General features: G+C 37.5%; 1 protein-coding gene across 6 annotated transcripts; it reads right to left on the reverse strand.

Moving 5' to 3' along the window:
* Positions 1–12,665: 12,665 nt before the first annotated feature.
* diaph2 (diaphanous-related formin 2) lies at positions 12,666–477,579 on the reverse strand. 6 transcript variants are annotated; one of them, XM_028459306.1, is made up of 30 exons: positions 477,539–477,579; positions 476,502–476,918; positions 457,909–457,941; positions 456,325–456,501; positions 443,557–443,661; positions 435,090–435,110; positions 360,364–360,503; positions 341,131–341,205; positions 340,965–341,034; positions 333,799–333,935; positions 328,280–328,388; positions 325,138–325,248; positions 322,031–322,143; positions 318,153–318,269; positions 310,881–310,999; positions 307,360–307,424; positions 305,870–305,974; positions 294,332–294,676; positions 289,850–289,964; positions 218,126–218,227; positions 215,514–215,608; positions 193,421–193,522; positions 188,274–188,513; positions 181,950–182,079; positions 152,892–153,016; positions 103,993–104,157; positions 93,983–94,118; positions 67,353–67,445; positions 66,103–66,168; positions 12,666–16,248 (listed from the first exon to the last, which is right to left on the reverse strand). In XM_028459306.1, the coding sequence occupies exons 2-30, from the start codon at positions 476,583–476,585 to the stop codon at positions 16,184–16,186; spliced, it is 3,360 nt and encodes a 1,119-aa protein (XP_028315107.1). In that variant the 5' UTR covers positions 476,586–476,918; positions 477,539–477,579; the 3' UTR covers positions 12,666–16,183. The 6 variants fall into 6 exon arrangements, with proteins under 6 accessions (XP_028315107.1, XP_028315108.1, XP_028315106.1 ...); XM_028459307.1 differs by lacking the exon at positions 477,539–477,579 and adding an exon at positions 477,387–477,524 and having other exon boundaries at positions 66,118–66,168; XM_028459305.1 differs by lacking the exon at positions 477,539–477,579 and adding an exon at positions 477,387–477,524.
* Positions 477,580–576,716: the final 99,137 nt, after the last annotated feature.

A 576,716-nucleotide genomic window follows, 5' to 3' on the forward strand; every position in this document is an offset into this window, starting at 1 on the left:
ACAGTATCAGCACTTACCTTGAACTGGTGAGGGTTTGGTCAGAGTAACTTTTTTATTTAGATTGATGAAAACTTCTTGGGAACTTTTTACTCTCTCATACATAACATTCATTATCTTTTTTCTTCATACAAAGAAATATGGGCACAAGTGGTAGTTCAGGGTAAAGAAAATTGTTTTTTTGTCAAGATCCCTGTTTGTGAAGGAATCAAGTAAAGTAATATCCTTTCGAGGCCACCTCTCTAAGCTTGTTTTCTTGCTCAGCTCTGACATTGCACCCTTGTGTTTGACATCCTGTTGATAGTTTATCTCCTGGGTAGAACCACTCCTCTTCATCTTCTCCAACCTCATCCTCCTCAACAGCCAAGCGACAAAACTCTCTCCCGAGTGAAGCTTTGCGTTTCCGTCTTGTTTTCAACCTGTGATAGCCTTTCCTCTTGCTTGCACGTCATTATTTGGCTGAGATTGAATTCCTTCTTTACATCTTGGATGGCAAACTTTGAGCCTTTGAGCCTTTCAGTTTAAAATGAGCTGTTGTTTCTAAACATGAGCATTGTCAAAAATGACAGGTTAAGATTAAGAGTGGGGTAAACCAGGAGAAAACAAGTTCTGCTTGCATTGAATTTTTTATTAGCGTGTGTGTGTGTGTGTGTGTGTCTGCAGATGTGCGTGCGTGCATGTGTGTGTGTGTTGGGTCAAACCTTTCATCCTCTCTTTCAGTATGGAGTGCGTGAGTGTTTGTGTGTTTCCGCGTGCTCCGCAGGGACTACTCCAGTTGAGGGCAAAGAACAGAGAGAAACTTTGAAAGAGCTTTTATGCACATTTTTTGTGAAATGATACAAAGAAAGGCTCTTTTAAAAAAAAAAAAAAAAACCTCTTTATTCAGGCTTCCACATCCAGAAGGGCACTTACTCAATTACTAAGCTCCTTCCCTTCCCTTTTTACATCCATCAGTCCCAACCGCTATTCTTAGGCCTGTTTGTGTGTTGAGGCACTGCCGTGGGCAAAGAGCATGAGCTTAGTAGTATAAGCAATGTAGGGCATGTCACTGAGTGAGCAGTGAGTCAGTCATCTAACCACTTTTTGGCCATATTCAAACCATCAAGAAGCCATACAGAAATAAAAAAAAACCCTCACATGATGAGGAATCTTACTCACGTTGACTGTTTTGTTTGTTTGTTTGCTTTGAACATCTCATATGGCAGACATGGGCAAACGGCGGTCCATGGTCTCATAATGTGTGGCCTCCAAAATGAAAACACAAATAATTGCTCCAATAGCACACAATTTTACACACAAAATGACGACAAAAACACCAGAAAAATATACAAAAGGACAACGAAAATATGACTCATAACTCAACACGACAGAGTCGGTGCCAGGCAGTATTAAATGGGGGGGCATTAAGAAAACTTGGTGCGCACCAACATTTAAATTCGATAAGTAAAACACCATTCAACATTTAAACATGATCCTACTACACCAAACAGAATATAGTATGAAGGCATTTCACTTTTTTATGAGCAGGTGGGTCCACAACCTCCTCAGCAGTAACGGCTATTATGTAAACAAACTTGCTAAACATCTTAATAGCAAATGAGCATTAAACAGCAACCTAATGCTATATAAACACAGCCACAAAAGCAAAGTTAGCTCGACGCGGTGCAGCAACGTGAGTGACATCACGTGAATCAACAGAGCAGGCCATCGACATACAGTGTTGGTGTCATGGGCGGGCATTCGCGGGCAGTGCCCCCCCACACACACACACACACACACACTCTTCCCAGCTACTACAAAAGAGATTTTATAGAGTACCGAAGATTGTTGTTCACAAGGGTGAGAAATGTAAAAAGCTCACAGAACAACGCCGTAAAAAGTGGATTTTAAACAGTGACGTGCCATCAGAGTAGGCAAGGTAGGCAGTGCCTACCCAAGGGTGAATGATATTTTGATTATTTGTTTTAATTATAATATAATCATAAATTATTTATTTTTCCATTTCCAATAGCCTACAGTACCTATAAGTTTGAAAGTGTCCGCATTTTGTGCGTTTCATTGCCCAAATTACTAAACAGCGCTATTTCCTGGAACAGCTGCACAGTCTTTTTTTGTTTTTTCACTCCGCTGTAAGGCAGAGGGAGGCCACGCCCCCTCCCAAAGGCACGTTGCTCTTCTGCCTCCGTTCCCATTGCGTGTGTTTACGTGTTTGTTCATGCGCAGTTAGGTCCCCAAGACGACAACCATTTACGTGGAAAGGCAGCGTAGAGAGCTGCCTTTGCATGTAACCGCGCTATGCTAAATGCTATACCTAAGTTCACAGTACATTAGTGAACAGATGCCACATGACCTCTGCTGCTATGTTCTCTAGCGAGAGGGCGGGATAACGGCGCCAGAGATGATAGAGAAACTTTTTTTTGAGGAAAAACAACAGCTTTTAAAAGATGAGAGACCAACACCTGAGTTACCAGAGCTTCAGCTAAGGTAAGGTCAGAACATTGTTGGTACTTTCTACAGTGAATGGAAGGAAAGGAAGGATTGACTTTGTGGATGCGCCTCACTGAAGCTGTTCTGAGTTGTTTTTGTCATTTTCTTTGTTTCCAACACAAACAAGGGATGTGCTGTCGTGTCATGAGATGTATCTTGTTGGGAGAGTATGGAGGCTATATTAAATAATTGCTTATGTTCTTTAATGGTGTTTATGATGTTGATTTTGTTAGATGGCTAAATGCTTGTTCATGTGGATCTTGTTGGGTTTTTTCTTTCTTATTTTGAATTTTATATTTTGATAAGCGCATTGAGATGACTTTGTTGGAAATTGCTTTATACAAATAAAATTGGTTTGAATTGAATTAACACTTGCCAGCAGAAATATATGAAATTGTCATTGGTGGTCTCGATTTGCAACGTGCCTACCCAACCCTAGCGGTCACGGCACATCACTGGTCTGGGGGGCTGCTCAGCCGTGGGGGGGATCCCTGGCCCCCACTCTTTCTGCTGGCCTGGCTGCAGGCCAGTTCCTGGGTTTGCGGTAGCGGTTTTTGCACATATACTGGTCTACGATGCACTGGCACGCCTTGGGATGTGGGATAAAACTCACACCCACACACACACCCACCCCCACCCCCTCTCTACCGAGGTGTAACACTGCTCTCCCTTTTTATATCCTCCCTATAATAAAATATTTCTTACCCTTCCTTAGGGAGGGCTGGTGATGGTCACAATTAAGCAATAATTATTGCAATAACAAAACATGCATTGCTGTCTCATAGTGATTGCACTTCTTGAAGTGTTGACTTTTGACAGCATGTACAGACAAGGAAAAAAAAATATCACACAAACAGAACCAGATTTAATTTTAAAACAGAAAAACACTGCTTGTTTGGTTTTTCAACCAAAAAACCAACTCGTTATTTAAATTTTCCGGGGGGAAGGGGGGGTTAGATGATACTCGGAATGTAGTGTTTTTGTGCCCCCTGCAGTTTTCTTTATGCCCCCCCAGTTAATGCTGCCTGGCTCCGACTCTGTCAACATGTACACATTCTATTGGCTGCTCCTAACAACAGCTCTAGGGTACGTTCAATAGCACAAATGTAAAACAATTACACCACAGTATATCATATCTATGGAGCAGACTCCCGTCTGCTGTCAGTGGACACAGTCAGTTGCGATAGCCAATCAGATATCTTTGATTAATAAAAAGCTCCCTCTGTAGTGGGAAGAGTGTGTGTGTGGGTGGGGGTGGGGGGGGGGGCACTGCCTGCGAATGCCCCCCCCATGACTCCAAAAATACACAAACACAGCAACAAAAACACAGAGAACATTCACAAAAATATGCAAAAACTCCAAAAACACACAAAATGACAAAACAAATTAACCACTCGAAAACACTCAAAACTGCACTTTAAAGCTGATATCTGGAATTTCTGAGAAATCTATGTTTATGTATGATTCTTTTAAAATGCAAAAAAAAACCCCTAAATAGTCTTTTACTATGGTCCACTGCCTGTGGTCATTCATATACGTCAATGTATATAAGTCCCGCCTTCGTCCTATAGATCCCTATACAAATGGAAACGAGCGCTGTGATTGCCCATCCAATAAGCTTCAACTTCCTGTATTTCAGGCTGTCAATCAAAGTGAATGTGAACTGTGCACAGAAACAAGGCCTCGCGTCACAACAGCAAACAGATAAATATAACTTTGGTTCTTACCTGACCCATAGACCTATATCAATGCAACCTGATGCGACCTTGTTATGCGCATGCAGAAAAGTAGAGGCAGTGGGAGGAAGTGGAGCTGTTTAGGGCAGGACATCGAGACGTTTCTCAGAAACTCTAAATATCAGCTTTAACTAAAGTAAGAGAGCAATTTCAATACTTTTACTTTTACGGGAGTCATTGTGTATTTAAGTATCTATAATTTTACCTGAGTACTGAAGATGAGTATATTTGCCACCTCTGATTTTAAGTACATAACTAAGTAGTGGCCCCGTAATGATATACAGTGAGTTCCTAAGCAGGCCAAATTATGGGGAGGACAGATAAGATTGACACTGTATGACAATCTAACTGAATAAGAGATAAACTCAATGTGGCTCCCTGCTGCTTTCGCTCTGTCTTGTCAGTCACTAGCCTGAAAATCAGGAGCTTCCCCAGGTTTGAAAGATAACAGCTCCCTCACTAAATCACTGTTTGACATTTTACCTCCCCTAAAAAATCACAAAAACAGCCTTTCTTCTATGTATTCCTCCCTCGCTCCAGCCAATAAACAAGCATACACTTATACATAGTCTGTATCCTGTAGATAGGAGTTTTCTGTTAAAATGAACCGTCAGAAGGAACAGAGGCTAACTCAGTGATCTGAATCAAAAGGCAGGAGGAGGAGGAGAATAGGAGTGATGGGTGCCATGGAGGGAGCACGCAGGGATGTGGAAGATAGAGGGGTCGAATGGTGGGGGGGATGCACCAGGGGCTGGATTTGAATTTTCCCTGACAGGTTGAAGTCTCCTTTGCACTGACCCGCTCCCCACTGGAAAACACTGGGTGCAGTGAGGAGGGGTGGAGGAGACAGAGGTGTGGAATCAAAAAAGGAAAAATGAACAGTGATCTGAGAAATGCCACAAGCAGAAGCAGCAGCAGCAGTCATCATCATCATCATCACGTGCTGCGTTTCTTAAAAAAACGCCACAAAAGCCCAGTCTCTGCGTGGATGAAGTGTCACAGGTTTGTTCGATATCGCCATCGCTCAGCGTCACCATGTGTCGCTAGACTCCATGTTTCTGTTTAGCAGTTGAAGCCGCAGCGACTCAGAAGATACATTTGCTGTCTGGGTCATTTTAACATTTCATGTACTAAGAAAACAGGTATTGATTTGTAAGTAGTAACACTTCAGCAGGGCAGACTGAACAAACACTGTGATAAGTGATTTCCACTGACTCCAGGGTGGAAGATAAAGCAGGCGGGACATTGGTCTGAATATATGGAGCAACAGCGTGAACTACACAGCCCACAAGTTAAGAAAGAGTGCACGGAGCAAACATCAGTGAAAAGAAAGACAATGACTTGAACCTAATCTTGTGCAAAAATCAATGTCTCTTTTATTAGTTTATTCATTATTACCCTTATTGATCCTGCTTGAGTGGGAGATTTTTAAAGGCAGCCACGATAGAGGCACGAGTGTTCATGTTGTCCAATACAATTGGAGAAATCAGCGAAACGAAAGCTGGGAAAAATGAAAGCTCAATTCGTTAAGAGGCAGAAGCATTTAAAGGAGCATAGGGCAGGATCAAGAAATAAGACTATAGTGAAACAACGGATGTTAGGATAGCACGTGTGAACTCTTCATCCCAGAGCAGCTGAAACGGTTATTCATTTACTCGCCGTTCATGTGACTTTTTACTGCAAGTAGAGGATGAATACCCAACCAAAGCCAGACGGGACCCGATGGGTCGGATTTGGACAGATATTTAGAACCGTTGGACGGGTTCGATTACTTGCGCGTAGCGTTCTTTCCATTCCAGCAGTAGCAGTGCAGCGCTTCATCAGCCATTAGCATTAAAATACTTCAAATGAATGTGGTTTTTTTTTAAAGACAGTGTAAGATTTTGTGATTATGTAATATAAAGATTTTATTTTTATTTGTTTAATGAAAGATTGTAGTGTGTTAAAAATCATGACCAAAAAAATCATTAAAAACTATCATTTAAAACGTTGTTAAATGAAAATCCCTTTTTGGAGAAATGTTGATCAAATAATGCATAGGGTAATACACCGTAAATATACATCATATAATGTATATTTTACACAAAATATTGAGGGACAGGACTTGAAAATGTAAATAGTCCCCACACCCTCCATTGTCCTACCCTGACTCCCTCTTCCCTGTTCCCTTCCCCCTCACCAAGGTGTAACACTGCCCTCTCTTTTTGTTTTCTACCTTTAATAAAGTTTTTCTTACCCTTCCTTATGGAGGGCAGTTGATGGTTCCAATTATGCAATAAAATAAATGTATTTATTGAATTATAATAATAAAACATGCATTGCTGTCGGGAAGAGATTGCACTATAGTGTTGGCCTTCGACAGCATGTGCAGACAAGGAAGAAATAAAAAAAATTTAATTGGTCGAAGTTTTTACAGGTTTACAGCTGCTAAAGATGACGGATTTCCTTTGTTCCTTTTTCAGAGCACATAAGATCTTAATTTCTGTCAGGACATAAAGACAATTTCAACCAAAAACTTAAAAAGTGTATCTGGAGGAAATTACCTACCCTACCTTTAAATATGTGACTTCTAACAGGAATTTTGTACTGAGCCAGTATCTGAGTTAGCGTAGGGTAACGGCTAAAGCTCCGAAAAAACAAAACAAACTAACATCAATCAGTGGCATTAAAAAACCATGGAAAAAATAAGAAGACATTAAACACGCCTTCTTAAGTGTAACTTATACCAAACAGAAATGAATGAAGCCCCTCCTGTTGGTTGTGACACGTTGAAATTGAGATGACACTGAGCGGCTTTGACATTTGACACTGTAGATCATACAATTTTGTTGCACAGATTGCAAACATGGGTTGGACTAAATGGAAAAGTAATGCAATGGTTTAAGTCCTACTTGGAGGAGCGAAGCTATTTTGTAAGCATTGGAAACTTTGAATCTGACAGATTACCAATGTCCTGTGGGGTTCCTCAGGGCTCTGTTCTTGGACCTCTTCTGTTTAGCCTTTATATGCTTCCTTTAGGACAAATTTTACAGAACTGTAAGATTGATTATCAGAGCTACGCAGATGACACACAACTATATCTATCATTGAACCCAGATGACCATGGTCCCATTGAGGTGTTGTGTGACTGCTTAGAAAAAGTAAACTGCTGGATGAGTGAAAACTTCCTTCAACTAAACCATGACAAGATGGATGTGATTGTCTTTGGTAACAAGGAAAAGAGGACTGCTGTCAGCAATTATCTTGAGTCTCGATCTTTAAAAGCTAAAGACCAAGTCAAAAACCTTGGTGTTCTGATTGACTCAGATCTTACATTCAGCAGTCAGATCAAATCTATCACAAAAACAGCTTCTACCACCTAAAGAACATCTCCAGAGTGAAAGCTTTAATGGCTCAGAAAGATCAGGAGAAACTGGTCCATGCTTTTATCTCCAGCAGACTGGACTATTGTAATGGTCTTCTGACAGGAATCCCCCCAAAAGAGCATCAAACAGCTACAGCTGGTTCAGAACGCTGCAGCTCGGGTCTTAACCAGAACAAAGAGGTCAGAACACATTACTCCAGTTTTAAAGTCTTTACACTGGCTCCCAGTCAGCCTCAGAATAGACTTTAAAGTTCTGCTGCTGGTGTATAAATCTGTGAATGGGTTTGGTCCAGAATACATCAGTGAGATGTTAGTCAGGTATGAACCCAGCAGGTCTCTCAGATCTATGGACACAGGTCAGATAGTGGAGCCCAGAGCTCACAGTAAACATGGTGATGCTGCTTTTAGTTGTTATGCTGCAAAGAAGTGGAACAAACTGCCAGCAGAGCTGAAGTCAGCATCCAATGTGAACATTTTTAAATCAAAGTTAAAGGCACTTTTTTTCTCTACTGCGTATGATTGAGAGAGAGATTTTTTGTCATGTTGTTGATGTCATGATGATTTTACTGATGATTTTAATTGATTTTACTGATGATTTTAATTGATTTTACTGATGATTTTAATTGATTTTACTGATGATTTTAAATGTTCTTATTGATTTTAAAACAATTGAATGTTTTATCATGTAAAGCACATTGAGTTGCCTTGAGTATGAAATGCGCTATACAAATAAATTTGCCTTGCCTTGCCTTTGGTAACCACACCTCAAAAAAAAAGAAGGAAAAAAACAGTCGACTCAAGCCGGCGAGCAGCAAACGTTTTGAGGTGTTTTTACGCACCTGCTGAACATGAGACAAGTCTGTCAGAGACATTTATCAAGACACACCTTCACCCCAAACACACACACACACGCAGACTTATCAAAGCCTTAGGTTTAAGAGCAAAGTGCTGCAGAGAAACAGAATTAGCTCCAGTGAGGACGAATCGTTATTGCCTGCTTTGTCTCATCTCCATAATATTTGCCTCTTCCATTACGTGGAAAAGCAAAATGAAGCATAATCATGTTGTTCTCCTGCTGACAACAGATCTGTCACCCGGTGTAATAAAAACGTGAAGGTGTGCGCCGTGAAGAAAAAGGGGAGGAGAGGGAAGTCGGTGTAGGGCCTAAGTCATCTCTCAGCGTTTGACAAGGCTTGAAAAATAAACAGAAAAATAATATATAAATAATACTTGCCACGCACACACAACCCAAGCCCTAAGCTCATTAGACAAACACCTCTGGTGTCTCATTTCTAGTTACACCATTCCAGCCGAGACAGATCTCTCACCCTGCATCCAAGCACAATTACACCGTGGTAGACAAATATAGAGAGGGGATGTAATCTTTCTGAATCACCTGGAAAGTCAGGAAGATTAAAAAACAAAAAAAGCCATGCAGCCTTCTTTCTGCATGCTGTCCCTGTACATTGCAATAAACCACCAACAACTTCTTCTTTTTCTTTCAGCATGTTTGGCTGCAGCCAAGTACAAATTAACCTCCTAAGATCAACAAGAAGCATAATTGGATTTGTGTGGTGAGGCACACATCTTTAAACACAGATCAGAGCTTGTTGAGGGATGAATCTCCATCTGTCTGACTACTCAGTGAGCGATGAGAAAGATCAGGGACCAGGGTGTGTGTGTGTGTGTGTGTGTGTGTGTGTGTGTGTGCGCGTGTGTGTGTGTGTAAGGGAGCAGTGCAGGCCTTTGTGGCCACAGGGAATGTTTCTGTGTCAACCTCTGTTTTATGATGTCATGTTGCAGCAGGGAAGCAGGAAGTGAAACATGCAAAAAGAACACGCGACTGGGTTTGAGCATTGAGCTGCCTTCCTTTGGTGGTCATGAGAGGAGGAGGAGGATGAGATGAAGAAGGGGGTGTAACATTAAGGGGCTTCGACAGGAGCAGCATAGCTTTGCAATATGACTCTAAGTGCTGGGACTGAGAGAAACGCATGCATCTAAAAAAGCAGAACAAACACAAACACAACTACACCCACAATTTTTTTATGTTAACAAATAAATCCAAAATCATTAGCTTGAAAAAGACAATGTTCAAGGTTGAAATAGTTGCTTCATCTCCATCTTAAACGCTGTTTGACATTTTTGGGCATTGCATTGTGGTATGTGGAAGGGACGGGTGTATAGAAGTGTTTTTTTTTCATTCTGATATCACGGGGAACACCGGGAACAAACTAGAATAAACATAGTTTCAAGTAAATCCCTGTCCTCTTTTTCTGAAGAAACAGCAAGAACGAAGTAAAAACACTTGCATGCATCCGTCTCGGCGACTTCCACATCCCACAATGCAATGCGTGAAAAAGTCAACAAACTGGGGCTGTGTTGGAAATGGCATACTCCGTACTATGCACTACACACTCAATGAGTATTTACTGTGATACAATACAATATACAATATTGTATTGTATTGGTTTATTTGAAAGGGGACAGTGCAATTTCATATAACCTATGAACAAACATGGTTAAAAAAAAGCCAGAATTAGCCAGGAGGCTATTTTTCATCTGTAGTCCCCTAGCCAAGATGTAAAAAGGCAATAAAATACAAGCATGACAATACATGTACAAGTCAATAACAACGACAGTACCAGTTACAATATTAAAACACACAAAAATATACCATAACTAAGATTAGGATGATTAGGATGGTGACCGTTCCCACTGAAATACACTTCCAAGTTTCCCAAGATGCATTTGGAACCTACGACAAAAACCTGATTCACACAGACTAAATATCTCTGTTGATTTGCCACCTTTGAAAGTATTGTAAAAATGTTAAGTGAGAAAGTGACCAAGAAGAGATGCTTTTATTTTGAAAAGGGGATGTTTGATTTTAAACTTGAAGCCAGTCCCAGGATGATTTTACGTTCCCCTCGCAATGCATCATGGGGCGGTTGAGTCTGACTCGTGTGCCCAATGTGCATACTTCAAAAGTTTCTTGATACAGTATACATCTGGGTATTTCTCATGTACTCAATCTTTCCATACTATCTAATGTGAACACACTACATACCAATTTTAACTTAGTATGAGTAGTACGGTAGTATGCAATTTCAAACAGCCTAAAAGTTTACTGTGAAAATTAAAGCATTTTACATTTAAAGCCCTTTTCCATATATTTTTTCAGAGAAATGTTCTCAAGATTTATAAATCACTATGAATTTATCTGATAAAAAATAATGTGTGCAACAGCTTTAAATTAAACATAATCTCATTTTGGTGAAAATGTCTAACTAGATTTGCAAATTGAGTTAATTTCTCACTTCCTGCAAAGAAATAATCCTCAGAAAAGTGCCTATGTTGTTCAGTATTGCTTAACATTCATTGCAAAACCACCAGGGACAGTTTAGGGTCTGAAAATGATTAAAAAGCCCCTTTTCTTGAATATCTATTTTCTGACTGGTAATTTCCCAAAGCTGCTTCTGGACATGACAGTGTTATCACTTTGCCTTTGACACCATACAAGATAAAGCTGCGGGGACACAGAGGTCCAAATGTATTGCCTTTATAGGTAGGAGCCATCCCATTTATCATACGCTAACACCTCCAGCTCTCAGTAATCCCTGTCCATAAGTTAACATCAGGCAGGTATCTCCTGCTCTGCTCCATACTAAAGTGAAAGTGTCATCATCAGACACCAGTCCTTTGTTTTTAAAATGGAAGAGAACAAATCAAAGAACACAAAATCTCTTTCAGAAATCCGTTTATATCACAAAGTGGTTACTTATAGTATGATATCCCATTATATATTTAAATGGAAGGACACTGTGCATAACCAGCTTGTTTTTTGTTTTTTTTTAATGTTTCTAAGGATACAAATAAACATAAAATGATACAAATATAAATGTTTTTTAAGACAGTAAAACATAGTCAATGACAACAAGGAAGGTAGGCAGGGATATGGCAGCTTGCACGTGGTGATCGGACAGCGTTTGTCAACAGTCGCACGATCATCGTTTGTTGGTTCAGCCGCAATCGGTCGAGCCCAAAACCAATTGTCAGCGCTGAGGAAGTAGGAAGGAAGTAGATATGTGGCAGCTGGGAAGTATTTATCGAGGAACATACTTTGCAAATAGTTCACTCTGTTAGTGGCTATGTTGTATTTACGAAGCTTAAACCTCTCTCCGCCTGAGGAGGACGTGTCTGCGAGGTAAAGTGCACAGTGTGAGGAACATCGCCAACTTTGTGTCGCCATCAAAAGGGTTTCTGGACAAGTTTCTCAGACAGACTTTCATAGCCCTGCCTCCTCGTTCTTACAATCACAATGTGCATGAGTAAAAATGTCCGTTTGTTAGTTACAAGCGACAAGACAATGACATGATTGGCTTTTAAGCACGCTAACACCACAGAGCAGTTAAGTCTACTAAACTTAAGTCTTTATTTTCCCTATAAAAAAACACTTAATTCTGGTCATACTAGTAGATTGCAATGGGAGAAATATGACAATCACGTAAAAGTAAAACAAGGAATGTCATCATGGTTTAAGTTTAGGTCAAAACTTATGTTTTGAAAATTGTTTTTCTATTTCTATTTTTGGTAACACTTTACTTGAAGTTTCAGACATAAAGGCTGACGTTAAGCTGTCATTATTATGACATGAGACCCGTCATTAGCATGAATAAGGTGTCATGAAGGCTGTCATTAGGTGTTGTTCGTTACCCAAACCCTTTCGTTACCCTAACCCCCTTTTATTTCTTTTAAATTTTAATACTTTAAAGTTGTCATTTAGTTTTAAAATGAAAATGTGTATACACACATGCTAAGAGACATTTTTAAACAAAGTACAAGGTTTTTTGACAGTAAAGACGTCCTGTTGCCCATGCCTTACCTATAGTCCCCTATCCCACCTAACAACTAACCCCTACCCTTAACCCTAACCACTAACCTTTACCCTAACCCCAAACCCTAAACATTAACACTACTAGATCCCTCCACCTAACCAAAAAATGCCAACATAACTCCAAAGGTGTCATAATTTAGCAAACAACACTTAATGATAGCCTTTATGACACCTCATTCATGCTAATGACATATGACAATGTAAAGTCAGCCTTATGTATAAAACTTCAAGTGAAGTGTTACCCTATTTTATTTGATTTTTTTTTTTACATTGTGTAAAAGATGCTGCAAACGCTAACAATGGCTAATGAGATTTTCCACACTCCAAATTTTAATCACCCTACATGAGATGGATAAACACCACAACTATGAGGAGCATGTCAACCCTCCTACTGACAAAAGTCTATAGTAGATCCATCAATGTCTGTACATCCTTTCTTATAGCTTAAACACTTTTGAGAACATAAAAAATGGCACACATTAGCTTAGATGTTTAAATATGAAGAACAAAACAAACTGATGTAACTGAATATTAAAATTGTTTTTCTTTCTTTCTTTTTTTGTGCGTGAAATATTTCAATTTGGGATTTTGGCAAACATTACTGCAGCAGGAGAAAGAAATACTTCAATAACTCCAGCAGATGAAGGTGCCATGGAAGAACTAAGTTATACCACCCCTTGCACTACACTGCATGTAGAAAGAGGACATGTGTGTGTGTTGGCTGTGTAAAACACACCCTTTAAACTCCCATCAATGCAAAGTCACTTATGCACCAAACTCATCCCCATGTGTGACAGCTCCCGCCTACTCCGTGGAGTGTTTTTTGTCTCCATGAATATGCAGACTTCTCACAATATTATGGGTGCACCTTAAACCCAGATGATGTGTAAAATTGCATTTCTAAAAGCATGCAGGGCTGGGAGGAGAGGCATCATAAAAGATATACATCTAACGCCACCAGTGGCAGATTGTTTAAATGGAAATCTCCATCTATTCAGCAGAGGAATCAAGCACACTGAATCCTATTTCGTCCCGCTTCCTCTTACGATTGCAGAGCACATGGAGTGAGCTTGTTTATATGGTAACAGACAAAGAGACAAAGTCCAAAGTTGACTTATTGTTGTTTAAATAACGTAGGTAGCAATAAAAGGGTCACTTATGTGATTAGCGCAGGAAGTTAAAAGGCAATTAGAGACGGTCATGCTAGGACAAGTATATGTTCTTGTCTGTTGACCCAAGTGGAACTTATAAGTCTGAGTTTGTGTGGATTCAGCGGGTTGTTGCGTACAGCTTTAGTGAAAAGTAATGTTTAACGGGAATATAAATAAATACTTTGAATGAATCTGCAGCAACAGAGAAGCTCAAAAAGGAAAAACAAAGCTTAAAGACAACATAAGGCAATTTTTTTTTCACATAAAGATGAACAAAAATTTGGCAGATCTCGTCAAAAACTTTTAGTATATTCCCTCGGGAGATTTTAAATGTTTTTTTGTTTTTTTCACTTTCCCTAAATTTAAAAAAAGGCGTTTCGTTGTTTCAATATTTAGTAATAAAAAAAACAAAAAACAAACAGTATAATAATTCAAGAGAATTTGAAAAATATGGCGACAAATCCCTTTTACTCAGTTGTTGCTCCTCACAAAGCCAATTTCATTAAGAGCTTGAAAACTCAACAGAGGAAAAAAGGGAATTGAAAATCAACAAAGGGAATTGCAGCTCCTCACCACCGGTCTGCAGGCGGAAAAATAATTGCTGGATTTATTCAGTCTTTATATTAAAAAAATAAAATAAAAATGAAAACAGATATTGAAAAAGATTAATAATAAAAGTGGTATAATATTCTATATCAAGCAGAGCCCATTAAAAACCATTTGCCTTATTCCTCATATAGGGGAAGACTTTTTTTTAAATATCAGTCACCAGGAGGGAGATCACCTCTCATACAACTAGAAATAAAATGCATCCAAACAGGGATTGGGAGTTTGAAGATGCATGAGTCACATACTCTGACATATTGGAGTGGACAGGGGCCAGCTCTGGTGGCTTTGTGGGGAAAGCAATGACATGATTCATGAGGATGTCTTTTTAGATTTTCTCACAAAAAATGTTCTCGCTATCAAGACAAATTTCAACGTCTGAGAAGAAAGCAACTGCCTCTACTTTTACAAAGAGTTTGTCGTCGAGTCCCCGCCTTATTAATGAGTTTTGAAGACCTGTCCATGTCTGAGGGACAGCTCTGACTTTAAACAGTGAGCGTTTCAGTTACAGCTGTGGTTTAAAACGATTGAATCAAATGGGTATTTTTCACAAGATGATTGTACTTAAAGGGTACCTGTAGTGAAAATGTATATAACAAAACATGTGTTTAATGTATTACCAATAAACAAAATATGTGCACCTTTAAAAAAAATAAATAAATAAAAATAAATGCATTGAAAGCACTTTTTAGAACAATTTTATACCTTCGGGCAATAAACTATGGAGAGCCGCCATTTTGGACAGGATATGACACACTTTCATTGACCAGCATGGTGCATTGTGGGACTCTGTTTACATTGTGGGAAGTGTAGTTTTTCTGCAGCATCTAGGTTAAATATCGGCTTGAAGTGGTCCTGGCATATCACCAAACAGAAACGTTTTAAGTGTGTATCCTGTTCCAATATTATGGAGCCAACTTCTGGATAACACTGACTTAGTGTTGTTATATGGCTTAGAGACGCAAAAGAAAAGTTTCTGCTGGGTTTTTCTCTCGTTGTTATACCAACATTTAGCTTTACACTTCAACATTGTTCAGAAACTAGAACAAAGGAACACTAGCTAGGTTTCTATTACCTTTGGAAAAGCGCTAAATCTAGAAAGCGCAATAAAAACTGGTAATGGAAAAACCTGAATTTCAAAAGAACACTCAAATATCGCTAAACAGTTTTTACGCTTTCATGAGGAGGAATTTCAGATGTTTCAATATTGAATTGTGTAGCAAAAGCGCAATGGAAACACTTTTTCCACAAATACGTGTCACAGAACAATACCTGGTCACACGACTTCAGAAGATTAGACCGGGACATTTCTGAGCATTTTACATTTAAATGATTAGTGCCACATTAGCCGTGAAACAACAAAGGAATACAAAGGAGGTTTGGAGCGTCCATCTTCCTACAGCAAAATCTCACGGGATGAAATTTCCCAGGAGTTACGAGGCTCCTGTCCAAAACAGCCTTCAATGGAAACACGTTCAAAGCACAATTATACTTTGTCGACATTTAGAAATATCGCTTTTATTTTGCGAAAATCTGCAATGGAAACCCAGCTACTCTTTCTAGCAACAGCTAACAGGAATCAACCAACGTGGGTCATATCCTGCCCAAAATGGTAATATTTTGTTTGTGAGTAACACATTAAACATGTTTTTTGTTATATACGTTTTCACTACAGGTACCCTTTAAAATAAGGAAGACAGAAGTACTTCTAAATGGAAAATATATTTTGAAACTAAAAGGACTGTAGGAATCAGTTTTTATCCTCGGTGTAGCTCTTATGCAGTGTTTTCTCGCCCGTGGAGTTGCGTTCATGTACAAGTCTTGGCTGTGAGACAGTTTGCCACAGTGACAAGTGGTCTGTCCCTTCTTCAGAAATCTCCTTGGTCTCCTTCCCCTCGTTGCAAGCCTCTTTGGCACTTGTCCCGTGTCTTGTGGTAGGCGCGGCTGATCATCGAAATTGGTGATTTGGATTGTGGCGGGATCGAGACCTTTCCAGGACCGTGCGTCTGTTGTCTGCAACACAGTTAAAGAAAAATAATCAACAACCAGTTAGAGATGCAGCCTGAGAAAGACATGTGGCAGTTGGTTTTGCATCGATCCCAATGGCCAAGGCGTAACTAAATAAAGCGCCTAGGAAAACACAAGACGATGCTGCAAGAAGGTTATAAGCAGGAACAACATAAAGCCAATCTAGGTTAATTGAAAACAAAGCAGCAGGGGAGGATGGAGAAGGAGAGGAAGCTGCTGAAGCAGACATGCTTGTCTAGAGTCATACTAACTCTATTAAGCTTGTATTCTTGGTTCTCACTAAAGAACCAACTCTGAAAAGTCCCACTTCAAATACAGTGGACAGAACAAGAACCATAATGTACACACATGTATTTTGTATTTTCTCCTCAAAAATACTATGCAAAGAAGAAAGGGAGATAAAGAGTTTCCACATTACTGCTGAAAAGCATGGATTAGCTTATCTGAGTTGTACGCTGGCTGAATAATTTGCATCACTGGAGGTCAGGGACAAATCCTTTAGAAAAGTCTGGCACTGATTCATTCATTCATTCATTTTCAGACCCACTTATTCCTAGTCTGGCACTGATATTTTCCATAATTTCCTGTATTTCATGTGATTGATACTAAAATGGTTTTTCAGCATATTATAGAGATGAGCTAGGACCGAATTACAGTGTTTTTGTTTTTAAGGACTACAGAGTAGACGTGTGAATGTAGAGGCTGGGGTGTTATAGAAGCTGATAGAACCATTATGTTAGGAGTGTTGAATCATCGGTCAGTTACAGTATAGGCTGCACCGTTCCGTTTACAGAGGAAAAACAAGAGCAGTCAAAGAGCGTAAACCTCCGCCACGCACCAAATATACTTCTTGCCAGATATTGGCAGTTATCTGAATCAATGATCCTGATCACGGTACCATGATCATTCACAATTTAAGGGCTTGAAATAAATGTCTAGTACATGGCCATACTGTTGTATGCTCAAAAACAACAAGTGAAAGGAACTTTTCACTAGAGCATGTAATGCACAAAGTCAGCATTGTATAAATCAGCTCAAACAGCCGAACAGTTTATCAATGTTTGAAATTGATCCAGAATCAATATATTTATCCTGATCATCCTCAAAATGTAATCACTTGGATATATCTTGAAAATGTCATCAAAATGTGTTCATTAGATTTGAGTTGGACTGTTCATAGACAAACAAACAAATAAATGAATACAATAACGCAGGCCTTTATGGGGGCAATAAAAGCCCATCATTCACATTTATGAGTTCAAGCAAGATTACTTCTAAAATTATCTCAACAGGTGGATTTTTTGTTGTTAAGTGACAATTTAAAAAATATATATCATGCAAACAATCTTATCCATTGCCTCTGCACACTGATTGGTTACATACTGCTGCATGTTAAGGAAGAAAACCTAAATGCTCGCTTTCTGATAAAGCAGCCGAACACTTCATTGTCAGGATATTACAGTAAAAAAGATGTGATTAAAAATGGACTTAGGCAAAGTACTAGTTGTTCTTAAAGATAAGTGAGTCCAATTAGGAACAGCGGCACAGCTGGCTCTGACTTTCAATTTTTACTTTTAAAACTGTCAGTTACTTCATCATTGTACATTTGGTTTATGTAGGAAATAGCAGTATGGCATAAAATACACAACACAAGAACAATATCATTAAAATACATGATGTTAGTCACTCCCTTTGTTCCTTAGATATTCTTTTAAAAAGCACTTAAAAACATACTTTTTTAATAAAGGGTTCTAGCCTTACGGACTCAGTCAGAGCTGCCGATATTGTTTGTATTTTTGTATTTGAATGTATCTTTTATCTTTGTGAAGCACGTAGTGACTGTATGTCTGTAAAAAGCGCTTTACTGTATAAATAAAATCTACTTACTAATCAATGCAATTCAACGTTTCAATTCAACTTTATTCATATAACGCAAATTACAACAATAGTCATCTCGAAGCGCTATCAAAATATAAAATTCCTAAGAAAAAGCCCAACATGAACAAGCATCAGGGGAGAAAAAAGTCTCGTAATCAGTTGTCCAACTGGCCAATGTGTGTATGTTATACATCAGAAATATGAAGCCCTTGATTTTTGGATGAAGTGAAAAAGGTTAGGGATTGAATGGGGAATAGAAGCACTTCTAGCTCCAAAAACAACATTGGTCACTCCTTCAGCTTTCTCTTATGGCAGTCAGAGAAACCTGGACTTTCTTTCATCAGAAATGTCCGTGGCATTGGTTGGGCAGCCAGGTGGCAGGTGGGACTAGATGTAACCAGGAAGCATAGCCATGGAGATGAGTGCCCGCACACCCACACAGGACTCCCTGGTATTTCCAAGCAATCCCTTTGCCAATGTGCTCATTACTCAGAGCCAGCTGTAAGGGGGCCGGTGTTTGGGCTGGGCCTTGTTTAATGGCTCTCGCTCCATCTATCGTGTCAGGTAATGAGCTGAGAGTGACAGCAAAAGCTGGAAACACATACACAAACATGTGCACACACAAGAAAGTCATAGATTCCCACACTGACAGTTGAAAGCCCTCCTTCAGATTGGATACAAAGCACCATGCAGATGGTGCACAGAAGGAGAGAGGGGATGGGTAGGGAGGGGAAGAACAGAAGGACCGAAAGGAAGACAGATCGAGATGTTTAGGAGGAATCGATAATGGTTCCATATCCTCCACTTCTTTCAATTTAACAGATGGTTCCATACAGTAGGCTAGCCATAGAGCTACTACAGTTAGAGCACTGTATCCAAACACATCAGGACTGCTTATCTATGCACTCATTTTTATGTTTCCACTTGACTTTATAAATACAGTCCGCTTTTTCCACACAAATGAAAAAGAAAAACAAAAAAAACAGGGCAAGTATGAAAGGACATAACAACAGTAGATCACCCACATCAGTCTCTTACAATCTTTTACAAAATCCATTGCTGCAACCTCATTATTGTGAAAGCAGTGACCTTTCACCTAAAGTTCAGGAAGGAGACAGGGAGGAAACCTCTGCATACGATGGATGAACATCTTGAGAGACGTCTACTATCGTAACAAGGACAGGAAAATAATGATGGCTTTGCCTTTGTCGTCTAGTCCTGTTTGTAAGCCTTCATTTGATTCTGCGCACAAACATTCAACAAATGGGACTTTAGGGAACCACAGCAAGAACATTTAGCGAACAATATCCACATTAATGTTGTCATTTTAAATGAACCAAACACCCTCTGAACTATGGACCCTGACTGCTGACAGGATTTGAGCCATCTTACTATAAACCACAGAATCGATTTACAGCACACTTATACTATATGTGCACTTAACAACACAAGACTGGATGGCTTTGTGTTTTGAAATGAAAACCATTTTGTATTCTGTGTAAAATGAAAACAATGGAGACCATTAGTGCAACCACTTGTTGGAACCTATAAGAATGCTGCCATATACTGTAGCAGCCGCCTTTTGTAAAAAAACAAATAAAATGTAGCCAGTTGAGAGTATTTGTGTCTTGCCGTACTGCCTGCATATATTGGAAAGCTTTTGCTGAAGTCTTCACAAAGAGGCAAAACTACTTCCAGCACATATTTTTCCCCCCAATATATTCCATCAGAGAATCCAACAATGGAGAGTTATGGGCTTTTCATAAAGACGTTTCTTAAAGGAAACATACAAAGGATATATTTCTATCTATGTCTTCAGGTGCGTAACACCCACCACATGTCAAACTACCACAGCAATTATACAAATAGCCACTTTTTTTAATGGAAAGTGAACACTACTACTAACATCTACTGAACGAAAAGCTACTCGTACATACAAGCATAGGAAGACACGAAGTGTCACTGAGGTAGAAGGAGTGAAGCACACAAAAGGAAAACTGAATGACTTTTTTAGGGAGAGCACTGATTATTCTACAAGCATTGGATTGGATGACTTCTTTACCTGTTTTTTCCAGAGATGACATCTTTCCAAGTGATAGTAAAAGCAACACAGAAGAATAGAAAGTCAACAGAAAGCATTGACACAAGAACAATAACTCTGTGTGACTACACAAAGATGTTGGTCCATCAGAACTTAATAAAAAAAAAGCTGAATTAAGAAAGCAAAGGATTTTGGCAAGAGGGGCAACACATATAAACAATATCTCACACAATCAGAAATACATTCTTTCATGAGTTTTGTTGCTTCTTGAGTAGTAAAACTGATAATGTAGATGTAATTTGTATTAAGATTAGATAAGATAAGATAAGATATCCTTTATTAATCTCACAATGGAGAAATTCACTTGTTACATTTGGCAAGCTCACTCAGGGTGTGCAGAATAGACCAGAAAAGTGCAGACAGTTAAATAGTAAAAAGAGGCATCTTATGTACAATGAGTAAAAGCAAACATATGGAGTTATAACAATTTGGAAATAAAAATAAATACAAATAGAATAATAAAGTGGCGCTGATAGAGATTATTGCACGTAGTTTTGTTTTTAGGTTGTCATGTCATCAATTCTGCTAAAATGACAAAGCTGTAGATCAGAGATTGGCAACTTTTATCACAGCAGGGGCCACAAAAAGGTGATTGTCTGATCTGAGGGCCACATTATCAACATTAATGTCAGAATAATGACAAAACTGAGCATTAATACAAAAAGAACAAGAGGGTTTTGTGGATATTTAGAGTCATTTGGTTAGTTTGTGTTGTCATTTTGTGTATTTTATTGTCATTTTGTGTATTTTTGTTTCATTTTGTTGTTGACTTTTGTCATTTCGCATTTTTAGAGACATATTTGTGTCTTTCTGTTGTGATTTTGTGCATTTCTGTTGTTATCCTGTATATTTTAGTGTCATTTTTGTTGCTTTGTATATTTTTATCTCTATTTTGTATGTTTTTGTTATCATTTTGTGTTTTTGAAGGCATGTTTGTGTAATTTTGTTGTCATTTTTAGCATTTTACTGTCATTTTTGGGTTTTTTTTTTGGTCATTTTGTATATTTTTGTCTCTGTTTTGTATGTTTTTGTAGTCATTTTGTGAATTTCTCTTGTCCTTTTGTTTGTTTTTCTGCCATTTTGTTTGGGTTTTCTGTCAATTTGTGCATTTCCTTTGGGGGTGACACAAAATTAGACAGATGTGGCCCCCGAGTTGGTCACGGTGATAGGAGGAGGAGGAAATGCCCAAAAAAAAAGTCAAGTGAGCAGCTCAGGCAACTTTGCTCTTCTCCCAAGGCCCGGGGGCCACCAGTAAGATGTCATTTCTCATTCTAAAAGGTGCTCTGAGATTCCTCACAATACATTGAATGTCATAATGACTTTTGTCAGTGTCATTCTTTCCTAATTGCATGAAATTACATCATGATAGGCTTCTGTGATCAGCAAATTAAAGAGAACCTGACAGTGATCGATCAAACGCTTTCACCATGAGGAACTTTGAGGAATCACCTCTCAGTGCCTGGTATGAACAGGAAAGCTTTCAGAGATGTTGTGCTAGTGTTAGCCTGGGGAGCGTTAGACTTAGGAAAAACCTTGAAACAAGAAGCACACTCTCAGCAAGGTCACGAAAAAGGTCAAGTTAATGCAATCATGGTTCCAACACGTAAATAGCTTGAAGGGACAAAGAGGATTCATTGCAGACCATCCTGTTTGTTCAGGTCTTTGTCATTGAGTTAAGAAATACTGAAGGCAATTAAATTGCAGCTCATTACAAATTAACATGTTGTATTCTCTCTACCAGGTTTAAAGAACACAGTGTAGTGGGGAAATGAGGAAAATTGTGTACTGAGGGATAAAAAAAAAAAAGATGGAGGTGGTGGGTCAAAGAAACAAAGTGTCAGCGTGTTGATTTTATTGATTTACAACAAACTGCTGAGACATAAGCAAACTACAGCATGGTGGATGAGTAAGGTTTTAAAACTGGCATCTTCTCTGTTCGCCACTACTCCAGATTTGTTGGAATCAGGTTTTTTTTTTTTTTTGTAAAAGCTGACTAATGTCAATATATTTTTGTTCACTTTTGTTTTTACTGCAGTTAAAATTGGTAAACAAATGTGATCGCACATCTGTTAAAAACGCTGACAAATGCTGTTTAACCCTGTGATATTGAGTAGCTGTAGGCGTATGTAAGTCAGCTGTAAGTGACAAAAAAAAAAAAAACTGCTATTATGATTAAAAATAATCTTTTTCATTTCACTTCACTTTCTCTTCAACAATTTCAAGTACGTTTGTTGAATACAATTTTATATAGGTTTGCTTTTAAAATCCAAATTCTCAGCACTGAAAAAAAAAAAAAACATCAAAATGCTGACATTTTTTTATATTCAAAGTTCGATGTAAATTACCTCTAAAAGCCCCAAAGCTGTATTTCCTTAAAAACGTGAACATCACCTAAATGGGCGTGAAGGAGCTGTACAAATGTCAGGAGAGGGTTGCAATCCTGTGCTCAGTGTGTTTTGGTCTATTCTAGTACAGAATTCCAGGGAGAGGCAATCACGACAGCATGACAGAGGGAACAGCCTCAGACGGGACTGGATAAACACACTGAGGCAAGATACCGAAATTCACCCACTTTCCGTTCCTTTCCCCATCATACACTCTACATTTCTCCCTGTGGCCTTTCTTTTTTAAATTCCTCCTCTGCTTTTATCTTTGTAATCCCTTTTATTACTAAATTTGCCTCCAATGTTTACCAGAAACCTCAGCCACTTGTGATTTCCAAACACCCAGGAAGCACGAGAAACTACCCACTGATGCCCAATCTTAACTATAAGTAGAAACTAAATCCTGTTGCCTTCAGTTTCAGCCTACATGTATACAGGATCAAACTCTTGCTTGACAGTTTGTGTACAGAGTTTGGAGGTGAAATAAGTTTAACTGACAGCCTGTCGAGATTAGCAGCAATGAGAAGAGGTTTGCAGAAACACCTGCAATTGTTTTTGACAGTGCAGGGATGTGGTTAATGTTTCCATACCGCTATCACCACTCTATCTCTACGGGCACGATTATGGTGTATGCTACAAGTACAGGTAGTGCTTACTGACCCAGATACAGACGAGAGCCATTCTTTTGCCATTAAGGCCTCACTCAGAAAACTTTACCGAGCTTCGCCTCAGGAAATGCAGACTGAGCAACCCTACCCCCTTAAAAAGGAAGGAAAATAATAAAATGTCAAATATATATCTCTGTATGTTGAGTGTATATCAGGGGTCACCAACAAGTGGCCCGCAAGCACTAGGTAGCCCGAATGGACCATGAGCGGTGCCCTCAGGAGCTCTAGTCACCAATGAGCTCCATTTAAAATTTGATTTACTTTCCAGGATTCAAACTGACAAAGATAAATACATGTGAGAAATGTAATTAGTAGAGTTAAATAATGCTGCACGTGATAACGTTTTAGTAGTAAATTACCACCTTTTTCCGAGGAGACTCAAAGTGCGTACAGAAACCATTACCGTAATTTCCGGGCTATAAAGCGCACTGTTTTATTGGCTACATTACAATAATTTAGCAATTTTTTAAGAAAAATCCACACAAATGCTGCAGCCTAATAGGGCGGCACTAAATAAATAAAAATAAATAAGGTGCCCGTCAGACAACAGCCAATCAGAATGGGCAGGTAGGCTGTACTCTTGTTAGGCTGCAGGGAAATGTCCGTGTTTCAACTGATAAGTTTCCTTTACTACATGAAGTCTCCTTCTCACTGCCCCACGTCTACATATCAGTCTATTTACAGTTTTTTATGGTCACTTTTTACTGGAACCAGACTGATACACCGCTTCGTCCACTCTTCTAACCGTGAACCACCGCAGAGCGATCACAGCGAGTCGGACTCTGAATCAGAATACGGAGTCAATCGTTTCTGAACAAATCCAACGTGGTGATTGGGCACCTTCATGCTGTTATGCTACTATTACAAACTGGCTGACTTTTACTGTAGATGGAGCGGAGATCAGAACAGCCTGTATACAGGCTGTATCCAGGCTGTTCTGATCTCTGCTCCGTCTGTCCGTCCTCCTTACGGAAGCGTCTCCATCAGCCTCAGATTCCAGAGCATCGATCAATCCTGAAAAAACCTAACGCTGTGATTTAACAACTTTATGCTGTTTATCATTCTATAACAAACTGTCTGACTTTTACCTCATCCATGCTGCTGCAGCGGGCGCTCTCTCTCTCTCCGACAACATTTCTCTGCGTCGTTGCTATGATGAGGCAGTGTGCATCATGACAAAATGAGTGATCAGAATGATTCAGTGCCAGCAAGAACGATTTAATGTTAACAATTTCATTGTTCCACCTGGTCTAATGTGACGGAGCTCAATATTGTGGCGACATGAAGCTTTTAAAGGTGGCAAAAATCCACAATTTAGCCGCGTTATTGTTTAAGCCTCAGGGTTCAAAGCGTGAGAAAAAAGTAGCGGCTTATGGTCCAGGAATCACGGTATTCATTCACAACCGTCACTCACATCAGTCATACAGAAGGTGGTAAGCTACAATGTAGCCACAGCTGGCTGGGGCAGACTGACAGAAGCTATTTTGCACCTACACAGCCCATGCACAATTCATACAGGCAATGTGGGTAAAGTGCCTTGCCCAAGAACACAATGACAATGACTCAGATTGAGCGAGATTTTAACCCCCAATCCTTCAAATACTGGACGACCCACTCTACCATTTGGTGTATGGGTTGTGGTATGATATAATAAAATGTGACATAATTGTTAGACGATTAGTTACAAGTTGTTTGCTAGTAGTTATTAAAATAGGGAGATTATAATTTTCTATGAAATGTAATAAAAATGAACCAAATTAGGAGAAATAAAGTGTTGCATGTTGAAACTTAAACATTTCCTACTTTTTAAGTTACTGCTAGCCTTCCCTATTATCTAACCCTCTGATTAAAGTGAAACTGTGAACATTTAGTATTTTTAAAATAAAACTCACAGTTTTAGTAAGGTTGGTGACCCCTGCTGTATATAATTTAAAACACGTGATGTGTATATCATTTAATGATGTGAAAAAGTAATGAAATAAAACATGTACAGTAGTTGACGATGTGCACCAATTAAAATTGGTTGCAACACGTCAATAACCAAGAAAGAAAGAATTGTAAAATACAAAAAAAACATCAAAAGGTGAAAATTGCCACTTGAAAGTTTGTTTTTTGGAGTAAATAATTTCGATTAATTGATCTATGAGACATAAACTATGATTTTATCTAATAAAAATATAATTGTGAGTAGCAGCTTTAAATAAATATTTGAACTAAAAAAAATCAAGACTCCATTACTTTTATAATATATTGTTATTACACATTTAAGTGTTAACATATCTCTAAACCCTGTCCCAGGTGATTAAGGACAATAAGACATAATAAGACATAAAGACTGTTAATTAAGAAAAGCTTCTAAAATGTTTTTTGTTGCTGTTAAACAATGAATATGATCTATTACTTATTACTTATTTCATCACTAAGCTATAGAAGTAAGACTTCATATATATTAATTATCTGCATGTAGTTTTGTACACAATGGAAGAAAACACTATTTAGTTATTGTCTTTGTGGTACATATTTTGTACCAACACCTCAGCAGTAAAACCATTCTAGTAAAATCACTGCACCTACTTGCGCTTCAGAGCAAAGAGACACTTTTTTCACCTGGTAGAAAAGTTTTTGACTATTCCATTCGAGAAGGAAAACAACAAGAGAGAAGAAAACAGGTTTTGTGTCTTTTGGTCACAATAAACCAGTTTGCACTCCACGGAGTCTTGCCCCGCGTGTCCCAAAATGTGTGGTAATCTAAAAGAATCCATCATTTTTCTTGATGCTGAGCTGACATTTGTTTGAGTTCTGATTGAAAACAACATGCCTGACAGGCATTTAGTGGAGCAGAGTCCTTATAGAGCTCCTCAGGTTCAAAAAACTCTCGAAGACATCGCGGCTGGACTTGATCCCTCAGTCACGAAAACAAAGCTTTTTTGGCTTTCAGGCATGCTGCAGAGGCACATTGCCTGAACAAAAAGTTCCATGAAAACAGCTATGTGATCAATCTGCACCTGAGGCTAACTCACTTTCATGATTGTCACCTCAGCAGTCAATATTCAGGAGGCAGGCTTCCCCGCAGAACACAAGCATGTAAGAAAATACATTTTCTGGAGAGTAAAAGTCTGACTACTAAATTGCACAACTGAATGACAATTTAAAAATGCAAAGCTCATAGGACCTGTGTCACATTTCAGCTGTGCATAGAAAAGTGTAAAATAACTATAGTATTGATCAATCTGGGTATATATGGAACAGGTTTCCTTCAATAAAAAAATGTGAAATGATGATATTAAGGGTCAGGGCAAAATTACTTAAAGTAAATAAACCCTGAGATTTTTGCTGACGTGTGTTTTTGGCTGGGAAAAAAAAATCTTTGATTAGAGGTGGGGCTTCTGGATCAGGTAAGACACGCCCAGTCTGGACTATAAAATCTCCAAAGAACAATCCATGCTATGCTAGCTACTTACTCAATACACACTATTTACAATTCTCCCAATCCAAACTACTCACCACAGATTGCAGAGTCCACAGGTGCTAGTTTTTATTAGGCCGGGCTACCGGACTCCAAACACCACTCACTTTGTTCTTGTTGTGTACACTAGGTAAAATCGCTACTCCTCTGTTATTCGTGAACGGATTGGGCTGGAATTTGGTAGGTATAATCTATGGATGTGTACGCATCAACGCCCGGAGCCTGATTTTTATTTTGGGGCCCAGGGGAGCCCCAAGGGGCTCCAAAAAATAAAAAAACTAAAGTCGATTTCTCATTTATTTGCGAGTGAAATATTACAGCGATTGGTGGTACCGAATCATTGACACGTACCAATATATTAATGGAGCCCATTACACCATATGTGCCACGGGGGCACCAGGGGGCCCCATTTTTTTACTCGGTGGAACGAGTCATTTGACTGAATTCTCAAGAACGTGATAGGACCAAAATGTCACACACCACCACTGTCAGCCACTAGCAAAATTTGATTTTTTTGACCCATAGAGGGCAGTCACTCTTACATTTTTACAACAAAATACACCAAATTGAAATACTTTAACATGTCATGGGTTGGACAATAATAATTTAACAACACTACCACTACGTTCACATTGCAGGTCTTAATGCACAATTCAGATTTTTTTTGTGTGATCATTTATATTACAAATTTGTCTTCAATCAGTTTGGAGTATGAGCGGAATGCGACCCTGAAGTGAAGCGCATGTGCAGAAGAGGTCCTAAGGTGACACACGACCACAATGTGTGTCGTGCTGAGAAATGTTCTTTCCAACAGAAGTCAGCACTTTATAACTTTAAGACTGAAACTTTGAGACCGAAAAAGATCTTTACAACAGACTGGATCGAAAACGCCTCAGCCTTCCAGACTGCAGTTGCATTGCAAAAAAATTACATTCAGAACCATATTTGAAAGTGACCTGGGTCAGATTTGAAAAAATCGGAAATGTGACGGTCTTCAACAGATCGGATACAGGTTGCATTTCGCGAAAAGATCGGATTCGGGCCACATTTGCCTGTAGTGTGAACGTAACCTACTTCATGCCAAATACATTTGTTTTCAGCAGAGAAAAGTGGTTTAGGGCTTTAGTCACTTTAATTTAAAAAAAGATCAACTTAGGTAAATTACTGGAAACCTAAAAATATGCTAACAAAGAACAGTAGTAAACCCGTCTAATTAATCTCTGATCTTGTTCTAGCCCATCATATGTCAGGCTATGCACTGAACACTGAAGCGTCTGGATCACTAGCAGCCAGAGATTATGGCCACAAGGCATGCAAGAGCCATGGAGAGCACAGATGGGGCCTGCTGCCGAGGCCCTCGTTTCACAGGCCGGAGCCAACAGGAAGAGTAATCCATCAGGCCGAGTCAGCAATGTGCCCAGGGGACACCGGGAGTGAACCTATAAGACTGATTGAGCCTCTGTAGGAGGCCAGACTCCATGACTACATAGACATCAGTGCCTGGCTTGCTCCACTGAGGTCTGATCTGACCTGAAACAAGCTAAGCAGTGGCCAGCTTGCCTTTTGATTCAATGTCGGCAGAAATGTAGATCAGAGATTACCTGAGTTAGAGTCTGTTGAGTATGGCATGTGCACCACATGAAAAGAAACTCTCAACTTTACTTTCAGAGAGAGAAAAAAATTCCAAACACCTCATTAATTAAAACTTTACCACCACTACAAACTCATCTACTGTTTGTATGTTTAGACTATTAGAACAGACCCAGCCTTGTTACTATAATTACGCAGTACTATTTATTACAGTGTCAAACTTTTGATGAAGTGATACGAATTTAATTACTTCATTCGTCGGCCTCGTGAGCAGACTAGGTCGAACGCTGCCTTAGTCAGACAAACAGCTGGAATCTTCAGCAGCCAAGGCAAGCTCCATGATTGACAGGTGAATGAGGAGACGGAGAGATAGTTAGACAAATGGAAGTTAAGATACATTTTGACAGACAGATGGGAGCGTAAATGGATGGTTTGGCAGCATGATAAGGTAAATAGGCTGATGGATCACAAAACAAATCTGGGAGGAGGAAGGAAGAAAATAAAAAGAGAAGAAAAGAGTGTCTGCCTGCAGACAACAAAAGATAGGAAGCCAGATAGGCCGATAAACACAGATGGATTGTGTTGATACATGAGAAGGTGGGGCAAGATCGATAGATTGTTTTATTCTATTTGTTTGGCAAACTGGAGATTTGATGTGGCTGCTATCGACGAGATCTGTTTCTGATGACACAAGGCAGAACTATTACAGATGGTGAGATAGTGACACATCTCAATCTTTGGCTAGACCGTAGCTGTGTTGGGAATGCATCCTCCAGGAGCTGTACTCTTACCTAATGAAAACTCAGCCCTGAATTTTATATCCTGTCCTATTTATAACTATAATGTCAGAGCATCATTGAAGAAAGAGGACTCAGAGCTATAAAAAAATCTGTATACCGTTCATTCTTTGGTTATTCGGTTTTAAAACCAAATCAAAATAGCATATAAATGGTGTGGTTATTTTTTTTTTTTTTATTGACTTGAAACCAAAACATAAATACAGAAAAATCAAAAACCAGGCAAGCAGCGTTTTTCTGTTTCAAGATTAAATCTTCTTGGATATTTACGGGAAAACTATGGACGAGAGCTTCAAGTTCAGTTTTAAGCTCACCACACAGAGGGGACCCACAGGGGGGCAGACTTTTTCTCTGCTGCATTTGAAGAAAATGATATTGTAGCATGTTGTCCACCTCACACCGATGGCAGAGGCATAATTTCTGTGTCAATGAGGTTTCATTAAAGAGTTATTGATACTGGAAAACTGAATCTGTGAATATCTGCCAACTTTATCCAACGCCGTTACTGTCCAAATAGTATCCAGATAAACTGGTGACTGACTATCGAATGTGAGGCTGGAATGTGAGGCAGGAATAGATGTTAGAAGTTGTACTTTTGCAAAAACAATTACAGCCTTTTTGAGGGCAGTAAAAATATTTTAGTTTTAATACGTCAACACACACGGAAGTTGATCACAAGAAACAAGGAGCATCAGTAGATTCATTACACCACCTCTGGTTCATTTAATCACATATCATGTGTATGCTTTTCATAACATCCATTTTTTTAAAAATTTATTTCAGTATTAATAATGTTTCAATTCATCAGTTCATCAGTTGTGTGACTTAAGCGTTGCTCCTTTTTTGTCCAGGAGTAAAAGTCCGCCCCTGTCTGGGGTCCCCTCTGTGTGTTGAGGTTAAAATATAAAGCTCTAGTCCTAGTTTTCCTGTAAATATCCAAATATCACACAAACAGAACAATATTTAATTTTAAAACACAAAAAACGCTGCTTGTCTGGTTTTTGATTTTTCATTTCTGTTTTGGTTTTAAGTCAGTAAAACTAAATAACTGCACTGTTTATTTGTTATTTTGATTTGGTTTTAAAGCGGAGTAACCAAAGAATGAAGGGTACACAAATTTAAAAACTACATATACACTGTTTATACATATACATAACAAAGGTAAATACCTGCTTCTCTTTAGAAGTGGAGTAGAGCTGAAGTTCTTTGCCCGAACCGGTTTAGTCACAATTTGAATATTTCACACGAAATCGGGTCGGGCTCTAGCGCAGCGCGGTAAATGAGCAGTAAGGTGATGTGTTTCTATTAGCAAGAGGTAGATTCACAAATGGATGCTGAGGAGGTGAATTGAAGGCTTGTTTCTGGCACATGAATAAATAATGTTAAAAAATGTTCATTCAGGTTTGGGCCGTATTCTGTGGCACTCGGGCCGTGTGGGGTCTGATTTTTAAGGCTCAATTACAGCTCAAGTTCCATTTGAGTGAATGTTTCACATTGAAAATAAAAATATGTCAAAGTCACCAAAGGGATAATAATTTCTGACTGCATGAACCCTAAAAAATCTGACGATTCAGTTCAGAACTGAAGAAGTCTCTTAGAAGGGAGAGAAAAATATATTTCTGAAGAGATACACTTATCATTTACTATTACCTAGATGATTCAGAGAGATTAATGACATATCAAAAAATAAGATTAGAGTACTTGAGAAGGAATCACAAATGTGAGAGGGTCTACAAGCAAAGTATATAAAATAAAGCTTTAAATTTGAGTTGTAAAATGGAGAATAAAAGAAGAATTCCTTACCTCTTCTCAGGTTGGAGCAAAACAAAATGGATGCCCTGCCAACCCAGTGCCTCATTAGTGCTACTTTCTTTTATTATGTCAAAAATAAAGACAAGGGTATGCAAAGTTTAGAGGAAAGGGCTCTTCTAGTTAGAAAGGTGGCTTTGCTTCCTAGGTGCTTGAGGGACATGGGGGTGCAGTGCAACAGCGTTGATGAGTGTCACAGGGCTTATAATAGACAGGAAAGGCCCAGAAAGCATGGCCTTTCGAGGTGCAGCATCTCTCAGCGTCTGACAGCTTACAGGGTTTAAGCTTCACAGTGACACCTACACAGTGCACTCCAGATGACACACAAACACATGCTTGCAGATGAATAATTCTCACACAAAATCTCAAAAAACACAAATAAGCCTGTCCCTACAAGCACTGCATAGCACTCAAACTAACATCATAAACATAAACACAGAGGCATCTATTTGAGATTTTGAGATAATACCTGACAAGTGGAAATTTAGCATCTTGCTGGCAGTTTTAACACTTATATACAAAGCCAACTACTGTATATAAAAAAAGGCCTGCATTCACTATAACATAATATGACGCGATACAACAGAGTCCACCTTCTGAAATGGAAATATCTATATGACATGGGCTAAACCTTTACTGACAGATTTTGCCACAATTTCACGCATTCAGGAGAATTTTTTTTTTTTTACCAGAAAATGGGTGGTTTAATGTTTAGCAACTTTAGCAAATGGACAGATGTCAAATCTTGCACATAATTTTGCAGGATTTCAGCACATGAATTTGGCACACTTCTACAGTGGAGAAAAAAATCTTACAGACAATAGCTCTATCAGTTAACCATATAAAGCATGCTTGGCATGACAATGAGAAGTTGAAAAGCTAGTAATTGTATCTGATTAGTGAAAGCTAATGAAACAGAAACAAAACAGAAAAAGGTAAACTGACGTTGAAAGGATGCGGAAATGGGGGAATTTGTTTGTCCATTTTTAATCTTGTTTTTTTGTCATACAATTAGTCTAAAAAGGTCAAAAATGATAGCAAGCTTGTTGGCTAAAAATGTATTTCTGATGTTATAAACCTAAAGAATGCTGCTGAATAGAGCTCAGAGATAAACTGCTGCTGCTACTGGGTCACAGTAAATGTTGTCTGGGCAAAAACTAAAACCATTGGAGAGTGGATACCTTTGTATGTTTCACATTTTGTTCAATAGCATCCATCAAGTGTAACCACAGATTTTCCTTTAAAGAAAAAAATTATGACAAAATTAAAAAAAAAAAAAAAAAAATTACAATAATATATTAGTGCACTGATACTGAAATATAATGTCACAAATGTAGAACTATGGTTTCTTCCTTTCAATAAATAAAAGAAGAAAAAAACGTCAGACTGCGGTTACAATACTTTACAAAAATCCAAACCGCATTGCAATCTCAGGATTCCTCAAGACTCCTTTGCACTCACGCCTTAACCAAGTTAATAAAACATGATGTTGCATGTTATTTATTTATTATTCTACCCGTTTGAAGTGTCCCAGTGTACTGTGAGAGCAGTGCAAGAGATCACAGAAGGGCTCTGACAGTGAGCGCCACTGCTCTCTCCTCCATGCAATCACCATCACACCCATGTGATGATGCTCCTGTAACTTTGCTGGGGGAGTGTGTGTGTGTGTGTGTGTGTGTGTGTGTAAGGGGGGGGGGGGGGGGGGGGGATTTGTCGGATTGGTATGCTTCCAGAAAGTCTTTCCACCATCTCTTAATATAAATCTTTCATAAAGAGAGATGCACCGTCTTGTACACAAAACACCATACCCATTCCTGAGATGGGATACACTTTGCTACCTTCATGTTTTTGCTTGTGCAGTGCCTGTGTCACTGTCAATGTGAGTTGTGGGCTACAAAACCTAAAATAGAAACGATAAACACATCAAAAATGCTCATAGAGTTTAACAATGCAACAGTGGTTTGGCTGTATTGAGGTTTAAAGTTAGATACTGGCTTTTGTAAAGAAATATGTCAGTGCTGCCTCCTCGGCTCCCAGTACTTCTCCACTCTTTTCAGCCTCTCCCCAACTGCTAATTAGTTGTCGACTCAGTATAATAATCCTTGCAGATAAACTATTTTTTGCCAAATTGTGATTGCAACTAGCCTGACTCTCCAGGCCTTTCTCATGGTTGGGTTGCCTGGGTCTATCTTCCTACCCTTACCTCATCTCCTTACACATTTCTATACTTTGCATTATGTTAATTAAAAAGTGTGCAAAGCCCTTAACAAATCCGGTAAATGTGAATGAATGTGTGTCGTACATGTCTATACTATTACAACAACAAATTAAGTCAGGTAAAATCAACTTGTCTTGAGACAAGCTGGAGCTTGTTTGTGTGGGCTAGCATCAAAGGTTGCCTACACATACCCACAGACCAGACATCTCTAGAGACAATGGATTCTGTGTGGATAAAAAATTCATCCGTCCCCTTCACTTATTCATCAAGGAGGAAAATTTTTCTGCAGGGATGCCCTCCAGAGATGTGGCGCTCACATGCCAGGCGGCCTGCCGCCACTTTACCCACAAGGTTTTCAATAAAACAAGCAAACAACACAATTCCAACAGCTATAAATAAGTGATCGTTCCTGAATAAAGTGCTGTACAAGGACCCCCTCACTAAGGCCACTCATCATACTTTAATGGTGCCCAGTACAGGCCAAAGTTATTTCTCACAGTCTTATTTGTCCTGTCTTTCACAATCTTTGAAAGAACAAATTAATTGGAGATAGCGAAAGAAGCTGAAGCAAAGAAACATTCAGATCATTATGCTATCACCATTACCTGGCTGAGGACTGATTAAGATACAACCCTATCTCCTTTATGATTTATGAGACTATCAGTATGCAGTATCCACCCACCAATTGTCCTTTCTCCCTTGTCCCTCATATATACCGACTTTCATGCAAAACTCACAAGTATGCCCTAAGTCTTCGAGTTACTATCTAACTTATCTCGCCCTTACTGCACAATAGTTATTTGCAGCAGTTTTTACATTCAGAGCGATGGCTTACCAGATGCTTGGGCGTCTGTCAACGTGGCACCATTGTTAGCTAGTTTTTGATGAGGTTTACATGGCAGAAAAGCTATCAAATAAATGGACTACTGAGAGTATGAGAATGGATCACACCTAATCCGCACACCTGTGTCTTGGCAGTGCCAAGTCCCTTTTCTATCTAGACCAACACACACAAATACACACACACACAAGCAACTGCCTACCCAAACACTAACAATAAGCATTGAGCTGAGAACTAACACTGCAGCTTGAGTTTGTGTACCTTTGAAGGAAGACCAAAGTCTGAATCAATTATCATAACTTAAAAGCCAAATGCAGGTATATGATAGCAATCGTGTTCTTGGGTAACCACTGATCTTATGGCTTTGCTCAAACCTTATATAGACTGCAAAAAAACAAACAGTGAGGCATATATGACTTTTGGGTGAAATTCATGAAAGTGAATTGTGAGGCTGATTGAAGAGAAATATTGAATCATAAAGTACGGCTTGTAGGACAAGTATTGAGTCGCCCACTAAAATGTGATGTTACTCAAGAACTATATTGTTAGTATGGTAATAAGAGTACTTTTAATCACTTTTGAATAATATTTCCCTGAGGCCTTTCACTCCTCAGGACATTTTGGCTGAAAAGGTTTATTACAATTTTTTCTTGCTCTGACTGATGTGCACACACGCACACACAGACACACAAACTGTCACTTTTATTCCTGGACTGATTTAAAAAAAAAGTATCTGGGTCACTGGAGTTTAGGCTTGTGGCACTTTGTACTCTGGCCCTATCAGCCCTTTGGTTACCCAGAATTTGTTGGCATCCATTCCACAGCCAGAGCCTGCGGCAACACACCTGATTCCACACATCTACTCTGGGATCAATTAGCATTAAAGTTTCAAGGCTACTCTCCTGCAGTGTGGACACAGTGTACACTTGAGGGCTAAAGCCAAAGAAAAGCCACAGAAAGACACTGTCAGAGACCAGATGAGGGGAAACACAGTTGTGAAGACACACTGCAGCATATAAATTGACAGACATGTCCACACGTGAAATAGTTCCTGTTCTCTAAACCCCATGGAGAGCCCAGTCTCACCAAGTTCGTGACAATGACACAAATTGGACTTCAATCTTTTTGCTTGCCTAGCAACAAAATTACCACATATTTCAAGTGCTGTGCAGCATGTAACTGGTGCTTTGTGACACGAGTTTAGTTTGTGATGTCTTTCACATAATGTTGTGGAGCTTCCTGACAGTGACTGCAAAAACCATTCATTTGTGAGTTATCACCTCATCCAGAACCCGGAATTAAGTGTTGTCATAAGATGCAATCACAGTAAATAATTTCCAATCAAAATGCATTGAGTTTGAAAATTGTGCCCACAGCACAAAAATAATGCAGAAGTTGTGGTGGTTTGCACAAAAAAATCCAATAATTAAACTATTATTATTGTGACAGGGCCACTTTCCCCACAAGACCATGTTTCTATGGAACCTACATTTTTGAATCCAGGTCATAATCTTTGTAATATCAGAGAAAACTAATGCATCAAAATGTCAATTGTAGATTTATTGTTCATCATTACAAACAGAAGCTAGAAGAATTCAAACAATCCAAACAAGAAGCAGTTACAGATATGTTATCCACTCTTATAACATATATCAGAGGGTATACCTGTAGAACAGTGGACAACTTCGTGAAATTAACCCACAGAAATGCTAGTTTAGGATTAAGTACTGTAGAAACAAAGCTTTTGTACTGCTACTTTGTATACAGTTTACATTTCTTTATGAGTCTGAACTTCTCAAGGATCATTGGGCAGAAGTACTGTAGTTCACCACCTCCAGCAGATAATAGCATAACCAAAGGCTACATAGTTCCTTAGAAAAATCACTTCCCCAGCAAGACTGGGACTAGATATTCCCTGAAGAGACAAATTACAAATTGTGTAGCATTGTAACTGTATAACAATGTTGCCACAGTATTCTGGCATTTGAACATTCAGGTTTGTTTGGAACTTATCCATACCTTATGCTTCTGAAGTCTATTAATTGGCAATACATATTTATTTTTAGTCAGATACTTGTTTGAGCAGAAAATGGTCTAGCTCCTGTCATCCTGTCACAGCTACTCACAAGCAACCAGAGGAGTCAACAAGTAGGTGTTTTTTCCTCTGTTTTGAAGAGATTGTGCAATCACAGGGCTTTCACCCACGGGGGGCTTTCCCACCACTGCATGTCACCGCACAGGAAGTCGAGATGTTCGAGTGTCCCACTTCTGAGGTTGTGTGCGTGCGTGCGTGTGTGTGTGTGCCACAGGAAAAAGAGCACCGAGGGCAGCTATACCTGCCCAGCCTTGTGGTTGTCTCTTGACAGTGCCCTTCACATCACAACATGGGCCTGAACATTGAATCTGACAGAAGTGACCTCCATGCCACATCACCCTCCCAAGGCACACAAATAGATCTGTGCTGAACACAGACACAACGACATACACCTACGCAAAGCAGGTAACTCACTGGCAGATTGGAAGATTTAGATCATGCGTGATGTCTGGCTTTATATCAGACAGAGCACATAGAGCATTAAAAAAAACAAAAAAAAATGTAATTCTAACACATCTAAATGAATATGAAACCACACTACCTCCTCTAGGCTGCTCATCAACCAATCTCCCCATCAGACAGCTATTAAGAGAGTTTCCTGCAGAGCGACTGCTAGACAGCATCAGTAAACATAGGAAAAATGGGTAAAAAAGAGCTAATATCAAAGACATGATGCTGGACAGTTTTTTTCTTTAAGAAGTGTCTAGTTTGAAGTAAAGTCTACATACAGTAATTGTGCTGATGAGTAGGTGGTAGACTTGTATATATAAAGTGTGTTTTTTTTAAAAAGCAGCCATTTTTGTGTGTTGTTTTTTATTTATATGAATTCTTATGTGTGGAAAAAGGATTAAATTCAAAGTGAATCTTTGTATTAAATGAGTTTCCCATTGCATGAACTAAACAACATATAGTATGACTGTGAGTGTTTAGTAGATCATTATTTTTTAGCGTGTCTTTTTTTAAATCAATACGTTAGACTAGTGACATATACACCTGGCTGCCACAGGGTCTAATTGAAATTAAGCAAGGTGACCTTTGGGGTTCCTACATGCCCCCACCCCCACCCCACCTCCCCCAATAATTTATTTGCCAGAACCTCATAAATCAGCCTGTTGAACTGGGCTGAGATGATGGTGTCGACCTTTCCCATGACATTTCAAAATGGCCACATCCTCCACCTAGGATCATGGTACCATGAAAACCAACCAACCATGGTAGATGATGATGAGAACAAGTCCACCTGGCCAAATGCAGGACCACCAACATGAGCAAACACTTCTGATTTCCAAGTGTAAATAGCTAACTTACAAAATGGAATGATGTTTTACATCATGTCAGCGGATAAAGATTGTTACAGATGTTAAGGGGAGTGACCCTGAAGTATATGCAGCCAAAGAAATAATACACACCTGAGTGTTGTCAACAAAAAGATTTCAAGATGAATATCTTCTTATACCAAAAAAAGTATTATTAGGATTTCTTTAAATGTCTTTTTTCTAATACTTAAGTATATATAATACAAAAGAAAATGTGTATTGCATATTTTACTTTATTCTAGAATATGCGCATGCAGCGGAAATACTCTTGTGTATTTGTCTGAAAATATGTGTGGTGCAGGGAGAGAACTAAGGGTCCACTTGTGACAAATCTTGTGGGAATTGGAACATCTGGTGGACCGGCTGCTCCTCTGGTTTACATGCTTCTCCTAGGTGGCCCCGGTCAACACAAACCTAGGTACTACAGGCACGCGCACACAACACACACGCACCCAATACATTCCAATGCACACACATCAACAAATAATGTACTTTGACGAGTGATGATGTATCATTTTTGTGCATCTAAAACTACATTTTAATTAACAAAGATAAATATTATTCCTGCTGTAACTCATCATTTTTAATCACATTTGAAAATGGTCAAACTAGCTGAGCTTTAATTAATGCAAAGATCCTAAAGAGCAACCATGCCCAATTTGCACCAGATGCTGTTCAGATTCTTATTCAAATTTATCTGGCATAATTGGTGGTGGAAAATGTCACATCGTTGGCAAGATGAGCTGTCTTCACTCACCCCGGATACTTGATGTCACTCTGCATCCATTTTTCTCTGACTCTCTTCAGCATCCACCTTGACATTGGCTAAATACAAAGTAACCGAGCATACGTACACTTTTTAAGACTTGCTCTTTCTGCCACATGTGCTTAATTCTAAAGACATCACTCATGATGGCCCAGTGTGAGATGAAATTACATTTGTGCCACACTAGATAAAGATCAGCATCAATTAACAGCTTCCTAGGTTTGACTAACAAAGTCATTGTAAAGGCAGGGGGGGGGGGAGGGTTCTCCTGAGCAGCAGCAGTGGTACTCCAACGGCTGCACTGGCCTGAGGGCTGGCATTTGTTGCCCTGTACACGCTTTGGCACTAATAACTTCGACCACTCTCACTTGTTTCTTTTTTCAATCTCCACATTTCAGACCAGCATGAAAGTAAAACCTCTATATGCTTATCAAACAAAAAAAATAATGAAGAACAAAACTAATAACATTAAATAATTTTCAAAAAACAACAAATTTGAAGTAATGACTTTCAATTTCAGGATTCTGTGTATAACACATAATGTGTCTATTGTGTAACTTATACAACAATGTCCAAATTAAGCTGCAGGACATGCATAAACATGTAGAGGGGCAGCCGCTGACTCAAAAAATGGCAAAATTTAACAATGAAATAATCAGTACAAGTACGGTATTTACCTCCCCAAGGAGGTTATGTTTTTCCTCAAATTATTGTTGTCTGTCAACAGTCCAACTCAAAAACAAATGAATGCATTTTGTTTACATTCTCAGGAAATATCCGAAATGGGATAAGAACAAGTCAATCTAATTTGGGGATGATTAAGATCAATATGTCAAATCTGGATCAGTTTAAAATAAAGGATTAATCCCTATGTTCGTCTCTTTGTGATTGTTACACAACACCTCCTTCTGGTGAATTTGCACATGCAAATCTTACAAAGACGATATCTGGCGCTTGGCTGAGGTTTTCACTCTTGTTTTAATATCATTTTGGACGGAATCATTCTTAAAACAGAAACACCAATTCACAGGTATGAAATATTTTTGTTGGTTGGATTTATGTTGGATGTCTAAATATACATTGCAACCATTTCCCTTCATAAACATTTATCATTTTACTGATTGAAATTATCTTCTATTAAGTATTGGTCATACAAAATAAATTAACATAATTTCATTAAGTTTATAATAAAATCTGAAACATCATTTAGTTGTTGAAAACAAAGCCTCCTTAGAATTTATTTTAAAGTCAGAGACTTTAAAATCTGACAACAATTACAAAGTTATTTATCTGATGCAATGTGGAAAATTGGCCCAGGGTGGATTGGTGGTGTGTGTGTGAATCAAACTTGGGCAACACTCAGCTGGCCTTCTGCTGGGGCTGCTGCATCCATGCATCACCATCCTTTGTAATGGTTGAGTCAATGGTGGTAAAGCTGCCAGCCCCATCATTAGGACTGTGCCAGCTTTATGAGGAGTGCAGTGCGATGACGTGTTTACGATATCACCTTGTTTTGAAAAAAAAAAAAACGTTTAACAATGCACATGTGCACACAGTTCTTTTTTCTGTATCGATGGGGAAAAATGTTGGAACAGAAAAAAAAGTAAGAAAAAATGTTGAAGATTGATAGCAAATGTTTACTTTCTCAGGTGTTTCTTGTGGCTGAGAAAGTGGGTGTATTGATTTTCTTTTTCATAAAAATAATACAGAAGAATAGAACATAAATAAAGTCAAGAAAAACTGAAAATGTTATGGAGAGCAAGTGGATGGGTTCTGGGAATTTTTTTCTTTTTGATAAACACTCGTAAACACTGGTCTGTACTCTTGAGGCAAACAATGCTTTTATATTCAGCTCTAAGATACTTGCACTAAAAAGCGTTTTCATGAAAGAACTAGATAGATAGATAGATAGATAGATAGATAGATAGATAGATAGATAGATAGATAGATAGATAGATAGATAGATAGATAGATAGATAGATAGATAGATAGATACATACATTTCATTTCATTCACATAATATATTAATAAACTCATAAGGACACATGAAAGCCATCAGAAAATGCTTTGATGCTGTCCTTACAAGATAACTTGTGGGGATACATCAGGGCATGTCACCTCTGAGGAAGACTGGCAGTTGACAGTTGAAATATGTCAGGAGATAAAATGTCCTATAAAATCTTGCCTGGAAAAAAAAAAAAAAAAACTTAACTAATCGTTTAGCTTCATGATACAATTGCATAGAAATAACTTTAATGTAAAAGGAGTCTCATCAACCACAAGCTGATTGAAACAGATTGAAAATAGAAGCAGGTCTGGTTTAGTGTGCAACTCTTACACTGAGGGTTAAACCAAAGTTGTCCAAGTCCCTGCAACCTTATGTGATGTGGATCCATTTTGACAGAAAATCAACTTTTAATAAGGAGACGCGTGGTGGGAGAAATTAGCCATTACCCCACAGAGCTGGCATAAAATGTTTATAAATGACAATGATGTTGGCACAGAATGTGAAAGAAGTGCAGAGCTTGGGGAACATTCTGATACTTAGATTGTCAGGAAAAAGGGAACAGACAATAACTCATCTAGGGAGGTGGAGAGAGGAAAAGGGATTGGAGGGAGAAAGTGTATTTGAGGGACGAACAAAGTAGAAGCGGTGGAGGGAGAGGGCTGCGGTAGAGACTGCAGATATGATGTGTGTGAGAGAAGGTGACAGTGAAAGGCATGGTGTGTGTTGGCTCGCTGGCAGGTTGGACAGAGGAAGTGAAGCTAAGTTTGCGACAGCAGAGCGTGGTAAGTGCGGTAGAACAAACCGGTGGTGACTCATGGGCTCAATTCACCACTGTGATCAGATCCTACAGGACAGCCCACCATATGGGATGGCACAACTTATTCATCCAATAACTTGGGCTGCATACGGTGCCAGAGGAGAAAAGAGGACAGTGTATGTCTGCTGAGTGAGTGTCGTAGAGAAGGTGCCTGAAGGGTTCTTGATTATGACAGTAAAACAAAATAAATAAATAAGAATTGAGGAGGAAATGACTATAACATGCCAAAGCTATTTTTTTCTACAATGAATGTAATGAAATTCTAGAATAATTTTTTTTTGCCAATATAACGTCAGTAAAGGGTGGCAAACTTTTTCACTATTTGCAATGCTCAATCGAAGAATGCACAACTTTCACAGATATCAGAAACTTCAATAATATAAAGGTAAGTATGGTCATTCATAGTTTCTCCCTGTGTTTATACTAAAAAGAACATTAGAACAGTTCAAATAAATTTCCTGAAAACAGAAAAAAAGTCAACATTGTGAAAAAGTATGTCACCCCTAAATGTGCAGTAATTGACCATTTTTGGTACAGATGCTTACATCAATTGGAAAAACAAGAAAAGCAATCTGTCAAAAAGATGGGTGAAAATAATTTTGTTAACCACCCTAATGTGTAAGCTTTCTTCATTGACTACAAAGCAATTGTTTTTCTACTATTCTTCAATAGGCCAAAAAATTATGTTTGCAATTCTATGACGTACTCTGTTACTAAAATTAACCATCATCTGCGCACATTTACTCATCCTTTGGGGGAAAAGATGTCAACCTTTGAATCAGCCATTCAGACAATCTAGACACAACATTGAAAGACTTCACAATCAATGAATTGTTTGGAGTAACCACTATCATGATACTACCCTGAGTCCTCTGCAAAATGGAAATGTAGGAAAAGCTCTGTAAGGAAATGGGCCTTGCAAATTGAGCCCCAACACACCAAGCGCAGAGATAGAAACATAATCTAAGCAAAGCCAGATATTCTTTTTGCCTGCTTGCCAAGAGGCATCATAAAGACTTTTACAAGGTACCTCAAGTACGCAGTGTTTCTGAGAGAGCAGAACCAATTTGCTTAACTTAGAACATGCAAGTCTAGCAATAAACGTGTTCTCTGCCCAGACGAGAAAAGATATTGTTATATACTTCATTCTTATGCCATCTTGCCAGCATTTGCAACACAGAATTGAAAGGTAATTTGGGGATTAGACATGAGTTGTATTGTACTTTCATGCTTTTGTGGCAGCAAAGCAGTCATTTGGCATTCGGGATAGGAAGGCTGTCTAAGGTATACCCTTTGTGTCCAATCCAGAAGCATAGCTCATAAAAAATCTAAGGCCACCGCACAGCCAAGGATTACAGCTCTTCAGAATAGCAGCATGCATGCGGTCTGTATTTGTCATCCAAACAAAACAATTGTCAACAACTAAACATGCAAGACTGGGTGTATTTTCAAACCAACTTTGAAACAGAAAAGGAATTTAGGGAGAAATACGAAACATTTAAAATAACTTATTTACCTTTTAGTGCTCTGTTTTGGATTTCACAAGCATGACTGAGAAGAGGATAGAAACTTTATTGAAGCCATTGGTTCTTTCAAGTTCATTAACACAATGTTGATAAATTGTGCATCCATCCCTATGTTCAAAAATATTTAAGATACTTCAATACATTCCAATTATTTCAGCAAAGGGTAGTTTCAAATCAAACAGATACTACATGTCAAAGTCACAGAAACTGCAGAATAAATACATGAATGCATCAATATAACAGATTATGATCTATCCAAGAATAAATTAAAACATTTCAAAAGGCTGGAATTTGAAAAGACCGTCATGAGGGCAGAGCTCCATCTCAAGGCGAAAAGGACGCAAACGCTTCCTATATTTGACCACTGCCTTAAGGCTTGCAATCTTCGCATTTTTCCTGTTTGTGTTTCCCGATGTGGAGCAGCTATAGTTGATGTGAGCTGACAATAGTAAAATACTGTCTGGATCAAAAACGATCACATTCTGACTCTCGATAATAGATGTTGCCGTTCTAATAGTGTCTATAATGAAATCAGTGAAGCAGAAATGGGCACTCTTCATTTCCTTATGCCCTGCTGTGTGGTTGGTACTTCCCATTCTTTATTAGGCCCTGGCTGCTGATAACTGGCTCATTTGCATCTGAATCAAGAATGCCTTATAACCCCCAAATACTACCATTATATAAATGAAATGACCTAAAATGAGTAGGTACTGTATTCAGTTGAGCGAACATTTTTTTGATTCACTTAGGTCATGTTGATGATGTATTGGTGACAGTATAAGCATTCTGTCATGTTTTTAACTACTAGAATCTAGATGTAGTTTAAGAACATCAAGTGACAGTACTTCAGATTTTCAACTGCAACTAGCAGGTTTATTTATGGCACATTTCCATTGTACTATCTTGTGATGCCCATTTTCTGCTGACCTGCCCTCCTACTGCGAACAAAGGACATGTAACGTGGAACGGCATGTGCCATCTTGACCCAGCTTTTCAGAGAATGCTTGACTCACTCCAGCACACTTTACACTATAATGGAAGATAGATACAAGATACAAGATGCCCTTGCTTAAAACCTCTGCTGCAAGGCTGGAGTATACCATGTCATATTTGTGATCAATCATAACTGCTAAATGTCGCCCTGGTGTAAATTATGAAAACAGATGCTATCCATAAAGTGGCTTTCTCTTGAGGGATTAACTCCTCACGGGCAAAGTCTAGCACTACCAGCTTGTTCAGAGGCCCACAAGATGGAGAGATTAATAAACAGTCCTCAAATGTGCATTCAGTGTTTTAAAGGATGCCTATAAAACTAATAAGGATCTGACCTGGCAACAATTCAATATATTTATGCAGGTCGTTAAGGTTAAGATGACCTGCTGAACTTTGAACAAGATGGGGGCGGGTGGGAGTGTGGATGTGGATGTGGGGGAGGGTGACTTAATAAAATTCACTGATAACGATTTTCATCATCTTGTTGAATGTTAACCTCAAAGACACGGCAGATTTGTGGTATACCTCAGTCCTTGTTTAGTGCACTAATTAAAGTGGCTAGGGAGTATAAAGAAACAGGAAAACAGGAAATAAGGAACAGTGTCCTTCACACATTTATCTAACTAAAAACAGTTCCACATGTAAAGAAAACCCCAAACCATTCATCCAACTGCTGCAGCACAAACAAATTTAAAAACAAATGGTGTGAGGGTCTTTTGTCCTCTCAGAGTTTAGGTCTTGGTCATTAAATAAGCTGGACTGCAGAGGTGAGCTGTATTGACAATGATGTATGGGACAAAAAACAAAGCATTTTCTGTTATGAATTGGTCGCCTCAGGTGTGAACAATGAAACGCTCACAGTTGCACACAAACATTTATTAGCAAGTGGACAGACAACCAGGCAGACACACTCAAGTAGCAGTGGAAGAGCCAAAAGTATCTTTTTTTTCTTCCAGACAAATTCAATTTTCATCGAGGACATATGTAAGGTGATTAAAACAGCCAACAATGACGGGAGAAATATGTCACATCCTTCAAAACTGGGCACAATATTGAGTGCTGTTTTGGCAATTTCATGCCTAGTTCTTCTTCATCCAAGACACGGCTTTTCTCCTCCGCGACCTTTCTTAAACTGATGAATTTCAACATTATTTTAGCTTTTTCGTATCTACTACCCCCTTTACTTTATCAAGCTACTTTTTTTCATCTGTTATTGACAATGCTCTTTTGGAATTGTTCCATGTGCGCAGACAATTGTGCTATGCTAATGTTAACCCCCTTTTCACCCTTTTTTCCATACATAAATGATGACTCAACCAGTGAGGAAACACTCTTAAAGGTACACTGTGGACTTTTTGACATACAGAGCTGACCCATTTGAGTTCTTTTGAATAATTCCTCAGGCCAATATACAGCAATTGACAGTATCAATGCTCCGAGCGGCGCTTCCCTCTTGAAATACTGAGTTTGTAAGTTTGGAGGAGACAGACTGTCTTTCACCAGGTCATGTGACCTGGAGAATGCCTGGAGAACGTTTCGAGTTTAGCCTCTGTTTACAGCCAAAAGAGCACAATATGGTAGTTTCGTGTTGAGTTAATGGTGCACTAATCGCTATGATAGTTCAATTAAACATGGGTTCTTTGGTAAAGGAAGTTGGCAAGTCAGATACGTAACTTTGGGATAAGGATTGGCTCTCAGGGCTGGGCTCGGGCCACGGCTACAGTCTATGGGCTGGAGGAGCAGCCGCCACCCCCGCACTTTTCTTCCTGCTGCCAGAGACCCGGTGCTCGGGCCCCGTCGGTTGTGCTTCCCCCCTACTCCCTGGCCTTGCCGCCGTTGTCAGCGCCCTTCGCCAGGGGTCTGAGGGGACGGGCGACCCGGCGTGCGCGGGCTCGCCCGTCTGCCCTGACCCCAGCCGCCGACCCGACCCTCAGCAAAGGGGGCCGACGACTGCAGCGATGCCAGGGTGTAGGGGAGGAGCACCACTGATGCGGCAAGGATGGTCAAGCGCCAGGACTCCAGGAGAGGAGGGCGGTGGTGGCGGCTGCTGCTCCAAACCATAGACTGTAGCTGTGGCGCAAGCCCAGCCCTTAGAGCTAATCCTTATCCCGAAGTTACAAGTCAACTACTGTCTGCATACACAATAAAAAGACAAAGGGAGGCTGACTGCTGATATTTGCGACAGTGCTGCAGCACTTGTGGCAAACTAGGGGCGCTTGCGTGAAAGTTACCTGTCTAGCACCCCTAGTGGCCAAAAGTTACACAGTTTGCCTTTAAATAAGTTACCACACAGTAATGTTAAAATGATTGAGGTGAACCATTGTTAAAAATTTTCTCTACCTTCCATCCTGTAAAGGTTAAAGAAAAGAAACACACAATTACAGCAAATTCACATTTATGCATAAAGATCTTTTAAAAAACGTAATTTAGTTTAATTAACATGAAATTAAACTGTCGGAAGAAACCAAAGTACTTTTTCAAAATAGTCCAACTTTAAAAGTCAAAGAGAAAAGTGAGAGCACTTTTACTTGCCACTTTGCACTACTAGCTGGGGTTAAGCCTGCTAGAAAAAAAAGTATGTCATGGTTACAGAATTCTTTGGTGTTATGCATGCGCTGGGGGCAGCACAATGTCTGTTAAGCCACCGCAATAATGTCGTATCAATGGAAGATGTGTGAAGAACACATCTGAATTATGAATCAGGGATGTTAATTATGAATGAAGGAAAGGCAGAGGTAGGACAGTAGACATTTCCCCGAAACACATGGTTGGTTACACGACTCTGGACTCACTGAAGACTTGGAGAGAATTGTTAATTAGTTAAATGTTTTTGATGATCCTTGGTTGTTGTTGTTGTATGTGAATGTATTTACCCTAATTCTTGTTAAAGGTGTTGCTTAAAATGAGCACCGGAAGTAAATGTCTTGAATCTAAGTAGACAATGATAAATAGTTGTTTTTTCAAAAGTAATGGAAAATAAATATAACATACAATGATACAATATAACTATAATTATAAAGTAATGGAATACAAGTACTTACATTATTGTAATTAAGTTGCTTTTACTTTTTTGAATATATTTCTAAATCAATAATTTTACTTGTACTTATTTGCATTTTTAAAAAGTAATGTCATTTGTTACATTTCTTCACCCAACCCTGAGTAAATTCTTATTTTTTGTTTTAAAATGATCATCAGACATTGTGAAACTACAAAAAATTAAATGACCATACCACAATCAAATGCATCACATCTTGCCGACCAATCAGACAAAACACATCGTGCCCAAACAGCATTGAATGCTTGTTATTTTACATATAAAATAATTGTACATTTTATTTTAAGCCATTGTGCAAGATTTTGTGTTTTCGTTTTTAAGTTTATACATGAGATGTTTACTGTATCAACTAGTCTGGAGCACTCGGAGGGACTGATCAGTGTTTCTCGGCTCAACTAGTCTGGGCCACTTGGATGGACTATCCTTCTATCCTATACTGTTTTTCTTCCCACTGTCGCTAAATGCTTGTTCATGTGGATCTTGTTGGATTCTTTCTTCTTTTTTTACTGTGGACTTTATATTTTGTTCAGCGCTTTGAGATGACTTCGTTGTATTTTGCGCTATATAAATAAAGTTGAATTGAATTGTATGCAAGGGAACCGTGGCAAGATTTATTATCCAAAAATAAACATAAAGGGTGAAAGTAACTAGTAACTTTTACTTTGAGTACTATTTAAGCTACTTTTTACTTGTACTTTTATGTATGACTTACTTGCACTTGTACTTGAGTACAATTTCAATCAAGTAACAGTACTTCTACTTGAGTAGGATATATCAGTACTCTTTACACCTCTGTATATATCTTTCTCTCAGAAATATATACCGTACATACTTTTTAAGATATCTTTGACTGTCAATCAACCTGCATGGTTAATATATATATATATAAATATATATATATATATATATATATATATATATATATATATATATATATATATAAATATAAACAATTTTTCCTCTATTTTTGTAGACTGACGACTCTTTTGTAAAACACTGCACCTGCAGCACTGAAAGATTGTTATAGGTTGTCAAGCACAAACAAAAGCAGCTCTGAGCCTAAAAGGGGGGAATCATTTGGTTTGATTGCATGAAACGGGGGGATGTAGAATTGGTTAGTGTTGTAACTAAACAGATGAGGGTGGAACTAACAAGGGGCGTGCCGTTGCCTGCATGTGAAATAGGAAAGGCCATTGGGGAAGAATGATGGCCGTAACACCCATGGAGGCTGATTCTAGAGGTTGTAACCCCCAAAGGTTTTGTTGGGTTGTAGAAGGATTAGTCAAACGGTCTCATTGCTTTTGTGACCAAGTTCTGACCCCCTCATCCTTCACATCATGCAGTCACAATTGCATTTCTCTTGAAAACTGCAGATTCCCTCAGTCATCCACAAAATATCAGCCCTGAATCTTCTTCAGAACAGGGTAATGGAAATGACTACAATCTCTGTATATCAGTTAGTCACAAGAGTCTAAAATTGCACATCTACCATTTCTGTTTGGAAGCAAAATGAAATAATGACATAGCTTTTTGCAACACGAACAGTAATTTTAGAGTAAGCCCACACAGTATCAGTCTTTTCATCAGCATGCAGCTCTTCTAGCAAAAATTTCTGAATGCTAGCAATGTATGAATAATCCCAATAGTCCAGGTAACAAATATGTGTTCAAGGTACAATGAATTAAAGTAAAAGATGAAAAAAAACTAGTGGTGACACCATCATAGGGTTCAGAAAAGGCTGGGTCACGACCAGTCCCAGTATGATGTCATTGCAGTGCTTGCAAACAGGGCCTCAGGACGTCCACATGCCCCTTTCACTCAGCTCCACTGAAACATTCAAAGCTTCACTTCCAAAGGGACAAACTTTTGTTCACTCACAAAGGGTCTGGGCAGGGGTTGTCCCGTAGATGGAAGCCCCGTTAAAAATCTGATTATTTCCAGTGAAATCCTCCTTTCTTCACCTGCCAGTTAACTATGTCACCGCCATTGTATGTTTCTTGATAAAGCACTCTCGTTTGCCGGAATGGAGGCTCAGTGTGTATTATTGCTTTTACTGCCATTTATTCTATAAAAATAAAAAATAAAAAAATCACCACCAACCCCCCGCCCCCCCCCACACTTCTCACACTCCTTCACTTATATGTTTTTTCTTTGAAGAGAAATCTGGGCCACATGCCCCAGAGGAACACAAAGTGCTTTAATTCATTCGCACCTTTTCTTTCTGGCTGCCATCTCTAAGGCCTCTCTTTATGCCCAGAAGTGATTTGTTCAGGATGGACCATCAAAGCAATTACTGTAGCGTCCTGCTTCCCTATTATGAAGACACATGACTGACAACAGAGAGATGGTGCGTGGGTCGAGGGCAATTGGCTTCAATTTGTTTGATCTGAAAACACTTTTTCTTTGACTATATGAAAAAAAAAAAGACAAACAGACTTGCACAGTTATCTCTGTGAATTTTCTTCGAAAATCATCTTTCTAATTTAACATTTATACGTTTCCCATTCTCGGCCAACTGTACAGTAGGCAATGTGGAACAGACAATGCCAGCAATGTAACAAAATACTAAGAACACGGCATGCAGAGATCTGTAGCAATTAATGTAATGGACATGAGTGAGCATAATCTTTGGACTAATGAGAATGTCTTATATTACATTGCAAATGCACTTGGTCGCCAAGCCTCCTACCATTACTAGGCTATAGGAAGATGGCTCACCACAAAAGGGGATACTCCATAAATGGATAATGTGGGTTGAGAGTGTGGCGCCACTGAGACGATGTTCAGTCCAAGTGCAATAATTCTGCTCTGAGTGGCACAGGTTCATCAAGATGGATAGAGAGAGGTTGTGAAGAAAACTGAAGCATCGATAGAAAAAAAACAAAAAAAAGGATAATAAAGAAAAAATAGCAATACTGTGTGGGGGATGAAAGGAGGAAACGAAATAAGCAAAGTGTGTAAGAGTCGAGAGAATGCCAAAGTAAAAGGATGGGAAAATGAGAGCAGTGAGCACAGCAATGAAGCAATATGTCATATTGGCTAATCGGTTTGCTGCCATTCTCTTTCACAAGCTGCAATTTTAGCCACCGAGACTTCATGCATTTCTCTCATCTTCTCTCACTGATCGATTACCCTGTTCAATTATTCAGGGTTTATAAGCAAGAACCATCTATTCATATAGTATCAGGATACCGGCAAGAAAAAGCTTGCTTCTTCCGACACATTAACAATAACAACATTATGCAATATGAAAAAAAAAGAGAAGAAATAAATAAATTGTTAGAGCCCTATAAACCAGTGATTCTCAAACTTTTTTGGCTCAAGTACCCACTTTCTCTTATTCCTGAATCTAAGAACTCACTTGGTGCGACTACATTTTACTCAGAATGCTGTGGAAAAACAACTATAGAGCATAATGATGAAATGAATGAGTGATAATACACAATTTAAAAATCAAATTTTGTAAATAAGTGAAGGAAACAGTATTTAGTGCCTCCTAAATAGAATTATTCTCACAATGTTCTTAATTTCCAGTCCCTTTTTGGTTGACCCCTTTTATTTTCAGTTCATGTTCTAATCAAGATAATTTCCTTTATCATTATTATGATTATCATTTGAACTAAAAATAAACAACATAAAATTCTATATATTTATTGCTTTTATTTGTTGATTTTCAACTCTCTCTCTCAAGTACCCCCTGTAGTGCCATTGCGTACCCCTAGGGGTACACGAACCCCCATTTGAGAAACATTGCTATCAACATTAGAACAATATCTGTAAGATCTCAGTAAGTCTGGAAAGAGCCTTGCGTAAAAGAGAATAATGCACACCATAAAGGATTTACATGCTTTCCAACTAATTAAAATGTATGTTAGTTGAATATTAACCATGACAGAATGCTATATTTATCCAAAGCAGAATAATGATAACATTAATATGTACAGTAATGTGTGTGAGTGTGTAAGCATATAAACCAATGCTACAGATTGGTTGATGAAGTGTGAAAATTAGCCGACACGTGGTAGGGGGTTTTATTATTTCATGCTGATCTTGGGTTTCCTTGAAAAATACACAAAAATTGGGTCAACCAAAGGGCTGGCAAAAAAAAATGCTAAGCTTCAGTATTCATTCCTCGACACACACTTACACACACACACACCAAATACAGTATACTGTCACACGCGCATCTCGCATGTCAGAAATATTAAAGGGCATCAACACTTCCAATCTGCCTTGTGGCAAAACTGACCTGAACCACATGAAAAACACTTATCTACAGTAGGAAGGACAGAGTTTTCAGTGCAAAGCTTCATTTCATACAACGTTGGCTATGCCTTCAGGGTAAAGATGCTACCAAGTCAGCAACCTTCACAGGCTTTTCAACTAATGCACAACCTCTGTGCTATTCAGCTGATAGTTCTGAGGATATTATCCTACACTCAGGACGACGTCAGGGTTGGGCTCAATTATCACTGTAATTGCGTATTTAATTACAACTATGGCCCAATTATAATTGTAATTTAAAAAATCTTTTGCTGTCATAATCGGAATGAAATTGTAATTGAGTTTAGATAATTGCCATGAAAATTCTATAAAAAATGTCAATTACAAAACTGGGGAACCATGTTACATGGTGGTAGAGGGGTCGTCTTCCGATTGAGAGGTTGGGGGTTCGATCCCAGTCTATACCAGTCTTTGTGTCGAAGTGTCCTTGGGCAAGACACTGAAACCTAAGTTGCTCCAAGTGGTCGACTAGCGCCTTGCAAGGCAGCTGTGTCCCATTGGTGTGTGAATGTGAGCGTGAATAAGCTGATATTGTAAAGCACTTCTCTGTCTGTGAAAGGTGCTATATAAATAAATATTACTTGTATACTTTCCCACATTTCACAATTAAAAACAAATAATTAACCTATATTTTTTATTGATTAGGAAGCTTAACAAGGTAACCAATAGATAGGAATGAAATTAGATGATCGATATTTATTTTTAGTGTATTTTACAGCTGATTTCGGACCCGTTATCCAAAGAGAAGCTAACAGAAAGCTAACACGAGTGGAAGGTTACATTTTAATAGGTTATTTATTTCAGGCTCAGTAATTGTGATTAATTGTAATTAAACTTTGAACATGACTAATTGAAGACGTAATTGTAACTGAAAAATGTAATTGACCCTAGCCCTGGATGACGTTACATGTAACTTCTGACACGACATTAATATATATACACAAATTGCTTTCACATTAACACCAATACACACATACACAAACCAAATTGCTACCTTCTACAATATATCCACTTAATCCTCTTACACTGGAGAGAATGGGTCTGTACTGTGGCAAACTGTCTATTTTTAACCTTGACATATTAGTCATCTCTTAGGGGAGTAACTATGTAATTTATGGAATTCATGAATATCAAGCTGCTCTGTTCTTCTCTTCTTTATTCCCCCTTCCTTCAAAGCAGCACTGATGGCATAGGTAAATGTTGAATTACATCACAGATTGCAGGTGGCTTGGATTTCTGTCCTTACAACAGCAAAGATGACAAACAGCTCCAGTTGTAGAGAAAGCGTATTAGCTTCTTTTAAAAGGTGATGAAAGCTTAACAGAAACAAACTGACAGATGGATTAAAGAAGGATTCATTTGGCATATTTTGTTGATGATCAGTGTGTATGTATAATCAATGTGATCTATCACAAACGTAAGTCACCACACAAAAAAATATTTTATTTATTTAACTACACACAAAATTAACAAGAAGGGAACAGTGCTAAAATGAGTTGACTTGTTTAATTAGCAAATAAATTGCAAATATGTGTTTTCATAATTAATTATTTATTTAAAACTGTACACTTGCAAGTAATTAATCTTCATCAGTCCCAGTCTACAGCAGACATTGGAAGATTTACCAACAGCTATTTCATTGCGCAAAATAAATGTTTTTTTTTGATAAAAAGCTTTCCCCAAAAAGATGAAAATAAAACACTCAGACAGCGCAAATCTATCGTCTTAGCCAGGTATTAGATATTGGATCAGTGATCCTGATTATGGTACCGTGAACATTCACACGTTAAAAGCTTGGAAGAAAGTTATATCCCCATTAATAACCATACAGTAGTACAAAAGTATGTGCACCCACATATTTTTTTTTTGAAAAGTCACTCTGGAATACGCAATAAAGATGTACTAACTGAGCAACATTTGATGAAGATTGGTTAATATACATTTTTGAGATTTTGCCAGAAATAAAAAGAGATAGTGATCTGTCTGACACATCCAGAATCACTATATTTATCTGTATCTCCTCCGAAAATTTAATGGAATCTTGGCGTAAGGTCTAACTTTGGTTAAAATCTTGTAAAACATTGATGTAATCCTGATAGAGCACAAACAAAATAATAAACGCGGGTGAAAATATCACTTTGCTGGTGGTGCAAAATACTCAAATATACAAGGTGTTTTGGATGAAGGTTGAGTGCATTTTAAATTCTCATGGGCAGTCAGTGGTTTACAACAACAGAAACTTGCTGCATGTAATTAATATGGCCGATGTGCTGTCACAGGTTGGAAAAACTTGCTCGAGCAAAGAAGTAATTCGACCCGGTTTAAATGCTTCCATCAGACACGAACCAAATAGAAGTCAAAAGAACAAATGATACAGGGAAAGAAAATACAGTGAAGCAGCTAAACCACAGGGATTAGTTCTAAGTAACTAAATGGCCCATATCACTTTTCCATTACCAGAGGAATAGCCATTTCTACTGCTGGAATCTAAATAAAAAGGTGAACTCTGTCCTTCTCTCGTCTTCTGTTCATTCATGCGTAAAACATTTTTGCCTTAGGTTTTCTACCTTGCCCATACGTAAAAATAGAAATTTGCCATCATATCTTTGAGGCACATCAATAAATAAAGTTGACACAAATAAACAGATAAATAAATAAATGTGAAGAGCCAAGCAAATGGGCATCAGTCAGCATTAGTGATGGAACAATGTCAAGTGCAATCATGCTTGACTGGAGGGGGAGTGCCTAAGCGGAGGGCACATTCCTGCTGATTGCACACTAACTGGATTTGAGTGTGTGTGAGTATTTTTGTCTGTGTAGGTATTTATGAGAGTTCTGAGACATCGCCGTAGTTTCAACTATGTGTGCATGTCTGACCCTCTCAGTTGTGATGGATCTCGCTCAATTTAACATTCCAAATCAAGCATGTCTTAATATTGTAACAGAAAACAACTTACTGCAACCACTCTGTTAATAATTTTCCAATAGTTGCTTACAAAATATGAAGTGGCAGGCTGCATTTATCTGAGAATCTTGGTAGAAGCTCAAAAGATCAATAGAAATTGGAGATTTTCAGAGATTGCACCAACAGAATTCAACTAGGTCTATTACCTTTGCTCTTTTGTCACTGTCTAATAAAAATAGTTGGGGTTTTTTCCCTCAGGCAAGTGGCTGTTTTAAGAGTAACAAAGCACTTGGTTGATGTTGGTAAACTTGTTTCTCTTTGTTATGGATTACTTTTTTTTACCTTAAAGCTGATATCTGGAGTTTCTGAGAAATCTATGTTTATGTATGATTCTTTCGAAATGTGAAAAAATACCTAACTAGTCCTTTATTATGGTCTACTGCCGGCGGTCACTCATATACATTAATGTATATAAGTCCCGCCTTCTTCCTATAGACCCCTATACAAAAGGAAACAATCGCTGAGTGCGCCCAGCCAATAGGCTTCAAGTTCCTGTATTTGAGACTGTCAATCAAATCTTTAGATGAGAGATTAGCCACTGATGCTACCCAGCAAAGCAGGAAGAAGCAGGAACGGGGGAGATTATGGCGCTACAGATTGATATTGTGACGTATCCAGCAACTCACAGCACCACATACTAACACAGAATATGTGTGGACCTGAGTGGATTATTGATAATGTTGTGATGGTGAGATAAAACCATCAACTAACCGGGCTAAACGGGTCATCACTGCGTGTCGGGAGGAAGGGGGGTTGGGGGTGGGGAGTATAAAATACCCCGAGCCTGTGAGCCAGATAGCAAAATAATAGGTGACATGTAGGAGGTAGCAGCACACCTTTGGATGAGATATCATCCATCCTCAGCAGAGCTCAGAGGAAGAGGAGGAAAATGAGACAGAAAATGGCGCTACGTACGAATACATGGTGTTAAAAAATGTATAAATGACTATTTCTTGAGAAAAGACAAATAGCTGTGTGTGTGTGTGTGTGTGTGTGTGTGTGTACCAAATTCTGTCGGGCTATGTCGGGTACAGCTTTAAAGGCCTGATTACAGCTCTAATGTGAAATACTGGCAACAGGATGTTTTAGCAAATATTGAGCGTTAAAAGGCTGTCAGTAACTAACACTCATATACGGATTACTCAAATACAGTATGTCAGTGGGTAGCAGTAGACAGCTGAGTCAAACTGCTCGGCTGTGTAAAATGTTTCATGGTAGGGAACTGGAAGTTCTTTGTAAAGCATAGGGTTACACGACTCAGAACAGCTTTCAAAACACTTCACTTAACAGTTTAAAGCTATTAAAACTCTTGTTCTACAGTGAGTAATTGCAATTCACACCAAACAAAGGAGTTGATAGTTTACACACAGTTACACACAGCTGGGACTTGTACACAGGTGCAAGGCAAAAACAGCAAATTGTAAAAAAAAAAACCTGACGCATATCCAATCAAAATAGAAATATGTAAAAACATAGGAACATATGTAGGATGGAGGATTAGTGCATTTTTGTGGCATTTTCAGAAAATAAAAATAAATAAATAAAGATGTGTGCGACCTAGTGGCAGATCTGGCTCCTAAAAGGTTTGTGGATACAATTATCATATTTCAGTTTATTTGTATGTTTCTGTCTAACAAAAAACATATTCAAACATAAATCACAATTTTAAAATATATAACAAGACTGAAACGGGCAGTAGCAAAAATGCTTATATGCCCAACATAAATCATAACAATAAAGTCACCTTTCTTAATATTACACACAAAAGAAATGTGATCATTCAACTTTACTGGCTCACACATTTTTTTGAATTCACATTTGTATACCATTAATCTACAATTTCTAGTTTGGTTGAGGTAAATCATTCAAAATGTATTTGATTTACTTTTTATTATGGTCTATTGTAATAAAAACTGTCAGATTCATGTGCAGTCAAAAACTAAGAATTAATGCAGTTTTGTAAGTTTAGGGTTTGCAGTCCTAAAGCTACTGCCAAATGAGTTTTCGAACCATGGTATGAATAATGTAAAACTTTGGCTGGGCTAGAGATAAGATTTAAACCCGCATATTTAAAAAGCTCTAATAACAGGACATCAACTGTCTTGCGCTCCAGAAAGTGGAGGTGTGACTTGATTAACCTCACAGACAAACTTGTGATGTTTTCGTTTTTCAACACCACTTAATGTGACAAAATGCTGAAAAAGTAATAGAACAAATGTTGGACTCCTTTAAGCTGCAACCATCACATGCACAATAACTTGGCTTTGAACTATCTGTTCTCAACTCCTTCTTTCTTGATAAATCTTATCAAAGGAGAAACACTGGCATTATTATTTTGGTATTTATAAGAAATGCTAATATCCATCACAGGCTCTTTTGTGGTTTTTCAATAACTATTGTATCAACCTCATTCTACGTGATAGATTCAAGATTTTGGCTGACATCTCAAATGCAAACGTCAGCCCTACGTTAAATAATTGCCACATCAAAATAAAAGTGATAAAGGATGAAGAATCATTTGATCATTGCGTCTTATTGTTTTGGGAACACATAACCATACAGAATGGCTTTCCATTTCACCACAAATTATCCTCCAGCTGATCATCAGCTTTGCCCTGCTGTATGCCTAATAAGTGATAAATAAGATTTAATTCAACCGACCCAAGTAGTCCATCCTTCAACACTAAGCATGAGGGCTTGGACAAAATTCCATTGGATTTATATGAGGGTGATTTTTCACAAAGTGGGAAGGTCTGATTGACTCAATCTATTTGGCTTTCACTGGCATTCCTTTGGCTTTAAGCTTAGCAACTTTATAGGTCTATTAGGAGCACATCAAACAATGAACACCATCAATGCTATTGTGTGAATGTGCCTTGGGTAGAAATAAGATAAAAAGTTCTATTAGGGGGCCTCCCAAGCACATTTGCTCTCCAAAATTGATCCACTATTGACAATTTACACTTAGTGTGACCTTTCATAACCGCCCACGTACTTGAAAGCCAATGTTGTTTGGAGAGTGAGGATAAAACCACACACACATTCAACTGCCATTGCTCTGTTATGTTATTGAATATGAAGAATTACAACACATTTTGGTCCACTCGGTGGGAGGGCGGAACATCTTTCAAATCAATGAGGCTCCGCAATAATACAGTAAGACGATACTAACAATAAACTGAGAAGGGAAGGCTCCAACTCCATCAAAGCACAGGGTCATTGACTTCAGTAGCTTTTTTTAAAAAGATGAATGAAGCTGGAAGATTATCCTAAAGGGCAAAAGACAAAATTACTTTTGGTAAATCCTCACAGACAGAGTTTTAAATTAGTCAAATATGATCACAAAGACAATTATGGCTATGCTAGTATTCAGCTGCTCAGTGTTAGCATTTAAGTAGGACTTGAAGCTGAGGCGGAGGCCAGAGGCCACCCATGATGACACTTTATTAGAAGTTGATTTATCTTCTCAAAATAGCTTCATGTCACTCTTAGAATAGAATAGAATAGAATAGAATAGAATAGAATAGAATAGAACAAAACAGAATGGACTAATACGGATTGAAAGAGGAGAAGAGAAGAGAAGAGAATCCTTTTATTGCCATTGCAATAAGTACACTTCAAGTCTGTCAGAACAAAAAGTTCATCAGTATAAAAGCTAATCCTGATGAAAGTGCATGGGTATGAAAAAGTTCATCAGTATAAAAGTGACTTTACTTGACAAAACACAGAAGAGTGAAGAGCTGCTGCACTAGCATACTACAGCTACAGCTAAACATGTGTTCTTTACTGACCCTACATCCTCTCTTGGAATCAAGCAACAGACCAGTTATGAGCAAATACCTTCAATCTTAATGTGGATTTCAGTTAGGATTTTTCTGTTATGATTTGACAAAATATTATGCCCCAAAAACTGCTCACAATCGTCAATCGTAGGGACAACAGCTTTGTCAGTGCCTTAAAAATATCAAGTCTTCAATGGATTGCTATCCACGAGTTAATTCCTTTCCATCTCCTTTCCCCTTTGGCTGTTGATACATATCCTTATCTTTAAGAACCAGGTGATAGATTTCAAGTGACAATTCTCTAAAGACCTCTTCTCTCACATCTACAAAGCCATCCATGCAGTAGCATGAGGTAACGGCACACTACGGGTATCTTTGCCCCAAATCATGTTAGTTTGACTTCCTGTAGGATCGCCTCTAGGGCCGCCCAGATGAATAACATCTATCAACAGCATAAAGCGGAGGCCAAGAGCTCATACAGGAATAAAGCTTTTTGCCTCAACTCAGAGGCTCCCATAAGCAAAGCCCTCAATCTGATATGTGACACAACCCTGTATGTGTGTGTGTGGGGGGGGGGGCAGTAAATGAAAAGGTAAGAATGAGAAAAAACAGAGCCGATGAAAATTAAGTTATAATTCATATCATTACCTGTCGTAAAAAATAGGAAACTAATGGTGGACTTTTCCTAAAGTCTGTCGGTGTGAAAGTGTGAACAAGCTAAAAAATAAATAAATACGTAAATAAAAAATAATAAAAACCTATAGTAATTTTCGAAGGCAGGAGTGTCAAACTCATTTTAATCGGTCGCCAAATACGGAGCAATTTGAACCCAGGTGGGCCACAGTTTTTATGTGGGAAAACAATTAATTTTTAACACTCTCGTGCACTAGTTTACATTTCTACGTATACATAAAATACAAAATCTGTAAGAAACCGACCATATCTAACAAATTTGTGACAAATATCAGTCCCAACAGGATCTTTTGAATTTCCGAGATTTTGTGACCAACTGAGTTTGACACAGGTGTTCTAAGGCCTCTGAACAAAGTAAATTAGATCACCAAGAAGCAATAGGATTATGAAATAAAGAAATATTTTAACACAAATAAGATTGTATTAGATATGTAAACACAGGCGTATTATTTATTCAAATTGGAACATCCTTGACAACATGTCTTTTTCTCCTTTTACTTGGTTTGATGCTGCATTTTAATATGTAAACAGTCTATTTGTAAAAATGTGTTGTTTTTTGTTTTAATTAATTTGCTTGGGTGTATTTAAATATATGAACAGTTTATGAGTAAAAAAAAAAAAGGTTTAATCATCTTAAGACATATAGAACAAGTAGAAATCAAACAAAACATCTCAAACTCTAAAATATCTTCAAGCATGTATATTACATGCCAGTAGTTGAATGGATATGCATATTGTGATATGATCCTAACAGTAAAATAAAACTTTTTCCATACAAAGGAGATGGGGACATTTGATGGACTGACCTGTAAAGGTGACTTAAGAGACTGAGGCGGACAATGGAAGAGAGAAAACCTGGTTTGGGATCGTAATGACATTGAAAAGGCAGTACATAAATAAGATTGTCTGGGTTTTGTCTGATTGATGTGTCTTTTGGGATGCCCCCTAGCCTGAAAGACTTTCTAAGTCCGTGGCTTTCATCACTGACCGGAAATCAATGAGCCACGATGTATGAGAGGCTCCTGTTCTCTACCCAACAATATCCAGCCAGATTCCCAGGTAAATGTCTCACAATAAAGGAGACAGCAAAATGAAAAAATGGGGCAACTTAGGCATTTTCTTCAAGATGATGTTCATTACCTCATACAGCGACCTTGTCCTATATTTAACTTCATGAAAAGTCCTCTGAAGAGAAGAACAATGGATTGATTTGCCAATTCAACCAATTACATTTAACATTTTCACATTGTAGGGTGATTATTGTACGAAAAACAGAGCAAACATGCATGTAGACTGTCAAAATGTACAATTTTAGACCAATTCCAAGCTCCTGATTAAACATAATGTAGTTTCTTGATTATTATAACATACCAAATCAGAATGTCAACTTAAATTTCATCAGAAAAAAGACAGATTTTGACAACAAATGATGATTGCAAAGATTTTTTTTTTCAATGTGTGTAAATTATTTTGTGACTAAGACTATAGAGGATTTAGTCATGTACAATATAAAGCACAAGAACATGTACAGTATATTAACTTTGGATATCAGACACAAAATTCTGAAAGTAATGAAATAAAACATCATGATGATGTGCACCTATTCAAGTTGGTTGTAACGCGCCAATGACAAAGAAAGAAGAAGAAGAGTGTACATCCTTTCATGGAATGGACATTGAGTGTAGAATGGGAAAGTAATGAAATAAAACATTTACAATAGCTGCCGATATGTACCTATTCAAGCTGGTTGTAACACGCAATAATAAAGAAAAAGAAGAAGAACAAGAGTGGAAATCCTTTCATGGAATGGACATTGAGTGTAGAATGGGAAAGTAATTAAATAAAACCTGTACAGTAGCTGGCGATATGCACATATTCAAGTTGGTTGCAACACACCAATAACCAAGAAAGAAGAAGAATATTTTATTACTTGCTAAAATAATACTATTATTGTGTGATTTTACAACATAACATTTAATACATGTTACTTCTATTGAAAAATGTGTTTGTTAATGTGCTGGTTTCCATGTCCTTGCTTGTGTCTTGCCTCTTGCTTGTCTCCGCCTTACTGACTTTGACACCTTGTTATGTCCAATCTCTAAATCCATTTTTCCAAAAGGACTGTGGCACTACTGTTTAGCTCATAACCAGACCTTTCACACTAATTATGTTTTGTTGCAACAGTAATCCTTTAAAAAAAACTGTAGTAAAAAATCAACACTAACACTATTTGAATGTAATACTATTAGGATAATTGTGTTGCGATTGAAACCACTTTGTTATGTGCATTGAGTTTCCAACATGCTCGAGGGTGTAACTATATTCGACAACAGGAAATTCCTGAAAATGATCAAAAATGTAATGTATCCATCTTTGAAAACAGACTGAACCATGACAAAAATCACAACTACTCTGGTTTCTATCAATCCATCCAGTTTCTGTGGTAAATTACAAATGGCTAGTGTAATTGCATAACATATGAGCATGGTCTCAAGAGTCAGGTTTTCCATCTCCCACAAAGTGGAGACAGGCAAATGGGAAATGCTTCACGAATTGGTTGTAATTGTGACTGGCAGGGCTGAGAATTGTGCTGGACCTGACACTTGGGGAAGTCTACTGATGTACAGTCCTACCACCACGACGTACACGAGGAACATGTTGGGTTTAAATTAACTGTTTTGGACGGAAGTAAAGAGTCTTATGTGACTTCTTGAAACTCTCTGCGTACTCAATTAAGATGTAGAAGTAACTAAAGTATCATTTAAATACTGACAGAACATACACAAGGGTAAAAACGTCAGGCTTTCTTTAGCAGACAGCATAGCCATTTGTCAATAAACTGCCCATCACAGTATTCATTGCTTCTTTTTACACTCAATAACATACTCGACAATCATTTTTTGTCATTAAAATCAATAACTATTAAATACTAATCTAAATAATAATAATAATCAAAATAATCTGTTTCAAAATTTACTATTTTTAAATCTACATTGTATCAAGTATTAATTAATTAGAGGGTTTAGTTGTATACTTAACCTCAAAGGGTAACTATTTATAATAACTATCTGTTATAGTAGTTAATAGATCAGAGTTATACATTGCTTGTGGAATATTTGCCAACAGTTTGTTAAGGATTTATAACTGTGCCTTATAGATAGTGAATAGATAACGTACAAGCTGTAAGTTAACATTATATGAATTACATGTTAACTGTATGGTAATGATGTATAACTATACCTTATGAATTAGTAATAGATCATCAATAAGCTATTAGTAAACTACATACTAATTACTTGTTAGGTATCAGATAAAACACCATATATACGTGATTGGGATGTTATTCTAAAGTTGAAACTATTCATAATTTACTGGTGACATGTAGGTGGCAGCAGTGCACCTTTGGATTAGAGATCACCCGTGATGGGCAGAGCTCAGAGGGAGAGGAAAGGTGTTTACGAGACAGAAAATGGCGCTACAAGAGTTGATGCTGAAGTTTCCAGCAGCTTACAGCAGCACACACTTGACCAGAGCATGTGTGGAACTAAGTGGACTATTGAGAGTGTGGCGACAATGAGAGAAAACAATCAAAAAATGGAGCAAGCGGTGACACTCGGCATGTCCGGGATGAGGAGGAAGTTGCGTGTCTGGAGAATGACGGGGAAGAGACTTTGAGGACGGACAAAATACAGTAAGAAATCCATTCAACTCTGACCAAGATAACAAAATTATAATGTTGCCATCAAAAGCCCGGTCTCAGTGTTGTTTCTGCAGTTTTATAGAAGAAAACCAATGTTGAGGTGTCACTAAAGCAAAAAAAAAAAAAAAAAAGTTTATTATGTGGGTCTTTAAAAATTAGTCATAATGCTCTAAAACGGCTGGCACTGAGTGGGTAGAAATTTTGAAAAAGGCTGGCCCTGAATGAGTTAATAAATGAGGAATAGTTGCAACTTTAAAATAAAGTCCAAATAACATTTATAAGCTAATAACTATTAATTATATGAGTTAATATAGCAATTTATAACTCATTAATTAACAGTTTATTAATGATCTATTAACTTATAATGGATGGTTATAAATTGTTAGCCATCAGAGTGCTACAGTAATAAATGATAAAAATGCAAAAAGACTGCATTCATATGGATGTGCAGGTTGTTAGTGTGAAATTAAATATTTAGATCACAGGTGTCAAACTCCGGTCCTCGAGGGCCGGATTCCTGAGACTTTTCGATGTGTCCCTACTCAAACACTCCTGATGGAGACCAATGTTTCGTCATCAAGCTCTGCAGAAGCATGATGACGAGCCTTTCATTTGATTCAGGTGTGTTGGAGCAGGGACACATCTAAAAGTCTGAGGAATCTGGCCCTCGAGGACTGGAGTTCAACGCCCCTGATTTAGATGATCATTCTACACACTCTGCTCTGGAACTTTGCTTTGTTTTCTGTTACTCATTTCCCTCACCTTCATCGTGTAGCCTGAATACTGTAACTCACGATTGTCAGCCACTAAAATCATTAGGAGATGGACGTTCCAACATTTGAGCTGTGAGCTTTTGGTATTTTGGTCACACATGCGCACCTGCACACACTTACTGTATGTGCACGTATGGCTTTATCTAAGCATAAGAACAAGGACAGTACGAAGCATTAAGAGATGTTTTTGTATTACCATTTGGTAAACAATATTGTCTTGAATGATTCAATGACAAATCCTTAGTCAAAAGCTATGTCTTACTGATACACAAAATAGGACCTTCAGATTTTTTTTATTTGTTTTAGGGACAAAAGCCTACATCAGTTACTAAACCATTACTGCAGCTACAAAACTCTTTGGATGAAACCCAATTACAGCCGTCTCTAAGTAACCAAAACTGTTCTATTAATCTCATTATTTTTTTCTTACAGAAGTAAAAAAAAAAAAACAGACATTGTCTATTTGGTATTCTGGACCCAGATTGGCTACAAAACAGCTACACTTTAATATCATTCTCTCCCTCGGATATTCAACCCAAGCAGACCTTTTCCACATCCAAAATACTTTACTTGTCACCTAAAAGAATTACCTGAGTGGACAACATGCAGGCAAAGACAATACCAAATCTTTAAAAACATTTTTGTGCAGCTTTGGTTTGAAACAAAGAGCATCTTTGAGCAAATTAAAGCCAAAAGAAAGAACAAGCAGCCTGAGTTGAGCACAATAATAGAACAGTTCACAATAAGTCATTCCACATCCTAACAAGTCTAGGGACAGGTGTGTAGGAATTAAGCAAAAGGTGAAAAAAAGAAAAACATTTAAGCCAGACATTCGGTCCGTAACCTACAAAGCCAAAGAATCCTTTAGAAACAACATACATGTGCTTCTCGTGCATATCACGGTGACACATACAAAACATACACGGCGACAGAAAGATAACAGAAAACCACTGAGGATGAAATTACAAGGACACAAATACGTACATCTCCAGCAGAAACCTTTAAATATAAAACATGGGAAATGATGCCATGCTGATCTATTAAACAGAATCTGTGCTGAGTAAAATTTCATCCGATAGTTTATTACTACCAATAGTGAATTTAGGAGCACATATATTTTCTAAATTGAGTAAGACTGGAATTAAGTTTCATTATTAACCCTCTAAACAATGAGTTTCTGAGCACGATACTGTACTTTTGGAAAAAGTATACAAATAATTTAAAAATGAAATCCATAAGGTTCTTTTAACTAAAACATTAACTTCGTTTTAAGGAAGGGCCAACATTTAGTTTAATTAAACAGGGGACCTTTCTAAAATGATTAGAATTGCAGCATTAGAACAAAACTTTTGATGCCAACTGTAATCTGTAGTCGACATGCACTGGAGATTAACAAACATAGCATAGCTTTTAGCATAGCCTTGTGTTAATCTGTGTGTTTCTATGGAAACTACAGCAATGCAATCCTGTGTTTCACCTATAGCTAAACTGTGTTTCACCTATAGCTAAACTGTGACCTATATTAGCTTTTTTAAAAAAATAAAAAAAAACCTTTGGAGGATTTAAAAAAATATTTTACTTTGCAAAAATTCAGCCTAATTAAAGATTAATACATTTTAATAAACACATACATTTTAAAGAGGCTTTTTGTGTCCCCCGGGGAGAGGGCACTGCTGTTTATGAGCAATAAGTTCAAAGTTATTTGCTCTCATTAGTTTTAGTTAGTGTAACAACCTTTGGTTTGTAGCCTTAAAATGAACTTTTGGGGTTTTAACTAAATGAGGTTTCTTTGTGGAATATTTGCTTTTATGAAGCTTCAGTTAGTGTTCTCTGTCTGTGGATGTACATGTTAATATTTGAGCATTTAGATCGTCATATTCTGTCAACTGGTGTTAAGTACATTTCCTTTATCTGGAGTGGCTATTCTATGTATGCTCATTGATCTGTCTATATAGCTCCTGCCTCAATATGTCTACATAATTAATGAGAACAGAGACTCTTGTTCTGTTTTTTTAAGGTGAAAAAAAAAAACACTAGTACACATGCTTTTTCGTCCTGAGATGACACTCACAATGACTCAGGTGCACAACCAGGGCCGGCCTTGCCGCTAGGCAACCCTGGCAGCCACCTAGGGTGCCATCTATTGGAGGGGTGCCAAATTGCACCCCCCCTGAAAAATAAATAATTATAATAATTTAAAATGATATGTAACACATTTGAAACACACATTTTACAATCACTGTACATGTTTTCTCTTAATAAGATATGAATATTAACAATCTGTAAATACCTGTTGATCTTCTGCCCATATTTATGCTATTTTATTGAATTTTCTTTAAAAAGATTTTTACCTCCCTCATTATATTGTTTTTTTTTTTTGCATATGTCTAATTCTTGTTCTATTCTATATAGTTCTATTGTGTTTTTTGCACATTGTGTTATCTGATTTTAAGTTTTGTGTTACTGACTAGTAAAACCAAACAGTAAAGTAGGAAATTTCCTGCACTGAAACTTTTATATTTTATTTTTGCACTGTTTTGCATTGCTTTTGGATTTTGCACCATTGTTCCCTCAGGACGTTTGCACTATACCTGTAGTGTAGGTGTTATATTGTATTATTGTAATATTTGCGTATTGACATTTTAATTCTAATTTTTTTTTCAATTACTTACTTATTTGGGGGTGGGGGAAAAGTCCACTGACCTAAAGCCTGTGCACAACACCTTATATCCAGTGACACAAACAAAAAGCCCACCACCTAAACTTTGAGGGGAAGATGGAAGAAACAACAGGGAATCGTTTTAGTTGAAGGAAAACAAGCAATTGAGGATGACTATTAATCGTCCCTGGCTGCGATCACACGGAAGGGAAAAACAATTATATACAGAGAAAGGCTTTATTGCTGTCACTAGCTGCGTTTCACACTTTTGTTTTCCAGCGTGAGTCTAAGTTTTCGAGTAAGTGTCTTCAGCTAGCTTTTGTCTGCATTTAGAGTTTGTCTTTTGTAATTAATAAACCACCACAGACTTCTCAATGTCTTAGTCTGTGAGTGCAATGCATAATTTACCATACACAAAATGAATCATTAACAGAAAAGTATCAAGGTTTGTTTCTACTTTCAGATATAACTTGTAGTAGGCACAGAAGCACAGAGCATTTTATTAATTTAGAGAGAAACACTCAGCACAGAACTGTGGGCTGCAGATTAACAACGCTGAGTTACGTATCTGAAAATGAGAGCATGTGCGGTATGCAAGACAAAGCAAGGTGGAGCTAGGTTAGGGTTAAAAAGTATAGGTAAATACACACACCTAGTGTTCTGTTACCATAGTTAGCACCCGGCCACCGAGAGGCTGGACTGGTAGGACTTTGATCACCTGTAACAGTGTTGTTGATAAAAGAAAGAGGGAAACAATAGAGAAGAAAGAGGGAAAGAGAAAAATGTGTAAAAGGTGAGGCATGTTGAACATCAGCAGAACCACTCCCAGTGTGAAGACAAAATCCTTTGGTTTACCAACCTTAGAATGCACACAGGAACACAGTAAACACAAACCAAGAAGAATGAAATGAAAGCAGTGCATGTAAAGAATGGATATGGTTGTATTTGTTGATGAGCAGCATTAGTTGTTAGATAATAATAAAAATGCATCCCAGTAAAAAATGACAAAGTTAAAATGTAAAAATAAATAAATAAATAAATAATAATAATAATAATAATAATAATAATAATAATAATAACAATAACAATAATAATAATAATAATAATAATAATAATAATAACAATTTAATGAATTTAACATGTAATATCTCAGGACTGTTTGAGAATAACACAAATTTAACATAATAAAAATCTGTAAACATATGCACAACATATTTAATTAAGTATACTAACAGAGAGTGTTAGTGGTGTCTACACCTCCTTCTACAAACAAATACTTCAACAAAACCTAAAAAATGATGGTGTTTTCATGTGTCTCTTTAATTGTTTATCTGCAAAAGGAGATTCCAATACACAATATTTGAGAGCCACTGACAAGTAATATTATTACACTTGTGTTGATTGAGGCAGAGGCAGTGTTTGAGCCTGGCGGTAAAATCCCAGGCCTTGAGCAAGGCAGTGATCTACAGTATATGTTGCTCCTGATGCAGCAGAACTGTCTCATTATTGTGAGTGTGAATGGGTGAAAGCCATTTGAGATTATTCATGTGGTTAAAAAAAAAAAAAACGTCATTTAATGTGTGAAATTATGAAAAGTGACTGAAAAAGTGCAACTTGGACACAAAATGAGGAAAGTTTGGTTCAAGCATAAAAATTGAACCAAACTTACACAGTTAACCTCTATTATGGGAGATTACAATGTGTCAAACATTTTGACTAAATCAACTTCAGGTATATGGTAGGTGTATGGTACGTACTTAACAGGTAAAAAAAAATAAAAAAATAATGTTTAAAACATTTTTTTTTAAATAAATAGATGGTTAATATTGATGTCATGTATTATTCATGTATGTAAATGTATGTTTGTACAGATGTATCTGTTACAATTGAAATGAGAATTACCATTGCGTGGTGTTCGTTTTCTCCGATCGCGGAAGGCTGCTCCGGACTGCAGAGCTTCCATTAGGCTGTCCATCACACCAGTTTCATCTCCCTCTGCAAGTGAAAAGAAAGCAAAAATGTTTACAAAAGCCATATACATCAAAAATAACTGCATTTTTCTAGGACTCTTTCAAAAAAGTCAAAACTTTCCTTTTTAAAAAAATGACATTGTGAAGTAAAAACTAAGTTCAAGAATCAAGAGTCAGGATCAGTTTAGTTTCCAACGAACAACAGGTGGAATAAAGATAGCTTGAATTTCCAAACTTAAAGGCTTTCTCTCTTTTTTTTCTTAGAAGACGAAAATACACTTGAGAGTTTATTGTAGAGTTTAGTGGAGCCTCAGGATGAAGACCTCCAGAGATGGCCATTGACAGACGTTCTTTCTGTGGCTAACGCAAAGGAGCTAAATGCGCTTTACAAAGATTTAGTGTGGAGTCGCTCAATACCATGGCGGTCTGTTATTGTTCAGTCAATGACGACAAAACTGGCATTCGGAAAACATTCTCCTTGCCCACAATTCCAGCTGTCACATGGATATATGAAAATGGAGAAGTGGAGGCGGTGAGCAAAGTGTAAGACAGGTGCAGGATGCTGAAAGTGCTTTAAGGCCAACAGCATTTGCTAGTTTTTGTCACACTTTGCTCAGGCAGCATGTAATTTATTGGTAACAGGGTTTAAAATCCATATCTGGGTCATCTATCTTTACACTAAAGCTAATAAGTCAGGGAGGCACCACCTTGGATCATTCTGATCCAGAACCAACATTACTTTTAAAAAAAGGGTCATAAGGGCGACTTATTGTGAAGTTGGAGACATGGCCATCTATTACTTTGTGTATGTGATTGAACTTGCTCTTTTTCCAGTATTTACCATCAACTCATCTTGTTTCTGCACTGTGCTTACACTCAGAAACATTTAAAAACATCCAGAGATAACTGCTACTTTCAGCAGTTTCCAAAGCATAGCAGTGATCAATCTTTTGTTACTTGTTTGCCCTCCAAGAGACACAATGGTTAGGAAAATTCAATCTAAGAACAAAAGGTGTTGACACAGACTGGCATCAGATTAATTTAAAGAAAGGACATGTTGGTATTTTAACAAAGAAAGTCAGGTCTGCATATGTGTTTTTACTCAACCTGCAATCATTCACACATGTAAAAGAAGACAGCAAATCCAAGAATAGAAACATGTCTTATGCAAATTTTAAAAAGCAACCCTTCAATCGTACTCACTAATTTCACTCTTTATCTAATTTCTTCGCTTTCTTCCTCAAGTCCCTCCCAAGAGCTACTTTGAAATCAAAGTATCTGTTCCAGCAGTGTGCTGTGCTTAAAAGCAAACCCGATTAAATCAACCTTAATTAGACCAGCTTTATCAGGACAAAACCAAAAGCCAAGCCAAGTAGTGCTTATCTGAAATTGCAGCACTACACCTTTGATAGCGCGCTCACAAGGTTTAAACGCAGGAGCATGGGTTTCATCTCCTTCGGACCAGGGAAACAACATGGTGAACAACTTACATCTTGCAAATACACCAACTCCCATGATCTTTAGATACTTTACCTTATGTACAGTAGGTATAAGCAAGGCTGCGTTTAGAGTCTGACAGGCAATGGAACGTGTTGGCTAACATGTCAACATTTATCTATAACCGCTGTGGGTACAAGAAACTTTTGGACAGCTCCTTCTTTACTGCTGTCTTCTTGGAGACCAGAACATCACAAGGGGCACCTGACACTTTGATCAATTTGTCCTACTTCTCGCTGAACGCTAGTACAATTTATCATTTGTAATGGCCAGCACTTGGGATCCCTAGTAGACTGAAGTTCAGGGGGAGGACTGCATACACAAAGAACCAAAAGGGCTGAAAGAGAACGCACGCTCCCCAGGCGCTTTGCAGTGCTCAATTACTCGACCATGTGTTACCGCTGAAAGTCAAACAGGCCTTTGTCTAGCCCAAAGATTTGCAAACATAGTATTCAGAAAGTAAAACACTCAAAAGGATGTTTACATATGTGTACATTTTTACCAAAAACAAGGTAGGAAGTTAGTCAGACACTCTGAGTTATTCTAAAATTTAATTCTTAATATTTGTTGAGTATTTTTGCCTTATTGAGGAAGTTTGTTCATCTTTCTCTGAGTTGTGAAACCCCAGGCATAAATTATCCTGCTTCTCATTATCAGCAGTGGGGCATTGCTTAGTGGAGAATTACAGAACAGCTCACCTTTTATGCCAAAAGATCTTTCTCAAGAGAAAAGATCCTCTCTGCACTCAGGAAATTGCTTTTGAAATAGGTTAAGAAGAGCTAAGACCCGAGACATTGACAAACTCTTCTAGTGATGAAACACCTTGGTGGGCACCTCAACAGACAGCCCCGGGGTCCTTTAATGAGCTTATTAAAACTAGTGGAGGTGCAAATCCTTATTTTGTTCTTGCACTTTTAGGGTTTTTTTTCTTAAATAGTAAAGAGTAGATAAAAAGAATTTTGTCAAAATCTTCATCCCTCTGAGAAATGCCTATTGCATATTTTAACTATGATCCCCGTCTACCTTTAAATCCCACGTCCTCAGATCATTTACTTGGGATATTTGGTGGTATTTTCACCCAGAAGTTGTGTTAAATATCACTGTAAGCCCTGGGGATTGGGTCAGTCTGCCATATATTTAGAGGAAGTGCTATCACATTTTGTAATTAGAGGGGATAACAAGAGCGATGGGCTCTCTCTGGAAATGGTGGAAAAACTTTCCATAACAGAATAGTTTTTACTTTTTAAAAACACTTCAAAAAGAGTTTCTCTGTCTGGAAACTGATCATTTAGTAAAAAATAATTGGGTGAAAAAATAAAATGTTAGCATGTTATTAGAACAAGGATACAAATAACAACTATTCACAACCTGAGCCATGTGACACTCAATTATTTCCTAAACACATACACTACAGTATCTGAGCAGGCGCTCGCACCCTTAACTACACATTTAGAATGATACAAATCTGTGTTTTGTATTTGCTTCTACAAGAGTAATGGTGCCAATCGACTGATCGAGATGTTTAGTGTGGGTTTCTGTGCTCGTAAATTAAGTACACTTTTAACAAACAAGGGTCCCAAGACAAATGGACTGTGTAAACAAGAAAATGAAGATAGATTGAATCCCAACTCATGTCAGCCAGGTGACCTTTTATGTTCATGACAACATCAGCTTACACACAACCCAAGCCTGGGTCTTTCAAAAAGCCAAAGCATCGTCGAAGAATGTGATATTTCTAAATTATACGTCAAAGGCCGTTTAGAAATTCCTGCTTTGAAATGTATTCTATTTTTTAATTGCTAAATATATTGAAAAAAGAAAGAAAGAAAATTATCAAAAAAGTCTTACCAAAAAGAATGGGCTATACAAAATGTAATAATAACAGATTCAGATTCAGACCAATCACAATTTTAAAAAGCACAAAGTACAAACAACAACGAAAAGCATGTCTATGGAACAGTTTGGAGATTGAGTAAGTAGAAACATAAACATGTTGAAAAAGAAGTACAAAAACATATACAGGTACGTTAAAGAGGAAATGTCATAACTGATAGTGTGAGGAGGGACAGAGATCAAATAATTCAAAAATGTTACCTTATAGTTGCGTTTGATAATTACAGTATATGATCATTTTCCTGGATGCTTGTGTATATGTAATATTAGCAAGCATATAAAATAAGGTAAACTGAAGAGTTAAAAAAAAGGGTAAGGATAAAAAAGTGTATACTACACTCAACTCCTTTTTTGAACTTGTGTATAATTTGTTTTAATTTCCTTTTCTTTTTTAATATTTCTATACATTTGAGAATAAAGTTCAATCATGGATTCATAAAAAAGTAATAAGTAAAGTGTTATTTTAATGCAAAATAACCTTTGAAATAACGCTATAATGATGTAAATGATTACATAAATACATACATATACAGTATTATAGAGTTTCTAATCTGATGCAGCAGACAAGACCCAGCGTGTTGGAGATAGATATTACATCCTGCACTTCAGCTGAGTAAAAAAGAAATGCCGCTGTTATGGCTGGCTTCCTAAAAGTAAGGTAAGGTGTGAACATGTACACAATCAATTGTACTAATTACCTAATTTTTAGTGCTGTTTTTCACCTATTATTAAAAGTATGGAGGATATTTTCCCAAAGTTTAGAAAAAAAACGCGCTCTGCTCTTTTTAAAAAAATGCACATGCGCAACACTCTACCTGCTCCCAAGAAGGAACGCCTGTTAAACGTGTGCGAGAGAGCATGCACGAGTCTGTTTACAAGTTGGTGTCAGCATCGCTCATACAAGCTTACTTTCTAAAAGAAGATTTGCACTACCCCGGTGAGAACGGTGAGCTTTAATGAATGGCTGAAACCGTAGCTCACGAGAAATAAACACTTGAAAGTGCACATGCGCAGCAAGCGATAACTAGCTAAGGACGAGCACGTACGACGGCCTTACGCAAACATATCACCAGAATGATTGACAATTAGGAGGACCAATAGTCTTGATGATCCAACCGGAATTTGAAGCCCAAATAACATCCTCCACAATACCTTTAACCTTTAAGAGAAGCTGCACTGTGTTGCTTGTAATGGGTTTTAGTTTAAACACAGATAAAAGTGGACGCTAAATATTTTGGATTCTTTTTAGTGTAATACTGTGATGTGTTTCCACTATAAAAGCAACAGAATAGATTTGTGCATATGTGGGTGGTGTACAAAAAAATAAAATAAAAGGAAGTTGTGATTTGGCACACTTCTAGTTTGACACAGCACAAAAATGTGCTTGCACCATAGATCTACCAAGTTGTGTTCTAAGTGAAAACTGCAAGATGCTACACTATTTTAGGACAACCTCTAGTCACCTTTCATGACTGCCTGTTGAGCGAGAAAAGAGAGAATAAGAAGAAGAATGATAATATTTTTTTGGTTATAGATAAACTTATGTGAGCCCATTTATTTCCCCACAGAAACTGAATGTGAATCCTTTGCCGTATAGAACATAGCAAGAGGAGGTGTGCCACTGCTTTTCTACCTCATCCTTTCATCCTTTTCCTCTCTTATTCTCACTATAACCCTGTCTTGGATGGACTCAACTTAGCCACAAAGACAGACACTACCACCTAGTACAATTCTTACTGGTCCACTAACTCTACCAGTCTTGTAGATGGCTACTACCTCTGAGTTGAGTTCTGTTCTGTTGAAGGTTTCTTCCTTTTAGAAGTCAGTTTTTTCTCCTCTACATCATCCCTAATGCTTGCTCATGTGGATGTGGTGGGTTATTTCCTTAAATCATACCTCTATATTTGCTGATGAAGTACCGTGAGATTAACCTTGTCTGCAAGATGGATTCTCCTGGTGTTCACAAACACCAGAATCCATCTTGTACTGTTCCCGCCTTTGTCTATCGAAACCTAACCGAACCGATTCGGACCAATCATGAGGCAGTGTTTTGGTTTAGGGCGGGATATTCGGGTGTGACAAAGGCAGAAGTGCCAAAGCAAAACTGGCGCATGCGCAGGTGCGTGGAGAGGAACGAGCTTGGCTTGTTGATGTAGCAGCGTCTCTGCGGCACATGCCGATAATGACATCATCTTTTTTTACCGTGTGATTGGCTAAAACAAATCATGATGGACACGCGCTTCACCCAATCAGATTCAAGCATTCTGATCATGTCCATCCCTGGTTCCGAAAGGGTTCGCCAGACACAGACCCAGATTGATGTGGAGAACTCGAGTTAGAGGGAGGGGCTACACATCAATCTGGCTCTTGCCAGGTTACCATGCAATGACTTGTTGTATATAATACAAATAAAGTTGGAATGAACTGAGTTAATTCCTCCCCCTCAAAGCACATTTTACGTTATTTTTAGATAATTCAGTGACACCAACTGCATGCAACAACAATGCATTCAAATCATTAAAATATTTACAACGCTTTATACAAAAGTCAAAATATATGAGTTAAACCATGAAGGCCCCAATATCCCTACGATAATTTAAGGTTCAAAATCCCCCCAAAAGATCTATTTGTATTAATTGACTCCTCATCATGAATGGTCAAAGGTAGATTATAATATCAATCACAACTTTAGCAGAGGACTAATTTACAATTAAATTCAATTCAACTTTATTTATATAGTGCAAATTACAACAATAGTCATCTCAAAGCGCAATCAAAATACAAAAAAAAAAACAAATCCACATGAACATGCATCAGCTACAGTGGGAAAAATGGCTAACTATAAACTTCTTCCTCCTAAGATCTTTGTCTCTACTCACTTCCACCATCCTATCGCTGTCTAACCTAGGGAAAAAGGCTCCTTCATGATAACCTCATAAAGCTTGAGGAAAAGCTGCACTGTGTACTTTTGGTTAATGTCCACTGGAGTTCAAAAATAGAGCATGGAAAGGTAATGTGGCTAATAAAAAAGACAAATGTGACAGCTGATTAATTTGGATTGTTTTACTGTAATAGTTTGACGAGCAAACCCACTCACGTCTTCCACTAACTCTATTAGGGAGGTTCCCACAACACTCCACTCCGGCAGGAAATGCAGTGGACCTACTTAAGTCTTGCTGTCAGAGCCTGAGTGGCGCCAGGGTCAGTCATAGTAAGTAAGGGAAAGTTATACGGAGAAAGGGGGCTTTGTGTTGAAGATGGAAAAGGTTGGTTCAGATTAAAGATGTCTTTTGTTTGACGTCCATGAATTAGCAATGACTTTTAAAGAGAAGCCCGTGTAGGTAATGTTGACCCGATCCTCTGCACCCAAAGAACTGGATTGTCGTGAATGTAAGGGACTGCAGGAAACATGATAAAAAAGTTGGTTGTCAGCAAGGGAGAGATGAAAGTGAATTAGCTGCTGTGGCGATTTGCATTCTGTGGTGGAACGAAAGCCCCAGTGATGCCCTGAATAGCTGGATGCATGAATAAGTAAACAAACAAAAACAAAAATAAACCCTCCATCTGGATGGATGCTGCCAGGCCCCAGATGAAAAACAGTAGGGAGGAGAGGCAGTGAGAAGGGAGGAGAGGGGAAAAAAGAGACATGTAACTTTACCGTTACTGGATTGGCTTTACTCTACTATCATTTATTCTTACCGCCTGTGAAACCCCAGCCCCACCCCCTCCTTTGCTTTACCATCCCTGCATCGCTCTTAGCTTGTTTGCCCAATACCACCACAGACACACAAGAGAATGCTCCAACCCTGCACAAACAGATGTTGACTTAACACCCTTAGCCACATGGGGGAGTCAAGTCAGGGTGCCAGCAGCGCTGTGGATGCCTATCACTGCTGTGCTTTAACTCATAACTCTCCCTTTTTACCCATAACATAGCAACAGTTATATCTAACCACAACACACTTATAACCATGGGAAACATGACACTGTCACCAAAATAAGTTTCACTTTTCACTTTGACCACTGCATTAATGTCGTGCAGTGCGGCACAACTTTTCAACTTACAATGACGTATTAGGGTCACATTAAAATAAAAAGACATCTGAGCACTACAAGATAAAAGTAGTCATATTTTGAGAATAAAGGTGTAATTTTATTGGATAAAATTTTCTTAAATTAAAATCGTAATATTTCAAGATTAAAGTCATACTATTTTGAGAAAAGAGACTTGTAATGGTACAGCGCTCAGAATTCCCTGTTGAATGAATGCAACTAACACCTCCAAAAAAGAGGCTATTTGCTCCAAGTCAGTCTAGTTCTTTAGTCGGAACAAACACAAACGTCTGTCTGCAGAGTGACTTAAAGAGACGGATAATCTCACTAAATGCTGCACATTCTCCACCTGACGCTTGAGTTACCGACAAGATCCTGTTTGTATTTCCATTTTATTCTTTTTGATGTGGCCATAATACGCCGTCATGCAAACTCAATGTGTTTTGATTGGAAGTCATTTTGTGCGATTGTGACTTATTACAACACTTCATTCAGGGTTTGGGTTAAGGTATGTTTAGGGTGTTAACTCCAATTAAAATGCATGACCTGAAAATCCCCATTAGCCAGCACCATATTACTTTGTGAAGTCCAGCACATACAGAAAAAGGTGTCATGGCACAAATAAATATTGTGGCCCGCAGCACATAACATAGGAGGAAATCGTATTGCCACGCATGAAAAATTCAATCAAAGTCAATTTCATGTCACTGTCACGAACTTCATGAGACTGGGCTGCAGTATGCTAGGATGGAGGAAAGACGATCATTTTAGAGAAATCTGAGTGTTAATGTGTTAACATGTAGTTAAAACTACTGTAAATTATGTTAAACCTGACTTTATAAATGCGTTTATGTTGAACAAATGAAAAATATTGTACAACTAAAATTTCAATTGATGTTCTTCATACTTAAAGTCATCCTCGAGGGGTCAAATGTCTTTAAATCTTTCAGTTACCGATTTTATATACAGTACTATGAATTATTGCTTTTTGCTACTTCAGACTGAAATCCTATTACATGACATATACTTAATGGCATAAGCAACAAGAGAGCTGGCATCACTGAACATCAAAGAACTTCTTGGAGCGTTAGAAAGTGAGTTACAGGGTGAAGTGAGGTAGCTGCCAATAGTTAGGTGACCCTTTTTCTCATGCTGTAGTTTGTTGAAAAGCACTAGGATTAAAACTACATATTGTCTGTGATTTTAACAACACTTTTTTTTTGGTGTAATCATGCTAACGTGTTACAATATATCAGTGGGTTTTTGAATGAGAGGTAAAAGTACCTGACCACGCCTTTTCTACGTTTATGTATACATAAATATTTAATGTCCATAATATTCAAACATTCAGGTGATCAAGTAATTTCATAATATGGAGAGGAATCATGCGTGCTCTGGCCTTCATTCATCCTACTAACAGCAGCTCTTTTATTCTAAACCAACTGCACATTAAGACAGAACGTACAGGGTTTAGGAATCCACAAGATAACATCTCAGAAACCCCATGTGGGCTGTTTGTATCAGTGTACGGAGATGCTGTCAAGGGATGCTCAATGGGTTTGACAATAGGAATTTGATGGTCTTTGTAGTGAACGTAATTAGGTTTGATTGACTGTAAAGTGACTAGTGAAGACCAGAAGTGGGAGGGGAAATGATCAGACTCTTGAAGCACCCACAAATTAATGAGATCCAACTGTGCCTGAATTGATGTCGCAAAAGAAAAAAAGAACAATTACCAAAGCAGTGTGGGGCTGAAAAGTAGAGGAGAAATAGGTAAATTGGAAAGAAAGAGATATACACATAGATAACACAGATTACAATAAAATATGATAAACCAGAGATGCATAGAGTGGCAGTCTATTGATACGTTTAACGTATCCATAGCCATGGCCTAGAATAATTACCAATCGGAGCCTTAACACAGGGAGAAAAAGGGTTTTGTCTCTTTTGGTTGTTTGTCATTATGTGTGTGTTTTTGTTGTTGTTTTATGTATTTTGCTGTCGTTTTGTGTATTTTTGTTAATTGCTTGTGTGTCTTTGGAGCTATCCTGTAATTTGTTGATGTTTTTGTAGTCGTTTTGTTGGTTTAGGTGGTTGCTGTGTCTTTGTTGCCATTTTCTGTTTGATGAGTCATTTTGTGCGTTTTTGTGTACTTTGTGCATTTTGCTGTCAATTTGTGTGTTTTGGGAGTTATTGTGTGTTTTATGTTGGACTTTAAAACTTCGTGAATTACAATTTTTATGTATATGCTTTAGGGGACCGCAAAAAATTTAGACTGAGGGCCATATGTGGCCCCCGGACTGCCAGTTGTCTGTGATAGTGGAATTATTAGTAGCATGTTTAATTTCTTTGACATTTAAAAGCTATGACAGAAAATAAATACCTATTGGCCATTGTGTGTAATCTTTAAAGACTTCTATTTTTCAAACTTTAATCAAATTTTGCTGAAACAAAACAAAAATTTGCTGATGAGATTTGTTTTCATTAACAATTTTATTTCAAAAGACAATTCTTACATCAGATTACTTTTATTATACCACTTAGTTATTTATTGCCTGCAAAACCCCACTTTCTATCCCGTGTGCATCATTTGTTTATGACGATGTTTCATCCTCTTTGTTTTTGTCGTTCTGCTTGATCTAATAGTCCTGGGCTGACATGCAGCTATCTAGAATCTTTCCGTCGTCGTCGCCTCGAGGCAGATTGTGATTCTGACAGAAGATACAGCAAAATATAATATGCTGTTAGTTATTAGAATAGGTGTATGACAGCAGATAATCCTTGTGCCCTTGTTCCTGTCGTTCAAGGTAATGATGGAACTCACTGGGAATTTCAGAGCTTGCCTTGTACTCTGTGTGCCTTCAATGGAGATGACTCAAATGTGAAAGAAGGAAAAGGTCCAAAGGGCTCTGCTGGGATTTTTGTCTGCAGACGTTGAATATTCTTATTCCATTTATTCTTAATCTTTAAATCAAAAGTCCAAAAATACAACCAGATGTAAAGGGCTTTTGACGTTGTTTTGTTGGAAACACAAAGCAAAAGCAGAGGCTTGGTACCATACGTCATTGTTACATTGTGGAAAAGGTCTGTCGTACCCTACTGTAGCCTACTGTAGCCTTATCCCTCATCCTTTATATTTATCATTATTATTATTATTATTGTTGCTGGGTTGTTCTTTGTTGTGTTGTTTTTATTTCTTTTGTTTCTTTTTGTTGCTTGTTTTGTGCACCAACCACCAAGTCAAATTCCTTGTACTGTCCTCAAAACTGTACATGGCAAATAAAACATTTCTGATTCTGATTCTGATCTAGAAAATAAAAAATCCTGAATGTTCCATTTTTATGCCTTACTATAAGCTTATCTAGAACAGAAAAATCCAGAATGTTCCATTTTTATACCTTACTATGGCCTTATCGACAAAATAAAAATCCAGAATGTTCCATTTTATGCCTTTCTATGGCCTTATCTACAAAAGAAAATCCATAATGTTCCATTTTATGCTTTACTAAAAGTCATATCTAGAAATAAAATCAGAATGTTCCTTTTTATGCCTCACTATAGCCTTATCCAGAAAATAAAAATCCAGAATGTTCCATGTTATGACTTGGTATAGGCTTATCCAGAATCAATTTATTCCAAAAATACAACCAGATGTGCACGGCTTTCGATGTCATTTTGTTAAAAACACAAAACAAAGGCAGAGGCATCGTACCATATGTCATGGTTACATTGTGGAAAAGGTCTGTCTTTCATTCGTTACCAAACATGAAGGTCAGCGCTGGCTCTCTAATTTCGGCTTCACCCTCTCGCTAAGCTGCAGAAGAGTGAGAATTTCTCCCTGAAATGTTTCTTTCATCTACTCCCGTTTCTGACCTTCACGTCTCTACAAGCTATATCTCCCCTGGTAATATTGTTTGCCATGTCGGCTGTGGAGACACTATGCAAACTGTGAGCGCTAACCTGTCCACCCCACCACCACCGCGTGTCAGCGCTCGTCTGCGTTGGCACGGTTGGTATTGCTGCTTCGGTGCAGGTACACATCAGCCTACCAGCAGCTGTCAGTGTAGCACAAAGCCATCAATCCACATTCCTGACGGAGCTCAAGCTGCCACATTCAGTCCGTCAGCAGCATCGAAATATGTCAATTTAGTTGAGCGTGCCACACTAATAGACACTTGATACAAAAAGTGCTTTGGAAAACAATGCATGGAAATGGAAAACAAGTTGCTGAGACGACTTGTTGTAACATCAGCAATAAATTGAATTTGAAATCTATGTAGATGTGGATGATGTTTATTGTGTAATAGTTGTAAAATATGCTATAAACATTTCATATTTGAATTCATACTGAAACAAGGAATTTTGACTAGTTAACAAATGATATTCAATTGAAGTCAGAGCCTTCCCTAGAAAACCTCACCAACTCATTCACTTCACATTGTGTGAATGTGGTGAATGTGAAGCTGTTCCGAAGCTCACTCTAATTTACGTAAATATATAGCATTTCATTCTCGGTGTGAAAGGTTGACAAAGAGAGATACATAAATAGAAGCTGCAGGCCCATCATTGTCAACATGCCAACTGCTCTATGCAGAGAATCACAGAGACACGCGGACCTCATGGAGGTGGGTCTGCCGAGCACAAAAAGTGCCTGAGCACTAGCTATCATTTACTGAAGAACAGGCTTTGTGAGGCAACCAAAGCTTCTGAAATTTAGACAAAGACTTCAATATATACTCATATGAAAATACCTCACGTATTAGAATTACGAGTCCCAAAATGCATTTGTGTTTTATCGTAAATGTGGGACAATGTTTAAAACTGACACAAGCATGGAAACTAGTTTTACTTTAATTTCCACCAAGTGTAAAGACAATTACATATACCGTACGCATTTCTTTACCTAATATTCTGAGCGTTTTTCATTCTGTTTCAAGATGAGGGTAATACTGTAACACTTATCACCATTTTTACCAATTCACTTCACATTTGATTTTTCTATCTTTTCTAAGTTGTACATATAGATTTTTTTATTACTTTTTAAATTATTATGATAATTGTTATTATACTTTTCCTTTCTTTGTTTTGTTTTGTTCTTTGTTTCAAATGTGTTTGTTTTTCTTTGAGGCATCCAGCGTGGACAGCAAAGTAAGAATTTCATTGTACAAGGAAACATGTTTCCTTACTGTGTACATGATAATAAACACTTTGAATCTTTTGATTTTTTTTCAACATCAAACTCATTTTAGTTCGAGGGCCAAATTCGGAGCAGTTTGACCATAAGGGGGCTGCATATTTTAGGTGGGAAAATTAATAATTTCAACATGAACGTTCTCTTGTTTGCACTGTCATGTATAAATAATATAGAAAGTGTGTAACGCACCGACATTAGCCAAGCAATAAATATCAGAAATCAGTCGCTGTAGCATTTTTACTTTAAATTTCTTTGATTTTTTTTTTTTTTTTGATGAATCTTGGATACATTTTGTGGAATAATTTGAGGAAATCTGTAGAATTTTCAAAAAAATAGAGACTCCCTTTAACAATTTGAGATTAAAATATTGTGGAGTCTCACTGAATTTGTGTATTTTGAGGTGATGAGATAAGTACAACACATTGATTCATGTTTACTCTGTCATTTTCACTTTATTCTGAGGCCCAAATTGGATGCTCTAAACCACACGTGTCAAACTCAAGGCCCGGGGGCCAAATCTGGCCCTTTAGAGCATCCAAGTTGGCCCACAGCAGAAATAAAAAAGTCAGAAAAACCATGAATCATTGTGTAAATTATTATCAGTAATTCAGTTGTAGATGTTACATGTATAGATATACTAATATCACATGATGGAAGTCATTTTAAATCTGAAATTGTTAAAAGAAGTCTTTTTTTTCTCCAAAATCCTGCAACTTTATTCAAATTATTTAACAGAATTTCCCCCAAATTACCTAAAAATTGGCCACAAAATCAAAAAAAATTGAAAGTGAACATCCTGCAGGAACTAATATCTGTCCATTATTGATTTAATATTATCAGTGCCATACATATTTGATCATTTATTTATACGTGGAAGTGCAAACTCGAGCACAATAATGATTCAATTACAAATTTTCCCACCTAAAATCTGCGGCCCACTTAAGATGAACTGTTCCGTATTCGGCCCCTGAACTAAAATGAGTTTGACACCCTTGCTCTAAACAGTAGGATTTGGCCCCTGGGCCTTGAGTTTGACACAAGTGGGCTACACAGCATGTGCTGTATGGATGTGTTCTTATAAATGATTTGAGGTGTCGATAGTTTGTAATCACTGTGTTTCCGTGTGTTTTAAAGAAATCCAACTGACCAGCTTTTTTCTCCCACAATCAATTTAGTCATTTTTTCTATGGTTTTAAAGGAGTTACAAGGTTCCCTAAAATACAACTGCAAAGAAAATCCTTGAACTGAGTATCTTTACTTTGGAATTTAAAGAATTTTAAACCACGTGTTCTGTTGAATACTGAGTTATGCACTAGGTTCTTTTGTACTTATGAGGAAGGGAAATGCATTTTAAAAAGTTTAAAAAGAGTACAATTTCATAGTTACCCTTTTCACCTTTCTGCATTTTATTTTAAATTGGAAATTTTAGTCCTTACCTTTAGTCCTTGGGTGGTGTGAATTCATATTTGGTTACACTAGGACTTGAGCATAAAGAGACCATTAAGATTTCCGTATTTCTGTGTGTTCTGGTCAGCTTAACACAGAATTTGTGCCATTTTTATAACTCAGTTCACCCCTTACACCACCGACATTGTAGAGGTGCACCCACACGCTAGTGATCGAAGACAAATACTGTTGGTACTTCCACAAAGACATGTAGTTATACAGGTGACAGACGATTCAGGGCAGTAGCTGCCGAACTAAATTACCTAAATCTAAACTAAATTTCAATAAATTACCTTGTTTTCATTTAATACATACATTGTTTACCTTTAACTTTCAAATCAGTTATCAAAACTCACCTTTTTAAACTAGCTTTTAACTTATGATTGTCATGTATTTTCTGGATTTATAATTTTTTGTTGTTAGTTTCTTTTTTGACTTGTGTGTAATTGTTTTAAAGGTCCAATATGTGAGATTTGCAAACAATTTTTGCCACCACCAGAGTAAAACCGACACTTCCACTATATCCGGTTCTGACCACTAAAAATACAGGTGACTCAATTCTCTGCTACACCCCGCATGTGGGCCGATGTATTTCGTCAGCTTTAGATGTGTGATACGTTGATGTGTGAAGATGATGAAGCAGTTGTTTGTTAGTTGTAAACCTCACGGGTAGTGCACCGTTTATCTGTTTGATGGATGTTTGTTACCAGAGATGGCCTCTTTCAGGGACTGCTCTGCTGTAAATAGGCTTAAATAGATACTATAGATTGGCCGGGCCGGCAATATTTATCAATGTATAAAAAAACTACTGTATGTAGTCTCAAACGAAATCACATATGGCATGACAGCTAAGGCAATGTTTCTTAACACTCAAGTTTTTTTTATTTTAGGTATTAAAGACATTTTTAAAAATTGAAAATTCTACATACTGCACCTTTAACTGTAAAGTCTTTTTATTTTTTTGTGTTTTTTTTTACTTTGGCAGGCGTTTAGCTCAGTATATTTTTCACTACTTATTCCTTTGAATTGGAATATATGTCCTTTCTTGATTTACTACAAAGAGCTTTATGATTCCCATCAGTGAAAGGTGCTCGATAAATACCATGTATTATGCTGACTTACTTACATAATAACTAAATAACTGGTTTATTTTTACTTTATTACCAGTAATAATTACTTTGCCTGTCACTGCTTTGGGAAGCCAACATATGCGTATAGAGGACAGACCTGCAACAATGTGTAAAAATAACAATACTGTTAAATCACAATTACTTTTCTATAATACCACGTACTGTATATCAGGTACCACCAGACTCATGAACAGTTTCTTCCCAAAAGCCATCCACTCTCTAAACAATAAACACACACCATAGATGCCAGCATCACTACTAATATAATGGAAAATGAAATAGTGTCTCTTTTTAATTTGTCTCTTGTCTAATATTTTATACCATGCATTTATATACGAATGAACTTTTATGCAGATTAACTTTTCATTCTGACAGACTTTTATGTTGTTTTTTTATGATAACTGTCTGTTTGGCTTGAATCTTTAAAGTGTACTTGAGTGTTGTTGGGAGACGCAAGTGCAATTTCATTGTATTTAGTGCAGTGATAACAAAAGGATTCTATTCTATTATATTATGATATGAGGAAATTAAATACTTTTTTGCTTCTTCTTCTTCTACTTTCTTTTTTTTTTTTTTAACTCAAATCAGCCCAAAATGTACTAATTAATTTCTCTCCTTTTATGCCTTTTATGGTTTAATCAATCATATAAATCTTGGATTCTTAATAGCTTTAGCACCAAGGAATTCCTTGAAAGAGGCAGGATTAGCAAAGAGCCAGTACTTTAGGTTTGTTTTTATTCAAGTTGGTAATTTCACTCTTTTTTGTTTGAGGTTCATTTGACAAAAACTAGTTGTGACAAAAATCTTTTTTGAAATCTACTTTAAAGAAATGCCTGAAATAAACAACACCTAAGCTAAGAAACTATTTTTCCTGCTTGTTTTTTGAATTGTATTGTGCCTCATGCCAAGCACAGTTACGCTCAAAGCAGCTCGCACGTTGAAAGTTTAGTAAATTTAACTGGGGTATTCAGATTACATGCAGGTTCAGACACTTGGCTCAAACGGGGGGCACTGACCCCATGATAACCATTGAGCAGGAGACCAGTGCTGCTTGCTGCTTCTTACAAATGCATTAGAACAAGAGAAGAAGAGATCAGACACTCCTGCTGTTAATACACTCACTATGTTGTCCAAGACAGGTTATCATATGTTGCAAATAAACAAAACATCCCCCTGTGTTACACCACTTTTTTGGACTGAGTTATTAGTTTATTCAACACTGTTCAAAAATAATTTCCAATGAAGGGAAGTTAATTAGTACATTTTGAACAACTGGTCAGTCAAGGAGAATATGAAAATCCAATTAGTGCAAATTAAAACAAATGGAGTGACTGGGTAATAATTTTTTAAGCAGTTTCTTGCCCAAACATTTATTTTTCCTTTCTTTTTTTTCTAAATAACGTGTTTTGTGTGTCACTGATCTAATGTGATAATAAAGCTCATTTATAAAGTGTTTCAGTCACTGAACATGGAGGTTGGGGGGTTGGGGGCGGTGGCGGAGTGCGCCGGCTCCTCGGCTTCTAGGTGCTTTCTCGGGTGTGTATGTGGGGGGCGGTGGCTGCCTCTCGGCTTGGTGTCTTGGGGCGTCTGGGGGGCTGCTCGGCCGGGTGGGGGTTGCCTGGGCTCCCCGGCCCCCGCTCTTTCTGCTATTCTGGCTGCGTCCTCGAGTCCGGGGCAGCGCCTGGGTTTACAGTGGCAGTATCTTGCACATACATCGTCTACGATGCACTAGCATGCCTTGGAGTGTGGGATAAAACTTGTACTGGGCTTAACTTTAGACACATTGATCCCAAAAACCTGTTTCAGGTATTACCACTCACTCCTTCCCTCTGCCCACAGCCACCACCATTATAGTTAAACCTCACATCTCACTTTACAGTAATCAACCACTCCCCACCCTTCCATTTCTCTTCCTTGAATCGCTCCTCCCTGCTCTCTTCCCCCTCCACCTCCCCCCACCCCCTCACCTAGGTGTAACACTGCCCTCTCTTTTTATATTCTCCCTTTAATAAAGTGTTTCTTACCCTTCCTTAGGGAGGGCTGGTGATGCTCACAATTATGCAATAAAATAATGCAAGTTATTTAATTGCAATAACAAAAAAAAAAAAAAAATTCATTGCTGTCTAAAAAAGATTGCACTTCTTGTAGTGTTGACCTCTGACAGCATGTGCAGACAAAAAAAGGAAGAAAAAAAAAAAGAAGATGAAAAATAATAATTTAAAAAAAAAGTTGTGGTTTAAAAAAAAAAATTATCATTTGTCGGTTTCTCCACCACCATACTGATGCCACTTTGGAAAGAGCTAAACTCTCATTAAATATGCTTTTCATTGTTAATCATTTGCAAGCAAAGAGGATTGGGCTAGCAATTTGTGAAATGAATAAAAATCATAGGAAAAAAAAATGCCTGCTAGAAATTTCACAAACACAATAGAATAATCTGTCCAACTGCGTTTTAAGCAACAGCTTTAAAACCTCAGTAAAGCCTGTAGAACAGATAAGACCATGGCCTGTAAATTATTCCTTTATTACAAAGGCCATATGTTTACTCATGTTAATGACATTTAAAGTCTAGAATGTCATGGGCAACTAGTGGCCCGGGGGTGGGTCTAATTTTGTGCAACCCCCAAAACAAATCCCAACAACAACAAGACAGTCATCAACATCTCCCGCCAGATTGCCTGTCATTATAACTCACAACCTTTTCCTATGTGTCTTAAATCTAAGAATTTGGATGTATACATAAGAAAATATGATAACGTCTTAAACGGCTTCTAAGAAAAGCTGTCCTCTTTGAAGATACCTTGAACAGAGTAAAAGAAATGGCACAAGGGCAATAACTCTTGAAAAAAATATTTGCGCACTTCTCATTTTCGAACTCCATCAAGGTATTGATACCCTGAAGCCACACAATAAAATTTGGTTATCCTATCTTAAACAGTTTCTAAGAAAAAGCTGTCCCCTTTGAAGAGAACTCAAAAAGAGTCCAAAAAACGGAACAAGGACAATAATTCCAGAAAAAATAATTGCACACTTCCCATTTTTGAACTCCATCAAGGTATTGATACCCTGAAGCCACACACCAAATTTGGTTATCCTATCTTAAATAGTTTCTGAGAAAAGCTGTCCCTTTTAACTCGGACGGACAGACGGATGCACGGAGCTCAAACCTATATCCCCCTTCCACACTTTGTGGCGGGGGATAAAAATACAGAAAGTGACACCAAAAATGCACAAATCGACAATAAAAAATGTAGAACATACAGAAAAATCCAACAAGAACACAACAAAAAACAAAAAAACACAAAATGACTAAAGAATGACAAAACAACAAAACCACAGACAAATTAAAAAAAAAAAAAAAAAGATTAATGCTTAGATGGTCGTAGATTGGTCATTATTCTAAATGGCCCTTGAAACAGATACAATCACAATTTCTGGCCCTCGCCAGCAAGAGTTGCTCCTCGCTGATCTATACTGTATTTAGCTGTGGGTGAGTCCATCCATCCATCCATCCATCCATCCACACTTCTATCCACAACATCCAACCCATTAGGTCAAGAACAGATTTTAATAATCGTTTGCAGTGCTTCAATTTGCATTTTAACCTGTGAAATAAATACTTGATGAAGAAAATGTTTGGACATAATTGATTAATGGAAAGCGGAGCAAACATGTCTCTCTACATTTTTTCCCCTAACATTCACAGAAAACCCTAGTGATGCTCAGCATGAAACATTAATGTGGGAAGTCTCCATTTAAGTAGGTAATTCTGTGAATGTGAAGCATATGAAGAATTTCAAAGCAACATGGATAGGAGGAGCACATGTAGCCAAAGCTGTTAACTAGTGGGATAGGTTCAGTGAGAAAAAAAAAATAAATCAAAAGATAAAAACCATATCCTGCTGTTTGATTCTTTGACAACAAACTGAGAGAGAATACAGTATAAAACAAATGCCACTACCACAGACTGATGAAACCTCCAACCTACCGCTAGAATGTGTTTATATTTTCAATCACAAAATAAATTACAGTGATTTCTACAATTTATTGACCAAACTGTGATCAAGATGAACTCGGAAAACAAGGTTTTGGCAAAAATGGTCCATCAATGGTGGTAGGCAGAGGTAAAAGTACTCATATTACTGTAATAGAGTTGTTTTTATGGGTACACACTGTTACTGAGTAAATTTTTTTTTTTTTTGTTTTAAAATGATCAACGGACATTGTGAAACTACAAACAATGAAATGATCAGACAACAATCAAATGTATCACATCAAAGCCGACCGATCAGATTAAACGTATAATTCAAAACAGCATTGAATGCCGGTTATTTTCTCAGTTTTAAAGTTTATAAATGTAGCTATACTTAGAGTCTGATATTTTTTATTATTATTTTGAATCAAATTAATTGGTGTTATTGTATTTAAAAAATAATTGTACATTTTGTTAAAAATTGTGCAGTATTTGGTCTAATTGTGCAGTATTTGGTCTAATACATAAGATGTTTACTGTATGCAAGAAAACCATGGCAAGATTTATATAATATACTATATATAGGTAACTACTACTATCTTTTACTTTGAGTACTATTTAATTGAGCTACTTTTTACTTGTATTTGAGTATTTTACTGTATGTATAACTTACATGTACTTGTACTTGAGTAAAATTTAAATCAAGTAACAATACTTCTAATCAAGTCAGATATATCAGTACTCTTTACACTTCTGCTGGAAGGAACCTTTCCTGACCGAAAAAAATAAAGAAAGAAAGAAATTAAATAATATATAAAAATAACAGCCTGGGCAAAGCATTTCTTGAATTTCAAAGCGTTTTATCCAAGGTCATTGTCATTGCGACAAACTGACGAGCTTGGTGTTGGTGCGGGTGGACAATCCCACTATCTTGAAGCCTGCAGGCAGCAGTGCCCATGTCATCCTCATGTTTTATTCATCCAAGTCATATTATGAAACTTTGAGACAGAGATCAGAATCTAGTCTGGCAGACATACACAGTATAATATCACATGTACTTCTCTATTTTTCTCTGGTTAGCCAAAAATGAGAGTGGAATATAGACTATACCTGTGACGCCACTCTCAGTTTTTTCCACTAGGTAGTCGTCTTTTGCTTGGCCATGCTGGATCATTATAAGCTTAGTTTTACAGAGGTCACTGTTTAAAGTGGGGAAAAAAGAAAGTAGCGTGCATCAATTATCTCACAGAGCCTATCGCAGGCTGAAGACATCCTGTCTCATTTCCCAATGTACCAGAGCTTCAGACAGATCCTTCACTGCTGCTGACATTTAGAAACTGGCAAATTGTGAAATTCCAAGTCTGTTTGTCAAAAAGTGGACAAAAGACCCACAACGACCCTTCTCCCTTAAGTACCTGCACCTTCTTTGCCCAGACTTGAAATACTTCCTCATTGTCATTGGCCATGGTTACATGATGCTTTTTTTTTTTAATTTAGAATTAATTATTCAGAATTACAGTAAGTAATTGGGAATTAAAGTATTCTGCTTCGTGTTTACTACTACTACCACTACTACTAATGGCTTGGAGTTAGATAGTCACTCACATCAGTCGTACCGGTGGTGGTAAGCTACAATGTAGCCATAGTTGCCCTGGGGCATACTGACAGAAGCGTGGCAGCCATTTCATGCCCACAACCCCTCCGACCATCACCAACATTCATACACACTTCATATGAGGCAATGTGGGTAAAGTGCCTTGCTCAAGGACACAACGACAATGACTTGAAAGCAGAATTCGAACCCCCAACCCTTTAGTTGTTGGACGACCCACTCTACCACTGAACCACGGTCAGCAATGTTGGATTATGCATGGAAATAGTAATTCCAAATTGAGGTTTACATGAAAACAGGGTTAATCCGCCTTTATTCAATTCCACTTTAGGTCTTGGGGTTGGGAAGGGCTCTGATTGGACAGGGGGGTCAACGTGAAATACTCACGTCTACCAGAAAAAAAACCCACAAAACAAACCTTTTCTTTTTGGCTACAACATAGAAGACCACAGAACAATTATTTTTTACTTGTATTTTGATTGTAGTTTTGAAGCAGCAGCTCGACAATAACACACTGTTTCGATCGCGGTACAATATACGGTGCAAAATGGCAGAGCTTGTAGAATGTGATGTGAACTTGTGTATAAAAAATCCACACACGTAAAATGAATTTCACGTCACAAAAGATAGGAAAAAATGTGTATCCGTAGAGTTAAAATTTAAACCCAAAGAAAATATTCACACATGCAGGATCTGAATGTGAAGTCACAAAAAAAATATTGACAAATGTGTAGACTGATATTTACACAAATAAAATGACAGCTGAGAACTTGTAATCCAACATTTACTTGCATGTTTTTTTTAATTACTTGTACCAATTATCGCTTACAACCACAATTTCTTGAATCTGCCGTTACAGATGGAAAAACTGCTTTTCTTGCGTGAATCTGTGCTGCTTGACCTTTGCAACACATTTGTCAACATTGCGACAAGACGAGCATGCGCAGAACGACCGGAATTAATTTAAAGCGCAATGAATGTTTACAAGATTGAGGAATTATTAATTTCGGAATTAAAATCAAAACAAACCAGCCACTTAATTCAGATTTAGGTTTCATTCGGAATGGCCATTTTCATTTGGAATTAGGTGTTTACAAGGTGATTTACAATCTTTTTAAAGATGATTTACTATTATTTTATTCTGATTTATTGAGGGGTTTTCAAGCTTTCATGTAAACATAGCCATTGTCACTGGTATAACAAGACACAGGCCTCCAGCTTTCATACCAGGAGACAAGAACCCAGCTCTGACACAACTAGTCATACGTGCACAACTGATGATCAATACGTGGCTGACTGCGGTGCTGAGGAAGGACAAAATAAGGAGTTCTGGTGATTTACAACAACAAATATAATACGGTGCCTGAAAACTATCATAGACAGGGGAGCCATTTTTGCTGTTACCTTTCACATGTCAATCTCACATGGCCAGTAAAAAATGTAATAACACTATGATCATACTTGAAATATCACAAGATCTATCTTCAACTGTCTTTGTGTAACAAAGGGTGCCTCTGAGGGTCCATGTTTGTCTCTGATGTTAGAGTTTTACTTTTAGAGCTATTTTTATACTCCTGCTATACTTGGTATCTGCAAACCAGAGTCTATCATTTCCTTTACAAAACATGTAAGTACAGAAGAATGCACCATTTGAAGATCAAAAGCATTTACTATTGTAAGAGCAAATACACCTTCAACATTACTCCATTTGCTTGATAAAAAAAAAAACTAATGTATTGTTTTTGTGATATTTCACGTAATGCTACTTAGTGTTGGTAAACACTTCACAGTCGTCTGCAGAAGCCGCAAAAGAAAAAAAAATAATAATCAAAAATTGATTTGGCTCAACATGTATCTGAAACAATGGGCTTCATGCAGCAATATTGTCTTAAATTTCTCCCATTTTTTGTTTAGGGAAAATAAAAGCTGTTTTTGATCAAACACTGAAAAAATGTAATAGTTCAGATTTCAAAACAGCGCATTGGAATAACATGTGACGCTGTGAACGCAGATATATAATAGTATATAATAACAAGAAGAAATAGACAAAAAAGCGACTTGCTTAAACCAAGCACAGACCAAGGGATTCAGGAAATATTTGGAGCGGTGACACTGGTGGGAGTATTTTTTATTTGATTATTTCTTAAATAAAAAGAATTAATAATTTTGGGCAAATCAAGACAAAATATCAAGATTAAAGTCTAAAAGTCTGTCTCTGCAAATGGATCTCTACTGCACTATTTTCCTTTTATTATTATTATATTTTATTATTATCTTTCTTTTCTATTATCTTTTTTCGTTCTTTTTTATCTTATTTTTTTTTAACTTTTATTTTGTATTTGTTTATTTTTTTTATACTATTATTATTATTATTATTATTATTATTATTATTATTATTATTATTATTATTATCATCTTGTTATTTGCACATTCTAGTCTAACTACTGTTTATATTTATACTTATGTTTATACTTATTATCATCTCTTCTAGTTGATTGTTTATTATTGAATGTTTCACTATTGGAGAGAGCACAGTTGACCGAGTCAAATTCCTCGTGTGTACAACATACACTTGGCCAATAAAGATGATTCTGATTCTGATTCTGATTCTGATTCTGATCTGTGTGATATCTTCACATGCGCTTTTCTTCTTAAAGCCTGGTTTGTCAATACATCTAAAAGCAGCAGTAAACCATTGTTTAGATGCTAAAATAATCCCAGTGCTTTTACAGTCTTGACTTGGTTCAGGTGACAATAGGCTGTAATGTTTTCTCTTATCTTGGTACGAGTGCACTCAACCACGCGAAGACTTTTCTCTTACCTCAGAGAATTTGTAAGATAAGAAAACATTGGTGAATCCCCAAAAATCAATGGGTACTAACAAGTACAGATAAGAATGATTTTTTTTTTGCTTATTTTTGTTGTTGTATGGCTTCTTGCATGAGGCCCACTGGTTTGATCCTGCCTTATGTTTGTAGCTTACACGCTCCTACAAGGAGGTCAGAGCAGACTGATGATCTGACCATTTCCTCCAGTAACTAATTGATTCACCATCGAACAACAACATGTTTGAGAAAACAATGTTCTAATTTAAGATAATTCACTTTTTTTTAATTCAAGAGTCGGATACATAATAAAGATAAAACCAAACAGAACAGATAGTCCTTATCAGGTAGTCACGTACAGCACAACAAATGAGTTCCCAACAATTCTTTAAACTATTTTGACAATGCATTCATAAATAATTCCACCTCATTGATTAGATCTATTCCCTCCTCTGTAGAGGACCAACTTAAATGGTTTCTGTTTCAAAGAAAGTTGAGTATCATTGACGAATAGAGGCCTTAGGGCAGGGGTGTCAAAATCATTTTAGTTCAGGGGCCAAGTACGAAGAAGTTAATCTTAAAGGTATAGAGGAGGATTTTCCCAACGTTGAGAAAAGAAACGCCGTCTCCACTTTTTGAAAAAATGTGCAACCTGCCCCCAAGAGGGAACGCCTAATAAACGTACGAGAGACAGCGTGCACAAGCTCAGTTTTCCTCATGCACAGCTCTGTTTACAAGTTGGTGCCGGCATCGCTCATACAAGTTCACTTTCCAAAATAAGATTTGCACTTTTCCCACTATGTCAGACTCGTCACCGATAAGTGAAAAGTGTGCACGCGCAGCAAGCAAAAACTAGCCAGGGACGAGCACGTACGGCGGCCTTACCTGAACATATCACCAGAATGATTGACAATTAGGAGGACCAATAGTCTTGATGATCCACCAGGAATTTGAAGCCAAAACAACATCCTCCACAATACCTTTAAAGCTGTTAGACGGAGTTTCTAAGAAATCTGTTATGTATGATTCTTTTGAAATTATCTAACTAGTCTTTTACTATGGTCTACTGTCGGTGGTCATTAACGTATATAAGTCCCACCTTCGTCCTAAAGACCCCTATACAAATGCAAGAAAGCGCCGACTTCGCCCAGCCAATTGGCTTGGACTTCCTAGAGCGGATCACTGTCAATCAAAGTGATTGCGCGTGCACCTTCACAACAGCAAACAGGTATCACTGAGGAGCAGAATGTCACGGAGGAGCTCTCCAAAACTCTAGTTATCCATTCCACGATTGCCAACAAAAAAAAAGAAAAGTCCGGGTACAAAGTTTGTGGATAAACGTCTTTATCTTGGAGCTGCTTTTAAAAGGTTGAGGGACCTTCTGCTTTTCAAAGGACTCTGAACGGACCAGGATTTGGCGACATTTCTCATGGACAGCTAATAAACATGTGTTAATCAAAAGTTATGGGACTCTAACAATAAATATGTAGTTTTTGTAGTTATGCAACTTTGTTATGTTTTGCAATGCGCGTGCACAAACGTCGAGGTGGAGCTTCTGGTAGATTGGCAGAGGCAGGGGAGGAAGTAGAGCTGTTGAGGGCGGGACAACGAGACGTTCTCTCAGAAACTCCGGATAGCAGCTTTAAGTGGGCCGCAGATTTTATGCAGGAAAATTAGTAATTTAATTATTATCGTGCTCTTGTTTGCACTTCCACCTATAAATAAATTGTAAAATATGTACGGCATTGATTATATCGAAGCAATAAGTGACAGACATCAGTCCCTGCAGGATCTTCACTTTCAATTTATTTGATTTTGTGGCCAATTTTTATGTAATTTGGGGAAATTTTGTGAAATAATTTGAAGAAAATTGGTTGGTAATTTATACAATGATTCATGGTTTCTATGACTTTTCTGTTTTCTCTGAAATATTGTTGATAAAAATATTACAGCCTTGACTGTGTCAATTGATAGCAGAATTAATTTTCATGCATTAGTATTTTTGGCAAAAGGACAGTTTTAAAGAAAAAAATTACACTTGCACAACTTGTATATTTTGCAAGATAAGAAATCCAGGCCTTCACTGAAATTTCCCTAAAACTTTATGCAATGGTCTCCGGTTGGTAGGGGGCCATTACACCTAATAGGTGATCTAATAGGTGTTTACTGAAAAAGTATTATGATATGTCATGATTACAGTACAGTATATGAAAAATATGTGCTTACGATGGGAGTCAATGGGGAAAATTTGGTCAGTATGACGCATATCTCCTTTTCTATGCAATTCCAATACGCATGACTTTGGAATGAAGCAAATAAAAATGAAAAAAAAAAAAAACAATAGTGGCAAAATTTCATACAACTAGCCTTAAAAATGACCGGAAGCAAAAAGGCAAACAATGCAAAAAGCAAAAAATGTTATTTTTGGTCATAAAGATGCTCCGAGGGTTAAGATCAAACTGGTCTGTATTTGACCCCTAAACTAAAATGAGTTTGACACCCCTGCTCTAAAGGGCTGGATTTGGCCCCTGGGCCTGGAGTTTAGAGCCTGAAGTATCTCAGTGGTCTTTAGTGTGCTTTGAATATGCTTGAAGTTTTTGGACATGTGTGTATTCTTAATCTATGATGATTGAATTTTCTATGATAATATATAGCTCATATAACGTATGTGCTTGTGTGAGGGACAAGCAAACATCTAGTAGCCTTCTCTGGTTTGGAAGCCTTGTGGCAGTTATAGCAGTAAATATAGAATTCCTATACAACTAGAAAGGAAGACCTCCCCCCACTCCTTCTTATTATCTCCTCGGCTCAGAGTTCATGTCTGTGTGAAGAAATGTATTCAATGAAGCCGGCTTTCAGTCAACCCGCTCTTGTCCTCCCAACTCTCCAGCTGCCTGCCCGTCTCTGCCTGTGAAGGCGCATTGTGGAAAGTGGCATACCTTTGTTCATGTCAATCAGCTGTTTCTTCTTCTGCTGGCGTTCGTGCTTCTCGCGCTCAGCCTTCTCCTTTGCCAGCTTGGCTCTCTTGATCTTTTCTTCCATCTCCCTCTTCTTATGGTTTTCCTTCACCGCTTCCTGAAACGGCACACACACACACGAATGTATATATATATAAACAAAAATCAGGCTTTGACTCCTGCAACCACTTCTCTCAGCTAAAGACCTTTATATTTCAGATCGAATAAATAAAATATCAGCCTTGTTGATGCGCCGCTAAAGCATAAATCTACTTTTCTGTCTCAATTGCTTTCACACCGAGGGATGATTGGCTATTGATATTCCATCAAGGTGGTAAATAGAGTTTTTCAACATATTCAGAATAATAGGTGATGGTTGTCTCAGTTTGAGTATTCTTTTTTTTCTCCCGCACAATGAAGGAACTGTTCGATGAGAAAGAAAAAATTAGCAGCTGTGTGCTCGTCTCTAAGGAGCGAGAAAAAGATAGCGTCTTCTTCCGCCTTGTCTTCATACTCCTCCATGGCCAGCTGAAATGTCAGAAAGGAGTCGGAGAAGGAGAGATAATCAGCAGTGTGTATTCAGCCTTTACAAATGTGTCAGTTCACTCCTGTGCCAACACACAATTTGATACAACCGAGTGACCTTTATAGACAATACAGTGTGTACACACCAATCACATGCATGTGGTGCTGGATCCAACCTATTCATATATACAGCATGAGCGAGGTCACAGCGTATGTACATGTACAAACATGTATATACGAGTGTGTATTCAAGCTGGAGGCCATGGGTATCTCAGCGCCTCTGTACATCCGCACCATTCCCACTTTTATGTGTGTGTGTGTGTGTGTGTGTGTGTGTGTGTGTGCCAGTAAGTGAAGGCACGGCCCCGCCTGTGCACTGATATAATAAGTGGCGACAGTGGACCCCCATCCAAAACCCCTGTGGTCCTGATGTGTGTGCCGTGTTGGCAGCTAAGACAGGGGGATTATGGGGATTGTGTGGAAGGAACGAGGAAAGAGCAGCTCATCATTCCAGTCAATAGCAGAGCTTTTCTCCATGTCCAAGGACACGGGCCCTCATTGTCACTGTCTCCTTGTTTGATGACAAGGGCAATGTGAGACAGGACGAGAGAGAGAGAGAGAGAGAGAGAGAGAGAGAGAGAGAGAGAGAGAGAGAGAGAGAGAGCGAGCGGAGCAATAATATTGGCGAAATGACTAATAAATTCAGTAAGCATTTTTTTTAACTGGATGTTATATAAAAAAAGATAACAAGTAATGTTCAGTGTCTGTTGGTAGTAACACAATAAGTGTGTGTAAGTGGGCACACTTAACAGATTTTTGATTGGTCGGCTGCTCCATGGAATGACATGAGATGAGAACTGACACATTCATTCAGTACTTTAACTTTTTGTTAAAGGGATTGATGGCATGATGACTCAGAACAACTGCTAACAGGTTGCATAATATAGAGGAAATCATAGCTTCATAAACATAAAATGGAAGGTCATTTACACAGTTTACATATAAAATCCTGTTGTGATGCAAAATAATAATTATACCAAACCACCACCATGCTGAGTCCCATGACACCAAAGGGGTCTTTCCTGTTCTTTAGCATTTAACATTTGCAACATTTTTGCTTGTTTTTAGCCCTTTTTTGCAACTTGCAAAATATTGCCATATTTTAACCTATTTTCATAACTTTTTCTTGCCATATTTTTGCTCCTTTAAATGCATTTTTGCTACATTACTCCCATTTCTGCCACTTCTCCATCAAATTTCAATGCCTTTTCTGCATATTTTTTTTCCACTTTCAAGACATTTTCGGAACTTATAAACCCTTTCCACCACTTTTCTACCTAATGTTGCATATGTTTGACATCTTTTCACCATATGTCATGCTTATTTTTGCCACTTTAACCACATTCATGATTTGTCGTGCCCATTACATGCCTGTTTAAACTCATTTTTCCAACAACCGGTATTTGTAAAAGAAATGTACCACTTTTTCTCTGTGTTTTTGGCTAATCTAATTTGCAACTTTTAACCAATTTCTGTGTTTTTTAAAATCCCATTTTATTTTTGGTCACTTTTAACCCATTTTATTTATGGTTAAAAAAAGGATTTACCTCTTCAGGATGACTATATACTATGGCACAAATAATAATAATAATAAACTTCCTAGATAACAGTGGATATTATTCAGATAAATAAATAAATGTGGTTAACACAGATTCATAGAAGCATGGACCATTTTGCTGACTTTATGGATGGGCCCCATAAAGCTCTCCCCTTTATTCTCCCTTATAGATGACCCTGTCTCTACATGACTGTTCTTCAATGTTCATGTTTGTGTTCAACCACCTTCAAGTACAATGGGGGTCCCTGGTCTCTGGCACCTTTATTTTGGGGGTCATAGGCTGAAAAATTTGAGAACCCCTGGTGTAGTAATAATAACATACACCATTCAAGCATTCAAGAGCTGCTGATTTTCAATGTGCTGTATTTCCAACTGTACTGTTTAAAAACGAAAACAGCCCAGAGTTTATCACTCGCTTCCCGTCAGTGAGTCACAGACCTTAAAGTTGTGTTGTTACAGTTTTATATCTCTGTGTGACTCCGCTCTTCTAAAAGCACCGCCTGCCCCTGTTCATCTTTTTCCAAATGTATTAGTGTTTTGTTTACTTGCATCATGCTGGAGCTGAGCTGAGCTGTCTGTTATCTTTTTGTCTCTCTACATACTTTAGTCTGATTCTTTCATCTGTTCCACAGTGAGGATGTGTGTTCATACCAGGCCAAATGAAGCCGACCTTTAAGGAATGTATTACATTTAATCACTGTAATACAGTGGCAAAAGCGATCAATTATTCATTTAAAATGAAAAAAGCATAAATTCTTAGGTGGGGTGACCCAAAACGATATTGATATTGGAAATCCGATATCAGCAAAAAAAATCTGATCCAATGACATCGGATACAAGAAGTCCATTCCAGACTCTGCTCCAGCACTTCTATCCAGCAACTGACAGTAATAAAAAAAATGAAGTGAACATAAATAGTTATTTTGCACTTCAAAAGTATAATTTGTTTCTATTGTTTTTTATTGGTTTTGAGGAAATTTTTTTGGGTCTTCTAATTATTTTGTATTTATATATTGTATTAAATTGAAACTGTTCTGATGTTTAAGTTAAACCAGTAGTTATTTTGCACTATTTATCTAAAAATATTACATTTTTATTTAATTTATCAATGTTATTTTACAGGGTTTTCTCATTTATTTTATTTAATTGTAGAATATTATTACTGTATATTCAACATTAAAATATATTGTTAGCCATTGGTTAATAATAAATGGGTAAGTTTCTCACATACTAATATCAGTTGATCAAGCATTTTCTAACATTCTACAAGTAATAAAAGTATGTATGATTCCTGTTGATATTGTATCAACCGATATTCAAGGCTGCAATATTGGTATTATATCAGAAGTGAAAAAGTTTGATCTGGAAACCTCTAATCTTAAAAAAACCATGTGAATATTTTTTTTAGGTTTTTGACATCTCAATGCATGACAACACTGCATATGATAAGAGATGAAATAAAGGTGTATATTGTAAATTTACCACATATGAGACAGTATTATTTATGGATCAAATCCTTGCACATAAAACCACAACAAGTCCAGTAATCTCATAACTATGTGAACTTTTAGTTTTAAAATACTGGGAAAGTTAATACTGGTAATATTCATCAGTAGTGACACGACTAAAAACATCGGCTTTACATCAAGGACTATACTGGACTTGTTTGGTATTACAGCGTGTTATAGCAAGCTGGGTTGTCAACAGAGCAACCGTAAAAGAACACGTAAGCATTCAATGTTTACTGTCAATAGAATAAATGGTTGAATGTCTGCCTCCTGGCCTTTGGTCAGTCTAAGATAGAGATTATAACTCATTATACAGTTTATATCTATAGTGGGGTAAAAGACTAAATGCTGTTTCATATATGAGAGTCTTGTCCAGGCCTGTTCCATCAATCATTCATGAAACATGGATGCTCGTTTTTCTTGACCTTGCGCAGCACAATACATCTCACACAGCACGCCGTCTCTCCCATGCATACAAGTGAGCTGGTCCAATAAGGGGGCATTAAGTAATTCTAACAGCTTGGTTGGGACTCTGCAATACCTCGTTTAAATTTTACAAACACGACAATGCCTGGGTTTTAAGCAGTAAATGTGTTTATTAGCCATCTGTTACAAATTGCCAGGCTGGGGGGGAGAAAAAAAAGACTTTGAAAAGTTATAGGTATATGATATTTTATTCTTACTTTATGTATACCTTAGGTATTCTAAAGTTGACCTCTAAAATCTTTCATAACTAAGTGAATAAAGTGTATGTTGTAAATCAGTGGTTCCCAAGCTTTTCACAGTAGCGTACCCCGTCAGACATTTAACCTGAAGCCATGTACCCTAGGGTAGTTCACAAACCAGACCGCTTTTTGCCTTATTCCAATTGACATAATGTAAGCATATGTTACCAAACATGGAGTCAAAAGCTGCACATTTAGAGGTGGCACACTATTTCACAATGTTGAAATTAGATCTATTTTAAGGAATAGTGTTTGAACTGTTCTAATGTTCTTTTTAATTTGGTATAAATACAGGGAGAAACTATTAATGACCATAGTTACCTTTATATCATTTAAGTTTCTGATATCTGTGAGAGTTACGCATTCTTTGGTTGAGCAATACAGATAGTGAAAAAGTGTGCCACCCTGTACGGACGTTATATTGGCCCAATTTTTGGTAAAAATGTTCAAAATATCAATAAGACAAAATGCGATCTGGCAAAATTTGAAAAACTTTTTTTTTATACTATTATATTGTGAACCACTCTAATGTACCCCCCACTTAAAAAACATAATAATGTAATGGCATATACGATGTAGCCCTAAAGTAAATCGTGTTCCTGAATTTTACGTATCCTGTTTCAAAATATATCATAAAAAATCTAATAATAATCAGTAATTAATAAAACATCTTATTCAGAATTATCACTTGATTTATTTTATTAATTAGGCTACTGGCATTTTCATTGAGAAACAATCTTTTTGATAAACGAATTCTACCACACATTTGTTGATTGAACATATACCAGTAATACATGAGTCGCACAGTGTGAGCTGGAGCTGAGTACACCAATTTAAAACAAATTGCACAGTGTATCCCAGCTTTTATTCATGCTAATGACAGGTGTCATGTCATAATAATGACAGAAAAATGTCAGCCTTATGTATAAAACTTCAAGTGAAGTGTTACTGGATATTCTTTAAAAAAATAATGTATTATACAAATGCAAAAAAAAAAGTCTTAGGAAAGAGGGCTTAGTTTTCTTCAACATCACTTTTATTAGGATTGTTTTACATATTGTTAAACATGTAAAGTGAAAAGCATTGAATAATTGTGTGCCAACACACAGACATTCTAATCATTGCTCTAATGTTGACTCGACCTGGGTGTTTTTGGTCTTAATAGAAAAGTCACCCCAGCCCATCTGCCATACAGTACTTTGATTACGCATTATGAATCGTCATCCCAATGCTCCTGGTAAGAGTTAACGTACACGGACCACGCGATTGCATTTCTCTCATGCTTTACTTCAGAATACGGCAACCCCTATTAAATTAAGAAAAAAATGTGATTCATCGAAGACTGTACATGTACTGAAATTAAATATTTCTTTGGCAGAGAAAAAAAAAGGGAGAAACAGGCAAGTGTGGGGGAGAGACAAAATGAAACACAGGGAAAGTAGAGTTAATGGATTCTCTTATCAGTTACATTCGGTTCTGTGAGAACTGCCTGTCGCGCGTTTACTCAATATCTTATGTCGGTGGGGTGCATTAAGCTCTAGCTTTTTAGGAAAAGCAATTTAGGGTGTCTGTATTGCAACAAAATCCCTCATATTGCAGAATCTTTGTGCCGCGAATGCATTACACAAGACGACAAAGATGGAAGTTGTTGTAGATATTTGTGTCAGAGGCAAACTATTTAGCACACCAGCCAACCACACATATCACAAGGTAAAATATTAACAACCAGGAAGAGAGCAATCACTTGATTTGCTGTTCGGATCAAAAACTTTTGTTTCTAAGTGATGTTTTTTTTTACTTACAGAGATAAACTGACGGGTATAACAAAGCTAACGAACAGGTGGAGGAGCCAGCACCCCTTTTTTTCATTTTTTTTTCACAGAGGAAGAAAATAAAAACAACATTCAAGAAACAACCATTGATTCCATGTGCTCTGCAAACAGATGGGATTAGCCTCTCTGTCAACAAAGCTCTAGAGCCAAAAAAACTACATATATTTGAATAATGTGGTGATTAAAGGATTGTTTTATGTGAATATATTAACTTGTAACCAGAGAACCTTCTCCCCCTCACCCCCTATATCCCACTCACTACCCTCTCTGACACCAGAGAAGGCAAGTTTATAATGGAAATGAAATATTCATATGCATCTATTTGCTCAAGGAATGATCTGTTTTCATGTCAAGAAGCCTTTTTCCAAAGATATACAGCTCTGGAAACTCTTTAGAGGGCAGTGTGCTGCGATGCAAGCTCGTGCAATTCAACGTGAGTGACATAATGCGTGTTTTTACCTGGCGAACAGAAAATAGACGAGAAGGATCGAGACGGTAGAATCTTGCCATTCATTGTAATTGTTTTTGAACACTCTGAGTGCACTATCTGGACACCGTGATATTATCCTGACACTGGGAGCTTTTGGGGACAGAGCCAGCAGGGATCGAGGTGACAGTATTTAAATAAATGATAAAAAAGTAACAAGAAGGCGGTGTGTGCATCTTTCTTTTTATGTTATTTCTTTCCACATTGTCAATTGAAAAATGTCATAGAAAAATCATATATCCTTTTATCTTAACAATGTTTCTATGATTTAAAAAAAAAAAAAACAAAAAAAACAATTATAACAAGCATGATGTTAGCAATGGCTACTTAAATGTAATGAAAACTGGGTTCAATTGTGTATATATATATATATATATACTTTGAGAATACAGTATATCTAAGAACATATGTGAAACTCAATAAAAAATACTTTGAAAGATACATGTTTTTTTATATAGTGTTTCTTTTCTAGTTGTTTTTGATACAAATATTATTATCTAATATTAGAATACATGCTGACTAACCAAATCATTGATCCCTTGTCATAGAGGTGACGGAGCAGTATTGACCTGCCTTTCATCCAGTGTTGGCCCAGATTGGCTCCAGTTCCCATTAAATTACACCACTATACCAAATTTAGCAAAATCATACATGTTTGAAGCAAACCTTTTTTTACTGGCCTCACAGAAGCCATTAAAAAAGCTCTCTGGTGTAAAGCAAACTGCAATTTCATCAACTTAGGGCCTTAGATAATCTTAGCCAAAGTATTCCCGAGATTCATTAACCTGAATAAAATTCAGCACCATCTAATGTGCCCTGCAGTGACGGCATCTGCGTACACACAAGCAGCTTTAAGCTAATGAAACTAGTGTTCAACAGGTTAAGAGCCCTTGCCTAGGCTTTTATCTGCAGTACTTCTACACTGTTCACGCCTTAGTATTCCTGTTCTCAAAGAAAACTGTCTGATTTGCTTTTTTTGACAATCCTTCTCTTTTTTCATCACTAAATTCACTGCTTTCTGTTGGCATTAGTTTTAGCCCATTTAGTTAGCAAAAGGCGCATTAAAAAATGTATTCCGTGACATTTTTGTCTGTCTCTTACTGCCAGAACAACACCCGGTGTTTGCTCCGGGACCTGATGATTTACAAATTAAGCACTGGTGCTAACTATGTAGCTGCTAGCACGGACAGCGGTCCTTCGGACGGTACACTAGACCAAGCAGACAGAGTGGCCCGTACAATCCACAATGGATAAGATAACAGGGTTCAGAGCCAAAATGAATAAGTTCATGAGTGACAAATTAACAAAGTCAGTTGATAAATGATTGATTATTTGTAGATTGACTAAAGTACACATCAATATTTCCCCCTGGTGGTCAAAACTAAAGGTATCAGCAGTGGAATGTAAATGGTTCAAGTCTGTTAAAAACAAACAATAATTTACTTTGTAAAGCCACTTTGTTATACACAAATGTTTCGATCTGCCACAATAATGTAATTTAAATGAAAACACCTCAAGTTGAGGGTGTTTCTCAGCAATTTTTAGGGTGAGATTAAAAAAGCGATTAATTAGATTAATTAATCAGAGCATAATTAATTAATCACACAATATTTTTAATCTATTGACAGCACTATATATATATATATATATATATATATATATATATATATATATATATATATATATATTTAATATATATTTCCAATTATTTCAAAGAAATAGCATTTCCATCCACATTTTATCCTTTAAATGAGACGGGGAAGGGGAATATAAATGGAGAGGAATATCAAGGCAGATAAGCTCAGTTATTTCTTCTAGTGAGCAACACACGCTGGTGTCAGCCACGGACAAGAAAAATAACAGCAGAAAAATGCTGAGAATGTGATGCAATCTCCCCCGCTTTTCAAAGCTTTTCTTATTTTTTCACAAGAATGCGTATGCACTGGAGTAAACTGATTAAATGAAAAGCAAAAAGTACATTTTGAAGTGACTCAGAATCTGTTGCTGTACTTGACATTTGATAAATATGGACAAAGCTAACACATTTAGAACCTGCATGTTTCACAACACAGAGATGGGGAACAATCAAAAGACATTTCTGTTGGTTGTAATACAGCAGTTATTGATGTTAGAATTCTTTACTATCAATGGATCAAAAGTTGATGTTGCTTTGGTGTAAACACACAAAAAAATGCAACCAACATTCATATATTTTTGAAGATATTTGCATCTCATGTTTTAATATTCTTAATGTAACATTTTCAAACAACATTTATCTGACTTATCTCCTAGTCCAAATATGTCAAACTCAAGGCCCGGGGGCCAAATCTTTGGAGCATCCGCAGGAGAAATTAAAAATGACTCACTGTATAAATGAAACTCAACAATATTTGCAGGTGCTCACAGTTTTTCCGGTACTTATATCGCATGATTGCTATCATTTTTAATGTTAAACAGTTGAAAAAACTGAACATTCTTACAAAATCATTTCATTTTCCTGAAATTACGACATAGTATTTCCCTTATCTAAATCACAAAGTCTAGGAATTTTAAAGAGAAGATCGTTTTGGGACTGATATTTGTCACTTATTGCTTGGATATATTGGTTTCTTACATATTTTGTATGTATATGTAGAAGTGGAAACTATGGCACAATAATGTGGAAATTTGTGGCCCACTTAAGATCAAATTGCTCCATATTTGGCCCCCGAACTAAAGTGAGTTTGACACCCCTGTCCTATTGTTTAAGATGGTAGCAGTGTTGCATAAAATACTAACTACATAAAAAATAATATTAATAATACTCTTCTGTGCTTTTCAATTTCAGAATGATCTATCAGTTGTGTTAAACTGGATGCTGGTGTTAAAACTGTAAAATAAATAAAGACTTGAGGGGTTAAGCTTAGGTGTGCAATGAAAAACATGAAAGACCAACAAGGTAAAAAAATAAAGAGCTAAGCTGCTACTCAGTGATACAGTTTTATACCCTTTTAACATCTTGGCTTCATTTTACAATTCAGCTTCAGTCCGTCTTAAGAAAACCCTAACCTAGATGTCAAAATACTCTTTAAAACTCAAGTTTCTTCTAAGAAAGTGTAACACTGTGATTCCCCCACCATCTGTCTGGACTTGTTAAAAGTTGGAAATAAAATGTGTGCACACTCACTCGTTCCTTCGACGCCCAATGTGTGCAAGCAAGTGTGCTGAAAAGCATGTGCATGAGTGGGTGGTGGCACCTCTTAGTCACCGATTGTGTGCGTCTGCGAGAGGAAAACGTACTCGAGTCTTTCTACTCACCATGAAGAGGATGCGGAAGTTGGCTAGCTCTCCGAAGAAATCTTCAACGCTAACCGAGTGGGGGTCAAAGGCGTAGTAGCTTCCTATGCTCTCGTAGAGTTTCTGCATGTTCTTGTGCATGGTGGAGAGTTTCTCGTACTGTTCTCTAGCATGCTTGCAGAAACCGTGAGAGGGGCAAAGTCAAGGAAAAAAGGAGACAAACTTTTCAAAAGCAAAACTGTAACAATTTCAAAAGAATCACTGTATTCATCAATGTAACCGTACAAACATATCAAATGAATCACTGTGAGAAATGGGCGCTTGTACTGGATTCATGGAAGATAAAACATCTACTTCTACCAAGGTCAGCAAAACAAAGCACAGATGAAGAAGGGTCAAAGGCAATCTAATGAGCCATTACGATAACCTCTCAATCTCACTGTGGCATGGCGAGCTAATAGCTGCAGCACTCCCGTAATGGAAAGGTGTTTTTAGTCAACAGCGTGACACAGATGGTTGCAGGGAAAGCTGATTGCAGTCATTGTTCTATTGTTTCTCACAACAACAGTGGGGTCAGGTTGTTGTGAACCTCACGGTACACGTTGCACTGTGTAATTTACTGAACAGGTGGAGCACTTTTCTCCTGGTGAATGGCTATTGACAGCAGACATCAGTTAGGCATTATCACAGCAGCCATTGACCTCATAGAGACTGCACTTGAACACTCCAAGACTCACGCACCCTGGGTGGAATATGTACAGCACAACACACACACACACACGCACACACACACACAAACGTGTTCACACACACACTGAAGCAGTCGCTGCAGCACAGGAAGCCAAGCACCGATACATGTCAAGTACTAGTTTTTTGACATGGATACTACTGCTGTGGAATTAGATTTTAGATCTTTTTTGTAAAGACCCTTTAATCATCATCATTAGCAACATATCTGCAACACTCCAAATAAGTAACTAAAGCAGGGTACACACGGCGCGGTGTGTAGCTCAGTGGGTTGAGCGCCCGCCCCATGAACAGAGGCCATAGTTCCTCACCTGCAGCGGGTCCAGGTTCGATTCCCGGCCTGGGACCCTTTCCTGCGTGTCATTCCCTGCTCTCTCTAACCCCCTTCCTGTCAAGCAACTGTCATATAAAGGCCACTAGAGCCCAAAAAATCCTTTAAAAAAAAAAAAAAAAAAAAAAAAAAGCAGGGTACACACATAAAAACAATCAGGCTATTTTCTTCCTGACCAAGAACATAAGATTATCCATTAAGACTTTACTTTAAGTTTTATACATAAGGCTGACATTACCCTGTCATTAGCATGAATAAGGTATCATTTGCTAAATTATGACACCTTTGGAGCTATGTTGGCATTTTTTTGGGTTAGGTAGAGGGATCTATTGGGGTTAAGTAGGGTTAGGGTTAAGGTTAAAGTTAAAGTAACAAATTACACTTAATGACAGCCTTCATGACAACTTATTCATGCTGATGACAGGTATCATGTTATAATAATGACAGCGTAATGTCATCCTTTATGTATAAAAGTAAAGTGTTACCGATTATACTATAAGATAATCCTGGTGGTCTGAGTTGTGTCAAAACTATATTTATTTTTCCCAATAATCAGCTCTATGAAAGTCCTTGTGTGTGTGTTTGGGGTGATTTGTGACATGAAACGGAATGTAGCCAATCAAGAAGATGCAACTCGGCATTTCCAAATGAAAAATTCTGATCTCCAAATTCAACCGAGTTCAACGGCAGAATGTTCAAATTTCTCAAACATGGCTGACTGCTATGGTAAATAAACTTGATTTATATAGCTCTTTATAACCACCGAGGTCATCCCAAAGCCCTTCCCAATGTCAGCTCATTCACCCATTCACACACCATTGAGGAAAGGAGCAACTTATGGATCTGAGTCTTGCACAAGGACACTTCAGTACATAAACCGGTATAGCACTGGGATCAAACTTTCAACCGCTTGATCAAAAGACAACCCCTCCACCACCTGACGGTCGCCCACAGACGCTATAACATTAGATTTTTTTAACTTTAGTGTAGGAGCTCCAACTTCAGCTGGTGTTCTAAGTCACATTTTCAAATAGGAGGTTGGAAAATCCCAAGTTGCTTTGAAAGCAGGATTAGATCACGTTATTGGCTTGGGGGGAAGATTGATGGCTGGACAGAGTCGTTACGTGTGTGTGTTGTGCTGTGTTGAGATTATCGGAGGACACACACATTACGATCAAAACTGTTCTATGACTGATTATCATGTGTGCATTCTGTAACAGATCACGCTGATTTATCACACTTTAGATGTAACAAAAATATCTTCAGAATGGAATCTTCTGCAGTGACTGTGCAGATGCTGCTGGGGAAGCAGGCGTTTAAAAAGTAGCAAATGGGACAGTGGTGTATTCAGTTAGTTGTCATGTTTTTACGTTAATTGTTCAAATTTAATCATATTGTGTTTCAACTTAAATAAGCAGGTTTAAGGCTTGTAGGAGGTGTAATTGTTTACCACTTGTTCCATACAAGTCACACACCTATTAACCAAAAATGAACGTCTCAGAAAACTGTCACTTGCTTGTGCCTCGGATATTTTTCTCCAACCATTTCCACCTCACTGAGTAAATGATCAAAAGGCAGATATCTAAGTCAAACAAGTAATGGTTGGATTTTTTATACAACAAGATAATAATATACACTTTATACACTAAAACATGTCCTTTAAGAGCTGCACAACTTCAAAGAAAGTCTCAATGTTCTGGGCAAACAAACATATTCAGTACCTGTGCTGGGTGATTATAAAGAATAGAAAAAACATTTCAAAGAAAATACTGCAAAGGGAATATTTTATTTTGTGTAGAAAAACCTGTACCTATGATTGCTACAACTGTTTTAACCAGTAGTTACATTGGAGTCTGAAGCAATGTAGTTAACAGTGTTTGCCCTAAAGCAAGAAAAAACATGTAATATTGCTGAAATTGGTGTAAGAACATTTCCATTATGTAAATACAGAGCATCAAATATAAATGCCTTTGACAACTCTTCTTCATGTAAAAACTTAAAAGGGATTCAACATTTATGAGTATAAATGTATAATTTCCTCTAAGCGTCAATTTACTCCTCACCGGTTAACATATTTATTGATATTTAATGGTGCAATAAGAGATGATGCAGCTACTGCATGTGTGTCCTTAAACGTTTGATGAAAAGGAAGAAGAACTAATGTCCCCCGAAGCACTTCAGTGATTATTGTGAGGCTATAGAATCACTTTTAGATTTGCTTTTTTTTATAAATAAATTGACTTGACTATTTCCTATCACTGTAAAGAGCATGTCTGTATATAAACATTTAGAAAAAATGCATTTATTTTATATGACTATACACTGAATTCTATATTTCTAAATATATATAGATATATCTAAAAGTGAATTACTCAGATTATAATAAAACAAATAAACAGCTAAATTTATCATTCATCAAACATTTATTATGTGTTGGATGTAAGGCATCAGCAGCAGCAGTTTTATTTTTTCATTACCTGCACAGCAACAGGCAATTAGTTCTCTTATATAGAATCCCCTTGGCAACAAACATGCTGGTGATGCAGCATTTGACCTGTCACACTCCCGCAGCTTTAACAGTTATCAATATAAAACTCTGTGAAATATATGCCGGTGCCATGTGGAAGCTTCTGTTCTTATACTATAAAACTTCTTTCTTTGATTTACATCTTGGAACATGTCCATATCCAGGCAATTAAAGATCGCTGTGTGTCCCTATGCAAGTTATTATCTCACAAATGTTTTGTTTTTTCTTCTTTTCTTATTATTTCATGTTAACAATAGAAATGTAAAAAAAAAACACTTGGCATTTGCAGTATGGTCAGTTGTGCCAGTGCATTGACAGGGTAAGCCAGTTGGCTTAGCACCACGCCAATTAGTGTTAACCACAGCAGTGATTTTGAAGTCCAGGTCAGCCAACAGCCAAAAATAGCCAACAAAAAACACAGATATTCTTTATGGCTATGACTGATTTATTTCTCCTAAACATGCTGGTGTCAGACTGTTGTTCAGTCCTCTGATGTACAGCTCCCACACACTTTTGACTTCAGCATACAAAACAAGCTACCAATATACAAAACCAAACTGGTAAATAAATGTGTAAACTATTGAACAGTCATTCTCCTGATACTGTATATCTGACATGTGTGTTGTTTGTGCCATTCAGTGGAAAGATGCAGACATGTATTATTATCTATATTATCTTAGAGGATGGGTCAAACTCAAGGCCCGGGGGCTTAATCCGGCCCTTTAGAGCAACCAATTCGGCCCACAGGAAAAAGTAAAAATTACAGACAAAACATGAACCATTGCGTAAATTACCAAATATTTCAGTTGGGGATATATCAGCCCCCCACCAATGAAAACACAAATGTGCATGGGTCACAGTTTTACAATGCTTATTTTACATGATAGCAATAATTGGTAAATGCAAATTCATGAAAGAACTCTCAATGTTTCCGAAAACCTGCAATTTTCCTCCAAATATTCCACAAAATTTTTCAAAATTACAAAGTGGTCATAAACGCTTAACGCTTGGATATTGTTGGTACCTCAATACTTTACATGTGATTGATACCTGAAAATGCAAACCAGGGAACATTAGTGTTAAAATTACTAGATTTTTTCACCTATAGGTTCAATTTGCCACTTTAGATCAAACTGCGCCGTATTTGGCCCCTGAACTAAAATGAGTTTGACACCCCTTTCTTAGAATGACTTGACCCAATTAGCATATTAATCACTGCTGTGCAGTTCCAAAGCCCATACAGTATCAGCAACATTCCCCCTTTAAAGAAAAGGGCCGCACTCTTGGATCAGTAGCAATGTTGGAACCTATACAATACTACTAAATGTCCTTTTCAAGGACAAACTCTTGGAATCAATCTGCCAACCACTTCCCACGAATACAAACTCTCCACCGCCTGATCCAAGATCGCCCTTAAAGCCCCTCACCCTTTGTAGTCAAGGGCAATAATTACTCTTCTGTCAGTAGGTGGCAGAAGTTAGCACACAACAAAACTGTACTTTTTTGTAAATTGCTAGATAACACGCTGCTGCTTTGTGTGACTCACAAACCATTAAAAAACATGTCTGAAAGCCATTCCTAATTTAATATTATACTAAATAGACTGTGCAGGAATACATGGTCCATTATTATTGATTACTATTCAGTGAAGCCAATTGTAACAATTTAGCACAAAAGAACATTATAATCGAATTCAATACGAGCAATGTTTTATCACGGTGTTGGTGAGATGTGCAGGTCACACTGATACCTTTCATGCTGACTGACAGATGAGGCAGAGCTTTGCTTTTTGGCTTGTGGCTCTCTGTATTTCTTCTTCTCTACGTGACTCTCCTGCCTTTCACTCCCCCCCACTCAACTCAAACACACACGTATGCACATGCACTGTGGCGCTCGGGTCCCACTGGGGACTGGACTGAGGCGAGCTGAGCATTTGGTCCTTGTATTTTCACATCAAAGCCATGTCATATTGATGGATCCTGATGCACAGTATCCTGCAGCTACACGACCAGTAAGGTAAGGCTTCTATCCAGCATATATACAAAGTAAACGTGCAAACACGTATGAGTCATAAGCATACACTGCAACACACCGATGTTTTTGTAGGTTTGACTGTCAGAATATCTCTTCTGTACCTTCTTCTCATTAAAGGCTTGCTCATTTCATCTCATTATCATCTGCTGTCTCAAACAAACACATTTCATTTGTGTTTAACTGTAAGCATTCCACCTGTTTCATATCAATTCAAACATCTTCAGAGAAAAAAATGTGTCAATTCTCTGATGTGCGGCAGAGCTGAGGGTCTATATTTAAAGTGTGATGTGCCGTGTGGTCCCCCCAATCTGATTCGTCAAGTTTTTGTTCCTTTCTTTTTTTCATGCTGTCGTCAGATGACAATTACTGCTCTGACAAGTGGTTTTAAACTATTGTGACATGCTGCCTTTTAATTATTGGCCAATATTAGTCCCTTAAAGACTTCCACCTTTTTCTCAATTGTTGTCAAAAAAAAGTCAATACAAACGTCCTCCTATCAATAGGGGGCATATGTTTCACAATAAAGTTAGCATATGTTTAACGTTGTAGCACTTTTTTAGGAAATCTGAAAAGAAATAAATTGACAAAACAAAAGCAAGAGAAACAGCAAAACATAATAACCTACTGTATATCAGGGTTGGGATCATTTACATATTTCAGTTACATTTATTCTTTCAATTACGCATGTTCAAATACAATTCAATAATGATTACAGCGACCAGCAACTTTTTCGATAACAATTCAATTACAATAATTTTTTTTATCCTCAGAAACTCAATTACATTCTCAATTACAACTAATCACAATTACTGAACCTTTAATAATTAACCAAATAAAAGTCAACCTTCCTCTTGCGTTAGCTTTCTGTTAGCATCTCCTATGATAATGGGTCCTAAATCAGCTGTAAAATACACTAAAAACAAATATTTATCATCTAATTTCTTTCCTATAAATTATTTACCTTGTTAGACTTCCTATTCAATGAAAATATAGGTTTTAAAGCAGAACTAAGTAACTTGCGCTTAGTGCTCCCCCTAAAGGTCCCTTTTGCTTATGTCACTGTCGTAAAAACTCTGCACCCCCGCCACCTGCCCCACCCCACAGCTACATGCGCACCTTTGCCACTAAGGATGCTTTCACACATATAGTCCCATGTGACCATGTGAACAGTATGAGGAAGAGAAACAAGTAACATAAATGAATGATCTGGGAGTAATACGGAAGGGAGTGTGGAAATGTGTATGATGTGTTTGTAGGTGTGCTGACAAAGCAGCTCTGAAAATGGATGGATGGATATTTGTGTGTGCGCTGCCTGATGGAGCGCTAAGTTGTGAGTGTGTGTGCGTGCCGCGACGACAGTGTGTGATTGCTGTGTGTTGCTGCTGAGCTGTCACTGCATGGAGTTGCTCTGTTCCTCGCTGGCTCCGCCATGATGTAAGTTTAAGGAAAGTGAATTTGTAGACAACCGTGTGCAGCCACGGGGCTGGTCATAATCTAGCATTAGTTTGTAGGGGGCTGCCATAAAGTAGTACGTCTTACCACTGGGTCGGAGGCAGGAAAGTTGCAAGTGCGGATTTCTGGCCAGAAACAACAGGGAGACCCCCCAATCACCCCATTAACACTTTTATTAAGAAGGATTTATTAAGGTGAAAAAGTTACTTAGTTCTGCTTAAATACTTATGGTATGGGCATCTGAGCCTTTGTTTTAGCTTGATATGAAACATATTAAAGAACTGTACATATAACTGTAATATGGTTCCCCAGTTTTGCGTAAAATTATTATGATTATTATAATTATTATTGACAATTTTTATAGAATTTTCATGGCAATAACAATTACAACGTCAATTATCTAAACTCAATCACAATTAAATCATGATTATGACAGCAACAGATTTTTTAAATTACAATTACAATTATGACATAAATGTAAATAACTATCTATTGCAATTATAATTGACCCCAACCTTGGCCTATATACATTTTTGATACAATCATTATACTGTGGTTTTGGTCTTGTACGAGCCTAAAAAAGCAGCACGTTGGCACACACAGAGCAGCGGTGTGTGTGACAGTGCTGTACTGATGATGCTGATTTAAACAATATAAGACATTACACATGAGTCAATGCTGTGCTTTTTAAAATCATTACTACACATTTCCAGTTGTGTCCCAAGCACACCATGTCCTTGTAAAAATGCTGATTTCCTTTTATTTTCCCTCTTTCTCCAGCCCCAGCACCCTTATTACTGTGTTTAATCAGTCACATTTCATCAATGTGCTGACATGCCAAGGAGGGCATCTAACATTAGTAAGCTGCGATTTGGGACGCACATTTTTAACACCACAAAATGACATCCAATCATCCTATCCAAGTCGGAATTATTCAAGATTTTTTTTCCCCTTTCTAAAAAAAAAAAAAGACATTTACGTTCAAGCCTGTAGTCAATGTCATCATTAAACTCAAAAAAGGAGAAACATTAATTAATGAACAAAAAAAAAAAAAAAAAATGCCACCTATTCAGATGGCAATAAATTACCAGGTTTGTTTACCGGTGTGCATGAGAGAGTTATTAAAGTGCTGCATAAAATCCAATGACGGAGGCCCAAAAAGCCTGCTTAATAAATCTCCTGTAACCCAGTTCCATTAATGTTTATTTAATGCTTTTCCTATGTGCTCGCTGGCCTCTCTATCCAGGGCCCCACACTAAGCTTTCCTTTCTCCAAAACCCCTCCATCCAAGCTTTATCCCCACATCTACTGCCAACTGACCCCGTGGGCCAAATCACACCAAAGCTCCCTGCTGAGTGGACATTGGACATTATTAAACATTTTATTTTAGGAAGAGTAGTGGGCGGGGAGAACAAGACATGAATGGTGTGATAATTTTACAGATAAAAGGAATCAGTGAATAAAATGAACCAGTAATTCAAACATGGAATATTACTGAAAGAGTAAGTTGGCTGGTGGATTTTAAAAATCCAATACGCACTGAACACAAACATAAACACACATGTACGCACATGATATCCTGCTTGACAGTTGAGTATAGAGTCACTCTGTTTTCTGTTTATACAAGCTGAAAGAGAACCACAGCCCAGGGATGTGGTTGACAATGTCCTGAGTTGGACTGGGACATTAACTCTAGTTCTGTCACACAAAATTAGCAAAACCAGGAAATCTGTGACCCCAGTGCAGGGTCGGAGGGAAATATGAGGGGAGAAGAGGATAGGATGTTTTATTTAAACAGAAGCCAAGAGGAGGCAGATATACAACATGAAAATCTATAATATTAATGGTCTAAGTGTTATTCTGTCAAATGAAATCGCATTATTAAGCAACTGACTAAGATTTTATTTTATTATTATTTTTGTTTAACAAAGTTTGTTTTCAATTTATGAATATACCATATACTCCCCCAGCCCGCCTTACCCCTATGGGTTGTTGTTGTTATTGTTATTATTATTATTATTATTATTATTATTATTATTATTAATAATTTTCTAACATAATTTGTTATTAAAGTATCATTATTAAAACAATTAAATTGTAACACAAAATACCTCACAAAATGCATAATACACCAATTTTCTGATAAAGTGAAATCCTTGTTTAAATGAGAGTCATAATTGAATCATATCTAAGTCAGTGGAGCTGACTGTTTTTTTGAGTAAAAAAAAAAAAAATTGATTAATTGACTTTAAATATCTTAAAATAGTGTTTTCAAATTAATAAAACATTTTGACTAAACAGTAACATTTCTAAAACTTCTCAAAAATTCAAAAAGAGAACCTATATGCAACTTTTTTTTTAGTTAAACAAAAATCCCCAATGTTTCAATAAAAATAGTTATTTTTTCATTTGTTTGATGATAATATGATTTAAGCAGCTTAAATACAAAGTAAATGTCAACAATGACATATAAGACATTGGTAAAGCATTGAAGTCACTGTATATTGTGAGTAAGAAAACAGTAGAAGGCATGAGTTAAAATATATAATGAAGCATTTTATGAATAAAACATCACATTCTATTTGAAACTGGATGAGTGTATAGGTGCTCTTTACAGCAGTAGTAATTACAGTAGGTCTGATGTGTCTCGTAACAAGCCAATCATGGTGCATTTTAGTAATGAGAAGACACTTACACAGAAACACTTACTGGGAGCCTAAATATAGAAATACCACGATCAAATGTTTGTTATGTGCTTTATGTCTCTTCATATACCATAAGTTTGAGATGTGCTCCTGATTATTGTCCATTAGAAAGCAAGAATTACAGCCCGGGCTCATTTTTACATTGTGTGAATAATTTAATCTGGACCGATAGCCAGAAATGCTGGGACTTGGTCCAAAGTAATCAGAACAACACCTTGAATGTAAATCAACAGAGTGGCGCAGAAAAATGCTCTGTTGTTGATGCATCTCTGTCACTGCGCACTCTGGAGTGCCGTTTTTCAACTCGCGCTGTCTCCCGTACATGTTAGAAGGTGGCAACAAGGTGATGACTTGATTTGATGCAATCAATGTAAGATTCATTTCACATCAGTGCTGAGCAAACCTGTCAAGGTTTTGAGTAATCCAAACAGCACAAAATATATCATCGAACGCAGGTACATACCGTGTTTATCCTGCGGGCATAACATCTGGAGGTTTAAGGTGTTGCTAGAGAACATACATTGGTGGTAATGGATTACAAGTACTCACGTTACTGTAAATTGTGGTCCATTTAATGCTGGTGTATAAATTATTAAATAATTTGGCTTGATCTGTATCGACAGATTTCACAAAGTGCTTACTCTATTCTAATTTTATTGTGTTGTAAATTAATTTGCAAATTAATATTGGTTAGCAAGCACAAAGTTGTCAAACTCATTTTAGTTCAGGGGACAAATACAGATCAGTTTGAGCTTAAAGGCAGGGTAGGTGATTTTCAAAAGCTTACATTGATTTTGAATGTCACTTCCCCAACGGCTCCGCCTTTACCTTCCTCACCCCTCCCCTCTGTACTCCGTCTCATTCACATGCACAATTGCCAGTTCTCCAGAAATGGACCTCAGCTCTTCGCTTGTATTGTGTAGAAACTTTATTGTCTCATGTCTCATTTAGCGGTAAGTAAACACTAAACTTCATCGTTATATATGTTAAAAAAACATCTTTTTTTAGTTATTACAGGTTTATAGCTATATATACAGATGACAGATTTTCTTCGTTCCTTTTCCAAAACACATAAGATCTTAATTTCTGTCAGGACAAAAAGACAATTTCAACCAAAAACTTAAAAAGTGTATCTAGAGAAAATGACCTACCCTACCTTTAGGTGGGCCAAAGATTTTAGGTGGGAAAAACAGGAAATTCAACATTAATGTACCCTGGTTTGCACTTCCACATATAAATGATAAAGTATGTAAGTATATCAGTCCCTGCAGGATCTTCACTTAAATTTCCAGATTTTGGAATTTTTTTTTTTTTTTTTTATAATTTCAGAATAAAAATGACAGCCATCTTGTGATGTGAGAACTGGAAAACTAAGCTCTGCAGATATTGTGGATTTAAATTGATGTTTTGTATTTGAAAGGGCTGATATATCTACAACTGAATTAGTTGATTACTTACAAAATGTTTCGTGTTTTTTCCTTCAGTTTTACTTTCTTGAACGGGTTGAATTTAATGCTCGAAAGGGCCAGATTTAGCCCCCAGCCCTTAAGTTTGACCTATGTGGATTACCATATACAAGTGAATAATGTGGTCATATGAAATACTGCTGTAAGTTTTTGGCAGATATGAACAAAATAAAAAAGTCCTGTGGTAAATACTGATGTAACCTGTTCAAAAATAATTTTTTTCTAGTTCGACATAGCCTTTGTTTACGATGTTTGCTTTGAAAAGCTCCAACAACAAATCATCTTTTAGTCTGTTACCAAGAGTCAAGTTGTAGTTTAGAGGGTGGCAATGTTTAATATACATGTCTTTGGCCTGTGGTATGAATGCAGAACCCCTTAGAGAAAATCAAAGTAGATAAAAGAAAACAAAAGTAAACACTAGAAAAACACAGGAAACCTTCGGCAAGAACACATCACTGACCTCAGAGTGCAATGACACAATAAACTGAATAATTTTCAGTAAAAAACGGGAAAAAGTGTGGCGTTCTAAAACTTTTGACCGGTAGTGTATATCCTTTGTATTTTTTTAAAAATGTATTTGGGTATGGAGTAGTGTGTTAACTGATTGTATTCCAACTTTTGCACAATTGTTTTGTAATTTGGGGAAGTTTTGTGGAATAAATGGTAGAAAATTTCAACGTTTGGAAAGAGCTCTTTTAACAATTTGAGTTTAAAAATGACTGCCATTATGTGATATACAGTAAGCATAGGGGAAAATGTGAACCTTGCTAATATTGTAGAGTTTTATTGAATTTGTGTGTTATTTTGGCGTAATTTACAAAAGGATTCCTGGTTTCTGGGACTTTTTCACTTTCTCGTGCAGGCTAAATTGGATGCTCCAATGAGCCACATTTGGCTCCTTGAGCCTCAAATTTGACAAATGTGGTATAGACTTAAATGCTCAATAAGCCCCGCCCATAATCAAGGCATTATTTGAATTAGCCAAAACCCGGGGTTTAGTTACTCTTTAAACATGTGCACAGTGATTGGTATGATGATTTAATAATTTGTGAGCTACATATTATTTCACATCTCAGAAAGTTAGAGAATCACATCTTTGGAGGTCACAAACTTTACTCAGTCTATAATCTTCTCCATTATCTCACCTGCAGCTCCTACATCCTCTATCTGTGGAAATTAAAAGCTCGATTTAATGTCAATTTTACTGTCAATTTATTCTGCCCGTCTGTTCCTGAAATATTTATACATGTAGAGAGGAGCTTTGCTTTTGCTTAAGCATTCAACACTCTTCACTACAGCACCCAGCTGGTGTTATAACAACTCAATGACGGGGGGACTGGTGTGTGTAATGACTACATCTGATAAAGGAAAGGAGACTATATGAATTAGAAATGAGGGGGATTAGGTCCATGGGAATGACCTGCTGAATCATGGATAGGCTATTAAAAAAGCCATCAGAAAGCAGGAAAAAGAATGAGAAAAATAATTCCGTGTCTACTTAAATAACGTGCCAGAGTCTGTGTGAGCACAATTCAGTCAGGCACAAATTCAGGTGGCATTTTATTTTTTGATAACCATCAACAGCTGTTGTCGTCCTTTCATCCTCTTCCAAAGCAATCTCGAGGCCACATCGATGCCCAGAGCCGGTGTTGTTCTGAGTAATTTTCAGAGAGTGGAAACATGACAATTCAAATCCACTGTGTTTACAACGCTCATACTTGTGGAACTGTAAAAGGTCAAGTCTCTTGCCTTCTCTCATCTAATCGGTAAACATCAATCCCAACATGAGATTACAATGACTCTTGAGATGGCCCTTGAAGAGAAAAGCATATTCCAGAATAGAAGAATGAAACGTGTCATTTACCAAACATATGTACGCTTGTATTCCTCAATTCAAAAGCAATAAACAATTAAGCTAGACTGTGTTTTCAAGCTGCACATACAGTATCTACTGGGTGAATGGATGTGTTTTACACTTAGCTTTAAAATCTTTATAATCTTTCTGCCCGGCCTGCTCTGTATGATGTGTTACCTTTTTTTCTCATCATTAGAAATAGGGCTGGGCATACGGACCAAAACTCATATCTCGATATTTTTTCTCAAAAAGGCGATGTACAGTCAAATATTAATACCAGAAAGACAATTCTGGGTTAAATGTGTTGATGAAAAATGCCACACAGGCACATTTATTAACAAACAGCTGCACAATATGTTCCACTTTTGTCTTTTTCTTCTATAAGGGACAGCACGTGTGAGTGAGTTCTGTAGAATGGCTTGTTTAGATGAAGGTCGGGGTTAGGACGCACTAACAAACTCCTGACTCCTAAAATGAGTATTTTAATACAAAATAAGCAAAATAAAAATATATCTCAGAAATATGGAAACATTGTAAAGGACAACACTGTTTGACTATATGCTATGAATAATATGAAATACTTGTATGATGCTATTTCTACTGTGATTGTATAAATACAAAAAAGTTTTAAAAAATAGATATTTCTCAATGTCGGCGATATTGTCATTTTCTATATCGCTGAAATAGAAAACTCGATATGGACTTGATTCATACAGCACTTTTATGCCTACATTGAAGAAGTCCCAAAGCACTTTACAATATCAACTCATTCACACACCAAGGCACTGGTCAACCACTGGTGTGGTGCTTAGGGCTCAGGGTCTTGCCCAAGGACACTTCGACACATTGACTGGGATTGAACCCCCAACCTCTGGATAAGAAGACAACCCCTCTACCACCTGAGCCACGGTCCCTATCATGAATCATGATACAGTTCAAGGGCAGTTCTACTTCATGAAGATTAAATGCTATAAAGGAAACAATCATTCCAGTATTTCTGGCATTGTGTCTTATTCTTGTTCAACTTCCTGATGTAACATTAGTGACTCCTAGACAGAATGGAATAACACAAGCAACATGTACTTCTATACCTCTATCAGGGAGGAAAGCAAACTTCTTTCTTTCAGTGTTTAAAGGAATATCCTGGCTTTGTTACAAAGAAAGTGCACAGAAATGTCTTTGAGCAGGACACACTGTATTGAGTTATTTTCCTTGTATATGCCACGTCCGTGTACTTCTATGCAACAATGACAGTGATGAATCACAATTGTTGGTCTGCACTTTATGTTTACGGCGCTGTCTTTCTGCTTTGTTGTTCCGACTGCCTTTATCTCTCGCTAACAAGCCCTCTGCAAAATCATTCTCAAACAACCGTGCACGTCTATTGACCAGCTTGTTTTTTACCAGATCAGAAGTACTGAAGGTTTTTCAGAGTCATTCCACTTTTTGCTGTAAAATCAGCTAAACAACTTGGAAAAAAACCACAACAATAAATATATAACTTCCCACGCAAGGTTTTAGATCGAGCAATAACAATGCCTCAGCAGTTACTCTGCAAAAAAAACATTACAGATCAATCAGCGAAATGACAGCAATGAGTCAAACTGTTTGTGGCTGTTACATTTACGTGACATTTGCATTGCCCACGTTTATATCAGGAACAATTTACTTGGTTTAACACTTAACCGGGTGTAACTTCAAATCCTGATGAGGAGAGAAAATCGATATTACATTGATCAGTCTGGACACAAAGCTATTTCCAATAAACAATGATTAAAATGTGTATTCTATGAACACTTTATTGAGTAGTTGGAAGAAATGTGTCTTTCTGCATTGCTGCAGCACATATTAAAGACAGTACTCTGCTTAACACATTATCATTATGTCTGTGGGCCATTAGCACAGCGACTAAGTAAAAACATTAATACAGAAACTTAATTATATGCTGACCATGCAAAAATCAATAGTTACATATCAAATATGCACACTTACATTAAATCACTGCACCTATTAGATGAATATAGGTAACCATTTGAGGTTCAAAATGGCATAGCGAATAAGCTATTTTACCACACCTCAGTGCAGCTGCATGCAGTAATAATCTTATTTAACTACTCACCTTTATTACTTTAGTGAATGTACACATACTCCTTGTCAAAAGCTACTCCAATACCAGTAAAGGTAGTGCAGTCAAAATATTACTTGATAGAAAGTACTTAAAGCAGAACTAAGTAACTTTTTCATCTTAATAAATCCTTCTGGTACTCCCTGTGAGGATAATACAAGTGTTTATGGGGTGATTGGGGGGTCTTTCATCTCTCCCTGTTGTCTCTGGCCAGAAATCCGCACTTGCAACTTTCCTGCCTCCGACCCAGTGGTAAGACGTACTGCTTTACGGCAGCCCAATACAAACTAATGCTAGATTATGACCAGCCCCGTGGCTGCACACGGTTGTCTTACAAACTAACTTGCAGAGCCAGCAAAAAAAGGCAGAAGACCTTTGTCCGAGGAACGGAGCAACTCCATGCAGTGACAGCTACGCAGCAGCAGACAGTGAGTGGGATTGCGCAACAGGCACGCGCACACACTTGCAACCCAGCGCTCCATCAGGCAGCACACATATCCATCCATCCATCTATCCATTTTCAGAGCCACTTTGTCAGCACACAAACAAACATCACACAAATGTCCACACTCCCTTCCGTATTACTCCCACATCATTCATTTATTTTACTTGTCTCTCTTCCTCATACTGTTCACATGGTCACATGGAACTATATGTGTGACAGCACCCTTAGTGTCACTGTTGTATTAGGATTTTTCAGTGATCATTTGCTACCGTCTTGGGAGAGCAAAGGTGCCCATGTAACTGTGGGGTGGGGCAGGCGGCAGGGGGTGCAGAGTTTTTACCACAGTGACATAACCAAAAGGGATCTTTGGGGGGGCTCTAAGCGCAAGTTACTTAGTTCTGCTTGAAGTATTTGCATTAAAAAAAAAACAAAGGTATTGAAAGTAATTTTTTTATACTTTTTTTTTCTAATTCTATATAAATGGAAGCGTGATATGTTATGTAGTTACATTTTTCACTGTATATTTTATTGTGTTTCCTGTAATTTCTATTCTTTTAGGGTGACATTTGAAGATCCTGTCCAGGGACTACAGATGAAAAATAGCCTTCTGGCTAAATCTGGTAGATTTTCTGTATGGATATTAATGTACACTGTCCCACGGGACAAAATGTGTATATTTAATTATATTTTACCCGTGTCATTCACTCCTCTTTCAGGAAGGAGGTGAGAGCAGCGTCGCGGTGCGGTTTAGCTGTCCCGAATGTGCTCGGCTGCTGCTGCTCGTAACAATGAAACTGACAGAAGTCAGACTAATGTCTAACTATTTAAACACTGTATATAACGTAAAGCCACAGTTTGACCACACTACAAGAGTAAATAACAAGTGATTTTAATAAAATCCGGCTTTCCATACAAAAAAACATTAATATAACGTTTAAAATGAGGGGAAAAAGAGAAATATTAAATGTAGCTCAGACGGAAACATTTGTCCCATCCTCACACTGCAGTAATCCGATCAAATCGACCTGTTACATTGTTTATCAACGAAGGCTTTCAAATTAAAAGTGCGCTTTATCAATTTCACAGATTCAATGACATTTACAAGCATTAGGAAAACTCCATGTTCTGTTATTTCTAGACAGCCCAAAAATAATGACATCGTGGCCCAGTCCACCTCCTTTTCTTCAGATCGCCTTCAATGACAGACAACGAGCTTTTGGTCGGTTTACGCGTGGTGGGCGTGTCAGGAACCCGGACTGGAAAATACGTGCAGGAGAGAAGCGTGTAACTGCAGGCGCTTAAAAAAGCGCTTAAGTCCAGATGAGAGAATAGATGCATAAATGCATGCCCTTTGAACACAATAGTCCTCAAAGTTTGTCAGGTTTATAAAAACAACATTGTATCGGAGAACTTTTGATAAAACTGTGAATGTAGCGAAATGTTCTGAATATCACTGGAATCGGCTGCCTTTATGCTGGACTATTTTATCTCTTCATGCAGCAAAGACTTTAGGGTTATAAATACTATGTAATTACTTTGATACAATAGACTGGAAATTACACAACAATCAAGCTGAGCAATTTTCTGATTTAATATTTGAAAACGATAAAGTGTCAGCTTCTGGAAATGAAATTAATTTTCTTTTCTGTCCAAAAACAATGGGAAATTGTGTCAAATCTACTCAATAGATTAGGGAAAAAGTCCAACCTCTCAACTTGCGGATATTACATTACTCAGTAATAGAAAAAAAATAATCTCTATTCTCATTTACATAAAGGAATGTGGAAAAAGCTACAGTACTCACATTTTTATAGATTTAAAACAATTATATCCTCTCACCTAAAGCTTTTTAATATGTCAAATACTGTTCAACCAATTAAAAAGAGTAAATGTTTTAGTAAAAAGCCTGCCATTAGGGAATCTAATGCTTGGAAGTCCCCGACGATAGCCCAAACTGTATCCCAGCGAGCAGCTAATTACCAACTCACAAAGTGTTCAAATGTTTGCAGTTAAAAAGTACCAAGAGACAGATAAAAAAGTGGAGAGAGGAGGACTATTTATTGATCAGATACCTTCAGTTGACCACTGGCCCAGCAGCTGTAATGCCAGAGTACAGCTCCATTCAATAGCCTTATCATTACCGCAGCACAAACCCATTCAGCAGGTCAACCCATCTGGCCTTTGGTTAGGTCTCTGAGAGTGTGTGCGTGTTTACACTCTACAACAGGTACGAAAGATTTCTTTCTCCAACAAAGCCCATTATAGAAGAACTTCAAGAAAATGTCTTTGTTCAGAATACTAATGCACTAATCAAGTAAAGCAATGGTAAAAAGGAGATAAACGGAACAAGTACAAGTAGGTTGTTGCTCTGATGAAACAAAAATATTTTTAAATTCAATTCTGAGATAATACTATAAGTTGGAATACATGCATCAGGATGCCACATTGGTTCATTCATAATGTCTCAAACAATAGCACCAATGGAATTTTTTTTTTTGGTTTGGTTTTCCTTTCTTGAACCAGGACAGTCCCATTGAGATTAAGACCTTGTCCACATGTAGCTGGGTATCAGCTAAAACAAATATATTTTTGTACGGTTTTGGCTGTCAGCCACACAAAAACGATAGATACTGTTGCTAAATGCTTGTTCATGTGGATCTTCTTGGGTTCTTTCTTTCTTTCTATGGACCATATTTTGTTAAGTGCTTTGAAATGACTTTGTTGTAATTTGCACTCCATAAATAAAGTTGAGTTTAATTTAATTTAACTGATGTTTGTGCATAATCTTTTTTTAAATGAAGAGGGGTGGATATTTGTTTATAAAAAAAGAGATATGTGTGCACAATACCTAAGGATCTTATTTCCAAGATAGTTCTGGAAGCAGTTACGTTTAAGGAACATATTCAAGATCCCACAGTGGATTCGAACCGGCGGCCATTCTGTTACAAGCCCACTAAATATTTGTGGAAAAACTGATACGATACAGTATGGATCAATTTTACATTTTATGTCCAATATCGGCAAATAATTGCAATATCTATAGAAAAACTGCTGCTGTAATTTTGCTAGAGCTCACTTTTGCTAGTTTAGGAGAAGACCAGAAAATGATAAGGTTAAATAATGTCAATGAATAACATTCACTCAATAATGCAACATTCCAACCCATGTACCATAAAGTTCCTGTCAAGAAGTGCAATCTGGGATCCAGAGGTTTACCAAGTTTACCATAAGTACTCTTTATAATGGACCGTGGCTTTACCCGCACTAGATATATATTTGTTTGGTTCTAATTAGTGACTGTTCAAACAGAACAATGGAATTTCTTAATTATATCTCAAAATACAAACAATGGGATGTTTAGTTGCTGGTGATGCTCTAAAATTGTGTTTCATTAAGTGCAGAGGGAAAACTTTGTTCTTCATTCAATTACAGTGAGTCTTGTTGGAAGTAGCTGTCAAAGATGTAAATCTGGCAAAATGATGATGTAGGGTGGGGAGGAATAAATAATGAAGCAGTTTCTATTGGAAACACTGAGGCACAGAAACTATTTTTAGCAAATTAATTTAAGGCTCTAAATAATTAACTGATAATTATCTGGCAATCAAGGGTAAGATAAAATGATCTCCCCAAGAGTTTTTCAGTCATGTGGCACAGCGGGCGGATGAAAGAATTTTGTATGACATGCCTGTCAAAAAAAAAACTGCTGGGTGTCACAATGCAAAGAAATGAGAGGGGGGGAGTAAAATAATTGACAGGGAGAATACTGTAAGATGTGCTCCCTACAAGGCAAGTGGGTTTGACAATGATTAATGCCTAATGAGTGACAGGAATCTGGCACTTACAAAGCATTTTTAGGGTGAACACCTGATGCTTGCAGCAGATGTCTGCCACAAAATTTGATACGTGTTTACCAATGTAATCACAGGCACATGTATAAATATAAACCACCAAACACACACAATGAAGAATGTCTTTCCTTAAATTTCAGAATAAAATAACAAGTTTGATCGCTCTGACAGTGTTGCCGTGCAAAAATAGGAATCCCAGTAGTTCATACTGGTGTGTGGAGGGTAGGATGAGATACTTTGTGTCTAAGCTAGGTTATCTCCATCACTGACCTTGACAAGTTTTCCTATGAAGAGAGAAGGAAAGAGCCTTGACAAGCAGTTGATGAACTGCCTCTAGCACAATGAATGTCTCAAAAAGTAAAAATACACTCATTTTCAGTTCATTTCCCACCAACCAAGTCTCCCATTCTGCCTTCATTGTCTATATCACTTGGAACCTCTCATATTTCAACTCTGAGCTCCTTGCTATTAAATGATTTTGTCTTGCAACAAACTAAAGACTAAAGAAATGGCTGTCATGGCAGCATACTGTGACACAGTCTTTTCTTTGCTGTTGCATTGATTCCTAACTTCTACTTTTATGATGTGTATATCTTGTCAAGCACAGTTTAATGATGGAGAAAACAAAGAAAACATATTGTGAAGGCAAATTATAAGATCGCAAGCAAGAAAGCAATGCTTAACCTTGATTTGAACTCATTAGAATACTTGAATAACTCACATCAACAAGTTCAGGGATACTTCAAAACTGATACACTTGTGTACAGCTAGAAAGAAGACCAACCAGGTGTTGCTATAAAACTGATACCTTAACAACTAGCGGGTCGGTCTAGCCTTTATTTGCTGATGTATCATTTAGCCATTCATGCACACACTCAGTCACACAGCAATAAAATTGCAATACAAAATGCTGACCCCTGATTGAACTGGCTAAATGCTAAGATAATGCAAACTCGCTCGCATTCTTAATCAATCTGCACCTTATGTACACACTAAGACATTTAGTATGTGTAATGTCTGTTGCACATTATTGAAAAGTTAATTCTTCTTTATTGTTACAGTTTCATTGTAAACATAATCATAGACTCCTTATCTGGACGACTATACTGAGGCTGACAGATATTGTTTCAGACAACATTATTAAAAACCAATAGAGTACTTTCACCATTACTATAGTTAAATAAGTAAATAATAACATTTTGTTGTAGAATAATCCAGTGGGGCATCGCATCAAAATTAGGCTTAACATGTTATTTCCACGAGACATTAATAATGTCACCTAAAATTAGGTTGGGGAAAGGTGGTTTGTGTATATATCAGACCCGGTATCGGTTAATATTGGAAATAGGAAATTTAGGGGTGGACAATATCGACAAATTGGATATCTGCAAAAGCTAATATCAAAAATCTATGATTGAAGGGTACAGGAATGGTCAAATTAGTTTTGGTGAGGTGCTTTGGTAAAAGGTGTGGTTGACAGGCCTCCCCCTGAGCAACCTTTTATAAAATCAATGCCACCACTAAACACTGCTCTCCCCTGAGGAGCCAGGCCTTGTTACAGCCTCCTTTTCTAGTGTGGGAAAAAAAAAACACAGACAAACAAATAAATTAGTCTGCCCAGCTGCCCCATTTTTATCCTCCTACCTGTTTGCTATTGTGAAGTTACAAAAATATTGTCAGTAGTCTTGGTGTTTTTCTTCAAACAAAGCCCTGCATTTAAACCTGTTTGTAAAAACAATTGTGTCTCTATGGAAACAGAGTGCTACCACTGCATCATTGAACTGGCCTTGATTGGTTGTCAATTAATGAAAAAGCAAAAAATTGTTTGCAGACATTGCACAGAATGTATCTTAAACGCAAGGGGATATTCGGGGGAGCATTGCCCCCACCCCAGTGATCCAAAGTTTTCATTTCAGTTTTCCCAAATTCATTTGAAAAAATGAATTTGAATTTGAATTAATTAATTCCAATGTTCTTTTAAAAAATAATATTTAGAGTTATTTTTGGCACTCGAGTCATGTGTCTGGATTGTTCTTCAGTTGCGCAATTCTTCTTCACAATGTAAATAGTGAAGCGACACTGCACCCAGCAGTTTATGTATGGTACTGCAGCAAAAATTAAGCAAAAAGTGGCCACTGGCCAGATTTTCTCATGAATTTACAACATTAATACTAAAAATTACAATTTTTAATGACACGGTCAGTCTCACAGAGATAAAAGAAAATCAGAATGAATCAGGGCGGAGCTGCTATTTTCTTGTAGATAGGATTTTACATTTAAGTATATGCTGGGATTCATTGGGTTTTTGAATGTCTTAGAAATATTTTGAGACCACTTTTGATGGAATATATGGATTCAGTTATACATGGCATCACTTTAAAAGTGAGGAGTGCTGGTTTGTTTATGTCGCCATTTTGTTTCCAATTTTGACAAACTAACTGACTGTGTTTTCTGTAATGGTTGTGTTTTAGAATGGTTTATATGGTGAAAAACAAAAGATTCTAAGCTTTCAAACGGTATATGATACTTGTGATATGCTCTTGTATGTGAGAAGCATCGAATCCCTTAAAAGCATGAATGAGTGAACATGCATTTTGACTCGTGGACGTCACAACGCGTCCACAGAAATGTTTGTAGTCAACATTATCAATTATGTTACTAATCATTTTTGCATTATTGTATATGTTACACACATTGTGGTTGGTGTGATTCTCAAGACAGTCTATATATATAATTCTATCTTATCTTTTGTCCCCCCTGGCCAGAAACTCAAACCCCACCTATGCATAAACGACTTAAAATGTTCAAAAAAAAACATTGCAATTCATCAAGTAATCTTTTAGATATTCTTTTTCCAGCACAGCTTCAGAGGGGTCTGTGGGTACTTTTACCAGTTGCCAGTGTCCAAAATTGGGTTACACATCTGTATAAGATTCCAGGAAATCAGAGTAGCCAAATAAAACCCACGCATATACAATAAGAACAGGCAAACCGACCCTGTTCCGCAAATTGACAATAATCCACTTACACTGGATCAAATTAATTTGAGTTGTTTTGCTGCAATTAGCTAAAAAGAAAAAAGAGAAGATCTCGAAACCTTGGATAGGTTTGACACTATTAGTGACAAACTGACGCATCTATGTAAAACCCAACATGTATTCATAGCTGTAAAAAGGAACGCTTTCTTAACACAAAGAAAAATGTGCTAATTGTCTAACTCTCTGGTCCTTTCAATATTTAAGTAGTTATTCAACACCAAAACTGTAGCAGTGCAGATTGTATTACCTGCTACAGTGAAATCATACTGTAGCACCTTTACTGCAGTCATTTGGCAGCTTGATGCTCTAATTTGCATCAAATTACATTTCCAGTGAGGACAGTTCTCCCTAATGGGTTGCATCGTCCTCTGCAGGTGGCCAAGAAGAAACTGTGAGTTGAGGACAAAAATTAATCTGCTCACTCTGAGGACATGGAATGTTACCTTAAACTTTGCTAAAAGTATCACAAATCAAAGTAAACCAGTGCGTTACTCATTCAGTGCACAGCCATTCTCAAAATTTCTACCCCCTCAATGCCAGCCATTTTAGAGCATTTTTACTGATCTTTAAATACCCACAGAGTATTTTGTCCTATGACCAAATTCTAAAAGATTAGACTCTACTTTCATCAGAAAAAAAATATTTTCTAGCTTGTTTCATTCTTCTGTAATCCGCAGTTGAATAGAGGCAAGTTTCACACAAATCGCCAGTTTGTGACAAAAAGTTGAGAAAAACGCCTTTTTCTGAAAAAATCTATTAGTGACTTTGAGGCAATTTTTTTTTTTTGCTTTAGTGACACCTCAACATTGGTTTCCTTCTATAAAACTACAAAAACAACTCTGAGATCGGGCTTTTGATGGCAAAATTTCTCCTTCCTCCAAGTCTCTCCCCCATCAGTCTGCACACACGCAACTTTATCCTCATCCCGGACATGCCGAGTGTCACCACTTGCCCCGTTTTTTGATCTTTTTCTCTCACCATCGTGACACTTTCAATAGTCCACTTAGTTCCACACATGCTCTGGTCGAGTGTGAGGTGCTGTGAGCTGCTGGGAACTTCAGCATCAACTCTCGTAGCACCATTGTCTGTCTCAAAAACTCCTTTCCTCTCCCTCTGAGCTCTGCCCATCACGGGTGATCTCTCATCCAAAGGTGCACTGCTGCTACCTACATGTCACCAGTTGGTAACTACATCATGGTACAAGATAGATATTCACCGGAGAGCTTCATCACACCGTCTCCTAGCAACCCCACCCGAAAAACACAATTCACGTTTATAGACGTGAATGGCACTCAATGAGTTAAATATCTCACACACACTGTATTTACTTTTTAAATACTGTTACAGTAATACGTGTGTGCTTGTATGTGTTTGTGCTACAATATAGGGGGTTTACACTACGTAAATGAGAAGAAACCCACATTTTAACAGCGTGGGCAAGGCTGGCTGTTGGGCGGTATTGAGCAGGAGAACAATCTATATCAGTCATTAAAATGCAAATGTGTTTACCAAGCCTAGCTTTGATGCTGCACTAATAACAACCAGTGTGGAACAATCATGAATCAAACTTGTGTAGCGACCTATTGAACGCTTGCCAACGCTCTGTAATGAAACAAGAGCTGGAATAAGAGCAGTTTCGACAGTCGATACAAAATCTTGTCATTACCAGAAAAAGACGAGAAAAACAAAACAAAGCTGGTGCAACACCAAGGCTACAGAAAAAAAACCAAAAACAGAACAAAAATTTAAGCATAATGCATGTGAGAGAGAAGGAATGTGCTTGTGTACTTTGCAAAAAAAAACACCCAGGTGGAGCCACAACACCTGTTTATGCATTGTAATCCAGTGTAGCTCCAAGTTCACAACGGATTACAATACAAGAAGAGTTTGAACCCATATCATTAAAAATGCACATAAGATTACGCTGCAGCTTTACCATGAAAAAAAAAACAAAACAATCCTAAATAAAATAAAAGCACTCAGAGGGCATCAAATATAATTTTTTGCCAGATATTGGCAGTTATCTGGATCAGTGATCCTTGCGCGTAGACTACGTCACTTCCTTAACTCGCAATCTTTACGACAGAGCGGTGATATTTGAATGTAAACCGACCATACAACATTTGTTAAATATTTTAATAGTACAAAAGTAAATATGACTGTTTTGTGGTTTGTTTATTTGTTAATTAAAAAGGAGAAACCACCACAAGACAATATATACAAAAACAGTTCAAAACACAATACACAACAATGACAATCAAAAACCAAACAGAAAAAAAAAGAAAAAGAAAAATCATTCAAAACATACATTTCTAATTATTTTTAAATAGCAGGGTTTCAAACTTTTAAATAGTACACAGACTGCTGTAAAATAGGCCGACCAGATGTAGACACGCATGCGTTGAAAGGACCCGAAAGGATCAGGCCAGCAAAAGGATTAGGCACGGACAATGCTGATCATGGTACCATTTCTGCAGGAATTTATGAGTACAGCATGTAATGCTCAAAGTCACCAACAGGAGGTGTTGTAGAACCGGCTCAAAAAGCTGAATGATGGGATTTAGCCAGAAATCAGGATTTTAATCTGGATCACCCTAAATATCTAATCACTTGTGCCTTATCCCATCTTAGATATGTTCTGAAAATTTCAGGAAAATCCATCCATTAATTTTGAGTTAGACCACACATGTCAAACTCATGGCTCGGGGGCCAAATCCAGCCCTTTGGAGCATCCAATTCGGCTCGCAGGAAAAAGTAAAAATGACAAAGAAAACATGAATAATTGTGTAAATGAAACTCAACAATATTTGCAGGGACTCACAGTTTTCCCTGTGCTTTTATCGCATCATTGCAGTCATTTTTAATGTTAAAATGTTGAAAAAACTCAAAACTCTGACAAAATCTTTAAATTTCATTATAAATAGAAATGGGTCAGAAAACATAGGACATTTAAAGTGAACACTGTGTTGGGACTGATATCTATCACTTATTGCTTGGATATTGTCGGTTTCATACATATTTAGAATTTTTGTTGTTTTCCCGCGAAAACATAACCTCCTTGACTGAGGTAAAAAAAAAAACACATTAAACTATGCTACAGCATTTCCATGCAACAATCAAAGAATGATTGCCTTTGTATTTTTTATTTGTATTAATTGCTAGTAATGAATTGATAGTAGTGTAATACCTTTCAATGGAGGCACACTGTAGCTTACCCTCTATGGCTAGCAATGATCAGCAAAATGCTAATTTGTTTTTATTTACAGTCAATTATAAGATACTGCAAAGTAACTACAACACACATAGAAGTAAACTTAATGGAACAAATTGGTCTGCAATTACTTTTTGTTCTTCCTAGGAAGTCAAATTGCAGGCAGACAAAAGTACTTCCCTCCATGGAGAACAAACAGACTACCTTTTTTTCATCTAGAAGACAAAAAAAAAAAAAAACTTTCAAAAAAAATCTAGAATATGCCCTAGGAGCCTCTGTAACCACAAAACCCACGTGGGGATCTTCTCAATCACATTAATGCTCGAAATTCTAAAAACTATTCACAACACTCTTTGGAGTTTAGTCAATCTGAAAGGATGGGATAGAGAGAAGAAAGGGAAAAGGTAACATGAAGGAGCAAGCACAAGAAAGCAGTAAATGGGCGAAAGAAATGGAGAAGCAGAGGGATGGGCTCATCTTTTGCAAATCATATCATCTCTTTGAAAGTATACCGAGATAGAGATGAGCATTACTACTAATCTCCAATCCACACCTTGAAAAGAAATCTGACTTTCATTTGCCACTAACAACCTCCTTCTTGTGATCTCAATGGAGGACAAAAGCACTCAGTGAGCAGATTACACAGTGTATTTACCACCCCTACATTATGCAGAAAATCTTCAATCCAAAAGCTACTTCCAGATTGTACTGAAATCCATCGGAGTTCCACAACCATTGTTTTAATATGCCACATCCCTTGAAGGGAACATACATTATTGCATGTAAAAGCATGGCAACCATCGGACTGTGAAGTTGAAACTAATCTCTGAGAGGATTAATTTATTATCTCTGATCACTGTTCTGTTTCAGATCAGATCTAATAAGCTTAAAGGTAAGTGTTAGGCTTAGTATTAATTTGTGGGTTGAAAAGCACATTCAGTACATAGTTCACTTGTAAAATGATGAGTAGATATTGTTAGGGGATTAGGTTATCCCTCAAGAGATTGACTATATTACAGAATAAGTTCTGCTGTCAATTTAATTATTACCCTTCCACAGTGGTTCTCAACCTTTTCAGCCCGTGATTCCCAACATAAAGGTACCAGAGATCGGGGACCCCCACTGTACCTGAACATTGAAGAACAGTCATGTGGAGACAGGGCCATCTATAATGGGGAATAAAGGGTACAGCTTATTGGGACCTATCTATAAAGTCAGCAAAATGATGGTCCATTGTTCTATGAATCTGTAATAACCACATTTATTTATTTATCTGAATAATATCCACAGTTATCCAGGAAGTTTATTATTATTGCTCCATAGTATATAGTCATCTTAAAGATGTACATCCTTGTTTTAATCAGAAATATTATAGGTTAAAAGAGACAAAAAAATGGTGAAAAAGGTGGTGGAATGGGGTTTTAAAAACCACAGAAATTGGTTTAAAATGGCAAATTATAGTGGCCAAAAATGGACAGGAAAAGTGTTAGAAAGGGTTCAAAGAGTCAATATTGGCTTAAAAGTGGCAGAAATGGGAGGATTGGGGTAATTGTAATGTAAAGCAGTCACAATTAGTTTGAACTGGCAAATAATGGGCATAGCAAATCGTGAATGTGGTCAAATTGGCAAAAATAAGAATTAAATATGGTGGGAAAAGGTTAAAAAAAAAGTGCAACATAAGGGTAAAAAAGTTGTTTCTGAAATGGTTTCCAAGTGTTGAAAATGTGGAAGAAATGTGCAGAAAAGGCATTGAAATGTGATGGAGAAGTGGCAGAAATGGGAGTAATATAGCAAAAATACATTAAAAGGAGCAAAAATATAACACAATAGGTTAAAATATGGCAAGTTTGGTGTAGTTGCAGAACAAAATGGGCTTAAATTGTTCAAAGAACATTCCTAGTTTCTTTCAATTCAATTCAATTCATGTTTCTTTATATAGCACAGAACACAACAGAGTCATCTTAAAGCGCTTAACAATATAAAATTGATAGTAAGAAAAAAAAAAACCCAACAAGATCCACATGAATAAGCATTTAACGACAATGGGAAGAAAAAACTTCCTATTTTGTTTTTATGACAGGAAGAAATTTCTCCTTGGCTAATAAGGTGGATGCTCTCACCACCGAGTTTTCTCAGATCAAGGCCATCTTGCTTAACCTACAGACAGAGCCCGGTGTGCCAGCCTTCGCGGCTAACCCTGTTGCAGGTCCATCCGACCTTCAGGAGGAGGATGCGCTGTCCACGGCAGCATCATGTACCCTGTTTGGTGACGCTGACGGGGATGGGCATGGGGAGCTTGCCTCACAGGCTTCTCATGCATTTTCAGAGGGTTCTAGTAGGACCTCTTCTCTAGGTTCAGTGTCCAGCCGTGGCACTGTGCAGCCGGCAATGCGCACGGCCTTGGCACGCCTTGGGTTGGATGAAGCCCCGGTCCCTACCCGAATGGCAAATGCTTTTTTCAGGCAGGCCCCCAACACCTCAGCCTTTGTGGTGCCTCCCTCTGACCCGTGCATGGCGGAGCTCCACAGATGCTGGCCTGACTCGAGGGTTCTCTCCCATCATTCAAGCGATGGCAGGGCTCTGGCAGCCATGCATGACGCTGGCAGCTATGGCTTGGAACAGCTAGCTCCAGTAGAGCTTGCCATTGCAGCCCTGATAGTTTCCCCAGATGAGGCTGTGAGACCGGATGCACGCTGCCCCCGGCCTCAGTGCAGGTTGACTAACGATCTTCTGACTCGCAGTTATAACATTGCTGCCCGAATGGGACGGTTAGGTAATTCTCTGTCGCATCTGGTACTGGCTTTGTCGAGTACCTTGCAGGATTCCGGGGGGGAGCCTGCAGCTCAGTCCCTCAGCAATGCCTCATTGCAGACATTCGCGTTTATGACCAGGGAGCTAGGCAGGCTAATGTCGATGATAACGCTGGCTCGTCGCCAGGTCTGGCTCGCACAGTTCCCTCTATCCGAGCCATGTCGCAGAACATTGCGTTCTCTTCCGGTTGTGCCGGGCCGGACCTTTGGCCCAGCGGCATTGCAGGCCTTGGAGTGTAGCGTGCAGGTTGGCCAAGCAAGGCAGCAGTTTGCCAGTTTGCGCCAGGCTCCCCCTGCCCCTCCTAGGCAGGGACATTTGGCAGGTATGGGTGCAGATCGCCCATACCTCCGGCCCACTGCTCGTCCGTCTGGGCAGCCCAGGGGCCTGCACGTCACAGTGCCAGGAAATTGGCAACGCCGTGCAGCCACACGTCCATCTGCTCAGGGGCCAAGGGGTTCTGCACCAAGTCGCCGCCCCCCCCAGATCCCCAACGGGCAAGGGGGGCGGAACCTGAACCTCAGGGGCCGGTCGTCGAACTCTTTTCCCAAGAGCAGCTCCTCTGCTGGGAAGAGCAGACCACAGACCCTTGGGAGGTGTCCACGCTTCTGGGGAAGGGTGCCATCGTGCTAGTGGAACCGGAGGCTTGCCTCAGCGGGTTTTACTCCACTTATTTTCTTGTGCCCAAAAAAGAGGGCGGATTTCGCTCGATCCTGGAGTTGAGGGGGTTGAACCGGTTTCTCAAAGTTCTCCCCTTCCATATGCTGCGTGTAGCAGGTGTCCTTCGGACTGTCTCAGCAGGAGACTGGCTGGTGACGGTGGATCTGAAAGACGCTTATTTTCATGTTCCCATTGCCCCTCATCACAGACCGTTCCTTCGTTTCATGTTCATGGACAAGGTTTATCAGTTCAGGGTTCTGCCGTTTGGGCAATCCCTGGCCCCTCGAATATGTACCTGGTATGTGGCAGCTGCTCTGTCACCGTTACAGGCCAGCGGAGTTTCAATACTCCCCTATCTGGACGACTGGCTCGTCATTTCCCCGACTTGGGAGCAGGTGTTGAGGGACACTGCTGCTCTTTTCAGTCACATTGGCAATCTAGGCCTCAAGGTGAATTATGCCAAGAGCAACCTCGTACCCAGCCAGGTGGTGAGGTACTTGGGGCTTGTGCTGGATTCATCAGTAATGCGGGCCTCCCTCTCTCCAGAGCGAGTCTCCGCCATCCGAGGCCTTCTACGGCGTTTCCAGCATGGCGCCCTCCTGCAGTATGGCCTGGTCCTGCGACTCATGGGGATGCTGGCCTCGGCATCCATGGTCGTACCATTGGGACTTCTAACACTGCGCCCATTTCAGGTTTGGATGAACAGCCTGCATTTAGACCCCAGCCACCACCGACACAAGGTGGTGAGGGTGTCTGCCCATCGTCTCCTCACCCTCCGACCCTGGAGGAGGGATTACTTAGTGTCGGGTGTACCCATGGGGAGGGTAGCCTCCCGCCGGGAGGTTGTCGAGACGGACGCCTCTCTTATGGGTTAGGGTGCTGCGTGGCAGTCAAGGACTGTCAGGGGCCTGTGGAGTACCCAGCAGAAGCGGCAGCACATAAATGTGTTGGAACTTCAGGCTGTATTCCTGGCACTCAGGCACTTTCTCCCTGTTCTGAAAGATCGGCATGTTCTCGACCGGTCAGACAATACCTCAGCTGTGTACCACATCAACCACCAGGGCGGCACCAGATCTCTGACGTGTCTGCGGGTGGCACACCGGCTTCTCATGTGGGCTTACCCCAACTTTCTGAGCCTCCGGGCAATGCATGTTCTTGGTCTCGGGAACACTGCCGCGGATCTCCTCTCCCGTCAGAAGCCTCCATCCGGGGAGTAAAGACTTCACCCAGAGGTGGTGGCTGTGATATGGGCCACGTTTGGCAGAGCTGCAGTGGACCTCTTTGCCGCAGAGGCGATGACTCACTGCCCTCTCTGGTTCTCTCTGAGAGAAGAGACCAGCCCCCTCGGGCGGGATGCCCTGGCGCATACCTGGCCAGACAGCCTACTTTATGCATTTCCTCCACTCCCCCTCATACCAGCAACGCTTCACAGGGCCCAGCACGGTGGTCTCCGCCTGCTTCTGGTTGCCCCATGCTGGCCAGGAAGACCATGGTTCCCGCTGTTGCTCAAACTCCTGCGGGGGACACCGTGGCGTCTTCCGGAGAGGAAAGACCTCCTGTCTCAGGTTAACGGCCGCATATGGCACCCGAGTCCGGGTCGTCTGAGGCTGTTTTTGTGGCCCCTATAGTCGTGGACCCACTTTTGGCATCCTGCGATAGGGCGGTTGCCCACACAATTTTGAACTGTCGAGCACCATCCACCAGGGCACTTTACGCTAACAGGTGGAGGCTATTTGTGGAGTGGTGTCACACTCACAACAAGGTGCCGGGAACATGTTCAGTGGTGGCAATTTCAGAATGTTGTTTGGATGGGAGGCTGGGATAACGGGGGCGTAAACAAGGAAAAGAGTGAACAATTCTGTTCCCACGATAGTGTGAGTGTATGACGGTGTAAGATGGTTCTTTGTGTGTTTGTTTGTTTATTTTTGGCGTGCTAATACCACCTCCATTAAAGCCTGTAAAACTGTGATAATGGCTCAAGTCACGTCATTACAATACCTTTTGGGCTGCGCTGAGTGTGTGCGCACCCCCCTTCTCTCCCCCTCGCTACGCGAGGCACCTCGCTATTAATGTGGCAGCAATACGTTCATTAAAATAATAATTTACGTCGGGTTTGCTTCGGGCCAGGGGCTACAATACAGTTAAGGGGTCGAGCTCGGGTTGGGCTTTATGACCGCGGGCCCGGTTGGGTTCGGGCTGAATTTTTTTGGGCCTGATCTAACCTCTACTACACAGCAGGGCAGAGTCAATGTGGAATGATAACCAGGATGGCCAGGAAAAGACTCTGTACTAGATAAATATTCAGCAATGATGGCTAAAGTGACAACATATACACAAGTGCTAATCAGTTTTGGAATACAGATCAGTCAGGCTGACCAGCTCTAGTGGAATTAGTGCAATAACCAAAATAGAAGAGCTGTTTAGAAGGAGAACCAATTGGTAGTGACACAATGAAATGCCACTTTAAATGCACTTGAGCAAAAATACATCATTACTAACTTCACCCCATTGCCACTAGCTTCAAAAGAAACAACAGGCTTGAACAGTGTTTCTGCACAGTGTAAGATGGGTAAGATGGGTAAAATTCAATCCATTCCCCCCCCCTCCACCTGTTACAAATCTATTAGAAGCCAATACGAATGGCGAGGGAAGAGGGTTTGAGATATTACAGGTCAGACTTAAAGGTTAATTGTTGAGTCGTCTGTCCGGTCAGTGAGGGGATCACAATGTGAAACCAATCCTGAAGGCAAGGGATGAACGCTGTGTGGATGGCATTCAGGAGATTAGACGGGCTGATGGGAGAAGTAGAAGTAGAGGTAAGAAGAGTCAAAAAGAGAAAAGGATGAGGGGGAAACACAAAGCGAAAGACGCAAAACCGACACCTTAGTTTAGACAAATTTGAGAATAGCCTGAGTTTAGATATTGTCAGGATAGTTTGGATCATTCTATGTAGAGCTCGCTATTTAAACTATAAAGATGATGTTGTTCAGGTTGTTTTGGTAATTAATTCCATTCATGCAGAGCTCTGTATGTTACTGAGCGCTGCACTAAGAAAGTTCTTACTTTGGGTAAAATAACAACCTCTAACTGCATGCCCAGTTGAGTAATGATGTGTTTGTGTACTGAAGGAAAGCTTTTGATACAAATAAAATTTGTTTTAGTTGTTATAAGATTCCATAATAAGACAATCAATTATATTAAATAATCTGTTTTAACTTCAAACCATATGAAACTTTGATGCATTTAACAACATTTGTCCAGTGCCCACATGACAGAGCCACTCATCAAGCTTTGTTCTGGACCAGCTGCAACTTTTTAATGTTGCTAATAGGGATGTAACGATTCACTCAACTCCGGATACAATTTGATTCACGATACTGGGTTCACGATACGATTCTCTCACAATTTATTTTACAAAATGTGACTGTAGACAAATGATGACTGAACAATATTCCTTCATTTTTTTTGGGAAAATACTGTACTATTTTCCTTGTATTTTTCATTGTCAAAAGAATCCCTTGATAAACTATTCAAAACAATGCAATTTAACTAAAATAAATCTTGAATGAAATAAATAACGAAATAATACAAATGAAGAAGAAGCCTATTAATTTAAATTCTGGTTCTATAGTAAACAATGCAAAACTGCATAATAGTTCCTTTTCTTTTTAAAAGTGTAACTAAAATATATATTTTGTGCCTTAACAATTGGACTTTTAAAAAAAAAAACAGTCATTGCACTGTGTTTATGTCAGATATTTGTTTGGACCAGCAGAGGGTGCTGGTAACCCAGTGGTCGGTTGGCATGCAGAAATTCTTGCAGTGAAGAAGAGATGCTATGCGCTAGCAGACAGAGCTAATAGAAAAACGTGACTTTTACAGATATTCACGTAATATTACAGATATTCGGTGCTAAAGGGGTAAGGAATCATTTATGAATATGTTTAAGAGTAGAAGGCGGCCAGAAAGAATGTAGTAGTAGATTCCGCCCGCCGCCAACACTTCCGAGAGAAGTGCTGTTTAAAAAAAGTACTGCAATTCAATTTTCACAGTATCGATGTGAACCATGATACCTATGAATCGATTTTTAACTGCCTTACGATTAATCGTTACATCCCTAGTTGCTAATGTTCATGCTGGACCAGATTAGTGTGACTAGTAGTGAGGATGAATGAAGGAGTGATTAAACCTTTCAATCCAGAGAGAATATAGACAAAAAAACACTATTATTACCTGTTCAAGCTACTGAGCTATTTTATACAGACACACATTTGTGCACAAACACCCCCACTGGAGTACTTGCACCACTGACCCTTTTCACTCACAAGGTAATTAAACCGAATCTGTTGAACAAAGGACACAAACTGAATAAAGTCCAGTTTAATCACATTCATGGAATCCTCAAGGAAGTTCTATTCAGCCCTCATCCTCCGCTACCGTAAACAGTGAAAAAGAAACAACAAGTAAAGCAGCCTCAGAGGATGGCAATGAGGAATTGTTTACGTTGCACTGATGAAGGTCAAATTACAATGTAGAATATGGTTGTGGTGATGATAAATATGTGGCTGTCTGTTCAGATATGGAGTGAAAAGACACATCTCTCCTGTGGGCACCGCTCCACAGGCCGCCGCCATGCCAGCCAGATTTCACAACTTGTGCTACATCGGTGACACACAAGCACAGCCACTCGCTCACAGACGCACACCAACATATCGAGGCACTTTCTCTCTGACGTTCACATATAATGGAGTGTCCCTCATCACCTTGCTCAAAGATGAAAGTTTTGCTACTGTCCTCAATCATTTTAATCACTTCAATGTAAAATGGCCTTTTCACACTGCTATCAGTCTGTACTGCCTTGTAGCAATTTTCTGTGGACTTTTCCATAAATTACCCTTAAACATCCACTCATGCATACATATACACAGAAAGCTACAGTGATACTGAGTAGGTAACCACTTTTGTTGTTGGCATCTGTCAGAAACAATGGGATGTCCGGTGTGAGGGAACGGACCCTAAATCCAAAGGTATTGTTTTGAAAGGGCAACAAGAAATACATGCAAACTTAATTTTACTTGAAATAGCTAACTACACAACATAGATAACTGTACATACAACATGATTGGTTTTTCAAATCTGTTTTAAATGATAAAGCAATTTCAATGAAATTACTACTGAAACACAACTACTATGACACTCAGACAGAACTGTAACAGTTTAATACCAAATGTATAGTCCAATACCAAAGTCGAAGATAAAATGAAAAAACTCTCTAATCTAAAAATGCCTTTATTTTCATTATACAATTGTACAATGAAATTTATATGCATCACCTTAAAGTGCACACAGCTAAAAAGAAAAACAACACAAGAAGAATATAAATATTAACTGTAAGGTATAATGGGCCAAGTATGATAGGAGTTATTTACAGGTAGCGGCGTAGTAGATTATGAATTGATATTGCAGAAGATAAAAATAAATATTTGCACAGTATGTAATATAAAGTGTTGAAATATATGTAATGAAAAAAACTATTGCAGGAATATGAAATATATTTATTGCACAGTATGAAGTAAAATTATGGCAGAATTATAAATATTGCACAGTATGAAATGTTAAGCTTTTGCAGGAATGTGAAATATAAATATTGTACAGTATGAAAAGTAAGCTATTGAAGAAATGAAGAAAGGAAATGATTCAATGGTATTAAATGCACAGAGTTAATGTCAGAATCATTGCTCAATCTACCTAACTGCACTGAAGTCGCACTTAAACATGAGTTTCCACTGGATACGTCTCCGCTGCGCCACGGAACCAATCCGGTTTTGCTCCGATGTCCGCTAATCCACACTGGTTGCTTTTTGAGTGCGCAACGGTACACTCCGGTTGGACGACTGTGACGTCACGAGACAGAGCACTTCTCACGATGTTTATATAACTGCGCGAGAACGCAGTTAATGGTGTGAGTTCTAAACGCAACAATAAACAGATAAACAGGCCAGTGTTCCTAACGAAGGAGTACAAGAAGGTTGGACTCTGGATTTGTCAAAGCCACATTTTTTAACAACAGCCAACAGAGAAAAGATAAAATTGCACCAGTAAAACATGAACTAAATCAATGTTGCTGCAGTTTACAGTGCAGTTACAGTGTTAGAGGAAACAATATCGTGAATGTGATTTTGTTTTTACACATTATGATGTTTTGGTGATGTATTTACTTGAAATATAATCTGAAGTGTTTTATTTTGAAAAGTAACCAGCTATTTTATTGCGGAGTACATGCTTAACTTCCTGTTTAGCTTCATTTGCTCTGTGCTGATTGATGCGTCATGCTCCGGTGTCTGCCAGAAATAGAAGTCCTGCGTATATCTGGCGGAGGGCACCGGACTGTCGGAGCTGGGAAGGAGCAGACACGCACCGCAGAGAACACGGTGGAAATTAACGCATAGACTACAGTGGAAACCTATCAGCTCTGGTGGCGCGGCGGAGACATAACGCAGCGGAGCCGCATCTAGTGGAAATTAGGGGTAAGGCACTGTATTACAATGCAGCGTTTTTTAACCTTTTTTGAGCCAAGGTACATCTTTTCATTGAAAAACATTCCAAAGCCCACCACCAACCAAAAATGTAAAAAAAAAAAATGAAACTTTTTATCCAATATTAACAATATACAGACATTCTTATTAAAGTATGATGAATAGGAATCAAATTAAAAAATAAATTGTTAAATAATGTTTTTTGTTTAATCAAATCATTACAAAGGATCCTTGATAACAATTTATAGAAAGTACTGAATACATAAAATGAACATGTCACAATCGCAATGCTAAAATCTTTTGCAGTAGGCACAGTATTTACATACACATTGACAAATGGATGTGTAACTGTTATTTACATAGAAAACAAAGAACATGAACTTGGATATTTATGAGCCTGAAAAGACTTGATGGGTTCATGCAAATTGTTAGAGTAGGTGTTGAAGTGCATGCAAATAGAATTAGACTAAAGATGAAGCATCATGACCTTGCTCGCTGAGGTTGTAGAATATGACCAAAAGCACGAAACAAGCCTGAGGCCTTCTAACCTCTGCTATACGATCCATCAGAAATGTGCCTCAAGAGTGCACTCAGCCCACAGAACGCATGGAGAGCGCACTCACTCATTCAAATGGCTCCAACAGTTATTTATTTAGAAAAACTGTTTCACCCTGCCTCCAGAAACAATATAGAAGTTTTTAATTACAATTACAGATGCAATCGTCTAGTTTACTCTGGTAGGGGTATTGTTGGACTCCGTTTTTTTTTTTTAAATAAACAAAAATATGCACATCACCTACAGGTTTGCATTCTGATAAAGTGCAACGGTGAACCTAACTTTGTTTCATCACCGTCCAGCTTATTCTAGCTTCTAACCTCTGGATGTGTTTTCATGACTACATTATGACTGTGAGCCCAACGGTGTCTAAATAAACAGTAGGTATATTAGCTATTCATGCTAAAGTTCAAGTGTATTCTTCAGATCTCACTCCTGGTTTATGAAAAAAAGTATGTTTTTATCCAAAAGTTTTATCACAGTACTAAATGTGGAACGTGTGTATGTGTGTGCGAACTTAATGCTGTGTGTTGAATAAGTATCCTTAAAAGCAGGGTTGGGCTCAATTCTAATTGTAATCATGTAATTGATCATTAATTACCATTATGACAACTATAAATGTAACTGGAAAAAACTGTTGCTGTTGTAATCGTAATTGAATGGAAATTGAATTCAGATAAATTACTTTATAATTGTAATTGACATGGAAATCCTATAAAAAGTTACATTTACAATTTAATTGAATGCAAAACTGGAGGAATATGTTACAGTTATATTGCTTACACATATATAATTAATAATTATTAAAATGTGTTTAATATCAAGTTTACCTGTCAGTTATCTTTACAAAAAGTTAAAGTGAGCAGTATACTGGCAGAAAAAAGGATCAGACGCCGACACCAAAAACATTAAAGCCAATATTTTCATGGATAATGAAGCCTAACAATGCAACCATGAAATGAAAAACAAATTGAATGATAGATAATATTCTTTGTGTATTTTACAGCTGATGTATTTTACATGTGTCAAAACCGACCATTATCATAAGAGATGCTAACAGAAAGCTAACACAAGAGGAAGATTAGGTTTCATGAGATTATTTAATAAAGACTGTAGTAATTGAGAATATAATTGTAATTCACTTTTAGGGGGGAAAGTAATAATTGTTATTTTAATTGTAATTAAAAAAAAAATGTTGGTTAACATAATCATTATTGCGTTGTAATTGAGCATGAATCATTTAAGATGTAATTATAATTTACAAATGTATATGACCCCAACCATGGTTAAAAGTGATGAAACGGGGCAACAGAAAAAGAGTGTGATATACATCCATCTTTTTTTAGTTTCTACTTATGTTCCTGAGTTTGTGGGGAAAGCTGCAAAGCATGAAGGAATCAAAGCAAAAAGCCCAGGAATCAAACACAAGTCTTCATAGCAGAAAGTCAATTCAAGGTCAGCTACTGGTTCAGGTAGCAGATGTGCCTCTCGCTTCCCTGTTGCTGTTAAATGACAAGAATGAGAGCCAACAGCAGAATACACCATGTGACTGGTAATACAAAAAAAAAAAAAATACCATAATTTCTGAACCATAAGCCGCTACTTTTCTCTCGTGCTTCGAACCCTGCGGCTTAAATGATGACGCGGCTAAATTGTGTTTTTCTTGGTTTTATAAGTGTCATGCCGCCACAAAATTGAGCTCCGTCACATTAGACCAGGTGGAACAATGAAACTGTTAACATTAAATTGTTCTTGTTGGCACTTAATCATTCTGATCACTCATTTTGTCATGATGCACACTGCCTCATGTTGAAATGAGAGAGATAGAGCGTGAATGCAAAAGTAAAAGTCAGCTTGTAATAAAAGGATGAACAGCATAAAGTTGTTAAATCACAGCATTAGGTTTGTTCAGGGTTGATCGATGCTCTGGAATCTGAGGCTGATGGAGACGCTTCCGTAAGGAGGATGGACAGACGGAGCAGAGATCAGAACAGCCTGGATACAGGCTGTATACAGGCTGTTCTGATCTCCGCTCCATCTACGGTAAAAGTCAGCCAGTTTGTAATAGTAGCATAACAGCATGAAGTTGCCCAATCACCACGTTGGATTTGTTCAGAAACGATTGACTCCGTATTCTGATTCAGAGTCCGATTCGCTGTGATCGCTCTGCGGTGGTTCACGGTTAGAAGAGTGGACGAAGCGGTGTATCAGTCTGGTTCCAGTAAAAAGTGACCATAAAACGCTGTAAATGGACTGATATGTAGACGTGGGGCAGTGAGAAGGAGACTTCATGTAGTAAAGGAAACTTATCAGTTGAAACGCGGACATTTCCACGAAACCTAACTTGAGTACAGCATCCCGCCTACCTGCCCGTTCTGATTGGCTGAGTTGTCTGAAGGGCACCCTCATCAGCCAATAGAGTGCCGCCATGTTAGGCTGCAGCATTTGTGTGGATTTTTCTTAGAAAATTGCTAAATTACTGTAATGCGGCCAATAAAACAGTGCGCTTTATAGCCCAGAAATGTCGGTAAGTAGAAAGGGGTGGACATCATTCACTTTATATCAGTTTTGTTGCAGTTAACATCAATGTGTTAAACTCCACTCCATTACCTGATCTGTCAGTGCTCATCTCAGATAATCATGTTTAAAGAAAAGGTATCGTCAACACAAGTAGCACCTCCGAAGGTCAGCCCAACCATTCACGCTGCTAATTGGGCATTAATTGCTAATAAAATCCCACATGATTTTTGATTTGACGTATCAACTCTGTGAGGTAAACCTTGTTTGTGAATACTCGATTTCCCCCGACATGCCTGACATATTAACGATTTGATGTGTTGGAACAAGTTAATGAGGTTATCAACATAGAATAGCTATCAGGTAATATCACAGCCTCCGTCACGACGAGTCAGTTATGGCATGTCTACAAATTCAGGTACAGTACCTCACGTAGAAAAAGTTGATGTAGTGATGAAATGGAGAATGTGCAATCATTGTTTTGAGACTTGCTTTATGCCTGACTGCCCTGAACCCTGCAAGTGACATAAAGACTTGGGGCAGCATATTGATTGGGTCAATTGATGAAACAGTCAATCATTGCCAGGAAGTATTTTTTTGCCCTGTAGGCAGAGGCAGGATGTTATGTTCACTGACATGTATTTCACTGCAAAGTATAACTCAAAAATAACGAGGACATTATCAAACATACAAAGTCTTACTAACTTAAAATTACTCCAATGCCAAGTGGAAAAAGATGTTTCATAAAATGTGTGTGTTCCTTCTATTATGCACCAAGCCAGTGTTAAAACGTAATGTTTTCATCTTACTTAATGATGAAGGTCGCTTGTCATGAAAATCAAGATTGCCAGTCTTTTTTAACAAGAGCTTGGAATGTGAAGAAATAGTGTGTATATGTACAAGCCTCTCAGCACATGTCATCAGCAAAGAACACCCTCGAAAAGCTGGGATTCAACAATGTGTTTTGACAATTCTGTCTCAGCCTTGACTGGCACATAATGGCAGCCAATCCCCAGTTGAAATGCGACAAGCAAAAACAAAGCCTGTCAGAATGAGTTCGAGAGATGCCGACTGCGAGCCACATGTGGAGAGAGAAGGAGAGAGGGAAAGTTAAGTGTCGGGTGTCTTCCTCTCTACGTGACTGTCCCAGAGATGCACATCACGCTGCTCCCCCCACAGTGGGTGACACTGACAGGATACTGTCTGTGCAGCAACACCCCCCTGTGTGATTGATGAGCCTCATTTTGCCAATTAATGAAGAATCCCCTGTTGACTACCATCAGATTGTCGTTTGTAACTGTTAGTGTTTCTGACTGTCACTGATTCATTTTAATTAGCAATCTCTTTCTCCTCCGACTTTTCTATTGTGTCTCAAATTTGCTAAACTGGGTGATCAGTGTCGTGTTGGGGAATCGGCCCACCCTGTTATTTGCTGTAAATAATTGATTCAATAAGTGCACAGGTTTAACGGTAACCTTTTCTGTAATAGTCAACCCCTAATGTCAACCATATAATATATCTTACAATCAATTAGCAATTGTAAGGCAATTAGGAGACTTTATTTGCATAATGAAGCCTGTAATTACTCCATAGCAAGCATACCCAGTCAATAAGTTCGGCAAATCGTTTTTAGCGCCGTCTATATGAGCGTAGTGCTGGAGGCGAGAGCCTGCAGTCATGAAGACACCCTGACGGTATAAAAAAAAAAAAAAGCCACAATGGAGAAAAGTTAGAAAAGAACAATGAATTCCCTTGATGGCATCAGCAAGAAAGAAATAACATTAGTGTGGGCGAGAGAAAGTGTTTGGTCATTAGTTGGATTTACATTTTTAAATTGCTTCTAACAGGCAGACACAGCAACTTCAGCTAATTTATCAAATAACTTTAACAGCCTTTTGTGCACCACTCTGTAGCAGTCGTTGGCAATAAGGCAACATTAAATAATGAGTTCAGGTAAAAGCAACATCTGCATATGAATGGCTTGCTTTAATTCTTAAAAAATAAAAATCTTAATAATCTCCTCTTATCCTGTAAAAAGACAAAAAGGTTTTCAGCAGCCTTCCCAAGACTAGGACACAACATCAGTCTGTCACAGGGAATTGGTAAATGGTAATGGTCTTGATTTATAAAGCGCTTTATCCCCACACTGAAGTAGTCTCAGGGTGTACTCATACTGCCAGCCCGGGTCATTCCAAGCTCACAGCAGGAATCCCCCCCTCCCTGTCCCTCCTTTGGAAAGGATGCAATCACCAGCTCCACTTTGGTCCCGCTGACAAACATGTCATCACTTTCATTTACGCCATACGTATTGCATTACGTCACCATCAAGCTACTCTGGGTTTGTTGTTGACAGTACATGTTGATTTCATATCTTCTGTTGCGTAGGGTAATCAGGGCGGATAGGATTTATGGGCGATCGTGGCTCAGGTGGTAGAGGGTCGTCTTCTGATCGAGACGTTGGGGGTTCGATCCCACTACCTGACTATGTGTCGAAGTGTCCTTGGGAAAGACACTGAACCCTAAGTTGCTCCCAGTGGTCGACTAGCGCCTTGCATGGCAGTCCTGTCCCATTGGTGCGTGAATAAGCTGATATGTGAAGCGCTTTGGGACTGCTTCAGTGTGGGAATAAAGCACTATATAAATCAAGTCCATTTACCATTTACCATTTTCCAGTCGCTGGGGGGGCGCCAGCATGCAGCCTCTCTACAATACCTACCCTGTAGCTCGGAGGGGAGGGGGGCTGAGGGCCGATGGATGCGTAGACAAAGTAAACCCTTAGCTTTCCCTCTGATACAGTCAGATGATGTTTGGTAGATCTGGTTCAGAAGACAAATATCCAGCTGGCAATGGGGGGAGATGGAGGGGGACGGAACGTCAAATTTGCACACATTCCTGGTGAAGTAGAAGACACAGCTTTGAGCTGGCGTGTAATGGAGGCCAATGATGATAAACGATTTGTTTTCGATATCAGGCTAGCACAGTTTCGGTAACCAAGTCTTTGGTCTCCAGCAGTGAATCCAATAATGTGGCATCAAACTGTAAACCTAAAACTCAGCCAAGTTCGTTTCAAATGCATAATAAAGGTGATTGACTTAATTCATGACTAAATTCAGATTGTATAAAGAGACTCCAACAAGACAACAATGATGTGCAGGGCTGCACTAATGTTGTCTCGATACAACAACCACTGCATATTTACAGAATAAAATAACAAAACAGGCATCCAGCAACCCATCCCACCCCAACCACTCCCCCATACATTCATGCCACTTAGACCTAAATCAGGGGTGCCAAAACTTTTTTGGTTCTAGAGCTACTTCAACCATTGACAGCTCTTCATGATCTACTGTGTTGGGGTGTTATACTTGTACATCAGTACATTTTATTGTTTACACTATTACAATTACTAAAAAAATTCTTAAATATTTGGATAATATCAAAATGCTAACTGAGTTAGATCTAAATATATTTTAAAAAATGTAAATACAATCTAAACTGTTTGTAAAATATAGAGTAAAAATGTAGCCTCTCCATTTCATCGGAGCAGAACCAAAACTGTGTTAAAGTGTGATGGTCAGCAGTTTCAGTTTGTTTACAGCAGCAGCTAAGATCATCTTACAGTCTAAATCCACAGAAGCTCCAAACACAGCTGCTCACTTCATCAAAGACCCAGGTTAAAGAGTCAAATCTTTGCACCAAATCAGAACAGACAAAAGCCTTGTCGGCATTAACACAAATCTTCTCTGAGAGGCTGCTGTTCATACAGCAGAGAAGTAAAGTCAGGAAAACTCACCAAATACCAAATTAAATAAAGGAAACCTAAGAATCAAATGATCCAGTAAAGACGAAACGGAAGAAATGACAGACCCACAATGGTGGCGGACAACTATGGCTTATTACGGCGTTATAGAGCAGGCGAGTGAGTGTGTGTGTGTGTGTGGGGGGGTGGGGTGGGCAGGGTGCTGTGACCAGAATTGAGCTGGAAGAGGGTCTTCTTCTACTTATTAATAGAAGTTGTAAATGAACAGATTAGTGTGCTAGCGCCTCTTCAAATTGAGATCAGAAGCTGAATTGTTAGGTTGCATTTCTGATATACGTGACTGTGCCATTCTCATTCATTTATTAAGTATTGCGCTCCACGAGCTCGATCGAATCTGCTATCGATGCATTGACCCAAAAAGTTAAACCTAATGTATTGTTTCTGTCGGCCAAAAGTTATTATTTCCTAAAGTGTTGGATTAGTTTATGAAAAAGAAAAGACAGAGAACAATCATGAATACAAGTTCTGATTCCTTGAGTTTTTCCTTTCGATACCCCATGGCATATACCGTAGTTCCAGTGGTCGACGATCGTATTCAAGTAAAGTTTGGCTTCATCTCAAGCTCAGAAGATTTATTTGCAAACTGCATGTCTGTCTTTTACCTAAGTCACAGGGATTTCATTAACATTAAATGAAGGTGAAATCATGAGCCATGATGACAGAGAAGAGAGAGACGGCTCAGCAGAGAAGCATAGCTGGTGTCTACTGTGGGATTAGAGCCCGGCAACAAGTGCTCAAGGGGACCTTTGCATCAAACCCAGAAGCCCATGACAAATGAGGGCGACCGGGCCTCTGTCTATTACCCTGCACTAAGCCTGAGCCTTTTGGGGAAGTAATGAGGTGCAGATTGGAGCCTATGCCACTGGGTCTTTAGGCTGACTTTCAGTGGAGCAGAAATAATCACAAAGGAGCTCTGTCCACGGCGGAAAAAGGAATATAGCAGCCGAGCAAGACAGAAACACAAAAGTTACACGTGGTAACTAAATAAAAGAACCCTCAGGACTTTTTCTTTTACAACATGATCCACCCTGCTATGTATTAATGTCAATGAAGAAGCCAAACCAAATTCTAATAGAAGTTGAAGATGAGAGTATTTTAGATTACAGAGGAACAGCCCTTAACAGAAATCAGGGGATCCCAAAGGCTCCCACACAGAGAGCAACAGGGCAGTGGAATATGACACACACTCACTGAGGGGGAAAAAGGGGAACATCAACAGTATATGATGACTCTTCCTCATGCACTCTGGAGGCTACTGTGTAGGCAGTTGGTCAGTAGGATTACTCAGCTGCTTAATGTAGCTGCAACATCAGGCCAAGTGTCACAGCCTAACAAGACACTGATAAGCCATCTCGTAGGAAGTTCTTCTGGACGAAGCAGAAAGATAGTCTGACTGGGGAGCGATTACAGGGATCAAATGATGGAAGTAATAGACATTGAAATCTTTGCTAAAACGCGTGCTGTGCTATGTTGGACAAAAGAACGTGGACATTGATTAGCCTGTTGTTGGACATAATCTGAAATCTATAGTGAATATTCATGAGTTACACTTAGTATTTGCAATTCTGAAATCATACAGTACATTGGGAATATTAGATATTCCTCTGTTACAAAAACAAGTAAAAAGTTGTGATATAGATTGTTGTTGTTGCACTGAGAAAAAGGGTGTGAGCCAGAGAGGGATCAGTGTCTGATGAAGTATTTTTCTTTAAAGGTAAAGCTTTCCACGGTGCTTCCTGTACCTTTAACTAGAGCTGGGCAATACATCAAGATTTAATATAAAAACATACAGTATCACTTCTAACAATATATTTTTATTTTATAACTTATTTTGCATGAAAATACTTGTTTTAGAAGTCGCTGATTTTGCTTCTTCTCAGAACAGCATGAAAAGCACAGTTAGATGGATTACTGAGTGCGTCCTAACCCAGACCTTCCCCTAAACAAGCCACACTACAGAACTCACTCACACGTGCTGTCCCTTAGAGGAGAAAAAGCCAAGAGTGGCACACATTTTGCAGCTGTTTGTTAATAAATGTGCCTGACATTTTTCATCAGCAAATCTAACTCAAAATTGTGTTTTTGGTAAGAAAAATTGAGATTAATATTGTATATCACCATTTTGAGAAAAAATATTGAGATATGAGTCTTGGACCATATCGCCCAGCCCTACCTTTAACCCATTTGTTTTTTATTTATTTATGTAGACCAAAAATTAAAGAAAAAAACAAAAAAAAAAAACCCCAAAATAAAACAAAGAAGCACATTTCTCTAAATAATCTGACTTTAAGATGTTGATGACCGCAGTGATTAAAGCAACATAGTGCCTCTTATCCAACAAGACAATTGACCAACTTAGGACAATATATTTACTCTAAGTGCCTGCAACCAATATAAGAGATCATTGTTAACTGTACACTAATAAGCCTGAAACCACGAGGGTCTTCAATGGTCACCAATCAACAAGAGTCATCTACTCACTGCCTTGGAACACTGGTGTTTGACCTGGGAGGTATTTGTCCTGGTACATGAATTGGGGCCTTTGTCAGTTCTCTTGCTTCAAATGTTTAGGAACAGAGTGGAAACCTGGGCTAAACTAGAGGGTGATGATGGAAGATGAAAAGTCTGATATTAATTACGCGGCTTCCACAGCACTGGTATGTGATTGTTTGCATGTGAGGACGTGTGAACGTGTGAGGAAGACTGATTGTGTAGAAAAGTTTAGATACATCAGTGAAGATGTTACATTTTGACACAAAAACAAGCAACACTAAACAGAATAAGCATACGTTGCCAATGGCATTACATCATCCAAGCATAAAAGTACAGGAAGCAAATGCAATATCAAATTGACGGTAAGAAATGTATAATACACTATTTATTATAATTTTCAGCATCTGAGCAGATTTAATAGATTTTACATCACTAAGCTCTCAAATAACTAATTATCTATGCCATAAGTATGCCAGGCACTCTAAATGTGAGAACAAGTACATTACACATTATTCATAAGGTCCTGCAGTGACCTTCTGAGTCTCAAAAGGATAAGTTTTATTACAAATTATGCTCTGACATTTCGCACTTAAAATAAATAAATAAATAGTAATAATTCTTCAATTGGTGATTGACCAAATGTGAACTGTTAGGCACAATTTAAACCTTAATAACTCTTAAAGCTGGTCACTACTTAAAGCTGTTACCACGATCATTTTCTTATTAAATGGAAAAAAAAAAAAAAAACAGTTTATGCCTCAGAGATCAATTAATTAAACATTATATAATCCAGAAATAAAGGAAAAAAGCTTGTAATTGCTGCTTGAAAGTTTGTATTTTTGTCCATCCTAAACATTTTTGTGACAGGTGCACAGAAGTGTCATTCCTTCTTTCTTACTGTGATTTATTTTTGCTTCTTTTTCTCTTGACAAGTAAAAAACTCTGTGCACCTGTCTCTGCGATGCCATTCCACAATGCAATGCACAGTAATGTAAACAAACGGGCTGTTGATGGTGGCAATAACAACTTTTTCTTTTATTTTTGGAGTAAATTATGTTCGATTCATTGATCTATGAGGCGTACGCTGCATATGATTTTAAAGGATATATTTATATGAGAAAAGATATTGGTGGAAGCAGCTTTAAGTACTTAGTCTACTGAGTTAAGAAGAACATACCTTGCTCGATTTTGCTTTCAGGATTTACTTTGAAAACAAAATCGACTGTTTTAAGACAAAAACTTGCTTCCCAGAAAGTGAAAATGAAGGTAAATGTCATGGTTTGACAATCCAGGCTATAAAAGGCAGGGCGATATTACATTAGCGAGGGTCAAGTCACTGTGTAGTGCAGAGGGAAATATTTTGGGCATGTATGTGGGCATTTATCAATGCTCAGGCTGGTTGTGCATCGTTCCCATCAATCCACCTCACAACATCAATATTCTGGTATGCCGACTCCCCACATTACACCATCCTGTCATATCCAACAGCAGGAGCGTGTGTGTGTGTGTGTGTGTGTGTGTGTGTGTGTGTGTGTGTGTGTGTGTGTGTGTGTGTGTGTGTGTGTGTGAGAGAGAGAGAGAGAGTGTGTGTCCGTGAATGTAGGCAATAGCAGTACTTACTCTGCTGAAAAATGACTCTCTGGGGGCTTGTGGCTCAACTCTACAGCCTTTGTGAGCCCCCATTACTTCTGACAGATAGAGATCACTAAACTGCTGAACAAACACCCCATTCAGTCATTTACATACATTACTGTAATGGGAAGAGTAACATTTTCGTCTCCCCTTTAGTTTCTTTCTTTCTTTCTTGAAATCTAAATTTAAACCACGCACAGTGAGAGAGGAACACACAACACATCTAAATTTACTGTTGAATATTGTGTTGAAACTGTACAGTGCTGGGGTGAATAATATATTTTAAACACCTTGCTGTGACTAAGATCTGCACAAATTAATCTCAGGAAGTAGTGACAAGTCACACTAAAACAGAGCCAAACACACGCATTCACTGTAAATTACTCCTCCACACACACACAGACACACACACACACACACACACACACACACACACACACACACACACACACACACCAGCTCATTCATCACAGTCATGTCAAGTCAACATCAAGACAACAGAGCTTCACTTGGATTTTTCAGAGCTGCTCAAGCATTGAATGCATGACTTTTAGCTGATGTTGTTATTCCATCTGTCACGCTTCAAGAAACCTACATTGCCTTCTTTTAAATCCCAAGTATAAAGTTTAAAAAAGGTATGTTTGCCTTCACTCTGCTATCTTTTGCACAGCCAACAAAATGTCATCCCCAAAATATACAGCGCTGTATTTCATACGCTGTCATTGTTCCTGCACTTAGCTGTGCGACACAGATTAGAGTGCTCCCTGAGCTTATTGCAAATAGTGCTACTAAAAACTTCAGCAAATCAAACATTCTCCACATTCTCCTAATCTCCCTGTTTGCTCTGAGTGTATCTGGTTTCGTTCCACTGCCATGCTTGCTTGCACAAAAAAGCAGGACTACATTCGATATGGGTTTAAAGCAGTGGAAAAATAAAAGTCTTGAATGATAATCTTTAGAAAAGAGGGCCGGCTAAAGCCACAGAAATGCTCTTCGGCTCCACTGCTTCCTAAATGTAATATCCTCAAGGACATATCTACATACATAGAGTGCACTTATTCTATTTAATTTGTAGTAAGGAAAAAAATAAATAAAAATATATATATATATTTTTTACACTAATTATGTTGCACCACAAGGTTGTAGAAATGATTAGAACTATTCTTTAAAACGCATTAAAAATAACATAAAATGAGCACTCGTATATTTCAGAACAGTAAAATCACAAATTATTATTATTATTATTATTATTATTAAATTATTATTATTATTATAAAATATGTGATTGCATATTTTGATAGTTTTATGGGTTTTGAAGACGAGTCATAATTGTTTCGCTTTTTCAATAAAGGTTACAATTTTTACACATTTTGTGGAAATTCTTTCAAAAAGTTTCCAATAAAAATTAAAATTTTTACATAGTTTGCTGGAATTTTGTTGCGATGAGCGGGGGCTGCAAATTGTACAAATGGGGCGCAACACAAACAGTTTGGGAATGGCTGTATTGAAGTATTACTTTATCAATACTTTCACTATAGACTTGTTTTTCAACAATATTAAAAAAACAAATATAATAAAAAAAATTATATTTCAATGATAGTCCAAAAATTGCAGACTGATCTAATTCAATTGAGAAGTAGAATCATGAATTGTTAATGAAACTAGAGAGGTGTCATGAGGAAAAATGATGCTTTACTAGTTGTTTGGAGAGGCTTATGGCCAGAATAGGTGATACGTTGGTGTATGGGACTCTGGGGCCACCATTAGAGTCCCCAAGAGGACAAGCAGCACTAGCAGAGTGCAGTAAAAATAGCCATGGGCATGATTTCACTCCAGGGACCCATGGAGGAGTGAAGAGGGAGATCTGATCAACGTCTCACAGCGAGGCAGCCAGATCCATTTCCCATGATCCCCAGGGTACCACCTCTCACACCAAGTGACTTAAACTGCTTCCTACTGCTAGGCAGAGAACAAGCCACGCATACCTTTTTTTTTTTTTTTTTTACTGCCGAGGGCACGAAAAGACAAAGAATGACCAAGCATGGTCTGATGCGTAAATATGACACATACCTGTCGATGACAGTGGAAGTAATGACAATTTAAAAAAAGGATATGGACATCTTTTCCACAAACTTGTCTTGCTGGTCATCGGTTTTGGGAAAGTTTTCAATGTCATTCTCAAGTCGTTGAATGTGACGCTCCATGGTGGTCAGGCTGCTCTTCAAGATCTCAGCAGACACTGTAGAAAAACGAAAGAATAAAAAATTAAGAATGGATTCATAAACAGGTAATTAGACACTGCAATATTAACAAAATTCACCAGTTATTTCTGCAAAATGACAACATTGGCATTCCCTAGAAAGTAACCGTGTGTGTGTGCATGTGTGTGCATCTGTGTGTGTGTGTGTGTGTGTGTGTGTGTGTGTGTGTTCATTAATCAATGTTTCACTGTTCACATGTGTCAAACTCAAGGCCCGGGGGCTAAATCCGGCCTTTTCGAGCATCCAATTTGGCCCGCAGAATCAAATATAAATGACATAGAAAACAAGAATCATTGTGTAAATGAAACTCAACAATATTTGCAGGTGCTCACAGTTTTCTTGGTGCTTATATTGCACATATTGCAGTCATTTTTAAAGTTAAATAGTTGAAAAAAACTAAAAATTCCAAAGAAAATCCTTCAATTTTCCTCAAATGATGACACAATATTTCCCTTAATTTAATAGATATTGGTCACAAAATCCAGGAAATTGAAATTGAATATTCTGTTGGGGCTGATATCTATCCTGGATATTGGCGTTTTCTTACATATTTTGTATTTTATGTTTACGTAGAAGAGCAATAATGTTAAAATTACTTATTTTCTCGCATAAAATCTGTGGCCCACTTCAGATCAAACTGCTCCGTATTTGGCCCCTGAACTAAAATAATTTAGGAGGAGCCTTCCTAGTAAAGACAAATTAGGATCTTCGTAAAGATTTTGCTGTACTTTATAACATGTAGACTGATTTGTTGTTTCTTAAATTCTACTTCTAACTTGTTCTGATGTCCCAATCGATTGGAAGCCCTTAAAGTTGGACTCCAATAAAAATAAAATAAATTAATGACGTGCTTGATTGATGCCAGTAGATTGACTCCAAAACACAAAGTAAATACAAATCAACTTCTAAAACACTTGTAAGACACAACGGGAGGTAGTTGTGTCATCACAGTTAACTTAACAGGTGGTTTGAAGTCAAAGGATTAAGAATTAATAACGTTTCCACAGTTAAAACACATTAAAATGTTAACCCCAGTCCCAAAATTTGATGAGGATCTTTAAAACTGTAAAAATATCCAGTAGGGTCTTTTCCATGTATCCATTTTGAGCTTGTAGTAAAAGTTAAGTGGATCATTAAATGAAAAAAAAAAAAAAAACCTTGACTTTTAATCTGTCAGTAAAATACTCTCTTATTAGCTGCTATTGTGATTTCACACATAACAGAAGGCTGTCCTCAACAGATTATATCATCAACCTGTCACTACATAGTAATCTACAAGGTTAGGTCCACATAAAATAAAATAAGATGCAATGGGAAGTGAAAAGAAAGGTAATAGATGAGTTGTCAACAGTCGTGGCCTTGGTGACATGAGGGTCAACCTTGTCTTTTGTTACATCAGTTCCAGAGTGTGGCTCCGCCCTTTGATAATCCGACTGCGACGAAGGTTAGTGATGTCTGCCGTTGTGAAAAAACTTCAAATTTCCAAAAATGGACTACTATATGCTCATTTATAACAACGTCCCCTGTGTCTCTAACCACTGATATACTCTCAAATATCACAAGGTTTGAATGTAAATCAAAGGAACAGAGGCTACCATGCAATGAAGAACAAACGTGAAACTAAAAGAGCATCACATTGAGAATGGTTGCTCACACCTCATCTTCCACTGAGAAATCAACATGAATCCAAAACAAATATGATTCAATGAAATTGTTACATTTATGCAAGATATAGGCCTACATAACATTGTAGTCATACAAATGTACAACCGCACAAAGCATTCCAAGGTGAATGAAATATGTCGAATAAAACATAATGGATCAGATTCACTAAGCACTGACAAAAAAGATATTAAACCAGAAGCGTCCCTAAATCCTTTGTTAGCGCTGTTTCCTCACCTGCTGTGGGGGAGTCACTAACATTGAGGTGTAAATTGGTGTGCGTGGAGTTGTGGAAATCTGCCTACATTACATATTCATCAGGGGGAAACGCGCTAAATGGATTGTGGGCGCATTGTGACGCACAGAAGACACAATCACAATTCCCTGGGGTTTATTAGCACGTGAAGTGACATTTGCACACTATTTAATACCCCTAAACCTTTAGTGAATCTGCCCAAATGTGTCTAAAAGTGTCTCTGATCCCTTTTTCTTGAACGACAGAGTGCTCTGTTTTATGTCTCGTAAGTACACCAGAAACCAATGTTTTTCTGCTGAATATACTGTTTGTGTATTTGGTATTAAGTAGTGCTGTTGATTGATCCTAGTCCCACTATTCACATTTTAGTAATAGTATTAGTATTTAGCTGTAAAATGTCCGGTATACTGGCCACTAAGGATAGAATACCGGCTATTACAACTGAATTTTGCTATTGGTTGAACGGTAAGCTCTTGAAACCCCTGTGTCATCATTTTAACTGTTGGCCCCGCCTCTCGTATAAAACCTGACATCGCCTGCTTGTAAATTGTAGGTTAGATTGGATACTAGTAACTGTTTTTGTTAGCATCACTTTAATTATATAGGTGAGCTAATGCTACATTGTTCTTTATGCACATTTCTTTTTTCAGAGTGTGGTGTTACCAGAGCCACCTCCCTGCAGCAGACGTTCTCTCTAGGAGAGAGATTGGCGCAGTGACCACAAGAGCACCTGTTACAAATATGAATGTCATTTAGGTGGTGTGGAATTAAATTCAACATGATAAAGTCCCAAAACAGGGTTATTTTATTAACCACAATAATAAAATATTACTGTTGGGGGCATTATCTACCGCTCAAAAACGTCACCCACCGGCTCCTGTCTGCGCTAAAAGCTCAAACATGTATAGCTCTGGACTGTTGGGAGGAGACTCTGAAGGCAAAAAGTCCTCCACCTCAAATGACCTCTCTGTGGAAAATGTGTTCTCACTGTCGGACTCGGTCATGTTTAGCTTGTTAGCTAGCAGTTGTGATGGGTTTTGATTCTGTGTGTGCGGGGAAGGACGGGAGGGGGCGGTTACTGAAAGTAACTGGGCGTGTCTTACTGCTCCAACAGAAACGCCCATAATCAAGGCTTTTTTTAAATTTCCCTCCTAGTGACAGCTCAGCAGAAGGCAGGGGTTTACTTACCCTTTAATAAGTTTCCATGAACACTCAGATGAGTGGGTCCCTTTAACTGTTGTCAACGCAAGGAATTGCGGGGCAACATTATCTCGTCTCCTTTGGCAAAGGAAGCATCAGTGCTTCCTAGGCTAAAGGAGGTTATAAAGGAAGCATTGAGCCCCCTTTCCTGAGTTTTCAGAGAAATTGAACGTTCATCATCATGGCCACCACCTAAACACTTCCGGGGATTAAGGAAAAGTGGATGGGAAAGGAGATAGGAAGGAATATTCAGACGCACCCTAGCAATACAGCAAGAGTGAGGAATGAGGTCACTCTCATTTATACACTTGTCGTCCAGCTCGCTTTGTAGACATACCAGAGGATCCACCAACCATCCACCTCAGTCACACAAAAACAGCCTCCTGAGAGAAAGCCACACTATCACACAGCCCGTTTCTCAACCGATGAGACTTCCAGGGTTCCCTAGGCTCCTTTCACGGTGATCTCAGCCCCACTAATGGAGAAGAAGCAAAGTGAACAGTGAGGGAAGTAAATAAATGGTGCATGTGCAAAAAGAATTACATCCCCATTGTGCCCTGAGATGTGGTCTCCGTCGTGTTGTGGGTTATAATAGCTACTTGACGGCCTGAGTGATGGCATTGATAAAGAATGGCTAAAACAATGATTGTGTAAACAACAGCAGCCAAGAAAGCATTGCTTAAGCATTGACTGGTGATGTTCCAGGGGAGCTATTTACAGGATCACAGTGAAGCCATGGGAGCCGAGCACAGACCACACCGACACACCATTTTATCATCTGAAGACAATATAGTATTCCAGTCATTGCAAATAATCAATGCAGAATATTTTAAACAATTATTTACCAAATACATATGTATACAGCGTCTACAGAAGGGAACATTTATTCTTCTGGGAAATCATTAGTCCTACAAAAATAACACGGCTATTTCCTTAGGAGAAAAACATGGCATCGCTATCATCTCTTGAATATGCAATTCAAAGTAAACCATAGAAGAAGAAAAAAGAATATCTTGTGTTTTTCTGTTTTTAAAATAAAAGAGTTTTGGTCTTATTGATAATTAAAAAAAAAACTTTCAAAGTAATATGAACCATGAAAGCGCTGTGACCTGAAAGAGACAATAAAAACAAAAGGATGGACTAAATCCACATTAATGAAATGTGTGGTCAACATCATTCATTGTTGGGATAAGCTTTGGAAATACACACAGTTGACAGTTTCATCATACTTTAAAACAAAAGAGAGAAAACCCATAATTCATTTGGCTTTGCCCTGTTTCTTTTTACTAAACTGCCAGAGGAAAAATAATGTGTGGCTCACAATACCAAATCAACCGCTTTAATGTGAAGATGTCAACTTCCTATTCAGTCATTTGTAGAAGGGGACCAATTTTCATTTTGATTTATAGACAAATAATACCAATCTTTCATCCAGTGCTCTTGCAACTCTGCCAAAGGTTACAAAAGAAAATGGAGATTTATTTTTATCGGTGCTGCCATTGTCGCATAAAAGATCAAGTTTTAAATAATCTGCGCACTTGGGAAAACAAAGACAAACGCAACATAAAACAAAAGGAGAAGGTCGCTCTGACATGCATTTATTAGGGCAAGCAAGTGACTTTCTGTGTTTGGCAGGGGACACTGGGAGGAAAGATGAAAACGATAGAAACAAACAAACATTGGATTGACTGAAATGAAGCTGACATTTTGAAGATGTAAACGTGATGATGATGTTTGTGGAGTGACAACATCATCGAAGCTGCACAGTGGTGCAGTTTATACTGAAGTCAAAATCTGCCCTGATCTGAGTTTGATTCAATTCGATTCAGGGGCCATCGATCGATTTGAGACAACGTTATATGTTCACATTACATTTCACCTAAAGCTGGAATAATTCAGAATAATTTATATGGACTGAATTGGTCTAAAATTAAGTTGTAATAAAATAAATGAATAAAACATTAAGTCATTTTGATGTTTTAACAATTTAATTACTGAAATAGTTCAGACATTTAAACTTAAAAAAAAATTAAGAAAAGAAAAGAAAAGAAAAAAAAAAAAAACCTGTGCTGCATTGCATTGACAATGTTTGATTGATGCTTTGAGTTTCCATCAATTTGATTGGATCGTTGATTAACCAATACATATATCGATCCAGATTGATGGATCGTTACACCCCTAGTAACAAAGCAGTCACATTTTTTATTCTGATCACCTTCGATCATGTGATCACCAAAAAGTAGGCAAAACAAAATATAAATTTATAAATATATATATAAAAAAATTGGGTACAGTAAAACCCATCTAAAGTTTATTTCTGAATTTTATAATCAATTCTTCAATGTTTTTTTTGTTATCTTGCAGTTTGCTTAAACATTGTCTTTACTCTAAAACTGGGGTTTGACGAGCCATAGCTTGGAGTTTGTGAAATAATCATTTAAAAAAACATAACATTTATGTATAGTAACAAAAGTATATACTGTAACTACATATTGGGACAGAAAAACAAACTGTCCACATACAGTATGTGGATACTGCACATGCTGCACTGCTGTATCACTGTGAAGTATTATGGCTGTCTCCAAGAATGAATAAAAACATTAAAAATATTAGTACCATGAACACATGTTATGAACAAAACAAGCACTCCAGATACTGTTTAGGTTCATTTATGCTGCAAAGATCTTAAATATTGAAGTAGAATTGTTCAAATAATAAATCATTCCTATGGCATTTAGGGAGCCAAATGTTATAAATACAAATGAGTGTGTAGCTATAGTTGAAATTCATTAAACAGCAGTTACCATACTGCACATCTTGTACATTTAAAATGCAACTCTTTTTCTGTATATCACATTAATTAATACATTTAATGCACACTGCCGTCATCTAATTATATAGTACGGTAGTTAAATCCCTTCTATATACACTTCTAATGTTTTAGCCTTAGCTTAACTTTACAGGCTGTGAATAAATACCTCATATAACTGAGATAATTAAATATATTCTACAATTATTTAGGCAAGGCAAGACATGTATTTGTATAGCACATTTCATACACAAGGCAACTCAATGTGCTTTACAGAAAACAATTAACAGCTTAAAAATCAATAAGAACATCAAAATCAGCAACAAAACCATTTAAAATCTACGTTAAAACCATTTAAAGTCAGCAACAAACACATTACATCAACAACAACGTGACCAAAAACCTCCCTCTCAGTCATACGCAGTAGAGAAATTTTTTTTTTAAAATGTTCACATTAGACAATAAAACAAAGACAAAACCATCAGGGAGTGGTTAAGCATCGACCCATCTGGGTAAGAATGAAATAAAGAAATAAAAGAGTGTTCAAAAACAAGATTAGTCATTTTAGTGGATTTAGTGTAACATGTAAAACTGGTGAAAATAAACCTGGTTTGTGTGTAATAAGTACCGGGAACAGAGGATTTCTGCCAAATTGTGCAGCCTTTGTATTAAAAAGCTCCTTCAAATCACCTTCAGGCGCCTGTAAGGAGCACAGTAAAGCTGGGACATAGCGTTAACTGATGGATGTTGGGCCAAAAGCACATTTTTCATCCGTAAGGTGGGGAGTGGCTCCCAAAAGCTTTGGAAACAACTTAAATCAGTGAGGAACTGGAGGAATGTTGTCAAACACTAAAGCTGCTGCAGCGCTCACTGCCACAAATACAATATATATATATATATATATATATATATATATATATATAAAATGGTCTGTTATTAATGTACACCTCTAACATGTAGTAATATAACAAAAGAAAATACCATATTGTCAAACTAGAAACGCAATTAAATGAATAAAATAAAAAAATCTAGAGATATGGGACACTCTGGGGGAAAAGCCCCTTTTACAATGGGGTTCATGTCCTGGAGACTTTATGAGTTTTGTCAGCCATCACAGTTCCAACCCTGTGGTGAATCTCTGGAGGATTTACAAATGTAGTCAATTACAATATATTTTGATGCGTGGCAAACTTTAGACATTGACCTGGGGTGATGTCAATTCCCTGGGAAGTGCTGGGAAAAGCATTGAGGATAATGCTCCACTGCTCTATAGGAGTTTCTGCTTTGTGTGACACAATGAGAAAAACTCACAGAGACACATTGCTTTACCTCCTGTTCATTGTCAACTAACCACCCAGTGCTTGTCATGAAGTTACAAAAAAAATTGGTCATTACTCATGGCATCAGGATTCAGTATTTTTTTGTAATAATGTTCTGAAATGTTTTCTTGCTGCCTTTCCAGGAAGTACTTTAACTTTCACTCAATATCAGGAATTATTTTCTGGATAGGAGGTAAAAAAAAAAGGTTGGATGAACGGAGGAATGTTTTTTTTTTTTTGTGTGTGTGTGTGTTGAGCACAAAGACAATTGATGGTGCAATGTTTGCCAACTAAGTTAGCTCAAAAGATACAATCAGGGAATGAGTGAATTAGGACTTTCTTTTCTAAAATGCATGACTGGGATACATTCCTCATTAGGTGGATATTCCACTCTTTAATGTATTGTGTGTTACAGCCATGAAGCAGGACATGGTGGCAAAGACATGGAAACAACTACATCTCACCCAAAATAAATGATTGCGAACAGTAGAACTAAGTTTAGATGCTGACAAAAAACATTGAAAATTAGAGATAATAACAAAATGTTGCTATTTTTAATATTTATTCTTTTGGTATGTACATTGTTCTATGTCACACTATGTTAGTAATGTAAACTGGTTTCTCATACCAATGAAGCTGTTTGGAATTGAATTAAATTGAAATGATAACTTGCACAAAATAAAAAAAAAAATTAAATATACTGTACTCTGAAAATAGACTAAATAAACTACACAATTATATAACTGCATTAAAAGATGTGTGACAAAAAGGCATTTACCCTCTTTATCAATCCCCCATTAACTATTATGCATTTATTTTAAACTTGTTTATTTCTCTATTGTATGCAGGTGGTGTGTGTTGTTTGGTTCCTCTTTGTTTAGGTGTGTGTGTGTGTGTGTGTTAAACATAATAATTAGTGTACTCTCAATGACAGTTGTCTGTTACAATGCATTTTTTTTATTTATTGCAATAAAGTATTACAAATATGCATAACTGACTATAAGAAAGATGTACGCTTTAAATGATAACTTGTTCTTTTTCCTGGTAATAATATTTGTGTATATGTGTATATATCTGTATTATATTTGTACATTTCTATATTTGTATTATTATTTATCTTATTTTTCTACTGTTATGTGTACACTTGTATTTAATCCTTTTTGAAATTAACAGTCTTCTTTAGTGTTTATTATTTTTTATTTGTTTCTTTTTTGAGTGTCTGTAATGCAAGTCATTTCCCCTTTGATGAATAAAGTGTTTCTGATTTCACAGATATTTTGTGATAGCCACTGGTGCTGCCTTTAGCTTCAGCCTCAGTTCATCATTAGGTTAAATGTTTGCAATATTCCATGTCACATTAAACAGAATTTAACCTGCAGCTCTTAAGGTGAAAGTGAATTACTGGGAGGAGACATTGAGGGACAGAAAGCAAAACAATCTGCTGTCGTTGCCATAACATGGTAAACCACAGCGCTCAGGAGTGTCTCTCAGTGGCCTCTCTGACCTCTCATCATACACTTTTCTGTTTGGAAAACCATGTCACACTTAATCCATCATAGCTGGTGTAAAGTTGAACAACGCGACAGTGTTTATATTCCAACCAGTAACGTAGGTATAGATAATTTAGGGAAACTTTAGCTGTAGGACATGGAGTGAATATACTTACATAATAAATCGAGAATGTTGCTAAAAGCATGCTAAGAAATGGTGCACTAAGAGGCCTGAGGAGGGGTAGGATGGTGGGGAGAGGTGAAGAAGAGGTCACGTGTCTAACGTAGAAATACAGAAACTCTATGGAGGTGAACGACTTGAACAGCATCTCTTCAGGCAGGCGTTACAGTGGTTTAGGGTCATGTTGGGCTCTAGTTGTTAGATCCAGCTCCAGTACAGTCAGAGCCCACAGAAGAAGACCTACTGCAGGAGAAACTGGAAACAGTTTCCAACAACCGTTGGAAGAATAAATGGCTCTTTGCCAACGAATAATACACATTACTTCAAATGTTTGGAGATCCACAGGCAGGCTTGGTTTTAGTTAGTTTTACTTCCATTTTTGAATGGCAGCTCTCTGGGTCTAATTTCTGACATGTTTTATAAACAATAATGAAACCAGAGGAGACCTACGTTATGTGGGAATTCAGTTGATCATTGGATTGTTAAAAATAATACCTCATTTTATATGCTATATAGTATTATATGCCAAAGATGGGCAACTTTGATCACAGCGAGGGCCACAAAAAAAATAAAAATAAAATGAGACAAGGGCTACATTTCGAACATTCACATTCATTTACACACACACAAAAAAAGGGGTTTGTGTATTTGCTGTATTTTGTTTTGTGAGTTTTTAGTCATTTCACGTATCTCTCTATCATTTGAGTAATTTTTTGTTGTCAATTTGTGTATATTTCGAGTCATGTGCGTTTTTGTTATTTTGTGCTTTCTTGTCATTTTCAGAATTTTTCTGTCTCAATATTTGTTGCCAATTTGTGTTTTTTTTTTTTTTTAAGTCATCCTCTGTATTTCTTATTGTTGAGTATATTTTTCTGTCGTTCAGTGTAATTTTGTTGGTATTTTTATTTTATTACGTGTTGTTTTGTATGAGTTTTCAACCTTTTTTGTGTTTAAGTGGTTGTTTTGTGTCTTTATTAACATTTTGTATGTTTTATGAATCATTTTTGTATTCTTGAAATGTCCGTGCACTTGAATTTTGCACTTTTGTTGACATATTGTGCAATTTATGTCATTACGTGTGTTTTTTGAGTTAAGATGTATTTTCGGGGGGCCACACAAAAGAAGACAGAGGCTGCCAGTGGCCTATAGTATGTCTGCTTTACACTAAAAGTATGCAATATGAAAAGTTGATTATTCGATATCAAAAAAAGTAAAGGGACAATTATTATGCAACACCTGCCTACTTGCTCACAATCTCAGGCAGTGAGATACACACACAGACAGACACACAAAGCTTTCGGGCAATCACAATTTAAACACTGACATTAAACTAGCAATGCTGCAAAAAAATCAAACCTGAACTCACCCCATTTTAAGGTCACTGCCCATAGGGAAACTGGCCAGGTTTGCTTGCTTGACAATATGTGTGTAACAGCATTAAAGTCTGTCATAACAAAATGCACCGGTGATAAATAAACTGCTTTCTTTTGGGCCTGCTTCCCTTGAACCTTCCACCTTCAATATCGATTTATCGTCAGCATTAAAAACTCAAATTTCAGAAAGAAAAGGCAGGATACATCCTGAAGAAGGGTTTGGAGGTGACGAGTCAGTCATTTTAGCTTCTATCTTAAACACTTAGGATTATTTGACGAGTAGGTTCTTTAATTAAAAACAATACATGCAGTGTGGTAAATACTGTATTACTCTAAATCCTAGGTTCCCAAAGTAGGCGTACGCAAATTGTCATAGGAGGTACGTGACAAAATTGGAAACTAGAATATAAATCGACCAGCAGTCAGGAGCCTCCGTGCATTACCAAAAAAGAAAGTGTTTTGTTTCTCACTGTAAATGCCAGTTAGCAGTAGGCTGTTTTCGTCTTTTTAACATCACATATTATTCCTTAAAATGATAGGTAAAATTCGGAAACAAATTTCATTGTATGGCTACATGGTATATGAAACTACACAGTGACGTGCCGTGAGCACTAGGGTTGGGTAGGCACGTTGCAAATCGAGACCACCAATGTCGACACCAATGACAATTTCATATGTTTCTGCTGGCAAGTGTTAATCTAACAAAATTAACATCGTAAAACACCATTAAAGAAACATAAACAATTATTCAATATAGCCTCCATACTCTCCCAACAAGATATATCTCATGACACGGCAGCGCATCCGTTGTTTGTGTTGGAATCAGAAATACGGAGAAAATGACAACAACAACAACAACAACTCAGAACAGCCTCAGTGAGGCGCATCCACAAAGCCAATCCTTCCTTTTGTACCATTCACTGTAGAAAGTACGAAACATGTTCTTTCCTTTGCTGAAGGTCTGGTAGCTCAGGTGTTGGTCTCCCATCTTTTAAAAGCTGTCGTTTTTCCTTAAAAGAAAGTTTGTCTATCGTCTCTAGCGCTGTCATCCTGACTGTAGTGTTTTCCCGACCACTTGCTAGAGAACGTAGCAGCAGCACTCTGAACTTACTTATAGCATTTAGCATAGCACGGTTAAGTCCAAAGACAGCGTAGAGAGCTGCCTTTTTACGTAAATGGTTTTCATCTTGGGGAACTGACTGTGTATGCGCAAACACATAAAAACACGCTATGGGAACAGAGGCAGAACAGCAATGTGCCTTTGGGAGGTGGTGTGGCCTCCTCCTGCCTTACAGCGGAGTGAGACTGTGCAGCATCTTTGCCGTACCACGAAATAGCACTAATCACTTTCAAACATATAAGTTCTGTAGGCTATCGGAAATTGAAAAATAAATAATTTATAATTATATTAAAATGAAAACAAATAATAAAATATCAATTCACCCTTGGGTAGGCACTGCCTACCTTGCCTACCCTGACTGCACGTCACTGAAACTACATTATGTTTTTTGTGTGTGCAGGAGTAGGGGGTACATGGCTTCAGGTTAAAAGTCTGAATGTATGGAAGTGTGAAAAGTTTGGGAACCACTGCTTTAATTGATCGTAGTTTATTCAAATATCTTAAATATAATGTGCAGTTACTTGATTTTGGATTAACAAAAATAGAGGTCATTTTCAGATTTTTTTAATCATTACAAATCACATTTGATTTGTGTTTACAGTTCATATATGCATCCAGTTTGCTTGTCATAATGAGTCACAATAGTAACACCAGGGAAGATGTCCTGCTGAACACACACCTGTTCACTGCTAAGCTGTATGAATGGTGTCATATTGTGGTTTTCAGACATAATGGTACAACCCTGTCCCTCAGTCTAAGTGAGCAACATTGTTCACTCAAAATTACACCAATAATCACTGCATAGCTGTTGTTCAGTAGATGAAAGCAACCACATGACCAGCGCTCCTTTGGAGAGCTTTTGTGAAAGAAAACTGCATATTGTGAATTACTTCAGTGGAACCCAGACGACAGGTTTCCAATACGTGTATCAAGGTCACTCGTCAAAGAACAAGCGAAATACAATGTGTTCCTAATTGTCTTGAAATGTATTTTTAATGGGTATTACTGTGTCACACACTCACTTTAAAACTATTCTGTTGAGTATTTCTTGTCCACACCACCCGCTGGATCATAGTCGCTCTCAGCTGTGCTCTCTCTCTGTCCATTTTTCCTGCTGCCTTTCGGCTTTAGCTCATTTTCTCATTTGTAGTGCAAGAGCTCCCTCTGTGAGGGATAATATAATGCCAGTCAAAGAAGTCTATTCAAAGGCAAAGTCCCCACACAAATATCACACGAGGCATAGATATATATAAAAAAAATTACTATTATTTACAAGATGAAGGAGATTATAATGTCTAAAGTCTTGAGGTAGCATTGTGAAAAAAATAAATCTTTGATCGAAGGAATGCATGTTTTAGTAATAGGAAGCAGCAGTAATGTGGAGAAATGTGCACAGTGAAATTCAATCAAATGACTGATGTTTCCAAGCATATAAGTCAAAGAAAGGAAAAATTTAATTTGAGAGGAAATCTACCAAAGCGTCAGGGCTAAATGTCAGATATCTGCACCTCAAACATATTTCTACATTCATTTGTTTCTAGTTCATATGTGTCAGTCTAGATTATAACTCCAAAATTGAGCATATTTCAAAAAATTTGAAATTCTAATGCTTAAAACCATCTAAACATGTGATTGGGGCATGACTCACATAGAGATTGTGAGGGTGGATGATGACTCAAACTGTTTATTTTCTTTTAATTCATTAAAGAATCAAAATAGAACAATTTGATCCATATGAATTATGTTCCACTGTCAATACCTGGGATTTATAAATAGTAAACCACAATTCTCAGCAGACCTGTGGTTCAACACTGAGGCATGTTGCTTCCTATTTACATTGTGTTTGAATTACACCATCCATCCATCCATGAAGACAGCAATCCTACACAATCTCCAAGTATTGCTCTATAAACTCTTGTAATTGCAGCATTTGCTGTTCTAACATCCCTGATTATTGATGCAATTAAAGGGAAATTATGTATTCAGTGGAGTAGAGAAGACAGGCAGACTCTTGATTGGCCCTTAAGAGGCATCTGTCAGATGGTAGGTCGCACCCCCTTGGCATAGTGTTTTATCTTGCAATGCAGACAACCGGGCATAGTGGCTCGCTTATGGCAAAATTAAAGCAGGCGGTAGCAAGGTAACTAAAGGCATAAATAGGAAAACAAAATAAAAGATGAGTGACTGGGAAGAGGGAGCGGATGGAATATATTTGAATTATTTAGTGAAACATAACAGTCACTAGCATACATGTACCATTTATTGTGTGTCTGTGTAAAGAAAATTTTATTTGCCTTTAATGCTCAGATGTTGCAATATGGACAAAGGCTGTGTTCAAAATGTCATACTAACGTACTATGCATACTCGGTCTGACGTTCAAATAAGTATGTAGTGCATTCACATTAGATAGTATAGAAAGATTGAGTATGCGAGACACACCCGGCTGTTTACTATATTAGGACATTTTATGCTCATTCTCAACCGCCCCATGATTTAATGCCGAATGTAAAATTGTCCTGCGACCAACTTCAAGCTAAAAGTCAAACTTCCCTTTATCAAAACTAAAGCATCCGTTGTCTTCTATTAGTTTTTAACACTTGTAAATAGGGCTCTTGTTTTGAAGTTAACAGGAGGTTTAGTCAGTAGCACAATGGCGAGACTCCAAAAATCTCCGCGAGTTTTATGGATCAAATGACCACATGCAGATATTCTACTTGGTCACTTTTTTACTGTTTTCAGAACTTTCAAAGGTGGCAAATCATCAGAGATATTTTGCCTCAGTGTGTTTCAGATTTCAGTCATTGTAGGTTCAAAGCATCTTGGGAAACTTCAACGTATATTTCAGTTGGAATGCTCATCATCCTAATCCTCCTAACCATACTTGAAGAGAAATGAACTGCTATCTTATCAGTGTTAATTCACAAAGTTTAAATATATATATACATAATTTACAACTGTTGAGTAGGGAAAGGCTAAATCACTCCCACGTGTCTGCTGCAGGGTGTGTACCTTCCCTTGATTGCTGATTTTAATCAGGTGCTCATCTGAGCGAGAGCAGAGGAAGGCCAGGCTGAGAGGAGGAGAAGGCACCGGCCGTAACAATAACTTTATAGTAACATACACGGCAACCATGAAGGCTACCTTACAACCTGCATGCTCTACTTCAGCTTGCCGTTGTTCTCTGACCCACATTCACCAGCATGGATTATAGGAGTTTCCATGTCCTTCTATCTCACCAATAAAGAAGGCGCAGAGAGATTCATATCACTTAGATGGAGATATCGTCAGATCGATTCCAACACCAACCACATCTGTCTTCATTTACCAGCAGCTACAAAGAGAGGGCATTACATCTCCTTTAAGAAGTACAGAGTTAAACAATTACACAATCATGAAGCACTAAAGTGTTCATGATTTGTTTGCTTGGTGTGTAGACAGTATTTGTTTCCTAACCACTGGAGACGAAACTTGGTATGCGTGATTGGCGAACCATAAACACAACTCATTTTACACCTTAGGCAACTCGTCACCACTGTAATGAGACGTTGGAACAAAGATCTGAAATAAAGAGCTGATGTTCTTTTATGTACAGTATCACTCTTATATAAAAAAGCTGAATAATCCATCAGGCTGAGACACGTGCCATGACCGTCATACCCACACAGTGACACAGCAAAATAAAAATAAATAAAACTTGAAAAAAAAATGAGGTTTGGCCTTTGTTGAAGCAGTATGAGGTGATCCAGTTCAAGCGTTAATCAATGTGTGAAATAATAGAGAGGCACAGTGTGTACTAAGGTACATACACACTCACCAATATGAATGAAACCATGGGAAAGGATTCAATATCTCAACTCAGTGTGAGTAGAGTTATTACTGGTATTCCTTTTAGACTGGTTATGAAATTCAGAAACGGCAGTGCTGTATGTAAGCTATTGGTACTACATGAACTTTGTCTATAAATCTCTGCAGAGCGGTGTGGGCACATTGTGCATTTAACTCCTATGGAAACACCATTCTGAGGACAGACAGTAGAGCCTAATTCTGATGAGCTGAGCAGAGATGTGCGTAGCTAATTGTTAATTCTGTCTCGAGGCTAGAAACCCTGCTTTAGACACGCCTTAGGAGGTAATCGAAAACTGACTACATAGTGAACAAAGACATTTAAGTAGTCTTTAAGAAACTTCTTCGAAAGATTTGCGCTAGGTGCCAAACGAGTATCAAAATACGAATGTCCTAAAACTGCAGAAGACGTGTAGCATGCAGGTGTTTGTGCTGTTGTCATCTAGCCCAAGGTGGTTTCATTGTGCACTCCCATTTACTCATTACTTAGGGGGGTTTGCAGCTTGCAGCCAGTGAAACGATTATAATAACCAACAGCTTTAGGCTTTGCTGAAAGCTGTTATTGTTCCCAATGTAAAGTGCTATTCAACGAATATAGGCCAGCGGGGAAAAAATAGAGAGGAAGAAGGAAAAGAAATAACAGAGTGTCGAGAATATGTCAGTGGAGCTTGTCCTCAGGAAATTATTGTTGGAATAACTGGTGTTCTAACTAAAATGTTTGCACTGAAGACTACATATAGGTATGGCTATGCTTGTCAAAACTGAGCAAAACTCTATCTAAATATCTTTTACTAAAGCTGTGCCAAATAAAAATTGTTAATATAAAAAGTTAATTATCCATCTTTTTCTCAATTTATTAGGGCTTTAAATTTGCACTTCATAGAGAAAGCTACTGAGAAAACTTTTAGCATAGAAAAACATATTCAAGGATAAATGATCTTAGAAAATTACAAATAAAGAAAAAACTAGAGCAAGTAACACTACCTTTATAAAAGGAGAGTTAGAGTAGTTGGCAACATACTCGTGCAGACATTGTAAGCAGCGAATCACTCAAAACCAATCAAGGCTGTTGCCATGGCAGTTATGCAGTTTACACTTGGTCTAAGGAAGCCCAACACATTTGATACATACTGCGCAGTACAGATTAACTGCTGATGCAGAATATCACTGTAAAAAAAAATGTCTTCCATAGAGAAAATCGATTAATATTAGAAACTATTTAATTGTGATAACTCAAGTCATTATATGAGCATTTAAAATGAAGAGAATAACATTGAATCAAAATTTGCTTGGACCAGAGAATAGCCAGCACTAAATGCCATTCTGCAGATGTATGCGCTATGCTTGGAAGGTCCTGCTAAGATTTGTTTCTGCACTTGATTAAGTCAAGTTAGAAACTAGAGCCCGAGGGAAGAGAAAGAAGATTACCATTGCCTACATCCAAAAAGAAAAGGAACGCTTAGAAGGTACCAATAAAATGACAAGTCATTTTATGGTAATGGTCTACCTGATTGGGTTCAAGGCTATTGCTCTCGTTTCTTAAAAAAAAAAAAAAAAGAAAAAAAAAGGGTATTCAGTTTACTCTTGCATCCCACATAACATCCTGTTTGTTTGCATAATTTGCAGAGTCTCAAAACATTAGGTCTTTTTAGGTACTCGCAAGAAGGAACGTTATCCTCACCGATAGATGCAGGCCTAGTTGAAGACTGAGGAGCCATAAAAAAAGATTAATAATCAAATAATAAATAAACAAATGAAAAACGTCTTGCTGAGTCTTCTTCTTTTTTGGATGACTAAAGCCCACCTACTGTATCTGATTTGATTGTTGTATCCATGGCAGTCAAAAACCCACTGTGAAAAAGTCTTTCTATTAAAAAAGAAACCTGGTAAAAGGAAACACTGACACCTTCTACCTTTTTCTGCACTCAAAATAGCACGCTTCAAGGTCTAAAAGACAACACTCCCGACAAACTGGTCACCATAATGACAGAAAGCTTTCTAACGTTAAGTGGCATGTCTTTTTTTTAATGTAGACCAATCAAAGGCCTTTACTTTGAAAACATTGTATCTTTATTGTGAAAATAAAAGGACAAAAAAGCATACTGAAGCCTTACTCTGTTAAAAAAGAGAGAAAGTACAGAAGAAGCTAGAAACAAAAATGGGCTGACATGAAACATAATCCTGTCTGTGTACAATTTTATTGGCAGGCTCGCCAAAGAATGGTGGCTCCCCTATTATGACTTAACACATCAAAATAGCAGCATAGCACACACAGAAAAGGCCACCTGATGATAAACACAGCAGACAGCATCAGAAGCTTTATCTTGTGCCTGCCTGCAGCTCGACACAGGTTCAATTTGGCCTGCAACAATCGATTCTGTCCCTCCTTACCTCTGCTTCAGTTCGTGGAATAAAAACAGACCTTTCGGTAAAGAGCAGGTCTCAGCTGGTATGCCATGTCAAGGCTAAGGGGAGGAAAATTTGTGTGGACAAGACTCCCAGATTTCCATTTGATTATCAAATTGAAGGGAAAGGCTAAAATGTAGATGGTGGAAGTGACAACAACCTAAATAACAGAATTAATAGAAAACTGCTTTGACTTTTTCCAGCCACTATTAATACTATACACAAGCATACAAATACCTTTACACACATTCAGACAATAATTCACCAGACACCATCTTTTGTTAGACTTGCATGATAATACATAAAAATGCATGTTTTCTAATTAAGTGATGCTTTTTGAAGTTGTGACCGTGGCAATTGAATCTGATCTTATTAGCAGTGAGAAATAATTTTCCACTGTAATGAAACAAATTCAACGCATACATGAGTTAGTATGTTACAATAGTTTTAATATATACTATTGCAAGAAATGCTTTCTTTGGATTATACAGTGTAGTTTGTAGACAGCTGATTTTACTTGTATTATGTATATTTATATTGTATTTGCATGCAAATTTGCACTTGAATTTAATTCTGATCATTTGAATTTAATCCTTATTCTTCTGTTAATATAATCATTGTCTTTGTCGTTCACTTTTTACTTTTGCTTTAATCATGTATCTTTTGTTTTAAGCGTTTATTTTCACCTTGTTATAATTTCTGGTTGGAGCCACTGAAATAAAAGTAATTTCCCCCGGGATCATTAAAGTATATCTGGTTCTGAAATGTTTAAATAATTATGACTCATTAGCCCAATAACATTAGGGGGTAAAAAAAAAAAAGTGTGTGTTATTCCATTAAATTCAGAACAGTAATTGCTGAGATACAGTACATCCTACCTATTATTCCAAAGGTAAAAAAAGAAAAAAGTTCATTCAGGAAGGGCATCTTGTTTATCCTAAATTCTTTGTGCAGAATGACAATGACTAAAAGATCCATGCCACAGTCACAGAGCACTAGCTACAGCGCCGAGAACAACAAGAAGTCAAGCAACAGATGGTGCTGTCCCAAAGGAGTCGCGATCTGAGTGTCAAAAAGCCACTCCACACAAAAAAAGAGAATAACTGTGACTGAGTAAATTCACAATTAAAAAAAATTTAGAAGCTTGTCAAGCGTTTTTCTAATATTCACCGTTGAATCTTAACGGTCATGCTGTGCCAGTAACAAATCTTGTGCAAAGGTTTGTAGAAAATCCTAAGGCACTAAGTATTTCTCTCATATTCAGTCTTTGTGAATTCACAACACAAGAGAAACCTGCCTCTACCAATATGTATTTTATATATTCATACAAATCCCTTTAGATGTTTTTTTTTTTTTTTAAAGTGAGAACACATCAATCCGTGGAAAATGTCCTTCCAAAAGTCACTATGGGATTGGGAGATCCTTTTTGAAGACAATAAAATCAGTCCCTGTATTGAAAGCAGAGAGCTTTACAAATCAAATCTTGTTCATTATATAGGAGGAATACACAATAGTGCTGCACAATATAAACCACCTCTTCATTACAATTATTAATATCCTCTTCAATTTTTTTTTTTTTCAATTACTAACCTCCTTTCAATGAAGGCTCTGCCTAGGATCAGTATGTAGGTGACCTGGCTCCAAATCCTCAATTTTAGATGCAAATAATTTAAATAACATTTGAATATGGATCACACAGTGTGACTTCATATCACAGACATTAAAAAAAAAAAAAAACGATGGAAAAAAAAATGCAAATGATCTGCATGTAAGAGAAAGGTCAGAGTCAGGACCTGTTAGATTTATTTCGGAGAAGGAAAACAAAAAGGCTCGCTGCTAAATTAAACCCAGTCCATAAAGCCTGAGGACAAAATTAGATGAGACGAGATCAGGGTTATTTACATCATAAAGGCAAGCAAACACATTAAAGCTTGTAGTGCACAAAAGATGTATTTTCAAATGTTAAAATGGCTTCATCCAGTGTGCGCTAACTGTGTTCCATCCAACAATTTAAACTGTGCCAGAGTAAAACAGGTGAACACAATTTTATGTCACTTGTCTCACAAAAAAAAAGCTCTTTGATATCATGAGATGTGATAAAATTACAGGTAAAATGATGAATACAAAACAACAGGTGAACTAAAATGTGTAATAAAGAGAAGCCCTGACAAACCCAACAAAAATGGATAAATTCCAGCAAGTTATTTTTGAACAATATGTTAATGTTTCATTTATTCAGAAAACAGCTTTTCAGGAAATCTACTTTGATCTCCTGACATGTTTCGACTGTCAACTGCCAGTCTTCTTCAGAGGCGTCCTCTCAGGAGGATAAATCACAAGTGATAGAGAAATCTTTGCACGTAGTAGCATGCATTAGGTGGGGGAAACCTGTTCCCCTGGGCCTAGTAAAACTCCAACTAACAGTGGTGCCATGCTCGCTTCAGGCCACCTTTGAAATTACATATCGATGACAAAGTATGATAAAAATTACCCAATTTAGCAGCCAAAATCAATTCATACCCCTAACGACATGCAGAGGTCATGGAAAGCTGCCTAGATCCTCACAAACGCATTTTATCTGCAAAACCTTTCGTAAACAGTGGTCAATAGAAGCACAGAAAGGGTGAAACAATAAAGCATAGACCACTACTGCTAAACATGACCCAAACACACAGACATGGTTAGAGAAGAAGGGGGGATGTTTGCCCTCTCTATTATCTATCACATCTAAACAGAAAACTGGAGGAAAGTATAACCCCAAAGACATTTTCTCATTTCTTTAAAGCTGGAACAAACAACTGATTTTGTTGTTCCCACCTGGGTGTGCAGGTCTCGGTTCATTGAATGAGAGTAACGCCCTGTTAAACAGCAACACCAATGGATGCCCTGAGGGCTTGTTTCTGCCCCTAATATTTGGAAAAAGCCAATTTAGGCCAGTCGTACAAAGGAAATGAAATTTAAAAAAAAAGGAAACAATAACACAAATGTAGAAAGAAGAAGTGACATATCTGGATATTTCTACACATTGGGCAATTTGACCCCAGCATAGCTTCTACACCATGAAAAACTAACAAAACCTAAGGTTGAAGCTACACTGACCATTGTATATTGTGATTGCCACAGCCACACATTAAAGTTAAGCTGCACACGTATCATATTATGTATTTGTATTTCAATGAATGTATGTTAAACCTGATTTTCTTTCTCTTTGAGTTACCTGTGGAATGTCTTCCTGGTCTGGCAAAAGATGGTGGAGAGGGCGGAGCAGACTTTTATGCTGAGGCCCACGCCCACCGGACCAAACCAAGCTCATTAACCTCATGGGGGGGGGATTGGGAGTTCTTTATGTTAGATTTTAGTTAGTGTTTATTATGTTCTATCCTGTGTGTGTTTGATGGAGTGATCACCAAATAACAAAGTCTCCCCTTGTGTGTTAGTTGGGAGGTCTGTTGGTTGTGTTAACACCATGCTTTGTTCAAGTTTCTTTTTTGGGGAAAATAAAACTCACATTTGCTTGGTCCACGACATATATACTGCACTCCTCATTCATTATTTATTTATTATTTATTCCAGGATTTTGCCTCTCTCTCTCTCTCTCTCTCTCTCTCTCTCTCGCATGCGCACGCGCACGCACACGCACACACACACACACAGCCATGTTGTACTTCAGATTATGCTATTTCAATAGCAATATTACAAATCCTTGCACTTGTTATTGTAATGCCTCAACAAAGCCTTATCTGGAGGGTGCAGGGAACACCTTAGAGAGAACTCAATCTCCTCCTCAATGGTACAACAATCACTGTCTTCTTCTTACTTATCAGAATAACCTGATTGACTTTTTATCACAAATCCCTGTCAGAGATATCTTTAAAACACCTTATTATTTGGCATGAAGCAGTCGATCAGTTCTTAGTGATATTGCACACAGCCACTGTTGGGGCACATCAATGCATCATCCACTGTCGCGTGTCTCCACCACTGTCAAAGTGTAACTCAGTGTAACTCTGGCTTCAAAAACATCCCTGGTGAATGTCCATTTTAGGCATTGTGAGAATGTGCAAAACCGGCGAATGGAGAACAAATTCACTGTAGAGTACCTCTCCCCAATCCCTTTGTGCCTACACGGTGCTTAGGGACTTCTAACTTCCAGGTATTTCACTGTTATAAGGAACCCAACAGCTGCAGAATTAACTTAAGAACAGGTACAGCCTTGCACCGCAGTATGATGTGTTCCCATGGGGGGGAAGTTGAACGAAAAATAGTGGAAGTGTAACCAGGCATGCACAGATGTAGAGATTTAAACTCAAAGAATAAAAATAGACTGATTTAAGGCTCAGTATTATAATTATTTCTGGGCTAAAATTAGCAAATTGAACTAAATGCTACTACCAGGTAATCAGTTGTACTATTACAAGTATTTCCCAGTGGGTGGTTTGATTGCTTGTGTTATAATAAATAAGTTAGTGTAGAGAAACATAGTTCCTTATAAAATAAAACTTCCCTCTTTACCTCAGCTCATAAAACACTCCCCAGAATATGAAATGGTTTACTGTGACAGGCTGAATATCTAGGCTGGCAAAAACCATTATCCTCAATCCAGGTCTTATTGTCAGTTCTCATTGAAATCTGCTGTTCCAGACAGAGGCCTGATGCTAAGCAGGGCTGCTGGTCTCTCTGTGTGTATATATTTCTGTCTGCACTCATACTGGCCAAAGCGATGATTTAAAAAACTCCGATGTGCAGGACAGGGATGGAGAGAACAGAATGGAAGGTTGAAAAGAAGAATGGTTGTTTTTGGTCTCACGATGAACCAGTCAATGGTCATAAAGAGACGATGGATAAAGGGACAAAAAAGAAAATAAAAGTGAACTCTTGAGCTCATCATTTCTCTGACGCAGCTTGTGTTTGACAGGTCCGTTTCCTTTTTCTAATACCCTTCATGACAGTTTGTTCCTTTACTCTAAGGCCTTACTGACACTCGCTCAGCAACTTTCATGCTGCTGGATATATGTAAGTAAGTAACCGGTGAGATGATGGCTCCTATTTCAAAGCACAGCCCAAAAAAAGGCAAAAAATCTTAGGATTATTTAGGAGTGATGCAAATGTCAAAAAAACATACATGCAAAGCAGTAAAGAACAAACTTGTTCAGATTATTGAATGTAAAAACAACACAAATCCTTTCTTTAACATTTTTGTTGTGATTATCAAAGCCAACAGAGAAAGAAATCATCCCTCAGTCTAAACTATTTTTACATGAAAATCCTCTTGTCATGTAAATCTGTACATGAACCAGTGCACAAAATGTTCACTCAAATCATCTGAGTATTACTAACGACTAGAGCATCAATAAAACAACTACCCTTTGCAGAATGTTTTTGATGTTTAAAAGATGAGTTCTTAAGCACAAAGGAGAGGCGCTTGGTGCTTTGGTACTGAAAATGAACAGATGATGGTTGGGAGTGAATAAACTTTGCACAGGCAGACACCAAAAGTGTAAACACATCCAAAAAAAAGAGATAAGGAGCAATATAAACAAGTAGGTTTACAACACTGCAATGTGTGGAACCTGTTAGCTGATAGAAATAACAGAAATTTTACTGTTTTTTCCCTAGAAACAAACTTCCTTTAAGAACACAACCCATGTTGATGAAAACTTTAGTTTGGTTTTTTTACAGACAAGGTGACAAAGACTAAAAAGAGGAAATTAATTGAGATATTTTCAGATTTACAGTTCTAGCCTTTTTCAGGCAGGACACTTTTTCCAGTTTTTTAATTGAAAATTATTCCGTTTATTGTGCCATTGCACTGTGAAATGAAAGCATAGAACAAATAAGTCATTTGAGCTGAAAAAGAAATGATGGAATCCAGGAACAATTCTGTTCATCACCTGATGCTCATGAGGGTCTGTGTGTTCCAACACTGCTTTTATGAAGACAGAGGAGGTTGGAAGTAACCAAGAAAAGTTGAAACACCTGTAGGAATTATTAGCACCAGCTTTCAAGGCTGATTCAACCTTCATTGCTGCAGAACAGCTTTAAATGTTTAACCTAGCCCTGTTCCCTGAAAAAGGCCTATTTGTATAATTCTGAAATGTACATTATTTTTCAGTTTTGGGTAACCAAACCTTTTTTTTAACCTCTGGCTGTTCAGTACTTACTTAAATAACTGGAAAAATGAGGGTGTTCTAAAACTTCTGATTGGTAGTGTAGATACAACAATAACATTGAACATGTTGTTCCAATTTACTGTTGTTATTGTGCTTTTCTTACTTGCTAACTTCAGCTTAGTATGTCTAAAATGTAGAGGTGGAACAATACACCAATCAGTGTTACATCTAGAATTATTTAGTAAAAAACAAACAAAAAAAAACACATGTATATATATATATATATATATATATATATATATATATATATATATATATATATATATATATATATATAAATATATTTACAATGAACATTGTTTTCAGTGACACATTTTAGTAAAGGTGAGGCAATATATTCTCACGGGTTGTATCATTAAGGGTATGAACAGAAATATGTATGTATGTAAGTATGTCCAGAGAACAGCATTTTTTGGTCTTTTTTCCTTTAAAAAATATTGCATCGCATCGTTATATCGTCCATTGTATCGTGACTCAAGTCTGTGATCAAAAATAAAACATTCATAAACTCTCTTATATGTCTATTTTTTCACTTTGCAAATTGCAGTTAATCTTGAATGCTGCACACCGGGAGGACAATACCATACCCTATTAAATCCAATGATTAAAAGACAAATGGAATTCCCATTGAGAATAATAATATGCACCCATAATGTCATTTAATTACTTCTGAGCAAGTAAGGATGGGTTTACCCACAAATCAGAGAGGTAAAATTTAACTGAGTGTGAAAAACATTATTTTTGTCATTCTCTGCCCTGTCGTACTTGTGCAGGTCCATAGGTTCGTACACATGGTGGACGTAGAGGGGCTTTTTTCTCTGTGTGTGAGTTTGTGGGTGTACAGACCAAAACTACTTCATCGAGACAAAATATCAAAGAAGAGAACAGATAAGTAACACAGTCGCAGCACAAGGCACACAGGTGATATTGCAACCTACTTCTTCAAAGAAGTGCCACTTGTAATTGTAGACTGCTTCATTCTAACCACAAGGGACAAAGAGCTGGCAATGGATGAAGCCACAAAACCAGGCAAATAGGTCAGTCTCTTACAGCGGAGACAACCATGCACTAAAATATACATTTCATGGGACTCCTAAAACTTATTAAAGCTCATTCTTAAGATTATCCAACAGAAAAAAGGCTAAACAAAACCATGAATGTATTAACCCTGGAAATGTCTTCATATATCTTTGTTGTTTTTCTTCCTCCAAATATGGACTATTGTGGATTTTTGTTGCTAGGAAACAGTTTGCCAACAACAACTTCAACAACCATCAAATGAGTTCTCTTCGTCATCAGACAAGTTAGGTCTATTGACTGCTTTTTACCAAAAAAAAAAGAAAGATGTAGGTCTACTTTGGATATGTTCTTGCATTTGAACTAAACTCTGTTCATTCTTCATTTTGCTCATTCTTCTGCAGTTGACTTCAGTAAGATAAACCCCCTACCCTGCAAAGCCACAAGGGAATATCGTGTAAACCCCATGATACAATGCAACTCTTCTAAAACACAAAGACAAATGATCCTTTCTGTGTCCCACCCCATCCAGAAAGGCATTTTCTCTCAGTAATGCAGAGCCAAGTACTGCAAGGAGTTTAAATGGGAAATGGGTACTGCTTTATTATGCTGCAGCGCCTTGAAATGAATGTGGATAATAGATATATTCACAGCGGTATTAATATCCTCAGAGTTCATCTTTTTTTTTCTCACTCGCTGCTCATTCTCCATTTTCCCTCTCACAGGCTCCAAAGTACTTTGCCCTTGGCTATGCCTTACACTAAATAGATTTATGAGAACATTTGTGTCATATTTCGTCTTTTCCTGGATTGTCAAGACAGATTGTCAGTGCACCACCGATTGAGTGAAATCACCACACAGACTTAGTTCCTATTGTCGGGCCACACACATTCTTCTCTGGGGGGGAATTCAGCAAGGCAAATTGGCCAATGACACTGAAGGCTTTGCCGTCATTATCAAAATAAGGGGAATATAAATAGTAAATGCAGAACCTGCAATTTCAATGATAATCTCTATGAACAAAATTACAAACATTAATGATTACAAATGTAGTATACACTGTATATATTCACCAATGCTAATGCGAGAAACGGATTCAAGAAAAAGCAGAGCAGCTACTATTGAGCATTGATACTTATTGACTTTACGTGAAGCAGGCTGAGTGTATTCAGAGTGCATTCAGTGCACTGATGTGCAAAAGGGAAGTAAATCAAATAAACTATAGCCAGTTTAGTTTAACTCATTTGGGACCAGACACTGTAAATAATCTGGTGATAACAGAACATGATTCATCAATTCTCCAGTGCTCTAGAAAAGCATCCCAAAGAAACACAATAACTTGACTCTGATCAAACAGTCACATTATGACTTGTTTTAAAGCTAAAAACATACATACAGTATTTTAAACATAACAGATCTAACCTAGAGACATTTTCTATTAGTTAAATTTTTTTTTAAGTCAGATGGTTTATTTTATTTTATTTGGAATTTTAATAATTATAAGGTCACATGTGCAGGAAAAAAAAATGCTTTTATCTATAAAGAATTCTCCAAGGCCTGCATTTTACAAATCAGTAAAAATCCTTCGTGGGTGGATTGAGAAAAAATTCCCTTCAACTAAAAATTATATTTTTTATCCCTCATGGAATAATAAGTATAAATAAATAGTATAAATAAGTTTTTTCCTACTTAACATCAAGCTATGCCCATGAATTTACTAGACTCTGTAAACTAACGTGAAGTTGATTTCCTTGAAATAACTTCAGGTTTCAAATTCAAAACGTGTGCACAAAGACAACCTAATATAAACAAAGTGCATGGAGATAATTTGGTCAATTTACAAAATAGCTGGTGGCTTCCGTTAAGAGGAATAATTAGTTATATTAGATTAAATAATTCATTACAAGGGTAACAAAGTAAATAGGCCTGCAGGGAAACTGCCAAATGCTCAAGAACCAGATTAAGGTTTATTGACAGGCTGAATGACAGCTTGGCAAGGAGGACACGTCCTCTCCTGACACAAAGAGAAGCAACCAACTATCGTGACAAAACAGGCATGGCAGGGCTGAGAAAACAATTGATTTTCATGACTTCCATTATTACTAAGGATCTTGTTTTTTTAATAAAGCAGCATTGGTCAAGCTACTTGGAAAATGTTATTTTACATTAAAAAAGCTCCACTACAGTGAAGCTACCCGCCAGAGAGATGTAGCAAGCTAAGCTACTATAAAAGTACATCAAAGCTATTTTTCTTTAACATTGAGCAAACTTAATTCCAAGTCTTTAATATCTAGTGATCAATGAAACTATGAGACAAACAGATCAGATCAGAGTGGGTGGATGGAGATGAAAAGACTGAGTTATTAATTGAAAGATAAAAGTTCAGGCTTCTCCTGTGTTTTAATATTTGGCTTTTAGGATTAAGTAGCGACTGAACCTTTCCATTGGGGTTTCTATTTAGGGACTGACCTCTGCTGCTCCTACCTGTCTCTCTGCTGCTTGAGTTAGGCCTGTCCGCTCTCCAAGACCTGCTGTGTTTGAGTGAGGGCCGCCTTCAGGGTGGACTTAGTCTTTGTGTGGCTGGACTGCTCCTGTTCCATTTGCAGATTTTTGGCACTGAGTTCCTTCTCTGCTTTGGTCAGGGCGGCCTCCAGTTTGGTCATCTTTCTTTGGGCATGGTTCTCAAGATGGGAGTGAGCCTGTTCCATTAGCTTAACTCGTTTTAAAATGCTAGCATTCTCCTCCAACAGTTTCTCATGCTCCATCTTGAGAGTGGTCTTCATACTTACAATAAATAAATATTCCTTTGATGCTAATCCATGAGGAGATCCTTCATTTTCAACTCATCATCTTAGATGCTGATGTTCCTCAACGTGGAGAGTCTGTTGCTGAAGTTGTCAGTAGTTTGCTCTTTCTCATTCAGCAAAGCAGCCTTCTATTAAACCAAATGCGTCTTCTGAGCCTGGAAGTCTCGATGGAAATCCTCCAGTGAAAGTTTGAGGCTGGTAGATTATTCTTTCTGGCTTTGAAGGTTAGAGTTGGTTTCAGTTTCCCTAAGCAGATTGTCCTCTAACTAACTGTTTATCTCTTCCAATTCTTTTTTGGACTGATCCAGTAAAAGTGTGAGGATGGAGATTTCCTTTACCTGACTTTAAAGGATGGAGTTGGTTTCCTCTTCCCTTTACAAAAACCTTATCCTGTTGTGCGCACACCAGCCAAAGTCTTGTTTTGATTGGTCTAGGGTTAGCTTGAGGTTGAAGATTTCCTCCTGGATTTTAAGGATGGAATCCGTTTCCATTTCCTTATTCAGCATCTTTGTTAAGTTTTCTTCCCATTGGTTTCTTTGATCTTGTAACTTCTTTTTTGAAAGGTCCAGAGCGAGTTTGACATCAGTGAGTTTTTTTCTTTTGTTGTTCCGTCAGCTAAGCTTCAAAGAATCGCTTTTTTCCTTTAAAAAGGCAAGGATCTCCCATTTCTACATTTATCTAAGATCTCTTTATTTTTATGATTTTAAGATCATTTTGACAACCAAAGCACCAAGCCTGTGGACGTGAGCTTGAAAGCTGCTGATCATAAAGCAGTGACAGCACTACTGTCGGATGACTCAGTAGTTTTAACAGCATGTCAACAGCTTGGTGTGTGTTTAGCTATTCCCAGACCACTGCAGTTGTCGTTTGGGCATCAGTGCTCTTTGGAAGTCGGAAATTTGGTCATTTTTTATCAACAGGCCTGTGTTTAAAACCGTCTAAGCAATACCTAAACCAAGTGCCACACTCCAGTGCTGAAAGGGGGCACCTGAAGATGGTTGACAACCATGAATAGATGATCACGGCAACCAAAATCTTTCAGCACCATAATTACATTTATTGGGGTTAGTGAACTTTGAAGCTACAGATGGAATTCAATTATTAATGGGTGTGTAGTGTGTGGAAAGCAATAAATAAAAAAGCAACCTTAAAAGACTTATTGAAAGAGGTGAAATAGAAAGATTTTGCAAATTGTTGCGATGATGCATGTTAGATATATACTGTAGTCCATTAGCGGGAGTATCGTTGAAAACATACCTTTGCTGGCATCTTCCACGTGCTCCAGTTCATCTGGAAAGTTCAAAATCTCTGAATGACTCTCTTCACACTTCTCAGCCAGGAAATGAAGAAGTGTTGTTTTCTGACTGTTGGATTTTGTGTCTCGGAGCTAAAAATAAAAAAAGAGTTTGAGATAAATTAGACTTTATCTTGGCAGGAATTGTTAATGCTCTTCAGTTGCACATATTCATTCATTTTCTCTGCCCTCTTATTGCTGGACTCATGCCTATCTCCATCTGATATCAGGTGCAAGGTGGAGTATAATTATGGACATCAGCCTCTCAGGACAAATCCATTGACTTTCATGTGGACTTTACAGACTCTAATCAACCTAAACTACATGTGTTTGCACAGTGAGAGAAAGCACCCAAAGAAAATCCATGCATGCACACGGGAGAACATGCAAACTCCATAAAGAAATGTCAACAGCCAGGAATGGAGAGCAGCAAATGGACATTTCTTGCAGGAAGACAGAAGCGCCGCCTACAACACCATCAGCTGCCCGCTGATAGTTGCAAAAAAAAAAAAAAAAAACCTTCAACAATTATCTAAAAAATTAATAAAACATCTTTAATGATTGAATAAATTATAATTAAAAACATAAATAACTTAAATATTAATAACATTAATATAAATATATGCTTTATTTTCCAATTGTGTGTGATTTTTGTGTTAGCATGTGTTTCGATGCTGAAGACTAAAATTATTCACTGAAGTTTGAATAAATCTTGTTTCAGATGCATTCCCCACATTGATTGCCATGCTGTTTGAAAGGCATGCTGGGAAAGCTAATTAGCACTACCCACCTCTGTGCACTCATACTGATATTATTCACACAGAAAACTTCCTGCAGTTGGACATTCCCACACATGTAGGTTTGCAATCATACATGACTGCGCACATGCACACACATTTACATCTGAGGAAGATGGAAATTTATCATACAATGGGTAAACAACACATTTGTTTGTCACCTTCAAACAAACAATTTGCAATTTCATCTAAGTAAAACAATATTAGTTATATGTTTACATAATGGAAGAGTTAGAAAACAGAGTGAATGGTTATGTATGCATTCATTTTGAATGATAGAGCAGCAGTGCTGTCGTCCATATTGACCTTAACCCTACTGACCACATGTGTTAATGATTTAAAGGAGTGTCCTTAACCTGAACTAATGTCCAAACAGAGCATGAGGATTGACATACAAGGGTTTCATTTAGGTGTGGTGTGTGGAAATGGAGAGATCATGTGTTTTCAGGCTATAACTAGGCAATAATAAGGCAGCCAATAGAATTATCTGATGAAACTGGAAGCATATTAGCATTGCAAGATGAGCAATAGTGATATATTACGAGCAGGCTGAATCCACGGAGTGCTCAATGTCAGGAAATGATCAACAAATCCCGTTGAGAGCTTTCATCAAACCTGCTCTTCCACTGTCATCTGTAAAAGCTTAATTTGTTCATTAGAAATTAGTAGTATGATAAAGGTAAAGTTTGAAATGGTATTTTTGCAGCTAAGCATTACAAGCTGTCATGGCTCACCCAAAAACACAATGTTCTTTAATGGTAAGGTTTCCAATATATTGACACAGTAATACTATATTCACTGACTACCTTCATTTTTAACACAGAGAGAAAAAGAAGCAGTGCATCCATCTGAGGGTCTTCAGAAGGGCAAAAAAGATTCCACATAAAACCGTAGGTGCTGATGCCAGTTTCACACACTTTACCATCAGAACAAAATTGAGCCAGGACAGCATTAAGGTATCATAAGAATGGTGTGAGGGTATGTGGAGTGCTCAGGCAGTTTGTAGGAAGGTGGGATACAGTTGAGTCCATTTCAATCTTAGCCCATCCTTCAACAATCAGCATAGTATTTTAAAGTTAAGAGTTACAGATAAAAGTCAAAAAATAAAATAAAAGAAATGCATACATTATGTTTCCAACAGCGCGAACCAGGCTTTTCAGTATCCAGTTATAGTCTTCTTTTCCAACATTGATTAGAAGTGTGAAAGCTGATATTCTAATCCAGCATTATCATTATTGTTAACTGCCCTTGAGTTTTCAACATGGAAATAGTAAGTATTTTGCAAGCATTTTGACCATTATGCTTGTTAAACAAAAGAAACTGTCTGAAAGGGATGGTAAAACTAATCATCATTGAGTCCTCTATGTCCTGTTTGACGTCTGCAGATGGGGCTTCAAGATAGGATTGGATACTATCTGATGAAAGATGCTTGTATTATGAATCGGAAAGACACGTACATTTAGGAGCACTGAATGTGAAACTCGAAAGTTGAGTTCATCCTTGAAGCGAATGAGCTTGTTGATGCGTAGAAATGTGCACTTAAAAATTTTAAATGGAAGAAAACCCTGAACTTTTTCAGAAAGGAAAAAAAAAAAACTTTACACTAACATTGCAGATAATGTTTTATATATATATATATATATATATCACTGACAGCATGTCTATATGTACTTTAAATTGCATGTCAACCATTTCAAAATAGTTTTAAATTATTAAATAAAGCACAGAATCTGTTATTCCCATTGTCAAATAAAAAAAAACACCAACATATTTGTGTCTGAGATGTAAAGTAAGTGTACCTGAATTTTTGATAATATAGCCTAGTTTCTATTTGCTTTATTATAGAAAATGTATTTGGAGGCAATAATTCTGTTGCTAGAGAGAGTTGCCTTTTAATGGAAATTCTGGCCATGGTCAAAACGCTAAACCAGAAGTTGCTTGCATGGCAACTCAGTCATCATCAGTGTATGAATGATAGTGCATGAATGTGGGACTACATGTGTGCGTCTAATGATCCATCAATCTGGATTGATATATTGATTTGTTAAAGCTAGCCCCAATCATTTCCATTGATAAAATCCACTGTATGCATCAATTAATCGAACATAATACACTTCAAAAAGAGAGGAAAAAGGTTGGATTTAATGCTTGAAAGTTTGTTTTCATCTCCATCGTAAACATTCCATTTGTACACATGTTCTAGCATTGCATTGGGGGCAGCTTTAAGAAACAATCGAATGAAATCGGTGACAACTCAAACCATCAATCAACATCGTCAGAGAAACAGCACAGGTCTTTTTTCTGTTGATAATGATTTACATTAAAATGTCTGAAACTTTACAGTAAAAAAATTGTCAAAATATCAAAATAATAAAAAAAAAAAAAAAAAAAAAATTGTCAAAATATCAAAATAACCTGGTATTTTTATCTTAAGGTGTACAATAATGTCATTTATTGTTTCAAATGGATATCTAATATTGTCTAAAATTGATCAAAGGCCCCTGAATCGAATCAAATCATGGCAGACTTTGTGATATCGACAACTACCGGTAGTTGTCCAAAGAATCAATATCATACCGTACCATTATGATACTGGTGATTTACAAGCCTCGTGAAAACTGTTATGTAGTTTCTGCTGTATTCACTGCAAGGCATAAAGTGCACAATTTACGCACTCACGTTTCCCAAAGCATGATTTCTGCCTCAATGCTCTATGTGACCAGGCTTATTCTCAGGAGAAATGTGAGTGCTTGAAGGAATGGGGGGAGGGACTGCATCGGAGGGACTCAAGGTGGAAGCCGAAGGTGGGTCAGCCTGTGCCCTTCTCCGTGTTCCTCATTCCTATCATCAACCACCTCCCTGATGAGCCCATTAGTTACCCCAGACCTGCTGCCCGGGGGGCCATTTACTTGATTGACTGAAGTGAGAAAGCAGACTCTTTTTTTTTTTCTTGTCCATCAATAATGGCCCAATCAGCCCCCTGAGGTGTTACCAGGACGACTGACACGCACTGATTCAGTCGTTTGGCAGGACTACCACAGTTGCAATGCATTCCACATAGTCAGGCATTATTTCTACCAAAATCTTTAGAGAAGTTTGCCTTCAAACGCTGAGAGGACAGTGGCTTATAGATTTACAATATTCATCTCTGATGCAAGTATATAACCATCACTGTTCAAGGTGTGTGGATTATTACACATGAAACACTGTATCAAAAAATTATGTCATGAACAATGGGAAATATTGGAAAATATTATCTAAATAATCACTGATCGATGTCAAACAAAAATACAGAACTACAAAAGATTTCATAACAAATACATGTATATATAAAAATTTAAATAGATCAGTTTGTTGACCAGGATTCACAATGACTGCAGCACAGCAGCATCCCTTTATAAACCTGGTTACATTTTTAGTATCCACACTCTGCTCTGATTGCCTCTATCTGATGAGTTGACGAGCGCCGTGAAACCAGTTCGTCATGTTCATGAATTAACTCAGGCAAGAATATCAACGTTCAGCTGTTATTTTCTATGTGCTGTGAGGCAGAGGATGCGTTTAAATCACTCACTGCTGGGAATAATGGTATATTACCAACAAACACGTGAAAGTAACGGATTTTACAAATACTCACATTACTGTAATTGAGTTGCTTTAATGATGGCACACTTTGGCAGCCTCGTCTCCGTCAGTCTGCCCGAGGGCAGCTGTGGCTACAAGAGTAGTTTACCACCACTAAGTGTGGAGTGAAAGAATAATGCCTTAATTCTGTAAAGCGACTTTCAGTGTCTCTGATAAAGCGCTATATAAAATTGATACATTATTATCATTATTATTATCACTTGTACTTTTTTGTATGTTTCTAAATCAGTAATTTTACTTGTAGTTAAGTATGTATTAAAAGAAGTAAAGTAATGTGTTGTCATTTTGGCTGTTTTTAAACTTTTTTAGCAGCTTACACATAGTCCCAGTGTGTAACGTTTTAATTCTTTTATCTGTGATTTTTTTCTGTAGCTGTAACAAAAGCAATTTCCCCCTGGGATTAATAAAGGAATTCTGATTCTGATTCTGATAATGACTCCAATAAACATATATTACAGAAAAATACACAATGAGTGAAAAAAACAACAAACAAATGTATTGTGTCCCATAGAATTAAACCACGGAAATCGCACACACTATTTTACTTTGCACCTGTAATTATACCCCTTTATAACACTACAGAGTATGTACACCTCTTTGTACATCCATCCTTCAAACACACTCATTTGGTCATAATTGACAACTCTACTTAAGTTCTCACTATATGAATACATACTTCCAACGGACACTGTACTAGTAATAATAATATCTCCATTTTTAAATAGCACTTTAAAAAAAAAAAAAAAAACTTTTTACAATGAAAGAACTCCTTACAAGAGAATCCCACTTATGTGGACCAAAGTGAACTATTAACGGCATTGGAGAGACTGATTATGATGTAAACCCCTGGCTGCACTGCCTACTTTTTTACATTTATACATGAGATGTTTACTGTATGCAAGGGAACCGTGGCAAGATTTATTACCAACAATATACGTTGGGGGTGAAAGTAACTAGTACCTTTTAATTTGAGTACTATTTAAGTGAGCTACTTTTTACTTGTACTTGAGTATTTTATGTATGACATACTTGTAATTATACTTGAGTACAATTTCAATCAAGTCACATAACTTCTACTTGAATAGGAAATATCAGTACTTTTTTCACCTCTGCACACAGGGTTGAATGAAATAAGGGCTCTGATGACTGAATGCTGATAAAGTCAATGATCGATACACAGATGTACACATTTATTGTCCAATCTAAGCAAACTCAAGGGGGCTTCAGTGCTCAACCCATGATGCTTTGTGGTAATTCAAGATGGCAGCTCAGAGACTCTATAAAGCCCATCTATAAAATACAATAAAATCAAAATGTTGCAATATTAGACATGTCTTAAGCAAATATCTTCAAAACAGTACATTTAGAAGCATTTAAGCCAATTTTGTTTAAAAAAAAAAAAGTGGAGGGTTTTTTTAACATACGACAAATGCAAGGTCAGAAATAAAAGGCTAACGTGAAAAAGAAAGCCCTGGGCAGAGGTGAAAATAAAAGTTGTTGTACTTTTATTATTTATTTTTTCTTCTATTTTTACTTCCCCTACTTCTCTAAAGGTCTCCTTGTTTCATTTTTAAATCAAATGGCAAAGCTGCTTTTTTTGAAAGATCACTAACTCAAGATTTGTCTGCAGCTGCTGACAACTATGACCAGTCTATTCGCCGCTGTCAGTCGTCTCTGTCTCACATCAGCATGTGGCGATTGCACTCGGTAGCTAACTAAAACTCTTCTTCTCTTAAAATATGTACTAGTCTTAGTATGAGTGCAGTATAGTATAAGTATAATACTTTGGTTGTGATGACCCTTTTTTATGATATCATGCTCTTCGGTGGTGTAGTGTAGTGTTACCTTGCAAAGGAAGTTGATGTTGAAACCAAATGTCTGGGCGTTCCTCGAGCCGGCGTTCATGTAATTTCCAACAAGCAGCACCAACTCCAGGAGTTTGCAGAAGCCGTCGCTTTTCTTCACCTCCTCACATGCAAACGTCACATTCATGATGTCGGGTCGGATGTTGCTCACCTGCTCTTCAAACGTCAGCTTGAACAAAATGCCGTTGAGACGCGGTCGCAAGAGTTTTACTGAACTCATCTGACAACGGGAAGAGAAAAACACACAGAGTAAATAAATACACTCAATGCTGATGTAAGACTTTTTTGGGTCGAGACCCCATTTTCATATCGCAAATCTTTGGCAACCTTTTTTAAAGATTACTGTTGTTTGATATTTATTGTGTGCGATGTGTTAATATGAAAAAGAATGATAATTTAAACAAAACTAAAAAAAAATAATTTTACTCATTAATGTTGTTCTTTTGTTTTGTTTTTTGTTTAACAAATTATTACTAGACACTTCAGGTGACCGCATGGTTGAAAAACACTGACTTAATCCATTACTTAATGACACATTAAGATCAAATCAGTTTTGCTAAAGACTAATAAATAGATATAAATAAACAAAATACATGAACAATTAAATATAATGTTATAGAGTGAGATTGTTGAAAACTAGCTCAACATGGCATTTACGACATGAGACTGTGTAGCAACTCAATGCATGATTTGTTGGATAATATGAAATAATATGTTTTACACAATGCAGCACAAAAACAAAGCTATGTACATTACATTACATTTCAAAGAGACATTTGAGTTAAAAGACTTTAACGTAAACAGAAATATTTGAAATTAATTTCTGATTTCTTATCAAAGTTTCCTAAATAGCAACCTCACTATTTGTAGGATGGTGAATTATTCCCAAATCACATCTTGGTAAACCTAAAGCGTACTCACTCACTTTTCATAGTCAACTAACCTTTTTAGAAAATACATACATTAATGGACTTATTTCTGCATCTTTTATGACTTTATTTCTCTAAATACATATAGGCAGGGCTTTAAATTACCACCCGCCAAATGCGGGTAAAAATCAACTTTGGCAGGTAATATTGTAGCGTTACTAGCCATTTCGACTGGTGGAGAAAAAAACAAATACCACTGTGTCTGTTTGAATCGGCAGGCTGCAGAAATGATGTTGCAACATTGTTGCCAGATTGGGCTGTTTTCCACCAAGAAATTTGAGGGTTTTTCTGCGTGTTTAGACTGCAACACATAATGTGTATCTGGCAACCCTGCTGGTTGTACTAAACCTACATTTCCCATGAACACCATGTTGTGATGTGTCATACAACAATTGGCTACATGCTTACGTTAGCGTGACTGTTATGGCTCGTTATCAGAGGAGTCAGACGGAATGATGATGATGTAAAATGAGTTAGGAACAAACAAACAAAAACGTGTGGAGACATTCATCGGGTGTTGAAAAATCTAAACTGTAAAAAAGGAAGGCTGCTGCTGACACAGGGGAAAATGAAGATAAAAGAGGATCTGAAAAGAAGTTAGTACTTCTATTTTTTCTCACTTCAAACAGTGTTCCATGGAACCAATTTTCATCAACTTTATTAAGTTATGAGAATATACTTTATAAAAGGTTCACTTCTCTGACACACCCAAAGTTCCATATTGTATTTTTTAAATTAAATGTTTATATTATTACCATTTTAATGTATTTGTTTCATCAACTAAATTACAATACTTTTTTTTATTTTTTTTTAAACATGAACACTTAAATCTATTCTGTGACACTCATAATGTATTTTTTTTTTTTCCGCTGGAAATAAAATTGGCTGGTGAAAAATGTGGTTGGCTGGTGACTTTAAGAATGTACTGGACATGCTGGCTGGTGATCTAAAAAGTTGATTTAAAGCCCTGTATATAGGCATGGGCAAACACACACCCACACACGTGTACACATACGGACATGTACCCCTCCTCTCTGTCTCATGCTTGAATTGATCCGTGTACAATAAGTCCAAATCGCATTGAGAATGAGGACATAGGTGACAGCTGAGGCAGAGAAAAGCCTAAACATGGCTTATTTCCCAGGAGAACTTAATAACTCTGCAATGAGAAGCTACTTCATCAGTGGGAAAGGTATATGATGATCGCCAAACACCACTGAGATCAACAGCTAAACTGCCACCTCTGCCTTTATTGCATCTTCAAAATGAGTCAGAAATCCTGAGTGAGTAAAGAGCAATGGACGTACGTGACGCTTAACGTTTACCTGAACATTTCTTATATAACATCCCCACACTTTATTCTTCAATGATCACATAATACAATAACCTGACAGGGTGGATGTCCACGTGTTGAATGAATGTGGAGAGCAGTTAATTAAACAGTAATTACGGCTGTGACCAAGTGGAAAGGTCAAAGCAGCTGGATGTAGTGCTTTTTTTTTCTTCAACAAATTCACTATACAAAATTCAACCATGGAAGTGATTTTCCTGTGAGAACTCAGGCTTATATCACCTGGTGATGGTTATGTGTTATCTTACATTTCCACCATTAAAAACAAAACCAAACAGTTATAGGGTTCCTACAGAATCCGTGTACCCTTCGTTCTTTGGTTATTCCGTTTTAAAACCAAATCAAAATAACAAATGAACAGTGTTGTTATTTTGTTTTTCTGACTTAAAACAGAAAAACCAGATAAGCAGCATTTTACTAGGACGAGAGCTTCATGTTTTAATCTCACCACACAGAACGACCGACAGACGGACTTTTACTTTTACTGCGCTTGATAAAAAATGATCTTGTATCATGTTGTTCACCTCACACCGACGGCAGAGGCGTAATTTGTGTGTCGATGATGTTTCAATAAAGAGTTATTGATGCTGGAAGTCTGAATCTGTGAATATCTGCCAACTCTACCGAACAATTTTACGGTCCAAATAGTATCCAGATAAACTGGTGACTGGGTGGACTTTTGGTCCCGGACGAAAAAGGAGCAACACATACTGTAAGTCACATTACTGGTGAATTGAAACGTTATTAGCACATAAATAAATCAAAACCAAAAAATGGATGTTATGTAAAACATGCATTTGTGATTAAAGGAATCAGAGGTGGTGTAATGAATCTACTGGTGCTCCTTGTTTCTCGTGATCAACGTCCGTGTGTGTGTTGACGCTGCCATCAGCTGTATTTACAGTATAAAGTGCAAAATAAACATTTTTACTGCCCTCAATTTTTTCCAGTGTCTAGTGCAGACGTATACATCTGGTAGCCCCCAAAGTAAACACAAAAAATAAACAAAATAACAGTAAAAAAAAAAAAAAAAAAACAGACTAAGATAATCAAAATCACTCAAAACACACAAGACAACTACAAAAAAAACCAAAAATATATGAAACACTAGAAATACAAAAAACAAAACAAAAACAAACAAAAAAAACATTAAGAAAAATTTTCATTGGAAAGGGAATATTCTTCAAATTTACATTTCCCCATGTTGTTAAATAGTTGCAACAAGCATGACACACAACCATGTCACTGTTTTGTAGTTGGTTCCGCTGTCGTGATAGCGCGATGTTACGGTAAGTTATATATATTTAAATTAATGTTACCATTCATTTTGAGTCTTTATTTAGGTGTTTTAAAACACTGATTTTAGATGACAATCAAGGCCTTATTTTTAAATTCATTATTTTAATGGCTTTTAAGACATTTTTGAAGGATCTGCGGGGATCCTGTGTTATCAAGGTATCACTAGGTTATTTGATACCTTCCACATGTAATCACTACGGTGGCTGGGAAGTGTCAGGTGAATGCATTTACAGAAACGAACACGAATGCAAACAGGTCACAACACGAATGCAAACAGGTCACAACAAGAATGCAAACCGGCCACAACGGAAGTGTTTCCGACGGACCGGTATTACAGTCGGACAGTCGGACGGGTATTATGATATGATAGCCTGATGTGAAAAATATAAGAGTATCCTAATGAACTTACTTTCATACGCGTTTCGATGTCTTCTTCTTGTTCTTCTCTGTTCTGGTGGGTTGAAAACATCCGCCAGAAACGTGTCCGTCTGTAATACCGGTCTGTCGGAAACACTTCCGTTGTGGCCATTTTGCATTCGTGTTGTGACCTTTTTGCATTTGTGTTCATTTCTTTAAATGCATTCACCTGACACTTCCCGGCAACCGGGTTTCTGCAACGGAAGTGTTTCCGACAGACCGGTATTACAGACGGACACGTTTCTGGCGGATGTTTTCAACCCACCAGAACAATTAAGAACAAGAAGAAGACATCGAAACGCGTATGAAAGTAAGTGAAAGTTGATTAGGATACTCTTATATTTTTCACATCAGGCTATCATATCATAATACCCGTCCGACTGTAATACCGGTCCGTCGGAAACACTTCCGTTGTGGCCGGTTTGCATTCGTGTTGTGACCTGTTTGCATTTGTGTTCGTTTCTGTAAGTGCATTCACCTGACACTTCCCAGCCACCGTAAATCACAGATTACAGATTTATTAAAACAAGACCTGAATTTTATTGTCCATGACTCGTTTTCTAACAAAACAGTAATAAAAATAATAAATAATAATTGCTTTAGAATTGTAAAATAAATATGTTTTGTAAAAACACCTAAATGAAACCTGCTTGGAAAAAAATAAGAAAAAGAAGAAGAAAAAAAATACTCACTTAACTACTAGCCTCAGGGTCTGATTTTATTATGAGACAACATTGACAGTCCATGTCAAAATACAGCTTTTCCAAAGATTTTGATGTTGAATTTTAATAAAAAATGAGTGAATCGCTGACTTTAAATCACAGCCTCAGCCTTTTAGAAGTGGGGTTACCAAGTTTAACTAAATAATGAATAACCCTTTTATATTGTTAGATGCTTAAATGGATATTTGATGCTACCTATGGGAATGCATTCCTTTCAAATCAAAATAATAATTATTTCTTTTGTATCTAACTTTTCAAATCTCCAAAGCATAACAAATTACAACAGTGTGAAAAAGCAACCAAAGTCCTGAGTGCTTTCAAGTGTTTGACCGTTACAGCCTGAGATAATATTTGTGTTTACTGTGCGCTTTTCATTGGGAACGAATCAGGCACCAGAAAGGATACTCACCACAATGCCAAACTGCTCTGACTCCACCAGCTCTTCATATTCACCCTTGAGTTCTGCCAGCGCACTCAGCTCTTTCTGCTCAGGCAGGTTTTTTATCAGGTTCTGAGAATAGAAGAATACACAGACACATAACGTAAGAACACCAACATAGACACACAAACTGACAGTAGCAGAACAAATGTCATTACCTCTGCCAAAATAGGTCATGTTTTCGTTTCCCCCCCCCCCCAACACACACACACACACATTGATTCTAACTTTATTCATCTATTCACAATGTGCATGTCCCATAGAATTAAACCAGGTAAATTGCACACACTATTTTACTTTGCACCCGCAAATATACCCCTTTATAACACTACAGAGTATGTACACCTCTTTGTACATCCAACCTTCAAACACACTCATTTGGCCATAAACAACAACTCTACTTAAGCTCTCACTATATGAATACATACTTCTGACGGGCACTGTACTAGTAAAAATAAAAACAAAGTGCATTACAATAGGTGCTCGGGCTATAATTATTTAAGCTCTATTTAAGCTTTCTGCCTCTTCCTGCTCTAAATATCTATTTATGAAGTGTTATTGTCACTATTGTTTTGTCTATCATTGTATATTTGTATCATTTTATAAATATTCTATTTATATTACTGGTGTTTTCTTAGTTTTTTATTCTTTCGTATTATTTTATATACATGTTCATTAAAAATCCTTCAATTACTTATTGTTTTTAACTGTGTAAATACATTTAAATAAATAAATACATGCATTTTAAATATATATAAAATTAGAAATTATATATATATATATATAACGTGATTTAATCAGTATTTTTTTTTAAAATGTTTTAATTTCAAGCGACCCCATATTATTTCCAGGCTTCAAAAAACACTGCCTTACACCATGGATGATGACATGAAAATTTGGAGGTGATCAATATACTGATTCTGGATCAGTTTAAAAAATCAAAAAATTACTTTCTTTATGAAATGTGACTCAGTTATGTTGGGTTGATTTTTCAATCGCCTGACTGAGTTTCATGCAGATCGGATAAGGAATGTACATTTCATCACAATTTTTCCCAGAAATGTGGGTGATCATATATTTTGACTTTACTGTATAATTATTAATGGCGATATACATTCATCCCAAGTATTTAAAGTGTGAATGTTCATGGTACCTTGATCAGGAACTCTGATCCAGATAAATGTGAATATATGGCTAAGACCCGAACAGAAGAAAGTGATTGTCTAAAGGGTTCTTTCTCATTAATACCAACAAATCAAAACCAATGAAAAGAGTTGAAAATTAGAAGGTGAAAAAAATGATTAAGAACAGGTTCAATAGAGTATGCATTGTTATAATATCAGAATAATGTCATATAACGGAACCTGAGTCTGTGAGTAGGGACATTCTGCACTGCTGTAAAGCCATATAAAGCACCCGTATATGATGACATATTTAAAGTGAGAAAAATCTAAATATGCAGATCATTTTTAGCCTATGTATTGATGCTAATTAGAGCAGATTTCCTTATGAAAGCCCAGAGGTTTGCTCTCATGAAGAAAAAGTGAGTCAGTAAGGCCACATAATTCCCTCTCCCTGCTGGTTCAGAAGTGGCTCCTTAGCCAATTACTGCACACGCCGGGCTCCTGCAGATAACTGACATTCCACTGTATAGTCGACATTCACTTACAGTTTTCACCAAATTACATGCAATTAGATTAATGCGTGTTACGTGCGTGAGCAACGAGTGTCGAAATGAGAATCAAGAAAACAGGATGCAGCTGTGGGAGAGGTTGAAGATTAAGATGGAGATGAGCGAGCTAACAGGAGGAACCGTGTTTTCTGTAAATGTTAATTGTTTGTGTGAAGGTCAGCCAAGTTAATAAAATTGACCACGGTGACTTTTCCTTCGTTTTCTTTTTCTCTCAGAGGAGAGGAAGAGGAAGATGTGCCCTTTTCCAGGTCCTCGCAAAGCTTCCTTCCTCATTAGTTCCACAAATGTATTCAGTGGGAGCTAACTGGCGCTGCATCACGTGTCCAGATGGGAGTCCAGACAGAGACAACACAGAGTAGGCACTGCCACACGGCTACTGCCTGGCTGACCGTAGCATTGACCTCAGCGACTACCATAGGCAACACAGCCAGAGTCTCCTGCCCACTGATGCTGACATCTCTGTCCTTCCTTCTGGGTATTCAGCAACAACAACAGCCATTGTTGGACTCCATTATGATATGAGAGAGCCATTAAATTAGGCTTTTGTCATAGATTTCTTTTTTTATTATTCTTTTTTTTCCTTTATCTTATCAGTAAAAGCTGAGGGTACTTTAGATTAAAGCAGTGTTTTTCAACCTTGGGATTGCCTGAAATGTCTAGTATTTGATTTAAAAAAAATAAAAATAAAAATAATAATTCTGATTACAATTCTTTTTTTTTTTTTTTTTTAAATTAAAACATCAGACAATCTCAAACAACTGTATTCTATAGTTTCACTTCCTCAAATATAAATCTAGTTAAAAAAACTATAGGATAAAAATAAAATTTTCTAATAAAAATTGAGTACATTTCAAAGATTTTAGGCCACATTTGTAAAAACAGTGAAGGATCTCATTAAAATGCCACAAGATGTATTATCTAGGGCAGGGGTCACCAACGCGGTGCCCACGGGCACCAGGTCGCCCGTAAGGACCAGATGAGTCGCCCGCTGGCCTGTTCTAAAAATAGCTCAAATAGCAGCACTTACCAGTGAGCTTTTATATATATAGATTTATTTATTTAGCTATTCTTGTTTAAATCACACTTACATGTAACTTAGAAATGACAATACATATATATAAACACTTAAAATGTAAAGTGTTTTTTGTGTTTAATACATACTTGCCAACCCTCCCGATTTTCTCCTGATTTCTGCCCGACATTGTCCGGGCGGACCATCCTTCACTGAGCGTCGTTTCCAGCCGGACAATAATAACGATTACACCGCATAAGAAGAGGAAGAAGACTCTTCTTCCTCTTCTTATGCGGTGTAATTATATTATTGTAATAATAATATTGTTGTAATAATAATAACGATTACACCGCATAAGAAGAGGTGCAATCGTGCAAGTGTTTCTGTTACGGTTATAGCCGTTGTTGTATAGGCTATGTTTAATTTTCCTTTTGTTGATTATTTTTATTTCAAGCATACATTGCATAGATTGATGGATAATTTATGCAATGTATGCCTTTTTTGTTTAATTTCATGTTATTTATTTTATTTATTCTACTACTACCACCATTTACCATTTGCACGGTACTGTGGAATTTGTTCTTTACTTTATATGTGTTTTTCAAATAAAAGAACACTGTGAAAGTGAATTATTTCATTTTCTCTTTAAAAAGCAAACTCCCCCCCCCGGTCTTTTGAAAATCTCCCTAATTATTATGTATCAAACTGGTAGCCCTTCGCATTAATCAGTACCCAAGAAGTAGCTCTTGGTTTCAAAAAGGTTGGTGACCCCTGATCTAGGGCCTAGGTTCCTAAAGTGGGTTAGGGGTGTCATAGGGGGTACGTGAAAAGAAAAAGAAAAAAAACAAAAAAAAACCAATAATTAATGTACCTAAGTGAACTTTACACGACGTATAAATCACACAAAGTATGTAAGACACCAACAATATCCAAGCAATGTGACATATCAGTCCCTGCAGGATTTGCTCTTTCAAATGTAGTTAATTTTGTGACCAATTTGTATTTAATTTGTGGAAATTGTGTTAAGTAATTGCAGGAAAATTTACTTTTTTGAACAACTTTAAATAAAAATAAAAAAAAGGTTAAGAAATTGCAATTCTCCAAATATTGTGGGATATACATTTAATTTGTGTATTTAGATATCTGAGATATCCAAGATGATTTATCTACTGTACAACTGAATTATTTGGTAATCTGGACAATAATTAGTTTCTTCTGTCTTTTTAACTTTCTCCTGCAAGCTGAATTTGATGGTCTATAGGGCCATAACAAACCATACCAAATTGGTAGGGTTTGTTTTGATTTTGTATTTCCAGGTTGAGTTGAAGAGTCATACCCAAAGTAAGTATGTCCAGAGGTGCGGTCAAATAAAAGATTGGTTGTTTTTTCAAATGACAATTTTATAAAATATGTTTTTCCTTACCATAAACATTGTATCATATCGTTATCGCAAGCCCATTAGTAGCTTTCATATTGTAGGGTGAATATGTACTTTTTAGCTATTAACATGCACACAATGACAGTTGTACCCAAAAATGTGTTAAAGGAGTATCACTTAAAACTTTATAAAGTATAACACTGTGAATGTCATCATGATTCATGAAAAACATTTAAAAAAAAAAAAAAAAAAACCTTCTGTCGTGGTAATTTTGGGGAATGAAAATAAATTCAAGAAAAGCAGTCAAACATTTCCTCCACCTTGTTCTTGTCATTTCTTTTGTCTGTCATCTCGCTAATTATCAGAAACCCTGTCGCGTACAATTGATACAAAGGAAGCACCATATGTGAGGCAACGTGGGAGACTGGGTGATGATGCTGGGCCAGACTTCTCTCCACAGGCCCCCAGACACACACACAGCAGTTGAGCATGGATTACTGAAAACATGCTCGAGCTAAACTACACATTCATTTACCGCCTTGGGTGGAGATGGAGGAGCTACATAGCAGCACATGTGCCTAAGGACGGCAAATATAACAAAAGCAACATTTGGTTGTTGGGGTTAAAAGCTTCATAAATCATGCTGAGTATCTGTGTGTCACAAACAGAAAGAGACTGAGAGGCAGAAAAAGTGAAATTACTCACTCAGTAGTCATTGTAAGTAGGGATGTCCCAATACAACTTTTTCATTTCTGATATACAGTAGTCCCTCGCTATAACGCAGTTCACCTTTCGTGGCCTCTGTGTTTCGCAGATTTTTTTTACAGTGCAAATTTGGATGCATTTTTTTTACAGCGTATGGACGCGCATTGTGTTCTGCGTCCTGATTGGCTAATGCTACGTTCACCCACGAGCGACACATCCAACTTGGTGAATTTCACTGCCTGCTGAAGCGAGGAGCTGCGCTCCTTTTTCTCCTCTCATAAACATAAACCACCAGTGAAAAAAGCCGACGTGATTAGCGGCTAATGCTATGCTAGCTCAGTGCTACAGAGAGAACTTTTACCTGCTACTACCACCTCCTCGCTGATTCTCAAATCCTTCCTAGTCCGGTCCTGGTTATAAAGGCCATGTCATACCGCTCCAGGTGGTCACACACAGCTTCTACTCCATGGTTGAATGGGTGAACAGATCGCTGTCCGTGTTGACGTGACGTCATCGTCAACACAGACTCTGAATGCGTTTGGCATCAATGTCTGATCGCTAGCAGTGTGACTCTGAAGTGCTTTATGTTTGAAAACAGGTCTATGTTTTAAAATCTGCAAAGGTTTGAACTTTGAGAGTGTTTAAACAAGATAAATGTTAATTCCTGTCTGAAAAAAGTGTATAAAGTGTGTGGTGAGGGGTTTTACAGCCTTAAAACATGTATAATAATTGTAAAAAATAAAGCTGACTATTTCGTGGATTTCGCCTATTGCGGGTTATTTTTAGAACGTATCCCCCGCGATAAACGAGGGACTACTGTACCGATATTACAGGCTTGCGTATCGGCCAATATCGATATTGATCCGATATCAGCATGAATCATGCATACTTTTATTACTTTTTTTTTCTTTAATAAAAAATAATTACTTGTTTTGTAGTGTGGAATGTTACAAAAGCCTTGATCAAGTGATCAGAGAACAATAGTCAGCAACAGTACGTATGAGAAAATCTGACCTATTTATTATTAACCAAATGGTTACATACATTTTAACCTTCAACATAATATCTACAGTATTCTACAATTGAATAAAAAAAAAAAAAAAAAATTAAATGGGGAAAAAAAAAAAAAAAATGAAAATTTGAATTCAATATCCGATATTCGTTTTCAGGATGATATCAGACCAATATCCGGGGACACCCCGAATTATAAGATGAACCTGGGCTGAAACTGTGACTTTAAGGAAGACAGACATTAGACTGAGTAGAAATCTACAGATATCATCCTGCCAAGAGCTTTCAAAGCAGATACAATATCATGACCAATTCACATCAATGATTGAAACTAAGAAAGCTTCAAAAAAGTGAAGCAAAATGCCTGATAATCATATGTTAGTGGATGTTTTATCTGTAGGAAAGCCAAAGGAACCAATTGTATAAACCAGGGTTCCCACACTTTTCACAATGATTTTTCTAAACTTTTCCAAAATATTTTACCAAATTTCCATGCCTTAGTTCTGAATTGCTGAGAGCTTTTTTTTTGTGTATGCATTTCCCGGTTTTTAGCGTATGCCAGCTGAAACGATCTTACCAACGCACAGTTTTATAAATGAGGTGGAGAGTGAATTTGCGTGAATTTGTGAGATCGTCCAATCAATCTTGGGCTGCCGAGCACTTTCTCTTTGAAATAATGCATAACATCATTGGGCTTTAACATATTTTAAACATTAAAACAAAACAGGCTATATTTCCAAAGCTTTTCCAAAATAGTTCATATATTCCATGAATACTCAAGATTCGGAAATCGTTTTTCAAATTCCAAAACTTCTCCAGGATTTTCATGACCATAGTGACCCTGGTAAACACAGATTTATTCTCAAATCAAAGATTCTGTCCAAAACAACGTGTGATTTGAAAACCTTAATAACATAATCTGCAAGTCATTTATCCTTAGGTGACCTTTTAAACTAGTTCCTAGTCCTTACGTGACCATCTCCAGAGCAATGTAATATTATATCAAATATTATTACAGTCACAAGCGAAAAAGATGCTTTTAATTCCTTGGTACATTCTTTAAAAATGCATGTTCTAGTGTGTTTCTTAAATTAACACGGTATAATCAAGTTGACACCGTGCGAGACATCATTAGCCCAGCAGCAAATGCATATGCACAATTTATTCTCATCATTGGGAAATACACTTTCATGTCAGACTTTGAATTCATAGGGGATCCATACCTCAAACGTGTCATAAATTGGTTATGGTAGTTGCTCTAATTAGGATGTCATTGCAAACAATACCAAATTAATTATATAAAATGTATATATATACCATATATATATATATATATATATATATATCTTCACAGAAGGTCAGTCCAAGAGAGTTCACTGGAATTTTCCACTCACAGTTACATGGAATTACACGCTTTTTGGTGTCACCCGTGAGCAAAAACACCAAAATGTAGTAGACACAGATTAGACTATAACTCCAAAGGCTACACAGAAGACACATGATTTATAGTTAAGGATGCAAAGCTGTTGATAGGTTAAGAGTGTAAAACTAATGTGATACAGGTTATGGTTTGCTAAAGGTTTGTTGAGGATGACAGTGTCTGTAGGGCTTTCACTGCCATACTTTGATCTTTGTGGTTCTCTGGGATTCAACTTTACGGTTTTAAGCTATGTTGATATGTGGAGTATTAGTGGGCAAGCACAAGTACAAACCAAACATTTTAAAGCAAGAGTATACCTTGTAACACACTTTCTTATTGCAGTTGCTCCGCAACAAGAAAACTTCGCGGCACCAGTTGTGTCAAAATGAAAACAACAACTATGCAATGGAAGATCAAGATACAGGTTGATACATGTTGATCAATTGGGATCTTCTAAGAGCAATAAAGTATGTACTGTATGTAACTAGGCTGAATTAAAGATGATCTGCAGAAAACACTTTGTTATACTGGGTGAAATGGTCCTTTCATACATTACGTATTCATAAAAAAGAACAAAATAAATCTGAGCTTAATAGCAGCTGGAATCCTGTGAAAACTCTAACCCACCTGTGTCAGACTTAAGGCCCGGGGGCCAAATGCGGCCCTTTGGAGTATCCAATTCGACCCGCAGGAGAAAGTAAAATCTCAAAGAAAACATGAATCATTGTGTAAATTACCAACTAATTCAGTTGCAGATAAAACTCGAAATTAGTTCCCAGGGCTCTGTTTTCCATGCTTATATCATTTTCATTTTCATATCAAATAATTTTTTTTCCAAAATCCTGCAATTCCTCAAATTATTCCACAATATTTCCCAAATTGGTCATTAAACCAAGGATATTTATAGTGACTGTCTTGCAGAGACTCATATCAGCCATATTGTTGGTGCTTCACATACTTAACATGTCATTTATCTGTGGAAGTGTAAACTCGGGCATAATAATATTGAAATGATTTGTTTCCCCACCTAAAAATTGTGGCCCACTAAAGTTCAAACTGGTCCATATTTGGCCTCTGAACTAAAATGAGTTTGACACACCTGTTGGAACCAGTCCCTGCTATTCTGTCTGAATGCAAAGAACCAATCAGTTGCCAGATGCTCATCACGTGACAATGTTCCCAGAAATATCGCGCACAGATTAGGCATCTAAAGAGCTTGAAAAGTGATGCACAGGTTGCTGTTTCTCTGTTAATTTGTATATCAAATGCATGTAAAGCTTGTGGGGGCAGGGCTTTGGAACGAGCATACGGGAGAGGGCGGAGGGGGTGGGGTTTAGATGAGGTCTCGCTAGCTGAAATGTTTAAAGATGATCAAAGTAAACTGTGCTCCTCTAAATGAAATAAAGGAACTGCATTACAAAGACAGAGGAAGAGAAATATCTGCAATGTGCTTGGCAGAGGACATTTTCTCCAATTTAATAGATTTTCTCCGTAGTTGTGGAAGCCATGTTATTTTGTAACAGGATTGTTGTTCCCCTGCCGTGACATCCTTGCATGTATCCAACCTGCTTCATGGTAAATCAGTGTAAAATTGAACTTGGATCAATAACAAAAATAACCGACAAAACAATTTTTAAAATCAGTGTTTGACATTTGGGACATTTGAAAAAAAAAAAAAAAACAACAACTTTATTTAAAAACAAGCTAAAGTGTTAAAGGAAGTAACTTTTGTCTGATGTATGCAGAACACAAAGGATACAAAACTACAAAAAATACATGAAAAACATATAAACTCAATATAAAGACTAAATAATTGCATGTTTGGCATCCGAAATAAAGATTTTCTTAACATGGTCTTGCATTTTTAAATCCAAAGTTATCTCTCTAAAATATTCTTTTACATCTGTATTGAATGTTAAACCATAAACTATGAGTTTCCCAGTGAAGAGTCCAATAACTACAGTCAAACAATAGCTTAACTGACTACAGGCTTCTCCAAAATCCACTAACTAAATGATTAAAAACTTAAAATAAAATAAAAAAATATGAAAGACACAAAATACAAACACAGGCAGTTCAAAGGCAGACTCTCACTAAAACAGACAGCAAGAGAAAATACAACTGGGGACACACATTACACAGAGATCCACAATGGTCCACATCACACAAACAATCACAAAAAACACAATAAATAAAGACAACGTAATTAAGACGTGAAAAAGGAGGAGAACCAAACCAACGACAAGTGCTTATAATTACCAACACATACATATATTTTTAAAATTCACTTGCCTTTGTATAAATACTTTATATTTTTTCAAGTTTGCTGTAGAAATGACAGAGTACTTTCAATGAACACAGACAGAAAACTTCCTTCTAGTCAAAGTGGGAGTAAAGCTGCAGAAACGGGCTGACAGGCAGCAAACAGAGAGTAAAAAAAGTGAAAATAAAAGTTGCATTAAACGAAAACAGAAGTGCGTGCAAAGAAAACTCAGATTTAGACTCCTGAAGAAAAGAAAAGCAGAAAATGAGAGATGGGAAGGAGACGTTCAAAAAATGTTAAAACCAGAGAAATAATTGGTGTGGTTGAATTAATCACGGTGGAGTTTTTTAAATGTTCATTTATGAAAAACAATATTAAGTAAAAGCATCACGTGTCAAAAATAAAAGTAAAAAAACACATTTTGCCACGTACAAAAATACTGAGGATATGAAAAGGACAAATAATTGATATTCACTGACTGTAAGCTTGACTTTAAATTGGAAATAAACAAAGGATCACTCTGCATTATTAAAAAAAAAAAAAAAGAAATGTTTCCAAGCAATATTGTCAAGCTATATACATAACATCTGTTTGTCAATGTGGTGAAAGAGTGTGTGAAATTTATTGGAGAGCAATAAACCCGTCTCCCATTTGCTAAGATTCTGCTGTTGCTGTTTCTCCTATAGCTATCCCATTACAAAGCTGCTACATGATGAGAATGTCAATCAAAATGGAAGAGATGCAGCATGCAAAACAGTAATAGAAATTAATCTGTTTGCGTTGACTTCTTTCTGTGATTGATGTACCATCTGTCACAGAGAGGGAAAAATACAGCTTTGGGGAGTGGAAACAGGAAAGTAGTTCTTATACCGTTGGGGAAATAAAGTGCACATGGGAGAAGAAGTTAGGACTGTACAGCATGTAAATGTGTCGGTTCTAAAGAGATGAGCATGAACTTGCATGAATTGTACGCAATTCGGCTTCTGTGTATATTTGTTTTTTTTAATCAATACTATACCTAACGGCAGAGATCAGGTGTTTTGAAAATAGATTCTATTTTGGTCCTGGACAGAAGTTTCACAATGTATCTTCCATCATTCCCTCTACCTGTTTATTCAATATGCCCATATCCCCTTGTTGTGTTATTTTTTTCAGGCCCAGTGAATCTGCATTATGTATTTCAGATTTCATTGTGGAATTAGCATTTGATGCAGACGAGTTTTATGAGCTGTGTGCCAAAATAAACCACAATTAAGCCCACGGGGGACTCGTTTCTCCTGCTTAAACTCTAATCCAACAAGCCCACACTTATCACCATACCCCACATGTGCACTTGTGCACCGTGAAAACGATGCCCAACAATGTGCCCCGTCTACGTCAGTCACCTGTTATGGCAGTGAACAAAGGCCATCATGTGCACTGCCAGGACCTGCAGCCAATGAGCAACTAAATGTACCAACATGCCCATGCATATGGATGAACGAGCGTGACGGTGATCTGGGTGATTGACAAGAGGGATAAACAATAATAACAGGCAGGGATCGTTCCAAAGTCTCACAGGAAAGGTTGTTGCCATGGCGAGGTGAGGGGAAATATTGCAAACCACAAGCCCACTGTTGTGACTGTTTACCGTCACACAACCTCTTCAGTTTGTATCCGGACTTCAATTGACGGAGGTTACACCAGTGGATGTTTTTTAACTAATATTCCATGGTACAGTTTAAGCTATGAAGTTGTTCTTGGTTCATTACTGGAATTACTTTTCATTCCTTAAAGGTACTGAAACACGTATCCATGCCATGCCAGTATTTTTGCTTATTTTTACCCTTTTTCTGCAACTACACCAAACTTCCCAAAATCAAACCTATTTCCATCAATTTTTATTTCCATTTATTGACATAATGTGAAAAATCTACTTTTGCAGTGTGAAATAAAACCATCCAGTAGTTTGTTTGTGGTCTGTGTAAGTCTTATAACACATTGCTGTTTCTACATTTTTGACGTCACAAGTAAAATCAGGAATCAGTGTTGCCAGATCAGATTGACAATTTCCAGCCCTTTTTGCATTTTTTCTGTCTATTTCTGGCCAGTCTAATTTGCCACTTTTAACCAATTTCTGTGGTTTTTAAAATCCCATTTCACCATCTTTTCCACCATTTTCGCCATTTTATTTCTGATTAAAACAAGGATTTGCATCTTTAAAATGACTATCGAGTAGGGGTCAAATAATAATAAACTTACTGAATAACAGTGGATATTAGTCAGATAAATAAATAAATATGGTTATCACAAATTCATAGAACAATGGACCATAATTTTGCTGACTTTATGAATGGGCCCCAAAAAGCTCTCTCCTTCATTCCCCCTTATAGATTGAGAAATTAGTGAAAAAAGAGGTATAGTGAGTATTGTGCATGTAGTTAGCATATCATAGATTGTTCTTGGACATTTTTATATTATAGACTGGGCGTGTCTTAACCATTCAAGGAGCCCCGCCCATAAAGTAGGTATTTTATGAATTTCTAGCATAGACGCATGTCAGCCAAAAGGGTTTAGTTACTCCTTTATTGTCATAGAACCAAAAACAAACTAAACAATGGTAACAGTGGGAGACACAGTTAAACTGGCTCATTTATACAATGGTTATGTTTATTAATTATTCATTATGTCAGGTAAAAATATAGAGAAATTTAAAAGATAGAACGTTATTAGAAACGTAATAAGTGTCAAATGACATGAATAAACTTATGGAAAAAGAATTATACAACTGTTCGACTTCTGTTGATAACAATACTGACCTTAAAGTTAAGACAGGTTCCCATTGTAACACAGGATGTTAGTTTCATAAGAATGGCACTGAATATGGATTAGACGTCACTGACGGTTGTTGGAAAAAAAAATAAAATAAAAGCTGGACACTTCTCTTTTGTTATTCACTGTTCTCCCAATAAATGTGCACACAACACTAGACCATACTAATTACAAATGAATAGCAGTGGTGCAGTTTTAGTCATTACCCTTTCCTTTTGAATAGAAGATGGGGTAATATAAAATACATTGGCAGACATTAAACATTAAGAAGCCTCTCTGATATTCTGAGAAACAAGGCCCCAGGGCCATATCATCCACTGCTGAAGTTAGCTTACCACACATTTACACACACACACACACACACACACACACACACACACACACACACACACACACACACACACACACACACACACACACACACACACACACACACACACACACACACACACACACGCACACACACACACACAGATGCATGCACACACACAAACTGGGTGCGTTAAAACATTTAGTGCATGTCTCGATCAAAGCTGGCAGATTGCACTCAGTACTGAGGAATAAAAAAAGATCTGTTTTTCTGCTCGAAAAACTGTGAATGTAAAAGAAAACCATTGACCGAGCACTAACATGAAAACACTAAAAGGCAGATATAAGGAAAGAGGCTTTTATCAAATTAAATATTCTGTTATATTTCCTGTTTACAAAATTTGAGACAAGATATCGGCCCATTGGAAATGTGTTTTGCTTATTTAATGCATATACTGTAGCATCACCTAATGGTTATTCAATCAATGAGATTTTAAGCCTCACGTTATTCTGAATCTTGCTTTTCTATTTTATGACTCTGCCTTAATGCTCATTTGCTAAAAAAAAAAAGCAGAGCAAATCATTTACATTTACACCATTTGCCAGCTATTGGTATGTTAAGCTTCAGGAGATTAAGATAAAAAGACGGGTTTTAAATAGATGTAGTGGGCTAAGTGCATTGGGTAGCTTTGTTCCCTAAAAGCTCAACAGAGAAAAAATTACCCCATCAAGTCTGATCCTCAAGGCAAATACTAGATAATATTAGAACAACTTGCATACTGATTGCAAAGTAAATAAATGATAAGGTAATCACAAAAAAATAATCAACTTAAATTATATGAGTATTTTCCTAATTTTTCATATATTTATTCCCTTTTTTTAACCTTAGCAGCCACAAAATATTGAAACACAAATTCCAGGAGCACTAAAGGTGTGCTGTGGTAGCTCAACATTTAAAGCAATATTAATGTATTTCTAAACTGCTTTTTAGAAATACATTCAGATTGTTTTAAATCAAATTATGATGCATGGGCTACAAGATAATATGTCACTGTTTATAACAAAGAATACAAACTACTAGGGCTGGATAATCAGCCTACTTTGCAGACTCAATTGGATTCCAATTATGTATGTCTTGATTTGTAATGATTTTTGATTACTGCTGATTATTGATATTCCATTTAACATTAGTCACCTGCTGAATTATTTGACTTAGCTTTTGAGTAACACAGTTTTCAGTATGACAGTTTGCAAATAATTACAAATTCAAAATCGGCAAAAATAAAATTGTGATTAATTGATGATCAATTGGTAACATAAAGTGCAATAATAACAATGATAATATTACATATTATTTATAAGCACTTTTCAAAAACCCAAAGACAGTTTACAGTTGTTAAATCACACACAATACACACAAGTCAAAAAAAAAAAAAAAAAAAAAACAAACAACAATAAAAGTAAATACAGAAAATACATAACAATTATAAGTTAAACTCTTTGGTGTATACAGTACACCAGCAAAGAGTGTTTGTGTCAGGGTAGCATCACATGATGTTTACTGGATGCATAAAAATAACCTCCATTTATAAATGCAAAGACTGCCATAGGCAGTAAGGAAAGAGACAGTGAGAATGAGCAACAGATTGTTTGTAAATGTGCAAAGACCTATAACACATATTTATGGGTTTGATGATAAATGACATAACGGTGCATTGGCTAGAAAACCGAGGACATAACTGACACGGTTTCACCATTAGCATGTACTGCATGTATGCTTTTCTTACGCTGGGTGCATAGAGATGGAAATATGAATAGAATTGCATGGATTCATCGTGAGTGTGTATGAATGGAAGGAGCCAGAAGTGTCTGCCAGCATTCTGGGATGTGTACATCATCTCAATGCCGTTGATGGGCTCTAATGCAGAATAAGGAGAGCCAATCAACTCCTATCTATCCGCTCTGCCAGGGTGACACATTGTTGGTACTTCAAGGCCAGTGCACTGCCACACTCTGCTGACAAATCATTACATTAAACATGTTGACGAAGAGAGAAGATAAAACGATTGAGTTTTAAATGCATTATGAACAACTCTTGCTTTTCAGATTTTTTTCATTTGTATTTTCATGAATCGTCTATTCTAGAATTTTACTCAAAAAACAAAAGGCTTTTTTTTTTTTTTTTCTTTTTCAAATATTTTGGACTTTTTTTTTCTTTGCATCTGCTACAACAACAAAGAAGAAAAAAGACGAAAATAACATTACCGTATTTTCCGGGCAATAAAGCGCACTGTTTTATTGGCTGAATTACAATAATTTAGCAATTTTTAAGAAAAATTAACACAAATGCTGCAGCCTAACATAGGCCGCACCCTATTGGCTGATGAGGGTGCCCGTCAGACAACATTCCTCTGTGTCGTTGCAGTGGACATGACAAAATGAGTGATCAGAATGATTTAGTGCCAGCAAAAACTATTTAATGTTAACAGTTTCATTGTCCCAACTGGTCTAATGTGACAGAGCTCAATTTTGTGGCGGCATGAAGCTTATAAAACTGGAAAAAATCCACAATTACACCGGTGAAAAAAAAAGTAGCAACTTATAGTCTGGAAATTACAGTACTTTTTAAAATGTATTTATTACTATTTCATATTTAATGAATTAAAATGTAACTGATGTGTAACTGTATGAGCTTTTTAAGTTTCAAACTAAAAATAAAATAACTAGGACTTTCAGCTATGTCACACTAAATATTGAGAGGAAGAAAAGCTAACAGATCAATTTCGCAATTTCAATTTACTAAAAATGCAACAGATTTGCAAATCTATTTTGCACATTTATTTAGCATGCATGACTGACAGGTGTTGACTGATGAGGGAGCAAAAAAGCCAAAGGAAAAAAAAGATTTTTTTTTTTTTCTGCTTCAGTCAACAATTTAGAATAAATGCATAAAAAAAAAAGAAAACATTTTATACAGAACTGTGTTTTTTTTCTTTCATTTTTACTCATTTTCATGTCCTGCCATCTTCCTTAGACTCCATCTGTTGTTTCTTTTTGTTTTCTCCACATGACGTTTCTCACAGACAGCCTTACATATTGTGTTTCTACTGCTAATACTCAATATTGAGGCAAGACAAATATAAACTCTGACATACTAGAATATGGTGAAATATATTAAGGATGTAACACTTGCTGCAATTCAAGAATATGTCAATTCTCCTTCTCCACTAACACCTTAAAAATGTCATATTGTGAGTTGAATCGTTCATGGCCACACTCTGTTTCCGCTCGCAGTGCAAATGACTCATTTAGACAGGGCGGTCTTTACCGCTGTTGTACCTGACATCAACTGTGTTGGTGATCTTAGTAAACAAGCGAACACACAGAGCATACAGTCTATAAAGATGTGCACCAAATGTGGTGCTCTTTATTTGGCCCTGAGGGTGGGTTCACAAATAAAAGGATTTGTTTGCCCAAATAGTCCGCTTGGTTTGGATCAGGCAGGGAACTTCTAGAGAAATAGTTTTTCTCTAGAAAAGTTTCCCATCGATGTCTAGAGCCATTCAGGTTAGCTGTGAACACAAATGCTTTCGGCTCAGACCTTAACACAGAAAGTGCATTGGATTGAAAAAAAAACATCAAAATCACTAAAAGCATAGCAACTTGTTGTAGATCCATTGTTGAATGTTCTGAAAGAACAGTCGGAGAAGGCAGAATTCTCTGCTTGTTCTTACGTGCTTGCTTTGACCAATAGATGGGACGCTGTTTATATTTTTGTGTGTCGGTGCAAAGAAGTCTCTACTACAGTAACAACGCCTCTAAGCAATTAGCTTGTCTGTTAAAGCTGATATCCAGAGTTTCGGAGAAATCTATGTTTATATATGATTCTTTTGAAATGCGAAAAAATACCTAACTCGTTTTTTACTATGGTCTACTGCCGGTGGTCATTCATTAACATTAGCATATATAAGTCCCTCCTTTGTCCTTTAGACCCCTATACAAATGGAAATGATCGCCGAGTGCGCCCAGCCAATAGGCTTTGACTTCCTGTTTTTGAGACTATCAATCAAAGTGAATTTGGAACTGTGCATGGAAACAAGGCCGCACGTCACAACAGCAAACAGGTAAATATGATTTTGGCTCTTTCTTGATACGACGTTGTTATGTCTCACGATGCGTGTGCAGAAAAGTAGAGGCGTGGCTTCTGGTAGATAGGTAGAGGCAGTGGGAGGAAGTGAGGCTGTTTAGGGCGGGACATCGAGACGTTTCTCAGAAACGCCGGATATCAGCTTTATTGTTTGATTTATTCAGACTATTATTAGACAACTATTACTTAGGAAATCAACATTGGTCTCTTGACATGTTTTGACTGCCAACTGTCAGTCTTCGTCATAGACGTCTGCTGATCACTTTGATGTTTTCTTTGAAGTTTCTTTGACTTCTGCATAGTAATTCCAGCAAGATTATTTTTGTCTTCTTTTTGAATAGTAAGTTAAGGTTGACTGAACAAACGGTTGTCTGAATAATGAAAACCCTAAACATACTATTCAAAAAGAAGACAAAAATAATCTTGCTTGATTTGCACCAGAGGCTGTTTGGAGCAGATCAAAAAGTCTGCTGTGAACACAAACTGAGGCAAATAAAAGTGATAAAATTATCAGCTGTTTTCCTCCCATTAAGTCCAAGTCAGGACTTTACCTGTGTGAAAGCACCCTTAGTAAATCAGTTTTACACTGCTAATAAAGTCTGAAAGCTACAATAGCATTTCCCAACACTTCCCACAACAACAAAGGTGACACGTTGTCAGAAATATTAAGCGCAGACAGTGTGATGCCAATGTTTGACACCTGAGTTGTGCACAGTGACAAGACGCCACATGAGTAAGTCAAAAAATAAATGTTATTATAGAGAAAGAGTAAAACAGATCAAATAAAGTAAATCCTCAGATGATCTGACATATTCCAAAGTAAGTCATCCATGATGCACATGTATGAATTAAAATATATTTGTTGACTTAATGTTAGAGGCCCATTTAGGCAATGCACTCTTAGCTAGCAATGTTTGCATTTATTTATTTATTTTTTTTACTTTCAACCAAAGCATCTGCATGTGTCTTCATTGACAAAAAGAGTAAATGTGCGTGTGATGACATCAAATGAAAATAAATAAATAATTTGGCCCAGCAATGGTACCTCATTCTGTCCTGTGTTTACACTTTGTATAGACAGTTATAACAGTCATAAAAGTTGGATAGCTTAATGGAAAAATAAATCTAATGTTTTATTACTTTTACAGGACAGTTTCCACATTAGATGTGTGCTCCTGTTTTAGAGGAAACAATTACTTAATAGCTTAAAAACCAGTGAGATAGCAAATGCAAATTTTTTTTTGATTAATGCCTGAACTGTCCATTTGCATCATTCAACTCTGCATGTGTGAGCATCTGTACATGTGGAGAAATGGTGATTTGCGCAGGGCTGAAAGTGGGTGGTGTGGATGGATTTATCAGTGTAATGAGTGTCAATGAACAATGTGCAGATGGAGCCCACAATCAGGAACGTGTCTCCCAGCCGGTGGTCCCCTACGTCCCCTTCAACTCCTCTCTAGGACTTTTACTATCAAACACACATTCTGTGGTATGCCTCATGCATATTATGGTGTAATTGTATTTCTGTCACTTTTCTGTCAACTCACTGTGATGGTTTTTTTCAACTATTGCAAACATTTTATGAGAATAAAATTATCTGTGGTTTGTCTTTTTTCTCTTTGACAATGCTTACCATAACACTGCATCATGCAATAAAGAAATTAAAAAAAACAGACTTTACCATACATCACACCACCATATACAGAACATCTGCACACTATTTGTGCCAACATCTGCTTAAATAGAAAACATACAATATATCTATTTAACATAACATTAAACAAGTAAAAGTTAGAGTAGACAGAGGTGTGTTGAAGTGCATCATCATAAGATTGAAAAATTTTGCATTACTGCCTGAATTATCATTGCAAGAAGCACCAGTCAGACATGAGAATACATTAAAAAAAAAGTATTTGTCTTTTCCATCAATCCAACAAAATTAATCTCATATACTGTCTTTTTTAACACCAGACACCCTCATCAAAGGTGGCCAGCTGCAGGGTGATCAAGTCTGAGCTTGTGTCCCATGCCCAATCATGAGAAGCCTGGTCCCGTGTTGAATTCTTCATTCGCTTTCGTCCATCCGCTCTTTTAAATATATCCATGTCTTTTAAAGCTCTTATTAAATAGTCTCAGCTGGAGTCCTGGCCACCACAATCTTGGATTATGTCGTCACCAGCGCGTCATCGCCACAAGTCGCGAATTAACTTAATCTTTCTCAACAAGAACTGTTGATTGATTTGTCACATGACTGCTCCAGGGTTTGAGTTTGTTTTATTTTGTTTCACATCTACCTGGGCTGCAGCTCTTAGTTTTTTAGACTGCTGCCAACTTGTTTGTAGTGTTATTTCAGCAAGTTTCAGTTTTACAGTTACAGTTGGGACCTTTGTAATGGAATACCCTAGTTACATTACAGCAACCAAATTAAACTGTATCAACAAAGTGAATTTAAAAAATGGCCTGTGTAAAGGCTTTTTCAAATGAAAAAAATCTCCTGTGAAATATGTGACCTGTTGACCTGCACAACTCAAAGAATCGGAATCGTTTAGAACAGGAATCAAAATTGAGAATCGGAATCAGAATCGTTAAAATCCAAACGATGCCCAACCCTATTCATTAATCACTATACCTCTATTCACAATTATCTCCATCAAATCTAGAGTCAAAAGATGGTAGTTTTCATAGGAGGGGCGAAACCAACAAAATGTCACAAACCACCAATCTCAGCCAGTAGCAACATTTAATTGTAATAGTGGTTTTACAATGCATAAAGGGCTCTTACATTTTTCAAAAAAAAAAAAATATGACAAATTGAAAGACTTCAATGAAAATGTCAAGTTTTGGATGAGAATAAATCAACATCACTTCACATCAAATGTTTTGTGTTTTAGTTACTCTTTAAGTCGTTCTATTACTAAAACTGGGAGGAGGACAAAGGACACAACTAGTACTACTTTAATAACTTAATAATAAGGCCCTTAACACTACATCTATACATATATATATATACAGGTTATAAAAGTGTTTTGCTCAATTGTAATACATCCCTTAGAACATAGAATCACTCAAGCACTCTTAGTCCAATTTCTAAATTAAGAAATACCAAAGCACAATACAATCTAATGAGAAAATTACCCTGTTCGAGCTGCAGCCGAGCTATTGAAACATTAGCTAAACAGCACAAGCCCACTTGGCAGATGTGACCTCCTTCTGCAGTAATAAGTGAACTCAGTTGGTCCTCCAGTGTCCCTCTGGACTTTGTGACATTAGTCTGGTTCCCAGTTGCTTATGCTGTCTCACACACATGCTCTCCTGAGCCTTGTTGAGCCTGACTCTTTGGTAAAAACTTTACTTCCCCATTCTGCATTTATTACGCAGGGAATGAAGAATGAAGGAGGAGGAGAAGGGGACCAGAACACATCTCTTAAAGTGGTTGTGGATCTCCATGCATGCTGATAGAAAAGCACAATATTCTAAACTAATCTTGACCTAGTTAGGTGTTTTTGTGTAACACATACATTTGGAAGGTTATGGCAGCTCTGAGAATCATGCATTGCAATAGCTTCTATAAAACAGAGGAAATGAAATATATATACTGTATTTTTTTTTATCAATTCTTGTCTAGTGCATTAGTTCCCTTTTGTGTCAGTGACATTTGGTTTATATAATCAAAAACCTCCAACCAAAGAGTTTTAGCAATTCAAGTAATGCAAATGCTGCAAGCTACAATAGCAGGTTCAGGTTTAGGTCAGGGACAAAGCATTGGCAGCTGCTTGACGGTGCGTAATGTGTGTACTATCAGCACCTCTATCTGACTACTGTGCAGCACAGGACTAGAAACATTACTCTGGTTCCTGTCTGCAACAGCAGCCCTTTGAGGATTGGCTGGGACTGTGTCTGCCCTGCTGGCACGCAGCAGCTTCTTCGCTCCAAAAACAAAAGGATAAAGGAATGGTGTCCAATCATTTGCCGGTGCAGGGAAGAAAGAGGGAGCCATCTAATAAAATACACTGTATTTTCTGTCAGATTACAAGCCAATTAAATGTTATCATGGCCCCAGATGATCAGCCTGCAGGGAAGCTCTCTGGCCAGACCTTGGATCTTAATATATATTGCTTTTCTACACGATAGTAGTGTCTGGGTTCAAAGTAGCAACGTCAAGATAGGAAAATAATAACAATACAAATAAAAAAAAAAAAAACAACAACCCTGCTCTGTAGGGTGGGACATACGTTACAAATGCTGTCCAAATTCCCTTTTTATTGCTATATTTATGCAAAATTATAACAATTTTATTAATTGTATTATTAGAAGTTTTGCCAATTTATATTTCATAATTTCATTTGATGATAATGATGATGAGTAGCTTTATTGATCCCGCCGTGGGGAAATTTAATGTCACTACAGCTAATGCAAAACACAGAATACCCAAAAGACACCAAAAAATAGTGCAATGAATGAGAGAAAATAAACAATACAATAATAGAAGCTATATATAAATATAAATATAAAATATAAAAAAATACATAAAAAGTATAAAGAATACAAAGAATATAGATATATACATGTTTACAGATGTATGCATTTTATTCATATTTACAGTTTAACCTTTAGGTTTTGTCAAAGTTATTTGAAATGTGTACGTTTTATACATAACACCTGTAGATTAAACATTAAAAGTAGCATCTAAAGAACATGATAATTGGAAAACAAGGGTGAGATAGAAAGTGAGAAAACCTTTTCTCTCATACTGCAAAGAAACAGCTGATAGAAAGAAAGTTAAAAAAAAAAAAAAAAAATTGAGAAGAGCAGCATGACCACTCGGTCATGGCGACAGTGCAATAATGTAGAAACAGAGTGTAGCCCACGTTGCCAGAGATGCATCTTCACCTCAGATGCCCCCAGTTTTCAATTAATGCTTTGAGACAAAAATAAAGAACGCAAAAGGGGAGAAAAAACAAGTAGCCTTTAGGAAGCTCATCAATCATGGTTTAGGACAAACACAAGAGGACAGGAGGGTGGAGTGAAGGGGCCGTAGCCGAGCAGTGTCCTTCATCATCCATTATATGAGAATGAATGGGGGGGGTCTCCATGGTCCACATACAAATGGAAAGGCAGACTGGTGCCAGGCTGTGATCACACATTGAAAATGGGGTTTGGGGGGCTTTCTGGACAGCAGCTGAAATCTTAAATTAGCCTTTTTACATAAACAAACAGAAGACTTCTTCCCTTTATCCCCACACATTCCTCTGTGAAGTGTGTGTGTGTGTGCGTGTGTGACAAAAGCTAACATGGCAGTGAACATCACTCCTACCTGGATGAGTGATTCGCTCAGTCTTTCCTCATCCACCTCAAGCACAATGTCCCGGATTTCTTCATAAGGAAGACGGAATGAGCCCAGGAAAATTGCTGTTGTGATGTAGAAGAAAGAGAGTCATTTCCTCCCCTTTTTTATTGGACTTCAGGGTTCAAAAAGACAGTTCAGCACTCACCGCACGACAAATAAAATGACCACAGACAACTTTGCCATCTAGAAAAACTAAAACAACTTTAGCCTCTGAACATGAGCGTTTCTGTCACTTGTGAGAAAAGAAAAAAAAAAAATAGAAATAAGAAGAAAAAAAAAACCAAGATGTACCAATAATAGAGAAATGTGGCAGAATAAATGTAATTTCTGGGAAATCTATAGAAAGAAATGTCTTTTTAATGGTGGTGATGACAATAATGTTAATAACATGTTATTAGTTGTAGCAGTAATGGTGTCATCTGGAGTGGCTGAGCGTGGTTTTGTTTGGGTGCTGGGAAGCCGTCGCAGAAAAGCTAAGTGTGTGTTTCACAACACAAGAGGGGAGGCGAAAGCGGGAAGTGGAGCTGCTTGTGTATGCAGGTGGAAGTCACAGATGGAGGTTTAGTAATGAGTTGGAGGAGAGTCACCCAGTAGCTAGTGAACAATCTGAAGCAGAGGGACCTGGCGTCTGTATTAGACAGGCGGCAAACAGATTTTACACACAAATAAATCACTGCTTTTTGTCTGGTATGAGACTGCATTACATTTATTAGTCATGTATTTAGTCTTAATTATGTTATGAACCAACATGTCATATTCACTAAGCTATACAAAGGTTTAAAACATTTTTTTTTCCTCATCTCACTTTGTCAGCATCAAAAAACTACAAACACATAATAACCAATTCTATGTCTGTTGTTTTTTCAATTAGCTTTGATTTTAATAAGGGATTTTCATATCAGTATAGGTACATACATTTCTTGCTTTTCTTGCCTAAACTGTTTAGCTGCTTGGCATGTTCAAGCTGCTGGAGACAATACATTTTATTTATTTATTTATTTTTTTCATCAGATACTGTAAATTCATAGTTAAGGACTTAAATATCAATAAATCAAAGATTATTTGCTCGAAAAAAAGATGTCAAGGGTTGAAATTGTAAGACTTCACAGCCCACAAAGCAAATCATGAAACTTTTCCACCAATGTCAATAAACCGTGGAGATCAAAACAAACTTTCGGGCAGTAATTTCAGTTCCTGTTTTTCAAATTATCTTGATTTTTTTAATTTATTTTTTTTAATCCATGAGACCTACACTATGTCTATATCTGAATGTTTTTGTCTCCAGCAGCTTTAAACATGACCCAAATCAAAAAAAGAGAAACAAGAATAATAGAAGAACGAAACTAAATTGAGAGTTGTGTGTGAGTTTTAATAGAATCAGACATCTTCTAAGCAAATATAATGTATGCCAAATTGTAGTCAACGGGAAACCAAAGATTACGCAATAAAGGTCATAGGTTTAACAGGATACAGGTCAACTTGCAGTTTTTTTTCTAATAAATGTATGCACTAAAACCAGACTTGCAATATACTTGTATGGCTGAAAACACTAAAACACTTCCTAAGGGCTGAATGTGCTTTATTGGCTAAAAAGGCGCAAAGCTTCAAGACTAATTTTTATTTCTTAATGTTTTTTTTTTTTTTTTTTTGTTTTTTTAAGTACTTTGATTGCCAAGTTTCGTTGGAGAGTATCAAAGCAAGCAGATGTTTTTATCAAAGAGTATTCTAAGAAAGGAGTCCACTTCTCTATGAGTAGGGGTTCTTCTTAGCTTTCAGATGTAGACATGTGGACAACTTATGAAATAGGGGTAAATGCAATCATTGTGAAATAATAGAAATGGTAAGGGTGACATCACCATTGCTCTTGTGATTTGTTTATTGGTGACAGTCGCTGAAACTTTAATGCTGGCATGCATCAAAACTGCAGAAGAAGCTTTAGAAGGTTCAGGGACAAGGCAGTGAATATGATCCACGGCCCTATTGACAGTGTCAAGGCAGCTTCAGATGAGGTGTGTGTATCTTTGGATCACCTCTTGCCGCCCATGGCCCGCCAATCAAGACAGACAGGGTGTTTTTTTACACGTTTATTTTTGCTTCGCACCAAATTTAACACCCATCTGTTCGTTCTGTAATCAAAGATGGCTGTGACACCTGTCAACAATGTCACGAACCGTACTCGAGTGCAAACGTGTGGCGCCACATTAGCAAGTGTAACAACGCGTGCATGCATGCACTCACATGTAGGCTATACTCTACACACAAACACTGAGGATCATACTAATGATTTTTTTCCACTTGCTATTTTAAATCTCAATGTTTGCCACTAACGATAATGATGATCTCAAAACATGTCGACATTTGCATAAAAGATTTATCATGTGATGTGAAAAAAGCTCTCTATCCCCGTGCAACAGGAAAAAAAGGGGTATTAAAACATATTTTTGAAGGGTGTGTTTTTCTAAAAGTGGATGTTTATATAGATAAAAACAGTAGAAGTATGTTTCATCATAATTAGTAGATGTTAGATGGTATACAAGTTTAAAACATTGAGAAAAAAAAAACATAAAATGATGACTTACACAGATTTTGTGCAGTTTTGGGATCGAGGATTCGAAGCTCTTTTGCCTTTTTCTTGAACTGCGGCACACGGTTGTCAGTTTCGTCGTTAAGGTCTTTTCTTACTGCAAATGAAATAGAAAACAATATGGTTGCCTTGGGTTTTCAGATTCATAACATTTGGAGAAAAAAAACTGTGTTGTAACAGTAGAAAATATAAAACATAGACAGAAAACATTCAGGTGAAAAATGGGACAGACACACACACAGACAGACACAGACACAGACAGACACATAAACACACTTCATACTGATCATACTGATCATGCGGTTGGTCGCAATAATGACCTTGCTCAACAATGAGCATTAAAAATGGAAAAATATTTGTTTTTTTGCACTCATTTTTCACACATTTTTTTTATAACTCCCTGCATAACTCTAAAATATGTGATAACATATTTTATGTTATTTTTATGAGCTTTGAAGAAGAATAGTCACAGTTTTTAAGAACCTTTCACATTTATTTCATTTTCTTTCTTTCCTACCACACCTCGTGAAACATGCCAACACACACGTATCCAAAACCTTTTATTGCATGACCTTAAATGAAAATAGATGATATTTTGTGTTATCAGAGGAAATGTGTTGACCTTCATTTAATTGGACAAACAAAAATAAAGAAGTGTTAAAGTAAAAAAAAAAAAAAGAGTGGCCTGTCAACCTTCTGTTCACACACTATGTTGTCAACCATCATAGACACAACAGATGCATTGAATTAGGAAAGTGGAGACACTGAGTTAAAATGGAGAGCACAGACGTCAGCATGTGCTCCTTTTTATTTACAAGACATTCTCTTGTTAAGGGGTATCAATTGTGAATTTGCAGAACAAAAAGTTTAACATAATTAGAGTAGAATAAGTGACAGAAGACATGGAATTTTCACCAAAAAGAACCAGTACAACTCCCTCGTATGAGGACAATCTCCAGGCTTTTCAGACTTCTCAAACAGGAGGTTCAGACGATACTTCCCTCTCCCTTGATGGTTTATGAGCGACAGCACACTTTGTAGTAAATCATCACAACTGTACATTTGAAGCCCAAGGTGGGAGTCTCCCAGGAAATCTAGAACAAACAACCTGCTCCCACAGTGCTGCCATGCATATTTGAAGAAAGAATCTTCGCGGCAACATCTCCTGGGCTGCCAGAAGAAGAAAATACTGAAGGCACCTGCTTAGCTCCAGTACCTACTGTCAACACATGACAGCAGGGATGCAGGAGTTTACTGTAGTAAATGGTTTAACTGAGTATACACTGATTCCACACACATTGAGAAGACTTGATTCTCTGTCAAAAAATGTTTGAAAAATCTTGTGAAAGCTTAGAAGATACAACCTCCGTGGAATAAGTTAAAGAAACAATATATTGACACAAAACTGTAAAAACAATGTTTCTAGTCGTCAAACACAGCAGGATGGTGTGTTTCTTTGATCATATAAGGTGTAGCACTTCCCATCATCAAAAAAGAACAATACAACAATAGTTATAATACTGTATGTAGCACCTTTATTTCAGTGTGTTTTAATTGTTCATGTCACAGGCTCTAAAAAGTGAAAAGTCAAGTAAAACTATAGCACAGGATTTTAGATCTGCAGGAAAAGCAAAAAATATTGTATATAATATTAAACAATCTAAAATTATACTGACTGGTGTTTGAATATAAACCAGGATTACACATTTAAAAATCCACACTTCAAATAAAAGGTTCATCAGAAAAAAAAATACCTTCATGCATGAAATTTGTTATCCTTTGTTGTTTTTGACAAAACAGTAATATGCCTTTGTTTACACATTATAACTTAATCTTCATGCCATTCAACTGTGCATACACATTGGAATACAGGTGTTTCTCACATTTTTAAAAACTTAGAACTGTGCAGAACTGGGCTAGATTGGGAAGTACAGAGGTAGTGTGCCATGGAACACTGGTGTGCCATGGGATGTTGTGATAACCACACATTACTGCAATACAGTATACAACTACACAAAAATATGTATTTTTTTTTCATTTACTACTTTGTATGCACTCATTTCATAAAACAAAGGCAAACTCTATATCCTGATTCTTTTTTTAAATATTTCATTAATAAAGTAATATAGTTGTCTTTGTCACATTTTATTTGGCTTTACTAAATAATTGTGAACATTGTACATGATATGAGTGATAACACGTGATTTTTACTTGTCCTTTGGTGTGCCGCGGGCACAAAAAGTTTGGGAACCACTGTACTATAATATAGAATTAAAATCAATCTAGAAGGATTGTTGTCAAGCTTGGCAAACTAAAATATCTTCGCCCTTACGATTGGCAGACAGCGCAAATTAATGTAAGAGCAGACTATTTAGATAGTTTTGTTGGAAAACTGTACTTTTAAGCTTCCTTTTTCCAATTTCTCTAATGTCCTTTGTAGTGTCTTGCCTTACTAAGACACATCCCTAGCAGGGCCTGCAGTCGTTTACTTGGTTTCTGCGCTGTTTTTTTTTTTTGGTTCTTTGCTTAATTGTGTTTAAAGCATTTAAAGATGTAAAGCTGACCCATTTCTCTCAATGCAACTCAAAGCTCTGCTCCTGGATATATAGCGGTACCAGTTGGCTGCAATGGTATTTCCTGGCAGACTCAATTATTCCCCATGTCACATGTTTCTTCTGAATACTGCATGTGGACTGATGGACCCTGGAGGGTTTGTGCACATTCAAGCTGCCACAATATCGAAGTCCCTGGTGTGAGGAGGATGACTATAGGTGACATAGAACCAGATGGCTGGCCTGAACAATAAAAACAAGTTGGAAAATGTATCCAGATCACAGGTGTTGTCGGAAAGTTTCTGAAACTTTCATACAAGGCTTGAGATTTAGGACAAAACTTTTACTTTTGCTACTGTGTAAATTTATCTCTACCTTATTGCCAAGTGGGATTGAAGTGTCAAATGATCTTGGTCCACAACAGCTGATTGAAACATGAGCCAAAAATTAATCGTGTTTTATTGAGTGCCCAGTGGCTAAAATGTAATACTCTGACAACAATGCCATTCGTTAAGCATCAAGTAATATTTACTGATAGAACCCTCAAGCAATCAAGCGTTGAACAGTCATACACACCGTGTTTGTGAGTGTGTGCATGCGTTTGGCAGCATGTTTGTTTCTTTTGGAAACAAACTTAGCACAATGTAGCCACATAATGAAGATTGATTTAGAATGAAAAGAAGGCATATCCTCAAAAGTACATTAACACAAGCATTGATTCCATGCAGTTGTTATTGTTTATGGGTAGTTATTGAATACCAAAAAAAATAAATAAATATATATATATATATATAATTGAAACAGGAAAAAATTAGTCTTTAAAATACATTTTTAAATGGTGTAAAATGAGGAATCATCTTTAAGTTTAGTGTATTCTACAAAGCTTAACTACACATCACAGCATAAAACAGATTCTGGTGAGAAAAAAATGTATGTACTAGAGGAACTGATGGGGAACTGAGGCTTTCTGCATGCCAAAATGTGTTGCCATTTCATTAATAAAATACTCAAATGTTTGTACAAAATACATATTTTGGCTGGTTAAGAATGACTTGGCATTCCTATTGTGTCATCTCTGTGGGCTTTGGACTGAGGTATACCCTTGGGGAGCAGTGTGATAGCAAGAGTTCTCCAGCACTTGGACATCAAGTCTGTTTGTTGGCCCAAAATCAGAATTCTGGTTGCTTTCCATGTAATATCTCCCTCAAGACAGCTATAAAACACAGGGCATTACAAGGCTAAATAATGCCACATGTTCACTTCTGGATGCAAACTGTCATCAGGCATGAGAAAATGAATGAATAGAGCCTTAAAAATAAAACAAAACAAAACTGCAGATTACAGGCCTTCAACAAGATATCTAAAAACAGAGAAACACAACATTGTAGAGACAATATGAAGTATGGTGTTCAACAAGGCAATCTATTATTTCAAATATGCAATCTGCCTTCAAACATGTCTCCCACGCTCTATCTCAGGATTGAAATACTGTAGAGCTGCCAGTTGGAATAAAGGAGATGGAGGAAAGGTCCGTGTCTTTCGCCAGAGAAATAACAACTCTGGAAGAAGCAAAAGCCTTGTGTGTGCTGATTTAAAAATACCAAATGACCAATGAAATGAGATACGAATAGAGGTAATAGTGTACACATCAATGAATCCGACTGTTTTTTCTCTCTTAAAAATCGATAGAAAACAAAGACCATGCCATGATATGTGGTTTTCATTCATTTCCGGACAGGATAAACAAATTCCGATCCCAAAGTGAATCATCTGTAAGGATACATACTTCTATCTACAACTCCCACAGCTTTGGATCTAAAAACATGCTCCCTTTCAAAGAGCCGATCCCTCCCATTTGGACTCCCTACGGTCTGGAGCACATCAGAAAGCCAGCACTGCTAAAACACAACCAGACCAGGAACTCTACAAATTCCCAACCTCAACCTGCTATGAATGAGCTAAATCATTGTCAATATACGTTCTCTTTGGTGAATGCACTGTTGTGGGTTAAACAAATACACTTCATAGCAGCTAGAGATCAAACTGTAGGATCATTTTTCATTTTGCTAGGTTCTCGCCTTAAAATCAAAATGTTGTCCACAGCTGTGTATGAGTCTACGTGAACACAGTTTTAATCACACAGAATGACAACAGCATTATCAAACACTTCAGAGAAACGCTCGAGCGGCTGATAATAATAATGATGATGGAAATTTGGAAATGGGATAATGGTCTAGGGTTTGTGTGAGCACACTTCTAGAAGGACATACACAGATCAAATGATACTCTCGGTTTTCTTTTCAGGTTCATTATTTGTTTCTGACCCGCATCTGGTTCAGCTTATGCATGAAAAAAAAAGGTGTGTACAGGAAGCTGGGGAAGTCCCGCAGAGTCACGCTTTCACCCATGACCAGTAATGTTTTCAGTATGCAGGGAGAGGCTCAGCCCACAGTGAAAGGTACACAGCTGGGCCTGGAGCGGAGCCCAGTGAGAAACACAACACTTCCTCTAATTGAGCCAACATAGATCTCCCTCAGTGACCCTCCTCCTCTTTCTATTCTAAGAGAAGAGCAGGAGGACTCCTGAAGGCAATCGATGTTTCCTGTGAGAAGGCAGTTTCCATTAAAAACTCAAGGTCTATGACGTTCTTGAGGTTATTCTTCATCATTGATACTCTTACTATTGTTATTCATGATTCATGATTATAATTGGGATTGCTATGGGCTGCTTGGCTGGCACCTTGGAGCGGTCTGGCCAGGTTGAGGAGGGGATGTGGGTGGCTAGCCTGGACAGGGGATCGGCCCAGTGGCTACCATGGTGGGCTGGGTCTCTGGTAGAGGACCCAAGCTTAAGGAAGACCAATGTACCACCCCAAAAAGATGAGAGGAGTCATTATTATGTTTTTCTTATTTAAATATACAGTACATCTGTAACAATAAACAAATGCATTTTTCTTTAAGAATAACCAAATCAATGACGAGTCAAACATCTCTTTAATTCAATAAATCCTGATCTGCTTTTTGCAGCTATTTTATTTACCAAGTTCATTCAATTTGCCCACATCTACACATCTGTATCATTATCTTTCCTTGTGAAAGCAGGGAGTGTGGGAAGCTTCTGACTCTACTGCCTAAATTGGTCATGGAGACATACTCCTGTGGGCTGTGAATGGATTGAGCTTGACAGCCAATCAGTTCAAGGGAACCTTTTCTCTGCTTTTGACCCAATGCATTCTAGCACTGCGAAGAGGCACTGTGGTCCAATCGACTGCACCTGGTTTCTGTTAATACCTTGCCACCTTGTCTAGCAAGCTGGAGACAAGACTGAAGAGCAGAGTTAAAGTAAGGCTGTTCCTTGGACAACAGGCAGGATTACTGACATCCCTTTGGAGCCCATTATAGCTGTGAATGCAGAGCTGCTTATACTTGCAGGGGCTAAAAAGGTGGGGAGTATAGGCCATGGAGGTGGGCTGCTGGTGACTTTTTAAGGATGCAACAGATTGTTTCTTGCACAATTGCTCATCAAGAAGTACATAAAAACCCTGATTGTCAAATCTCCAACACTTTGTTTTCTGAAAAAAGTTGAGGCTTTAAACCTGAAGACAGTTAGTAAATTCCACAATCCTCAAATTATCGGCAATGGAAAGGTAGGTTACACCCTGGACATATCACCAGGCCATCATAGGTCACACATAAATAGTACTGTATATCAAAGATACACACACTCCTACAGTCAATGTTAAATTGTTAACTCCACGGTCAGTGTATGTTTTCGTCATTGAATTTTCTGCTCAGAAAAGGAAATCGAAAAACAAAAAAACTGACATTTTTTAAATGTTTGTTTATCCCTTCTTGACCCTGATGAAGAAATATGCCTTGAAATTGGAAAACAAAAATCAAATCAACCACTCGTATTTTGTTTTTCAATTTCCTTTTCCGAACAGAAAATTCAATGACCAAAAAGTTACACGTTTATGTAAACTGACACTACGTGCAGGTTTTAAAGGACCAATTTTTTTAGGTTTGACCCAGGCCTAAAACAACATTCCAGTAATTCCCATTGAGACAAAATGTATACAAATATCCCCACTCAACTTAAATTCAACAATATAAATTCCAAAAAAATGATTTTAATCTTTTTTTTTTTTTTTTTCTGTGTACAATGCTACATGTTTGGACAGCGTGAAATTGTAGACCACACAGACTGTTCTACTTATGAGCAAATTCAAGTTAATGTGTCTTTTTGTTCAGCTCACATGACATAATCTGACATCTCGTCATTGGTCTGGCGAGAATGACTTCCTGTCTTTTTGACTATTTCTTTCAGATAATCATGGCTTTTACTCAAGTAAAAAATGTCAGAGATGAGACAGTTTTAAGTAGAAATATTGAGCATGAAAGGTTGTCAAACAAGGAAAAGACATCCATGCATATGTTTTATTTTTAGGAAATGTGCTCAAGTATTATCTCTTCCTCTTTTGAAGGTTAACCGATAGGTTGATCCAATTTGTCTACTGAGGCGTAAAAGGACTTAGGGAAAGCTTTGCTTTTTTATTTATTTTTTGCTGGAAAATGTCAAGGTTTGCAGAGCGATTAGGACAAGGAGGAGGAAATGACTTTTTTCTCTCGCTAGCAGCTTGACTTCATGCTTGTTAGCAGCAAGAGCTTTATTATATATACTTTTTTATGTATATATTTCACATGTAAGTTTGTTTGCAGACAAACATACATCTTTTTTAAAGCTGTGATTGGTCCTGTAATTAGATTGAAGCTGTAAAAGCTCCCACTTTGTCACTATTCTTCACACAGCTGCAGACACGTGTGTTGTGGTGACATGAAGGTGTCAGAGCAGACATCCCCTTATTAGTGATGCACCACACAGCACCTGAGGCTACAGTTAAAGTGATGCAAGGAGAATATGAGCATAAAGTGACGCACTCAGTCGTGAACAGCATTTTATTCCCAAATTTGAGCATACAGTATTTACAAACTACAGTATTTCCACATCGTTATCCTCACTCTATTGTCCTCTCCTTCATTCTGCTATCATCTGTATATATGTGTAATGGCTTATTCTAATTTAACAAAATAGCTCCTTAATTGCTAATTCCGCATTGTTTCCATGCCTTCAAGCAACAAACACCATGTTTACATGACTGTTTTACCACACAGCAACCACTTTAAAAAAGCAATCTATTTATTCCAACTATAAATCCAATCCCAGGAACATAAACAGCTTTACATTAAACAAACAATGAAAACATTTAATCTGCTGTGTTTCAGAGTATAACATTCACCCTACAGCATCCTATTTATTTAGAGCTTTGTGCCAAGGGCACAATAAGTAACGGCAGGTTTAGAGATTATAGATACTCTCAAAGTAGAAATGGCGTCATCTCGTCGGTGACAGTAAAGAAAATTAGTTATAAACAACCGCTTAAAAATATGTATAAAAAGCGAAAAGAAAAAAAACTTAAACAATATTGATTTAAATCACTGGTCTGTATTAGACTCACCAACATTCTAGACCTTCCCACCACTACTAAGACTATCTACTATCCCTACTTCAAATAGCTCAAAAAAATGACAACTTTAAATAAAGTGGAAACAAAAACCACCCAAAAAAGACAAAAATTGATAATCACCTGTAACATTAATGCATTATTGGAAGACAAGTAGAAATGATGCATCTGTTTACAATGAATGACTATCCCGTGGGTTTGAAAGAAAAACAATGTGTTTATTTTGAGTAATTTGATTCATTCAAATCACGTTATACTTTGTGTTTGGCATTGATTGGGAAGTCCAAAACTGAAAAGAGTACAGTCGTTTTTTGTTTTTGTTTTTTTGCTGGTGGCAACGTTGTGGCTACATTCACATCTTATGCTGCAGAGGAATTTGGAGTGCCCTATGGTGCTTTGGGACAGAACGTTTAAAGCACAACATGCCTCCTATTGAGTTGATTATGAGGTGTTTGATTCCTGCTGTTACCTTGCTGTGTGGCTGACAAGGCTGGAATTTTATTTCAGCCTGTTGACAAAAGAAAATCCATAAGGCTGAGAGATTCATGCTCAACCTCAAACTTCATGTCGAGCCAATAAAACTAAAGTATGTATTGTCAGAAGCCCTATTTTCTATAAATATAACTGTAAACAATGTGATAAATAAGCCATTTAATAAGATACCACAATGAGTTTACAGTGAAGCATGATAATTGGAGAGTGGGGTTGTTGTTTTTATATATAAAATATAGAAACAACAAGAGCAGCAGAAGCCTAACAGCTCATTCACTCAAGCCTGCAGTAATAGAACCTTATCAAGGCACCTGTTCTTTAAAATAAGCTCCAACCTTCCATTGACACTTCCATCCATCCATCCATTTTCAGACCCACTTGTTCCTGTTTTTCAGGGTCGCGGGGCCATTGACACTTCATGATACTTTATCTGGGTAATTTTAATTATACTCATGGAAATATCAGATTAAGGGACAAGTATTTGGTAAAAATCCTTTTGATAGCTGCAAATAAATCTATAACGAGAAAGTGGGCCAGAATGGATCCCTCTCCCCAAAACCAATGTATAGAAACAATAGAGGAAATATTCATCATGAAAACACTGACACATTGCTTTAGACTACAAGAAGCACAGATGAAAATTAAATGATGTTATTCAAGGCTAAACACATGGCGACAAAGACTGGAAGAATTAACTGGAAAGAGCCCGCGTGGAAACTGACAGAAAGCAAAAAACAAGACAAATTCTCAAACAGTAAATCTTAATTTGTCAAATATTTTCAATTGTTTGCATTGTACTGTTCCAAATATACCCAATAAAAGATTTAAGTTACAAAAAAAGAAGAAGCTACAACCATATATTTTTTCCTTCCATTGAATAATTGCTGAATCTGATTCAAGGCTAATCCGTCAATCTGTCGATTACATTTCATTCCGGCGTTTCAAGGTGACATTGCAAAGGGATCGTATTTCCTGCTACACTGTATAGTAGTAAAACAACCTCTTTCCACTTCTCACAATATTAATACCAAGCCTCGCTTTGCTTTGTTGTCCCCGACCTTTTTTACCTTTTGTCTTTACTTTGGCCTCACTAATGTAATATCTAATACAGTCGAATGATGCTTTATGGGTTGGTGTTGGCGATGGACACAAACACACAACATACCAACCATTTTTGGAATGGACAAAAAGTGTTTCATGTCAGGTGATGAAAAACAGTGTCATTTTGTCAAGATGTTTCTGAGTATATATATTTACGCACACTCACAATTGTAATACACTGTACCATGGCAATCTGGTTCATGGTGTATCATGTAAACTCTGCACTTTTGAGTGGGGAGCATACAAGGAATACAAGGACGATTTGACAACATAATAACATATTGCACACAAGTGCGATGTGATGGTCTAACATGTGAGGGCAAGCCTGAACGGCCAGTCCAGCAAAGATTACACAGTCTTTTATTATCCTGACACCTAAAAATAAACACAAACTCTCTTCTTTCTTTATCCTTTCTCACACCGGCTCAAATGCTGCCATTACAGTTCTAACAGTCAGGGTATGCGGTGCTTCATGAAAGCACATCACTTGAGCAATTTGGTGGTCTAAATGGTTATTGACGTCATTCTCTTGAGCACCTCGCTTTGCACTGATGTGCTCCACCTCAGTAATGTGCCCATGAGAATCAACATGTACCATGTACTGACAAGCATGCCACGTTGAATGAATGCTTCCCATCACCTCGTGCATTATGTTTAAATGTGGAAATACATTGAAAAAATTCAGGAAAGCAACCGACGGAAATAAGTAAAGACTTTACTTCCACAGTCATGTGAAAGTGTGCCATAATTACATTTTTGTTCCTATTCCTATGCTTTATCTTCTGCCAAATCCTGGCTTGATTCAGACTGATCCGTGGAGCAGAGCTGGGACTGGAGAAGAGAAAAGGTTCACAGAGGAAACAGGGCTGGATTAGCCTTCTGCTGGATGAGGTGGACGTGAGGGGAAGGGGTCATCTAGATATAGAAGTTTGAGTCAGCCATTTAAATGCTGGGGTTCAATCCTTTAATCATCATGTTAACGTAAATGCAAGTATGTCTACATGCAAAGATGGTTAAAGGTCTCATTACTATAAAGTGTTTATTGGTAACATTTGAAGTTTTATACATAAGGCTGACATTACACTGTCATTACCATTAATAAGGTAACATGAACGCTGTCATTAAGTGTCATTCACTAAATTGTGACACCTTTGGAGCTATGTTGCCATTTTTGGGTTAGGTGGAGGGATCTAGTGGGGTTAGGTAGGGTTAGGGTTAAGGTTAGGGTTTGGGGTTAAGGTTACAAACAACACTTAACTCATTCACTGCCATTGACGCATATATACGTCATTTCAAATCCAAACGCACGCTGCCATTGATGCATTTGTACATCAAATACGGTTTTTCACGGAGGTTGCAAGGAGACACTGTTACCGACCTCTCCAATGAATATCAGCCTTGTACTATGATGTAGTGACCAACTGGTGCCGTGTAGGTGGAAGCAGCGTATCTTTGGATGAGAGATTAACTGTAATGCGCACCATCAGCGGGAAGGGAGAAGCCAGGGATGAGGGATAAAATGACGCTACAAGAGAAGAAGGTGAAACTCCCAGCAGCGCACACTCGAGCAGAGCATGTGTTGACCTAAGTCCACTATTGAGAGTGTCGCGATCGTGAGAGAGGACGATCAACAACCTAGGCCAAACAGGTCGACTCGGCATGTCGGGGAGTAGGAGGAAGTTGTGTGTGTGGGAACTGAGGGGGGAGGGAGACTTTGAGGAAGGCCAAAATACGGTAAAGGAACTATACCACTCTGGCCCAGATAGCAAAATAATAATAATTTTGCCATAATAAGCTCGGTCTCAGTGTTGTTTTTGTTGTTTTATAGAGGGAAACCAATGTTGAGGTGTCAGAAAAGCAATAAAAAAATTAAAAAAAATAGCCTCAAAGTCACTTTCATAAAAAGTCTTTTTTCTCAACTTTTTGTCAAAAACTGGCCTTTTGTGTGAAACCTACCTATATTCAACTGTTGATTAAGAAAGAACAAAACAAGCTAGAATCAAAAACAATTTTCTGATGAAAGTACAATCTATTCTTTCAGAATCTGGTTTCAGATTTTACATGGTCATAGTACGAAATATTCTGTGGGTCTTTAAAAATCAGTCAAAATGCTGTAAAATGGCAGTGAGGGGGGTAGCTGTTCTGAAAATGGCTGTCAGCCAATTAGTTAATGACAGCCTTCATTACACCTTATTCACACCAATGACAGGTGTCATGTCCTAATATTAACAGTGTATTGTAAAGTAAAATGTTACCAAGTTTTCCTTAAGATTGATAAACTTCAAAGTTATTCTTTTGCCATGGACAGACTAACAGCGGCTGCACCTGAGGAGCTTATGCGAGAAACATTATAATAATATTCTATTTAATATATTAAATAATGTATATTAAAAAGGAAATATTGCTATATTATTATAAAATACAATGCAATCATCATTAATATATTCCTTTTATGATATGGGACAATTATGGCTCAGGTGATAGAGGAGTCATTTTCTGATCCAGAGGCTGGGGGGCTCAATCCCATTCTAGACTTGTCTATGTGTTGTAGTGTCCTTGGGCAACACACTGAACCACACGTTGCTCCCAATGGTTGATTAGTGCCTTGCATGGCAGCTCAGTCCCATTAGTGTAACCTCGGAGGTTATGAAGCACTATATAAATAAAAGTCCATTTACCATATGTATTTCTTTTAATTCAACATCTAAATTTGCTCATGTCAACCTTCTGAAGTTTAACAAACCTAAAAACTAAGTAATAATAAAACATTAAATGTCACTTTCAAGAAGATAAATAAAAAAAAATGAAATGCTACCTTTCTGCTGTGTGTTCACTGTAAGACATTTATTAAGTTACCATATTTGACGACCATGGAACAAGATTGCAAAAATAAATAAATAAATAAATAAAATAAAAAACCAGTGCAAAATGCAAGCAGCAATATTTTTTTTTCCTTTTTTCTAGGAACCAGATAGTAATTGCATGGTAGCCTGTTTGAAAAGGACAGGTGGTAGCTTGGGTGTTTAGAGTCTTTAGAGTACCTATAGGCCTTTCAATCAGCATCAAATACTTCATATACGCTCGCTCCAAAACTTCCACTCTCTCATGGAACTGAGCACCTGGTCGTGTATTTCATATTCCTTTCAGGTGAGCCTGTTAGTCATGCACTTAGCTGATATGAGCACATTTTTAGGCACTGTATTGACACACTATTTTCCAATGGTTGAAGTGTTGCTTTAAAGTAGATCACCCATAAAGGACAAACTCCTCAGTTTAATGAAATTAAGAGTTTGAAAGCGTGTACATGTTGAAAGCTGATAATTATAATTAGGTTTTACTTGTTTGAATGTGCGTATTATCATCATGTTGCATGTCATCCTCATTTCAACATGTTACTAGACTGCACATTTTAATGAGTTTAATCATTACAGTAAAGTACATGGTCAAACAAGAAGGCCGATGAACTAAAGCAGGGGTGTCAAACTCATTTTAGTTCAGGGGCCAAATACGGAGCAGTTTGATCTAAAGTGGGTTGCAAATTGAGCCTCTATACGTGAAGAAAACAAATATTTTAACACTTGTCTGCCCCAGTTTGCTCTTCCAAGTATACAATAAATGAGGCACCGACACTATCCAAGCATTAGGTGTCAGGTGTCTGTCCCTGCACAATCTACATTTACATTTCCTTGATTTAGTGACCAATTTCCACTTAATTTGGCCCAATTTTGTAGAATATTTGGAAGAAAATTGTTCTTTTAAAATTTTGCACTTAGAAATGACTGCCATTGTGTGATATAAGCATTGGAAAATTGTGAGCCATGCAAATTTGTGTATTTGGGGGGGATCTGATATATCTCCAACTGAAATATTTGGTAATTTACAAAATGGTTCATGTTTCGTCTATAATTTTCACTTTCTCATGGGGGCGAGTTTGAAGCTAAACTAGAGAGTTGCAGGGTTGACAGATATGTGTTAAAACTTGCACTTCTGTTCTGAGTGATATAAATTCTTCACTTGGGACATTCCTTACGTATTATAAAATTGCAACATAACCCAGTAAATATGGAAATGCGCTTTGCTTCAACTATCCGTTAGCTATATTTTTTTCATCATTAGAAAGTCCGACAGGGCTCACTGGCAAATCAAAGTACAAAGTATTGCCACAGATTTCATTAATGTTTTTTCTCTGCTCCTAAAAGGAGAATGTTTGTGGTTTCCTACAATCAACAATCATCCCACCACCACCACTCTGTCTCCAAATCCAGACAGCTCCTCACTCTTTACTTCCTCTGTCCATCACTTGCAACATCTCGACTCATTTTAGAAGGTCAAAGCTAGTGAAGCAGAAACTGTCAGTAGAAGTTGTCTTGATGTATGTCATGAAATAGAGCAAAGAAATGCCACCCTCGAATAGACCAGGAAGTAACATTTCTGTAGATAATAAAAAGCCTGCCAAACTGTCTTTTGAGATAATAGTGTGATTGAGTGCTTTAAAACCAGAATACATAATATATATATATATATATATATATATATATATATATATATATATACTGTATATATATTTTGTCCAAATCAGATATGAAAATGGTTGACTTACTTTAAACAGTATTTTGGCTAAGTCCATTTTGTTGCATTTAATTTAGACTTTAAAGTTAAAATTTAATTCAAGCAGGGTTTTTCTAGTTTTGTATTGGATTAGATCTGCTTATTTGGTACAAATACATTTTTAAAAACTGCTGTGGTAAACTTATTTAGATTGAATTTGCCATTGAATTTTATTCTAATTTTAAAATCAATTGTATTTTGGTCTAAAAGGCAGCTTAAAACTCCAACTGATAAACTACAGTCAATAACACAACACAGACTGTGGAGTGCACGTGTGCCAATAAAGAAAAGTTGGCCATTCATGATACTTTATATATTCTTATATTAACGTTTGACTCATTAAAAGGATATTATTTGATTATCATGTGATCAGTATGGGCTGATAACACTTTCACTGACCGGTAAATGGCCATAAAAACCCTGATCTCAGAGCGTCCCAAAACGAGACCTAATTACTTTCCACCACCACAACCTCATCATGGTAAAAACCTCTTCCAAAAATAACTGTAGCTTTATAATGAGTATCTTTATTAGGTTTGTGCTTTGGGGTCCTGCCTCATTTCTTCAGGGGCAAACAAAAGTAAGCTATGCAGTTGCTGTGTGGTGCCTCCCACCCATCTCAACCTGCCAATAATGCTTTCTTCACTCCTCCTTTCACTATGTTTCCCTCCCTCTAATCAGTCCTCCTCGATCAGAAACTCTTAATTTTCACTAATTACACAAACTATTTTTTGTGTGTCTGTGTTTCGCTCAGTTTCTTCCCCCTCATGGGGTCCATAATAAACACATTGTGAAACATGGTTTAATAAAACTGCCTTGTGAGGGTTTAGGGACTTTAATGGACGTGAGGCTTGTTTGGTGAGTCTCCACTTCATCACACACTTTATTAATTAAAGCTTATATTACATTAGAAACAAAGTTAAAGCCATTTGCTCCCCAAAAACTGTTTCATGTAGCTGCATATCTATGGCCAATTAATTGAAATCGTGCTTCCTCATTTGCATTTTGTCCTTGTTTGACAAAAGTGTGTTGGGATTAGCTCCTGGCAATATATTGCAAGGAAACGCAATACTGAGCTTGTAATTAAGTCATAAAAATGGGGGAAAAAAAAGTATGATTTTTAAATTATATCATACTAATTTCTAGAAGATGGTTTCACCCTTTACCAATTGCAATTATAGGATGGACATATTTTGAGGAGGCACGATCGCTAGAAGAGCCGTGACCTCCGTGTCCTCTTTTCTCTTTGCAGATTATTAGCTCTGTTGGGTCACTGGCATCACTAATACACAGCCTGAGGCAGTAATGACTATTAAATTAGTAAATGCTTACATCTGGTTCACCATGGCTTTTGTTCAAGTTATTTTTAAAGGGCCCATGTTATGCTAAAATGACTTTTCTATGCTTTAAGTGTGATTTACTCCTTTCTTACTGCAGGGTGAGCCCAAACACCTCGTTCCAATTTGATGACACATTCCCAATTTGATGAAAAATTTGGCGTGAAACTGAGCTGGAGAAGCCGCGCCTCCAGGAAGCTCTCTGCCGTGATTGACATGTAAACAGACATAACCACAAAGGTGAGCATTTCAGCGTCCTTGGCGCAGTGCTATGTATCTATTTTCTACTGTCTATGTATGTACCGATGAATGCCCCGCATTACAGTTTGTCCAAATTAATTTGGAAATAATAATGATATAATGTACATAATATACAAATATATTAAGTGCCATAAAATACAGTAACTGTACAAAATATATATAATTTATTTAGTTGTTCTTTTAAATTTTTCGGTTATTCTTGATTCTTCTTTTGTTGCGCAATTCTTCTTCACAATGTAAATGGTGATGCGACACTGCGCCCAGCAGTTCATATTTGGAACTGCAGCAAAAATTAAGCAGAAAGCGGCCGCCTGCCTGATTTTATCATGAATTTATAACATTAATCAAAAAAATTTGGATTTTTAATGACAAGGTCAGTCTCACAGACCTAAAAAAGTAAGAAGAAATCAAGGCGGAGCTGCTTTCTTTTTGTAAATAGCCGTTTTACTGTGTTATGGACTAAATGCTGGGACTTGCTGGATTTTTGAATGTCTTGGGAAGATTTTGAGATTGATGCAATATATGGATTCAGTCAGCAGAGATGGGTAGTAACAAGTTACATTTACTCCGTTAAATGTACTTGAGTAACTTTTTGAAAAACATGTACTCACAGGAGTAAATTTATTGAGGCATACTTCTACTTTTACTTGAGTAAAAATCATTTACATGTAACAGTAGCTTTTACACTCATTCCCTCAAGTGAAGTAGTTGTCAGTCAAGCTCAACAACAGTCTTCCTGCCTCCGCAGCCTGTGAGATACTTTTTAGTCATGTTGGTATCCTTTTCAGGGCCAAAATGCGAAAAACTGCTTGGGAGGATCAACTCTTGTTGAAAATTAACCGACACTTCACAAAGTAAACTCTTTTGCCTCAAAAAATGCAGGTCACCCCTGAAATACTGAGCTTATGTCACTCTTAAAAGCAGTTATTTTTGGTTTTTCAGTTCATTCATCTATATACAAATAATTTAATACTGATACAAAGTAAATATGAAAATGAGGTTCAGCATCAAGAGGCGGGGAAGGCTTGAAGAGGGGATGGGATGGTATAGAGAGGGGTGACGAGGAGAGGTGTGTACAGGGGAGGGTGATGTACAGGAGGGAGGCAGAGTAAGTAAGTACTCAAGTAAGTATTTGGGATGACTACTTCTACTTTTACTTGAGTAAAATCATTGACATGTAACAGTACTTTTACTCGAGTACCGTTTTTTGGCTACTCTACCCACCTCTCTTTAAAGGTGAGTTATTGCTGGCTTGTCTATGTCGCCATTTTTTTTCAACTGTTTGCTGTGATGGTTGTGTTTTATAATGGTGTATATGGTTGAAAACGGAAGATTCTAAGCTTTCAAACTGTATATGATACTTGTGATATGCTGCTGTACTTGAGAAACACTGAATTCCTTAAGAATGAAGTGAATGAGTGAGAACATGCATTTTGACCCGTACTTGGGACGGTGAACGGTACGACACGTCAACTCAAATTTTTGTCGTCAATTATTGTATATGTTACAAACATTGAGATTGACGCAAATCTCCAGACGGTCTATATATTTAGGTGCTTTTTTTTCTTTCGCCCTCCCTGGCAAGAACCACAAAAACACTTTCTATGTCATATGTGTGTTCATTTTGCCATCAAACCCTAGATTTTCTCTGAAAATGTTTGACAGAAAATCTAAAAACATGATACAACACGATATTCCCATCAACATAAAGCATATGAACTGTTTTCTATTTTTGTTAGTTCAACAAAAAGCCTCTGAAAACAAGTAAGAGTATGAATTACAAATGCTGTGAAAATAGAGCTGTCTAAACCTCAATGTTACCACCACAAAAGGAGATGAAAGATAATTCCAAGCCGCAATACAGCTTCTGAGCTGCAGTCCATAGACACTTTACTATGTATTTTGTAAACAAAATAAGAGGTTTTTCAAAAGACGTTAGCATTGTAAGTGGCTGGTGAAGAAGGCAAAGCGACACCCTGTGAGGTTTTCTAACGCCCTGCATGAATGGATGCTGTCCGCATCCCCCACCCACCTGTCCGCCATGCGTGTGTGTGCTTGCACTTCCAATGGATAATGTAGGAGGCAATGCACAGGAGACAGCAGGGGAGAATACCCGGCATGGCATGTCAGACATAATGAGTAAGCAACGAAACGACCAGTAATTGTGTCCAACTCCAGAGACCCTCCTCTGTGTGAAGTGTGCATGGTTGTGGTGCGTGTGGGCGTGTGCATGCATCTACACACAGCGCTCAGACAAATGTGAAAAGAAATATGCCAAAAGAAAGGGCACATGCGGCACACTTACTGCAGGCAACAAAGAGCAAAAAAAACACCTTGTGTGGCAGGTTGAGCGCATAACATACTTTAAGGCAAACTCGGTACACAACGTCATAAAAATAGCATCTGTCTTCAAGAACATTTGAGAAGAAAATCATTAATACACTTTATGATTTAGTAAAATTTAGAGTAAGTCCATAAGGATGATAGAACGGACAAAACATCTTTCAACTGCTCAGTAAAGTTCTTATGCTATTTTTTCCTCAGAAATGATCAATAAGTAACACAAATCCACATGACAAGCTTTTGACCTTAACAAGTGTTAAGAAAAATACATTGATCAGAACCCAAAGTGATCTACAAAGCCGAGTTATTCTTAAGTATGTTGTATTGAGTGATTGTGACAATCTACTGATGAGAGAGACATTCTTCATTCAAACCACTGAAGTGCTGTTTAGTCCTGTGTTTATTTCGTAAGTCCATCTGTAGTCTTTTTCTTCTTCTTTTTTTTGGTTGGTGCAAGGTCAACATATGATATATGTAATATTGAAATGTTTTTAAAGTTTAACTAAACCCCAAAATCAGCTGAAAACAAATGTATTCAAGCATGAAGTATTTAGTAGCAGTAATTGATTTATTCTAGTCCAACTCTTGACATTTTAGTCAAGTAAGTGTTAACATTTGGCGTACTTTGTGTTTTTTTTTTTTTAATTATGCAACCGCCCTCTATGGGTTGAAACCCAGCTATTGCAAACAAATGTTGCTATTGGCTGAGAATGGTGGTTTGTGACATTTTGGTGGTTTCTTACATCACTAACAGGTACTGTTGGCTCCGCCCCTCCAATAAAAAACCAAGCACCGGTCAAATACAATCTGTGGCGAGTAGGTTTACAGCACATTTACAGCTCATTTATTTTGAACTACTTGGTGGCTTTTATAGTTTTATCTTTCATAAGCTCTTACTCTGTGGGTGTACTTTTTTTTGTATTTCATGTACTTGTCTTCTGTGCTATTTATTATTTGTGTTAAGAACATTTTGGTATTATTTTGACACTGTAAACTTGTTTTATGTATTGTTTTTTTATTCCCTGTAAGTATTTATTATTTATTAATTTATGGAAGAATGTGTTGGATTACTACTATGGTCAGAATTAAAGCAGCATTATTAGTAGTTTTAATTTTACAAAAAGCAAATTGTTCAAATTGGCATCAAGGACTCAAATACGAATATGAATACGAAAAACTATGTAGTTTTCCAAACATTGCTAAATCAATGTTTGGCAACATCAGTCTGTCTTTCTTCAGTAGAAAAATACATACAGTATGTGGCCATGTTCTTGTGGAAAAAAAACTCTAACCGACCCACGCATCTGACTCCTTTTGCCCTGGATTAAGGAAATGAAGCAGCAGTGGTAGGGGAATGAATATGTATTTACCCCACGTTGAGATGCACACAAAGAGCAAAGGCAGTCCTCCATTGTGTGGATGTCTTCCTTCGTGTGTCAAATGAAGTGTAGAAAGATATATTGTGGAGAGAGGGAGGGAGAGTCTGACAAATGCAGCAGGTGTAGCAGGACAGCTAATATTTGCACATTGGCTTCAGTGGCAAACAAGCAACTCATCCCCCCCACCCCCCACCCTCCACAAGAAAAAAAAAAAGGGGGCCAAGTGTCTCCTTCGATACACATAAATTCTAGCCTGACTCGACAAACCTATCAGTGTCCCCATCCCTATTCTTCTTCTTCTTCCATCCAAACATCCTTTCAGTGAAAGACAATCAGGGAGATGCATCTTGCAGAGGTTAAACTGAAAGCTTTAATGTGAATGTTTATTTATCTGTTTTTTGTACGGTACTCCCCACCTGCAGTGTGTCACACACACTCCAACCTCCGTCTCTTTTATTAGCAATGAAAGTTTCTGTTGAGGAGAGAGACAGTTGATTGTACAGTGTGAAAACCTGAAAAAAACACTCACATTTCCTGTCATTAAGTTGCTTTTATGGATATTTGTATTGTTTAGTGTTTATTTCTAAATCAGTAATTATACTTGTACTTAAATACGTTTCATAATAAGTAAAGTCATTTGTTACATTTTTACACCCAATGGTTACTGAGTAAATTATTATTTTTTTGTTTTAAAATGATCATCAGACATTGTGAAATGACAAAAAATAAATAAATAAATAAATAAATAAATGACCAGAAAACAATCAAATGTATCGCATCATAGCCGACCAATCAAATTAAACATAATGCACCACGCTAACACAGCATTGAATGCTGATTATTTTCTCAGTTTTAGAGTTCATAAAATTAGCTATACTTAAAGCCTGATGATTTTTTTTTAATTTTGAATTGAGTTCATTGGGGTTATTTTATCTTTAAAAAAAAGAAATAAATAAAAACATTTTGACAAAGCTTTTATTTTATACATATGCCTTGGTGGAAAATAAATTAAGTTCCTATTGTGTAAGATTTGATTTCTTATTTTTTAAGTTGTTTTAACCAGTAGTTGTAGTTGTAATTCAAACAGTGCTTCTACTTAAATATTATAAATCAGTACTTTTTACACAGGGTTCCCACCCTTTCCACAATGATTTTTCAAAACTTTACCAAAATAATTTACCAAAATCCCATGACTTAGATCTTGTTTTGCACCAGCTGAAGTGGTCTTACCTACGCACAGTTTTATAAATGATGCGGAGAATGAATTTGCGTGCATTTGTGAGATCTTGTGATTCCCGCTCAATTTTGCTGCCGGTATGCATCAGCATCAATTTTATATAGGACTTTGTCATAGACACTCAAAGTCGCTTTACAGAATTAAGGCATTATTTTTTCACTCCACACTTAGTGGTGGTAAGCTACTATTGTAGCCACAGCTGCCCTGGGGCAGACTGACGGAGGCGAGGCTGCCATACTGCGCCATCGGCCCCTCCGACCACACACTCACGCACTACTTTCATACTAGGTAATGTGGGTGCAGTGCCTTGCCCAAGGACACAATGACAGATACCACTGGGGTGACTGTCCCCCACTGTGGCACCTGGAATTCTCAGTGGTCTCCATCAACTACTAACGAGGCCCAGACCTGTTTAGCTTCCGAGATCTAATGGGATCGGGCAATGACAGGCTGGTATGGCCTCAAAAATAGGCCATAACAGTCTGGAAATAGGCTATATATTTCCAATATGTCATGACTTTTCAAGACTAGGAAATTGTTTTTTGAAATTCCATTACTTTTCCAGGAATTTCGTGACCCTGTTTACACCTCTGGTAAAAACAAATACATCACAGGTTGTTTTATTTGGTTGTCATTATGGAAGCAATACAAACTGAATAAAAATAATGATATGTTTGTTGAGAAAACAAAGAAAAAATATCTGTGTTTTTATCATCATGTGGTCTTGGTTTTAAAGAGCTATCAAAATAAACACAAACTCTTTAAACGTATGCAAAGGCTTCGTCAAGACGAGCTGATGTGTTGATGGGAATGACAAAAAAAAAAAGGTGGGGGGTCAATTGAAAGTGAGCTGCAGAGAAACCAAATGACTACGAGTGCATTGAGGAGCTTTTTCTCCTCCTCATGTTCTCTTCTTTCCAAACCTCTCTTTTGTGCGATTAGACGTAAGAAATGAAAGCCTAATCCATTTAGATAGAAAATCCATGGCAGTGGCCCTGGCCCACGAGGGGGTATTAATGAGATGACAATGCAGATTCATCAGTGGAACCCGACATTTGTTCCATCACCGTCTCTCCTGAGATAATAAATAGAACCCACAGCACCAGAAAATGCCCAGAACTTTGCAACTTATAGAAACACTGCAGTGGACTTACATAAACTATTATTGGCCGTTCAATTTCAAGAGTCAAAGACACTACATTTAGCACTTAAAGGTAAAAGGGAGGCTGAAATGTCAAGCTTAACTGAGCTAACAGAACACTTTGATAATAACGGGGTTGGGCAGGTTCACAAACAAATGAGATAAGAACGATTTCAACAAATTAAACCTCTAATCAAAACTCGAACATTTATCAAATTTGAACTTGGTCATTACAAAATAAAATTGTCAGCAGCTCTAAGCAAACAATTCAAAACACGATGAATTGTATCTCTAAGACATATGTCTAACTCAAGGCTCGGGGGCCAAATCTGGCCCTTTGAAGCATCTAATTGGGCTCGGAGGAAAAAACATGAATGATTGTGTAAATGAAACAAAAATTATTGCAGGGGCTCACAGTTTACCCGGTGCTTATATTGCATGATGGCAGTCGTTTTTAACGTTAAACTGTTGAGAAAAAACAATTCTTACAAATTCTTCATTTTTTTCCTCACATTATTACATAATTAAGTAGAAATTGGTCACAAAATCTCGGAAATTTATAGTGGAGATCCTGTTGGGACTGATATACAGTATGTCACTTATTGCTTGGATATTGTTGGTTTCGTACATATTTTTTTTGTTTTATGGTATTTTTTAGGGCACAAGAATGTTGAAATTACTTGTTTTATGGCATAAAAACAAGTGACCCTGTTGAGATCAAACTGCTCCTGAACTAAATTGACTTTGACATCCCTGAAAAAGGACTTAACCTTGTTTGTCCCAACAGTAGGGTATCTAATGTTGGTTGCCAAATAGTTTGAAAAATTGGTTCCTCGTTCAATGACTTTGATCAATATATAAATAAACTGTGCATTGAGGAACATCAACGTCACCAATGTGAGCATAACTGTCATAAAAAATTTAAATAAAAACTATTAAACAATGATTTTTTTCCCCCTTACTTCAGGTACACCCATACCTTAAAACAATACATTTCATAAAGTTAAGAAAGGCAGCATTTCACAGATCTCATTATACTCGGTATTATGAGATTTGATTTAGTATTTATGTACGCAATTAACAAATTCATTTTAAATGTATTGTAGTAAAGGTCAGCTATATTCCATGCAGACATAATTATACTCCATAATACATTATTAAAAAATCTATTAATTACTCAATGAAACTTATTCACAGGACATTCACACACATTAACACTGCTGATTAACTTGTTTCCTCCTAATATACAAAAACCATTTTCCACGCTGACTAAACTTTCTAAAGTAGCCGTGTTAGTGGGAGTCTGGCTTTATGTACTGTATATAGGTTGTAATAAATGTATGACACACTGTAGCTACTGGGCACTTGAATTTGATGAATAAAGTATCTATCCATCTATATATTATTATGTATATGCACATATATGTGTATGTATATATAAGTTGCTCATAGATAAATTGGGTATACTGGTTATAAGAGGGGTAGAATTAAACAAGTCAGACTTCTTCCTACTTCTTTTCTGAACATGTAAATGTTTTATTGCGATCTTACTTTGTTTTGGTTTACTTGATTTTGGAAATCAACTTGTTCTGTGACATTCTTTTTATTTTATATGTATTGTTTGTGTTTTTACATGTTCAAAAATAAATGAATCAAATCAAAAGTTGTATGGCAATATGAGCTCCGATTTTGATAAAAGACTTAGAGGTACCACAGATAGCTAAATAAAATATCTATTGAATGATGGTTCATTCAAGATATATAAAAAAAAACAGACAATTCAAGTCAGGCTGTGACTTCTTCTGTGAACAATTTATGTGCAACCTCCCTTGGTTTTGATTGATTGCCCAAAAGGATCAACCAATCTTTTTTTGTGAATAATGTCATTTTTTTGCTAGATGCATTCCAGACACAAGAGCCTTATTATACCAAATCTAAGTAATAGCAATGGATTTAATGAGAGCCTTTTATTGATGTGCCAAAAATGAAGGCAGGGGCTCACTGCTTTTGATCTTGAAGTAATCAACTTCCTGCAAAGATGTCAAAGAAATGAATAAAGCCATTTGTGTAAGTTGTAAACATACGGTAGAGTAAAAGAAGCACAAAAAAGAAAAGCAGGATTTCTCCAAATATAAATGTGTGCACTAAGAGTTGAGTTAGCTCAGTTGTGAGTTGGTTAGATGTGGGATTTATATTGTATAAAGATTTAAGAATAGCTGCATTAATGAGTTTTAACAAACCAAAAGCCCACAGCTGTTCCTGGATTGTATACTTGATAGGCAGAAGGCTGCTTTTGTCAAGCACAATAAGGAATATTTCAATCAATAACACATGGTCATCTCCTAAGACTTGGTGGAGGCCAAGAAAATCCATCTGAAGCAGGGAATAGAAAAGGTGAGGTGAGGGGTAGCAGTTTGGTCAATAAACTGGATCTCTGCCTCAAGGCAACAAGCTGAATCCAACTGTGAGATAAGACTGGGGGATAGTGTTTAACTTTCATCCTGTCAGCCAATAGCTCGCCTGCTGCTTCACCAACACTTGCCACAAAGTGTGACATTATATTTTTGCATTTTTTTTTTTTTTCTCTTCTTCAGAGCTCGTCCTGCCCACTTGATTGAAGGGTCATCAGTGAGATGGACTGGTCTACATGGAGGGTTGAGGGGTAACCAAACATTTATAAATCAACTTTAATTGTAAGAAGAATCCATAACATATTGGGGTACTTATACATCATGGGAAACCTATATTTTGAAAAAAGATAAAGAAAATCAAATACATTTAAATTACCTTATGAGAATGATTCCTTTATATTCCTAAACTTGTTACTGGTGATTACTGTATATGAACTGAAATATTATATTGTTTAACTTATGTGTTTTTTTTTATATAATTTTGCCCATGTAAAGTCCTTTTTGTACATGTTGACTTTCACTCCTGTATTTCCTCTGTTCTTTCATCCAGAATGTTGGTCTACGTTTTCTTCTTTCTCTTTTTTTTCTCTCTTTTTTTTGCTAATGAGCAACATGTCACAATATTTGCAGCATTTACTTTAAGAGCCAATGTTACAAAGCTAGATAATTATATCCTGGATTTCTCTCCGTTAGCGGGCTTCACCTACCCAAACATTGTCTGTCAGACAGAAGTTGTCCTACAAATCTCGATTACGAGTCGCTAAGTTAAGCAAGTTGATGTCAGTCTGGCTACGTGCCCGGATGAGGAGATTACAGCGTCAGACCAATCACAATCATGGATAAACTTTGGAGAGCAATTTACGTCACAATTGAGGAATAATTCTTAAAAAATATTAAGAATTGAAATCCATAATTTAGACTAAATTAGTGAGATAATAAACAAATAATGAACAGACACTCATCAGCCTAAATCAAAAGGTGAACAATATTTGTATTTTATATTATCTGACAGGACTGAGGCTCCCTGTGTCACCACAGAATAATTAGTAATACATTATTTATTTATTGATCTTTTTTTTTTTTTTTTTTTTTAATTTATTTATTGATCTGAAAGTGTCCGACGCATGCAGGCTTTATCAGCTGACTCATGTAGGTCAGTCCATCAGATAAAAATATCTTTATTTCCTATAGGATGTCATCAGCAAATGAAAGGGTTACATCGATGTGTAAATATTCTTTCTCCTGTCAGCTGTCAGATTAGATCCACACAGTGACGTGTTCACAATGATCCTCCTTTTATTGGGCAGGTCGTTTTCTAAGAGAACTGATTGGTCAGAAGGCGGGACTTTAGTACTTGCTCAGATCTTATCCTGAACAAAACCTTGTACCGACCAGGTTAGTCGTTCAGCCTAAGTTACCATGATGATTTAGCCCGGTAAGACGTTAGCCAGCTTTGTAGGACAGCACTCACCAATTAATTGCCATAACTTAGCGCAATAAGAGGAAATATAGCACTGTAGTACACGCCCTAAAAGATACAAACCATTTGCATTGTCCTGCTCGTTTAGTCCTTTTGTTGTTGTTGTTTTATGTCATTGTTGTTGCTTGTGAAAAATCTATATAAAATAAAAACACTACCTTCAGCATAACTTTTATTATTTTGTATAACATAATACTTTATATCCTTTTTTGTTTTATATGTATATACTGTATACTGTATAACTAATCTGCTTCTGTCCTGTACTTTATTTTTTGTTGTTGCTGTATTTATGGTTTTGTGTTTCTACTTGTATTGTTTGTCTTGCAAAAAAAAAAAAAAAAATAACAAAGTGACTTAATACTTCTTAGCCAAATGTTGGATTACAGAAAAAAGGGGAAATAATTGAAAATAATGAGGGTGAATATGTAGTATTTCACATTTTTTAGGATGTGGGTAACATGCAAAGAGAAAAATAAATCTTACTCCACAGACACACACACAAAAAAACTATATTCTCTGCACTGATTAGTATCTTGATATAAAAAAAATAAATAAAAAAAATATCTGAAGACACTAGCTACTGACTGCAGGAAGATGAGGGGCCGAGAGTAATTACCTTGCCATCCTCTTCTGGCCTAAAAGTGACAAAAGACAAATGTACACTCGCAAATTAACCTCAGAATAATGAATGAGGAATGGAGCACTAAATTCCTAATAGAATATTTGCCCGACTCATTCTGTTGACAATGACAAATGTGAGCGCAAAAAAAAATAAAAAATAAAAAAAAAGAGTGGACCTCAGCAAACTCAAAATTCATATTTCATCCAGCTCATATCATCCTAGGCTGTGAACATTTATTGATTGGTAAATGATGAGTTTTCATTGTGCAGCAAACCTGAAGGAAGTCAGACACGTTCTAGTGGATTTTGATTAATTGGAATTATCAGAACATTAAAGAGATGAACATGACAGCTTCAAATAAACATCATGAAGGGGTCACGTTGCACATATCTGCAAGTGTATGGATAATGCAAGACATCAAACCTATACAACAAACTGCAAAAAAAAAGTGGGCTAACTGCTGCATGACGAGCCTGTATATTAGTAGATTAGTAAAAAGTAAGAAGCATTTCAAGTCACAATGAGAGGGATCGTATTTCTTCCTGGTTTACATAAATATTTAATTTATCAATATTTACAATGATTCTTATTCTCATTCCAGATGTTTACAAGAATAATCTGCTAGCTATTATTTTTCAGTGTATTCAAATCTGGTGCCGTCAATTAAAATGAATTCGTAATTTAGCTTCACAAGCGTGATTTAATTTAAACTTAAAAGCTTTCATAGTTTTATTAAATAATGTTCCTCCAGTGTATATTACATTGAGATCATTCAAATGTCATTAGCTTCCCAGCATAAGTAAAGAGAGCATTAAACCTAGATATCAAAATGTCTTTTTTTATTCAGATAATAATGCAGGTAATGAATTTATAAAGAAAGTATACAAATAGATGCCTAGCATCCTGGGTGCCCTGTTCCACTCAACAGCTTTATTATGAACAAATTCCTTGTAGAATATATTGTTTTTTATCCCTGTAAACACTGGATTTTTTATTTTCTTTTAAAATACTACAATGTGTCTTAAAATTCAGATTGAGAGTAAAACTTTTTGGGGAAAGACATTTTTAAAAAGAAAATAATCTCAAAAAAATGTAGCAAGTAAACTAAAAAAAAGCGATAGAAAAAACAATATAAATACATCAATCAACAGTATGTATACCATTGGAGGGAGAAAACATTCCACTTGCTCTCTGACAGAGATATGGTTTATCTGCTCAATTGTGCATGACCTGAGGCGGAACGAACACGTAGCATCACTATCTATCTTTTTTTTTTCTTGTATGCATAATTAGTAGGAAACATGGAAAATGGAAGTCCTTTGTGTGATAAGTATGAATACTAATCTTATTCATGGTGCAACCATCAAAAAGCACCACCAAAGTATATTTAAATCTATAAACTGGAAGTATTACTCACTCTCCAATGTGTGACAAATCTGCTCAATGACGGAAGATTGACTTTGAAAATGAGAATGTCATTTCTAGCCTCCAAACTGACTGGCATTTGGCAGCACGTTTGTTTTGGATGCTATTTCTGTTTTTAACACTGAGCATGTTACTAAAGAAATACGATTTTAGGATGGAGGAAAAGTTTCTTAAGGAAATACGCCTGAGATGCTTTAATGCCATGTTGGATAGACACAATGCATTGTTGATCACAGGATACGACAGGCCAGATTTATTTATTTAACATTTTTATATTAAACTATGTTCTATAAATGTAGCAGCAGCCGCTGTCTAATTTTAAGCAGTTATCTGGTTTATTCCTAAGCCTGACAGAGGAAGCAATCACCTTCCTGGATGGATGTAAAATTAGAAACAACATTTCATTTCGGTCCATGTCAAGAGACTCAGCTCTTGACAAAATAAAGAGTCACACAAATACCAAACAGATGACATAATGGCAGAAAAATACACACTTCAGTGTGAAGCAGATGACAGTGAGTCATCGATGAGAACATTGTGTACTTTCAATGTTCAATCAACAACTGCCTTGTGATGTTGGGGAGACAAAATAGTGAGGGCGGGCTGGAGTGGTGTGTTAGAGTATTTATCTGTGCACAGTTTGTGTATACATAGGAACTCTCATGCTGGCAGGCCTGCAGTTGTGTACATGCTACAGTAAGACACAGTACACACACTTTATTTGACACTAAGGTTGTTTCCAAAAGACCACGAAGGAGGAGCGGTAGAAGAGTTTCACAATACCCTAAGGAATTTGGCAAAATGGGCACTTCTTTTCATCTGGAATTAAAAACAAAGTAAGCTTGTGTAGCTTTATTGACAACTGAAGTAGACCAAAAAAGTAGACCAAAAGATCCTCAAAAGCTCTAGACATCATGCCAAGATACAAAGACATTCAGGAACAAATGAGAAGAAAAAAAAAGTAATTGAAATCTATCAGTCTGGAAAAGGTTATAAAGCCATTTCTAAAGCTTTGGGACTCCAGTGAACCACAGTGAAAGCTATTATTCACAAATGGCAAAAACACGGAACAGTGGTGAACTTTCCAATGAGTGGCCGGACGACCAAAATTACCCCAAGAGCGCAGCGACGACTCATCCAAGAGGTGACAAAAGACCCCACAACAACATCTAAAGAACTGCAGGCATCACTTGCCTCAGTTAAGGTCAGTGTTCAAGACTCCACCATAAGAAAGAGACTGGACAAAAATGGCCTGCATGGCAGAGTTCCAAGACCAAAACCACTGCTAAGCAAAAAGAACATTAAGGCTCGTCTCATTTTTGCCAGAAAACACCTTGATGAGCCCCAAGACTTTAGAAAAAATACTCTGTGGACTGACGAGAGAAAAGTTGAACTTTTTAGAAGGTTTGTGTCCCATTACAACTGGCGTAAAAAAGCAACACTGCATTTCAGAAAAAGAACATCATACCAACAGTAAAATATGGTAGTGGCAGTGTGATGGTCTGGGGCTGTTTTGCTGCTTCAGGACCTGGAAGACTTGCTGTGATAAATGGAAGCATGAATTCTGCTGTCTACCAAAAAATCCTGAAGGAGAATGTCCGGCCATCTGTTCGTGACCTCAAGCTGAAGCGAACTTGGGTTCTACAGCAGGACAATGATCCAAAACACACCAGCAAGTCCACCTCTGAATGACTGAAGAAAAACTAAATGAAGACTATAGAGTGACATAGTCAAAGTCCTGACCTCAATCCTATTGAGATGCTGTGGCATGACCTTCAAAAGGTGGTTCATGCTTGAAAATCCTCCAATGTGGCTGAATCACAACAATTCTGCAAAGATGAGTGGGCCAAAATCTGTATCAGTAAGTACAACTACAAGAAAGTCATACATAAAATACTCATGTACAAGTAAAAAGTAGCTTAATTAAATAGTATTCAAAGTAAAAGTTACGAGTTACTTTCACTCCATTTAAAACATACTTAAGTACAAGTAAAATTACTGATTTAGAAATTCACTCCAAGGTACCCATGAAAGCAACTCAATTACAGCAACATGAGTACTTGTAATCCATTACCTTCACCTCTTGACATTCTATACATACATGTATGTACATATGTATGTATTTACATTGTGTTTTTGGCTGGTTTTATACTTTAATTTCACAAAAATATTGTTCATATTATTATTATTATTATTATTATTATTATTATTATTATTATTATTATTATTATTATCATCATAGATAAGTAATGCCCTGGTCGACAAATATAGCCCCTACCACCACTATAGCTCTTGTATACTGATTCATTGCTCAGAAAATGATTAACTTTATTAACAATTGATTATAAGACAAATATTCACATTTAAAAACAGTGTTTACTTGATATATAATTAATATTCTGAATTGATTTACTGTTTGACTTTTTTTTATTTTCAGTCATTTGAAAAAAAGTAGTTGAAATTCATATAATCTATCAAACACCCCAGAGATGACAGTCTGGGCATGCAGCATCACCCAAACAGATGGCCTCATCCGAGGTTAAGCAGGAATTCGAGAAGAGTGGAGCGTACAGTAAGTGTCAGGCCAGGTCCCCTGAATCCAGCAGCTTTCTGCTACACTGATCCCCTTCACCGTACACCTGCTCACCATCTTCCCCACTTTCAAACTTCACATGTTTGACAGGCTAAAAGATTTGAGAAAGATGTGAAAACAGGAAATTGCTCCTCAGGCGTTTAAGTCTCAACTCTTCACTTGGAGGTGAAGCTGATCCAAGACCATGAGGTCCAAAATCTTCCTCTGGCTCTTCTACAGAGGAGGCACAGTTGATGCATGCAGATTTGGTGAGGTCACAGTATAACAGGAGGCCATCTGCCTACTCATGCTGGACTGTGATTCTGAGCCCTCAGACTCCCTAAGGTGAGAGAAGTGAACACTGTCCATAAAGCCTGCTGTCTGTGTGAGTGAAGTTCACACTTACTTTTACACTGTTACTCTCAGCCTGTTTGATTATGTCAATCAAATAACTGCTTGCTTCATGATCTCTGCAGAAAGATTGCTGTAACCAGTCCTATGTTGGTACAGAAACTTCCTTGATGGAAATTAATAAAATAAGAGCAATGTGAAAGCTACACTCACATGTTGCACTGCATGTGTAAGAGTTTTGCATGGATCAGACAGTTACAAGTGTAATCCCAGGAAAATATTGCAATAAACTGCAATGACACCAAATATCCAGCTTAATATTTTCCCTCTTAAATCCCTCCAACTAAAATAAACCATGATGTGAAAGATGTGAGGTGATTGGGATTAAATGTTTCTTGTTTTAGTTTTTGTTTTAAACTGTATTATTTGCTCTGTAATCTCAGTGAGGTTTTCCAAGTTAGATATTAAATAAATCCCATCTACTAAAAAAATTGAAATATACCCCTTTAAAATAGCAATTCTCAACCGGTGGGTCGGGACCCAAAAGTTGATCGCAGAATTGCACTGGGTGGGTTGCAGACAGCTGGTCAAAAATAAATAAATACTTAATGTCTCTCATGTTGGACTTGTCTTTTATTTTGAAAGAAACTTTTCTTTTGACAGGCATGCTGTGAAATGCATGTTGCATAGACAAATATATAAATTTTTGTTTTAAAAAAAATATATATATATATGTGTGTGTTTTCAACAGCTGTGGGTCACGATTTAAAGGTGCAGTCGGTAACTTAGAGGAGAGAGAGGACTTTGCATTAAATTTGAACAAGAACAACTTTCCAATCCCTCCCCCTCCCTCTCCGCTGCTCTCCTGCCCTGCCTTTAAAGTCCCTCCCCTCAGAGGAGGCTGGCGTGAATATTGCTAAATGGCCAGTAAACCGCACAACAAAACCGATAAAGGTGCTATCACATGGAACGTGACTGAAGCGACTACATTACATTCAAATCAATGTAAATAACGCAACCTCAAGTTATCTCCCCTTTAGCGATGTGACTTGCTTGATATGAGCGACAAGGTCAAGCGCAACCTAGACGCTGTAAGTTGAAAAATGTAAACTTTTCAAGCGACTTCAAGCAACAAATGTAGAGCCGAGGCAGCAGCTCCTCCCTCCCGCTACAGTGAAACGGCTGCAGCAGAGGGCTGTACTACACTTCCTCAACTTACCGGGACAAAATTAAACCGGTTAACTTCTTGAATAAGCCTACATTCTGAGTGAACTCATCCTTTAGTAACTCCGTAAGATGATAATTTAAACCGTAAAAGCGGAGCTGTCTATGATAAATGCTGTAAACAAACAACCGAAGAAGAAGTGATCAACCCTCGTCACTGGAGCGATGAAGTGAGGGAGTGACCTCACAGGCGATTGAAGTGACTGCAGTCGCTAGTGAACGCTCCTTTGCCGTGTAAGCTGTTGATGCTAACGCTAGCTGAGGAGGAAGGGGGCGGGAGCTGTGATCTACAACTGCCAGACAGTCCATCAAACACACTCCTGGCTCTGATTGGTTCCTTTTGCTCGGTGGATTCTGGCAATTTGCAGTAGGAGCAGTAAGTGGGACTTAATGAGCCTGTTTTTTTTTTTGTTTTTTTTTACAGATTACTAGTTTCATGTAATGCTGTCTTTACATACTGACAGTTTTAGCAAATACGACAAAAAGTCACTTTTATAAGAGTGACCTATTGCACCTTTAATGACCGTGGCAAAATGTGGGTCCCAGGTTGAGACCAGTTGAGAACCCCTGCTTTAAACCATCAAACAACAGGGAGTTTAATTTATTTCTAAACTCATACCAATAATATTATCAGTTATTTACTTTTATAGACATATGATGTATGTGGTATGAATCTGTGAAGACATATTACTGTGAAAAGAAAAGCCAAATGCAACATTGGGCAAAATACCAGGAATGCATTGAGAAACCTACTATTGCCCAAGAGCTATAGGGCAGGATCAGGTAAAACACAAGACAGATTTACCACAGACAGCCTCCAAAGGTGTGTTTCTCCTCCTTATGTTCCAATTTTTAATGTTTAAATGACCAGGCTTTACATTCTATTTGGAAATGCTATTCATTAACAATTGGCTGACTGATGGCAATATGAGCTCTTACTCAGGACCACTATTGGCTCCCTTACCCCCCTTCAGTCAGGCACATTTATATTACTGAACCATGGCCCTGAATAATGAGGCACTTTGATCCAGCTGAATGAGGTGGGAACAATCCTTAATGCATATAAGGTTCCCCACCTAACCTTGGTGGAGGAAACACCTTCTAACAACACCTTGACTTAATAAAAAAAAAAACGTACATGCCGCACTGTCGAATTAACACCCTTAGGCTGTGTTCAGACTGTAGGCAAATTCAGCCCAAATCTGACTTTTCTGCCCATATGAGACCTGGATCTGAATTGTTAACCCTCTTGTTATCCTCCAATATTACAAACACATTTTACCCTTGGGGTCAATCTGACCACAGGGATAATTGCCTCCAGAAAAATTATTTTCTTCAAAATTGTTGACTAAGTTGTTGTATCAGGCGCTTTGTTTATTTGTTGAATACATCAATAACCCCTGGATAATGAAGCATTGACCTGTTCACTAGCGCCACCATCAGCCCAAACTTTCTAATTAGTATATAGTTTTCATCAATCTTCTCAAATTTACTGACAACATGAATGACCACAAGACTATGAAACCTATTAGATGTGGTGATGATATGACCTTTCCTGCAGCGCTACCATCAGGTCAGACTTTCAGTTTTAGAGATAGTGTATCTTGAAAATATGTCATCCTAATAGTTTTCTAATTTGGGGTGCACATTCATGACTCTCACAGAATTGGGGTCAGATTGACCCCAGAGAAACAAAAATGTGTGCAATATGTGTTTATCATATTGAAAAAAAATAATATTATACGACGTGCTGACGTGGTGACGTATCGATCATTTCCTGTTTACACTCTACCGCTGTTTGCAGCGCTCTACTACTGTGTTCTGCTAACTCTAATCAAACTTGTTGTCATTGATATTTTAGCCTTGAAAACACTTGTTTTAATTTTTTACCGTACAGTTAAACGTACGAAGGTTAAGTAAAAAGCAATCTCGCCTCTTATAGGCAGTACAATCTCCTTTAAACTTCCTTTTGTCCTTAGCTTAGCTTAGCTTAGCTTAAATTTAGCACCTATGGCTTCTCTCTCCTCCCCTCCGCTCTCCTGCCCGGTGTGTCAGATGTTTAGTTACTCCTCGTCCTCCTTTAGGGACAATGGTAGTTGCATAAAGTGTAGCGTACTGTTAGATATGGAGGCGAGGATCAACAATCTGGAGAAGCGGTTCCGCACCCCTGATACCAAAACCGAAGCTAGCAAGCAGGACCTAGCCGGTGCGGACCGTGCTAGCTCTAGCTTAGCCTCCCCCCCGGCCAGCAATGAGTGGGTTACTGTCCGTGGTAAGCATAGTCGAAGGTCAAAAAGCCGCTCGGGACACCACCATGTTCACGTCTCAAACAGGTTCTCCCCCCTCTGTGAGGACAACACACTCACCGGGGAACAAACTCTGATAATTGGCGACTCCATAGTGAGAAACGTGAAGCTAGCGAAGTCAGCGGGCATTGTGAGGTGCATCCCAGGGGCCAGAGCGGGCGACATAGAATCAAATCTAAAGTTGCTGGCAAAGAGTAATCGTAAGTTTGATAGGATAGTCCTCCATGTCGGCACTAATGACTCCCGACGTCGCCAGTCGGAAGCAACCAAAGTGAACATTGAATCAGTTTGTGCTTATGCTAAAACAATGTCGGACTCCGTAATTTTCTCTGGTCCCTTACCAAATCTGACCAGTGATGACATGTATAGCCGCATGTCATCATTTAACCGCTGGCTATCGAGGTGGTGTCCAGAAAACGAGGTGGGCTTCATTGATAATTGGAGATCCTTCTGGGGAAAACCGAACCTGATAGGAAGAGATGGAATCCATCCTACTTTGGAGGGAGCATCTCTACTATCAGAAAACATGGCACATTTATGACATCTCATGAATGAGACCATGTTACAGAGGGGGAGTCCTCCACGCCCCTCTGCGCTTGCCTTAGGACAGTTTCCCTCCCATTGCTATCAGGATAGCTGTGTTCATCGCCATGACAACTGTTGTGATGGTGATGAATATTATTTTATGGAGACGGTGTCAGTCCCCCGACCCATATTTCACAATGATTTTAACATAAAATCAAATAAAAGAGCTATCAATTATAAAAATCTGAAAAAAATTAAAATCTCAAATCTAGAAACACCAAAACATAAAACCATTAGATGTGCTCTATTAAATATTAGATCACTGAGATCCAAATCTCTACTAGTAAATGACCTTATCTCAGAAAATAACCTTGATTTATTCTGTTTAACTGAAACATGGCTGTATCAAGATGAATATGTTAGTTTAAATGAAGCCACTCCTCCCAGTCATTTAAATACTCATATGCCACGAGACATAGGCCGTGGAGGTGGTGTAGCAGCTATTTATCATTCCTCTCTCCTAATCTATCCTAAACCAAAGGCCAGTTACACTTCCTTTGAAAGCCTGGTTCTAAATTTATCTCATATCGAATCAAAAACCTGCCAGCCAGTCTTATTTGCGATAATTTACCGTCCTCCAGGCCCTTATTCTGAATTTCTATCAGAATTCTCTGAGTTTATATCAAACTTAGTCCTCAGTTCTGATAAAATACTGATAGTAGGAGATTTTAATATCCATGTGGACAAAGATAGTGATAGCCTGAGCTCAGCCTTTATGTCCCTAATAGACTCAGTTGGCTTTTTTCAAACTATTAATGAAGCTACTCATCGTTTAAATCATACTCTTGATCTTGTTCTAACATATGGCCTTGATATTAATGAACTAAAAGTCTACCCTGAAAATCCTCTGCTATCAGATCACTTTTTAATATCTTTTAACATTATCCTAGAGGATCTCGCACTGTGCAATAAAATAGTTACAAGTAGAAATCTATCCAACAGTGCTGTGGCTAAATTTAAAGAGGCCATTCCTGCTGCCTTAAACTCAGTGCACCATCCAATAAATAACTATGATATTAATTATAACCCCTCTCAACTGGATCTGCTTGTCGATAGCTCTGCTAGTCTACTAAAATCCACCTTGGACTCAATTGCCCCATTGAGGGAAAAAACTATTAAACGTCAGAGGAAAGCTCCGTGGTTTAGCTCTGAAACTCACACACTCAAACAGACAACCCGTAAATTAGAGAGAATGTGGCGCTCCAATAAAACAGAGGAGTCACGAATACTTTGGCAAGAAAGCCATAGTAAATACATGACAGCCTTACGACATAGTCGATCTACATACTACTCCTCACTAATTGAAGAAAATAAAAATAATCCGAGGTACCTTTTCAGCACTGTAGCCAGGCTAACACAAAGTCAGAGCTCTATTGAGCCCATGATTCCTCTAGCCCTCAGCTGTGAGGACTTTATGACATTTTTTAACGATAAAATTCACAAGATTAGAGATAAAATTAGCCACTCCCTGCCTTCACCTGGGCCTGCTGTACCATTAAATGTAAATAGGCCTAACCTAAACTGTTTCACACATATAGGACTTCAGGAACTTAACTCTATTATTTCATCCTCCAAACCATCGACCTGCCTTTCAGATCCGATCCCAACTAAGCTGTTTAAAGAAGTTGTTCCCCTAGTCTGCCCATCTTTGTTGGAGACAATAAATATATCCCTATCAATAGGCTACGTGCCACAGTCCTTTAAAGTAGCTGTAATCAAACCCCTTCTCAAAAAACCTACTCTTGATTCCAGCACTTTAGCAAACTACAGGCCTATATCTAATCTTCCTTTTATTTCAAAGATTCTTGAGAAAGTTGTGGCAGCTCAGCTCTGTGAATTTCTTCAAAACAACAGCCTGTTCGAGGACTTCCAGTCAGGCTTTAGAGCTCAACACAGCACAGAGACTGCTTTAGTTAAAGTAACTAATGATCTACTCTGGGCTTCAGATGAAGGACGACTCTCAGTGCTGGTTTTATTAGATCTTAGTGCAGCTTTTGACACTATAGATCACTATATTCTACTAGAGAGATTAGAGAAATTACTTGGAATCACAGGGACTGCCCTAAACTGGTTTAAGTCCTACCTATCTGATAGGTACCAGTTTGTACACGTGAATAATAAGTCTTCTGTGTACACTAAAGTAAGCTACGGGGTTCCTCAGGGCTCTGTGCTAGGTCCAATCCTCTTCTGTATCTATATGATCCCCCTTGGTAATGTTATGAGAAAATACTCTGTTAACTTCCACTGCTATGCTGATGATACCCAACTGTATGTATCAATGAAGTCAGGTGAGACAAATCAGCTATCTAAACTTGAGGCCTGTCTAAAGGACATTAGGGCCTGGATGGACCAAAATTTTCTTCTTCTCAACTCAGACAAGACTGAGCTCATTGTACTGGGCCCGCGACACCTTAGAGAAACCTATGCTAGCCTAACTGCCCTAGATGGCATTACTCTGGCACAAAGCACAACTGTTAGAAACCTTGGGGTTCTATTTGATCAGGACTTATCCTTCAACTCTCACATAAAACAAACTTCAAGAACTGCCTTCTTTCATCTCCGTAACATTGCTAAAATCAGATCTATCCTGTCTCAGGGCGACGCCGAAAAACTAGTCCATGCTTTTGTTACCTCTAGACTGGATTATTGTAATTCTCTTTTAGCAGGCTGCCCGAGCAAGTCGCTTAAGACACTTCAGCTGGTTCAAAATGCTGCAGCACGTGTACTGACTAAAACTAGGAGAAGAGATCACATTACTCCTGTATTAGCCTCTCTGCATTGGCTTCCCATAAAATATAGAATAGAATTCAAGATTCTTCTTCTCACTTATAAAGCCCTAAATGGACAGGCACCAGTCTATCTCAAGGAGCTTGTAGTGCCATACAATCCCCCCAGAACACTACGCTCTCAAAATGCTGGACTACTCGTTGTTCCATTCATCTCTAAAAGTAGTATAGGAGGAAGAGCTTTCAGTTATCAGGCCCCACTTCTCTGGAACCATCTACCAACCACGGTTCGGGGGGCAGACACCCTCTCTACCTTTAAGGTTAGGCTCAAAACATTCCTCTTTGATAAAGCTTTTAGTTAGGAACCAGCTCATAGCTCATAATTAAGATGCAATAGGCATAGACTGCCGGGGGGGGGGGGTCTGGCATGCTCGGTTGGAGAGAGGTTGGAGAGGGCGTTAAGAGAGAGGTCATTTAGGTTAGAGAGGGACCGGAGAGGGTCCCATTCCTCTTTCAAACACTCCCTCTATGTCTGCTTACTCCCTTGTGTGTTTGCTCCTGTACTCCTTCTGGCTTTTGTCTTGCAGGTCCGTGGGATCCTCAGTGTGGAGTTACAGAGACTCAGCGGCTCTGTCTCCACCCTTTTCTCTGCACACACCCAACACAGCATAACGTGGATGGCTGTTCATCATAGGAATGGGATCCACACAAGGTTCCTGCTGCTTAACAGAAGGTTTTCCTTGCCGCCATGATGAATTCATGTTGGGTGTGGGATACATATGTATGTGTATATACGTATATATGCATATGTGTGTATCCATAAAATGAAGAGTCCGTCCTTAAGACTGCTCTACTGTAAAGTGCCTTGAGATACCATTGGTTATGATTTGGCGCTATACAAATAAAGATTGATTGATTGATTGATTGATATAATAATATTATGATTTATCAAATGTAACCATCAAATTAGGAAAAGTCATTTGATGCACAATTCTGCATCCCAGGAGGAGCAGTGGGGGTTAAAACTTTCTTAAAATTAGTTAGACTGTTATGGTGGTGATATTGGTTCTAAAGAAACTTAATCAGTGCCACACACAAGCCGAGACGAGATGCATTCATATTTTCATCCTTAAACAGTGTGTGACTGCGTGGTCAAGTATTACTTCAGGACCTTTTTTCTGCATGTGGGTCACTTCAGGGTTGCATTCAGTTCTTACTCTAAACTGACAAGTTGGATTTAATGTGGAATATGAACGAGCGTACACAAAAACAAGTTCTGATGAACTACGGTCGGGCCCGCAGAACGTCAACACGCCAAATAGCACGTACCACCGTCCCGAGAATTCAGTGAAATGACTCCGGAGTTCCACCGGAGTAAAACTAATGATATTGTGCGACGTAAAATCGTAATCTACATTGAATTGCCTTTGAAACGATGCATCACACCACTATGTTCCCATAAAGTTAGAAATTACCGGAAAAGGGGAAGGCCTCCGTCCACACACTTTCAAAAAGGATCTCAGAGAGGCTCTTGACATCCGCTCATAGAATATCCATCTCAAATTACGACCCGATTCAACGAGCATTAACAGAGGAGTAGTCAATGAAGAATGGGGACCCCGGGGACCCCCTGTGGCACCCCTGGGCCCCAAATAAATGCGTACACATCCATAGATTATACCCCTCAAATATTAGCCTGATCCGTTCATGAATAACAGAGGAGTAGCGATTTTAACTAGTGTAAACAACAACAACAACAACAACAAAGTGAGTAGCGTTTTGAGTCCGGTAGCCCGGCCAAAAAACGTGCAATAAGACCTGCTATCTAAATGTGGCCTAAAACTGCATTATATTGGCAGCACTACCATTTAGGGCATCTATAAAGTGATGCAAAAGTGGTGTTTTATATAAAACTTTCTCTACTTTTTCTTCTCTTTTTTTGGTGACTAAAATATTGTAATTCCTCCCACGCATTGGCTTAAATAAAGTGGGCTTCTGCTGGTGTGATCATTACAGGATGATTGGCAGAGCCTCAGAGAAGTCCGTTGATTTGCAGGACAAAGGCTAAAGCAAAAAGAGACTCTCACAGGGAACAGTATATCCTGCAGTACTTCCACCCTAATCCAATCTGCTATAAATGAAGCGCCCTAGTGTTTCTTCATGTACGTAGTTTTATTAACAGATGTAAAGCATGCATCAGTTTCAATGTCAAAAAGCTGAAAATAACTACCCCAATGTTTAAAAGGAATAACCAATTCCCAATCATTACACAGGCTGCTTGCTTATTGGTTTCCTAACTGCAGGCTAGATTGACATTGAGCTTACATTTTATTTTTCTCACTTACAAGTTGTATGCTTTGGGATCAATTTGGAAGAATTGTAATTGCCTTGAAACTATTGTTGCATCATTAGACCAGAGTTCTTGGATGGCATTTGCTGGAAAAGAAAGGGCATAGCTAACAACTTCTCTATAGCTCTAAAGGTTACTTTTAATCATCCAAAGACGAATCCTCTCCTGCCTCTGCATTCCCAGTTTAATTTTTCTCCCAGTTCTAGTCAAGGGTCCACATCAACTGCAGCATATCTGGCAGGCAGCGCCGCTAATTAAGTTGTAGCTGGGTTTATTACAGAAGGATTGTGCCCTTCGACATGTTGTGTGATGGCACAAGGTAGCTTTTACTCTGGCTTGTTTTCATATTTCAGCTGGAGATTTTCAAGAGTTTCTCTCCACGATTGAAAGTTCCTTCAAAAAGAAGAAACTAGTAGAAATGTTTATAGAAACAAGTCAATCAGTATTATGAAAATTGTGCCTAGACAGAAAAAAAAAATGTGTGGGTTTTGCTATTTGACTACTATTTTAAAAGAAAATAGCAGGAAAGTCACATTTTATACAAGAAAGCAATTTAGAGAGGTGCTGTTTGATGCGGATAATGAGTATTTGTATCTCAGAAATCTACAGAAAACTTGCAAAAAAAATTAATTTTTGTTAAAACACTACATTTGCTAAGAAATGTTAGCAATGTTGTCACTCAATGTGCATCAATTCTATTCCTATATCTTCCCACAGTCTAATAATGTGTGACAGTCAACAGCAGGACTTCAAGACAAGACGAGCTTGATCACACATGCGTGAGTGCGTGCATGCGTGTGTGCGTGCTGGCTCTCTAAAGTGTACCATGCTTCTGTTTTGCAATCCTAAGCACGGCTAAGATGAAAATAGGCAATGAATTGAGAATGAAAGATTGCTGGATGTATAGAGAGAGATTAATATGTGGCTTTTAATGGAATTAGCAGTGATTATCAAGAGGAAAAACAAACTTAACTTATTAACTTTTTAATAAAGTGAGTAAATAAATAAATAAATAAAATGCTTCTTTGCATTTGCAGGTTGAAAAATCTAAGGTCTGAATGTTCCTAAACTATAAAACTACTAGCTAAGATTTTGTGTCTTTTCCTATGCATGCAGAATAGTAAATTAATATTCTAGTAGATATTAAGTAGTAGTAGACTAGACATGCAGTATCAAAATATTCCCAGTAGAAGCCTCAACATATAGTGACCAAATCCATCATAAAGGAGAACTGATGTTAGGGATTTTTTGGTATGGAAAAAAAAAAAAAGAGAGAGAGTACTGTAAAGCAGTGGTTTTCAACCTTTTCAGCCCGCGAACCACGGTTTATAAGTGCTGAAAATCTCTTGAAAGTATAAAAATGTGCAGAAAAGGCATTGCAATTTGATGGAGAAGTGGCAGAATTGGGAATAATGTAACAAAAAAACATGGCAAGAAAAAGTGAAGAAAATTGGTTAAAATATGGCAAGTTTGGTGTAGTTACAGAAAAAGGGTAAAAATAAGGGTACAGTACAAATGTTCCTTCAATTATTCCACAAAATACATAAAAATCTGACTGTATTTCAATTTGTTTTTGACGAACTAGAAAATCTGGATTAAACAACAAACTATCAAATTATGATAAAGCTATAACTCTCTTCAATAACTCAGCAATGGCAGTAGCTTTAATACTGAGTCCTATTTATATATATACATATATATATATATGTGCGTTTCCAGTTGCTTGCTTTTCAGACAGAGCAGCCTTTTGCAAAAGGCCCCGAGTCCCACGGGTTCTTCTTCGCAAATGCATAAATGAAGAGCAAATTATTATGCACCATACTAAATTTCAAAAGTGCAGCCACACAGGCGATATAGACGATAATCAGCAGACCTTTTTTTTTTTTTTTTTAACTTCCCAATAGGAGTAAAACTGGCTCCTGCAGACATGACAGTATGACATAAATACTTGCTGGCATTACATTCCTGTTTGGATCCATCAATGGTAAAAATGTTTCTTCACTTGACAGCGGTGAGACTGACACACATCAGACAGATAAGCTCGTGCCCACCAAATCTAGGTCAAAGATTCATTAAAATTTCAACAAAGTCCTCTGCTCTGCCAGTGAGGTGCCACAAAAACATTTCCAATGGATGTGGAGTACGATGGAGTTTTACTCAGTTCTTCATTGTTGGAATCACTGTAAAGGCTCGGCAGCCTGTGGTGGATTAAAACCTTGCCATAATGACAGGCATTCAAACTAAATGTTTTTATTTCTGTTTTTTTTTTAAGTAATACAGGACAAAGATTTAAATAAAACATTGACGAAAAGCAGTTATACAGTATGTATATACATATAAAACAAACGGAGGAGTGTTGGCCTAAGCTTTTATTTATTTAGGCAATTTTATGTAGTTATGTAGTTATTTATTGTACAGTAAGTAAGTTTTTATTTGTTTAGCATGAATGCATGTTACCTTTTGTCTTAAGTTTGCCTTTGTGCGATTACATCATTGGAATCAGTTTATTTACAATTATCTTATACAAACTGTATTGTTTTTGATGCCATAATTTGTCTTAACACACTATGCATTGTATCAATTTTTGAATCGAGAATTGTTTGAATCGAGAACCATTTCAATCGAGAATCGGTTAAAAGGAGAATTGATTTTGAATCGAATCCTGACCCTAAGAATCAGAATCGAATCGTGAGACACCCAAAGATTCACATCCCTACTACTAAGAAAATACATACTGTACATGGCATACACAATATTCTAAAAATATCTACATTATTTCCTTGGGAGACCATTTTACCGGCAGTACTTTAAATATTCACATTGTCTTGAGCATTAATGATGAGCCCCAATCCAAAGTTACATTGACGTGTAATATAATTAGACATAATAAGATATATGTGTTGGAGAGTTTGTTGTTAAATAGACAGTGAAACGATACGTTTTCTTATTTTTTTGCAAAATCTGTACAAACAATAGCTTCCTAAAAAAAATCCAGTTAACATGAATGAATGTTAGAGACTGATAAGAATATACTTGGGCTGAGCTGCAACAGTGACTATGTATATTATATAATTCACCTACTAACACACTTGAGTTATGAAGAGGCTTAAATGAAGTTGGAGATAAACAGTGTGTTCAAGACATAAACAGTGATGATTTCTCAATTGTTAAGAGGGAAATGCGAGAACATTGTGCATGCCTGAGAATCAGTTTGAGACTTTTACTTTTGCTGTTCTGTCTACCATCAAAATGCTCCTTTTCCTTTTTCTATAGTGACGGTTTCCTAGTAAAAGCTAAATCACTTTAAATGTTTCTGTGTAATTGTATGTTATGACTGTAATAGAAGTTGATAAATTCTCCTCAGTAGTCCCTGCTGATCACAGTGAAGTCTTCTGAGCTCAGAAATAAAGACTGAAGGCACTGACATAGTGCCGTCCTGCTGGTATGAGTGTCCAAAGGTGCCAATCGTTAGCGAATTCAAACGGAGACTGAATTACAGACGAGAAAGAAAGAAAAACACTCTCAGAATGTGTGTGTGTGTGTGTGTGCGTGTGTGTGTGTGTGTGTGTGTGTGTGTTGAATAAATGAAAAAAAATGTGCGTGAGAAACAAAAGCGGACTGGTATTTAGAACAAATTATTTCAAGTACGTGCACATAAGGTATGGCTATGCAACAGTGTAGTAAAGTTGGGGGGGGATAAAAAATGTAGTTTTTGCAACATTTGAGGTATGGGAAATAATTAGGACAAGACTAATGGTGGAGGGTGTGAGATAAAAAATAAATAAATAAATAAATAAATACTGTTCACCTCAGTCTAAAGAATATTCAATCACACAAATCAAATGTTATTTCAAATTACACCCACGGCGTCAGTTGTGTGGTAGAAATGTAAAAATGACGGTGATTTTAGAGTCCTCAGCAGACAGGTTACAGACTTTGAAACTAACTTTGTACTGCATGCACCATGTGGTGCAGGTTATTACACTATTATTTACGATACTTTTTTGTCAAAGGAAGTGAAAAAAAAAAACAAAAAAAAACACCTGAACCTGACAAATCCTGAATAATGAGTCACATTTCATTCTGAGTAAAGCACTTGATGGTGACATTTGAAAAACAGTGTCAAATTCACGAAGCAATTCTCAGTGGGCGCTGTCAGAGCCTAATTAAACTACAGCATCTACTTTAGGCCCCGCTTCCCCTGCCTGCCACAAAACCATGCAAATCTACTCTCTTAGAGGGAGCGGCTGGAGACAGGGTGCGGATGAAACATTTTCTACATGGCGCCATTTTTTGCCCAAAGGAGAGCGTTGCACACAGTGCCTAATGGCGTCTGGGTTGTGTGTTTGTGGAGCCAACGACACACAAAAACAACAGCTAATCGTACCTAAAACTGTTTATTTTGAGCCAGAAATAGATACATATATGAAAAGTGAATTAAAATAGAAGACTTAAAGCTCATGAGCTCACTGTCGCTGATGCTTGTTGATGTGGATTTGTTTTCTTTTTTTTCCTAATAATTTTATATTTTGATCGCGCTTTGAGAAGACTGTTGTTGTAATTTGCACTATATAAATAAAGTTGAATTAAAAAATACCACATTTTAATTACTCTAAACTTATACAATTGAATTTACTGCCCTAATTGACATGATCTAAGCCATATGTGTCTAACTCATGGCCCGGGGGCCAAATCTGGCCCTTTGGAGCATCCAATTCGGCCCGCATGAAATAGTAAAAATTACAGAGAAAACATGAATCATTGTGTAAATGAAACTCAACACTGCTGGTGCTTCTATCACATGATTACAGTCATTTATAATGTTAAACTGTAAAAAAAAAAAATAATATATATATACATATATATTTCAATTTTCAATTAAATAGAAATTAGTCACAAAATCTAGGAAGTTCAAAGTGAAGATCTTGCTGGGACTGATACATATCACTTATTGCTAGAATATTGTTGATTTTTTTTTTACACATTTTGTATTTTATGTATATCTAGAAGTGTAAACTAGGGCACAATAATGTTGACATTACTCTTTTTCCTGCATAAAATCTGTGGCCCACTTTGGATCAAACTGAATTAAAATGAGTTTGATACCCCTGATCTAAGCATTTTGTAGTCCCGTATAAAATGTCAAGGAATTTCATTTGTTTCCCCTCAACATGATAGTCATGCAAACTTTGTCTGATGATGCTAATTTTTACGAGATACAATGCGGTGAAAATTTGTACACGTCATTGACCTACACACAGTTCTGTGTACATAGTAATACATGTACATGCATGGGCAAACACACACTACTTCTCTAGTCTCATTCTATGGATACATTTTAATTAATGAAGTCATCCATTCATCCACTCATTTTCAGGGTCACAAGCTTTAATGGTGGTAACTAAACCAAATCCCCATAACATTGGGAAAACATACAAACTACACCTTAAAATAATCTGAACCAAATGAATATTAAATCTCAGTGTTCCAGCTAAAAGGCAAAGTCACAACCTACTAAGCAACCTATTTTCTTAATTATCCAAGCTAAACAGGGTTAATTAAAAAATGTAGACACAACTGTCTGTCTTTATCTGACCCCAGATTAGTTTGCCATTAAATGGTCCAATGTTTGGCTTTGTGAGGCCCAGGAATCGTAAAAAGAATGTACCAAGACCAACATGACAAAATCATGTCTTTATCTTCCTCCCATTTGAAGCTCATTTCCACTACTCCCTTTAATGCTGTAATTGGCTTTATCATGAGATGAAGGTCATCAACACTGTGTGCTATTCTCTACAACTGATTGGGCACAAGACAGTCCTAATTATCACACAAGACCACATCAGTGCTGACCCACACTAGCGTCCTGTGGCACGCTGCAATGTTTGCGAGCTCACATAGTCATGCATAGACATTGATTTCAGATAAAATTCACGCTTTGGAAAAGCAAAAAATGGTAATGCATGAAATTGAAGACATATTTCAAATGTTTTGTAAGATGAGGTTACAATCATCAGAAAGTTTGGTGAAAGACAAAGCAGGAGCAAATTAAAAGTATGTAATGTTCTAAAACGGGGTAGCCCAACCTTTTCGTCTCACGATCTACTGTGTTGGGGGGGGGGTGATAATTGTAAATAATCTATTTTTAATATTTAAACTATTGCAATGATTAAATACATGTATAATATTAAAATACAATAATAATATTGAAGCAGTAACACTTGAAAACTGAGTTCAGTAAATGTGTGAAGGTCAGCAGTTGGTTTATATCAGATAATCTCAGGACTGAATTGAATCTTTGCTGTTCATACAAGTGAGAAGTCAAGTCAGGAAAACTCAGGAAAAGCCAAGTTAAACACTAATATGTTGTGATATGTTGGTATATTGATTAGAAAACACTTAGAAACAGGGTTAGGCATAAGTAATAACTTCAGCCTAAACCCTTTCGGTCGTACTGTACACGAAATAATGGAAATGTTTTGTTTAATGTTTAATGGAATGAAATGACCGAATAAACTACTACTACTACTACCACAGGCACCCCTGTTCAAAAATCTTTTTTTTTTTTTAAAAAAGGTTAATTTATGGTGAGTGCTCTTGATTTAAAAGATGACAGAGACACAAAAGTGCTCTTTAGCTCTGATATTTAAAATCACATTTGCCATATTTGCAGGAATTTTTCACTGGTAATTTGTACTGTTCTTTAATGTACCTGTTCCTAAAATTCAGTAAAATACATTTATGATCTTCACATTTCTATGCTTTGTTTACTGTTTCCTTGCTAGATTGTAGAAAAAAGCAGGTGCGCCACTAAAACCAGGGAATATGTGCTTTCTCTGGTGTATGTCAATATTTATAAAAACAAGATGCACTGTAAACATTTTCAGCTTGGGCCGACTACAACAAGAGAGAAGAAGAGGTAGGGAAAATAAAAGTTAGTGTGGGGGCGTGAATCCCTGGACAGGCACAATGATTGGATGAGGAAGTAGAGAAGACGAAGTCGGTGTAAATTAACTATAAAGGGGCTCAAAAAAACCTGAGGGAGATCCGCAAAGCTGCCATATAAAGGGTTTACACTTTAAACTATAGAGCTAATGGCTGCTAAATTAAAAGACTCAAAGCAACTTAACCAAAACCCAATGCACTTTGCACTTTGCCCACAAGAATAACGCTGACAGCTAAACATGGAAACAAGCATCATGGAGAAGATGCATATGTTTTGAAATGCACGAGCAACAATCTTTGCATTAAATATGAAACCATTGCCCGATGTCATCAGTAAACGGCGGTGGGTGGAAAACTAATTATAAAATCCAATGATGGGAGAAAAAAGCCCAACCGCGGAAGCTGCTTCCTCATTCAACGCAAGCCGTTGTTTGTTTGTTATTAATAAAAAAACAACCACAATGATGAATGCAGGTGCAAATGCTCGAGGTGTATCTCGTGAAAGGCCTGGCGCAGAAACATTTACAGCCCAACAACATATTGATCACGGTTATGGAGCTTAATCTTCACCACAAACATCAAGCTATATAAAGCGTTTACTGCACAGATGTTGAATGCAAATGGGATATCACGTGATGACAGCAGATATTGGGTTGTTAAACAACACTGTTTTCACATTTATCACCCAAGTGTTTTTGTCAGCCCAAACACAACATCACCAGCCTTTTGCATTAACACCACAAGCCCAGTTCTTAATTGTAACCATGTCCTCAGCATGTGTATCCATGTGTTGATGGTGTGAGAAGCTGGAGTATGAGGAGAGTAGGCCTGGCCAATATACAGTATCAAGATTCAAGATAGATCGAGTTTTGTATTTTGGCAATACAGAAAATTACAATATTGCTTTAATCAATATATATTATTTTATTTTATAGCTTGTTTTGTATTTAAATACTCATTTTAGGAGTCGCTGTTTTCTTGACTTTCAGGAACAGCATCCCAAATGTTGTTTAACACACATCTATTCAGTGGATAAGTGTTTCATGTAGCACAGTTAGACGGATTGCCGAGTGCATCCTAACTCAGACCTTCCCATAAACAAGCCACAATACAGAACTCACTCACAGTGGCACATATTGTGCTGTTTTCATCAGCAAATTGAAGCTAGAATTGTCGTTCTAGTAAGACTTTATTGAGTTAAAAATATCAAGATTGATATCATATATCGCCATTTAGAGAATAAATATTGAGAATTTTGGTCGATATCGCCCAGTCTTAGAGGAAAGAATGCAAACTCAACCCCATAAGGTCCCTTAGGTCCATCTCTATATAATAAAACCCTTCACCCCAGTGCTGCAAAGTAATAAGTGATAACATTGGGATGTTGTCATACAGACCTGTGCTAACGTTGAATGATCTGTGTAGATAGATGTACAGATGTGTGCATACTTAAGAGCATATGGGAGGAAACCATAGAAATATTTCCCCTGTGTATCTGATAACGCTGTAACCTTGGCTTAGCTCTGTGTATCACATAACCCTTTACCGCCATAATGATTTTTCAAACACTATATTTTTTGGAAGCAGTTCAGCCTCCCTTTCAGCCCACTGTTTTTCCAAGCTGTCTCCACATATGAAGCAAAGGGAGTGAACATTCCTCTGCCAAACACATTTTTATCTCCTCGATGACATTCAGCAGAAAGTCCGTGCACGCACTGTCGCTGACGAACTCCTGAGAGGAAAGGTTCAACTCCTTCTTGACATAAGACCATGACCGGATGAAAGGAGAAAAACGCTGATTGACCACGGTGCAGAAATACATTTGCTCTCGTGGGAACAGAAATACGTGAACCTTATGGCTCTGGCTAACCCACCAAAAATAAATAAATAATAAAATAAAATAAAAAAGAAGGACGAGTTCAGGTAGGCAGAGCTCAAACACGCAGGCTGGTCCTTGTCACAACATACAGAAACCTCTCACTGTGTGTTGTGGTTAAATTTTGATAGTGGAAATGTTCTTTTGGTTTAGAAAAAAACTCAATGAGGCTGTAGGTGACTGAAGTCCTAATCATGTATACTCCAGTATCACAGTGCCCCCTACTGGTCACAAAAATATAATTTCTAAGGCACCATAGAAGGACAACTGCAGATCCTTCTCAGTGACAGAAAGGATTATAACAAACAACCAGAAGCCTTATATATTTATAATGAAGAAAAAAGGAAACAAAGAAAGATCACAATGGGAGCAATTATGTAGTGCAAAGTTTAATATATTTATAAACAAAGCTCAAATATAAGCTCTGATTTAGTTATTCCAAATTAAAGTAAACGATCATTATAAAAAAAATATTTTATCCTTTCATTAATTTTTTAACCTGCCCTGCAGTACCAATATTACTAACTAATACTACATGAAATACTTATCCACTGAATAGATGTGTGTTAAAATCCCTGGCAGCAAATATTGGGAGGTAGGGAGTAGGGGTGTCCACATCCGATATTGATATCGGTCCGATATCAGCCTGAAAGCGAATATCGGATATCAGAGTCAAATTTCCGATTTTGTGTCTATTTTTTTTTCCCAATTATTTTTTTATATATTTTATTCAGTTGTAGAATACTGTAGATATTATGTTGAAGGTTAAAATGCACGTAACCAATTGGTTAAGTATAAATGGGTCAGTTTTTCTCATACCAACTGTTGCTGACTATTGTTCTCTGTTTGAGTAACATCACCACATTACAAAATAGGTAATTATTATTTTTTTATGAAAGAAGAAAAAATAAAATAGAAAAAGTAATAAAAGTTGGTATGATTAATGCTGATATCGAATCAATATCGGTATCGGCTGATACGCAAATCATATCGGAAAAGAAAAAGTTGTATAGGGACATCCCTCGTAGGGAGTTTCAAATGTACAGGTGCTGGTCATATAATTAGAATATCATGAAAACGTTGATTTATTTCAGAAATTCCATTCAAAAAATATAACTTGTATATGTATACTTGTATATCCCAGACTCTGGGACCTTGATTTCCAAAGGACATACATAATGTACTTTCATCAGAGAACATAACTTTGGACCACTCAGCAGCAGTCCAGTCCTTTTTGTCTTTAGCCCAGGTGAGACGCTTCTGACGCTGTCTCTTGTGTGGCTTGACACAAGGAATGTGACAGCTGAAACCAATGTCTTACATACGTCTGGTAGTGGTTCACTCTTTGTGAATCTCCCCCACATTTTTGAATGGGTTTTGTTTCACAATCCTCTCCAGGGCGTGGTTATCCCTATTGCTTGTACACTTTTTTCTACCACATCTGTTCCTTCTCTTCGCCTCTCTATCAATGTGCTTGGACACAGAGCTCTGTGAACAGCCAGCCTCTTTAGCCATGACATTTTGCGTCTTGCCCTCCTTGTGCAAGGTGTCAATGGTCGTCTTTTGGACAACTGTCAGGTCAGCAGTTTTCCCCATGATCGCGTAGCCTACAGAACTACACTAAGATACCATTTAAAGGTATTTGCAGGTGCACCAGGTGTCTTCAATATTGAACCTCTCCACAATATTCAAATTTTCTGAGATACTCAATTTGGGGTTTTCATTACTTGTCAGTTATAATCATCAACATTAAAAGAAATAAACACATGAAATATGTCAGTCTGTGTGAAATTAATGTATACATTATACAAGCTTCACTTTTTAATGGAATTCCTGAAATTAATCAACTTTTTTCATGATATTCTAATTATATGACCAGCACCTGTATGTTGTACTTTGTTCATGACCGAACATCAAATGAATGGCAGAAAAGAAAGCTCTAAGAGACTAAACACCAACACACTGCAAATGTCAAAATTATACTATCACAAGGTTTACAAAAGTGGTGAAACTAAATATGTAAAATAAAATAAGACCAGGAATAAATAAACACATTAAAGGGGATGTCCACAATCTTAGAAAGCGAGCATGAATTTTTCTATCAAGATTTCCTTTAAGCTCCACCCCCAGATGAGACATGACGGCATCTGATTGGTTATTTCTATTCAGACCTAATGGCAAGGATTGGTCAGAATTGACTGCTGACGTTTAATACTTTGTGTTGCTTTTTCTGAATGTATCATGAATTGAATAATCTCAGGATGGAAGGACCAATTCACCCAATAGTAAAAAAAAGAACACATTATTAAATAATGACTAAATGGGACCTTTGCCAAAGTCCATCCTGCTCCCTTTTTCTACATCAACGGTGAGATTAGATCATTCATTAATTTTTTTATTTAAATACTATTGGTTTTCTTTGGGTTGTGTGGGTTTAATTCAAGGGTCACCAACACTGTGCCCGCGGGCCCCGGGTAGCCCGCATGGACCACGTGAGGTGCCCTCAGGCCTGTTCTTACAGCAGCACTAGTCACCAGTTAACTCCATCTAAAAAATATGATTTACCAGGCTTCAAACTCATAAAACTAAATTCAGATAGCAGATGTAGTCAGAGCCTTAGCAGAGTTAAATACTGCTGCACTTGATACGTTTTTGTAATAAATCAACTATCCTTATGTTTATTTACACTAAAACATTGACACAAATGTGTTAAAGTATCGCAGATAGGATTTCATTAAAGATGCAGCAGATTTGGTGTTTACATTTTGATGGAGGTTTTTTTGGGGAAAAATAAATAAATAAATAAATAAAAATCTATTATATTTCTTACATAATTGGTAAATTGTAAGAACATGATTTGATTAGTAAAAGAGTGGTTAGTGGCCAGTAAAATAGGAACATCATGATTTCCAATAAAATGTTTCAGAAGTGGTTATTCTAAAATGAAACAAGGGCGTAAAATACAGAGAAATAAAGTGTTGCATGTTGAAACTTAAGTATTTCCTAACTTTTTAAGTAAATGCCAAGTCTTCATTATTTTTCCCTCTAATTAAAGTGAAACTGGTAAATTGTAGTAGTATTACTGTGTATCAAACTGGAAAGGTTGGTGACCCTTGGTTTAGTTTATCAGTTTAAGTGTGGTCTAAGTGACGATTAGGTTGGTTTAGTAAGTCTTGGTTTAATTAGTAGGTAGTCACCAATCATTCATAAAAACATTGGGTCACAACCTGGAAAATTACCTGTCCAGAATAACATTGCATAAAAGTGGAATGACATCACAGAGCAGGGCTCACACACAGAGAAAGACATACTGGTACAATGACATCCAATAAACGCAGATTACATTTTAAAATGTGGAAACCTAATAAGGAAAACAAAGCTGGTGATTAAACACACAGTCTCGTTGCTCTAATGCTATGCTTTACTTATGTTGTCGTTGTTATGGGAGGTTTTTACTCCACATATAATAAGGGCATCTCTTTCTTGTCATTTTGTTTGGTTTCACCCATAACACAACACCATCGATGACAGGTTCACATGCTCTAAACGACAGACTGGTTGTCATGGCTTGGTCAAGCGTCAGAGAGCTAAAATGTCTTTGTTGGAGCTTTGGCAGATAGTGATGACTGTTAGAAGGCAGCTATATACCCTTGACCTGCCAGCTCTCATCAGCGATTAAATGCTTCGCAGACCTTGAATTGTGGTAGTGCTAGCAAAGAGGTTTTCATGTTTTCTGGTGAGAATGTGTCACATTAATTGGTGTTTGTTTTCCTGAGAATGCTGACATCAAGCTGCACAGAGCGGAATAAAATCAGATACTCTAAAACTAATGTTTACAATTGCTTTCAAATCATGTTTTTTTCCTAATTATGTCTGTTGAGATGAAATTAATACAAGTGGGGGTTTGCCAAAGACAATGCGAGAGAGTCAAAATGTGCATTGCATGCTTTATATTTGCTGTATATAAAACCTGCATGAATATGAAAGATTAATTATGGTAACCTTTTGATACTTGGGTATTACACATACAAATCAATGACATGAACAATATAAATAAAAGCAATAATCTTACTGCCATTGTAGGGAATACATTATTTTTCTATATTACACTCATCTGAAAAATCGTTCTTAAAATGCTGTCTTTAGACGTACTGAGGGGTGGATTCACTAAGACCTGAAATAAAGGGTGGTAAACCAGTTGTGTCACTAAATCCTTTGGTGATTCAGTTTCCTCACCTGCTGCGAGGAATTCACTAAGATTGCAGCTATGATTAGTGCACGTGCGGAAGTGGTGGAGACCGCCCTATTTAAATGAGCGTTTTGCTCGTTGCAAATTGGAGACAGAAGGACTTCTCTGTCTGCTGCACAAACATTTAATAATGTAGAAAACTAAATAAACAAATACAAATGTTTAAAAAAAACAAACCAAAAAAACTTTAAAACCTATTTTTCCCCCTAATTTAATGAGGCTGCTGCATCAGGTCCTCTAACTTTGCTCTGATCAGTCCATGAAAAATAGGCAGATTTGGACAGAAACCTATTGATCTGTTGTCGATCTGAGTTAATTCAGCAACACAGTTTGTCAATCAGTCTGCACCATTTGAAGATAATCTACTGACCATCATCCAGCAGGTCTGACCTCTTAAGTATCGTTGTGTCACCACACTCTCATATGTGAACACTGTGCCATCACTGCGTAAATTACACATCTAATCAGCTGATTCTGGCCTGATGCTCCTTCCATCAACCCAACACCAGAGTTTGACGATCAAAACATCACTGAAGCAGTGCGTCCATAGTGTGCGTAGCATCCTCTCTCCACTGCAGTGTCACCAGACTCCACACAAAGCTTTTTCTCTCCCTCACATACACTTTACTCATGGTTTATTTCCTCAATTAGTGGCTGTTAACATTGACTATTGTTTTATTTTCTTATACTAGAAAGATTAACTGGAGTCTTTTTTCCATCTCTACTGTATTTTAGATCTCTGCGTGTGTGTTTGCACCTGCTTGTCAGTCATACTATTTTCCTGTGCCAAATCAATCACTGCAAACAAATCCAGGTTTGATGAATTGTACCGCGCCCACTGCTTTGCATGTCCTCCTCCCGTTTTTTGCTCCCCTTGTGAGCTCCGCCTACTATACATATTCATTAGAGGGAAACGCGCTAAATGGATTGAGGGCACATTATGACATGCAGCAGCCTCGCACTCCTGATTCCCTGGGGTTTGTACGGCCTTTTAGCATGTGGAGTGACAAGTTTTAGTACCCCTAAACCTTTAGTGAATCCACCCTTGATTGTATAAAACCTATTTTATAATCACTAACACATTTTAAATAAATCTACATTCCCTCCAAACTCATTCCAATGGAGACCATGTATGTATTTGTATTTTTTTCACCAGTGTTGGCTAAGTTTGCATGTGAGGGCTTCTATTAACTGTGCATTATATTGATAGTGTTATTATGAATAAACCTTGAAATTAATTCTTTATACCTTGAATAGAGTTGCAAACATGATTTAATAACATTTCTGATGAGGAGAATGTGTGGGATGAAATCATTTAAAAGGAATTTGCTATGTCACTTTCTATTCACTGACTGAAGCCAAGGTTTGTGTTTTTGTCCTACGCCCATCTTGTCTTGGAAACAAACAAATAAAAATTAGGTTTTCTGTGATTTAAAAAAAAAAACAAAAACAGTTTTTTTTTTTTTTTTTAAATGTGTTCATGTTGATTCACGGACGAGTATGTAATTTATGTCAATAATTTTTTTTCTTCTGGTAAGTTAAAAGAACATGCCAAATTGACAAACCACTATTTGGACAATATAATACAAGCACTACTGCATTTTCGCCATGGAAATAAAATGGTGTTTTCACATCCTGTGGACAGTAATTATATTTTTACAAGCTTACACTGTAAAAAAAAGCCCTTTATGAGACAACATAATGCTGATGTGGTCCTTGGTGAAAATGGGTTTAACACCCCTGGCTGAGAGAATCTTCACCACCAGTCTTGCCATTAGTGCAGACAATGTGCTGCGAGCTTCTTCTGAGAATAAAAACAGCACCCACCTGTGTCTAAGTATGTGTCTGAACACCCTGGGGTGTTTACATTGGATTTTACAAGGTACCAATGCAGTCAGGGCACAATGGTGTGCTCATCCCTTTGCTGTGGGGCCCTTGGTACTTCCCTAATAATCTACCCAGCATGTGTTTATCTTTGTTGGACCAGGTTGTGTGGAGGAGGCGGTTTGGGATAAAGAAGGCAAGGCAGAATCCTGCCAGCCTGCAAGAGAAGCCCACAAATCCAAAGGGACTGCTGGCTTTGTGCAAGCGTGTGCAAATGTGTGTGTGTGTGTGTGTGTGTGTGTGTGTGTGTGTGAGAGACAGAAATGGCAGTAATGCAGTAATGCCAACATGAGTTATGGTCTGACTTACACAAACACAGACACACAAAACATTTAATTGCCAACAAAAAAAAAGTCTCTCCCGAGCTTCATTGTGTCTAACGTAGTCAACGTTAATCTTACCCTTTGGGGACATTTGCTGTTGTGTTAATTACACACACCACCAGGAACCCTCATTAACACGCATGCACATGTGCACATTAACCAGCACAGGGAAAGCCCCGTACACACTCCCACACATGTGCAGAAGTTAGGTGGAGCAAATAAAAAAGTGTATATTAAGTAAGCCAGGCCGATATGGGAGACGCAAAGCTAATGAAGCATTTACATGCAGTGGGGTCGTTTGAGAGTAGCCCATGGTCAAATGTCTGCCGCACCTTTAATGAACAAACTCGGCCTCTGATGTGTAGAGAGAGAGAGACTCATGGGCCATGAAAGGCTGGTGTGCCCTGCTTAGTCATCCAATACACTGCCAGCTCATCACATCCTCCACCATAGTGCAACTTTGGGCTCATTCCAGACTGAGTCCGACTGCAATCCTGACATGAGAACAATTGGCCTCCTAGTCTAACACTGAACAAACATTTAAGCCCATCACACAATAAGACATAAAACACACAGATGTTTTCATTTGTTCATTTTGCACTTTAAAAAGTGAGGTAAGGGGCTTGTTTTTAATCTTTTAAGAGGATGGCATGAGTGCTTTTTCAGAGTAATAAACTACAAGGTGACCAGTATGCACCTGCCTTCCCCTCACTTATACTTCACTGCAACACCCCTAATTACATTTTGGAATGGCTTTGCACATTTAATTAGAGCTAATCAGATATAAATACAGCTGTAGCAGAGTTTTTAAAGATGTATTACATTTCAGTGGCTGAAATCAATCCAAATTATTTCAGACTCACAATCAGTAAAAGGCTGAGCTATTATTTTAGCATATAAAGCAGGGTGAATACATGCCTGCTTTAAATCTTCTTTCAAAAACATAATTGGCCATATGTATATACAGTATATATATATATATATATATTGATTTTTTTATTTTAAATGCATGCAATAATAAATGTGTGTGTTGCAGTAAAATTCCAACATTCAAGAAAACTCCAACTCCTCTGATTTCAAGTACAGCATGGAGAATGTTTGATTTGTTTTTACTGGGCAACCTGTTTTCAGTTTTCACAGTAAAACATATCTGTTTTTCTCCATAACAAACCTCTCTAATGCAGTGTGTGTGCCAGTAGGAACTGGTAATTATAAGCGGGACTATTTCACATCATGATATAAGCAAAGGTCATGAACCGTAATGAGGATTTTCCTGCTCATTTTGTTGCAATGGAATTTTTTCCCCACAACAGTATATCATCAGTAACTTGGTCGAGTGTGCAAAGAAGGAGGGGCTCACTAATGCTGGATTTGCAAATAAATTATACCTGAATATAATTTTAAAATTATATTATTTTTCATATACACTTTGGATCATGTGCCTGTCCATTATTAATCTTTAAGTCGTAGTTTCTATGTGAATTACTTTCAATTTCCAGAACTGTAAAAATGAACAGCTTGCTTCTTTTTTTCGTTCCTAAGAATTAAATGTAGGTGTATCAATCTTCTCGGGTAAATATGTCTTACATGGTACATCAACGATATGTTTTCATTCTGGGGACGCCCGTGGGCTCTTAAAGGTTAATAAGCTGCCTTACCTCGGCCAGAGCTGGATCAGAAAGGGAAAATGGAGAGGTGAAACGGAGGGTTGAGAAAAGAAGAAACACATCTATGCAAATCCACGCTGTGAAAGTAATCTGTCAAGTCTCTAAAAACCAGCAGCTTCCTCCACCTGTAAGTCTCCACTTAAAAAAAAAAACATCTATATTTGACCCAGGCATCTGGCAGCCTCCATCTAGAAATGGGGAAATGAGGTCGAATGTACTTACAGAAGGTGTAGATGATGAAACACGTGAAAAACACGAATACAAAATAAGTCAGCCTCTAATTAATTGTTATGCCTTTTGTGAATTACTTAAACAAACAAGGCTGTGGTTTTAACTGTGCTATTCTGCACCATTGAAACGCAAAAGCAACATTTCAATGACTCACCATTTGCCTGAAGTGGTACTGATGTAGTTTCCCTCTGTTTGCCTGTGTAGGTGGAGCAAACGTGCAATAACAGTGCAACACTACTGAAAGACCTAAAGCTTAACGTGGCTAAAGTCTTCACAGTAGGACTGGGCCCCCCCTCCAGAGTTTGAGAGTTTCTGGTTTGTTTCTGGAGGCCCAGACTGTACCAGAGGCACATATACAAGTCAAAAGATATTTAAATAATGGCCAACGCTTGCAACAGCCGTGTTCAGTCCTCTGAAAGCTAAATTGCAGCTCGAGACTTTTCTGCAATACGCCTCCCTCTGTGATACAGTCAAAAGAAAACACTAAAATAGGTAAAATTGTCTGAACACTGCAATTTATTGGACAATTATAAAAGAACACATCTTCACTGTAAAAGTAAAAACGCAAAGCAATGTGATTTTTATTAGAATTTTGGCAACTCAACACGATATGAACATATTGTTTTCTATCTTGATGAAGATTAAAGAAAACTAACATCAAAGAAGGATCACTTTTACAACATTTGTTTGTTTTTATTTTTTTTAATTCTGAATTAATTATACTGAATTAAATCATTGAGATCCCGCAGAATCCCGTTTCGTGTTTACATGGAAATCGTAATTCCGAATTGAGGTTTACTTGGAAAATACATTCATTCACATTTATTCAATTCAGCTTTAGGTCTGATGGTTGGGAAGGGTTCTGATTGAACAGGGGGCAAATGTAACCTCACATCTATTGGTAAACCAATAATTTAAAAAAAAAAGAAAAAACAACAACAACAAACCTTTTTCTTTTCAGCTACAACATAAAAAACAACATAAAAAGTACTATTTTCCCTTTTTTTACCGTACTTTTGAAGCAGCAGCTCGACAATAACATACTGTTACACTTTGGTCCGCGAGGCAGGAGAAGGGAGCTAGAGTAGTGGACAAGGGAGGCAGAAGGCCGTACTTTGGCCAATCTAAATGTGGATTATGTTGTCACCAGTGTGTCATCGAGACAGGATAAGCATGTGCAGAACGACCAGAATTAATTTAAAGCGGAATTAAACTCATACAAGATTGAAGAAATATTCCATTCACAATTAAAATCAGAAGACAGCTACTTACTTCGTATTTAAGTTTAAATTTGAATGGCCATTTCTGTTTTGAATTATGTGTTTACATGAAGATCATTTGTATTCTCTTTAAAGAGGATTTAATTTTTATTCAGGGGAAATAAAGCTCTCATGTTAACATGGCCACTGTCTGAGAAAGAGAACTTTTCAACTGTACGGTTCAAGAATTCCCTGCAAAAAACAAATTGCCTACAAATTCATGTATCACAAACCATAAAGAAGCAACTTTCACTGATTCAGAAGTCAACACGTTTGATTGCGGAGCTTCAAAGTTTGAGCATTCTTCTTTACACAGAGTTTTTACTATTCTGCTTTTATTTCCCCCTATTTTTTGGCTACTGTGGATCACAATCTATAATCAGATGACTCTGTCGACCTCAGTTTTTCAGATCCTCGTCTCAACCGTTTCTGTCTGTGTTGTAATTTTCATCTCTTTGGCATTAGTAGTCATGATTGCTTATATTCAATGTGGTACCATCTTGAACCCGATTGTTTACCTATCCTATTTGTGACATCAGAGTTGCTCTTATCCACCCCTGGTGATGGTCTGTCTCCTCTTCGTCCCTTTATCCAAACAGATTGGCTGGGAAGGTGTCACCTGCTGGCCCAGTGGTGCTCACAAACCAATTTCAGCAAAGAATTTGACCTAATGCCAGGTAACAAACTCAACAGAGCAGCCGGACTGTCAGGCTTTTGTGTTAGACGATAAGGAAAAGCAGAGGATTTCTGTGCAATTGATTGAATGGAACTTATGAGTAAACATTGGCCTGTAGATAATTTTTTAAGGGATCAAAAACTGACCAGTAAAGTAAAATTAGGATCCAATAGTGGAATTGGAATAAGCTGCTGTTGAGTGTAGTCAATTTCTTGTAAGAATAGATTTGGAAATGTAGCTGCTGGTTGGTTTTATCATTGCCAGAAACAAACTCCAACTCTTTTCTCCTGTATCAGGAATTAAATACCAATTGAAAAGCAAGCACGGCCTGAAATCAACACAAAACAAACAGCTAGAAATAAAACAGTAGAGATTCCAAAAATCATTAAATCAATTAAACCTGATACAGCACTGCTACAATAAGCGTGAACTTATCAAACAATACAGAAGAAAAGTTTGTTGTTGTTGTTGGCAAGCAAATACCCATTTCCAAGTTTGTAACAAGACATTTTTCATGATTAAATTAAAATCAAACAGAGCAGCTGCAAGTCACAGTCTGAATCATGCTATTGCAACGATGATCAGGAATCCCCAAGTAACACATCAAGCATTCCATATAAAGTTATAAACCTCATGCTTTTACGTCTGAACCGGATTAAATATGCACTCAATATTCTGCTTCTGGGATCGTGGGACACTTAATAAAGCTCCAGTGGAGCTTTTGAACATGAAAAGCTGCAGTGACAGTGGTGACATTGTCTTTTTTTTAAGTGGCACGTCATAATGTTAATAAGAATATTATCGCTCAATTAGGCAAGCACACAGAAACTGAATAAAGTGGACAAAGCACAAGTTTGCACACGTGAAAACAAAACACAGTCATTCATCATCACTGACACTAACACCCACTGAGCAATACATTTATAATTATTTAAAATAAATATATTCGAAGATACAGTGAATAACACCTTACTTGTAAATACCATGTGATGATAATGAGAGGGAAAAGGGCAGAGATATGCATCACCATGGGACCTTATGCTGAACGACTAACCTGGTCAGTACCAGATTAAGATGTAGATCCATCAATTATTAAAGAAGTTTGAATGTATTAAGCCTTGCTTTACATTTAAATTAAAAATGATGAAGCACAAATCAGTTTACAGAAATTAACAGGTTTATCAAACAAGTTTGGATGGACTACGGCCGAGCTTGCGGAACGTCTCCTTGCTAAATAGCACGTACCACATTCCCGAGAACTCAGTCAAATGACTCGGTTCCACGATGTAAAAAAAAAAAGTCTCTGAGAGGCTCTTGACATCAGCTCATAGAACATCCATGTCAAATTACAGCCCGATTCAATGAGCATTAACGAAGGAGTAGTCATTTGAAAAATGGGGCCCCCTGACACCCCGTGGCACATACAGAGTAATGGGCCCCATTCATACTGTATAATGGTATGTTTCAATGATTCGGTACTACCAACGGTCGCAATATTTGACTCACAAATACATGAGCAAAACGACTTTATTGGAAATTGTGAGAAAAAGGGGGGGGGCGGCGTGTGTGAGGCATAATGACAATCTATGTTGAATTACCTTTGAAACGATATATCACACGCCTATGTTCCCACAAATATGAAAATTACCAGAAATGGGGGGTGGGCCTCCGGGTCCCATTTTAAAAAAAAAAGGCTCTGAGCATCTCATCATATTTATTCATTAGGGTATTCATACCAAACTGCATTCCGATCTAACAAGAACTAACGGAGGAGTAGTCAATCAAAAAATGGGGCCCCCGGGGGACACGTACGGGGTAATGGGCCCCATTTATAAATTGGTATGTGCCTATGATTCGGTACCACCAACCGTTGTAATATTTGACCTGGAAATAAATGAAAATTTACTGTGTTTTTGTTTTTTCTTTTGGGGCCCAAATCAAAAATTGGACTCCGAGCGTCGATGCGTACACATATATAGATTATAGCTACCACATTTCAGCCCGATTTGTTCATGAATAACAGAGTAGCGATTTTTAACTAGTGTACACAACTACAACAACAACAACAAAGTGAGTGGTGTCCGGTAGCCTGGCCTAAATATTGTGAAATATTTTTATTTGGATCAGAAATAGGTTTAATGTAGCCATATTAGGGAACCCCTGGTCTATATTCCTAATCTACTATAATTTGTATTTAAAGGAACAGCGTATCCCAGGAACAAGATGATTATGTCGAAATCCAAGTGTAATATCATATTTGAGAGCCAGAGAAGAACTAAATAAGAGCAATAAAAAGGAGAGATTGACATATCAAAAACTAGTGTCAGTGCTGGAAAAAAAAAAAAAAACCAAGAGGCTAAGCATGCAGAAAAAGAAATTAAATATTTAGTTGGAAAGAAGATATTTATTTTTTAAAGAGATAGATTCCAACAACATTGCAGTGCACCTGCAGGCACAATAAAATTAGTGGGGAGTAGTTTTGGGAGGCTGTAAGCAGCAGGTGTCAAAGCAAGCTAATATTCAGAGGGCTAAAGTTAAAGTGCACTGTGATAGCCAGAATGGCTCTCATCTGAGAAAAGAAGATTAAAATCAGTGGGACATCACAGCCAAGCAATATGAAAGAGAAATGAAAGGAAATCTCTCCCTCTACCCTTCACTCACACAGATGTGCATGCAAATAATATAGTCTATGACAGTAAACCAATTACTTGTCATGAATAGTTAAGGGCCTTATTTCTACGCATATGTAATATATTAGGATAAGAATGCAAAGAAATGAAGAACATAAAAGGCTGACCTTGATAAATTCATGTCTGACTGATAGCCCCAAAGAACAAACAAATGAACTCCAGGATAGTTTTGTTTTTCCTTCTCCTGACTTTAAAAGCACTCCATAGACTTCCTACTATAATTAAAAATCTAGTGCAGTTCAGCTTTTGCAATGTATCCATTTTTAAATCAACAAATTTGTAGATAAAATATTGGAAATCATTAATGGTCTTAGAAACATTTCACAAGAAATAAAAGTTACATATGTATTAGGTAAAACACATAAATGAGCTTGTTTGTGAAGAATATAAACTTATATTAGGGCTGGGCGATACGGACAAAAATTCCTATATCTATATTTTTTCTCAAAATGGTGATATACGATATAAATCTTGAAATTTTTAACTGAATAGATTCTTACCAAAAAGACAATTCTAGGTTTAATTTGCTGATGCAAAATGGAACTCAGACACATCTATTACACAGCTGCACAAAATGTGCCACTTTTGGCCTTTACTCTTTTAAGGGACAGCATGTGTGAGTTCTGTAGTATGGCTTGTTTAGGGGAAGATCTGGGTTAGAACACACTCATCAAGCCATCTAACTGAGCCTTTCATGCTGTTCTGAGAAGTAGGAAAATCAGCGACTTCTAAAACAAGTATTTTAATACAAAATTAGCTATAAAAGAATTATATATATATATATATATATTGCAAAAAAAGCCACATTCGGCCTTTGGTGGAATGAATAGTAGCACGTTACACAATGACGCAATCAAACAACATGCAGTGACGTGGTGTCCGATGCACAGATTTCTTAAGAATTTTATTTGGGGGTTGACATACAAACACGTCTGCGTTAGCGGAATCACAGACAAAATCACATAATCAACCAATGAAAACGGTTAAACGCGGAAATGAACAGAATCTGCATGAAACGCCGTCACTGTGGGGCAAAGAACGTTTTTCTATTGGGAAATGTTTCCCACCAGTGTCTGTTTAACTTTGCTGTGCCTGTAAAGCATCGTCCGTTTTTCATGTAGTGCAGCGGTGCTCCGTGAGAACGTGATCAGCTTTAATCATCTAATCACCTTCCCCTGCTCACTGGTGTGCCTGGCTAACTAAGAATAACATTAATTATGTTTTTTTTAGTATTTATTTTGTTTCCACACAGGAGTTAAAAAGTGATATTTTCTTTAAAAAAATGATAAATATTTCTAAAAAAAAAAAAAAAAAAAAAAAAACGAATTAAAAAAATGTAAGTGGAAAACACGGAATTACATTTTACATTATTAGCCTATCTACTGTGGCTACTGTGGCTGAATGCATGTTTTTTTTGAAAAACAAAGGCTACTGCAATATTTAAAAAATGTCAGAATATTCAATAAACATTTATTTCTTTAAAAAACATGTCTAAAAATGTATTCTAGGCTATTTATGCACTAATTAAAAAAATTGTGAAAAACTTAACTGCATTCAATATTCGGTATTCGGCCAAGCGTTTGTATTTTATTCGGCTTCGGCCACAAATTTTCATTTCGGTGCATCTCTAATATATATATATATTGATATACGCGATAGTGTAATTTTTTATATCGCCAAAATAGAAAACTTGATATATCTTGACTCTCGATACATTGCCCAGCCCTACTCTGACAGTATGTTAAAATCATTTCAAGCAGAAACAGCAAATCCTAACAATCCTTACAAAAGACAGAGCAGGCTGCATTAGCCGATGCCTTAGCCTCATTTATAGAGAATCACTAATAAACAGCAATGTTCTCCTGGGAAACAGGAAAAGCCATCAGGCCTGGGTTCTCAGCTCTGTGACATAGAAAACATTATAATCTTACCAAAGGAAACACTCACAAAACAAGGCTGACTATTCCACAGTGGGCCACAGTGTCTTTATTTGAGCCCCAAGTCATTAGACTTATAATAGTGTGAGTAGAGTGCCAATAAAGACAGAGCTTCATGAGAACTGTGTTCATTCCAAAAGCATAATTTACAAAGGGCTTTATAAATGAGGCATTTGGTAACTAAATAAATGGAGTTTAATGGGATTACATTTTCAGAGCAGCTCTCATTCTGAGCACAGATCGAAGAAAAAGAAACAAAAACTTAACAGTGGCTACATCTGTGTGTTGGTCAGTCACAATTTCTTGTTTGTGAAGAGTGAAATTGGAGGTGGCCGACTATTTGTGAGAGCGTTTGATCTGTTGGTCAGATCTGCCCTGACTTTAACAGAGTTATTAGGGGACCTTTTTAGGGTGAACCAGAAAGCGAGCCACCCCTCCACACTCCCACCCCACCCCACTGATTCCATCATTACTGCAGTGGCAGTGGCCAGGGTCATTACTGCTCTGCTGCCACGGCTTTGTAGCAAGGATTGGAGATAGTGCGCGCGTCACAATGGCTCAGTAGGGGAGGATACGTGTCTGAGTTAAAGCCAGGGAAGCAAAAGCAAGATAGGTCACACTAGGAAAGATTTGATCAAATCCTTTGAGAGGAGCAAGAGATAACCTGTGATCATCATCACTTAGCAACCAGGCTTTAAACGGGCATCACAGCATGAATTAAAACCGTTTTAAGAGTTGAAAAAAACTCTCCTTTATGTTAAACATTTCAACTAGAGATAAGTTGAAAAATGTTATTGTGTCTATTGATAATAATGCAGGACAATAATGTTGAAATGACTTAATAAAACTTGAGATCATGCGGCTTCGTATTTGGCGCCTGAACTAAAACGAGTTTGACGCCCCTGATTTAGACACTGCATGTTAACCTACATGTGGCCTGTTTTGAAGCAGTAGGAGAAAAAACGATCACTTTCAGAAAAACAATAATAGGACATTTGCTCACTTGACAAATGCTTACAGGACATTTGCCTACCCCAGAATTAAACAAAAAAAAAAGTGAGGATTGCCCTGCACTAAAATATACAAAAAGATTTACTAAGGCTGACTCTAACCTTTAATCTGACCTGGTAAATTGTTTTACTTTGTACAATAAACCTTAAAAAGAATGACAATGCTCATTTTCCAGAAAAAAAAATATTCTCAGATTGTCTTAAGAATTTCTTTAAGTCCATCTAAGTTTAATTTGTAATTACGTTGAGTATAACTATTGCAAATTTGAATTTGTATGTATTGTATATGGGTATGTACTGTATGTATGTATGTATGTATGTATGTTGATATAAACTTTCCGTTTTCTCTTCTTTCATATAATTATATTATTTATTAAACCTACATGGAAAAGAGGGTGATTTGAACCTCAACAAAATAAATATTTGTTGTCTGTTTTCCAAGTTTATTTGATTTTATTTTGTTTTTTGTTGTTTTTTTCTCAGTTTTGTTTTAAGAAAGATAACTTGTAAATACCAAATACATCTATTTACTTTATTGTTTATCCATCAAAATGTGTTGCAAACCAACCTTTGTATACTTTGTTCCAACAAAAATACAGAAAAATAAAGAATGAAAACAAAACAAAACAAAAAAAACAATATTTATTTCCACTTGGAAGTAGTAGTTGTAGTTTAGACATTTCGTTTAATAAAAAACAAAAGACTCATAAAAAAGTCCCACAAGTTATAGACTGTATGTACTGTCTTGTATAACAAGAAAAATGAACTCACAATTTATTTGTTGCACAGTTGGCTTTGCACGTTATTTTGTGCAACCTCTTTTCTTTGCTTGTGCTGTTTTCCCTGAGAAGCGCAGACATCACCATTACAAAGTGGCACATGCCCTTTGTCCAACAGTAATTGATGTGGGCAATGGAGGAAACATTTTGGAAGAAAGGGGTGTGAAGTTTGCCAACATCAATCTTGTTTCAAATTGAACCGCATAGTTCCAGCTGAATGAATTGCCTTTCAAATGCGGGAGGCCATGGCTACACACACATTCAATCCCAGAGTGAATCTGATTTGATCCCAAGAGCTGCACAAAGGCACAACCCACTGATTGATAAAGTGAACTGAGGGGAGATGAGAGTTTAAAAAAGAGCATGTCAATGGAGAGGAGAAGCAGGGAGAACTGAATTACAGAAGGAGAAAACAGAAGAAGGAGAAAGAAGGGGGAACATACTACTGTATGTAATTAAATAAAAAAAAACAATTACTCCATAACTGAGAATAGTTGTTCTACAGCATCTTAGGGAGGTGATTAAAGACAATTAGAGATAGTATCTGTGATAACACAGTTCCCCGCTTTCTGTGTGTAGGTGGTAACAACTTCTTGATCACAAAACACACAGGGGCGCTAAAGGTGAAACCCCTTCCTTTGGCATCTGAGAGGAATGTGTACATCAGAGTGTATCATTTGATTTCTGCTCAGCTTTTATCACATCATGGTGCTATTGGAGAAGCATACGACTGTAAGTGATTTTTTAAGAACAGATTTTATATATATATATATATATATAATCTGTATAAACTGTTGGACAAAATGCTGTTGTGTAACAAAAAAACAGATAATGATTATGAAGTTGGTACTGGTTAAAGAAACACAATGATGTAACCTAAAAGTACATAGAGGTGGAGATGTTTTATTATTTTTTTTTAATTCTATTTAATCAGAGAACACGTGTAGAAAACCCAAATAATTCTTGAGAGAGAATGCAAATTACACAAAAAAGTGCTGCAACTCGGGTTTTTTTTTAGTGCTGATCACTCATCCCATTGGGCCAGATCTATGATTTGTGTCTCTGAAAGGTTGGGAATACTTTTGTCAAACAGCTGCTCGATTCTGATCGATCTGGTTTTACACATAACGGCTGAACACAATTGGTTCCTGATCTATTGGAGCATCATTAGATCAATCACTACCCTAGAAACAAACCAAAAGACTAGGGCTGAACGATTTTGGAAAATCATCTAATTGCGTTTTTTTTTCCTCAATATTGCGACTGTGATTAAATGTGTGATTATTTTTTCAAGGGGATCTTGTCATGTATTTTTCAATGAACACAATCGATGAATCAATCTGTTTCATAATAAACAATGTCAGATTTAATTAAACTTTAAATAAATATAAAACACACATTTTAAAGCACAGATTACAACAATAAAGCAAACAAATCTGTGGATTTTCCTCTTCAACATATCTAACTAACTTCACGTTTCATGAAACATGTAAACATGTGGACTGTACTTCTTAAACACTCTCTGAACGTAACAGGATAGTACAAGACAGAAAATAAATAAATAAATTAAAAAATTGCAGCTTTTGCGATTAGAGAATCGTGTTTTATGGTATCGCGATAATATCGCAAATGCAATTAATCGTTCAGCTCTACTAAAGACTACGAGTTGGACGGAATACTGTAGTGCAATAAGATATCACAGTATAAAACGTAGACTGTTCTAATGTGTTAAAAAATCTTCTTTGCAAAATTCATGCTCAGAAAGGAATATATTTTGAAGAATATGATGATGAGGACATGATTTGATTTTAATTATAAAGTGACATGAATTGTCAGTTTCTGTGTTTGTGTTCTATTTGCAGAATGGCACTTTCTGGACTTTAAATAGGAAAAAATGTATAAAATTAAAACTACTGTTTTTCCCCTTTCCAAATATATCACATTTTTTATCGTATTTCATCCCATCCCCAATTTAATACTAAATCAATTTTCTTGTTATCTGTGTGACCTTTAGAAGATTTTTTTTGGTCAGAAGGTTTAATAAGAAAAATACTGTTTAATTTATGTTTATTTCTTTTTTTTTAAACACATAAAAGTACTTTATCAATGGTAATTGCTAAAATCCACACGTTTTACTTTTTTTTCGTGTCCTGATGTAATCACAATGGCTCTGTTGACACATTTTTCAGTCTTTTGAACATAGTCAAACAAATCTGTGTTACCACGACTCAATCCTTTTTGTTTCACAGACCTCAAATTACTAAAGAGCACACCTTTAGTTATTATTATTATTTTTTTATTTATGTTTTTTCCCATCAAAAACTGAAGGATATTTTACAATGAACTGGAAAGGAGGAAACCAAAACTGCTTTTAGAAGATTGAAACCAAGCCTGAAATGCTTTTTGATTATCATTTATTTTGTCTTGGTAAAACTCATTAGACAGTAAGACTCATAAAAACAGCAGGGGAGATGACAGCCCTGCCTTCTCCGTTGTTTTAGAGGCTTCAGAGTGCAATAAGCATCTGAAAATTGGGAGTTGTTAAAGTATGTCTTTCTTTTTTTTATTTTACTGCTAGAGTGTTCTTCAACAATGCATGTGTGAAGCAAAGAAATCAGAAAAGTGGAGATAACACAAGCTCTGCACCATTTTCTCAGGGCAGCTCTGCAGGGAGAGAATTTACACCTGCTTGCCTCATCTTTCACAATAAACACGGCCCCTAAAGTGTGCTTTACTTATAAATATCCATGTTTTCTGCAATAAAAAACAGTATGTGTCCGTTGTTTGTGTGTGTGGAAAAACAATATCTATTAAACACATTAAGTTGGTTTTTATAGATGACTTGTTTATCAAATTTGAATGAATGCTGTTAATGGCAAGCTGTTTCAGCTTAAATGTGATATCAGTGATATAAACCATATAGTTAAACTCTAGTTGTGCTCATATTTGGAGTACATGTACATGTACTCTATTTTAGTTTACTAGTAGGCAAGTATATTTAACCAGTGAAGCAAAATTGTTTACGAGTGGACAATTGTGTGTTACGAGCAGTAGTACTAATAGTAACGCAAAAATGTCTAATAATAGAGGACTTTGCTTCACTAGTAAGGTCTACTAATGCACTAGAGCACCAAAAACCATTACTAGAAGAACATTTTTCCTTATTAGAATAAAATAGAATAGAATAGAATCAACTTTATTGGCCATGTAATGTATGTTATACACACGAGGAATTTGACTTGGTGAACTAGTACTACGAGTACTAAATCTCACTAGTAGCACTAGTAGACTGTTTTTAGTCTACTAGTCAAGCAAAAACATTCACTAGTATAGAGCTGTCAACTCAATTTAATTCAGGGGCCAAAAACGGCGTAGTTTATCATACATGGGCCAAAATGAGTAATTTAATCATTATTGTGCTCTAGTTTGCACTTCCAAGTATGAATAAATGATAAAACATGTATGGCAGATATCAGTCCCTGCAGGATCTTCAGCATTTAATTATTATTATTTTTTTTTTTTGATTTTGTGGCCAATTTCAATGTAATTTTAGTAGACCTAATGCAAATGAAATAGGAGGGATAATAACCAAATCCAGCAACCTGACTGGTTGCAATATTTTCAAAAGCCAATATCCTGCATCTACAGCATAAATGTGACATCACTGATATCACTTTTATGCTCAAATAGGTTTCCATAGCCGTGGAGTTATGACAATACAATCAGTTCAAAACCTAGGGAAATTGTCCTGCAGGCTTTACAATTGAAATACTGCCATTATTGGTTAAATAAGTGGATTTACGATGAAGTAGGTTAGAACACCCAGGTCAAATTTAGTGCAGACATAAGACAGGGAAACATTAAACGCTCCAGCACGCTGATCGTGGAATGAAACACATTTTGGTACGCTGCATAAATCATGAATCACAGAAAAAAGCAAAAACCAAATGAACCACTTGATTTTAGGAAAAAAATCTCATCTTGCACCATTTCTGCAATACTATCTACATCAAAGCCTTGCTCATTGACTTTCAACTTCACTGGAGGGTTGTGAGGTGGGGGAGGTTGTTGTTGGTGGTGGTGATGGTGGTGGAGGTGGGCAGGTTATCAAATTTTAAACAGCATTTTTCATTCATGAGCAAATCATGTTCTGTTTCAACAATAGCGAGAAAAAAGCTGATTCAGGAAAGTCCCCGCAGGGGTAATTGATAGGGATCCAGTAAAGGTAACTCCCAGGGGAAATGCTGGATCATGAATTCCTACCCTGCCACTGGGAAAACAGCCTCTCAATAAACCCCCGTGGGTGAGAAAGTATATTTAATAATGAATTTAGGAAGAACATTTATAGCTGACTTACAACCAAATGCTAACTTGTATTTTATCTTAAGGATTTATTTCAGGGATGTATTTCACACAATCGGTATTTCCTGAGCACACCAGTGATTTACTTATTGTTAACATTTTCTTCCACGATACAAAGCCCACAAATCAGATCTAGCATGAAAATGCAGAAAGACCTTAAATTACCAGAAAAAAGGCAAATGGAAATAGTGACATGACTGCCAGGACTTCTGCTGCCACTTCATTAAGCTGTGCAACAACTGTTCTGGCCAGCCCATATTCTCCTTCCATCTGTATGAAGTCAGAAAATCACCTTGCGGCAGCAGAGCGAAAATTGCTATTTTTCACAGAGATGAGTCTGGCTTGTAAACCCCAGGGCTGGGAGGAATGGAGTGCGAGAAGCTTCTGGGTGGGCTGACTAGTGTCCAAACATACAGTACACATGAAAACTCTGAGGTTCCTGTGCATACACTAACAGAGCACACGCTTGACATCGCTGTGTTTTAGAGGTCTTTGACTCCTCCCTCTCACTTCTGTCTAAATCAGTGGTTCTCAAACTTTTTTTTTTTAGCTCAAGTACCCCTTTCTCTTATTTCTGAATCCAACTATACCCTTTGTCCGACTACAAATCTTTTACTCAGAATTCTGTAAAAAACAAACAAACTATAGAGTACAATGATGGACTGAATGAATGATAACACACATTTTAAAGAATGTAATTTTATAAATAACAATATTTAGTGCCTCCAGAATAGATTTATTTCTAGATTTTTTAATCATTTCCTGACTGACTCTTGCATTTTCAGTTCATGTTCTAATCTAGATCATTTCTATCATTATTTTTTATTCATTTCATTTCTATTATTCAGTATATTTTTCTATCATTTTGTGTTTTTGTTGTCATTGTTGTGTGTTGTTGGTATTATTTTAATTATTCTATCTCTGTGTGTGTTGTTGGTGTTGTTTGGTAGTAGTGATCTTGTGTGTTTTTCTGTCATTTAGTGCGTCTCTGTTGTCGTTTTTATGTGTTGATGGTAATAGTATTTTTCTCTCTGAGTGTGTGTGTGTGTGTGTTTGGTTTTATTTTGTGTATTCCATGTGTTCTTTTTAAAAATCAAGTATATTTTTCTCTTATTTTGTGTTTTTTTGTTGTCGTTTTGTGAGTTGCTGGTAATATTTAATATGAGTATTATTTTTAACTAAAAATAAACATCATAAAACCCCATATTTGTAATGCTTTCATTTGTTAATTTCCTCTCTCTTTCTCAAGTACCCCCTGTAGTGCCATTGCGTACCCCCATTTGAGAAACCATGGTCGAAATGACTTGTCACACACAACAAACCCCAAATTATGCTCTGCCCAGTTTGAGTCATTCATCAACAAAGTTCCACAGCCTGGTTGTTATCAAATAAACCAGCAGGCTCGGAACATTGAACTCCCAAAACCTCCTTCATCAAAGCTCCCCACACTCTCTGACCAAGATGAAAAAGTAACCTGCATCATGTTGGTGTATTAGATGAAAACAGTGATGTGAAACTGAAGCATGGATACAAATCAGTCACAATGTGAACCACAGTGTTTTTCTACTTTACAGAAATACAACAAACTGTGAAAACAACAACCAAAATCCCTCATTAGAAAGAAGTAGAGCAAGCCTTTGTAGGCAGTAGGTAAATGCATTTTTAGTTTTTAACATAATTACCATTTCAGAGAGCAAAATTGTTCAAATAAACAAAAAGATAAAAGTAGTTTGGCATCTATTTCCAGGGAGGTTAAATGATGAGTGTGTGCCTGGGTTAATTTGGGGCAGAGATGTCACCATCTTACCTTTGCTGTGTGACGAGAAGCAGAGAGAGAGCCCAGCAAATAGGTCGGGATTCTCAAACTTCTCTTCTTTGACTTTGATCCAGAAGCAATTCTCCGCCATTTCTTGAGGCACTATCTGCAATGACACAAGAATTCCATTATCGGCATAATCACGAGCCAACCATTCACCGAGCTGCCACTCATAACCCATTCCCCCCTCGGTAGATATGAGCTTCCTGTGTTCCTCATTGTGGGGACACACAAATGGCCACGTGTTTTTAAGTCAAGTGGGACACAAAAAAAGAAACAAAAAATCCTCTACTGTGCAATTGGGTAAATGTATGTATTTATTTTGAATATGATCATAGATGACATGAATATAGCTAAATGAAGAAGATGCCCACAACAGTAGCAAAGTTTCTCACACTAGTGTTGTAGTACACAGGACCGGTCACATTTTGAAGGTCTTGGTCTTGTCTCGAACTCAAAACTATTTTTGTTTGATCTTCTCTTGGTCTCTGGTTTTATTGAAGATGTGGCCAAACATACATTTCTACTCTTGTGAGAAGGAGGGAAGCCTCTCTGGTACACCATGCTGGGACAGTGTTTTACAGACTTTGGGATGCAGCATTCATGAAATAAATCTGTAATATAACAAACCTGTTTAACCTGATAGTTCTGCATCTCAATTCCCCGTCTCCTGTCCTGCCACGCGTCTATTCTTCCATTCTCCTGTCTCTACTTCTACTATCATTATTCAAATATTCATACCAAGTTGAAACCAAATAACAGCTAAATATTTTACAGAGGAGAATGTAATAAAACTTATGCAAATGTTAATAATAACTAATATGTATAATAATGCATTGGATTAATATTGTGCTTTAATGGACACTCAAAGTGCTTTATATTACATTATTTTTTCGCTCAACACACATTGGTGGTAAGCTACTATTGTAGCCACAGCCGCCCTTGGGCAGATTGATGGAAGCGAGTAAGTGTGTGAGAAAAAAAATGATTCGGTGATATATTGCGATATTTCACCACGCAAGTATCATATTGATCCAAAAAAATGTCCTATTTCTATTTCTTTTTTTAATCTTGTTTTATAACGAAAATACCATTTAATTACGCTAACATATGCATAGCACGTAAACGCCCGGTCAATATGTGTCAGTGAAGCACATAAGACTTTGTTAAACCACTCCTCAAAGCAGAGATGTATGTGGTCACTTTTTTTTTTCTTTTTTTTTAAAGAATTTAAGAACTTAACAGAATCAGAATCTATTGTAGACGCAAAGGTTAAACTTTTTGAAAAATGTAATTTGACAGTTTGATAAACATATGACTTGTTTTTGAAAAAAATGCATTTAACGTTTAAATATAGACGACAACTAGCTACATCTACTCATGCAAGACTCTTCCAATGCAAATCCTTTATTTCTAACGGTGCAAACTATTCAAATCCCTTGTTTGTCTCAAAGGAAAGAAAAGTAACAGTAAATACATTTGTCAATGATGCATGCATATGTGGCAGCACAATTTTTTGTTGGTACAAATGTGGAGATGCAAGTAGAAATATTTCAATATCTCAAACCTGAATGATCCCTCCCTCACTCTGAGATGTGAAATGTTATGTTGTGCTGATTAACTATACAAATGTCTTTTCCTAAGTGAACCACTACTCTTCTTGGCATGTATGAGGTAATGGTTAGAGGGGATGTAGATATGAAAACAAACTTTTCTCTCCCCTTGGTTCGTCATACAACCAAATTACAGTTGCTCCTGGCACTCCTGTACTTCCATCTGCCGCACATAGAGAAGACAGACGAATCATGTCCCACTTAATTGACAAAAGAGAACAAGCTTGTTTCTCCTTGGGGGTTTTTCTAAATTTCATTTGCATTTCCAAACTACATTTCACGTCAAGGCAAGGTTAATGCACGTCTACAATAACCTGCTTCTCTTGCCTTCTCCAACAATGTTTTGTTTGTGATCTGCTGCATGCAAACAAATCAAAGATTCAGGGAAAAAAAGACAATACTACACAACCAAAATATCTTTTTGTATTCAGAAATTCAATAGACGAAAAACAAGCAAACATTCCTACTTGTCATGAAAAAGTAAACAAGTTTCCCTCTCTGTGTGAACTGAAGCTATGATACCAACACACTTCTCTCTGACAGCTGCATTAGTTTTATAGAAAAAAAACAAACAACAAAAAAACTCCTACACTAAACCAACTCTTAAAGTGACAGACATTTTAAACAGAAAACAAGAAAGTCAATACCACATTTATACTTTTACTTGTTTTGCATCGTTTCTGTTTGATTCAACTCCCTTTTGATTGTTTTGTTTTGCTTTTCGAGGTTGAACCTAACACTATAGCCTTTATGTTTGATGTTTGTTTGAACATTGTACATTTTCAAATTGAAACAACAGAAACTAAAGTGTTACCAGTCAGTGAACAATAAATTGCATATCCATCTTTTACAAAGGCTCTACTGATGCAGAGCCTTTTCTACAAAGCAGAAAAGACTAGACACTAGGGCTGTGCATTGCCATGAATCTGACAATACGATATCATTCAGGATTTGCATGTCATAATGCGATATATCCCAATACATATATCCAGACATGACATGGTAAAAAAAAAACTAATTTGTGGACACTAAATACTAATTTGTTGTTACAAAATAATACAGTGGCAGTTGTAAACAGGAAGTTATGTGTTTTTGCCTGTTGTCAACCCTGTTTTTATTATATCTTAAACATTTCTATAACCGCCCCATTGGCTGAGTGGTTAATGTAGTGTTTGTTGCTTCATTTTCTTTCTCAATCGAGGAGGATGGATCAGTACCATGTCTCGACCAGGTTAAACAGACAGTGTCGGACCCAGATACAGGAACTCAGGCAGACACAGACGGTTTGATGCAGGTTTTATTCAAACAATAGTTCGTAGATTGACTGGTATGAAGAGGGTTCCCAGAGCAGAGCCTCCCTAGCACACTAACATAGGATACAACCAGTACAGGCTGGAGAAAGAGCCCTGCTCCGGCTCCTCTTCTGGACACAGCGACGGACAAACACAGTTGAAGCAGTGCCACGAACCATCTTAACGTAAACGCTCACACTGCGCATGCGCGAACAACGTAGAACCTCTGTAATCTCTGGTGACGCTTCAGTGTTCTTCTTCTTCTCCAAATTTGTATGTTGCATTTCCGGAAACAAGACCCTGACGTGTCGTGTATGAACGTACAGTGTGAGCAGTCAGATAGTGTCAGAGTGTCGGTCCGTATAGTGTGAGAACATGCATCGTGAGCTGCGCACATTCCGGCTCTGCACCTGAGTCGCACAGTTTGAGCTGGAGCTGAGTACAATGACTGAAAAAATCGCACAGTGTATCTCAGCCTTAAAGGGACTGAGACACTGCCAACCACCTGGTGGAGGGTGGCACCCTGTCGCCCCGTTAAAGCTATTTAAAGTGGGTTTTTTTTTCAATGAGACATATTGCACCATGTGTTCATTATTTCATCAAATTGTAGTACAGATTGTAAATTATAAAATATGAACAAGCAACACAAACGTGCAAAAACACAAAAAGTCCGGTGTTATGCATGTGATGCGTCTGTACACTCAGAGCTACACTCACTAAATAACACTTTTAACGGTTGTACAACATAAATAAAAGCGACACGGTATCCACGAGGGCAGCTCAGCACCTGCTCCTCTTTGACTGCATGTGCTACAAGTCGTTAACCACCAGGAACGTAGTATTTCGTTGCCACAAATTAGTATTATGTGGCCACAGATTACTTGTGACCAAAAAAATAAAAAATAAAAAATATCCACCATGTCATGTCTGGGGCTCCGTATAATATACATCACAATATCAAAAATTACACATTTCACCTTTACAAGTACAATATGGCATGAAAAACTTTTTTTTTTTTTTTTTTTTTTTAAACTTGCGAGAACAAGTAAATGGTAACTAACTGGAAATCAAGAACCAATATTAAAAAACAAGTGGAATGTTTATTAAACTGTCAAATCACATTTTTCAAAAAACTTTAATTTTTGCTTCGACAGCAGATTCTGATTCTGTAAAGTTCTTAAATTATTTCACATATAGCTATAAAAGTGCCCAGTATGTCCAACATCCAAGCTAAAATGCACTGAGGTATGGGGTAGTTTAACAAGGTCTTATGTGGTTCACTTTTAATTTTCTTTAAAAAACATGGTTAAAAAAATATATTGGGAATTTTTTTTAGATCAATACGATAATCACGCTGTGCAATATTGTGATATATTGCCAAATCCTTTTTTTTTTTTTTACACCCTTACTAGAGACATGTGTCCAGTAGTCATAAGTCGGTAATTACATACCCTATGTGTATTTGAGAGAGAAAAAGCTGCCAACATTTATATAAAAGCACTAATCCACAATCATATTCCAAATGCCATTCTACTCAATATAATATGTGAGAATAAAATCAACAATACCTTGGTCCAGTTGACCCTCTTCATCACAGTTTCCGGCTTGTAGACCTTCTTATTCTCCAGTCCGTATGGCAGCTTGATGACAGGCAGTGAAGGGGGTGGTGGAGGCCCACCAATGCCACCAAAAGGAGGTGGGATGCCACATCCAGGGGGTGGCGGGGGAGGCGGAGGTCCTCCACCCGGAGGTGGTGGAGGTGGAGGAGGGATTCCTGCTTGGCCAGGAAGAGGAGGAGGAGGAGGTGGTGGGGGTGGGCAGCCACCCGGTGGCGGAGGGGGTGGAGGAGGAGGTGGCACTGCACCTCCTGGTACTGGTGGTGGAGCTCCAGGTGCAGTCGGGCCTGCTGCAATCTGAAAAAGATGAGCCTTCAGTGATGGAGTTGGGAAATATTGGATTGGCTCCCCCCCCCCCCAAAAAAAAATGCTTCTGATGTTTTCAGTGAACATAAAAATACTGTCAACTGAAACCAGAAAAGAAAAAGAGAAAAGTTCTTTGTATTTCTAGATGAAGGTAGAGAAGCTTGGATCAGACACATTAGGGGTCTGACCTATGACCTTACCCATCAAACTTAATATAAAATGTAAAGTTAAGTGATTTATACTTAAGACCAAGAAAGGGGCACCTCAACCTTAAAGTGCTGAATATATTAAATTGAGGTAGAATCTGGTTTGGTGGCTTGAGAAGAATCAACTTTACCAAACTATTTAATGCTCAAGTTTGACGGACTGACCCGGGGTTTCCAATGGATACGTCTCTGCTGCGCCACGGCACCGATCCGGTATTTCACCGCTGTCCGCCGTCCGGTAATTCACACCGGTTGCTTTTGGAGTGCGCCGCGGTGCTATCCGTTTGAACGACTGTGACGTCACAGGACAGAGCAGTTCTCACGATGTTTATATAATCGCGCGAGAACGCAGTTAAATGTACAAGTATGTGTTATAAACGCAACAATAAACAGATAAACAAGTCAGTGTTCCTAACGAAGGAGTACAAGAAGGTTGGACTCTGGATTTGTCATAGCCACATTTTTTAGTAACAGCCAACAGAGAAGAGATAAAACTGCACCAGTGAAACATGAACTAAATCAAAGTTGCTGCAGTTTACAGTGTAGTTACAGTATGAAAGGAATCAATATAGTGGATGTGAATTTGTTTTTACACATTATGACGTTTTGGTGATGTATTTACTTGACATATAATCTGAAGTGTTTTATTTTGAAAAGTAACCCGATATTTCATTGCAGAGTATGTGCTTAATTTTCTGTTTGGCTTCATTTGCTCTGTGCTGATTGATGCGTCGTGCTCCGGTGTCCGCCAGAAATAGAAGTCCTGCGTATATCTGGCGCCGGACTACCGCATCCGCAGCGGACCCGGTGGAAATTAACACATAGACTAAAGTGGAAACCTATCCGCTCCGGTGACGCGGCGGTGACGTAACGCAGCGAAGCCGCATCAGGTGGAAATTGGGGGTCAAGCTTAGTTTTTTAAACAGACTCAATAGACAGTAAGAACTTAAGTAAGAAAACTTTGCAAGCAAAGCAATTCTTCCAAAATCCCTTTTCATGTATAATTCATAGAGTTGAACTTGTAAATTTAAAACTAGAATAGGATGAAGCAAAGACTGATGTGTTACAGTCATGTGACAGCATTATCGTAAAAGAAGGTTGTGTAATGCATTGATCAAGACGTTCCAACGATTACCAACAGCCTCTACAAAATCATTGCTAGTATGTATCATGTCAGCATACCTGCAGAATGACGGGGATGCTTAAATAAGCAATTTCATTTTCATTATAACAAAATTTATACCAATTAGAATCCTGTGAATCATATAGAATTGTAAATTAGCAAACATGACGCACTTGTTCATCATAGACTTTTTTTAATGGATGTATGTAATGTAAATACTAATCATAAAATAAATAAATAGCCTTTTTTCCCTATTAAACTTGACTGTCATTGTTTATTAAACCGAACACAGAAGTACAATTATGGTCTGAGAGCGATAAGCTCTTTTACTTATTTGACATGTCATCACCATCATCTTATGTACACAGGTAGTTAGAGATAATCGGGGTTAAAGCCAATAGAAACCTAATGTAAATACTTCAATCACCGAGGCCCCTTGCTCGGACAGAGCTTGATCATCAGAGCTGATTAGATCGCGGCTCTCACCGAAAAAAGCATTTCCAGACACACTTCTCATTTCCAAAACCAATTCCCACAATGCACCTAATCCCCAGCACTCTTGATTGTCTGCGCAAACTGTAATTGGCTTCATATTTAAAGACATTACACTGTTTCATTACATAATGGCATCGGTGATTGTTTATTAGGGCCAAAATTAAAAAAAGGTGTTTTGCAAAGGAGCTTCTTCCGCTGACTGCCCCGAGCATCTCAATAAGGATTCACATCCGCTGATTACACTTCTGTCAATCTTCTGCCTGCCATGGCCTGTTTTCTCTTTAAAGATTAAAATGAATAAGAATGAAGACAAATTAGCTGATAAAATACAGCGCGGTTATTTCCATTCCGTAGGTCTCTCTGAGTCCCCATCTCTCTATCCACCTCCGTGTGCTCTACCCATTAATAACTAACCCAGCACTTCAAGGGACTCTTGGGATGTAATACTGCTGCCAATGGCATCTTCTTCCTCATAAATAAAGACAAACACCTCAAACAGCTGTTGGCTTTTAAAATGTTGTGTGTTTTGCCATAATTCATAATGCCCATTTCATCCTGAATTCATATGGGACAAAATCAGATAACCACCAGACTATGCAATGTAAATTACCCAAAAGAAATCCAGTGGTAGTGGAGTAAATTGTTTGACGATAAATACAACTACCAGTAATCTTATTGTATTTTCTTCATACATGGAAAACAAAAAAACAAAAACTGTTTATTGAGGTGATGCTTATGAACTAATGAACCCTACCTATGAGACGTAGACTCACACCAACTCTAGCTCATCCAATTTGGATTCACGCACTTGGAGACTCGAGGGGGAGGTCAGCATGGCAGGTAATTAACTCACATGATTAAATCTCTACCCCAATCTCATCTCTAATATAAAAATCCAATCACGGATGTTTACCTATGAAAATTGCATTGACAGTCAGGCAGATAAGATGAGTTGATAAACAGATGAACAGCTACCATATTGCCCGTATATTTAAACTTCCGAGCCTAATCGCAGACCCTATAGAGTTTTTAAATCAGTTATTTCAGTGGTGGAGGGGCGTGAGAACGGAACATTGAGCATGAAACATAATTATTTGTAGTTCGAATAGTCACAATTTTTACCCTTTTTGTTGAAATTTTGTTGCAAAGGGGGGTATTTTTCCATCTTCAAAAGGGGGGCAACAAAAAAAGTTTTTGAATCAATGAGTTGTTGTGTTTTGTATTAAAAAAAATTGGAAAAAAAATACATTTGTTGGAAATTGATATTTTGTTTCTGCATAAAGTCACTTTTAAACCTGCAATGTAATAAAATGCATCAACAATAACATGATGCCAAAGTTAATAGTCCGGCAGATATGTGAAAAAGATGTTCCTTTCTGGAAGAAAGCATGAAAATTTGTACATGAGGGTTTTTCAGTAGGCTGAATCCATTTTGAATGGGATCTATGCAAGGAAACCAACTGTTCCCACTTAAAATCAAGAAATCCTAGATGGCCACCATATGATATTTTGTCATAACTTTAGTTCAAAGCAAGATATAAGATCGCCACCACAACACTTTACACATGGAAAGGGTGAAATTGCAATTTCTTTGCATCCACAACTATGCATGATTAAGATGCCATTTAAAGTGTGAACGATTTGATTTAAATCCCTATTAAAACATTAAGTAATTTCTGATTCTGATATATCTATTTTAATTTATTTCTCAAGAAGATTATATCCATTGTGATCCTGGTGCATGCAGAAATAAGAACGAATCTGATGATGTGTTTATTTTGCAGCACTTGCCAACATGTGCAATGTTTTCATATAGATATCTGATAAACATTTAAATTAAATTGCAATTTCACCATTTCCATGTGTGAAGCCTTGTGGTGGCCATCTTATATCTTGCTCTGGATGCAATTTACCATATTTTAAGCTATTTCATGACAATCCCCCAAAACCTACATTTTGCCACAACGGTTCTGTTTCCTACGTCTAACAAAGTTATGGTAAGATTAAAATTCACAATACAGATGGCTACCATCTTGGATCTTGTATGTATTATTGAATTTCTTGAGCCTGAAAACCTAAAATTTGCCACTGAGATCAAGCTTCTATGTCAAATAGAATCAAAGTTATGACAAAATATCCAAATTGGCAATACAGATGGTGGTCATCTTGGACTCCTTGATTTTGAGTGGGAACCATTGATTTACCAGCTTGGCTCCAATTAAAAATGGATTCAGCATACTAAAAAAATCAATGTGTACACATTTTCATGCTTTCTTCCAAAAGTGAAGATCTCGTGTCCTCTTAACTTACAAACTTTGCAATTCCAGATTCCAGACCTTAGTGTATACATGCTTATATTCGTAGATGATGAAATTATTATGCAGATGTCCAGGCATGCAATGAATACACCCACCTTGGCTTCAGATTCCTTGATGAGTCTCTGAGCCTCTTTGAGCGTTTCTTTTTCAATACTTAACTGTGCAGACACGACACATGCAACAACAAAGACACCAAAATTGAGAACACACACGTCACAGTAGAAACAAGGGGGGGGGACGTAAAGGCACAATTGGGGGGTGAAAAGTGAGCTGGATATATGAGAAGAAGAAAAAGAGTAAAGCAGACAGTCCTTACACTAAACATGATAAACAGAGAAAAGGTGATCAAAGAGGACGTAACTTACACACATAATGACATTGGTGGCAGTGCTGCACTGCTGTTTTTGGTGAAATGAGCCATTACATGTGCAAAAAGGGCAGAATGCAGTGCACTCTACACCTAAAACTAGATGTAATCTAGCTTCAAAAGAACATGAGAGTAGAGCAATGACTGCATGAAAGAAACAAGAAGCAGCTTCACTGACAGTTTCAAAAATCTTCCTTCCCTTTCTATTTCCCCCTCTTTTGTATCCACAAATACTTTTCAGCTCAACACTCAGCCGTATGATGGGCATTGATTTTACTATGCTGTCTTTGTTTTAGCAATGCACCCAGTTTCCTTTGATATTCCACTTTGCACACAGCCTGAATTAAATGAAAGAGGAAGGCATCGCATTTTAGAGCAGAAATGAAAGAATTTGAGGTAGTCATGCATACAGAGTACCTTCACACAGAAGTGTGAAAACCTTAATATTTGATGTGTATTACAGGAACAGAGATGGAAACCTTTAGGATGTTGGCTTGGAAAAGAACACTTGCAGTTCTCTTTTGTTTTTGGGGTGAAGTGCAGAATTCAAAGCCAACAATTAAATTCCCTTGCACCTGGTGGTGATGCATTGGGAATTTGTTATTGTCACTGTGATATCAAATTGTTGTACCTGCTCTTTAATATTTTAATGTGACACAATTACCTTAAAGTAGTTACCGTAACTTGGTGTCCAAATGGTGATGTCACATGGATAAGACTTGTCTAAACAGTGAATGGCAGCATTAGCGTTAAAGAATTACATTTTTGCAAATACAATTTGTACATGTGTCCATTTGCTTCACATCAGGGGTAATTTGTGTCATGTGTGTCTTTCATATTAACTTTGAATGGAGGCAGTCATGAAATAAGGGAAAATATAGGAAAAGAAGATGATTTACAGATTTTACTGCTATAACACTTTACTTGAAGTTTTATACATACGGCTGACATTAGGCTGTCATTATCTGTTATTAGCATAAATAAAGTGTCATGAAGGCAGTCATTAATTGTCGTTTGCTAAATTATGACACCTTCAGAGCTATGTTGGCATTTTTTGGGTTAGGTGGAGGGATCTCTTGGGGTTAGGTATGGTTAGTGGTTAAGGTAACGGACAACACTTCATGACACCTAATTCATGCTAATGACAGGTGTCATGTCATAATAATGACAGCGTAATCTCAGCCTTATGTATAAAAGTAAAGTGTTACCCATTGTTCAGCGTTGGCGTCTTGTCATTCATTTCTGAGCATTTTTAAGCTGACAAAAAGATATCATTATGTTACATTTATCATAAGTTATATGCACTCAAACTTACTGTGTACTAGATATGTTCAAATCTCTCAAAATACAGTGCCACACAGATTAAACTGGATGAGTCTGTACAGTCTGCAAATGATTGATGATGATAACCAGTGTTCTGAACATACACTATGAGAAAGTTTTGTGTGACGTGTAATTATTTAATTATTGTCTAAAGTCCTACTTTGGACACATTTTGGTCAGGGGTGTCCCGATCCAATATCTGTCCGATCTTAGCCTGAAAACCAATATCGGATTCAAATTTTATATATATATATATATATATATATATATATATATATATATATTTTTTTTTTCTTTCCCCAATTTATTTTTTATTTATGTTATTCAATTGTAGAATACTGTAGATACTATGTTGAAGGTTAAATGTATATAACCAATTGGTTAATAATAATTTTTGGTTAATAATAATTTCTCATACCTACTGTTGCTGACTATTGTTCTCTATTTGAGTAACATCACTTGGTCAAGCCTTTTCTAATAGTTTCTTATTACAAAATAAGAAACTATTATTTTTTTTATTAAAGAAAAAAAAAGAAAGAAAGAAAAAAGTATGTATGATTCATGCTGATATTGGATCAATATCGGTATCGGACGATACGCAAAGCTGCAATATTGGTATCATTACGGAAATGAAGAAGTTGTATCGGGACATCCCTAATTTAGGTTACACAAAACCATTGCTTTATATGTATAAATGTTACTGTATAAATATCTGCGAGTAATAAATGTGTGATTTTATTCTTTCTCTTTTCAGATCTCATCAATACACTGAAGCAGAGTACGTACACAATGCTGTTTCAGTAGCTACTAGTGGGAGAAATGCTCTCACAGCTGTCTGATAGCCATGGATCAAAGTTTTAAAAGTTCCCCAACAGTCTTGTTTCCCTTTTAATAAATGACTCTGTTATCGTCTACGCTGCCTAAGTGATTTTGGAAACAGCTTTGTGGAATTGATCGCTCATATTGGAGAAAACCCACATTTATTCAAAATGTGAATAATTTGAAACAGATGTTTGAGCATGCATAAGTCTGAGAGACAAGTAGCACATTTTGTTTCCAAGTGCTTCAAGTATAAAAATGAAGATATGAGGCAATAAGGAATTGACTGTTTTTTTTTGTTTTTTTTTTAACGTAAAACATTACTTTGGAGTGTACATAAGTATAAAATAAAACACTTTCACTTTGACGTTCATTGATACTTACAGAATTTCAGTTTTAAATTAGCTTCATATGATGAGGCAGCTTTAGTCTTCTGTTTGCATAAAATGTACAGTAACAATGTCAGTTTCAAGCTGATGTTTTCAGGTGGTCTGGTAGCGTTCCTTCTACAAAGCACCACACGGTTGTTCTCATCCATCAGGGAACAGCAGCCAATAGTAAAATGGCTGTAATTCACTTCCTACGTAAAGCGCACTCTCAAAAAAGGTCTAGTGATAAGCCTTTCAAGCTCCTGTATTTAACAAATGACCACGTCACGCAGAGGTTCCCAACCTTTTACAGGTAGTGACCCCAATCACAAATATCCAACAACCCAAGAGACATATTTTTTTCTAGAATTAGTTAATGTTAATTAATACAGAGTAGCCAAGATTAGTGCACCACCTCAGATATTTTTATACTGCATTTTATTTGAACTAGTTTTATATGTATTAAAGTATTGGATACTAACTATATCCTATACTTAAATACATATAAATATTTGATAGCTATTGTGTGATGTGTATTTGAAAAATAATAATTTATTTGAATCTGTTTTATAATAATAATAATAATAATAATAATAATAATAATAATAATAATAATAATAATAATAATAATAATAATAATAGCTGCCATGGGGCAGACTGACGGAAGCGAGGCTGCCATGGTTCACCATCGGCCCCTCTGACCACCACCAACACTCACTCACTACATTCATACTAGGCAATGTGGGTGAAGTGTTTTGCCCAAAGACACAATGACAGATACCACTGGGGTGACTGTCCCCCACTGTGGCACCTGGAATTCTCAGTGGTCCCCATCAACTACTAACCAGGCCCAGACCTGCTTAGCTTCCAAGATCTAATGGGATCGGGCAATGACAGGCCGGTATGGCCCTCGTTTTTTGTTTTTGTTAACGAATTACTAGACATTTCAGGCGACCCCACATGGGGTCCGGACCCCAAGGTTGAAAAACATTGCTGTAACCCCTGATGTCACCAGGCCCAGTGCGCAACTGCTAAAGGCTCTATTAGCTTGGGTGTAAAAGTAAAATTTCCATGCGCTATCAAAGTCACGCCTTTACTTAAACAGTTTCACAACCGTCTGTATATAAACAGTTGATGTAAATCAGTTTAATTTGTTCTTTGTTTTTACCTTAAGCAGCTGTGAATGATTACTGGTTGCCAAATAAATCAATACAAAATGGCTAAAAGGCGGCATTGTACAGCATAATAATAATTTTATCAATTAATTTCTAAACTCCTAAAATGTGAGCTTGTCTTGTAGCTCATCCAAAACCAATGAATTTAAAATCAGATTGAGTTGTGAGTTTGGCTGCCAGTGCATTTTGAGTCTTACTGAAAATGATTATAGGGAAAAGACTGTAAAAGACAATGATCAAACTCCTATCAGGGTCACGCACGGTCAGCTACAAGATGTCTAGGTTGTTAAAACCTATTAAAGGGAAAGTACACAGCGTAGCACTGAACGGCTACATTATTTGTCACATTGAGAGCCAATTCAATGTATTGTTTCCTTTCCCCCTGAACGGTTGCAAAGGAAGGTTTGGGAAAGGGTGAGTGAGTCCCACTTTGCTGTGATTTTGATGTCCTTTGTTGATGTTTACGAGCAGAACCACCACTCCACTCAATTGGGAGATAATCAAACAGAAACATCAAACAGGCTTCTTGTTACAGTGCCAAAGTTCCTAGACAAAGACTTAAATGTGTTCGCTGACAAACAACAAGGTGACGAAAAGAAAATCAAGCGTGCATGCGATTTAAAATCTGACAAGAACATGGTGCACAAGATGAAAGGTTAGCTTCCTTGTTCATCAAAACAGAAGTGAAACGTGCAGCGGCTTTGATGGATAAACTGAAAGTGTGTCCTCAAACCACTCCCACAATTATTAGCTTATAAACACTATTGAGTCAAATGTAAAAGAGGGTTGCAAAAACACACTCGCAATTGTAATCTTGGTCCTTAAAAAGAACAATTATACCTGTCCAAGGAGAACAAAAACATTCAAAACTCTTTCTGAATAGAGAGCCTGTACCAATTAAAACCATAGGAAAAAAAGCCCCTAATGTAGTGGAAACAGATGTCACACTCTCACATTTGTTCACAACTAACACACATTATTTTTGGACCGTGGGAGGAAGACGTGAGTACCAGGAGAAAACCAATGCAAGCCAAAGGAAAACATGCGAACGCCACAAACACAGGTCCTTGCTGTTTAGGAAGTGCCATGTGGCAGAGGGCAGTTGTTTTTCTAGCACTACGATAGTTCACACCAACAGAGCATGGAAATGATGTTGTGAAGAGTGCAGAATAATAAGAAATTATTTAAGTTTCGAACCGTTGGCCTGCATTTTGATACTTTTGCTTAAAATTGACCAGATAATAAATGCCAGCAGGGTTTCACTGCTTTCTGCCAGTTCTGACCTGAATCCACTTCAGGACTTTAGCATCTACTTCCCATAGACTATAAGGGAAATGTGGTCTACCATGTTACAGATGGATAGTAACATGCATATCAACATACAATGCATCAAAACTACATGTGTACAACTGTGTCTTCTTGCTGTAAACAGTTTGTACGAAGTTCTGTGTCAAATACTACCTGTCCTTCACAACCTCACTGTTTTTTAGAAGTCTTTATACATAAACCAGTGTTAAACTTCTTAGCCAGGCCATTTTAATTTCAATCAACTTTGTTTTAACCACCATTAAAAACCTGTTTTGGTATAAATGATTAATCGCACACCTGACTAGTATGCAACTAAATTCCTGACTTTGTGTGGTTTGTAGGTATTTGGTTAGTAACACTACATACTGATGTGGAATTAATTTAATGGTTGAATTTTTTGTTTGAAAATAACTGTAAAAATAATTAAAATTTATTTTTTGACAGTATTGAAATGTCTCATTTTGCTGTATTTAACAACCGCATGGTCATTTTCTGAGAGACCAATTCTGTATCCAACATTATGTCTGTATACTTCATCAGTTATTTACAATATGCTTAATGGAGATATGGAAGTGCTACCAATGTGAAATTCAATATGGAAACCACATTTGTCGTCTAAAATTAGAACAAAAAGTATGGAAATGTGAGTATGGTAAATTGTTTCTTTGTTATAATAATGCTTCGTGGAAATAAATTGTATAGCTGCTGGAAAGCCTGTTTATTCCCCTTTTAAATGGTGTCACAAACATATTTAGGATAAGCAGCAGAGCTAAGTGTGTGGGCTGCACCATATACTATATATAAATTATGAATATTTCCATTGTTGATTTTAAACTGTTTAGTGTTTTTATTGTTGATTATTCTAAATGCTGCACCTTTATTTAATCATGCAAAGCACCGTGAATATCCTTGTGTATAAAATGTGTTATATAAATACATTTTCTTTTTCTTGGCTATATACAGTATATATATATATATATATATATATATCACTAGGATTTTAAATCTTTGACCACATATGCAGGGCTGCAATTTATCAGAAGTGCCAAGACGAGCAACAGAAGACAAACATTTTCAGGAAAAAGTGATTTCAGATGAAGATGTAGACACCATCTTTCAACGCCCGTGTATATCAAATTATACAAGAACAAATTTGAACTAGCCTTTTTGTCCCAAGGTAGTCCTAAAAGTGTTTGAAATTGGGTTAAGGGGGAAATTGCAGTCATTTTCTGTGCTGAAAATGGAGGGTTTTGCCTGGGAATAAATGGTACAGAGACCAGGATGGGAAATGCAATCCATCTTTGTGGTGATAGAATTTCATAGGAAAAGCTTCAATAGAGCAATTTAGCCACATAAAGAGCTGAAACTTAAAAGGGAGATTGACCCTTTATTAAATCAAATGTTCTTGCATGAATGATAACTCCCACTTATAGCAACTTCACATCTGTAAGTGGGGCGGAAACTTATCCTCCTTACCAAATCCAACCATTTTTGAAAGGTACCATCGTGTCTGAATGCTTGAAAAACACTTCCTATTTTAGTATTCAGTTTCTAATGCCTCTTAGAATTGTATCTTATGTTTTTCTTTTCGTATATATATCATATATATTTTGGTAAGAATGTGGGGAAATTAAAACGTAAAGTGTATATAATAAGGTGGTTATTTTTCAGTATAGGCTTACCTGGGACTGCAGGGATTCAATCTTTCCTTCCAACTCTTTGATTCTTTCTTCCTTCTTTTGAGACTCGGCCTGAGCCTCCTGCCGCGCACTGAACTCTTCATCAAACTGGAAAGAAGACACAAGAATATCTCTGTGTGTACAACAAACACGAGGACACAGATGTAAACACGCGCAATAGGTTGGTGAGCGGCAGAGTATCCCTGGTGATCCGCCGCAGGGCACATCATCAGAAAGCCAAACATGCCATCTTACGCTCTATGGACAATTTCTATTCATAGACTTGCTGGCCCTGGAGCTCTTTTGAGCTTCATCTTGTTTCAGGTCTAGCTTTCATGGATGTTGATAAAGCTAACCTTTGCACATACTAAGACATGTCACTGCAATGATTTCACTAGCTCAGTGGGGTGTAGGTAAAAAAAAAAAAAAAAGGGGGGGGGGGGGTTCTTGAGAAAACCTTAACTGGACTTCTATTGGTGTCATCGGTCAGATGACTTTAACTACTAAATATAAACCATTACTGTAAGGCTGCACAATTAATCAAATTTTAATCGTGTTAACAATTTTGGCCTCCACGATTAAATTAACCTGATTGTTGGCGATTTTTACATTTAAAATGCGACCTTTGATGGATTTGAAACTGGATAAAACTGGAGTTTTAGGGTTTTTTTTAGGTGGGGCGCTCGTGTTGAAACGCCCCCATGAGTTGATTGACATAAGTATCTAATTAATAATTAGTATTAATGAATTAATTCAGCGGACACTCAAGCCAGAAAAGGCTAATGTTTCTTGCTCAAAACCTGTAGGTTTAAGCCTAATGTTCTCAACGTTTCTTTATACACTGTAATCGTTTTCAAGAAGTTGCATTTTGTAACATTGGTAAGTTTGACTATTTATCAATATTCTTGTTTAAAGCTTTTCTTTTGCATTCTAAACTGTTCACATATTGTTTGTTAAAAAGTAGTTAAATAAAAATACAGACATTTATCGTGAATAATAATCGTGGTTAAAATATTGATCTAAATAACCGTGATAATCATTTTGGCCATAATTGTGCAGCCCTACATTACTGGCAAAGTTGCCACTTTTATGGCTACACAAAAAATTCTGGTACAATGGCAGTTAGGGCATGGCAGTTGTTCAATGAACTGAATAACTGTGCATGCAAAAACAAAATTGAGCATTCATAGATTTGATTGCGGATGCAACATTTTTCAGGCAAATTCCACAAAAAAAAGGAAACATCAGAACATCAGCACCAATTCTTGTAATGCTGATACGGATCGTGTAGCATCACAGCCAGGTATCGATTAGTGCATGGAAAATCAATAGCTTGTCTGAAAGCTCTGAGAAGAAAAAACTTTCCTGACGGGAGCCGGCCAAACTAAAGCGGTGATTTTATTTGTGTGTGTGTGTGCGTGTGTGCGTGCGTGCGTGTGTGTGTGTGTAAAAGAAGTGCAGAGAAAGTAGAGTTGGAGAGATTGATGTCTCACCTTTTTGGAGAACTCAGCAGCCTTCTGCTCACTCTCTTCAACTTTGGCTTTATCCACGCACTGATCTGCGATGAAAAGAAAACCATGGTCATTAAGCACCTCACAAATACTCAAAGGAGCCATTAAAACTCTATAGATTGAATTACACCCACTGATGTAATTCCAATACAAGGCCGCTGCGTTTGCTTGTTTTTCTTTAGTTTTTTAATGTCAAATGAAAAAAACTAGTGGGTGCATACATGGGTCCAGTTGATTGTGTAGTTAATGAACACCAATTTGAATAAGTGCTTTTAAATGTAAAACTGTGTGAAGGAAAAGAAAATCTATGGGCAACTCGGGCTGGGTATCACCAGGTACCTCCACGATAACGACAATATCACGATACAGCAATTCTGCGACAATCGATATATTGCAAGAAATTTCATCCACGATACATTACGAAATCTGTGTTGCTGAGGAAATTCAGAATTTATTGACTGCACTGAATCCATTTCACAGGAATTACAAAACATTGTCAATTAATTTCACATGAATGACAGCCAAGTAAAACAAAGTGTTTACTGCACAGTGGCTGCGCGCACACACACACACACACGCACACACACACGCAGTTTAAATATCCACTCCTCACCTACTGTCTCATTGTACTGTGTATGTACTGCATTATCTCTCTGTGAGTCATGTATATATATATATATATATATATATATATATTGTTTTAGTCATGTCTTGTATGTTGTAATATATGTAAAAAAAAAGATATTTGGCACCAGTGTATCAATAACGTACGACAAGATGAAATATCACGATATATCTTAGTATCAATATTTTGCCACACCACTATGCACAACAGTCTATTGATATTGCCATTAACCTTCTTAGTGACTGCCACTGTCGTCGCCTTGTCCCAATGTTTAAAAATAAATACATTTTAATGAATTTTAAAGTGCAATACTGAATCATGTGCCAGTATGATAACACACATCTCCAATAACTCATTAATACACCAAAACATAGCAAAAAGTTGAAATTAAGTAAACACCGATTATGAAAAAATTTCATTTTTTTTTTTTTGAAAAACATGAATGTTGGGGCCCGTCTTAAGGACATAGCCTGTAATGTTGGAGAGCTAGCAAGATTTTAAAGTAGTAACTACTCTAAGCTTCACCCCCTCTTTTACTTCATCCAAAGCCACGCCCCCACAAATTTACAGAGGAAAGTTGACTCAGCCAACTCAGCATTTTTTTTATATTAAACAAGCTACCTCGTGTCACATTCACGTGTAAGTAAACTAAATTTACTTACAGCTATATGTACTATGCGGGAAGGAGGGAGGGAATGAGGTGGGCGTGAACAGGACAGGAAATTAAGGCGGTGATTGGTTCTTCCCTCTCGGACTGACTGGCAGTGATTGGTCAGAGTTTTTACAGGATTGCAGGTGCTACAGAGCTATGATTCTTTTTTTACCTTCTTCATGAATACATACAGTATTGACTGCACTCAGGATTGAGGGACCATTTCACTCATCCGTCCATTTTCTGACTCGTTTGCTCCTTTTTTTCAGGGTCGCGGGAGCATTTCACAAAGTGTTTCCAAACAGGATTATGTAGTTATAAAAGACTATAGCTTTAATGTGTTTAGACCATTGCAGTCTGATGAATTAAAATAATGAAGTGAACATTGACATATTCCCTTCTTTACATTCTAAAACTTTTCAGGGAACCATTTTTAAATAGTTGTAGGCAGTACTTAATATGTAAATCATGAGGTCCCAGAGCAAACGTCGGGTGTTGTTCTGGCAGTAAGAGACAGACAAAAATGTCACGGAATATATATCTTTAAAGCGCCTTTTGCTAACTAAATGGGCCAATAATATCACGTGAAAACAAAGAACCAATCAGCGTTAAAGAAGCACAAACACTCGCCCGTCATAGAGCATCCGTCTCTCACTCTCTGAGTGACAGCTGTCAAAATCTGCTGTGTTTCAACAACAAGGACAGCACAAGATCACCGCTAATTTAGCCACAAAGGTCACTAAACTTTCAGAACACAAAAGCTAAATATTTATATACTTTTACACCCATAACATAAGGCCACAACTCATCTAAGGAATCAGCAGCAGAGCAGAAAAGGAAAATAAAAAGCGTGCTTCCCTTTTATTTGTCAAAATAGCAATGAAAAAACAGCCATGGAGAACTTTGTATCCTCGCAACATTTTAACATATTTAACAACCGAGGCTTGTATTTCATAAGCCAAGAGTTCTCCTCATGTCCACTGCATAGGTGCAGGACAGGTTCTGCTAGTTGCTAAGCTAACTGCTACTGCTTTCCACGATTTCCACAGAAACAACCGTTACCTCAAGCTTAGCTTCACTTATTGGCTTAAAAACACTCTTTTTTAGCCATTTTCTAACGTCTTCAGCGCTGACAGATGAACTATTTTTGCGCAAAATCACCCTCGTAGCATGGGGGCGTGGCTTGACTTATTTCTTTCTCTCCTCCTCACATTTGCGTTGTGTCTACATTTCATTTCATTTTTTTTCCCGCTCTTTTAAGATGTAGTGTACAATATACATTCACATAAAGAACAGGAGTAGGATTAAGGCAAAGTCTTATTTAACCCCTACAACTTTCTCATACACAATAAATAAACAAACACTGATGGCTTTACGTCGGTAGACTGTGGCTTACAAACTATTTTCTTAATTTTTTATTTTTGTCTCTTCACTTTACATAAGACTTGATCATTTTTTTGATTACATTTGTTCTTAAATTGAATGATGTTTGAACATGTTTGAAGTTAATTGTCCAAAGAGTTCCAGTGCTTTACACCAGCAAATGAGATGCACATTTGTTTAAGTGTGGTTCTCGTAAACGGCAGTATAAAGTCAAGGTTCCTTCTGCTGCTTTCGGCAAAATACAATGTTTTGCCTTCAACATAATTAATGAAGTCTGGAACACAATTAGATCCTTAAGTTTTAATAGTCATGACTTCAAAAATAGTTCTGAGGTGTGTCCTCTTGGAGCAGTCTTGAATATTGTTCGTAGAGCTCTTTTTTGCAGGATAATCTGCCATTTCTGTAGCATCTATTTCTTTATTATGCTCATTAGTTAAAAAAAGATGGATAGTTATGGTTATATATATATATATATATAGTATATACATAAATTTGGACACTATGGCGAAAGGGCAGAACTAGATAAGCTTTTGTTCATTCTGTCCTTTCTTAAACTACTGTAGACATACGTGTGTATGTACATTTGGCTGATTATTAATGAACCACTGATCTTATATACTGTATGTGTTTAACATGCATATGCATATGAACTGCCTCAATCCTGACAGGTTATATTTTTGTTCATTTATTTTACTTTATTTTAGAGTTTGAGATAAATAAAGATCAAATCAAATTTCAAAATGCTGTTAATTTCATGGACTCTTCTTATTGAAAATTCAAAACATCATGCATCAAATAATTCCAGCGTAATAGTCATGAAAAATGAATCAAAATTAACATTACCGATCAATTGGGTGAAGTCCACGTCAAGTCTCCTGCTGTAGCCAAAGTCCGGGTCCATCCCGTTGCGATGCAGGACCACCTGGGACACACATTCCTCTATCACCTTATAATATTGCGGCCTGAGAGGTCAGGAAACAAAGCAGGACAATTAGAGGAGCTACAGGGGGATATGAGTGACACAAACACTACACGGCTAATTAAGCACAAATTATTCTCTTATCTAAGCTAGAGGTCACAAAATGCCATGTCAAACAGGCTGCTGCTCCACAAAATATGCAGCCCATTAAATTTTATCGCTGACTTCAACCCCCATCATGAAATTAGCCGATTAATGGGTACACAGAACCCAAGTGTGTGGTCGTCTGTCCATTTCAAGGTGACAAGCTGTAGTCGAGGCTATGCTTGCTCTCTTGCATAATTTGCCATCATCTTTGCCAATTAATGCGAGCGTAAAAAGTGAAATGTAAACCTAATCAGTAAAATGTGTGTAACTGAAAGCACAATGACCGTGAAAACATGTCAACCCGTTAAAAGTGAGAGCGAGGGCTCGGTGCTGTCAGGCAGCGTTTGTCTATCAGCAAGGGAGTGAGACTGTGCTGCACAGGTTGGTAGGTGACCTTTTCTATGTAATATTATACACTTTAATTGGAAGTGACATTTACCAAATACATTGCCAAATTAAGCAGAGCTCCACACTGAGAAACAATTATTCCCCAAGCATGAAGTAACAATGAGGTTTGTGGTTTTGTTCAGCAGTCAAACTAATTGTTGTTGTTTTTTTGGACAATAATAGAACTCTTGAAGCACAAAAAAGACATGACATAAAGGGCAATTTTTCAAAAGAAGTCCAAAACCACCTCCAATTATTTAGGCAATTATTATTTTTACTCAACATATTTGTTCAGAGCTTGAAAATCCTATTTTTAATTTCACCCTATACTTAAACCGCTCATCGAGGTGACTGTTAAAAACCCCTTCTTTAAGCCAAAGGATAAGTACAGTACGTGATCATGTGCAAGGCTAACATGTGGTGGCAGGCTATTTTCTTATTTCTCATCCCTACACCAAAGAGCAGCACATGCTTTCCAGGATTACAAGATTCAAGATTAGAAAAAAATATAGGGTTTAGATGAATGAAAAGCATCTAAATGTGTTTATTTTGTATCTGTGTAGCTTTTGGTTTCATTTGGTTTTCATCTTTGTTAATTATTTTCTTTACGTGCTTCCAGGTATTCCTGCTTGTTTCTTCACTCCCAGTCCTGTCATTGTGTTGTGCTTTTTTTGTTGTGTATAATAAATATAGACAGCTAAAATAAACACTATATCTGACAGCTGCCTTTCTCCGCATTCCAGGTTCTCCACCAACACAACAAAACACGACAATGTTTGTGTTATAACACACTTGGATAGACTGTGTACCCTACTTTGTGCATAAATGCACTTTGAGATGACTATTGTTGTAATTTGCACTATATAATTAAAGTTCAATTGAATTTAATTGAAATGCGTGTCTCAGTTATCACTATCAAAGTATTATTTGTATTTATATTTTATTGTTAAATATTGGCTGGGAAAAGGATGTCCACAGCACAATTCCTAATCAATTTTGAGAATGTTTGACTCCCTCATCGAGGTGTAACACTGCTCTCCCTTTTTATATCCTCCCTATAATAAAATGTTTCTTACCCTTCCTTAGGGAGGGCGGGTGCTGGTCACAATTATGCAATCAAATAAATTAATTTATTTCATTGCAATAACAAAACATGCATTGCTGTCTCATAATGTTTGCACTTCTTGTAGTGTTGACTTTTGACAGCATGCGCAAACAAGTGGAAAAAATGAGAATGATTCAGGAGAGTAACAAGAAAAAAGGTTGTACAGTACTGGAAATGGTCAATTAAACCTTCATCCCCAGTCATGTATCAAGTTTAACAAAGAAGTGGAGGGAAACAGTGGACAGTCCCTCAAACCAATAACAATTCATCCCTTTTATATAATTGTTAAATATCAAAACAATCCCATTGTGTTAGAAGTAAACCATCATCTTAACCCTATACAGTAAAATAATTCCAGATACTTTATAACATGACAAACCGTAACTTGTGGAACCTCCTAAAATCATTTAAATGTCCTCTTTGTTCCTAAAATTGTATTTTAAAGGCTAATCTGAATGCCTAGTGTTATATAGGGGAAATATGCTGGAGTTTATTATTTTTAGTTTGGCTGAATGAGCACACTTCAGAAAATATATAAATGAAGCTAACAGAGGCGCATATGCCAAAGATTTCACAACAAACTTGATGCAGATAACGGTGACTAATTGTGATCAAAGACTTCCCTGCAATAAAGCATCAAAGGGAAAGAATCAAGATTTACTAACGTGACTTGGCAGCCAAAGAAATCTCAACATAATACCTGGTGCCGGGAGGGTTCGTTTTGTTTGGAAAAAGCCTAAAAAGACACATTACGAACACGAGTAGCGGCTTTTACATTGATTAAATGTCAAGGGGGAAAAAAGGTGAATGTTTAAAGCTGATATCCAGATGTATATGTATGATTCTTTTGAAATGCGAAAAAATACCTAACTAGTCTTACTAAGGTCTACTGCCGGTAGTCATTCATATACATTAATGTATATAAGTCCCTCCTTCGTCCTATAGACCCTGATACAAATGGAAATAATCACAGAGTGCACTCAGCCAATAGGCTTCAACTTCCTGTTTTTGAGACTGTCAATCAAAGTGAATGCGGCACTGTGCATTGAAACAAGGCCGCGTGTCACAACAGCAAACAGGTAAATATGATTTTGGCTCTTACCTGTCCCATAGGCCTATATCAATGTGAATCCATGTGACCTAGTTATGTTCCGCGATGCACGTGCAGAAAAGTAGAGGCGTGGCTTCTAGTAGATTGGGTGAGGCAGTGGGAGGAAGTAAGGCTGTTTAGGGCGGGACATCGAGGCATTTCTCAGAAACTCCGGATATCAGCTTTAACTCTGGCTCTTGTCTTTATTTCAAAAGGCCCTAGCCTAATAATGTTATGGGTGAACAGATCGGATCCTGTGAACAAGAGAATCACAAAAGAATAAAATCCCAAAGTAAAAAGCAATATATGAGCTATTTAGTGTCATGTTATGTAAGCATTAAAATGCCATACATTAAGCTGGTGGATTCACCCACTCTTGACTGGAAAGCCAGTAAGAAGAGCTCACACATCACCATGCATGGCTTAACTGCTGTGGCACTTGGCTTACAACTGTCACCAATGTACACCACATTATTATCTCAATAAGCCGCCCTATATTCCCTTCATTCTCCATCGCCACCAAGTAGATAGGAGCTGGAAGACGATCACTGGAGATGTAGAGAGTGACCCAAAACTGTCAGGGCCCTCCACAGCGGGCAGGAGCGGGTTCCACAAGTAACACATGTCCTCTGTATCATTCCCACCTCTTCGGGTAATTTGGCACTGCTGGTGCTTCCAGTGATAGCTTGGTGTGCAGCACACCCCAAACCACTTGATCCAACTCTGCTCCACATAATCAGTGTAATCCCCATTTCAGAGAGCTCCCAAATAGGAGAACTGCTCTATATTTACTGGGTGGGTTTGATATGCTCCCATTCATTAGGCTTCCAGTGGAAGATTAATTATCAAAAATAAAGCAAACCCCAGATGGGAAAGCAACTGTTGGGACAAATTACAAGAAGTAGTGCGGTTACCCTCTATAGACTCCTTCATAATTACAATACTGAGTATATTAGTTAATGATTGAAAATTCAACAATATCACTTGACACCAAATGAGTTGCCCAGGATAATAAAATAAATATAGGGACATAAATAAATACATCATTTCCCTACTCCTCAGAGGATAAAATCAGTGCTTTGATCAAACACCCAACCCTTCACATCGCAATACAAGACCTAGAAATGGTACTGTAAAATTAAATTACCTTGTATTCTTTAACCTTGCTGTTTTAGTTTAATGCTAAAAACACTTTCTACAGCACACGTGACAAACTCAAGGCCCGGGGGCCAAATCCGGCCCTTTAAGCAACCAATTTGGCCCGCAGCAGAAAACAAAAAAGTCAGAGAAACCATCAATCATTGTGTATTTTACCAACTAAATCAGTTGCACATATCTCAGCTCAGAATACACATATTCAATGAAACTCCACAATATTAGCAGGGCTCACATTTTCCCCGTGTGTATCACATGATCATTTTAGATCAACATCTAAATTACATAAAATAAATAATCATAATAAAAAATCAAATAAATTGAAAGTGAAGATCCTGCAGGGACTGAAATATGTCACCTATTGCTTTGAATTTGACACCCCTGCTCTACAGTATTGCACATGCACAAATACATATTCACCCAGTTTTAAACACAACCTCAAAGTAGGCAACTTTAAAAACAAAAGCAGAAAAAAATACAGTATCAATGAGAAAAATCTGCATTCACTATGATACTGCATTCTTAATCATCCCAAGTCAACCGCAGTGACGTATGGAAAATAAAACGCTTCAGTCATCATGTATTTCTTCGAGTAATGTGTGTGTGATGTGTGTAGGTGTGTGTAGGAGGACAATTCATCTTGCATTTGCTATGAGCGTAAAGAAAGAAAAAAAAAATCATCCAATCTTTTAAAACACCATCAGTCTCTGTTTTGGAGGATTGCTACTGATCCCCCCTCACTGGTGGCTTGTAGATATGTATGGACACTGGAGCAAAGGTGGATGTGGCATTACTTGGTGGTCATTGTGAATTCCATTTCTCACATCCTCCGAATAGACAAAGAATACATGATTCATAACTGTGACTTGTCTACGGTAAATTCATTTTCCACTTTACATCCTCCCTATATCTTCAAACTTTCCTATTGAACTCCTATTTTTGCACAAAATCTCTGATACAGTAGTGAATAAATCAGTGTCACTATGAAAGGAGTGCATTTGATGTTATGACACGTGAACAAAAGCAAAGAAACTAATAATAATAATAATAATAATATTGATTACAAAAAATAAAAATCATAAATTAATTATCTTATACCATACCTAATAAAAAAATCAAAACATTTGGATACAGAACATTAACAGATGGCAATGAATAAATTGCCAGGCAAACTAAATAATAATAATTGGACACATGAACAAAAGCAAAGAAAATAATAATAGTATTCTTGATTCCAAAAAAAATTATAATCATCATCTTATATCATTCCAAAAAGAAAATCACAACATTTGGATACAGAACATTATAATATGGCAATGATTAGATTTGACATTAATTCCTGATGGTTTTTATGTCATCTCCAAACGTGTGGATGATGACAATAATAATAATAATAATAATAATAATAATAATAATAATAATAATAATAATAATAATAATAAACAGGTGGAGATTGTTGGTGTGTGTTGACTTCAAAATGTTTGTTTGAGGACTAGCTCTAACACCTGACATCATTTAAAATGTGGGAGTAAATGTAAGTGAGGCACTTAATTCATGCTGAATTATATTCATATAGGGCTCTATTCTCCTATACAAGTAAGTCCAAAAAGCCGCACAGCAGTGCTGTTTTTGGCTGTGCACTATTCTCCCCCTGTACTTAAGCCAGTCGCTGCGCGCCTTCATCCCAGTTACGCACTGTGGGGAGAGCAACCCTGAAATGTGGGTGTTCCAATTCAAATATGGCTTTGTGCGTAAGTCTTTTTCCTCTTACACGTTTCTAATCCTGGAATAAGTGCAGCGCCCCGATAAGGTGAAACATAATATTGCACTAGAAATATGGACTTGGTTACATTTGAAGCAACATGAACTTGTGCGTCGCGCAGCAGCAGCTGTGATCACTCAGCTGCTGCTGCGCGATTAATTAAAACTCTGACAGACGCAGACATCTGTCCACGTTGGTCACAGTGATTCAACTATTTTCATACCATGTAAAACATAAAGTCACAGTTTGATCCACTACAGAGTGAAACAAGCTGTCATATGTGGATGAGGATGGACCAGAAACTGTTCCCACACATATTTTAATGAGGCACAGCTCAGGTCGCTTTAAACTATTTATATTTAAAACTGTATTATGGAAGCCAATAGTTCTGTTTCACTGCAAACATCCCTCTGTATTAAAGCAGGACACTCTGCGGCCTGGTTATTTCCTCATATTTCCAGCACATTTAACTCTGTCACGCTTTACAGCGATGATGACGATGATGATGATGATCAAGCAGAGAGATTTGAACTGTGACTCGAACAGAAAAATGCGGCCGATACTCAGTCACACTGCAATAATCTGATCAATAATCTGATCGAATCAACCTGTTACATTGTTAATCAATGAAGGCGTTTCAAATTAAAAGGGAACTTTATCATTTTCACGGATTTCAATGACATTTACAAGCGTTGAGAAAACTCCAGGTTCCGTGATTTCTAGACAGCCCTAAAAGAGACATCACCGCCTCCTTTCCTTCATTCACAGACTACGCGGTTTTGCTCTACTTACGCGCAATGGGAGTGTCAGGAGCCTGGACCCGAGAGTACGGGTATGAGAGAAGTGCGTAACTGCAGGCACGCAAAAGGCGCTTAAGTCCAGATGGGAGAATAGACCCCATACTATTTTTTTATACAAACTAAAAGTAGCAAAATTTATATAAAGGAGACAAACAAATACAAAGGCAATATCAAACAAGATCGTTTGTGAACGAGCTTTTTAAAGCTCTATATTTATTTTTGACTTGTGTGTCTTAAATCCTAAAAGTTATATTTCACAGTTATTACAATTAAATAAAAAGGATAGCTGTTCACATTTTCAAGCTTTACTTCTCCACTTCTTTATTGATCGACTGGCGTCTCAGCTCTATTAAGTGAGCTATTTAGCTTCTGAGAACTGACGAGACTGAAGGCTGTGCGGCTGCATAATACCTCCTAGTCCCTCACCTCCATCGCATCATACTTACGGTGAAGTGTGTTGTCCTTAGTCTAATGTAGGACCAACATAATAGTGACAGACAAACACACAATACCAGGGTCAAACTTACCTGTTTCCGGCCCATTCTAAGCAAATAAAAGGCAAACATACAGAGCAGCAAGTATCTACTTTGTCTAACTAAAAAGTTGTGTTTTTCATTATTCAGAATCCGTCTTGTATCTCATGTTTAGAAGACAAAACAAGCTAAACTCTGCAAAAGTCTACTTGGACAGCACCCTAAGGTCATCAGTCAAAATGAGGCCAGGAGTATGTACGGACATGTTTGAGCTTACCTGATGTAATAGTCGTTCCTGATAAGCAATAGATGCTGAAGAATGGACAGGAAGTACGCCTCTGAGCCCGTGTCTTTAACCATGTTGGACAGGAGATGGTACACCTCACTCATGTCAGTGCAGGAGCAAGGTTAAGAAAAATGACCTTAAGAAACTCACTTTGAGACACAAATGTTGTCAAAATTTAAAATTCCCTCATCTTATTTGTACTTATGTATTCCAGTTTGTTTTACTGCTCTCAGGCTTTTGACAGACATCATTGTGCAAAGGCAGATGTGATTTTATCTTATCCAATTTTTTTTCTCTCTCTCTCTCAGGGGAGCTACAGCAGTGTAAACAGCAAGGTAGAAAAGAGGAAATAAGAAAGGAAGAAAGCTCCCGCTGGTTTACCTGTCACTGCACAACTTTCAAGATGGAAAATAATTACAAGAATAAATGCAAAATCATGGGGAGCTGATGGTTGACAAGACGAAAATATGGCTGAAGTTCAAGTCACAGATTAATTCTGACACGTACTCACAAGCAAAAAATTCCTGCTATTAAATTTGCAAAAGCTATTGATTATGTGTCTTGTTTTAGCTTTCCTCTGTAGGAAGAAGTGATTCTGAAACATCTAAAACAGATGTTGCATCAGATTGGCTTTTTTATTATTCTTATATAAATAAATACCATAAATAGTTTTTGTTTTCATATTTATCCGTTATTATAAGACCTTATAATAGCCTAAACGCATTGAAATTTAACCAGAGAATTAATGATATATGCTTGGGGCAGGACGGTATCTAAAGTCCACTGGACGGGATGACAGACGATACTGGGCTCGCGATAAGAAGTTATTTTTGTAAAGGGAAAAATAACCATGCGTTTATGTGACTGACTCTGATATAGGGTACGACCTTATCAACTCAAGTGAACATAACATTTAAAATAAAGAATAACATAAATAAGACATTTTCTTTTGTATTTTAAGTGCAAAAAGTGCCACAAATAAAACACAAAAACAGAGACTGACAACTCACGCCAGTCTAAAAGTCAAAACAAATCATGTCATCATTATGCATTCTTCAAAAATAAGTGTGTATATCTGTGCATGAACTTTGCTTAACAAGTTTTTTTTTAAACATCAAACTGTTAGAAAACACACACAAAACAGTTTATACAGCCCAAATTTAAGATATGGACATGTTATTTTTTCAATAATATTAGCATGTCTACATTTTCTGGCAGCAATTGAGACCTTTGGGCATTGACCGTGTCTCCTGCAGTTGGAAATAAACAAAAACCACGTTGCATCATCACCTCATGGTATCACAAAATTTTTAAAAAAAAACCGCGTTACCACTTGTACCATCAAGGATATATTTTTACGTTTTATTACTGTGATGTCTTGTCACACAATATATTGACCCCCCATCCTTTTTATTTGCCAAAAGTGGGGTTTGATACACTTTCCAAAGTCAAGTTCTAAACATAGGATGAGCAGTAACTTGACATTGCTGAGGGATTAATGGCATGTAGCACAGTGACACATTATGTCACCTTAATTTCAGTTAGTTTGTGTGCAGGGAATTAAAAAAAGCACAACTATAATGATTTTTTTCCCCCTTTTTACTTTTGCTGCATTTAAAACAGATCAATTCTTATTTTAACAATGAGTAACTGTTATTCTAAGTCACATTTTTAGATAAACAGGAATGGGAGTACACAATTATATACCCTATCAATTCCCTCCACTGCATCTGCTCAGTATGAAGCCGACGAGAATAGCAGATCTCATGAGATTCAATTATACGTTTACCACATCAGCATCAGGGAGGACATGGGAAGGAGCTCACACTGGGAGGCAATCCAAGTAGCTTCATCTATCACTAATCTGCAGACATAAACCTAATGTAAAATGCCAATCTAGTCAATGGCAACCTTCCCATGTTCTCGTTCTTTATTTTTGTCCTCTTTATCAGTCTCTCTTTACACTCTCTTGCCAAATAATGAATAAACATGAGTGGCAGTCGAGTGTGATGTGGGGTCAATCGATCACCATTTCACAGCTCATTAATATGTATTAATGGCCCAGAGTCACCTCCTCTGCACCTGGACAGGGACCGGACACACAAGTGTTGAGCCCCGCTAAGTATAACAGGCATGGAACGAGTAGGAAAAAGACAGAGGTGAAAGAAATGGATTACAAGTACTTACGTTACTGTAATCCAGTTGCTTTAATGGGTACCTGTACTTTTTTGAATATATTTCCAACTCAGTAATTTTACTCGTACATAAGGACATTTCAAATGAAGTAAAGTATTTCATTCACTCCACACCTAACCGTTAATGAGTAAATTATTAATATTTGTAATAGTTTTTTTCATTTCCGTTTCATGGTACATTGAACAGACTCCATATGTTCTTAATCGTACATTTAGCTATATTTAGAGCCTGATAATTTTTTCATTAGTGCCCGAGAACCAAATGTGGTGTGAAAGCCCTATTGTTCCCTAAGGATTATTATTATTATTATTATTTGAATTGAATTCATTGGCGTTATTTTTATTTATTTATTTTTTAATTTACATTTTGACAACCTTTTATTTAACATTTTGTGGAAAAGAAATCAAGTTCCAAATGTGCAAGATTTGGTTTCTTTCTTTTTAAGTTTATAAATAAGATGTTTACTGTATGCAAGGGAACCGTGGCAAAATGTATTACCAAAAATAATCGTGGGGGGTGAAAGTAACTAGTAAATTTTACTTTGAGTACTTTTTACTTGAACTTGAGTATTTTATGTATGACTTACTTGTACTTCAGTACAATTTCAATCAAGTAACAGTACTTCTAGTAGGATATATCAGTACCTCTGGAAAAAGAAGATACACCTGCAATGATCCTGTAACCTTTGCAGCATATGGTCATGATTAAAGTGTGTGTGCGTGTGTGCGTGTGTGTGTGTGTGTGTGTGTGTGTGTGTGTGTGTGTGTGTGTGTGTGTGTGTGTGTGTGTGTGTGTGTGTGTGTGTGTGTTAATGTGATCTCAGGGATCAATACCACATTGTCCTTGCAAGCCAACACTGGCACTCTGATTTGTGAACCTGCTCGAACACATCATTAATCTATGTGCGCACACACACACACATACTTACTCAAAACTACCACCCCCATATCCATATGTGTCAACAGAGACTGTCACTCAACAGTTCCACTGCCTGTCTTGTTTGAGAAGTGTGCGATCTGGTGCAAGAAAAGTGTTGTGTGAATGAACATCTGCATAACAATGTCAAAATTTTGCTCTCAGTGTCAGACATTCATACATAGCCTTGCAGAAGATATGTGAATTATTTAAAAGGGTCTTCGCTGGCAGAGGTTGAAAAAGTTTCCAACTGGGGATGAAATCACTGCTCACCCTATTAACTTCTACTCCATGTTTGGAGATCAGCCGACATTTGTATGGAGCGGTGGTCAAAAATGTACCCTTTGACACTGAGCAGAGGAATAAGAAACAGCAATACTTCCCATACAATACAATCTTTTCATGTTTCAAGTATTAATTATTTATTATTTATTCAGGAAAGGAGTGGCGCTCTTCTCTTTGAGTATTATACTAACAGATAGAGCAAAAAGAAAGAAACAAAAAAAGGACAGGGAAGTGAAAAAGATATGAAGGAAAGTGAGGAGTTGAGAAGTAAAGATTAACGGATAGGTTGTTTACCTTGTATACCTGAGCAAGAGACTGAGCTGGTTATTGGGCTCAGGCCTCTCTAATCCTTCTCTAATGAACAAAACCAAAACAGGCTTTAGAGACAAAAAAAAATGCACAACGTACTCCTATACCTTTGCTTTTAGTTCTTCAGACCTGTTTTTCACATGCACCAATAACAGAAAGGATATTCCATCTCAGCACGGATGTCATCCAGGCGGTGGGAAAGCTCGATAGCATCCTCCTCTTTGTTCTCATTGAACACCCTCAACTGGATGTCGAGCTCTTCTGTTTCTTTTAGCTCCTGGAATGAGTTATAAATACATACATACAGTGTGAACACTATGTTACACTTGTGTTAATTCATCTAGTTTTGGTGGCCAGATCCAAAATTTTGGTCCCTGATCTGCATATCATGGTACTGGAAGCTTTACAGAGTCGATTTACTTGATACAACACATCTAGTATGGGATATCACGCCCCCGCATGGCCTACTGAAGACACCTCTAATCACGCCTTTTAAGGCAGATGATCTGTGATGACGTATGTGAGGCTCCACCTGCATAATATATATGGCTGTCATCACAATCATACTTCAGGTGCTGCGCTCTTCACCTCGCTAAGAACACCTCTACTCTTTGCACGACAAGGACCAGCACGAAGCATGTCCCGTCTGCCTGTGGATAGTCCACGCCAGGAGAGTGTTGATGGAGCCCGAGTCCTGTGCGCTTTGTGGCCAGCTCCGGCATTCAACCCTGGAAAGACGGGTTACCTTTATATAGAAAGTGCTGGGGAAGGCTGCGGTCTTGGCTTCATCTGGGTCTGATGACGAGGAGCCTTTGGTCAAAGTCCCCGCTGGTAGCTGGGCTGACCACATGGAGTATGTGCATGTTGGCTGAGGTCGAGCCAGAGTTCTCTGGGAGCACTAGCCTGTTAGGCTCTGGTAGGGCCGGACGCTAACCATGAGGACGTTTATTTCGACGAGCCGGTATCTACCTTAGGTTTGTTCAGATAATCGCTCGACGCAATTCAGGTACGGTTTGATTTGTGGAAGAAGCAGACTGAAGCCCTGCGCAACATCATTCCCAGGCGTGACTCAAAACCTATGCAGCCTGCAGGTGCCCGTAGGCCTGTAGCACTACCTCCGCCACCCCACAGGAGGGCTGCTCCGTTATCGGGTTTGGGTTCACAACTGCTGAAGGTGCAGCCTCCTGTGCCGGAGGTCCCACACCACTCTGCTTGGAGCAAAGGACCGCCTCAGAGCCTCCAAAAGGCTTCAGCGCATAGGCGGAAGAAACCACACTCCTCCTAGCTCTGGGACTGAGTGTAATGGGACTTCAGCAGCAGGGACACACTGCTGTCACTCTACTGCTGCCACCAAAAAGGCGCCTGCCGGGTTCTGTTCAGGGGTCCAATCCCAGAAGGCATTGTTATCTCTCTTGTATGACCTAAAATATGATTACTTTGTTTAGTTTCTGAGCTGGTTACGATTCAACTAGATGGGTTCTCAGAAACTTTTGTGCAGCAATATTAGTTTGTTTTGTTACTTTTTAAAAGAACCTGAAAATAAAAACCCCTAATTGCCCTGACCAAGAATTCCTACACACCTGTTCAAGCCACAAGGGGCTACGTTGGTGCTCTTTTACCTCATATCTATGAATCACCAGCAGTAGAGGATACAGAGTGAGACAGGGCCAAATGTAACCTACTTTCTGTATGTATCAATCACCCAGCATGGTTCCTTTTTTCTTTCTTTCTTTTATCTTTCAATTTTTGGGGGTGCATCGACTGTCGACTTGAGGAAGCTTCGCTGGTTCAGAGGTGTACAATGAAAGCAAAAGAAATAAGAGAGAACAGAAGATGCAAAATGCATGCATCGAAAACACATTTATAGTTCATCCTTCACTGTTTCTTTGCCAAAAGCTTCATTCTCTTTTGAGCACAACTCATAAAAAGGTGAAACCAAGCAAGCCTGAGTTGTTGGCATTCCAAGCTGTAAATTGGCATTAGTAAATGACTGTACACCGAGTGGTTCATATCAAGGGGCACAATTGTAGATAATTAAAGTAATGACAGTTAGTAATCAACAAGAGCAGCTGGCTTGACTTGTTAACAACTGGCTCCGTGACATCCTCACCCCACTTGTGTCAAACGAGAGCTTGAGTGATGAGTTGGAGAGTGTCTTTGCCTCTGGCTCATGTGAAAATGTGTGAGGTTGCTGATAATGATGGCTGTGTGATAAGGTGTCGGCACTCTTTCACACTTTGCACAAGATTTTTTTCTGCAGGTAATTCAATTGAAAAATAAATAATAAATAAGCTGATCATGATTAATTGCCCTGCTTTTGTATCATGTCAAGATTTTGTGATTCTATGTCAATAATCATATTCATAACTCCCTTACTTGGAAGACCGTGTGAAGCAAATTCTGATATTTTCTTCTTAACACATTATAAAAGGTCATAAATGTATTTCCATACAACATGTACAAAGACTTCCAACCATTTAGAATTTAATTGTGTTTCAAATATCTGTGTTCTGGATTTAATGGGCAGGTCTGAAAACATAGCCGCGTTACGTAACGGAGCCATCATTAGCTGTAACCCGACACTGCTGCTGAAGCACACCAAACTTCTGCAGCATACAGCTGGCGCAATTCGTCCCCTAGCCAAAAACAAACCACATGTTCACACTCAGGGGTATAAAATGTGTCCGCTGGTTCCACATTTTCCATGATATGAGCACTTTTATGCACCGCAATTTTGTTTTTCGCCTCTAGCGGGGACAGAGTGGACTCTACCTGGGAAGGATGCACATATTCGGACTTGGGCGGGCAGACCTTTCCACTGATACCTCGTTTGGCCCAATCCGAGCATTTTGGAAGCACTATAGACGCTGGAGCTGCTTTCACATTGTTCTCTCCCATAGACGCAGTACACTCCCATAAGGTTAATACATGGTGGCCGCGCCATTTCTGTGCGTGGGCATTGTTCCAGCACTTCTAACTGGCACACCCCCAGCATTTAAGTGCAGAGAGAAGTGCTTGTTTTTTCCATAACTTAGAGACCTAATTCTATATACTTAGCAATTTTTTTCAATCTTTCAAATTTGGCTCAGTGGTCAATGACGCATGTTTCTGTGGTATGACAAACTTATAGCACAAATTTATTTCTGCTTTACATAGACTTTAAGTAAAATGAATTCAGTCAAAGTGTTGGAATGTTTACAATGCACAGCCAAGGCCTTTCTGGATGTGTCTGGGGCTTTTTTCAGCCAGTATTTAAATTCTAAATACTTACAGGAAGTGTCTTCTTGAGGCCACATCTTAAAAATTCATTGCGCAGGTGTATTCGAAAGTCCAGGTCATCAGGTGACGTGACCAGAGCATTGATCAGCTGCATACAAGCAACCTATGGAGCAAAAAGGAAAAATGTTATAAAAAAAAACCAAGTGAAGTACCATAGCAAAGGGAAATAGTCTCATAAAGTCAATTCTGTATTGCACATTCTGAAAAGAATGCATGTTTTTTTCTTTTTAAAAAAAATCATTATTTGCTTACTTACCAAATACTGGGTACTAGAAAAGCTACAATAACATTGAGCGAGAGAGTAAGAGACAGTAGATAGCAAAACGTATCATCCGAGTTTGTATAGGGTCTATGTAAATAATTAATGGATTTATTGGTGTGTGTGTGTGTGTGTGTGTAGACTTGGTGAGTCGTTGGATGGGGGGTTTTAGGAGGAAATCGCTGAAGAATTATAATGGGCAGTCAGGTGTTTCAGGGGAGACAGATGTGGATAGTGTAGCTTCCTTTAGACAGATGATCGATAGCAGGCTGAAGGATTCCCATTGACAACTGAAGCTCTGACCCTCCTCTGTTATTGAAAGGAGTCACAACAATGCTGATTCTGTGTCATTTATGGGGCTAATTTCATTATTTATATCCTGACATAGATTATTATTTACAGATACTGTAATGCTGTTTCAATTAGTTTGGTAATATTTGTCATCTCGCAATAAAGGCTCGATAAAGACAAACAGACACACACTTTAAGGATGAGGAAGACTTATATATATATATATATATATATATATATATATATATATATATATATATATATATTTGTTTTCACCCATCTTGCTTAAAGTGTATTTTTCAGTCTGCCTGCCAGTGGGATGCAGATAAAATGTGCAGAGGTGTAAATTGCTGTGTAAAAACAGTTTATGTAGTGTTAAGCTTGTAAAAAAAAAAAAAAACTGAAAAAAGAAGGAGGTAACCCATCAACAACAAAAACTGAAAAGAAACTGTAGTAAAGAAAATATTGAATATAATGTTTGCAAAAATATAAAAATGTATTCAGACAACTGTTAATCAGGAAATCTACTTTGATACATATTATTCAAAAAGATGTCTAAAATCATCATGCTGGAATTAAAAATACTGCGTCTTTTCATTTTCAGGTTCCTCAAACATACCTTTATCATGTATGGTGGAGTTGAATGTGGTTAAGTTTGGGTATTGTTTGATTTAGACACCTGCTGCATTGCGTTGGAAAAGCAGGGTTTGGTAGTATTGTGGTTTTCCAAGTATCATGATCAAAGTAAACTGCAGGTAGGGTTGGATTTAAAGACAAACTGGAGAGTTTCGTCCCTGCACAATGGTGTAACCCATTCTAATCGTAGTAGCAGTCTGCAGCCCATCCCAGGTTTGGGATTAAAAAAAGGTCTATTAATTTCCTTGATCCTCCTGCCTCAGCAAAGCATTGTAATTTACTTTACAATTAACAGGGCTTCATTTCATTAATGGCAAAATTTAAAGGATAAACAACAGCTTCCTAATAAAAGAATATCTACTTTCTCTTCTGCAGCCCGCCTCATCAGCTTCCTTCATGACTTTCCCTTCACGACTCTTTTTAAACCCTGCAGCTAAAAGTAATTCCTTAAGTAATTCACCATGATCGGTTTCACAGAAACATGCTTTCAGTGGTATTGTTGCTGCAGTTACAATTTTTTCCCCCTTCCGCTGAACAGAATTAGTAAATAATCCAACGGCTTCATTTACAATGATTCCGCTGACCCAACATGACAAAAAACACTGCATACACAGCCGAGGGATAGAATTAGAGCATTTTTAGTGATGTGGTTGTTGAGAAGGTATGCTTTGTTGTATTTGTGTATCTTTGTCACGTAGGTATGAAAGTCAATAACCGTCAAAAATTAAGAAACATTTAAGCACCATGGGACATTTGACTCCTGTTTCCTTGGACTTAACAGTGTTCTGCGTGTATGGCCCAGCTCTCTGCCCTGCTTTTCAACATCTTTGCATAGACATGTATACATATATTGCATTTTCTGATTTTGTAAATGTGAATGGTGAGCGGTTTTTGTCTTTGTGCACTTTCCAAATAACTCACACTCGCAATACACACCTTAACTTAAGCACTTTAACTGTAACTCTTATATTCATGCACTTTGTATTGTGGATTGACTGATTGTATTGTGCTTATGTTCTTTAAGCCTTGTGAATAATGTTTGTTTTGTGACCTGCCAAGGGACAACAGATGTAAATTAGCATTAGCAACAATGGCTTGCATTACTGACTCCAATAGTTTAGATTAGTTGGGTTATCAGGTCAAAATAACTCACTGAATTTGTTTTACACATAATTACTTTTCTGACTTGATTGTCACAAATGGTAACTAAACCTACAGAATGAAACCTTAACATAATATTCAAATAGAAAACAAAAATAACTTGCTGGAATTATTACGTGGAAGTCAAGAAAACATCAACACAATAAGCAGATGCCTCTGAAGAAGACTGACAGTTGACAATTGAGACAGGTCAGGAGATCAAAGTAAATTCCCTGAAAAAAAGTTTTCTGTATAAAGGAAACCTTAAAATAATATTCAAATAGAAGACAAGTGCCTTTGAAGAAGACTGGCAGTTGACAGTTGAAACATGTCAGGAGATCAAAGTAAATTCCCTGAAAAAAATGGTCTGTATAAAGGAAACCTTAACATAATATTCAAAAAGAAGACAAAAAGAACTTGCTGGAATTGTTAACTTGTTGAATATGTTTTCTATATTTACCCTTTTTCCAATTTATTACATTCATTTTTTTCAAAGTTTTAGAACAATAGTGAAACAACAGTAAAGTGTTTATTTAAAACTGAATATTGAGTGGTAAAGTCTGGCAACCTCTCAGGGAATTGAAGAACTCGTGTACGCCGGTTTCTTCTCACAATTCAAATAACTGGTTTTTTTTGTCCATACTGTATGTGTTAGCAATGTGACAGAAGGAGTGGGGTTTAGAAGTGCTGTCCATAAAGAGGGATGGTTGGACTAGTGACACTTGTCAGAATAAGGTAAGCATTTCTAAATAATGGTGGAATGGATTGAAGTATTATTGTGTGTAGTGAAGTATATCCAACTCCCAACCTGGAGCTGCTGGGCTTCATGGTTCTCCAGTCCTTCCACAATTGGTGCGAACCTTTCTTTGTTGTTCCTCTCGGCAGCGATCGTCATGGCAGCGAGAATCTTATCCAGTCTGGATGAAAAATGTAGATGAGGGTTTGGACAAGGATGACGGTTAACAAATACTTAATGCTCAGGAAACAGATATTTTCTATCCCTTCCTGAGTGGAACCATGCACATTTTCTTTGCTTGTCAATGATCACTGTAACAAATGTGACTACAGTACTTTACATCTCTTTGTTTGCTCTCTACTCCAATATAGCTGAAGTATCGAACTCCAATTTCATTCTGCAGTAACCAAGATAATGTGTTTAAAAAATGAAAAGAGTTCATTGTAAATGTGTTCAGTTGTCAAAGCAACAGTGCATTAGTTCCTTCACTTCGGTGAGAGGAGGTGAAAATTATTAAAGGTATAGTCACTCCTCTTGAGAATGTGAGCAAACGGAATGACTCACACGTCTCCTAATGGAGGTTACAAAAGCCCACATACACAGATGACTGCAATAAAGCTGCATTGATGTCTTATGAGCAGTAACATAGGCAGTGATTTACAATACGTGGTCATAACAATTAGCAGCAGGGGGTCCATGTCACTGAGAGGGCACGGCCGCCTTTTACTCTCCATCAGTTGGAAACGTGAACGGTCCTCAGTCCTTAGCCGTCTGCCACTTATGACACAAATGAGCTCTTAACCTCATCTAACAAGCTCCCTAAACTGTTTGAATACCACAGTGACACACTGTACAACAGCAAATGTACAAATGTTCATTTACATTTGCACAAACACAAGTGACCTCATGTAGCCTACCTGCTGTTAACCGTTTAAAAACTGTCCTCCATTTTCAAACATAAAAACCTCATGAATTTATTTTGAGTCTTTGATAATAACAATATTTAAAAATAAATATAATTTTTTTTTAACATCCGCAGTCATATGTTATGTTATGAACTTTCATTCAATTATAAAGCCCCCTTTGATTGGAATGATCTTCCTACCTCTATCCGCTTTAAAACCTCCCTTAATATGTTTAAAATGCTCTCGTGCAATACCTTACAATTTATTAAATGTTGTTAAAACTTATATGACCTTTGACAGTTGAGAGCCCTGTGTGTTTGTGTATATGTGTGGGTGTGACTGGTGTGTCTGTGTGTGTGAGATATGTAACATACTGTAATATTTGCCTCTATGTATAATTGTTTGTAATCTGTGAAATGCATGTACAGCTGCTTCTATCTCGTGCATCTCTTTTTTGTTTGAACACTATAGTTGACCCCTTTGAAAACGAGATGGTTCATCATCTCAAGGAGTTTATCCTATAAATGAATAAAGTGAATAGTTCATCTTTTTTAACCCATTCCTGGAGAGCAGAGAGAACCCCACTGTGGTAGTTAAGGGTGTCTCGTTCCAATGTTGATATTGGCGAAAGAAAAAAAAGAAAAAAGGAGTCTTAGATTTTATCAGCCTGCATCTAAAATCTCAGATACGTCTATATATATATGTATGTATATATATATATATATATATATATATATATATATATATATATATATATATATATATATATATATATATATGTATGTATATATATATATATATATATATATATAAATATATATATAGTTTTTATTGGATTTATTGAGGGTCTTCTAATTGTATTTAATAGTAGAATATAGTTATGTTTACAGTTAAGTTATGTAACTCACTGGTGAATAACAAATGGGTCAGTTAAAAAGGTCATATCTGAATAACATCACTTGACTGGGCCTTTTCTAACCTTCCACACTACAAAATAAGTATAAATAAAAGTATGTAAGCTGACAGTAATAAATCAATACTAGCCAGTACTTAAGGCTGTAATGTTGGTGTCATATTGGAAGTGAAAAAGTAGTATTGGGACACCCCTAGTGGGAGTCGCTGAGGGGGGAACAGGTGGTTCCTTCAAGCTACTCAGACCAGCTCTTTAGTCTTAGCTTCACTAGTATAGGAAGCCAATATGGTTGTGTTTGGTAATAGCGATTAAAATAAATCATTTCTGGGATCCTGTTGTATTCTAAACCTAAAATGGTCTGTTACTAATGTTATAGATGATATTTTTCTAACTTCTTCTTAAGGCTACAGTTCCTGAATCAGCTTAAATAGACTTCAGTGGCATTGGATTCTGACGAGGATTGATATAGTGGTTGGTTTACAAGGAAGAAAGTCATCGAAATAATAAAATAAAAACAAAGCAGCAACATAAACCAGTTTAAAAAGCTTTTTAAAATCATATAAGTATCTTAGTAAATCAAAGAAAGAAGAGCAACATTTTTTCCTCGAACAACAATAATATATAATATATATATCATGGTATAAAATATAATGCTAACTCAATAAAATATACATAATGTGATAGAGTATATTGTGAATTGAAATGTTTCCACACTATTTTTTGTATTATTTAAAATGTAATTGATGAAATGTGTGTAGTAAGCATTGAATAGTAAAATATTAATATTATGTAGATGTCACGTACATGCATGTGTGTTGTATATACTGTATATGTGTGTATGTATATATGTTTGATGTGCATGTATAAACTGTATAGAATGTGTAGAAAATATATTAAATGTGTATTCATGTATGTATATACGTAATTATTGTCTTTGTGATATTATCAAGAGAGCCTTGTTTTGTGTTTTTGTGATGGGGGAGGTGTGTATAAGCTTTTGCTTCAACCTACACCCTTTTTTTTTGGGGGGGGGGTCTGAAGAAAAACTGATTAAGTGTTTACAGAATTAATATTTGCATGATCTGTTTGCAAGTTAAATGTTTTACAGTATATGTTCTGCATTTAGTATCGAACCTTTCAAGCTGTGAAAACCAAAGCAGAAAATTAGATCTTTTTTCTCAGCGTTAGGACCGGACGCTGAAACAGAGATAAATGAAAGGGCCGCACTCTCTGATCGAGGTTACAAAGTCAGAGAGACACAGGCTGCTGAATGCGGAGTAGCTTTAAAGCCAGTTCAGATTGCACTTCAAAACAAGTGCAATGGATCTGCTTAACTCACTGTGTTTCCTTTTGATGCGGTCAGCTGTAGACGGTGTTGAACACGAGTCGGAGTCGCAATGTCAGACGGCTAGAGAACTTTAGAACTTTTTTTTTTGATCAGTTTGACTTCCCTGCGTGTCACTTCTCAAGAAAAAAGTATATTTTCATGCACTGTTAGGATAATAGCAAAGATCTGTGTTTACTTCCAACTTATTTTTAGAATATTTGAATGAAAACTGGAAGAAACTGCATGCATTTAATTTACTTTGACCTTGTTTGCATAAGAGTTAATAACTCTTAATATTCAACATTTTATAGTTTAGTTATACAACAAATACAAATACAAAAAAAAAAAAAAAACATGCATGCACGCTACATCAACATAAAATTAATTTTCCTTTTCAAATAAGACAGCGGTAATATGAAAGACAACGATGATTTTGTGTGAGCAATTAAATTAGAAATAGTCCTTATATTAAAAAGTCTAATATTATTTTTTCATACTGATGTTCTTTCTTTTTTCTGATTTATATTTCTTTGTTTTCATTACTGTATTTCCTGTTGTTGTTTTAACATGTAAAGCGACTGAGTTTCTTGAAAAGCGCTTTTAAATAAAATGTATTATTATTATTATTATTATTATTATTATTATACTAATCAATAACCAGGATCAGAGCACCCTTAAAATAAAATATTTGAAGAACAGGCCTACCTATAAAACATAATTAATAATCATTTATTAGACTATGATTTAGACATTTTTATTATTTTTTCAAATGTGTGAATTAACTAATACTTGCTATCAGATGCATTTAGGTTAACTGTGATCCTACTTGCGACAACATACACTATGGTTGTAAGGAAAACTGAACTTCTCTGACAGGACTGAATTGTGAGTTTGTTTGTTTCCACCACAGACTGACTTGCAGTTGTTATTCTAGACGCTTCTGTGGGAAACAATAAAAATCGCACAGATAAATGTAATTTATAAACTGTCAGCCAGGTTGTGTCTGTGGCTAGCAACACAGAGGAGTTCAACAGATTAAACAGTATGAACTGTTTCATCGTCATGTAACTCCACAGCCTTTCATCGCTGTGTGTGGTCATCTCCAAAAGCAGTTTAGGGTCGCAGCAGGAAAACAAATATTCATGAAGTGCAATCTGAGCGTGTGCATGCATTGCTCGGCAGGAGGAGATGGAAACCATCCTACTGTTGTAGTGTGCTCTCCTTTGCTATCGCTTCTCAGAAATACTTAGAATGTGTGCGTGTGTGTGTGTGTGCGTGTGTGTGTGTGTGTGTGTGTGTGTGTGTGTGTGTGTGTGTGTAAACATGGCAGAGATGAACCACTGAAGTAAAATAAGAAAATATTCTCTCTTTTCTATGAATGCTTATATTTAAACCTTGCTGGTAAAGGTTTTTAAGGGTTTTGTGCAACACGTCATGATTGTGTTTCTAAAGGTTATGTTTACAATCAGGGTTGGGGTCAATTACATTCTTAATTTACAATTACGTCCTTAATTATCCATGTTCAATTATACCTTGATTACAATGTTGTTGTCTTGCATTCATTTTTCCCCAATTACAATTAAAAATTGCAATTATCATTTCAGCCCAGAAAGTCAATTAGAATTAAGTTCTCAATTACTAAAGTTCAATTACAATTAATCACAACTACTGAACCTTTAATAAATAATTTTATAAAACGTATCCTTCTCTTGTGTTAGCTTTCTGTTAGCATCTCTTATGATAAAGGGTCAGTTTTGACCCATATCTTAAACAGCTGTAAAATACACAAAAAATATGATTTATGATCTAAATGGTTTTTCATCTCTTGGTTACCTTGTTAGGCGTTTATATCCATAAAAATATAGGTTTTTAATGTTTTTGGTGTGAGCCTTTTTTCTGTCAGTATAGCCCTAGATTTAAATGAGAAAGAGAACTGACAGGTAAACTAGACAAGAAACACATTTTAGTCATTGTTAACTTCCTGTGTTTGTGGTTTGTGTTTAATTAAATTGTAAATGACAGGTTTTTTAAATAGAATTCCCATACCAATTACAACTACAAAGTCTATTACATGAACTTAATTACAATTCAATTATGATTACAACAGAAACACACTGTATTTTATTCAGTTATGATTACAATTATTATTTTGTCATAATTGTAATTACTTACCAATTACTCAATAACAATTATAATTGACCCCAACTGTGTTTACAATATCAATTTACTTGTACTCATAAAGTAATAGTGTAGAGAAACTCATATTGCATTTATTAATACTTTGTGTACCTGAAAAATAACCCTAAGAGTGCTGCTAATTCATAATATATATACTGTACGTAGGCTAAGCAGCATGGAAATGATTAGCTCTTTCAATAGAATATTATCAGAACACGTAGCTGTGACATTTAAGATGTATGAAGAAGGATGAGTGACTTTAACTCACATGTTTTCCTCTCCAATGATGCAAAAGGCAGAGAGAATTTTGACTATTTCGGTCATCATGCTCGTCTGTTTTGGATCAATGGCTCGTGCCAGCAACAACAGGCTACGCTCATCCCCCAAGATCCGTTGCAGTCCATACTGTAAGGACACAGGAGACGAGAGGTGAGACAAAGACAAAGTCTATTGGGTTTTAATTAATGAGACTGGCTAGAATATATGAGGAGCCTCTACGACAAGGAAAAAAATGAATAATAGAAAAAGCTCTAAAATGTGTAAGTTATAGTTAGCCTTAATTATCTTTTAAGGAGGGACAACGCGGCCACGGGAGAAAAGTGAGACGGTGATAAATTATTTCAATTCAGGACAGGACTATAGGGACAAATACTTATAGTCTTCAACACCTTTTAGTCTTTGCACAAATGAAAGAATGTGCTGAGATGACCACGTGTGGGGATTAACTTGAAAAGAAGCTATATCAATAGTTCATCTATCCTCAAAGTGTGTGCCACTTTTGAGATATGAGCCAGACCTTCCCAAAAAGGATAATTAAAGGATGTAAGACAGAGCTGGAGATGGGAAAAAATTAGCTCAACTTTGGAGTCCAATTTCCCCGACTTGGAAATGGATCCAGACCACCAGAGCATCACTCAGGCTTTTCTAATGTAATGAATATAGATGCACTGACAGCGCTGTCGTTTGCATTTCTTTTTTTTTTTTTTTTTTTTTTTTTTTTTTTTACCTTGTCTGCACATGCTGTCGAAGGTTAACACTACAAGAAGTGCAATCTTTTAACAGCAATGCATATTTTATTATTGCAATTAAATAAATTTATTTATTTCATTGCATAATTGTGACCATCACCAGCCCTCCCTAGGGAAGGGTAAGAAATACTTTATTAAAGGGAGGATGTAAAAAAAGAGAGGGCAGTGTTTACACCAAGGTGAGGGGTTGGAGGGGGGTGGGGAAGTTAACAGGGAAGAGGGATACAAGATAGGATATGGAATGAGTGGGGAATAGTTGTTAGGTTCCAAGTGATGCGATGTGAAATTGTGGTTGTGTATATTGTGCAGTTTGGTGACCAGTGTGCGGTTTAGGAATAATAGTGGTGGCTGTGAACAGAGGAAGAGGTGAGTGGAAATTCCATAAAACAGGTATTTGGGAACAAGGTGTCTAAGGTTGAGCCCAGTATGAGTGTTATCCCACAGCCCAAGGCCAGTGCATACATGACAAATGTATTTCCAAGAACCGCCACTGCAAAACCCACGAGCCGCCCCCGGGCCCGAAGAAGCAGTCAGGCCAGCAGCGAGAGCGGGCAGCCTAAGGGCCCCCGGCGACCACCCCACGGCCAAGCAGCCCCCCGCACGCCCCCAAGGTCCCAAGCCGAGAGGCAGCCATCGCCCCCCCCATACACACCCGAGAAAGCCCCAAGGAGCCAAGGACCCAGCGCACCACGCCACCGATCCCACCCCCAACCCCCAGACCCCCCACCCCACCGACCCCCCCCCCCCACACACACCCCCGCGCCCAACCCCCCGAGGGGAGGGCCCAGAGAACTCCCTGCCCGAGGCCCCAGCGGAGGAACCGAAGCCCACGCCCAGCAGACGACCAGAGCCGCGCCGAACGGGCAGCCGGCGGGCACCCGCCGGCGAGCCCAGAGCCAGCAGGGGCCCGACCCCAGGCCAGAAGGACCCGGAATGGATGCAGCACCAGGAGCAGCCCGCCCAGGGAGGACGACCACACCCCAAGCCGCATAAGGCACCAGGGGGCCGCTGGGAGTCCCCCCGCCGGCCCCCAGGCACCCCAACCTAGCCCCCCATGGCGCCCCAGATCACCCCCTGCTGATGCCGCCCGCGCCACGAGCTTCAGTTTTTTTTAAAGCCAGGGCCCCCCCCAAGGGCCAAGCCAGACCGCCCCGCCGGGATGTGGCCCCCTGTTCGGGCCCCGACACCCTGCCTCACGGGGCACTGCCCAAGCAGGGGCCGTACCAGTAGGTACGCAAGGGCGCGGCACGCGCCACCCGCCCCGAAAGACCCCCGCCACGACCGGCCAGGCCAGCAGGCCAAGCACCCCGGGCCCCAGGAGCACCCCCCGGGAACAGGACCCCCCAAGGGCAAGCCCCCGGGCCAAGCCCCCCGGGACGCGCCCCCCACCCCGGCCCAGGACCCGGCCACAGCCCAGCAGAACCGCACAGCCCCAGACGGCACAAGGCCAGCAGCCCAGGGCCCGCCGCCCCCCGGACGGCGCAAGCCACGGGGCAGCGCCCCCCGCCGGCCCGCGAGCAACCGGCGACCCCCACCGCGGGGACGGAGGCACCCCAACGGCACACATCAAGTAAGGGACAGCAGCCCCCAGCCAAAGATGCCCCGGACCCACCCACCAGTCCGCAGATGGCAGGACGTACCCACCAGGCGGCCGAAAGCAACCTCAACCACCGGAACAGCTAGCGCCGCCCCCCCAGTAAACAGCATCATCCCGAGGCGCCAAACAACCCCGCCCCAACCCCGGTGAGGACACCAGCACCCCCCCAGCACACCCACCCCCCAAACCGGCGAGGCAGGCCGCCCCGGGCCCGCACACCGCGGGGCCCGCCCCCAAGGCCACCAGGAGACGAAACAAGCACCAAGCCACACCCAAGGGGGAGAGGCACCCCCGCGCCCCACCAGGCCGACACCGCCCGGAAAGACCCCGCAAGGAGAGACCCCGGCAAAGCCCCTCCGAGACCCACCGCCACGCCCGACCGCACCATCGTGATGTATTTTTACTCTATGCAGTGGCCCAGCCACCAACAGAGGGGCCAGGCCCCCACCGGAGAGGCCCAAATGTGTGTACCAACCCACCACCCTGTTATGGTGCCTCTCCATTCCCCAATGGAGAGGCACTTCCCGATCCCCTGTGTGAATGTGTGTGTTTGGTGAATGTATGGGGTGTGATTAAAAGAAGGGGGATGGAGGGGAGCGGTGCTCCCCATCCAGCCTCTGTGGATTTATGTGTATGTGGTGTAATAGGCCGGAGGGTGTAAGTGATAATACACCCTCCGGGGGGTGGCATGTTGAGATGTGATTAAAATTGGAGGGATTAGTAGGGCAACTAGGGTGGGAGTGCCGCCCCCACGCCACTACATAGTAACACAGGTGGCGGCCCCCTCCACCCCCAGCCCCACCATCCAGCCCCCCAAGGGTTGGGTATGGGTGTGTGGTGCATTTTGTGAGTGAGCCAGACCAGCTGGGAGTGTGGTGAAGTGAACATGTAGGAGGCCTGTCCGGTGTGAGCCGGGCCCGTCCGCATGGCGGGCCACGCGAGAGGGTAGATGGCGCAGACGGGCAAGTGGCACTGTGGGCCCCGGAGCAGCACAGCCAGAGACCCCCCCCCACGGCACCCCCCAGACCGCGCCGGCCCCGCGGAGCACGGCGACAACCCCCACCCCCGGGCACAGCCAGGCACCAACCCCATCCCCCGGCGCCCCAGGGGGCGACCCCCGCCGCACGCCGGCCCGGAGCAACGCCACCCCGCCGCCAAGGGGAGCGGCCGAGCAGGGGGGAGGCCCGCGCCCGCACCAGGGCCAGCACAGGCCCACCCGGCGCCACGATACAACACTCTCCACCGGGAGGCGGCCCCGGCCCCCCCGACTAGAGAGGACGCCATCCACCGCCAAGCAGGGCCATCCCGCCAGCCACGGACCGGCAAGCCGGAGTACCGAAGCACCCCCAGCCCGGAACCGCCCCCCCACACCAACGGCGCCAATGGAGCCCCCCCCCCCCACGGAGGCGATCCCCGACGACCCACGCACCGGCACGAGACACCCCCCCGACGCCAGCCCACCCCGGACGACAGCGGGCCCGAGGCCACCAGCCCCGCCCCGCCCAAGGCTGCGCAGCGCCGCCACGAGCCGCGGCCGGTCCCCGGGCAGATGGCAGGAGAGCACTCCCCCGGAAACGTAGACCAAGGATCCGCCCCCGGGGCACCCCCGCCCCGGAATCGCGCCCACGGCGCCCGGTGCACCCAGCCAGCAGACCAGCCAATCCCGACAAGGATCCACCAGGCCAAGAACCACGCGCCGCGCCCCCGCACACCCACCCAATACGACCCCCGGGGAGACCCCATAGCACCCCCCACCCCACCCCTCTAGCCGTAACAGCCACACCCCGGCCATTGCGGTCAAACAAAAAGCCCCGGAGGGGGCCCCGCCTGGCTCGCCGCGCAAGCGACATCCCTGGCAAAGGCGCGCCCCAGGGAGCCAAGCCTAGGACCCGCAAGGGCCGACGGAGCAACCCACAGCCACACCCCGCCACCCAGCGACCCAGGAGGCAATCGCCGACCCCGGGCAGCAGCCACCCCCAAAGCCACCCCCACCCCGGATCCCCCCGGACCGGAGCCAAGGACCCCACCACCCCAGGCCCCCTAACGAGACCACCCCCCAGCCAACCCACCCGGCACGGCACCGCCCGTCCCCCAGGCGGGAGCCACAGCCCCCCCACCAGCGCCCCAGGCCAACGGGAGCCCCCCAAACCCAACCCAACAGGATGGCGGGCGCAAGAGCAAAGGAGGAGGGGGGGGGAGGACGAGACAGGGGGACAGGGAGCAAGGGAAGGAGCGGCAGGGGAGCACGCAGGGCCCCAGCCCCAGAGACCAACCAGATGTGCACGCGAGGGGCAACAGCGCCAAATCAAACAGCCCCGGGACCTCGTGAACACCCAGAAGGAATGCACACCCGTGTCGAGGCAACAAGAGACCCCGGCAACCCACCCCAGCCACCCCGGCCAAGACCACCCCAGAGGCCCAAGGTGGCCCAAGCTTACAGTTGGGCTAGTGCGTTAGTAAAGAGTGGTGCTGGCAGTCGCTTGCAGGCTAGATCATCAGGGTTTTAAAAATTTAGATTTAATGCAATTAAAAAAGGAGTCCAACGCTCCTCAAAGCACGTTATTTTTTTTTGTTTTCTGAGAGCAGACATCTTTTCCATGGAAATAAATTCTGTGAGGAGATTTTGCCATTGGTTTATGTTTAAGGATTTTTTGTCTTTCCAATTTAGTAATATTGTTTTTTTTGCTATGGCTAGTGCCGCAAGGATTGATTGTGATTGGTTTGCTGGAAGTTGAAGCATTGTCAGGTCTCCAATCAAACAAAGATTTGGAGATAAAGGAATCCTGCAGTCCAAAATGGAGGACAGTTTTTCAGTGATTAGAATCCAAAAGTGTTGAACTGGGGAGCAAAGCCATAAGGCATGTAGATAGGAATCCGCTGTATTCTGGGTGCACTGAGAGCAGATGTCTGTTGCTAAGAAGCCCATTTTATGCATTTTCTGTTGGGTAGTGTGGGATCTGTGGAGGACCTTGTATTGAATTAGCTGAAGGTTTGTGTTTTTTGTCATCTTAAAAGTATTACAACAAATTTCTGTCCAGAAATCAGTGCTCGGGGTGATTGAGAGTTCGGCCTCCCACTTCGCGATTGGTAAGTAATTACAGTTAGTGTTCGAGAGCGCTCTGTATATTTTTGAGAGTTTTTTTGATTTTGTTGAGATTTTTTTCATATATATATATGTCGTTTGCATTTCTGAATTACATCAAACATTTAACTGCAGTTTTTAGTTTCAAAGTTAAGGGACACTTCTTTTTTTGTTTTGTTCTCAAGCAGGATTGCAATGTGCCTGTAAATTAAAACATTGTTATTGCAAAATATGAATCATTTAAACAAATAACATTAGGATTGTGACCCACTAGTGCGGGCTTCCATCCACGTAAACAAAAATTACAACTCAAACACGTCTCAATGATATTGATCTGATCTCGTCATCAATAGTAAGACAGAATTGATCAAATAAATGAATTCCTCACACATAAAAGGGAATGTGAGCTGGTATTAGACCACCATGAGACGTAGATGGAGATTCTAAACATTTTTAGGATGTTTTCATTTAAAAAAAAAAAATGTGATTCTATGTACAATGTACAATTAAATAAACTCAATAATCTAGCTTAATTTTCCAAGCTGCCATGAGAGCCAAAAACCATTGTTTTACATAGTTGTTAACTAGTCTAACATGGTCATAATCAGAAATAAAATAGTGACCAAAAATGGTGGAAAAGGTGGTAAGATGGGATTTTAACCACAAAAAATTAGTGAAAGTTGCAAATTAGAGTGGCCAAAAACAGACAAAGAAAGTGGTAAAAGGGGTTTAAAGTGTCAATATTTGCTTAAAAGTGTCAGACATGAGGGAAGGGGGGTTGGGGTAATGTAATTTAATAAGTAGGAAGAATTTGTTTAAACCGGCAAATAATGGGTATAACAAATATTAAATGTGGGTCCATGTTAAGCTAAATCAACTTTTCTGTGCTTTAAACATCATAAAGTGCTATTTAGGCTTCATAAACATGCCCAAAGTGTTTTTTTCATTGATTCCCACAATCGTTAGTTAGAGGGTAATTTGCTCCTTTCTTACTGCAGGGTGAGCCCAAACACCTCGCTCCAATTTGATGACGCGTTCCCACTTTGATGACAAATTTGACACGGCACTGAGCTGGAGAAGCCCCGCCTCCAGGAAGCTCTCTGTCGTGATTGACATGTAAACAGACACGCCCACTCACGAATATGCATAAGTAGGCCGCAAATCAGCCTGTTTGTGTAGAGTTGCTCAGAAAGTGACTTTTCAGCGGCTTCGAGTTTAGGAAAATAAACCACAAATACTGTTTTTGAGGAGATGGGTGAAAAAAAGTATGATATGGGACCTTTAAAGTAGCAAAAATAAGCATGAAATATGTTGAAAAGAGGTTAAAAGTGACAATAATGGGTCAACATATGTGACATTAGGTGTGAAAAGTGGTGGAAAGGGTTTACAAGTGCCGACAATGTCTTGAAAGTGGGAAAAAATGTGCTGGAAAACGCATTGAAATTTGATGGAGAAGTGGCAAAAATTGGAGTAATGTAGCAAAAATGCATTAAAAAGAGCAGAAATATGGCAAGACAAAGTGATGAAAATAGGTTAGGTGTAGTTGCAGAAAAAGGGTAAAAATAATCAAAGATGGGCTCAAATTGTTCAAAAAATCTGGCAAACCCCTCCCAGTATATGTATTAGGGCCCTGATCCCAAGGTTTAGAACCTCTGTGTTAGTGTACAGCAGTCAAGAGTATGAACCCAGTCTGAACAAGAATACTTTTTTTTTTTTTCCACACAAACCTTGTTGTTCATGAAAGCCTTTAAGCACTGGATTAGTTTATGCTGATTCCGTTTATCGATATTCTCTTGTCTGGAAAATAAACAAAAAAAAAAAGTTATCACAAAAGCATGAATAAATCAGATATTTATTAAGTCAAAGAAATGGGTGTCGAATAAGCCGTCTTACTGTCTTTTGTCGAGCAGCTTCTCCAACGCATCCAGCAGAAGGCCGAGACCTTCATGGCCAAAGTTATTCACCCAACTGTAATGGAAGCACAGAGAGAAGGAAAAACAAGAAGAGATCAGACAACACGCAGTCTAAAGTGTGTGCCCTGCTGCTTCACAGAAAACCAAGCTGAATGAGTGAGGGAAAACACACACAAACAAAATGATCTAAACCTCAGAGGAAATCAGTCATTCCGACTAATATTAGAGGTTTAACACGTAACTGGATAAATTGACTGTTGAGGTTCATTTTAATTCCAAACAGGCATTGGTGCAACATAAAAACAACCCCGTCTCTCCCTCCCTGTGGCTGACTTCAGTCTAAATCTGTATACATTTTAACTGTACCCATTTACAAGCAAATGAACACCCATCCATCTCAACTAGAGCTCCCACCACTGAGTAGTTTGCATCCAGCCCCCACCTCCGCGCTACTCTGTTATTGTGCCAAAAGATTAAGCAATGTAAGAAAGATAACACTGTAATCGATAATGGATTGAGGGAGATAATTGGCTATAAACCACAGCGTATCAGGAGACAGCAAATGATCCAGTGTAGATGAGCCCGTTTGTCTAAGCTAGGGCTGGAGAGACAGAGTCAGTAGGGAGGGGGGAACATTGTGGTTGCAGTTAGATTATGCTATTAGCATTACTTGTTTTCAGGCACCCAGCTGTCGATAACACAAAACGCATGGGGCAATTTCAAGACATTAATGGGGCATAAGTCTTTGATTTATCCCGCCTTTTTGACAATGATTTGAAATAATAATGGTCTGGGTATTAAAACCATTTGTATTGACTCAGTGAGTCGGAGGAGACCCTCAATTAAGGGAAAGATGCATTAGCCGGAGGCAACAAGCACAGTTTAGGTGAGGGTTTTTCTTTGATCTGTGACTAAATTAGCAAACACAACAGGCTCCTCGACCCACCATTACTCACATTTCATTGTCAGACAAGCGGATTCAATGTATACATTATTAATATTTACCGTGAAGTATAGCATTGATAAGTTTTCTTGATGAAAACAAAACATCATAATGTTTATCGATGTCTTTATTAAGAAAAATCCAAACTGACTACAACGACTTCTAGCCCTCTACCGAAGGTCATGAAAAAGCCAAAGGAACAAATTGTTTTCTGCAGAATAATACAGCATGTGAACACATTAGTAATGAAGGGAACGTGTCAAATTAAAGGCCAGGACAACGAGGAAGTAAAAAGTGTGATTGAAGTGAAAAGTGTGATTTGGCAGAGGAAGCATGACCCTTAATTCAACAGGCTTTATTTCTTTATAGCAGTGATAATAGAATGTCAGTCTTTAAAAAACAGAGAAAAGCTTTGAAATGAGAAATGGCCTTGCTGAACATTGAGCATGAATCAAAAACAGAATAATGTATTTTCTTTAGACCTAAAGAACTTTATTATTACTGTTGTAAAATATGTGAATGCACGTTATTTTATTATTTTTTCACATTTGTTTTTTTATTGAAGAGACAAATAGTTACAGATTTTCTTTCAACAAAGTCTTGTGGTTTTGTGCTTCCATTTTTATATTATGAAACTTAGAACAAAAAAAAAATAGAGAAAGGTAGAGAGGTGGAGCATTATCAACAGTAGCAAATATCAGTATTTATATTTCAACATTACATAAAATCAGATCTTGTAGGCTTAACATAATTTGTCCATTTTGATCATGTTCTATAAAATAAGTCCACTTGCAATTTCAACTGAAATGCTTTTTTTTCTTCTCCCCATGATGTAGATGTGGTGTACAATGTTGATCCAATCCTCGTTCACTGGTTTTTCAGGCCTGAGCCATCTTCTGGTGATGGCCTTTTTACTTGCTGCCAAGAGAATGTACAGTAGTTTATTGTCTCGCTTGTCAAGTCCATCCGATTCTATGCTACCAAGATAGATTTGTTTCAAATGTTAAGGGGAAAACTATTGAAAATACATTTTGTATATGTTGATGAATCTCTACCCAGTATTCTTGAAGAATTTGGCAGCTCCAAAAAACATGGAAATGTTTCACCCCTGCACATTCTATGCCATTTTCATGAGTTTTGAAGAATACTCAAAATTGTTACCTTGTTAGTTTTTTTTAGATAGATATTTAGATGGATAGATGGCTATATGGATACAAACCATAAAAAAGAAAAAAAAAACAAAACAAATATATTCATTCTTATACATACAGAGTTTTTGTTAAGATGGCCTTCAATAGCAGCAGATACACAAAGTTCACTGTTTATTTGTTGTTTTGTTTATTAAAGAGAGGTTTTTTTTGGTGTTTTTTTTATACCTTCACAATTTACAATAGTTTTTAAAATAATATAATTTACATTACAGTGTAACACCTGATATATATTTTGCCCTTAAACTGTAAGACAAATTCATTGCGTAACCCTATGTACCTTGCTAACTACTCTGTACTGTACATAGCTATTATGTACATATTTTGGCTCCAAAAAAAATCGACTGCACATCTTTGACATTGCCCCTATAAGATGACATACAGTAAGTGTTGGTGCTGCATAATAGCCTAGGAGGAGATCCACGACAAAGGAATTGCAGAAGAAAAATAATAACTCCTACGAGAACAATGTATTTGGCAATTGAAAATTTAAATTGAAAATTGCCAAATAGTTACTTACTAAATTAGTAAGTAAATTACTTTTACTTCTTTCAAAATGTATGTTAAGTACCAGTAAACTTACTGGTTTAGAAATATACTTAAGTACCCATAAAAACAACTCAATTACAGGAATGTGAGTACTTGGAATCCATTACTTTCACCTTACGAGATAGACAAAGACACATTTCATAAGCCAGTTTCAAAACAGAAAAAAGAAAAGAAACTCTGGTTAAAATAACCTTAAAGAAATAAGTATGAACTTTCCAAAAATGTCCCAAAGCTTCAGTAATAAATATCTTCAACAGAGAAACAGCGGTAATAAAAAGTGAACAACAAAATGTTGCAACAGATGTTTGTTTAAAGTGTCAGGCACCAGCTCTAGGTTTGCCTTCTATGTGTTATTGTTGGACTGAAGCAGAATAGACATAAAATAGAAAAGAGACCAGCCTCGTGCAGTAATTTTTCCCCAAACAAAAAAAAAAAAAAGTATACGTCTTGCTGCAGGTTGCAACATAATGCAGTCCTCAAGGTTTTTTTTAAGGCACTAAATGTTTTCCATTGCCCTCCTAGCACCAGACTGTCTATCTCTCGCTCTCTGCCCCTCTCACATACCCCCTCAGGTCCTCTACAGCCTGCCTTCAAAATGTCCCCAAAGTTACCAAATAAAAGATGGTTTGTCTGTAGTGTGTGTCCTGGGGTTATAAAAAGCCTTTCTATGTTCATCTGAGGAGGTTCATGAACAGCATACCATTAAAGCTACAGACACAAACAACAAAAAGCCAACGCTACTACAGATGGTGTTATACCTACAAAAAATGCATGCATCCGAGGGATTCCAAAGTCAAATAAAGTGAACGTCTGTCAGGTCTTTTCACTTTGAAAATCATCCCCAGATACTCATAGAAATGTTGTTTGGGATTACAAAAAAAAAGTAAAAAGAAAAGTGTAAAGAAAGAGAAAAGTAACCTTTTTTGAAAGCCAGAACAAACTTTTTAACATGATTTTCTTCTCAGTTCAAAGGTAAATAAAATCACAGATAATATTCAAAGATAAAATAAAAACTCTTTTTGAAGGTGTTCAAAAATGCTTCTATCCACAGACCAGCAAATACAGCCTAAAATTTATGCTAATTTTACAAAAAAGATAAAAAGTAAGACAAAGATGTCTGTCTGTTAGGGTTAAATTGTGGAATAATTTTGAAAAAGAAATAAAAATGAGTGACACACTATTTATTTTCAAAATAAAATGTCACAATATATTATGCAAAGCCATTATATATATATACTGTATGTACATATATGTACTATGTTGAATGCTTGCATTTCTTGTGTGTATTATTTGAGAAAGGTAACTTGAATGTCATAATTGACTTTTATATACGTTTTTGTTAGACCAAAACAAATAACAAAAAATCCAGACTGCCACATAATGACATGGAGAACTCTTTATTTGATCTGACAATTAGTCTGGATTAGTTTTATTTTATTTTTTTATTATATTCTAATTTCTCTACATGTCTGCATTTGTCATCCAAGCTTGACACAAAACAGGCAAGAAAACCTTCTTTGCAACAAATATGCATCTTGTTTCTTGCAAAAAGTTGATTATTTTGCATAACTGGAACCATCACCAAAGAGGAGGGACTGATGAAAGCAAGGGTGAGAAAGTACCGGTATTTGTTGTTAGTAACAGATGGAGTAAATTATTTTTTAAGTAGCAAAATTGCCAAATAAATGTAATAACATGCATTCTAACCAACTGAACAAGAACAGCTCTACATTTCCTGATGAATTCCAACAGTATTTGCAGTTTGTCTGAGTTTAGCTTCATGTTCCGAAAAATGAGCAAAAAACTTAAAAAAAAAAAATGAAAAAGTAATAGGTTGTTCCTTTCAAAACAACAAGACATCCAATCACTTCCTCATCAGTATCCTCCTCTAATGTGCACCCACACTTAAGGATTTCATTAACTTGTGGGAGAACTTGCTCATCTAATATTGATGGCTATAATCCTCTAGTTAAGTGCCACCAAATTGTGTTACTTTTTACAATCATGTACATTCCTGGGGCAAAATGAAAAATTTATGCTGGATCTTAGAGAAGTGAATTCCTATTTTATACTTTCTGTTATTTCTGCTGGCTTTTACACAATTATGCTGCGCTTATGTTAGCTGCTATAAAATGCACGCGCTGAAATGATCAATGTTTAACAAGTGTTGCGACACTAACAAGACATTTGTCGGACTATGTATGTTGTTTCCTTACAACACTCCAGAGTCATCAAGGTTTTTTATTTTTTAAATAAGGAGGGAGGACAATCCCCGCATGAATATTGTATGCAAAGGACAGAACACTGTGGAAAGGTCATTGGTTCATTATGAGGTAAACATGGATGGGAATGAACCAGGAAGCAAAAGCAATGAAAATATGAATACACTGCAAATTAGACCACCAATAAAAGTGTATGTTAGAAATAATGGATTTTATATCAGCACTGATTTGAGCTGGATTGTATGGAAGCCCATTTCCACCACTAAAAAAAAACAACTAGGAAAAGTATAATAATAATTAAAAAAAAAAAACGTAATAATGATAGTCATAATAATGTACGGAAGAGTATTAAGGCCACAGAGGTAAAAAATAAAATGGAGTCAAGAAAAAAAAAAAAAACAACCTCATGCACTTCTGAAAGAAAGGCAAAAATCAAAGTTGAGATTTTTTTTTCGAAGGTAAAAAAATTAAAAATAAAAGTCGAAAATCAATGTCGAAATTTTTGAGATTGAAGAAAAAAAATTCTTGGAAGTGAAAAAAAAAAAAAAATCATGCACTTCAAGAAAAGAAGTTGAAAATGAATGTCAACTTTTTTTTTTCATTATGCTGAGAAACTGGTTAAACTATCATTTAGAATTGGCTTTAGTCACTAATAACACTTATGATTGGAAACACATATCAATTCATTATGCATTTGTATAACTTCAGAAACTTCCAGAAATGTGTGCAGCTCTAGTTGCTCTGCATTCTAATAATGTCAACATTGATTTTCTACTTTTTTCAAAGTGCATGATGATATTTTTTTTTCTCTCCGTTACTTTTTCTTTTTCCGTGACCCTAAAAAAATCTCAACATTGATTTTTGACTTTTTTTTTTGCCTCAGAATTTATTTATTTTTTCTTCTGAGGCCCTAATACTCTTCCATAATAATGAGATACTATCTGAGATACTAAGTCATAATTATGAGATACTATCTAATAGTGGTGTAACAATACATCGATCCACACCGATACATTGAATAATTAATTAACGATCCAATTACATCGAAAGCACAATGATAACATCGATCAACATCGTCATCTTTAAGATTCGCCTTTATTTTGAAATTCACATAGCACGTCTGTAAGTCCGTGTCACCATTTCCTGCGTGGGGATCTACCCAGGTGGCAAAGAATAGCAAATACCATGCGATAACAAAGCCTTGCCACACCAATTTGTACATGGTACTCTGCGGCCACTGACCAGTAATGCCCCGCTACCGCTATATAACGGAATCTGCCTTGTTTACATTGGTGCAAACGAGGAAAAACGAGGAGTCGATTGAGAAAAAGCCATGAGAAGAAAGAGGTAAAAATGATTAACTATATATCAGGAAATGAAATAATGATGAAAATGCAGCGCTATGGTAGTGATTGTTGATTTTAAGACGATAAGAATCGGGTTGAAAAAGGTTGTTTTGCTAGGGGTTTAGCACGCACGTGAGACACACAATCTGATACTTTCAGTATTCGGTCCGTGTAAATGGGTTGAAATCACTAATTTAATTTATACTAACTCCCCACAACAAACAGCGTCTGTTCATGTAAATAAACAGGACTACAGACTAACAAGTGCCTGGAAGTTCACTTGATTATAGAGATATGTATTTAATAATAACGAAAAAAAATTTGTATCAAAACCATATATGTTATCGTTCTTTGGTTATTACATTTTAAAACCAAATCAAAACAAATAAACCATGTGGTTATTTTTTTTTACACTAATTAATCATATGCTCCTGAAAATAATTTTTTATACTTAGTTATATAACATGTTAAAATATAATAATAATAATAATAATAATAATAATAATAATAATAATAATAAAAAACAATAATAATAATAATAATAATAATAATAATAATAATAATAATAATAGTAGATACTTTTTCCCCATTTGGTTACAGTGAAATCAAATGTTTTCAAAGCCATATTTTTGTATTATTAAAATCGTATTGCACCGTAGTAATTTAACCTTTTATGATGTTCCGACTGTTGTTTTAAATTATCTTGCATTTTATTATCCTTTTGTGATGTTGCTGCTATTGTTTTAGTTTCATTTTTGCCTGTACAGCACTTTGTGATTTTATCTGTGAAAAGCGCTATAGAAATAAAATTTACTTACTTACTTAAATAAAACTAGACACTTTTTATCACTCCCACAATTCAAAGTCTAGCACTTTGTTAAATGTTACAGAATGGTGTTTACACTGTTTATTAAATGCCTGATACCTGAAAGACCTTAGAAATAAAATGATCAAATCATATTTCAGTTGTTTTTTTGTGAGTTGATATACATGTAAATGATTGTGTGAGATGGGTATATGATATCACATCATATCAATCGCAGACTTGTGAATCAAATCAAAATTGTACTGTGACATTGGCAAACATCGTATCGTCATCCAAACATATTGACATTATATCATATCGTGATGAAGTTGGTGATTTACACCCCTACTATTTAATAATTATGACTTAGGTGACTGCGCACAAGCTCACATACATGAGCTGTTTTTGAAACACTGACTCTCACTGTTAATGAGCAGATGTTTTGGTACCGCATGGAAATCTAAAAATGAGCTTTATGACGGTAATGTGTACTTGTGAATGACAATACAGTGAAATAATATGAACTGCGTGTGTTTACTATAATCAGACGCTTCAGTTGAAGCACAGTTTCTTTGTTAGTAATTATCCTGGCCATCCAACATTTTTGGTGCATCCATCTGTAGCCGTGTTGCCTCCCAGACATTTGTAACTGACGGTCTAAAAAGGCTGCAGTTTGAGCTTCATCCATCTTATTTAGTCTCCTCCACAGTTGCGTCTTCTGTAGGTTGATTATGATATTGTGAGATTCCTCCAAAACAACCACTACTACCACGTTGAAAGTAGTGTTCAATGATGATATCAATTTGTAAAAAATTTGTCTCAGCTCTTCCAACTGTAGTTTCAGCGCATCACATGGAAGACCATTTAGAACTCTTAGATAATATCTTGTATTTATGTCTTCGCATCTCAAAATTATGACCTACTTTTCCTAGGTTGTTTTGGTTTTTTTTACTGGTGGGAATAGGCTTCAATAGGATTGTAGTAAGAGCTCTGTAAAAAAAAAAATATTATTATTTAATAGCTAGTAACCTTGGGTGATAGACAGGCACTATGCATTTACTCTTACAATTTCAACAGAAGCAACTCTGTAATTTTTCCAGCACTACTTAAGACTGTGTTTCAATGAGAATGCCAGTGAAGTGTATGCACTGTTGAATGTATTGCTCATGTGTAATATATTGAAGCAGAGAGTGTATAAGATAAGGTATGGGTGGGTGTTGAGCTCAGGCAAATAGTCGATGTGGAAAATGTAAGTTCATGATGGAAAGATTAGTGCGCCCCACCACCCACAGTCAGTGAGTTGACATCGCAGACACTGTCTCACCCTTTCTGTTTGACTGATCACCGCTCGTGTTCAGACAGCTTGTGTGAGCTTTTTTTTTTAAAGCCCATGAACAGGTTTTATGATTTGATTACATCGGCCGATGAGGAAAGCTTTCTTCAACAAAGCTTTGGTGCAATTCTGAACTTTTTGTTAACTAAGAAAAGTCAGTTTTTCGACGACTACATGTTTTATATAGCACATAATAGCGTGACTATGATTAATTGAAAAAAAAAAAATACATGTAAATGAAAACTAAATCAAAAATATATTGATGTTTTTGTAAACTAATAAAAGCTAAACTATTATTTTGTCACATGGGACAAAACCCAATCAGAACTCATGTGATCTTACACAATGGTCACTGCAAATCTGTGTGTATTTACAAACATTAATACCATCCAATATCAGATTGATAAATGTAACTGAATAATTTAAATTGTGCTTTCTAGTCCACTATATCTGTAACAGATTTAGTCAACAACAATGTCAAAATCATTTAGTTGACTAAAAATAATTGAAATAGTACTGATAACCACAGTTTGATTAAAACCACATTGCATTTTAGTCAAAAGACTTTCACTAAAACTAAATAAAATAAAAGTACAATACCTTGTAAGGCTTATAAATGACACTCAGTGGGGCTCTTGACATATTTGGTGGAGGAACATTCCAGTTAGAACACATTGTACTACATGCTAAAACATGTTCTGAACTATTTAGTGTAAAACTATGCACCATTGCCTATTCAGCCATTTAACATGCTAAACATAGTGACACACTACACTCTGATCAATGTAATAACCTGCTGAAAATGCATTAATGCACACTGCAGATTAAGTTACAGAAATGAGACATAAAATATTCAACATCGGATGCACAATAACTTTAAAATGCTCGACCATTTTTAGAATAAAATTAACAAAAACATAGATTAACATATTTTTTTTATTTATTTATTTATGTTTTTAAAGTTATTAGCATTAGTAGGTACAATTCTAAACTGAATGTACTAAACCTAAGCCAGGGGTCAGACAAACAGCTTTTTCACAGTGATGTTTTCTTGGTCGGACTTAATATGCCTTCCTTCAAATTATTTAGTTCAACTAATCTATTAATTTCAACAAGCTATTGCAAGTAAATGTGTATCTGTGGTCAATGTATTGTTACACCTGTGCAGGACAAAAATAAAGACATTTTAGAAACAAAACACATCAAACCCTAGAAGGTAAACAGGTAAAAGGATCAATAGTTGGTCTAAGAAAAGAGTAGAAAAGCTTTTAATTTGTTGAAAACATTCATTCTCCAATGCGCACATGTGAAACTGGACACACAAACAACAACCCAGAAGAAAGAAATATTAAATAAAAACAGAAATTATACCCATGAATGAGTGTAACACAAAAAATAAAAAATAAAAATAAGACTTCCCTCACATAGGACCAGGTAATTCTGCTCTTAGTTTTGCTGCCACGATATAATCATTTTTTTTTTCTTTTAATAATAGTACTTATATTTTAAAAGACCTTTCAATAAATCTAAGTATATTCAACAAATGTCAAAAGCTAATAAACAAGTGATCCAACAAACAGACCAATTACTAATTGCATTATACCAGAAAGTACCAACATCTACCCTTGATACAATGATTTTTTAAAAATATTCTCAAGGTTCCACAAGTCTAAGACAAGACACAAAAAAAAAAATCACTCAGTGGTAGGAATGAATTCAACTAAATTGCCATATAATAAGTGAAAGTTAAACTGACATTTTAAGGAGGCATTTATCATCCCAACAATGACTCGACGGTTACCATGATGTAAGTCATAAACATGGCAAAAGATAAATAGATGCTTCCCTTACTTCTTACCATTAGCATAACAATAGGTCACATCTACTTCCTCTGCGAGAACATGTTTTAAATGCAATGTTTTTCATTAGAGTGCTTGCATTGGCCCTGTTTTCTTTACAAATAACACTGTCTATGGCCATAATTTCATCAAATCGAATCAAAACAAACTTTATTTGTATAGCTCCTTTCCTACAAACAAGAGCATAGTAAGCTTTAAGGAGTACAACATGAAGGCAATATACAGTATTTGGTGTCTGCACTACTCAAATGAGTTTTCTGGCGAACAAAGGGACAAAACAGAACTGAAAATACAGAAGTCGGAACTTCACTTAAAAAACGATGCTTTAATTCCACTCCATACATAAACATACAGCTGCAGCTGCTTGACAATAGCCTACGTGTGTATGAAAACACTGACAGTTTGAGTGGAAGGCTCATGGAATTAAATCAACCCTTGAGTGCAGACAGCTGAAAGCAACGCACGCATGTGAGTTTCTTAGAAATGACCTATCGTGAAGTACCAACCACTCTTACATTTCTGTTTCTTTCCAAACCCCAAGGATTTTTAGGCATCATTTACAGAGTGTTGTTGAATAAACACAAAATACGAGTGCTACAGGCAGATTGCTGGCCCTACAGGGCCTTCGTTACATCTACTGAATAGTTTGGCATGGAAGTATAACATAAGAGGCTTCTGCCAAGGAAATCTTTTTAAAACGATGAGTGTACATAATATGGTATATCACTATGAAAACATTTCCTTGGAGTATAGAATTCTAAAGATTTTGTTGGAGTTTCTTGATTTAAAGAAAATGTATTGCTTTTAACCAAAAGTGTTTGAGACATTATTTTCAAAAACAACCTTTATAAAAAAAAAACTATTATTCACAAATATTAATGCAGAATGAGATATTAGTCACTTTGAGTGACTTTGAACAAAAAATTTAATAAAATTAAAAAAAAAAACTTATTTTTCAGTTTTTTTAATTCTTTTTAATCAACTTCAAAACAATAAAAAGATGAAGAATCATCTCAGGAATTTCACAGTGTGTTTGCGGTGTGCGAAGTCTGTAAAAATACAAACCAGAAAGAAAGATCTAACATAACTAAACTAAAGTTTATATCACAGAATAAAATGTACCTAAATCCTCATACAATTCAAATCAAATATATCTGAAATATGTATGCATCGCTCAAGGGCTATTAATAAATGCATGGCTATCTTTGAGGTTAACAGATGGTGTCATAAAATGAAATAGGCATCACACTTAAAATATGCTCAGACACTGAGGACGTTTATGTATCCAGAATTTGTTTCATTGCCTTTAAAATGAAGGGCAAACATTAACTCTAAAGTCAGCCACAGTGGTAAAGAGGAACAAGCAAGAGTAACTGCCCATCTCATCCACCAACGGTGTCATGACAAACTTATTAATCAAATAAAACTCACTAAAAACGGAAAATGTAGCACTATTCAAAATTAAATATTGAGAGTGAGTTCCTCCACGCTTCATCTGTAATTATTTGTGATTCTAATACTTTTAGGCAATTTGTAATAAGGTTAAACCAATCTAGAAAGTCTATTTATAAAACAAATTGCAATAAATCCAACTACATTCTGAAACATGGATTCACATTTAATTTTTAATACACAGGTAAATGTGTGAAATGTTCTTAGCTGTTTTTTATGGAAGAGATTGGTACTCTCAACACGTAAAATGTTTGGATGAGAAATGGGATTATGATAACTTGCCTGATTTAATAAAAATACCTAATTATTTGTTTTGTTGGGTGAAATACAAAGAGAGCATTGACCTGGTCGACTAGCTTTTCTAGTAGATATCGGTCCGATATCAGCCAGAAAAGGAATATCAGATTTTTATTTATTTTTTTATTTTTTTATTTTATTCAATCATATAATATTCTTATTCTAAAAGGTTAATTAAATGTAATCCATTGATTTATAATATATTGATCTGTTTTTTTTCTTTTTTTAATAATCAAGCCTTTTCTAATATTCCACACTAAAAAATAAGTAATAAAAGTATGTATAATTTGTGCTGATATTGCATCGGACCGATATCGGTATCAGTCAATACTCAAGGATGCATTATCGGTATCGTATCAGAAGTGAAAAAGTTGTATTGGGACATCCCTATTTTCTAGTTCTAAAATGCACAACACCCCTGTGTCTCGACTCTTGTCTCTCTTGGGACTTTTACTTTAGTTCTGATAAAGAAATGATTAGCAATTGAATTGTCATTCATCTTTATATTTTACATACATTTCATCATTTCGTAAAGACCATGTTCCGAAAGGAAATTTAAAGGGCTGTAGCTTTAGCTGCCGTCCTAGATCTAGATCTACACCATGGTATTTGATATCACAGCTACGTAACACAGTAAGATAAATCGGCAGGAAACAGAAAATAAGCTCAGGGACAGAAAGATAAAAAAACAAAAGCATTAGCATCTAACAGTTTCATTATATTCTTCTATTTAATAGTTTACTCTTACTGCATAAAAGGAATACCATATATTAAACACTTAACATTAGAGGTGTTCAAAAAAATCGATTCGGTGATATATAGCGATATTACGTTGTGCGATTCTCAGATCGATTCTAAACGCATCCATATCAATTATATATATATATATATATATATATATATATATATATATATATATATATATATATATATATATATATATATATACTAACCTTTATTTAACCAAGAAAGTCTTCTCCACTGCAGGAGACAGCATAACTGTACAAAAAAGTGCGCTGAAACCTGGGCATGTTGACCATGTTGTGTTTTTTCAATAAATACTAAAAAGAAAGTTGCACTAAAGCCATGTTGCACTAATGTCAAAGTGGGATTAAAAGCCACAGACTGATTGTTATTTTTTTTATTTTAAGTTGTTGGCACATGGCATGTTAAAGCCAATGTTTTGAGTGTAAAATATGCCAATAAAATATATTTCATACATAATATTTTCATGAAGGTATACACATTTACAGATTAGTTTCTAATTCATTTCTTAAGTAATATATTTAAAAAAAAAATGCAATAATTGCCTTATATGTTAATATCGAGATATATTGTATCGTATTGTATTGTGACCTATGTATCGGGATACGAATCGTATCGCCAGATGCCAGGCAATACACACCCCTACTTGACATGTATTTTCCAAGTCTTAGCAAGGGGTGCAGATCTGATGCAGAAACACATATTTGTATCAAAGTCTGACAAACAGATGGATGTTATCCCATAAACAGGTGATGATTAGCTGTTTGCATTCAATGCACTGGTGAAGATTGCTTTACTATTTCTGTTTGAGCAAATGCAGCTCAGCAAGTATAACAAGGAGTCAAAATAGCATTGCAGTTGAACTCTAAAAATAAAGTTAGTCTACAAGACTGAAGCAACTGGATGTTAGCAGGTACAGTAACCCCAGGGCTTAAAAAAAAGGGCACGATTACTATTCCATAGCACCCTCAGTCCTCAGCCGCACACAATCAACAGAGGAACGCTTAGTGAGATGGATGCAGACTTGCGAGATCATCCCAACAACCCACTCTTTGAGTACACAAACACAGAGAAGAAACTCTAGCGTCAGCAAATGTTTCCCTCCTCCATAAACAAAGACCCCACAAGGAAAAAGCTCCAGAGAAAATGCCTGATTTGTACCGTGAAGGTTTCACATAATGAAAAGTTACAAGCCCAGTTCAATTTTAGCTTAAATGTGTCTTAAAGCTCTGGACAGAAGCAGATCTAATGTGGGAGTTAGTCTTGAGACTTTAAATAATCATCGATGAAATGCTGAGAGACAGAAAATGGGAGTCATTTTATTCATTTTTAGATGTAAAATATAACCAAAAAAATAAAGGAACAAAAGCCTGATTAGGCAAAACTATTGGAACTGATAAAAATACAGTGCTGCTTCCATTTGTGGGGCTGTATTTTCAAACAGATGATTTTCTGTGTGTAACACAAGAAATGGACCAAGTAATAAATAGAAATAAATAAAGCTTAAACACCCAATAGGAGTTCTTTTCCCCTGAACGAGGGGGGTTGGTGGAGTAATTTTCTGTAAACTGGCAACTCACTTTGCATCAACGGATTAAGAAAATAATGAAAATTGGCTAGTCAATCTCACACTTCTAAATTAAGTAGCAAGTATCCAAATGACAAAATTAAAAGGGTGAAAATGAAGTGGAAGATAAGTAATTGGCTGGGAAAATTCTGACAGAAGGAGAAGTGGAAAACATGGCAGCTAGGTAGAAGAGAGTAGGAAATAGAGAAGGCGGTGGATGCTCCAGGCGATGCCATCTGTAGGCGGATGTGCAAAGGCTGGACGCCACACACCTGTGCGGGACTGCCTGGGAGTTAAGGCCCTCGGCACAACGGCCCCGCAGCCACCTGTGCTGCCAAACAGGTGTACAGCCCAGCCAATTAAACTATTAGACAAACACAAGCCTCCGGGACTAAATTAGTAAACTGCCCAAACGGAGAAACAAAAGGCAGGAGTAAGCACTCACTATGAAGAACAACAACTATACTTTGACAGTGAGACTATCTGAAGTATATTAAAACGCATTATGCTGGAAGATTTGTTTGTCCATTTAAAACACTCAAATCATTGTAAATGAAGGCCTTGTCCACACGTAGCTGGTTTTTTTTTATAAACGTATATCCACCATCCTCCGTTTTAAAAAAAGTTCCATCCACACAGCATCTTTTTAAAAAAAAATTCCATCCATAAATGTGCTATCCACAAGTGAATGGTAAGCTACACACCCCAGCGGTCCAGGGGGCGACCCCCGCCACATGCCGGCCCCACGATGCAATACTGTCCACAGGGAGGTGGCCACGGCTCCCCCGACGAGAGAGGAAGCCAACCGCCGCCCAAGCAGGGCCACCCCGCCAGTCGCAGATCGACAAGCAGGTGTACCCAAGCACCCCCAACCCCCAACTGGGCACCGCTACCGCCAGCACAGTCCCTGTGATGTTTGGAAACAACTCCAGTTATCAGTCTCCACACTCAAACGCAAAACCGGAGTTTTCCCAAATCTTCACTTTGGTCGGTGTTTTCCAAAAGCCCTGTTTTTAGCAGATACCCGGCTACCTGTGGACGGGGTCTAACTCCCAAATTTCTATTATAGGACTGTTTACTAGAAATGCACCAAAAATAAAATTGTTGGCCGAAACCGAAAATGAGAAAACCAAGGCCGACAAACAAAAAAACAGAATGAAATTATAATGGAAATTATTAGTCCCATTGTTTTTACGGCTGTGAATGTGTACTAACCTCACTAAAATTAAAACAATGCAATTGTATAAATTTGTATTAATGCTTTAAAGAATGAATCCAATCAAAATATGAAAATATTTATTTAGCACTGACATTTGCTTGCGTCACCCTTTTTCGGTCAGGTTTTTTCAGTAAGAAAAGTGTTTCGGTGGCCGGAATTTCTGTGCATCACTACTGTTTATGTGATACTTGTCACTTGTTTATTTAAAGAGAAACTAAAACCCCTGGTTTTGGCTGACCTGCCACTAGGGGGAAAATTCAAAAAACGTCTCCTGGAGCAAAAAACACACCAGTCTATACCATAAAATCTCCAAAGAAGAATCAATGCTATGCTATTTACTAAATACTCACTAAACTTCTCAATCTAAACTTCACAATTCTGTCAATCCAACCTACTTTCACAAATTGCAGAGTCCAAATGTGCAAGTTTTTATAGGAGGGCGGAGCCACCAATGGTGGTTTGTGACGTAAGAAGGCACCAAAACATCACAAACTACCATTCTCAGCCAATAGCAAAATGTTATTGTAATAGCTGGGTTTCAACCCGTAGAGGGCAGTCACTCTTACATTTTACAATTTTTACAATACTCAAAATTGTACTACTTTGACTAAAATGTCAAAAGTTGGACTAGGATCAATCAACAACACTACTTCATACCCAAATACATTTTATTTCGGAAGAAAAAAAAGAGGTTTTGGGGTTTAGTTAATCTTTAAGTCTATAATTTGAATGGCATCAATATAAAAAAAGCCAGCAAAAAAAACCCCAAAAGCACTTTTTTTCCTGCTTAGACGCACGTCAACCAAAACCAAACGGTTTAGTTGTTCTTTAACCTGAGGTATTACTTAAAAAACAAGGGGATCTCACCTAATGTTTGTATGGCTTTTTCATTTCTAAGAAGTCCTGAATATCTTTCAGGTAATGAGCTGAAAGTCTGTATGTGTTGCTCTACAGGGCTGGGAGTTTGTCAGCGTGAAGAGAAATGTTAAACACAGCAGCACAGCTGGAGAAGTACAAAGGGAGCAAAGCATTTTCCAACATTCAGATGGTATTCCATATGTTTATTAATAGTAAGGCTTGAATCTTAAAAACATTTAAATATTATTATAAAAGCATTTTCACAAGTCATTATTCAGTGATGGGTGCATAAATCATCTACCCTAGCACCTCCTACTTCCTGTAGGCCTCTATACAATAACTGATAAGCATACCAAACAAAAGCTACATTAACATAGTGGAGTCAATGCAAACTTCTTTCCTGTTGTATTTAGTGTGTTCTTATTCATGAGTCATAACCTTAACCATGCTTCAAGAAACAAATCAGACAATTAATTCAGAATGAATTATTCCAAATTAAAGTATTCTAATTTGTGTATACAAGTAAATAGTAATTCCAGGTTACTACAGGTTTATTCACCTTTATTCAATTCTGCTGTAGGTCTGGTGGTTGGGAAGGGTTCTGATTGGACAGGGGGCGAAACACACTTTCACGTTTCACTTTTGTCAACAGAGCAGGAAAAGGGCAGATGATCCCTCAAAGCCAGTGGTTAATGCAACAGCTGCTCTACCTCCACTATACAGGATTTAGAGTGAAAGGAGAACCTTATGATGACCCAGATGCCATCTAGTGAAGCTGTTGCAGGGCGTCATGTCTACAATGTTTCATTTGCCGATGTCTGTGTGTGTGTCTAATATGTCCGTATATTTATGCTCCGTCCGTCCACTCTTTTCATTATGTCCATGTCTTCTAAGGCTCTTATTAAATAAATAGTCTAGGCTCAAACCCGGCTTACTTCAGGCGGCCATCTTGGATTATGTCGTCACCAGCGCGTCATCATGACAGGACGATCATGCACAGAACAACCGGAATCAATTTAAAGCGGAATTAAATATTTACAAGATCGAGACATTATTCCTTTCGGAATTAAAATTAGAATAAAACAGGTCTTAAGTTTAATTCGGAAAAGCCATCTTAATTTGTAATTAGATGTTTACAAGGTCATTTTAGAGATAATTTAATTTTTGTTCTGAATTAAAGGGGAATTTAAACTCTCATGTAAACGTGGCCACTGTGCTCCCAACCACACACACACTTACATGCACACACACACAGAGGAGGCCTCTATGGACTAGCCTCGCCATCCGTGGGAGGTTGCTCCTTTAAAAAAAGCACTGCTCCTGATATGCTGGTCAAAGGTTCAGCCATTTAAAAACACCCACAGGGCAAACTCAGCCTCAGTTACTTCCCCTCGGCATCAGTTGGCCTTTTCTGAGTGAAGAGCTTGACTTGACTCCCCAGAGCTTGCTGGAGATTTTGGATGCTGACTCCACAGCTCTGCTATTACCCGAAGGATATTTACTTCTCTACTTTGTCAATCAGTCTGCTAAGTGCACAAATGTCATTTCAGTGCAATAAAGTGAAATTATTCCATTTATGAATACTTGTATAAATGATTACATAACATCGCTTTGTGGACAAAGAGGAATGTTCTCTTTTATTCCTTTATGTGTCTAAATATCTGGACGGAGAGGGTTTTGTTGTATTACATTTGCAAACAACTCTATTGCTGCCTTTGGTTCTTTAGCTGTAACATGGGCCTTACAACACAGATTAAATAAAATAATCATAAAAGGCTATGGCAGGCAGGTCGTCTCTTTAAAAGGGGTCACACAAAAAAAGAACATCGACTAATTCAATTCAATACCATTGAATGCAGCTGCTCATTAGTAAGCATTGGGAAACATTGCTACAACAGTTAAATTGTAAATAATCCAGACGCTTTGCTATTAGTAAGGTCTCCACTGTAAAGGATTAGGTCATAAAACTGAAAATTGCATTTAGAGGACAGAGAAGTTGTGTAACTAGAAGCAATCGAAAAAAAAAACCAAACGTATTCATGCATTTTCCAACCAGCTTGCTCCTTTTCTGGGTCTGCTGGTGCTAATCTCCAGCTGTCACTTACAGTCATGTTTTTGGGCTGTGGGAGGAATCTGAAGTACCCGGAGAAAACATGCAAACTCCACAGAAAAAGGACATAAGTGTCCACCTCAAGGCCTGACCCAGGAAAAAACTAATTTATGAAGCCTTTAAATGAAAAGAGAATATAACATGTACACCCCACCTTTCACCAAAATGATCTACAGTCCATTAAGTTCCACTTAAATCAGCTACTTTGGCTATATCTTCATTAGAAAACGTTATAGTGTGGGACTCATAGATCAATGACTGAAACCTAATTGACTGAAAAAAAAAAAAAAAATAATAATCAAAATTGCTGATTGAAATTTCAACTAACGTTCCATTAGTTGAAATTTCTGCACATTGCATTGTGGGATGTGGATTCGTGGAGACTGGTGCATAGAATAGTTTTTACTTCATTCTGAATACAATTAATAACTGGAACAAACTACAGAAAAATTAATGCCAAGCAAATAATTGTCCTCTTTGTCTGGTGGAGAAAAAAAAAACAAAAAACAGGAAATCTGGGTCAACCAAGTGTTTAAGATGAAGATTAACACAAACTTTGAATTAAGCTGACATTTTTACTTATTTTTTCTGTCTTTCTAGAGCATGATTGATCTATGTGGCACAAACTATGCTTTAATTTAATATGACCATCTAGGAGGAACAGTTCATGCAGGACTAACCTGACAGGGTTACTGGTGAGAGACACTCGCAGAGATTCCAGGCAGTTGAGCAGCTTTTCTTCAGTGATGCCAGAACGTAGTTCATGAACATATTCCTGGGATGAAAGCGTAGACTCATGCTTGCTGTTCCTTAATCCACCCTGCAATTAAAAATAAAGAAAAACAGTCAGCACATTACCTTGGATAAACAATTGATACTGAAAAAGGTCACAAGTGAAAACCCACATGCATTTGTAACAAACCATCCTCTACAAAAACCGGCCCATTCCTAAAACTCAACGGCCCGTGGCCCATCTATCCATAGTTGGTGAATGACAACGATTATCCACTGAGTTCATATGCTCGACAGACAAAACTGAAAACACTTGCACGCTGCAGCAGAAGGCAACCATAGCTTCTCTACGAGTAGCAGGGATACTCACAAAAAAGAAACAGTCATTTACCAATGCAGAAATGATAAAAGAATGCATAATTGCTGCTGTCGATGAGATGGTAACAGACAACAAAGTGATATAACAGGTGATATCTTATATTAATGGATGTTTTAGTCAGACGTTTTCAGTTTCTTTATTTCTTGCACCTTTTAACCAGCAGGTGCTGTGATTATTATTTAATTAAACTTAAAGCTGTGTGTTTTTTATTACTTGTACAAAAGGGGGAGGTAGTAAACCCGGAAACATTAGAAACATTTCGGAGAAATAGGCTACCGGGGACAGAGTAAATTCTGCCCCTAGTTCCGACTGCATATTTACAAGTTTATACATATTTTATTATTGTGCATAGTTGTTATGAACATATGCATAGGCTACATCTGAATAAGGTAACCTCCATCCATCCATTGTCATACCCGCTTATTCCTGTTTAACAGGGTCGCGGGGAAATAAGGTAACCTTTTAAATGATAATAATTAGAAATAATTAAAATACAACTGGTTTCAATGCGTTTCCAAGCAGTTGGAACTAGTTGCCAGTAAATAAAACTTTATTAAACTCCAAAAACATTAACCAGTAATAAATATTTGCTCTCTGGTAAAGATAGTAGCTCTAACAACCGGTACAATGATAAACTTGGTGACATTACAGCCTGTGAATGCAGTACGGGGCATAATTTACTCTGTCTCTAAAATGTTTCCGGGTTTTAGTATCTCCTTCCAAAAAGCCAACTGGTGCTGTTACTGTTATTTAAACCGGAAGCTGGTCATGTATTTCAGTTGTTGTGTTTTATTATTAATTGCACAGAAAGCTAGCAGGTGTGTGATTTTGTGACTTTGCTCTTTTAAAAATAAATACAACTGAAGCTAGTTACGTTTTTTAAATGTTTTGCACAAAAAGCCAACAGGTGTATACCTTTGTGACTATGCTTTTTTGTTTTTTTAAATTAAACCTGAAGCTAGTTATGTTGTTGTTTTTTTCAATTTCATGCACAAAAAGCCAGAAGGTGCTGTTACTGTTATTTAATGAAACCAGAAATTGGTCATGTTTTTTCAGTTTATTTATTTCTTGTACTTTTTAACCAGCAGGTGCAGTGATTATTATTTAATTAAACTTGAAACTGCTTGTGTTTTTCATTACTTGTACAAAAAGCCAACTGGTGCTGTTTATAATTTGAAGAATTTAATAAAAATATTGAAAATGTGCTTTGTGTCAGTTCACTACTAGAGCAACTGTACCAGGAATGTCCAGCCCACAAACCATAGCCTTCCGACGATATGGCCCACAGCAAAGCGTAGTTGAATAGCCCTGCTCTACAATATACAGAAAATTAAGAATAGCCACAGAGTACAGGGTCAAAATAGGGAAAATATTTTGATCGATAAATGTAGTATTAAACCTAACACTTTATTAAAATAAATTATATAGTGATATCTAAGCAAACTGACCTGAATTTGTGGTTTTACAGTCAAAATAAAATTCCATCAGAATTGTTTTTTCTGTATTTTTCCTATTAGCAATGGCAATAATATTGGACTGTATGGATACACAGCCAAGAACAGCTCGACAAGCTATCTACAGCTAGTGCTTTGGCTAAATAGATTCTTGTATATAATCTCCACTGGGACGTGTTGCTACACAAGCTTACACAATCAGACTACCCATTGGTGGAAACACACATTCAGCATAAAGGAGAAACACACCTATACAATCACTCTCCAAGTACACATAAAGGTACCCTGAGAATTGAAGTGGAGATTGGGGCTCTGCTCGATTTTAAGGTAACTGATCGAAACTGTTGTTGGCCTGACTTCAATTCCTCGCAATCGAGCACAAGGAAAAATAAAAAAAAGAGAGAAATTAGTGAAAAGCAGCTACTGTATGTATTTAAATGGATAACAAGCAAGGCAGTATTGTCTCAGTTTTTAGTTCCAGCTACACAAACCGTTGTGTTTACCTTATTAAACTTGTGTATAACCCAGACTTTGTTGTTTTGGGGACCTACATTTCAGGTGAGAGATGATTTAAATTTAAATGTAAAGTCAACAAGGAACTTAAAAGTAGAAGTAAAATCCCATAAGCCTGGAACAGACTGCTATTCTAAATCGGCATCACTGCGTCCTCCCCTGGATTGCTGGTTCCTCACAAAGAAATGTGCGTTAATCGGCAGTTTAGGAAGCGATAAGCTAGCTCATTTATTAGGAGAAAAACAGAGTCCTGCTGCTCTCCTGCAAAGCTGAGCAAAGATAAGAGATCAGTGTTTTTTTGGGTGTTTTCTTTGCTTGGGATAAACGAGGCAGCAAAAGAGTAGAAAATTACCAGTAAATATGTTAGTGAAAGCCATGAAAGCTAGTTTGATAATGATAAGTTAGTTTTGTTCTCATACAAACTAGACAATGAGATCAAAGGGGGAAAATGTAGCCTAAGAAAAGTACCTGCATCTTGTTTCCTTTGATTCCACCCTGATTTTAATCGCTGCCTTCCGTTTGCTTACTGTTTGATTTGATTTAATGTTTTATTTTGAACAGGAACACAACAGGAGTGTATTTACCACAATGAGAAAATAATAATTAGAATAATAATTACAAAATAAAAAATAAAATAAAGCAAAGAGAGAATAAATGGTTACAAACTCCTGTAGGAGGAAGTATAAACTTATATGATCCCACCCCTTGTAATATCTAGTACCACATTTTATTTGTATACATTAGTATTCTTGTAAGATACACATATTTACACTATAAAATGAGACAATTAATTGATGTATATTTCTATATAATTATACACTTCATGTATTCGACTATACATTCATCTGTCCAAACATACAGATACACATAAGTAAATACACACCTTTTTTACGGTATATTTTTTCACCTTTAACACTTAAGCTTCTAGAAGATACATTTGATGTATTTATGTTTGAAATGTTTTAAATTCAGAAAACACACAAACTGTTCCACTGTTGTTTCTGAATATTTTTTGGGAAAAGTTTTTGTTTTGCTTTTAATGCTATTTGACTTGTTTGAAAAGCTACAATTTCTGCTATTGTAAGTAATTTTGATTTATTGAATAGTGGCTCAGTGTGGTCCAAATATCCTGTATTATGAACAAAACGTGTAGCTTGTTTTTGAAGTGAAACTAATGCTTGTAATCTTGTTGTGTAGTTATGTCAGTATGTCCTGTCACTCTGCAATCATAGCCATACTTGTGTTTAATATCACTGCTGATTTGCTGCGCATCAAGGATACAGTATGTGATTAACCCTTCTATGACCTCTGCAGAACGTCGGATCATCAAACCCTCAAGACTCCAACACCTTGTATTTTCCGTATTTGTTAGCTACTAAACTGCCACTGTGAGCTCCGCATTTGAGTCCATCTGTTCCCAGCCATGACACTTAGATCTCAATTGTTCCCAGCAGAAGTGGCCCCATATCAAGAAAAGCTTGATCTCTGGTTTCACCACATACTCTGACCTCTGGAAACCAAAGACACTGACCATCAACTGCTTTTTCACAACCCTAGCCAAAATCAATAGGATCCTTTGGGATAAAATCAACATTACATCACTATACAAGGAGCAGAAGGAAAGGGTTACATGCTGGTCAGTGGGTAATAGAGTCCGTCCCCCCATCAGCCTCTCAAAAAATGGTCAACAGTGAAAAGTAGTAAAAAAGAGACCCCTGAGAATGGGAGTAAGAGAAGATAGAATTGTGGGAGAGAAAGTGTAAGTAGTTTGTGGCGCAGTGGTAAAACATGAGTTGTAAAATAATCATGGAAGGTGATTATGATGGGAAACAGGGAACAAAAAATACCCAACGAAAGTGTTGAGAAGAAAGGGCAAGGCAAAAAAAAGAAGACAGATACAGCCTTTTGACCACAGCCACCAGCCTCATCTCCTACCGGTTATTGAATCCCCTATTTGTCGATAAAAGTATTTCCTGCCAAAGAATATAGTGCTGGGAGCAATTACTTCAGTGAGCCTGTCAATTTCATTTTGGGGGGTTAGGGGAACATGGAGACACATTCCCTCCCTTTCTATCACCTCTGCCTCTGCCTCTACATGCCTTGTAAAGTGACAAAGTGCCCAGCTTTCTATAGAGGGCAGGGCAGGCGGACAATGCCAAGGCGGCTGCACCCCCACAAGTCATCTCCACCTGTAATGAGCCTTTAACAAGCTAGCAGCTTCCTCAGTGGACAGTGCTCAACACATGCAGCCACAAAGATGGATGCATTATTCAGCTTTCTTTGTCAGCTAATGAAAAACTACCCAAGCAGTAACATATTGGGGCTGGAACTAGGAGCTAGCGTAAAGGCTAACTTCTTCTTTCACTCAGGCTAACCCCTAACAGTTAAAACAACTTTAAAAACAATTTCACTAGTTGGACATGAGTATTATGTCTAAGTTGTTTCTTAAAATGGCTTTTTTTAAATAAACACCAACAATGTTCTAATGCAGTGTTTCCAAAATGGGGGTACGCAATGGCACTACAGGGGGTACTTCTGAGAAATTGAAAAATTGACATATGAAAGCATTAAAAATATGGGGTTTTATAATGTTTGATTTTATTTGAAAAAGATTATCATACACAAAACAACAACAAAAACACACAAAATAAGAGAAAAATATACTGAAGATTAAAAAGAACAGACAAACAACAACAAAATACACAAAATGACACCAAAAAACACACGCACTTAAAGAGAAAAATACTTACCATCACCAGTAACACAAAAAAACAACAACAAAGACACAAAACATGAACTGAAAGTACAAGGATCAGTCCCACATCAGGAAGGATATGATTTGAAATGATAAAAACTACGGAAATAAATCCATTCTGGAGGCACTAAATACAGTTTCATTCTACTTATTTACAATGGGATTCTTTAAAATGTGTGTTATCGTTCATTTATTCTATCATTATGCTCTATAGATGATTTTTCATAGTATTCTGAGCAAAACATTGCTGTCAAACATATGGGGGTACATGGATTCAGAAACAAGAGAAAGGGGTACTTAGGCCAAACCACTATTCTAATGAAACAGCCCTGAATAATAAGTGTTGAAGAAAACTGGCTGAACATTTTTTGTGGTTTTTGCATTAATGTTCCCATTCAACCAAAATATCAGAGTTATAGTGCATATACTTTCAATCACACCACATTTATTAATGTGACTAAAAAAATCATGGTTTTCCTTATGTTGCCTTTAAATAGCAGATTTGTATAAAAACTAAATTATCTCATCTATCTATTATGGCACAATTTTGACTAAATATAAAGTTGGTATTTGTTCATTGGATCCCCATTAGCTTTAAATGTGGTGGTTGCTAATCTTTCTGGGGTCCAAAAAAAAATCAAGCTTGAATCTAGTACATATAAGAACAGGAAAAAAAGTGAAAAACAGTTAAAAATATACAGAAACATTACATAAAAAGGTTCATCAAGACATATTTTCATTACAGCAACAAATAAAATAAAAAAAACAGAAGATTTTTTTTAAACGTGTAAAATTGACATGTCTTTCAGGTCCCTCGGTAATTTGTTCCATGAGTTAAAAGCTCTAAAAAAGACAGACATTTGTAAATAGTTTGTATTAGGAAGATTGGTGACAGATAGAGTTAGAAGGAAGTCGAGTATTGTACAAGTGGATATGATGGGAGTGAGATGATGACATGTAATTACACCTTATTTCAAACCTTTGAGTTCAACACATTTGGTTGTTGTTGTTGTTGTTGAAAGCATACACACAAATACAAGTCTTCAACACTGTAAGCTGAATTTAATAAACTTTTTTTAACCACATGGCCTGATCTTTTAAACCCAAAAAAACTCCGACAATAAGTTGAACTACTGTTAAAAAAAAAAAAAAAAATCTAATTACCGCTTCTTAGTGTATAATTAAAGTTGAACCTAACTGTTTTATGTAGAAATAATGAAGATAGAATCAGAACAATTAAAGCATATCAAGCCTTGTGATAAGCATGTTTTAACACAATTTCCTGTTCATTAGCGACACCATGATTAACTGAGAGAGAAAAAAACACAAAAATGAAAAACAGAGCATACAGACAGGTAAACCCAAATGTCACAAATCTCATCTATTTCCTTCATGATACAAACATGACCTATGAACAATAGTGTTAACATTACAGTGCCAGGTAATGCTGTTTGCACACAACACCCAGGAGGACACCAACCAAAGGGCTGTTATACTAAGTAAATGAGCAATCCTGCATTTGTCACAATCTAAAGTTTGGCACCTGAATGTGACAGCGGTGGCAGTAAAGGTCAACAGGAACACGGATCAGGAGAGATGGAGGCTGGATAGACAACCATTTCTTTCCAGCCCCTACTTAAAGGACAGGGTTCTGCTGCCGGCAGATAAGACATTTCATCCAGGCTCCGAGGTGCAGGGCTCCCAGCTCAGTGGGGGATTTCCCAACAGACCACGTGGCCAATTTTCATCTTCTTCCTTCCTCATCCATTAACAGCGCCATCTTTTTCCCTTCTCCCTCCATTAATTTATTTTTTTTCCCCCCCTATATCTGTCACTCACTTCATCAGTGATGACAGTTTTAAATCTTGGGTGACAGCTACAAAAAGAAATTTGTTATCAGTACACACAAGGGTAATTTTCCTTATTTCTCGTGTCCTTTTGGGACATTAAACTAAAACTTATAGAGGAATCTTTACTGTCAGCCACACTCATACCAGGGATGTCCAGAAATTCAGGCGACAACCGGAATCTCCTACTACTCTCTTTCTGTCTGCTTTCTACTCTTAAACATGTTCATAAATGATTCCTGACCCCTTTAGCACCGGAAAAATATATATAATATTACGTGAATGTCTGTTAAAGTCAGGTTTTTCTATTAGCTAGCTCTATGCTAGCGCATAGCATCTCTTCTTCACTATGCAGAATAGCTTCATCCGAACAAAACACTGGGTTACCAATGCCCACTGCTGGTCGAAGCAAATATCTGGTGGCTGCAACTGAAGGAAAAAAATTATTCTCTCTAAAAATTTCCCCAATAATATAATACATCTTAACATTCACAACATTACTGAATTCAACTAAATTAAATAAACATTATCTTTAAAAAAAGATTCAACAAAGAAAAGAGTCGCTGGTAAGAATAATTAACAGACCAAATTTTGAAAAAGTAGATTTTGAAGGGTTTTTAATTGTTCTCTATGGAATTGAAAGGCTGCAATGATTAGTCGACATGTCAACTACAAAAATTTGTCCAAGAAAATTTTATAGCGTCAATGCGTCATTTAATCTTGTAAATAAATTATTCAAAACAAATAAATAAATATTCAAGTGATTTTTAGTCCATTCTTCTTTTAAATCATATTTCTACACATTTATTTGTGTATATAATTCTCAAACCTTTGTGTACACGGTCTGAGTTTTTTGTGCATCTTATCGGTTCCATGTGTTTGTGTCAATGATACAGTTCTGTAAACACCAGAAAGTGTGTGTGCTTGTGACCATGTATTCATGCATGGACAATGTCCGGGTGATGTTTGTGTGTATGTGGCACAGAATAGTCCCCAAAGCAGCTCTTTCCCTGTGTTTTGCAGGACTCGTATCTGCAAAGATTTCCAATGACACTTCTATGAAGATGTGAGCAGATGGTATAGTATGGTAAATTATCTATTTACAGCAGTGTAAAAAAAGAAAAGAAATAAAGCTAATTTTCTGTAATGATGTGACATTCAAGAGTTTTGTTTATGGTTGTTTTTTTGGGGGGGTGGTTTTCTAAGCAAGAACCGGGTATGATAACTATTGAAAATAGTTTTTAAAAAAAATAAAAAAAATTCCACATAAAGATTGTAAACTAAATTACGCAACTTTTACTTCCAATCGAGAAAACAAATATACTGTATGGAGACATTGAATAATCATAATGTACAATTTGTGCCATGCAGTACAAGTAAAAGAACAATAAAGCAAGACCATGTGACTAACTACCCCCGAAAGACATACCACAGCAAAATGAGTAGCTGAAATACATTAGCATTTTCAGTGTTTTTATTTACATATTTTGAATGTATTTACATCTTGCCTGAAGCTATTTTTGTTTGTTACCTGCAGCATGTTCTCAATGCTGGTCCACTCCTAATGCATAAAGTGAAAAACAGGTGATGGATAACTTTCTGTGAGATGAAATTTCAACAATGACTTATGGATTTTTCCCCTTTCTATTAACTCCAACTAAAAATAACCCCATTGCACTGCGTTCAAATAATAGACTAGACTCCAGCAACTCACCAATCAATTCAAGGTCAGGATTTAGCTCAATTCTGTCCCAAAAAAGTCCTAAAGGCACAAAAACCATGTAGGATTAGAGAAAGCCATGAAAGAAGCTTTTGAAATATTATTCAACTTTTTTTGTTTTCCCCCGGATTCCACCCTGGTGTAACGTAGACTGGGGTTATCGAGTGAAGCCACATAGGACCTTATTTAGGTTTTAACTCTGGTCTACATGGCTTTGATTACAATCTGAAGGCCAAATGAACTCCTGCTCTGCGTGGCTTTAGCTTTGAAGGACTTACAAAAAGGACTGAAGTTAGATCACAAAAATATGACAATGAATAAAACAACAAGCGTCTGACGCTGGTTTCTAAGGTGTGATAAATACTCATGTTATTCTTCTTCACCAAACCTGGCCAAGGGAAAAAAGTACATTGATGATTATGCCTAGAATAATAAGAGCTTAAGTCCCAACTTTGTTTGGCACTTGGCAGATTGTTCCACGGTAATGGGTGGCAGATAAAATCTGACTTAGGTAAAAAAAAAGAACACACTTTTTAACATTAAAAAGGTAATAGAAAATAAAAGATATCTAGTTAAACTCTCAACTAATTTAAATTGTATCCTAGTGCTTTAATAAACATAAATTAATCAAATATTGAATATACTATTATTATTCCATATACTTATTATAATTCAAGAAAAATATAAATATTTGGGGTCCAGAAATATCTCTTATAGTCAATTTATTCTTAATGTTTATCATGAACTAAGTGCTCCTTTTGTAATTTACAATATTCTTACCTTATTCTTGCCATGACTTCATCAAGCCCAGCATTTATCAAACTAGTGGAAATAAGATGCTAAGTTAAAAATTACGTTAGATTGAAGCCGGACATAATGTTTAGTTTTTGTTTACTTAGAAGTTCTCTCGATGTTGATTGTATAGAAAGTTGAAAAAATATTGTTACTTTCCTTTTTTGCCAATTCTTCAAAGAAAGTTAGGTAGAAGGTCAGAAAAAAGACAGAGGAAAGCGAGGGATGGGGATGTTATTATGGAGTCAAAATTACTATTAGACTCATCAAATCTAAGGAAAGGACGAGTGTCTCCTTGTTTAGTTTTTTTCTTCCTCTGAGCAGTTGTGAAGCTAGAATTAAATTAGGTAATGTTCACAATAATTCTGACTTCTAAAGTTGTCTATTATGCAAAAAAGAAATAAAAAAGTTATGTTTTAAGAAAGTGCTTTCCCCAACTCTTATGGCGCATTCACACCAAACGCGTCAAAAGCGGCAGGAGTACATTCACAATATATGGTGGACGCGCTTCTAGGGAGCGTTGGAGGTCCCGCGCCTCCTATGCGGCGCGTTTTGAAGCTTTTCGCGCAGCAGAAGCTTTTGACGTGCGTCCAGCGCCTCCAACGCGGCCAACGCTGGAGTTGGGAATGTTGAACTTTTGGGGCATACCGCAGCGCGTCGGCCAATCAGGAGCTTTCCCCAACCGTGATGTATTCAGAATAATGACAAGAAAAAAAAACACTAACTGGAGGCAGAGACAGATGGACAGGCACAGAGCACCTGTAGTTGGTGTCCTGGTAGGAGATGAGAGCGCCGATGCGGGTAAGCAGATCATCAAACTGGGCACGGGAGAGACCAAAGTAGTGTTGAAAGCGACTCTCATCCAAACGCAGCTCTGGTGAATCCAGAAACGGCGCTGAGGTGTAAATAAAGCCAAGCCACTCTCTCGATAATGTAGAGCCGATGAACGGGAGTCGGAGGCGGCGTGTTCAGCAAGGAGCTCCAAACTTTATTCTCCATTCACCACACTTCTCTATAGCCCTCTAACATCACAGTGTACACACTGAGTCACAACAAAATACATCCGACCAAAAACACCGCCTTCTCAATACAATGTTCCCCACCACTTCACAGTCAGTGGGTGAATTATGAATGTCACTAATCGCCACAATATCATCCATTTTATGAACACCGTCGGCAACAGAGAAGCCCCTCCCCTCGACGCATGTCCCGAGTATCTTCGACGCTGGTGACAAGCGTCTGTATTCAATGAGCACAAGCGTCCAACTACGCGCGTGAGGCACGATTTTGCCGCCCGAAACGCATTTGGTGTGAACGTACCATTATTAGTGAGTAGGACTTTGTTTGATGAGATTGATTGTGTGTGTTCGTTGAGTCTTGTGCTTTAATACCAAAGCATGGTCCATACTCTTGCATGGTCCAAATACCCTTATAGAACTTTCCTAACTTCTACACTCTGTAAGACCACTATAATCCTTAAAAATGTTCATGTTGCTCGATGACTTATTAACTTTAAGAAAAAGAAACTTCAGTACAGTGGTCATTTATTTATCTTGTAACATTATATGAATGTAATTGCAATCTGTGATATTTGTCACTTAACCTTCAATCCTAAATTTGTCTGCAGTGTTATCAACACAACACACAAAACCCACAACCAATTGTTTTTCTTGGTCAACATCCTAAACAAAATAACAATGTGCCAAATTGATGCAATAAATAAAGTAGAGCAAAAACAAGCAGGATAAAGAATCAGGCGCAGGTAAAAATGATTTGGCAGGGACATTAATGATGTGCATTCTCAACACAGTTTCAGTGGGCAGACTCGGATGGCAGGGACAAGCTTGATTTATGACAATGGGAAACCTGGGAGAATAGCGGCTAGCCTTGCCAGAAGCTGAATGGGTGGTATGCTGGGATGTTTGTTTTTTTTTCTCCTGTTTGTGTTTGTAGTACTGAGCCTCAACTTGGACAAGGTTTTAAATGATTTACTCTGACCAGTAAAACACACACAGATTCAAACCAACAAAGCAAAAAAAAGCCTCTGTATTTTCTCTGCCCATACACAATGCAGGGGGATTGGTGCATAGGGTTTAGTTTTTTCCAGGTCAGTCCGCTTTGATCTGCTTCTCATGACTGCATTGAGGTTGTCTCATCTCTAATAACTATATGTACAATTCCTAGCATGTTGCGTGTTTGCTAGATAGATAGAACTTCAAATTGTCCTGCTCGATCTGAGGAAAACAAGATTTATGAAAAACCTATATTAAGATTAACTATACATCACACAAACAGTACCAAAATCAAGATTTAGGTCAATGCAGGGCTCAACATTAATAATTGCTTCTTTGCCACTGGCAAATTAAAGTCTGGCAAGTTATCGCCATCTAACTTGTCCAAGGTGGCAGCAGGTCAAAAAAATAAATAAAATGAAATATTGCAAAGCAATTTCAGGTCTTTGAGAGGTCATCAGTTCTTAGAGAAGGATTGCTAATCGCTACTTGCGTCAAGGAATTATCCCGATAAGAATCAATTTTCTGTAGGGGTGTCCCGATCCGATATTGATATTGGATATCGGTCTGATATTGATATCAGATATTGGTCTGATATCAGCCTCGTATTTTTTATTTAATTGTATAATACTGTAGATATGAAGTTGAAGGATACATTTATGTAACCAATTGGATCATAATAAATGGGTCAGTTTTTCTCATACCTACTGTTGCAGACTATTGTTCTCTGTTTGAATAATATCACTTGATCAAGCCTTTTCAAACATTACACACTACAAAATAAAAAGTAATTATAATTTTTTTTTACTAAAGTATGTACAATTCATGCTGATATCGGATCAATATCGGCATGAGCCGATACGCAAGGCTGCAATATTGGTATCATATCTAAAATGAAAAAGTTGTATCGGGACATCCCTAATTTTCTGTATTAAAAATCACGACTTTTTGCATTTGAAATTTGCTAACCAAAAGTGGATTTCTAGCCCATGAAGCAGAACTGATGGACAGATGGCGGAACAGCAGAGCAGAAGCCTGATTCTAGTAAAAATGTCAATAAAAAAATTGCAATTGGTCTGATATGCAGATGTGGAGCAGTGAGGAGCAAGTATTTGTAGATGTTTGTGATACACAGAGATTGACTGTTTTCTGGTTAGTTGCTAAAGAGGACATGTTCAGGAATCAGAGCCCACCCCAGGCCTGCTCTGAAAGGCTTTGTTGATTGATGACTGGCATCTTCTTTAGGTAATAGCGTACCTTGTAAGACTATTGGCTGAAGAATAATCAATAAATATCTTTTAAAAATGTGGACATCATCCTTTATTTTAATTGGCAAAATTACAACAAATAATCATCTTGGTGTGCTCCAAATGTTCAAACAGTACACATCTTACGAAATTACTGATAACTGACTGAAATTAAACGTGGAGGTGTGATTGAGTTAGCTTTTCAGAACAAAACCTTAATTTGCCATGGAGCAAGTACATTTTAGGCCCTACATGACAAGTGACGTTTGAAAGTGAATGTAGAGCTCTGGAAAGGTGATGGTATACAAAAAAGATAAACACAACACTTGTGCGAGGGAGGTTTATGCAAAGTTAAATTATTTGTACATGTGCTTGTGTGTGTAAAAACTGCATGAGAGATTGAAGAAAATATAGAAACCATTATGAACATAAAAGTATTCAGGCAATAATTGATTTCTAAATCTAAATATGTTTCTAATTGTTGTTCTGATATCTACATCATTCATACGTCTCCATCGATACTGCAGCCTGCTCAATAGCAGCAGAAACGCCTATTCATCCATTCCTAAGTTCAGGCCGCATCTAAGAACAGATGGGGAGATCATTAACAGTCCATAAATGAAGACCCCCAAACTCAAGAGAAAACACTTGCATCAGCAAAGTACCTACTAAACACACTCTTTCCTGAGTTGAGCTCGACTACCCCAACAAAGCAAGATTAATTTGCCTGTTGAATTGAGGCCGGTGCCCCAGCCGTGGCATGCTGCCGAGCTGCTGCTGAGGTGCACTTGTGTCTCACAAGAACAGGGAACATTGTGTTGGGATGTTAAAAGTACAACATAAAAAACCCCCATTGTATAGCTGTGTATGTGTATCCTTATTAATAACAATACAGTGGGTCGAAATATATGGACTCCTGCATTTCTTTATTATTTTTTTAAATTGTGATGAAATGCACAACCCGGATTCGATCCGGATAAAACTTGGTGGGGTAATTGAAGAACCAAACCGACAACTTAATCAAATTTCATAAAGATCTGTCAATTAGAAACTAAGACAGGATTTTTTTTCAAATTTTACAAAGGATTATCCAGAATTAGTATAATGGTTAAAATTTATGTCAAAATCTGAGTTGAAATGGTTTTAGCTCGCCAACACTGCTGAAAATCTTAATTCCTTGGCAGAGATTAGTAGGCATGCTAAGAACAAAATTATGACATTATCTGAATCTATTAAATATTTCACAGATGTACCCAGTGATTATTTGCTATGAGGTGGTCAAAGTTGATTTAAAACAGGTGATTTCTATGGTGTTGATATACATTTTGAATCGTACCATCTAAATTAGTGGTTCCCAAACTGGGGTACGTGTACCCCTAGGGATACTTGAACACCTCTCAGGAGATACACAGAAACTTTTGCCAGTTTATTTTTTAACATAATAGATTTTTTTTTTTTTTACATGCACACAACCTTTTTTTCTCATCCATCAATAATAATTTAAGGCACAACTAAACAAAAAGGTGAATTTCAAATTCTAAAAGATCAAAACATCAGAAATAAAAGAATAAAAAGGCCTAAATTCAAGGTTAATGTTGGATGAGACACAGGAAATAGTTTAGACGAGCCTGCAGACACAAATACATTATGTATAACATGAGCTCAGGGGTACTTGCGTTAAGAAATAAAGGCTAAGGGGTACATGGGGCAATAAAGTTTGAGAAACATTGCACTAAATAAAAAAAATCGGAAATTATATTTTTTTACGTTTAAACTTTGCCTGGTTGTACTTGTCTCAAGCCTAGATGTTAAATCATTAGCAAAACAAAGCAAATTCACATTAAAAAAAGTTGATCATAGCTATCAACATGTGTCCACAAGCTAAAGTATCTCACAGAGAAGCATTTTCTATAGCTCTACCTTCTGTTCCTGGTTTATTTTTTGCCTCCCTGACAGGTGTGACCTTTTAGCTCTGCTCGTAGCGGCCACTTGTGCCCCCCAGACAGTAGGCCTGGATTAGTCCCTCTCTCTGAGGATTGCGGCGCCTTGCACAGATGCTCATGCGGGGCTCATGCTCTCTTCAGCATGGCCGAAGGACCTTTCATGAAAAATAGAACACCTAATGCCCGTAGATAGAGGCATTCATCAAAGACTAGAGCACCCTCCTGTACGTTGGGAGTGCTGCCCACCCTCCCGATCAACAATTCAGTCCTGAGATGCAGAAAAAACTCACTTATCGTAAAGGCACCAGAGAAGAATAGGTAGTTGTATAATATTATATTGTTGTTGTTTTTTTCCTTTAAGAGAGTCCTTCTAATTTTTTTACATTTATTAACATGCTTCAGGTGCATTCCAAGATGGAAACATGTAGGTGTACATTGCTGAATACCCTTTTCAGCACACTGGCTTACTACTTACTGGCCACATTTGAATGACAACTGTAGTAACACCATTGAGGATATAAGAAGAGGTCACAAACTAAACAGGGAAATGGTAACCATGCCAACTAACACTAAGAAGCCAGACCAGTTAACCTCTGCCGTGAACTGCTAAACCCTAGGGTACATCTTGGTAATGACATCTCTTCCTCCATGTGTTTGCTCCATCTCTGCACCTCTCTTTGTTGATTCTTGCCGGTCACAGAGGAATTGGGTGGAGGAAGATGTTGCCTAGTGTGATAGAGCACAGAGCGGCGTGCCAGAGAGACTGATGGCCAGAGACAGAGCAGAGCACTGATTTCTCTTTGTATAGTCAAATTATTATCTAAAAACAAAATCGTGGTATGATCGTGGAAGGGGTGGACAGTGAGCAAAAATTGGTACACTACACACCATCATTCATCTGTCAAACCCATGTGTACACCTTTCCCTCTAAATCTATTCCTTACAATGCATGAATAGTTATATATACATGTTTGATAAGCACTATTTTTCTATGAAATAAAAGGATTAGGTCCAAATGTCCATGCTGACTAGCAATGGCCCAAAAACTAGGGTGCTTTTAGTGGGTGAAGGTGATTATTCAAACGGGGACTGTAGCAGACTGTGCCAAAGGGTAGCCAGCAGGATTTAAGATACACACATACACAGATCATATTTCTCAGTAACACCACAGCTCCAGGTGCCTCATGGGGCCACCAGCTTCCTTCATCCTTCCATCTATCCCCTCATAGCCCTGTCTCCCTGATCCTCATCTCCTCTCTCTCAAAACCAGAGGTTTAGAAAGGCCTTCAGTCAGAAGGCTCCCGCTGTCATACATCTCTGTGCAAAGAATAATGGGGGAAAGAAAAAAGAAGGTTTGTAGGAACCCAAAACCTTTTTCTGGCAAACAATCGATGAGAAGAAAAGGCAAGTATTAAAGTAGAGTTTCAAGAATATGAGCAGACCTGAATGTTTGAGTTGTCAAAAAGATGTTGCATGCTGAGTTGTGTTTATCTGTGTGCGTGTTCGATGCTAAAGCCATTGGATTTTCAGACATGGGGGGTAAAAGGGTCTTTCAGAATAGGATTTGGAAACATGAAGCAGTCCTGGCATGGTATATTCAAATCAAAGGCAGGCAGAAATTTCAGCAATGCATGAGCATTTCTGTGTGAAGGCATTAGAACAGGGATCCCCCATCCAGATGTCTACAATATAAGATCACATTTTTGATTATTTTACTGTTTTGGGGTATTTTGTTTATTTAAAAAAAAATTATTTAAATACCCCAACGACCCTGAAAAGCAACAAGCAGGTTGGAAAATGGATGGATGGCTTATCTGAATTCATGCCCAAATTTTTTGAATTAATGACCTGGCTTTCTTGAGAATGGAGCAAGGTACACAATTCAAAAACATGATACACGTTTAGGAGTGAGATGCTTTTTGTTGGAGGGTCTCATCGAGAGTAATAATCTCTTTTTCAAGAGAGTCCAGGAAGCAGTTAGGTTGAACCTACCATAGTGGATTCAAAGCGGTTACAAGTAGAGCTGGGTATCATGGCTAATTTCCTGAATCAATTGGATTCTGATTAATAAGGTTTTGATTTATTGATTATTCACAATTTGATTTTGATTCAGAATTGATTGATTGATCTTTAAAAATTTAAATGGATATTAATAAGATTGTTCTAAACTTCTGACTTAGGTTGGGGCGGCTTACCCAGTGGGGTGTCATCTGCTTCAGTCATGTTTGCACTGGTTGACGTAGCTAATGCCAGACTATAGTGTATACAAAAAAAAAAACCTTGATTTCAGCACCGAGGAATTGAGTTTGGAAAATGACAATGAAATCGATTCAAGATGGATTAAATACATTTTTTCACACAGCTCTAGTTACAAGCCCGATCCTTCAGTGTTAGGCTACCACTGCCTATAAACCATGTAATGCTATCTGTAATGATACGCATACAGCTTACCTTTATCAGAGAAACAGAAAAAAAAATAAAACAAAAGTACAGATGGGAAACAAAAACAGTGGGTTTTTCATTTAATGGTCATGTGAGTGTTTGATAGAAAAATAAAGAATGTCTAGCCCAAAAACAGTTCGAATTTGTTTCTATTTTGTCAAGCTGACTCTCTGTCTTGCATATATATTAAAAGAAAGATCCTACTCTCAGCCCCCCTGATGTGGTATGAATGTCTTTCTCAAGTTTGATTCCTCGACCAGAGATCTGGTAGTTAGAGGGTTCTGTGCAGTATTTGTACCTAGCACTAAACAAATCTGGACTGAGGCTTTAAATGTTGTTGCTTCTACTATCACAGAAACTGTATGGGCTTTCTTAAACTTTATTGTGTTGCTATAATATATAAGTGAAATGACTGTGCCTGTGGTAGAACTATATCAGTCCAAAAACTTAACTAGTGTGGCCTGATGCCCATTGGGAAAGGAAATGAGTAGAAGATAAAGATAGAAAGAGAGAGAGAGCTGTGAAGAGAAAAAATATGGAAAACAGAGGACGATTTATGATGGGTGACTGTCCCCCTTTAACCCCAATATTTGCCAAGAGGAAAAATGAGGATGAAATTATATTACTGAACCCACAATCAATAACCACAAATATCAAACCGCTTCAGAGTCTTTCAGCCGACTCGCTTGTTGATGAAGCCAACATATGCTGGTGCATTGATGGCAGACTTGTTCCTGCCTCAATCACAGAGTCCTGATTTTCATGCCCCTACTTTAAGTTAACTAATAAACTATCTTCACTAGCGTTTCAAGGGTCACTAGTAGAATACTGAAAACCACGGCTCAGAGTTATTACTACTAAGAGAACACATTTTCCAGGCAGAGCTGGTGACAGCAGATGTATCAGCAGCTGATTCCACCACTATCTGCCTATCAGCGGATGAGCAAGACTGTGGTGCAGATTAGGTTTGGAAAGAAATGTGGTGAGTGAGTATGACTTGCCTGTCACTGCATCTACAAACACCTTAGAGAGTTGTCAGAATAATGGAATTTTTTGTTTGGAGCAATGGAGGCAGCAGAGGGAACCGAGCATAGAGATAAACAACAGCACTGGTACAGTTGTCAGAGAAGATGTGAATGGAGACACTGAAATATCAAATCAACAGTCAACATCATTTGAAAAAAACCAACACTACTATTTGTTGAGGTATCATGATCAACGGGGAATGGTGCACCTGAGATTGGAAGCAACATTCAAATTCTTGTTTGAATTTCTCCTTGCTTTAAATGTGTTATATCAAACCTTCAGCATATGCAAGCAGTAACCGGTTAAAAGCAGCTATTAAAACCACAGAACAGTTTCTATTTTATTTCTTTCCTTATCCATATCTGACACCAATTAGGCAACATGTGAATTGTGTTTATTCACTCCAAAGACTACCTAGAAGCAAGAAAGTGATATTTTTTCGTGTTTGTGTCCTTTTCAAAGGCACTACAAAAAGGTTTCAGATTTTGGCATCTTATCCTAACATGAGCAAGTGCCAGAGTTGAATGATTATTATGCAAAAACGTGCCTTCAACATGCAATGCACCAGTGACTTCAATAACATCCCTCCATGGAAGCAAAATCCCTGGGGTTTAATCATCTAAGCATGAAGACTAAAAGAAAGGCAGCATCCTCTTTGTAAGTCGAAGTAACATTAGCTCAGTCAGGCTAAGACAAGCATCACATTCACAAACTGACAATGGAGCCAAGTGCTGTGGTAAATTACCCTGTATAAGCTGCATAAACCATTTCAGATAATGGGCAGGTTAGTGGGCAGACATAATGAGTTTTATCGCATTGTAAATGCACACAATTGGCCCTGGTTGGCAAAAAACAACCAATGCACAAAGGCACTGGAGTATAAACCTCTTTGATCACCTTAAGAACTGTGGGCCAAATGTGTTTTTTGGCTTAGAAGCTACAATTATACAACAAGAAAGAAAATTCTAATCTGTAAGTAATTAATCAGCAAATGCAATTCTAAATCAAAAGTCAAGGACCTAAACACCCATCCTTCCACTACTCTGGGTCTCAAACCTACATTTGACATTTTCTTTTGTAATCCTGGAGATCTGTCTGAACTTTCCTCTGCTTCCCCTGGTGCGGGCTTAGCTTCGGTGCAAGTAATGCAAACGCTACTTCCATCGAGGCACCCGGGCTCCTTGAGCGCAGCACTTGATACAATATTTGTGCTCACAACACAATAGAAAACATTCAGGGGCGGTTTCACTAAAGGTTTAGGGGTATTAAAACATGCAAACGTTACTCCATGCGCTAATAAGCCGTACCAACTCCAGGGAATCAGGAGTGCACGGCCACTGCACGTCACAATGCGCCCTCAATCCATTTAGCGTATTTCCCTCTAATGAATAAGTATAGTAGGCGGAGCTAACAAGGGGAACTGTTTGTGGTGATTGTTTTAGCACAGGAAAATAGTACGACTGACAAGCAGGTGCAAACACACACGCAGAGATCCGCTGCAGAAACACAGCGGAGATGGAAAAAAAGGCTCTCGTTAACATTTCTTCTGTGCACTTCTCCACATTGAATGAGCAAAACGCTCATTTAAATAGGGCGGTCTCCACCACTTCTGCACGTGCACTACTAATTGCTGCAAACTTAGTGAATTCCTCACAGCAGGTGAGGAAACTGCATCACCAAAGGATTTAGGGACCCAACTAGTAATTACCACTATTTCATATCTTAGTGAATCCGCCCCTCAGGGTAAATAATCTTGAAGATTCACCTTGAAGAGACCTTCAAGGTGAATCTACTGCACATGTAAGCTGATCAGAAACACGGATGGGTTTCCTACTTTAAGGAAGTCATTAAGGTATAGTAGCAAGGCCTTACTTCCAGCTGGAACTTGTACAATAAAAGCAAAATGCAGGGACATTTGTAGCAATGAACATAAAAGAAGTGCCCCTGCACCAATAATGTTATCTACAAACAAACTCTATTGGAACCCAAAGACTCAGTAAATGAAGCACAGTCATCACATATACTTCAAAGGATAGCCAAAATGCTTCAGCCTATACCTTTAATGTATTATGTCAATGTTATGTAAATTGCCTTTTGTTTCAGTTATTTTATGTGTTTGTCTGCATATATGCTTTGTCTGCATAAATGTTTTATTTCTGACCAAAATGAACTAAACAGGTAGAAAGTATTCTCTAGACAGTTGATTTGACTAATTATTTTGTGGTTGGACATGACCCCAACAAATATTGGTTTTAATCATACCTATTGTGAAATTTAGATTGTTGTGATTTTTTAAGATAAATGTCAAATTGTATGTTTTGTTTATTAAAGTTGGGGATAAACAGTAATACTACCCCAATATGGCTTTTATTTATGTAAATACCTATATAGGGCATCATGTAAAATTAATAGGTTGGATTGTTTTTCTTTAATAGTTTTGTGCAACAAAAAAAAAGCTCAAGAATATTTTTGTGTCACGTAATCTGTTAGCTATGGGAAAAAATATTGAGAAGCATAAAGACTACAAAACGTGTGATTTTTCATATAGGATAACTCAATAAATTGTTTAAAACAATGGAAAATTATTTGATTGCTAAAAGAATCATGTACTGCGGCCCTAATATGTAGCTCCCCATTTGTAGGCGTTTGCACTCAAACACATCCGCTTTATACTGTGCAAGTATGGTTATTTGTACTTTGAAAAGATGACAGGTGGTGGGAGGGTTGTAGATCTTTTGAGGCTTGTCATAGTGTTCCGGTTTATGAGCCAATGACAGGTGACACACACCCATCCACATCAAAGTTTATTACAGTTCATCACCTCCCCACCTGCAGTGTAATGACATTTAGCCAATCCTATAAAAATCCCACGAAACCTGTGGGTATAAATCAATGCCTTTCCACCTTTACAGCTGCTGCTCACATCCATTATTAAAGCTTCCACATCGTGTTTGATTGAGTATGAGTTCTCTTATGACAACCATATGTTGGTATGTTTTTATGCCTGTCTTCACCTAAATCTGACTGAGGAGAACAAATAAAAAGACTTCCATTAACAGAAAGAGCAGACATGTATAAAGACGCACAAACAGTGTGCCGTACTGTAGCAAGCCTCCCATTCTTAGACTGCCATCTCCATGGAAAATAGGATCAGTGTGTATCTCTGCTGACAAGCAGTTTACATAAAATCCCATTCGTTTCATCTAGACAGCCTAGCTCGCTCGTTTGTTGCAACCCAACAGGGCTGCACGAACTCCACCTGTCTGGGACTGGGGTTTATTCTTTTTCCTGGGTTTGTTTTTGTTTTTGTTTTTTTCTTCCACATCTGGCAAACATGGCTTTTCACTGGCTTGACAAGTGCCTAAATGCCTAATAATCAGACTGAAAAATATGCTGAAAATATGGTGTAAAATGAAGCATTGGTGGGTTTGCTGCTGTCTCGTAAGCAGAAAATCATGAAAGTGTACCTGCCGACGAGCATGTGCGTGGAAATCATAAGATATGAGGATTGTGGTTAGAGTGCCTAATGTAGTCACTGACTACCCTCTGCAGGCTGCTTGTGTAAATGTCAGGGTAGGGGAAAAACATGGTGAGGAAAACACAGTGGAAATGTTATTGTCGCTGCACAATTATAAACCGAGCCAAATCTTGATTCATTGTTTTTCTTTTTTTTCCCTAAAAACTGTGGTTTTGCTTTATTTCCTATTATTATTATTATTATTATTATTATTTGCCATTCACAGCATTTAGAGTGTGTTGCTGAATGTGAATCATTTACAGGAACAGGGCTTTTTAAAACCATTTACCATTGACGAGCTCCATGCTGCTTTTTAGATACTTAGTGAAAACCATTATTTATAAAGAGCCATTGTGGTAGACAAGAACATTATCATAAAGGAAATATGTATTCCATTGTTAGTATTTTATACACGTGTGTTATTAAAGGGAAATTTGTTTCGGTGTTGAAGTGTCTGCTCATTCAGGCCATATTTTACATTTTGCACATTCTAATGTAAATGTTACTGCCTCAAAGTAAAATAGAGACCATTATGTGCTTCACCTGAATCAATTCAACAATATTTAATGGAAAGATTGAACTTTTTTTATATCACAATAATGAATGTCATTTTAAAGGAAGGCAATTTTTAACAAAAACACACAAAATGCATTAGCAACACTGACACGACACACACAAAAGTATTCATATTATTAGATAATATGAAAGTGTAGCTACAGTTCCATTATTTTGAAAAAGGAGGGAAATCAAACTCTAGTCGTAATTGGGTAAACTATAGAAGCTGCAATGTAATACACCACATGGGTTTCAGAATGATCTGTGCACATCAAACAGTTGGGTTTCATTTCAAGGTGACGCGTCTAATTTTTTTTACTGCAATGTTTGATATATCTGCAGGAATGCGGAAGGCAGACAAGTGTAGCTACCAAAATTCTAAATTAAACATAATTTGAAGTGCTGCAGCGTATCCTCTGATGACATCTGCTAATTTCTTCACAATGACACGTGCACGCTCTTGTTCTCGTCCACCGCCCCTGCTCTGAAACATATGTTAAGTATGGAGGCTAACTGGAAACTGAGGGGTCTCTGCTTTCTGTTAAAAAGACGAATCAGCTTATTAAAAAGTGAGCTCCAGAGTACCATCCATACTTCACCCACCACAGCACACCACTACTTTACAAAGCTAATTACCTAGTTTAGTTGGGCCAGTAACTGGTGTCAACAGGGGAAACAACATATTTTACCCTGTCAGCTTCTACCAGTGACCTGAGATGAACTTTTGATACACTATTAAAATAGGCTCCCGGAAATGTCAACGCTGCCCAGCAACTTCAGCTCATCTTTGAATATAAATTTAAGCTAGTGTCATCAATTAGCTTAAAGGTCTAAGCTGGTGAACTATTTTTTTCGGGTCTTGTTCTGACTGTGTACAAAGTTGTACTTTCCATTAACTTGCATAACCTCAAAGGACAACTTGAAAGCTGAATGAACTGCATTTCCACCTTCTCGACAATTAGAACCAATCTTTGCCATGAAAACCCTAATTAGACCTGATTCAACTGAAGATTTATACCGGATTGTTTTCCAAAACACATTCGAAGGCTAATGCTTTTCTTAAAAAAAAAAAAAAAGGACAAATGATCTCATCATTTTTTTTCTGTGTTTCTCATTGAACCAGGGGTGTCAAACTCATTCTAGTTCAGGGGCCAAACAGACCAGTTTAAAGAAATTTCAACAATATTATAATATAATACTTTACACTTCCACCTTTAAATGATAAGTTAATTATCTAAGGCACCGACAATATCCATAAAAGACAGACATCAGCCCCTGCAGGTTATTCACCTAGATTTACTTGATTTTCTGATTATCTTTTTATTTTAATTTGGGGATATCTTGTGTAATAATTTGAGTTAATTTGCAGAATTTTGAGAAAATTTGAGAGCTCTTTCAACAATTTGCTTTTAAAATTGTTGATATAAATATGTGAAAATGGTGCTGGCAAATATTGTAAAGTTTCATTGAATTTGTGTATTTTGAAGGACTGCGATATCCTCCACTTAATTAGTTGGTAATTTAAACATCGATTTTTCATGCTTTTTTTTGGTCATTTTTTACTTTCTCCTGCAGGCCAAATTAGATGGCCTAAAGGGCCGGAATTGGCCACCAGGCCTCGAGTTTGACACGTGTCTTAACTTCCCACACTGATTGCTTCCCTACAATGACTTCTGGCACAGCGACGTAGGTCTTTGATGAGAAGAGTCTCCCACATAATCACAAGTGTATGATTATGGCATTAGGCTGGATTCCTCACATCAAATCTTGCAATCAGGAAAATTGGCGTCAGGAATCGATACAGTGCAGCACCTCATCTGATGGCAATGAGGGAAGTGAAGGTTGTAGGAGGAGGAGGCTTAGGATCAATTAGGAAGCTGCTGCCACGTCCAGACATTACTTTTAATCTTCTAATGCATCTGTGCAAATACACAAAGACTGACATTTGTTGGCTTCTGAGACACTGGAATCGATCCTTTCTGCACATCTTGACGTCCGTTTGTCCTGGGCCGTTTCGACAGCATTTAAGACATAATGAAAGGAGAGAGTTTAAATCCTCTTACCTTCCTGAAGTGAAGACACTGTATTTGATGTCACGGTTTAGGTGAAGCTGAAACATCCTAATCCTTTGGAATACTTTCTAATACATTTGAATACCCTCCTAATCTCTCAAAAGCACTGCAGTCTAGCAGTGCTGGAGGTTTCATCAGATTGATATTTGAAGTGCTAAAAAAAAAAAGGGGGTGGAAAGTCCATAATGACCCTTTGAGTACAGAGACAGTTTTGTCTGTACATTTTTAAGATTAGGTCAATTACCGGTACTTCCCAATGTCCTGAACCAACAAATAATAGCACAACATTACTAATTAATTCATGTTTATTTTACCAATAAATAGGCAAGATTAGAACTAAAATGAAGATATCGCTCTGTTCAAGGGGAATAATTGTGGAATAATGTTAATAAAGATTTTTTATTTATCAAAAAAAAAAAAAAGTTATTTAAAACAGTAAAGATATGTTTGTAAGAGTATAAAATGTTCTTTGTTAAATGTTGTATATAAAAGAAAGTATTTATTCTATTTATTTTTTGGATTATTTGAAAAGGCAACTCAAATGTCCTTGTTGAATGCTTGCATTTCTTTTGTGTGTATTATTTGAGAAAGGTAACTTTAATGTTATGATTTATGTTTTCAAACTGTGACTTATGTTTGAAGGTTTTTTGTTAGACTGAAAAAAATAAACTGACACTGAGACTAAAACTTTGAGGGGTAGCATAGTCTTTTTTTATTCATTTTTTCATTCTAAACATTTTGATATGTTTCTACTTCTATTTGAGCATTAAAATCATATGTGGGTTTCGTCTGCTGCATAGATACCAGTGTAGTCCATGTGGATGTGTGGCTCATTCAATTAATATGGCATAATTTAAACCAGCAGCCTTGGAGACGGGGGACCCAATCACAAGTGAAAAAAAGCCATTCCCGACATTCCCACTTCATGTCCCTCGCACAAATGCACTGTGGCAACGTTCTAACTATCCAATTCCAGGGCCCAGACCCCCCTGGTTTACAAAGTCCCTCGGCTTCATTCCAGTTCCCATCACTTGGCTTTCATTAGACCCCACACCTCTATCAAAGGGAGAGCAGAAGAAAAGCTGCAGCTCCATCTCGTGTTAGAAAACTTGCCTCTAAGGAGGAAGAGAGAGGTCGGAGAGAGGGTGTAGATTAGAGTGAGAGAGGGGGACTCAGGTTGACGAGAAAAGTGAAGAAACATTTTTGACAATGTTAAACTGCAGAAAAAAGCTGTAAATAATGACTGTTGGATGCTGGTGTCTTGTGTTGATTACTACCTCTTACTTTATCATTTTTGCTGAGGAAAAATAGCAAAAATAGTTTTTTCAACATTTATTTGTTCACTTTCTCCCTGAACTTTTTCAGTAAAGTTGAAGGCATTCAATGTGGAAATCTTTACAACATTAATGTGATGATTTTTGATTCGACAGCTCAATAACATTTGACAAAGTATATATTTATTTCCGTGTACAAAAGCATTTTGTCAGACCAAGTAATCTACTAAAGTCATTTTTGATTTGTCAGAATCTCGAGAGATCATTAAACATATAATAGCTAGCATTCCTGCCTATGTTTTGGATTCACATCTTGGCTTTTCTAAGTGTTTTTGATGGTTCTTAAAATCTAAAAACCTGTAGGTTAGAAAGGTTGAACTTTCTTAATTACTGATAAGAGTGATTCTACCGGTATGTGTCCGTCTTTGTGAGTGATGTGTGAGTGAACTATGTTGTATGTCCTATAGGGCCGGGATGACGCGTGAACGTCATCAATGACATCGACATAAAAATACGTTGATGCAAAATATGCGCGCTGATGCGTCGGCTGACCAAAACAAAGATGGCGGCACCGGAGAATAACTAACGCGAGTGGATCCTCCGAGTTTTATAAGTGCAAAGCAGTGAAGACACGCACTCGTTCGTCAAAGGTAGCTGTTCCCCGTAACCCTCGTCCTCTATCCCGGGTGTTGCCGGACGGCAGCGCGTCGACGCGACAAGGAGGAATCACCCGTTGTGACATCAGCGGCAGCAGCAGCGCACACATGCACACACACAGACTATTCTTAAGGTAAAATGAAAGTTTATTTTTTGTTGGAAAAGCACTTTCTGTATTAGCATTTGGAATTTTGAGTTGAAGAAAAATGTGAGTGGCAGAGTGTATTACTTTAAGTTGTTATTTTCATCTGAATGAAGAATTAAAAGACACACTTTTTTCAGTAAGCTAGGCCTACGTGTTTTCAACATAAATCTTAAATTCTGTTGGTTGAGGAAGGACGCTATGACAGGCTGCGGCTCCCACTGCCTTTTAATTTTTTATTGAATGCTACCTCTGACTCTGAATGCATTATTTTGTACTTTCATATATTTACTTGAACTTTATTTTGAAATGTTGAGTTGAATAGCAATAAACATATATTGCAATGTTAAGGAATTCATGTTTTTTTTTTTTTTTTTAATTTATTTTAGATATGTAAATCAACATGTATGAATTACTTTCAGTCAATTAATGGGGAGATAATTGATAATTGAATCAAGTCGAATCGAACTGGAAAAATTAATCGTTAGATCAATCGATGCATCAAAAAAATAATCGCCCGATTAATCGTTTAAAAAATAATCGTTTATCCAAACGCTAATGTCCTAAGTTATCTAGAAAAAGACTTGTACCCCGGATGGAATGAAAGACAAAACGTAAATATGTTTTTATTTGACATCACTTTTACCGTACCAATCTTTTTTTTCTCCTTTTTTTGTAAGAAGGAAAGCGATGGTCTTGATATTTCCACAAGTTGTTATTGTTTATCAAAAAGATATACAAGTTCAAGTGAAAGTTGATATCTATGTCTTGTATCTATTTATTAGTTCCTGATTGAAGTACGTTTCCAATAAGAATCTGATAAAAGCCCCGCAAGAAAAGAAATAACTGAGGCCATAATGGTTCCGCACATTCATGTGTGTGTGTGTGTGTGTGTGTGTGTGTGTGTGTGTGTGTGTGTGTGTGTGTGTGTGTCCATTCAATAGTGAACACAGTTAGCACCCCACTGACAGATTACAACCCTGACCTGAACAATGACCCACAACAACAGCAGCAGCCCATGTAGGAAAAGATGGACAAGCTAGCTGGAAGTCTGAGTTTGCCAACATCTTCTCTTCTCCAAGATTATCCAAGAACTGACAAATGCAGATGGAGGAAATAATTTTCAGCAAATCAAGAATAAAGTCGAAAAGACAAGATTGAAGTCAAAATTTAGTGATAAAAATCGAAGGTTTGCTATAAAGTGAAATCTACGGAAGTGGACTAAGGCCAACTCACCATAAACGACAAGTCTCCATCAAAACTGTCCCTAATCTGTTTCAGTAGTTCGTCAATAGTCACAGACGGGAAGTGAATGCTCCACATTTTCTAAACTTCACTGGTTTTTCCTTCTGAACAGATTAAGTTTTTGGCAAGATCTCTTTAAAGTCATTAAACCTAACTTTAGTATAACGCATTCATCGATACACGGCATTTTGTAGACGGTTACAATCTGCTGTTTTGTCGTCATGTGGTGAATTGGCCCTCGACAGTTTCCGTAAATTATACTTTATTAGCGACTTTGATCTCGTTTTTCAACTTTAATCTCGAGATTACATTTCAACTTTATTCGAGAAATTTTAATTTAATCTTGACTTTAATTCTTGATTTGCCCAAAATGATCCATCAAAATTGGCTCTAATTCTCTTCCGTACTGAGACAAACAAGACAGAACCACATCTTTTGCGCATGCACATAAAGATGATTATGATTACATAGATAGAGAAAGTGAGTGTAAAACATTGCTAAGATTCAGTAGAGGTTGCGTGAACATTGTGCGAGTGTGTTACCTCAGCAAAGACTGGGAGTTACAATATATGTGACAGAATTACTGTAAAGCTATGAAGGCAGGATGAAAAAAGTGGCTGGGTACAGTAGTGAAAAGAACAGCTAATAGCTTAGGCCTTGCTGCAAGACACTAAACTACTGCTAAGTATCTTACAAAAGGAGATTTGAAATAAAACCTAACAAAAACTGTAATATGGGAATTTAACACCATTTTTTATCTAAAGCCCTCAACAAATTCAATACAATTTTCTCAAAGCAAACTCCCTCAAGGGAACTGCAGTTGTTAAGTTCTACTCGGACATTCAAATACAAACAATGACATCAAAAACATGTACACTAGTTAGCAATATACACCTATTAAAACACGCTAATAACCAAGAAAGAAGAAACAATGACATCCTAACAAACCATTTCTTTAAAACAAATCACAAGCTGACTTTTCAGATCCACGACTCGGCAGGATGTGTCGCTTACATTATTTTATATCTTTAACTTAATCATCTGGTTGAGTTGTTAACTTTTGCTACGTACCCCAAAACAAAACTGTGGTTAGAATTATAAATGTAATAAATACAGAAGCTTATTAACGACTTAATCTGACTTCCCATTTTCACACCTGTGACTTGTTTTATAAACTCATAAGAAAGTTTGATTTCAAATACTTAAAGACAATATTACCTGCATTACTTGTAAATATGTTCATATCCATTCTTTATATGTATTATTATTATCATCATTATTACCATTATTATTACCATTTCTGTTTTTTTTTTGTTTTGTCTTTTTCTCACCATCCACCAAGTCACATTCCTCGTATTGTTTTAAATTCTACTTTCCTGATTCTGATTCTTATGTTGCTTTTTTTGTATTGCACTTTATTCTATTTGGAATATGATTACAAACTGCACCTTGTCTTTAATTTATTGTTGGTTAGTTTGTTTGTTTTTTGGGGGTTTTTTGTTTTTTTTTTAATTTTTTATCACAAACGTAGTAAAATGAGTAGACTAATAATAGTGGGAATATTCTTTATGTTCTGTGTCCCTGCTGTGATATTCTGTATTATTTCAGCTATATACTGATCCCTATTTTATTTTATTGGTATAGAATTTACATCATTCTACAGCTTTAACTTAATAATCTGGTTGAGTTGTTAACTTGTGAGTTAATTGTACATAATATCATCTTAGATCTTAGAGTTCTATACTCATACTCAATGATATTAAAATAACCCAAAATTAAATCTGGGTTACAAGTATGAATGTAATAAATATAGAACATCATAGATTCAGAGAGCCTCACGACTATCAAACATGAGCTAAGCAAGCAAAAATATGGTAAGGAGCTTAAAAAAAAGAAACTTTGAATGATTAATAAGATGTAAGATCAAGTTTTGTGGGACAATATTAATACAAAATTAATGTTGAGGTGGTAGCCTAAATGCATGTTATTATGTCACCGACTGCCATGTGATGCAACAGAGACACAATCCGCCCCTTTTAGCTGTAACTTCTTAATTGCCTCAGGAAGCTCCGCCTCTGCAATCTGGAGTGAAGCCATGGCTGTGTGCAGATTTCTGGTGCCTGCACGCACAGCTGTGAAGAAACCATCCCTGACTGACAACATGCATTAGTGGAGGGCAAAAACGAATGCGACATGAGGGAGAAGGTGGCCGTCTTCTTAATGCGTGCGGCTGCCTGACTCCATTTCCACCAACTGCCAAAAACAGGCAGCGATGCTGAAGAGGCTGTTCCATGCTTGAATGTCCTAAAAAAAAAAAAACCTCCAGAAAAGAGGTGGAAAAGTCAGGCCCTTATCAAGAGACTGTTGGACTAGGTTAGGTAAGAGTTCGTCCTATAAGTAAGATAATATACAGTACCTACACATACATGTCACGTTGAGTAAGTTTTTGTTTGGCTGTTACATATATGAAACAATCTTGCACTACCTATTCTGACAACTCTCTTTCAAATACAACAAATAACTTCTTCAGCAGATTCAGCGACAGATGCCTCACGTTTCTATAGAAAACGTCTCCCCACAAGTGACAGGCAACAGACAAGTGTTGCACAGAGTGAAAAGCAGATTGTCATTTCTTTTATATTCTCAAATGTTCATCTTGTATAAACTGATTGTTACAAGTATTATTATTACAACAGAAGACGGCTGCGACCTCTGAACCTGGTTCTGCTGGAGATTTATTCCGGTTAAATAGGATTTTTTTTCTCCCCACTGTAGATGAGGCATGTTCATAAGGATTTGTGAATTTTATATTCTGATAAACTCTATGAGATGACTTTTGTTGTATATTGCTTTATATGAATACAATTGAATTGAATTGAATAGTCTGAATTAGCCACTCGATTTGGAAACAAATTGATAATCTGTTCGGCTTTTTATTTTTGATTGATATGTTTATATCAAATCTGCAAATAAAACTAATAAAAATGGAAAATAATACAATACAAAACATTTATTTAAACATAATACATATTAAAAAAGGAGCATGAAAAAGTATAACTTCTAATAACTATAAATGTTTAACCTGACTAGATGTTTATGCCTAATATGCTAAATTAATACATAATAATTACAATGTATTTATCAATTAGGGTTCAATGTGGTAATATTGTAATGATGTGATTTACTTTAGATTTTTTAATCTCATATATAATATGTAGGCCTTATTTATTATACAAGAATGAAAAAGGGCACATTCTTAGTTTAAAGGACTAAAGATAATTAAAGCTATGCTTAAAATAGAATTTTCACTACTATGACAACATTATTTCGCAAACTCTATAAATTACACCAAAAGGGTCAAATTACAAAAAAAAAAAAAACCCTTAAAAAAAAACTAAAAAAAAACCTGATTTCTACTGACTACATTTTAACTGAAACAAAACTAAAAGAATGAAAAGTGACTTTTTCTAAATCTAGTCTTTGGTGAGTGACTAAAATTATAAACAGAATATTGAGAGCCAGGTTGCTTTAATGGCGGGGTTACAACCTATGTGTGCACTTTATACATACTTATTTTGTGACTACGAATTCATATTTTGTGGTGATGAATTACTGTTTTCATGCGCATGACATAGCTTATCCTAGGCCACATTTTTTTTATTTTTCCATTTAATGTCTAGGGCTCTATAGAACACAGAATCATAGATGAGGACAGATAACTGTTATTACTAGTTCATTAGAATTCCAAAGGTCTTAAGAAAAGTAATAGTATAGAACAAAGACACCCTGCATAAACCACAGCATTTTTTTTTTTTATAAAGTGACGTTGCTATATTATTTAACTATAGAATAAGGTTTTTATATATATATAAAAGATCTAATGTATTATGTTTTTATCATGTAGGTGGGCTGAAAAAAAGGCTTACCTTCATATTGCAACTACTACAGTAGTAATACAATCTCTAAATTATTAAATTTGTGTCACTATGACCTAACCTCATCCAATCATGCTAGTGTGATCTATAATTCAACAAGGGCTGTAGATTCCCTTATTATAACCAACACTCAGGAATTCAAAATGAGCTCACTGCTCAGCCTCACTTTTTGTCATTCCATCGTTCTGTCTACTTCACACTTTCTCTTTGTCTGTCTATTCTGTATGTGACAGTCACTCTCTGAACTCCACAACAGTGAATATCCCCACATTCATCAACTGCATTTATTACAGCAGCGCGTGGAAATCATCATTAGCAGTCACAATTTGTGGTGTAAAAAAAAAAACAGTTTTTAAACTTTGAGAGGAGATTGGGTGGCGCTATCAGCAGCGCTCCAAACGTATTGAGAGAGGCCGAGGGAGACATTGTTGCAAAGGAGCTTGTTTGATCATCTTCCTAATTACGTCTGTAACAATACCCAAGATGTTTTGCACAGAATCAGCAAGAGAATATGTAAATAGGCAGTGCTGCACTCCACTCGTGTGCTGAGTCTGGGCATAAGAAAAAAGTGCATTGTGGCGCTTTCTTGTTTTGAATTTCAAAAGAAAAGCAAAGAAAAAAAAAAAAATCCAAGAATTCTCTTTATAACCCCAGGCATTAATTCTGCATATTACAATCAATTATAAAGATCTGAATACCAGATTTATCTATGGAGAGAACATCTGGAGAGGAACACTTCAATAAGACTATTGTATCAAAAAAAGAAGAAAAAAAGGCTCCTCTGTGTAAATGAATTGCTCAGTTGCAACTAATGTCTGCATGAGTGAAGACTGGAGGAGAGAAGAGGGACGGGGATAGGGGTGCAATTAGGACAGAGGAGATTGTTTCAATGGTTCAGAATTCAGAAAGGAACACATCTAGTCAAAGAGGGCCACAAATCAACATTTAGGCAATCATTAGAAACACTTTCATATTCAGATAAAGCAAACAAAAAATACTTCTTCAAAAGAAACTAAAATAATAATGTTTTTTTTTTTTCTTTGAAATGTTATATCATATACACAAAACTCTAATGTTTCCATATGATGTCTCACAGAAAGAAAGACTATAATACCTTGCCTGGCCTTAAAGTTACAGCACATATATTATATCTATACACAAATTTATGGCGACTCCAAATATTTTTTTTTAATTACTTTTGGTCATGTAACAAATAGACCAGGATTAGTGCACAAAGTAGCAAGATGCAGCACCAGCTCACATATTTTTATACTGCATTTTTTTGTTTTTTTTTCTTTTGTCCATTTTTTATACTGTACTGCATTTTATTTTAACTAGATTTATATTTGATAACGTGAAAGTATAGAATATAGTTGTGTAATAACTTGCAAAAGTGCATGTGTAATGTGCCAACCTACAGGAAAAAAGCAGAAAGTGTTTGTGCTGCATAGGCAGTTGTAAACTGTTGCATTCCTTTTTTTCTTCTTCTTCTGTTTAATAATTAAACTGATGCAGTCCTGGTCCTGACCAGGACGGCAAAAAAACTTTCAACCCATGGATGCCCACGGGGACAAATACACATGCATTAAGAAAAGCTTTTAACAAGCCTAGGTTGGGGTGAGATGTGATCTTCTGCCTAAAACAAGAAACAAGCTCATGCCTGAAAATGCTCCTCCTCCTGGTGCGCACGGATTCAGTAACCTGTGATGCCATGCATGCAGGGAAAAGATGTTTATTTATTTATTTATTTTTTCATCCCTCACATGTCAGCTCTCCAGAGTGCAGAAGCTGGAGAGCACTGAGATCACAGAAATGTGGTGCAGTGCTTGTGAAATGCAAGAATACCAGCACAGGACAGGGAGAGGTGGAGATGGCTTCTTCTGTGAAGGTTGTCAGACATGTGACTATGTTTCCAAACCACATGTGATTGGTTCTAGATAAAATTATTGGATGGGAGTAACATTTGAAAGCATGACACCTGAATTAATTTTTGTACATGGCTTTTGAGATCATTGTTTTTCTTTATAATCTTTTCATTCAACTAATTATTCTAACGCAGTGAAAAGCTAATATTCTAGATTTTCATTCCCTAAATGTAAAATCAAACACTGTATAAAAAGCCTTTGTTCCTTCATTTTAAATGTTCTTACTGATTTTAAACAATTGAATGTTTTATCATGTAAAGCACATTGAGTTGCCTTGTGTATGAAATGCGCTATACAAATAAATTTGCCTTCCCTTGCCTTGCCTTCATAAGTTTAAAGTAATTTTTGGTAAATAAAGTGTTTTTAATTTGATTCTGAGTGATCATTTTGTCTTTTAAAATTATTTCAATATATATATATATATTTCCATTTTACTGTATTGAGGAACAAATTTGCCTGTTGGCTCCAATAAATTAATCCATGCTAGATTCATTTTGTGACACTCGCCACATATTGACCAATGTATGAACTTTTCTGAGAGTCTTTTTCTCTGCTCCTGTGCGTCTGTGCCACAATCTGCCATTTCTTATTTATCATTAGGCTTACAGTCCTTATGTTAGTGGTGTTACCAATTAAATTTCCTTATTTTGACTAAGCAGTGTCCTGCTTCATTGCATTGCATTATATTTTTGGCATTATAAGAATTTTGGTCCATGTACAGCATTGTTTCTCAAATGGGGGTATGTGAACGCAATGGCATGGCCGTCTCACACAGAGAGAGAGAGAGAGAGAGAGAGAGAGAGAGAGAGATAAAAATGATCACCCCAGGAGTGAGATGACCGGAAATGATAAAAAAAAAAAAAAAAAAACTATAGAAAAAATGAATCTTTTCATTTGTGTTTTTCAACCTTGGGGTCGCAACAAACAGTCCCACAATCCTAAACAACTGTATTTCTATACTATCACTTTGTGAAACTAGTTCAACTAAAATACAGTAAAAAAAAAAAAAAAACTATAATAATAATCTGAGCTCAAACAACATCAAAAACTAATTCTAGAAAAAAATGTTTTTGGGTCACCAGAAATTCCTGATATCAAAATGGGTTCAAGATCAAGATTCTTTAAAATGTGTTATCACTTGTTCATTCATCATTATGCTCTATAGTTGCTTTTAAATAGTTTTCTAAGCAAAATGTCATAGTTTGACAAAGGGGGTACCTGGATTCAGAAATAAGAGAAAGGGGAACTTGAGCCAAAACATTTGAGAACCACTGATGTACAATATACTGTATATCCTGTGTATAGCAAGGTTCGATAATATATCAAATATCAGCTTTTTTTAGCCACTAACATTAGTATCAGCCCCAAAAATGCAATATTGGTCGGGTTTTAATCAATGCTAGAGAAAAGCCAGGTTGTTGTTGAGTATCCTGGCTGGCTCACAGTCTCACTGACAACAAGGTAACAATAAGAAAACATATTTTTTTAACCCTTTTTATGCAGTTGTTCATCAAAACCCTGCTGTGACAGACCTTTAGGCTCTGAAATATACCTAAGCTCATATGTTCTAGGTAAAAAAAAAAAAACATCACAGCCGCCCACTTTTAGCAGGAAGTAATGGTGGTTCCAACTTGACACAACGGCAAGGAGAGCTAGGCCAACATGTATGAGCGAGTACACACAAATGCTCACATAGGGGACGTTGGCAAAAACAAGTACACAAATGCAAAAGCCAGCTTGCCATCTCTCTGTGGACAGGAGGAACACTCCCGCCACATCATTTCAGAGTGCTTTTCATCAAAGTGTGACAACATGTCAGCTCTAGTCGCCGTCAGTACGCAACACTGCATTGATATTCACCAACTGTGCAGCAGCCTGGGACACAACACAACCAAGCCAAAAATATGACACTGGAAGAAACAACTCTTGGAGCATTTATGTGCCTAAGCACACACACACCCACATGTTAATCCTAAGCCTGCTACATAAATGCACATGTGTCCATTTGTGTAAAATCTTAACTACTATATGAATACAGCAAACACCAACATCCACACAATGAGGTAAGCTTGTCATCCATATGTCACAGGTTCACATTTCTCCGTTTGGTTTATGTTTGGCTGACATAAAATGGCTTTTGTTTTTGTGCTCAGTGAGAGCTCTGAGATGCTGTGAACATCCGGTACATCATATCAAGAATCCTTCCTCAACCAGACGTCAGGCACAATGACAGATGGATTTATTGACTGAATAAACCCCTCCTACAAGCTGGAAAATTACTATTCAGCACCCACTCACATTCACACACCTGAGGCAAAAGGCAGGAATCTTGAGGCAAAGCGGGTGCAATGAGAAAGGATGGATATGGCAAAGAGAGGGAAGTATGCACACACACACACAAAGTACATACTTTGTATGATATAAACAAATGTTAATGCAAATAACAATATGCAATATTGAAATTTATGCAATATTGAAATTTATGCAATATTGAAATTTATGGCTGTTTTACACAAGGTAAAGCTGTCACTTAATCAAAAGGCCATGTAAACTAGGGGGGATCACAAAATTAATTTTCACCAAATTTTGCCAGATCGCTTTTTTCAATTGCTGCACATTTAGGGGTGGCACACTATTTCACAAAGTTGACATTTTTTCTATTTTCAGGAATTGTATTTGAACTGTTCTAATTTTCTTACTTATTTAGTATAAATACAGGGAGAAACTATTAATGACCATACTTACCTTTATATCGTTCAAGTTTATAATATCTGTGAAAATTACACATTCTTTGGTTAAGCAATAAAAATTTGGCAAAAGTGTGCCACCCTTTACTGACGTTATATTGAGTCAATTTTTGGTACAGATGTTCAAAATATCAATAGGAGGCAAGGCAAAATGCAATCTGGCAAAATTTAGAAAAATTTTTTTTATACCAATGTTTTGCGAATTACCATATCAATGTATATATTGTATAACTCACTGATTGTTCTGTACCATTGTATTGAAGTGTGGGGCATTGTCTGTAAAACATACACAAATCAATTTTTTCTTGTACAGAAATGAGCACTGAGAATTATTAGTGGAAGTGGAAACAGGGAACATACTGTACAAACAGCAAAAAAATATCAAAATGTCATAATCTGGTAGAATACAACATTTTAAAAAGCATGTACAAAGCTCGTTTAAAAAAAAATCTTACCCACAAATCTGCAAAAAAAAAATAATTATAACTTGTGAGAAATAGAAATATTCGAAAAACTCAAATTGAGAACAGTGACAAAGGAAAGGTGCATTCAAGTTCAGGGGTTCAGACTATTGAACAATCTAAATCAGTGATTTTCGACTGGTGGGTCGGACCCAAAAGTGGTTCACGGACCTGTACTGGATGGGTTGCAGACAGCTGGTCAAAAAGCAGGGGAGTGGTGGCCTAATGGTTAAGGATGCTGGGCTTGTAATCGGAGGGTTGCCGGTTCAAGCCTCACCTGGGCCATCCCTTAACAAGTCCCTTAACCCTGAACTGCTCCCCAGGCGCCGCAAAATGGCTGCCCACTGCTCCTCAGGGATGGGTTAAATGCAGAGGACAAATTCCATTGATGTACTAACATTACATGGCCAATTAAAGGTGAAAGCCCTGATTTTTAATCTTTAAAATAAATACATACTTATTTTATTTGGACTCTTTTATTTTGAAATAAAGTTTTCTTTTGACAGGCATAATGTGAAATGTATGTTGCATAGGAAAATATGGAAAATATATAGATTTATGTTTAAAAAATGTTTAAATATGTGTGTTTTCAACACCTAATCTTGAAAAACTAAATTTGGTTGGTTGAACTCTAAAAAAGAGACCAATTGAGAACCCCTAATCAAAATGATGACAATTAAATGATCAAGATCATTTAATATGTATTATGTTGAAGAAATATGAGACACAAGTGTAACTGTATAGTGGTTTCAAATGAGTTGCGACAAAGACTGCTTTGCAGATGTAACTTTTTCTTGTTTCTGCCCCTTTTCATTCATTTTTTTTTCTTTTGTTTTAATGTAGAGGAGAAAGAAATGTGTTTTAATGTCTTGAAAAAATAAAACAAACAAAGAAATAACATATTTTAATTGATTTTTCTTCCCACTCAAAAACTACAAAAACATTGCAAAACACCTTTTAAGTTTGAATCCACAGTAAACAATGACTATGAAACCCCTTCAATCTTGACATAAATGAACATATTGGAAGCTGCAGTGGTGAGAATTAATCATTGATGATCTCCCTTGACGAGGAGAGGAAATTAAATTGATCATGAATCCAACGAGCTGCCAAGTTAGTCAGCTCTGAAAATGTCGCACGCACTTAAACACCAGGCAAGCATCAAATGAATTTTCCTTTCTTGTGTGTATTATTGCGCCTTTGTAGACACGACCTGAAGTGTGAATACAAGCATATCGGCAAAGGAGATGGATTGAGCAATTAAACGTCCCTGTGTGTCTGCATACAAACTAAAAGCCAAATCAGACTCTACAGGTATGCTCTATAGAGAGGAGGTGGTGTGGATTAATCCACCTCCGCGTGTCCAGGCTGCATGGCCGCTCCACCAACCAAGCCTCCTGAGCTTGTTAAAGTTGATTTATTATGCCTCTGTTTACTGTGGCATTCCTAGGCAAGGCAAGGTCAATAATGATTGGTGCTCTAAACAGGAATACATTTCCACTTGAATATATATATGTCCAAAACTACATTTCCCGAAGAAACCTTCCACGACATGCAAGATCAAATCAGCCCCTCTATTCCACTTTTGTGTACCTGACCTTACAGTACCATAGGCATCACTTGGGAGCTTTGTAAATTGGTGCTTCTTCTTGTAATAACATTTTTTTATGGTCACTGTAGCCGCTCTCTCCTTCCTCTCCTCTTTACTACTGAATGTTTCATCTATACATTCATCTGGGGAAAAAACAGCTGGTACACTAATTCAGAACCTCGTTTGGATGTTGCACAAGGAAGGCAAAAAAAACAAGTGTTACGATAAGTATTACAGGCTCTACATACCAATGCTGATAATACAGTATCCCTTCAAATCACCAAATCATAAAAGTTGCCACAACTGAGACAAGAAATCTGAACATGAGGTGGAGGAGGATGAGGTTTTTATTGAGAGTGAGTAGAATGGAAAAAATAGGAATGAGTACATCAGAAGGAAAGCTACACAGTTAGACAGAAAGTACAAAATAACTGAAAATAAAACATTAAAGGTTTCCTCCACTGATTTCACAAAGAAAGTGTCTATTTGTACGGTTGCCGTACAAACGACCCCCGGTGCTAATGGTACGGTTACCGAAGTACAAGTACGTAGCGTCTTAGGGTTAGGGTAAGGTTTCGTCTTAGTCACGCAATCTAAACTGGCCAATGACTGACTTATCGTGTGACATAAACTGGCCAAATAGGGGCGCTGCGTACGGACAGAATGTTGGTATATTGATACGGCAACCGCACGGATAGCCACCGCCTTCAACAAAGGTGGCCTAAAATCTTTGTAATGTCTTTATTAGATCTATGCCTAACAAAACAAATTATTATGCGGCATATTTGTTTCATTGTGTTTCGTGACTGATGATGTCACACAGCCCCATTTGTCTGTAAACATCCCACCGTTTTCTATTAGAGTGAAGCATTCAGTCTGCTTTTTAGATCATTTAATATCTTTTTTCATCAAAATTAGTATTTGTGCTGCTTTTGCTTTCTCTAACAAAAAAAAACAGGAAAAGTTAAAGATGTCGATGTAACACTCTTTGGTTTACCAAAAGAGGATAAAAACAGTTGTAACCCAAAAAATTATCTATGACCGCAGGGGATGCCAGTTCCAAGTCTGCGGTTTGGTAGTAAACAATGAAGCAGAGAAGAAGAGCTCTCCTAAGGGACCTTTACTCCCTTGAACAGTGCACAGCTGACACACTTGCGGCTGAAGTTAGCGAGTAAAAGGACTTCTATCCTCAGGGTTTGTGCATCTTCAACAGTCCGCAATTTACTAACTTCAGGAGCTCAAAAAGCAGCACAAATAGTCAATTAGACTGAAAAAGCTGATTAATGATTTAAAAAGCAGGCTGAATGAATGCTTCACTCCAATAGAAAACAATGGGATGTTTACAGACAAATGAAGGTGTTTGAGGTCATCAATCAAGTGATTTCAAGATGGTGAAATACAAGTTTTAAAACTTTAAAGAAGTCTCATTTTTAAAAGTTAATGAAACAAATATGGTGCAAAATAATGTGTTTTGTTAGGCATATATCTTCTAATAAATCTTCAAAGATTTTAGGTCACATTTGTAAAAACAGTTGAGGATCGCTTTACGACAGACTATTTGTAAAATACATCTGTGGAAGAGTAAAAAAGGATCAACAACAAAAGCTCATTCATAATAATTCAGGTTGAAGGGAAAGCAAGACAAGGCAGGAGGAGGTGAGGGGGTTCACAGATGCAGTGAGGGAGAAAACGCAGGCCTTTGGTGTAAGGAAGAGGACACAGGAGGCGGAGAAGATTGGAAAAAAATAAAATATATATATATATATATATGCGTTGTGCCAAACCCCTAAAGGAAAGATGGAGAAGAGGTATAGGGGCCGTAGAAGCTATAGGTTAAGAGATGAGTGAGAAAAGGCATATGAATGTCACTTGGCCCAGTTTTATTTTTACAGGCAGTTTTTCTCATCTTGAGTCATCTTCCAGTCCAAGCTCCCGTGGGAAAAACTATAGAGGTCATCACTCGAGTACTGCAATTATTCTCTGGCCTTAGAAAAAGGTAAAAGCCTCTCATTTTCGCATCTTAGTAAAGCATATGTAATGTAAAAATAAAGGATCTCAAATACTGTTTTGGTATAATTGTATGTGATGTGAAAGCTTGACTCTACGGGGGTGAGGATGGAGGAGGACTCTTCTGGATTTCTCACTTTTAGTGAGTTTCTATTGCAGAAAGCAGTTTATGCTGATTAAAAACATATAAACATATTTCAGATGACTTGTCAACACTGTGACTGGTTGGTTCAGAGCTCAGCTCAAAAATCTTACATCATCGTTCCACTCAGTGTGAGGGACGTGGTGAAGGGAAGAACTTGCATAACCCAGGCCTCCATATCCAACTTCATCACAGAGCAGAGAAATCCAGCTAAACATTTAACAGCCAACTATTTAATATTCACCCATCGGCACAAAAATGTTCATGTAATGCCTCAGAGGCATATTGGTTGGATTACCATAACCTTTAACCAATATGCTTGGTATGATATTAGTAAATTGACTCTTGCTTGTAGCATGGCTCCTAGCACAGATGAACTGCATTTTAATGCTTCGCCATTACAACTGGTATGCCTCGTGCTCCCATGTAAAAGCCTTTTGTGTGCTTAACTGCTCCTCAGAGATCATTTAACAGTTGCTTGAAACACCAAACAATTAAATTTAGGTTCGAGTGCATAGATAATTCAAACGACTGGTCAATTGTAAGATTATAAACAAGGAAATGCATCGTGTACAATACTGACAGATTGAAACGTAAATATATTACTGTAGAGACTACAACAGATCCATTTGTTTGAAGTTAAAGTAGAAAAAGAAAATGTGTTTTATTTATTATGGACTTTCCATGTTTTTTCCAACAATTATGTATTACCAAAAGCAGCTGTGCTCTTGTTTCGCCACCTATACGTACGTCCTCAGCAGTGTTATCTAATGCTGCATTCACAATGGACACGGCTCGAAATGCTTGCGCAACCAGATTACCTACAAAGTCAATATGATAGACGCTGTAAGAAAATGAAGAGCAGCAATTTTACTGGGGTCCTCCATAGTTGATGGTGAAAACAAAGGGAGTCTGGTTGGCGCCTTTTTTATATTCGCTTCAGACGCCCATATGAAGCGAGTATATGGAAAACGTTTTTCGATCCTGTAGAAGCATTCATGCAGTGCCTGCGTCTCAAAAATGTGCACCACATTCGGTGTAAGACTTCTGCACTATTAAATTTTCATTCTAAAGATTAGCTAACCAAATACAATCAAATGCACACATGTAGGCACAGACACACACACACAAGCAACAATCTCTTCCTAATTTAACCAATCTTCATTCCAACAACTGAAGCAAAGTCTTTTTTTCCAACTTTCGAGGCTACACAATAAATTTAAGTGAGCCTCAGCGCTTTGATTAGAGGATGCAAAACCACTGCTCCTAAAACGAAGCACTTAAGCATACCATAAATGTTCCTCTCAAGTCTTTGGCCTTGATATGGCTTTTGATATACCACCACATTTAGCAGTCAAAAGAAAAAAGTTAGATATGAACAGTGGTGTAATTTAGTTCATTTAAACATGAGAATTCAGCTAAAGTACACCCTTAGCAATACATTTAAGGACATTACGAGATGGAAGTTTCCTTAAGATAGTATGACACAGCTGCCCTCACAGAGGAGTAGATGAGCATCTCAATTAACAGTTATACGATGCTAACAATTGTCCTCTTCTCAAAGCCTTGGTTCTAATCATCAGAATGAATGTCTGAGCAGTTCAGAACACACACACCTGGTCATAATACCACATTACATCTTAACAAGTACAGTATATTTGCATAAAAAAACTACAAATGGTGCAGCAAAGGGTACCCATGCATTGTTTGTGTTTTAATGGGATTCAGACCCAAGGTATTGTTATTATATCCTTTATTTGACCAGATAAAAGCCTCATTGAGATTAGAAATCTCTTTTTCAAGAGGGACCTGGCATGGCAGCAGCAGACAAAGTAACTTATTCACATAGAGTTACTTCATAAAGCACAGTTATTTAGATTTAAGAAAATAAAATAAGAACAAATGCACTCAGAGAGCGTAAACCTCCGCCAAGTGCCAAATATTCTCTTTTCTAGATATTGGCATTTATCTGGATCAGTGATCCTGATTATGGTACCATGAACATTCACACTTTAAAGGCTTAGAAGAAATGTATATTCCAATTAATAATGATACAGAAGGCCCAAATGTACGGGCACGTCCATTTTTCCGAAAAGAAACCAGCCTGAGGAACTAACTCCACATTACTGTGTCAAATTATATAAATCATAAAGATCAATAATATTGATATCAATTACGAACCAAAACATTTCACCAATGATGAGACATAGCGATTGATTTGGAAACTGATCCAGAATCAGTCTATTGATCCAGATCCACTCCAAATAAACAAATAATTGCCGGTGAAATCATCACCTCTTTTGCAGTGGCAGAGGTAGAGATGCTTTATCGTTTGTGGGAAAAAAATCTTCTTAATTTTATCATGTGCTTGTGTTCCACAGTCACATTCTTTATTCTTTAGTGGTTACCTCGTTTAAGCTCTAATCCTTATGGTTATTCTGTGCATTTTGTTTTTTTTTTTTTAAAGAGTCTGACAGAGCTTTTAACTCGTTGACTGCCAAAGACGTCTAAAGACCTCAATTGTGTTTTTCGGCTGGGGTTGCTAGGAGACAGTGTGACACAGGTCTCCCGTGAATATCAAACTTGTACAATTATGTAGTGACCAACTGGTGACATGCAGGAGACAGAAAAGGGTGCTACAAGAGTTAATGCTGACGATCCCAGCAGCTCACAGCAGCACACACTCGACCAGAGCATGTGTGGAACTAAGTGGACTATTGAGAGTGTCACGATAGTGAGAGAAAATGATTTAAAAAAAAAAACAGGGCAAGCGCTGACACGGCCTGTCTGGGAGAAGGAGGAAGTAGCGTGTAGGGAGAATGACGGGGGGAGAGACTTGGAGGACGGCCAAAATACAGTAAGAAATCCATTCAACGCTGAGATAGATAGCAAAATGGTAATAATGTGGCCATTAAAAGCCCGGTCTGAGTGTGGTTTTTGTAGTTTTGAGGTGTCACTAAAGCAAAAAAAAAATATGCATCAAAGTGACTGACAGATTTTTTTCAGAAAAAGGCATTTTTCTCAGCTTTTTGTCACAAACTGGCGATTTGTGTGAAACTTGTCTCTATTCAACTACGGATTATAGAACAAAACAAGCTAGAATTTTTTTTTCTGATGACAGTAGAGAGTAATCTTTCAGAATCTGGTCTCAGATTTCAGATTGACAGTACAAAATATTCTGTGGGTCTTGAAAGATCAGTGAAAATTGTCTAAAACGCCTGGCAATATGGGGTTGGCTGCTCTGAAAAGGGCTGGCAGTGAATGAGTTGAAAATGTAGACAACCATGAATACAATTAGATCTTAGCAAAATATCTGAATTGAGTGTACAGGATCTCTTGGAAATTTACAGAGCACAGTGGTAAGACCCCAATTTAACTTTAATATTTAACCTGTAATTATGCATCGCTATATACTGCTAGTGATCAAAACAGGAACATTATTAAGTATCTGTGCAACATAATTATAAAACGACAAATGAGACATCTCTTTAGCTTTAGTAGTTGTAATTTGGTCTCGTACTAAGATATCATCGTAATAGGATTGACAGGGACTGATGTCAATATGTTGCAGCGCACACTAAAACCGTCATTTTCTTGGTTTATTGTTCACAGCATGTTTGTGTAACCTTTTAAACCATTCATTCAAATTCATCATTGTATTGACGTTTCGTAATTAGAATTTTATTGATGTACCCGAGGGCATGAAAACAACCTCGCAGGATGGACCATGATGATATAAACCCTGTTTTAAATTGTTAGAGCAGTACGTAAACTATAGCTGAAGTAAAAGGATTGCTATGCAGTTAAGGGGAGAACTAAACAGATTAGTGATAAGAGTAGAAAATCTCCATTATCATGTTTGTACCATTACATAAAGTAAAAAACTTTAGGCAGTGAGAATTTGAAAAACTATCCTATAATAATATTTTAAAATGATCTGTTTTACCACATTGTTTTGGAACCTAATTTTACAAACATTTTTAAAACAAGCAAGACATTATAGCAACTTGTGTGTGTTCTGTGCTACATTATTCAATTTTAGCTCAGCCAGTTTGTCAGTACAAGACTAATACAAAATGAATTAATGTAGCTGCATAGGCCTTAAATGCATTGTATCTTAAATCTAACTGTTTATATTTCTGACCTCTTTGTAATTCAGCCAGCTGGCATATATATGGCTAACAAAAAAAATACAAAATAAATAAACAAATACCCATAAACAAACCAAGCATTCTCAGTTTTATCTGTAAATAAATAGCATTTTCTTTTTTTTTTTTTTTTTGCCACACCGATTTCCACTCTGATCCACAGATAAAACAAAGGCCCATTTCATCACTGAACCTATCAACACATAATATGTTGTGGAATAATAATATATTATCTAATTAATCTTAAACATTCCCTAAGGATATTTCATCAGTTGAACGACTATTTAAAAAACCTGCATCTGGCAAATGAAATATGAGAATCTGAATTTGCTTCATTTCGGTAATTCAGTGCCATATACAAGAACAGATGCTCTACAGACAGGATTAGCAAGAAACTCAAAAGAATTAGACAAATACAACTAGCGAGAACCTTTGTGTATACTACAGCTGACAGTGATCATGAATCCTCATTTACTGTGCCCAACAACAAGACAAGAAAACAACATTCTCTTATCAAAATGAAAAAAATGTCCCAACTTAGAATTAAAAAAAAAAAAAAAAAAAAATCTCAAGTATCGATTGAATCAAAAGGAAAAAAACAACTTCAAATTAAAGTGGGGCAATAGCTGTTAAAATATCTCATTGACAAAGCATGTCAAATGACAAAATCCATTATTGACAGAAGATTACAAAGATAAAAAAAATCAATGTTTCCAGAAAAGATTAAAAGCAAGTTGGAATGCACCAAATATTTTTGAGGAAATGACAATGGGCAGCAAAAGCACTTCTATCTAACATGGAAAAAGGACATAGTATTGCTTTATTAAGGTTTTCACAGTGTAAATAGACTGAATTACATTCACAACATTTGCATATTATAGCTTGTTTTAGATAATTGGTAAAAAGATTTTTACTTAGAATTCATGTGTTATATGATGAAAAACGGGACAAAAAACACCAACTCCAAACCTTTGTGAGGTGTTCTTAATTTGATGTGGTCAGTATCTATTAAAAGTGCCACATGAATGGAGAATCAGATAAACACTTCTATTAAAGATATGTAAGGAATGAATGGGTTTCAGAAAGAAAAAAAAAAACAATGACAAAGAGAAAAAAATGGAAATTTCTCTCAACTTGACAAAGTTCTTAGAATTCTTACGTCCATTCACTTGCATTGATCATATCCCAGGAAATGTAGCTTCTAAGCAGCAGCTGAAAATGTTCATCTTAACAATCGACCAGTAGCTCCAATTAATTCTTTCATATCTGAACACAGCATCAGATCGATAAGAACTAGGGCTCCACTTGAAAAATGTCATAGATAACAAAAGATTGTTTTGAAAATCAAACTGCAATTCATCTGTAAATGCCATCCAAGCTATACATACTATCAATATTCCTTATGCACCCGTGTGACAAGATTCATGTTTTCTCATAAAGCTCTGATGTTTCTTGTTGGTCTGGCTAGATGCTAAAGAATAATATCAGGGAACAGAAAAGAGAATGGCACAAGGTATTTTCATATTGAAGAAAAAATGTGGAAGGTGATTAAATATCAGTTTTTTGTGAAATATCTAAATTCACGGAGGCAGGATAATCATTTGCCAAATTTCAAACTGATTTGCTTTGGTCAGCAATGCATCATTCATTCCTCTAGAGTTACTAACAGCAGCCTGTCTGACTATCATATTAAAAATACCTCCAGGAGAATAATACATTAACTTAAAAAAAAAAAATAGAATAAAGTAGTAGTAAAAAAGCTTTTGACAATGAAATACTGCAGCATCTCGATTCTTAAGCTTTTCCTCTCCAGCCTGTACTTGACTAACAGAAAGCCTATTGTGTTGCTGTGCAATACACACACTGATCTCTGTATGGCATGAAATACATTCCAAGGGCTTACTTTTGCTTTGTGCAAAAGTAAGAAAAGAAAAAAAATCTGAAATATCTTCTCTTCCCTGTGCTGTGGATTAGGTCTCAATAGTACAGACATGCAAACACCATAGGCATGAAAAAGGTGACAAAAATGCCATCGTATGGGGGTCTGGGGGGATCGTCCCCCAGATAATTTTTTTGATTTTAACACAAAATAAGCAATCTTTTTATTAACTTATTTTAAAATAACCTAATTTAACTTATCCTGATGATATTGTTCTAGATGATTGGACACAAATAAATAGACAAGATGCATCAGTTATCTTAACCACTAGGGGTCAGAATATTAGAAGCAATCAAGTTATCATGAACGTACGATGTTTCAGACTCTACAATCTCTGGAATGAGTCTCGTCCACAACAACACACAACTTTTTCCTACAGATCTTCTGTAGCTCTGATGAGATGTTGTTCAAACTAAACTGAGCAGGTGAAGCTGACAGAGGCTGCTCAGCCCCTCCCTCCCTGTTTGTAGCTTCACAGACACTAAAGTTAAGCGGGAACTGCTCGACTCTATATTTTGGAGTGTGTGATTATTGCATTGTTTTTCTAGCAGGTTCGTCGGTGTTGCGGGTAGCCGATTCGACGTGTTTAGCTCTCGAGCGGGAGGGGTGCGGGGCGGAGGGATGAAGATTAAAGATAAAAATTGGGGCTTTCGGCTTTATTTATTAGCATACTATATGTTTTAACACATATTCAAATTTGTCTCTGCATTTAACCCATCCCTGAGGAGCAGTGGGCATGGGTAGCAGTTGGGGGTTAAGGGACCTGCTCAACATCCCACAACAATGGCCCGGGTGAGATTCGAACCGGCGACCCTCCGATTATAAGCCCACTAGGGTCTGCGTGTTATCCTGGTCAAGTGAAACCGGTTTAGTACACTCCTGTGACTTGTCCCAAGCAGGTATGTCCAGAGCGCGAGCGCTGAGGGCTATGCGCTCACACATTAGTCCGCCGTGGAGTAATATGTAGAAATTACATCTGTTTGTGTATGGTAGATATGTATGGAATGGATCTAGCCTCCAGCGTGCAAGGAGTGGCAAACGCCTATGACGATGACATCATCTAGATGTTGACATGAATGTAGATGTGTCTCTTGGATCAGCCAATTTTGTGTCCCCGGCTGTGATGAAAGTTGCCCATATCTAATATACCGGATAATAAAAGAAATAAATAAACATACACAAATAAGTACATGCATACGCATATACATATACATACACATACACATACACATACATATATACTACTGCTCATATAAGAGTCTTACTGCTGCTGGGAAAAAAAGACTTCCTACTCCATTCAGCCCTGCACAGAGCTGGACAGAGTCTCTGGTTTGCAGGAGCTCAGATTCATTGTTCATAATGCTGTTGATGGACTGTCTACAGCTCAACTCGCCTTTTAATCAGTTTGTCAGGTTGGTTTTTGTCCTAAAACAAACTCCCTCCCCACAAAGCACCAAATCAAAGCACAAAGCCTCGGCCACCAGTCCGATATAAGCTGCGCAGAAGGGGCCTACCGATGTTAAATGACCACAACTTTCTCAAATAGTACAGCCTGTTCTGACCCTACTTGTACACCATGTTCATGTGGACGGTCTAGTCCTGCTTCTTATCAGGTATCTGTAGTTGAAACGACCTCTACGTTCAAAGCATGGTGACTGTATCTGCAGAAGATTTCCTCTTCCTCAAGTCCACTACTCACTTTGGTTTTACAGATGTTCACCTGGAGGTGATTGAGAGTGCACCAGTGACGATATCCTCAATCACATGCCTGTACTCCCCCCCTGTGGTCCCTGCCACACATGGTAAACATACTGTGGTCTGCAGGTCAAATAGTCCATGGAGAGACAAGTGCTGGTTCCACCTGCATTCTTATCATCTTCTCACTAAGAAGAGTTGGTTAGAAGTACGTAAAAAAACATGATTGCATCTGAAGCATGGAGATGAGGGCATCATCCACACCAATGTTGGGATGGTACTATTCTGTAGAGGAATTCCATGTGTATTATCGTCCTGGCAATTGGGGAAGGGAAAGTCTCGCTAAAGTCTTCAAGATATGAAGGATGAGGGCTAAAGGTCTGTAGTTGCAGGGTTTAGCAGGGTTTTTTTTCTTCTTGGGATCGGTGACCAAGCAGGACATTTTCCACAGTGAATGGATCTTTTGCAGAAACAAGCTAGGGTTAAAGAGGTGTGTGGAGATGTCATACAGCTGAATGAAGCAGGAGTTCAGCAGTGTGAGGCTAATACTATCAGGACCAGATGCTTTGTCCTGCTTAAGTCTGTCCAATTCTCTCTTAACCTGAAATTCCTGGAGTGTCATGGGTAAGCAAGCTTTGAGTTGAAGAGGAAAGGGAGGGTGGTTTGGTGGGCTTAGGGGGGTGATGTTGGTGGAGCTGGTGAAGGGAGATAGAGGGGAGAGAGTGAAGAGGAGATTGGAGTTTGAGTTAGTGGAGGGAAGTGGAGAGACAAAACTGGACTGATGGAAGAAGCAAGAGATGGTATCCTGGGGAGCTGCGTAGATGTATGTAGATTTCTGGAATTTATTGAGAAAGATATTTTTGCTATCAGCCAGATCCTGGTCTCCATCTTACAGTGGTCTGTACTTCCTCTCCATTCCTGCAATCTCCCTCATGCTAGACCATGGAAACATGGTGCCAGCAACATTAATGCATCTAAATGTAACCACCTAAGTATGCTCTGCATGACTCCAGAAAATGTTCTGAGTGAGTCTATATAGTGTGCTTTAAAATAGACTGCACTGACAGCTTTAGGTAGAAACATAGAAACATATAAAAAGGCTTATTAGGTTATTGCGTTATACATAAATGTATGAAGTACAAATTGAATAAACTGTGCTGAAAGACCCATAAACCACAGGAAGATTATTTTTCTGTTCACTTAAAGTGTGTTGTTCAAAGTTTTAAGGAAGGAGATCCAAAGGGGAAAAACTACCCTTTCCTTTTCTCCAGTGTAATGCCTGCCTGCCTGTTCACCACAGCAACAAATGTTTCAGAGCTCCCCTGTCTTTAAGCACCAAAGATCAGTCTCTCCACTCAGTACCACTTTTCAACTTCAAGGTGACGCAAATGCCAAAGCTTTAACTCTTCAAAGTACATAAGTTTCAGACAGACGCATGCTCTCGATACAGAGTGTGTGTGTGTGTGTGTGTGTGTGTGTGGGGGGGGGGGGGGGTAAATGTGTGGAGTGGAGGAGGGGAGAGAGGTGACAGGCATGTGAGGAACACCGTCTGAACTGTCAAATGATGGGCTTAGCTGATGAAAGAGGGAAGGAAAGAGGAAGGGAGTTGAGGAAGGGAGGGAGCAAGAGACATACAAGCTGATGTCACATCAGAGGTAGCAAAGAGGCTTTCAAGTCAGGAGCATTGGTTCTCCATTCCACACAAAAGCATCTGAAAATGAATGTAAAGGGTTGTGTGTGGGTGTGCGGATCTGAGTCTGCGAGTCTGATAAAATGCAGGAAATGTGTATAAGTGGAATCATTGGAAGTTTTCAAGATGTATTCCCATAATCAATACAAAACCTGGAAATAAGGGATGAAATTGAGGTACAGGTGTGATTTTTATAAAAAAAAGACTTATTTAATCAGGTGTGTACATGTAAAAGTAATAGTATCCGATGAATAAGGAAAAAACATTTTAATGCATACAGGACAGATTTTAATTGTACACCCTGGTTCTTCTCATCAGAGCGGGAAGAAGAGAGGGCAGAGTAATGATTAACAGGAATATACACACAAGACCACCACTCCTGAAACTTAAAAAAAAAAAATCAATGTTCAGGCTTTGACTTGCATAGAAAGTTGCTGCAGAACAATAGATCCCTCTTAGGTTTTGTGAATCCAGTCGGGTAGCTTAGTTTAGAGGACACTAGACAGGGGCATCAATGTGAGCACAAGGGAGACCAGTGAAGACAAAGCCTTGTCAATAGTGCTTCGTTTTTCCATCAACTCTGTTCCTTAATCACCCTGGTCTTAATGCGCCTTTCTATCTGACAGGCTCATTCCTATTCCAATATATCCAACACGAGCTGGCCCTAAACAAACATCTACCTGACTCTTGCTCACTCGCCTTTTGGGAGCTGTAATCATCCAGCTAAGCCAAAAGCAAAGGTCTTCATTACAGTGTGTGTGTGTGGTGGTAGGGTTTACCAAAGTTCGTCCTTATTGATGACATCTGCAATGTCTTTTCATTACTGGAAAAAAAGAACTCCCCGGTAATTACCTGTTCTTGCTTTCTTCTTCGTGGCCAGGTCAAAGCTACACTACCAAGTCTTCTCAAAGACAATTAGTCCTTGAGGGAAAATCTCACAGGTTCATGCACAGTGAATAACAAGAAGCAATAACAAAATCAATTACAGGTAAAAAAATAAATAAAAAATAATTGAAAAAAATTGAAAATATTACAGCCGTTTTTTTAATTAGGTGAGAAGCATTAGTCCACTTTGAGGAGAGATTGTGTTCTTGAGTTTGACAAATACATATAGCTAAATCGCTTTAGTAAAATGTAGGACTAGTAAAAATATGTGACTAAAGCTAGTGAAAGAAAAAAAATGGCATTAATGGTGATGCCCAGGTGTGCCTGAGCATTGATAAACACAACAGTGGCAAATCCCTAATCTCCATTGAGGCAATTAGCTGTACCCCACAGTTAGTACCTCAGGGTGTGGGTAGGAAAAGAGGGGAAAGCAGTGTCTTTGTATTTGTTGGAGTAAACTGGTGGCATCCCTGATGAGCTTCCATCCGCCGTCACGTCCCACTTGATGGTAATTATTTAGAAGACAGACACTGCCGATTTCATTAATTCTAGTTGAGGATTGACTTTCAAAGCCTCCCATAAATTACAATTATGGCCGCAGACATGTCACCACACATTTTGAATTTAGTAGGCTATTTAATAAAAGTGATTTTGTAAACAAGCATTGCTAGAATTTAATTCACCTTAATGTACTAATGTACTATTTAGGAAACATTATCATTGAGCACATTTTGTCAGGTTAATTCATCTTATTCTAAAACATTTTTATACAGTTCTGTGAGAATGTGCATTTCATTTTTTGTCCCAAAGTCATCCTATAATAATCTTCCAGTTCAACAAAGACTCAACAAGAACTGCGCACTTGTGAATATTTGTACATCGATATCTAGAAATTTTGTTACAGTTGTTTTTAATTTTTTTAACACCCTAAATTCTGTACTCTAAGTGTAATGTATAAATACATCTACAATTCCACATGATTTGATATGTTGCACTCAGAAAGAATGTTCATTTCATTGCCAATTAAATCTACACACACTAAATTCTTGTTTCGATCCATATGTTTCCTCTTCTTTTTTTGTTCATTTCAACATGAATTTGAAATTGTTAAGCCTGGTAAATGCTTCTGCGCCAGGACCTACGCCGCCAATGTGATGGAGAGGTTGGCCAGTTCTACTATGCAATTGGCTGCCACGCCACTAGGGCAGCCCTTCTCAAAAAGTGGGGCGTGCCCCCTGGTGTGATGCGGGGGGGTGTGGGGTGGATAGCGCGTGTCTATTGACGAGACACTGACTTCCCTGCATGTCTCGCTCTGTTATCAGGGGGATCAGTAATTAACAAAGCACATGGTTATTTCAGCCGCTATTGAGTGTCAGTCCATCTCCCCTCTCAGACGGCCCGCCGTCCTCCCACCCAGTTGACATGATAGCGACACATATCAACAGTGGCAATAGCAGAAACAACAACAGCCTTCGATGTGCAGAGGTGATAGACTGTGGAAGCACTGCGCGATGGACTCTGAAATGCTCACCTTCGTGGGCGTGTCTGTTTAAATGTCAATCACGGCAGAGAGCTTCCTGGAGGCGCGGCTTCTTCAGCTCAGTGCTGCGTCAATTTGTCATTAAAGTGGGAACGCGTCATCAATCACCAGTGCATACTGGTGATTACCAGCATATGTTATAGAACGAATCACTTTGAAGTTATGATATTGATAGAAAAAGACCATCAGGTAGGAAAAGATTACGAGCAGTGAGATGGAAAACAGGTTAGAGAGAGTACAAAGCCCCTCAAGACATGCTGCACATACACCTCTATTTATAGAGGTGGGACTAATGCAGAGAAATGACAGATATCTACTCCTTCAGCACCACAACATTCACTGTTGCATACAGATATAACTTTTGGGGCCACCTTTCTTCTCAATTTCTAGAGTCCTATATTGTAATTTTCCTATTTGTAAATGTTTCACAAGATTCCTTAGCACTACGGTGAGCTGTTTGAAGGTAAAGATGAATAGAAACAATCAGTTCCAACAAACACAAGAAATGTCAATTGATCCATAAAAATCAGAATACAGTATGGTTATCTAATATGGATACATAAATATTTATTTATTTATTTGTGTTATTCTCATATTAAAATTGATTTTCAAGCTTATCAAGTTTTAAACTAAAAAACAAACAAGGAAATCATCAAGCGAGTGAGGTGTCACTGACGTGCTTAACCTTCACCCAGTTCTTCTTTTTCCTAAAAATCACTGTATCCACACTCATCCAGCCCAAGTCAGGGGCCATACTAGTGTGAAAGCAGCCTATAGATCGGTAAAGTTCCAATTAAAAACCTCTTCTATAAACCCTGTTCATGGTTACAGCAGCTGAATGCACAATTTTCATATTGAAAGCATATTTGTGAGATCGAAACAAGGTAGAAAGATTTTAATGAATAGCTTCACTGTTTAGTTTTTTTTTTCTTTTTTTGTCGCTCATAATCATGAACTCATTAAAAGTTTTGTTTAATTTTCAGCATTTTCAATGTATATGTCATAATGAGCTGTGAAAAAGTCAACTCAGAAACAATGAACTTGTTAAAATAAGTTGGAGGCCTTTGGAGTGACTATTTTTTTAGTGAGAAAAAAAAAATCCAGTTTTCCCATTAAAAATTTAAATCAAATTCAGAAGAATTGTCCTCAAGCGAACAGTAAAACCATTTGTGTAGTGTTAATGAATGTGGCCTTTAATTTAACAAGTAACACTTAAACTGTATCTGGTGATTCTAGCGTAAGGTTGAGCCGTTAAGAGCAAACAATAACAACATCGATAGACAATATTTCTGAGAGTGAAAACTAAGCGACAGGACACATTTTTATCTTATAACAGCATTTATTGGAAGCATCAGTCAGTCCCTCTGACAGATGTCACAACACCCCATGCTGACGTGCAGCGCTGAGAAGACAACACTATCACTTGTACTTTGACTCCTGCCAAAAGGATTCCCACACAACTCAACAACACTCATTTAGGTCATGTGTTGGTTGCTTTTCAACCTCAAACTGCACAAAGAGCCAGAGCGAGGATTCAATTATCGCTGGCAACTTCAAAAACAGTCCAGCCATGCCACTTATGAGTTACAAGTAACGTCAGATGACCTACTGCTTATAGAGATTTAAGCCTTTTATCTAGAGATGTTCGATATTAGCTTTTTGCCGATATCCGATATGCAGATATTGTTAAACACTAAATTTCTGATATCCAATATTACCTGATATACACAATCCTCCTCTCCCCCTACCAAACTTTAGGTCACAAGATACATGTATCTCTATGTGAATAATACGATAAGCTGACATTTAATGTGATGCACCACTGGATGTATTTCACAAATAAACATACTAATTCAACTTAATTAATAGAAAAAGTAGCATAGTCAATTATTCCTTTTTAATAGTTTTATTTCAAACAAAAGTGGCCCAGGTAGTAATGATCCAAGAAGTCAAACAGTTGTGTAAAAAATACTGACCAAAATCACATTTCAATATTTTGCAACATGTTACACATATGTTTGTTATATAGTTGTTACATGTAATGCAGATGGACTAAGTTAGCTTAGTGGTTAGCCGTCAGCGAGTTAAAGAGTAACTAAACACCAAAACAACTTTATTCTGCTGAATACAAATGTATTTGGGTATTAAGTATGAAATTCCTTGTGTTGTCTTAAAAACTGTACTTGGCCAATAAAACATTTCTGATTTTGATTCTGAAGTAGTGCTGTTGATTGACTAAAATGGACCTGGATGAAAATATTTCAATGTGGCATATTTTGTTGTAAAATATCAGTTACTAACCGGCTATTACAATAATTTTTTTCTATTGGCTGAGAACAAGATCATGTGATGTTTTGGGACCATTTTGCGTCACAAACAAGCACGGTTAGCTTTTGCAAACAGGATGGAGGTAAAAAAGCCATTTTTAACAGTTTCCGATGAGTCGCAGAAGTACAACCTGGTACTTCCGGTTTTGACAGGAAATGGCCCGAATTGTAGGGTTAGATTAAAAAAAAAAGACAATTATTTACATTAACGATTAACAAAGTAAATTATATAACATGATGTTTGAGAATAAGCAGCACATATCGGATTTTCAATATTTGTGGGAAAAAAAAACAATACAGCTGTCAACTAATATTACATTTTATGCCAAATATTGGCCGATTATATCGCTCAACTCTATTTTTATCCCAATTATTAAACATTTAACGGGGTTTCACAATCATTCAGGGCTCACATAAAACACATTTTAATCTCAAGTAACCCGTTCGTAAACAAAACCACTGCAACATTACATTTTATTAAAATTGTACATGAGGACCTATGGACAAAACTCCAGTCCATGAAAATCGTAGTGTTTAAGATTCTTCCCCGTTTAGAAATACAAAATAGAAGAGGTTTTTGTCGAGCAGGTCAGTGACACATCTTTAGAATCAAGCGTATTGTAGCAAAGTGAGATCCAACACTTGCGAGATTTCTGCCTTCCAGGAATAAAGTTTGACCCTCCGGTCATAGTGATCCGCAAAATTGCTAAACATTGACACTTCAATAACTTCCACACTTTATTTTAAAATTCCAGCTACTAAATGATTTGCTGTCTTCTTTAAAAAAAGATCTTCTTTGTTAGATGTAATTTTTAATTAGAAATCTGATCAAAAACCTGAACGACACACTTTATGAGAAGATAATTATTTTATTCATACTCTTAACTCCAGAGAAATAACTATGGCTATTATTCGAATTCCGTTTAAATATCAAAAGGTAAAGTGTTTAATATGCAGATAAAACTAAACTCCTTAAGGTTTGCAATGATAAAAAGAGGGATGATTAAGGTGTTAGGAATGAGGACAAAAGAGAGATCTGTTGCAGAGATTTAATACTTACTGCTTTCTTCATCTTTAAATCATTTGACCTGTTTAGGTCACTTCATTTGATTAAAAAAATCTGCAAAATTAGAAATGAAATTATTATTTCCTAAAAGTTCATACATCACCAAGTATACCCAAGTATAATTAAAGGTGGGTTTTCCAACAGGTCAAAGGATGATTAAATTTTTCATTAATATGACAAATAATGGTCAGACTTTTTTATGAGAAGCAAATGACAAACGCAAAACAAATGCAGCTGAAAGGGAAGCACAGTATTTCCAGAAAAATACATCTGAAATAATGTTGTGCTTTGCCATGCATCACATCTTTTTAAAACTATTTTCTGTCACTAAATGAACGGCTTTGACTGACCATTTACCAAAAGCACAAATCTCAAGGCTGTCTGAGCCGCAGACCCATCTATTAATCATTGCCTTTTTTTTTTCCTTAAACTGATGTTACCAGATTTTTTTCTTACACAGAATTAATGTCAGTGAAGATGAAGCGGGGGAATCAAGGGAGTTTGGATTTAAGTGAGTGGTGAAGCCTTGTTCAGCAGGACTGAGGCGTATCTTTCAGAGACGACGGGTTGAATTTGCCATGGGAGCAGATGGACACAGGGACAACAGTACTATTACTCACAGTGTTTGCAAAGTGAAATGTGTTGGTCTCAAAGGTACTGAGATCAGACTATTGAAGACATGATGTGCCTGATTCTTTTTTTTTTTCTTCTTTAGATATGATTTTCTAATATGAAATTTAAATGAGACCATTTCTCTTTATTATGTGGACTCAGGACTACAACACATATTTTCAGATGTTTCATTAAGGGTCATACAGCTGTCCCTTAATGAAATATGCCTCATCATTATACAACTCCCTCTAGATTTAATCCACTCTGAAGATGATTACTTTGCTGCTCCTGGAACAGGGTGTATGTTCAACCTATGTTGTTTTAGCCTAATATAAGAAATATATCACCATTGTGATACACATTGTATTGGCGGCAGCGGGGTTGGGGTAATTGTAAATGCGTAATTGATCATTAATTACAGTTATGAAATCATTTTAATTGTAATTGTAATTGAAAAATATCACTTGCTGTTGTAATTGTAATTTAGTTCAGATAATTGACTTTGTAACTGTAATTCTATAAAAAACTGAATCTACAATTTAAATAAACGCAAACATGAGGAACCATGTTACAGTTCGACACATACATAGTTACAATTATTAAAATAGGTTTCAGATCGACTTTCCCCACTATGTGTCAGTTCTCTTGAAGAACATTTTACAATTTAAAAAAGGCTATTCGTACGGTTGCCGTATTAATAAACCGACATTCTATCCGTATGCAGCGCCCCTCATTGGGCAGTTGAGGTTGCGTTACTAAGACAAAACCTAACCCTAAACCAAACCCTAATCCTAAGACGATGCGTACTTCTACTTCGGTAACCGTACCAATAGACACTTTCTCAAAAAATATTAAAACCAATATGTTCATGGATAAGGAAGCCTAACAAGGTAAACAAGAGATGAAAAACAAATTAGATGATAGATAATATTTTTTTGTGTATTTTACAGCTGATTTAAGACATGGCTCAAAACTGGCCGATTACAATAAGAGATGCTAACAGAAAGCTAACACAAGAGGAAGGTTAAGTTTTATTGGGTTAATTATTAAAGGCTCAGTAATTGTGATTAACTGTCATTGAACTTTAGTAATCGAGAATGTAATTGTAATTGATTTTCGGAGGAAAATTATAATTGTAATTTGAATTGTAATTGGATAAAATGCAAGTCACCATGATCATAATTGAGTTGTAATTGCACATGGATAATTGAAGATGTAATTGTAATTGAAAAAAGGAATTGACCCCAACCCTGGGCGGCAGCAAGTGCAGAGTGAGATAAGAGGCTTAGCAGCGCCACAGGCACATTTGCCAAATTTGGAACTGCTGGCTGCCCCTAGACCAGCCCCCATGCCCTTATTATCCCCTTGACTCTCCTCACTCATCCTCCTCACTGAGTGAGACGAATCTACACTGAGGTGGTTGAAAGAGGAGTCTCAACAACAGCCATGTACAGTATCTGTGCAGCACACTAACAATGTGTTGCTGCAGCATACATTTAGAAAACATGAAACATATGGAGGTAGATTTGTGTCTTTATAATTCAATCAAAAAAAACATTTTCTAAAAAAAAGATAAATAAATAACGTGAGGCAACCATATAATTGCTTTTGAACCATTTTCTTTTCTTTGATTGATAATACTTTTACATATATCTAAATATTTCATTTTTTGATTGAATAATAAAGACAAATGTTGTACCCATGATACAAAAAAAGATAACTTCAATTAAAAAAACACATTAAAAAAAACTTTTCAATCAAAAAAATGATGTTATTTGGGGTTGAATTTGAACACTTTTTTTCTTTGATTGAAAACATGTAGTTTTAATTGAAGTGATTTTTAATTTTTTTTTTTATTGAATAGTAAAGAAACAAATCTAGCTCCATAGAAATATATGTAATTGGTAAAAATGTCAAAACTATTTTTCTTCACTGTAGGGTAGGAAAACTGCAGATAGTTTTGGTGTGTCAAACAACTGGCTGCATAACTTAGATAATGCCCATCAGGATTAGTGCAAATAGATAGTTATATTTACATTGTAGATTTTTCAGATTCTGATTATTGTTTTGAAGCATTTGAAGATACAGTAGCAGTAGGTTTATGCAGCCATTACCCACATGTCAGTAGCAACCAAAGCATTCAATAGATTATATCCAGCACAAAAATCTGTTTACATGTTATTATTTGGTAGAAATGTGATTTCTTTAGAATATAATGGGGTACATGCTGGGGATGAGTCAGAGAGCGATGCAGATGGAGACAATGAAAATGAAAGAGGGAATTATAGTGATCACGCAAGTACACACACAGAAGATTTGTGCTAACCATGCGTGGAGAATGGTTCAAACACCTAAAGTGAGGGCATCGTCTTTAATCAGAGGGTAATTTATTGGCTCCCATTTACAAAGCCGTGATGGTAGTGATCTAGCCTTTCATGCATAAAATGCAATAAACTGGGGATGTGTTTTGAACAAATCCAAATAAACTTAAATGCCACTTATGTGCACTTGTGCTTTTTCATGTCTAGATGGTGTCTAAATGATGTTGGTCTGAAATCTTTCTGAACATTCAGGCATGACTGCAGTTTCTAGCCTTCATCTGACTTAAAATATCTAATCTAAGACTGTGCCAGGTGGTGAAATAAAGAAGTATTTAGCCGAAATAAGTACAGAAATCTTTCATACGGGTTGTAACTCTACCTGGAGCAAATGAAAAACAGGACTTGAATTGCCAGAATATCTACCTATGTGTACTCCCACCTCATTGGAAGTTATTTCTCTCTCAATGGAGGCATAAAATCGTATCCATCGAGAGAATAAAGCCATGTAATTGGCTGCTTCCCCACCAGAGCTGCAGATAGCCCAATGTTAATAACAAACTGATGAGAAATTCATTAGGGCTCCAAATAAAAACATTCTCTCCTCAATAAGAGGTGAGTACATTATAATTAAACTGATGCTTTGCCGTTTTCATTAGGCCGGGGAGCCTGGAAACTTAAAGACTGAACTACTGAGATGGATGCAATTAAGCACCATTGTTTTATTACACACATGAGCTTAAAATATAAAACAGAGGCACCAAGTTATTACAGTAGCTATTCGTGCAGCCAAGAAAAAGACTTGGGAGTTCGTTTTAGAAATTAGGTGACCACGGAGGCACATTTTGGCAGGTTTACACAACTGACTTCGGAAACCAGTCATGTCAGGACTACACACAGGCCTGACCACTGCAAAGGCCGTTGGTGAGTCACTGACTGACTTACCAGCTACATTTTATGTCTTTTTTTTTCTTCTTGTAATGCATGAAAGCACACTCCTTCTCCCTTTTTCCAACTGATTTTCTTCTCTGGCCAAAACAGAATAAAAAGAAAAATAATTTACAGAACTCAATGTGGGCAGCTGTGAGACCAACAGAATGAGACCACAAAGGGATGAAACTTGGTGATTTCTGGGTACTCCTGTTCTCAGTGTTGTTTGTGACATTAGAAGTAACTGCTTGGGTTAGAGCTGTCAGGGATGCCATGACAAAGCAAAGTTTGTCAACAAAAAGAAAGAAAATGGGGGAAAAGGAAATTAGACTAACACTAAAATTAGTGGAAAGTAATGCTGCGATATAAAAACGTCTAAACTTGCAATATAAACGATAGAGGGTTATATTGTACGGTAATGTGTGTGGTCTTGGTCCCACTCTGTTGCTAAAATATCATGAAGCAGACTAATCCACTGCTGCTACTTTGCAGTAGCATGTTTACGTCATGCGGAGATACTAGTTTACTTCACCGTTCACACCAGGAGCAATCCGGTTCTGGTCGACATGACATGAAATAGGTCCTCCTTGTGTAGCCACCATCAGCTACTGAAGTCGCGAAGTCGGCGGCAACTGTCATCCACCATGCCTAGCCGTGCTTGGAAATAAGCGTTAAGTGTTTAGTTTGGTGCAACAAAGATGAAGAAAATGGATACTGTCATATGCGGAGGTGGAATGATCATTGGTTCACGGCTCAATTAGTCTGGGACATTTGGATGGATTATCCTTCAATCCTATTCAGTTTGCTCTTCTGTTTACTAACCCCAACCAGTCGAAGCGGATGGCTCCCACCTCTGAACCTGGTTCCGCTAGGCATTTCTTCCCATCAATGCTAAATGCTTTTTCATTTGGATCTTGTTGGGTTCTTTCTTACTATGGACCATACATTTTGTTAAGCGTGCTGAGATGATTTTGTTGTAATTTGCACTATATAAATAAAGTTGAGTTGAGTTGAAAGGCTGCATTTTTCAGCCAGATTGGGTCTCCCATAGCGACCGGAACCATCAATTAGTCTGGTTACAAACTGTTTCACTACAGCCAATATGACTCTTTCAAGCAAAATAGCTGCAAACGTGTCTCACAAATGGAAGTGATAATTTATCTCCTGTTGCTCTAGAAAGACTCTTAAAAAGCCTCACCTAACGAAATCTCAACTATCATATATGATCTCTGATAGAGCTTGCAACTAAAATTCACTAGAGGTATGGTTTAAGATGATAACAGTGGCCATTTCCACATACAAATTTACAAATCGGAACACAAGTGACAACAATATATGTAGCAAAAGTCAGATTATTCCTTCATTTCGAAGATTCTTAAATAAGTACTTTATTTTAGGATTATTTTTATATTTAATAAAATATATAATAAATAGCCATTTTCCATTCATTTCATGTAATTTTAAGGAAGAAATACTTTATTGGGAGATATATCATTATCAGGATATAAAACTACCTATATCATGATTTTCTCCATATTGCACAGCCCTAGTGGAAAGTAGGGTAACTAAATTAATGAACTCCAAACAACTCTTTCAGGAGTAGCAGCACCAGCAGTTCCACGTACCCCTAATCCTCAGGGCTGCAGAGAATGTTCATGTTTTTAAAAACAGGCTCAAGATCTACCTTTTCAAATGAGCTTTTAACTAATTATTTATTCATTTTAGGATTGTTATCTTTCATGTTTTTTATTATCTTTTGTGGTTTTTATAGTTTTAGGATAGTCTTCTTCTGTGTAGTTTTATGTTATCTTTTATGTTTTTATAGTTTTAGGATTGTCATAGTTTATGTTGTTTAAGACTACTATCCCAGTGTTTTCCTCGGAGGGAGCCCTCTGCACTGGGGGCTATGTTGGGCTGTGGCTGCAGTGGTGCTGTAGCGTGGCCCTTAGTGTTAGTTAACAGCGTTTGCTGTTTTGCAGGACTGGGGGCTCTGTCTCAGCACCCTGTACCCACGGTCTGTGTCCTGCTCCTGGTGTAGATGGCTGCTTGTGATGTCTCCTTAACTGGATCCTCTGAACCCAGCCATGTGCCATTGTCCTTATTTTAACCTGTGTGTTGGTGTGTGGTGGACGGGGTTTGTGCAGGGTGGGTGTAATTTTAATTATGTAAAAGCGCTTTGAGTTTATGAAAGGCGTTTTCTTATAAATAAATTGGTTTATTGAATTGATTGAAAAAAAGATACAGGCCACTAAAGGGACACCAACAGATATTCTCATGCACCATGTAAACAAATACAAGCCCTAGGTGCAGGTGCAGATAAACTGAATGATAGCACTCAACAATACCAGTGAATACTGATTAAGATTTCTATTACACATTTACACAATACAATAATAAGTGTAACTGCACCAAAAAAGCACAAGCTAAAAGGTAGACAACCTAATAGTGACTGCCTCTCCCTCTAACTAACCCACAATATAGAGCAAACAGAAACATGGCTTTAAAGCAATTCCCCGCTGTTATAAAGAAAACCCATTTGTACTGTGACACCAGGGTCACTGTACAGATAGGGGAGCTGTTTATATGAGACATTAGCCCACTGACAAACACTAAAAAAATGGGCTTAATGTGCACAAATTGCCCTCTACACAATGAGCATGTAGCAGCATGCAGTCATTCTAGCTTGCCACTTCCTGGCATTACATATAGTTGTTACAATAGCTAAAGGAAATGGCTGCAGTAGTTAAACTGTCAGTGGAACATATGGATGGATGAAGCTATTGTCGTTTGACCTGAGGGAAGGCGAGGGCGGCAAGCGGGTCACACTAATGTGGACCAATATTCTCTCCCAGAGTCATTAGGATGATCAATGCCATTCTAATGAAATAACATCTGGAACAAAAGGCCCTAATAGCAGACAGCTGCTGGGCAAAGTGAGCTAATTAGGGGAACATCCAGTGATGCTAACTGATGCTGCAGCTACAATACCCAGCTAGACCCCGCCTGTTGAACAACCCAAAAACAACATGTTAAATTTTTCATATGGCCTCAAATACTGTAACTAATCATGGCAGTGAAATATCAGTGGCAATGCAGGAAAATGAGTGGGAGGTGGGTAAACCTCAAAATCTCAGCTTGACATGAAAGCTTATCGAGCGAGACTAAATTGGTCAATTACAGAGAAAATCTGTATTGTGGTAACCTTTCAGCTTATTAAATCAGCCATAAATCAATCTTTAATGCAGAAAGACTTTCTAGCTTTTAATCAGTGAATGTGTCTAACATTGTATTTCCATCTCATCCCTCTGTTTTTCAGTGTAGGGGTGTGTGAGAATAAACGTTATGGTAAATTTGGGAAAGTTTAGGGGGAGTATGGTTAGCATCACTGGCTAGAGTTTGCTGTAGCTTTCCAGCAAGCAGCAGACTGTTGATTTGGGAGGCTGAATGTGGTTCTAAGAGTGAATGAGGAAAAATGAACAAAAGATCTACCTCGAAACACAGCCCCAGGAGAGAGGCAGGATCCAATTAGTCCCATGTATAGACAAGAAAAGAATGGAGACCTGCGTCAAAGAGAAACGTCATAATGGACCCTGAAAAAGTGCCCGTACTAGTCTGTGGTGATCACGAATAAATATAATTAGTATGAACAAAGAAAACTGGGGTCTCACATGTGTTTATATGATCCATTGTTAGATCTCAAAGCATTAATTACATTTGATAAGGGAAATGAAGAGAAGAGAAAAACCTTTTAGGACTTCTAATCTGTGTAATGGATCAAGAGCCCACGCATATTACAATAAAAACAAAGCATACTATTTTTTAATATCAGCTTTCTATAAAGATATTAAATGCAGCTTTTTTTTCAAAAAAAAAAAAAAAAATATTTCATTGTCTCTCAAACTAAAACCTTTGAGGTGTTTTGTCCTGGTCAAATTTGACCTCTGGACTTTGCACTGTATCTTTATGTATACTCTGTGCCTGGCTATATGTCTTTTTCTGTCTTAGTGTGTCACATGTAAATTGGAAGGAAAAAAAAGTCTTTATTTTGCAATATACTAACAAAAAAATTTTAAAGGCAAAATTCAGCTAAACATATATTTAATAAAATCTGTCATTTTTCTTATGACATTATTACTAAATGCCTTGCGGTGTGCATAAAGGAGATACTGTATACAATAGAGAACTATATTAGTATGAGTGTTTAGGGAAATAGAAGGAAACAGCATCAGCCTTTGAGTGCAGTCAACATTGCAGCAACACTATTCCTCTGAGAGCTCAATAGTGTTGAAAAGGCTTCCAACTAACAGTAATTGGTTTTAAAATAATAGAATTCATTACAGTTAGGGTGCTTGTTCAGAAATGCAAACAGGGGGAAGAAGAAAAAAAGGACCACATGAGACTTGAGCTGAACTGCTTACTAAAAACCATAGGGAGATGAAAGGCATAATTCAAGTGACAATTTTAGAACCTTTAGTTCATCTATATCAGAAGCTCAGAAAATGTTTCTGGGAGAACAACATCAAGATTTTTTCTTCTTCTTTTGTTCTAGCAGCAAAGCATTGGGAAAAAAAATTTAAAAAAAAACTTTTCCCCCTCTCTCAGTTTCATTCTTCTGTGATGGCATATCCCTCCTCCTCACACAGAGACACGTGAGGTGACACACAAACAATCGAGCAAACAACACCCGTTGGCAGCAGAGACAGCCGACTGAAAGCTAACATGAGAGATCTTGAAGTGAAAGAAGAAAAAACAGCACACACGACACTGCTGCTTGTTGTAATAAATGACTGAGTAATTATACACATCAGGTGAGTGCAAAGTGAGGTGCTGTGTTTTAATGGCACATGGTTGCGGACTTTGCTTGACTCGAGGCCAGCATTGCTGGTGTTAGGTTTATATCCAATTCACATTAAAGGAGATCATTTCTCAAGACAAGTGGGAATATAAAGAGGGAGGTCAGCCATCTCGCCATGATTGGATGTCACCTCACATGCTGCGACTATTGCCAACATCAAGGACATCAGCATTTAGAAGTGCCATCAAATCAACCTCAGGCCAACATCTAGTAATTTGGCTCTTTCAAAGAAGCAGTCATGAAGTCTGAGAATTGATTGAACACAAAGTCTACAATGCATAGCAGGCAATATGTCTGAACATGTTTTTTACACACATTTATTCAAATATGTTTTGTCCACCGAGGTTAGTAAGGGCATCTGAGATAAATTTTGAAAATGATGAACACCGCGTGCATAGATTTTTATTCAGCCGTCAGTGTCCATGAGATAAACCTGCCATGGTAATAAGACGATGCCATACTCGGGCTGGGCAATAAATCAAGATTCAAGATATATGGAGTTGTCTTTTTTGGGGATATAAAAAGTCACAATATTGCCTGTAACAATATATTTCTATTTTATAGCTTATTTTGTATTAAAATACTTGTTTTAGGAGTCTCTGCTTTCGCTACTTCTCAGAACAGCATGAAAAGCACATTTAGATGGATTTCTAAGCAAGCCACACTGCAGAACTCACTCACATGTGCTGTCCTTTATAGGAGAAAAAGACTGACGTGGCACATATTATGCAGCCATTTTTTAACAAATGTGCCTGTGTGGCATTTTGCATTAGCAAATTCAAACCATATTTGTCTTTCTGGTAAGACTTTATTGAATTAAACATATTAAGATTTATGTCGTTTATCGCCATTTTAATTAAAAATATTGAGATACCAGTTTTGGTCCATATCGCCCAGCCCTAAGCCATACTTGAAAATGAATTTGTAGTTGATCATAGCTCGGCATGTCCATGGGTAAATAAAATGCACTTCAAAATTGGTGTTTTGAAAAAAGGGATTGAGTATGATGTTCATATCTCTGTGGAAGACAGTACATGAGCAGACATAACACACAAAGGGGAGAGGGATTGACTTGCTATCAATAATATGCTCTATAAGTAAGTCTGGTGTCATGTTGGTCATTTTTTTCGTTTAAATCTACCCATCTGAGTTTATTGACAATTTCTGGTAAAATTAACACAAGAGCTGTGACTACAGAGGACAATGTCCTCACATATGTTGATTATTCACATAAACAACAAAAACACCTAAATGAAGTGTGAGTAGTAGACATTGGTTCTTGTCCATATTATCAGGTAGCCCTGTGTTAAATTCTGCATAAAACCAAGAGAGGTATGATTAATAAAACCTCTCTTTTTCTCTGTCAACAGTAGAGAGGTGAAAGTATTGATCAGTGAAGACAGACCAATTTGAATACTGTCAAGTTATCTCACATTTAATCTTACCTTTAAAGATCAAATGGCATTAGTGGCACATATCCTGGCCCTGTTATATGGGCTGTAAAACCTATTAGGTCAATTGCACTGCAACAACGTGGCATTAAAGCAAGAATGTATTGCACTGCTGACTGACACCAATTCAATGGGCACCCACTGCCACCAAGTGCTGGTCTTCAGTACTGCAAGTGGGTGTAGAAGTTGTTGCTATGTCTGTCTGGTTTAGGGCAGATCCAAAGCAAAATCTCCTGCTGTGAAACAGCCTCTGAATACAATTATTTATCTTCATTCTTAAGCAGCAAAGGCATACAGCACTAAAAGAAACAAGTAAATGTAAAAATAATTTCTAAAAGTGTAATACTTGAATAACTGTACTTGTGGATATTCTCTTCAAGTGGATTTTTTTAAGGGCTTGGATTCCAAAAATATGTTGACAGATAACTGAAGTATAATTTAGCAATATGGTTTTTTTTTTGCCCATGCCTGTTGGTCTGGAAACCCATCAAGTGTGTAATCTGACTGGACCCATTGTAGGATGAATGGATACATGAAAAGTCAAAACAACATCCAACATGGACAATTCTCTTTTTTACTGTATGGCCAATCTCTCCTGAGAACACTACAAAAGGAAACTGCAAGCCAAGACGATACTGGCGAGTGCTCCTGCCTTGATCAGTCACCAATCACTACAGCGGAGAGTTGTCTGGGGATTTAGGGAAAACCTGGCTGTTGATGAGGCGATTATGTGGCTTTACTCTCATGTGTCCAAGTATGACAAGGCTATAAAAACACTGCAGCCGGCAGCGGATGTTTAGTACGTGGGTGTGCTGAGTCGACAACTTGGCTGGGCAGGAGTATGCTCCCTCCGGTCCTGGTGGGCTTACAGCATGGGTAAAGTGGATTATACACAGGTTATCAATGTGGACCTCCAAACTCAATAACTACGGATGCTTTGGTGTCGACAGTGGGTGTCTGCCAACAGACGCCATTGTCCTCTTTGTCCTTAACCCACACAGTTGTGAGATGAAAGTATGAGGTTAGATTAATCTATGTACTGTATAGCTGTATTCACAGTCAAAGGGATGTCCAATTGTGAGAAATGCACAAAACTAATGCAGTATTTGGTAACACTTCAATTGAAGTTTTATACATAAGGCTGACAATACACTGTCATTATTATGACACTTGTCATTAGCATGAATAAGGTGTCATGAAGACTGTCATTAATTGCTGTTCGTTACCCAAACCCCTAACTCTACTGAACCCCGATAGATCCCTCCACCATGTCATAATGACTGATAATGACAGCGTAATGTCAGCCTTAAATATAAAACATCAAGTAAAGTGTTACCCAGTATTCTATCATGTAAGCACGTAGTTTCCATGCATTTTCTGAGATCTTGCACAGAAAAATAACTTTTACCAAAGCAAATACCTTTCTAAATATAAAAAAAAATGTTGAGGATGTCTAAGAGCAGAGGAAGCAAATAAAAAAAATGAGAGTGACTGAAAAAGGCAGGAAACCATAAAACATGGGGATACACACATTTTTCCAGCTGTGTGAACAGTTAAAGCAGATGTGTTGGGATGTGATGGTGGATGCATAGAGAGAGGCGGGATGTAAAAATATGCCGTAAAGTTTATGGAGCCTAATGCGGCCCTGCAAGAGCCTCCTGCCGAGCTGAGCATGCCAACAGTGCTGTTGAGAGTGTGACAGAGCTGTAGGGGAGAGACGTACAACTGAGAGCTAGCTGGTGATCACAAAGTCTATCACTGGTGACTGGTGAGGGGGGCATACAGTACATCAAATGCAGATATTGTTTTATTTACTTCCTGTTTTACTCTGAAAAGCTATGCAAAATCCAAATTCTATAACTTATCCAAGGCATTTAAAAGTGCAGAAAGTTCACTTTACCATCACAGACACTCCAGCCACTGTTTAATCAGTGCAATTTGCATAGTGTGAACACACAATGCAGATTAAAATGTCCCTTTTTATAATAAGTTCAAGAACCTTGTTTTCTGTTTGAAGAAGACTGATTGTTTTGCATTTGAAAAAATATATCCAGTATAAGCTGTATGAGAAAGAGATGAGTGAGAGGTGAAAGAAGGACAAGTCATGAGCAAGGAAAAAAAAAAAAAAAATAAAAAATAAAAAAGAAAGAATCAACAGAAAGAAGACAAATGCTAGTAGAAAAGTAACCTCATTCTTATTCGCAGCGGGAGTTGTTGTTGACTTAATTCTTCCCACACAGCCCACCCTTCGTCACAGCTAAACCATTACTTCTTCCACAGCCCACAAAGGTCAATCTCATCACAAATGCCTCAGGACAAGCCATTCAGCAAAAAGAAAGAAACTACAAGTGATAAGTTCTCTGAAGAAGTTTAACTTTATATATATCTAGTAACAAATGATTATATGAAAAATAGCAGACGCAGAATAAAGCATTGGCTTTCAATTCCTCACAGGACTTTTTTTTTTTGACGAGAACTTAAGAAGTACAAGATAAGACAAAATGTATTTGCTTATTTCAAGTAGCTATAGTTTTATAATTTTTAGGACAATACTATAAATACCTTTTTGTTCCAGCAGTAGATGGAATGAGCAATGGAATCCCAAATGAGGCAGTGGAAGAAAACAACTGCAGCCTTCTTTGGGTGAGGTCATTGCTTTGTTTTGAAAAGCGTTTCCAATTTAAATATGATTGGTTTTGCAGCCCTACAGGGTTTGCATTAACGTGTCTGGGAGTTAACTTATGTTTAAATATTGTAAAGTAGGGGATTAAAGCATATCAATGTTTTTAAAATCAGGATTGCTAGAGAAAGATTTGCACTATGGAATTATAGTTGCATATCATCCCAAGTGATTCATATGACTACAAATAAATATTTAGTGTAAATGCAATTAAAAGGAAAATAAAGATGACTTAAAACAGTTGAAAAATCAATAATCAAAATGTGTGTTGATGCAAAAAAAAAATCACAACGTTGAAATCACTATGACTATGTTGCAGTATGATCAGGGATTTAGAATAAGACATAAATTAAAGTTAAAAACAAAAAAAAAACAAAAAAAAGTCATGAAAACAGAAAGCACAACTTGCAAAGGAGTAAAACATTTAAAAAATAAATAAGTTTATTTTTAAAGTAGTTGAATGCAATAAGAAATGAAAGAATATGAAGAAAAGACACCTCAAAAATAATAAACTCTATTGGTCTAACACTGTTTTGTTGTGAGTAGAAAAATACAGTATCTGGTAGTAGAATGGAGCCACTAATTTGTATTGATGAGTTCACTGCATGTGGACAGACAGGCAGGCATTGTGTGTTAGGTTGAGGCAAATGTGTTGAAACTCACTGGCCAAAATTTCATCATTCAGTAGGCCAACCATATTAAACACGCCGCCAAAGTAACTAGCTTTTCAGGAGGAGACGTGGAACACAGCAAGTTAAATCAGTCATTTCTTCAGTTCAACTGTACATAACCTTCAGAGTAAAAGCAGAGTGCAAGACCACAGAACCAGCAGGGGGTAAAGAGGGCTGTACACAGAAAATAGCAGAGCATCCCTGAAAGAGTTCCATTAATCTCAGTTCTCTCATAACTAACGTAAATCTAGATCCCTGATTTCTTTTTTGGCTATGTGTGTAAACTAACATAAATGTGCCTCTTATCAATGTTAAAGCTGATATCCAGAGTTTCTGAGAAACGTCTCGATGACCCGCCCTCAACAGCTCCACTTCCTCTCCCAACCTACCAGAAGCCACACCTCTACTTTTCTCCACACGCATTGCGAAACATAACAAGGTCGCATTGGGTCGCATTGATATATGTCTGTGGGTCAGGTAAGAGCCAAAATCATATTGGCTGTGGTGACGCACTGCCATGCTTACGTGCACAGTTCACATTCACGTTGATTGACAGTCTCAAAAACAGGAAGTCAAAGGCTATTGGCTGGGTGCACTCAGTGATCATTTCCATTTGTATAGGGGTCTATAGGACGAAGGAGGGACTTATATACATTATTGTATATGAATGACCACTGGCAGTAGATCATAGTAAAAGACTAGTTAGGTATTTTTTCGCATTTCAAATAAATCATACATAAACACAGATTTCTCAGAAACTCCGGATATCAGCTTTAATTAAGCCTGATCACTTTAGCTCCCAGAAGTTTTTGGGAGACCTCATGGGAATATCAGCCACTACAAATGCCAGCCATGGGTTGGATAGCAACTGATGAAAGCCATCAGCCTGATGATCCCTCACTTCTAATAATGCATCTAATCAAACATATGGGAGGCCAAATTTACCAGTGGGCTGATGTAAAAAAAAAAAACTATTTGACTGTGGGTCATTCCATGTAATTTCAACAAATTTTCAGGACATTCCAAGCATTTTTTCCAATTGTTCCTTCATAATTCAATTGGCACGCTGTACATTTTTAGTTTGATCGGATGAACACCTTTTTAGATATGGCCAATTTAGTGAGGGGGGTATGTGTCAATTTTAACTTCCAATATCTCAAAAACTACACCACATAGGAAACTGAAATTTGGTATAGTAATACAGCTCCACCAACTCTCTCAGAAAATACAAAAAGATCTGCCATACATCCTATCTGGTGGACATGCCCCTCAACATTGGAAAAAAGTTTGTTGAGGTTTCGTAATTATTTTTTGTTATGCACATTTTCACTACAGATACCCTTTAATGACACAGTGGTGATATGTGGATTACTCAATGAATTTTGGTATTGTTGAAATCTTAAAGAGTTTCTCCAAGTAGAAAAAAAAAAATTTGGAGAACAAAACAGCAACATCTGCAAATAAATACTAAATAAACTAGTCTTCATTATGGTTTTGGTCTGAAAGACAACTAGGGCTGTCCCGATCCAACTTTTTCACTGATGCGATACAGATATCAATCCGATGCAATATCAGGACAAATTATACATACTTTTACAACATATTTTGTAATGTGGAATGTTAGAAAAGGCTTGACCAAGTCATATTAGTCAAACAGAGAACAACAGTCAGCAACAGTAACTATGTGGAAAAACTGACCCATTTATTAGTAACCAATGGGTTGCATAAATTCTGACCTTAAGCATAAAAACATTATACAATTGAATACTATAGATTTAAAAAAAAAAAAATAAAGTGGAAGATCCAGTAAATGTTTCTTGGTTGACCTGGTATTCCCCTGTACAAGCCAGAGGAAGTTATAGAGGACCAGAATGTAAGATAATTTGCACTAGAATCCAAAACTATGTAGATTAAGAAGGTACGGTATGTAAATGAATAAATAGACATTTTAAAACAATAGATGAACGTAGGTATAATCTGTTCATTTTAAAATATTGGTGTCTGTGGTGTCACCAGGTGACTCACTGTTAAAACATTATGTATTTCTTTAATCGTCTCATCAAGTACTCAAGCAGTAGAGTCCAAGGGCACGCACCAGCTCATTATCTTGCTTTCCAGCTTTGAAATGTAGTAGACCAGAATATAACAATAAGTATAAAACAACCTGAATGAAAAGCCAAATTCATCTCACCCCTAAACACCATTTTGTGTCAGTCAGATGAACTCTCCAGTATGCTTTCAGTCAGTCAAAGTAACAACTTATTTTAACGCTTCCCTCCAGGATGAGTCTCCTTGGTCTTAGATTAAAATGGAGCCTCTAGTGAATGCTGGCTGAGGGCATAGAAGGTACACACTATTGATACATCTTTCATTTCCACTCTTTAAAAGCACAGAGGACATGCGTCACATCGCATCTGTTCAACATTCAGCACCAAGTTTAATAGCTTGCTCGAAACAAACGGTCTTCTCAGGGATACAGAGTTAAACAAAGTAGGGAGGGCCACTAGATTTGTATTATTTTTTTCTCTCATCTGAAGGTCTTTCCTTTCACTTCTGGAAAAGTGAACAGCACTTGATTGGAGTCAAAGGGGAGCCTCTTCTTTCTTACTTCATTTTCCATCTGGATGTTTATTTTTATACAAAAACAATTCTTTCCATGTCATACTTCAGAAAATATTTGGGAGTTCAGCTTTGTTGCAAAGCCTTGGAACTTAATGCTGAATAAATATCATTATTAACTGCAATAAAACAAAAGTTTTAAACCACGTGTGTCCCCAAGGCACAGGGGCCAAATCCGGCCTTTTAGAATATCCGATTACCAAATAACTCTGTTGTAAATTGTTGTTGAAAGAACTCTAACTTTTTTTCCAAAATCCTGCAATTATTCTGAAATTATTCCACAAAATCTCCCCAAAGTCAATAAAAATGTGTCATTTAAGTATCTGTCACTTATTGCTTAGATATTGTTGATGCCTTCCATACTTTGTCTATTTTGTAACATGAAGTGCTAACTTAAGCATATTAATGTTGAAATTATTTGTTTTCCCACCTAAAACCTGTGGCCCACTTGTGATCAAACTGGTCCTTATTTGGTCCTTGAACTAAAATGAGTTTGACACCCCTGCTTAAAACAAATAAAAATACATTCCTTAGCAAAAAGTGAGTCATTTTGATTCAAACCGTTCATTTTAAAATGTAATGTTGGCCTCACAAGTTATATTTCTCTTGTTATCAACAAAAATCAACTGGTGAACCACGTAGACAGTGTAAGTAAATCGTGCCCTTCCAACCCTGCATCCGTAAAACTACTGGTTATTGTAAGGTTAGACTATTATGGAAACATTTTAGTCAAACCAGCGTATCAGTGCGCTGCATTGTGTAGCAACAGGTTGGCACTAGAAGCTAATACAGTAAGTTATGCCAACAACCACCAACAACCTGTTGCCTTTTTCTGAAAAAGACCAGCACGTTAGCCTGCAAATTTGAAATAATCAGTCCACCTACACACATACTGATCGCGATATGGCAGGTTTTCAACACGTAGATCCCACAGGCTCAGCACCTTTTGTACCTGTGCTTCAATACAAAGCTGGCGAGAGAGTATTCTTTTGTAATAAAACACTACAAAAACCAATAATGAATTGTTACAATATGGCCCTCGACTTGTAACTTAAATCAATCCATTAAACAGCAGCTGAAGCCCAAGCAATGGTCAACAAGCATCTGCTGCACACTGAGTAAGGTTAAGTGGTGTGCCTACCTAAGCTGTCTGTGGGTACCTGCAGGCCTGCTGTAACTAGGCTTTTGTTAGTGAGTTGGTCACTTCTTCTCATGTTCAAGAGAGACAGAGTAAGAGTTAGCACTTACACAATGGTCTCGAGTGGAGGAAAGCCAATTTACAGTCTCTGTGTAGCCATTTTTTTCTATACGGAAAGATGGAGAAATGCCAGAGAGATTTCATACTTCAGTCAGAGGAGTTGCTTTTATTTTTTTCCTCGACAGACAATCCTAACCAACACTTTTCTCCCAGCACATCTGAGAGCACTCTGCGCCACCGACGGCTGCTGACAGCGTGAAAATGGGAATCTGCCAGCAAAGCAGGCAGCTAACCATAGCTCATGATCGGCTAACCAGACTTATTGCTCTCTGTGTGGTTTTTCTTCATTTCAGCACTGCTTTTAAGAATGACAGCTAATAGTTTTCAGTCCATTAGACCCGTCAATGACTGCTGCTGCAAAATTGACACAGAGTTTAGACAAAGCCAAAGAGGGTCATTTAGGTATGGTCTTCTAGTTGGGGAAAAAAAAACCTTGAGTTTTATTTGAGAATCATTTGATGCAGTTTGCAGCAATTCTGATCTTTAATCTCACATTTTAGGTGAATTGTCATGACAGCAACAGTGGTTTCTTTTACTGAACACAATGTGGCTACTGGTACTAATTGAAAGGTGTTAATCCATAAGCCAAACTAAAAAAAAAAAAAAAAAAGCCTCAATCTTCCATTTAAGATAGACACACACACACAAAAAAGCAAGGCTGACAAAGAAGGAGAAATTGCAATCGATACCAAATGTCACTGTAAAATGCCTCAAAGTGGACTGCACTGCTTCACCTTGTCTATGTTTCTCTGGAGTTTTACAGTCTTCTTAATCCCCAAGAAGCACTTAAACGGTAACGAAACACCTTTTAAAGACACAACTTATCAAACAAACCTGAGTAGTTTTTTTTTTCTTTGATGGGAGAAACACTCTGAGCCAGGTTTTTTTTTAAAAACAAACATAATGTCAGCAGTAAAATCCTTGCAATAATATACGGTACATTGGGTTATCAAGGCGTTTGCATACGCAGTAACATGAATCAGTAAAACAAGCAACAATATGCACACATAGACAAATAGATACTCAAGCATTGGTTAGTTTCTACATGGTTAAAACTATTCTACCAAAACTAAATCAGTCTGGAAACGAAAATGAATGCTGTTGGCTTTTGTATTTGTGTGTGTGTAAATTCAAATACTGTTGAGTTTTATTGGGTGACATATCAACTCAATCAGCATTGTGTCTTATGTACAAAAAATCCACCATTTAGCCCATTAGGAAGCGCCCGGTTCTCATAAACACATTGCATTAAAGAATATGAAAAGTAGCTTAAAACCTATCACTTTTTTTTGTTCAATACAATATTAAAATGCAAATAGATATTTCACTGCAATATAGTTCCAAAGGCAGCACAAATCAACATACTGATTACCAGCTCATCTTTGGATCAGAGACATGTAACTTAGAGGCTTTTCAATTATAGCACATTAGCAACATTAGGGCTGAGAAGATAAGATTTCTTAAATAGATCAGAGAGCTTTCTTCAACATGCTTTAAAAACCAAACTGTCTATGTGCGTGTGTGTGTGTAAGAGAGAGACAGATAAACAAAACAAGCAAACATTTAGAGGCCAAATAAATGGATACTTACCGCAACTTTGCTCCCAGTTATCTGCATGCAGCGATCAGCGGAGAAGGTTAATGTGCAAAAAGACACAAACAGCATCATTAGTAGGGCAAAGGATGCTTTTACTAAATATTGAAGCATTAGCGCAACATGTGGGATATTCAAAAACAAAACTAAACAAAAAATAGGCTACGTAGAGCTTACATTGGACATACACAATCTTTGAAAGCCAGCAATATAACCATGCTGTGGATAGTGTCTCTTTGCTATAGTTGCATATTTTTGATTTTAAGTCATCAAAACTCAATACGACTCAAACATTGAGTCAAAGTTACTTGCATGCAGACACGGTGAAGTATCTGTGGCGATGACAGTGGAAATAATCACAAGACATACCAAGTCGCTCGCTAGAGATTTATCAAATGATTAACAGAGCAAAAATATGATTGCCCTTGTGACTGATCGGTTCACATTTACAGATACATTCCCCAAGAGAAAAGTTGGGCTTGTAAAGGTAAAGAGGCTCCAAAAGGGGGTCCCTGTGGACTGAAATCAATCAGCAGTCATTAATGTTTGGATTCAAGTGTCGAATTTTTGTGACAGAGTTACCTTGAACCCACGTCGTCAGCACGAATCTTGGAGTTTAACCTTGTTATCTGTCAATAATGGCAAGTAGCAGAAGTGACTTCCATTACTGCAAATGCTGGGCTTGTTTCACAGCAGGAGGGTTTGTGTCAGCACAGGAAATGTATTCTAATCTGTGGCTGAGCTCTAATTTCTCTTAAAGATTATTCTGTTGGAAAATGTGTTGGGATTGCACGCAAGTTAGGATCACCACTCATTTTGTTATATCACTGTATTTCTGAGACCGGTACAATCCATTTTTATAAAACACTCTGCTGCAATTTGATGTAGAGATTTTTTTTTTCACCTTCACAATTTAAAAGTTCTCAACGCAAACAATCCAACTTTTTAATCACATCATACATCCACAACCACCAGCTCGCCTGCAAAAAAATGCAGCATCTTGCTTTCTGTTCATAGGTAGTTGGTGTTATCTGAATATGCACTCACCACCTTGATGTCAGTCATACTGAGTTATTGAGAACCAAGATTTTTTTTTTTTTCACAGATGTCGATGCCAGCGACATTAAAAGCCACATTTTTGAATTTGAATTTACAGCAGCTCAACCAAAAATAACAGACACTATCTTTAGTGTGCACAGACAACTGTCAGGCAGGAGCTTTGGAGGGAGGGGGTTCACAAACACATCTCTAGTTTAATGCATTATAACACTTAGTCACACTGGCAAAACATTACAAAATCCAGTTATTGCAAGAAGTAATCACGTAAATAAATGATTACTGTAGGTAATTACTACATATCACTTCAAGACAGATACAATTACATTTTGATGGGTAAAGACATTTTAATTGTGTGATCATGCACATCAATCAAAGGGCTGGGTGATATGGACCAAAACAAAAACAAAAAAAAAAAATTCTTAAAATGGCTATTTATGATATAAATCTTTATATTTTAATTCAAATGAAGTCTGACCAGAAAGACAATTCTGATTGAAATTTGCTGACACTTTTGTCTATTTCTCCTATAAAGGACAGCACGTGTGAGTGAGTTCTGTAGTGTGGCTTGTTTAGGAGAAGATCTGGGTTAGAACACACTCAGTAATCCATCTAACTGTGCTTTTTCATGCTGCTCTGAGAAGTAGTGAAAGCAGTGACTCCTAAAACAGGTATTTTAAAACAAAATAAGCTATAGAAAACATATTTATCAATATATGTGATATTGTAATTTTCTATATGGCCAAAATAAAAAACTCGATATATCTTGAATCTCAACATCGCCCAGCCCTAGGAACAACATGTATTGACAGGTTCATAACTTTTCAATCCTAATATAACTGAGTGCATAGGAGCAGATCCCTATCCCCACAATCCTGCCATCATACGATTGAAATCGAGCAAGAAAAATGTTGATGCTCAAAAGCCTTCGTTATGGGTTATTTTATTAGTGGAAAAGGAGAAATTTGGAAGCTTTATTAAAGATAGCCAAACATTAGAGATGATGTGAAAAAATCAGCCATTCATGCAAAGCCGACGGTCAAGGACGTGGAAAGACACACTCCAGAGTAAAGCCCCATCGAGGCAAACCACATGTATTCAAAAGAACACAGTTGGACGTAGGACTTTTTTTAAAATAAATAAATAAATAATAATATATATATATATATATATCCTCTTTTTTGTTTTGGGTGGTAATTTGCTCGACAACTGCAGAGTCACCGTGGGAGAACATGGAAGCTTTCTCAAATGGGTAAGCTGTAAGGCAGTGATTTACAGTGAGGTAAGAGGGAAGGACAAATAGCTTTGACTTTCCTTTAAATGGCCTATTTTACCAGAGTAAACAAAGCAATAATCAGCCTTCATTCATATTACATATTATTACAAGCAAGACAGTTGCTCAAACGTGCTTTGGCCCAAGTGGTATCTCTTCATGAATGAATAATGAATACAGATATGATAGGAGAGTGCTGAACACAGTAAAGGAATATGTTTGTCCTTGTGTAATACCAAAGCATTTGTTTAACTAAGCACTGACTCTTCTCATCTGGTAGTAACGGATTATATTTTAGCTCCATGAAGGGACTGGCGTATAATTTCTTTAGCATAAAAATTTAAGTTTTGATGGTTCATGTTTTTCAAGTTTTTCCAAAGACGTAAATTGATGGCATATTAACACGAATCACACTTCACGGATTTTAATATATTTTCTCTTTCTTTTTATTCAGCAACATTAGGATAAAAGTGTCCCAATCTAACTTCTTTATTTCCTATACTGTATGTTGCAGCCTTGAGTATTGGCGATACCAACATCAATGCGTCATCAGCACAAATCATGCATAGTTTTATAACTTATTTTGTAGTGTGGAAAACTGATCTATGTTATTAACCAATGGGTTACATACAGTTTAACCTTAAACAGAAGAATATTCTACAATTCAATAAAATAAATTAAAGGAACCTGAAAAATAACATTGATAAATCCAATTATATATTTTTAAAGTGCAAAATAACCACTAGTTTAACCTAAAAAAAAAAAAGGAATATTCAATAATTAAACAGAATAAATGAAAAATAATAATTAGAAGACCTTGATAAATAACCTCAAAACCAATGACAACAAATAGAACTTTAATAGTGCAAAAGTTTACTATCATTGTCAGTACTTAGTTGTACTAAGTGCTGGAGCGGAGTCTTGCTTATATCGGATTATTTATATGCAAGCCGAGAAAATTCAATCTGATTTTTTTAATTTATTTTTGGTGATATCGGACTGATTTAAGTGATTTCTGATATAAATATCATCAATATTATCAAAACACCCCTACAAAGCTTCAGCAATTGTCCTCAGGCTAAGTTTGTGTTCCTCAAGTTTTTAACCAAGGATATATTCGATAGAATGAGTCACAAACAGGTACTTATATTAAAATGAGAGATGGAGACATTTCTAACTTAAGTTGTGTTGCTATACAACATCTGTATAAGATGATTATTTGGGGAAACTGCACCAAAGTTTCTATAACTCTTTAAATAGTGTACCAGGGCCTGTCAAAAAAATCACTAAAGGGAAAGCAAAGAGTACATCAAAGGAATTCTCTGTCTACACCAGCACCAATGTTGCTATTCCTGCAATGAAAGACAGAGAGAGGCCTTTGTGAAAAAAAGAAGAGTGACACAAGCAGGCAAAGCAAACATGTCCAAAGTGCACCCCTCCAACTTTAAGTCAGTGTTTCTGGCATCATTTTATTTATTTTTTTTTACAAACACAGCGTGCTCATTAGTATCCAAGAGCAACACAAACCCCTGGTAACACAAACAGGCACACGCGTGCAGACATTTAGACTAGAGTGGTTTTCAATAGCAATCAACATCGACCTGTGATAATAACAGAGTTATAACAGGGTTTGTTTCTGCATGTGCACTAATACTTTCCCAAGGGGCCACTGTGAGCGTTTTCTATGATTTTTGTTCAAACAGGAGCTTTCACATAATGAGCAATATATTCACTGACATAAATCAAGTATACTGAGCTAAAAGACAGTGTGAGGTTATAAACCTTTGAACAAGTTCAATTAACATTTAAATGTATGAATTGTTTTCTCTCTGTGTTGATGGATATTTCTAATCAAGAAAACTTTTTTTTAATTTTTTATTCTGTATTGCAGTTGTCCAATTCTAAACTGAGTTTACATGCTTCATTGAGTCTGCACTGGTTTCTGTCAGAGCATACATAGTTGGAAACTTTCAGTGATGCCTTGAAATAGCTATTTGATAAATACTTCAATCAAATATAGTGTAAATGTAAGCAAGTTCAAAACTGGATTTCATTCATGGCAATTCCACTTTTATTCCATAAAATATTATGCCTTCCAAACCGCGTCATTTGTGCCACCAAATATGCTATCGATATCTCGATACGGCGATATATCGTGATATTTTTTTTCGCATGATCGATTATCGATATGCTTGCTCTAAGTATCAATTTTTTTTTTATATTTTTTTATTTATTTATTTTCAAAACCTTTTCTGCTTTGTCACTAAAATGTACAGGTAGGTTTTCACAGATGTTGTCACTGTTTGTTGAAGGAACCAATATTTTGTTTAATGGAATATTGCACTATAATGGTGTCACTGGTAAGAAAGACCCTATTTTTTGTTTACAGAAAGCACTATTGGAGATACTTATTAGTTTACATTGGTATGTTGACACTTATTTATAGAAATGTTGCACTAAAATAGTGTCACTGTTCATAGGACACCTTTTCAATTTATTGTCTTTCAGTGATAAAAAATAAAAATTGTATTTTTTCATTTAATCTTTTCCTTTTTTCTTGTCATGTCATAGATTAACGTAGATTGATTTCTAACCAATATATCAATAATCGCAGTATCGGCATATCGTGAGATAATTGTTACTGTGAGCTTTGTATCGTGTATCGTATCGTGAGGTCCCCACCCTACTGGGCACTTTTATAGATATATGTTGTTATGTTGTAAAAGAATTTAAGAAAACAGAATCAGAATCTGTTGTAGAAGCAAAAGTTACACTATTTTGACAGTTTGATAAACATTCCACTTGTTTTTGATATTGGTACATGAATTACAGTTAGTTACCATTTACTTGTTCTTGCAAGTTTAAAAATAAGTAAATAAATAAATTGTATTTCATACCATTTTGCACTTGTAAAGGTGAAATTTGTAAATAATGACATTGCGACATCACACACGGCAATGTACTTACCGAGTAACTAACCTTGCTAAAAAGCATAGTATGATATTCATTATTTAATCGATTAGACCTAAATAAAAAAAATAAATAAATAGTGTATGCGAGAAACCACCACAGATAACTGTGTAAAAATTCACACAATGTTGGTTTGATTTAGTTGTCAGATGGACCGACTACATTTGGTAGTTTTGTCCTTTCTGTCAATTTATACAGGAAAACTAGTGAGCCTCAAACGATGAGGGAGATTTGCTAGCAGTGAGGCACTGATGTCTAAAAGTGCATAATTCCTGTCTCATTAGAACTTGACAGTGTGTGGATGTACAGCTGCTCTGCACTGTGACTTTGTGCAAGATACATCATCGCTGACATCCAGCCATCCTCCCCTTTCAGTTCTATTAAATATGATAGCAGGGTGCTGACAGACTTCCCATTCTGTCCGCTGTCCTTTGACTGCGCGGATTACGTTATTCATTTGAATAAAATATCAGTGCTCACAAAGCATAATGGGCCCTGTGAGGAATTCAATCATCTCAGATAATCATCATTATCAATAATGCCAGTTAATTACCATAACAATGAGGAAGCTAATAAATGAGGATGTCAAGGGAGAGCTACCAGGTTCAAAAAACAATGGGGAAAGTAATTTTTTTTTCTCTGATGTGAATGTTACCAAGGGTTTTTTTAGGAAACTTGCAAAAAAACTACATGATGCTATCATACATGTATCTAAAAAAATAAAATAAATAAAAAACCTTTGATCAAATCAAGTAATGTTATTAAGAAGCACTGTTGTTTAACATTCAGGGAACACAAAACCTATGTAGCATATATAAATAAAAAAATAAAATAAAGTATTATATGAGTTAAACATTGTAGCACTAAATGTTACCAAAATGAAGGTTTTTTTCTGGGATTTTTTACACACATTTTTATAATAATATTGCACTTTTCATAGACACTCAAAACGCTTTACATTGACGTACATTAGTCTTTCACTCCACACACGGTGGTGGTAAGCTACTATTGTAGCCACAGCTGCCCCCAGATTGTTATATGCAGTTTGACCTTTTGTATCTACATGTTAATAGTGTTTATACTATTTTTACTGTTTTACCTGTGTGTCAGTAAAGGCAAATACACTTCCGTGGGTCAGTTTGGAGATGGTTTCCTTTTGATTGAGGAAAACTGATGCTTTTGATCTCAATTTGTGTCAACAAAAACTTTGGTTCCATTTGGACTTTTATTTTGGAATGACACTGGCTTTGAAGTTGCAGCTGCTTATTCGGTATGTTTAGAAATGGGCGTGTTAGCAAACAAAGGGATGATAACCAATAGGAGTGTGACGAAATCTCGATATGGCAATAGATCACGATATTTTTCCGCACGATCGATTATCGATATGCTTGCGCTAAGTATTGTTTCTTTTCCTTTTTTTTCAAAACCTTTTCTGCTTTTTCACTAAAATGTGCAGGTACGTCGTCGCAGAAATTTTGTCACTGTTGAAGGAACTAATATTATAAATTATCGGAGATTGATTTCTGACCAATACAGTATATCGATAATCGCAGTATCGTCATATCGTGAGATAATCATTATTGTGAGCTTTGTATCGCGTATCGTATTGTATCGTGAGGTACCTAGATGTTCCCACCCCTAAAAACCAACACGGGTGCATGGGCAAATATGTGTATTAAGTAAGTATACTATGAACTTCTGTTATATATTGAAATCTATTTGTGTTACAAGATTTACAATCTACAATAACTTATTAGTGTATTTTATTTTATAATTTTATTTTATACTGATAATGGAAAATGCAGCAGTGAGTGAAAAATGGGCCCCTTTTTTCTTAGATTGCAGTAGGAAATGACTGCTATAAGCACAAGTCGTCAAACTATTCAACCCCTCCTTAGCGCCTTTTCAAAGTCACTTTAACAACAAATGTGCTCAGGTAAGAATTTTGACATTTTCTTGCTTCAAAAACTCTACAAAAGGCAAAGGAAGAAATTTACACTAAAGAAGGGCCAGAAAAAGCTAACACTGAAAAGATGACTAGCGGTCATCACTGGTTGGGTTCACCAAATATTTAGTGCTCCACTGCTTGTTCTGCTTATATGTGTCAGAAAGGGCACTGAACACTGAAGCTTACAGTGAAGCTGGTGCACAAAAGCAGTGGAGATTGGGTGCAAAACAGCCGCCTTCTTCAAATTTCCACTTTGCACTCCTACTGCACTTAAAAAGAAGAGCTGGGCTTTAAATTGTTTGAAGGCTTCCAACACATGCAAATTTAGGAGACGAGCTCCGACAAAATCAGCAGCAGCACCAGCACATAGTATGAACATGGCTGTTTGGTTTTTTTCACGTGTGAAAAGAGTCGACCAGGGCTCATTTGAAATCATTAAAAATCTTTTATTTTTAAAAACTATGAGCTCTGCCAAAAAAATTTGTATTATTAATCTTACTTTATTTTACTACTGTAGTGTGTGTGTATCTGATCCTTATTAATCAGTCTTTTACCTAATTATATACTTATTTAATGTTTATTCTTTCTTTCTTCTTTATTAAACATTTTTATTCTTTTAAAAGCAATTTCCCCCTGGGATTAATAAAGGAATTCTGACTGTACGTGGTATGAATTTGTTGTCAGCCAATTAGATACATTTTTGAATATTACTATAAAAACATATTTTTTGCAACAACAAAGTTTTTTTTTTTTTTTTTTTTTTTTTAAATAACATCAGAAGTTTAATGCCTTGCTCAGGAGTCCACAGTATTGGTGAATATTGCTCAATGTTTTCTGCACTGTCTACTTTTATTACCAGATATGAATCAAAGAAAACCTCATTAAGATGAAACTCACATGCGTTAACTCATACAGACAACCATCAGTTTCAATGCAAGCGTGTCATTAAAGCACCAATCATTCAGCATGCACCGAAGGACCAGACACTAACTTAATATCTAATGGTCATTGTGGACTCAAAATTGTGATGGAATAGATGATTTCTGAGCATGCCGAGTAAAGGTTTGCAGCAAAAAGCGAGATTGCACAGGAAAGTATAACATAGCAGGCACAAGAGAAAAGCATTGTGTTACACTGACATTTCAGCACCTGTCACTCGAATTATAAAGAGACTACAGCAGCTATAGGAGTAACATGACATTTGTTTTTGTACTTACAGATTTGGCAGTAGCTGAAATGTACTGGACGACCATCTCACGTTTGGTGCTGAGGTCTTTTTCTCGCAGAGGGGCTTTGCGTTCTTCATTCAGGTTCATGTCCTCCTGGATACACACAGAACCAGCCACAACAATATTCATGTATATTAGAGACCTCATTAAATATTCGGAAAATAACTTGAGATTTTTCTTTTTAATGAGGAACAAGTCACATTTGATCACGATTTATCAAAACGGCAAAAGTATAAAAATATTGAGGGATTCCTCAATGATCCCATGGTTAACTTGTAGGTTAAAGTTATGTATGACAGCTATGACTGGGCAACATGGACCAAAACTCATAACGACATTTTTTCTCAAAATGGCAATATACGATACAAATCTTGATCATTATAATTCAGGGTAAAATTTGCTAATTCAAAATGCTACACAGGCACATTTATTAACAAACATTTGCACAAAATGTGCCACTTTTGGCTTTTTTTTCCTATGAGGGACAGCACGTGTGAGTGAGTGGATTAGTGGATTTTTAGGGGAAGATCTGGGTTAGGACTCACTTTGAAATCCTTATAACTGTGCTTTTATTGCTGTTCTGAGAAGTAGTGAAAGCAGCGACTACTAAAACAAGTATTTTAAAACAAATATTATAAAAGCTATAAAAAAATATACATATATATTGATATAGGCAATATTGTAATTTTCTATATCAACAAAATAGAAAGCTCAATATATCTTGAATCTCGTCCAGCCCTAATGACAGCCCAAGGGGTAATTGCAAACTCGAGAAAATATATGTAAATAATCATTTATTGTATTTTTACTTCATTATGTCACACAGAATGAATGGCATTGAAGTAAAATTGGGCTTTAAAATCTACCTGCCCTATGACAGAGACCAACTCCCCCATTAGAGTTTGTCATAACATATTTAAAAACTACTCTAAATTAGGTTACATGTTTCAGGTAATAGACATCACTGTTTCATGCCCACCTTTCCTTCTAAAATAAATCCTGCCCTTTAATGTCTGAATAAATCTATTTCTATCAGTCTTTTTTTTTTTGTTAGAAACACAGCAGCATAAAAATAATAATGGCAGTAATAATTAGTCCTTGAAATGAAAGCGGAAAGGCAGTGGCAATAAAAACTGTAGTCTTCAAATCTGCACAGAAAAACAAAAATCAAACGCTGCCTCTATTGAATCCAGGCAATGATCTCAGAATGGCTGGATAGGCAGTATCCATGTGGCATTGGGAGCATTATCTTCATGTTACTTTATTCTGCATTACAAAAGATTTCTTTCATGTGAGAGACATCAGGGGGTTGGAGTGAAGGCCTGACAGAGTACTAAAAGCTAGGGAATGACATGATGATTAGAATGGAGGGGGATGTTTATCACAGGCACTCACACAAAAAGATGGCAAGAGTGAACACAGCAGCGGAAAAACATCTTCCTTTGAATTTAAGGCAGTGAGTGTGCACGTCATGGAGGCATGCTGCCCTCTGCTGGAGGTAAAGAACACAAGTTGTGTCCTTCAAGGCACTTTTCTTCATCCGATTTTGGGTGAAGAAAATCAAATTGTATATATCACCTCTCCACAGTAACATTGTAAACAGTAGTGTACACATACAGAGGTCTGATCGTTTGAACTGTACTATTCCCCATCCCATTTAAAATATTTCTGTTTATCTCTTCCTTCAGAGGACACTGTGACCTAAAATTGTGAGCCAGCTTTCTAATAGTAAACACTCACAGGTTTAAAAACACAAAACACATTGTTCCCAATGTTTGGTGGAAGCAAAACTTGCAGCAGGAACTTTTTATACCTAGAGGTGTCCAGACTGGTGGGAACCAGTAGGTTATTAATTAATCTTTGATCCCAGCTAATCCATCTCTTTAATTGGTGTTCAATAAAGAGAGCGCCACTGGCAGGGGAGAATACATTACCAATGAAGTATGGGTAAAGGTGGAATATGGGCCAGTTGTCAGAGGGTGAAGAAAAAAAAAAAAATTGGAAAAGATGAGCCCTACATTTTCAGGATCTAAAATGACTGATGAAGCCTAATTATATCCTCCAAGGATGCACAAAGAAGTCTCAGGGTAATTTGACAATTGGGAAAAATACGAGGTTTGTGTCTGTTGAACAAACAACAACTATTTATACAGTGTTTTTGTTGAAGCAAGTACAAAATCTATTCATTCTGACAAAATGTATGTTCTCAATTAAAGCCTACAGCCCTTTGTATTTTGCATGTTCCTTCGTTCCTCTTTTGATTGAGCACCATGATGGCTGATTTAGTGTCGATCTCAATAAAATAAATATGCTGTTCAAGAGCAGTACATACATAACTAGCAGACTAATGAGCTAAACTTCCACTCTAATATTAGAGCCTCTAACCTTACTGGTTTGGGAAATTTCTCATATCTATCTTGAAATTGACGATATAATTGTGAAGTGTTGATGCTGGATCAAACCAATGATGCCAATGTAAAGTCCTTGACTGGCCAGTCACCTTAGCCAAGACGAGTAAGTGTTTAACTGTCTGTACTACAGGTCTGGCAGCACCGCACCTCGGGAGATATTAAGCGTTCAGATTTTTGGTCATCATTAAACTGCGACACAGTTGCTGCCAATTGTTTCACATTTTGACTTCCATCAAACATCTAGACCAGGGATGGACAACACTATCATCACAAAATGTGATTGTATCTAATCTGAGGGCCACATTATCAACATTTGTCAGCATTTAGAATAATGACTAATCTGATAATTAATACAGAGGGGAAAAAGGTTTTGTCTTTTTTTTTGTCTTTGTGGTTTTGTCAGTTTTTAGTCATTTTGTGTGTTTTTGGAGTGACTATGCGTGTGTCTTTGTGTTATTGTCGTAATATTGTTCATTTTTCTCTCATTTTCTGCATTATGTTGTCGATTTGTGCGTTTTTGGCATAACATTCTGTATTTTTGTTATTTTCTATATTTTCCTATCATTTTGTGTAATTTTGTTGACAATTTGTGTCTTTGGAGCTATTATGTAATGTGCTGTTGTTTTTTTGTGTTTTATTAATTACTTTCTGTATTATTGTGTGTTTTTGTGTACTTTGTACATTTTTCTGTCAATTTGTGTGTTTTGGGAGTTATTTTGTGTATTATGTTGGGGCAAAATTAGACCTAGGGGCAGCCAGTTGCCTGTCTGATCTAAACATTTACATTTCCGTACAATCTATGTTTCCCAAATTCATAAAGAAACAATATTCAACATGCTTAACTGACTGTCTGGACACTACAAAAGATCAATTAATGGGTAGTGTCACATAAATCCCAAAATACTGTAAATGGGAAAAGTAAAAACTACAGGGAAAAGTAGATCTCAGAAAAACCAAAGAAAGAAACGCTCTGCTTCAACTTCCAACTGTGACAAATCAATTATTTTGTCCACTACCCTCAAGTCGAATCCATGAGCGCGTTAATTCTCCTGGGGCCTGTTTTATAGACGTGGTGCAGAGTGGAACTGCTGAGGGATCACACAGGAGCTTATTACAAGGAGTGTTCATCCTGACAGGCTGACAATGGCACACAGAGCGGCACAAGAACTCCAAACTATCCATGGCGGCAGAGGACTGTGCCCTTCCTCTTTTAATGGTTCTTTATCTCTGCATGAACATCCAAGACATTCAACATTTCCATAGGTGAGCAAATACATAATGAAATCAGCTCAGGTTAATCTTTTGTAGGTGTGTTAGGCTTGTTGTCGGTACAACTCTGAGGAGAAAAAAAAACATGGCCATTGTACAATTTTCTTGTGAGAAAGCAACAAACAAGACAGATGAATAAATCGTCACAAGCAAATTTGCCCTCAAAACTTTGACTGTTTAATCTTTGTATTTTAGGATCCTAAAATACAAACAACACAATTTTGATTCTACAAACTGATTATCAATGGTAACCTACATACTTACTGACCCGTTAGGTGTTTATTTTGTGCTGTGACCATCCAGAGCTAGCTAACTGGCTGGCTACTGGCTAGGCATCGTCAAGGCTTCACATCAACACTCATTTGTTACTGGCAAATAAAGGTTGTAGTGTGGCAACTGTTATGAAAACCTATCACAGTTAGACGCCAGGTTACCAATGCCAAGTCACCAGTGAATGGCAATGGTAACTTCATTATTAACACTCACTCTGCCTCATATTAGACAACATGACTGCAGGAATAGTGAAAACAAATATGGTAGAACTGAATTTAGAGTTACCAATACTGCATAAATAGATTGACAGTGGTTTAAAATGTTTTTTAAAGTATAAAATTATAATCATAATGTCATTTATGACATTAATCTCCATCAGTGAAGCATTCACAAATTTATTTCTAAGGTTGACTATTGAAGAATTTGGAAACACGCCAAGTAGGTATGTGGAGGTGAAAGTAATGGATTACAAGTATTCATGGTACTTTTTTGAGTATATTTCTAATAGGAGTGTCCCCATCTGATATCGATCCGATATCAACCAGAAAACAAATATCGGATTTTATCGAACTGCATCTAAAATCTCAGATATATATTATATTATATTTATTCAATTGTAGAATACTGTAGATTATGTTGAAGGTTAAAATGTAACCAATTGGTTAATAATAAATAGGTCAGTTTTTCTCATACATACTGTTACTGACTATTGTTCTCTGTTTGAGTAACATCACTTGATCAAGCCTTTTCTAACATTCCACGCTACAAATAAGTAATAAAAGTATGTATGATTTTTGCGGATATTGTATTGGATCAATATCTGTATCGGCCAATAATCAAGGCTGCAATATCGGTATCGGGACATCCCTAATTTCTAAGTCAGTAATTTTACTTTTACCTCAGCTAATTCATTACATTTCTACACCCAACAGTTACTGAGCAATTTAATGCTGGTTGTTAATTGAATTAATTGGTGTTATTTTATTTAAAAAAAAGAATTGTACAAACCTTTTATTTTACACAAATGCCTTTGTTGAAAATAATATAAGTTCTAATTGTGTAAGATTTAGTTTATACATGAGATGTTTACTGTATGCAAGCAAAATTTATTACCAAAAAAGATTGTGGGAGGTGAAAGTAACTCGTAACTTTTACTTTGAGTACTATTTCATTGAGCTACTTTTTATTTGTACTTCAGTATTTCATGTATGACTATCAAGTAACAGAACTCTATTTGAGTAAGATACATCAGCACTCTTTACACCTCTGCCTGCAGGTAACAAAGTATTACAAATATATGATACACAATATCCTGTGCTCTCAGATAATTGCTTTATGAGTTCTGCCTCTTGTTGCGGCACATACGCAACAAAGTTGGCAGAGAGATTGATCATCATTGCTCATTTCCCAGTAGGAGAACCAGAGGAAGTCCTAGGACACACTGGAAAGACTATGGCCCCTATTTCTGTGACCTAAAGTGCAGCTTTGTGCTGCGTTTTGATCACATTGCCTGATTTCTCAGAGTAGCATTTTGCTCCCTGCGCCGTTTTAGGCGTGTCCATAAAAATCAGACGTACTGTAGAGATTAAGCAGCGCAGGTCAGTTGGAGGACAACACGGCGCGCCATGCGCTACGATAACGGATTAGAAAAAACAGGCTTCGCTCCATTGAAGGTGTTTTACATCACAGGCAGGGTCAGTGCAGATTGTAGACACAATGCCAGTGTTTGCCTGCATAAACAGGATTTTAAACATATGCAATTTTCCCAGACAGAGGGGAGTAACAGTGCGTGGTGCAGTATGCGTGCGTCATCGTCAGCCTACAGTGTCCAAGCAGAACTTCCCCTCTTAGTTGATGTTAACATTATTCATTCAAATGACATTTATTACATGATTGAACCAGCTTGAAGCCTGAACCAGCTCTGGCTGTAGTTTTTGGTTTTTAAATTGCCAGATTTTATGATTTGCTAATTGTGCTGTAAGGTCCAAATTTGCTTCATTCAGTGTGACTTTAATGTGCTTTGTGCAAGTATGTTCCTTAACTTCCTCTGCTTGGACTTTCAAAGCAGCACAATGGCTTTCGATTATAAAGCTATTTATTGTGGGTTTCTTTTTTCAGTGGGTTGACGCTGCACGTAATTAAAGAAAGTTTGATAATATTGTACCTTACCATGTATTTTATAAATACATTATTATTCCTAATATTTACCCTTAATAATCCATGAAATTCTGTTATATATTTTTTCTCGTACTTGTACTGTCCTTGCTTAAAGCTGCAGTATGTAGAATTGTGAGACTTGTATAGAAACAACCAAACTATCCCCTCCCCTCCCTGTTTCAAAATGTATCTCCTTGAAAGTGTGCAACTGTGGAGCTCTTAGCAACTTTTTACTCAATAGAGACTAGTGACAAATGTAGGTTCTCTATCTTGCGCTATTGGAGTGTTTTCTGGTGTTTTAGAGACTCTGACATGAAAGCTAGTCTCACTCTCTAGTTACTGTCTTGCAGCAGAAATCCCAACTGTAGGTCAGAGCAGACCCACTCAACTACACATCCAGACTGCAAATGAATTGGATTGATTCTCTCCACCTTGGATAAGCTTCTCTTAGGTTTACATACAATTTATCCCGCTTGTTCTCAAATTTAGACTGTTGCTTCACCACGTTGGTCTTCCCTTTTTTGCTTGCTTTGCTGTGTAACCGTTGTGTCTAACGCTGTAATGGGTACTTCTCCTTCTGGAAGGTCCGCCATTATACTTTAATACAGAGGACGTGAAAGCAAATCATCTTTAGTCGGGCATCAAATAGTAACTATTAAGGATGCACCGATCAATCGGCCGGCATGCCTCTACTACAGAGGATAACAACAACAGCACGATGAGCTTAACATGTCGGCAGTTTTGCAGTTTTACACAAAAAAGAAAAGAGAGCAAAGGATCGCAATTTGTAATTCCTGTAACGCGGAAAAAGCCTTGGTGGAGATGCAAACAAAACGCTATGTCATTCAACATTTAAGAAATCACCACACCGCTCAGTATGCAGCATTTGAAGCTGTAGTAATCAGAGCCAGGGATCCACTGAGGGCATTTATCAGTGAAAAGAGCAAAGCTACTACGTGAAAAATGATGGAGTTCATGGCTTTGGATATGAAGAAAAATCTTCCACTAATGTATAAGTAACTGCAATAAGCGTGAGAACAACTAACCTGTCATGTTCATTCTGTCATTACCCTTTGACTTATGAAAATGTTTCACATGCTGCACTTTATTATTTCTGTAGAATGTTTGACTTTTAGCTTTTGTCCTGTCAGCTGTTGCAAGTTATTTTTAGAATAATATTTTTACATTTAAATATCCACAAAGCTGCTGCATTTGGACATTTTTTATTTTTGCACTACAAGGAAATCTAAAACTTAGGACACTTTATTAGTGATTTAAGATGTTTTGTTAGTTTGTCCTGTAGATTATTATTGTATCACCTCCCCCAAACCCTGGGATTTTCTTTCTTTGTACAACCAAAAATACTGCTGTGCACTATATTTTAGTCAAAGAGCTCCAAACAGGTCTGCAGTGTAACCTGATGGACACGTTTATTTCGTTTTTAAAATGTGAAAAATGAAAGACTTTTAATTTATATTTGAGATAACTACCTCATGTGCAGTTAAAACAACACGCTTGTAATGTTTCACAAATATTGTTCAATGTTTTACAGTAAAATAAGATTGAAACATACAAGGTGTACGATGTCAGTCATGAAAAAAAAATCGAGATCAGCCAAAAACAGTATCGGCAGATCAGGCTTTTAAAAAAAAAAAAAAATCGGTGAGTGATGATCGGCCAGAAAAATTGCAATCGGTGCACCCCAAGTAACAACCCAAACTGCTTGTAAAAAGATCTCTGATTTGCTGAAAAGCCGCGTCACGCTCCTGGATTTCTAAACCTCTTATACAGAGCCAGGATAAGGTGCAGAGGTCCTGTTTCCTATCAGAACACTTTGACTTACAATACGCTCAAAGGTGATTATGGATTTTTGACCAAATAAAGGCAAAAAAGCATAGACACTGCAGCTTTAAACTAGCTGTATGCCATTTGTGCAATGTGAAAAAGTTTTCCCAGTGAAAACAGGGTAGAATTTTTGCCTTGCCATTAATGCACAGTTGGTGGTCCCACTAATTTGACATGGGTCAGTCCCAATCTTTTTTAAGCAACTGAGATCTAAGTCTACAACATGTAGCAGCAAAATACCAATAATAACAGAAAAAGAAAAAAAAGAGCGAATAAAAACTCGGGCTTATACTTATTTCAGTAACTCCCTCATTAAAGAAACAACGTTTACAGTTCATACTTTCGATCAAGAAGTACACAAATAAGTAACCCTTTTATTACTGTAATTTTGCTTCCAAAACCAGCGAGCAAAGCCGTGTCAAATGTCAAAGAACCAAACATGCCTTCTGTGTTGTCTGTCACTCAGCAAATTGAAGCCTGGGTTTAATGTCACGCCACTGTGAGCACAAACATAGTAATTGAGCGCTGAGCTGAGTGACAGAGATGAGCAGCCAGCCAAGAAAACACTGAGCAGTCGCCTGATGAAAACTACCAGCACTGGTGACATTTCTCTGGCTCTAGCAATAAAGACCATTGTATGAGGAGGGAAAAAAAGGATAGGCACGATACAATGAACACACATATAGACGTACACACATACACAAACACACAGTTCAAAGACATCATCCACAACCTATGCAATGAAGCTGGAGTAATTCAGCTCCTCACTTCAAAGAGAAGAGCTGAAAGCCTTTTGTTAAACTTCAATCCTCCAGTACATGAGACCAAAAATTTTAATGTAAAAACACAAGTGTGACAAAACTTTTACCCCACAGACGAGTGCAAAGTCAATTTCAGACTGTGTAGTTACTCTGTAGTGGCTCGAGAATTGTCACAACTGTGTCTCACAAAGGCAGGACATCCAAACGTCACATACTGTACATTTGTCTTTGCTTTCAAAGTGCATAGCAAAGCAAATTGCAAAAGACCCACAATGTGGAAGTAAACAACAGAGTGAGATTAATTTGTAAAAAATAAAATAAATATTAAACCGTTGCCAACAAAAGTGAGTACACCCCTAAGTGAAATTGTCCACATTGGGCCCAATTAGCCATTTTAGCGCCCCGGTGTCATGTGACTTATTAGTGTTACAAGGTCTCAGGTGTGAATGGGGAGCAGATGTGTTAAATTTGGTGTTATCACTCTCACACTCTCTCATACTGGTCACTGGAAGTTCAACATGGCACCTCATGGCAGAGAACTCTCTGAGGATCCAAAAACAAGAATTATTGCTCTACATAATGATGGCCTAGGCTATAAGAAGATCACCAACACACTGAAACTGTGCTGCAGTACGGTGGCCAAGAGGACAGGTTCCACTCAGAACAGGCCTCGCCATGGTTGACCAAAAAAGTTGAGTGCACGTGCTCAGTGTCATATCCAGAGGTTGTGTTTGGGAAAGTGTGAAGAGCGTGTGGCGGCGACCAGATGAGGAGTACAAAAACAAGTGTGTCTTGCCTACAGTCAAGCATGGTGGTGGGAGTGTCATGGTCTGGGGATGTAGCTCCCCAGTGCTGCTGGCACTGGGGAGCTACAGTTCATTGAGGGAACCATGAATGCCAACATACTGAAGCAGAGCATGATCCCCTCCCTTCGGAAACTAGCCGCAGGGCAGTATTCCAACATGATAACGATCCCAAACACACCTCCAAAGCGACCACTGCCTTGCTAAAGAAGCTGGGGGTAAAGGTGATGGACTGGCCAAGCATGTATCCAGACCTAAACCCTATTGAGCATCTGTGGGGCATCCTCAAACGGAAGGTGGAGGAGTGCAATGTCTCTAACATCCACCAGCTCCGTAAAGTCGTCATGGAGGAGTGAAAGAGGATTCCAGTGGCAACCTGTGAAGCTCTGGTGAACTCAAGCCCAAGAGGATTAAGCCAGTGCTGGAAAGTAATGGTGGCCACACCAATGTTGACATTTTCACTTAGGGGTGTACTCACTTTTGTTGGCGGCAGTTTAGACATTAATGGCTGTGTGTTGAGTTATCGTGAGGACACACTGTTATACAAGCTGTACACTGACTACTTTACATTGTATCAAAGTGTAATTTCTTCAGTGTTGTCCCATGAAAAGATATTAAATATTTGCAGAAATGAGAGGGGTGTACTCACTTTTGTGAGATACTGTATTAGGGCTGAAACAATTCCTCGATTACAAAAAAGCTTTGAGGCAAATTATCTGCATCAAAGCTTTGTTTAATTCATGTCACATCACCAAAGTCCGTATCACGGCCGCTTTGTACGCGGTCTCATGTTTAACCTGGACTGAATTCTCTCTGACAATGGACACCGGTGGAGTGCGAAAAAGACAGATAATGTCTAAAGTGTGGGGCCATTTTATACTTTGCAAGGCAGACAACGTAGTCCAGTGTAGATGGATCTATCCTACCATAATCATAACAGACATGCTCATGTGGATGCCACTTCTACAAGCGGACTCAGCTCCTTTACAAGGTAAGCTACAGAAAGACACACGGACACACACACACACACACACACCCTCGTTTCTCATCTGCTCTTTACAGCACTTTGTGATTTTTATCTGAGAAAAGCGCTTTATAAATAAAAATTACTTACTTACTAATCTAGGTACTGGTACATTTTGATGTTTGTTTTATGATTACAGCTGAAAAGGTCTGATTCTTATTAATAACTGTTTTATTTACATTGATTTTTTATAAATTGTATACATTGTTTACCTGTTTGGTTTGATATTTTATTTTATATTCATCCTTTGTTCTCAGGTGGGTAAATTGCAATTCTTCTTTTGTAATGTATTGTATTAAAACAAAACTAACGCCAAATGGCCAGGTTAAAGTTTGTATTCATAGTTTTACATGTTTTACAGTAAGTTGACTTAACTCTGCCGGTGCCCATCTCCGGCTCACACTGGGTGCAAGACGGGGGTACACCCTGGACAGGGCGCCAGTCTATCGCAGGGCAGCATGGCATTTATAAACACTAAATGGTTAAATTGCAATAAATGGGCTCAGTTTTGGATGAATGTTGGAGTTGGAATAAATACCTCGGTTTTTTTGTTTTTAAATTAAAGCCAAATGCTTGATCATTTTACAGCCACGTCATTTTTGTTATGCGTTATTTGTTTTGGTTGCTTAAAAACACAAAAAAAAAAAATTATCCAATTAATCGATTCCAAAAAGAATCGATAGAGCCCTATACTGTATATTGTATAATCCTACAGCTCTAAAATTTGGCCAAATTATTACAACCTACCAACATTTCACAAAACACAACAGTGATGGGACAGAGTCTGATCAATTGAACAGCTTTGAAAACATAACTGGCGCATAGAGTCAGATAATAAAGCATTAGAAATTAAGAGAACAATCTTTTAACACACTTGCAAATGAAGAGCCTAAAGTTTTAGGCAAAATATAAGTAATATGTTCCCATTGTGAAATGACAAAGCATTTGAAGTTAACTTCTGAATTAAAGTTAACTTTTCTGTGATTTGTATATACAATATTGTCTGTTCATAATATGGACTACGAGTCTGAAATAAAGCTTATCTATCTATGCATCTATACCTTGGTATCTATTATTTTTAACTTTAAATATTTCTCCCAAATGCAGAAATAATGTCAGAGCCTCATAGTTACATAAATAAAAAGAAAATAAAGACATTTCTGGCCTAGACATTTAAAAGAAGCAAAGAAGAATCATCTCTGATCTCCTCCTGTGTGCATTTTCATTTGTTTCACTCGTCTTGCTTTTGAAAATGAAGTATATGAAGGATTGTACGAATTGACAGAATTCCGGTAAGTATTAGGAATTTTAGAAAACTGCAAAGCTGTCAAATGTGAACATTTTTAAACCAACGTTAAAGGCACTCTTTTTCTCTACTGAGTATGATTCAGAGAGAAATTTTTGGTTCTTGTTGCTGTTGATGTAATGTGTTTGTTGATGATTTTAAATGTTTTGGGTTTTTTTGCCGACTTTAATGTTCTTATTGTTTTAAATCTGTTGAATGTTTTCTGTTGCACTTTTTGATCATGTAAAGCACATTGAGTTGCCTTGTGTATGAAATGCGCTATTCAAATACATTTGCCTTGCCTTGTACTATATACACAAGCTGCAACAACACAGATGTTTGTCTTAGTCATATTGATTTTCCTCTAAAACCTTGGCAGATGTGACAGAGGTTTTTAGCTCTTTTTCCCAGAGATTCAAAAACCAATTAGACAGTGTTGGGGGGGGAAACCACCTGTCCTTTAGATCCTCAAAGATACAATATTATAATCCAGAATTTCTTGTGAAATTCTTCAAAGAAAATTAAAAATGACTGAAGCTTCTCTGCTCTTCATTATTCATTATTACCAACCATTTGCATGGCACTGATAACAAAATGAATAAATAAATGATTGTACTTTTTATTTATGATTGTAAAACGTGCTCACGTAAAAGTAGATTCTTATGTAAATTTATAACAGTGGTAGTTTGAGAGCAAAAGAAAGCATAAAGCATCTGAAGATAGCTTTCCAAATTTATAATCAGATACTTATAATCCACATCAACATATTATGGATGCAAAGTCATTTGAATAAAAATATTGCTGAAATAAAGTTCAGTGTATTGAGGTGAGAGAAATCATATTGTTGATGATCATGTTGCACTAATAAAATTTTCAAGTGGGAGAAATAAAAACATCCAATAATGAAAAAGAAAGAACTGAAAATTACCATCATCTTCTCAAAGAGGTCCATGACTTCTTTTTCTGAAAGATTCATGGATCGTTCATCAAAGAGTGGTTGAGGAACAGGAAGTTCAGACTGGATAGAGAGGGGATCTGTTGGGTGTTGAATCAAAGGTTTCTCCTTCTTCGCCCCTGCCTTCCGGAAGCTGGTAATGCGATCCCGCTGAAAGATGACAAGAGATGTGTTCATATTAGGCAATATTAGTAGAGATTTTGGAATATCCAAAGGAAACACGAAAAAAGTTTGTAACCCTTCACTTTGTATTTTCACACAACATGTACAGTATCATGTAATTTAACACCAGAAAGTGATCTCACAGCACTTTTACTTACCACTGTATCCACATACAGTCTCAGTCTCCTGTGTGTGTGTGTGTGTGTGTGTGTGTGTGTGTGTGTGTGTGTGTGTGTACATTAGTGTAAACACTACAGACAAGTGCACTGCTTACATAGTAAGTCACGAGATCCCTCTGTGAATTAATAGACAGTAATACGATGAATGTCGTGCAGCAGTGTTGGGTGCAAGTAAAAAACAAAAGTGAACAGCATGCAAACATTCAGTGTTAGTAATATTGGTTTGAACATTAGATAGAGATCGTGCAAAATGAAAGGAAATCACATCAAATGGAGAGACATGCATGATGATGGCATATTTGATGTGAGGAATGACAGTTTACTGAAAGAGTTTGAGATGGATCAAGCAAACAAATGGGTAAAATTGTATGTTTTTAAAATATTTTATTAGTGGATGAGCTTTAAAAAGTCCATATTTAGAAAGAGAGACACCTTTTGTCAGGGAAAATAAATGGTGATTGTGTTTTTTCCATATTTGTTACATATTTCAAGGATAATTTTTACACAATCATGAACTCAGGACAACTTGGGTCAAGACATTTTCGGCAGAAAATGTTTTTTTTTTAATATTTTTGTTATAGCCAAGAGTAAAATAATGTGTCATGGTGTCAACTATGATTCTGACATTGAAAAGTATTTAAAATGTTGTCAAATTATTTGTATAGGGTCATTCCAAAAAATGTTCATGAAAATCAGAAACGTTTACCAATTATTGCTTAATAATTAACTCGTCACACTAAATGTTTAATATGATAGGATGAATACTATTTGGAAAATGGCCAATTTAGCGAGGGGGGGTATGTGATGATATTCCAGAATATACAATATATACTCTCAGAATATACAAACATATGTGCTATACATCCTATCTGGTGGACATGCCAGCCCCTCAGAATTGGAAAAAAATTTGTTGGGGTTTCCGGCTCCCAGTAAACAACTTTGCATATGCCTCAGCTCCCTGTAATTTGATCAGCTTTGAGTTACAGTATGTACGTAGACCGTTCAAATCACTAATGATTAGTCCGATATATGCAAGTGGTTTTTTTTTCGGATTTCAAGAATTATTATTAACAATCTCTTAAATGGTGTAGCCCTTGTGGGATGTTTGATGCATCTCTATTTCTCTATTTCAGTGAAACGTCTCATGCAGTCATGATGTGACAAGAGATGATAGAAAACAAAACAATTGACACCGAAATGAAACTAAACACCTTACCATATCATCAGCCAGTGTTTTTATGTGTATATTCTGTTGAAGGGAGGTCACAGTGTGAAAAACCAACACAGATCCAACAGAAAACACCAAAGGGCAAAGTTTGCATCCCATCTGATAGACACATGTGCATTACTCTCTGGACTGTATCTCATTTTCCTCTAAGAAAATCAATTGAATTTGAGTTCCTATTTGCATATACATGCTAAAAGTAACAGTGTGTATGCTAAGTTTTCTCAGAGGTGAAATGAGGAAATCCTGAATGCTGTACATTTGTAGGATGCAGCAACATTTGATGAAGATAAGACATAGAAGATAAATGTGTAAATAAATACAGGCTCAAACATATTCCAGAAATATCCCAAAAGAAATGTACCAGAAGAACACCAGCCTGCACCCCTGGACTACATGCACGTATGAAGCCCTTAAAGTGACATGAATATTTTCTCTTTTATTAAATACGTTTTACGGCTGGCGAAAAACGTATGCATGAGCACGTAAACAGTTTCACGTGTGTGTGTAAATGCATAGAGTTTGTTAAATGGAAATGCTGTCTGTGATGCACCGAAATCTGTGAAACATAATAATTATACGTGCTCACGAATAACATTTAGTATTAATATGTTCAAATTTAAAGTTAGTGTTGTTGGGTTTATGTTTTTCAGGTTTAGGAAGAGACATTTCTGGAAGAACAGTGTTACCACCGGCCGGGGGAAAAAAGGACCTTATTTATAGGGGTGGGAGGGGTGGGGGAATCACCAATCTATTAATCATATTTTTTTATTGATGATTATGAATTGGTTCTTAAATTTCCAAAAATGTTGTTTTATTTTTGGGTCTTTTCCAAATTGCAATTAGGGCTGGGCGATATAAACCAAAACTCATACCTTAATATTTTTTTCTCAAAATGGTGATTTACAATATAAATCTTGATAATTTGAATTCAAATTAAGTATGACCAAAAAGACAATTCTGGGATAAATTTGCTGAGCCAATATGCCAAAAGGGCTCATTTATTAACAAACAGCTGGACAATATGTGCCACTTTAAGGGAGACATTATGTGTGAGTGAGTTCTGTAGCAAGGTCTGGGTTAGGATTAGGGCTGAACAATTTTGGAAAATAATCGAATTTTTGTCCTCAAAATTGCGATTTAATATGCGATTATTTTTTCAAGGGCCTCTTGTGATATAATTTCCAATGAACACAAGCAATACATCAATCTGTTTCATAATACACAATTTTAGATTTATTTAAGCTTTAAATAAATATAAAATATACATTTTAAAACACAGATTACAACAACAAATCTGTGGCTTTACCTCTTCAACATATTTAACTAACTTCACGTTTCATGAAACATGTAAACATGTGAACTGCACTTCTTAAACACTCTCTGAACTTAACAGGACAGTCTATAAATAAATAAAAGAAACAGATATAAAAATAAAAAATAAAGCTTACTAATCCAGTCAGTAACATCACACATACTAAAGTGCAGGAAAAGTAAGGAGAACTAATATCTGCTTTAAGCAATTCGACATTTCTTAGGTAAATCAAACTCCCAACAAACTTAAAATAAATTGAAATTTAATATTGCAAATGCATTAACCGTTCAGCCTTAGCTAGGATGCACTCAGAAATCCATCTAACTGTGCTTTTTCATGCTGTTCTGAGAATTAGTGAAAGCAGCGACTCCTAAAACTAGTATTTTGATACTAAATAAGATGTTCAAAATATGTATATCGATATAGGTGATATTGTAATTTTAATACATTGCCAAAATACAAAACTTGATATATCTTGAATCTCGATATATCGGAAATAGCTGGGTTTCAGTCACATGATTATTATGACGCGCAAAAAGAAGACGCAGGGCATGAAGTAAAAATGGAGAATCCTGTTGCAGAAAATCCGTATTGCACTGATTTAGATCCAGTTCAACACAAAGATACAAACAATTAGGGCTGCTCAATTAATCGAAATTCAATTATGATTTCGATTATTACACCCAACGATTACAAAAATAACATAATAAAGAAAAAACAATTAAAAAAATTATATATATACGTATAGATGTTTTTTTTTTACATATGTTTTATTTGCTAAATAAAACAAATCCACTATTTCGGACATCTACAAATAATAAAGCTTGGCACACACGTTATTAAAACTAACTTTGAGTTGTCTAATCCACGCACATGCAAGCTCCTCCCCTCTGCCCCGCCCTTCACAAAGTCAAAGCTTGTCTGCAGGCCAACACGAGGAAAGTTGTTGCTAGTGGTCTTGAAACATGGCAGGATAAACCCAGCAAAAACACTTGATAAACAAGCAAAGCCAGTCAAAATCTCTTCTGTGGGAACACTTAGAAAACATCACGTGCAAAAAGTGTTTTGTTTTGTGCAAAAGTGAACATAATTGATTTTAGTGTTTGAAGGATTTTATTTATGTTTAAAGAATATATGTTTTTTTGTACAAAAATAATTAACTCTTTGGTTGACAAATAATAGTTTGAATAATCGTGATTTCAATTATGACTAAAATAACTATGATTATTATTTTTTCTATAATCAAACAGTCCTACAAACAATTAATCAAAAAATATGTTGGCCGTGACCCGTACATCATGGAGATGAGTAAGTTTTTCGACAGAATCTAAAGATTTCCCGACCAGGCTCTGAGCACTGACTGAAACACCCACAGTGTGGGACTGAGCTCCACCGCAGGTCATTTATCCTTACTGCTGTACGACTGTACAATAAAACAGTGTGAGGCATTGTACTGTCTGTAAATATATCTCCTTGCCCCCGCCTGTTAATATGTATATAACTGTATCTGAATCCTTTATTCTTGCCTGTTAATATGTATATATCTGTTATCCTTTTTAGATAATGATAATTTTTCATTTATATTTTTCTATTTATACTTTTATTCTATGTATTCTATGTATAGCTTCTATTATTGTATTGTTTATTTCATTTTATCTTCATTGCACAATTTTCGGATGTCTTTCGGGGTTTTTTTTGTGTACTGCCTTCTGTTGTCTTTTTTATTGCATTTTTTATTTGAGCTGTCATGTCAGTTAATTTCCCCACTGTGGGATGAAAAAAGAATCTATCAATCTATCTATCTATCTATCTATCTATCTATCTATCTATCATCGAGGCTGTTGATATCACAAACTATCTGGTTCTTCAGACATCCTACAACAACAAACATCAGATGAAAGCCTATAAAAGTATGAAGGAATATAACTTTTTTGTGAGCGGGTGGGTCCACAACCTCTGTACCAAAGGGCTCCGCGATGATTATCGTTTGGTCTTTGTTCGGGAGACTGTTTGTTTGTATAGTATTTTATGTGTTAAGATGCTAGCAGCTAGCTAATGGCTAAAATGTAAACAAACATGCAAAACATCTTAACGACGACGTTAGCCTGACAGTCAAGGATAGAAGAAGTTTGTTTGTCACATACATATATATACTACTACTGAATAGTACTTTATGACATGTAGTGAAATAGCATGTGGCTGTTCAGCTTTTACTGTGCGCACAGTGTGCAGGGGTGAAAGAAAGAAGGAGCAGGGGCAGAACAGCCTAAAAAGTCCCAATTAAGTCCATATTAGATTACCAGTAACTTAATAATCATTACTTAGTAAATGAGCATTTAACGACAACCTAATGCTATATAAACACAGCAAAAAAAACTAAGTTAGCTCGCTAACATACTTCTGACGAGGTAGTCGCTACAGATACGGGCATCAGCAGACTCAGCTTCTCCCGACCGCAAACGTAGATTTAAAATCCACTTTTTACGGTGTTGCTTTGTGAACGACAATCTTTGGTAATCTATAAAATCTCTTTTCCTTTTCTCGGTTAGAATGATTGGAGCAGCCGTAAACTACACAAAACATGGGCATTTTGTTTATTTCAGACGGCAGATTCTCAAACTTCCTACGCTCCATCTGTAATTCGCGTTCTCGCGATGCAGCAATGTGACGTCACGTGAAATCAACCTATTGGGCTGATTAACCACTCCTACTATATTTCTTTACATTTTTTCATGTGTTTTATTGAGCTTCTCTTGTAGTAACAGAGGCATGTTTATCATCATCTCCAACACAATAAGGCAGACATGGGCAACTGGAGGCCTGGAACCACATGTGGACCATTTGCTGCGGCACCCAAAGAAAATCCTCAAATATTGTAATTCAAGAAGTTGGAAGTAATATAAAGCCCAAGATAATACACAGAGTGCACAAAAACACAAAAGAAATTCCAAAAATACACAAAATGACTCATAAAACATAAAATAACAAAGATAGACATGAATAGCTCCAAAGACACACAAACCGTTGACATAATTACCCAAAAAGACAGGAAACTCCAGAAAACAACAAAAATACAGAAAATGACAGAAAAATACCCAAAATTACACCAAGACCTCAAACAAAAATTACAAAAACACACAAAATGACCAAAAACTGCTCTGGTCATTATTATAAATGCTGAAAGCATGAATATTGATCATGTGGCCCTCGGATCAGATATAATCACACGTTTGTGGCCCACACTGTGATGGAGTTGCCCATCCTTGCAATAAGAAATCCAAGTCACAAGCCAGTGGCTTGGACATCCTTTTGAAAACACTTCTTAACAGGGACAAAGCAACAGCACGAGCAGAGCTACCATATGCTGTGGCACAGGCTGTAAGGCACTAATGAGTAAGATGTTAGGTAGCGATGACCATAAAGCCTGCCTCCAGCCGCAAATTTCTTCACTTTTCTAATCAGGACACTGATAATGCTGGGGCGAGCCAACAGATTGCCACTAACCTACACCTCCCTCGGATAAAGCTCATCAGCCGTCGCTCTGGGCAAAGCTGATGTGACACTGAAACTGCCATATCTATCTTTTTTTTCCTTCGCAATTACCGGTCAGCAGTAAACAAAATTGTCACAAATCAATAGGGTGCATTAGCACAGCAAATATGTCATATTCACAGTGGCTCCTGCTGTGCCTGTTTTGTGCAGGTACTAATCCCTCAACCATTCATCACCACTCCTCCCTCATTAGTAAAGCTGGACCAGAGTGATGAGTTTTCCCTCCATTTCCATCTCATAGCACATGTGTCATTAATCTCACCATTCTCTTGCAGCCTAAAACTGCGTGAAACAATAGCTAATTTTCAGAAAGAGTACTTAAACATTTTCTAATCAATTTAACAACAATCAAACCACTGTTTGGTTAATTGCCTTGACTTGAGGGCTTTTCTTTGCCCATTATCTTGGCAACATCGCAGCATTGCAATTTAACATCAAACAATTAAGCTCGCATGTCCTCTGGGCTTCCTCTGCTTATTAAAGAAAACTTTTTCATCATAATAAATGTTTATTGCCAACACACATTTCTCTAAATAACCTAATCAAATTAGCTTTGGGTCCCATCTTAATCATATATGATTATGACTCCATGAAGATCCTTAAAAATTACTATTAAGACTAGAGCCAGTATTATCATACATGTTTTACTAACAATCTATGACTAAAAACAGCAGTTCATTCAGTTATTTTGATAATGCTAACAGTTAGCCGGTAGCATGAAAAGAAAACTACATTTTCCTCCAAGGTGTCTGTTTCAAATAACTCTCATTGCATTTTTAAAATAGCAACACAACCGATTTAACTAAATGATCTGTAAGATATTATTTTAGCTTACTCATTGGAACAATCACCATAAAATCAGTAGTCATGATGTGTGTAGAATGAGTTTAGAAGCAAAATGGCTTTCGCTTTAATTAGTTCTAATAATAACAATGGATTACTAGGAAAACGCTGCCACCTAAAACAGAATTTTATGCTGACGGATCTTGGAAACTTCATGAGACGATGTTGTGTCCCAATTTAATCAACGCTGTCTTTAGCTACTTTTTTTTTTAGTGTTGAGAACACATTTGCAATTGATTAAAAATGAATCCAACACTAAGTAGTGAAACTGCAAGAGATCATGAGCCGTGTGCTGTAGTTCAACTAACTGGCTCAACACAAAAATTGGTTTTCCTATTAGGAATTTGTTTTAACATGGTTAAAAATGATCCGTTTCATTTACTCATTCACTGCCAGACATTTTCAGAAAAGCTACCCCCCTCACTGCCAGCCATTTTAGAGCATTTTGACTGATTTTTAAAGACTCACATAATATTTTGTACTATGACTCTACTCTTTTAAAATATAAAATAATTTTTTACTAGAAAAAAAATCATTTGTTTCTAGCTTGTTTCATTCTTCCATAATCAGCAGTTGAATAAGGGTAGTTTCATACAAAATGCCAGTTTCTGAGCAAAAGGTTGAAAACAGCCTTTTTCTGAAGTGACTTTGAAACATTTCTTTTTGCTTTAGTGACACCTCAACATTGGTTTCCTTCTATAAAACTACAAAAACAAGACTCAGACCAAGCTTTTGATGGCAAAATTCTTATTATTTTTGCTATCTAGGTCAGAGTTGTATGGTTTTCTTACTGTATTTTGGTCTTGCTCCAAGTCTCTCCCCCCATCAGTCCCCACACCCTAGAGGTCGACCAATATATTGGGCCGATATAAGGACTTTTTTCAAGATTGGCAATCGGCCAATTTTTTGGAGTACTTTAGAGTAGCCATTAAAGGAAAAAAGAAAGAACATATAAAACATCAATTCGGCTGTATGAATATACAACAAAAAAAGTAATCATAATAATAGCATGTGCATGGGAAATGTAGAAGCCAATAGGCTTACAAATAAAAAGCCAATATAATAGGATAAGGATATAATATAATAATGCCTGATCAAATATCCTTATCCTATTACAGTATATCCTTATTAGGATGGGTTATTTGATCAGGCACCCGTGTGGGCAGCTGCAGCCACCACTTGACTGACGGAAGGACCCCGCATTTATATCTGTTTCAATTGTCTTTCATAATCAATGTGCTTTAAGACAAAATCGGCCTTAGATATCAGCCATCGGCTGCCACCTACATGGCACAGGTTGGTCACTACATCATAGTACAAGGTTGATATTCATGGAAAAGCTCAGTCACACTGTCTCCTAGCGACCCGCATTGAAAAACAAAATTGACGTACATTTACAGTACGTCATTGGCAGCGAGCGTTTGGATTTGAAATGACTTATATTTATGTCAATGGCAGTGAATGAGTTAAGAATGTTTTACCGCCTGAACCTAGTTTAAAAATGTCCAAACATTTGGTGTAGCAAAATACAGATGACTAATTAATTTAATAAAACAAAGCTAACAGCACAAGGAGGTTTACAGAAAGCACTTTAAATGTGTAATGCCTAAAAAAAGCTGCTGTATGTTTTTGGTTTTTGTTGTTATTATTCGGTCACGAATTTATTAAAGACATATGCAACTTTAACTCAGTGTTTATTAATGACCTGTGTTCAGACAAACAGAGAAGCTCCATACATCAGCATTAAACAGTATGTCAGGATCATTCACGCAAATATTATTACCTGCACATTTAGATGAGACAATGTTTAAAAAGCCCTGCTTAAAACCCTTATATATAGATTACACAATTATATTTATCATTCAGTAACAGATTTAGATTTAGCATCATCTTGTTAACATTTGAAAAATGTTAACACAGATATCAGAAGCAATGTTTCGGAAACACAAACTCCACCAGCTCACCCTGTCAGGGTAAATGACACACAAATACCCACAAATTGGTCTCACAGATTTACAAATTGTACAATTTGTCTTTATGTAATGGGACAGGATAAGCTGTGCTGCTGATATCACGATCAATACTGGAGGCGTGGCATCAAGCAGCCCAAATTATCTCTCACATAACTGAATTCGACACAGTCCAAACAAAGTCATTTATCTAAATTATTACAAGAGTCACATTTACTGCTTGTGTAAACATATTGACGGTAACGCCCAACAAAGCCCACATGACTGCATAACATTTTAAAATAATAATCATTGAGGCTTTATTGTATAAGGTCACTTTAAATATTTATTATGTTTGTTTAGGTGTAAAATCAGCTTTTATAAAGCAACTATAGGAACCAAACTTCTCAGATAAACAACAAAGTCTGAACAGTGTCGAGCTCCAGCTATGCAGTGTGTGTGTGTTGCCAGGTTGGAAGAATTGAGCAGCCACGGAGGGCTCTGCCTTATTACAGAGGAGACAGAAGTTGGTGTCCTTCCCCTATTTAGTATCAATAAGGCTGAATTAATCTTTCAAGCTGAATAACTATCTGCAACTAATGCTTAGATTTATCTGAGCATGAAGGGAAACCATTTTCAAAGTGAACTTCTCCAGAAATCAAACTTTTGAGTGCTTCGGACGTACGTTAAAGCCCGATATGGAACAACGACTTGAAATGTAATAACCAGTCAATAATGTAACAAAATACTGAATAGAATAGTATATATAGTACATGCTGTATGTGTGTGTGAGCACACACTGTACACACACACACATTTGTGCATGATACTACACTCTACAATGACACAACTAGCCCTTTAATCCATAAATCATTGACTCACTCTATAATGCAATAAAATATTGTAATAAAGAACCCAAAATATAACAAGTTTTTACATTTTTGGCAAAAAGTTATAAAGTTTTGGGTTAGGCATCTTGTTACATTATGGACCAGTTATTACATTTTGTGTTTTTTTACATTTTTTTCATTATTTTTTGTGTTTTATTACATTTTTACAATTCGGGTCTTGTTACATTTCGGATTGTTGTTACATATCGGACATAATTGACGTATCATTGTTTGGTACTTTTATCACCGAATATCAGCATGATTTTTTCATATGGTGTTAAAAACATTAGATATCAAAACTGGTGTTGTGGCTTTTAACTAACACAACCACAAAGGAGCAGAGTGTAAATCCTTATTTGGCATTTTCAAATGCAAATATCAACTGCAAAAGTAGCTGTGTTTCCCGTTTAGTGATTAAGTTAGTACTACTGAAAATATCATATTTATTGTGTCTTTCTAAATGCGTAAAATATACATATAGGACTCACATTAGATCTTATTTATTCCATTGTTATAAGACCAATTTAAAAAGGCATTGAATTTGTCACAGAGTAGCTTGTCGTACCCTTAATATGTGAGCTTTATTCAATGCCGATATTCAACCACAGTTGGAAAAGAAGTTGCAGGTAGTGTTTTTAAAAAAAAACACTCTACTTTCCAAACACATCTATGAGTTGTCCGTCACTGTTGGAATAACACTCAGTTCAATGTAGAATGAAGAATTCTTGCTGTTTATAGAGCGAGCGGGACACCCAATGTTGTTACTGTAGGCACCGCCACAAGCATTAACACATGGGGAGAGACAGCAAGCGACAAAAGACCCAGCCTATTATCCCCACACAAGAAAATCCATCATATTCCCACACAGCATGGTGGTTTACTTGTCATTCCAAAACCCTGACTGATGACTTAAAAAAAAAAAAGCAAAAAGCATTTTGTTTGAGATGTAGCAACAAATTACATTTCTGTGAGAACAGTATTGCCTTTAAAAAGACAAATAGTAGGTACTTGGTTTGATATCATTTAAAAAAAACTACAAAAAAACACTGGTACTGTTTATATACAGTACAATCTCCTAAAACAACAACTGCTGAAGAGGGGACACACACACACATACACACAAAAGCCAGTGCAGCTCATATTTGAATGGCTGTGTGCTGAAAGGCCTGACCATGTGACTGCCGACTGGAACAGCAGTGCCCTCAGGTTATCTCCATCTAGGCTGAAAGCTCATTTCTACCACTGTATCCTTGAAGGTCGGCGTGAAATGCTTCGATACAAAACAGAGGTCTGTAGGAGAATGATGGATATCTTTTGAAATAGCATCCAACACCCAACAAGTTTAGTTTCTATTTCTTACACTGCTGAAATAAACCCTCTGCCAGAAAGTCCGTTTATTACTTTCTCACAGTATCTATTTATGCTCGAGAGTGTAGCTGTTAGTAGACAAGGATTTTACTTTAATTCCAAATCATTTAATTATTACACAGCTAAACAACAAACCCATGCTATCCCATGACCTTGACGTTATCTGCAGAGTGACTACGAGTGACGGCCACCGAAACTGTAAATAGTGAAAGTACTGTTTTCAAAGTAAGCTAAAAAATCTGCTGCTGTAACTGTCAATAGAGATAATGCCTGAAACACTAGTCTGATAAGCTCCATAAACCACATCTAGAGTTAATGTGTGTTTAATCATGAAAATTACCGGTAACTTCAATTGTTTAAACTTTCAATATTATTACAGCGAACCAAGGGTGTAATAAATGAGAAAAATTTTTTTTTTAATCATGTTTCTTAAAGGGGACATATAATGCTAAATCCACTTTTTTAGCCCTTAAATGCATTTTGTTGTATATTTAGTGTTTAGAAGTACAGAAAAGTTCAAATTAGTCTCTTCAGGTGCTCCGGTAATATCTTTATATTCTGTTTTGGTCATATTTTTCAATCTGTTTCAATTTTTCTATTCTCTATTTCGTTTTTTGAACAATGACGTCAGTATTTGCAGCGGAACTGCCAAATTAGGACATTGACTCCTGGCCCAACACTTCGAGCAATCCGCCATTTTTATTTCTCGCTTTTATTTTGTAGTCCAAGCTCAAGGATGCCGAAGTTACGAGAGGACAAGTCAAAACGTTCGGTTGTTGGATGTAGTAACCCACACGCTTCATTACACCGTCTCACAGCATCAGAACCTCTTCAAAGTGCCTGGTTGAGTTTTATTTTTCACGGAAATGTACCCACATCTGTGGGTAGGATCATTTTTGTGTGTGCGAAGCACTTCAAGGATGACTGCTTCGCCAATATAAAGAAGGATTTGCCGAAAGACTTTGTTTGATTGAGGGGTCAATTCCTTCTATCTTTGGAGACGACGAACAGAGCACTTCGGTAAGCTGTAAATAACGCTAAGAAGTGTGATAAGACGTCCCTGTCATTGTTTTGTTAGCATTAGCAGTTGCACAGTCTTCATATGTTAGCGCTGTGTGCTCGTTTTAGATCCTTGATGATATGGCCTACGTGATTTAATTTAAGTCTAAAGTTTTCATTAGTCATTTCATTTTGCCGTTTTTGTCTCCGAAAAGACTATTAAAATGCATTTTGTGACGTTAGTTTGGCGCTAGCGTTAGCTCAGTGCTTGTGTTAGCTCACTTGTTAGGGTTCTGCAGGTTCATCATCATCATTTTCATCTCGCTCCGCCGGGTCCGACTCTGGCTGGAACATGTAAGGCTGGATGGACAAGTCTTCCGTTGTTGACATTTTGTAAATAACATGTGAATAAACATTTTCTGCGCCACTAGACAATCGTATCTCTTCTATCAAACCACAAAAATGGCTGAACAGGGTGGAGTTGAATAGAGTGTCACCTCTGCAACCTGGAGAGGGGCGGGATATGAAGTGTCTCATTTGCATTTAAAGAGACCGCACCAAAACGAGTTGCTCTCAGAAGCACATCAGTTCCGCTTTATATAGACCACAACTGTATGATTTATTTATATGTAAAAAGGAAGGATTTAAAAGCATGATATGTCTCAGCATGATAACACATTCACTGCCAGCCATTTTAGAGCATTTTGACTGATTTTTAAAAAATGGTTACTTGTTTTTAAAGAATTTAAGAACTTCACAGAATCAGAATCTGTCGTAGAAGTAAAAGTTAAATTTCATTGAAAAATATAATTTAACAGTTTGATAAACATACCACTTGTTTTTTTATAATGGTTCTTGAATTACAGTAAGTTGCTATTTACTTGTTCTCGCAAGTTTAAAAAAATGAAATAAATTCTATTTTATACCATTTTGTACTTGTAAAGGTGACATTTGTAATTATTGATATTGCCATATATCGCAATGTATATCATATTGTTTAGTATTGGGATATATCATATCATGACATGCAAATTGTGAATCATATCGTCAGATTCATGACAGTGCACACCCCCACAGCATACAAATTAGTTAACGATAACAGGTATCTGCAACTTACACTTAAAAAGAAAAAAAATCAGTAAATAAAATGCAATCAATCGAGTTAGACACATTTGGCTTAGAGGACATATCTTTTCAATATTTCTTTCTGTAATTAAAACACGTGGGAAAAATGCAAAATTATGAAATTGTTGTTTTTTTCCCGCCCACAATCTGCGACCCACTTGAGATACCACTGGTCTGTATTTGGGCCTCTGAGAGAAATGAGTTTGACACCCTGATATAAAACAACAATGCTGTGGAGGGTATTTTTAAATACACGTGTAGGCGTTTGCAACCTTATCGCCTTCATATTGTGAACCAACATAACGCACTATGAAAGAAATAGACCTGACCACTTGAGGACAAATGTTATTCTTTTCCTTCAGGATTTTGGATATGGAGTTAAAAATTCCACTAGAGAAATAATACACATTGTTTATGTACATTAGATGTGACATGATCATAAAAATGTATTTATTCATTCATTGTCATCTCTCCATATTCACCCAATATCTGAAATAATAAAATAGAAACCCACTATAAAAAACAACTAAATTAAACAAACAGAAGATTTTTGCATAACTTGTTATGACAGTATTTATAATGCTAAAGATCCAGAGGGCCACAGTTGTTGTATTTCAAAGTCCGCCCTAGTTTTCACTTGATCAAAGTATCTAAATTAACGATCTATTCTTAATAAATCAATATTTAAGCAACTTTTTTTGCAGTTAAATGTCTGGGGGGAAATGCAATGGCACTTACCATAGTAGCTGCTTGTTGAAAGCTATTTCAAAACCACTTCTACTATCACAACGGAAGCTGGCAGTTCTCTCATATTTACAGATGCATCATCTCGAAAAAGTTGGACATTTCCTAAAAAACTATCAAACATATAAGAAGGTGTAAATCTAACCAAAAATACAGCCTATTTTATACTGTATAGCCTCGACCTGTGCTATGAATGAAATGAAAAGTATGAATAAATAAATAAATATAGAAAGGTAAATGCCCAACAAATCATACAACTTTCTCAAAGTTAATTTTTTTTCTAAATCTCAACATAAACATGAAGTAAACAAGTCACTTCCTTTCAGTGTCACTAAAGCATTCCTCACTGCTTCCTCTGCTACTTCCTGAGAGCCATGAAAACACTCACATATGGTCCGTTTCCTGCTGTTGCTAACACAACTCCATAAACAATTGCAACTACACTTGATTCAATGACAGGTCATTTACTAAGTACCACATTATGGATGGTAAAACACTGGTGTAAGCCTAAGACACAAAACAGTCAAAGTTAACAAAAAAAACCCAGGAACAATTACATCAGGAAGGCCACAAGCTGATGACTTGCACTGACCACAAATACTCACAGCAGTAGCTGTATTAGCATATTAATTATTCATCATTATCCTATGATGCTTATGAGAGTTTCCTGCTACCTCACTGTATTCATGCACCAAAAATAAGTACTGGTACTCACAAAAAATCATGTAAAATCTAAAAATCACAATTTCAAACGTCAAGAAAACTTTTGGATTACAGAAAACTATCTAAAAAAAAGTCAAAAATACCTACTAAGGAATGAAGTGATGAAGGACATCCATCCATCCACCCACCCATCCACCCACCCATCCATCTTCAGACCCGCTTGTTCCTGTTAATCATGGTCGCGGGGCCATTTCATCCAATCAGGTAATTTTTTGTTGTTTTTTTTTTTTTTTACAAAATGTGCTCTACAGCCATAACTTTTAACTTTATGTCACTGCTGCTATACTCTTCATACCGTATGTACAACCAATATAAAACACAGCATTCACCTAAAGATGAGTCATGACATGTCTCAGTTAAACCTGCTGCAAATCAGTTTTGTCCCATTACACCTACTGCATGTGAACAAAACCATCAACTAGATTCAAATTCTACACGTTCTCCTACTGCACCTTATTCTTTAGTCATAGGTAATTGAAGCAAACAAGTCAAACCAGCAATAAGCAAACTTTAATGTGTGCCTAAAACAACACAACTAGATTAATAATACTGGTACAGATCTACAGTGTAAAAAAATGACACTGCCTTTATTTATTGGACATTCAATCATCAAAACAGTGATAGTGTGTTACTTGAAGAACGCAAATTATTTCTTCCTGCTGCAGACAGACTTCACAACAAACATGAGCTCCACTGACCACACACACACACACAGCTCTCTCCATACCAAAGCTCCTGACAGTTTAGATATTGTGTATATAATAATTATGTATTATCTTATAATAATGTGTGCATTAGTGTGTGTAAATATTGTATACTGTACATGTGCAAACGCATTCATTTTTCTTGCTGCTGGGACATCCTAATTTTCACGACAATAATGAATGAAGGTTTATCTTATCTTATTCTAGTTTCAGAACCGCTCCTCAGTGAAACTAGTAAAAGTGTGAATCTTCACTTCACGTGTAAATATTAAAGCTGCTGGAGATTAACATTTTTAAAATTCAGACCAAGACACAGTGTGAGCCTCATAGATCAATAAATTGAAGATCATTTGCTCGCAAAAAAGCATGAAAAATGTTTCAATTGTCGCTCAAAAGTTTGTTTTGATCTCCGGAAGAGTTTATTGGAGCTGGGAAATATATCGAGATTCAATATACATCGAGTTTTCTATTTCGGCAACATAGAAAATTTAAATATTGCCTATATCAATATATATTACATATTTATTACAGCTTATTCTGTATTAAAATACTTGTTTTGAGTTGGTGCTTTCACTACTTCTCAGAACAGCATTTTTGAGTGCGTCCTAACCCAGACCTTCCCCAAATCAAGCCATATTACAGAACTCACTCACACGTGCTGTCCTTAATAGGAGAAAAAGCCAAAAGTGGCACATACAGTATTGTGCAGCTGTTGGTTAATAAATGTGCCTGTGTAGCATTTTGCATCAGCAAAATTAACCCAGGATTGTCTTTCTGGGCAGACTTTATTTTAATTGAAAATATCGAGATTTATATCATTTATCGACATTTTGAGAAAAAATATCTTGATATGAGTTTTGGCCCAGTCCAGTAGACAAATGTATAGAAGTGTTTTAACTTCACTTTTACAGTGATTTCTTGTGTTTCCTTGCCTGACAAGGAGGACAGTGATTTTGACACCATTTTTTAGTATGTTCGTGGTATTCCCTGTGATATCACCTCACTCGGATTTGGATCTTTCTGTGTAAGCCCCAAAATAAACATGCGCCATTGTTTTGCAGCAACATTCAGTCTGTGAAAACACCAGAAAAGTGTTGGAAAGTCACTTTGGCAGAGTTTTAGGGGGCAAACATGAGAAATCACGATTAAAAACACTTCTAAGCATCCGTCTACGGGACCGCAAACAAATAATTAGCAATTCATCCTTAATTTATTGATGAGAAAGAAGAGGGGGATGTTACCAGTAGGTTAGTTCCTACTTATTCTACCATATACACATTAGGCACTCTGTTTGATATGGATGCAGTGGTGTTATTGTTGCCTCAGGCTGTACTGTGAGGTCATCGTTTACTCTGGAATGCAGGGGGGGGTCTGTCAAACCAACTCCCCTGAATTCCATTGAAATAAGTCATTCTATGAAGTTGTCTGGAACGTCAAACTCTTACATCATTAAGACAAGGACATCATAGCAAAGACCAGAATAAAACACTGGAAATATTTGGAGGGTAAATTCATCTAAAAATGCTGTAGTGTTATTTATTCTGGTGTCCTTGAGGTGGGCTCAGTATTTTACACCCTGGGCTCATTGCCCAAATGGTGTTGGTGTGAAATATTCTGCCCAGTGACTTGCTAAACTAACAAACTTCTTCTTTAAAATCTATCTTGACTGGGCCTCGACCAAAATGTGTTTGCTGATGTGAGGTTATCAGTACCAATCAGCCGAACAAATGGTGCGTTTTGAGGCTAAAAGTCTAACACAATTTCCATGTCATTTATGAGCACATACAAGTCCATATATAGGAGAAAAAAAGCTGTATAGTTTAACAGACAGAAAATATTCATCAGTAGAAGAACTTTACTTTATATGTCGTGTTTGTAAATCATACTTTTGAGGATCAACAAACTTGGAATGACGGTGTAAACTTAAGCAGCTGAAAAGCCATTAAAACCATAAGAGGACAAATCAGTGCTCCACCCAGGGATGAATAATCACTTCCTCCTTTCAAACTCTGTGCTGTGTTGAGATTTCACCATCAACAGGCCAGACCATTTCTAAATTTAACAGCTCTGCTTGCAAAACTCAGCAAAAGGGGAAAATACACAGACTGAAGACCCCTTGTAGAAAGAAAATTAACAAAAGTATAGCTTTGCTGATAATTAGACACAGAACTTCTTCAGGCAATGCTCTGCAGCCACTTTAGGAACACAAGTCATCCCAGTTTAGAGTGGGATTTCCTGTCTCGCACTTATTTTGTTCACACATTCTTTGCTGTAATTATCAGTTTAACACTTTAGTACCCAACAGAGGTGATATCATTGACAATAGAGAATTTTTTATCACTTTTCAGACTCGTCAAAAAAGTTGCTTTTACCAGTTTCCTGTTAAGAAAGTGTGGCCGGAAGCAAACTTTGACTCAATCTTATCAGTAGGATACAAATATATGTTATCATAGCTGATGACGAGTAGTTTGAATGTGAGGTCATCACTAATATTCAGTAGCTGCAAAATGTTCTACATTATTTTTATTATATCCATGTCTTTTAAGGCTCTTATTAAATAATGTCGGTTCTGGTCCGGGCCCCCATCTTGTCGTCACCAGCGCGTAATCACCACAAGCCGCACATGAGCAGAACAACTGGAATTAACTTAAAGCGGAATTAAGTATTTACAAGATAAAGGAATTATTCAGGTTTGTATTACAATCGAAATAAACCAACCACCTAATTTGGAATTAAGTTTAATTCGGAATTAAATTAGCATTAGTAATTAAGTGTTTACAAGGTCAGGTTAAAGAGGAATTAATTTTTATTCTGCTTTAAAGAGGAATTGAAGTTCCCATGTAAATGTGGACAGTGTGACTGTACTTACGTGAATTTTTTTTTCCTTCCGTTTTTTGTCACTTAGGTTGTTCATCTGTTTCTGTGAAATTGACGAAGGCCATCTTGGCTGAAATGCGTAGGACAGCTTTTTAATGTTTCTATAGCTCAAACCTTAATAAAGGCTTTTTAAGATTGCCTCAGAAATCTTTGGAATTTAATATTTTGATATAGTTTTTAGTCACATGTAAGTTTTAAAAATTAGTCATAGTTTTATTATTATTTAAATAAAATGTAGACGTAAAAAATGATGACAAAAATTTGTCGCCAGCAAAACTAACTGATCAGAAAATCCATTTTTAAAAATTATCAAAATCGGCTTTTAACTCATAGATTAATAAACAAACACCATTGACATAGTTGCTCCAATGATCAGGCTACTTAAAATGTGAGTTGAATAAATTTTGGGTTTTTTTTCCTAAACAGCCACACGCCAGCCAATGTTGTGATCTCAATTCCAGGCAATGAATGGCATCCGGGAATAGCTTAATGATATTTGATCCCGAGAGATACCGACACAGGCTTGCCCACTATCAAAATAACCACACGCCTCCCTTTGCATAAATAATTACACCAGGCTATAAATAGAAAAAAGTTAGACACTTCCCATCTGTACCTCATCCATTCTATTCTATAGTTGACCGACAAAATATTTCATCAAAACCAATTCATAAAACCATCTAAACCTGCAGAAGCACATTGCTAAACATTATCTTTTTTCCTCCCAAGTGCAAAGATGAAAACACATGATAAACAAGCCTCACTGTCACAAGAGTGAGCTCAGAAAACTTTCAGCTGTATTGACAGGATAATCACATGATGTACTGAGTGAGTGCCTTAAAAAAGTGAAGCACTCAGCAAAACTGTATCCGTTTTGCTTAACTCTAACAGCTATTAGCAATGCCGTATTGGATACATTAAATAGTAATACGTTTTATCAATAGTTATTACTTTCGAGAGCAAGTAAGCAATGTATTTTTGATCACATGCCTACAAACTGTGCACGCAGGAGTCTATATTTGATTTGAATCTTGAATTTTGTTCATACAAAGTATTCTGACAAATGAAAAAAGAAAAAACATTAGGAAATCAATCTTGTCTGAATTCTTGAGTGAAATCAAACCACTTCTTATGGCAGGGCTGTCAAACTCATTTTACTTCAGGGGCCAAATATGGAGCAGTTTTATCACAGATTTTATGCAGGAAAACTAGTAATTTCAAAAGTATTTTGCCCTAGTTTACACATCTACGTATACATAAAATACAAAATATGTAAGAAACCAACCATACCCAAGCAATATGTGATAGATATAAGTTACACAATGATTCATGTTTTCTATGTCCTTTTTACTTTCTCCCGCAGGCCGAATTGAAAGCTCCAAAGGGCCGAATTTGGCCCCCAGGCCATGAGTTTGACACATGTGTGTTATGGGATTCCAGGATGTAACAGTAAACACATTAAAACAGCACTCCCAGTGTCTCTTGAAATACCTACCAGCTTCTTGTTTTTACCATCATCGTCACTGGATTTCTTTTTAGAGGGTTTACTAGAGTCATCCCCTCCGCTCGCTTGATCCATCTTAAGATTTTACTTTGTTCTCCTTGCAAAAACTAAAAAATAAATAGACAAAAACTCTTGAGACCTCCTGCAAAAGTTGGAAAAACTCAAAAAGTAGACTTGTTCGAGAAGCTAAAGTAACTCAAACATTCCAGTTCGGTGATTTCAAAATCCATTCATGTTTAAGAACTTAAAAAAAAAAAAAAACTTGAAAAGTTGAGTGAATTCAGGTCTTTCCCAAAAAGCATCCAAGAGAGGGAAAGCCTGTTTGAAGAGGTGTGGTTCTCTACAACTCCACGTCCCTGATGTGAGGTGTAGTCAGCAAGGCAGTCACTTTACACGACCGTAAAAACTCTGAAAGCAAAACAAAACACCGTGTAAAGCACAATAAGTCCGTTTAAAACACGTGGAGCAGCAAGTCTTACAAGTGTTTTACATTATTTTAACCAAATTAACGCAAAAACACACACTCGACTCTGAGTGCATATAGAATAAAAGAAAGCAGATGCAAAGGCGTTTAAAACAATGTTGCTTAATATAACTAAAAGTAGCAAGCTTCTACACAACGTCGTGATTTGGCGAGCAGAAGAGCTACATTGTTGCAACAAAAAACAAAAAAAAGGAGCAAACTTGTGAATGGATAACTTCGCTGCTACGCTGTAGTAAGCAGTACATATATGACAGAAGGTGCCGACAGTTTTTTTTAATAAAGACATACAGTATCTGTCACTATTAATGTGAATTATCACACGGTTATTATCATGACAGTAAATCACCGTTGTTCTTTTTGGCTTTCAATACTTTACAGGGCTGCTCACTTACCCCAGACAACAGTAGGCGACCACTAACCCACCAAACTGTGCTAATCTGAGCAAAAAAGACAACCCGCCAGCGCGAATAAAGCTACCGTATAAATTCACTGAGGTACAAAATGTTTAAAATATAAAAACAATGGTCATAAGAAACAGCCTTACCTTGGGCAACCGAACGTGATTACCAGGCCCACTTTAGTCCCGCCCATCCAGGCTTTTGATTGTTCAAAAATGGAGGTAGAAAATGACAGATCGAGCCGCTATTGGATGGATTTTCTGTCTGTCAAACGATTGGCGTTGCGTAGAGTGGGCGGGGCCTGTTCGGTTGTCTCATCTCAGAGTGGAGGAGACGCAGTGAGAACCATGGACAGATCTGTGAGTGTGTGCTTAGGACGCCGGGTGTGCGTGTGCGTGTGCGAGAGAGACTATCTTTAACGCACCTATTGCTGTTTTCACACAGTTATATAATGGAAATCATCCCACACTGGTCTTTCTTTTCTATTACTACAGTGGTGTTTCAACTTTGCTGCTCTGTAATATTAAAAAAAACTTTAACTTTCTCCTACACCCATTAACAGAATGACAAAAAAAATACATAAAAATAAAAACAACAATTATAATAAACAGAATTACAAAGGCAAATTAGGGACAATTTTGATGGAGGTCACAGATTTCACAAGATATTTTTTTAATTTGACAAAATCCTTTACACAGGCCATTTTTATTAATTAACTTAGTTGATATAGTTTAATTTGGTTGCTGTAATGTAACTAGGGTATTCAATTACAAAGGTCCCCAACTGTAACTGTAAAACTGAAACTTGCTGAAATAAAACTACAAACAAGTTGGCAGCAGTCTAAAAAATAAAGAGCAACATCCCAGGTAGATGTGAAACTAAATAAAACAAACTCAAACCCTAGAGCAGTCATGTGACAAATCAATCAACAGTTCTTGTTGAGAAAGATTATTATTATTCTGGATACAGTGGAAACAGAATCTATAAAAAATAGTTATATTGTGAACCTGTTTATATTATAGGGAAGATATTATATACAAATATGTAATTGGAGTCTAAAGCCACAAAAATTGCACCACTTTAAAATGAAAATAGACTAATATAAGACCTCTTTACAGGTGAGTAGTTTCTATCGCTCTTCCGCTCCTCGGTCCAAACTGAAACCGTAGTCACACACACACACACACACACACATTAAGGAAGGTTGCGGTCATTACGCATACGGGGTGGATTAAAGAATGAATAAAGGATTGTTTTATCCCGTTCTTCTCCTTGTTATTATCACATTATAAAAAAAGTTTAAAAATAGCAGGAATTAGTGCTGGTCTCGAACGGTCTTGAGGGAAAATCCCGAGTCCGAGCATCCCGAGTCCGAGACAAGACCGAATCAAAAATGTTTCCGAGTCCGAGACGAGACCGAGACCTTTAAAATTTGGTCTCGAGACCAAGACCGGTCTCGACTACTACAACACTACTTTAAGCTATACTTCAAATTTTCTTTTTTAGCTGATAAACACTGTGATGTAATCTCTTTGAGAACTTTGAGGAGATATTGCCAAAAACTTAATCTGCTCAGAAGGGAAGAAAAAAACAGTTAGTCAGAAATTTTGACTTTAATCTCCACATTATTTTTCAACTTTATTCTTGAAATTTCAACTTTATTCTTAATTTGCCCAAAATTATTTTCTCCATCAAAATTGCCTCTAATCCTCTTCCGTACAGAATAACTCAAAGGAAAAAACACATGAAAAAACAAAAACAAAAGCACTCAAAGAGCAAACCTCCAAGCTCGAATTTTCTTCTTAGCCAGATATTGGCAGTTATCTGGATCAGTGATCCTCATAGTATGAATATTTACACTTTGGTGCACAGTCAAAAGCAGAATGTGCTGTAGAAACAGCTAAAAAATCTGAACATAGGGTATCGTTGTTTTTCTTAAACTAGTCCATAATCATTATATTAATCACTTGTTCACTTTTTCCTTTTTCCTGATTGGATTTTTCCTAAAATGATCATCAAAATCCTATTTGACTTAGATCAATTACATTTTATTCTTTTTCATAACATTCGTTTCAATGTCTCACTATGATACATACGCCTTCGCGTCATATCACAGAAACCCTTCCTCAAAAAGCCAACCTGATTGGCTGGTGAAATGTATTAATCCGCGACAGGTAGTCCCACCTACTTTAAGTAGAGTGGGTGGAGAATACATTGGCATTCAAAAACCTCTTCTCATCTTGAAGCTTCTTGTCGCGGCAGCTGAACTGTCCACAGGTGGATCCTACTCTGGTATCCTTTCTTACGACGACCAGGTCAACCACTGTTTTCCGTGCCCCCAAACTCTGGACTACACTGCTTTGGCGCCCTCCACGGGCGTCGAAAAGAACCGACTGCTGACACCCCTGTCTTTGGCTCAGCTCACCACCTACCACTCAATGCCTCCCCACAGCTATCGAGCATCGAACCTGACACCCCAGTCAGCGGCTCGGTGACGACACCGCCCGTGTCACCACACGCAGTCACCAGGTGCTGGTTGTCGGCCCTGCACTCACATAGCAGCTCGCAGCCACATGTTAGCGCTAACTTGCTTCTCCTTCCCGTCTGCACCCCAGCACAGGGAGGAAGAATGGAGGAAAAAGCCCCACACATCGGAGGGGCTGGAGGCTCGAAGGCTCACCTCTGCAGGTGTGGCAAAAAGATTTCAGTGTGGGTCACACACCAGGTCTGTCCCATGTGCCTCAGACTGGAACATGCCCAGCGGGCCCTGGACACTCCCTGGTCCTGCACCACTGCGCCTTCTTCACCATGAAGAGCTTCCAAAGGCGGCTGGTACGCCAAGTCAGCCTAACGGAGGAGGGACACCTCCCTCCCTCTCTCGGTGCCGAATCCATAACCGCGGAAAGGATGGAGACGAGCACTTGTGCAGGGCCCAGCTGGGGCTCCCAATCCGAGATCGTCTTTGTCACTCCGCCCTCAAGAGGACATTCTGGAATTGGGCTGCGGGTACGACGATGACGTGACCTCTAAATTCGTCATCTCAGGGGATGAAGAGGACGACGACATCTTCATCACCCCGACCCTCCTCTGCCGTCTCCACGGAGGGAGTGGAGCGAAGCATCCCAGCTTCTCCCTTCTCCGGCTTGGACTTGATGGATGTTTGTCCGCCCATCTGTCCCGTGTCCCGTGGCCCGCCGTTATGGCTGAGATGACCAGGTCTCGATACAAGGGGAAGCGACTCCCCACAACCAGGGGTACGGCGAAACAGCTTTTCCCCATCTCCCAGAGCAGTTGGATGAGGCGACACGTTCTCTAACGGGGTACGTACCGGGAGCTTTTTCCCTGGACTTCGAGGACATGGAGAGCCTGGACCTGCTCCAAATGCCTCCAGGTTGCTGCAGCCTTGCTCCCGTGGGCTCCTGTTGTTTCTACCTGGAAACCAAGCCTTCCTGGGAAGTCCGACCGTCGGCAGTCAGCCCTGTTGGAGCGTGCCTACAAGGCTTCGGCACTCTTGGCCAGAGCTCTGAAAGCTATATCACTGCTCATGGCATACCAGGCGGAGCTGTGTAATGACTTTGGGTCAACTCCGGATTCAATTTGCTGGGAGGAGATATCTGTGGTCACCGACCTGTACCTCCGGGTCCAGCGCTGTGCGGTCCAGGCCACAGGGAGAGCGATGGGTCCATGGTCCTCCAGGATCGGGCCCACTGGCTTGACCTGGCGAGCCTTTTTGAGGCAGAGAAGGGCAACATCCTGGACATGCCCGTTGTCCCGGAAGGGATCTTTGGCTCCGCTCTAGCCTCCACGCAGAGGTGCTGCGAGGAGAAGAAGGAAGACGATGAGGTCCTCCGCCTCTGCCTTGCCAGGAAGCCCCCGGTGCTGTTTCCACCTGCTTGCCACAAGGCGTTCCCAGCTCCTCAGTGCGCGCAGTTTAAAAGCCCCAAACTGTCTACACCCTGGCCTCCCCAACCGCCAGGTCACGGTTCCTTCGGCTGGTCCAGGAAGCCCACGATACCGTCTGTGGCCGCACATCCTCCAGGAAGTAGAAGAGGGTGACCTGACACGGTCCTCCTCTCCTCCACGGTGATACAGCGGGACATTCCCCTTTCTCCAGCTCCACCTGTTCTGCTTTCAAGTGTGCTCCCTAGGGCTCCCCACTCCCCTGCCTCCCTGCAGCCATGGCTCGGTCCGAAGGTTGCCAGGAGGGAATAACATTTTTCCATCGAGGTTCTGGCTGTTGTCCCTCAAAGATGGAAAATACTGTTCAACAGCACGCACCCACATTCACACTTTTCAAAAACAAAAATGAAATGTGCTTCGCTGACGCACCCAGGCCAATGGCCGAGGGCACAGCAAATAAAGAATCAACAAAAAGCAGAACATGTCACTATAAGCAGCATGGCGGTGAGGCCCTCTGTTCCCTCTCGGTAGGGGGCTATGACTTCGCACTGTCCTCCGGAAAGAGCGCACGTCGCTTCCCTCGGGGGCGCTGGCATGGTCTCTCCGCTAGAGGGCGCCACCGCACCACGGTGTTAGAGGCACTCAGTTTCTTTACTGCGTATGACTGAGAGGGAGATTTTTGGTCATGTTGTTGATGTAATGTATTTGTTGATGATTTTAAATGATTTTACTGATGATTTCATTTTTAATTTTTTTAAATTTTTTGCCGACTTTAATGTCCTTATAGATTTTAAGCTGTTGAATGTTTTTTGTTGCACTTTTTGATCATGTAAAGCACATTGAGATGCCTTGTGTATCAAATGCGCCTTGCCTATTGACCTCACGGCTTTCCCTGCCTCACACGGTGAGCGGGTGCCTCATCTCTTGTGTCCTGTATGCACTGTGTGCGCGTATGTTGCTATGACAGGGAGCTTCAGGGTGAGCAATCAGCGCTTCGTCTCTTAGGCACCGCCCCTTAAAGGGAAGCCTGTTACTAAGCAACGCCTGTCACACTAGGTGGTGGAGGCGATTGCTTTGGCCTATTTGAGTCAGAAGTCTGAGTATTGTTTCTGATCATCAGCTTTTTACAGTCCTGCTTCCACTTGGATAACTTACCTGGTATAATGTTCAAATTAAATTAAAGTGGTTTTGTGAAGATGACATGGATTCATTGAACTTCACTTATATACTGTCTTACGTGTAGCCTTAAAGCACCAAGCTGCAAAGTGCTATAGCCCTCCATCAGGAGCAACTTGAGTGTGGTATTAGTGTATTGCTTAAGGACATAGAACTGAACATTCACATTATAGAAAAGTGCACTAAAAAATCATCGACAGCTACATCTCCACAATGTCAATCTGGACCAAAATATTAAAAAAATTACTAAAAGTAGTCCTGAAGGCAAAAGCAGTTCCAGGCATGGTGTAACTATTGAAGTGGCCAGTGAGTATTGATGGGCTTTTTATGACTATTTGTGATTGTGAAGTTTATTTTCAATCATGACAAAATGTTTTGGGTTTATTGGATGAATATGGGGCCTCAATTGTAAAGTTGTGTATGCTAAAATAAACTTCATGTGATTGTTTTAAGTTACTTTTTACCAGATTTACAATAATATTTGTGAAATTTGTGATATTTTTCTCGTAAAAATACAATGTTAATGTTAAATGTTAAATGTTAATGTAAATGTAATTGATAAATATGAAATCTAAATCTAAATGTTAAATCGAAATCCAAATGTTAAATCGAAATCGAAATCGAAATTTTAAATATTAAATCGAAATGTTAAATCTAAATGTTAAATCTAAATGTTAAATCTAAATGTTAAATCTAAATGTTAAATCTAAATGTTAAATCTAAATATTACATCTAAATCTAAATGGTCAATCTAAATGTTAACTGCTAAATCTAAAAGTTAAATGTAAATATCACAAATTTCACAAATATTGCTGTAAATCTGGTCAAAACAAAAGTGGTTTGTTGCTAAATGTTGTAAATAGTTGCTGTTTATTTTAGCATTGCCAACTTCACAATCGGAGCCTCATAGATGAATTTCTAAAACCTATCTATTTTTTTGTATCATTATAAAAACATTTTACCTAACAAAACGATATACCTAAGTCTTGCTCATTGAAAGAAAATCCCTTAATAATTAGAAGCAAGGACGACGGCATTTACATCAAACCTTGCACATATTAAATTATTTCTCTTGAAAACAGAGCAGAGGTGTTTATTGGTATATACACTATATCTTCTCTGGAAGGTTATTAGTTGATCTGTTTCTATGGAAACAGAAATTGCTCATGTGACAACGTGCTGACAAATACAAAGATGCTCCTGTGAGGAGTTTGTCCCCACTCGATGTTTTGCAAATATAGTAGAAGGGCTTTCACACTCTCTATACGGGTTCAGGTGATTGAGATGAAGTGGTTGCTAGGTTATATTCACATCTCCCTGAGAGTGATGTGTACAAAGACCTTTACCTGACCTTTTGTATCACCATAGAAATTAAGAATGAAGAGATTAATTACAAACTGAAGTGTCTTTAAATATTATATTTTCATTTACACTGAGGACGCCGATGAAGAAGAGCTTTCATGAGTTCTTCAAACAGTCATTTTCAGTCACATTAATAAAGAAAATCCCAACAGTGCATTAATAGCATAAAATGACAAAATATGTCAAGAACATATTTTGTCATTTGATGGCTACTTTTCATCAACTTCTTGTCATTTATTTAGTATGCTTGAATGAATACTTCTGTGCAAAGCCTCCAATTGCCTCATGTTTCAGAGTTTTGTGTTTGGCTCATCTCAAGTACCTCCACACAAACTCAATGGTGGAAGACAAAACAAAACAAACAACCTTAGTGGTTTCTGATGGAATGTTTTGTTTATTTTAGCCTGGTTAGAAGTCATTCACTTTAACTTTAACTTTTAAACAGATGACCTGACACGAACATTCAGCACCTTTGTTCAATGTTGCTCAGTTCACTTAAGCACTGAACCATGACTTAACGTTTCCCCTTCAGTGTTTTCTGGTGCTTTTAAGGTCCTGGGGTCAGATGTTCAGAGAAAACAAGCTTCACATGTCACTTTTGAGAAAATGTTCCAATAATTCACACCTAGTCTTCAACATTTGATGTTGAAGATTTGATGTCAACTTTATGACAAAAAAAATATATAAATCCCTTACAATCTGAGTAGATCACTTTGTTGTAAAAAAAAAAAAAGTATAGTAACTAAGCTCTATTGTCAATAAATATTTTATTTGTGAACTTTTTTTTCTTACTTTAAACTGTTTCAGATAAAGTGCCTGTAAGCATATGAGTCCTAGGCCCAAATCTGTCAACCTACAAACCAACAACAAACCAAACAATGAAATAGTTAATTCAATCAACCAAATAAATCATCAAATGATTTAAATCAACCTTCCGACTAATTAAATAATTAAATCTACTCTTGAAACCACCCACGAACCTTCGCTGTCTAGGTTTTATGATCTATTACTAGCAGTTTCTAACGACAACACCCTTTCCTATCTATCTGCATGGAAAAAATGACCTGCAGCAGGACATCCAAGTAGAGGAATGGGAGAAGACATGCCTTCTGTTCTGGCCCAACCCCAAACCATAAATACGAGAGGCAAACTGTTACAGTATTAATGGTTGCTAAGGACATATATTACACCAGTTAAATTACATCACTTCAACCCTGATATTCCAGACAATTGTATCAAATGCAAAGAGGAAATTGGTACTCTGTTCCATTGACGGGGAATGTCAAAAGCTCCAGATGTTGTGGAGTGAGGTTGTTCAACTTATTTCTAAATTGACAAATAGTGTTATTCCAGTGGAAGCAAAGTTATGTTTACTCCATATTTACCCTGAAAGCATCTCTGAAAATGTAAAGAAATGCAAACTTATCTTTTATTGTCTGTTGCAAGCCAAACGTGTGATTGCTTTAAAATGGAAAGACATTGAGGGACCTAATTGCAGTCAGTGGATTAAGAACAAATTGACTTACACAGTCAGAAGCAAAGCTGAGGATTTTTATGAGATATGGACTCCTTTCTTACACTTTATGGATGTGACTAGACAAGGACTGGTGCCACCACCATCATCGTAACAAGAAGGCCTGTGATTTGCTATTTTACCTCTAGTTAAGTTTTCATTTGTATTTATTTTCTGTATATTCCTTCTTATCTATGATCACTTGCTTTTTTATATGATTTTATCTTATTATTACTATTTTTACAATTGTTTTTCTTTCTTTGCCGATAATCTTGTATTGCTAAGGGTGGGAGGGAGGGCGGGCTGGAGGGAGGGAGGGTGTTTGTGAATTCATGTTGTTTGTTGTTGTTCGTCCTGTTAATGAAAAATTAAATAAACAAATTGTGAGAAAAGATAAACTGTACATGTATGTCATCCAAAAGTTATTTTCATACATCCTCTGACAGGAAGTTACTTACAAACAACTGTAGAAAGGTTTTTTTTTGCATTGTGGGATTTGGAGTCTCGTAGAAGAATGAAAAGACAGTGCAGAAGCAGAAAACTTAGGCTGTGTTTAAAATGGAATACTCTGCACTACAAACTACAAACTCAATGAGTATATACTGTCTACTACATACTATAATTATGGTGAGGTTGATTAGGATAATGAGCGTTCCAACTGAAGTATAGTTCCAAGTTTCCCGAGACGAATTCCGAACCTACGACGCCAAAAACCTGATGCACACTGAGGCTATAATATCTCAGTATCTCCACTTTTGAAAGTTCTGAAAACATTTTAAGTGAGAAAGTGACCAAGTAGAATATCAACATGTGGTCATTTGATCCACAAAACTTGCAGAAACATTTCAGAGATTTCAGTGACCCTCCATTGTGCTACTGACAAAACTTTCGGTAAACATAAAAACAAGAGCCCTATTTACAAAAGCATTAAAAACTAATAGAAGACAAGAAAAGATGCTTTTGTTTTGAAAAGGGGATGTCTGACTTTTAGCTTGAAGCTGGTCCCAGGATGATTTTATGTTCTGCTCACAATGCACCATGTGGTGGTTGAGTGTGATTATCGTGCCCACCATGCATAAATAAAAAATGTCCACTCAATCTTTCCATACTATCTCATGTGAACTCACTGCATACTAATTTTGATGTCAGACGTACAAGTTTACAACGTTAGTGTGAGATTTCAAACACTGCCTTACATTCACTGTATTTACTTCATTCTTGCCGTGATTTCTTGTGTTTCTTCCACAGACAAGGAAGATAGTGACTCTCTTGATGTCAGTTTTGTCCTTCTTTCTTCATCGTTTCCATGGAAAGCCACAATAACTACATCTGCCATGGTTTTGTCAACAACTTTCAATCTGTGAAAACAGCAGAAATGTCACTTTGGCAAAATGTTTTAGGGTCACACCAGCATTATTGCTGGATTAGAACACCATACAATTACAGTGTAAAAAAGTGATTTATGTGGTTAAGCAGCTTTAAATGACCAATTCAACCAACAGGTAAACATTTCAAAAACCTAACAAATCATATTATAACACTACTGTTCAATAATCCAAACTAACCCATCAGAAACGATGTATGATTTCACGTTCATATGTTGAAATGTTTCCAGTAACCCATGTTGCTAGCTTTAAGTTACACTGGCTCAGTGTTGTTGGATGTTGTTAATAATGATAATAATAGCTCATATGATAGCTATACACCGTAATCATTTCTGTGTGTCAACACATCTTGATTCTCTGTTCACGTCCTTCAGCTCCGAGTTATGAAAAGACTAGTCATAAGTGGATGGAAATTAGCAGCTACAAAACTAAACAGTAAACAACTTCACAAGATATACTGTATCAATCAGTCAGGGAAAAGTGCATTGTTTAGCTCAGGCTGTGAGTGTTTATTTGGCAGGTTACATCATATTTTTTCCTACATGCAAGAGTGGAGACACATATTTTACAACACTAGCTGATAACAAGAGCCTAATAATGCTTAGTGATTAGTAGCGGTTCTTCCATTAACTCTAAATTATCGTTACTGCCAGTTATTGAGAAAAACACAGATATATTATTATTTAATTATACACAAAATAAACCAGTTTATAGTCACTGTCAGTGTCAAACTAATAATATCAGACTAATAAACTAATAATATAAGTTTTTCATTAAATTCATTGCTGAGTAAATCAACTTTTCATTGAAAATGTCATTTTAATTTGACTTTTGACAAATAAACCAGAAGTCTCACATATGACAAACAATTTAATGTATTACATGATGGAAAAAGTTTTATAGATGGCATATTTTCCAAATTAAAAGTTTTTTTTTTAAATTCATTTATTTATATTTGACAGGGTCCACAGAACATGAACTTTCCAGATTTAAATCACTTTAATAATGCCATTTCATACGGAAACATCAAATTTATCTTATTGCCACTTTCAAGTTTTAAATACATGTTTAAAAGTGTAATTCATTTATGAGACTTTTACCCTCAGAGTCTCAGTAGATATGAGCTTTAGTTTAACCAATGGGTTTCAGTTAATAATCCATTTCCAATTGCACTTGATAAAAGCCTGTGACTTCATACAGATTGTCAATCTTCAAACCTACAGTGCACAAAACATAGTTTTTATTGAAGTTTCAAATCTGATAAAATGAAATCAAAATTTCTCACCATAACAATATGGGAAAAAATGTCGTCACAAAAATTTCAACAATGATCAGAGCTGTGAGCCACAGGATACAAAAGAGAAAATGTGCATAATGAAGACAAATGAATAAATACGAAAGATGAAAATTGGAGGAAACATAACTTTAAAAACATGCATCATTCATTTATAAATCTAAGTTAAGGAAATCACACCGGAGAACGAGTTGAGTGGTGTGAATAAATACTTCAATCAGCAGGACTCATCGCTCAGGCACAAAACACAGAGGGAACTCAGGATGTAAACTCGCCCATAATGTATTTCCATCATACCTCTTGTTTAGGGGGAGGAGGGTTTGGAGAAATGACTTTACAAGAGTTTCATATATAGTCAGCATGCGCCCCATCATTCACCGAGTGGTGCTAATCACATTCCCCATACATCATCTGTTACAAATGAGATGAGGTGTGAGTTGATGTACTGGTAAATAATGTACCCATTCTGAGTCTACTTGCTTAAACTGTTTTTCAAAATCATTTGTATCACTTTTATTCTTTACCCAAGAAAGTTTAGGCCACTGTTACATGCAAGGCACGGCTAGTGCTTTAATCGGCTGCTGTAAAATCTGTTATATGAGAGGAGTTTGTGGCTTCCCAGGATGTTTGAAATGTAAGACTGCGATGCCTTTACCACCTCCGCACGTAGTTTAACTTTCTGTTAGAAAGGTTAGCCGTTGGTGCTCAAGTCCTGATTCAGCATGTTTTGATTGATGTCTCCCTGTTGTAACACACGTCAATCTCATGATTGTGTCATCACGCCTCTCTAAAGAAAGGCTAATGAGGTACCCTTTACAATCAGATGAAGTGGTCTGGACCATGGATAGAACGGTAATACGGCACCAACAACTGGAGACAGACAACAAAAATCATAAACGCATCTATGAGCAATTAGACCAGTGGTTCCCAACCTTTTTAGGAACGTGACCCCTTCTTTAACGCCACTCACTTTGTTTTTCTTGCTCTTCTTGTTGTGTACACCAGTTAAAAATCACTACTCTGTTATCCATGAATGATCAGGCTGAAATTTGATAGGTATAATCTATGGATGTGTACGCATCGACGCTTCAAGGGGTCCCAAGAAAACAAAAACAAAACTAAAGTCGATTTCTCATTTATTTGCAAGTCAAAAATTACGACAGTTGGTGGAAATTAATCATTGGCACATACCAATATATAAATGGGGCCCATTTATCTGTCACGGGAGTGCCCGGGGGCCCCAGTTTTCAAATGACTACTCCTCCTTCAGTTCTCGTTAGATCTGAATGCAGTTCGGTATGAATACTCTATGAATGAATACGTTGAGATGCTCTGAGCCCTTTTTTTGAAATGGGATAAGGGGCCCGAGGGCCCACCCCCCAATTCCCATAATTTCCAAATTTATGGAAACAGTCGTGTGTTATATCGTTTCAAAGGTAATTCAACATAGATTACGATTATGCCTCGCACAATTGAATTAGGGGCAATTCCCATTGAAGTCGTTTTCTCATTTATTTGTGAGTCAAATATTGCGACAGTTGGTGGTACTGAATCATTGACACATACCAATATATGAATGGGGCCCATTGCTCCGTATGTGCCACGAGGGCGCCAGGGGGCCCCATTCTTCAAATGAGTACTCCTCCGTTATTGCTCGTTGAATCGGGCTGTAATTTGACATGGATATTCTATGAGCGAATGTCTAGAGCCTCTCGGAGACCTTTTTAAAAGGTGGGGGGGCTCCCCCTTTTACGGTGATTTCTAAATTTATTGGAACATAGACGAGTGATATATCATTTCAAAGGCAATTCAACGTAGTTTAAGGTTTTACGCTGCACAATTTCATTTGTTTTACTCTGTGGAACAGAGTCATTTTCCGCCTCTTCCTGCACTGTATATCTTTTTCTGTGACATTATGTATTGGGTTTTTTTTAACTGTGCAAAAATAATTAAAAAAGAATTCTACGAATTTTAAAAATCTAATTTTAATCAGTATTTTTGAAATTTTATTTTTCCTAGATTTTTCAGGTAACCCCATTTAATTTCCAGGCAACCCCACATGGGGTCACGACCCCTTTGTTGAAAAACACTGCATTAGTGAGTGATTGGGGCATGTCTTAAGTTTACCACTCCAGTTGATTTTGATCATAGACACACCTCCAAAATGTTGTGGTTTAGTGATTCTTTAAGAATGTGAATTATTGGATTATTTGTTCAGTTGTTAAATGTTTCACTTTCCAACGTTGAAGACTAGTATTTATTTATTTTATTTTTTATCTGAAAAGAGGGTCTTCCTAGTATTTGGTTCCAAGGGTGGGAAAAACACGACTTGGCCTTGAACAATTTGAAAATATCCCACACTTCCTGTTATTTGCATAGTTAAAACACACAGAAAGCGTTAACAACCGCAATCAGAACAAATATACAATCTCCTCAATAACCAGAATAATCAGAAAACAAAATTAGGCCGAGCTCGTTTTCACCTTCTATTGTAGTATTTCTATGCAAAGAGTAAAAAGAGCACACAGTCCATTCTGTGGCTCAAATCTCAGTGTTTCCATGCTTTTCTTGTGGGGGTTTGAGTAGGATAAGGAAACAGCATGCCACTCTCTGCCGTGTCAAATTAAAGACATTAGGTTTGATATTGTGCTCTATTTTTGGCTTCTCTGACAGAGTGTCAGTGAACTCCACCTCTGCATCTCCGGTGTGGAGGCACAGCAGGCTATGGGTTTTCACTGAGAAAGGAAGAGGGTAGCTCTGAGACAGGAAGCACAAGCAGATTTCCCTGGTGGGAAGCCCTATTAGCCTGTCAGAGATTTACAGAGGAAAAGCACAATGAAAGCTGCAAATACAGTTGAACTCTCTGCAGGAGCCCTGATAAAACTTGTTGTAGTTTGTTCTGCCTTGAACATTTGCCTTTTAAATGGGAAAAAAAAATAATGATCAACTTTTAGAGGAAAAACAAGTACATTTTATTGACTTTTCAAAAGTTTACTTCATTTAAATGAACTATTGCCAGCTTTCATTTTATTCATTAGAATTAATGTTCAATATTTATGTTTTTAGGAGGAATGGTTTCATCAAGCATAGCTTAATTTTTTCATTTCATAGCTACAAAACAGAGGTTACTTTAATACACTGTATAACACTAAAATGTTTCTTTATCAAGATAAAATATTTGAGTTTGTTAGTGACGAGCTGTGTGGATACGAGGTAAACACGGGGGACAGGAATCTCAAAGGTCTGTGTCAGTAATTATTCCTGAAGGAGTTGTTGTTGTATCATTCCACAAATATTTCCATACTCCCAATCATTTTGTTATGCTGACATAATATGTTGTAATACTACCATAGCAATCTACGTATATCATATCGACTACGTTATTTATTGGATTCATCAAAACTGCTGATAGTGTGATTAGGTTTGTCACATATTGTAAGTGGCGGAATGTACCATAGTTTACGTTTAGTTGTTTCATAGTCAGGGCCTTTAGGTCATTTGGTGCCCGTGGCAAGAGTGGACTTTAACGCGCCCCCCAAATATGAATGATATATGATATATGAATGAATAAAAAATAAATCAGGTTTTTTTTATAGTCTATACACAGTATGTACACATTGTTATTCATTTTAAAAATCAAGACAAAACAATGCAATTCTGCGACACAACAAAAAATTATACACTGTAAAACAATATAACACCTACAGGTATAGCGCAAATGTTCTGCTTGAACAAATCAACAATGATGCAAAATCCAAAAGACATGCAAGACAGTGCAATCAAAAGTTCAAATAAATATATAAAAGTTTGGTTTTACTAGTCAGAAAGCAAAATCTTAACACCAAAGAACACAATGTGCAAACAACACAATAGAACCATATAGAACAATAATTAAAATAAAATAAATATGATGTATGCATAAATATGGGCAGAAGATCAGCAGGTATAGTTACAGATTTTTAATATACATTTTTAGTTACGAGAAAACATGTGCAATGATTGTAAAGGTTGTGATAATAATAATAATAATAATAATAATAATAATAATAATAATAATAATAGTATTTGGGGGTGGGTACAATTTGGCGCACCTCCAGCAGATGGCGCCCTAGGCGACCGCCTGTGTTGCCTGTCGGGAAAACCGGCCCTATTCATAGTAAATGTGAGGCATTTTTTGTTGATGTCACTTTAAAACATTGTTACTGCTTCATTTTCACCACACTAATCATCAGACTGGCTTATGTGATTACAAACTTAAAATAGTCGACTCTTCCCCATCCCTTCCATTGTCCCACACTAACTCCCTCTTCCTTGTTCCTTTCCCCCTCACCTTGGTGTAACACTGCCCTCTCTTTTATATTATCCCTTTAATAATGTTTTTTTCACCCTTCCTCTGGGAGGCCTGGTGATGTTAAAATAAATGTATTTATTTAATTGCAATAACAGCATGTGCAAACAAGGAAAAAGAAAGAAAGAAAGAAATTAAAAAAAAGGTTACTCGTGATAGTAATAGTATTTATTTTGTCTTTTTCCTTTTCAGTGTTTTTCGTGATAAATACAGTTTAATGAAAACTTAATTCTACTCACCTTTGATCATTAAAAACAATTTACGTTCTAATAAAACTGAGCATTTTGTTTGTTTGTTTTATTCATTTCAACTGTCTTTATCATTGAATTGTATTGTAATATGAAATTATTTTTAACATGTCTGAAAAAACCAAAGTTAAATGAGTTGAAATTTGAATTGTTCATAGCTTGGGCCTTATCATGGAAAGCCAGAGCAAATAAATGTCATACAAAGATTTAGACATATGATTGGTCTTTGTATGACATCAAAATGTAATTAAATTTATTGGGGAAAAAACAACAATTATAATTATTATGGGGCTAACCCTAAATAGTATTAGTACTACTTGTATTTTTAGTGTTTATCTACACGTATTTTCATGCAGTGGTCAAATATTTGAGGTAATCCTGAAAATAATGAATCCTACAATTACACAGACCCAGTGTCCCCACCTGTGTCCACGGAGTACCCAAATAGTTCACTCACAACAGCTGAACTTCTACTTGCTGGCTATTTAATCTTAATGTTGAAATTGAGCTTGGCTCCAATCTGTACTCATTTATCGCTGTTCCTTTTTAATTATAAAATGCTTATTGGCTTTGCTACCAGAAAGGGGTCCCAGTGGAGCATTGTGGGTAAACACTGCATTGTGACAGACTGCTCTTACTGTAACGCCAAAGAGCTAAATATGGCTGGGGAAAGAATCGCTATTATTCACTCATGTTGAGTCATTTACATCTTTTTCTTTCAGAAATGCAGTGATGGAAGGGTTGTTTTTTTTTAAACGTGTTCTGAGAGAGTTACACAGTTGGATCACACAAATTAAACACATTGTTCAACTTTATGTTTGCCTTCTTTTTCATTTAAATCTGGGACTTGCAAAGCAATAATTTTAGGGGTAAAAAAGTGTGTAGAAGGAATATATCAGTCTGACTGTGGTGGGGTGCTTTTTTTTTTTTTTTTATCTGTGATGACTGTTTCTTGTTCCTGAAAATACCTTCAATCATACTGAAAGAAGTGGGCCCTCTGGGGCATGATTTTAGCACATTAAGATGAAATGCTTTGCTGAGATACAGACTAATGTTCTTGGCATGAGGCTAGTGCAAAGTAATCAACAGGAGAGGAAAATAAAACTCCCAGTTTGTTTGTCGAGTCTACTTTTTACCCAAGGGTAAAACACTGAACAACACACACCTGTTCAGCTTTCATTGCTCATGGTACAATCAGCCAGTGGGCTATACATGGCCTGATTACGCATTATACCATTAAACAAACATGCACAGTCAAATGTAATGTTTGCCTATCGGGGCGGGGATGGAACTTCAAAAGGAAGAAAAATATAAACAAATGGGATCCAAGCGATGATGATCAGCATCATCTGCTGCTAAACACTTGACGTGATCAATGCCAACATTTTAATGTAAATAAACAAAGCAGTGATCAACAGTGACATCTAGAGGTCAAAAATTAGATCATAACATCATGAAAAATAATTACCGGTAGTGTAATCTGCCCAATGGTTTTCAAAATAATTTAGAAACAAAATACTTGCACCGAAAAATGCGTCGAGTATCAAGTATAGACCCATGCCACATGACCTCACAGGTCATGTGATGTACGGCCCTCCGCCATGATGGAAGAACAAGCCACCGCAGGAAACGTTTTAGCGAAGCAGAGCCCACAGCGATGGTGAACTTTTGTGCTGTATTTGGGTGTTCCTACACGGCTGGGACTGGAGTACACAAGTCTTTCTTCAGGAAATTAAACTAAACTAAACGAAATTAACTAAATTGTTTTATTTGCATTGATCCAAGTGTGAAGATCTATTTTTCACACAAATTTATCAGTTAAATAGCTCAGATTCTGAAAAACCTGCATTGCACATTCATATTACAGATTCATTTACCCTGGATTTAACCATATGGAGTCCATCATGAATAAAAGCAACTACTTCACAAATCCAGCCACAAACAAACTGGTTGTAAGTTTCCAGTTCCTTGAAACTTTTCATGTGGTCCATTGTGTATGAGCTAGATGTAAAGACGAGGTAGTTCACAATGTCAGGATAAGTCACTCCCGGGAAATACAAGACATCTTCATTCCATTTGTCAACAGGAACATTGTAAGGGTCATTCACAGACCCAGTTTCTCCTTGTACTGACTTCTCTAAGCTTCTGGTAGAGTGTCAACATAATCCGTGGCCTCCAACATATTGAGGCCAAATGGAGACGACCTTCAACAATCGTTTAGCACATGGGCTGCTTTCAATAAGTCAAAAAATAACACTATTATTCAAGTAAACACAACCACGCAGGTGCATCCATACAGGGCCTTCACCTTCCAACATGGCGCTGGGTCAATGTGCTGTGACATCAGTTCCAAGGGTCGATACAAAATATTCCACTTCTCCCTTTCAGCTAAATTGTATTTCTATGTATTAGTTTTGGCTCCTGATTGTTGCTTCCAATTAGTCATGCACGATCGCTTCATGAGGTCTGGCATCGCCAAATGACAATAATTTACCATCAAACTCTGCATAGTCTAGAGCTCCGTGTTGTGAGGTGGCGTACTAATCCTGGCTACTCTGTATTTGTAACACACCTTAATAAACATGATCAAAAAACAAATTCTAGAAAAAAAAAAGGTTTCTGGGGTCACCGGACATTTGTGATATCAAAATGGGGCCACGACCCGAAAAAGGTTGGGAACCACTGCAGTAAAATATCTTCAAATCCCTAATAATGAGTGATTTTTTCCATAGCTGCAAACACTGTATTGTCATCTATTTGAAAGAAGTGGAGGCTGGAGCAGTAAGATTGTGCTTGTTGTCAGTGGCTCCAGCTAAGTGGTGCACTATAGAGTCACACAGTGCCCTCCAGATACCCATTTGGATTACATTTGATTAAAACACATTCATGAAAGCACAGTAGGGCCGTCGGTGGAAAAACAGTATTTTCCAAGACACAGAAAAGTTAAAAAACGCACATCACAGTCTCCTCTTTTATCTCCTATCGCTAACAAAACATTGTATCTACCTTGCTGTCATCTTCACACCTGGATCTATGGAGCAATTTACAGCTTTGTGGAAGCAAGGGAGAGGCCCTCAGTGGGAAATGGATGTGCAATCACATCCCCTTCCTTGAAGGTTATTACCCACACTTCTTGGCTTTTCTTCATGGCTGCCATGAAGCTGAAAGAGGAAAATGACAATAGTCAGGTTTGTTGAGTCAGAGCATTAAGCCATAAGCAGGAGAAATAGCCGTAACACTACAGGCTCTTCAAATCACCACACTGAGCCACCTAAATGCCATGGCAATAAGCAAAGAGACAGGCTGCACTTTTCATCACAGAGGGGGGGCTCGTTTCAGAGCCAAGGAGGCCAGCGCATCTTGTTTGGTTGTTTCCGTGGAGCTGAATGTGAAGTGTTGTCAAGGAACAGCTTCACAGCAGTGAAACAAAGCTTTCATCAAGCCTAAAATTGAAGGACATCACTGCAACCCTTCACATCTTGGGAGCTTTTTAGTTCAGGTGATGCAATTGTGAAAACAAATTGGTCAATTCAAAGCTCATTACACTGAGAAAACACAAAAGACTGTGGTGGCGTTTTGCTTGTTTTTCATAATAATTTTGACATGACAAAGGGATGAGGTGAAAAGATGAAAATATTGCAATTTCATTAAAATTTTGGTTTAATAAAGATCTTTTTCTGCGAGAAAAATGTTAAATGCATGCAAGAATAACAAGTTACATTCTTACATCTTCATATGTGTATCCTCACAAGCTCTTTTCAATGTTCCTCATTTATTGATTTTCGAAGCAAACCTTACTTGGTCGTGAGGTAGTCAACTACGTATGGCCGTGGGCCACAGTGTTTTCAGACTTACATTTTCATAAAAATAAATACAAACTCTATCACAAGCAAAAAAAAGTTGATATGAGGAATAGATTTTTTCACCCCTTTAAAGGACTATGTAAGCCTCCAAAGTACGCTTTTAGCTTTACAAAATAATTAGATAATCACGTGAACAAATACAGCCTGTTTCAACTGCTAAGGAGTCAAATGAGGTGGGAAATTTGTAAAAGTTTTATGCTTAGTAAAAGAAAAAGGGGCATATCCTACCAATCATACCTTAAAAATAATGGCTTCCAAGCAGGCACATACTGTATAGACAATTAATAAACAATATAGAACATCAGCAATGTGAACATTGGCTCTTTTGGTTAAATATTGGATAAAGGAGATTAAAAAATGAAGCGAACACAACAAACACATTGTAAAACCTTTGTCGAATGTCTCAAAGTAGAGCGAGAAATATAAAGGTAGTAAAGGTAATAATAATTGTGATGAACCCCAACTCAAACTGTGTTTCTTTAATCAAATTTCTCAATAAATGTAACTTTATATACGGTAATACTTTAGTTATCAAACTCTACTTTTCAGTAAAAAGAAACTTTAATATCATACTATAGAAAAAATATTAATAACCACTGTGTGCCATCAAAATCTTTCATAAAGCAATACAGAATAAAACATAGCTTACATCCCACAGCATAAGACACAGCATATAAAGCCTCAATTCTTCTTCTCTATGTTATCCATACCCAGTGGTCCCAAAACTCAAAGTTTCTGACTGCAGACTTCATCAGTATGAAAGCTATGTATTGCTGCTATTGTCTGTTAAATCCATCCCTGCATCCCACTCCTCCCGACCACCTGGCATTGACTTAAATAAGCTCCAATGGCTTCCTTTGAGCTGAAAACTTATTATAAGGCATCATGTTTTCATTATCAGGAAGACGACACCTTGATCACACTGTGATTTATTCAGCCTTGTTCAATTCGCTTCGGAACTCCAGCGGAATGGCTGAAAATCCCACACATATAGCACACACGCACACACACACACACACACATACAGTGGAGGCGTGGATAAGGTTGATGTAGGCAGGAGATGCATTCATTTTGGGGATAGAATCCATTAGAGCCCTCCTGTCAAGCGCTTTAGTTCACTCGAGATTATTTCACTCACAATTCTATTTGCTGAGACCAATTTAATGTCCCAGGATATAATACACCTGACTATTATGTAATCATATTATATGAATGAAAAACTTTGCATGAGCTTTCAGAACATTTTGTGTCCGATATTTGATCAGATGTTTTCCTAAATTCCTACATACAGTTATGGGTCAATAAAAATAGTTTTAAAAAAGTGTTGTTTTTTTTGGGTTTTTTTTTTATTTGAAGAGGCTGTCACCCAATAACCAATGCATAGATCTGACTAATCACTAGTGATGTGAACAGTATATGTATCAAATTACAGGGAGCTGAGGCATATGCACAGTGGTTGAACATGAACATGAATTATGTCACAACTGTTCTGTTACCATGGGGTTTTTTTTTTTAATGCTGGATGTTATACAGTAGAATCCATGGTCACCTACTTGTGTGAATGCATTACTTCAACTGCACAGAAATGAGTGCCGAAAAGAAAAATTATAAAAACTTGTAGATCAACAAATGGTCACCCTTATAGTGCCTCTGTGCCTTAAGAACATGTAAAATTATATTCCAAAGGTAACTCTAAATAAAAAGACCTTTCACTTGTAGATGGGTCATAAATTCCCTCATGCAGAATGACTTTTGACTTTTTTTGTGTGTGTTTTGTGTTTTTGTTTAGAGAACGTAGACAATTATGTCCCTCCTGAGCTTTGAGATTCTTCATAGCCTTGAAAGCTCCAAAGCAAGTGTGAAGCTTTTAACTTTTGATCCTTTAAAATGACTGCTGCTTAAAGATGTATTTGTTTTGATAAGTGCGCAGCTGTTAAAAGAGAAGTTTGTCAAATTGCTGTCAGGCTAGGGGAAGGACACCTAATGTTTGGCATTCACTTGTTTTTCTTCAATTACTTTCTTTTCAGACAGTGAAGCACAAACCCACAAAAACAGCATCCTTCAGAGAATGAGTCGCAGTGTGATCACAGGAAAGAGAAGGGGAGGCTGCGACCATTTCTTACATTACAGTGCCACCCAGTGATAAATGAGAGCCCTGTTTCCCTTGCCAAACATTGTTGTTTTTAGGTAATTTGATTTTTCCTCGTCATCACGCTTTACAGTTTTTATCAACTCAATACAAAAAAAAAGCATTAAGTTTATAGTGTGGGAAATAAAAGCACTCAAACAAAGGCCTGAAATTATTATCATAAGCAGTCATTGAACAAAGTGACTGACTTAATTATTTAAATATAGGTGTTTAAAAGGACAACTCAATTCTGCAATAACAGCGGGAAATCAGGTTTGAATTGCAGTCAGAAATGTTAGTTATTAGGTTTATCACATGTGTATTGGAAGCATGGAGCATACTTTACGGTCTGAGAAAACCCTGGAAGCACTAAGCCGGTTTACCTTGAATCAAAGTGTTTGTTGAGAGTGAAGTAGAATTTCCTACTTTTAGAAATCACTTAGTGGATTGCAAGTCCTCACATCTGTGTTTTCATTTAATTAGTCACACAAATCAACAGAAAACATCCACAGACATAGCCCTATGCTGGTTTATGAAGACAAATGCACAATCGGACAGTTTACTTCATCTTTACAGATTTGCAGACTTGCTTGCATGCCGTACATGCCATATATAAATGTAAAGACAACTAAAAATGTAAAGCAGTGTTTGGGAAAAATTTGTCATAGTTTTTTTTAAATATTTTTTTACCAAGCTTAGTTGAATAAATGTGATAAAAGCATATGTAAAATTCCTATTCTTAATCTGGGCATTTTTTCCCAGTTACAGTTTCCGTAGCAGTGATGAAACATTTCAGCTGCTAAAAACTAAAAAAAATAGACAATCTTAAATAAGGAGAGTTCAAAAGTAGCCTTCAGTCTGTACAGCTTTTTTCATAAAACTAGGGATAACTTTGAGTTAACTAGATTTAACTATAAAAATGTAGAAAGTGTCTATTACGGATAGAATGTCGGTATATTGATACGGCAACCATACGGATAGCCACTGCCAAAAATGTATAGCAGAAATGCTGTATGAAAAAATCAATATTGGAGGCTACCTGTGAGAATGTGAATGCTTTGAGGAAAACAAAGATAACAAAGGATAGACTAATAAAGGAAGAGGAGCAAAGAAAAAAATGGACTTAACATTAACTGCTGCCATCTGCGAGTCAAGCTGTGACAGTAAAGACGCACAGGCCATCGCAATTCACTTCAGTTTGATGAATTCCATTACGTGTGCTAAGTTTATCTGTTTGCATGTCTTTCCAAGCTTTTGCATATTATAGCAAAGACACCTACAGATTGCTTAATAATTAGAGGTAAACATGCTTAACAGGTTGTGTTTATTTTGCGTATTTGACAGACGGAGTGCTCCTTATTGCTCTTCCCTCCTGATGAAAAAGCAAAAACCAGTTAAAACAGCTAGTGGTTGTAGTGTGTGTTGCATAACTTTCAGCAAATGTTGTATTGGTTTATTTGAAAGAGGACAGTGCAATTTCATATAACCCATGAACAAACATGGTTAAAAAAAGCTAGAATTAGCCAGAAGGCTATTTTTCATCTGTAGTCCCCTGCTGTAAATGTATTTCAACAATTACATTGAGAGATTTACCCATTTTAAATGTATTAAAAGTAGAATTGTTTTTAGTTTATAAAGCCCCCAAAATAGCTTTAGGGTATACATTTAATTTTAAGAAGAATTTATTCTATGATCGTTCCAGAGCACAAAGTTTAATACGTTCTTTAACCTTGGTCATCAAACCTTCTGGATACAAATAACCTGAATTTACCAAATTGCAAAACAAAGAGACCACAAGGACAAAGTTAATGTGGTATTTACCACTTTCTCTAAAAAGCCTTGTGATTAATGGATCGGAAAATCATGAGAATATAAACAATGGCAGTTGGTACACAGTCCTCTAGTGCGACAAATTTGAGTAATTAACCTGCTCATCTGACCCGTACTTTTCTCAACTCCGCCATGACTGGAAAGGGAGGACAGCAATCATCCCCACACAGCCTTCTCACTGGCTGTGCTCTAATTATAACCTCATTATAAAGTCACTCATTTGGAGAGTGAAGCAAGCATGGAGCTGGAGGAGTTTGTGGAGGGATGTGATGATGATGATGATGATGGTGATGATGATGATGATGATTGTGTCAGTAGCATATTGTTGCCACTATTCAACACAACAACCTATTATTTAGGAAGACACTCTTTTAAAGAACTTTTAAATCCTTAATTATCCAGTCAGAAAACACATTGGGTATCATGTCACGTATTTCTGTAAGAGGAAATCATGCAATTGTTTGTATGATTGTCAACATAACTATATTATATTGTGTTAAAGAATATATAAAGTTTTAAACAATCAAATGTAATCTTTGGCTGAAAACATTGCCTCAATGTGGGACTAATCTATGTGGATTTGCATGTTCTCAGGGTTTATTCCAGGAACCCATTTAGGTTCATTCATGTCCAAATTGTGTGTTGACCCTGTGACAGACTAGTATTCCATCTTCATTGATTGATTTAATTTTATTTCAAACATGAACACAACAGCAGTGTATCTACCTCCATTAGAAAATAGTGATAATAATAATTAAAAAAGAATAAAACAAACAAATGGTTACATAATCGAGGATGTGAAGCCTGTACATGTTCCAAAAGGAGTCATAGGAAGTGTAAACTTACATGATCCTACCCCTTGTAATATCTAGTACTATACATATTGTGGCAGGTTGAGGAAACTTAAGTTACAAGTGACAACGCCACCTAGGGTAGGCCTAGGACCTTGCATAAAGGCAGACAGGTTCGTTTTACCTTCAATCATGGGGCAGAGACAGAACCCTTAATTATAACAGGTAAGGTTTTTTATTTCACAGATTTCTTTAAAAGAGAATTCATTTCTTTTTCAAATAATGTAGAGGAATTAAACAAAACAAACTCAAACCCAAACAAAATACAACACATGCAAAAGAAGACAGAATGCAAAATAAATCAAATGCCAGCTATGCACAGATAAGATATACAATATTTACACAGTGGCAATTATTAGAACCCCAAAGGCGTTTTGATAGCTAATGTCAAAAGAAAATCCCAAGACCAGCTTGAGAGGGTTACAGTGTTTTTAGGGCATCCAGAACAAGAAGGAGTGCAGAAGCATTCCACCCTGTCACAATATAATCTTCTCATAATATATTATACACATATTTCACTATATATATAATTGCAAAATATAATTAATTAATTACAATTATGACATAACTATAATTATTTGTAATTTTGAAATTGTGTTGCTGTTGTAATTGTAATTAAATTGTAACTGAGTTTAAATAATTGACTTTGTAATTGTAATTGCCATGAAATTGTATTTAAAAAAAAAAAAAAAAAATGTCAATTATAATTTCATGCAAAACTGGGGAACCGTGTTACAGTTCTAAGTACAGTTCTACACATATGTACTTAAAATATGTTTCCTATCAAGCTGTCCCACATTTTATCTTTTTAAAAACATTGAAATCTTGGGATATACTGACAGAAAAAAGGCCCACACCCACGCCCACACCATAAATATTAAAACCTATATTTTCATTGATTAGGAAGCCTAATAAGGTAACTAATAGATAGGAAATAAATTATATGATAGATATTTGTTTTTAGTGTATTTTACAGCTGATTTAGGACCCGTGATCATAAGAGATGCTAACAGGAAGCTAACACAAGAGGAAGGTTAAAGTTATTTATTTCAGGCTCAGTAATTTTAATTATTTGTATTTGAACTTTAGTAATTGAAAACATGATTGTAATTGACTTTCTGAGGATGAAAATTAATTGTAATTTAATTGTAATGTAAAAAAATGCAGGTCACTGTAATCATAAATGCATTGTAATTGAACATGGATAACTGAAAGCATAATTGTAACTGAAAAATGAAGTATATACACATCTATTATTAACAATACTATTTACACCTTACGCTCAACTTTGGCAAAACCCTCATCAAGACATATCAGATACAGAAGATGATTGAATGAGTGATTGTTTTTTTTAATTCATTGAAATACTCCAACATAATATCTGGGCCAGAGAGGTAGACGTAAAGGTTGTAATATTGCAAAACATGTTTTTAAATGTATTAATGTCAAGAATGATTTTTTTTTTTTTTTAAAGACAAACGTTGTCTCAGGGTATCGTCAAAAAAGCACAAATATTGAAACTGTGATACCTTCTTTAATTCCTATCATAATGAGCTACAATGGATCATCTACTGAGCTGAAAAACAAAGGTCATTGTGCATTGTTAACCAATGACCACCAAAGACATTAACAGCAGATCACAGAACCACAGAACAAGAACTAACTCACTTTAAACTCAATTCTAGATTCTAAATTCTAGGATAAATTATTCATAAAAGAGAAGTTTGGCTGCTATGTAACTATTAGTGATTTTTTTTCATTTTTTTTTTTTTAATTAAAAAGCATTTTATTTAAGTCCTTATTAAATGTATGTAGAGCAATCTAATGTCAATTTGAATCCACAAATATTGATACAATCATACATAATATTTTACTCTTATTTTTTATTATGTATGGGTTGTATTTCTAATTTTTTTAGTTTATTTCAAAATTCATACACATACCGATGGGAGTTTCATAGTCTCATTAAGTATTGCACTTTTCCTCTTTTTATTCTGATGAGCTTGTTATCTTTTGCTATCTAAAGTATGTGAAAGAGAATTCGTGTTCACTGCAAACTCAATCCACCAAAGGGGAAAAGTTAATATATACATTTGTGGTGTGAATGTTCTTGGGAGAAACTGGTGGTAAAACTTTGCTGAAAATGATGATAACGCTCCAGGGTTTCAGATGGCTCTGGTCTGCCAGAAAAGTAGTGAGTTTACCTGGCAGGAGGCCTCATGCTTCCACAGTAACCTTGCACATGTTGAAAAGTTCTGACTGCCAAAAAAAAAAAAAAAAAAAAAAAAAAGTTTTGACAGCTTGAAACTGATTTTAAAAGAGCTCTTGACAAGAGTATGAAAATAATTGAGCATATAAGAAAAGAGTATTTTATTTGAGAACTGCCACAAAGATAACCATAGTATTTCATTGTTCATTGTTTATGAAAAAGAAAGAAATATACTTAAGGCTCAAGAGGATAAACACAAAAACACTTAATACCTAATCAGAACAAAAGCTTGATTACATTTTTAATAGTTGTGAAAAAACACAAATGTTAAACAATATAGGCATAAAATAACGGAACTAAAAATATAGATTTTAAAAGCATTTAAAAATGCAGTCTACACATTTAATTTATAGGTGTTTTGTCCATTAGCTAAGAAAGAAAGAAAGAAAGAAAGAAAGAAAGAAAGAAAGAAAGGGCAGCTTTTTACCACAGTGGGTTATAGTTTGTTCTTGTTTAGAGAAGATTTTGGGAGGAAAGAAACTTTAAAATAAAAATAAAAAATATCACGGTATACCCACATTACGCAATAAATTGTCTTAATTTTAGTGAATCATTAAATAAAATAAAGTTAGATAAGATGGCTCTAGACCATAGAGTCTTTTTTTTTTACTTTTAAAAACATACATGTTCAGACAGGCTTATAAATAATGATATGCACTTCATCATTGGACTGTAAATGCATCTGTTTTGTTGCTCTTTTCTTTTTTTTTTTTTTTGCTTCATTTGATGTAAAGCACTTTGTGACTTCTGTCTGTAAACAGTGCTCTATAAATTAAGTTTACTTATTATCTTTGTAGAGTTTGTGTTGTAATTTTCTTTCTCACCAGCTGGGAGCAGTACAGGCCTGAAGAACTTCCTGTACGGGCCCCACATGGCTCTTCTTCTACATGTGATTCATCTTCTCTCCTGGCAAAATATATTTGAGCTGCCCCACATATTTAATATTTATTAACCCCATGTGCTCAAACTAAGGGCCCAACAAGTGGGTCGAGAACCATTCTTTGAAATGACTGAAAAAACTCTTCAAATTGCAAAAGTACTTATGTTACATCAAAGCACAGATATCCAACATTGCAGGTGTTGGCTCATAATTGTACATAGTAATCAGTGCTGGCTCAGCTGTTTCAGTTAGCGGGACACACATGGATCAAACTGAAACTTTCTCATACTTCTCTGCTATTTGGTTAGCATGTTGGTGTGAATAATAATGATTTAGCTCTCCTCCTTCCTGCAGCTAAAGTCCCTGGAGTGAGTCCACTACATCATCCCCAGCAGCATAGCCGTAAACTTGTTCTGGATTCAGGAGAGCTGGACTAAATTGCCAAGACTAGAAAGTTTGGCAGATGTTGCTGCTTGGAGTCTACCATCTTGTACAGTCATTATCAGAGTAGTTTATTCTAGTTTTGTTGGGGTGGGGGGGTGCTATCATGCAATGATGTTTAGTAACTACATGAAGAGATTCCTCATCCATTACATGGTCCACAAACTAGGGTTGTAATGAAATAGTTTACTCACATTACAATATGAAATATGATAGAGGGCTCACGATACAAAATACGCACAATACAAAAAATGGAAAGAGAAAATGAAGAGTAACAAAAGTGTAACAAATGTTTGTTGACACAACAGCGCTCAGTGGACACATTAGCTTGTATCCAGACAAGCGCGCACTGACCGCAGTGTTTGTTTGTTCGCTGTTTCAGATGGGTTATTTTTCGGTGCATCACTTCTCGAGGTTAAACTTCAGGCCAAAGTCAGGTCTGCATACTGTAACATCACTGCACTGTGTTATAGTTATAGTTTTATTGTTCTAATGTTATGATGGCTCTGATTATTGTGTGTTCTTTGAATGCATCTTTGGGCACAGCTGGAATGTGAGTGGAATAGGGGGCGGGTCAGAGGTGCAGATGGGAGGAAATGTGTGTGCGTGAGAGAGTAGTTTTGGATGTGAATGAATGAGGGAACAATGGACAGTAACCTCAGTTCTCTGTAGGAATAAACAACTTACAAGCAAGAAGGTTGTCGTCCTTTTCAACATGCTGTGGGACGCTAAAATACCTTTTGGGCAGAGCTCCGGTGTGGGCAACTAGTCCAGCGGCAGCAATACGTTCAATAAAATAACAAGTTTACTTCGGGCTCAAAGTTAATTGATCGGGCTCAGGTTGGGTCGGGCTGGATTTTTTGGGCCCGATCTAACCTCTAATCACTACACACAACCGACTTATGACTCGAGTCTACGGAGCATCCGAGTTATCCTCCATCTTGTAAACACTGCAGACTCTGAGCTGCTACGGGAAGCAGGATGGTCAAATTCCATCGTGCTGCTATGCTCTTTTGCTACTTTAGAACCTTTGAACATTGTATTGACGTTTTTTCATTTGGCAAAATTTCGTGCTACGGAATTACATTAAATTCCTACCACGAACTGCTACAGGTTCTTATACTATAGCCTAACAGCTAAATAAGGTCCATGAAAAACTATTCGTATTCTTAAAATTACATAGGAAAACATGGTTGTTGTTTTTTTAACCATAGAATGCAAAGATTTAAAACAAAATTGCCTTTCTTACATCACATAGAAATCCTAATTCAGGCAGTGCATGCTTGTCAATCATTCATTTATTTTGTATCAAAGCCTATCTTATCTGACTGAGACAATAATCAGGGTGCAGTCCTCAGTCCATCAGTAAACACCTTTGAGAAAATCATTCGGCCTTCCTGTGGTGCAGCAGCATTGGTAAACGCAGTCATATAAAACATGTCAGGTTACATTGAAATGAAGGTGTATGTTTGTGATTTACCTGCTCATTGATGACCACACAGGAGACACTGTTGCTTAAGTCCAGCTGACTTCTTATCATTTTTTTTTTTGCTTTGAAAGTGTCTTTCAAAGCCAGATGCCAACCATTTTAATGCAGAGAGATCTTTTGGATGTTTACTACTTTTCCACCCCCTTGCTATCTTATCTTTCAACCCTCACTGATTATGCCCAGCTGGATTCCCTGGACTGGCACACACAGAACTTTGCAGTAGAGTAGCTTAGACTGGAAAATTGAAAACTACCAAAAGAGATAAATACAGTGCACGATACAGCGAGGGCAACAGGGGGAAATGGTTAGAGGTGGTATAAAGAAAATGAAAGAGAGGAATATACTGTAGGTAATTCTGGAAAAAAAAGAAAAAGGCAAAAAGTTAACTTTTTCGGGCCAGGTGTTTGATGACCTTTAAATGACCTACAGATGGACACATTGATTCAATCTCTTATCAGTGAATACATTTAGTTCTGTGAGCATTGAAATAAAACATTTCTTTCTGTTCATTTTGACCCGACACTTGTTCACGTTAGATATTCCAAAAACTGGCCCATCTCTTGCCACGCCCTCTGTTTGGGAAGTTCTTCGATGATATTATGATGAAGGGGAAGAAAGAGCTGATCCTGTGTTTTAAAGGCACGGGTAACGTTGATGAGTCTCTAATGCATTTCAAGGGGATTGTTGACTTTGCTCTTTTTTAGCTTGGGGATACACACTCTTACCTTGAAAGTATTGCTGTTGCTGCTCTATGGGCAAATTCAAGGGCTAACATAATGTCCCCAGGGACATTCTCTGCTCTATGGACTTGAAACAAGAACTTGGAAATATTTCATAATTAAGGTGTCAATGTTTGCTTCAATGAACTGCATCAGGGTGCTGGTATGACTTGGTTCTGGTCTAATGGTGTTAATGTTTGTCACTCAGTTTCTCATGGATGGGTCTGTTTGTATAGCAGAAAGTACAATAATTTAAAGCAAATTTATTTTTACTTTTAGCGTGTACCACCTGGGTATCTTTTTCCAGTTAAAAATATATGTATATATATACTTTTTTTTTTCTATGAAAGATTATTCTGACTGGCTTAGTGATGTCCAAATCCTAAAAATGTTGGCCAGGGTTTTTGGCCTTAATTTGACAGTGGAAAACATAACATATTGCAATACCCTGAACACAAAAACTGACTTCAGCATTCCCTTAAAAAGTAGAAAAACTAGGCTTCTGATAGTGTAAGGCAGGCGCTGGAGCAGGAAAAAGATGAATAGGAATCCTCTACAACCGGAGTTGGTGAATAAGGTTTTGGAAGAGCTCTTTCACAGTGAAAGTGACATAAAGGAGAAAATGTCTGAGACAGAGGTTTGATTCATGTGCAAACCAAATCAACTATTAATCGATACCATGGGTAAAATGTGTTTATAATATCTAAGGATAATAGGAGGGTTGAACATATTTCCAACAAACCACTGTGCACATGCAGCTCCTTGACTTTATTTTGATTCATCTCTCCTTCCATTTACACGTGTTTTGTTTGTGTTGACTGTCACTGGGAGCATCTTGTTCCTCCTTATCATTTGTGTTTGTAAATGAGTGAAGCACATCATCATTAAACATGACACTTGGAAATAGAGAAACCTGCTGTTGATCGAATGAAACAGAGTGTCATTATGACATTGCAATACAGCAAAGAACAAACGACGATGGTGATGGTTATTGTTCTCACTCAGTGGAGCCTGTTTAAAAGGTATCCACAAAAACTATGAGAGCATGCAGCTGGATACATTTGTATACATGACACAATGAAACAGTGTTACAAAGCAGCTGATAATGGGAGAGGAATGGATGTTGTACAGTTGTGTAAAGTGTGAACTTATTTACTGACAGTTACATTGGGAACCCATAAAGAGAGTTAAAGGCTAAATCCTGAAATACAATGGAGGGCCAGTATAGACGACTATAGCCAAAGCCATTTATTATTTACGTAAATATGTCCCACATATTAATGTAGATGTAATCAGTGTCATGTGCAGCTGTAAAACCAGAGACGTGTATTCACAGCTATTCATGGGCTTTTTCACTGCAAGTGTGTGACTATTAATTTTCTTGACAGAAAATTGGATGGAAAATGTGTGAAAATGCCGTTTATTAAAAACTGAGCCGTATTTGTTGGTGTGGTGAGTGTTTATTCAAACATTTTACATTTAAATGGAAGCTGCTGAGGCGACAATGTCTCTCATAATGCACTTTGCATTATCAATGTTGTAAACATTGACAGAGTAAAAAAAAAAAAAATGTACTGTTTAGATTGACCACCATGGATTAACCAACGAGGTGGAAAGCCGAAGGGAGTAAAACCCATAAAGTAGTGATCTACAGAATTACATGTGGCTGAGTTGAAGGGGAAGTCCCTTCTCAATACAGTAAACGCTCCATTTGTCATGTCTTGAAGGATGAGAAATGGGGGAGTGCACAGAACAGGAAGAGCTATTAGTGCAACATGGGGTGTGCCAATATAAAGCAGCATGGCAAACACAAGTGATCATGCTGTCACTGCTGACATGTTTAAACCATGAGCACATGACTAGCTTCATGTCTATTTAAGTAGCCAGAGGGGGATTGGTAAACCTGTGTGGGTTTTTATATGATTACTGTCCTCCCCAATGGAGTTTTTCTTCACTTTTCTATTTTCTGAGAAAAATGTCAACAGTTATTGATTGAACATCATTGAAAACCAGTGAGCACTAGGGTTGGGTAGGCATGGCGTTGCAAGTCGAGACCACCAATGTCGACACCAATGGCAATTTCATAAATATCGGCTGGTGTTAATCATACAAAATCAACATCGTAAAACACCATTAAATAAACAAAAACAATTATTTAATATAGTCTCCATACTCTCCCAACAAGATATACTGTATCTCATGACATGCAGCGCCTCTGTTGTTTGTGTTGGAAACACAGAAACAAGGAGAAAATGACAAAAACAACTCAAAACAGCCTCAGTGAGGAGCATCCACAAAGCCAATCCTTTCCTTCGTACCATTCACTGTGGAAAGTACCAACAATGTTCTGACCTTACCTTTGCTGAAGGTCTGGTAGCTCAGGTGTTGGTCTCCCATCTTTTAAAAGCTGTCGTTTTTCCTCAACAGAAAGTTTCTCTATCGTCTCTAGTGCTGTCATCCTGCCTGTAGTGTTATCTCACCAACTAGCTAGAGAACGTAGCAGCAGCAGCCACACTATCAATTCACTAATGCACCCTGAAGGTACGTATAGCATTTAGCATAGGACGGTTACGTCCAAAGGCAGCGTAGAGCGCTGCCTTTGGACGTAAATGGTTTTCATCTTAGGGAACTGACTGGGCATGCGCAAACACGTAAAAACACGCTATGGGAACAGAGGCAGAGCAGCAACGTGCTTTTGGGAGGGGGTGTGGCCTCTTCCTGCCTTACAGTAGAGTGAGACTGTGCAGCATCTCTGCCGTACCAGGAAATAGCGATGTTTAGTCATTTAAGCTATGAAAAGCACAAAATACTGACACTTTCAAACTTATAGGTACTGTAGGCTATCGGAAATTGAAAAACAAATAATTTATAATTACATTAGAATTAAAATAAATAATCAAAATATCAATTCACCCTTGGGTAGGCACTGCCTACCTTGCCTACCCTGACTGCACGTCACTATTTAAAACATATATTTTATGACTTTGATGCTTTTTATGGAAGCCAGGCTTGAAGTCAATGACATTATTCCAATTAAAATTACATCTATAATTATCCATGTTCAATTACAACTCAATTATGATTATAGTCAAAGGCATTTTATCCAAATACAATTAAATCTTAATTGACTTTCAGGGGGAAAATAATAATTACAATTACGTTCTCAATTACTAACATTCAAATTCAATTAATCGCAATTATTGAGCCTTTAATAAATAACCCCATAAAACTTAACTTGTGTTAGCTTTCTGTCAGTTTTGACCCATGTCTTAAATCAGCTGTAAAATACACTAAAAATAATATCTGTCATCAAATCGGTTTTTCATCTCTTGGTTACCGTTGTTGGGCTTCCTTATCCATGAAAATATTAGTATTAAAATTTTTGGTGTGGGTGTCTGAGCCTTTCTTGTGTCAGTATACCTAAAATGATCCTCAAGAGAAATGTCAAGTATATTTTATTTTATATTTATTTTATGTAAAACCTTAAAAATATATTTTATTGATTGTTAACTACGTATGTGTAAGCCATAGAACTGTAACACACACATGGTTGCCCAGTTTTGCATTAAATTAGACTGTAATTTACAGTTTTTTTTTTTAAATAGAATTATAATGACATTTACAATTACAAAGTCAATTATATGAACTCAATTACAATTCAATTATGATCATGACAGCAACAGATTGTTTCAATTACAGTTATAATTACATCATAGATGTAATTAATTATCAATTACAAAATTACAAATATAATTCACCCCAACTCTGATTGAAGCCAAAGTATTTTCTAAAAGGTTAGGTTTTACCAAAAACAAAAATGTAATTATCTTATATACAGAATATTTGGGGTGTACTGCAATATCCTCATCTAATCCTATCAAAGGCTTGTTCTTGAGTCAGAAGTATGGAATCCTGTTGGATTCATATTAGAGATTAAAAAAAATGATTTGATCTTACAAAAGACAGAAAAACTAAGCAATTTGGTGGACACGCTGCATTCCCACGTGTCACCGGCTAAAGGCTTACAGCATGTGGGGTGGAATTGAAGGTTGACAGCAGGAGGGCAACAATAGATATTTTTTCCTCGAAGCTTTCTTGCCTGTGACATCCTGTGGTTGGAGAAAAAAGAAGCACCCACGGGCGAACATATTTACATTAAAGTCTTGAAGAGTTTCCGTGAGACGATGTTGTAGGGATGTGAGAAATACATATTTACCCTCTACGTACTCCCGTAAGGGTTCACCATTGATTTGAAAATGTCAATTTTTCATAATCTTGACAATAATTAGATTTGATGTAACCTGCATCTGAGATCTTAAGATTGAAAGTGCTTCTGATTCAAAACTATTTATTAGAGGACAATAGGATGATGGCAAAAATGGCAAAAAGTCAAGTTTAAAAACAAAAATAACCTCCACAGGATGCTAAGCAGGAAACAGTCGGGCAGACAGGTTGACAGTTTATTACAGGAATAACACACAAGCAATCTCAAGTCAACCATAAACTAATCTAACATACATGTAATGGAATGGAGGAAGAAAACTGTTGAGTGTCAGAAATAGAAACTGAGACAGAGGTGGGATAAAATCACATACGTGTGTGGGCATCATTGTCAAGGTTTCTCTGCATGTGATTGTAATATAAAGCAAGATAATTGTAGAATACATTTAGAGCCCACTGCAATGGTGCATAGAGGCTTTTTGAATCTTCACTTTTTTCAGTGTCTTTCTTTTAATTCACAAATCATTGAGTGATTTTATATTTTAGCCTCAATTTTAAAAACGTTTGCATTTATTTTGATTGACGCTCTTTAAAAATCTTCTATTTGGATTCACTATCAAGTGTTGTGATGAAACACCAAAACACCAACACTTTTGAAACAAGAGCACTCAGAGAGCACAAACCTCCACCAAGCGTCAGATCCATAGGCGGCGTTTGAGATTCTTGCAGGGGGGCAAAAACCAAAAACTGAATTGACTATATAGAATGTCTCGAGATTCACCCCAACCACAATGTGTGTAACATAAACAATCATGTAAAAAAAATTAGTAACATAATTGATAATGTTCACTACAAAAAATTGCGTCGACACATTGTTTAATATTGTAAATTCATGATAAAATCAGGCTGGCGGCCGCTTTCTGCTTCATTTTTGCTGCAGTACCATATATGAACTGCTGTAATTCAAAATGTTCAGCACCCTCTTGTAACTTAAAGAATCAGAGATCCTGAAGATGGTATCATGAACATTCACACTTTAAAGGCTTGGAAGAAACGTCCATCCCCATTAATAACGATACAGTAGGTCAAAATGTATGGGTAGTGGCACCCACAATTTTTTGGGGGAAATTGTGATCTGAATTTGATCCGGATGAAACTCGTGGGATAATTAAGAAAACAACCTGACATAATCGGGTAAAATTTAATAAAGATTGGTCAATTATGAATGAGATATGAAATTAGATGAAAAAGCTTTCTTTAAGGTTTTCTTAAATTAATTCGAAAAAATACGATTCTCAATATAATAATATAAAAATATTTTAAGTGCCATAAAAGAGTGTGTATTACTGTTAGTTTCATGTCACAGATGTTAGTTCTACCTCAGGTGTGTACTATAAGTTTTCAGTGAAATGGTCTTAAACTTTTGAGATTTTTTGTTGGTTCTTTTTCTGTTATGCAATTCTTCGTCACAATGTAAATGGTGAGGAGACACTGCACCCAGCAGTTCATGTATGGTACTGCAGCAAAAATGAAGCAGAAAGTGGCCGACGGCCAGATTTGATCATTAATTTACATTAAACAAAGTGTCAACACAAATTTTTGTTGTCAACATTGTCAATTATGTTACAAATCATTTTTGCATTATTGTATATGTTGGCACAGATTTCGAGATGGTCTAAATATTTAAATCTATTTATCTTTTGCCCCCTCAGGCAAGGATTTCAAACTCCGCCTATGGATTTGGTGTTTTAAAAAACTTTCTTCAATGTATTTTTCTTTTGTTCACAAATTACCAAACATTTTTGGTATTTTATATTTTAGCCTCAACTACAAAAAACCTTTGCATTAAGTTTGAATGAGAAACTTCTATCCATTCTATCGAGTATTACGATGAAACATCAAATAGCATCCCTTGAAGTTGATGCAATGCTCTGTTCTGCATATAGTTTGCTAATATTCTGGGCACATCTGCTTTATGTCAGCTGAATGTGATCTGCAGTCTTACTGATGTGATAGACATGAAACAACTGTCAGTGGACTAAGAGCTGCGGCAGTGCTTGTGAGGGCCAGAGAGCGTGCCAGCTGGTTAGAGGCTCTTTACAGCCATACAAGAAAGTGTTTAAATCATCATGGTCGATGTGAAACATGCAGCAGCTAATTAAGATATAATAGCAACTGGCTCAGGCTTATGAGGAATGACACTTATTAAAAGGGGAAACGAAAATAAACACAATCTGGATGCGCCTCTGTGTTTGATTGCATATCTTTGCACTTTTAAAGGGCCCATGTTATGCTAAATCAACTTTTCTGTGCTTTAAACATCATAAAAGTGCTATTTAGGCTTCATACACATGCCCAAAGTGTTTTTTGTCATTGATTCCCTAAATCCTTCAAGGGTGATTTGCTCCTTTCTTACTTCAGGGTGAGCCCAAACACCTTTATCCAAATTGATGACGCGTTCCCTCTTTGACGACGAATTTGACGTGGCACTGAGCTGGAGAAGCCGCGCCTCCAGGAAGCTCTCTGCCGTGATTGACATGTAAACAGACACGCCCACGAAGGTGAGCATTTCAGCATCCTTTGCACAGTGCCTCAAATCAGCCTGTTTGTGTAGAGTTGCTCAGAAAGTGACTTTTCAGAGGCTAAAACTATGGAAAACAGGTGAGTTTGGGAAAATAAACCTCAAATACTATGTTTTTGGGGTTTTGGTGAAAAATAGCATGACATTGTACCTTTAATGTAGATCGACGATGTGATAATTCTGTGACAGGTTCCAGCATCAAACACAAAAACATAAAAAATGATTACATTTCCTTTCACACTTTGAAATAGTCTGCATAGAAAACTGTGAACAATGAGTAACTCGATGCATATTTTAAGACTTCTGAGTATGCATCACATCACTGTATCAAATGAAGAACTAAAACTGCCTTTCCTGGAAGCAATAACGCTTCTTCCTAAGGGAATAAAACAGGAAACCAAGGCCTTTTTTTGTCAGTCAAGAAAGTGATACATTTGACGCCCCTAGGTCAGAAACTCAACTAAAATAAGACTATGTGAAAAAAACATCAAATATCATGAATTTATTTGAATGATAAACAATGACAAAAAAAGAATACCTAAATTATCAGAAATCATAAAACAAAAACACGCACACACCTGTTAGTTTTTGGTAATTATGCAAGTACCGTTTGTTTTTTTAATGGTTTTGTTGGGAGAGAAGAGTTTGATAAACAATTGCACTGAACTGATCTGATATTTGTGTCTCACAGTTTTATTGATCACTAGTATTGACTTGGAATGAAGTTTGATCAATAAAAAAATAGCTTTTAGGCATTTAAACAACTTTTTTTTCTCATTTAATCAAGCTTAGCTAGCTACATTTCTCTGATGGGTAGCTTCAGTGTAGTGAAGCTTTATTTAAGGTAGAATAACTTAACTTAATTAAGACCACGAGGACCCAGCAAGTCTATAACTTTCAGTTTAGTCAGCAGCACTGTTTCTGCTAAATCTACTCACGAAAACACAAGGGTTTTCTCCCAGGGGATTTGGGCTAGCAATGTTCACTCTGTAGAACTTCATAAATGTGTTTGACCATGTCTACGACGCAGCAGCACAAATGGAATTATCCAGTACTCAAAGCCCCAGAAACAGAATTTTTTTTATATTTGTTATTAATATGACAATTTTTTTCCGGAAAAAAAAATCATGAACACAGTCAACGTTCCTGATTTAAAGCTTAATGGTGTATGTTGGCATCTCAAAATTCAGGTTGTTTGTCATAGCGCTATAGCTCGGCAATGCATATACTCATGTATATTCTACTAAATCACAGTCTAAATGCCTGAGGCATAAAAAACACTCCAGCTTTACATAGTTAAACGTGTCCTAAACCTCCTGCTTTATGGGGGTTTGATTGTTAATGGCTTATCGGTTACAGGAAATAGTTGGCTTCAGATAAATCACATTCAGAGAAAAAAAAAAAGGGAGATTGTGTGCATTATTCTTTGACCCCATTACTCCTGATTGATGAGATTGTGTGTATAATACAATCATTCTCACAATCAAATGTTTATATTACCCTATAACCTTTATTACATCCCGTGGCACAGTATACTCTGCAATCACTCTGCATTTTAATTACAACTTGGAAATTAACCACACAATGAGAATTAGGCTGTGTAATCCCTTTACCCCCTCGGCACTTAATCACACAAATATCTGGCAGTGGCAGTGATGTGAAACCAACAGCTCATTTCTTGTCAGAGCTGTGGTTTATTGCTACTCAACGCTGACAGGAGGACAGTCTCTAGTGTCTTGGAAAGAAACGTTGTCTTTCTTTGTTTCCAGAAAGAAAAACAACAACATACAAAACATATCAATTATTTAATGCTATGGAGAGCAGATGGTGGAGCATTACAAATAGAATAGATGATTCAGAATTGCATTGCAGTCGATACCCCTTACTCGTTACCGACTGGAAACTATGAGCGTTATCTTTCAAATGACTCACACACTTTCTAAAGTGCGTTTTCCATAAGTGAGCATCTGATTTATAACTTGTATTAATAAAAATCCTTTTGAAAAATGATTTTCAGGGTCTTTTTTGGCCACATCTTGCAGTCTATTTCCACAACATGAAGCCCAGCTGAGCCTTTTGGCCTGTGTTACACATGTGGCATTCATTGGTTTTTGGACAGCAGATGACAAGCTGAGACATTTGGAAGGATATTAGCTTTGTGTTAAACCCCAATCATTACACTCAAGGTCATTTGCTGTTCCATGTATACTTTGATGTGTCCAAAGATGTGGCAGCATGTCATTAGTCACATGTCAAATGTTTTTTTATTCTGAGGGATTATCTTTGATGTCAACCAAAATTAGGCTACAAGAGGTTAATACATTGTTAAATAAGTCAGAATGAATGAGCTAAACTTGATAATCTTACCCTAATTAAAGAAATACGCTGCTTTACCAAGCCATCAACTGATGAAGAATATCCAGTAATGAAACTCAAGTCGTTTAGTGGTATCGACATTTCGGCATTTCCATATTGATCACATTTTATAAGACATAACACAAAAACCTTTATACACAACAAACTCTTACTCAAAGAGCTACTTCTGGGACACAATTGCACACAATTACCCAGGGTTATTTACCCAGGGTTAACATCAGAACTGCAAGCTCCGAGTTAGTCAGATGCTAAAAACTTTCCTGTCCAAGCCTGTTTTCAAGATTAGTTCTGGTTGACAGTGTGTGTTGTGATGGCAGCATTATGGGATCTGCCATATTTATACACACACACACACACACACACACACTCACGCACGCACGCACGCACGTTGTCCTGCTGTTCCCTAGCACAGAAGTTTAAAAAATAGGATGTACACTTTATTATAAAGCGTACATAAAGGGCGATTGTGGCTCAGGTGCTGGAGGGTCGTCTTCTGATCGAGAGGTTGGGGGTTCGATCCCTGTACCTGACTATGTGTCGAAGTGTCCATGGGCAAGACACTGAACCCTCAGTTGCTCCCAATGGTCGACTAGCGCCTTGCATGGCAGTCCTGTCCCACTGGTGTGTGAATGTGAGAGTGATTGGGTGAATGAGCTGATCTGTAAAGCGCTTTGGGACTGCTTCAGTGTGGTGATAAGGCGCTATATAAATCTAGTCCGTTTACCGTTTATAAATAGACCTTATTGGTAAATATTTTCATCTTTGGCTGTACTGTTAATCCTGCTGAGCTGTTTTTGCTTTTGAATATAAAAAAAATGAAAAAAATCAACCATGTATGGTTTATTGTTGCGTCCATATAATTGCATTGCATTGTCAATTTAACCATTTCAAGGTGGTATTTATTTTGTGTATTTGAAAGAAAATCAATTAAAATATTTCCTATAGATTTAAAATTTTGAACCATTGAGTGAAAAATAGTAGGAACCACTAGTATCATGTATTAAAATGCATCGATTCATTAGCATTGCATGAGTTGGAGCTTTGATGGTGATTCTGCCCACAATTCAATCCTTCTCATATCTAATTTTCACCCTGTAACTTGCATCAATGTGTTTATTTTCATTGTTATTTTGTGAAGGCGAACCGAAGCTACAATTTTACCTCCCTCATCCACTGATAAAACATTTACCACAAAACTCCGGAGAAACATTTAAACTCGGAAACAGAATAAATTGAAGACTGCTGCTTCTGCTGGATGTAATCTCGTAGCGGTGGTTAGCAGTGTGTATTATCTGCAGCTCATATCACCCATACTGTGGAAAATTTCCCATCAAGGCTTCCTGATTCTGCTGGCTGCAGAGATCCTACAGTTTCTGATTCCGTCTTCTGTTTGTATGATTATACTCAATGTAGAAACAGATTGCACATCACACACATCAGAAAGTGGTAGTATTTTTTTTTTATTTATCATCATTGCTTTATATTACTTTTCTCCCACTGTAAAGGGACTACTGTTGTTGCCATTAATAAATTAGTAAGGTCAAATTTAATCAACTCCTGCTTGCAGCATTTATTTCAATAAAGACTAAAAAGACTCAGCTGTACTGATCACTTTCTCCTTTCGCACCTAATTGGGTCACCACAAAGCTGTTACTGGAGGAGGAAAAACTAATTTGGAAGTTCAGACCTCGACGAAGAAAATTGGCCTGATAATGTTCCTTTCTGCACCTCCTTATTGAAGAGAACACTGCGGCGAGTGCGTTTCTTCTCCTTCCCCTTCAGCTCTCTCCAGTGGCTTTATGCTCTGAAAACAGACCGAAGCTGAAGATTAACCAGCCTGAGATAAATGTGCTCGTGCTGCAGGTTTTTCACCATTAGACCAAGGAATAAAGGATTGGAAAGAGGAAAGCTTGCACGTTTGTCAAGAAACTTTCAAATGTCTCTGCCCGAATCGGTCATCAAATGGAGCAATACATGCATGGTTAGATCGAGCAATAAAATAATCTAATGTAATAATCTCTTTCGGTTGAACATGTGGATTTACTAAATCCTGTCGATTGTTGCGTGTTTTTCTGTGAGACAATCATGATTTGTGTTTGAATGTACAGTTAATTTATGTTCACACTCAGCATCAGGGATTCCCTGAGTCCCCAGATTTCCTCCCACTGTTCTACATGCTACATTAAGGGAAATCTCTATATTGATCCAAGATGGGAATGTTTATGGGCCTCAGTTTATTAGCCCTGTGATGGACTGGCAGCCCTTCCTCCCCCACTATAAAGATATAAGCCTGAGTATCCTGGGAATGGCTCGAGTATCTACTGTAATGACCCTAATTTGCAGCACAGTCGACAACAAAATGGACTTTGATTTTCACAGATTTAACGTGCTGCGCACCGTTTAAATGTTTTAAGCATCTCTTACTCATTTTCCAGAATTCAGCCTTCAATTCACCTCCTCAGCATCCATTTTTTCATCTTTGTCACGCGTATCAAAAGCTTTCTTCATTTACCGTGTTGCGCCCGAACTGATTTAACCCATTTTCAAGCTCATTTAAAATATAGAAATGAAGACTGAACCTGGCCAATAAAAGATTTTCAACTCTTCTTCCAGGTGGTGACAGCAAAGCGTTTTAATGGTTTATGTGTTAACTATAACCTAAACTGTAAATGAAGTGTTGTAACAGGATGCAATTGCAGGAAATAAATCAAAGCACACTGAGTTTGAAAGGCGCGTCCACAGCACATTTGTTTATCAAGTCGGGATTGTTAAAGCTTAAAGAACTGAGCTGCAGACACTCACAGTTATATTCAGTGCTTAATTTCTGACATTTGTGCCTTTGCCCTAAAGGTTCTTTGCTAATCTTACCTCAGGATAGCTGTAGTCTCCTACAGACAGACAGACAGACAGACAGACAGACAGACATCTTTGCTGATATGTGTAAAAGCTAGACCTCATGCCGACAGAACGGGAGTAATATTTCATGTGGGGAGGGCAAGGCTTTTGCAATTTGTATAAAGACAGAGACCAGGAGAAGGGGGGCTAAGGAGGGCATAGCATGGTTGTGGCCTTGTTCCACTGGTTGTTGTGTGTAACCTTCTGCTTAGTACTCAAACTCCTCCAGTGCTGATCTTCAAATCTGCCTCCTCTCCAAACCAAAACCACCACCACAGGAACCAAAGAAGGAAGTTGGGGTCAAATGTGGAAGTCTTTACATACATGCATAAAGAGCAATTTGAATGTCTTTCAGTTTAAGAGACAAATAGACTCCTAAGGCAATATAAACATGGTAATTAGAGACTTATTTGTTTTCCTATTTTGGTGCCCTTGATTTTGTTATTATAATATTTATTCTTTTTTTAATATAATGCTGTTATAGCATTATCTCAGTTAGTGTAAACTTGGCAGACCAATTGTTTAATATCTGTGATTGAGTAAGTGGTAGGCATTATACATTTTTTTCTTCTCCCTGCTCCTTTCTGGACATGGAATGTGATGAAGTTCAATATTCCTTGTGAAAAAACTGTGATCTTTACCATGACAGAATGAAAATAAATGAAATAAAAAAAGAACGCGGTGACCTGCACGAAAAGTGAAATTGTTATTTTCGTGACAGGGTCACGTTTCCCCATGAGATCAGGCTTTGTTTTTTATCTTAATCTCCGCGAGGATGAACTTTGTGGATTTTAATGTCATCTATCACATTGAAACATGCCCTCGTTTACTTAGTAATCATGTATTTGTGGGGATGGGGATGCTTTAAGCTCACTGGGTTAGAAAAGCACAGTTGATGCAGCCATTGAACCTGAAGGATTGTAGGTGGATTAGCATGCTACTCGTTCACAGTACATGCCCTGCTGCACTTGTAAGTATTAAAAAGAAAAGAGCGCGATAGCTTGTTTGGTACACCCGTGGCTTGAAGTGATACCAGTGTGACTCCTCCACTCTCCCAGTGTAAAGACCTGTATAGACCTGGGCAAATATCTACGCTATCAGTCCTCACTGTGAGTGGATTGAGCTTTCAGATGAATCCAACACAAGGTCAAAACAGAAATGGAATAATTAACAATTGCATGTTTGACAGGGACAGTCTACAATGTGCTGACAGTGCAAACTGTTACTAGAATGTTTGACAGCGTCACCTAACCCCTCCGAGTGAGCAAAGTGTCTCATTGGTGCACTTTTTCAGACGCTATTTAAATATTCTCTTTAGTGTGTTGGGCCGTTGTCAGCTGTTGAACCTCCATAACGAGGTAGAGGTAGGCCTTGACTTCAAAAAACAGAAGAGGCAGTGAGAAGTGTTACAATAAGTAAAGGCAAACGAGCCACCTCAGCAGCTGCTCTTTCTACCAGCGTCAACACTCTGTAATAGCAATTTTCCCCCCTGCTTTGTCTCTTTCTTTGACAATTGGCTCCTAAATACTGTGAATAGGCTGCAACCCAAGCTGCACCATTTGTTGTGTTATTTGTCTTTTTTTATTGAGAGAGGTAGTGAAGTGTTTCAAGCATCCAAGTGGAAAATGAAGTTTATAATTCATGTGGCTGGTTTGTTCAGATGATGTGCCAATTGAGCATTGACATTATTGTTTATTTCTGTATATGGAATGCAGGACCCCTCGAATTCAAAAGGTAATGTCCATTCAAGCGTCAAATCAAAAATATCATAACAGCCTCACTGTGTGGAAAATAATCAGAGGACAATATTCTGTTATATTGGTGAACACCAAGGACAGATAAGAAATAAATCCATAAAAAAATACCTGATGGAAAATGTAAAGGTGCAATACCTTAACTCATTCAGTGACAGCCATTTTCAAATTTTCTACCCCCCTCAATGCCAGCATTTTTAAAGACCCACAGACAGAATATTTTGTACTATGACAATCAGACTTTGGACCAGATCCTGAAAGATTAAAGATTAAAGTCTCTAAATTCTTAATTTCTTGTTTCTAGCTTGTTTCGTTCTTCTGTAATCAGCAGTTGAAGAGAGGCAAGTTTCGCACAAATCACCAGTTTGTGACAAAAAAATTAAAAAAAAACAGCTTTTTCTGAAAGAAACTATTAATGATTTTGAAGCAATTTTTTTCGCTTTAGTGACACCTCAACATTGGTTTCCTTCTATAAAACTACAAAAACAACAGAGACCGAGCTTTTGATGGCAACATTATCATTATTTTGCTATCTAGGTGAGAGTTGAATGCTTTGCTTACTGTATTTTGGCCTTCCTCCAAGTCTCTCCCCCGTCATTCTCACACACGCAGCTTCCTCCTCCTCATCCCGGACATGCCGAGTGTCAGTGCTTGCCCCGTTTTTTGATCGTTTTCTCTCACCATCACGACTCTCTCAAAAGTCCACTTAGTTACACACATGCTCTGGTCGAGTGTGCACTGCTGTGAGCTGGTGGGAACTTCAGCTCCAACTCTCGTAGTAACATTATCTCGTAAACTCCTTTCCTCTCCCTCTGAGCTCTGCCCATCATGGGTGACCTCTCATCCAAAGGTGTGCTGCGGCCACCTACATGGCACCTATTGTTTTCATATCTGGCTCACAGCCGAATGTTTTGCTTACTGTATTTGGTCAAAAGTTGGAAATTTAACTTACACACTTAGACTTTCTTTATTGTCAATCAAACTTGAACTTTACACTGCAGACAAGAACAAAATTGCATTGCATTGGTCTGTAGTGCAGGATACTTGTACAGGTCCCTGTATTATGATGTGAAAACTTACTTTCTATGCAGAAGGAGCACATTAATTGGTTCAGAGGATAATATTAATCAATACACTCACAGATCTATAACCCTAATAACCACATGCATCTATTAAATCCAGAGGTAGGTCTTGTTATTATTATGTACATTCGACTATCATTAGTGGATGAGTAAAGAACACAGCGCTGGCTAGATTTACACAGAGGTAATAAAACCAAGTGTTGGCAACCTCACCAAGAAAGATGAAGTGAATTGCTCCTCGTGAAAGCTACAAAGCAAAGCAATGCATATGACATTAAGGTACAGAAGAAACAGGGCAGTGAAATTACACCTGGCAGCTCAATAAAATCAAATCGATAATGGCTCCAACAGGGAAGGTGGGAGAACATTGAACTCATTCATTACACCTTATTGACCTAAAGCGCTTTCATAGACTAGTAACACTGAGGATAATGCAACTCTTGCCAGCACATACACACAAATACAGACTGGAATAATAAGTGAAAAATCAACATGAACAAAGTGCTGTACTGGTGTGAGTCAGCCTGGAAAACATTAGTTGTGTAATCCCTGTGCATACTGTTAGTTTATGAACCGTCGACGCATTTTGTAGAGTTTTAGAATGATTAGCTAGGAGTCATTGTGTAGGATGCAATTTAACAGTATATTGCAATGTGGTGAGCACTGCAGCCTGCAGGCATAATGCAAATATTTATCTTTTTCACCAAAGCACGACTAGAGAAAAGGAGTAGGCATACTGGAAGTCAACACATTTTGATATACTTGTAGTTTTCTTCATAGTCCTAACTTTGTTTTAGTAAAGATTTTGTCATCAGAACAATTTATTCAATTTATTGTCTAGTTTTTGTCAACTAAATGACATCAAGATTTCAGTCGACAAAATTGTAAATGATATACAGGCAGTCCACTAAAATATAAAGCGTACAAGTGTCATACCAGGTGCATCACAGAAGTTAAATCCTGGTTAAATCATGATCTCCTGAAACTAAACAGTGACAAAACAGAAGTTCTCCTCATTGGTACAAAATCAACACTCTCCAAATCCATTAGTTTCTCCATCCAAATCGACAACTCTTCCGTCTCCCCCTCCCCACAGGTCAAGAGCCTGGGTGTCATCCTCGACAGCACATACAAATCCCACATCAATAATATCACCCGGTCCGCATATTTCAATCACCTAGTCTCGTCACTTCCCGGCATCATTACTGCAATTCCCTTCTCTTTGGTCTCCCCAGCAAATCCCTCCATAAACTCCAGTTAGTCCAGAACTCAGCTGCCCACATCATCACCAATGAGCTGGTGGAGAACAGGGGTGATGTGGGCGATAGAGGGGGTCCTCTATCTCCTACATCACCCCTGTTCTCCACCGGCTTCCCATACAATTCCTTTTAAGGCCATTCACCCCACAGAGGCCCCTTACCAGACTGATCTCATCCACGTCGACCGCTCCCTTAGATCCTCTTCATCCATTCATCAGTCCACTCCCCCAGCCCGCCTTACCACCATGAGGAGCAGAGCTTTCTGCTGCTTTGCTCCACGGCACTGGAACTCACTAGGAACTCTCAGGAAGCACTCATTCTCACAATTCAAAGCCGGACTCAAAACCCACTTATTTAAAACAGCATTTTCCACCTGACCACCTCTGCCCTGTCTGTGTTTTGGCTTCACTTTTATTGTTGTTTTTATACTGTTTTAGCTTCACTTTTATTGTGGTTTTATACTATGCACTGTTGTGGTTTTAGTATGTACTGTAAAGTGACCTTGGGTGATCTGAAAAGTGCTGATTTTTCAAATAAAATAAATTATTATTATTATTATGTGGTGGTGGAGGACCCAAACGCAGAAAGAGACTGGAAACTGGGAGCAGGAGACAAAAACGCCGCAGCACACAGTAATATTTGACAATGAACCAGTCATCAGTCAGTAATCTCTAATGTGAACGTACTACATACTCTTAGTATATAGACTTAGTATGAGTAGTACGTTAGTATGCGATTTGGAACACGAGCAGGAAGACCCTGGAACACAAAGACAAAAAACATGAAGAACTAGAATGGAAACTAAACAGAACAAAAAAGAGAACCACAACGACTAAATTCAACTAAAACTAAACAGAATCTGACAAAAGTTTATGCATTTGAAAAAAAAAGAAAAAATTAGTTACCAATAACTAGTTCTAGTTGGATTTTATCCAAAGTGAAGATTATAGTTTATCTTTTATTAGTTGACAAAAATATCAATATATTTTGATGTCGTTTTTGTTCACATGTATTTCTTTTAAGGCAGTGGTTATCCATCAATATACCAACATTCTATACGTACGCAACGCCCCTCATTGGCCAGTTTAGGTCACGTGACTAAGACTAAACCTAACCATAAACCTTTACCTAACCCTTCACCTAACCCTAAAAATTGTTGCGATTTAGGGTTATAACCTAACCCTACGCTACGTACGTGTACTTTAGTAAACGTACCAATGGCGGGGGTTGTCCGTATGGCAACTGTACAAATAGACACTTTCTTCTTTTAATTTGTCACATTTTCATTATTGTCACTTAAAAATAAATTAATTAGCCGAAACTATGATGAAGATTTTTAGTCAGCCAAATTAAAGGCAGGGTAGGTGATTTTCGAATAGCTAGCATGATTTTGAATGTAGCTTCCCCAATGGCTCCATCTTTACCCCCCTCCCCCCTCTCCTCTGTGCTCGGTCTCACGCACATGCACGAGCGCCGATTCTCCAGAAGCAGACCATCACTTGTATTGTATAGAAACTTTGTTGTCTCATGTCTCATTCAGCAGTAAGTAAACACTAAACTTTATCATCATATATGTTAAAAAACGTCACTAAAAACTCTGCTTTAGCTCTGTCACCGGTGATGCGTTTTGAGTGTGGGCTCGTGCACGCGAGGGGTCGAGAACGAGCATGGATACAGGGAGACGGGATTGGTTTAAAAAAAAAAATGAACGTTTTTTTTCATTGGTTGAAGTTATTACAGGTTTCCAGCTGCTACAGATGACAGATTTTCTTCATTCCTTCTTCAGAGCACATTAGATCTTAATTTCTGTCAGGACATAAAGACAATTTCAACCAAAAACTTAAAAAGCATATCTGGAGAAAATCCCCTACTCGACCATTAATAGTGAAAGTCAAATAATTGTATTTGATTTAAAAAGTCTTAGTGGTGAGACATGCCAGTGCCTCTACAGTCATATCACTCCTTTAAAAAGAAATGAAAATATGTAAAAATGAGTTGTACTCTCAGTTTTCCCTGAGGGTGTTCCAGCATTAGTGATTTGCGCTGAGTGTAAAGATATTTTCATCTAGTTTTTTGGCTCCAGGCAATCACAAAGTCTACCTCGTTTTGCCCGGGGCTTCTTTCATTAAATTACTCATCTGCTTCTAGCTTCTCTTTGCAAATGTGGTGCATGGATGTTTGCAGTCTTCATAACAGATTTGTCATTTGTTTGGCAGCATTGAGCTAAAACAAATGCACATTTAATGAGTTGAACCTTAATGAGAATTTGAAAAATTCATGAAGGAGATGACCATTAAGGTTAAAGCCTCACTGAGGTTACCCCTCCAGTGGGCTTCTGTGATGGCTTATTAATAAACCTGGTGCATGTTTTTGACACCGGCTGTCAAAGAAACCATTTGCACTCTTAATGAAGGGATGGTTTTTACATTCTGCCACTTCTGCAAAAATTACTGGTACAGCACAGAGCAGCAATTCTTTCTAAACCCAAAGTAGGTGGACAGCCACAGTCCAGCCTCTTTAGCATTGTTCAACCTTTCCTTCTGTTACTGTTGGATACATGTGTCAAACTCAAGGCCCGAGGGCCAAATCTGGCCCTTTAGACCATTCAACACTATAAACCGGAATGATTTACCAGAACTCCAACAAATTGAGGCACTCGATTGCCTCGATTTTTTTATTTTTTTTTAAGTTGATTAACTTAAAAGTCCAAATTTTACAGAACTTAAAAGGTTGGATGACTGGGTTATTGGTAGCAGTTAAATTAAAGTGCTATATGAATTAAGTTTATTTTTTAGATAATCCCTATTTGAAACAACAGAAATAACAGGAATTTGTCAATCTTAGCATCTATTTACTGAATTCTATTAAGTCGTACTTAAGTTGTGTTATTAAGTTATCAGAATCAGAATCAGAATTGTTTATACTTACTTATAAACAAATATAGCTCCATTTACTCAAAAAATATTAGTTAAAGTAACGTAAAAAGGAAGACCATGTTACGCCAACTGGTATAAGGTTTTCTATTACTTTTAATATAAATTACTTCATCTATTTGATTACTTTGAACGTTCGGGTTTACGGTGAAAACTCCACAATATTTCCAATGCTTTTATCACATGACTGAGGTCATATTAAAGTTGAAATTGTTCAAAGAACTTAAGTTTCCTGAAATTATTTCACATAATTTCCCCAAATTAAATAAAAATTGGTCCAAAAATCACTGAAATTTAAAAGAAAAATTCTGCTGTGTCTGATATCTGTCACTTATTGCCCTACATACTTTATGTATCATTTATACATTGTGTAAAGTTGGTCACATTAATGTTGAAATTGTTTTTTTTCCCCCGTCTATAATCTTTGGCCCACTGAAGACCAAACTACTTCATATTTGGCCCCTGAGCTAAAATTAGTGTGACCCCCCTGCTGTAGGATGTGAGGTTAATTGAGGAAAAAGTGTACTTTTTTCTGCACAAAACAATGCTATTCAATTCATTTCAGGATGCCGGAGCTTGTATTCATACATTAGCATAAACTGTCACAAGAATGGAGATTTTCCTTCACCTATTCATAGCTCTACAAGCAATGTATTATTTTACACATTTTGTTTACAAAGATTCAAAAGGGAATAGTAATTGAAGCTTAACAAACAACCCATGAACCATTGCACATTAGGAAAAAAAGGCTTTAGGGATAAATGCAGTGCAATAGAAAAATCCTCTTTGCTTTCTAGGTGACAGGTATTATTCCAGCATTAGTATCCCATTCCCCCACTTTGTCCTCTTTCCCCTTTTCAGAATTCCACACTGGGACTGCTAAAATCCAACGTGACAATCTTGGTGGGATTTGAGGCTCAGAAATCATTAGAGCAAAACTGGTATTCAGCAGCACAGTCATTGGGAAATGAAAAAGAAAGCTGCCTTACGTTTGTTCTGTTTCCACCCAACCAGCCCTGTCAAGGCATCTCTCAGATAGCTTCTAACTCCTTTAAGCATCCGACTCCAAGGAATTCAATGCACCAAGGTTATGGTGCAGCTTCCCAAACTGCTTCCCAGAAGAAACAAGACTGTAAGAAAAAAAGAAGGAAAAAAAAAAATAAATCAATTTTTAACCCAAAGTCAGCTGGAATGCTAAATAGAAATACACAAATGCCTGAGGTGTAAAGAGTACTAATATATCCCACTCAAGTAGAAGTACTGCTACTTGGTTGAAATTGTACTCAAGTACAACTAAGTCATACATGAAATACTCAAGTACAAGTAAAAAGGAGCTCAATTAACTAGTAGTCAAAGTAAAAGTTACTAGTTACTTTCACCCCCCACATTTATGTGTGGTAATAAATCTTGCCACGTTTCCTTTGCATACAGTAAATATCTCATTTATAAACTTAAAAAATAAGAAATCAAATCTTGCACAATTGGAACTTATGAATTAAAAGGTTTGTCAATATGTATAATTATTTTTATAATAAAATACCACCAAATAATTCAATTCAAAATAAAAGTAAAAATCTCAGGCTCTAAGTATATGAACTCTAAATCAGGGGGTTCTCAACTGGTCTCACCCTGGGACCCACATTTTCCCACGGCTATTAAATTGTGACCCATTTTCTTTTTTTTTTTTAAATAGCTGTTGATAACACACGCACACACACACACACATATGTAATCATTTTTAAATGTAACTATATATTTTCTTGTGCGACATGCATTTCACAGCATACCTGTCAAAAGAAAAGTTTATTTCAAAATATAAGACAAGTCCAACATGATTAAGTATTTATTTATTCATTTTTGACCAGCTGTCCACGACCTACCCAGTATAGGTCCACGACCCACCAGTTGAGAATTGCTGCTCTAAAACAGTGCCAAATGTGCCATGTTGGGAACAACATAATAGGTAGAAACTATCGATGTCCCGATACAACTTTTTCATTTCCGGTAGGATACCAATATTGCAGCCTTGCATATAGGCCGATACCGATATTGATCCATTATCAGCATGAATCACACATAATTTTTTAGTTTTTTCTTTATTGAAAAAATAATAATTACTTAGTTTGTAGTGTGGAATGTTAAAAAAGGCTTGATCAAGTGATGTTACTCAAACAGAGAACAATAGTCAGCAACAGTAGGTATGAGAAAAACTGACCCATTTATAATTAACCAATTGGTTACATACATTTTAACTTTCAACATAATATCTACAGTATTCTACAATTGAATAAAATAAATAAAAAATAAATCGGAATTTTGAATCCGATATCCAATATTCGTTGTCAGGTTGATATCGGACCAATATAAGATATCAATATCAGATCGGGACACCCCTAGTAGGAACCCCAACCTGAACCCAAGAAAAATCTAAAATAAACAATAATTTACTCAGTAACGGTTGAGCGTAGAAATTTAATTAATTACTTTACTTCTTTAAAAACGCACTTAAGTACAAGTAAAATGACTGATTTAGAAATACACTCAAAAGAATACAAGTACACATAAAATCAACTCAATTACAGTAACGTGAGTACTTGTCAACATGCCAACACTTTGATACACACACACAGACACACACACAAACAGAGCCACCATTCAAGAACATTACCACATAGGATTTTCCCGCTGCTGTGTCACCAATCCTTTCCTCCATATTTTCTCGTCTTCGTTCTGCTGGTGGGCATCAGAAATGTTTCAGATTGGCTCTTCTGTTCACACGATTAGGTCAGTGATGAGAAATATCCAATCTCGCCTATTTCTGGCCTCCTCTGCATGTAATTGGCTTTTCTTTTTTCCTATCTTTTGTCGTAGTAAGATTGTTCTTAACGTAGTGGCATTGTGACAGGATTTCCTCGGCCGTCACACTCTGTGTAGCTGCAGCTGAAAACATCCCATGTGCATTGTTCACACACATTTTCTTTCAGGGTTACTTCTTTTAAACAGAATGAATCTGTATTTTTGTTTACTCCACACACTTCATGACAGGCCCGCAGCTCTTGTATATTTTATGTACAGTACATCATGCATTCGGAGATGAAGTGAGTCTGGTACGGTTGTTTTTTTGGGTTGTTTTTTTTTTTTTTTTCAAGGAAATATCAAGGACCTGAGTGAGTTTCTGAAGCGTATATACTTGTTCTATATGCAGGCTTTTCTCACTGTTTTGAAGTAGAACAACGTATTTCTAGAGAATAACATGGCGATCTTCTGTGACATGAATGACCGCTGCCGACTAAATACTGTTTATTAGCGTTTTATTTTAAAAGGAGGTAAGATTTAAACAGCCAGCATTTTGTTCCTCAATATTCACATGACAGGAAGAAGTAAATGTGCTCTCTATCAATGTGAATGTGGTTTCTGTTGTTCTGGGATTACAAAACTGCTTCAAAGAACGAGCTGTGAGGTCCAAATCTGCAACTAAATCGTTGTAGCATAAATTCTCAACCTTGGGGTCGGGAGACACTGGGAGGAGGTCGCCAGATGCCTTCAAGTAACTAAGAACATTATTTGAACAATTTGAGCCTATTTTTGCTTACTTTTAACCTTTTTCTGCAACTACACCAAACTTGCCATATTTTAACCTATTTTCATCACTTTTTCTTGCCATATTTTTGCTCCTTCTAATGCATTTCTGCCACTTCTCCATCACATTTCAATGCCTTATCTGCACATTTTTTCCACTTGCAAGACATTTTCGGCACTTATAAATCCTTTCCACCACTTTTCCCACCGAATGTTGCATATGTTGATCCATTATAACCACTTTTGACCTCTTTCATCATATTTCATGCTTATTTTTGACAACCATAACCACATTTACGATTTGTCATGCCTATTATTTACCAATTTAAACTAATTGTTCTTACTTTTTAAATTACATTGCAACATCAGAATTCCGTAATGATGTAGGTGATCTGTGTACATATACTATATATACACATACAGGTGGTTAGCTAATGTGTACATATCCCATGCTTTTCATCACAGTTATTTATGATTTGTGCAATCTGTTAAAAAAACAGTTTGTAATAGCCAGAATCTACTATGGAAGTAGGGCTGAACAATTAATTGCATTTGCAATATTATCGCAATATCATAAAACGCGATTTTCTAATCGCAAAGGCTGCATTTTTTATTTTTTCTTGTCCTGTCCTGTTAAGTTCAGAGAGTGTTTAAGAAGCGCATTCCACATGTTTACATGTTTCATGAAAATAATTCTGAAATTGTTTATTATGAAACAGATTGATTTATTGCTTGTGTTCATTGAAAAATACATGACAAGAAGCCCTTGAAAGAATAATCGCATATTAAATCGCAATTAGATTCTTTTCCAAAATTGTTTAGCTCTACATGGAAACATAACCTTTCTCTCATTGTTTTCTTTTTGTCATTTGAACCTTGTGAGAAAACCTCTGTAAACCTTTTCTTTTTTTTTTTTTTTTTTTTAATTGAAATTGTCTAATGACGTGGTTGGTGTAATAAGATGGTTGATGTACACCATGTTCATTCCTGTTCAACAGGAGATAAGAAGAAACTTTAGCCCATAGTTCAATGTCAACCAGGAAAAATGTTATCATAAACTTGGTTTTCAACAATGGCTGGTATTTAATGATTTGATATATTCCTCCACATGACGATTGCAAAGAATATATATAGACACAATCCTCTGTTGGAGAATAAACATTCTGTACCTGCTATTATTGTTATTTTTGCAACAGGTGTCTGACACAATTCTAATTAATTGCTGCAAGGTAAGAAATTGGAAAGATACAGTCTAGTGTCCAAAGTGTCTTTTTTTTAGGTGAACATTTCCAAAGTATTAACTGAAGCACATTTTCACTACAACAACTAGTGCTGCTGAATAAACACAGCCATGTACAGAAGGTACAAACCACTGTGAGGATGTTTCTTTTTCTTTTCTACATCTTCTTTAATATTAGGGCCAGATAAAATGCTTTATAGTGATGTACTACCTGTTCTTGGATGGAATGCACCAAGGCCTTTTTGCATTATTACAGATTGAACAAAGGAAACTTTATAATGCATAAAAACATTCAACACCAAAACTTAGCACAAGATTCAACTTTTCAGACTTTCTGAACGTAATTTGCTTCTAAATGAAATGAAATGAAATTGTTTATTACTCGATTTCATTTTAGAAGTTTAATTTGGGATCAGTGAACCAGTTTAAAGTTTCAAAATTAAACGCACACAACAGCTCGCAGATAATACTCGTTTTAAGCAACTGAAGACAAACGTCAAATTACCAAATGCTGAATCACATGCAGAAAATGCTCATCTGTGCTTGAAAACAGATATTTTCATGAACTGAGGGTAAGAATGTTTTAAATATTGCCCTAAAATGCATATACTGTATACAAATTCAACATGGATACCATTAACCACACTTGACTTCTGGTAAATTGTCCCTTTATCCCTTCATTAAGTTTAACAGCATAACACACATAAATGCATCTGTTTGTCTTCTTTCAGAATAATGTGTGAGTGTTTCATTTATTTAGACAACTGTTTTTCAGGAAATGTACTTTGATCTCCTTATATATTTATTATGTCAACTGCCAGTCTTCTTCAAAGGTGTCTGCTGATGGCTTTGATGTTTCCTTGACTTCCACATAATAATTCCAGTAAGTTCTTTTTTAATAATATGTTAAGGTTACATTTATTCAGACAACTTTTTTTCAGGAAATTGAACGTGCCATGTTAAGTTGCTGATAATTTAATACGAATATTTGGCAGCACTTTATATCAAGGTGATTGTAATAAGCCTTAAAGATTCATGTTAAAAATAAATCACTGCTGATGATGATCAATGTATAAAGAGTAAGAATTATTTTGTCTAAATAAAAAATAAGTACATGACGCATAACTATATAATTAAAAAGTGACTGTTTTAGGAATCCGGTTATTTATGAACGTAAAATAAAGAATTAGACAAACTAGCTACTCCATGAGACGTTTTCATTAATGGGAGGTGACAAATTTCTCATTGTTTGCCCTTCTACTGATAGATTATAAAGCACTGAGGAAGTGACAACAACGGTCAAAGCACAACTGGTCTCCTGTCAACACTAAGCCGTCAGCGGAGGACAAGTACGTCACAAAGTAAGACTCTTCATTATGAGCCTCCCAGTGAGAGTTGGCTGCTCCATGGCTGAGTCACCTCCATCTCCCCTCTTTTTTTTAGGGATAGTTATCTGCTTGTCAGAGGGGAGATGGGACAGAAAGGAGAGTCAGGGAAAGACAGACACAATCACACACAAAGAGAGAGAGAGAGAGAAAGACATTCTGGAGCTCCTCACTTGATTAATGAAACAATCGACTCAGTGATTAACACCTGTGCATTGAGTTACTAAAAAAAAGCTCCCAAAAATGGCTAGATATTGATTTTTCTCTCTACCCAAAACCTAACACCTATCTTCCTGTCTGCTGCCCCATGTGACCATGAGAAACTGTCAGCGTAATTAACAACTCACTCACTCACGGACAGCAGGAACTTCCAGTGCATGATCAATGAACTGAAGTGTGATCACTTAATGGAAATAACTAGTCGACAACTCGTGATTAAAAAAAAAAAAAGCTCTTGAATTAACATTGAATGGTAACGCCCTGCTTACTCCATGGTCCAGACTCATCCCCCAGAGGTCTCCTCACCACAGCAGCTGTTACCAGGAAATAAACATTGCTACCACATTGGCTATATTTACTTTATTCCCTTTTAATTCAGAATAAATATTAAATCCTCTTTAAACTGACATTGTAAACACCTAATTGCAAATGAAAATGGTAATTCCGAATTAAACTTGGCTGGTTTTTATTATTATTTATGATTTAAACTCCGAATGGAATAGTTCCTCTATCTTGTATACTTTTAATTCAGCTTTAAATTAATTCCTCAATTCAGAATTACTATTTCCATGTAAACACAAAGCAGAATACTTAATTTCAGGATTATTTTATTCTGAATTATCTAATTCCGAATAATTAATTCCAAATTTTAAAAAAAAACATCATGCAACCGTGGCCATTTTGCTACAAGGTTTGTGTCCTATCTGAGTACTCATGTCTGGTTTCAACTGTTCTTCCAGCCCAGTCTCTAGGGGGGCCGTCAAGGAGTCACATACATGAATGAGTCTATTGTTCCATGTGATATAATTACACAACTCCTGCCAACACCATTTCTCATTATTCCCAGTGCTGCTAAGAACTACATTTTTCCGTGCTGCCAGCAAGGAATTTACACAGTCTGAATTCAGAATTTCTGTCAGACTGACAGCATGACAAGAAACCTAATTGATACAGGTTCACTCAAAGTCTTCACTAAAGCAAAAAATGAAACTCACTCAGAACTTTGAGTTACTTCAACAACGGCTGAAATACATTTTGTGATGTGCATAAAGTGCTTAGTAATAAATGAATAAAAAACATATTTTTTATATGTCTGGAAGAAGCTAAAAATAAGCCAAGCTCATATAAAAAATTATATTTTTAATAATCTTTATTTGATTCCAGAGATGTTAGCTGTACCTTTGAGACTGCAGGGACTTGAAAATCGTTACTGATCATTTGTCCTTTATTCTAGACCAGTAATATTGTTAATTTGATATTCTCCAAAAGAGGTATAATATGACATCTAATAAGATGGAAGTCAATAAACACACAATGTATGTGAAAATGTTTCTTTTTACAGCATTAAAAGCAGAACTAAGTAACTTTTTCACCTAAATAAATCCTTCTCATAGTCCCTGTGAGGGTAATACAAGTGTTTATGGGGTGATTGGGGGTCTTTCATCCCCCCCTGCTTTCTCTGGCCAGAAAACCGCACTTGCAACTTTCCCTGCCTCCGACCCGGTGGCAAGACGTACTGCTTTACGGCAGTCCAACACAAATTAATGCTAGATTATGACCAGCACCGTGGCTGCACACGGTTGTCTACAAATTCACATTTCTCAAACTCATATCATGGCAGAGCCAGAAAAAAAAAAAAAAAAAGGCAGAGAAGACTTTTGTCCGAGGAACGGAGCAACTCCATGCAGTGACAGCTCAGCAGCAACACACAGCAGTCACACACTCACAACCCAACGCTCCATCAGGCAGCACACACACAAATATCAATCTATCCATCCATCCATTTTCAGAACTGCTTTGTCAGCACACAAACAAACACATCACACACATGTCCACACTCCCTTCCGTATTACTCCCACATCATTCATTCATTTTACTTGTCTCTCTTCGTCATACTGTTCTCATGGTCACATGTGACTATATGTGTGAAAGCACCCTTAGTGTCACTGTTGTATTAGGATTTTTCAATGATTGGTTGCTACCGACTTGGGAGAGCAAAGGTGCGCATGTAGCTGTGGGGTGGAGCAGGCGGCGGGTGGTGCAGTTTTTTACAACAGTGACATAACCAAAAGAGCGCTAAGTGCAAGTTACTTAGTTCTGCTTTAAAGGTAACAGTTGGACTTTTAGTTGAATCTGGTTGTCAAATTGGCAGCGCGGTGACCTCCAGCTGCCTAGATGTACATGAACAGATTCCCTTGCACTGGGACTGCCCAGGAGACTAGTCAGCCTCACATGGTGCATTTCTAGCTGCCCAGCCATGCTCCACATTTTCTCTGAGAAATGTGTTGCATTCTTTGAGAGGAACTCACAACATAACATCTGCAGATGGAGACGGATGCTACAGCTCCATTTATCACACAGTGGAGCTGCATGGCGACAGGCCTGTGGGTCACTGACCTTCTGATACACAGGTATCCGTGACTGGACACTGGGCATCTAAGTCATTACATACAGAAAATGTTAAATTTGATTGATTGAATAGTCCTGCTGATTCACTCCGAGTTCTGTTTTTGTCGCTCAGTAAAGTAAATTACATACTCAGCAAAGTCACTTTTCTGCCTCATTTCAGGTGATTTTTTCCAAAATCCCAGAATCAGCAGCACATCAATCTCACACAAAACACAAAGAGCAGGTCACGTAGTTTTTCTACTGTGTTGCACACAATAGGGCTGTTATTTTACCTTATTGTGACATATTACACGTCTTACTTTATTTATTATAATAGAGTTGTTGTTTTTTTATTCTGCTGTCAAGAAAAAGACGAGGAAGTTTCAGCAATAATTTATGAGGAATATGAATAGCCATTGTACATTTTGAAACAATAGCTACCGTGACTGGTTACATAGGCATCTTGTTACATTTACAAACTCCACTTTGACATACTGTGTATATATATGGCACAGGTTTTTTGGATGCAAATCTTCAGGAAATGTTTTTTAAAAAAAGGGGGGAAAATAAGGAAAAAAAAGAGTAAAAGCAACAATGGAACGGTAGAACAAAGTATGATTATCTACAATATGTTGTGATGAAGCCGTCAAATAAATCAATAAACAAAACAAAACCTTTCTAAAGCATGGCTGTTATGAGGCAGAAGCTTTCAATTAAACCATGACAAGATCAACACTAGGATTACCTGATTAGCCTTGTTTTGTGTATGGTGATTAATGGTAATATTAGGGGTAATGCTGCATTCATGACAAAAAAACTCAGGAAGGTTCTAGTCCCATGAGGACGTGATGGAAAACATGTTGTTGTATGTCGCTCAATGCTTGGATGGACACAAGCATAAACATAAACCAACACAGTGTGCAACTCAAACTGGAAATATTTTAAAAACTTCCAGGCTAGAAGAGCGGGATTCTATTCAGGTGTTTTTCAGAATTCTTGAGCACATGCTTCCTTTAGGTAAACAACTTTCCTTTCACTGTCCAAAAACCTTTCTGCGTTATTTCCATTGGCATTCATTTATTAATTTGTTTAATCCATTAACTAGTTGGATTACATCAAAAGTAGTATTTTAACAAAGATAGACCTCACACCATGGACATTTTAGAGGGAATCTGGCTCAATGAACTGATTCTGGATCAGTTTAAAAAATCTAAAAATCCCCATCTCTCATCAATGGCGAAATTTCATAAATTCATATCTTGGTTCAAAATTGACCGATCTCCAAGAAACTTGACTCAGTTATGTCGTGTTGGTTCCTCAATTACCTCTTCAAGTTTCATCCGAATTGATTACAAATTGCGCATTTTCAGAAAAAAAATGGGGCTTCCCATACATTTGGACATACTGTATCGTTATTAATGGAGAGACATTTCTATCAACCCTTTAAAGTGTGAATCTTCATGGTATCATGATCAGGATCACTGATCCAGATCACTGCCAATATCTGGAAATCACTGAGTGCTCTTGTTTTAAAACCAAAAATTTAAACATCAAACATTTAAAACATGTATCTGGTTGACTGAGGGTGTGGTTGGGGTGCTACGGACTTCATTTGGATTCTGATCACTTCTAAGCGTTGTCATTTTTAAAAGATGTAGTATTCGTGCAAACAAAGAATACAAAGGACATGTCTGCCTGGCTCAGATCTCCATATTACTTTAAAATCGATTTGACAGCATTTGGATAAAATACCTGTCCCTGGCCACTGACTGTGTAACAGTCTAATGTCAGTAGTTGTAACGTGTTCTGGTCGTAAGAATCACATGTATGATCAATGTAAGTTTGTAATGTGCAAAACTTAAATAATTTAAATTCATTGCAATAGATTATGCTGCTGTTCAGTCCACTTTCTAAGTTGTCCTCCAGCAGTTTGACTGAGACCAACCATTTAACCAACATCTAAACAGTATGAGAAGGAGACGAGATCACGAGACACAGTAAACAAATGTGTCCTGCTTTATTTTCATTATGATCCCTTAGCTACGAACTGTGTGGCCAATAAATACAACAATTATGATGCAAACTGAGAAAAAAAAGAAAAAAAAACATCTGTTATGAAAATGATTGGTGCTCAATGTTTTGTGCCATTATTTAGAGTCAAAGCTCACTAAAAGGGACTCGACTAAAACAAGACAACAGATGGTAATAAAACATTAGTGGAATGAAAAATGATTTGCAGAAAGCCTTGAGGCCTCAGAGTGATCTATATGATCTGTCATGATTTCATCATATACTGTGAGGTGCTTATTGATCTTATTTTCACTGTCAGCAATGTTGTTTGTTGCTTTAATGTTAAAATTGTGTTTGTTGGGGGGAAACATTACAGAAAATGACAGATTAACATCATCAGATCTGATGATGTGATAGAGCAGAGGTGGGCAACTTTATCACAGCGAGGGCCACAAAAATGGTAATTGCCAACATTCCTGTCAGCATTTAGAATAATGACCAATCTTAGCATTATTTCATGAAAAAACAACATGTTTTGTGTATGTTTAGGTGTCATTTTTTTGCACATTTGTATATTGTTATGTCACTTTGTATATTTTGGTGGTTTTTCTGTGTGTTTTTCGGTAATTTTTTTTATTTTTTGAGTCTCATCTCATAGTGAGATAATTAATATCTCTGTTTTTCATGACTCCCACAGTCATGATTTGGTCGAGGAGGGCTTTATTACTTTGGAAAATGTATTTATTTTGTATTCTACACTATTACCCTGATCATAGTGGTAAGATGTAGTATTGGGTGTGCCATAGGACAACTGCAGCCACAATAATACCAGATATTGATAATTCTAATTTGCCTTTTTTAATACTGTGAGATGAAAACAGAGCTCTGAATTGAGAAAGAATGTAGATCTTTCCTGTAATTTCTGTTATTAAATCTATGTTTTCTCATTGTGGTAATAGTCTTTTTTTATTCCCTAACTCCTTTTAACACATTTCTAATGGCAAACAATGCTCCAACATTATATGAGGGCAAATTTGTAATCCACTTAAACATGCACGCAGCCCTTTGGGTGACCTGGATGTTTTTCTCAGTATGATGATGAACTTGCAGTGCTCTGTTTACTGCAGATGTAAAACACAGTGATTATGGAAGCTATTAAAGGTCACTACACTTCAAGCCATTAAACAAAAGCTAAAGGAGGATTGATGAGGAAAAAGAAAATGTACTGTACATCTATCTGATATCAGCATTCTGTAGGGTGCACCACTGTACTGTAAATGTTCTCATTTAAAAGGCAGGTTACCAACCCAACTCATCAACCATTTACTCAGACCCAGCTGAACATTCATGTCTCTAATGACATCAACACCAGTGACGTGCAGTCAGGGTAGGCAAGGGCAAATTGATATTTTGATTATTTGTTTTAATTACAATATAATTATAAATTATTTATTTTTCCATTTCCAATAGCCTACAGTACCTATAAGTTTGAAAGTGTCCGCATTTTGTGCGTTTCATAGCCCAAATTACTAAACAGCACTATTTCCTGGAACGGCTGCACAGTCTCACTCCGCTGTAAGGCAGGAGGAGGCCACGCCCCCTCCCAAAGGCACGCTGCTGCTCTGCCTCTGTTCCCATAGCATGTTTTTACGTGTTTGCGCATGCGCAGTCAGTTCCCTAAGATGACAACCATTTACGTCCAAAAGCAGCTCTCTACGCTGCCTTTGGATGTAGCCATGCTATGCTAAATGCTATACGTAAGTTCACAGTACATTAGTGAATTGATCCCATGTGACCGCTGCTGCTATGCTCTCTCTCGCTCTAGCGTGTGGGCGGGATAACACTACAGTCAGGATGACAGCGCTAGAGACGATAGAGAAACTTTTTTTTCAGGAAAAACGACAGCTTTTAAAAGATGAGAGACCAACACCTGAGCTACCTGACCTTCAGCAAAGGTAAGGTCAGAAAATGTTTCATACTTTTCACAGTGAATGGTACAAAAGGAAGGATTGACTTTGTGGATGCTCCTCACTGAGGCTGTTCTGAGTTGTTGTCATTTTCTCCGTATTTCTGTGTTTCCAACACAAACAACGGATGTGCTGCCGTGTCATGAGATATATCTTGTTGGGAGAGTATGGAGGCTATATTAAATAATTGTTTATGTTCTTTAATGGTGTTTATGATGTTGATTTTGTTAGATGGTTAAATACTTGTTCATGTGGATCTTGTTGGGTTTTTTTCTTTTTTATTATGAATTTTATATTTTGATAAGCGCATTGAGATGACTTTGTTAGAAATTGCTTTACAAATAATGTTGATTTGAACTGAATTAACACTTGCCAGCAGAAACATATGAAACTGTCATTGGTGGACTCGATTTGCAATGTGCCTACCCAGCCCTAGTGGTCACGGCACGTCACTGATCAACACATACAGCACACAGCACTTTCGTGGTGACGTCACAATCCTGCAAAGTTCCATCGGGAAGAACGTTTTTACATTTGTGTAAATTTCTACACATTTGTGAAAAACATTTAAATCACGCATGTGTGAATATTTTCTTTGAGTTAAAATTTTTAACTCTACAGGTTCACATTTTTAGTATCATTTGTGACGTGAAATTCATTTCAAGTGTGTGGATTTTTTTTTACACAAGCCCATGACATTCTACAAGCTCTCATATTGCAACAAATCTACCTTCATACCCAACCCAAAACAATTTGCTGCATGTTCATCAGTCATTTAAACCACAGACACTCCCATTTTAATACAATCACACACACACACTCTTTCATCGATTAGCCTTGGCAGCCCATGACTGTTTCTCAATCCTAAAACACATCTGAGTCCGACTTCTTTCTCAGAAAAAGCAGAACAGTTAGAAATGACAACGTGACATTAGGTCGACCATTTCTGAATTTCCCGACCCTGATCAGATCTTCTTTGACACCTTGAGGTTGTCTCCTGGTCAGCCCTGGATGTCACTTTCTCTTCATGTCACGCTCGACAAACACAGCACATACACCTGCATGCAGAACCACTCCTGTGTCCACATTAAACAGACAGGAATCATCTCGTGTTGTTTACTCTTGATTCACCTCTCAAGGACACAGACCTTTATCAGGCCTGACCAGGGCACCTTCCTCCCCTCCAATACACCACTGAGTTATGTAGAGCCTGCTGATGCTCCTTAAAAAGGCAGCGGAACAAAAGAGAGATTCAACCTATGCTTAACACTAAGCCGATGGCTGCAGACAATCCCCATCCATCACTGTCTGCCCTCAGCAACCCTTCCTTTGCCTGCCATCCGTCGGCAGAATAGCAGGCCCTCCAGGCCACAAACACACAGAAATACCGCTAAACGCTTTCACGGCAGCGTTACACTGTTTTGCCCAACATTTAGCATTTTTTTTTTTAAAACATGAGCACCTGGTGGAAAACAATAGATCCATTATGCACACAGATATTACTCTTTTGAAAACACAAAGCCTTTGTTCTGGACTGTTGAAAGACTACGTTTATGAAAAAGCTTTTATCTGTAAATGCAAAGAGTCAGATCTCATTTTTGTTTGTTGGTGCCGCTTGTCAGTTGTGATTGTCCTTTTAGACCACATATGTCAAACTCAAGGCCCGGGGGCCAAATCTGACCCTTCAGAGCATCCGATTCGGCCAGTAGGAGAAAGTGAAGAAGACAGAGAAAACATGAATCATTGTGTGAATTAACAAATAATTCAGTTGTAAATTGTTGTTGAAGAACAATACATTTTTCCAAAATACTGCAACTTTTTCTCAAATTATTCCACAAAATTTCCTCAAATTAAATAAAAATGTCAAAAAATGAATTAATCAAAGGAGATTGACTTGGACACATTAATGTTGAAATGCTTTATTTTCCCTCCTAAAACCTGTGGCCCACTGGCAGGGGTGGACTCTCCATCTGGCATAACGGACATCGTTCCGAAGTAGGCCAGTTCGATCCGTTTTTTTTTTTTTGATGTGCGAGTGGAGGCAGACATGGTAACAGGTGGCAATAAATGGCAAAAGCGTGGCAAGAACAGTGAAAAGTGACTAAAATGGGCCAGAAGCAGTCGAAAGTGGCAAAAAAAAACAAAACAGATGGGATGTAATGGCAAAGGGTAGCTTACATGGACAAAATGTGGCAAAAAAAATTGTGAAAAGGCTGAACAAAAAGCGGCAAAATGTCGGGAAAAAACTAAAGTAATAGCATTTATTTGGCAAAAGGTAGCTTATTTGGATGAAAAGTGGCCAAACAAAATAAAAAAAGGATAAAAGTTGGATAAAAGTGTCAAAAAGAACTTGCAAAAAAAATTGACAAAAATAGGAAAATACGGAAAAAGGTGTCAAACCTTTTGGAAAGGGGCAAAAATAGGACAAAATAAGTTGCGAAATGGTCAAAGAAAATAGGTAAAAGGGGTTAAAGTTTCCCCCTATTAAGGTTTTCACGGAAAATAATTAAAATTGAGACAAAAAGCCACATATTGAGCATCACTGAACTAATACCGGCTTCTACGGGGTGTCCTCTGATAACGTAGTGGGCTGGTCTGGACAAAAAAATATCGGGGCAAAATTGTTGTCCCAGTCCACACCTGCCCACTTGTGATCCAACTGGTCCCTATTTGGCTCCAGAGTTTGACACCCATGTTTCAGACTCAACAGAACAAAGCAATAATGCCACACTTCCTTACATCTAAGCTCTTGTTTCTCATTACTATAAAGCCCTTTGTGCACATAAAAGAAGGACTTTTGTAATTGTGATCTGCAGATGGAAAGACGATCCTAGTGGTTTCAGCAGCGGTGTTATGAAACCACTTTTAAAGACACTCAAGGTTACAGCTCACACGGTGATAAGAATGAATTCATGTTCACTCTGTGAAGGTAGAAGGGAATTAAGGCAGTCCAATCTTGTTAATGTATGTATTGTGGTGATAGTGTGGGCTTACAAGATTATGATCCAGTTTAATTGGAAGCCTCCGTCGTTCGTACTCGGTGGGTTTAACTTCAGTGGTCAAATATAATTTTTCCCATCAACGCTGCAGGACTGCAGTGTGAGCTAGTTAGAACCAGGATGATTACAAATGAGTTGAGATAAACTCAATTAGAAGATATTTATTCATAGCTTCATGTTAGCCCAGGGGCGATTAACACTATTTGTGCCAGAACATGCGTCATGGGTGCCAAAAACAGAGGCTTTCTTTAATTCATTATATGTAGATCCTATTTTGTGCAAAATATGATTATATTAGAAAATGATGACAATGACTCATGTTTCTGTGATTCATATTGATGTATTAAAATAGAGGACATATCAACCTTTACTACAATAATGAAACTGTTTCATTTTTTCATTTGGAAATTATAAGTTGGTGGTTTTCAACTCTGCTGTCAACTACTGTAAATATTTTTCCCTCCTTATTCTGATTATCCGGCAGTAAAAAAAAAAAAAAACCTTGGAAAACTTTTCTCCTCTGTACTTACTCGTCATCATCATCATCATCATCATCATTAGGTTTTCAGCTGCACGTTGTTGGTGGTGCCATGAGTAGAGCATCAGCTTTCTCCACTTCGATTGGCAAGCAAAACACTATATTTTTTGTGCATTCAGATACAATTGAGTTCACTTTATTAAAAAAAAAAAAAAAAAAAAGGAATAAAGAAAACTATCAAATGGAAAAAGTAAACAAAACAAGAAAAAAACAAATTCTACAAATTCTACAAAAAAAAGTCAAAGTTGATGAATAAAGAAAAAAGCAAAAAAAAAAGTCAATTAAACCTATGTATATGTAATACAGTAATAAAATCTAATTTAAAAAATGCTAATGATAAAGCTAATAAAATTGGTTGGAATAAATATAAATCTTTCAAAGATTAAATAGGAATAATAAATAAATAAATGTATTATAAATAGGTGAGAAACCTCAACAGTGTCTGCTGTCCTGATGCAGATGTCCACATAAGAGGGTAAAAGTGATAAAACGAGGCCTCATCTTTAGTTTTAGTTTTGAATTTGAAAATAAAAGAAGGGTTCACAGAATAAAAGCTTTTCAATAGGAATCCCCAAGATTGTAAGGATATTTAAAAATGGCTTCTCGTATTTGACGTGACCGTCAAATACAGCTGAGCTTTGAAGTAATTAAAGGTGAGAAATTCTGTTTGGAAGACCAGAAAGTAAGGCAAGGCAAGGCACATTTATTTGTATAGCGCACAATGTGCTTTACATGATCAAAAAGTGCCACAGAAAACATTCAACAGCTTAAAAATCAATAACATTAAAATCAGCAATAAAAAAAATTTAAATTATCCGTAAACACATCTAAAATAAATAAACACATTACATCAACATGACCAAAAATCTCCTTCTCAGTCACACGCAATAGAGAAAAGAAAGTAATCATTACTGCTGGAGATAAAAGCCTGCATTAGCACCTTTGAGCTGACCTGTGAGAGAAATGGGTGGACTATATAAAAACCTGTTAGTGCTCAACTTTATATCAACAATATGAACCAAAGTTAAAACATTTTTTTTTTTTTTTTTTTAAAACAAACCCTGATTTTTTGTTTATTTGTGAAATTTACAGGTCTTAAAGACGGATAATTAAAACTTCAGTTTCATCCTGTTTGATCTGCAACCAAATTTTGACACTGGCAGAAACCAGCAGCCAGTTTTTATCTTAATATTAAAACTCAAAATGAATCAAAACTAAAAAATGATTTTCTGTCAAACAGGTTCTGGTTAATCTGGTAGTCAGACTTGTTTAGAGTTCACCATAAATATATTCAGCTTCTATAGTCGAGGCTTCTTCTGTTACTGAACAATATCAATTAAAGCTGGGCACTGAAATAACCTATATATTGATAAAAGCTCTTTAAAACATTATTGTTTTTAACCTAAACCTAGCTTGGAAGAAAAAAAAAAAAAATTCTTCTCGAAAGACAAATTATTCTTATTGGCCAACAAAGTTTGTTTGATTATGGTAGTTATTAGCTTACGTAATTTCTAATATCTGGAGTAGTGTTTACTTTGATTAACGTATGTAAAGAAGAGGTAAAATTATTGACATCTTTATTTGAAGAGCAGGGCACTATATATGAGTTATGGATACATGCTTAACAGTCCTGTATAACCAAATGACCCATTCAGGCCACCTCTGTCAAAAACAAAAAGCCTGTTTGTGTGCTTACATTTGAATTGAATTATTGCTACCTGTATTGTTATTATTTTTGGAGGTAAAGAGCATATTTAGCAGGTAATTGAGGCATACTATACCATAATATTAATGTATTTTTAGTAGTAGACCACTAGCGAATAAATCAAAAAGCAAATAACTTATGCATTGAGTGTTTTAGCATTTTTTTGTTGGTAAATTAAATAATACTTTCTCACCATAATGAACGGCAAAATCCACATTTTTACAAATGAGACGTGATTACACTTTGGAGGAAGCACAAACATTGGTGCTCATCTCCAAATCATCACTGTAATACAAATTTGGCTTTGGTGTTGCTGGGAGTTGACATGATGTCACTTGTGAAATTAACTCAGCTCGAATGAGCAGATTTTTAATTATTCATAGCGGAGCTAGATTTAGCTTTGTTTGTTAGAGAAATGGGAAATTTGGTTAATTATGCCTTTTGCATGTTTCAGATGGTGAAGCCTGCATTGCATACAAATGTCTAAATTCAACTGTTCATTAATACCCAAAAGTGTTTGTGCAAAACTAGGACGAAGTAAATTTTATGAGCTGCTGAAAGACAAAAACAAACTGTTTTCTCGGGGGTTCATTTTGGGGAGGTCAAATGAAGTTTATACAATTCATGATGGAACTATTAAAATCTGGCATAAATAGATATTTCTTTTATCAGGTTCTAACTGATTTGTTCTTTTTGAGGTTGCACCATTTCCTAACCTACTTCTCTGTCTTCTTGGCTGTCTTTCTTCTGTGTGAAATTCTTCTTCTTTGTGGGGATTATTTTGCAGCTCATTTGGCTGCAGAAGCAGTGGAAGCTTTGCCTGGAGAGAAAAAAGCTTTGTTTCCTCTCAGGTGACAATTAAAGTAGCACAAAATAAACACCTCCCTGCTCACTCATCTATGCAAGTAAGTAGAAAAGTAATGGGCAGAAGGTAATGGGAACTTTATTTAGTTTTTCTGAGCTACAGGTTTTAAATAATTTAGTCGTTGCGCATGTAGGACTGGTTTCTTGTTTAATCTGTTGTGTCAGCAGTGTCGCTTTCATTAATGTCTGGTGTTGAGGCTTGGTGTGCTGTTGTGCTAGCAGGTGAAAAATACACAGGAAATGGTAACGTTTGCATTAATGCTTTTTCCCATCTTGTTGGAGGCTCTCTCGCTGCGTTCACACCGAATGCGTCTTCTGCGGCACCGGACGCATCTGCCATACAAAACGTACCGAAGTGGCTTCAGTAGTGGATGAGAAGAGCTTTTAAAAGACATTCAGCTACTGTTTAAAAACTGTGATTATAAGCAGCTTTAACTCTACAGTATACAATGTATATGAGTTACACAGGAAACCTGCAAAGTTGATCATTATTTTTTCACAGCCAAGTCAAAGGGTAGTGGACTTACTTCATATAGATTTTAATTACAATTCTACAATTTCATTTAGCAAACGCTTTAAATCAAAGGCAACGTAAAAGACAGGTTGGATTCAAACTGGGGACCCCACGATTAGAGCTTTAACCACACTAGCATTTATTTAACAGTGGAACAATGCTTTCCCGATAACACTGTGACACATGGACAGGTATAGTCCATGGATTTAAACCACCTGAGCCACAGAAGCCCATCATGGTGAGGTTAATGATTGCAGAAATGTGATGGGACGCTCTGACAGGCCGGATGTGAACCGTGTTTAAACATCATGTCTTGAGATCCCATGAGGTTTAAATAAATGCCTTTACTTCCCACCGGTAAACAAAAACACATTTACACTCGCACACAACCTTGAGATTGTGCTTCAACATTTATAAGGTTGTGGTGCACAACCATTCAGGACAACTGCACTATTGCATTTTTGCAATAGTGCAGTTGATAAGGTTTATGGATAGATTGAGTGTTAATTAAAATAAGCTAACTATCCAAAGACAATCACAGTTCATCATATTGTATTACTCAGATTAATCGAATGCAGCATTGATTCTGCTTCTGAGGTCACACTGCGTTACCAGACTGGCGTGTGCTCATTTATGTACGTATGTAGAGAGAAAGTAACTAGGGAGTTCACAATATGATAGATGATAATGGGCTAGTGCCGTGGTTCCCAAACAGGGGTATGTGAAGATTAAATTAATTTTACAATAATAATCGAGAAACGTACCTAGTTCCTTTTTAGACAATTATTATAATTTTTGACAAATTCACCACAATTTGCTCAATAAAATACTATATTTTCTTGTAATTGATTGAAACATTTATGCTGTACAGGCATTTTATCAGACTTTTGACAATAGGAGACGAAAATTAGCCACATTTTTCACAGGAGACGTATCTATTTACTATTGAAGTAATCACAAAAGTTGCATTGTATTAAAAAAAATAAAAAATCCACTCATTTTTAAAAATTTGGAGATTAAGCCTTAGGGAACCAATGTTCAAGACACAGTAAGGAGTTTAGGAGAGGGTACTTATATGAAGGGGGGGTACACATGATTTGACAAAAATGCAAAAGGGGTACATGGCACAAAAAAGATTTGGAAACAATGGGCTAGTGGTAACGACAGTCATTTTGGAAAGGAAAAAAAAGCTAAAAATTTCTTTGCTTTTATTTGAGTTTAACTCTGGATATACTTACATACTTACTTCGGTTACAACCTTTTCAACTGAATAAGAAGATATAATTATTTATATAAAAAATATATAACAATCTAGTGGTAGCTTTTCTGTAGGGATTTCCTGTACCATCAGGGGTTCACATATGTTAATTCCCAGTCAACATACCTAGTGAACATACGTTTCAACCTTCATCAAGAGTCTTTAGGCAAGACGCTTGATGCCCGTTAGCTCATGGAGAGCTGGTGACATTCGTGTGACAGAATTGTTGCTGTTGTTGTGCAATCCTGACCAGAAACGACTCTTGGGAGGAGAATGTGTTGGATAAGTCACTCACCTCAGCAGAGGTAGAAAGAGTACTGATATATCTACTCAAGCAAAAGTACAGTTGATTGAAATTGTACTGAAGTACAAGTACAAGAAAAGTCATACATAAAATACTCTATAATAAGTAAGAGGTAGCTCAATTAAATAATACTCTAAGTAAAAGTTACTAGAGACTTTCACCCTCCACGTTGATTGTTGGTAATAAATCTTGCCACAGTTTTCTTGCATACAGTAAACATTTCATGTTTAAACTTAAAAAGGAAGAGACCAAATCTTGCACAATTGGAACTTAATTTATTTTCCACAAAGACATCTTTATAAAATAAAAGGTTTGTCAAAATGTACAATTATTTTTTGAATTCAATAACATTCTCAGGCGCTAAACATACTGTAGCGAAATGTATAAAATCTAAAACTGAAAAAATTCAATGCTGTTTTGGCGCGGTACATTACTGTTATTCTGGTTGGTCGGCCTTGATGTGATGCATTTCATTGTTGTCTGGTAATTTCATTTTTTGTAGTTTCACAATGTCCGTTGTTCATTTTAAAACAAAAAAAAATAATTTACTCAGTAACGTTTTGGTGTTAAAACGAATTTAAGTACAAGTAAAATGACTGATTAAGAAATATACTCAAAAAAAAGTACGAGTACCCAAAAAAGCAACTCAATTACAGTAATGTGAATTGCTTTTATCTCTGCACCTCAGAGAATCTAGTTAACTTTTACCTTATCCAGACTGTGGGGGCTAATTTAAGAAATCTGAAAAATCCACCAATGCTCAGAAAGTCGTTCAAAGGTGACATCACTGACCTCCTCTACAGCGTTGAACCCTTTGAGCTCTTCTCAAAGCTCTGACAGATACTCTAGCTACCACTGTCTGACACCACTGCAGCGCATGAATATGCTGTTGTTGAGTTTCTCAGATATCTGAAATATGCATCTTTACCCATCCTGGAGGATCAACGTCGCCCCTGGGCTGAACCTGTGACACCACCATAGACTAATCATCAGAACCACGTGCCCTGGGCACAAACCTGCCACGGGCCCCTGCTATGGGGCCATTATTGTAACAAAACTATTTTTGTGTGCGCGCTTATACAATCTGTGTGTCTGTACCTTGATCTGTGTGCGTGTGTTTCAATCCGTGTGTGTAGAATTGCAATGTGTAAAACCATTTGTATGTCCGCCTCCACAGTGTGCGCACCGAGGAACTCCATCACGTTGACGCCGCGGGGACGCGCAGCTCTCTGTGTTTCTTGATGCGCGCGGCGTGCCTTTTAACTACACATCAGGTTCAGAAGCGTCATGATTTCTGCTTTAGTGTGAAGGTAGATATGATGCAAAATGGCAGAGCTTGTAGAATGTGATGTGAGCTTGTCTAAAAAATCCACACACACGTGAAATTAATTTCATGTCACAAATGATGTCAAAAAATGTGAACCAGTAGATTTAAGACTTAAACCCAAAGAAAATATTCACACATGTGTGATTTGAATGTGAAGTCACAGAAAAAACTTTTGAAAAATGGGTCACTCATGTCTGTTGCAAAACAGATTTGTACCTGAAGAAATTGATTTTGTTTTTCTCATTGACGCAGGACCTCAAGTGTTTATTTTCATGAGACAGATCATATACGTGTTCATTGTTTTATTGCTTTGTCACATCTTACAGATTGTAGATTTTGTAAAAATATATTAACCGCTTGGCCACTACATCAGCTGTCAGCTCTCGATCCATAATCTCTACATTTTACCTAAATTTAATCCTAGAGAAGCAATCTCTAACAACCTTTTTTAAACCATCTATGGAGGCAAACTTCAGCATGTTGCCTTTACAGTCTAGAACAATGACTTTGTTTAGATCCTATTACACCTGCTTGTGCGCAAAAGCAACTCTGCGTTTCGCCTCCAATTTTCTCTTCTGATTGGTCAATCTCCCCTCCACACACTCACGGGAGAGCGGGGAGCGGGGGAGGGCATTTCTGCAGGTACGTCATCGTGTAATCACACATTAAAGCTGATTTCTGAGAAATTGGTTTGTGTATGATTCTTATGAAATGCAAAAAAATACCTACCTTGTCATTCATATACATTAATGTATATAAGTCCCTCCTTCGTCCTATAGACCCCTATGCAAATGGAAACGAGTGTGCACAGCCAATAGACTTTGACTTCATGTTTTTAAGACTGTCAATCAAGGTGAATGCGGAACTGTGCACATAAATAAGGCCTCGCGTCACAACAACAAATGGGTAAATATGATTTTGGCTCTTACCTGATCCATCAATGCGACCCGAAACAACCTAGTTATATTTCACGATGCGCGTGCAGAAAAGTAGAGGAGTGGCTTCTGGTAGGTTTCAGAGGCTATGGGAGGAAGTGAGGTTGTTTAGGGCGGGACATCGAGACGTTTCTCAGAAACTCTAGATAGCAACTTTAATGATCTAATATTAAACTATAAAGGTGCAGTTCGCAACTCTCAGATCCCTCTCTCCCCCTCCCTCCCCGCTGCTCTCTTGCCCTGCCTCCAAACTTTCCAAAGTCCCTCCCTCAGAGGAGCCAACAAGCAAAAGTCAGTCTGACAGCAACATCACAGTAATATAACATGCTCTGTTAAAAGCATATTACTGCAGCGCTTCTCTCTCTCAATGTGCACACACCTCAGCAGCAGCCGCAGCAGCAACACAGTGTCACTTACAGCAGCCCACACGGAGGCTGCTGCACGCACATGAACAAAACATGCACTACAGAGTTCTAGTGTAACAATTACAAATCAAACATAATGTAAATCGAGCAGCAGTAATTACCTTTCAAGCAGAAAAGTCACCAATACCATGTTCTACTCCTCCAGACCACACACTGTAAAAAAAAAAAAGACGGCGCTCTAGCTCCAGGAAAGGGGCGGGGACTGTGAGCAACAGCTGTCAGATAATCTATCAAACACAATCCTGGCTCTGATTGGTTTTTTTTTTGCTCGGTCGCGGTGCATTCTGGCAATCTGCTAAAGGCTGCAGTAGCAATGATGTTAGTTTCATGTCAATGTGTTCTTACATAGTGACAGTGTCACTTTTATAAGAGTTGCAGACTGCACCTTTAAACATGTACCCTGTATATGATTTTTATTATCATACTGCATTTTCAAACCCACAAAAATTCTAATACAAATATATTGCCCATTGGCTCTCGGTCCCTGGACACGTGCCCATTTTGCCCATGCGGTAATCCGTCTATGCACACCACCACATTCAACATCCTCTGTGGGTCTCCATGGGTTTTGATTCAACAGCTGTGAAAAGCAACAGCTTTATTGAACATCCTTCATCAGGATGTTTGCACCATGACTGCTGGAGTTGTGCTCAAATGAAAGAAACTGAATTATTAGAAGATTACATCTCAGCCCGCTTTGCTCACTTCCCCCCATGTGGCCTTTCATTATATTTGGAGCTGCATGCTTCTCACATTCCTTTGTATAAAAACACAAGACAACTTCCAGAGTGAGACTTTATGTAAAACTTTATCTGAGGAAACAGCATCATGCAATCATATGTAATAGTGGAGGTGGACAGTGTTGGCTTTAAAAAAAAAAAAAAAAAAGCCTTATGCAGGAAAAGCCTACAAAAAAACTTATAATTAGTGTTAAAGTTAATATCAATTTCTCCCCACGAGTCCGTTTAATATCACATTACATTGTGTCCCGCTAAACTTACAATAAAACCATAAGGTATTAAGTTAATGTGTGATTTGTGTACATACACAGCATGAGTGATGGTGATGTGGTTCTTAATAAGCTCACTGTTGCCATAGAGACCAGCCGTGACTTTCTGAGAAGGTAACAAAGGAAGGTGTTTCTCCTGCCATGTTTTTTGTTTTTTTGTTTTGCAGTTTAAATCAAAAATGACCTTCACATATTAGCTAAACTCCTCTCAAAGATCTTTCAAACTGAGAGCTTTGTATTCCGTTGGTGTGAAAACTATTCTACTCGGCGCGACTTTGAGTTCCCATTAACCATATTTATTGGTGTAATTCCTCACTTGTAAGACAGGAGGAGCATTATCGGTGTCAAGTGACATCATTCCATTAGTGTCCGCTGGTTGTATTTTAATGTCACAGCAGTGAGCAAACATGAAACCAATCATAAAAAAGAAACAACTAAAGTTGTTCTGGCAAGCACAGAACGTAACGGTTAAGGAAGAGGGCTTGTTAGAGCCCGATATGTAACAACAATGCAAAATGTAACAAGAATTGTTTTTTGTTTTTTTTGATAAACCTAAAATGTAATAACTGGTTGATAATGTAAGAAAAATGAGCCCCGAAATGTAATAAAACCCAAAATGTTACAACTAGTCAATAATGTAACAAGATGCTGAGTCCAAAATGTAAACACTTTTTGCGTTAATTAATTACATCGTGGGGCAGGCAAAACATTATTTAATTACATCATAGAGTAAGTCAATGATTTATGGATTAAAGGGTCTTATTGCTTTAATGTAGAGAGTAGTATCATACACACACACACACACACACATATATATATATATATATATATATATATATATATATATAGTATATAATACAAAAGTATTGGAACGGCAAGGTCAATTCCTTTGTTTTTGTTGTATAATAAAGACATTCCTCACAGCTCTCACAATGTTTCTGTCAAAAACAAGAACTATTTAATGTTTAAGCAATCAGTCTCAAAGGAAACACCTGAGCGACTAAACACCCATCAGTCACATGTTACAATACTTTGGGTGGGTTCAAACAAAAGGTGCTCTGTCCTGAATTGTTTAACACATCTGGACATAAATGCCATGAAGTAAAAGCTGGAATTCTGAACTTTTGTCTAATTTTCACGTTTTGATCTGAAACTCAAATGTCTTTAGTATACAACAAAAAGAAAGGAATTGACCTTGTTGTTCCAGTACTTTTAAAGGGGACTGCATATATATATATATATATATATATATATATATATATATATATATATATATATATCTCCTCCATGAACCGCCACCTTAACGTGGTGGAGGGGTTTGAGTACCCGAATGATCCTGGGAGCTATGTTGTCGGGGGCTTAATGCCCCTGGTAGGGTCTCCCAAGGCAAACAGGTCCCAGGTGACGGGTCCGACTAAGAGCGGTTCAATAGCCATATATGTATAATAAAAAACAAAGGCAGTTCACGTCGCCCGGATTGGCGCTACCGGGGCCCCACCTTGGAGCCAGGCCCGGGGTTGGGGCTCGAGTGCGAGCGCCTGGTGGCCGGGGCTTTGCCCACGGGCCCCGGCCGGGCAGAGCCCGAAAGGACGACGTGGGCCCGCCCTCCCGTAGGCCCACCACCCGCAGGAGGGATCATATAAGGCCGGTGCAGTGTGGATCGGGCAGTCGTCCAGGGCGGGGGCCTTGGCGATCTGATCCCCGGCTACAGAAACTAGCGTTAGGGACGTGGAATGTCACCTCTCTGGCGGGGAAGGAGCCTGAGCTTGTGTGCGAGGTGGAGAAGTTCGGACTAGATATAGTCGGTCTCACCTCGACACATAACAAGGGCTCTGGAACCAGCCTTCTCGATAGGGGTTGGACTCTCTTCTACTCTGGAGTCGCCAATGGTGAGAGGCGCCGGGCCGGGGTGGCTATACTTCTTGCCCCCCGACTTAGTGCCTGTACGTTGGAGTTTACCCCGGTAGACGAGAGGGTAGCCTCCCTCCGCCTTCGGGTGGGGGGACGGATCCTGACTGTTGTTTGTGCCTATGGGCCAAACAGCAGCTCGGAGTATCCACCCTTCTTGGATTCCTTAGAGGGAGTACTGGAGAGTGCTCCTTCTGGGGATTCCCTCGTTCTGCTGGGGGACTTCAACGCTCACGTTGGCAGCGACAGTGAGACCTGGAGGGGCGTGATTGGGAGGAACGGCCCCCCTGATCGGAACCCGAGCGGTGTTTTGTTGTTGGACTTCTGTGCTCGTCACAGATTGTCCATAACAAACACCATGTTCAAGCATAAGGGTGTCCATATGTGCACTTGGCACCAGGACACCCTAGGCCGCAGTTCGATGATCGACTTCGTAGTCGTGTCATCTGACTTGCGGCCGCATGTCTTGGACACTCGGGTAAAGAGAGGGGCGGAGCTGTCAACTGATCACCACCTGGTGGTGAGTTGGCTCCGATGGCGGGGGAGGATGCCGGTTAGACCTGGCAGACCCAAACGTATAGTGAGGGTCTGCTGGGAACGCCTGGCAGAGTCTCCCGTCAGAAGGAGCTTCAACTCCCACCTCCGGGAAAACTTCAACCATGTCTCGGAGGAGGCGGGGGACATTGAGTCCGAGTGGGCCATGTTCCGTGCCTCTGTTGCTGAGGCGGCTGATCGGTGCTGTGGTCGCAAGGTAGTCGGTGCCTGTCGTGGCGGCAATACCCGAACCCGTTGGTGGACACCGGGGGTGAGGGATGCCGTCAAGCTGAAGAAGGAGTCCTACCGGGCCTTTTTGGCCTGTGGGACTCCGGAGGCAGCAGACAGGTACCGACGGGCCAAGCGAAGTGCAGCCACGGCGGTCGCTGAGGCAAAAGCCCGGACATGGGAGGAGTTTGGTGAGGCCATGGAGAACGACTTCCGGACGGCTTCGAAGAGATTCTGGACCACTATCCGGCGTCTCAGGAGGGGGAAGCAGTGCACCGTCAACACTATGTATGGTGCGGATGGTGCGCTGCTGACTTCGACTCGAGACGTTGTGGATCGGTGGGGGGAATACTTCGAAGACCTCCTCAATCCCACCGACACGCCTTCCAATCAGGAAGCAGGGCCCAGGGACCCGAGAGTGGGCTCTCCTATCTCTGGGGCTGAGGTTGCCGAGGTGGTTAAAAAGCTCCTCGGTGGCAGGGCTCCGGGGGTGGATGAGATCCGCCCGGAGTTCCTCAAGGCCCTGGATGTTGTGGGGCTGTCATGGCTGACACGACTCTGCAACATCGCGTGGACATCGGGGGCAGTGCCTCTGGATTGGCAGACAGGGGTGGTGGTCCCCCTTTTTAAGAAGGGGGACCGGAGGGTGTGTTCCAATTATAGAGGGATCACACTTCTCAGCCTCCCCGGTAAGGTCTATTCAGGGGTACTGGAGAGGAGGGTCCGCCGGATAGTTGAACCTCGGATTCAGGAGGAGCAATGTGGTTTTCGTCCTGGCCGTGGAACTGTGGACCAGCTCTACACCCTCAGCAGGGTCCTTGAGGGGTCATGGGAATTCGCCCAACCAGTCCACATGTGTTTTGTGGACCTGGAAAAGGCATTTGACCGTGTCCCTCGGGGATTCCTGTGGGGGGTCCTCCGGGAGTATGGGGTATCGAACCTCCTGATAGGAGCTGTTCGTTCCCTGTATGACCGGAGTCAGAGTCTGGTCCGCATTGCCGGCAGTAAGTCGAAATCGTTTCCGGTGAGGGTTGGACTCCGCCAGGGCTGCCCTTTGTCACCGATTCTGTTCATAACTTTTATGGACAGAATTTCTAGGCGCAGTCAGGGCGTTGAGGGGGTCCGGTTCGGGGGCCTCAGTATTGCATCACTGCTTTTTGCAGATGATGTGGTCCTGTTGGCTCCAACATACCGTGACCTTCAACTCTCACTGGATCGGTTCGCAGCCGAGTGTGAAGCGGCCGGAATGAGAATCAGCACCTCCAAATCCGAGTCCATGGTTCTCGACCGGAAAAAGGTGGAGTGCCTTCTCCGGGTTGGAGATGAGGTTCTGCCCCAGGTGGAGGAGTTTAAGTACCTCGGGGTCTTGTTCACGAGTGAGGGAAGGATGGAGCGAGAGATCGACAGGCGGATTGGTGCGGCGTCTGCAGTGATGCGGAGTCTGCACCAGTCCGTCATTGTAAAGAGGGAGCTGAGCCAAAAAGCGAAGCTCTCTATTTACAGGTCGGTCTACGTTCCAACCCTCACCTATGGTCATGAACTTTGGGTCATGACCGAAAGAACAAGATCACGGGTACAAGCGGCCGAAATGAGTTTCCTCCGTAGGGTGGCTGGGCTCTCCCTTAGAGATAGGGTGAGAAGCTCAGTCATTCGGGAGGGGCTCAAAGTAGAGTCGCTGCTCCTCCGCATCGAGAAGAGCCAGATGAGGTGGCTCGGGCACCTAATTAGGATGCCCCCTGAACGCCTCCCTAGTGAGGCGTTCAGGGCACGTCCCTCCGGAAGGAGGCCCCGGGGAAGACCCAGGACACGCTGGAGAGACTATGTCTCTTGGCTGGCCTGGGAACGTCTCGGGGTCCCCCCGGAAGAGCTGGAGGAAGTGGCCGGGGAGAGGGAAGTCTGGGCCTCCCTACTGAGGATGCTGCCCCCGCGACCCGGAAACGGCTAAGCGGGAGAAGATGGATGGATGGATGGATGGATATATATATATATATATATATAGTAATAAAAACATTACACTATTAGGGGAAAAATGTTTTGCCTGCCCCATAATGCAATAACGGCAAAAAGTTCCATTTTAGTCTCAACACTTTTGTTACATTATCAACATTTTGGGTTTTATTACATTTTTCTTGTTACATTTCGGGTCGTTGTTACATATCGGGCGCTGACAGGGCTTGTAATCAAAGGGTTGATTGTTGAGCAAGTCCTTTAACCCAAACTGCTTGTATTGTAAGTTGCTTTGGATAAAAGTAAATGTAAATGAAATTGAAACTTTAATTTGGTTTTTTGAAAACCTTTTTGTTTCTCTTGAACAGAAATGAAGAAGTAATTACTCCATATATTGGATCAAAAATTTGAAGTGAAAAACAAAGCGTAGGCTTACCCTATAGTCTTTCCTGTTCTTGTAGAAAATCTTCATTTATTACATTTATTACATTTTCTTTCATGTCTTTTTTCTGCTACAGAAGGTTTTCATTACAAAGCAGCTGCAAAAGCCAATGGATGGCTAAAAAAAAGCCACGTGAAGTCTAAGTATCTGTCTTGAGCATTGATAAGAAAGTATGAGCTCATTAGCATCTAAATGTTAAGGACACTTCCTTCATCACAGACAGACAGCATCCCTGACCACGCCTGTATGGCATGAGGAGACGTCTGCTCCTGAATCGACTGCTGGGTCACACACAATCAGGCTATCTGTCCATCACATTGAGGTCTTCTCATACCCAGCACTGGACTGTTTCAATATCTTTGTTGCCTTTTGAGGCTTACAGGGCAAACTGTGTTATTTAGCCCAGTGATCTCATTTGAGAAAATAGAGCAATTATACAGGAGTCACCTTTATTAGTCATTGAGACAAGCGGCTGAAAGTAAAGCATTCTTGTGTTCAAGTAGCAAGGACTAAAACATCTTTTGAGTTATGACTCATGCCAGTCAGGAGGGAAAGGGGCGAGATGGGCCGTACGGTGTCAATTTCAGCGCTTGATCTATTTCTAACATTGTCACCCATTAAACTTTGACTCATCCTCTTTGGTTAATTGCATTCAACAGTACTTTTTTCATGAAAGTAAACCTACAGGCTTATATGTTCAATATGGAGGAGCAGAAATGATAGACATCACTTTGTTAAAGTAAATAGAATTTTTGAGTTTATATACATTTTTTTCCAACCACAATCTATTCATAAAAAGCTTATTTGATGCACAATTTGTGATATTCAAAGTATATAGTCAGGTGCTAAATTAGAACTATTTATTCATTTATTATGAACTATATTAGTCACTGCCAAAAGGTCATAACTCCTCTTCCTGGGATCCACACAAGTCAACACGACATCATAATAGTCCATTTAAACAAAACTAAACAAAACACACGCAAAATAAACAAAATAAAACAATGAAGAATAGTCAACAATAAACCATCACCAACCAGTAGCAAACAGTGATTATAATATATCTTGGAATAAAAATAGTGGATGAATAATTAAAAGTAGCTCAGATTGGTGAATATTGGTAAATCCATTAAAATTAAAATGTCCCATTGTTGATCAGATAATCAGACATATTTGGATTGAGACTGGCTGTTCTGGGACATTAGAAAACTCTTCAAAATTAATTGTTTACAATGGATTTATTTTGGGTTTTTTTGTTGCTTTGTAACATTTCTTGTCATCCTTACGCCGCTATGATCTTTCAAACCCAACCTTTACGGAGATGCTAATAGTAATTCATGTTTAATTAAAGGATGAGAACAATATGGTTTTTAAGGCCGATACGTGATTACAGAATCTATCCTGGTCAGTTCTGGTAAAACTACCCTAAGCAACCAGATACTATCGTACTGATAACATTTACCAAGGCCTCTTCTCAGAGGCTCCGTCATTGTTATGGCTAGCACTAGCATACAAAACCCTTATGCTGCGTTCACACCAAACGTTTCGCAGGATCAAAAAATGTCCCCATTTGCTTCATAGGACCGAGGACCGGTGCTCCTTTTTCTCCTCTCATAAACATAAACCACCAGTGAAAAAAGCCGGTGTGATTAGCGGCTAATGCTAGCCTAGCTCAGTGCCGACTTTCAAAAATGAAAACTACAGAAATAACTTTTACCTGCTACTACCACCTCCTCGCTGATTCTCCTCCACACCAAATCCTTCCTAGCGCGGTCCCGGTTATAAAGGCTGTGTCATACAGCTCCAGGTGGTCACACACAGCTTCTACTTCACGGTTGAATGGGTGAACAGACCGGTGTCCGTGTCGACGGCCTGACATCCTCATCAACAAAGACTAATTGGCTTTCGTCATGCGAAACAGTCGCAGGAGTTCAATATTTTCAACTCGAGCGAATGTGAAAATGTGCGAATTTGACAAAAAACCGGGAGTGAACTCGCAGGGCCAGCGCTCTTTAAGCGCGGATCGGACCGCACCACCCCACAGGAAAGATTTTGCCTCTGGGACGCATCTATCCATTGACTTTGTATGTAATCTGGTAGCATGAACATTTTGTGACGCATTCAGTGTGAATGCAGCATTAGAGCACAGAATAGCTACCGATTCATTGGACACACACACAAACCTTTGAATCCCAGACCGGTCTGCTCCCAAAACCCTTTGACCAAATGAACACTGTGACCAGCAACCCTAATACTTGACTCCGTCTCATTCTATTCAAATACGCCACAACAAAGACAGTGCCTCAATTTATACTAATTTATAAGGCAGTAGATTTGTATTATTTTGGTTTCAAATGCATTCTTTGCTGCACATTAATAAATAGAAGAGCAATGGAGGAGCTACGATGTTGTTCTCTGTTTCCCAGCAGGGACACTGGAGCCAATCCACAATTCCTGCTCTTTTCAGGACTATTTACACATTAGCTCTCTGGGGATGCTGCAAACACAAAAGCCTGACCATGAGCTTCACAGACAGGATTGAATGTCAGCTTCTGTAAAACAAGGAACCCGCTGGTTTCTCAGCAGGACACAGTTTAAAGGGGCGCCCGAAGCCGATTGAGCGCAACCTCCCAGGAGGTGATACAGTCAGGTAGAGCAAGAATGCAGAAGATGATTCAGACTTGACATGTGAAGAAAACACGAGTATTCTACTTTTAGAAAAAATCAAGCTCGGTTTCCTAAATCTAAATAGCACAATAAAACACCTGATTTTTGAAAAATCACTAAAAAGTTTTTATGCTTTCGTGAGGAGGAATTTCTGACATTTTGATCTTGAAATGTATCGCAAAAGTGCTATGGAAACACGTTTTCCACAATTACACTTCACAGAACGTGACCTACCTGGTCACATGACCACTTATCAGACAGAAGAGGATACTGAGACATTTCTTAACGTTATACATTAGACAGAAAGCAACAAAGGAATGAGGGGAGTTATAAGGAGGTTTGGAGCGTCCATCTTCATGCAGCAAAGTCTCACAGGATGAGATTTCACTGGAGTTACAAGGCCCAAAGCAACCTTCAATGGAAACACGTTCGAAGCACAATTATACCTTGCCGACATTTAGAAATACCACATTTATTTTTGCAAAAATCTGTAATGGAAACACAGCTTCAGTCTCAGCTCATCTCATTTTTGTAGATTTAACAACTTGAAAAGTTTTTGAGAAGAACTGCCATAATTTTTTCTTAAACCAAAAAGTGCTTTAATTTGTTGTGGTCCCTGATGATCAATTGTTGAACAAGAGAGACCCCAGACAGCGGGGTATGGGCCAAATGTGCTAAAAAGTTCAGCTCGAATCGGTAAAAAACATCCGGACCAGTCTCTTTTTCAACAATGGGCCAGAGGCACTTAACTTTAACACTGTTTTACACATTGACCTGCGTGATGAATGCGGGTTAACCGTTAAAATCCAAACTCGTGGCGCGTTTGGCACGCACACTCCACCCCTTAACAGTGTCAAAGCAATCATTCAGACTGTCAGATTACAGGTCCTCGCCACAACTGGCACAGAGGCGCATAGTGGGTCTGACTGCTATGCAAATCTGGTGACTCGAGGACGGATCCGGCACAGAGTCAGCTGCTATCTGGGACATTTTCTACCAGGCCATCTACACTAAAATGATGTCATGCACATGTTATGAAAAAGACTCAGTGATCAGAAGGACTACTAAAATGAAGTGGATTACTTGAATTAAAGAATAAAAGTATAACCTCAGAAATGTGCTGTTGAAATCATAGGATGGGCCGGGGAATCAGTTCTCATTTGCAAATGTGACGTCTTTTAGATTGCTTTCACGCGTAAATGGTTAAAGTACGATGAGATCCCGTGCATGCCATGAATGTTATTACCGTTGATGGATGCTAGTGTTACTGTATGTTGATCATCCTCAAAGAGCTTTGGGGGGGTTCATCTTCCTTCCAAACTAAACCCTTCATCATATCCAGGCATGCTTTGACAAAATAAAGCCAATATGCTGATGAATTATTGAAATGTGACCCAGTGATGTATGAAGGTGGAGTTTCAGCTCACGGCAAAACCCCCAAACGAAGCTCCGCTTCAACCAATTACAATGTGCCCCCCTGCACTGAGTGAGGGACAAGAGGAAATGTATTATTCTGTAAACTAAAGTCAGGCAAAGATGAAGGTGATTGAGTTTTGAAATCCATAGTTAAGCAGGAAGTAAATTATTGCTCTTCCTGCTGTTTATTAATGACAGTCTCCTTTACTGTGAGGCGCTGGTACACTAGTGGGATTTTTGTTCTCATGTGCTGCTTCATTGGTAATACATGTATTTCAAAAATCAAGACCATTTACTAGTTCAGACATTTAATCTGAAGCCATGTTCCCCCTACCGCCGCATACTTAAAAAACATAATAATCGCCTAGATTTCAAATGGAGTCCCATGAAATGTCTAACAATTTATAATAATTGAAAATAATAATTTAATTATTAGCAAAATTATAACACCACACACACAAAACAATCTTAAACAACTGTATTCTATACTTTAACTTTCTCAAATATAAATCTGGCACATCTTGTCACTTTGTGCACAACAACAAACATTACGAAAAGTCTCTGTAGACGCCAAAAATGTGTGATATTAAAAATGTGTCATGATGACCCAAAAAAGTTGATGTAATGTCACACACAAAAAGAAGAAGAATTTGTAACCATGGGTAGTCATACATCGATTTATATTCTTAGTTTCCAATGCTTATATCTTATTCATGTACCCCTATTTGCGTACCCCACTTTGGGAACCTAGGTGTTTAGGAATTCCTGTCTTGTTATTAAATCTGAGCTCAAATTGCTGAAGGAGGATATGGTGAAGCCGTTGTTCTATGATGAATACTCAAAGCCAAAAAAAATGTTAGACTACAGAAAACAAATTACCCATAATGGAGTAAATCTGGAAAGGAAACGCTCAAAAATATATCATTCATTATCATCCTTTAATTAACCAGCTAAGTTGCATTGTAATCAAAATCTCTTTTTCAATGATGTCCTGGCAACATTACCAGGAATAATTCTTGGAAAGCCTTGAACCTCGCCGTACATTTTGTGCCACCTGGCATCGTTTTGCTTGAATCAAACAAACAAATAACACACGGCCATTTTTGACCATATCTACCTGTACGTGATGGGAGAGTTTTAATCTCTTTTTAAATTGAGGCTTATGCTCATTTTATTAAATACAACTTCATACATAGCGTAATTTGTCATGGTGAGTGCATTGAGAACACTGTTGCATTTAAAGCTGTATTGTTAAAACTGAATTGCACACAAACTGGGGAAAAATAGAAGAGCAGCACTTAAACAACACACAAGAGGTTACAGAGGTTGCTACAGGCTGTAGGTTATAGACCATTTTTTCAGGATTATTCCCTCTTCCACCTCCACATTAATACTAAAGTGCATTTTACAACATAATCCTCCATTTGTTTCTATTGTATCCCAAATGTAGCAGTTTATATATCTCGCTGTTCACTGAAAATGTATTTTTGTTTTGTTATAATTTATTTTAGGGAGTACAATTGTATTTGTATTTTTTTTTTTACAACAGGTACTTTAACCACTTTGGGAGGTTCATACATTCACTTTTGCCGGGTCTCTATTTTAAGTGTGCAGGCACATTCCTGAGTATAAAGCAAACTTTTATGTTGTTCTCCCCTATAGTTAGAACCCCAGAGGTCAGAAACACTTGGGTTGTTTTCAGAGTTGTTGAATCGTCTGCTCTACAGTTTATTCTGATGCCAGTGTGAGAACAAATGCTGTGGAGACGAAACAAGGTCAGGTCGCTAAACATTTGATGAGTTATGGCTTCCAAAAACGGTCTTATTTAAGAGTCGAGAAGAGGAAAAAGTAGAGAACTGACTTTCTCCTCTCTATCGTAAGTTGTGTAAGTTGAAGCAGCTCGATCTGCAACAGAAGAAGAATAATTAAACTATATTTATAAAAGAAAAATGAATTAAAATCAAACTGCTTAGTTACTTATTGAACAATACCAGGTTTTGGGGTCACGATTCTCAAACGTATGCGTTTCAATTGAAAGTTAAATTTGTGCGATTACATCTTATTAGAACATTTTATCTAAGGTTCAGGTTATGGTTAGTTTGATAAATCACATCAGTTTGCAATTTACACCCAGTAGCTCCACACAAAAAGATGGCGTGTAGCACAAATGTGTTTCACCCAGCACAGAAACTTTTTGTGCCATCAGCATGAAAAATATGAAAAAATTGTGTTGCCATGCACATATAATTACATAAAGTAGTTTTCGGTACAGTTTTACGAACCCTGTAGGACTAAACCACATTAACTGCAATGCTATACACAGGCCTGCTCTTTGAGACGCTATAGACACGTCACTGCTGTTAACCACCTCGGTCGTCATTCATGTCAGGGTGACCAAATTTTGATTTCCTACAAAAGAGGACACTTGGACCGACATTTTCTTGAATCTACCTAATAACGGCAAAATACACTATAGTAGATAAATAAGTTGTTATTGTCCATAAGGTTTAAACATTTCTATTTATAATAAAGACTGAAATCAGTGGCGACTCAAGTCAATCCCCGTTATTATGCATTATAACAATCTGTCCTTGAAAAATGTCATGTAAACCCTCCTAAAATCACTCAATCATTGAAACAATGAGAAACATCTCTTCTTAGAAATTAAAACTATAACAAAACAAAAAAAACCCTTACAGGCTTACAGAACATTAAATAATCATTGACTATACACTTCAATAAATAACTGTGACCTTAACTTCCTATTGGTTAAGTTGATCTGAGCCTCCATGGAGGTTTTATCATCCAGGAGGGTTTTAGCGCTGACATTTCTTTCTCTCATCTCTGCTGCATGTGTGACGATTTCATCAAATCAAAGCGGTTTCTTTAATGATTCTGTGACGAGTTAAAAATGCTTAATATTGAAAATGGTAAGGTATTGGAATTATTATTCAAATTACTTTGAAAGTATATTATATACGGTTTAAAAGTAGAATCTTTGTAAGTTAGAGTTCAAAGGAATATATTTCATAATTACTATTTTTTTATAATTGCTGAAATATTACTATTATAGGGTAAATACTATGTGTAATTTGCAATTTATGAGTGTTTGATGGTTTGTCGATCGATTGCTTCTGACGTGCATAGAGTTGTGTTTTTTGCGCAAAAAGGAGTGTGTGCTCTTTTGAATAAAGCAACGAGGAAGCTGGAAGTCGACTGCTTCTCTGTCCCTTTATTTGTTCAAATGCAACCACTGAGCCTCTCCCACACTGTTGGAGCAGAGGGTATAACAATTTCGTCATGTGTGAGCAAGATTACAGTAATGACATGATATTGGCTGGAAAGAGCCACTCAGCTTCCAGATACTAGTGGAATGTCTCTGATATACAGCAAATATTAGCAATTACGCCCTGGCTATCTGTATGGTTGCCGTATTAATATACCAACATTCTATCCGTACGCAGCGCCCATATTTGGCCAGTATAGGTCATGTGATAGGTCAGTCATTGGTCAGTTTAGGTCCCGTAACTAAGACTAAACCTAACCCTAAAAATTGTTGCAATATAGGGTTATAATCTAACCCTAACCCTAGGACGCTACGTACGTGTACTTCAGTAACCGTACCAATTAGTACCGGGGGTTGTCTGTATGGTAACCGTACAAATACATACTTTCTTTAAATTAACATGTTCCCTGAGATGCGTTCAGGGTCCCTTGGAAATCTTGACATTTTCATCTACCGGTATTTATAAAATAGATAAAAATAGGACGGGTAAATCCGAACGTTTGGTCACCCTGATTCATGTGCATGGATTACCTCTGAGTGCAAATAAAGTTTCCCAAACGTAGTTACTTTGCAGTCTATGTACACAAACCATATTGCAGTCTATGTACACAAACCATATTGCTTGAATGTCTATGTTGTAATGTACATGTGTGAACCTTATAAACCTTATAAACTTACTTAGGAAACTTACTTCCGGCAGCTGAGCTGACAGCAGCAAAAGAGCAGAGCGGAGCTCACAGAGGAATTTATTTACTAAACATGAACTTTTTCTTCTGAGAAATGATACGATACCTCAACATCAAACTCTATCATTTACCATCTGACTCTGGCTCTGAGGTAATCATCTACTGATTTTTTATTTGCTGGCTCAACTGGAAAGCTAAGTAGCAAGCTAGCTAGCTACAAGTAGCAAGCTAACTAGCAGAAGAATGGCTCTTTCCACAACAGAATACAGCAGTCTTCTCCAAAAGATTACTGAACTGGAGACTACAGTGCGAGGAATACAAGTAAACATTGAGGTTAATGGACACTGTGGATATGATAATGATACGACTGTGCCGCTGTTTCAAAACAGCGGAGTGGATAAAGCTAACTCGCTACCAGCCCGTGCTAACAAAGCTATCAGGCCTAGGGAGGATCCTGTTCCCGCTGATAAGCCAACAGGTGCGAGTCCTCCCTGGAATACTCTGGGAGCTAAGCCTAAGAAAAAGTCATATCCACTTCAAAGGCTAACGGGCCGAGCAAAGCGCCCTGATATCAATAATGAGACGGACTGGCCTGCACTGGCTTCGCAGACTGCAGCCTCAACATCAACTCCCTTGTCTGCCCAGGCACAAAAGTGGACATCTGCTAAAGGCAGGAGTATCACCAAGTCACAAACCCAGTTTCATGTAGAACTGGGTAATCGATTCGCCCCACTGCTGAATGACCTAGGATCTGGCTCTAATGAGGTCAACACACAACCTTCTGGAACTGCGAAGACTGAAAGTGCTTCAGGAAAACAAAAGCGACATGGTAGGCCAAAGCAACAACCTCACACACTGATAGTGGGAGACGTTTCTGTTAAAGATGCTCAGAAGATGTTTAGCAGCAACGTGAAAGTGATCTGCTTACCTAATGACACAGTATCAGACCTGGCTGACAAAATCTTGCATATCGTTGCAGATTACCCACATTTGAAAAATGTTGTGATTCATTTTGGGTTAAATGATTTAGCCAAGGAGGAGTCTGAGGTGTTAAAGCAGGATTTCACCCATCTGCTAAAAACTGTGAGCTGTATACAGCCTAAAGTGTTCATCAGTGGCCCGATACCTCCAGTCCGCAAAGGAGATCTGAAATTCTCAAGGATTTACTCTTTGAATAAATTTCTGTCTTCGGCTTGTGCTGCCCTTTCACTAAATTTTATAGAAAATTTTCCTATTTTTTGGGAACGTCGTCATCTTTTTAGAGCAGATGGACTGTGTCTAAACAAGGCTGGAGTAAAACTCTTCACATCCAACTTGTTTTACTTCACCAGTCACACTGCTATCAGTTCTGATAAAGACAGAGGACAACATGTACCATCGGAGAACAAAACAACAAGGAAAGAACATGGAGTCAATGAGCTTCCAGCAAGAAATAAAAATCGCCAAAATGAAGAGGTCAACCCAACCCCCGCATCTCAGGACCCACCTGCTTCACCCCAAAATTCACCTACTTCCACCTCATCCAGCTTCTCTCCTACCCCTGCCTTCTTGGATTTAACTGCCCAGATGAACGAGCTGGTTCTGGCTGGCACAAGACTGACACCCCACCCTTTACCCCACCATGGTCAATCTGCACCACCCATCCCTCCACGACGATACCAGGCTCAGGATCACTCTTCTCCTCAGGCCAGCTGTGTTCATCTTAGAGCGACACAGGTCTGATGTGTGCTGGGTCCGGACTGCAATAGCTCTATTTTTAGGAACAACCAGAAAAAGTCAGGGCCCTATGGAGTTAATGCAGCTTCTTTAATTCCTGTGGTGACAGGTAACACAGGTAAAATTGTGAAATTAAAGAAAAGCAAAAAGCTTTATAGAGATAAAAATTTGACTCCTATAACATGTCATCCAAAAAGTCCACCAGTGTCTCCAGTAAAGTCTTTAAAATTAGCTCTTCTTAATGTTAGATCTCTTGTTAACAAGTCACTAATAATTAATGATATTATTTTGACACATCACTTGGACTTTTTATTTCTTAATGAAACATGGTTGAATGATGGTATCAGTAATACTATTCTCAGTGAAAGTGCACCACAAGACTTTATTTATTTAAATAAGTGTCGTACTTGCAGGAAAGGTGGTGGAGTTGCTGCCATTTTTAAATCAATATTTCAGTGCAAAGAAATAACATTTGGTGATTTTATCTCCTTTGAATATATGTCATTCTTACTGAAGGGTGATTCAAGAGTTCTGTTTTTAGTCGTTTATAGACCCCCAAAATATTCTGGAGAATTCATGGATGAGTTTGCTGAACTGCTGTCAGTTGTATGCACTGAATACAACTTTTTAATAATAACAGGTGACTTAAATATTCATGTAGACAATAACATGGACAATACTGCCAAAGAACTGTATGCTTTAATGGATACTTTTGGTCTTACACAACATGTGACTGGTCCGACACACACTCAAGGTCACACTTTGGATCTGGTTATCTCTAAAGGTGTTGATATCTCTGCTGTTGATGTAAGAGACTTAGCTCTATCTGATCATTTCTGTGTCTTTTTTGACCTAGAGACTGTAACATCTGTTCCCCCTAGTTATGTGTGTTTAAAGAAAAGGTACATAAATGAGAACACAAGTGCACAGTTTATGGAAGCCATAGCAATGACACCAACATTGAGTGCTGAGACAGTTGATGATCTTCTGGATGAGTATAATAGAAACGTCTGTAATGTCATAGATGTGGTGGCTCCAATCAAAACTAAGAGAAAACCAAACACACAGAAAACACCTTGGAGGAGGACTGAGATAATGCAGAATTTGAAATCTGACTGTAGAAGAGCTGAGCGTAAATGGAGATCAACAAAACTCCAAATTCATCTAGAACTGTACAAAATAAGTCTGCGAAAATTCAATGATGGCTTGTTCAAAGCAAGGCAGCAATACTTTTCTGAAATTATTGCCAAAAATGTCAACAACTCTCGCACGTTGTTTTCTGTAATTGAAAAGCTCACAACCCCCCCAGATCAGATAGCCCCTGAATTACTGTCAGCTGGAAAATGCAATGAATTTGCTGTATATTTCAATGAAAAAATACAATCAATAAGGTCAAACATCAGAACAAACCAGCAAAATCACAAAAAGCTTGAACAGCTTCAACCACTGAGGGATGAGTCAATTACAATGTTAGAGTTTATTACAGTGAACCCAAAAACAATAGAGGAGACTGTTCAGCAGCTGAATCCATCAACGTGTTGCCTTGACACAATACCCTCAAACTTCTTTAAAACTGTTGTAAAGTCAATTGTCACTGATTTGTGTCAGATAATTAACTGCTCATTCCAATCAGGCACCGTACCAAAATCCCTGAAAGTAGCTGCTGTGAAACCGCTGTTAAAAAAGAGAACACTGGATGCCTCTATACTGGCTAACTATAGACCAATCAGCAACCTTCCATTCATGGCCAAGATCATTGAGAAGGTGGTCTTCAACCAACTGAGTCAATTTTTAACATTCAACAAAATATTTGATAAATTTCAGTCAGGTTTTCGTTCTCATCACAGCACTGAAACTGCTCTTATCAAAGTGATCAATGACATAAGGTTGAACACTGATTCAGGAAAAGTATCTGTTCTCATTCTGTTGGATCTAAGTGCTGCATTTGACACTGTAGATCATACAATTTTGTTGCACAGATTGCAAACATGGGTTGGACTAAATGGAAAAGTAATGCAATGGTTTAAGTCATACTTGGAGGAGCGAAGCTATTTTGTAAGCATTGGAAACTTTGAATCTGACAGATTACCAATGTCCTGTGGGGTTCCTCAGGGATCTGTTCTTGGACCCCTTTTGTTTAACCTTTACATGCTTCCTTTAGGACAAATTTTACAGAACTGTAAGGTTGATTATCAGAGCTACGCAGATGACACACAACTATATCTATCACTGAACCCAGATGACCATGGTCCCATTGAGGTGTTGTGTGACTGTTTAGAAAAAGTAAACTGCTGGATGAGTGAAAACTTCCTTCAACTAAACCATGACAAGACGGAGGTGATTGTCTTTGGTAACAATGAAAAGAGGACTGCTGTCAGCAATTATCTTGAGTCTCGATCTTTAAAAGCTAAAGACCAAGTCAAAAACCTTGGTGTTCTGATTGACTCAGATCTGACATTCAGCAGTCAGATCAAATCTATCACAAAAACAGCCTTCTACCACCTAAAGAACATCTCCAGAGTGAAAGGTTTAATGGCTCAGAAAGATCAGGAGAAACTGGTCCATGCTTTTATCTCCAGCAGACTGGACTATTGTAATGGTCTTCTGACAGGAATCCCCCAAAAGAGCATCAAACAGCTACAGCTGGTTCAGAACGCTGCAGCTCGGGTCTTAACCAGAACAAAGAGGTCAGAGCACATTACTCCAGTTTTAAAGTCTTTACACTGGCTCCCAGTCAGCCTCAGAATAGACTTTAAAGTTCTGCTGCTGGTGTATAAATCTGTGAATGGGTTTGGTCCAGAATACATCAGTGACATGTTAGTCAGGTATGAACCCAGCAGGTCTCTCAGATCTATGGACACAGATCAGATAGTGGAGCCCAGAGCTCACAGTAAACATGGTGATGCTGCTTTTAGTTGTTATGCTGCAAAGAAGTGGAACAAACTGCCAGCACAGCTGAAGTCAGCATCCAATGTGAACATTTTTAAATCAAAGTTAAAGGCACTTTTTTTCTCTACTGCATATGATTGAGAGAGAGATTTTTTGTCATGTTGTTGATGTAATGATGATTTTACTGATGATTTTAATTGATTTTACTGATGATTTTAAATGTTCTTATTGATTTTACTGATGATTTTAAATGTTCTTATTGATTTTAAACAATTGAATGTTTTATCATGTAAAGCACATTGAGTTGCCTTGAGTATGAAATGCGCTATATAAATAAATTTGCCTTGCCTTGCCTTGCCTTATACTGCACAATATAGCATAACAAATATTTGTGCTCTTGTTGCAGGCACAGTTCTTGGTTACTCTTGCGTTGCCCTCGTTGCCGTTTTAAAGAGTTGCATGAGTTTTCTGCCTTTTTTTGTTCCTCAGCTTTAGCCTTCAGCTTCAGAGTAAAAAGGAAGTGTCTGGGAAAAAAAGAACCCCAAAGGTCTGCTCTCTCCTCAAGTAGAAAACTGCAATACCAACCTTATCTATTATAAAACAGATCAGATACAGTTACTCCTGGTTTCATCATGCTTATTGTCAGAGAAAATTCTCTGCAGGTTGTCCCTGTATACTTAATAGCACCGTAAACCCTGTTTGTTTCTTTTTTCATAGTAACAGCATTATTCCACCCAGACCTATCCAACCAGAAAAACATTTCCACAAACCAATGCATCAATAAGCAATCCAGCAAACAAATGAAGCTCTCCAACATAAAGGATCTCTGCACTTAGGGATCAATCAACTAAATGCTAATTGGCTCCATTTTCAACCTGAACCAGTTCTGCACAGAATTCTTAAGGCAACCAAGTGTCACAGATGAATTGTGTAAATATTTACTGCATGTGTGGGCGTAAGTGATATAATTAGCGTGACAATATGAATAAAACAACGCTTTCCAATTTAAAGATAAAAATGAAGAATTCAGGTTTGGCAGACGCCGTCATTGCAAATGTTTTTTGTGCTCGTTACACTGCAGACTTGGAGAAAAACTGAATGCTTTTGTTTTGACCATCAGCATTAACCACTGACCAAAATGAAACCAATTTCAGGTGCATTTTGTCTGAATCGGTGCTTACAGTATCTGTGCTGGTCTAAGTGAATTAATTGGATCATTACTCTTGTTTAAGCGTCACAGACCACTTTGATACCAAGGTACTTTAATCAGTTTGCCTGGAAATTACATTTCTGTACAAATATGCCAAGAAAAATCAAACAAAACATGGATATAGTATAGGTAACATTAATGACAGAAGAAATACTCCAGTGATGTTACTGGATTTAAGGGAACTTGTCCGTCTTTTAGTGCATGGTCTACTTTGACAGAATACATTTGGTTTTTAATAAAGAAGAAAGGAAATTCTTTCATTTATTCAACTTTATAAAAAATGTTGCTTGTGATTATCAAGATTGAAAGTGTTTTTCATAAACACACATTATCACCAAAGGAACATTGAGATTTAACCACTGATCCAAGCTTGTCCATATGGAGTTTGCTCTTCCTGAGATTTTACACAATGAGTTGTTTTTACTTTCTGTTCTGGGCCAGAATTGCAATTCTCTAATGGGCCAGATACCTTCAAGAAATGTAATATTTTTTCATTTGAGCCCATTTTTACCCTTTTTCTGCAACTACATCAAAATTCCCACATTTTAACCTATTTTCATCACTTTTTTCTTTCCATATGTTGTTCTTTTAAATGCATTTTTGCTACATTACTCACATTTCTGCCACTTTTCCATCAAATTAAAACAAGGATATACATCTTTAAGATGACTATATACTATGGCACAAATGCAGTAATGAACTTCCTGGATAACAATGCATATTATTCAGATAAATAAATAAATGTGGTTAACACAGATTCATAGAACAATAGACCATCATTTTGCTGACTTTAGGTATGGGCCCCAAAAAGATCATCCCCTTTATTCTCCCTTATAGATGGCCCTGTCTGCACATGACTGTTCTTTAATGTTTATTGTCTGTGTTCAACCACCTTCAGATACAGTGGGCGTCCCTGGTCTCTGGCACCTTTACTTTGGGGGTCGCGGGTTGAAAAGGTTGAGAACCCCTGACATAGAGAGTACAAACCCACCAAATAATTAGTGAAAGTAAAGAAGCTGTGATGGTCCAGAGGATGTCTGTAAACTACGACCCTCCCTTCCTTGCTGATTAACTACTAATGCATCGCCACACTAAACTTGCTTCCCTCTTAAGCTCCAAACAGCAACATGAGGGAAGCCACAGGGCAGACACACTGTGTCACTCTTTAATCCCTAATAGTATCACAGGCATAACATGTAAAGTAGGACAACTTGAAACCACTGCTGAATTTCTCCTGTAATTATAAAGAGTGACACGAACACTGTTGATGTCTTAATGCAAACTCATATAAAATAATATAAAAAGATGGGTAAGAAATGCAAATTTGTGACCAATTAATTGCAGTTTCCTAGAGCACGTTAAAGGGAAACAAAGCACCTCATTTATTGATGCTACGCACTGTCAAGTCATGACAGTGCGTAGGATTTTCATGGTTGTGCAGCTGTTTGATCAAGCGGCTTCAATCATAAGAAGATGTTGCAATAAAGACCCGCCAAGTCTATTGGTAACATGACCTGCAGCAAACCACTTCCAATCAGCTCAGTGTAGATATCATTACAATTGATCTGTAGAGAACACCGTCAAAGGCTATTCTTTACTTCTTCAGTTTTGTTCTTAGCACTGACCAAGTGTGTCTGTTCAATTCAAATCCACAGTGAGTACCAAAATATTCAAAAAAATGATTGAAGTTAATTGTCACAAGGTGTCGAATCCATCTCTTATAGTATAGCCAAGTGCCAAGTGTATCTTAAAATTTAACAGATATGCTTATCAAATATGAAAGCTGATCAGCTGTTCCCTGTGAGCTTTGGTTCTGGTGTTTTGTAAAAATTATTTGTTTTTGATTTTTTTAACAATTGCGCTGTTGTCAACACAATCACATTTGCTTTTACTGCCAATTTAGTGACTCCAATGATCTACATCAGTGTGAAATTCATTTTAGTTCAGGGGCCAAATACGGACCAGTTTGAAATTAGGCGAACCATAGATTTTTTTTGATTGATTGATGTCTATTTCCAACTTGTAAATTGACAGAAAAATAGTTAAAAAAATAAAAAAATAAAAAAAATGATGAATTACAACAGCAGAAATAGACCATTGATTTGATATACTAACACTTAAACCTCTCAATTTAGATAGCGAATAGGAGTAGGAAGAAGATAACATTTATTTAATCCTACCCCTTCATTCACTACCCATTTTGTTTTTCAAATACAACTAACAACACAATTATTTACCCATATATCATAAAAAATATCTACATATTCATAAATAATCCATTGCTAATTAGTATTACTCTATTTTAGACAGAGAAACTGAGTAATTTCAACATTACAGCCCTAGTTTTCACTTCGGGCTGTCAAAATGGACCCATTATTAACACGTTATTGCAAATTCCCTTTAACGCCACTATTTTATTTAATGCGCAATTAACGTACCAACTTGCAGGGGATTGGTTGAACTTGGAGCTGTTCCCCACACTCTGTGTCAGTAGAAGGCAGTAATGCCCCAAATGGTGGAGACCAACCACCAATAAAGACCACAAAAAACAAAGATGATCATGGGGCGGCCTCGTGTGTGGTTGGCAATTCAGGGAGCAACGTGTTTGTGGATAAAGGTAGAGCAGCGCGGAACTATGGACACAGAAAAGGGGCTTTTGGATGGAAAGTTCACAGCAAGATGGACTGTCTTGCGTGCAAGTGCTTGGCAACACCTGCAACATCTGTACCATGCGAGAGGTTCGTTTCCCTGTCTGGACATGTTGTTCAGAAGAAGAGAGCTGCCCTGTCGTCTGAAAATGTAAACATGCTTGTGTGTTTGAACAACTGTCCCAGTGCTAAGAAACTAAAGTAATGTGGACAACCCACATATATACAGTAGTAGCGCTTTGGTTTTGTTCATTTTGTGAAGAATAGGATGGGAAAGGATAAGGCAGGATTACACAGACTTTACTGAATACAATATGAAAGCTGTTATTGGCACAATTTATTTGTAACACCCTATGTTGAGCCTGCTTTATAGTAAGGGATGATTTTGTGTTTTATTTCTACCCATGTGAGGTGGTTAAGCACAATCATATTGTGTGCTATTTGCATTGAGGTGGTACATTTAGATAAATTGAAAATGTCTCTGCTGTGATGCAGAATGATCAATTATTTATTTTAAGCTCTTTGAAAACTGGATGTTTAATAATTATTTTCAAATGTTGAGTTGGACACTACATTGTCAATTTTTAATTCATGTTAATGTGCCTATTTGATGATTCCTGCTGGGCTGAGATTTAAATGTTGCATTCATAAATATTTTTGCCTAATGTAAGCATATTGGTCCACTCCTATGTTTATAAGAGTATTATAAAGTTGAACAGATGCAAAATATGCTATTAATAATGAGTTAATTATGGAAGTCGTTTGATTAATCGCGATTAAAAAAATTCATCATTTGACAACCCTAATATATATATATATATATAAGGCACCAACAATAGCAACAGTATTTTTATAGCACATTTCATGCATCGTGCTTCACAGTCAAAAACAAATGATTGCAACAGTCACTTGCAAATTAAAAACAAGATATACAGAATTAGAACAAAAGCTCAAAATGTACAACAAAAATGATCCACATAAATTAGATCACACAACACACACACACCGAATGACAGATATCAGTCTGTGCAGGATCTTCACTTAAATTTATTTGATTTTATGACCAATTTATATTTAATTTGGGGAAGTTATGTAGAATAATGAGGAAGAATGCAGGATTTCAGAATTTTTTTTTAATTCTTTCAACAATTTGCAATTATTTCCGTCATGTGATATAAGCACAGGAAAAACAGTAAGGTCCCTGCAAATATTGTGGAGTTTCATTGAATTTGGTTATTTGGAGGGGCTGAGACATTTATTAGTTATTATTTATTGATTAGTTATTATGGTTTCCTCTAAAATCAGGGCTCCCTGTACTGAGAGGCAGAAGTTCAAAAACCACAGTGCTGCTGTCCTTGTTATAACAACATTATTTCTGCAAAGAAAAAGATAAAAAGGCAACGAGCAAACACGGAGTTTATCAGTGTTTGCTGCTTTGTAAAGAGCAAACTGTGATTCATGTGGCAAAGAATGTAAATGCTGATTTCTGGACATAGAAATGTGTGTTATCATTTAACCCTGCTGTGTGTGCACCTGCTCACAGGTTATTATCAGAGCCACAGCAAGAAAAAAAAACCAGCAAATAGTTTCTCTAAAGGGTGAAGAGGTGATGTTTGACTTGGGTGGGTGGGAAGCCCTTATTCCTCTCTTCTACAAAAAGGTCTACAAACTGAAAACTACTTAATGAATGCTGTGTTGTCGGCAGAAAAGTTTGGACCAGGCAGTGAAGATGCATCGCTTGGTAAATATACTTTGTCGCATGCAACCTCAACAGTGCTAGAATGCAAAAGGCTAAAAGAAGATTCTAACTATCTTTGAACAGGCGTCCAAGGCTTTAATGAATGACCTTTTCCACGAGTGCCCTATAAGACCCATGCTGCTATATTGCCATCTGTCATCCCAGCTTGACCTTTTCTTCCCGTTTTAGACATGATCTTCATCTCTTCATGCTCCTGTTGAACACACCAGGCCCTGAACTGAGCTCTGACCATCCATGATTTAGCTCAGTTGTACCAAAACATCAGGGAAGCTATTCTTTCCTCACAGAAGTTCTAGTGAATCTGACCGAACACATACAGTACTAATTCCATCTTCATAGATCTTTGTCTAAAGTGTAGCACTATTGGGTTTTCCCCCCAAACAGCGTGTCAATCAAGTCATAAAAGCTTCCTCTGAGACCGTCTGCCTTAGAGTAGCTAAATTATTCTGCAATAATGAAATATCTGCCAGTGCACAAAGGCTTGTGCTTGGTTGACTTACTATGAACTATTCAGCTTAGTAAGGGTAACACAATACAGACATAGCATTGCAAATAAAATTAGCTTTAAATATTATTGCACCGGACAGCATGTGAAGAATTTGTCAAAGAAATTTGGGGTAAGTATAGGTCAAGGCACTGTTGAGCATGTAGAAGCTGTTCATAGTGTAATAATAGTACAGATCAGGGCATATCTTGGGAAAATTGCCAATCTAACACTCAGGCAAAAATATTGGGTGTTTTCAATCAAACCTATTGCGTCTTGAAATGAGGACTGGAGTAACAAGAGTAAACTTAATGTACAATAACACATTTGTTCTGATTATGAAACTTGCAAGAGGTTGGGATAAAGCACTGGTTCCCAACCTTTTCCTTGTCCTGACCAGTGTTGGGAACGTTACTTTAAAAAAGTAATTAGTTATAGTTACTCACTACTTGTTCCAAAAAGTAACTGAGTTAGTATTGAACTACTCACTTACTAAAAGTAACTCATTACCAAGGAAAGTAACTGTTTGCGTTACTGTTAAAGAAAAAAATTTCTATATGTCAAAGAATTCAGATTTTTTAGATGCGTGTGTCGTTGTGAGGTGCTTCATTAAATTTGAGTTGCTAACAACGGATGTGGACAAAGTCTTCACTCCTGGATATAATGAACACTTCACATGCACGTTCTTGCCTTTGACCACAATTAATTTAAAGTAGTGTTTGTATCGCCACCTTAAAAATGACAACTTTTCATCAGACTGCTCCACGCTCACCATCTCTGCTGCTTCATCAAATCTGTAGTGGTTGTGTGTGTGTGTGTCGCATGTGTAAAAACACTGGCTCTGATTGGCTACCATGAAACATGACACCGCCTTAGCCAGCGGTGCTTTCGAATAACAGTTTATTCAATCAATGCATGTAACGCACCGCAGTTAACGTTCAGTAACGTTAACGGCGTAAAAAGTAATTAATTTGATTACCCCGTTTCTGAAAAAAGAAAAAAAACGTCGTTACCTAACGCTGGTATTTTAAACACTGGTCCTGACCCAATTTTTATATTTACAAATTTCTGTAAAATCTGTTTTTTTATCTCTTCTGATTCCTGGTTCTGGAGTCGTTTCTTCCCACTGTCGCTAATTGCTTGCCCATGTGGATCTTGTTGGGTTTTTTCTTTCTTTTTATTAATTTTTTATTTTGATAAGCGCATTGAGATGACTGTTGTAATTTGTGTTTGACAAATAAAGTTGAATTGAATTGTTATACATGTACTGTGTTACAAACACAGGGTTGTAAGTATTAATGCAGAAAGTGACAATATACGCCTGCACCTCAGATATTTTTATATCGCAATTTATTTTAACTAGAATTATATTAGACAAAGTGAAAGTATAGAATACAGTCATTTATCAAAAATATATATTTTAATAAGTGCTATGAGATGACTATTTATATCGTGTCAATTACAATAAAATTGGATTAAATTGAATTGTTTTAATTTGAAAAAAGTAATTACGTAAGCTCTGAGCTTTCTGCCTCTTCCTGCACTTAACTATTTGTATGATATTATGTATTTTTTTTTAATTATGCAAAATAGATAAATTAAAATAAATACAATATAATTAAAAAACATGTATAATTTTAATCAGTAAAATTAAAATTTTATAATGAACATCTCAGGCGACTCCACATGGGGTCACAAACCCAAGGTTGAAAAACCCTGGGATGTGAAAATATTCTCCTCAAAGTTAAATTAAATTAAATTAAATTAAATGTGCATTTGTGACTATTGAGCCAGGTTGACGAGGACCAGCGTTCGCAGTTGAAAACAAGATGATAAAAATCTAATCTTAATACATAACTCGACTCTAAAAGGCTCTGATATTTGGGAAATAAGCTTTATTTTTCAAACAATACAATATGTTATTAAGTGGGGTAACAAAGCTGCATTAATGGAATAACAACATATTTGTTGTTTTTTTCTTCAGTTTTAAGGTAATGATTGAATGATTTAAAGTGTTAGTTTCTCCATTTTGAATTATTCT

The sequence above is a fragment of the Gouania willdenowi genome, chromosome 10 (assembly GCF_900634775.1).
Source record: "Gouania willdenowi chromosome 10, fGouWil2.1, whole genome shotgun sequence".
In the NCBI taxonomy this organism is placed as follows: Eukaryota; Metazoa; Chordata; class Actinopteri; order Blenniiformes; family Gobiesocidae; genus Gouania; species Gouania willdenowi.

Coding starts and splice junctions, on each gene's coding strand:
- diaph2 (XM_028459306.1), bottom strand. CDS start 476,585: ATGGATCAAGCGAGCGGAGGGGATGACTCTAGTAAACCCTCTAAAAAG. Junction 104,158..152,891: donor AGTTTGTGGAAAAGATGTCC/ATATCCTTTTTT, acceptor TGCCCCTCTCAC/GGTTTCTGCAAGCATGCTAG. Junction 16,249..66,102: donor CTATGGTAACAGAACACTAG/GTGTGTGTATTT, acceptor ACTGTGTTGCAG/ACAACAGACGCACGGTCCTG.